This window comes from Microcaecilia unicolor, chromosome 8 (assembly GCF_901765095.1).
Source record: "Microcaecilia unicolor chromosome 8, aMicUni1.1, whole genome shotgun sequence".
Lineage (NCBI taxonomy): Eukaryota > Metazoa > Chordata > Amphibia > Gymnophiona > Siphonopidae > Microcaecilia > Microcaecilia unicolor.
This window is the reverse complement of record NC_044038.1, coordinates 52,428,046-53,004,761: the sequence shown is the minus strand read 5'-3', so window position 1 is coordinate 53,004,761 and position 576,716 is coordinate 52,428,046. Positions and strand designations below refer to the sequence as shown.

The following is a 576,716-nucleotide window of genomic DNA, read 5'->3' as shown; positions in this document are numbered from 1 at the left end:
GACTCCTGATGTAGGCCGTTGGGCCGAAACACAATGTTGTGTTGAGTCAATTTCAAAAAATATATTCATGAGTTCTGTTTTAAAGAAAATTAATAAATATTGTTTGTTGGATTTTTAACCTTTGGTTTGGTTCCAGTTCTTTGGATAAGCCTGGTTTTTATTCCCACTTCTTTTATTTTCAGAGTTAGAATATATTGCACTAAATGAAAAATTAGATATAATGGGCATCTCTGAGACCTGGTGGAAGGAGGATAACCAGTGGGACACTGTCATACTGGGGTACAAATTATATCGTAGTGATAGGGTGGATCGAATTGGTGGAGGGGTAGCATTATATATTAACGAGAGCCTTGAATCAAATAGATTGAAAATTCTGCAGGAAACAAAACACTTGGAATCACTGTGGATTGAAATTCCATGTGTAAAGGGGAAAAGGATAATGATAGGAGTGTACTACTGTCCACCTGGCCAGGATGAACAGGCAGATGCAGAAATGTTAAAGGAAATTAGGGACGCAAACAAACTGGACAACACAATAATAATGGGTGATTTCAATTACCCCGATATTGACTAGGTAAATGTAACATCGGGACACTCTAGGGAGGTAAAATTCCTTGATGAAATCAAGGACAACTTTATGGAGCAGCTGGTACAGGAGCCAACGAGAGAAGGAAAAATTCTAGACCTAGTGGAGCGCATGATCTGGTGCGGGAGGTAATGGTGCTGGGGCCACTTGATAACAGTGATCATAATATGATCGGATTTTATATTAGCTTTGAAGTAAGTATACATAGGAAATCAAATACGTTAGCGTTTAACTTTTAAAAAGGAGACTATGATAAAATGAGAAGGATGGTGAAAAGAAAACTTAGAGGAGCATCTGCGAGGGTCAAAAATTTACATCCGGCGTGGATGCTGTTCAAAAACACCATCCTGGAAGCCCAGGCCAAATATATTCCGCGTATTAAAAAAGGAGGACAGAAGACCAAACGACAGCCACTGTGGTTAAAAAGTGAGGTGAAGGAAGCTATTAGAGCTAAAAGAAAATCCTTCAGAAAATGGAAGAAGGAACCGACTGAAAATAATAAGAAACAGCATAAGGAATGTCAAGTCAAATGCAAAGCGCTGATAAGGAAAGCTAAGAGGGACTTCGAAAAAAAGATTGCTTTGGAGGCAAAAACACGTGGAGGGGCATAATCGAATGCGAACGCCCATCTCCATGGGCGTCTATGTCCGAAAACGGGTATGTGAAGAGGCGGGACAGACCGTATTTTCGAAAAAGATGGGCGTCCATCTTTCGTTTCGAAAATACGGTTTGGACGGACCAAATGCCATGGATTTGGTCCTTCCTGAGATGGGCATTTTTTTTTTTTTTAGCGATAATGGAAACTAAAAACGCCCAGCTCAGAAACGTCCTAATCCAAGCCATTTGGTCGTGGGAGGGACAAATGTACAACACTACCATAGCTCTTAGGGGTGAAGGGGACAACTACATGTGGGTACAGTGGGTTTTAGAGGCCTCCCATTTACCACCACAAGTGTTACGGGTGGGGGGGGGGGGGTGGGCCTGGGTCTGCCTGCCTGAAGTGCACTGCAGTACCCACTAAAAGTGCTCCAGGGACAGGACTTGTTGCTGCTGTATAACCTTGGCACAGCAGTTCACACCTGAAGACTAATCTCGCTGAAAACGTCCTTTATTTAAATAAGCACGTTTACTCACAGTTAACTGCAGATCAGAGGTTGTGCCCCACTGGCAACGAGTCTCCCTGGTACTGAGATTAGCAGTAGGTCTGAGTTGGCAGAATGGTGTACAATGCCCTCTTTCAGCAACATTCAAGGTAAGAACTGAGTGCTGTAACGTGGCTAACACATGAAAGGGATCTAAAAGTGTCTTACACAAATGGCCAGTACCTCATGGACTACCGGAAACAAAATAGGGCACACTCTGACCCAGTAAGCAGAGGGAAAAGCACCATGGGAGTAGAGCCTACCAACTACCAACATTGTGAGCATTTAACACAAGCTAGTGGAATCACGGAGCCCAATACCCTACACCCACCACAATGAAATGCTGATATGACTCTGCAGTGCCCTTAACAGAAAAGGTGTCACACTCACCCGAGAGCCACATCAGAACAAGGGAAAGGCTGTCAGAGGATAAAACACATTCTGCTGTCATGGAGGTGGGTACGGCATTTGAGGCTGGCATACAGGCTGGCAAAAAAAAGGTTGTAAAGTGGGGGTTTTTTTGTGGGAGGGGGTTAGTGACCACTGGGGGAGTCAGGGGAGGTCATCCCCGATTCCCTCCGGTAGTCATCTGGTCAGTTGGGGCACTTTTTCGGGACTTGGACCTGAAAAAAAAGGGTCCAAATAAAGCGGACCAAATTCTCGTCAAAAACGCCCTTCTTGTTTCGATTATCAGCTAAAGATGCCCATCTCTCCTTGGCTGATAACCATGCCCCAGTCCCGCCTCTGACATGCCCCCGTGATCTTTGTTCGTCTCCGTGACGGACTGTAGTTGAGGACGCCAAAAATCGGGTTTCGATTATACCGATTTGGGCGCCCACGGGAAACAGACACCCATCTCCCAATTTGGGTCGAAATATGGGCGTCTTTCTCTTTCAAAAATAAGCTAGATAGTAATGCAGAAGGCATTTGACAAGGTACCTCATGAAAGACTCCAGAGGAAATTGGAGAGTCATGGGATAGAAGGTAGTGTTCTATTGTGGATTAAAAACTGGTTAAAAGATAGAAAACAGAGAGTAGGGATAAATGGTCAGTATTCTCAATGGAGAAAGGTAGTTAGTGGGGTTCCCCAGGGGTCTGTGCTGGGACCGCTGCTTTTTAACATATTTATAAATGACCTAGAGATGGGAGTAACTAGTGGGGTAATTAAATTTGCTGATGACACAAAGTTATTCAAAGTCGTTAAATCTCGGGAGGATTGTGAAAAATTACAAGCAGACCTTACGAGACTGGGAGACTGGGCATCTAAATAGCAGATGACATTTAATGTGAGCAAGTGCAAAGTGATGCATGTGGGAAACAGGAACCCGAATTATAGCTTTGTCATGCAAGGTTCCACGTTAGGAGTCACGGACCAAGAAAGGGATCTAGGTGTCGTCGTCGATGATAACGTTGAAACCTTCTGCTCAATGTGCTGCTGCAGCTAAGAAAGCAAATAGAATGTTAGGTATTATTGGAAAGGAATGGAAAACAAAAATGAGGATGTTATAATGCCTTTGTGTCGCTCCATGGTGCGACCGCACCTCGAATATTGTGTTCAATTCTGGTCGCCGCATCTCAGAAAAGATATAGTGGAATTAGAAAAGGTGCAGAGAAGGGCGATGAAAATGATAAAGGGGCTGGGACGACTTCCCTATGAGGAAAGGCTAAAGCAACTAGGGCTCTTCAGCTTGGAGAAAAGGTGGCTGAGGGGAGATATGATAGAGGTCTATAAAATAATGAGTGGAGTTGAACGGGCAGATGTGAAGCATCTGTTCACGCTTTCCAAAAATACTAGGACTAGGGGGCATGCGATGAAGCTACAATGTAGTAAATTTAAAACGAATCGGAGAAAATTGTTCTTCACTCAACATGTAATTAAACTCTGGAATTGGCGGTTAGCTTAGCAGAGTTTAAAAAAGGTTTGGACGGCTTCCTAAAGGAAAAGTCCATCGACCGTTATTAAATGGACTGGGGAAACCACTATTTCTGGGATAAGCAGTATAAAATGTTTTGTACATTTTTGGGATCTTGCCAGGTATTTGTGACCTGGATTGGCCACTGTTGGAAACAGGATGCTGGACTCGATGGACCTTTGGTCTTTCCCAGTATGGCAATACTTATGTACTTATGTAATAGAGGAGATCCAGTAAGGAAATGTATCTCCAGAATCTATGGTCACATTATTAAAGAAATATAGAAAGATAAAGCCCAAAGGGGAGCCTCAGTGAGATATTTCTAACCCATTCTCCCCTCATGATTCAATACCCTCAGCAGGAACAGGTAACTCTTTGCTTTCACTAAAAGTTTTAGCTGGTCAAGGTCAAAAAATATATACTTTGTAGAAGAAATAATCACCATATATTGCAAGGAAATGCAACACGAGTTTGCCTCCAAACGCAAGAATCTGTGGTCTCAATAGAAGAAATCTTTTCCTATCATCCCATATAGCATTTGTTAAATCTGAAAAAAAAACATACTTTTTGACCCATAAACAGCTTTTGTCTGTGGTGAAAGAAACGTTTCAAAATATGTTCATGGTCCTGAGGGAACACGAATGTTACTTTCAGAATTGCACAAGCAGATATTTTAATTTCAGATCTTTCCAATAGTCTGGCCGATCATGAGATTTATCTTCCAAAGCTACAAGAGCACTATCACCATGTACTCCTCCTTGAATAGAAGATAATATGGATTTTGAAGGCACATAATACATTTTTGCAACTGAAGGAATAGAATATTTTGATATCATCAAAATTTCTTCCAAGTATTTCCTAAACATTTGCTGTGACGAGAAAATTGGATGTTTAGGAAATTTGTAGAAACATAGTTTTAAGTTTCTCATTCTCAATATTTTCTATGCTCTTATGGACCTTTATCTTTTATCAAAGTTAGTTGAACCTTCTGTATATTAGACAATTCATCCTCCAGTTTCTGCACTCTAGTTTGAAGAGCTTTAATATCCTGTCACCCCCAAGGAATTCTTATTTGAAACCTCCACCACATTTTTATGTTTAGCAATAGCCCCATGCAAAGTTGTAAGAGCCTTCCAGATAGAGTCAGGAGTTATAGAAACAGGTTTTATTAAGGGGATCAATAAAGTCTCCAAATTGTGTTTCTGCTGTATAGTACTAGGAGGAAAAGAACTTCTCTCAGCAATTCCAGCAACAGGCATGCTCACTGATGGTCTTGCCATTCCTAAAAGCTGGTCTGAAATTTTCTTCTCAAACAGCAATGACCCTGGCATCCCATCAAGCTGCAAGCTGTCCTACTACTACTACTTAACATTTCTAGGGTTAAGCAGCGCTTTACAGTTTAACAATGAAGGACAGTCCCTGCTCAAAGGAGCTTACAATCTAAAGGACGACATATCAAGTTAGGGCAGTCTAGATTTCCTGAATGGAGGTATGGTGGTTAGGTGTCCTTCCAAGTGGTGATGCCATCATTTGATGCTTCTCTTTGTAGCTGTCTTCCAACTGACATTGCTGAGCTTGGCAGAGGAAGCAGTGAACGTGCATCTGGACTGAGCATAATGTTGGTGTTTCCCAGGGTCTTGGCTTCCATTTTCAGGCCAGCAGGAGAAATACGTGTTCTGATCTGGTTAAGAAGCTGAGGTACAATAGATTGCAAGTATGGGGTATATACCTGGGACTTGGAAGGGAAGTCCCTAACCTCCCCCTTACGCTTCTTTTCTATAACCTATAGAGAGTGGCAAAGAACAAGATACTTCTGGCTCCCCTCAAGACACCATCTTTGATGTCCCTTGCATAGGTATTATCATTCTAGTATAGAACAGTTCTACTGTAACAGTAAGTCAGGATTCATATTAAATAGGTCTGCATCTCATCGCTCAAATTTCTGGTTTTTCGGTTTTGTGTTCTTGTGACCGTCATTGTGAACAGCTAAGAGAAAATCCCAAAACTCCAAACAGTTAAACTTTGAAAATTATGATCAGATACCAATAAAGATCAATATGAATGGAATTCAGTTCATTAAAGTATGCAAAAAGACATTTGGCTGCCTTTAATCATGTAAAAAGGCACACTGTATACTGGATTAGAAGAATAGCTGTCTACCTCCTTCAAATACCATATTGATATTTTCCTTATCTCATCAACAAAAATCTCATGTATCCTGAGGATATAACGAATACATTCATATTGTGGTAATAATATCTTCACAAACTTGTATCTTCATCTTACTATCCCTAAGCTTTTGATATTGTATAAGAGTTTATATACCCATCACAATTTAGTATATTTACCTGGTTGATAAACATTCACTACAATAACTGTCCTAAAATCTATCATCTTTGACTTAATAATTGTTATTAGCATTTATATATATCCAATTCATATTAAATGGTTAGCACTCCTGTCTATGAAAATACAGTATATAATTTATATCCAAATTCAAACCATGTGGGTGTAAAGTGTTGAAGTCAAAACCATATTTTTGTTCCATCCTTTAGGTGATTTTCTCTGTCACCTCTTGTCCAGGAACTTTGGCTGTATAGATGGCACAAAATTTCAAACTTTCAAACCAAACCTATGGTTTTTCTTCACACAGTGATCAACTAGTGGTTTTTCTGTAAACAGTCTTCTAGTGTAGCTTGTTTTCTACAAGTCTCTTTTTTAACTTTCTATTTGTTTCTCCTGTGTATAATAATTCGCAGGGCACTGAACCATGTGGTTCAGTAGTCTCACAATTTGAGAAATATCTGAGTGTATTCTGTTTCTGTTTTCAGATGAACAGAGATCTTAGTCTTTAAAATGACAGCACATACAGTGCACCTACCTACCACATCTATAATGTCCAAAGGATTTGCTTGTCTTCACATCTAGAGCAGGTAGAGTGGACTGATACAAATTATTTTAGATTCCTACCTCTAGTATAGGGGTTCTCAACCCAGTCCTTGGGATACAACCAGCCAGACAGGATATCCACGGTGAATCTATATGAAATAAATGTACATGCACTACATCCATTGTATGCAAAGTTAACACATGTATGTTGTGGCATCAAGGATGCTATCCTAGTGTTCCTGTTGCCCTCTCCATATCTGATTGATATAGAGAAACCTGAAGATAGGATTAAAGCCTAGGAGAGAGAGAAAAAAGCCTGTGCTGGCATCTGAGTGGGGAAGGGATTACAGGATCCCAAATGAGACCAAGGTCTAGAGGAGGAAACTCGAGGGGTAAAGGATAAAGAGGAAGCACATTCCCTTAGCTTGCCACAGTTCATGCTGGGTACAAAGCAAGCTGAAGGGGGAAGTAGCAAGAGCATGTAAGTGTCCCTTTAAAGTCTGGAGGATGTAAGCATAGTGCACGATCCCCAAGACTCCAGCAAGATGGTTATTTGCTCCAAATGGAAGGGTTAGTGGTCCTATCTGGAGGTAGCTGAGAGGGACCTGCTATTTGAGAGGGCCAGCAATTCCATGTCTAAAGGGAAGGGGCATGGCAAAGGCAGAAGCGCACTTTCCCAGGGAGATAAATATGCAATAGGACTCTTGTGGGGGTGGGGGGGCGGTGATAGGAAAATGCTCAGCCTGGTGCTTCCTGGTAAGACTCTCCAAGCCAAGGGGAAGAGAAATTCCACATCCCTAGACTCATGGCGGAAACTGACAGATGGATTGGCTTGCATAAAGAAGAGAATCCCATGAGTGGGTATGGACTTCAGTACACTTATAGAGTATGTTCGTTGATACTGAAAACATGCTCCGAAGCAGTGCAAGTGGGACCATAATAGGAATAGTGGTGCAGAGGGAGGTTGCTGCTTATGAAGCCTGGAAGCCTGCCCAGAATATGAAAGAAGAGAGCATTTTTGCATCTTCAGGAATTCAAGTGGTGGGTCCCCCACAACCAGCATTACAGTGGTGACCAGAGTCATCGCAATATTCATTGTAGGTATGCTGAAAACCTGACTAGCTTGGTGTGCCCTGAGCATTGGGTTGAGAACCACTGCTCTTGTATGATATGTTTTATTTGAGAAGTATTCCATAGTCTGTAAAACATTCCAATGTTTTCTAAAATTTTGGCAATTTTTCCAATCATATATCAATAGACAGTTTTAATAAACTAACATTATAAAACATATTAATGCTATTTCTTCCTTTTTTGTGAGAAAAGCTTGCTTTTTCTATGGCATTTTGGCTCTAAACAACACAGCTCTTAAAATGGGGGTGCACTATCCTGTCACTTTCCTCTTTTCTAGTAATGACCTTTATAAGAGTGGTCCTATCAGTACGATACCCTTTGTGTATACTGTTCCTTGGATAAACTTTTTCGTATAACCTCTTTCCCATGTCTTCTGGCTTCAGTTCAAAATTATTAGTCGTGGAACACAATTTCTTTAAGGAACTGACTACTTTTTTAAAGCGGCTAAAATGTAATATTATGTTGGTTTTCAACAAATACCTATGCTCTTTTAAAATGAGAATATCCAAATAAGAATTTGCCTTATGATTATAATATATTTGAAATTTTAGATTTTTTTACCTCTTAAATTATGCTAATAACCATACAAACTCCTTTAAATCACTCCTCCATAACATCAATATATCTTCTCCATAAAATGTTATCTTTATAAGAATGATCTTGTAAAAATGTTCTTTCAAAGTCAACTATATAGATTAGCTACATTGTGGGCCATAGTGGCCCTCTATAGCTGTACTTTTAATTTGTTTATAAAACTAACTTTCAAAACAAAAATAATTCTCAAACAGTGCTAGTACCGCCAACTATACTATGATTTCTGTTAGAAGTCTCAATTTATCCTTTCTCTTTAGTAATGTGTCTTGAATTTACTCTGGCCATGTTTGAGGAATATTGGTATGCAATTCTTCTGTATATAGAGATGCAGTGATCAAATCATCCATAGTCAATACTAACTCATCCAGTTGAATTACATAAGCAGAATCCCTGAGAAACAAAGCAGCAGAACTGGCAAACAGGAATACATCTGCAAATTTTGAAAAGGGTTCTAGAACAGAGTCAGTATTGCTGTCTGTCTTCCTTGAGGGATATGTAGGGGCCCTTTTACTAAACCGTGTTAAGTGCTACCATGTGTTTAATGCAGGAAAAATGGCCTAACACAGGATGCAATAAAGTATTTTGTGTTCATTTTGCCATTTGCATGTACTAATGAGTGGTATTGGGAGGGGGGCTTGTTGGGTGAAGAGTGGGCATTTAAATGCTATACAGGTAGTACACTGACATTAACACATGCTAACTAATACTGAATTAAAGTGGGAGCCCTTATTTATTTATTTATTTATTAGGATTTATTTACTGCCTTTTTGAAGGAATTCACTCAAGCGCCTCCTAAATAGAAAGCCAGAAAAAGAAATGAAAAAGGCCAAATTTACGGCCACATTAGAAATGGGCTTAGCATGAGGGAAAGTGTCAAATTAGGATGTGCTTTTCACGTTTACTAGTGCAGCTTAATAAAAGGACCTCTAAGTCTTTTCTGATTTGGGGGCAAAAAAAAATATTTTTTTTTTTTTGAATGATGGGATGTCTGACTACTAGAAATGTCTTCTTTGATCAAAAACAAAACTTTATCCATTTGCTACTGTTGAAGCACCGTTTTTTGTAATATTGGAGTTGGATCCTTTGACAACCTAACAAATATTTATCTGGTTGTCTCATAATTACTTTCTTATACTCTGTCCATTACCAATTTTGAAATAGAGACCGATGCTCAAAGGAAATTGCATGCAAATGAGATGCATGGAAATTCTGCAAGCTGCTCGGTTGGGAAAGCACCTAGCACATGCGCAGAACAAGTGTGCGGTAAGCATCGATGTTCCACGCATGCAAATGAGATGCATGGAAATTCTGCAAGCGGCTTGGTAGGGAAAGCACCTAGCTCATACACAGAACAGTTTTGTGGTAAGCGTCAATGTTCTACACATGCCCTGGAAAAAAAAAGACGAGACCCACATCATAGGCATGCATCCAGTGACATCCTTTTTTTCCTCCACATTTTTTTTTAACACTTCTGTTATATGCGGGGGTACACACATATAATACACACAAGGCACAAACATATAATACATGCAGATGGCACATACTATATTTTAAAAAATGCTCCACAACAAATGCTACTGCTACATGCGAGAGACACAAACATATAATACACACACATGGCACATTTCACACACACACACATACGTGCAAATACTATTAAAAAATGTAAGCAGACTACTCCAAAAAGAAGTCGCCCTCATGCAATGACAGCTCCAGACCCGCCAGAAAATTTTGAACGTTAAAAGTAGGTGCTCATTTCTGTGCATTGCACAGAATGCTAATTTTAATACTAATGAGCTGCTTGTAATACATTTGCATAGGATTATTGATCAGCTGCCACTAGAAACGATTCAGAATCCCTTTGTGCATTAGAAGCTGAATAACGTACACACTAGACTGGCTACAACCAATCTAAATCAAATCTGAATGTCTTTTAATACTGCTTGTTTAAAAGTATGTATCACTGGATTAGCTTGACCGGGAGGTATCCATTTAGAAGGATTTTTTTACACATGACATATCATCTATTCTGCCCCTATATGAAAAATAAAATTAACTTTTTAGTGAATTTAAATATGAGGTAGATCTATTCTAGTTTGTGTTGTGTTGTACTTAATTGTGGGAATAAACCCTTTTTCAGCACACTACTTTCTTGTATGGACAAATCAACAGTGGATAAGTTCACAATTGGTGGAATTGCTTTTAAGATCTGCTCCCTAACTCATAAAATCATCTATGGGACTGCACCGGAATACATGCTCCCCTTGATTGACCTTCCGCCTAGAAATGCCAACCCTGCCGCTCGGTCCTATCTCCACCTTCATTTTCCGAACTGTAAGGGAGTAAAGTACAAGAAAATCTTTGCCTCGTCCTTCCGTTACTGGAGTCCCAAACACTGGAATATGTTACCTCATCACCTTAAAACTCAAGAAGACCATGGCCTTTTTAAGAAGTTGTTAAAGACATTCCTCTTTGCTAAGACTTACCCCTCAACTTGCAATGTTGATTAATGTATCCTTGTCCCCTTCCCTATCTAGTTCACTCTGTTAGATGCTTGCATAACCTTTAAGTTTGTACTTTTATTTAACTTACTGTAAGCCACATTGAGCCTGCACGAGTGGGAAAATGTGGGATATAAGCAACAAATAAATAAATAAATAAATAAATAAATCTAGTGGAATTATGCTCTTCTATAGAAGACTCTCCTTTGTCTCTTCCTTCTTCCACTTATTGAGCTTATGTAATTTGTTCTGTTTTCACTACTCATTTTCTCTTATTTCAGATCCTCTCCTGTAAAATAAAACCTTTCTATTAGCAATAGTAACACCAGAAGGAGAAGGGAATAGAGGCCCATGAAGCCGGAACATCTTTATAGCCACTTCTTATCCTTTTTCTACCTCTGTTTTCTCAACTCTTGGTATTACTTCACTATTTATTCACTTTGTGACACTTTCTTCTTTACATCTTCATGTAAGCATAACTCGATACCATGGTTCAATGATGAACTGAAAAAGCTAAAAACACAATCCAGGAAACTCGAACGAGCATGGAGAAAAACAAAAGACGAGCACACACTCAACACATGGAAACAATCACAAAGAAAATACAAATACGCAATAAGACAGACCAAAAGATCATACTATAAAACTAAAATAGGGACAGATTACAAAGACACGAAGAAATTATACCAACTCGTGAACAAACTCCTAGACACCAACTTGGTCACTAGATCGAATACAGGCATCCCATCTGCAGCCAAACTTGCTAAGTATTTCATTGAAAAAATTGCAAACCTACGCAACACGCTACCTCAGGACAACACTGACATCGAAATCTTCCTTAATGAGTTGGACCCAACCACTGGAGATACCCGGCTGACCGAACCTGGTTAAAATTCGCCCTACTTACCGTCGATGCAGTTGCACAGGCGATCAGCAGGTTCTCCAACACTCACTGTAAACTAGATACCTGTCCCAACTACCTAATGAAATCCGCCCCTGACCGCTTCATAGCAGACCTCACATCCCACCTAAACTACATGCTTCAGCAAGGTCTCTTCCCTAAGGAAAATAGCAATACCCTACCCACTCCTACCGTCCAGTAGCATCCATTCCTTTGTCAGTCAAACTGATGGAAAGCATGGTAGCCAAACAACTTACAGATTATATAAACAAATTCTCAATATTACACGAATCACAGTCAGGTTTTCGCCCCCTCCACAGCACAGAATCAGTACTACTCACTCTCCTAGCCAAATTCAAGCATGAAATAGCAATAGGCAAAAACATCCTCCTCCCTCCAATTCGACATGTCTAGTGCATTCAACATGGTAAACCATAATATATTAATAAGATTACTAGATAAGTTTGGGATTGGTGGAAACATACTTAGTTGGATCAAGGGTTTCCTAACCACAAGAACATATCAAGTAAAATCAAACTGAAACATATCATCACCGTGGAAAGCAGACTGCGGAGTACCACAAGGATCACTGCTGTCACCGATCCTCTTCAACCTAATGATGACCCCACTAGCCAAGTCCTTATCCAACCAAAGCCTTAATCCTTTCATCTATGCAGACGATGTCACAATATTCATTCCTTACAAATCTAAACTGACAGAAATCACCAACGAAATCAAGATCAGCTTGAACATCATGGACTCTTGGGCAAATGCATTTCAACTAAAACTAAACAAAGAAAAAACAGTCTCATCCTCTCATCCCTACACAGCGCGGATAACCCCACAATTATCAACACCACAGATTACACCCTCCCTATCTCAAGCAGCCTGAAAATCCTCAGCGTTACAATGGACCGCAACTTAACACTAGAGAGCCAAGTGACATCCACAACAAAGAAAATGTTCCACTCAATGTGGAAACTCAAACTCATGAAACAATTTTTCCTGAGGGGAACATTTCTCAACCTGATATAATCAATGGTACTAAGCCATGTAGACTACTGCAATGGAATTTATGTGGGATGCAAAGAACAAACCTTAAAGAAACTTCAGACTGTTCCAAACATGGCAGCTAGGCTTAGCTTCAGAAAAACGCGATTTGAAAGTGCAAAACCCCTTCACGAAAAAGTACACTGGCTCCCAATCAAAGAACACATTGCTTTCAAAATCTGCACTCTGGTTCACAAAATTATCTATGGTGAAGCTCCAGGATACATGACAGACTTGATCGACCTACCAACTAGAAACACATCCGAATCAACGCGAACGTACCTAAATCTGAACTACCCAGCTGCAAAGGGACTCAAAATACAAATCAACTTACGCGTCCAGTTTTTCCTACATACGCACACAACTGTGGAACGCATTACCAAAAGCCTTGAAAACTACGAACGACCACCTAAACTTCTGGAAAACACTAAAAACTAACCTGTTTGAAAAGGCATACCCTACCGATCCAACATAAATTTCACTTTCAATTTATTGTACTTTACTGTTTGTTTACTAAATGTTGTAAGCCACATTGAGCCTGCCAGCGGTGGGAAACTGTGGGGTATAAATGATATAAATAAATGCCTGATCTCTGCAACACAACAAAACTAAAGAACGTAATGGGCATAACACAACTCTTCCGTTGTACGATTCCGTAGTGTGGCTGTGCCACATGAACTTTACCTTACCACAACATAACTTTGTATTTGTTTACACCGGAGTCTGTAACGCCTCTCCGGTACTATGTAAGCCACATTGAGCCTACAAATAGGTGGGAAAATGTGGGATATAAATGTAACAAATAAAATCTATAGCAAAGCTATCTTTTTTCCTTATGATTTTTGTTCCACAGATATACTGAACCATTAGTACATAAGTATTGCCATACTGGGACAGACTAATGGTCCATTAAGCCCAGCATCCTGTTTCCAACAGTGGCTAATCCAGATCACAAGTACCTGGCAAGATCCTAAAACAGTACAATACATTTTAAGTTGCTTTTCCTAGAAGTAATACAAAAATACAAAAGAATGGCTGCACTTAATCTCAAAAAGACTTTGTATAACTACACAACACTGGTCAGATTAAGATCTATTGCAATAGAAGACTAGTTGGCTACGGAGGTTGTCTCATAGTATCTCAAACGTCCATATATACCATATTGGTCTGGTTCTAAGGACTGTATATGTTTCTAATCATTGATAGCCTCCAGCCATCCAGTAGTACAAAAAAATGCTCATATACATATACAAACTTAAATCGAAATATGTACTACTGTTCAAATATTTCAAAAATTCAACATTATTGCAAAAAACGCAAATAATGCATAAAGGTACTTAGCTTGCGGGCTCCAGGCTAAATCCAATTGTTTTCTGAAGCTGGAGCTTCCCAAGTTTCATCATAACTTGATAAAGTTTAACTGGCAACTCCGATGCCGTTGTACGCCCGACAGGACCCTGTTTCGCGGTCTCTGGCTTTGTCAAGGGCATAAATCAAGTATTATCGGCTGAAATCCTAGAAGTAAGCAGTGGATTTTCCTGAAGTCCATTTTAATAATGGTCTATGGACTTTTCCTCTAGGAAGCCATCTAAACCTTTTTTAAACCCAAGTAAGCTAACTGCTTTTAATACATTTTCTGGCAACGAATTCCAGAGTTTAATTACACTTTGAGTGAAGAAATGTTTTCTCTGATTCATTTTAAATTTAATACTTTGTAGCTTCATTTCATGCCCCCCTAGTTCTTATATTTTTGGAAAGAGTAAACAAGCGATTCACTTCTACCCGTTCACGCCACTCATTATTTTATAGATTTCTAACATATCTCCCCTCAGCTGTCTTTTCTCCAAGTTGAAGAACCCTAGCCACTTTAGCCTTTCCTCATAGGGAAGTCATCCCATCCCCTTTATCATTTTTGTCGCCCTTCTCTGTACCTTTCTAATTCAAATATATATATTTTTTTAGATGCGGTGAGCAGAATTGAACACAATGTTCGAGGTGCGGTTGTACCGTGGAGTGATACAAAAGCATTATAACATCCTTATTTTTATTTTCCATTCCTTTCCTAATAATACCTAACATTCTATTTGCTTTTTTAGCCATCGCCGCACACTGAGAAGAGGGTTTCAACGTATCATCAGCGATGATGCCTAGATCCCTTTCCTGGTCGGTGACTCCTAATGTGGAACCTTGCATTACGTAGCTATAATTTGGTTTCCTCTTTCCCATATGCATCACTTTGCACTTGCTCACATTAAACATTGTCTGCCATACAGAGGCGTGGAGGGGCATAATTGAACAAAAACGTCTATCTCCATGGGCGTTTATCTCCGAGAACGGGTCCGTGAAGGGGCGGACCGAACCGTATTTTCGAAAAAAAAATAGACGTCCATGTTTTATTCGACAATTTGTGAGCTGGGCGTTTTTGTTTTTCAGTGATAATGGAAAATGAAAGCGCCCAGCTCAAAAACGAATAAATCCAAGGCATTTGTTCGTGGGAGGGGCCAGGAGTCGTAGTGCACTGGTCTCCCTCACATGCCAGGACACCTAGGGGGCACTTTTACAAAAACAAAAAAAAAGGTAAAAGAGCTCCCAGGTGCATAGCACCCTTCCCTTGGGTGTTGAGCCCCCGAAATCTCCCTCAAAACCCACCGCCCACAAGTCTATACCATTACTATAGCCCTAAGGGGTGAATGGGGGCACCTACATGTGGGTACAGTGGGTTTGGGGGGCGGTTTGGAGGGCTCCCATTTACCAGCACAAGTGTAACAGGTGGGGTGGATGGGCCTGGATCCACCTGCCTGAAGTCCACTGCTCCAGTGACCTGCATACTGCTACCAGGGAGGTGGGTATGACATTTGAGGGTGAAAATAAAAAGTTGTGAAACAGCATATTTTGTGGTGGGAGGGGGTTTGTGACCACTGGGGGAGTCAGGGGAGGTCATCCCAGATTCCCTCCAGTGGACATCTGGTCATTTAGGGCACTTTTTGGGGCCTTATTCGTGGAAAAACAGGGTCCAGGAAAAGTGCCCTAAATTCTCGCTAAAAACGCATATTTTTCTTCCATTATCGGCGAAGGGCGCCCATCTCTGATCGCCCGATAACCACGCCCCAGTTCCGCCTTCACCACGCCTTCGACACCCCCACCCCCCCCCATCAACTTTGTCCGCATCCGCAATGGAGTGCAGTTGAAAACGTCCAAATTCGGCTTTCGATTATACCGCTTTATTCGTTTTTGTGAGATAAACGTCTATCTCCCGATTTGGGTCGCAATATAGGCGTTTTTCTTTTTCAATTATAAGCTGGCTAGTCTTCCAGTCTTGTAAGGTCCTCTTGTAATATTTCACAATCCTCTTGCCAGGGCCGTGCCAAGGGTCTCTGGTGCCCCCCTGCAGACTATCAGTTGGTGCTCCCCCCCCCCCCCGTCTTGCTTCTTCATTAGGAGTGGCCTAGTGGTTAGGGTGGTGGACTTTGGTCCTGGGGAACTGAGGAACTGAGTTCGATTCCCACTTAAGGCACAGGCAGCTCCTTGTGACTCTGGGCAAGTCACTTAACCCTCCATTGCCCCATGTAAGCCGCATTGAGCCTGCCATGAGTGGGAAAGCGCGGGGTACAAATGTAACAAAAAAATAAAATTAGATGTTTCTCCATTGCTACCTGTCTTTCCTTTAGACTGAAAACTACAGGCCCAGCCAGACCTGACAAAGGGTCTACCACACCCTTCAATGTCAAGCATATACTAGAAAACTGTAAATTAGCTTACACAGGAAAGCAGTTTAAAAAAATAAACACAATTCCTGCTGTTCTTAACACTGCTCTCCAGAGAAAGCACTGCCTTTATAAAGAGGCTTTTCAGTGGGACTTAGCCTATTAAAAACTATTAGCATAATTAGGAATGGCCAGCCCTTGTAACTGCAGAGACCTAAGCTTTGATTATGCATGTTCCTGTCTTTGTTACAGTGGGGGGGGGGGGGGTCTCTTCATCTCATTTACACAGTCTGACCTCCCTGGCTCACTGGGAGCCCAGTCTCTTGGAGACTGCTATACATTGCAAAATAAGATAGCAGATATAAATTCTCAAAGTGGACATATTCCAAACACTAAAATGAAAATAAAACGATTTTTTTTTCTACCTTTGTTGGCTGGTGACTTTCTTTTTCTGATCATGCTGGCCCAGTATCTGATTCTGTTGTTGGTATCTGTCCTCTTAACTCTATTTCCAGGGCTTCCTTTCCACTGTATGTATCCCTCATTGATAAGTCTCTGACTCTAAAGTTTAGCAATTTCATTAAAGCAAAATGTATTTTCAAATATCACAAACTCTCCCTATCCAAGCAGAATGTTTTATATAAAAACAAACACACAAAAAAAGCAATCAGATTTTTACTTACCAGCTATTCTACACTATACGTCAGCTAAACTTCCTCTTTGAACCTTAGCCAATTAAATGGATTTTAGCTGTAGCTATGATAATTATGTACACATCATTGCAGTCATGCCCTCCTCTCAGTGTACATGCTCAAAAAAAACAAAAACTTTGAACCACTTACAGATAACAATTACACTATTTATTTTTTATTTCTCCCCAGTCTCACTTGCACACCTGCCTCCAAACCTGTTCTCTTTAATTTGAATGTTGTTCCAGCTCACCATGAATGAAAGTTGTTCACACACCAAAGCCATAAATAGCTGCTGGTTGTACTCTTTGAAGCAGCTTTAGCAGAGCAGCGTGTCTGTCTCAGCACTGCAGGGCTACCTTCACTTCCTGATGCGGGAAGGGCAGGGGAAAGAGGAGAATCACAACTTCAGGTAGAAGATTTTGCAAGTGAGTGGCGCCCTCTAGAGGTCAGCGCCCCCCTGCGTTGCTTACCTCGCTTACCGTGTCAGCACGGCCCTGCCTCTTGCGATTGAATAACTTTGTGTCATCAGCAAATGTAATTACCTCACTAGTTACTCCCATCTCTAGATCATTTATAAATATCTTTAAAAACAGCGGTCCCAGCACAGACCCCTGGGGAACCCCACTATCTACCCTTCTCATAGGTGCCCCGTATAAGAGGCTTGGGGAGGCTAAGCCTCCCCAGCCCAACCGTGACCTTCCCCACCTGCCTCCTCCTCAAATTCAGTCCCGAATCGCCATTAACAAGATTGTATCTTCTGCTGGTGCCTACCCCCCACTGAGCCCGCTCACTTCTTTTCTTACTGGCTCTGCCGGAACCTCCCCCTGTAACTTCCTGCACTGTATGTTCCAGCAGCAGACCCTGGGGCTGTGACTGTGAGCCTGAGCAGCATGCGGCTCTTTTCAGTCAGTCACGAACCGAGCCAGGGAGGGAGGTGGAGGATCGAGCAAGCTGGTAAGTGTTGGAGGGGGGAGGAGCAGGAAGGAGTATTTGGGTCTCATTTGCTTTGCTTTGCTGAACAGGAGAGGGTAGTTGTAAACGAGAGGCCTAGGAGGAGATTTAGCAATGCATTAACACATGGTACTGCCTGGTCACCCGATTATGAAAATATATAGATGTTTCATTCAGCAATTCTTAAGACTTTTTTTGTGAAATAGGAAATGATGGTGACTGGTGAGGGAGGAGAAACAGAGGGGTGATGATGCAGTGGATGATGAAGGGAGGAGAGAAAGATGGGGAGAGATGTTGGATGGTGGTGTGGGGCAAGACAGTGGGGCAGTGTTGGATTGGGGCAGAGAGAGAGAGGTTTTATAAGTTAAAATAAAAATAAATATTTTGTTTCGTGCAGATCTCTTTTGTTTGAACATAACTAAATGGGCTATAAGCCCCTAATGCAGTCCATTGGTTTTCTTATATTTTGTTCTTGTGATGACTTATACTATGCCAAAATTGAAAACTCTTATCTCTAACTGGTCATTAATAAAAGGAGCTCATTGTGAACACTATCCACCCTAAAAGGTTGTTTTGTGGCTGTACATGAGGAATTGTGATATTATGATCCCTTGTTTCAAATTGTTGATGGTCTGTGTTTTCCATATGGGGTGGTATATTAAGGTCTGCCCAGTGTAATATTTACAGTGTTGCCTTTTCATGCATAATGTTTTTGCTCTGAGTCCTCGGTGTTAGTGCTGTTATGGTACAGTAAGGTTCTGAGTGTGTTTTTGCACGTTTGTGCATAATGTTTGTGGTTGAGGGATTGTGTGTTGGCCTTACTGAAATGGATGGAAATAGCAGTGTTTAATAATTGATAACATTTTTGAATAGTATACATTGGTTAATATATGCTTTGAGCAACCACTTTATTCTTTGACATGTGGTACATATCTAATATCTAAATTTAATAAAAGGTATTAATTGTGACTATTTTACTTTTACTTTTTTTCTGTGTGTTGTCTAATTATGGATGTAAGCCCCATCCCTAGCACCACCCCTAACCCTTTAGCCTCCCCAAGCCGTTGGGCCACCGACCGCCTACTCCATTGCGAATACTGACCATTTAACCCTACTCTCTGTTTTCTATCTTTTAACCAGTTTTTAATCCACAATAGGACACTACCTCTTGTCCCATGATTCTCCAGTTTCCTCTGGGGTCGTTGATGGGGTACTTTGTCAAGTGCCTTAAATCCAGATACACAGTATCAACCGGCTCATCTTTACCAACATGTTTGTTCACCCCTTCAAAGAAATGTAATAGATTGGTAAGGCAAGATTTCCCGTCACTAAATCCATGTTGGGTTTGTCTCATTAATCCATGCTTTGGAATATGCTTTGTAATTTTGTTCTTTATAATAGTCTCTACCATTTTGCCCAGCACCGACGTCAGGCTCACCGGTCTATAATTTCCCAGATCTCCTCTAGAACCTTTCTTAAAAATCGTCGTTACATTGGCCATCCTCCAATCTTCTGGTACCATTCTTGATTTTAAAGATAAATTACATATTACTAACACTAGTTCTGCAAGTTCATTTTTCAGTTTATTTATTTATTTATTGCATTTGTATCCCACATTTTCCCACCTATTTGCAGGCTCAATGTGGCTTACATAGTTTTGTTAACATTGACTTTCCAGGATCTCAGATACAGTTAGTATTGTGCAGAGGTTAAGTAAGGGTGGAAATAAGAAGGAAGGGAGTGTTTAGGGTAATTATAGAAGGTGGGCTTCCATAACTGAGTGGGTTGGTGAGATGGATTAGTGAGGCTATAGGTTTTTATTGTAGGCCTTGTTGAAGAAATATGTCTTCAGAGATTTGCGAAAGATAGTTGTTTCGTCGATTGTTTTCAGGTCTGTAGGTAGTGCATTCCATAGCTGCGTGCTTATGTAAGAGAAGGTAGTGGCATGCATCAGCTTGTATTTTAGTCCTTTACAGCTGGGGAAGTGCAGGTTGAGAAATGTGCGGGATGATCTTGTGGCGTTTCTGTGAGGTAGGTCCACGAGGTTTAGCATGTAGATTGGGGCGTCTGCATGAATGATTTTGTATACAATCGTGCAGATCTTGAACACAATGCGTTCCTTAAGTGGGAGCCAGTTAAGTTTCTCTCTTAAGGGTTTTGCACTTTCATATTTAGTTTTTCCAAATATGAGTCTGGCGGCAGTGTTCTGGGCAGTTTGGTGTTTTTTGATAGTCTGTTCTTTGCAGCCAGCGTATAGTGCATTGCAGTAATCCAGATGACTTATTACCATTGACTGTACCAGGGTACGGGAGATGTATCTCGGGAAGAAAGGTTTTACTCTTTTGAGTTTCCACATGGAGTAGAACATCTTTTTCGTCGTGTTTTTCACGTGGGCATCAAGAGTGAGGTTTCGATCAATGGTGACTCTAAGAATTTTCAAGTTTTGTGAGACAGGAAGAGAGCAGTATGGTGTGATTATGGTGGAGAAGTTTTTTGTGTTATGTTGTGAGGTGAGTACAAGACATTGTGTTTTTTCTGCATTAAGTTTTAGTTGGAATGCATCTGCCCAGGTGTGCATTATTTGGAGGCTTTGGTTGATCTCGTTGGTGATTTCATTTAGATCATGTTTGAACAGGATGTAATTTGTGACGTCATCTGCATATATGTAGGGGTTGAGGTTTTGATTGGCTAGAAGTTTAGCTAAAGGTATCATCATTAGGTTGAATAAGGTTGGTGAGGGGGGGGAGCCTTGGGGGACTCCACATTCAGGTATCCATGGGGGTGATCGGTCCGCGTTCGTTGTTACTTGGTATGATCTTGTGGTCAGGAATCCTTTGAACCATTTGAGAACTGTGCCTCCTACTCCAAAGTATTCTAGTGTATGTAATAGTATTTCATGATTAACCATGTCAAAGGCACTGGACATGTCGAATTGTAGGAGGAGTATGTTGTTACCAGTTGCAATTGCTTGTTTAAATGAGTTCATTGCGGACACTAGAACAGTTTCGGTGCTGTGATTTGACCGAAATCCTGATTGAGACTCGTGCAGAATTGAGTGTTTATTTAGGTATTCATTAAGTTGTTTCGTCGCTATGCCTTCCATGAGTTTGGTTATAAGTGGAATAGATGCTACTGGTCAATAGTTGGTTAGGTCCATTGTGCTTTTCTTAGCATCTTTCGGTAGCGGAGTAAGTAGGATGTTTCCTTTATCCGTGGGAAAGAGCCCATTTTGAAGCCTGTGATTTACGTGGTTCGTGAGGTCTGTTTTGAATTGTTTGGGTGCGGATCTTATTAGACTATTAGGGCAAATGTCTAATTTGCATTGCGATTTGGCGTATTTTCCGAGCCAATGTGAGATTTCATTTGGTGAGAGCGTGTTAAAGTTGGTCCATGATCGATCTGCTGGGCATTCCCCGGGTTTTGGGTCTAGACATTCAAGGATATTTGTGTAATCCGTTATATTAGTAGGTATCATGAGTCGGAGCTTTATGATTTTTTTCCTTGAAGTAATTAGCAAGATTGGTTCCTGATGGAGGTGTCTGTGGTGTTGGAGGTAACCGTAGTGGTATGTAGGAGATTGTTTACGAGTGAGAAGAGTTTGTGTGTATCCTTGTAGTTTGGTCCTATTTTGGTTTTGTAATACGTCCTTTTAGTTTGTCTGATAGTGTATTTATATTTTCTTTGTAGTTGTTTCCAGTCTTTAAGTGTGTTTTCGTCTTTTTTCTTGCTCCATGCTCTTTCTAATCTTCTGACCTGTGTTTTTAGTTCTTTCAATTCTTCGTTAAACCATGGTATTGAGTTTTTTTTCTACGTGAGGTTCTGGTTTGAAGTGGGGCTGTATTGTCTAGTATTGTTCTGCAGCTATTATCCCATTCTTGAAGAAATTGGGGTGAGTCTGTAGGTGTTGTCCATTCGTCGGTGTAGAATTGTTGCCAGAATATTAGTGGGTCTATTTTGCCTCTCGTAGTATAGGTTTGTTGTTTTTGTTTTTGTTGTGTCTTTTTTGTTCTCCAGTGGAGGGAAAGGTTTGCACCGTAGTGATCAGACCATGGCCTGGCTGTCCATTTTGTGTCTATTAGTGTGAGATTTGGTTCTGGTGAGAATTTGTGGGTGATGATGTCTAGTGTATGTCCTTTGTTATGGGTAGGTTGTATGTTTGGCCAGTGAAGCTCCCATAGTTGGAGGAAGTCTTTGCATTCGCGTACGTTACTTGAGTTAATATTTTCAAGGTGAAGGTTGATGTCTCCTGCTATGAGAAGGTTCTGGGTGGAAACACAAGTGTTCGATATGAAATCCAGAACGTGTGTTTGTGAGTCTTGCCAATTGCCCGGGGGTCTGTAAAATAAAATTATGTTTAGGTGATCACGTAGGTTGGCGTGGTTGATTCTGACTAAGGCTATTTCGAGTTGGGGAAGAATAGATTCTGCTTTTGTTGTGACTGTGAATTGAGAATTATAGATTATTGCTATGCCTCCTCCTCTTTTTCCTTCTCTTGTCCAGTGGGTAATTTTGTATCCTGGAGGGCAGAGCTCTAAAATTTTGGATCTTTGGGTCATGGATCCAGGTTTCGCTGATAAGTAGGAAGTCGAGATGGTCAGCTGTAATCCAGTCGGTTAGTATCGTGGTTTTATTGACTGCCAATCTGGCATTGATGCATCCTATTTGTATTTGTTGGTGGTGTTCAGTTGGGTTTGAGGTAGTGATAATTTTTATCAGCTATCTGTCTTCTTGATGTATAAGTTTGTTGTGTCCTTTCGTTCCTTTCTGTTGATAGTGACCGTGGCTAGTAGGTTCTTCGTGCCATTGTTTAATTTTGGATAGGCATGTTATGTATGGGTTGTGTGGGTGGTTTGTGAATTGTGGGAGTGGTGTTGTCTATCTTAGGGTTTGTGGGTGCATGGTGGGTTAGGGAGAGACAGTAGGTAATTAGGAATAGTAATTTGCTGGGTTTCATATCAGTGTTAGTTATTTAGGGAGCGTTTAGCAAATTACAGTTCAAGATGCAGTATGAAACTATGAGATGCCTAATAAGCATTTAGAGGTATTTAGCAGTGTTAGTTATTTAGGGAGTGTTTAGCAAGTTACAGTTCAAGATGCAGTATGAAACTATGAGATGGCTAATAAGCATTTAGAGGTATTTAGCAGTTATAAATCATGTTTCAGTATGGTACTATGAGTTGCGTAGCAAACATTTAACCGGCATTTAAATTACAGTTTTAGATGCAATATTATGTTATGAGATGCCTAGTAAGCAGTTAAAAAGCATTACAGATGCTATGGAAAACCTAGCAAACATTTAAGAGGCATTTAAATTACAGATGTATAATAGTCATTAAAAAGCATTATAGATCTTACTTCAAAGCTATGAGATGTAAGGCAAGCAGTTAAGAGGCATTTAGATTACAGTTCTAGTTGCAGTTTGATACCTCCCACATGAGTTCTGTCGGCCTTCCGATGAGATTTGTTTTTTCTGCTTTATTTATTCTCTGGCGTCGGTTGGTGAGTGATTTTATCTGTGTTCGGGTTAGCCGAGTGGAGTTAGGTAGGCGGTGGATTTCTCGTTCGGGTTCCACATTATTATTATTTGTAACGCTTATACCCCGCACTTTCCCACTCATTAGCAGGTTCAATGCTGCTTATGTAGTACAGCATGTTCACAAATGTGTCACCAATCCCACATTGAGAGCTGGTCACCAAAGAATAACTGAGGACCAACCGAGGATGAGAAACCAATCTTCCCAAGGACTACTTAAGGGGCCCTTTTACTAAGCCACGTAAGCGTCTACGTGCACCCGATGAGGGCCAAAATGGAGTTACCGCCTGGCTACCATGTGGATCTCGCAGTAATTTCATTTTTGGCGAGTGTCCGATACGCACATCTGAAAAATAATGTTTGTTTTAGGACCCGTGTATCGGACGTGCACCAAGTGGCATTTGATGCGCGTAGGTCATTACCGCGTGAGACTTTACTGCTACGTCAATGGCTGGCGGTAAGATCTCAGACCCCAAATGGACACTAGCCAATTTTGTGGACAATACCAGTGCATATTTTCTAGCGAAAAATGTGCTGGTACTCAAATGCCAGGCCACCCTTCAGGGGTGGGGTGATCACTGAGGGACCCACCCCACAATAGCCAGGCCCCCTACAACCAGTCACAGAATCTATGACAAGGCAGAATTGGTGTGAGGAGCCTGAGCTCTTTCATTAAAACTTGGAGACCATGGGTCAATTTTAGCAGACAATGGAAAAAGTGCTGGTACTCAGTACCCCCAAGTACCCCCTCAAAAAAAGCCCTGGATAATACCCTATCTAATGGACCTGTTAATGACTCTTAGGGACTGGAAGTGTGACCATTACTCTAATATTATTATTTTATTATTTATTGCATTTGTATCCCACATTTTCCCACCTATTTGTAGGTTCAGTGTGGCTTACAATACATAGTGAATGATGGAAGTACAATGTGCTACAGTGCGATTATGGGTTACATTGTGAGGAGTTATGGGAAGACAAAGTCAAGTCAAAATCGTTTGGGGCATAGAAACCATGGAATGTTACAGTGGGGAAAAGATAGGGCGATAGAACGATAGTAAGAGAACATAGGGTATAACATTTTTATCTGTGGGTGGAGTTTTAAGTGTGGTGAAAATATGGGGTAAGAGAATTCAGAAGAGAGTGTATTGATACATTTCTAATAGTTTGTTTGGACTTCATGAGTTTTGATCCTTGCAATAAATTTTCTCAAAGAGATAAGTCTTCAGTCGTTTGCGGAAGTCAGTTAATTCGTAGGTCATTTTCAGGTTGCGTGGTAGTGTATTCCAGAATTGCGTGCTCATATAGGAGAAGGTTGATGCATGCAGTACTTTGTATTTTATGCCTTTGCACTTAGGGAAGTGGAGATTGAGGAAAGTTCGGGATGATCTTTTAGCGTTTCTGGGTGGTAGGTCTATTAAGTCAGACATGTATGCAGGGGCTTCACCGTGAATGATTTTGTGGACTAAGGTGCATACTTTAAAGGTGATACATTCCTTGAGTGGGAGCCAGTGTAGTTTCTCACGTAAGGGTTTTGCACTTTCGTATTTTGGTTTTCCGAAGATGAGTCTGGCTGCTGTATTCTGGGCTGTTTGAAGTTTCCTCAGTATTTGTTCTTTGCAGCCTGCGTATAGTGAGTTGCAGTAGTCCAGATGGCTGAGTACGAGTGATTGCACTAGGCTGCGGAAGACGGATCTTGGAAAGAATGGTCTTATTCTTTTCAGTTTCCACATGGAGTAGAACATCTTTTTGGTTGTGTTGTTCGCATGGGTCTCAAGTGTTAGGTGGTGGTCAATAGATTTTTAAAGTTTCAGAGATTGGCAGATTTAGTTTAGGTGTGTTGATAGCGGTAAATTTATTTGTGTTGTATTGGGAGGTAAGTACAAGGCATTGAGTTTTTTCTGCATTCAGTTTCAGTCGGAATGCATCTGCCCAGGTATTCATGATGTATAAACTTTGGTTGATTTCGTTGGAGATTTCATTAATGTCTTGTTTGAAAGGAATATATATCGTTACATCATCTGCATATATGTAAGGGTTAAGGTTGTGATTTGATAGAAGTTTTGCCAAGGGGGTCATCATCAGGTTGAAAATAGTTGGCGAGAGGGGGGATCCCTGCGGTACTCCACATTCAGGTGTCCATGCAGCAGACGTAGTTGAATTTGATGTGACTTGATATGAGCGCAAGGTTAGGAACCCCTTGAACCAGTTTAGGACATTGCCTCCGATGCCAAAATATTCAAGTATGTGTAATAGGATTCCGTGGTCAACCATATCAAAGGCACTTGACATGTCAAATTGTAAGAGGAGTATATTGGTGCCGGTAGCAATCATTTGTTTGAATTTGGTCATTAGGGTAATTAGTATTGTTTCTGTGCTGAGATTTGACCGGAATCCTGATTGGGCATCATGCAGTACTGAGAACTTGTTGAGATAATTTGTGAGTTGTTTGGTTACCATTCCTTCGGTTATTTTGGTTATTAGTGGTATAGATGCTACTGGTCTGTAGTTAGTTATTTCGCTTGCGTTTTTCTTTGTATCTTTGGGTATTGGGGTGAGTAGAATTTTTCCTTTTTCCTTTGGGAAAAGTCCGTTTTGTAGCATGAAATTCACGTGGTTCGTTAGGTCTATTATGAATTGTTGAGGAGCTGATTTCATGAGGTTGTTTGGGCAGATATCTAGTTTGCAATGGGATTTGGCGAATCTTTTGAGTGTTTTAGAGATGAGGTCCTCTGACAGTGATTCGAATTCGGTCCAGATCCTGTCTGCTGGGTATATTCCGTCTTCTGGGTCTAGACAGTTTAGGAGTGTGGCGTATTCAATAGGGCTAGTGGGAATTTTCAGTCGTAATTGTATAATTTTCTCCTCAAAGTATTTTGCGAGGTCGTCGACCCCTGGTGTATCTTTGCTATTGTTTGTAACTGGTGTGGTATCTAGTAATTTATTTACAAGGTAGAAGAGTTTGTGTGTGTCTTTGTAGTTTGGTCCGATCATTGTTTTGTAGTGTATTCTTTTAGTCTGTTTTATGGTATATTTGTATTTCCTCCGAAGTGATTTCCAGGCATTCAGTGTGTGTTCATCTTTCTTTTTGTTCCATGCGCGTTCTAGCTTTCTGACTTGTGTTTTGAGTTTTTTCAGCTCTTCGGTTAACCATGGATTTGATTTTTTCCTACGTGATGTTCTGGTTTGGATTGGGGCAATTGTGTCCAATGTTGTTTTACATATGGCATCCCATTCTTGGAGGAATTGAGTGGTGTCTGTATTTGTTGACCATTCATTTTGGTAGACCTGTTGCCAGAATGTTGTGGGGTCTATTTTTCCTCTCGTGGTGTATGTTGTTCGTTCATGTTTGTTGACTGCGTTTCTATGTATTTTTCGCCAGTGGAGGGAGACATGTGCTTTATGGTGGTCTGTCCATGGTGTGGGTGTCCATCTTGTGTCTGTAAGTAGGAGAGTTGAGTCTGAGTCATAATTTGTGTGTAATGATGTCTAGCGTGTGTCCCTTTACGTGAGTTGGTTGAGTATTAGGTGCGTGTAGATCCCAGAGTTTTAAGAATTCTTTGCTTTCTTGTGTGCCTGTTGAGGTGTCGTCTTCGAGGTGTAGGTTGATATCTCCTATTATGAGGATGTTTGAGGCAGAGACACATGTGTTCGAGATGAAGTCCATGAGTTGCGTTTGGGAGTCTTTCCATTTACCTGGTGGTCTATAGAATAGGATTGTGCTGAGGTGTCCTTGTAGGTTCGGATGAGTGATTCTTGTTGAGGCTATTTCGAGTTGTGGTGAGGTGGATTCGCCAGTGGTTGTGATGGTGAACTCGGATTTGTAAATTATGGCTATTCCGCCACCTCTTTTTCCATTTCTTGTCCAGTGGGTTATTTTGTATTCTGGTGAGCATGTCTCTATGATGGCAGGGTCTGTAGGGCTGTGGAACCATGTTTCCGTGATGAATAGAAGGTCTAGACTCTCTGTGGTGATCCAGTCTAGTATGTCTACTGAGTTGCTTACTGCTGATCTTGCGTTGATGTATCCTATTCGGATTGTTCTATCTGTACTCTGAGATGAATACCATCTTGTTCAGAAGATTTGCTAATGTTCAGTTTGTCAAATTGCGCCATTACATCCTTCAGGTTTATAGAGATTTCATTTAGTTTCTCTGACTCGTCAGCTTTGAATACCATTTCTGGCACCTTCCTTTCCTTCCTGGACAGTAGCTCCTGGAGACACATCCTCAGTGCGAGAGAATATTGCATCCCCTAGTGGGATGGGCCTTTCTACAGGATTACTTCCAGATACACCAGGATGATGCTCTCCTTTTAGAGCAAAGAAACAAAATTAAATTATTTTTTTACTGCATGGGTAGCATGCACACATTTGAAACTCACCACAGGACACCTTAGCGCCATCCTGTAGTAAACCCTTTTAAGCTGCGGTAAGCACATGTTAGTGCTTACCGTAGTTTATTAAAAGGACCCCTATATATGAATTAGATTTTATTAGCATTTGTCTATCATCTGATGCACTGTTTTTTTGTTTGTTTTTCACTTTTTTTCAGTACAGTAAGTTGTAGAGAATTTCTATCATCTGTCAGGTGAATATACTAGTATGTGGCTATATTATGCAATATTGAAAGGTTAGGGCGAGCAAGATGAAGATGTAAATTTGTGAAGATATGATCATATGAATATATAAATTATAACCTCAAGATACATGTTGATTTTTGTTGATAGGGTTATAAGGAAAATATCAATAATACGGTACTTTAAGGAGACAGGCAGCTGATCCTCTAACCCAGTATATAGTGACCCATTTCACATGATTACAGGCAGCCCAGTGTATTTTTTAATTTACTTCCATATGTATATCGATCTTATTGGTATGTAATAGAGAATGGGACTTGATATACTGCCTTTCTCTGGCTAAAATTTGAACACTTTATGTATTATATACAGATACTTATTTTGTACCTGGGGCAATGGAGGGTTAAGTGGCTTGCCCAGAGTCAAGGAGCTGCAGTAGGAATTGAACCCAATTCCCCTGGTTCTCAGGCTACTGCACTAAACAATTAGGCTACTCCTCCACAACAGAAAGTAAGACTGTCAAACATTTTGCTGTTTTGTGACATCAGATAGAAAGTATGAACTATATTGATATTTGATGCATGAAATAATCATAAGTAGTCTATAATAAATTGATAATAGGATGTCTGAGTTGGTTGTCTGATGTCTCCAATCAACCAGAGATCACAGGAGGGAAACCCTCTTTAAAAATGGTGACAGAGACACTGACTGCTTTAGATTGAGGAAGTGAGAATGCTGCAAGAGATTGTTTAAAGGCTATCGGTATGTTCTAGAATGGTTTAAAATTTTGTGCGCAATAAACAATGTACTTTTAAAGTTTAACAGGTTGATATTCCAAGCAAAAAGTCGTGGGATAAGAGGCAATCCGCCTTATTTTCGAAAGAGAAAGACGCCCATATTTTGACCCAAATTGGGAGATGGGCGTCTGTCTCCCGTGGGCGCCCAAATCGGTATAATCGAAAGCAGATTTTGGGTGTCTTCAACTGCAATCTGTCGCGAAAACGGCCAAAGTTGACGGGGGCGTGTCGGAGGTGTGGTGAAGGCGGGACTGGGGCGTGTTTATCGGCCGAGGAGAGATGGCCGTCCTCGGCCGATAATCGAAAAAAGAAAGGCGTTTTTAGCGCGAATTTGGGTCACTTTTTTTTACCCTTTTTTTTTTCCACGAACAAGTCCCAAAAAAGTGTCCTAAATGACCAGATGACCACCCGAGGGAATCGGGGATGACCACCCCTGACTCCCCCAGTGGTCACTAACCCCCTCCCACCCAAAAAAAACAACTTTAAAAACTTTTTTTTTCAGCCTGTATGCCAGCCTCAAATGTCATACCCAACTCCATCACAGCAGTATGCAGGTCCCTGGAGCAGTTGTTAGTGGGTGCAGTGGACTTCAGCCAGGTGGACCCAGGCCCATCCCCCCCTACCTGTTACACTTGTGGTGGTAAATGGGAGCCCTCCAAACCGCCCCCAAAACCCACTGTACCCACATCTAGGTGCTCCCCTTCAGCCATAACTGCTATGGTAATGGTGTAGAGTTGTGGGCACCCAAGGGAAGGGAGCTATGGACTTCAGAGGTAGTTAACTTTTTTTTGTTTGTTACAAGTGCCCCCTAGGGTGCCCGGTTGGTGACCTGGCATGTGAGGGGGACAAGTGCACTATGAATCCTGGCCCCTCCCACGACCCAATGCCTTGGATTTGTTCGTTGTTGAGCTGGGCGCCTTCGGTTTCCATTATCGCTGAAAAACGAAACCGCCCAGCTCAAATCCGCACAAATCCGATGCATTTAGCTGGCGCAAACCGTATTATCGGAAAAAAGATGGACGCCCATTTTTTTTCCAAAATATAGTTTGTCCCGCCCCTTCACGTACCCGTTCTCGGAGATAGACGCCCATGGAGATGGGCGTTCGCGTTCGATTATGCCCCTCAATGTTCTTTTGTGGATTAGGAATTGATTATTAGACAGAAACAGAGGGTAAGGTTAAATGGCCATTTTTCTCAATGGAGGAGGGGTGATTAGTGGAGTACTGCAGGGATCTGTACTGGGACTGATGCTATTTAACATATTTATAAATGATCTGGCGATTGGATTGACAGGTGACAAAATTATGCAAAGTTGTCAAATCACATGCAGACTGTGTAAAACTGCAGAACGTCCTTAGGAAATTGGAAGACTGGGCATCCAAATGGCAGATGAAATTTAATGTGGACAAATGCAAAGTGATGCACATTGGAAAGAAGAATCAAAATCATAGTTACCTGATGCTGGGGTCCACCTTATGAGTCAGCAGCCAAGAAAAAGATCAAGGTGCCATTGTAGACAATATACTGAAATTTTCTGCCCAGAGTGCAGCGGCAGCCAAAAAGGAAAACAGGATGCTAGGAATTATTATGCAAAATAAGACCAAGAATATTTTATAATGCCTCTGTATCACTTAATGCTGCGATCTCATCCTATATAATTCTCACCTCCAACGTTCTATTCTTGCTGCCTGTGTCCATAGCTTTCTTCGGAGTTGGTCTGCTAGGCTCCATAGATCAGGCTGACGTCACACACAGCACTGACCAACCGCACGATACCAGCATGAGGCCTCGCCCTGCCGCCCTCGCCACCACGTCCCCCCAAGGTCGCCCCTCCACCCCCCCTCCCGAGGTCACCGCAGCCACTGCTCCCCTCCAACCCCCCCCCCCCCCCCCCGAGGTCGCCGCCACTCCCCCCTCCGTTCGCCACCCCGGCCGGGCCCCCTGCATTGCAATCCCCTCCAGCCACACATGTCCAGCGACCCTCCTCTCCCCTGTCCCCCCTGCAGCCACCCTTCCTTGTCATCAAAAAGATGAAGCCATGACGTATGGTTGTGTCCATCAACCAGCAGGGGGAGATAGAGCACTCAACTTTTCACAGTGCCTCATGACCAGCCATCTCCACTGCCTCTTCAGTATTCTCTATCTCCCCAAGCAGGGTGGCTGCATCTTCTTCGAGCTCCATCAAAAATTTGCCTGGGGGTGGCTCCTGGCTTGCCAGTTGTTAGCCGGGGTGTTCGAGGCTATAGCAGCTTCACTTTGAAGGCACATATGTCAGCCCTTTCCTGCCTTACCCATGCCCACGTGGAGTGGACATAGCTTGCTTTTCCCTGTCCTTTCCCACTCAGTGGATTGCAGGCACATTGGTTCGCCTTTCCCTGCCTTTCCCACTCATCTGAGCCTCCGGAGTTCTTATTACCTCTGCTTTCCTCACAGCGTTAAAAAAAAAAAATGGAACAGAGGTTTTCCTTTGATTCTTCTATGGGACCGGAGCTGTGCTACTCGGGCCGGTGAGGTAAGAGTGTTTTCTAACTTCTCCGGGGTGGGTCCGCGATCGGGGCATTTTTGGCGCGAAACCGCCATTTTGAATTTTCCCGCTGTTTTCGGCGATGGCTGCAGAGAATGTAAAGCGCTGTTCCCGGTGTGGCAAGCGCAAATCAGCAGCGGGGCTCTGTTAATTCGTGCTTACAGGTGTAAGAGCCGGCCCGAGCATGGCGAGCGATGATTCTTCCCACTCAGAGCTGGCAGCGGACGCCATTTTGAATTCTCCGCATGGCGCGGCCTCCGTAGAGACGGGGAGCCCTGAGCCCGGGGGGACCTCGAATTGAGACTATTCATGGAGCGGCTAGCCCCGGACGGGATCTGGGTGCCCAGGGCGAGTTTGTCTCTCCTGATTTTGTGTTGTTATTGCATAAAGCATACATGCTTAAAAGAGCTCTCCCTCAAGGGTCGTCTGAGGCCCCTTCTATTGTCTCCCCCCCCCTACCCCCCCCCCCCCCCCCCCCCCCCCCCCCGGTGGATTCTGGCCTGGGACTGCCCGCTGAGGCTATTTTCCCTGATAATTGGCATAAAGAAAAGTGTAGAAGGACTAATTCCCTTTCAGATTGTGGTGCACCTCCTTCTCTCCCCCCCCCCCCCCCCCCCCCCCCACCCCCCCCCCCCCCCGTGGGCGGGCTGTGAGGATTCGGAGAGTTCTGGCAGGCCTTCGTGGTCTGAGGAGCCAGAGGTCAGGTGCAGAATTACCACAGGATCTGGATGATCCCTCCGCGGTGAGGATTTTCCACCATGATGAGCTGCCAGCGCTTATTTCAGATGCCCTACAGGTCCTTTCTATTGAAGAGCCTGACAGTGGCACGGCCTCCTCTGTGAATCCTAGGATGGCTAGTACCAAAAAGCCTGCTCGAGCCTTTCCTTTGCATGACTCCATCCAAGAGCTTATTTCCTCTCAGTGGGCTGACCCCTAGGGACCTTTGAAAGTTTCCAGGGCTATGGGGCAATTATTCCCTCTGCGTGAGGAGCATTTGGCTCGCTTTGCAATGCCTAAAGTAGATGCCATAGTCACTGCGGTGACAAAGAGAACTACCCTCCCTGTGGAAGGAGGAGTTGCCCTGAAGGATATACAAGACCGTAGGCTGGAAGCAGCACTTAAACGGTCCTTTGAAATTGCAGGTCTTACTGTTCGGGCGTCTGCATGCAGTTGTTATGCTGCTAGAGCCTGCCTGGCGTGGTTGCAACAGGCAGTGGAACAGCCCGGAGATGGAGCGGAGCCCTTCTCGGATGTGGCTCCGCGACTGGAGTGGCCTTGTCCTTTTTGGCTGATGCCCTTTAATGATATTGTCAGAGCTTCGGCTAAACAAATGGCAGTAGCCGTGGTGGCTCGCATCCTATTGACTACGGACATTGGGCAGCGGACATGGCCTCTAAGCAAAAGTTGGTGAAGTTGCCCTTTCAAGGCCTTCTCCTATTGGTGAGGAGTTGGAAAAAAAATTGTTAAAGGCCTGGGAGATCCTAAACCCCAGCGCTTGCCCGAAAACAGGCCGAGGCCTTCCTCCAAGGGCCAGGCGGTCCACTCCTCTTATAGACCTTGCTTCCGTGAAGCTAGAAGGTACCGCCCGGGGTATTCTGCTGGGTTCACTTCTCTGCCCGTTTTTTCAACAGAGGAACTCCTTTTCGCTCGGACAAGCGTTCCGCAGCCACCGGCTCTTAGGCCTGGAGTTTCAGGGGCGACCCTCTCAATGATGGTGCGCCGGCCCCCTCCTCGCTTCCTGTCATCGGAGGACGACTTTCCCTTTTTGCCGAGGAGTGGGCCAATATTGCCTCAGATCAGTGGGTTCTGGACCTGATCAGAGATGGCTACAGAATAGAATTCAACGCCCCCAGTAGAGACGTGTTTGTGGAGTCCCGATGCGGTTTCTGCCGCCAAACGGGCGGCGGTAGAGGATTTAGATGAGACTTTGCAAGGTCTGATTCAGTAGGGGCCGTGTCCCCGGTACCTCCCACCGAACACGGCTACGGCTGGTACTCCATCTACTTTGTGGTGCCGCAAAAAGGTGGGTCTTTTCGCCCTGTTCTGGACTTAAAAGAATTAAACAAGTCCCTGAGAGTGCGGCATTTCCACATGGAAACCCTGCGCTCCGTCATTGCTGCGGTACAGCCAGGAGAGTTTCTCATGTCTCTAGACCTGAAAGAATCTACTTGCACATACCAATTGGGCCCCCGCCCAGAAGTTTCTGAGGTTTGCGGTGTTCGGAAAACATTACCAGTTCCGGCCTTGCCTTTTGGCCTTGACACAGCTCCCCGAACCTTTTCGAAGGTAATGGTGGTAGTAGCTGCTTTGCTCAGGTGAGAAGATATCAGGGTTCACCCGTACCTAGACGACTGGCTCATCAGAGCAGACTCTGTAACAGAGAGCTATCAAGCTACAACCAGAGTGGTCTCAGTACTTCAATCTCTAGGCTGGGTTGTCAATATGGCCAAAAGTCACCTGACCCCCTCGCAATCTCTAGAATATTTGGGGGCCAGGTTCGACACAGACTTGGGCTATGTATACCTACCCGAGCTAAGGCGGTGCAAGCTTCAGAATCAGGTCCGTCTGCTCCTGAGGATGCCCCACCCGCGAGCTTGGGACATTGTCCAGCTGCTGGGATCGATGACAGCCACATTGGAAGTGGTGCCCTGGACGACAGCGCAACTGAGACCTCTACAGTATTCCCTACTTCAAAGATGGTCTCCAGTTTCTCAGGATTATCAATGCAGGACTTTCTTGGCTCCCTGCGGCCCGACTCCGCATGGAGTGGTGGCTCTCAGACCAGCATGCTGCGGCGGAAGGAATGCCGCTGGTGCTCCCCGATTGGTGTCTAGTAGTGACAGATAGATGCCAGCCTAAAGGGCTGGGGGCCACATTGCAAGGGGAAGCATTGCCCAGGGTCTATGGACACCTGAGGTAGTCGGAGTGGTCATCAACCGCCTGGAGTTGCAGTGGTCGTTCAGGCGCTTCTGGCCTTTCAAGTGACCCTGGAAGGATTGACTGTCAGAGTGATGTCGGAGAACACGACAGCAGTGGCCTACATAAATTGACAAGCTGGCACTCAGTGCGGAGCCTGGCCATGCAGGCCGAACAGATTTGCCACTGGCCGAGCTGCATCTTCAGTTTCTGTCTGGCAGCTCACATTGCAGGTCAGAGCAACGTGCAAGCCGTTATCTAAACAGGCATCAGATCGATCCAGCAGAATGGGAACTAGCAGACGAAGTAGTTCCTGCAGATATTTGCCCAAATGGGGGCAAGCCCGTGAGGGATCTTATGGCGACAAGTTCAAATGCCAAAGTCCCGTGCTTCTTCAGCAGACGGAGAGATCCTCGCTCAGCAGGGTTGGATGCCTTGACTCAGCCCTGGCCTCAGGGCCTACTTTATGTGTTCCCTCCGTGGCCGTTGATAGGGTGCTGTGCTTCTGCGGATTTGGCTTGCACCCAGGAGAAGAGGTCCTGCTATCGCCCCGGATTGGCCCAGGAGGCCTTGGTATGCGGACCTCCGACAGATGCTAGTGGAGGCTCCCCTTCCTTTACCTCTGGTACCGAACCTGTTGTCACAGGGCCCTGTAGCCATGGAGGACGCCTGCCACTTTGGTCTTATGGCATGGCGATTGAGAGGGCGCAATTGAGGGATAAAGGCTATTCAAACATAGTCATTTCCACTCCCCTGCAGGCCCGCAAGCACTTCCGTGGCTTATGCCAGAATTGGCGCCAGTTGGAGTCTTGGTGTGCTTCAAAAGCGATCACACCCCATGCGGACTCCTGTCCTCGCCGATTCTGGACGTTTTGCAGGATGGTGTACAAATAGGCTTGGCCTATAATCCCTGCGGGTGCAAGTGGCAGCGTGGCCTCCCTTCGTGGTAAGGTGAAGGCGTGTCTTTAGCTGCTCATCCAGATGTGCCGCAACGGTTTCTTAGTGGGGTGCTTCAGCTCCGGCCTTCCGTGTGAGCACCCTGTCCAGCTTGGAACGTGGGGCTAGTTTTGAAGGCCCTGCAGGCTTCTCCTTTTGAGCCGCTTCGGCGAGCATCGGAGAAGATTTGACACTAAAGGCCATTTTGCTGGTGGCCATTACTTCGGCCAGATCGGGTGTCAGAGCTCCAGGCGCTGTCCTGTAGAGACCCATTTCTGCAATTCTCAGAGTCCGGGGTCACGGTTCGGATCATGCCTTCCTTCATGCCTAAGGTGGTTTCAGCGTTTCACCTAAAGCAGCCTATTTTCTTGCCCTTCTTTGATAAGGAGGAGTTTCCAGAATCTTTTGCGCAGTTGCACCTGTTGGATGTGCGCAGGACTCTGCTGCAGTATATGCGAGTTACTATCTCTTTCAGGATCTATGATCATCTGTTTGTTTTGCTATCAGGTCCTCGCAGAGGGTCTCCAGCGCCTAAAGCCACTATTGCCCGCTGGCTCAAAGAAACTATCTTTTCAGCTTATCTACTTGCTGGCTGGTCTCCGCCTGTAGCCTTTAAGGCACATTGTACCAGAGCGATTTCTTCCTCTTGGGCTGAAACTGGAGCACTCTCTCGTCAAGAGATATGCAATGCAGCAACATGGGCTTCTAAGCTCTCTTTTGCCCGACATTACAGGCTGGATGTGGCTGCTAGGAGGGATGCGCGTTTTGGAGCACAAGTGCTAGCGCGTGGTGTGACCTGTTCCCACCCTATATAGGGTTTGCTTTGTTTACATCCCATCGTAATGGCTTCATCTGCTTGATGACAAGGAAGGGAAAATTAGGTTCTTACCTTGGTTAATTTTCTTTCCTTTAGTCATAGCAGATGAAGCCATGAGCCCTCCCTGTATGATTGTCTGTATGCTGTGAATCTGTTTCAGGTTCTGTTCTTGTTTCCTGAAGTTCCTTCCTTGGGAGAAAGTTGGAAAACAGTCTTCAGGATTCATGTTCACTTATAGGAGGATGAGTCCATTCCCTCCAGTTTATGTTTTGGAGGATGAGTTTATTCCCTTCAGGAGGTTGCGTGTATCCCCTCCAGTTATACAATAAGGAGGACAAGTTTATTCCCTCCAGGAGGATGTGTTCATTCCCTCCTTTTGAGTTCATGCCCTTGTTAAGGGGCCATCGTTCGCTGTGAGGAAAGTTCATGTTATTCCCATTGCGGTTTGCCATACTGCTTTGGAAGCTTCAAATACTGAAGAGGCAGTGGAGCTGGCTGGTCATGAGGCACTGTGAAAAGTTGAGTGCTCTCTATCTCCCCCTGCTGGTTGATGGGGACAACCCATACGTAATGGCTTCATCTGCTATGACTAAAGGAAAGAAAATTACCAAATTAAGAACCTAATTTTCCCATGTCCAGCGACTCTCCTCTCTCCCCTGCCCCCCCTCCAACCACCCTTGTCCAGTGACTCTCCTCTCTCCCCCTGCCCTCCCTCCAGCCACCCATGTCCAGCGACCCTCCTCTCCCCCTGCCCCCCCTCCAGCCACCCATGTCCAGCGACTCTCCTCTGTCCCCTGCCCCCCTCCAGCCACCCAGGTTGTCCAGCGAAGTCTTCGGCGCAGGCAGGAAAGATCCCCAGTCTTGCCTGCCAGCGCTGACCCTCCCTCGCTGCCAGATCGCTCTTCAAAATGTCCGCCGAGACAGCCATTTTGAAGAGCGATCTGGCAACGGGGGAGGTTCAGCGCCGGCAGCGGGCAGGCAAGACTGGGGATCTTTCCTTCCCGCCCTGAAGACTTTGCTGGACAACCTGGGTGGCTGGAGGAGGGGGCAGGGGAGAGAGGCTGGACATTGGTGGCTGGAGGGGGGGCAGGGGGAGAGGAGGGTCGCTGGACATAGATCGCTCTTCAAAATGTCCGCCGAGACAGCCATTTTGAAGAGCGATCTGGCAACGGGGGAGGTTCAGCGCCGGCAGCGGGCAGGCAAGACTGGGGATCTTTCCTTCCCGCCCTGAAGACTTTGCTGGACAACCTGGGTGGCTGGAGGAGGGGGCAGGGGAGAGAGGCTGGACATTGGTGGCTGGAGGGGGGGCAGGGGGAGAGGAGGGTCGCTGGACATGTGTGGCTGGAGGGGGGCAGGGGAGAGAGGAGAGTCGCTGGACGTGGGTGGCTGGAGCGGGGGCAGGGGAGAGAGGAGGGTCGTTGGACATGGGTGGCTGCAGGGGGGGCAGGGGGAGAGGAGGGTCACTGGACATGGGTGGCTGCAGGGGGGCAGGGGACAGAGGAGGGTCGCTGGACATGGGTGGCTGGAGGGGGGTCAGGGGAAACGGTGGCTGCTCACAGAGAGTCTGTGTATCGCACACATACTCTCACACTCTCTCACACACACACTCTCGCTCACACATACTGTATCTGTGTGAAACATACTTTCTCTCACACTCACTGTGTCTCAGATATGCAGTCGCACACACCTTCATTCTCACACACACCACTCTCTCTCACAGGACCACACTCGCACCTAGTCTCACTCTCTCTGGCTCACACACACACACTCGCACATTCACTCTCTCTCACACAGTTCACTCTCACAACACATCTCAACATACACACTCCGAGGGACAACCTTTGCTAGCGCCCGTTCATGTGTGTCAGAACGGACCTTTTACTAGTCTTGAATAATGACATTCAGTTCTGGTCCCCCATATCTCAAAAAAGGTGGTAGCGGAATTACAAAAACGTTCAAAGAGCCAACCAAATTATAAAAACTCCTCCCATTGAAAGAAAGGCTAAAGTGGTTTAAGGCTCTTCAGCTTGGAGGCAAAGAGATGGCGGTGAGGGTGAGGGGGGGGATGTGAATTGAAGTCTACAAAATCCTGAGTGGTGTAGAATGAATAAAAGTGAATCAATTTTTCACTTTTTCAAAAAGTACAAAGACTAGGGGACACTCGATGAAATTGCATGAAAATACTTTTCAAACAAATAGGAGGAAATATTTTTTCACTCTAAGAATAATAAAGCTCTGGAACAGCAGTTAGTATCTGGGTTTAAAAAAGGTTCGGACAAGTTCCTGGAGGAAAAGTCCATAGTCTTCTATTGAGATGGACATGGGAAGCCACTGCTTGCCCTGGGACTGGTAGCATGGAATTTTGCTACTATTTGGGTTTCTGCCAGGTACTTGTGACCTGGATTGGCCACTGTTGGAAGCAGGACACTGGACTAGATGGACCATCGGTCTGACCCAGTATGGCTGTCTTATGTTCAATTTAACTGATGCTACTGGCTGAATATCAACTAAGTTTGTAGAAGGTGAGAATTTTGTAAATGATTTCAAGTCATAATGTGAGGGGGATCATGATTTGTGAAGATATGAGTTGTAAATCTTAAGATTGCACTTTGGATCTAGTTTTAATTAGAGATCTGTGTTTTAAAGATTGGTTATGGTCTAGAGCAGGGGTTATGAACCCAGTCCTCAGGACACACCTAGCCAGTCAGGTTTTCAGGATACCCACAATGAATATGCATGAGATAGATTTGCGTACCATGGAGGTAGGGCATGCAAATTTATCTTATGCATATTCATTGTGGGTATCCTGAAAATCTGACTGGCTAGGTGTGTCCTGAGGAAATGGTTTAAAACCCCTGGTCTAGAGTATGATTGACGGTGCAGTTTTAGAATTTTTCAATAGAATCATTGTGAACTAAATAAAGATAAGTATTTAGCAATGTTTTTTTTTTTTTTGGGGGAGGGGGGGTCACTACAAAATTAAGGTATCTATTTGATTGTACTTCAATGGGAGTAGTGCCTGGATAGCAATATAAAGAAGTAGTGGCATGCATGATATTTTAATGATTCATAGGTAATACTTATAAGGTTACTTTGGTTTTATTTTTAATACAGCTGCCATTAGACTGATGTGCTTTCTAATCTGTGTGGGAGTCCTCCAGCAGTATTCATGCCAATGGGAGGCAATGCTTCAATACAGAAGGATGCTTGGGTGCATAAAGAGAGGCATGACCAGTAGGAAAAAGGAGGTGATAGTGCCCTTGTATAAGTCTCTGATGAGGCCCCATTTGGAGTATTGCTTGCAGTTCTGGAGACCGCACCTACGGAAAGATATAAACAGGATGGAGTCGGTCCAGAGGGCGGCTATGAAATTAGTAAACAGTCTTGAATGCAAAAATTATAGGGACAGGCTTATGAACCTCAACATGTATACGCTGGAAGAGAGGAGGGGGAGAGAGGAGACATGATAGAAACGTTTAAATATCTCAAGGGCATTTATGTACAGGAAGAGAGCCTATTTCAAATGAAGGACAGCTCTGGAATGAGGGGGCATATGACAAAGTTAAGAGGGAATAGGCTTAGGAGTAACCTAAGGAAGTATTATTTCACAGAAAGGGTGGTGGAGACGTGGAATAGCCTCCCGGTGGAGGTGGTGGAGTCGAGGGCTGTTCCAGAATTTAAAAAGGCATAGGATAAGCATGTGGGATCGCTTAGGAACAGGTAGAATTGGGGGTTACAGAGGATGGGCAGACTGAATGGGTCATTTGGCCTTTATCTGCCGTCATGTTTCTATGTTTCTATCATGTTTTCAGTCACTAGAGACTACTACTACTACTACTTAACATTTCTAAAGCGCTACTAGGGTTACGCAGCGCTGTACAATTTAACATAGAAGGACAGTCCCTGCTCAAAGAGCTTACAATCTAAAGGACACGTGAGCAGTCAGTCTGATAGGGGCAGTCAAATTGAGGCAGTCTGGATTTCCTGAAAGAGTTAGGTGCCGAACGCAGCATTGAAGAGGTGGGCTTTAAGCAGAGACTTGAAGATGGGCAGAACATGTGTGTCCCTCGCTACTGAAAATATGATATTGAAAAAAACACTTATATGCATATAAATATAGAAACACAGTCTTAAAGTAAGCATCAATTAATCCTTCTTAAAGGAGGAAAATGCCTCAAGAAGCACCTCTACCGTACTATTACCGGAGGAGGGCTGGGGCTTCTTCATCATAGGCTAAAAACCTCCTTATTTTATTTAGCTTGTCTTCTTAGCAGATAGAAAAGCATTGCCTTAACATAATAAGACGTTACTTAACTTTAGACAGGCATGCTAGCCTTCTTCAGCTGTAGCTCGGACCGTGGTAAACAGGCCCTGTTTCGCCTCTGCTGCTTCAGAACCACAGGTCTCCAGTTCTGCCGAATGAAAAGAAAAGGGTGCTAAAAAGCTGTACTCTTCATCTTAATATATTGTACACACAGCCAACACTCACTTACACTCCGTTCACTCTGCTGACGGTTGCATGAAGGGCGGCCACATAATAACATGGCGGCTATTAATACTACTTGTGACGTCACACGCTGTCACTCGTAGCCTATCGGAACTCCTCCAGGAATTAGAAAAAATGAAACCATTCAATTTTACCGTTAAGCCCTATCGGGACCAGTGAGTTTAACCGAAAGATCCATTGTTGTTCTTTTCTGAGGAGCCACAGATGGGCCTCCTCATCTTGTAGATCCGACCCGACTTGTTGAAGTATCACACATTTAAGTGAGTCAAAGCTGTGAGCTGTTCGGTGCAATGAACCGCTAGCGGTGATGTAGTTTTTCTGGTGGAAATGACACTCTTATTTTCAACTAACCTAACATATAGCTGGCGGGAGGTCTGACCAACGTATAGTCTACTGCATGGACAATAATGCAGTAAACTACTCCTTTCGATTGCATGTGTGTTAGTGTGTAAGGCAAATTTTTGTCCCGTTGATGGATTCTCAATTTCTCTAGCCTCCAACATCATTGGGCACATCTGACATTGACCACAGCACTTATTGTCCCCAGACGCATTCTCCCGTAGAGGTCTAGGAGTCGCAGGGCATAACATTTCTTTTAATTACTCCCTCTGCTGTATGCCATCCTTACTGGGGATCCTGCAAACTGTGATAATGTTTGTATAATATTCCAGTGCCTCCGGATAATGTTCGATATATTTCCAGCCCTTGAGGTATGCTTCAGCACATAAGTAAAAACAGATGTTTCTTGGTTGCTATTTGTTGTATTGGGCTGCAGCAAAAGCTCCCTGTTGGTAAATTTCGCTCTATTGTAGGCAGCTTTTACCACTCTCTTAGGGTAACCCCTTTCCATCAGGTGGTCACATAAACTTTTTGCTTGATGGCGAAAATCCCCATCATTGGAACAGATTCTTCGATATCGCAGGAACTGTGCAAAAGGTAAATTATCCTTTAGCGCTTTAGGATGACAGCTGGCATCAAAGCCCACTCCAGCCTTTCCTGATCTATCTTTGCCATTTAAAGGACAAAATATTATTACACAGTTGATTTTAAATGTTAAATGTATGTAATTTTCCTGTATTAAGTTATTTTATGACATACATAAGTACAAAGGTCCATCAAGCCCAGTATCCTGTTTCCAACAGTGGCCAATCCAGGTCACAAATACCTGACAAGATCCCAAAAAAAGTAAAATAAAATAAACATTCTATACTGCTTATCCCAGAAATAGTGGATTTTCTCCAGGTTCGTTTAATAATGGTCTATGGACTTTTCCTTTAGGAAGCCGTCTAAACCTTTTTAAAACTCTGCTAAGCTAACCACTTACCACATTCTCTGGTAACGAATTCCAGAGTTTAATTACACATTAAGTGAAGAAAAATTTTCATTTATATATGTTTCATATTTAAATTTTCTAAATGTTTTATATTTGTTTTGATTTTAGTTTGTGATGTGTTACCCTTGATGCAGCCTGAAGGAGAAACATGGCCACATGGGGTATTTTTAGAACATTCATTAAAGACTTTTTGTTTGGTAATACTAGTGTGTTTCCTGTGGCTTTTTTGTATTGCCAAGCCTGTGTCACTGCTTCTGCTTAGAAGATTGTACATACTTATATGTTCTGTATATGGGTATTCAAGGGGATGTAGTTTCGGTGGAATTTTAATGTGTTCATGTATTATAAAATTTGTGAGTAAATGCATAGTGTTCACACACATTTTACACTTTTGCACCAGGGTGGTTGGCTGTTGGAGCTGGTTTGGGTGGCTGTTATGTTGCCTTAACAAAATAGGTATCAACATAGGTGTCCTGTTATAAAATTTCTCCTATATGTATAGTGCATGAACATGTGAACAAACAATTGTCTAACAAATTTTACATTCTTGAAGCATAGAGAGAATTAATTCTGTGGCGAGTAGAATGAAGCTGGTTATTTTCTTTTTACAGTGTTGTTAGCTCCATAGTGATTTATTTTTCTTTTTGTTTATAGGTGATAGAGTCTCTCTGTCTCCCGCCAAACTGAACGGCAGTGATAGCTCAAAAGTCTTCCATCCCTTCCTCTAGCCCACACCAAAATTGGATTGCTTCTCCCACCCATGACCCACAGTGGTACCCCAATGATTCAACTGACTCATCTCTCAGCAGTCTGTTCTGTAAGTGCCTGCATAACCTAACTGCAGTATCATTAGACTGGGACAAATAGTTATTTGAAAGGGAAGAGAAGTTGGTCATATAGAATGGTGGTTGGGGGAAGGGACATGTTACATATGTTCTTAGGAATTCTTGCTTGAATGTGGTATATATTTTCGTAACGGGTTTCTCAGAAAGAGAGCACTACCTAGTTCGTAATAGTTTATTTTAGATCATGGATTGGGACTGGAGACCACTTCTGAAGGCCAAAAAGGAAATACTGTACCATACACTTTAATATCTATCACTCTCTCGAGCAACGATAGACCCACACCAGTTGTGCTGTGAACCAATTCAACCTTTTACTGAAGAACTTAGTAGCAAGTCAGCTAATGGAACAGTATATTAACAGAGGCAGTTAAAAGCATTTAACTATTCAGTATTTTCCAAGTTGAGAACAATGATGTTCTTTGTTGCTCCACTTCATAAAATATAATAGTAGCTGGAGGAGTGACATGATTGTTTGAGTATAGAAGCTCAGGAAGTGAGCTCTACCAAGGTGAATTTTAAAAGTGCGATCCTGACGGTTAGGACTAGATTCTTTATATCATGCCTAAAAATTTGGTTCTGAAATTAAATTTGCCTAACTGCATTCTATAAAGTATGTGTTAATTTAGACATACTTTATAAAATAAGCCTAAATTTCCATGCTGTTCATAGAATATGCCGAGCACCCATCCATGCTACTAAATTTAGTCGCGGGCAGTTACGCCAAGTAAAATCTGGTGTAAATGCTGACGCCTAAATTAGGCATGAACCGGGTGTATCTATAACAACGTGCATAGATTTTAGAAACTCCCGTGACCTGCCCATTCCACGCCCATGGCCACAACCCCTGTTCAATGTGACTTAGAATTTACATGCAGCGTGTTAAAGAATATATGTAGTTCTGTGCATAAATTCTAATGCCAATTAGTGTCAATAATTGCTTGTCAATTGGCATTTTCAGCGCTGGTTGGCTTGTTAACCAATTAGGTTATATGCATTTGTTATGGAATATACCTTCTATTTCCGCACAGAAATCTCAACTCAGTGTATAGAATCCATGGGTTAGTGCCTATTACTTGTCAGTGGACAGTAATGGACAAATACTTGATCCAATATGCACCCACAGCGAGTGATTGGCAGCATTCAGGTTCCGGCAAAGCCGTGGCTGCTCAGAGAAGCATGGTGTCAGAGCAGTCAATCTGAGGAGGGAGGACCATGTGGTGGTGGAAGCCAGTGATGGGGCAGTAATCAAGAGAGACATGACCCACTGGTTCAAAGCCTTAAAGGAGGAGATGTCAGCCATTCGAAAGGATGTGCAGGAGGCTATGGATTCAGCTGCAGAATGAGGGGCTTGATATAGGCATCTGTGTGAATAAGCAGAGGAGTGCTTTGACATAGTAGAGCAGGATTTTCACACCTTACAAGCTAAGTGCAAAAAGATGTAATGAGCAGCAAGAAATACTGAGTGCACTCGAGGATTTTAAGAATTGGTCAAGGCATTCAAATTTAAGGTTTAAGGACATTCTGAGACTGAACACTATAAGAAACTATTGCAAGTAGTCCAAACATTTGTAAGTAATTACTATGAGATATCAGTATGGAGGAGGTGGGAATGGATGCCCAGAAGGTGCGAGTAGATTGTGCTTTTCGCAGTTTGGGCCCCGCACATGAATCTGTGCCAAGAGACATTTTTGCATGTTTCCATTATTATGCAGTAAAAGAGGAAATTCTCTGTAGGCGGAGAGAGCCAAAGGTGATACTATATGGGACAGTCTTAAGGTTCTGGTTTTTTAAGATCTTGGTAAGACAACTGTCACGGTTGTGCCCAGGTTCCTTGCTCTCAGTCACCTCGCCCCCTGTTGGTTAGACCTGGTGGCGGCTGTGAACTGATGACTTTCCTTTTCCCATGTTCCAGAAGATATGCTAGTCCGGTCCGGATCTTCCAGCCTTCCAGATTGTTTTGGGACTTTTTTGGAACTAAGCAGTACCCGTACCTGGTGAACTCCCTGGTATGCTGCCTTTATGAATCACCTGGGAAGTTCTCTAGTTTGCCTTGCAACAGAGGTCCTCAGAGGAGTTTCCTTTGGTGAGAGTTGTTGCAGTGCTGCTGTGCTCTTTGCTGTTTGTGGCTTTGACTCTGCTTTTCCCCTGGTTTATTCTTCTGTCTGCTGCCTGCCCAGACCCGGCTTGTTTTCTGGTTTTTTCTGCTGCTTGCTGACTGCCTGGAACCCCGGTGTGTTTTCTGGACGTGTCCTGCTGTTCGCCGGCCAGCTGCTGTTTCCTGCAGTTCTGCCTTCCTGCCCTGTCCGGTAAGTCCTGTCGGCCACCCTCACCCAGGGGCTCCTGAGGAATGGCGGTCAAGTGCAGGTGAAGTTTGGGCTGATTTCCTGTCCTGCTTGCTCCAGCTTGAGTTGCCTCGGCTGCAGTCTTCGCTTGGTAGTTCCGGTCCTGGGTTTGCTGGTACGTCTGTTCTGCCTTGTCTGTGTTTGGGTGATTCTCCTGCCGCTACCGCCCCTCGGCAGTGGCCCAAAGGCTCACTACCCCTGAGATTCCAGGTGATACGTGACAGATTGCAAGGCCATGAGCTCGGAGGGATCATCCATCATGCAGGTGCTGCAGGAGCATGCTAATGCCCTCCACGCCCCGGGGGGCACGTATGGACCAGCTAGAGAGACTTATGTCGGCTTCCCTAAAGGCAACCGCGGATGCTTCCAGTTCAGGTCCAGCATCAGCAAGAGCTCCGGCCACGCCAGGGATCCATCTGAAGTCACCACCTAGATATGACGGCAATCCCAAAGACTATAGAGGTTTTCGCAACCAGTGTGAAATAATTTTTGAGCTCCAGGTCCAAGATTTCCCCACTGAGAGAACCCAGATAGCTTACATTATGTCTCTATTGTCCGGTCAAGCATTAGCTTGGGCGTCCCTCTTTGAGAGAAGAACGATCCGGTGCTTCATGATCTCCAGGGTTTCCTGGATCAATTTAAATGAATTTTTGAAGAACCTGGGAAGGTTACTTCTGCAACTGCCACACTCTTGAGACTCAAGCAAGGAACACAGACCCTGGGTGACTATGCGATCAGGTTCTGCACTTTGGTTTCTGAATTAGCCTGGAACAATGAAAGTCTGATCGCGACCTTTTGGCAGGGATTGGCACCCCAAATTAAGGATGAGCTGGCTGGTTGGATGATCTAATCAAGCTTTGTAATATGATTGACATTCTTTTCCAGGAGCGTGGCCGAGAACGGCATTCCGTAGAAAAGATAGGTATTAAGGCACCTAGCCATCAAGTGTTACCTCAGACTCCTCGTCCGCAGGAGGTTCCCCCCCCCCCCCCCCAACCACCTGTAGAACCCATGCAACTAGGTCATACTCCTCTCACTATTCAAGAGAAACAGAGGCATCGGACCCTCAATCTTTGCCTGTATTGTGATGATACGGGACACTACACGGTCAACTGTCCACTGAAACCTGGATCCTTGGGGCCAGGTCTGACTGCAGGCACAGTAATAAGTCAATTTTCCTTCTAAATGTGTAGTGAAATATAACAATGCTCAGTATTGATGTTATGACCTGTCTCAGCTTACTTAGGGGGTCTTTTACTAAAGATTAGCTCAAATTATCTGCAGCAGGGCCCATAGGAATAAAATGGGACTTGTTGCAGCTAATTCAAGCTAACCTTTAATAAAAGGCTTGCTAAATGTCTGATGGTGGTAATTTTCCTACTATATCTCCTCTAAATAATTAATATGTACTGTATATCATTTGAGTAACTCCATCATGTAGCCCTCTGTGTGTCTTCTGAATTTCCTTGAATTGTGGAAGATCCACTGCCCTGAGTTTTTTGGACTGTTAAGCTTAGTCCTTCAGATTTGTTTTGGGTTGTTCTTCCTTTTTGTTTTACTTATGTATGCAGTGCTATCACAAGATATTTTCTTATTCAAAATATTATTAAAATTTGACTTAAAACAAACCAAAAAAAAAAAAACAAAACCTACAAACACATCTAGACTTCTCTTTTTACAGCAAGTTTTATCTCCCCGGAAAAGGGACGGAAGATGCTGCCAACTCCCACTGGAACTGCAAGTGGTACATCATTACTGGGGCCCAGTCTCCTGGATGGGAATTCACGGGATTCATTTGTCTCACGTTCTTTGGCAGATGTTTCAGAGGTGTGTGACCAGGTTATTTCTTTTTTTAAATGAGGTTAATACCTAAGTCATTATTTTTTTCACCTATATTAATTTGTATTTGGGGCCAACTCCATGACAGTGCTGCACACTTCTATGGAATAGGGCCCAAGTTCAAATCATTATTCAGGTCTTCCACTCCCTGGATTGGCCAGGACTAGAGAGACTTCAGGAACAATATTTATAAGCCCTAGGAAAATGAGTCATGGCCTCTGGCCAAGGACTGTCGTTACAGTGATCACTGAAAAGTAGTATAGCATGAGACAAAAATAGGGTAGATGTAAATGAAGGCTCATGGTGCCAGGCTTCCATGGTTTTGAATGAGTAGGAGGCCCAAAGGAGCAGGTGCAAACTGCTGGGTTAAAAAAAAAAAAAAAGATAAATTTAATGATTAAGCAGATATGAGCTGGAATTCACAAATGAGCTACACACACCTAACACTGAGAAATTATTTTCCAAGGAAAACTTCAAAATAAAATAAAGTTGGAACATTTGTTTTGACCTGGTAGTTTCCTCCTGCTCATCTAGAGCCAGGGTCTGTCTTCATGAGCATTCATTCATATCTACAAGGAGAATTTTCCCATCCAGTGGGTAGCAAAGATTGAATGTGCTCCAAGCAGAAGAATTAAGATGAGCCCCTTTAACACCATTTCTTCCACAATAGTGAAGACCAAGGGTTTGGGGTAGGGGGAGACCCCTTCAGAGCTCCAGACCTATATAGAAAATGTCATAATAAAGAATCACTAATGTCCAGGACTCTAACAACCGTACCTATAAAAGGCAGCACCCTAGTGTAGCAATATACTTCCTGCTGGAAATAACAAAGCAAGACAGACAGCTACAGATCCCTACACAGAAACTAAACACTTATTATAGTTCATTAAACTTGATACCCCTCCTTACCAAACAAGATCCAGGTGACTTACAATAGAAGAATACCTCACATCTGTCACTCCTGCAGAATACAGAGCAAGCTTCAAATACAGAATAAGCAACCACTAACTAAAAGTAAGGAACTCCGAATCTAAATGCAATGCAGCACTAGAGAAATGTATTTTCTTCTGTACTTTGTTAAATATAAAGTTCTCCACGTCACGGAGCTGGATGGCTGCCTGAACTTCTGGCTCCTGCACTGTCTTGCACCATAGTGCTACCATCTGGACCCATCCGCTATAAAAATCGCAAATTGACCTACCGGCAGGTAGTGTAGTTACCGCTGAACAAGATGAGCAAAACACCGGGGTCGCAGCAACGAGAGGGGGAGCGGCATTCCACCCGACAGTTGGCGAGAGGCCTTTCCCGCCGCGAGTCCCCGGAAACGCGGAGATCGTCCGACTCCGATACTGCATCTTCCCATGTTGATCGTCAAGTACAGTTATAAAAAAGAAAAGTCATCCTAAAGACTTAACTAAGTGCCTTGAGGCGATTAGGGAAGAAATTAAGGCCTCGCGTTTGGAGATCTTGGAGCACGTGGACGCCATTAGCCTAGACCTGCGAGAGCTGGGTGGGCGCGTGGAGGTTCTAGAGGAGCGAGTAGAGGAGCAGGCAGAAACGGCAGTGGCGATGGAAGCGCGAATGTCACACTTGGTGGAGCAAGCAGAGGACCTACAGTACAAACTAGACGACCTTGAAAATCGGGGTCGTAGGCACAACCTAGATTCCGTGGAGTGCCGGAGAGTGGAGGCGGAGAAAATGTCCCTACCATTATACATACCCTGTGCGAGAAGATTTTAGGCGAAACTGTTGTCCCTAATGAGCTACAGATCGAGCGAGCGCATCGGTCCTTGGGCAAGGCACCGGGTAACAGACCACGAGATATAGTGGTGCGCTTCGCCTCCTATCCTTTTAAGGAACGAGTCTGGCAGCAGGCCCGAAAAAACAACACTTTGGAGTACAACGAGGCGAGGGTCACTGTTTTTTCAGGACCTATCGAATTATACACTGGCGCAAAGAAGGGCTATGAAGCCGGTCCTGGAAATTTTGCAAAAAGAGAAGATTGCATATCGCTGGAGCTTTCCCTTTGCGGTGTGTTCGAGCTCAGAGGCAAACAGCTCGGTTTCGCCGAGTCCAGGAAGCATGGCAGAGCCTTCATGAAGCTGGGTTAACTGCAGCGGCAACGCCGCCGATGGGATTGGCGCCAGTTACACAAGCAAAGCTCCAGAAGTGGAAGCGAGTGGGGCAGAAGTCATCGAAGCGAGGGACCTGAATTGGTTTGCATGGCACTGGATTTGAGCAATATCTTAACCATGGGACATGTAACACAGGTTGGACTCTGGACAATATACCAGTGGTAAATATTAATACAGTGGTGGATGGGTGTTGGATGAGTGGGTAACATGTGCGATGGATAAAAGAGGATGTGGGTGTAGGATTGATGCGGGGGGGGGGATGGGTGGCTAGATGGGTCAGTGTATTACTTCCCCTATAAATCCCATTCAGTGCCGGCAGGCATTGTCTGGTGGATGGTTGGAAGGGGGGAGAGGGGAGGAGGGGAGGGGACTGGGGCATATCATGGGAGGTTAGATATGGGAAGAGGGTGGAATAGACGGATAGGGAGGGGGGAGGGGGATGAAGTGTTGCTAGGGGGAAAAGGTTAGAGACAATGGGGATATGACCTGGAGGACGGTTATACAAACAGTGATTGAATATACAGTTATTTGGAATGCAAAGTTAAAGATAAAAATGTTGGAAGCATGTTCATTTTGAGTTAACTTATGAATAACGACTTAAAAGTATTGTCTTACAATGTAAAGGGCCTTAATATGCCCCAAAAAGGCAGAAAGTATATAAAGAGCTGCAGCAGCTCAAACCACACGTGGTCCTTTGCAGGAGACACACCTTGAGCGTAGATATGAAAACCTTCTCTCCTGCTCGGGTTACTCTGGGGTCCATTGTGCTTCCACGGAAGCTTCCAAAACTTGTGGTGTGGCAATTATGATTCATTCATCAGTTGGGGCACAGGTATTGGCAGTTAAGAAAGACCCGGGAGGACGCTTTATTTTTATGCATGTTCAAATTAAACAAGTAGACTTAACGATAGCGTCTGTATATGCCCCTAACTCTGGACAGATTGAATTTTTACAAGGTGAGGAACTCCTTGGCGGGGTTTGTAAGGGGTTCGTTAATAATGGGAGGTGATTTCAATGCAGTTATGAACCCTGCTCTGGATCGTTCTGGCTCTCCAAAAATTGACGGAGGGAGGAAAGAGGCGCTAGCCCTAGAATCCATGGTGCATTCCCTGGGAACACTAGACTTGTGGAGGTTGACACACAGGGCGGATAAAGATTACACATTCCATTCTAGAGTCCATGATTCATACTCACGCATAGACTATATATTTGTAGATGTGGCACTGGTAGAGAGGGGTCCGACGGCGGGACTGGGCAGTGTAACAATCTCAGACCATGCTCCCATATGGGTTACCATACCAACCATAAGAGCTGAAACTAAAGAGAGGAGATGGACTTTAAATACTAGTCTACTATATGAGCCAGAGGTGGAGGCGGGTTGCCGAGCAATGTTGCAAGAGTACCTAGAGCTCAATCTAGACTCAGGGCCTTCTCTTGCTACTATTTGGGACGCTCTGAAAGCTGTTTCCAGGGGTTACTATCTGCAAATTGCTAGTAAGCGTGCAAAGATACGTAGGCAACAAATAACAAGCTGCCTAGAGCGCATACGTCAACTTGAAGGTCAGCACAAGGTAGACAAGTCACCCCAGATTATGCAACAGTTGAGTGGGGAGCGGATGAAGTTGGATTCTATCTACTCAGAGCAACTTAGTATGTTGCAGGCAAAGTATAAGGTGGGAGCTTACGAATTTTCTAATAAGGCAGGTCGGCTTCTTGCAATAAAATTGCGCAGGCAAAAAGTGGATAGAACGGTGCAGCAAATACGGGACGAGCACAATACGGCGTTATTTACATCTGAGCAGATCCGTAAACGTTTTGCGGAATTTTACACAACATTATATGCCCAAGAGATAAATCCAACTAGGGAAGATATTGAGGAATATTTGGAGAGCTGTCCGCTATCTTCACTGGCAGGTAGTCACAGGGATTTGCTTGAAGAGGCAGTTACGCCACTTGAGGTACAGACGGCCATTAAAAGCCTACCAGCAAATAAATCCCCTGGGTTGGATGGCTTCCCAATGAATTTATAAGAAGTTTGCTCCTGAACTGGCCCCGTTGCTTGCAGACCTCTTTAATCGGTGGGAAGGGGGAGGGGAATTGCCCCTTTCAATGATGGAGGCATGGATCGCGGTGGTGCCCAAGCCGGACAAGGACCCAGTGGAATGTGGATCATATCGGCCAATCTCGGTCCTGAATGCAGATGTCAAAATTTTGGCAAAGGTCCTGGCAAATAGACTTGGACCTATAATGCCGACGCTCATTCACCCAGATCAAGTGGGATTTGTAGCCCATCGTAAGGCCATGGACAATATTAGACGTACTCTAGACCTTATGTTTTTTGCGAAGAGAAATCAAAAGCCGTTATGCTTCTTAGTTTAGATGCTGAGAAGGCTTTTGATAGAGTACACTGGCCTTTATGTATAAGGTACTGGAGGTTTATGGGGTTTGGTGATCAATTTAAGCGGTGGATTGAGGCATTTTATGTAGCTCCTAAGGCGTGTGTCAGAGTGAATGGGAGTAACTCCGCTCTGTTTACCTTGCACAGAGGGACAAGGCAAGGGTGCCCGCTCTCGCCGTTACTGTTTGCCATGGTCATAGAACCATTTGCAGCAAGAGTGCGGGCAGACCCGGGCATCTCGGGGGCCCGAATAGCGGACACCATGCATAAGATGGCCCTTTGGCGGACGATATTTTGCTGTAGGTCACTCGCCCTGAGACTGCTTTTCCTACTCTGATGCACCTTATGAAGGACTACTCAGCTGTGTCGGGGTTTAAGGTCAACATGACCAAATCGAAGCATTGAATGTTACGCTTCCGACAAATGTAGTGGCCTCTCTGAAAACATCGACTCCTTTCAGATGGGCATCTAAGCGTATCAAATACTTGGGGGTTAATATACCATCTGATCTTTCTGAACTATTCGCAGCTAACTACACGGGACTGGTTCGTAAGATAAAGGCAGACCTGGAAAGATGGGGGGATCAGGAATTTTCTTGGTTTGGGCGAATAGCAATAGTCAAGATGAACGTGCTACCGAGATTACTATACTTGTTTCAAGCGCTGCCTGTGATGATGCCCAGACGTTTCCTTGCAGGATTCTATAATGCGTTTCGTCTGGGCAGGCAGGCGTCCGCGGTTAGCACGTAAGCTTCTCTATCAAGACAAGAGAAGAGGGGGGTTAGGTGTCCCAAATCTTACCTGGTACTATAGGGCTGCCCAGGGGAAGGCTGCTATTGAATGGTACCAGGAATATCCTGATAGGCAGTGGGTGTCTATGGAACAACATGCCGTGGGGTCGATGCCACTGGGGGCGCTTATGTGGGTGCCTAAGAAGTTTCGGGAGATAGGGGAGGGGGTGTGTCCGTCCATGTGTGTCACCTTTCACTATTGGGATAGTCTATTTCCTAAGGGGCAATGTGTCCTTACAAGGATGTCACCTATAGCATTCAACCCACTGTTCTTGCCTGGGACTGAAATTGGACCGTTTACACAATGGTACAAAGGGGGCTTGAAGACCTGGGGCCAGCTGATGGAAAATGATTCAATATTGTCATTTACGGCACTGCAGACCCGATACGATGTCGGGGAGGGAGATGAATTTGCGTATCATCAACTTAAACATCTCCTTACAACAAAAGCGATTAGTCAGGTCTTTCAACGGGAAGTGCTAGAAGTGAAGAGATATGTGCTAAGTCTGTTTCTTCCAGGGGATTGATTGGCCGTATATATAAAAGCATTAATGCACAAGGTGCTCGCTACACTCTACATAGGACTAGTTGGGAGCGGGAGTTGGGTGTGGCCCTGGAGGGGACCGAGTGGGAGAGAATAGAAAGAGGGGTGTTGGTGTGTCTGTACATGTGCCCCTTAAGGAGAATGCGGTGAAGGTACTATTTCGGTGGTATCTTACTCCGGACCGTATTCGACGCATTTTCCCTGGTACATCGGGATTGTGCTGGAGAGGATGTGGTCAGCAGGGGACTATGGGTCACGTGGTGGTGAGCTGTATTAAAGTACGAGCTTACTGGAAATCAGTTCAGATCAGGTTGCAGAACTGGGTGGATGTGCAGTTCCATGGTCCCCTGAGTTTTTCTTGTTCACTGCAAGAATGGAGGGCTTAAAACTGCATCAGCGGATCTTGATGCGGCAGGCATTAGGGGCAGCAAAGATAGTTATAGCATCCCATTGGAAACAGACAGGGGTCCCTTCAATCAAAAAATGGCTTCATAAGCTAAATATATTTGTGAGATGGAGCGATTGCTTGCTGAAAGAAACACCAGTTAAATAGATGGCATTCCATTTGGGAACCGTTAACCAAAGATTGAGAACAATGGTCTAACCTGTTAAGTGTATAAAATAAGATATGGTAATGACTGGGAGGGTATGGGTGGCAGGGGAGGGGGGGTAGTTGGGGGGAAGGAGGCTTTATTGATAAGTAAAACTATAGAAAATGTATCTTAAAACATTGAAGTTTATAGAGGTTTAAATATGATGTCTGGATGACGTACTGAAATGAATAAGGAATGTTATATTTGTATGTTTAAAAAAATATTGGTAGTTCACTTTGTTTGAAATGTATGAGGCAATATTGTACCGTTGTCCTGTTCAATAAAGACTTCATGCAAATAAAAAAATAAAAAAAAATATAAAGTTCTCCGAGGACAATCAGGCTGCTTGTTCTCACTGATGGGTGACGTCCGCGGCAGCCCCTCCAATCGGAATCTTCACTAGCAAAAGCCTTTGCTAGCCCTCGCGCGCCGATGCGCGGCCGTCTTCCCGCCCGAAACCGGCTTGAGCCGGCCAGTCTTCTTTTCTCCGCGCTCGGTACGGTTGTGTTTTACCGTTCGTGCCCCGGAAAGTCGACCTCGCGCGTCGTTTTTCGACATTTTTCTGTGAAAATCCAGAAATCTTTTGGATTAGCCACTTTCGGTTTTTCCATTCCTCTACTTCGAGTTTTTTTCGCCCCGTTAAGTTTTCTTTCGTCGTCGGGGTAGGCCTTACTTAGGCCCCGGTCGAAATTTCCCTTTTTTTTTCTGTGCCAAATTTCGCCATTTCGTCTTTCGATTTCGCCGGCGTGATTTTTCCGCCCATGACATCGAAGCCTTCCAGCGGCTTCAAGAAGTGCACCCAGTGCGCCCGGGTAATCTCGCTCACTGACAGGCACGCGTCGTGTCTTCACTGTCTGGGGGCTGGGCACCGCCCTCAGGCCTGTAGTCTGTGTTCCCTTTTGCAAAGGCGGACTCAGGTAGCGAGGTTAGCCCAGTGGAACATTTTCTTCTCGGGCTCTTCGTCGGCATCGGCACCAGGGGTATCGAGTGCATCGACGTCTTCAGCGTCCAGACCTTCGACCTCGGCGGCCAGTGCATCGAGTGCATCGAGGCATCGGCCCTCTGCATCGGCGCCGAGACATCGGATAGCTGCATCGACGTCGGTGGTACCGGGACCTCGTCTGCTGATGTCGTCGGACGGTGGTGCTTCATCTGGAGTGCAGGTGAGGGCTGTCCATTCCCCTGCTGGTGGCGGTGAGCCTTCGGGTGGGTCTCCCCCTACCCTGAGGGCTCCTGCGGTACAGCCCCCCCCCGAGACCGTCCCTCTTCGGTCTCGGCCCCGAGGAAGCGACGGCTGGATTCTACGTCCTCCTCGTCGGTACCGGGAAGCTCCGGTGACATGCTTCGTCCCAAGAAGTCGAAGAAGCATCGTCACCGGTCCCCTTCCCGTGTCGGTACCGAGAGCTCTGGGTCGCCGAAGGAGTCGGCACCCAGCAGGCATCGACGCCGAGAGGACCGCTCACCCTCTGTTCAGGAGGTGTCGATGCGCTCCACTCTGGACAGCCCGGAACAGCCTCCACGCCCGGAACAGGTTCTGACGTCGACGCCTGCATCGACCTCCATGCCTTTCTCTGCAGCCGCTCTGAACGAGAGCCTCCGGGCCGTCCTCCCAGAGATTCTGGGAGAGCTGTTGCGCCCTACCCCTCCGGTACCGGCGGTGCTTGCGCCACCGGTACCGTCGAGCGTGGCGCCGGCTGGCCCATCGCCCGAGGTGAGGTCTCCGGCGTCGGTGCCGCGTGCGGTGCCGGCTGCCGTCGCCTCCCAGGAAGGCTCCCGACTACGTCGGCGGAGGGAGCTTCGCCAATGCGGGCGAGGGAGTCTACCTCTCGACGCCCCCATCGTGGACGTGGCTCCACGGTAGTCGAGTCGGGCACGGTTGCAGACACAGGTCCGTGAACTTGTGTCTGACACCGAGGGGTGAGGCCTCGTGGGAAGAGGAAGAAGACCCCAGATATTTCTCTGACGAGGAGTCTGAGGGTCTTCCTTCCGATCCCACTCCCTCTCCTGAAAGACAGCTTTCTCCTCCTGAGAGTCTGTCTTTCGCTTCCTTTGTCCGGGAGATGTCTATGGCCATCCCCTTCCCGGTGGTTGTGGAGGGACGAGCCCAGGGCTGAAATGTTTGAGCTCCTGGACTATCCTTCTCCACCTAAGGAAGCGTCCACTGTTCCCTTGCACCATGTCCTAAAAAAGACATTGCTTGCGAACTGGACCAAACCTTTAACTAATCCCCACATCCCCAAGAAGATCGAGTCCCAGTACCGATCCATGGGGACCCAGATCTGATGCGCACTCAGTTGCCTCATGATTCTGGAGTTGTGGATCTGGCCCTAAAGAAGGCTAAGAGTTCTAGGGAGCATGCTTCGGCGCCCCCGGGCAAGGACTCTAGAACCTTAGACTCCTTTGGGAGGAAGGCCTACCATTCTTCTATGCTCTTGGCCAAAATTCAGTCTTACCAGCTCTACACGAGCATACACATGCGGAACAATGTGCGGCAGTTGGCGGGCTTGGTTGATGCGCTCCCCCCCTGAGCAAGCCAAGCCGTTTCAGGAGGTGGTCAGGCAGCTGAAGGCGTGCAGAAAATTCCTGGCCAGAGGGTGTATGACACCTTTGATGTTGCGTCCAGGGCCGCTGCTCAAGGTGTGGTGATGCGCAGGCTCTCATGGCTGCGTGCCTCCGACCTGGAGAATAGAATCCAGCAGCGGATTGCGGACTCGCCTTGCCGTGCGGATAACATTTTTGGAGAGAAAGTCGAACAGGTGGTAGAGCAGCTCACCAGCGGGACACCGCATTCGACAAGTTCTCCCGCCGGCAGCCTTCAGCCTCTACCTCTACAGGTAGAAGATTTTTTGGGGAAAGAAGACTGTTCCCTACTCTTCTGGCAAGCGTAGGTACAATCCTCCTTCTCGACAGCCTGCGGCCCAGGCTAAGCCCCAGCGCGCTCGCTCTCGTCAGCAGCGTGCGACTCAGCAAGGCCCCTCGGCTCCCCAGCAAAAGCAAGGGGCGAGCTTTTGACTGGCTCCAGCAGAGCATAGCCGACATCCAAGTGTCAGTGCCGGCGACCTGCCAGTCGGAGGGAGGTTGAAAGCTTTTCACCAAAGGTGGCCTCTCATAACCTCCGATCAGTGGGTTCTCCAAATAGTCCGGCAAGGATACACCCTCAATTTGGCCTCAAACCTCCAAATTGTCCACCGGGAGCTCAGTCTTACAGCTTCAAGCACAAGCAGGTACTTGCAGAGGAACTCTCCGCCCTCTCAGCGCCAATGCGGTCGAGCCCGTGCCATCCGGGCAAGAAGGGCTGGGATTCTATTCCAGGTACTTCCTTGTGGAAAAGAAAACAGGGGGGATGCGTCCCATCCTAGACCTAAGGGCCCTGAACAAATATCTGGTCAAAGAAAAGTTCAGGATGCTTTCCTGGGCACCCTACTTCCCATGATTCAGGAAAACGATTGGCTATGCTCTCTGGACTTGAAGGATGCCTACACACACATCCCGATACTGCCAGCTCACAGACAGTATCTGCGATTTCAGCTGGGCACACGTCACTCCAGTACTGTGTGCTACCCTTTGGGCTCGCCTCTGCGCCCAGGGTGTTCACAAAGTGCTTGGCTGTAGTAGCGGCAGCACTTCGCAGGCTGGGGGTGCACGTGTTCCCATATCTCGACGATTGGCTGGTGAAGAACACGTCCGAGGCAGGAGCCCTGCAGTCCATGCAGATGACTATTCGCCTCCTGGAGCTACTGGGGTTTGTGATAAATTACCCAAAGTCCCATCTTCTCCCGGCGCAGAGACTCGAATTCATAGGAGCTCTGCTGGATTCTCGGACGGCTCGCGCCTATCTCCCAGAGGCGGAGGAGCCAACAACTTGTTGTCCCTCGTCTCGCGGGGTGCGAGCGTCCCAGCAGATCACAGCTCGGCAGATGTTGAGATTGCTGGGCCATATGGCTCCACAGTTCATGTGACTCCATGGCCCGCCTTCACATGAGATCTGCTCATGGACCCTAGCTTCCCAGTGGTTTCAGGCTGCTGGGGATCTAGAGGACGTGATCCACCTGTCCACGAGTTTTCTCGAATCCCTGTATTGGTGGACGATTTGGTCCAATTTGACTCTGGGACGTCCTTTCCAAATTCCTCAGCCACAAAAGTGCTGACACGGATGCGTCTCTCCTAGGATGGGGAGCTCATGTCGATGGGCTTCACACCCAAGGAAGCTGGTCCCTCCAGGAACGCGATCTACAGATCAATCTCTCTGGAGTTACGAGCGATCTGGAACGCTCTGAAGGCTTTCAGAGATCGGCTGTCCCACCAATATCCAAATTCAGACAGACAACCAGGTTGCCATGTACTACGTCACAAGCAGGGGGGCACCGGATCTCGCCCCCTGTGTCAGAAGCCGTCAGCATGTGGCTCTGGGCTCGCCGGCACGGCATGGTGCTCCAAGCCACATATCTGGCAGGCGTAAACAACAGTCTGGCCGACAGGTTGAGCAGGATTATGCAACCTCACGATGTGGTCGCTCAACTCCCGAGTGGTGCGCCAGATCTTCCAAGCATGGGCACCCCCCTTGGTGGATCTTTTCGCATCTCGAGCCAACCACAAAGTCCCTCAGTTCTGTTCCAGGCTTCAGGCCACGGCAGACTGGCATCGGATGCCTTCCTCCTGGATTGGGGGGAGGGTCTGCTGTATGCTTATCCTCCCATTCCTCTGGTGGGGAAGACTTGTTGAAACTCAAGCAAGACCGAGGCACCATGATTCTGATTGCTCCTTTTTGGCCGCTGTCAGATCTGGTTCCCTCTTCTTCTGGAGTTGTCTCCGAAGAACCCTGGAGATTGGAGTGTTTTCCGACCCTCATCACGCAGGACGAAGGGGCGCTTCTGCATCCCAGCCTCCGTCCCTGGCTCTCACGGCCTGGATGTTGAGAGCGTAGACTTTGCCTCTTTGGGTCTGTCAGAGGGTGTCTCCCGTATCTTGCTTGCTTCCAGGAAAGATTCCACTAAGAGGAGTTACTTCTTTCTATGGAGGAGGTTGCCGTCTGGTGTGACAGCAAGGCCCTAGATCCTCGCTCTTGTCCTACACAGACCCTGCTTGAATACCTTCTGCACTTGTCTGAGTCTGGTCTCAAGACCAACTCTGTAAGAGTTCACCTTAGTGCAATCAGTGCATACCATTACCATGTGGAAGGTAAGCCGATCTCGGGACAGCCTTTAGTTGTTCGCTTCATGAGAGGTTTGCTTTTGTCAAAGCCCCCTGTCAAGCCTCCTACAGTGTAATGGGATCTCAATGTCGTTCTCACCCAGCTGATGAAACCTCCTTTTGAGCCACTGAATTCATGCCATCTGAAGTACTTGACCTGGAAGGTCATTTTCTTGGTGGCAGTTACTTCAGCTCGTAGAGTCAGTGAGCTTCAGGCCCTGGTAGCCCAGGCTCCTTACACCAAATTTCATCATAACAGAATAATCCTCCGCACTCACCCTTAGTTCCTGCCAAAGGTTGTGTCAGAGTTCCATCTGAACCAGTCAATTGTCTTGCCAACATTTTTTCCCCGTCCTCATTCCTGCCCTGCTGAACGTCAGCTGCACACATTGGACTGCAAGAGAGCATTGGCCTTCTATCTGGAGCGGACACAGCCCAACAGACAGTCCGCCCAATTGTTTGTTTCTTTTGATCCCAACAGGAGGGGAGTGGCTGTGGGGAAACGCACCATATCCAATTGGCTAGCAGATTGCATTTCCTTCACTTACGCCCAGGCGGGGCTGGGCTCTTGAGGGTCATGTCACGGCTCATAATGTTAGAGCCATGGCTGCGTCGTAGCCCACTTGAAGTCAGCCTCTATTGAAGAAATTTGCAAAGCTGCGACGTGGTCATCTGTCCACACATTCACATCTCATTACTGCCTGCAGCAGGATACCCGACGCGACAGTCGGTTCGGGCAGTCAGTTCTTCAGAACCTGTTTGGGCTTTAGGATCCAACTCCACCCCACCGAGGGCCCTGTTTGTTCTGTTCCAGGCTCTACTCTCAGTTTAGTTGGTAAATTTTTTAGGTCAATCTCAGTTATGTCCTCGTCGTTGCGAGGCCCAATTGACCATGTTTGTTGTTTTGAGTGAGCCTGGGGGCTAGGGATACCCCATCAGTGAGAACAAGCAGCCTGCTTGTCCTCGGAGAAAGCGAATGCTACATACCGGTAGAAGGTATTCTCCGAGGACAGCAGGCTGATTGTTCTCACAACCCGCCCGCCTCCCCTTTGGAGTTGTGTCTTCCCTTGTCTTTGTCTTGCTACACATGAGAACTGGCCGGCTCAAGCCGGTTTCGGGCGAGAAGACGGGGCCGCGCATGCGCGGTGCGCATCGGCGCGCGAGGGCTAGCAAAGGCTTTTGCTAGTGAAGATTCCGATTGGAGGGGCTGCCGCGGACGTCACCCATCAGTGAGAACAATCAGCCTGCTGTCCTCGGAGAATACCTTCTACAGGTATGTAGCATTCGCTTTATCAAGGTAGCACATTTCAAAAGCTGACATATTCCAGTCCCTGAACAGAAAATAAAATGTGTTCTCATTTTGTGTCTGAGCATTTTATTTTACTAATCCACTTAGTCCCAATCTGTCCTATTGACTGTTCTTGTCATCTTCATCTAAATTCTTTTCCAGGGTCTTGTATTCATTCTCCTCCTGTCTTCCTTTTCTCTCTACATCTGTATCTGACATTGGTCACTCCCCCTCATTGTTTTTTCGCTATTTTTCTCATCTGTGCTTATCCACTCGGCAGCTAGATTTTACCCCTCATTCTCCCCTTCTCTCACCCACTAGTCTTCGGGTTCCCTTTTTCACATCTCACATACTTGTGAGCTTTCCCATCTTCCAACTCTCCGCCCCCTCCCCCAGCCCTCATTTGTCTTCCTCCAAGTCTCAATCCCTCACCAACCCCAGCTCGTACCCTGTCATTCAAACTTCTGGTATCCAGCCTCTTTCTCCTACCCTGCACCCAGTGTCCTCATTCCCTTATATCTCTCCCTTACATCTGTTCATTCCAGTGTCTCTGTACACTTGTCCCATCCCTCCAGATCCTTCACACCCCTTCCATTTTCTCACCCTCTCCCTCCCTCCAGTCTTCCCCTTTTCATCCCTGCCTCCTTCCATACTTTTCCCTTTTTATCTCCCATCCTTCATTCTGATCCCTTCTCACCACCTCCCTAACTGTTTCCTTCCATTCCGGTCCATCCATTCTCTCTTTTCCTCCCTCCTTGCTTCACTCTGACCCCCTTCTCACCCTCTGCCATTGCCCATCCCCAGTTCCCGCATCACCCTCTAGCCCCATCCTCCCAGCATCAGATCCATTTTCATTTATTATTTATATATCATATTTATATCCTGCCTTATCCCAAGATAGGTTACAGTAAAACATACATACATTTTACAAACATGTCTATGGTCTGTGCCCTGAGAAACACAGGGTAAAATCAAACTCAGATATACATATAAAGTATTACATACCATATAAAATGAGTTTATCTTGTTGGGCAGACTGGATGGACCATTCAGCTCTTTATCTGCCGTCATTTACTATGTTACTATGTTATGACAAACCATACAAATTATAAATTGTAGACACATCTAACATTAAACTGCTGACTCGAAGGAAAAGTCCATAACCAGATTAAGTCACTCATCACCAAAATATTTCACAAAGAAATAAGTCTTTAAAATTTTCTTAAATCTCAGATGATCATAACATAGTCTTAAATATCCTGGTGATTGGTTCCAAAGAACCACCCCTGCAACAGACATTGTCTTATTGCGAGTATCAGCCAACCTACAACTGGAAACACAGCAGCTTAGTGGCCTCAGATCGTAAAGATCACCGTGGCTGATACATTATCAAAGCATCCAAGAAATATTGCAGAATAATAGAATACATTCTTTGATGAATCTGAATCAGTATTAACACTTTGAATAAAATACAGTATTTAACAAGCAACCAATGTAGTCTTTTTAAAATTGGTGTTATATGTTCTGATTCCTGCACTCCAGTAGGTAACCTAGCCGCAACATTTTGGATTACTTGTAGCACTTGAAATCTGGCAGCAGATATATCTAAATACAATGAATAGCAATAATCTAATCTTGTTAAGATTAAACTCTGTACAGTCTTACAGAAATCATGATTAGATATCACTTCCTTCAATTTACTAATAGCACGTAGTTGAAAAAAGGAAATCAAATCAAATGATCAGCTTGATCTTGCATTGTCAAATTAGAATCCAATATGATTCTCACGTTACAAAGACAGGGCTTAACCTTTAAATCCACTATGTCAGTCCCAGACTCTTTGCCAGTCTCCTACCCTCATCCCCCTTCTTCCAGACCCATCATTAGAACCTTCCTCCACTATACTAGTCCCTTAGCATTTGCCCTTTCTCTCATCCCCAGCCCTGGGATAGCTTCAAACCCCCTTATCCCAGCCCCAGCATCAAATCTTTCTCCAGCCTAGTAGTATAAGCCCCTTCTGCTACCCCAATATCTGCCATCATCAGCCCTTGTCCCCACCTCTGCAGCCCTTTTAAATCAATTGTAGAGCAGCAGGGAGTTTGCTTCATTCCCTTCTCTTTGCCTGTCCTGTGTTGGTTGTGGCCACCTACACTGCACAGGGGTTTAAATAGAAGAGTAATTTCTTCCTGTATGGTACAGGAGATACTTGTTCTCTGATTTCAACAACCTTGTGATGCCAGCAGCCACAGCCAACAGAAGACAGGTAGAGCAACTGAAACAAAGAAACAAATGCCTGCCATTCTGCATGTGGGTAAGAGGAACCCGAATTATAGCTACGTCTTGCAAGGTTCCGCGTTAGGAGTTACGGATCAAGAAAGGGATCTGGGTGTCGTCGTCGATGATACGCTGAAACCTTCTGCTCAGTGTGCTGCTGCAGCTAGGAAAGCGAATAGAATGTTGGGTGTTATTAGGAAGGGTATGGAGTCCAGGTGTGCGGATGTTATAATGCCTTGTATCGCCTCCATGGTGCGACCGCACCTGGAGTATTGTGTTCAGTACTGGTCTCCGTATCTCAAAAAAGATATAGTAGAATTGGAAAAGGTACAGCGAAGGGCGACGAAATGATAGTGGGGGATGGGACGACTTTCCTATGAAGAGAGGCTGAGAAGGCTAGGGCTTTTCAGCTTGGAGAAGAGACTGCTGAGGGGAGATATGATAGAAGTGTATAAAATAATGAGTGGAATGGATCGGGTGGATGTGAAGCGACTGTTCACGCTATCCAAAAATACTAGGACTAGAGGGCATGAGTTGAAGCTACAGTGTGGTAAATTTAAAACGAATCGGAGAAAATGTTTCTTCACCCAACGTGTAATTAGACTCTGGAATTCGTTGCCGGAGAACGTGGTACGAGCGGTTAGCTTGACGGAGTTTAAAAAGGGGTTAGATAGATTCCTAAAGGACAAGTCCATAGACCGCTATTAAATGGACTTGGAAAAATTCCGCATTTTTAGGTATAACTTGTCTGGAATGTTTTTACGTTTGGGGAGCGTGCCAGGTGCCCTTGACCTGGATTGGCCACTGTCGGTGACAGGATGCTGGGCTAGATGGACCTTTGGTCTTTCCCAGTATGGCACTACTTATGTACTTATGTACTTATGTACTGATTTAGAGAATTGGAAGGTTTCAGAGATGCCAAGTATGGCCCATCTCAAAAAGTGAGGTTTTTCTCCCAGTGCATTCAGGATATAAATTTTTCAGGGTGGTGGAGGACTGAGGCCTGAAGAAAAGCTGCTGGCTACTCTTATTGACAAGAAATGCCTTCATGTATGCTTATAAATGGATTTCAGTGTCATAGGTGACCCATTTATATATTTTAAACTCAATTATTTCAAACACTTACCAATACTAAGCCACAAATATTCTAGGAAATAATTCAGACTGTATTTAAAAATCCTCAAGAGACAGTGTCTCATAATTAAAACCGAATCAGACACAAATCTCTGTAAGACAATCATCCAGGAGATCCTGAAAAATGTTCTCAAAACCCTGTCCTGATGTTGTATGACAAATTTATCTCAGTAAGACCAACACACAGTCCCTGTACTGCAAACCCTATGCTCAAACTTGTGCAAAAACACACTTCCTCCGCGACCCTCCAGACCGGTCAAGACGCTTGGGTTATGCACTCCTACCAGAAGAGGAGAATGAGAAACACTGAGCTTTGGACACTGTATATATAAACCTGTGCAGAACCCCAACTAGCCAGTATTTTCTCAGTCTCCAGCAGAGGTAGAAGGACAGCCTGTGCAGTCTTACTAGTCTGGTGAGGTCTTGAGAATAAAAAAAATTAAAAAAAAAGAATTATAATTGGGAATATTCCTGGTAGTTTCAGAAGCCTGTGCGTGGGTTAAAAAACAAAAAAACATTAAGTGCTTCGGGGTGTGGGGCCGGTGGGGCCCGTCTTTCCCCTTGGGGGTGTCAAACCTGCTTATCCGGGTCCCTCCCCCTGTGCTGCGTCTTCGGTTTTGGCAGCTTTGTGCCTCGGCTCCCGTGTCAGGGCGGGAGCCTTGAGTGCCTTTACAATCAGCTGTCAGGCTCCGTTTAGTTGTTTGAAAAAAATAATAATAATTAATAATTAAATAAATCTCGGGAACGAAAGAGCTGTTCTGTTTTCAGCTTGTGCTGGCCGGAGGAGCAGTGCTGTTATTTTTACAACATTAGCAAAATTCGCCCCATTCCTCTCTGATAGGCTACCAGAACCCTTATCCAAACCTTGTCACCTCTCGCTGGATTATTGCAATTTGCTTCTCACCTTATGCCTGGAATGGACTTCCTGAGCCTGTACGCCTAGCTCCATCTCTACCTGTTTTCAAATCTATGCTGAAAACCACCTTTTCACCACTGCTTTTGGCTCCTAACCACTACTCAATCCCCTATCCTTGTTCCTTCTCACCCAGTACTTTACTCGCCCTTAATTGTCTTGTCTGTCTGTATTTTTAGATTGTAAACTCTATTGAGCAGGGACTGTCTCTCCGTGTCAGGTGTTCAGCGCTGTGTGCGTCTGGTAGCGCTATACAAATGTTAATAATATAATTTTTGGTGGGAGGAGGAGTTTTGCAATTTAGTGCAGGTGTCTCTCCCTTCTGTTCAGCAGATGTCTACTGCCAAGCTGCTGCAATTGCTGCGCTTGCTCACGCCAAGGAATAGAAGCACGGGGAGGTCAGTGTCGGCTCTGCGGGGAGCCGAAGCAGGTGTCCACGGCTCCCCCGGAGTTGACAGCAGAGGTCCCGGTGGCATCTGTGGCTCCTGTGGCATCGGGCTCGCAGGTGGTAGCGTCGGGGGCGGGTTCCTCTTCGGCGGGAATGGCCGCCATCTTGATATCTTTCCCGCCCTGCGGAGCATGCTATATTTGGTTCCAGTGTCTCCCTTCTTTAGTCAGCCTCTGGGAAATGAAGGAGGGGTTGGTTTTTCCCCCGGATTTTGTTTTGGACGTTCTATCAGGCTTGGAAATCGGGACCCCCCCCCCCCCCCCCAGTTGGATTGTACAGAGGGAGGGGGCAATCCCCTTCTACCTAAAAGATCCCGGCTAGACTGGGCAGGGTGAGGTGGAGTGTTTTTCCCCTACCGGCTCTGTGGGAGCTTTCAGTGGATTGGGGAGGCCGATATTTTTGAGGGCTCTCAGGAGCATATTGCGTGATCCCTGGAGAGGATCCCTCAGTGGTCCGAATATTTCAGAGAGATGGGCTTGCGGAGCTTATAGATCAGGTGACTGCTATGCTTACAGTTTGAGCAGGCAGAGATTCCGTGGGAGAGGGTGAAGCAGGTGGACCCTGTGGTCAAGGGTATTCAGCATAAGGCGCGGGTCCTTTCGCTGAATAAGATCTCCGGGAGGATGATTTTATCAGGAGTGGGTGTCTCCTGATTCTCTGTGTAAGCTGACTCGGGCAATGGTGAGGCTTTATCCTCTTCCTAGGAGGATAGGGACTCTCTTAAGGCTCCCCACAGTGGATGCGGTGGTTACGGAGGCACTCAGGCTACGGCAATTCCTGTAGATGGCGGTGCCGCTCTCCATGATCCCCAGGATAGGAAGTTGAAATCTTTTCTCAAGCGTAGTTCTTGATTTGTCGGCTTGCCCTGCAGGCTTCTATGTGTGGGGGGTTGGTAGATCGAGCTTGTTTTCGCTGGTCCGAGAAGATTCTTGATGATCGGTGGATGTCGGGGCTCTTGTGTACAGGAATTAGCCAAGTTAGAGATGGGGCATCCTTTTCCGATGCGCTTTATGATTTGTTGCGGGCGTCAGCCAAGAATATGGCCCTGGTAGTTGGAGCATGTAGAGCTCTATGGTTGCAAGGTTGGGTCGCAGATGCGGCCTCCAAGTCTAAATTATGTACTCTTCCCTTTAAAGGCTCCATGCTCTTGGCGAGGATTTAGATAAACTGGTACGTAGTCTTAATGATGCTAAAGTTCCTCGTCTTCTGGAAATTTGTCCCAAAACGGGTACCAGAGGGGCGTCGATGCACGGACGTTTTTGAGAAGCCCGACGGTATAGACCGGGTAGATCTAGTGGGGCTTCTAGAGGTCGTTTTTTTCAGCGCACCCAGTCCTTTCGAGGGGGCCGTCGTGGAAGGTGTGATTTCTCCTCAGGGGGTTCTAGTTCAGGGCGCAATCCCCAATGAAGGTGTGGGGGCCCAGCCTCTGGTGCGAGTAGGGGCTCGGCTGAGACAATTTTACCACAGATGGGCCCAGATCACATCAGACCAGTGGGCTCTCGAGGTTGTTCGACACGGGTATGCGCTGGAGTTCGAATGTTTGCTCCCCGAGTTCTTTCTGGAGTTCCCCGTCTTCTTCTCGTATCAAGGTGGCGGCAGTACAGGACACGTTGCTTCGTTTGGTCAATCTGGGAGCCGTGATTTCCCGTTTCCCCTGGGCAAGACAAGGAACAGGTTTTGCTATTCGATTTATTTTGTGGTGCCAAAAAGGAGGGATCCTTTCGGCCTATTTTAGATCTCAAAAGTGGTCAGTTCGGCTCTAAAGGTTCCCTCGTTTTGCATGGAAACGTTTGTGTTCGGTCATTGTGGCAGTTCGGAGTGGGGAGTTCCTCACTTTGCTGGAATTTGACAGAGGCTTATCTGCACATTCCCATTCGAGCGTCTCATCAGCGTTTTCTTCGTTTCGCCGTCTTAGAGAAGCATTTTCAGTTTTGTGCGCTGCCTTTCGGTCTTGCGACAGCTCCCGCACTTTTTCCAAGGTTATGGTAGTGATAGTGGCGGCATTGCAGAAGCAGGGCATTTTGGTGCACCCTTATCTCGACGATTAGTTGATTCAGGCCAAGTCGAGTGGTGCATTTCTTGGAGTCCCTTGGGTTGTGGTGGTGAATCTGGACAAGAGGTCTTCTCAGTCCGTCAACAGTCTGGGGGTCCTTTTCGATACAGTAAAGGGCCTTGTGTTTTTTACCCGCCGCTTCAGATACACAAGTTGCAGGATCAGATCGTTGGCTTCTTGCGGAGGAGAACGCCAACAGCTCGTACTTACCTTCAAGTACTGGGGATGATGGCGGCAGCCATAGAGGTAGGTATCCCTGGGCCAGGGTGCCACATGCGACAGTTGCAGTCAGCTCTTCTGAGCCGTTGGTCTCCTCACAACGCAGGATTTGGAGGTGCACTTGACAGTTGACTGGAGTTCCTCGTCTCAGCCTGCGGTGGTGGCTCCACACGCCCAACCTGGAAAAAGGGATGCCTTTGGACGCCCCAGAATGGATAGCTCTCACCATGGACGCCAGTTTGGGAGGCTGGGGGCTCATTGTCTCGGTCAGGTAACCCAAGGCTGGTGATCTTGGGAGGAAGTGCAGTGGGTCCATCAATCGGTTGGAGACTCGGGCCATTCGCTTGGCTCTTCAGTTCTTCCAGGATCTCCTTCTCGGCAAGGTAGTCAGAGTGCTCTGTGACAACGGCCAAGGCGTGGCCTATGTCAACCGGCAAGGAGGCACAAAGTGTCAGGCGGTTTGCAGAGGGAGGCGGGGGGGGAGTTGTTTCGCTGGGCAGAACTTTATCTTCAGGCGGGACATGTGGCCGGAGTGGACAACGCAGATTATCTGAGCAGACGTACTCTGGATCCCAGAAAGTGGGCTCTGCATCGGTCGGTTTACGCTCACATTGTGTTGGAATGGGGGCCTTCCAGTGATGGATCTCATGGCGACGGCAGGCAACACGTAAGTACAACGGTTTTTCAGTTGAAGAAGACATCCTCGGGCGGAGGGGATTGACGCACTTCTTCTTACCGTGTCCTCAAGATGTTGCTGTATGTTTTTTCCGCCGTGGCCTCTAGTCGTCGAGTAGTCCAGCGCATCTAGCGTCACTCAGGTCTACTGATCCTTGGTAGCTCCGAATTGGCCCGCGTGTTCCGTGGTACGGAGATCTGGTGCTTCTAGCGCAAGCAGATCCGATTCCATTGACAGAGGCAGTATTGTTGTGTCAGGGTCTGATCATAATGTCAGACCCGTCTCCGTTCTCGCTTATGGTTTGGCTCTTGAAAGGAACAGGTGGAGGAAGAAAGAGTTTTCTTCTAGGGTCATCGCTACGATGTTAGTCCCACAAGCAGTCCACTTCTTTGGTGTATGTTCAGGTCTGGAGGCTTTTCGAGCACTGGTGTCAGGATCGGACATATCTCCCCTTTCGTACTTCAATCGCGGAAGTGTTGGATTTTTTGCAGGATGGGTTGGACAGGGGTTTGGCCCTGTCTACCTTGAAGGTGCAGGTTGCAACCTTGTCATGTTTCCAGGGAAGGATTCAGGGGAAGTCCTTGGCTTCTGCACCTTAAGTGGTCCGTTTTCTGAAGGGGGTCAAATTGATTCGTCGTCCTCAGCGTCAGTTGGTTCCCCCGTGGGATTTGAATCTTGTTTTGGACGCTTTGGTTCTGCCTCCGTTTGAACCTTTGGTTTCGGCTACTTGCAAGGATCTTTCCCTAAAAGCAGTGTTTTTGTTGGCAATTACGTCAGCACGGAGGGTTTTGGAGCTGCATGCTTTGACCTCATGAGACTGGGGGATTGGGTTTCCAAATGGCAGATGAAGTTCAACGTTGACAGTGCAAGTGATGCATGTGGGAAGGAGGAACCCGAATTACAGCTATGTTATGCAAGGTTCCCTTTAGGAGTTACGGACCAAGAAAGGGATCTGGGAGTCATTGTGGATAGGACATTGAAATCTTCAGCTCAATGTGCTGAGGTGGCTAAGAAGGTGAACAGAATGTTGAGTATTATTAGAAAAGGGATGGAAAACAAGCAATGAGGATGTTATAATGCCGTTATACTCGTTCCATGGTGTGACCGCACCTGGAGTATTGTGTTCAGTTCTGGTCGCCATCATCTCAAAAAAGATATAAGTAATTGGAGAAGGTGCAGAGAAGGGCGACAAAAATGATATAAGGGATGGACGACTACCTATGAGGAGAGGTTAAGACGGCTAGGACTCTTTAGTCTGGAGAAAAGGCGGCTGAGGGGTGATAGAGGTTTACAAAATAATGAGTGGGGTAGAGCGGACAGATGTGAAGCGTTTGTTTACACTATCTAACAATAATGGAACCAGGGGACACAAGATGAAATTAGGATGTGGTAGGTTTTAAAACAAATCGGAGAGGGGAGGTCACGTGAAGCTATATGCTAGGCAGACGTGAGTTGCTTGAGCTCCGGGACTTCCACCCCTGGATTATCTAATTTTTTGGTTGCTGGACTGCCATTTGACAAAGAGTGACCTGTAATTGTCTATGGACAAATATCTCAGCAATTCGCCGATCGGAATGGCGCGAAATCTGCAAAAAAAGATTAATTAAAGCAAGTAACTCAGAGGGGAAAGATGGCGGAGGCCTCCTTGAGTGAAGTGATGCCGTCGGGTTTCACTGATCAACAAATGATACAGCTCACCGCTGCGATTGAGAGGGCATGGGACCCAAAATGGACTGCTTTAAATAATAAGCTGGATAATTTTCAAGTTACATTGGATGGTTTGGGGACCCAAACGAGCGACTTGGAAACGTGCATGTCGGCGCTGGAGGATGAAACACGTGGGTAAGGCCCCGATCTGAGAGATCTCCGACGACAATTGCAAGCCCAGAAGTACAAGCTGGAGGATCTGGAGGGACGTTCACGACGCAACAATGTGCGAATCGTGGGCCTTCTGGAGCAATTATCTGAAAAGAACTTAGGGCCATGGCTCGAAAGTTGGTTGGCGAAGGAGCTGGCCCTCACAGATTCAAATGGCACTTTGGTGGTAGAATGCGCGCACCGGGTGGGGTGCAAGGTGGAGGCAAACAACAGGCCACGCGTCGTCATGGTGAAGATTTTAAATTACAAACACAGAGCAGAGATCCTCCAGGGGTCAAGCTGCAGAGGGAATCTCTACAATATGAAGGTCGGCAGATTCTGATTTTTCCGGATTACACGCTAGCAGTGCAGGAGCAATGGAAAAAGTTTCATCCTCTGTGCTCCAAGTTAGTAGAGAAAAAAAATTAAATTTGCACTGCAATTTCCTGCCAGGCTAAGGCTCTGCATTCAAGACCGCTGGCAGACTTGTAACTCAATCACTGAGGCCAAGAAACTGCTTATGGACAACAAGCTAATGGAAGCGGACTGATTAATGCTGTGAGGGTAAAAGTATAATGAGCTGTTTGCTTGTTTGTTATAAGGTATTATTCAGCAACCACTGTTAGAATGTTGAAAGTCTGTAATTCTGGGGGTGGGGGTTCCACGGCGGTTTGCCCGTGGCTTCTGTACTGAGTAAGATATGTCTGGGGCAAGGGTACTAGGAGGAAATTTTGGGGTTAGATCGGGAGGGAGGATAGTTGGGGGGGAAGGAATCACAGGGGAAGGGAGAGACAGGTATTCAATTGTGATGCGGGATTCTTTTGTTCAAAGTCTAACGAAGCGGATGGGGGAACGAATGAGGTGGATGGGATATGCATAGAACAGACGCACAGTGGGGGAGAGAGGTCTCTGGGGCCAGGCTGGGAGTCCCGGAGATGCGGCGGTTTGGTGGACTTTCATCTTAGCAGAGATAAGGGTCACGGACAGATGGGTAAGACACGGCTGATCTCTTGGAATGTGTGCGGAATTATCTCCCCAATTAAGAGAACTAAGATACTATCAGCTCTTAAACGTCACGGGGTGGGAGTGGCTTGCTTGCAGGAGACTAGGCTCTCGGGGGAAGAACACGAGAAATTAAAAAGAGGGTGGGTGGGGGAGGTGTTTTACTCGGCAGCAGCGGGCAGGAGGGGTGGAACAGCAATACTGATTCATAAATCAGTGAAATGCACTGCGAGACTGACATTTAAAGACGATGAAGGGAGGTATGTGGGAATTCAAGTCACCTTACAAGGGAAAGAGTTTCTCCTGGTGTCGGCCTATGGCCCTAACAAATCAGCTAAACACTTTTATGCTCAGTTATTGGCTCAGTCCCAGGCATATTCAGCCCTTCCTTTGGTGATAGCAGGAGATATGAATCAAGTGATGGACTCAGACCTGGACAGAGCCAGGCAGTCGCAGCCAGGATCTGCAGCAGAAGTGTCTCTTTTAGATTTATTCTGTCGAATGGTAGGGCTGTTGGATCCCTGGAGGTTACTTCATGGGGAGGAGAGAGATTATACGCATACCTCCAGGGCGCACCACTCACAGTCCCGTTTAGACTATATCCTAACCACCCCAGACCTGTTTCAGAAGGTTATAGGAGCGACAATAGGTCCGGAAGAGATCTCGGACCACTCCCTTATCTGGATAGATTTAGAACCAATGGCATACTTCCAACAGTCCCCAGGCTGGAGGTTCCCATCTTACTTGTTCTCCTCTACAGAATTTAAAGAGCACCTACAGATGAAGTGGGAGGAGTTTCCTTTACAAAATCAGGAACACATAGAAGACCCACTCTTATTTTGGTCTACCGCTATAGCGGTACTAAGAGGAGAGGGCATAGCGTTTGTTAGCCAAAGTAATAGACGTCATATCACAGAATTGTAGAGTTGGAAAAGAACTTTGGGGATAGGAGACAGTGCGGCAGACGACCAACGCAACAGAATTTTGAGCTGCTCACATCCACGCGAACAGCATTAAATAATCGTCTGTCAGGAACGCACAGCTCTTTCTTTATTATACAGGAAATACAGGCTAATAAAATATGGGGACAGGACGGAGGGATGCTGGCAAGATTAGTTTAAAGGTAGCTCGGAAGCCTCATTATCTAGCAGCGATATAAGACGCACAGGAGAGATCACAAAGCATCCTGAGAGATAGCACAGATATTTGCCATCACTTTGCGGACCTCTATAGGGGAGAGGAAGCTGGGACAGATGTAAGAGGGGATATAAGAACCATATTGCAGGCGGGCACATGGGGATGCTTTCGTCAGACCACTGGCCTATTTAATAAGATGATAGAGGCTAAGGAGCTCCAAAAAGCAATAGGAGCATTAAAACTGCATTCGGCACCGGGGCCCGATGGCATCACTGGTGAATTTTATAAGCTGTTGAAGTCACAGATACTAGGACCCCTAATGGAATATCTTAATACAGTAATAGAGACTGGGCGATTCCCTTTGCATGCCAACACAGCCCTTATAAGTCTGATACCAAAGAAGGGGAGGATTCACCTGCACCCTAGTTCCTATAGGCCAATTCACTAATTAATGCGAAGAAATGCAAAGTGATGCACTTAGGGAGTAGAAAATCCAAGAGAGGCGTATGTGTTAGGCGGGCTGAGAGTCTGCTAGGTATGATGGGGAGAGGGATCTTGGGGTGATAGTATCTGAAGATCTGAAGGCGATGAAACAGTGTGACAAGGCGGTGGCCGTAGCTAGAAGGTTACTAGGCTTTATAGAGAGAGGTGTGACCAGCAGAAGAAAAGAGGGTTTGATGCCCGGTACAAGTCGTTGGTGAGGCCCCACCTGGAGTATGTGTGTTCAGTTTTGGAGGCCGTATCTTGCAAGGAGTAAAAGAATTGAAGCGGTGCAAAGAAAGCTACGAGGATGGTCTGGGATTTGCGTTACAAGACGTATGAGGAGAGACTTGCGGACTCTGAACATGTTCTACCGGAGCAAAGGAGGAACAGGGTGATATGATACAGACGTTCAACTTTTTGAAAGGTATTAATCCGCAAACGAACCTTTTCCGGAGATGGGAAGGCGGTATAGAACGAGAGGGCATGAAATGAGATTGAAGGGGAGCAGACCTCAAGAAGAATGTCAGGAAGTATTTTTTCACGGAGAGGGGGTGGATACGTGGAATGCCCTCCCGCGGGAGGTGGTGGAGATGAAAACGGTAACGTAATTCAAACATGCGTGGGATAAACATAAAGGAATCCTGTGCAGAAGAAAGGTGATCCTCAGGAGCTTAGCCTAGAATGGGTGGCAGAGCTGGTGGTTGGGAGGCGGGGCTAGTGTGCAGAAGATCAACCTCGAATTCGCCACCAAGCCACCTCCTCCTCTCCACCCTTTAACCCACTTCCTCAACCAACCAACCAACCCAGGCCACCTCCTCCACTTTTCCTGATATCACCGAAGAGGAAACCGCCCACCTTCTTTCCTCCTCGAAATGCACCACCTGTTCCAATGATCCCATCCCCACCAACTTACTTAACACCATCTCTCCTACTGTCACCCCCCCTCATCTGTCATATCCTCAACCTCTCTCTCTCCACTGCAAACTGTCCCTGGCCACCTTCAAGCATGCTGTAGTCACACCACTCCTCAAAAAAAAATCATCACTAGACCCTACCTGTCCCTCCAACTACCTCCCCATTTCCCTCCTACCCTTCCTCTCCAAGATACTTGAACGTGCCGTTCACAGCCGTTGCCTTGACTTTCTCTCCTCTGATGCCATCCTCGATCCGCTTCAATCCGGCTTTCGCCCTCTACACTCGACAGAAACGGCACTATCTAAAGTCTGTAATACCTGTTCCTTGCCAAATCTAAAGGTCACTACTCCATCCTCATCCTTCTCGACCTATCCGCCGCTTTTGACACTGTCAATCACAATTTACTTCTTGCCACACTGCCCTCATTTGGGTTCCAGGGCTCTGTCCTCTCCTGGTTCTCCTCTTATCTCTCTCACCGTACCTTCAGAGTACATTCCCAAGGATCTTCCTCCACCCCCATCCTGCTCTCTGTTGGAGTTCCTCAGGGATCTGTCCTTGGATTCCTTTTTTCAATCTACACTTCTTCCCTGGGCTCGCTGATCTCATCTCATGGCTTCCAATATCAACTTTATGCTGACGACACCCAGCTTTATTTCTCCACACCAGACATCACTGCGGAAACCCAGGTCAACAGTATAGGCCTGCTTATCCGACATTGCTGGCCTGGATGTCCAACCGCTACCTGAAACTGAACATGGCCAAGACCGAGCTTTATTGCTTCTTCCACCCAAACCCACTTCTCCCTCTCCTGCCACTCGTCTATCTCAGTTGATTAACACCACTCATCCTCCCGTCTCATCTGCCCGCAAACCTCGGAGTCATCTTCGACTCCTCACGATCTCCTTCTCTGCGCATATCCAGCAGATAGCCAAGACCTGTCGTTTCTTTCTCTATAACATCAGCAAAATTCACCCTTTCCGTCTCTGAGCACACCACCCCGAACTCTTGTCCACTCTCTCATTACCTCTCGACTTGACTACTGCAACCTACTTCTCACGGCCTCACCTCACTTAGCCCATCTATCCCCCCTTCAATCCTGTTCAGAACTCTCGCTGCGCGTCTTATCTTCCGTCTGGACCGATATGCTCATATCATACCTCTCCTCAAGTCACTCACTGGCTTCCAATCAGGTACTGCATACAGTTCAAGCTTCTCCTACTAACCTACAAATGCACTCGATCTGCAGCCCCTCATTATCTCTCTACCCTCATCTCCCCTTACGTTCCTACCCGAAACCTCCGCTCACAAGACAAATCCCTCCTCTCAGCACCCTTCTCCACCACCGCCAACTCCAGGCTCCGCCCTTTCTGCCTCGCCTCACCCTATGCTTGGAATAAATTCCCTGAGCCCATACGCCAAGCCCCCTCCCTGCCCATCTTCAAATCCTTGCTCAAAGCCCACCTCTTCAATGTCGCCTTCGGCACCTAACCTTTTACCTCTACTCAGGAAATCTAGACTGCCCAGCTTGACATTTCGTCCTTTAGATTGTAAGCTCCTTTGAGCAGGGACTGTCCTTCTTTGTTAAACTGTACAGCGCTGCGTAACCCTAGTAGCGCTTTAGAAATGTTAAGTAGTAGTAGTACGTTTTTACCTGAAGAGAATTCAGCAGTTCCGGGTCTCGGATCGGTTGTTTGTTCTTCATGGTGGAGCTAAGAAGGGTGCAGCCGCTTCCAAGGCAACTATAGCCCGATGGTTGAAGGAGGCGATTGCATCTGCCTATTTACTGAAGGGCCGTGAGGTGCCTCTGGCTTTTACAGCTCACTCCACTAGGGGAATGGCGGCCTCCTGGGCGGAAAATAGTATGATCCCTCCGCTGGATATTTGTCGGGCGGCAGTTTGGTCTTCCTTACATTCCTTTGTGAAGCATTATAGGATTGACATTCATGTGAAGGAAGAGGCAAGTTTTGGTGCAGCAGATTTGACCTCTGGCTTTCGGGGGTCCCGCCCATAGATGTTTACTGCTTTGGTACATCCCAAGCATCTTGACCGGTCTGGAGGGTCACGGAGGAAGGTGAAATTAGATCTTACCTGCTAATTTTCTTTCCTCTAGACCCTCCAGACTGGTCAAGAGCCCGCCTTGTATATGGTAAGGCTAGGAGGTGTTCTTTTTGAGCCTCTTTGTTTGTTTGTTTTTTTTGTTTGTTTTTTTTTTTGCTGCAGCTGATGATTGTTGGTTAGGTTTATTCAGGCTTCAGTTGCCAGGTGCTGATGCTGGTACGAGTCTGGTACAGGTTTGGTTGCGCTTGTGGCCAGCCTGTGGAAGCACAAACATTTTTATTTTTTTGAGTTGCCACGCATAGGGTTCTGTGGGGTTCTTTTGGTTTTGGTTTCTCTGCTTTGTTATTGATATATTGGCTAGTTGGGGTTCTGCACAGATTATATATACAGTGTCCAAAGCTCAGTGTTTCTCAGTCTCCCTCTGCTGGTAGGTGTGCATAACCCAAGTGTCTTGACCAGTCTGAAGGGTCTAGAGGAAAGAAAATTAGCAGGTAAGATCTAATTTCACCTTGGAACCTTACCATACCACAAGAGCACTAACTCCCAGGAGTCAAACAGCACCAACCATATCTGTGAAAAGGCAGTGCTGTAACTAAAACACCAGTATACCATCTACTATGAAAAAAAGACAAATGGAACTACTACAGATCTCTGCATAGAAACTACATGCTAGCAGAATATACTGCACTTTAGGTCACATAGGCAAACTTAATAAATAAGAAATAAAGGACCACAGATCAGTAATAGAGACATGAACGCAAAAACTTGAACTGGAAACCTCAAGAAGTCACTCAGCAAATACAACAGTACTAGAGAAATAGAAACTGAAATGCAGGGTATCAGAGATGCACACTTTCCAGAGCTGACACATTCCGATCAATACATTTGGAATAAAATACTTTTGTCCCACCATTATTGTCTGGGCATTGTATGTTTCCATTTGCTTTGGTCCCAGTGTTTTTCTTCTACATTTCTCTGTTTTTCTGTCTGTATAGAGTCTCCTGTCCATTTGACATATCTTCTCTCTCCATGTCCACCATCTCCTCTGCATCTCTAGTCTCCATCATCTCCACTCTGTATCATTATCTTGCCGTGTTCTCCTCAGTATCCCTAACCCAACCCCAGTGTCCATCATCTCCCTTCTATATCCCTGTCCCTATGTTACCACCATGCCCAGCATATATTCTCTTTGTCCCTCTCCCTTCTAGTATCCAGCTTCTCCCATCTCTATTCTCTTCCTCCCACAGCTTCCACCCCAGAGCCAGCATTCTCTCTTTCTCTCTCTCAGCTCCATCTCTCCCTTTATTGGTCCAGCATTTCTTTCCCTCTTCCTCTGTTGGTCCATTGTCTCTTCCCCCTGCAGGTCAGGCATCTGCAAACTCACCGCTGTGTGCCCCCCATGGCCTTCTCCCTGTGGTGGAACATGGGGGCAGCCGGAGGCAGCCTGTCTTTATCACTGCCACTGCTGGTGACACAAGGCGAGTTTGAGGATCATCGGGGAAGGAGAGATGCTGGGTCCATGAAAGGGGAAGAGGGAAGGAAAAGGAGAGCTGCTGGACCTTGGGAGCAGAGAGCTTGAGAGGCAACCTCTTAACAGTAGGCACCCAAGTTTTGCCTGCCTCGCTCAGTGAGTGCTACACCCCTGCCCCCAACTCAGCCCAGTGTCCATTGCAGGGGACACTTCTTCTAAAACCCCTGTAATCCTGAACTCCAAATCCAGCCATTAGGTGTTACCAATCAATGATGACCACAGCTCCTCCCTATTTATGCCCTAGGGACAGAACACTGCTGTCTTAGTATCCCCAGCTGATCCATAACATAAGAACATAAGAGTAGCCATACTGGGTTGGACCAATGGTCCATCTAGCCCAGTATCCTGTTTCTAACAGTGGCCAAGCCAGGTCACAATGACCTGGCAGAAACCCAAATCGTGGCAACACTCCCAGGGCAAGCAGTTGCTTCCCCATGTCTGTCTCAATAGCAGACTATGGACTTTTCCTCCAGGAGTTTGTCCAAACCTTTTTAAATCCCAGATTTGCTAACCGCTGTTACAACATCCTCCGGCAAAGAGTTCCAGAAGTTAACTATTCATTGACTAAAAAAATATTTCGTTTTAAAAGTATTTCCATGTAATTTCCTCAAGTGTCCCCCTAGTCTTTGTACTTTTGGAACAAGTAAAAAATCAATGTACTTCTACTTGCACTACACCACTCAGGATTTTATAGACCTCAGTCATATCTCTCCTTATCTTTGTCTTTCCCAAGCTGATGAGCCCTAACCTCTTTAACCTTTTCGCGTATGAAAGGCATTCCATCCCCTTTATCATTTTGGTTACTCTTCTATGAACTTTTCTAATTTCACTATATCTGTTTTGAGATACAGTGATCAGAACTGAACACAGTACTCAAGGCGAGGTCACCATGGAGCAATACAGAGACATTATAGTATTCTCGGTCTTATTTACCATCCCTTTCCTTATAATTCCTAGCATCCTGTTTGCTTTTTTGACTGCTGCGGCACATTGAGCAGAAGATTTCAGTGTATTATCTATAACAACACCTAGATCTTTTTCTTGGTTCCTGAACCCCAGGTAAGTATGATTTGGATTATTCTTTCCAATGTGAATCACTTTGCGTTTGTCCACATTAAATTTCATCTGCCATTTGGATGCCCAGTCTTCCAGTTTGCTAAGGTTGTCCTGCAATATTTCACAGTCCGTATGTGTTTTAACAACTTTGAATAGTTTTGTGTCATCTGCGAATTTAATCACCTTATTTGTCATTCCAATTTCCAGATTCGTAAATATGCTAATTAGCACCAGTCCCAGAACAGATCCCTGCTGCACTTCACTGTTCACCCTCCTCCATTGAGAGAAATGACCATTTAACCCTACTCTCTGTTTCTGTCCAATAACCAATTCCTAATCCACCCCAGAACATTGCCTCCTATCCCATGACTCTTCAATTTTCTCAGGAGTCTCTCATGAAGATCTTTGTCAAAAGCTTTCTGAAAATCTAGATTATAATACATCAACCAGCTGACCTTTATCCACATGTTTATTCATGCCTTCAAAGAAATTAAGCAAATTAGTGAGGCAAGACTTCCTTGGCTGAACCCGTGCTGTCTATGTCCCATTAAACGATGCTTGTCTATGTGTTGCATAATTTTATTCTTTATAACATTTTCCACTATTTTGCCCGGCAGTAACATCAGACTTACCAGTCTGTAATTTCCCAGATCACCCCCAGAACCCTTATTAAAAATTGATGTCACATTGGCTACCCTCCAATCTTCCAGTACTACGGATGATTTTAACAACAGATTACATATTATTAACAGCAGATCAGCAATTTCATGCTTTGAGTTCTTGAAGTACCCTTGGATGTATGCCATCCAGTCCAGGTGATTTACTACTCTTCAATTTGTTGATTTGGCTCAGTATTTCTTCCAGGTTCACCGAGATTTCTTTAATTTCCTCCACATCATCACCCTTGAAAACCATTTCCAGTACAGGCAGATCTCTTACACACAAAGACCGAAGCAAAGAATTCATTCAGTTTCTCCACTATGGCCTTGTCCTCCCTAAGTGCCACTTTTGCTCCTTCATGATGTAATGGTCCTACGGATTCCTCGCAGGCTTTCAGCTTCTTATTTATCTGAAAAAGTTGTTACTGTGAATTTTAGCCTCTCTCAGGAGGGCATTCCAATATCTACCACTCTCTCCGTGAAAAAATGCTTCCTGACATTTTTCCTGAGTCTGCCCCCCTTCAACCTCAATTCATGTCCTCTAGTTCTACCACCTTCCCTTAATACCTTTCAAATATTTGAGCATCTGTATCATATCACTCCTGTTTCTCCTTTCCTCCAGGGTATACATGTTCAGGTCAGCAAGTCTCTCCTCATACGTCTTGTAACGCAAATCCCATACCATTTTTGTAGCTTTTCTTTGAACCACTTCAAGTTGTTTTACATCCTTAGCAAGGTACGGCCTCCAAAAGTGAACACAATACTCCAGGTACAGGGGCATCAACGCCTCCTTTCATCTAGCTACACCTCTCTCTATACAGCCTAGCATCCTTCTGGCTACAGCCACCGCCTTGTCACACTGTTTAGTCACCTTTGGATCCTCAGATACTACTACTCCAAGATCCCTCTCCCTGTCTGTGCATATCAGACTCTCACCACCTAACACATATGTCTCCCTTGGATTTCTACTCCCTAAGTGCATCACTTTGCACTTCTTTGCATTGAATTTTAATTGCCAAACATTAGACCATTCTTCTAGCTTCTGCAGATCCTTTTTCATGTTTTCCACTCCCTTCGGGGTGTCCACTCTGTTACAAATCTTGGTGGTATCTGCAAAAAGGCAAACTTTACCTTCTAGCCCTTCGGCAATGTCACTAACAAATATATTGAACAGAATTGGCCCCAGCACCAATCCTTGAGGCACTCCACTACTCACCTTTCCCTCCTCCGAGTGAATTCCATTAACCACCACCCCCTGGCGTCTGTCTGTCAACCAGTTTCTAATCCAAAGTCACCACGCTGGGTCCTGTCTTCAGCCTGTCAAGTTTTATTCAAGAGCCTCCTGTGAGGAACCGTGTCAAATGCTTTGCTGAAATCTAAATAGATTACATTTATCGCACGTCCTTGATTCAAATCTCTGGTCACCCAGTCAAAAAATTCAATGAGATTTGTTTGGCACAATCTACCTTTGGTATAACCATGTTGTCTCGGATCTTGTAACTTATTGGATTCCAGGAAATTCACTATCCTTTCCATCAGCATCACTTCCATTACTTTTCCAATAACCGAAGTGAGGCTTACCATTCTGTAGTTTCCAGCGTCTTCTCTGTCACCTCTTTTGTGAAGAGGGACCATATCCGCTCTTCTCCAATCCCACGGAACCCCCGTCTTCTGGAATTTATTAAACAAATCTTTAAGAGGACCCACCAGAACCTGTCTGAGCTCCCTCAATATCCTGGGATGGATCCCATTGTAGGGGTATTTCCCTGTGTGTCTCACCTTGCTGGTCTTGGCCTGCATAATCCTATGACATCAAGATGGCGTCTGCAACCTATGACCTGCACAGCAGTGATTTAGCTAATTCAGCTTTCTGGAAAATCACTAGCAGTCAAGTAACATCCAAGGACATGCTGTGGGCAAACCAGCCCCCCTTTATCTCCCTGAGAAGCTGAAAGGGAGTGAGACATGGCATCCAGCAGGCCGGGTGAAACAGAAAATGCATACCACAATATAACAACTTGAAGGTCAAGAACAACGGACCCTTCTTGCCATGCAGTGAGCTGAGGAGGTTACAGATGGGGTTCCTGCAGTCACCGAACCGAGAGGTACTGGGGAAAGCGGGAACAAGGAGAAATCAGTTAGTCGGAATCCTTGGAAGAAGATGGAGGTGGAAAGAAGACCAGAGAGACCTGAGAAGGTCCACCATCTTGAACTGTGTATCTGGAGAAAAGTACCGTGTGGTTCAGCTACCTGCAAGGAGTGACCTGTGCCTTCTCTGTCTGCTGCAGAGTACCGGACCTAGCTCTGACAAAGACTCACTGCAATCTCAGCTTGAGTCTGTGAAGTATCCTGTGCCACTTCCCAAGGGACTGCCACGGAGGTCAGTCTGGTGAGAGACACGGTGATTTATTTCCTATTAGTCTGGGGCTAGTGGGTGGTAATTACGTGAGCAAAAGACTGGGTATAGTCATACTGTGATCAGGAGATAAGCTGCTAATAACCATACTACCTCATAACATAGTTGTACCATTACCAATCAGTGGTGTGATTCATGTAGTAACAGTAAGAATCAGAGTGTAGTGTGACGTATAGTTTGTAATTTTATCAGCCAGTATTTTTGTATTCAGCTAAAGCTTTGCCAGAGTTTCTATTTTGTATAGCTTTTCATATACATCTATAATAAAAACTAATATATATTTCAGCCTGCTTTTTCAGTTGCGTTCTTCTCTCTCGGAAGTAATTGGCTAGGTTCCAATCCAAGGTTCCCTCCCTTAGACCGAGTACAGAGTATTTTGCGTGCAGATAGTTCTGTTCGGGTAATCTTGGACGCAGATAATTTATTACCTGTGATAAACTAACCTACACCGTCCAGTCCCATGGTTTTGTCCACCTTTAGATTTTCAAGTTGTTTATAAACGCTCTTTTCTGTGAATGGTGCTATATCCGCTCCATTCTCATATGTACTTTTGCCAGTCAATCATGGCCCTTCTCTAGGATTTTCTTCTGTGAAATCTCTTTCAGTTTCATCCGTTATTCCTCTCTTTGTTCCTCTTCTTGAGTTTTTATGTATTTCATGAATGCCAACTCTTTAGCCTTTATTTTCTTAGCCACTTGCTTGGAGAACCATATCAGTTTCCTTTTTCTCTTGTTTTTATTTTCTGTCATTATATAAAGGTTTGTAGCCATATTTATAGCTTCTTTCAGTCTGGACCACTGCCCTTACACTTCTCATATGTCCTCCAAGCCCATCAGCTCCTTCCTCAGGTATTCCCCCATTTTACTAAAGTTAGCATGCTTTGAGTTTTGAGTGCCTGCCCTCCACTTCGGCTGTTATATCAAACCAAACTGTTTGATGGTCACTGCTGCCTAGTTAGGTTCCCACTGACATTTGGCACACTTTCCCCATTTGTGAGCACCAGATCCAGCGTTGCTTCCTCCCTTATGGGTTCCATCACCATTTCTCTGAGCAGAGCACTTTGAAAAGCATCCATGATCTCTCTACTTCTTTCCAATTCTGCAGATGGAACTTTCCAATCCGCATCCGGCAGATTGAAATTTCCCAGCAACAGCACCTCTCTTTTCTCTCCCAACTTTTGGATATCTGTAATCAGATCTTTATCTAGTGCCTCCGATTGTGTTGGAGGTCTGTAGACAACACCTATGTGAACAAAGGTTCCATCATCTCTTTTTAAGGTGATCCATATCGCTTCTTCCTTTCCCCAGGCCCCTGTCATTTCATTTGCTCCAATATCGTTTCTCACATACAGAGCTACGCCTCCACCTTTATGACCATCTCTATCCTTCCTAAATAGATTATAGCCTAGTATTTATTTTTTAATTTTATATCCCACCTAGGACTAAACTGCTTACAGAAAAATATACATAAAATAATCATTCATAGACAAGTTAAATTAAAACTAAAACATAAAAGCACCAAAGAACTGCTTGGGATAAAGCTTGCTGACAGTTGAGCAAGATCACTCTCCCCCAACTCCCCATCCTCCCCAGCCCCTTTGCCCCTAGGAATTCTTCCTCTTCAAATGCCCTTTGTCCCACGCCCTCCCAACTACATCCACGGAGCCCTCCAGTCTCCCACTGCATTCCTCCAGCCCTTGTCATCTCCCCCTCTTCTCGAATGCAAAACACATTAATAGTGTTTAAGAAAGCTTCCTCCCCCTAACCAGCAACTATAGTGAACCAGTCACAGTCTTAGTTTATATATATTTAAAGGTTAACTGTAAGTTTTCTAACTGGGGGTGTCCCCTTAGTCTTCAGCAGTCCATCAGGCAATAGTTGCTGGAAAACAACACCATTGCTGTACTTCTCCGCCTCCGCCTTCAATCGCATTGGCCCAAGGATGTGTAACCCCTATGATGTACACCTCAATACTTCACAGCTGCACAACCTTCTGTATAGTCTTGAGTACAGCTTCCTCCGTGCATCACCTCATGCTCTCTGTCCCTTGCTCAATGCAAAAATACCAGACAATTCCAAGAATCTGAGGAGATATAAATCCTGGGCCAGGGAGGTGAGGTCATCCAACAAAATGTCCCACCTCCAGCGTGACACACAATGAAAAACTAGCACATTCTCATTCTCATCCAAGAGAATAACTGATAGATATGTAACCTGGCCTCCATATTGATGGGGTGACTTCATGAACTCATAATTCTGTCCAACTCCAGTCTACTTGCAAGGTGAGGCACTTTAATTCTCCACTCCCTGCCGCACTGGCTGGCCATTGCTGAGTCCTTGCAGAAAAACCTTCAGCTCGTCCACCTTCATTTAGACCTTAACCAGCCTCTAGTGATACATCTGGACACTTGCTGGGTACTAGAGTGATAAGCAAATGCCTTTTTTTTTAAATTATTTATTTTAAAGTTTTTCATGAAATACATAAACAGTCTTGTAACATATCTGCTAGCAAATGCCTTTCTGATAACAGCTACAAGCAATATGGAGTAAGCACACTGCACTGCACTGTGACTTATGCCGAAAGATCTTCAAAAAGCAACAACCATGCCTCCTCAGATACCTTGGAGCTGCACTTTATCAGCATGATTTAGCACTCATGCAGTTACTCGCCTTGGTTTCTAATTCTGTGCGGCCCTTGGCCCCTCTCTTTGCAACCATTCCACAGTCAGCATACCCTTCGCTCCAGTCAGGCCCAGACTCATGAGACGTTCTCCCTCGTAACCTGTGCTTCCTCACCCCTGTAAAACATAACTCCAGATTCCCCACTGGTTTCAGTAAGACTGTCTGCTATGGAGCTGAGAAGGGAGTTAAATAAAACTGCTATTTAGAGGATTGTTGAGGGAGTAGCACCAGAGTGAGTCTACTTACTGCCGGGTCACCACTTGATTCTGCCAAAAGCTATTTACTTAGGTAAATGGATATGTACCCAGATAATCGGGCTATTACTATTCCTCTACAGGTAAAAGTGTATACTTAAGGTTTTTGTAACTGTCAAGCACAGCTGCTTAGTCTGCCTAATGGTTAAGCTGGCCATGGTTGGGGGGGGGGGGGGGGGGTGAAGCAGCCAAAAGCTTCAGTGAAGTGCTGCAAAGTGGCCAACAATAAGAGTGCCTCTCTAGCGCTTGATTCTCACACACTGACACACCCACACACACGTGCGCACAGCAGTACGAGACTGAGAATCGAACAATGGTAGTACTGTGGTTCTATCCATGGGTACATGAAAGACTGGGATGGACCATGTGATAGTAATAAAAAGCGTAATGGAAAACTCTGCAGGCTTCTCTGGGCCAGAGATTCAAATTTGGAGCAGCTGTTGGGCCTGGAGGTAGTCAGACTGGCATAGTGTGAGGAGCAAAAATGGGATAGATACTCTATTTTGTCATGCCAAAAAAGGGAGGACATGGTTCCTGCTCATACTGGATCTTGAAAGGGTCGTCCATTTCCTTCTGATCTCACACTTCCATATAGAGACTGCACTCGGTTATTATTGCAGGTGGTGGGAGTTTCTCAACTTATTCAACCAGATGAAAGCTTATCCACACATTCTGATTTAGGACTGAGTATCAGAGGTTTCTCAGGTTGAGTCTTAGCCATGCCTTATCAGTTTACTACTGTTCTGATACCCCCCCCCCCCCCCCCCCTCAGGCACTCCGTTCTGTTGACAAATCACTCTTGTCTGTCCCCTTCTCCTCTACTGCTAATTCCAGACTCTGTTCCTTCTATCTCGCTGCACCACACGCCTAGAATAGACTTCACAAGGATGTACGTCTAGCCCCGTCTTTGGCCGTCTTCAAGTCCAAGCTAAAAGCCCACCTCTTTGACGCTGCTTTTGAGTCCTAACTACTGCTTACTTGCCTGTACCTTTTATCCCCTCCTCTTTAATTCCCCTTACCTCTTAATTGTTCTGTCTGTTACCTGTCTTATTTAGATTGTAAGCTCTTTGAGCAGGGATTGTCTTTATGTGTATAGTGTACAGCGCTGCGTATGCCTTGTAGCGCTATAGAAGTGATAAGTAGTAGTAGTTCTGAGAACCTTCTCTGTAATGATGGTGGCTGTAGTAGCGTATCTACACAGAGAAGACATGTTGGCTCATCATATCAAATTGTGTCACAAGTATGTTAGCCCATGGACAGGGTGCTCCAGACCCTCACACTCTTGGATTATGGGGTGAATGTATCCAAGAGTCATCTGGTTCCATCCCAGTATGTGGAATACTAGGACATAATTAGAATACCAGAAAAAGCAAGGTATGTCAATCCAGGAAGGACTGGCAAACTTTACCAGCAGATAAAGACATTGGGAGTGATTGGGTCACCCAGTATATGGCTTTTATGTTCAGGTTCTGTAATCCATGATGGTGCCATGTACTCAGGCCCACATGCAACCATTTTAGAGAGTAGTACTTTCTTGGTGGTCCCCACTATTGCCATACTAGGAAAGACCAAAGGTCCATCAAGCCCAGCATCCTGTTTCCAACAGTGGCCAATCCAAGTCACAAATACCCGATAAGATCCCAAAAATGTACAAATCATTTTATACTGCTTATCCCAGAAATAGTGGATTTTCCCCATTTAAAAACGGTCTATGGACTTTTCCTTTAGGAAGCCGCCCAAACCTTTTTTAAACTCTGCTAAGCTAACCGCCTTTACTACATTCTCTGGCAACGAATTCCAGAGTTTAATTACACGAGTGAAGAAAAAGTTTCTCCCATTCGTTTTAAATTTACTACATTGAAGGGCTCTGGTAACTGTTGGAGGCAGTGTGAGATAAAAGGGGATATGTTTCATGTGTGGTGGGCCTGTAGACATGCTCAAATGTTTTGGATCGAGGTGGTGGGTTTCCTGTGTGAAGTGACGAATCAGATGTATCCCATGGGGGTGGAGAGCTGTCTGCTTCACTTTAAACCTCCAGGGATCAAAAAACTCACACACAGCTTTGCCACTCAGCTTTTTGTGGCAGGCAAATTGGTCATTGCCTCAGCTTGACAACTGATGTCAAAACTTACAGCCATGAGAAATGGTCGAATTATACATTACCATAAAATATGGGATCCATATATTAGATGGAAAGCAACTACTGCTATATAAGACCTGTTACACACCCAGTATGACGGGGGGTGGGAGGGTTTAAAGGGAGGGGGACATGGTTAATCTAAGCAGAGGTGTATAATAGTTCAGCTGATGTTTTTAAATGATGTTTGAAATCTTTATGCTGTTTTTTGAAGCCATGTATCTACAGAATTAATATACAGTTGTGTACTGTGTTTCAAAATGTTAAAACTATAAATAAATATTAAAAAAAAAAAAAATTTACTACATTGTAGCTTCATTGCATGCCCCATAGTCCTAGTATTATTGGAAAGCGTGGACAGACACTTCACATCTACCCGTTCAACTCCACCCATTATTTTATAGACCTCTATCATATCTCCCCTCAGCCGCCTTTTCTTCAAGCTGAAGAGCCCTAGCCGCTTTAGCCTTTCCACATAGGGAAGTTGTCCCATCCCCTTTATCATTTTCATCACCCTTCTCTGCACCTTTTCTAATTCCACTTTCCATATCATCATGCTGATCAATCCTTAGACTGGTGGGTTGTGTCCATCTACCAGCAGGTGGAGATAGAGAGCAATCCTTTTGCCTCCCTATATGTGGTCATGTGCTGCCGGAAACTCCCCAGTATGTTCTCTATCTCAGCAGGTGGTGGTCACACACAGCAGCAGCTCTGGCTAGGTCTCCAAGCCTAATCTTTAGGTTTTGTTGAGTACCTGGGGTTGAGGGCTCTTCTTGAGCAAGTGCAAACCTGGTGGCGCCAGGTCCCTCCTTTTCTCCCCCCTCCCGCTGGCTCCGTTAAAAAAAAAAAAAAAATTTTTGGACGTCCTTAAGGGCGTTTATTTCGACGTTTATTTAAACGTTTATTGCAGCTACTCACTGGGACACCAGGTCGTTACAGCTCGGAGCGAGAAGCAGGTAATTTTTACCTTTTTATAGCGGGCAGGGGGTTCCCCGATTGATCTCCGCGTGGCCTATGGCGTCGGAGGGCGAGGGCGCGAAGAATCGCTCCCCGGACCGCGTGTGCGCTTCTAGCGGGGATGCGGGGGTTTTAAAGTCTGATTCGCCCTTGTTGGGTGTCAGTTTGGAGGCCGGTCAGTGTCCCGGGTCTTCCTCCGGCGCGGCGGTTTTTCCCGCCATAAACGCCCATCCCCCGCTGCTCGCCTCCGCCATCTTGGCCGGCCACTCTGCTCGGACGGCTTCTTCTTGGGCCGCCCTTGAGCTGGGAGACGTTCATGCCATGGCTGCCCTTGATTTGAGCGACGGCAAAAAAGCGGCTAAAGTTAAGTGCCGTTCTTCCCGCGCGGCTCCTTCGCGGAGTGTCGTGCCGGACGCCATCTTGGATGCGCAGCATGTTGCTCCCCCGCTCTTGCGAGCGCCGGTTGAGGGTGCGTCTAGGGCTGTGGCCCAGGCTGCTGAAATACACAGTCGGGGGGGTTTCTCCCCCGAGTTTATTTTGCTGCTGCATCAGGCCTTCCTTATGCAAAACGCTGCCCCTTCTCCCTTGTTCGATAACGGGGTTGAGGCCCCCGGAAGTAAACGCCCTCGGGTGGATTCCCAGGCCTTAAAGGACGCTGTTTCCTCTGATGTAGATGAGGGCAGCGTATCTGAGTTCTCCCAACGATCCTTTGGGGATTCCTTGGAGGAGACGGATTCCCGCTCGAATGGAGCGGATGACCCCTCTGCAGCGCGGATCTTTCGCTCAGAGGATTTGCCCAACCTGTTACTGCAGGCCATGAGCATTTTGAAGATTTCCTCGCCAGAGGACGTCTCTCCCTCAGCCCCTGTTGGCTCTGCCATTATGCTGGGGACGAAGCGCCCGCCTAGAACCTTCCACGTGCATGATGCCATGCACACCTTAATTGCGGCTCAATGGGATGTCCCGGAAACGAGCCTTAAAGTGGCTAGGGCTATGTCCCGCCTCTATCCTTTGGCTGTGAGTGAACGTGAGGCCTATCTGTGGCCTACCGTGGATTCTTTAATCACTGCGGTGACTAAGAAAACGGCGTTGCCGGTGGAAGGTGGCACGGCCCTAAAGGACGCCCAAGACAGAAGATTGGAAGCGGCTTTAAGGTCGTCCTTCGAGGCGGCTGCCTTAAGTTTGCAGGCCTCAGTTTGCGGCTCCTATGTGGCCAGGGCGTGCCTGACGATGGTGCAGCGGGCTTCCCCCTCGGATCCTTCCTTGAGGGCTGACTGGCCGGCCCTGGAATCGGGCTTGGCTTATTTGGCAGACTTACTGTATGATGTCTTGAGAGCCTCGGCTAAAGGTATGGCTCAGACAGTCTCTGCGCGGCGCTGGCTTTGGCTGAAACATTGGTCTGCGGACCACGCCTCTAAGTCCCGCCTGGCTAAGTTGCCTTTTAAAGGCAAGCTGCTCTTTGGGGTCGAGCTGGACAAAATCGTGACCGATCTCGGCACGTCTAAGGGCAAGAGGTTACCAGAGGTCAGGGCTCGGGCCAGTGCTCGCCCCGGGATCTCCAGAGGACGGTTTCAGGAAGCCCGTCGGTACCGCCCGGGCAAGTCGGGCTCCTCTGCCCCCTCTTCCTTCAAAAGGAACTTCTCCCCCAAGCAGCATTCCTTTCGCAGAGACCACCGTCCCGGAGGTATGCCCTCCGGTCCTCCCCCAGGGTCTCGTACCCAATGACGGGGCCCTGGTCCATGGCCCAGTGCAGATTGGAGGACGCCTGTCCTCGTTTCTGGGCGAGTGGACCAGGGTAACTTCAGACGCTTGGGTTCTGGAAGTCATCAGAGACGGCTACAAGTTAGAGTTTTGCTGACCCTTAAGAGACGGGTTTGTACTCTCTCCCTGCAAGTCTCCGGTCAAAGCTGTGGCAGTGCAGCAGACCTTGGACAACCTGATACGCCTGGGTGCGGTCGTTCCGGTGCCAGAAAATCAGATTGGCAAGGGACGTTACTCCATTTACTTTGTGATACCAAAGAAAGGAGGTTCTGTCCGGCCTATCCTCGACCTCAAAGGGGTCAATCGGGCCTTGAAAGTGCGGCACTTTCGCATGGAGACTCTCCGCTCTGTTATAGCGGCAGTGAAGGCAGGAGAGTTCTTGGCTTCCTTGGACATCAAGGAAGCGTACCTGCATATTCCCATCTGGCCTCCTCATCAACGCTTTCTGCGTTTTGCAGTCCTGGGCCGACACTTCCAGTTCAGAGCCCTCCCTTTCGGGTTGGCTACTGCTCCGTGGACCTTCTCCAAAGTAATGGTGGTCATCGCGGCCTTCCTGCGAAAGGAAGGAGTACAAGTCCATCCTTATCTGGACGACTGGTTGATCCGAGCCCCCTCTTATGCAGAGTGCGGCAAAGCTGTGGACCGGGTGGTTGCTCTTTTGAGCTCCCTGGGGTGGATCATCAACTGGGAGAAGAGCCAGCTGCGCCCGACTCAGTCCCTGGAGTATCTGGGAGTTCGATTCGACACCCAAGTGGGCAGAGTGTTCCTGCCAGACAATCGGATTGTCAAACTTCAGGCTCAAGTGGACCAGTTCCTAGTAGCCTCTTCTCTTTGGGCTTGGGACTATGTGCAGCTGTTGGGCTCTATGACGGCCACGATGGAAGTAGTGCCCTGGGCCAGGGCTCATATGAGACCACTACAACACTCTCTGCTGCAGCGCTGGACTCCGATGTCGGAGGATTATGCTGTGCGCCTTCCCTTGGACCCAGCAGTGCGCAAGGCGCTGAGCTGGTGGCTGCAGACAGACAAGTTGTCTGCAGGAATGCCTCTGGTGACCTCGGAGTGGATTGTCGTCATGACGGACGCCTCTTTGTCGGGCTGGGGAGCCCACTACTTGGGAAGGACAGCGCAGGGGCTCTGGTCTCCTGCAGAGGCAAAGTGGTCTATCAACCTCCTGGAACTCAGAGCCATTCGGTTGGCGCTTTTGGAGTTCATCCCGGTACTGGCGTTGAAGCCAGTACAGGTCCTGTCGGACAATGCCACGGCTGTGGCCTATGTCAACCACCAGGGAGGTACCAAGAGCGCCCCTCTAGCCAAGGAGGCCATGAATCTATGCCAGTGGGCGGAAGCGAACCTGGAACAGCTGTCAGCGGCCCACATTGCCGGAGTCATGAATGTCAAGGCGGACTTTCTCAGTCGCCATACCTTGGATCCCGGAGAGTGGCAGCTATCTGCTCAGGCGTTCTTGGACATCACAAAGCGCTGGGGCCAGCCGAGCCTAGATCTGATGGCGTCATCGGCCAATTGCCAAGTGCCGCGCTTTTTCAGCAGAGGACGGGACCCTCGATCCCTGGGAGTAGATGCTCTTCTCCAACAGTGGCCGACACAGGAGCTTCTCTATGTGTTCCCGCCCTGGCCCATGTTGGGCAGGGTGCTAGACCGGGTGGCAAAGCATCCGGGCCGGATAATCCTGGTGGGTCCGGACTGGCCCAGACGTCCCTGGTATGCGGACTTGATCAGGCTCTCAGTGGACGATCCTCTGCGGCTGCCAGTGGAGCAGGGCCTGTTGCATCAGGGTCCCGTGGTGATGGAGGATCCCTCCCCCTTTGGTCTTACGGCCTGGCTATTGAGCGGCAGCGTCTGAGAAAGAAGGGCTTCTCAGACAAGGTCATCGCCACTATGCTGAGAGCGAGGAAGCGCTCTACTTCTACTGCTTACGCCAGGGTTTGGCGTATCTTTGCAGCGTGGTGTGAAGCAGGCTCACTTTCTCCCTTCACTGCTCCAATTTCTTCAGTGTTGGCGTTCCTGCAAGTAGGTCTGGAGAAAGGCCTGTCGCTCAGTTCCCTTAAAGTCCAGGTAGCGGCTCTGGCTTGCTTCAGGGGCCGCCTAAAGGATGCTTCCCTGGCTTCGCAGCCAGATGTGGTGCGCTTTCTCAAGGGAGTTAATCACCTGCGCCCTCCTCTGCACTCAGTGGTGCCTGCGTGGAATCTCAACCTGGTGCTAAGAGCCTTGCAGAAGCCGCCTTTTGAACCCTTGTCAAGGGCATCTCTGAAAGACCTGACGTTGAAAGCAGTCTTTTTGGTGGCTATCTCTTCAGCCAGAAGAGTTTCCGAGCTCCAGGCACTCTCATGTCGAGAGCCCTTTCTGCAGTTCACGGAGGCAGGAGTGTCTATTCGCACAGTGCCTTCCTTCCTGCCCAAGATTGTTTCTCGCTTTCATGTGAATCAGCAGCTCTGTCTCCCTTCCTTTCGTAGGGAGGACTACCCAGAGGAATACTCTGCTCTCAAATATCTGGATGTGAGACGAGTCATCATCAGATACTTGGAAGTGACCAATGATTTCCGGAAGTCGGATCATCTGTTTGTCCTGTTTGCAGGTCCTCGTAAAGGTCTGCAGGCTGCTAAGCCTACAGTGGCAAGATGGGTCAAGGAAGCCATTGCAGCGGCTTATGTGGCCGCGGGGAAGATGCCGCCTATCCAGCTGAAGGCTCACTCCACTAGAGCTCAGGCGGCCTCGATGGCAGAGGCCGGGTCCGTCTCCTTGGAAGAGATTTGCAAGGCGGCAACTTGGGCATCGGCCCATACCTTCTCCAGGCATTACCGCTTGACTGTGGCTGCTCGGGCGGAGGCCCAGTTTGGAGCTTCAGTGTTGCGGTCAGTGATTTCTATGTCCCGCCCTGGGTGAGTACTGCTTCGGTACATCCCACCAGTCTATGGATTGATCAGCATGATGATATGGAAGGTAAAATTATGTATCATACCTGATAATTTTCTTTCCATTAATCATAGCTGATCAATCCATAGTCCCTCCCAGATATCTGTATTGTTTATATTCTGGTTGCATTTCAGGTTCAAGTTTAGTCTTCAGTTCCTGTTCAGGAGGACTTCGTGTTCAAGTTTTTCAATGGATTCTTCAAGAGTTGAGACGAATTTGTGTTACAGTGAGCTGCTGCATTCCTCTCCCCTCCGTTTTACGGGGCTGGATTGAGACTTAAATTCTGCCGGCGTTCCCTCCCACTTCGTGCGGCAGTAGGGCAGCTTTGTACCCCTCCCGCTTCGGCGGTGTTAGGGTCAGTCAGCTCCTCCCGCGGTTGCGGTTGCAGGATAAGCCAGATCCCCCCGCATCGGCGGGGTGGTGTCCCTCCCCCGCTCCGCGGGGATGAGCTGGACGGATTCCCCTCCCCCACTTGTGTGGGGATGAGCTGGGTTAATTCCCCTCCCCCGTTTCGGCGGTGGTGAGCTGGGCAGAGTGTCCCTTTGTGGGTGTAATTCTCTAAGTGCTGAGTCCTGCGGATGGAGCTTGGATATCGACATACTGAGGAGTTTCCGGCAGCACATGACCACATATAGGGAGGCAAAAGGATTGCTCTCTATCTCCACCTGCTGGTAGATGGACACAACCCACCAGTCTATGGATTGATCAGCTATGATTAATGGAAAGAAAATTATCAGGTATGATACATAATTTTACCATATCTTTTTTGAGATGCGGTGACCAGAATTGAACACAATATTCGAGGTGTGGTCACACCATGGAGCGATACAAAGGCATTATAACATCCTCATTTTTGTTTTCCATTCCTTTCCTAATAATACCTAACATTCTGTTTGCTTTCTTAGCCGCAGAAGGTTTCAACGTATCATCAATGACGACACCTAGATCCCTTTCATGGTCCGTAACTCCTAACATGGAACCTTGCATGACATAGCTATAATTCAGGTTCCTCTTTCCCACATGCATCACTTTGCACTTGCTCACATTAAACGTCATCTGCCATTTAGACACCCAGTCTCCTAGTCTTGTAAGGTCCGCTTGTAATTTTTCACAATCCTCCCGCAATTTAACGACTTTGAATAACTTTGTGTCATCAGCAAATTTAATTACTTCACTAGTTACTCCCATCTCTAGGTCATTTATAAATTTGTTAAAAAGCAGCGGTCCCAGCACAGAGCCCTGGGGAACCCCACTAACTACCCTTCTCCATTGAGAATACTGACCATTTAGCCCTACTCTCTGTTTTCTATCTTTTAACCAGTTTTTAATCCACAATAGAACACTACCTCCTATCCCTTGACTCTCCAATTTCCTCTGGAGTCTTTCATGAGGTACTTTGTCAAATGCCTTCTGAAAATCCAGATACACAATATCAACCGGCTCCCCTTTATCCACATGTTTGTTCACCTCTTCAAAGAAATGTAGTAGATTGGTGAGGCAAGATTTCCCTTCACTAAATCCATAAGTACATAAGTAATGCCACACTGGGAAAAGACCAAGGGTCCATTGAGCCCAGCATCCTGTCCACGACAGCGGCCAATCCAGGCCAAGGGCACCTGGCAAGCTTCCCAAACGTACAAACATTCTATACATGTTATTCCCGGAATTGTGGATTTTTGCCAAGTCCATTTAGTAGCGGTTTATGGACTTGTCCTTTAGGAAACCGTCTAACCCCTTTTAAACTCTGCCAAGCTAACCGCCTTCACCACGTTCTCTGGCAACGAATTCCAGAGTTTAATTACGCATCGGGTGAAGAAAAATTTTCTCCGATTTGTTTTAAATTTACTACACTGTAGTTTCATTGCATGCCCCCTAGTCCTAGTATTTTTGGAAAGCGTGAACAGACGCTTCACATCTACCTGTTCCACTCCACTCATTATTTTATATACCTCTATCATGTCTCCCCTCAACTGTCTCTTCTCCAAGCTGAAAAGCCCTAGCCTCCTTAGTCTTTCTTCATAGGGAAGTCGTCCCATCCCCGCTATCATTTTAGTCGCCCTTCGCTGCACCTTTTCCAATTCCACTATATCTTTCTTGAGATGGGGCGACCAGAATTGAACACAATACTCAAGGTGCGGTCGCACCATGGAGCAATATAATGGCATTATAACATCCTCACACCTGTTTTCCATACCTTTCCTAATAATACCCAACATTCTATTCGCTTTCCGAGCCGCAGCAGCACACTGAGCAGAAGGTTTCAGTGTATTATCGACGACGACACCCAGATCCCTTTCTTGGTCTGTAACTCCTAACGTGGAACCTTGCATGTCTCATTAATCCATGCTTTTGAATATGCTCTGTAATTTTGTTCTTAATAATAGTCTCTACCATTTTGCCCAGCACCGACGTCAGTCTCACCGGTCCATAATTTCCTGGATCTCCTCTGGAATCTTTTTTAAAAATCGTCGTTACATTGGCCACCCTTCAATCTTCCGGTACCACACTCGATTTTAAGGATAAATTACATATTTCTAACAATTGCTCCGCAAGCTCATTTTTCAGTTCTATCAGTACTCTGGGATGAATACCATCTGGTCCAGGAGATTTGCTACTCTTCAGTTTGTAGAACTGCCCCATTACATCCTCCAGGTTTACAGAGAATTCATTTAGTTTCTCCGACTCAGCTTCGAATACCATTTCCGGCACCGGTATCCCACCCAAATCTTCCTCTGTGAAGACCGAAGCAAAGAATTCATTTAATCTCTCCGCTACGGCTTTGTCTTCCCTGATCGCCCCTTTTACTCCTCGGTCATCTAGCGGTCCAACTGATTCTTTTGCCGGCTTCCTGCTTTTAATATACCTAAAAAAAATTTTACTATGTGTTTTTGCCTCCAACGCAATCTTTTTTTCAAAGTCCCTCTTAGCTTTCCTTATCAACACTTTGCATTTGACTTGACATTCCTTATGCCATTTCTTATTATTTTTAGTCGTCTTCCATTTTTTGAAGGATTTTCTTTTAGCTCTAATAGCTTCCTTCACCTCACTATTTAACCACGCCGGCTGTCGTTTGGTCTTCCGTCCTCCTTTTTTAATACGCGGAATATATTTGGCCTGGACTTCCAGGATGGTGTTTTTGAACAGCATCCACACCTGATGTAAATTTTTGACCCTCGCAGTCGCTCCTCTAAGTTTTCTTTTCACCGTTCTTCTCATTTTGTCATAGTCTCCTTTTTTAAAGTTAAACACTAACGTATTTGATCTCCTATGTATACTTACTTCAAAGCTAATATCAAATCCGATCATATTATGATCACTGTTATCAAGCGGCCCCAGCACCATTACCTTCCGCACCAGATCATGCGCTCCACTAAGGACTAGGCGTAGAATTTTTCCTTCTCTCGTCGGTTCCTGTACCAGCTGCTCCATGAAGCTGTCCTTGATTCAGGGAAAAGCTGAGAAGTCTTATCAAACAATGTGAGTGTGTATTGGAATACATGAAAAAGAAATGGGGCACACTGAGTACATTGACAGCTTAGGAGGCCTCGGTTTTGCTTGTGTTGCCTAGAGCCTCCTGTCAGCCATCTCAGTGGCTGATATAGTTGGGGTAGACAATATACAGGTCAACCTCTTAAGCCACCACACAGTGGACCCCATGCAATGGGAACTATTGGATAAGGCTGCCAGAGTAGTGCAAAGGTAGGGGTTGCCTCAGATAGATTTGGCTACCAACCAGAACACTAATGCAGGCATCTCTTTCAGCCGGCAATGGGAATGGAGCTCTGAGAGAATGGATGCCTTGGTCTCTGCTGTGGCCATCAAAATGTCTTCTGTATATTTTGCCACTATGGCCGCTCCTAAGAGTGATACAAAAGGCAGCAGACCATCCAAGTATTATAGCTATGAATTGGTCCCAATGCCCGTGGATTGCCAGATAACCCAGCTCCATACTTTTACAGCCTGGCTATTGAGAAGAGAAGACTGCAGAAGAGATTAAACAGCGGCAGTGATTTCTGTCCTACCAAAGACTAGAAGAAAGTCCGCATTTCTGACCCATGAGAGAATGGGAAGTGTTTGAAGAGCAGTTTGTGCCCCCCCTATGAGAGCTTCAGTAGGTGATATACTGCATTTCTTAATAGAAGCTAAGGTAAATTAGGCACCACAAACAACTGCTTTTAGCATCAGTTCTATAATGGTGGTTAGGTATGCCTAAGCTGTCATACAATACAAGTGTAGACAGCAATGGCGCAGCCACTTATGTCAAACTCAGTGGCAGGTGTAAGTAGGCATGCCTAAATACCCCATGTCATGCACACAATTTATATTATTGTATACGTTGTATGCATCGCTAGGCGAAATACCCATGTTCTGCCCACGTTAATATGCATTAAGGGACATAAGCACACATTTTATAGAAAAGCGGTTAGCGCTTATGGTGCATAACTGCCAATCATTAGTGCCAATCACGCGCATAAGTGCTATTATTGTATAAATATGACCTGCTGAGCGAAAAGGTACCTAAATTGGGATATGTGGCCTACGTATACGATAGAGGGATATCAACTGCATAATCCAGCAAAATGTCAGCTTCGGGTATGGACTAATTATGTCTTTTAAAAAACTAGAAAACAAGCAATTAACCCCAGAAATCACATTCCTCACTTTAGGTACCTGCAGTTTTTAGGCTGCAGAACATGAAACATCAAAGTTGTGAAAAAAAATTGCAGTCCCATTCTTCTAGTCTTATAGTACACAAAACTTTCAAAAATGGACGTTGCCCCTTCAAACTTTTATAGCCTTTATCTCTGTTATTTGTAACCACACTTTTGATACCTTTTTGCTTAGCGAGTCACATTAGTGCATGTTATTGCCGCTAACTTTAGACACACCTTATAGAATTTGCCTTTAAGTGGTTTACAGTAAATAAATTTGAAAGGGACATGTAAAATAAAACAAAAAAGAAACTAATAAAATGTAAAAGGAAGGAACTAATAAAATGAAGGTCCTGCTGGTCAGGACAGTAGCACTGGGTACTGACCTGGACAGTTACAGACAGTGACTGTTGGGCAGACTGGATGGACCATTCAGGTCTTTATCTGCTGTTGCTTACTATGTTACTATATCAAAGAGTAGAGGACTATCCTAGTGGTTAGAATAGTGGGCTGATACTCACAGAAACCAGAGTTCAAATCCCACTGCCACTCTGTGATTTCACGCAAGTTACTTAACCCTCCATTGCCTTGGGTATAGAATTAGATTGAAATATTTAAAGTACCTGAATGTAACTTGTCTTGAGTTACTATTGAAAAGGTGTGAGCTAATTCCAATTATTTTTTAAGGGCAAAACTATTAAAACACATAAATAGGTGTATTTTCAAAGCACTTAGACTTACAAAGTTCCACAGTAGCCTGTGGAACTTTGTAAGTTTAAGTGCTTTGAAAATGAACCCCGTAGAGACCTAGGTTATTACAAAATAATCATAAGCTCCAAGATCAGTTCTCTGAAATACCAGAAAATGGAGTTATGACCCAAAGTTCTTATTACTTCTTCCCCAAGTAATAAGCCTTCAATTGATATTTAAATCCCTTAAATGATTCTAATCTGAGATCCAACATTAGGCTGTTCCAAAGAGAAGGAGCCAAAACACTAAAAGGTCATAATCTCTACACAATATTCTTCAGTGACAAGGTATTACAAGTAAATTTTGCTGTGAAACCTCAGAGTGTATAAGAAATTGAGGGGTCCTTTTACTAAGCTGCAATAGAAAGTAGCCATAACGTGCCCTTACACAGCTTTTTCCCATGTGCCAAGGTCATTTTTACCACAGCTGGACAATAGCCAATTTGCTATTTTCCCTATTAATGGCCACACACAGCCATTTAAAAAAATCAGCATGTGAGCACTTACTGACACCTATTTTGTAGGCAATAAGGGCTCATGTGCCATCAGTTAACATGAGGTAATGCAGCTAGCGTAGAAATGCCCACTCTCTGCCACCCCAGAAAAATTACAAATATTTTAGTGCGTGGTTTATGCATGCAGATTAGGAACTTACCACAGGACACCTGAGCACATCCCATGGTAAGTTCTTTTAAATTGCGGTAAGCACATGCTAGCACTTACCACAGCTTACTAAAAGGACCCCTGAGTGAATTGACTAAGAATTCTGGATAACCTGTATCAAAAAAAATATTGTTCTTATACCCCTCACCCTTTTACAAAGCTATGCTAGTGGCTGCCAGTTTAGTAATGCCAACACATCCCATTCAAAGTGAATGGGCTGTATCAGCATTACCATGCGGTGGCTTTGTAAAAGGAAGGGGGGGGATAAAGATGATTTTTAAAAATTGTACTCAACTCTAAGCAAGGGGAATCACATGATCAAATCGTTTAGCTCCTGTGAGTAGTTCAATAGCAGTGTTCTTAATTATTTGCATTCTCCTAATAAGTGAGTATTTCAAACCCTAGTATAACAGGTTACAGTAATCCAAACAACTAATAAAGCCAAGAAAGAGTATATGTAAAGCTTTTTTTATTTAACACAAACCTAACAGATTGTATTTACTTTAAAGCATAATAGTCGTTTTACTAACTAGAAATATGAAATTCAAAATACAGCAGTCAACCTAGGGTAACTCCCAGGATTTTTACTGACTTGCTTATCTTGATCTGACCGCCACCAGTGCATGAAAGACAAGGAAAGACTGAATTTAAGGCCACTATTGGCCAACCAGTCTGCAATTCTCCCCTGTTTGGAGAAGATATCAGTAATAAATGAAGGTACATGAATCAAGAACAGTCAATAATTGTATGTATAGAACTTAAGGATTTGGGGACTTGGAAAGAGGATTGTCACTGAATTCCATTATCTCTGGGTGGCGGTTCTCTTGCTTCAGGGAGAAAGGTCCAAGGGAGGCCTTTAACTCTTTATATAGATATTGTACAGTTTCTGCAAGGTGTGAAGTGTATCAATCCTTCTTTTAGGCCTGTGGTTCTACCATGGGACCCTAATTTTGCGCTGAGGACCTTGGTAGCAGCACCATTTGAGCTTCTCAGCACTGCTACTGCTAAGGATTTGATGATAAAAGCTGCCTTTTGGTGGCAATATGTTTACCACAAAGAATCTCTGATTGCAAGCCTTGTCCTTCAAAGATCTTTTTCTGGTTTTCTCCAGAGGAAAAAATACCATACAGCCAGTATATTTGGGGGTTTTTGTTGATTTGTTGTTGTTTTTTTAAATACTGATAGTTGTTTCTCAGTATTGCTTGAACCTTACAGGATTTTCACAGACAAGGAACTTTATCCCTTGGATGTTTGTAGAGTACTATTGTAGTACTTTGAAGTCAAAAGCCCTTTTTTGACAGACAGATTGGCTGTTCACAGTTGGTGGACCAAAAAAGAGAGAAGCTGTGTGTAAGGTGTCCATTGTGTGATGGATTAAGAAAGCAATATCTTTGGCTTACATGTGCAAGAAGAAATCAGTGCCAGAGGAGCTGCAGGCTCACTCTGCCTAGACCCAGGTTGCTTCTTGGACTGAATGTTGGTCAGTGGCACCAACAGATTTGCAGAGCAGTGAGCTGGATGTTGCAGTACTCTTTCCCATAAGATAATAGACTAGACATGCAGTTGAAGAAGGATCCTGCTTTTGGTGAAAGTGTCCTCAGAGCCATTTGCGATTCCTTTTGCCCAGTGTAGGTGAGGGAGCTTGAGTACGTTCCACTCATCTGGACTGTAATAAGGAATGTGAAATTTAGCCTTACCTGATTTTATGACATTGGTATCCCACATTATCCAAACAAGTTTGGGTTCAATGTGGCTTACATCAAACTTATAAAGCAAATTACAATAAGAGAACTATAACAAAAATACAAAACAATAATAGATAAAAACATCCAAGCAGTAAGATGAATCATTTTGAAATAAATTAACTAAAAGAATAACAATCACCAACAGTAGCGAGGAATTCACTAAATAAGAATGCTTTCAGCAATTTATGAAATTACAAGTAGTCAGTAACACATCTGAGTGACTTTGGTAGAGAATTCCATTTCCCATTTCCTAGTAGCTTGGTGTGCGAAGCTTTCATTGTGAATAGATCTGTAATGAAGATTTTTACAACATGGAAAATGAAGAAGATAGTCTCTCAGTGTCAGATGAGCATTATGTAATTCTAACAAGTATTGCATATAGTCAGGTAAAAGACCAAATCAAATTTGATAAACACGTACACATAGTTTAAAGGTAACTCTTGCATTTATTGGAAGCCAATGCATTTTGAGTAAAAGAGGACCTGACTTGGTGAATCGAGGGGCTCTACATACGAGATAAGCTGCAGTTTTCTGAGCTGTTTGAATTTCCTTTCCTTGAGTTTCAGACCATTTCAGAACCCATCCAAGCTGATGGTGGCTTTGGAAGGGGTCTTCTTCAAGAAGAATATAAGTAACAGTGGTCCCTTTTTTTTTTTTTTTTTTTACTATTGAAGCATGGTTGCCTACTAATTAGCCTGGGATGGTAGATTCAGCATTTGTATCACTTGTTGAAGTTCCTTGTTAGACTGTTTGTCTAGAAGCCCAGGGGTTAGAATTGTTGGAGGGCTTGGTTACTATAATACGGACTTGAGGTTCAATTGCACCAACCTTATAGGGCAGGAGAGTCAGCTTTGAAAGTTTTTCTCTGTCTTCATCTACAGGTAGGGAAGCAAATCATATTCATCTGGACAGGCCTGGTAAGATTCAAAGAAAGGAAATTTAACAAGTAATCCTAAATCTTCCCTTCCCTGCCCCCAATCAGTCATCAGCACTGAAAAATGGAAATGTTAGATGTTACCTCCACACAGTTTGGCACAGCTAGGCCTAGCCATCAAAGTTATAAAGAGCACCCACACATTTCAAACACAAAGTGCAACACACACCAGACATTTTACCATCGATAAGCTTCTCTTCTGTTAAACCAAGGCTAAAAATAGTAATCTTTGACTTCTGTTTCATGTCTAGGTTAGCATTAGCATGTGAATACCTTCTTGCTATGTGCACTAAACTTTTTATTGGCAGGAAACTGAATTGTCCTGAGGTACTGTGAGAGAAGGAGTGTCTGAGCTGTAGAATTACCATGCCATGTATATGTAGACCTGGAGGGAGTACACAGTCTTTACTGGTTCTTGCTCTGATTCCAGGTGGATTCCCAGCTGGCCTGCATGATGAGTGAGAATAGTATTGACTACATCTCTCGCTTCAATGACCTTGCACAGGAGCTCTCAATCACTGAACCTTCCCGCAGGGAGATCCTTTTTGATGGAGGCAGTGGTGGCCCTCCCATTGGAGATCTTTCATAGGAACAATACGGTCCAAGACCAGTATGCTGGAGGGAAAGAAGGATGGAAGCTGCTTACTACTGAGGATCTCAGAACAGAGCATGGGATTTTGTTGCTATAGACATGACTGGTTTTCCAGAGTCGTAAAGCACCTTCACTTGCACACACACATGTAAGAAAAAGGATTGTTTTTCTTCCAAGGCCTAAAGGAAGTGTTTGCAGGTCTATAGCAGGTTCAGAACAGTGGGGACAATGTAACAGAGCAGTATTATGGAAAGCAGTGGAGTAGCATCACCTCATCACTTATGTAAATTGGATATATGAGGCAACTCACAAGTGAGGAAACAAAAAAAAAATCCCTTTCAGCTCAATATTTGGCCATGGAGGTCAACCATGAACTACAGTAGATCTGTTCGTAGTTTGTGGGGAAAAAGAGAGGATATTACAATCTTTATAGAATGTCTTTTCAATCTCTTGGCCATATTATGGACTATAGTCATAGACTACATTGGGAAGTTCAGCCAGTTAGAATGCTGACCTGACTCAGCATTTCAGGACTTGCAATTTGGAACAGTTTCACGCACTGGAATGAATTTTATAACATGACTGTTTTGTTGCAACCTCTAAGGAGCTTATTTTATAAACAAAATTTCCTGAGGGTCTTTTCTAGGAGGAAATATCTTTCAGACTTTTGTTGGTAGTTAGAATGCGCTTAGAACTTTGTTCTGTCCATAGTAGTAACCACCCCCTGCTGACAGCCACTTGGTAGCTTCCGGGCCTGCATGATTCACTGATATTTCCCAGCAGATTGGCCAGGAACAAAGTTCAAAACCTTGCTGAAACCGTAAACTATGAAGCAGTATATTTTTCTGGTTATTTCCTCCGTGGAATAATATACAGTGCTTTACATCTGCAGTCTCATAGTTCACTTTATCCAGCTTTTGTTAAATGGGTTTAATTCTGCTTTAACAAACAGGAAACCTTTGGGAGCCTTACTAAAAGGTTTTGTGAAGCTCTGTCTTTATTTTAGCAAATGGCAGTTTAATGTGGACCATTCTCTGGGAAAAAGTGACCAAATTACTGGAAACAAAAAATAACGTTTAAATTAATTCTGTTAGAGCAAACAATTTTACAACAGTCCAAACCCCATCCTTTTATGTGAAAACAAAAAGCTACAGAATTCAGATATGTAACTTTTGCAGACTGTCTATGGACCCATGACATGAAAAATGAACCTTTCTCAACATTTTGAATCTGAGACTGTCACCTTTTCCCAGAGACAGTCACATTGGGTGTTAAAATTTGCTATTTAGACGTAGAGTAGAAAGCTTCAGCTATTTTCATGAATAGTTCATGGGATAATTTGTAATGTACTTACAGTCTAACACAGAGCTCTATAAAATGGTATACTAAAATGGAGACAGCCATTGAAACAACTCCCCCCCCCCCCCTTTTACAAAGCCATGCTAGTGGCTGCTGGTGTGGTAATGCCGACAGAGCCCATTCAAACTGAATGGGCTTTGTTGGCATTACTGTGCGGCTTTGTAAAAAGGTGGTGGTGGGGGGGTTAGTTAGCTGAAGTATAATTCAAAATTTTCTTTTCATAATGCAAGGGAAACAAGTTGATCCAATACAAATGTGAATTTTGGGGTGTTTGGTTTTTTTGTTTTTTTAATTTAAAGAAGGAAATGTAGTCTGCTTTTGTAATATAAAGTAGGTCTGTCACTACAAGCCACATGTGAACTGGATCTCATCTTTTGAGCAGATGTGAGCTCAGCAAACCATGGGTGTAATTTTACAAGATTTTTCTACATGGTAAGCCCTTTTCTCCATGCCAAAAAGGGCATTTCATAAAAATTGTGTATATAAATGTATATAGGAACATGCATTGACAAAATGCCATGTACTTATATACATTCCATGTGTAGAAATTCCTAGGGGCATAGTTTTGGCAGAAATGGATGAAGTTACAGGAAGTGCTTGATTAAACACACATTTACAGTCAGAGCAGGTATAAATGTGTTTGGTAGCATTTGGGCACAGTCAGGGCCAGAAGCCTAATTTCTAAAGGAACATAAGCACCAATAACACATTTACATCTTGGAAAAAGAAACACAGTATTGCTAAAACCCCTGTCTGCAATCATAAACTGGTATACATGGATCACTTTTGATGACTAGTACAGAAACCACAATTTAAATATAATTGTATCTTAACTAGTTTAAAAAAAAACATAGAAATAAAATATAAAATGTATCTCTCGATATAAAACGCACCTCCAACATTCTAATGAAGCCTCACTTTCCCAGCGTTCTAAAGTGAGGTGGCTGAGATCGCTTTTGCTCCACTGACTGTTTTGCCCTGCCCATGCGTCAAACGTGATGACGTCAAGGATGGAGCAATGACACTCATGGAGCAGAAGCGGTCAGTGCCCGCGCCCCCCCCCCCCCAGTGCATCACCCAAGCCCCTCCCCTGCCATCCGCGAGCCACGGCAGGCGGAGCGTGTTTTCCTACTCCTCCCCCTGCCTAAGAAACAACTCTGACTGCTCTCCCCCGGAACGGCGCTTCACAAAGCCCCTACCCCCCCCCCCCCCCCCGGCGCATCACTCAACAACCTCCAACCGGCACATCACCAAGCCACTATCCCCACCCACCCAAAACAACAACCCGCCTCGCCACCCGCAGCCGCAAATACTGTCCAGCCGCTGCTGCGGTACAGAAAGAAAATACAAAAAAAAAAAACCCTTAAGCCTAAAATGCACCTCCGTAGGACAGCCATCACACATTGACTGACGTCTCTGCCAGCCACTCCTCCTCTACCCTCTACATCACTGCCCCTGGAGAAGACCCCGGAGGAGCGCAGCGCGTCAGAGGGGAGAGGAGGAACGGCTGCAGACACGACAGCCAATGTTAGATGGCTGTCTACGGAGGTGCGTTTTACTTGCTGCGGACCGTGACGGAGGCCACCACCCGAGGATACAGAGGGTGAGGGAGGGGCGCCCTCCGTGTGTAAAGCACGACAACAACATGGCCAGTAATTAAAGTAACTGTGCAGGTGGAGGCAGAGGCCGTGCAGCAACAGCAGCACCACAGTTTCTTGGTAGGGGCAAAGCAAACCCGGCGCAGGAAGCAACCTGAGGAGAGCAGCAGCAACAGCAGTTGGGGAGGGGAAGGAGCGGTGGCACCCTGAGGGGCGGGCCTGAGACCACAGAGGCAGGAAGGGGTCCTGAGGCCAGAAGGGAGGGTCTCCTCAGACCACAGGGGAGGTGGGAGGATGAGAGGCGGACTGTCAAGGGGAGAGGGACGGATGGGAAGAGGTGGCGAGAGGGGGAGGGGGGCCAGGAACTCAGATGCAGGGGGGGGGAGGGGGACCCTAACACCACAGAGGGGGGGACCCTAATGCCACAACAAGAGGGAAGAGGGAGACCCTAACACCACACAAGGGGAAGGGGGTCCCTAACACCACAGACAGGGTGGGAAGGGGGGTCCTCAGACCACAGACTGGGGGGGTCCTCAGACCTGAGAGGGGGGAGAGCGGAGGACACTCACTGTCGCACACACTCATTCTCACATAAACACACTCTCTCACAGACACACACTTGCACATTCACTCTCTCTCACACACACACTGTCACAGACACTCTCAACATACACACTCCGCCAAAAACCTTTGCTAGCGCCCGTTTCCTTTCAGCCAGAAACGGGCCTTTTTACTAGTATGTGTATAATAATGGTTTGTGCTCAGTTTTTTGGTGTACTACAGTGACCAGGCGGTTCAAGATGTATGTATATACACCATTTCCTTACATCATTGCACACCCTACCTCCAGCCTAAGCATAATATTAAAGAGGACAATATCATTTATCCAAAAAAATGATGGTATACTGTTGATGAAAAATTATGTATGTCAGCTACTTAGCTTGGGTCGAGTCTGTGCGTCCACTTTTTTTGTGCCACTGTAACTCCTTGATCACTGCAGTACTTTTTAATATCAGTCTATGTGAAGCTTTAGTGAAAGATCAGTATTCAAGTTTCTAGTACTGATCTTTCACTAAGCTTCACATAGACTGATATTAAAAAGTACTGCAGTGATCAAGGAGTTACAACGGCACAAAAAAAGTGGACTTGCACAGACTCGACCCAAGCTAAGAAGCTGACATATATAATTTTTCATCAACAGTATACCATCATTTTTTTGGGATAAATAATATTGTCCTCTTTAATATTATGCTTAGGCTGGAGGTAGGGTGTGCAATGATGTAAGGAAATGGCGTATATACATACATCTTGAACCGCCTGGTCAATGTAGTACACCAAAAAACTGAGCACAAACCATTATTATACACATATACATTTTATATTTTATTTTCTATTTTTTGTTGTTTTTTTAACTAGTTAAGATACAATTATATTTAAATTGTGGTTTCTGTACTAGTCATCAATTGTGATATTAGAAACCGATCTTCATAGGTTACCCAGAAATTGGATTAGTATACATGGATCACTGCCAGACATTCAAAACACAAATATAGTGTCAACTCTGAATGAGATTATTCTGTAGCCACACAGTAAGTTTTGTTTCACAATAAAAATTCTTGTACACTGAGCATTGCACAATTCCGATGTAATAAAATTTCAGCAAGAATTTCATTTATAGGACATGACTTTATATAAAATAGGCTCCCAGATCCAGCAAATGCTGAATTGTACTGTTCTAACAGAGTGTACAAGAATTTTATTGTAAAAGAAAACTTTAGTATGCTGAGACTAAGGCAGTGATGCAGAGCTGACATTATAGTTGGTAGTTGGTTTGAATGTCTGGCAGTGATAAACATATAGCACCTATGGAATGTTTTGTTCCCATGATTTTTTCGCAAGATGTAAAGTAGATTCACGTCTATATTAAGCGAGATAGTAAAAGGAAATGTCTGATTTAAGGAATTAATAAAGGTTTGCTGTGGTGAGAGCAATTTAAGACTACTTTTCCACTCCCTTTTAATTCCCAAATGAAGCCAAATTGTTAAGATTGAGTCTCTAGTATAGTAGCCACTGATGAGCTGGACCATAGTCTATATACAGCCTCTGGTTTGAAAGTTCTCCCTCACTCACTGTGACGATTTTGAGCCTTTGAGTAGCCTACATCTGGTAGGATAAATGGAAGTAAGCAAGCATTTTAGAGGGCAGTTTTTTAAGCCATTTCTGTAGCTAAAACTGTGTTCTACTCCGGTAAATGGGCTATTTGAAATTTGTCATCTTTCTCTATAGATAAAAATATATGTATATGTGATGGTCCACAGTAAGCAGAGGTGTTCCTGGGATAGTTCCAAAACTACACAAAGCATTTAGCTGAAAAAAATAAATGAAACTTGCCCATAGGTATTAATGTCCTTAAATAATTTGCAAATGGGAGGTGGGGGAGAGAGAGAGATTTTGCAACAGTATGACCAGTATGAAAATTGTCCTAATTGTAAGCAGAATTCTTTTCAGGGATTTTTTTAAAAATATTTTTTATTCACACATTTCCTGCTGCTGCTTTGGGCTTCCAGCTCAATCAGAACCCATCTCTGTTGAGTTGCAGTACCATCATTCTTGGTTCTACCCCTCCTATTTTTATATGCCTTCCCAACATAGCCCAGTTGTTGCAGGCGAGGATACATAGACCACTGGTTCACTTTGGAATTCCATTAAATGGACAGAGTCTGACCATTGAGGGAATATATTTTATAAAGATATTTTTGCATATATGTAGCTCTTATAAAATTAAACAATATAAAGCATGCAACTAGGTAACCAGTACTCCAGAGATAAAACCCAATGACACAAACAAACATTTATTAAAATTAACTTTTCATATAAGTGGCTGTTTTAATGTTAAAGCTTTTAAATCTTTAATCTGATTTTGTGTTAAAATTGAGGCAAAGGACCTCAACAGCCTCAGTGTGTGTAATAAAAGGCACTCAGGCTCATGACTTCAGTTAGTTCACTACACAGATCCATTAGTGAAGCAAGTGAAATTTATGATCAATGATTTTTGCCCCTATTGAATCCTGGGAAGCACAAATTGTGGGCCTCATTGGGCATGAGTCAGAAGCTAACGCTAGTTATTAATCATTTTCATGAATGAAAATGATTTTTAAAAATTGTTTTTTAAAAAGTATATTGGTAGACAGTAATTACTAGAGGGTTTCAGACGACTGATTAAGAGGCTGCTGAAGCCTTATTCCTCAGTTATTTTATTAACTTAAAATCAGATTAAAGACTTAAACTATAACCTTTAAACTGGCGCACACTTGGAAAGTTCTCTTTTTTAAAATTTGTTCTTACAAAATTGTGCCAGACATAAAAGTGCGTGTACTGTAGGCATTGCCAGGGATTTGGTCTTGAATGGAGCATGGGCAAAGTTGCAAAGTATGTGTGTAGATTGTAAAATACCTTAATTTACGCTCGTACTTCCATAGTATACCATGAGCATATTTTACTAGTTGAACAACCCCAACTCTTCTGTAAATGTTGATCAGTTTGTTCTCACCAGGGTGCTACAGCTAACAAATAAACCTTTGAGAAAGAAAGCGAAGAAACTAGCTTTATGGCTGTTGTGGAAGGCAAAATATTTTGTTCATAACTGTTAAAGCCATATCTTGGAGCATTTATTAGTTGGCTGGAGATGTGAATTTCTTTTTATAAATATATCTATATGTGATGTGTGTGTATAATGTATCCTATGTATAAAAGAAAACAGTTGCTGTCCATACTGATTTTGTTTTGTATCATACTGTAAATTATACTATTTATTCTTTACCAAATTTTGAAAAAGGTGGTTTTTGGTTATTTAATACAATATACAGATGCCTCTGTTAATCCTCCCTTGTTTAAAATTCTAGTTGAATTTGTAAAACTGTTTTATTCTTGTGCTTAATACATACTATACTTAGCTAAGTTGTGTCCTGTTTTAGGATGTTACAAATATATTCTGTAGTATGTCGGATATCCAAAGGATTTAGAAATTTAGCAGCAGCCTGTATGTTTGTTTAATTAAGGCTTGATATACTGCCTTTACTTTAATCAAGACTAGACAGTTTACAAATATCAAAATAAAATTTAGGGAAAGGAATGCCATAATTAACAGGAAAGAATACATTCATTCATTTACTATGGGGAAGATAGTAAGGAAGGGGAAAGCAAAAGTCTATTCCCTCTAAGACTGATCACAGAACATGCTGTTAGAGCATCTGTGAATTTTACGTGACACTACATAGATAGTACTGCTGAAAATTCTTAGAGTGCCAACGTGCTGATTAGTGCAGAAATGTCCATTTTTTGCCACCCCCACATACGCCCCTTCAGCCAAAAAATAACATTTTTTAATGCACCCCCACAATAAGCCCTTTTAAGAGTGCAGTAAACATGTGGCTTGCGGGCTTCGGCGAGCTTAAATTCCTGATTCATGATCTTAGGGGCAGCCTGGAAGATCTGGGCTCAAGAGTGGAGGAAGTTGAGCAGCACCTGGAAGTACATGTGGAGAGATTGGATCAATCTGAAGCCCACATTGCTGTGCAAGTGAAACAGACAAACTGGATGGTATAGAAAACCAGGCCCATAGAAATGTGCGATTTCAGAATCCCCAAACCAGAGGGCAATGGGGATTATGGTGCTGTGGTTCAGGACATATGCAAGCAACTTTTGCTCACTGATTCAACCCCTCTGCCTCCTACAAACCTATAAAGTTAGATAGAGCACACAGAGCCGTGGGAGCTCCTTGTACTAATTACCCACATGACATCATTGTGGCTTTCCACTCCCTATGTGCTGAAGGAGTGGATACCATAATTGGCACGGAAATTGGGCACCTTGAAGTATAAAGGTACTCAGGTGGAGTTATACCAGACCTCTCCAGTCTCATTTTGCAACTGTCCTCTGACAGCCTTACATTAGTTTATAGTGTGGCCCTAAATTGTGTTTTAATGCCTTTACTGTTGTTCTCACTTCTAAGGATTTTTACTGCTGCAGTCCTCACTGCAAAGATACATGAGCAATGCATTGTGTGTAATGTAGTTTCACATGTAATGCAGTCACCCCTGCTTCTCTGTATAAAGTCTATTACTAGCGATCTATTCTCCTGCAAAGACCTCCTCCCTTTCTCAGCCAAGCTTGTCTCTTTTGTCTACCTGCTATAATTTCCTGGTCATTCTTACTATCTCTGTCCTGAGAGGTAAGCTGGGTAATGGGTATGACCTTTTCCTCCAATAGAGTACTGCCTCCTGGGACCACCCCTGCTACTTGGGTAGCCCCTATTGGTCCCTTTACTTCCTCCTCCCTTAGCTTGTATGAGCCCTTTCTTGACTTGCCCTTTGCCCTGAAACATTCTCCATCTATCTTGCTTCTGACAGCACATGTCCTGCTAAACAACTCCACCTTGTAACAAACTTGTTTTTTACCTCATTCATTCTTTCTCATAAGATATTGCATATTCCAGCCACCCAGCTCTGAACTGCTTGCATCTGTTTAACTATTCTCCCACCTCTGCAATAAAGCTCCCTCCCTTCAGATTTCTATCTCCAACCACTGATATAGCTCTCGGAATTATGGAGTCTGTTACCTTGGTGCAATACTTCTGAACATCTGACTGTGAGTAAATTATCTATATTTAATTAATAAAGTACATTTCAGAAAATAAAGAGGCTTTAGGTGTGTGCTGGTGTGCCGAGGTTATACTTCTAGGAGATTAAAGCTTCACATATATTACACTTTAAAAGGCCTAGACACATGGAGACACTATCGGGAATTTTCAAAAGAGAAGGGCGCCCATCTTCCGACACAAATCGGGAGATAGGCGTCCTTCTCTCAGGGTCGCCCAAATCGGCATAATCGAAAGCCAATTTTGGGCGTCCTCAACTGCTTTCCGTCGCAGGGATGAGCAAAGTTCACGGGGGTGTCGGCACCGTACCGAAGGCGGGACTGGGGCGTGATTAAGAGATGGGCGTCCTCGGCCGATAATGGAAAAAAGAAGGGCGTCCCTGACGAGCATTTGGCCGACTTGGTCCATTTTTTTTCACGACCAAGCCTCAACAAGGTGCCCAAACTGACCAGATGACCTCCCCTTACGCCCCCAGTGGTCAACAACCCCCTCCCACCCCCCAAAAAAAATTAAAAACATTTTTTGCCAGCCTCAAATGTCATACCCAGCTCCATCAGAGCAGTATGCAGGTCCCCGGAGCAGTTTTTAGTGGGTGCAGTACACTTTAGGCAGGCGGACCCAGGCCCATCCCCCCCTGCCTTACACTTGTGATGGTAAATGTGAGCCCTTCAGAACCCACCACAAACCCATTGTACTCGCATGTAGGTGCCCCCCTTCATCCCTAAGGGCTATGGTAGTGGTGTACAGTTGTAGGGAGTGGGTTTGGGGGTCTTGGCACACAAGGTAAGGGAGCTATGTACCTGGGAGCAATTTATGAAGTCAACTGCAGTGTCCCCTAGGGTGCCCGGTTAGTGTCCTAGCATGTCAGGGGGACCAGTGCACTACGAATGCTGGCTCCTCCCACGACCAAATGACTTGGATTTGGTCATTTTTGAGATGGGCATCCTCGGTTTCCATTATCGCCGAAAACTGGGGATGACCATCTCTAAGGTCGGTGATCTCAACTGCAGTGGTTAGGCCTGCTTCAGGAATGGTGAGACAGCAGGCCGTAACACAATTGCAGCGAAGACTAGTGCTGTCAGTGGTCACACAGTCAGGGTTCAAATGATGTCATGTCCTGCCTGTTGTCTTGTGTGCAAGGATGGTGAGCCCTTAGGTCCCGTAAGGCCCCGAGGGACCTTAAGGAACAGCCGTGCAACCCCAAGTCTTCACCCGCGGCGACCGCCGTTCACCAAGGGTTGAGCCCCCAGCTGCAGGCAGTCAACGGGACTTCAGGAACCGCAGGGTGCCAAGCTGTGGGGACAGGGACCAGGAGAGCAGAGGGCAGCTGGAGAAAGAGAACATCCGAAAACGGGCAAAGGTCAGGGCTGGCAGCAGACAACGAAGTCAAGATCCGGCAAGCGGTCGAGGCAGGCAGCGAGCAGGGAATACCAGGAACAGTCCAAGGGTCAAAACCAGAAGAACAAGGAACGCAGAGAAACACAGGAGCCACAGGAAACAGGCCTTGGGAACAGAACCTGAAGCCAAGTTCCTTAAGTACTGCTCAGGATCAGTCACCCCACCCCCGCCGGTATTGCCGACCAACCCGAGCCTGGTGTTTGACAGAGCCCTTCTGATTGGCTCTGTCCGCCCAATCCAGCACCTCAGAGGCGGAGCTCCAGACCCCCACGCCTGGGAGAGACGAGGACGCCGGCCATCGTGCCCGGGCACCGCCTTCCCCTGCAGCGCCAACCCTGCCCCCACAGCCAGCGACCGAGAGACTGACGGCCGCAATCGCCGGCCTCCGACCTCGGCCCCGAGTTGAGCGGCGGGCCTCGGCTCTCCGCCGCGGCTTCCAAATCGCCGCCCCATGCCGCGGTGGACACCGGCTCCCGCCCTCCACGGCGGAAGTGCCGGGGGGAGCCGCGGACGCGACACCTGTACTAGAAGGTGTCAACTAAGGTGAAAGGACAGTTTGATGAACCTGAAAAAAACAAAAAAAAGGATTCCAAACAATGTATCAATTAACCAGAGCCGGGCAATGAGGACCTCTATTTAGGCCTCAGTGCATAAAGGATAATAATTCACTCATTGTCTGGTCAAATCCTTAACAAAATGCCATTAGCTTAATTCTATGCTCAGATTTTATGCTTTATTCAGTTCTAGTGATAGGTAATTCAGAATAAAATGAATTGCTATTCAGGCCTATCCCAAAAGAGTATAGTCCTGTTCAAACACTTCCACATATATTCACTTCCACAGACCTTCTAACTAACTTACAGTGTACTTTCGTAGCACATAAACATGCACTCCTGCCATGTGATTATTCACAACATGTACTGTTAAACAGTTCACACAACTTGCACATTGGCAGTAAATAACTTTTGTCATATCCTCTCTCCACTGCAACTGTCCCTGACACCTTCAAGCATGCTGTAGTCACACCACTCCTCAAAAAACCATCACTTGACCCTACCTGTCCTTCCAACTACCGCCCCATTTCCCTCCCACCCTTCCTCTCCAAGATACTTGAACGTTCACAGCCGTTGCCTTGATTTCTTCTCCTCTCATGCCATTCTCGATCCACTCCAATCTGGATTTCGCCCCCTACACTCAACGGAAACGGCACTTTCAAAAGTCTGCAATGACCTGTTCCTTGCCAAATCCAAAGGTCACTACTCCATCCTTATCCTCCTCGACCTATCCGCTGCTTTTGACACTGTCAATCATAACTTACTTCTCGCCACTCTGTCCTCACTCGGGTTCCAGGGCTCTGTCCTCTCCTGGTTCTCCTCTTATTTCTCCCACCGTACCTTCAGAGTACATTGTCAGGGATCTTCCTCCACCCCCATCCCGCTTGCTGTTGGAGTTCCTCAGAGATCGGTCCTTGGACCCCTTCTTTTCTCAATCTACACCTCCTCCCTGGGTTCTCTAATCTCCTCCCATGGGTTCCAATATCATCTTTATCTCTCCACACCAGACATCACTGCAGAAACCCAGGCTAAAGTATCGGCCTGCTTAGCCGACATTGCGACCTGGATGTCCAACCGCCACTTGAAACTGAACATGGCCAAGACCAAGCTTATTGTCTTCCCTCCCAAACCCACTTGTCCTCTCCCTCCACTCTCTATCTCTGTCGATAACACCCCCATTGTCCCCGTCTCATCCGCCCGCAACCTCGGGGTCATCTTTGACTCCTCCCTCTCTTTCTCTGCGCATATCCAGCAGATAGCCAAGACCTGTCACTTCTTCCTCTATAACATCAGCAAAATTCGCCCCTTCCTGTCTGAGCACACCACCCGAACTCTCATCCATTCTCTCATTACCTCTCGCCTTGACTACTGCAACCTACTCCTCACTGGCCTCCCACTTTGCCATCTATCCCCCCTTCAGTCCATTTAAAACTCTGCTGCACGTCTTATCTTCCACCTGAACCGTACACCCATATCACCCTCTCCTCAAGTCACTTCACTGGCTTCCGATCAGGTACCGCGTACAGTTTAAGCTTCTCCTTTTAACCTACAAATGTACTCGATCTACAGCCCCTCCCTACCTCTCTACCCTCATCTCCCCTTACATTCCTACCCATAACCTCCGCTCTCAAGATAAATCCCTCCTGTCGGTACCCTTCTCCACCACCGCCAACTCCAGACTCCGCCCTTTCTGCCTCGCCTCGCCTCACCCCATGCCTGGAACAAACTCCCTGAGCCCATACGCCAAGCCCCCTCCCTGCTCATCTTCAAAGCCTTGCTAAAAGCCCACCTCTTCAATGTCGCCTTCGGCACCTAACCACCATACCTGTATTCAGGAATTCTGGCCTGCCCCTACTTGACATTTCGCCCATTAGATTGTAAGCTCCTTGGAGCAGGGACTGTCCTTTTCTTAATCTGTACAGCGCTGCGTAACCCTTATAGCGCTCTAGAAATGTTAAGTAGTAGTAGTAAACTGTCACATAGAATGACCTAAGAATGACTGGGCAATTGCTTCCATCTTCTTCACGATGTGACTCCCTACAATTCAAAACACACATTTAATCTTTATTATGGTACATTTCACCTCTCTGGATAACCAGGTTTAAGCATCTGCCTAAAATCATGAGAGAGGCACATTTTATTTATGGAAAAGAATTAGAACAAAGGATGATTTCAGCAAAGTAGGCAGTTGCCTAGAAATGTGCTATAGCAGCACAAAGCATTTTAATTCAAGGTACATTAAAAATGCTAATAACTTCTTAATCTGAACATTCAGCTGGATTCACTTGCCCTGGAGGGGGGGGGGGCAATATCTCTGGAGTCTCAATTACCCGAGGTACAGTAACACAGATATATGTTTATCACGAGCATGATGAATTAAACACATTAAGTACTTTAGTAGACAAACGGTTCCTTGCATAAATCACATTATCAAAACAAAAATCTGTAATTTGCAGATAAGAATCCATTCCCTTTCAGTGCTAGCTTCGGGAAATCCTGTTAAGAGGAACTGCACTGTCAAGGTACAGCTGATAATATGGTACAAAACTACATCACAAAGGTGAAAATTGTATCAGAAAAACAGCAAATGTAAACAAGGCAAACCCAATACAGGAGGACATTAGAATATTAACTCTTTCCTGCTACTAATCAAACATATAAATTGACTCACCTGCAAATGCGCAGTAGAGTCAGAACACTGAGAGTGCAGAAGTCCAAGCCCCACCTCCACCAGCAGTATAGCCCAATAGGGAGGAGGGCTTGGACATGGGCATGGAAATCGGAGGAGGAGGAAGCAGGGAGGGAAGGAGGGAAACAGACGCAGCGATGGAGAACTGACGACATGACGACGGCGGAAAGAGGGGCGTGACGCCGGGGGGGGGGATGGCGAAATGGCAGTGGCGGGGACGGCAGGGCACAGGCGGTCACAATCGCGGTGGATGGGAGCCCGAGGATGGAGGGTAGGGGAGAGAACAGTTGATGAACACGGGTGGATGGAGCGGATGGGAGGGGGGAGAGGTGGGTTGCTGGACGTGGGGGAAGGGCAGGGGAGAGAGCAGGGTTGGTGGACGGGGGGGAGGCCATAGGAAAACAAAAAACTAGCCTGTTGTTACGGGCTTAATGGCTAGCAACACAATAAAATGCAAGGATATACAGAAGCTCATGACAATACAAAAGTGCCCCTTCAAAGGAAAAGCACCAAGCTGTAAAAGAAAATATTAATGCAATACCACAGGGTATAAAAATTAAAAAGTCCCAATAAGCCACACAATTGCCAAACAGTTGTTGGATAGCTTAATTTGAGAAAGAGGTCCTGAAAAGCACAAATTAAAGTTTTACCATGTGAACTTGTGCGTGAAATACACACAAGGGTCAGCAGAGGGAGCAAGTCATCAACATAAGAAAGAAGAGTGACATCATCCAGCAAGGAAGGAGGAAAAAAAACTCTGCTGAATAACAGGGTAGCAGCCACAGCAGCAAGTTCCACCTGCCACACAATAGCCATGAGGTTGTAAATATTGATGATAAGTGAGCAACTGCATGGTGGAAGTAAACTGAACCAGGAAGTACCCATTTCAGGCAAGGCACATAAAACCTAAAACTTATTTCTCTGAAATCTCAGTTACCTGGGGTACAGAGCATACATAGATAGACATTTATTGTACAAATCCTAATGAGGTAGATACAGAGATTAGGCAAGAAATAGTCAGCAAGTCTTATGAATAACTTGGGAAATCGCATCCCTCCTCTGCAGTGGAGGAAAATAAATTTGGTTAAAGCAGCCGTAATTTGTACAGCTGGCTAAACCCATAAGACTTGCATAAGGTTCGTGTACCCAATCAAAAGCAAAGGAACATAGCTACAGGCAGCTGATATGTCCCTGAAGGAAAGCACAAACTAGACCTTTTTTTCACACCCACACATAGCAGAAGAACGCAGTGTCTGGGGAAAAAAAGTTCTCTCTCTTTTGCTTAGTTAGAAAAAATGTAACAATCACATTACCACTTTCAGGCTGAAAAACTTCTATTTTTCTTTCTTTAATAATTTCTTGACCATGAGGGTTATCTGAGGCAAGACATGGTCCTCTACCTCTACCTCGGTTCCCTTTAAAATTTAGAAACTATGGCTCTACATTTTCTCCTTCTTGTTGAATGCATTAATTTATAACAGTCTAATTTGCCCTTGGTATAAATTTAGTTCTAATACGAGCCAATGAGCCAGTAAATTATTTAATGCTTGGGCAAGGATAGCGTCATTACAGTTCCAATTATTTAACTTTTTGGGGTGTGGGATACCTTCTGTGGCTTTCTTTACATAATTTAGGGACTATGGATGCAAGGTTTATAAAAATTATAATAACTACACAATCCAAAAACTCAGCTAAATAGTTCCTATTGATTTTTTCCTTCTTTCCCATATAAACCTCAGAAAATGCTGTCATGCACCTTTCAGTAAATCACACAATTGGAATTCAACGTAACGTGACAGAATCAGCTGTAAAAAGAAAATCCTACCAAGGCTGCATTCTTGAAGGGAGTTTTATTTTTTTTTCTGTAAAGGAAAACAACCTCTAATTATGGAATGCAAAGTATTTGAGCTTAGTAATAATTCCAGTAATATACCCAAAAGAATTAAAGAAAAGAATGAATACTGGAACGAATGAATTGTCAACATAATAGGAATTTAAGTGACATATTTCTTTAACAAATAGATTAAAGAAAAATAAACAATATTATCCCCAGCAATGAAATTCAGGTGCTTCATATACAAAGCTTTTGGTAAAACAGGGACAGTGCAATTAATTTTTTTTTCCTTTTTACAAGATGCTAGGAAGCAGTCTTGGGCTGCTTAGGGTTAGTGATCTCATAATTTCCTATATCTTGTAATAACTTCTAACATGCTGCAACAGTTAATTTACCATCAAATCCAAACTTCTTTTTCCATTTCTTTAAATACACACAGTATCTGGATTACGTTTATGCATAAACTTAGGGTCTCCATAAAGGATCCCTTGCTTTGGAGTTCTCGTAAAACACAACATGGACATGCACACATAACAAGCTTACAACATAAATTTCTCATAGCTATGAAACTGTTGGTTTAGGAATTCCAAATTCCTACCAACTCTCTCTCTCTTTTAACATGCACACGGAGTAATTTATTTCAGTAGCCTTCTCACACGGGCTATGGTCTCGGAGTGGGTTCCAGACTTCTTTTATACTATAGCAGTCTCAGACAAAAAAAGAGTCCACACTCTCGTGGATCTCAGACCTTGGACTTCTTTTATACTATTGTAGTCCCAGAGTGAAAAGAGTCCTCACTACAAATCTCAGTTACTAATTTAAAAGACACACTAATTTAAAAAGACAAACAAGACACAACATTACCTAAGTTGGTCCCATGAGATTCGTGATACACACAAAAAAAAAAAACATCACTCTTCTAAGTCTCAGAAGACCTGGCCCCTTTTGACAGGCAATATTTGGCCTGGGGGACTTTGACTGAAAGGATTTATTCAAAATCCAAGTGCACACAAAGATGTTGGTTCCGGAGCTCGAAGGACCAAACTGTTAAAAGAATTTTATTTAACAATACTCATGAATACCATCAGACCAAGTCAGGTTTAAGCATCTTTATTTACTTGCAAGGAGACAGATCCAACTGCAGCCAGAAAGTTGTCTGACTCAAAATTTCTCCCCTCCACTCTAAGTTTTTCTACGTTCAAGGACACAGAGGAAGCTTAGTGCCTGTGTGTCTGTCAACACAATTAACATGTTACATTTCTAGGCTACTAGTCAGCTTGCCTGGCTCCCAAGCATATCTAGGCACATTCCATTCTACTTGCAATGTACAAGGTCAGAGAATCTACATTTCAGAGGGCCTACATTTATTATTTTAAAAATTGTACGAATGATTAACCCTATATTAGCAAAACATTTTTTTCTACAATCTTTAAAATAGATTTAAAAAAAGAAAAAAACTTTTTGCCCTCCAATTTTGAAGGCACTGCCTATCCAGCTGGAACAGCTTTTGACTTGTTACAGATAAACCACATATAGGCAGTCCATTATTTCTAATAATCTTGTACTTTTATTTATTTATTACATTTGTACCCCGCGCTTTCTCGCTCATTGCAGGCTCAATGCGGCTTACATAGTAACAAGAGAATACAATCTGTAGTATCTAGGGTTACCATTTTTTGTCCCCCCAAAAGGAGGACACATGCTCCGCCCCACCCCACCACACACCCCACCCCCTTTCTACATAGCCAATCTTTTATGAAATAAAAAAAAATGTACATCTTTATTTTTTCCACCTTCAATTTTTCATTTGCCTCTCCTTATTTCCTGCCCGGTACTATAAGGAACAAATTCCTGCGCATGTACAAATGAATTTTCCCACCCCAGCAGGCCCAATCAGTCAATCAGCGAGCGCATGCACTACGGCTCAAACAAGTTGCCATAACAACATAAAACTTTACACCTAGTGAATGCACTGTCTTTAACAGGTGGCTTCGCAATTTCAGAAATACCATAACGTTTCCCATCTATTGGTATAAACTTGACAAGCAGCGTGCACTAGACCTTTTGAAGTCTGATGTCACGCGCTAGGGTTGCCCGGATACTCCAGCTTCTCAGACTGTCCTTATGCACAGAACATCGCTCGGTTAACGGGAAAAAGAAGGGCAACCTAAGAGCCGCTTTTAAGCCCAAGTCGAAAGCAGTATCGCCCACATCACAGCCTAAATGCTTTGCTCCCCGCCCGCTACTTACTGCTTCCTGTGTTTGATATGCTGTCTTTATCGACTGATAGGACAGTTCCATAGAGAACCTGAGAACGAGCATTGCAACACTACAACAGCTACAGTTTAATTTACATAATCATTATGCTCCTGTGGGATAAAAAGGCGTTCACTGTCACCGGTTGGATCTAAGCTATAGATTGCCGATTACTAAAACCAATCACTGCTTAGAATTGCAGACCGTCATATAGACGCTAACCAATCAAGATTTTGGAGGAGCGGGGATAAAACTTATTGTGTGTGGCTTTGGTAGTGGTAGTAGGCACTTGAGGGTTGTAAAGTAACATTTATTTCACTTGTCAGCGTCCTGGACTTTTTTTTTTCTTCTTTCTCAGATCGAGTGGAAGTTCTAAACTCAATACAAATCGCACCCTGTTTCGTTTTTAGAATCCTACTAAGAAGCAACAGGCTACTTCAAAAAGGCAAGATATCATCCCCAGCAGTTGCTAACTTGTCAATCGTGGGAGACCCATGGCGCCGCCCGCCCGCCCGCTTGTCCAAAAATCCGGACAAATGAGCAGGCAGCCAAAACCCCCTGGACGCCCCGGACATGTCCTCAAAAAGAGGACATGTCTGGGGAAATCCGGATGTATGGTAACCCTACGTAGTATCAGAATCAACAAAAGAGGTATGTGATAGGACAAATGAATAAGGAGTAAATGGAATAGAAGAGATGTGAAAGAATAGGGATAGGTAAGGAGGTGGGGCGATAAAGGAGAAGTTGGGAAGAGCATGGAGGGTAAGAAGGTTGGTAGGTAACCAGCCACATGTACCCGGTTACCTTTTTTCTTGGCTACACGTAGCCTGTTAGAGAATCTAGATTATAACGGGCCACATGTAGCCAGCTAGATTGTAACCAGCTACCGGAAGCCGGGTAAAAGGCAACTAGCTACATGTGGCTGGTTAGAAGGTGGTCACCTATGTGTGGCCGGTTAGAGGGAAATGCTACCAACAAACGCTTCCTCCTTTCTATTCCCTTATGTGTCTGTCACACATGCACCTTATTATACCATAATATCACTCTGTATTTGTTATACCGGAAGGCGATCGCCTCACGCTACTATGTAAGCCACATTGAGCCTACAAATAGGTGGGAAAATGTGGGATACAAATGCAACAAATAAATAAATAAACAATAAAGAACAACGAGAATGCAGCAGCAGCTCATAGGTTTGCTTGCTTTGTTTTGAGTGTACTGGATGACGGCTGCATGGGGTGGAAACAGAGATTAACCTAATTGGTTTCAACAAGGAGGTTTAATAGGCTTTTCCAGTTCTAGCCCCTTCTGCATTTCAAGCCTCATTCTGGGGCTCCAATAGATTATATTGTCGTTTTCCAAGGCCATTCTTGGGCTCAAATAGAAGAGAATGTTGTTGGTGGATCACGTGACATCGTCGTCATCAAGTACGTAACGGAAAGGGGGGGAGCAGAACGAGGGCCCGGCTGGCCAGCTAAGCAGCGCAGCAGTACACTGTAGTACCCACACGTGGAGGAAGAGGCAGAGCACATAGGTGAGCAAGATGGGGATATCGCTGTTTTTAGGCTGGGGAATTTTAACGCTATCTGGCAACCCATTCACAAATCGTACTTTGTCGCTGCTTGTTTTTTTATTTTTGTTCCCATGAAAATGTAGATCTCTCATGACACAGCTCGTCTTCGGACTTTGGCTAGTACAAAATCGCATCTTCACAGAGCTTCCCCATAGATGTTTGTAAGCGGGTATTCTTGCATACTTTTAGTGATCCGATATTGCCTCATTGTCTGCCAACTCCCAAATTATCTCCAGTTTCGGACTTGATGTTGCGCTCTCCTCTGCGTTGACGCAACTTCCTGTGTCTGGCAGGCGGGATATAGAGGGAGAAGTTGGTGTTGTATCATGTGGACACAGGGCACCGTTGAAGGAAAGCTGTTGGGTTGTTAGTGGGCGACCCTCAGGTTACGTATGAACTTGAGGGGTGGGGGTTAAGGGGGAGGTGCCATATCGCATACAAAATGGAGAGGGGAAGATAAAAGGGAGAGAACATGCTCTTTTAGTAAAGCTTAAGTACACTGTTTGGGTTCGGGTAAAACGTGGATCCTGTGCACCTCGCGGATCTAAAACACACGATCTTAAAAATCTTTGTGGTGCCGGTTGTGTACTTGGCATCTGAGGGTGCCTGCGCCCGTGAGAGAATGACAGCAGTCCCGGCACCTAAACAAGGAGGTTTTTGATAATGGGAGACAACATGTCGTGATCGTGAGCCTTTGTGGCTCTTTGGGGGGGGGGGGGGGGGGCTGTAAGTAGTAGACGCCGGGACAGATCTGGCTGCTAAAGACCAGTGCGTTTTAGATCCTCGGGGGTCCATAGGATCCACGTTTTACCCGAACCTACCCAGTTTCAAGAATAGGCAGCACTACAAATATTACAAGGGGCCCTAGAACACTAATATACCTACTACTGGGAAAACAAGTGGGACTGCTACAAACAATACCATAGCTTGGTCTCACACAATGTACAGACACAATTCCTAGCTAACTACAGATCAAGGGGGTCACAAATTAGAAATATAAAGACATAAAGTCAAACTAGGCATAAACAGCTTAGCAAAAAAAATATGTTTCCTGTTCAACTGAACAAAACGCAAAGACATCTATATTTGTAACACTAGGGGGCGCTGTGCTTATGACAACACAAAAGCCACCAGACACAATATGCGGTATATCGCTTTTATTGGTGATACATATGTGAACACATACACCAAGATACTTACAGCACCCGCAATTCAGTCAGCATCTGGGAAGACCACCAGGGAAGCACTAGCTCTTCCTCAGAGATTGCAGGGAAATACCCTTCACTGAACAAGGCGTCCCTATGTTCAGGCAAGCTTCTAAAGAAGGTCCCGTGCTCCCCCCTCTTTTATAGTGTGAAACAAAGGTGCCTTTCCCAGACTTGCACAAGCTGGCATCCCTTAAACAACCAGCCTGTTTCCCATAACAGAGAATAACTCCCCCAGACTTGCACAGGTTGAAGGTGCCTTTCCCAGATGTGCTGGCATCCCTTAAACAACCACCATAACAGAGAATAACTCCCCCAGACCTGCACAGGTTGAAGGTGCCTTTCCCAGAGGTGCTGGCATCCCTTAAACAACTAGCCTGTTTCCCATAACAGAGAATATCAACACATAATTACAGCCAAAACATTCCACTCATTCCATCCCCAGCTGACCTTCAATCCCATGTATTACAATATTGCATATTTCTCAAAGCTAACATTCCACCTAATACATTTAAAATAACACTTTTTCCAAGCATATTGGTCCCAGTTTTTCTGCTTTGTCTTTTGCTAGCTTTCCAGGGGGTGCTATCCTTTTTCTCCACTTTCTTCCTCCACTTTTTCTCCTATCATCTTCCGCACCCTTACTTCATCCACCTCTGATGTATTTCTTCTCTTCTGTCTGCCTACTCTCTTCAGTCCTCCACTTTTCACTTACTATCATGTTTCCATCTCCTTGTTTCAGTCCTTCCATGGCCTTCTCTTCCCTTCTTTCATCCACTCCCCAATTACATTTCTACCCTCTGTACTCGCCATCCTCCTCTCCCTCATCTCCTTGAGAAACCCCCATGGTCTCTCCCTCATGATTCCACCATGCCAAGCATCTCCTTGTCCCACTGTTCCTCTGCCCTTATAGTCCTAATATTTCCCTGCCCCCCCCCCCCCCCACCAAAAAAAAAGTATAGATTATATGTTCAGAGCAGCCTGGCAGTAAGATGTAGCTAGACAAATCTTGATATGTTGTGCTCCTTCCCAGGTTGTGTATGTGGCAAACTGTGCACTAGAGATGGAAGCCCACTAAGTGTAGTTTACCACCCACACAACCTAGGAAGGCTTGTGTAGCTGCATCTTCTGCAGGGCCAGTATCATGTCCTGCATCACTTTTCCTCTCTGCCCTCCCCTCACTTTTTTTTCTGTTAAGTTTTTACATATTCTACTGGTAGGATGTCTGTATAGCTTTTTGTAACTGTTGACATTTGTTCTCTTGATTCTTGTTTTGAAGTGAGGGACATGAACATTTGAGTTTGGAATTACAATTTCTGCTCTTGTATATCCCATTATATTCTAGTCAACAGGACAGCTTCTGGTTCTGAGGTGTGAGTTTCTAAAGTGTGGGAAACACATTGCTTGCCTTTTTGTGGTGCTTTATATATTGCAGCATAATTACCTTGTTGAAATGAGAAACTTTCTTCCACAGGCCCAGGAAGTCTGATAACTGTACATTTAACTTCTAAAGCAATGCTTATTGTGTACCATACATTGTGTTTCAGCAGGGTTCTGAAACCCCCTGGAGGAGGTTCCAGCAGTCTATTTGGGAGTCCTCAAGACGACCTACCACTTATCAAATCACATAAGATGGCATCCAACATCTTTGGCTCACCAGTAGAACCTCAGAATGTACCCAAGAGATCAAATCCTCCAGGTAATTGGGAAGGAATATGACGTGTACTTCGTAAATCAGAAGAAAATTACTTTAAACATAGGTTACATATGGCCTCTCTTGCTTTTCAGGCTTACATGTTTAAATCGACTAACCTTTTAAAGAATATTTGTTCACCCCTCTTCAGCTTGACTTCTGTGCAATTGCCCAATTTGCCAACATTGCAGTGGCCCTGCTCCAAAGTCATGTAAGATAAAGCAGATGTAATGCTGTGTTCTGGAAAATTAATGTAGACTTTTAGATAGCTGTGATGCAGCATGCCACTTAGATATTTGTGACTTTTTTTTGTCTTTCAATGAAAAAAAAAATGTTGACCATACTGATAAATGCTAAAATATAGTTAATTTCCCAAACTTCATCTATTTTATTTATTTGGATTTTGCTTACACCTTTTTCAGTAGTAGCTCAAGGTGAGTTACATTCAGGTACTCTGTATATTTCTCTGTCCCAGGAGGACTCACAATCTAATTTTGTACCTGAGGCAGTGGAGGGTTAAGTGATTTGCCTAAAATCACAAGGAGCAGCGATGGGATTTGAACTGGCACCTCTGGATATCAAGACTGGTGCTTTAACCACTAGCAAGCTCATTTTCAAAGCACTTAGCCTCCCAAAGTTCCATAGAAACCTATGGAACTTAGCCTCCCAAAGTGCTTTGAAAATATGCCTCTAGGTCACTCCACTCCATTATCACAACTCTTTTATTCTTAATCATGGTTCTGAATGGTTTTGTTTTTCTAGGTCTTCCTCGTGCTTCTTTGGAAGTGTCCTGTTGGCTACTCTACTCCCTTATCACTGCTTTGTTTTCTCTCCACCACCATATCTTAATTCATGAATGCTTATTACACCTACACGTTTGGTATTAGAAAATAATATGGTACACACTATCCCAATTTGTTCGATCGATGAAATGACTCCAATTAAACAATCTGGGGTATGTTTACTAAGGTGCGTTAGCGTTTCTAACATGCCCTTAAATTTAAGACGGGTTAAACCATTTTTGCATGTTAAAAATGCTAACTTGCCCATAGCGCACCTTAGTAAACATGGGCGTTTGTTTCTTATTCTGTAGTAATTGCTACCATTGATGCATGTAATCACCTTAAAACATACCACCTCTTTTTTTCAATTTTTTTATGATTTACCCATATGGCAGAATTTCAAGATTCTCATTGGTAATGCCCCTGTTGATTTAGCACAATTGGCATACTAATAATATTTGGTTAATTTCTCAATTAATGACAGAATTAAAATTCTCTCCATTGCAGAGTGATTTTTGTCTGTCTGACTCGCATTTTTTTTTTAACTGGTACTCTTTTTACATCAGGCTTTGAAAGGTTCAGGATTGGAATTAAAGAATTTTATCCTCAACTCTTGAGTCTTAAATGCTTAACCAATACATAAACATTCTATATCTTTATTTTATAATGTTTTTTTCAGTCTTCATAAGAATTTGTTTATCATTTCCCCAAACCTTTTGGAAGGACATATGTGAATACTTGTGTGACAATCAGTGGTCCCTTTTTTTTTTTTTTGGCTATATGGTCCTAAACCACCTCTTTCTTCAGTTACATGGAGCAGAGGAGGTTGAAGCTGGTTCAATAGACTTGTCTTCTCGGTCAAGGCAGGCCAGAGTCTGGGACTATATCCAGGTTCTGGGGTCAATGACGGCAGTGTGCAAGTGGTGCCATGGGCAAGGGATCATATGCTGCCAGTACAGGGATCTCTTCTCAGCCGCTGGACTCCAGTGTCACAGAAGTATGCCTTTCATCCTCCTTGGACGCTTGGTACTAAACGGAGTATGTAGTGGTTGTCACCCAGGAATTTGACGGTCGGAGCTCCCTTTCCAATAACACAATGGGAGGAGGTGACAATGAATGTCAGCAAGTCAGGTTGTGGAGCTTATTACAAGTTCAGTCTGGCACAGGGCATCTGGACGGAACAGGAGTCTTAGTGATTGATTAAATCACTTGGAGCTCAGGGCAGTGCACAATGCCTTAAGTGACTGCTTTCTGTCAGGGGCCCTGGTCTGAGTTTTCTCTGAGAAAGCGACGTCGGTGGCTTTGTTTTTGTTGAACAGATAAATAAAAATACATTAAATCAAACAAATACGTAAGTAGTTCAACATTTTTTTTTATAATTTGCATTCTCACCCTCACCCATCCCTGTAGTTAAATCTTCTTGTTAATTAGGTGCAAATCTTGTTTGTTATATTATCCATAGATAAACAGCTGAACTGATGAAGACATATAAATGCATGTGATGCCGTCAAACTAGAACCCCTCCAGAACTGAGCAAAAGAAAGTAGTGGGCTTTGATTCTGATAGCCCGCCATAAGAGAACATGGAACAACCCCATGACCCCCACTTAAACCAAGTGAAGTTACCCAAGTGGAATTTATCAAAGAATCATCATACCCACAGGAGGCAATAGTATACATAATATCTGAACACAAATTATCAGCATCAAAAACAGAGTAAAAAAAACCCTTAACCAATATACTTTACCTCCCACTATGCCTGTAAACCTCCAAGAAGGTACTGCCTATCATCACTCACCCTATCTTGTTCAAAGAGAAAACTTCCAATCCTAGAGGAATACCAAATGTGTGTCCCTAAATGTTTAAAACTAAACTCTGAGTCCTGGGTACTAACAGAGAAAGGTAACCACTCCATACCAAAGGAAATGCTCTTTGTCGCTTTAAAGTATAGACTCCCAAAACAATAAAGAATGAAATCTATAGTGTCAATACCAGAAGGAAGGGGCCTCCATCTGTAACCAATGATTAACAATGGTTTTTTGTTTGTTTTTTTTGCCAACAATATATGCCTTACCCAATAAAAACTTTACCCCTCCTTCCCTAGATACCATAAGCCTCTGTCTTTTTGATGGTTTTATATCAGCAAGCAAGGCGGGACCCACTTTCCTACAGATGGTGGTAGAGGCAGCCTCCCTTATGAAGTGGTAGGATAAAAATCTTTTCTACTTGTCAGCAACTTCCATCATGGGATCCTTGAATATGGAGGCAGACTTTCTCATCAGTCACTCCTTGGACCCAGGAGAATGGGAACTATCTAGCCAGGGGATTCAGCTGATAATGGACTGATGGGTTTTCCACTTCTGGACTTGATGGTGACAAAAAGGAATGCTAAAGTGCCCAAGTTCTTTCAGCTGATAGAAAGAATAGAGATTATGCCTACTGCATCCCTGACCAGAGATGCATCTACTGTATGTCTTCCTTCCTTGGCTCATGATAGGCCATATGTTCAAAAGGATCGTATTGCACCAGTGTCAAATAATTCTTGAGCTCCAGATTGGCTGTGGTATACAGACCTGATTCAACTGCTGCTTTTAACGCCTAACCCTTATTCACTTGTTCAGTACCTATTTTTTTTATCATTCTCACCTTTAGTAATTCCCTTATCCCTTATTTGTCCTGTTGTCTTAATTAGATTGTAAACTCTGTTGAACAGGGACTGTCTCTTCATGTCAAGTGTACTGCGCTGCGTGCGTCTAGTAGCGCTATAGAAATAAGTAGTAGTAGTGAATGGGGGTCCTCTCCATCTTCCGCAGGTTCATAGCCTACTGAAGCAAGGTCAGGTGCTCATGATGAATCTATGCCTGTTTTGGTCTTATGAGTTGGACTTTTGAAAGGGCTCAGTTGAGACGAAAAGGTTATTCTGATTAAGTCATTGCTATCTTTCTTCAGGCTCAAATACTGTACATCCATGGGTCATGTGACGGTATGGAGGACATTCGAGGGCTGGTGTTCTAAGTGCAGACTTTCTCCCTTCTCTGCTTGGATCGCACAAATCTTAGCATTTCTCCAGGCAGGTCTTCAGAAAGGATTGGCGTTTGGCTTCTCTAAAAGTTCATATTGCAGCTTTGGCCTGTTTGAGGGCCAATTTACAGAAGCCATCTCTTGTGGCTCACCCAGATATTGCTTGATTTCTTGCAGGGAACGGGCTACTTGTGGCCTCCATTTTGTACGCCATGTCCACAGTGGCAATGTACATGTCTTAAATATTTATAATTTTTATCTTAATGTCACTTTTGCATATTATCCTCTGTACCATGTATGAGATATGTTTTTATATACGTTGTATTCTTGTTTTAGACCCCTGAAGAAGGCCTCTTTGGCTGAAACACGGACCATGTAGGGTTTTAATAAACAAATTGGGCTTTTTTACATCTGTGATTTTAGTTTGGTCTTTCTGGACATCTTCTGTTTTTGTTGTTTTCTTGTGTTTTTTTACGGGAGATTTGGACTCTTTGTTGTAGTGAAATAATGGGTCAGATAATGACATCTTGCATGGTGCTTTCTGCATCTCTTGTTCTCTACAAGTTGTCCAGAGATGAGAGGTCCACACTTGTTTGGTTGTCTGGTTAGTGTTAGGTTAGTGAGTTGTTTAAGGTTGTGTTTATTCTGCATTAGTGTTTACTTAGGCAAGGAGTAAGAATAGAGGAGCTGGATTGGATCCAAAAAGATGTCTCTGGTTCAGTTTTCAGTTCTCTATCACCACCTGCTGGTTCATGAACACAGGTATCCCACAGGTTCTGAACTAGTGTAAAGAAAATTATTGGATAAGACCTAATTTCTCCTTTAAAAAAAAAAATATATATATATAAAGCAAAATATGAAACTTTGCCTATACTTCAAGTTTCACATTTGAGATCTGTATTTAGGGAAGATGGCAAGTTCACAAACGAATTATTGTAGATCTCCACCATGTACTGCATGAATATGCTCTGCATGCAAATTCTACAAATGTAACATAATGGCTTGACATCAGTCCCTAGGTTGGCTGCCACCTGGGGTGGATCGCCACTGTGCACCTCCACACCCCCCCTCCCCCCAAGCACATTGCTCTTACCTCCTGTGGCGGGGGGTGCAGGGAGCAGTCGCATGACTTTTGGCTCCTCTGGTTCCCTGCCCCGGAACAAGAAGTAACATTGGAGGGAGCAGGGAACCGGCGGAGCCGACAGCTGCACAGCGCACCCTTTGCAGCGTGCACCTGGGGTGGACCACCTTGCCCTTGGTATGCCAGTGCCTGACATTAACGCCGTAATAAATGGAAGCCTAGCTTTGAGCTCTAAAACCATCTCAGCTTCCCCTTTTAATATCTTCACAGAATATAGTTCCTATAATATCTTGGAGCCAGAGCACAGAAATTTGAAAATATACACATCCTGCTTTTCTAAGAAGGAGCTGAATTCAGATTTGTTTTCCAAAAATAAGCAGTAAATGACAGATATGGCATTTTGTTTCACTTTTCAAGGCACACCTAGGCAGTTGGGTTTTCAGAATATCCACAATGAATATGCATGAAAGAACTACGTGCACTTCCTTATTAGTATGGAAATAGGTCTCATGCATATTTATCATGGTTATCCTAAGACCCCAACTAGTTGAATGTGCCCTGAGGAAAGGGTTGACAATCAATGCCTCAGGAGAAAAGAGCTCAGTTCATTTACACTGATGTAGATAAATATTGAATCTAACGGCATCATGATGGAAAATGAATAAAAGAAGAAATTCAGTTTGGTTAGAATTGCAAGACTACATGCTGACATCTTACTTAGCAAGCCACTGACAGTCAAACAACTTAACAAATGCTTTTGTGATACCTGTTTTTTTGCATGCATTAACGTGGTTGCTATGTTAATCCCCACAGGTATATGGAAATAGTGAACAAGCTGTAGGTAGTACTTTATTGGTCTGACATAGATTCATGAGTTCTAGTAATGTATGAAGTTGAAAAATTTTATTCCTGCAGCATCATAATCTTTACTCAATTTCCTTCTTACCCAGTGTTTTCCAGAAGGGTAACTGAATAGTGGCAATTTTGGGGTTCTCATTTGATTTTTCAGTGTATAGACATGTAGATAGATCTTTTGAACAGAGTTGAGCACTTAACAGAGGTACCTGAAGGACCTCTGTATCCAGTTAATTAGTCTACCTGTAGTAAGAATCTGAATTGAAATGTGATTGGGATGTCCTAATTCTACCTCCCTGCTGTTTTCAGATTCTGGAATGTATGGGTTCCCTTTCAGCAGTGTCAAAGATGAAGGTTTTTCTAAAAAAGAAAAGCAGATGGGCTAATGCAGTTTGAGTTATAAAGAGCTGTTTTGTTCAGTTGCATGCATGCGTTCCTATTCAGTTGCTGGAAAAAATGGCCAGGAAGTGAGTCCTGTGCCTATATCTCTACTTTCATGGTGGGTATAATTTAATTTCATAACACATGAGCTTATTCTCCATGCACTGTGTGAGCAGATTTGGTGTTGGCTTCCTTTTGAAGTTGCTTTGCCATTAGTTGCCAAACTTGAAGCTAAAATTACTGCTAAGAATAAATGGTATATTTTTTGTATTCTTGGTAATTAGAGAAATCTGCGTGTGTGTTTTTGTTTTGGGTTTTTTTTTGTGTGTGTGTTTTTTTTTTTTAAATTGCTTTCAAGTAGCATTGCTGTCTATTTCAGGAGGAAAAGAAAGCGGTATCTTTCAGGAACCTGATCCTGTACATATTCGTAAGCGCACTAATCCTCCTGGTGGAAAGACTAGCAACATTTTTGGAGACACAGAATGTGGTGCAGCCACAGTCCGACCACACCCGAATAAACCCAAGGTATATTAGCAACACTTCAGTTATGGCAATGAATAAAAACAAGTGTGCTTAATTTTCTGTTTCATTATACATACAAATTACTTTTGTGGTGGCACTATGTGAAGGATCATATGAATAGCCATACCGGGTCAGACCAATGATCCATCTAGCCTAGTATTCTGTTTCTAACAGTGGCCAATCCAGGTCACAAGTACCTGGCAGAATCCCAAATAGTAACAAGATTCCATGCTACTAATCCCAGGGCAAGCAGTGTGTTCCCCATGTCTCTCAATAGCAAACGATGGATTTTTCCTCCAGGAACTTGTCCAAACTTTTTTAACCAGATATAGGATTGGAGTTCAGGATAGCTGGGGCTGCAATGTTCGGAACTAATATTTGCCAAATTCTGGGTGCATGCATATTGAGCTCGGGCAGGAGCTGTAGTGTGATGCCAAGCCATGGACTGTTGTGGCAATAACTAGAGGGAGATTCTTTTTTTTTTTTTTTTCTTAAAGAAAAATGGAGGGAGGGGAGCTGGACTATTTAATTGATGGCTTTTTGAGACAATAGTTTCTAGATCTACTGCTGCTGGAAGCCCAAAGAAAGTAGGATAAGCCAAACTAAAAAAAAAAAAAAGCAACCAGTAACACTAGTGGAAACTATTATAAAGAATAAAATTACAGAACACATAGACAGACATGGTTTAATGGGACAGAGTCAGCATGGGTTCAGCTAAGGGAAGTCTTGCCTCACCAATTTGCTTCATTTCTTTGAAGGCGTGGAAAAACGTGGATAAAGGTGAGCTTTTGATAAAGTTCCTCACAAGAAACTCCTGAGAAAATTAGTCATGGGATAGGAGGCAAGGTTCTGGTGTGGATTAGAATTAGTTATTAGACAGAAAACAGAGGGTAGGGTTAAATGGTCATTTTTCTCAATGGAGAAGGTTGAACAGTGGAGTGCCGCAGGGATCTATATTGGGACAGATGCTATTTAACACTTATAAATGATATGGAAATTGGAATGACGAGCGAGGTGACTAAATCTGCAGATAATATAAAATTATTCAAGGTTGTTAAAACAAGTGCGAATTGTGAAGTATTGCATGGAAGACTGGGCATCCAAATGGCAGATGAAATTTTAACGTGGAAAAATGCAAGGTTGATGCACATTGGAAAGAATAATCTGAATCGTTACCTGATGCTAGGTCCCACCTTGGGGGTCAGCACTTGAGAAAAAGATCTAGGTGGCATTATAGATAATAATATGCTGAAATCTTCTGCTCAGTGTGCAGAGGCAGCCCAAAAAAAAGCAAGCAGGATGCTAGGAATTATTAGGAAAGGGATGGTGAATAAGACCGAAAATACTATGACTTTGTTTCGCTCCATGGTGCGACCGCACCTTGAGTATTGTGTTCAGTTCTGGTTGCCATTTCTCAGAAAAGATATTTCAGAATTAGAAAAGGTTCAAAGAAGAGCAACCAAAATGATAAAGGGGGTGGACCTCCTCTCGTATGAGGAAAGGCTAAAGAGGTTAGGGCTCTTCAGCTTGGAAAAGAGATGGATGAGGGGAGGTATAATTGAGATCTATAAAATCCTGAGGGAACAAGTAGAAGTAAATCGTTTTTACGCGTTCCAAAAGTACAAAGACTAGGGGACACTTGACGTTACATGGCAATACTTCTAAAACAAATAGGAGTAAATGTTTTTTCAGTCAACGAATAAGCTCTGGAACTCTTTGCCAGAGGGTGTAGTAACGGCGGTTAGCGTATCTGGGCTTTAAAGGTTTGGACAAATTCCTGGAGGAAAAGTCCATAGTCTGCTGTTGAAACAGACATGGGGAAGCAATTGCTTGCCCCAGGATTGGTAGCATGGAATGTTGCTGCTAATTGGGTTTCTTCCAGGTACTTGTGACCTGACTTGGCCACTGTTTGGAAAACAGGATACTGGGCTTGATGGACCATTGGTCTGACCCAGTATGGCTACACTTAATGTCTTCAAAATCCTAGTTTCCTTTATTAGGCTTTAATTACAATTTCTTTAAAAAAAAAAAAAAACTCAAAATCACCCAAGGTGATGTTACAGCAAGAACAATTTGGACATAGGCATTGGACCATTTGAGCTGTAAAAATATTCAAATAGATATTATGGCGTAGTAAGCTGCTTACAATGTTGACACGATGCCCAGGAAAACTCTTAATAGAAAAGGGTGTAAGCAGAGGGTACTCTTATGTGTCTGTAGGCTCCACAGTGGATAGACAGTGGTTAGTGCTTAATAATTTGTGCTTAGCCTTTTAGTTGTGCTATGTCTTTGTAGCCTACTGTTGAGGAAAACCCTTTTGTTTCATATAAACATAAGTTGTTGTTTTTTCCCTTTTTGGCAAAAAAATCTTCAGGAGTTGAATTATTGTAATGTGTGACCATCTCAGTGTCTTCCTGTGCACTTATATAGAATACATATCTGCTGTTATGTTTCTAAGGACCAAATGACCCATCCAGTCTGCCCATCCTCGGTAACCACTAACTCCTCCTTTTCAGACAGTCCTTGTCTCCACAACCTCTACCAGCAGGCCAATCCACATGTTCACCATCCTTTCTGTGAAAGAATATTTTCTTAGGTTATTCATGGGCCTGTTTCCTCTTCTTCATCCTTTGCCCTCTCATTCCAGAGTTTTCCTTCATTTGAAAAGGACTCACCTCTTGTACATTAATGCCATAAAGGTATTTAAACATCTCTATTATATCCCCTCTCCTGACTTTCTTCTAGAGTATACATGTTCAGATGTATAAGCCTGTCCCTATATACTTTTGGGACAAGACCATTGACCGATTTTGTATCCACCCTCTGGACTGATGCATGCGGCCTTTACCACGGGAATGCAGCCAGGACAGTTTCTCGTGTTGGGTCTGGTGGAGGCAGGAACTTCGTGGCATGTGATAGATTTCTGGGGCCGATGCTGCCCTGTGTTTCCCAGAATTTGTGCTTTTAATGCACAAAACCTTTTTGTTGAAGTGCATAGGGGAATCTATGGTCCTGTCCGTGTAGGGGTCCCTGGCCATCCTTCCTCCTTTTTTTTTGCCTAAGAGACCAGAGTGGAGGCCCCCGGGCCATAGATGATGCAGTTGGGCCACCTGTCAGGGGACTCCCTTCAGGTTGCCTCTGATGCACTTGAGGAGGGGGAAATTGCCGCCAAAGGACGGGGACGACCCACAGCAGAGCGCCTGTTCTAGAAGGAAGAATTACCCTCCCTCGTTGTCCAGATGCTGGAGGTGTTGAACCTTCCCCCCCCCCCCCCCCCAACTCAGTTCCCACAGCATCTTCTACCCCTTCCATTATGTCAGGGTCCAAGAGTCCCTCAAAGTCCCTCCATCTTCATGAGGCCATGAAAGTCCTCATTTTTGCACAGTGGGATGCACCAGATACTTGCCTACGAGTGACATGGGCTATGGCACGCCTTTACCTCCTGTGTTCAGAGGACTCGTAATACCTGCATATGCTGACTGAGGACTCCTGTATGCTGACTGTGGACTCCTTGATTATGGCAGTCATTAAAATAACCACTCTGTCAGTGGAACGGGTGCAGCTCTTAAGGACCCACAGGATCAGAAATTGGAGTCTTCCATTAAGATGGCATTTGAGGTGGCGACCTTATGCCTCCAGGCATCTGTATGCGGGTCCTGTGTGGCACATGCTTTTCGCTCGTGGGTCCAGAAGTTGTCCGCTACGGATGAGCGTATTGAATCCCTGTCTGCTGTGGAATCTGGCCTGGTGTATCTGACAGACCTGCTTTGATATTCTTCAGTAATCAGCCAAGGAGATATCCCTAGCGTTGACTGCCTGTCGTTGGATTTGGTTGAGACATTGGGCAGCAGATGTGGCCTTGGCTGGGTTACCCTTTTGAGGTAAGCTGCTCTTTGGGTCCCCCAGAGCCTTAACATAGCTTCTCTAGGTCTTCCCCAAAGGCCAATGTCTGCTGGAGGATAGGAGTAGGATGAGCTTCTCCTCGAGGCAGCACTGCTCCTGTTTCAGGGAAGCCAAGCATTATCAGCCCGCATCCTTTCAGAGGCCTCGCAACGGCGGTCACATATGTCAATAGGCAAGGGGGGCACACTGAGTGCTCCGCTCGCGAAGGAAGCATCACTTCTGGGCGGAGAAACACCTGTCCCTTCTGTAAGCAGCACACATTGTGAGGTCCTTTAAATGTACAGGCGGACTTCCTCAGCTGGAACCAGCTGGATCTGGGGGAATGGGAGCTTTCTCAGCCAGCTTTCACTCGGATCACAGCCCACGGCCCACTGGTGGGTTCCTGTGATAGATCTGATGGCACGCAGGTCCAGTTCTAAAGTGGCTCACTACTTCAGTGGCAAAGTTCAGATCTGAAGGGATTGATGCGCTTGTCCAACCCTGGCCCAGGTCTCTCCTCTACGTGTCCCCCCCAATGTCCCAATGATGACCTATGTACTACACTGGTAGAGATCCCCTCAAAGCTCAATATCAACATATCACTCCTTCAATATCAGCTCTTTTGACAGTTTGCCAGGAAGGCTTTTAAGTTTCCTAAGAGGATATCCAGTTTTTATCGGGCCCATAAACATTTGATACAGTGTACACTACTGCCCGAGTGCAGACATTTACTGATTTGTATCTCCCCATTGACAATCTCTGGACTGCCACCCCCTTTCTTAAACCTTGTGTTGGCAGAGGCCAACAAGGGACCTTTATCCCCTCCCTACAAATTATTTCTCCTGCACCAGAATCACATCTCCTAGAGAGGTAGAAATTTTTAAGAGCTGCAAATGCCTTTTTCTCAAGGATTAACCCTTTTGCCAAGCTTCATACTTCAACAGCTCTTGTTAGCTTCCTCCATGTTTCCTGCTCCCTGATTCAGCTGTTTCCCAGCTCCCCTTCACAATAGCATGCAACAAATTCACTCAGATCCCCCAGCCCCTTAGCTGGCCATCCCATCCAGTGCTAGGGCTACACTCCCTAGATGGCAAAGCATAAAGAACTGACTTGGTGACTTTCAGCAACCAGTCTGTCCTCCCCTTGCCCCAGTTTGGGAGCAGGTTCATGAAGGAAAGGATGCTTTTAAGTCCCCTCTGCTCATATATTCCAGATAATGTCATCTCAGTCCAGCTTTTCTCCACTAATTTAACCCAGATCTTACCTTGGGCCTATAGACCTGTCTTAAACAAATCTTTCATCCAGCTGTTGTCTTAGCCCCCCTCCTCAAGTCTTTCAAGATCTTTTCTTTTCACTAGTGTCCATATTGCCTTCCGTTATAAGCCCTAGAAGAAGTAAGTAGGTGCCAGCTCACTGTCCTCCAGCCAGAGGACTGTGGTTCAATATTCTGTTTTTGATGTTTTCCCTTTTCTCTGGTATTCCCTGCCATTCTTCCACTTCGCTGTCATCTTAGATCCCATCATTTTATATAGCTGCTGTTCACCACCAAGCTCAGCATTCAGAGGGCTCGCCAAGCCACCTACACTCAAACTGCAGTCTGCTTGCCTTAAATTGTCAAGCTGAGTCAGACATCTGTTTGTTTATTTAGGATGTGAAAAGATTGAGGTGAGATTAAGCCATATTCAACATGAGTGCTGAGAGATCCTGGAATCTGTACTGGTGCTCCCTTAAGGACACTTTCCTTTTGTGTCTTGCTTTCTAGAATATATATTGTCTATATAAGTTCTAAATTGTATCACAATATCTGATTGACTACTGATGGCTTCCCCAGCACTCTTATGCTCTTTCCATGGGTTTTGGTACCCAGCCAGCCATGGCACCTTCTGAGTTATTTGCTTTACAACATTCATGGACAACTTAATTCCACATGATCAGTGCCTCATTCCTTTGGCACTTCTCTAAATAGGTTGTTCATGTATCCCCAAGTCAAAATTATGTATTTTATGTCCAGTTTGTTCATTTTAAGCCTCATAGAGGAACATGAGGGAAATAATCACTGCTGTCTCGTGGCCTGACTCAGCCACCCTTGTTCCAGGGTTCCTGATTTTTGCCATGCACATTTTTTTAAATTAATGTCGTCTTGATCTGAGAAGCATTATCACCTTGCAGCACAGGTGCCCACTTTACTCAATGTGTACTCTGCTTCTGACGGCTGCTGCTCTCTGTCTGGCGCCATGCTTACTAATGGTGAGTGAGCTGCCAATGTTGGCCTTCCTCATTGCACTGACCACATCTCGTACCTGTCAGTTGTTTCACCTTGCTAGCCATTCTTCCACTACCTTTCGCTTTCTGTGCATTCCTTTTGGGACCCCAGTACTTGGAAATGCTTTTGTTCTTGCTTTATTTCCTCAGCATAGGAAGGAGCATACAGACTTAAGCTACCATTCAGGCCACACACATCACTTCCTCTCCCTAATTCACTTTCATATTGGGCATTATTTTAAAACCCAACAATTTTGGTTTGGTTTTTTTTTAAATACAGGATAACATCTGTTTACGTGAAGGGGAAGGAGACTCGAAGCTTTGTGTGAAAGGTGAGTACAGAAAATTAGCTGTTGTACTAATTTAAACTTCAGACCCTGTAGTTTTAATTGCAGATACTTGTAACTGAATTGGAAATGCTGATCAACCCATTCAGATCTAATCTGCTTGTGGTGAGACTTCCACTAGTTAAACGTTGCTGTTGGAGAAGGAGGGGATTAGTTTTTTGGTAAAATGAGTAGAAATGTTGAATTGTGTACATGTCTTTTGTCTTTTAGGAATTATGTAAAGATGGCTACGTTATTTAATAAACATTACTTAAAACTCTTACTTTGTAAATAGCAGTATCTATTAACTAACTTGATAGGTACATTCCAAAGGTGTAAAATCCTCTGTTAGGCTGTTATCTCCTCTCAAAGGATAAACTACCAGCAGTGTCTCAAATCATACTGTTCTTTTTAACTCTGTAAATGTATACTTTTCTGCATCACCTATAAACTAGGAGAAAATCCCATGTTGCAGTTGTCCTACTGCTTTAAACTAGAGAGTGACACGGAGATAAAATTTGTCCCCATGGGTTCTGTCTCCGTCCCCACCCCATCCCCGTGGGCTCTGTCCTCATCTGCAGAAGCCTCAAACATTTATGATTTTATAGTTAAATCTTTTTAGTAAAGTATAAAAAGGAACAATATGCTGTGCAACTGTTGTGTATAAATTACAACTAAACCCTCCCACCACCCTCTACCCTTCCAACCCCAACAATAACTGACTTCTACTACCCCAAGGAATCCTAATCCACCGTGTTGTTAAAATGTCCAGGGGTACAAAATACAACCTGTTCTGTATGCCCTACAGGGGAGAAATATGCCCTATGAAGCACTGTTATGATTTTTTTAAATCTGTGGATGAATAAGTCAACAACAATCTCAAGATTGTCTAGCTCTCCGCACAGTCCTTCATGCAATAGACAATGTCTTCTTAGATGTGTGCTGGTAGCAGGATGTACAGGATCCCTCATTCAAATTTTGCTAGCTTTTGCTAGCATGTTTGATTGTTTTTCCAAAAAATAAAAATATTGTCGTCTGCATAAATCAAACATAAATAACAGTCCAGTTCATTAATAGGCTTCAAAGATGAAAGTGACATCAGGACAAAGTTTGTCCCAGTCCCCATGTCATTCTCTTCTTTAAACTACTACTATTAATCATTTCTACAATGCTACTAGATGCACTGTACACATTATATGCAGGTACTTTCTCTGTCCCTGGAGAACTCTCAATCTCTTTTTATACCTGGGGCAATAGAAGGTTAAGTAACAAGAACCCTTCTTGCCTTCCCAGAGGAAATCCCTCAAGATATAGTAATGGTGTTAATAAAGAAATCTTACTTTTTTTTTCTGTACTGTCTCATTTAAACTTAATGGAAATTTCTTTACCTTCTTAACCTCAGTGGTTGACATGGTCAGAGATGTCCAGCTTCAGCCCTCGTCAGGTTGGGTTTTCAGGATTCCCACAATGAATATGCTTGATCTTGTTTTCATACAATGGAGGTAGTGCATGCGTGTAAATCCCATGCATTTCCTTTAGGAAAAACCTGACTTGATTATGACCCTCAAGGACTGGGGTTGTCCAGCCTAAGTTGGTATTCAGACTCTTCTGTACTCTGGATACAAAGGTCTAGATCTTTGACGGACAACTATAGGCACCCTGTATAAGAGGCTTGGGGAGGCTAAGCTCCCCACCTGCTTAACCCAGTGCCTCATACCTCTCCTATACCACTGCTGCCATCCCTCCCTCTCATTGACACCTCTTCTGAAGCTGTAAGGAGGAAGATCAGAAACATCAGAAAATATTCTCTTCCCAAGGTGCTATAGAAGGAGGAAAGCTGCTAGGAACTCCATTCTGCCTCTATCGTCTGGAGGATTTTGTCTGTCATTCATTGCAAGGCTCCAAAAATAAATTGCTTTGATCTACAGTGTATACAAAAAAAATGGCTTAAATATGACACTAAAATGTAAATTTTTATTGCAGCTAGCTTCATGTAAGCCAAAAGTCTCTCCATTTGTCATATTTGTTTAGTGACCTGACACTAAGTAAATAAATCGTAAATCCAAGGATATTAAGCTACAGCTTCACCCATTAGATTACGAGGTGGTAGACACTGTTTTGCAACAAATCAGATATCCACTAGTTAAAGAATGGCTGATTTGTTTTCTTAGCATCTACTCCAGACTGTTCACAATGAGTGGGTATATATCCTCCTAGCAGCAGATGGGAGACTGAGAACTAATAGTGATGTCACTAGTCCTATGCAGACCCAAGTACCTCTGTCTTTTTCAGTCTCCTTATTAAATAGTAGGTAGGCCTTTTTGAGCTAAGGGGGTGAGGGGGTTGTAACAAATGAAAATTCCAGTTGATGTTTAATTCAATTTTTATATTGACAATAAAAATTGTTTGAAACTAAAAAGAACAAAAGAAAGAAAAGAGAAACAGCAAGAAAACTATTAAGGAGGTCATAGAATATTTTAAATATCCTAAATAAAGAGGAGGGTACACTTTTCCTACACAGTTCCCTTTATATTTCTGGATTTGTGAGCATATATTAGCCTGTCTGCGGTAGGGCCAAGACTTGTAGGTTGTGAGCTTTGGGGGGGGGGGGGGCACTCCACTGCACTCCATAATGCAGATCCCTCCCACCTTCAGAGTCACAGTTTGCCTCAGCCCCCTCTTTCTTAATGCCCTAATGCTTCCCTGGGTGGGAACAGAGCAACCAACAGCTTACTGAAGCAAAAAAAAAAAAAAAAGTGCTGCTGATCCTTCTGGTGTCTGGGTTCCTGCCTGGGACTTTGGTCGGGAACTATCAGAAGTGGGGACATCTTTACAGCTTCCCATGTGGTGGATCAAATGACAGATCCCATGGGAAATGCTCACTGCTTGTTGTCTATGGTCAGTGGCTTATGCTGGGTGTGTGAAGAATCATCTGTGGGAAGATGGTGCCCCTTCCTGAGGTTTCTGGACCTTCCAGTTCCTGTTCTGGACTGATGGCTGGGGCGGCAGAGGTATGGTCATCGGTGGAAAAATCAGAGCTGTTAGACTCTCTTCTGCCCAGGCAGGAGATTCCACCACCCCGCCTTCCTTTAACAGGCATGATGCTGTGGATTCTCCCCAGTTTCCCCAGAATTTTGTTTTACTGCTTCACCAGGCTTAGTGTTTGAAGCGGTGTCTCACCAGGACCGTGTCTGAAGAGGTCTTGGGGCCTCAGGACCAGGAGGGGCCTTCTGAGGCCAATTGTCCATGTGCTGTGCCCTATGAGCAAGAGGATTTCTCCTCGTTTCATCTGGAGAAGGGGCTTGTCATGGATGAGTATTGGCCCCAGAATCGTCCCAAGGAAGGGTCAGAGCTGCCACTGGGGGAAGACGCCTCCATGTTCAGGATTTTTCACAGGCAGGTGCTGCCCTGTTTACCTATCAGGTCCTGCAGTGCTTGGGACTGGAAGAGGCGTAACCTGTATTTCCCAGGAAAGGAGATCCCTTGCTGAAAGGTGGTACCTGCAAGCTTCCTATTTTTCCATTTAATGAGGATCTCAGAGCTTCATGGAGGCAGTGCAGCATCCTGATGCTGCTCTGAGGGTTGTTGGAGCTATGTCTCGCCTGTACAAGCTCCCAGCAGTGAAGCTGAAACATGTTTTTGTATGCCCAAGGTGGATGCATTAGTCACCATAGCAGCTAAGAAGACAGCTGTGCCAGAGAAGGGCGTTGTAGCTCTCAAGGATCCCTAGGATCATCATATGGAGGCTTTTCTTGTCTTTCGAAGTGTTCGTCTTGGCCTTACAGGCTGTGATATGCAGCAGCTATGTGGCTTGTTTTTGGTAAGCAGAATATCTTCAGGTGTTCCTGGTGAGGTTTCTGATCTTGCCAATTTGGAGATGGGGATGGCCTTTTTGAGGGTTACCCTGTATGATTTGGTCAGAGCCTTGTCAGTTGCAGTGTTGTTTTCTCTGGCTTCATCAGTGGTCTGACATGGCGTCTAAGATACGGCTTGCTCAGTTACCCTTTTGGGGAATGGTGCTCTTTGGAGAGGATCTAGAGACATTGGTGGAAGACTTGGGTGAGTTCAAGGTTGCTCAGTTGCTAGAGAACAGGCCTTAGGCCAGAGACGTTAGTTGTTCTTTGTTCAGTGGCTCACAGCGTGAGATTTTGGTCTAGGTCTCAGGCCTTTGAGGTGGCTAGTGAGGGAGCTGAAGGAGCTTCTGATGGCCACCCGAACTGCCCAGTGAAACTTTGGGGGGCCCAGTCTCTGGACCTCCCAGTTGGGGTGTGTTTACAATACTTCCCCTGGAGCTGGGCCCAGATTACATTGGACCATTGGGTCCTGGACATTCTGAAGTTTAGTTACCTGCTGGAGCTTCTTCATATGCTTCCTGACCTCTTTGTGGTTTCTACATGCAAGGCGGCTTGCATGCGGCAGTCATTGGGACAGGTGGTTACTGTTCAAACACCATTGTTCGGTGCCTCCAGCTGAGAGAGGTTTTGGCAGGTATTACGTTTATTTTGTGGTGCCCAAAAGGAGGGATCCTTTTGCCTGATCTTGGACCTTAGCGGTGTCACCAGGGCTCATCCCCTTTTCATATGGAAGCCTCAAGGTTGATCGTTGTGGCCATGTGCCAGGGAGAGTTTCCCACTGCCCTGGACATGTTGAAGACTTATTTGTACATTCCTGTCCTTCCGGATCATCGCAAGTTTCTGCGCTTTGTGATTCTACAGGCACACTATCAATTCAAGACCCTCCCCTTTGGGCTGGCCACGGCTTTGAGAAATCTCCAAGGAGGACATTCTGTATCATCCTTACCTGGATAACTGGCTGATTCGCACTGAGTCCCTCAAGTAGAGCAAGCAGGTCACCACACGAGTGGCAAGTCTTTTGGGATGTCTCGGCTGGGTTGTAAACATGGCTAAGTGCAGACTTGTGCTCACTCAGACCCTAGAATATTTGGGGGTCCAGTTACACGTAGGCAAGGTGTTCCTTCCAGCGCACAGACTGTTGAAGGTACAGGTTTGGCACCTGGTCTCTCGGTCACCTGATAGTTTGGAATATTTTGCAAGTGCTGGGATCGCAGCGACCATCAATGTGGTGCTGTGGGATACCCTCTTCAGTGTTCCTTGTTGTCCCATTGGTCTCTGCTGTCAGATGAGCTTCAGTGTCGCCTCCCCTTACAACAGTCAGTACAGGACAGTCTGCTTTGCTGACTAGACAGTTCCAAGTTGTCGGAGCGTGGCCCTGGACGCCCTGGAGTGGACATTAGTGACAGCAGATGCCAGTCTCTCTAGTTGAGAGCACATTGGGAGTGGAGGGGTAGTCTAATAGTTAGTGAAGTAGGTTTCTGAGCCGGGGAACTGAATTCGATTTCCAACTGCAGCTCCTTGTGACCCTGGGCAAGTCATTTAATCCTCCATTGCCCCAGGTACAAATAACCTTAGATTATGAGCCCATTAGGGACAGAGAAATACCTGTAAAAAAATAGTATATGAAGTCACTTTGTATCTACAGAAAGACAAGTATATCAAGGGTGGAATAAACAAAAATATTGCCAGAGGCAGATGGTGCAAGGGCACTGCTGGTCAGCAGTGGAGACACAGTGGTCCATCAATCAGCTGGAGACCAGGGCCATTTGGTTGGCATTTATGGCCTTTCAGCTTCTCTTAGTAAATTAAGCGGTCAGGCTTCTATCGGACAATACCACGGCCATGGCGCATGACAACTGTCTGGGGGTGGGGGACAACATCACTTTCAGGTGTTGGAGACGACAGAGTTGATGTCCTGGGCAAAACAGTCTGTTGCTATTTGGCTACCCCTGCTACATGCCTCTTCACTGTGGAGGCAAGAACCTTCTAGAACCAGAGGAGTGGTCCCTGTTGGAAGCATCCTTCCAGTCCATTGTCCAGCACTGGGGGGTGTTGATCATGATGACTGTCAGGAATGCCAACGCACCCTGGTTTTTCAGCCACAGGAATCCCTGTGTCAGAAGGAATCGATGCCCTTACTCAGTGATGACCTTGCTTTCATGTTCTGCCTTGGCCCTTGCTCAGGTGCACCATTCAAAGATCAAGGCCCACCATAGTAGGGTAATGCTAATGGCCCCAGATTGGCCATGGTGCCCGTGGTACAGTGATCTCATCCCATTGTTTGAGGAACCCCTTTGGTTTTGTCTCTCGCTGCCTCCTGCCCCTGCAAGGGACCATCACTGTGCCAGATGTGACATGGTTGTTCAAGAAGGGTTATTGGGTGGCAGTCATTTCCACCTTGTTGGGTTCTAGGAAGTGTTCCACCTCCCTGACATATGTACAGGTTTGGCGCACTGAGGCTTGGTGTATGGACAAGGGTGTTTTCGCCTCTTCATTCCTCTATTGTGGACATCTTGCAGTTCTGCAGAAGGGTTGTCCCTTTCATTTCTGAAGGTGCAAGTAGCTGTGGTAGCATTCTGTAGTCTGATTCAGGGGTGCTCCATGCAACTGGCACACTTCATGGAAGAGGTCAAGCACTTGCCATCATTTTGCCTAGTCATCCCCTCCTTTTGGGATTTGAACTTCATGTTATCGGCTTGGTTAAGGTGCCCTTTGAGCCCCTTAGCTTGGCTACCTTGAAAGATCTCTCCCTTAAGGTGGCCTTTTTGGGAGCCATTATGTTGGCGTATTTCACTTCTGAGATGGAGGCCCTATCCTGATGGGATCCTTTTCCGCTTCTTGAGGAAAAGGTGCAGCGAAGGGCAACTAAAATGATAGCGGGGATGGGACGACTTCCCTATGAAGAAAGACTAAGGAGGCTAGGGCTATACAGCTTGGAGAAGAGACGGCTGAGGGGAGACATGATAGAGGTATATAAAATAATGAGTGGAGTGGAACAGGTGGATGTGAAGCGTCTGTTCACGCTTTCCAAAAATACTAGGACTAGGGGGCATGCGATGAAACTACAGTGTAGTAAATTTAAAACAAATCGGAGAAAGTTTTTCTTCACCCAACGTGTAATTAAACTCTGGAATTCGTTGCCGGAGAAAGTGGTGAAGGCGGTTAGCTTAGCAGAGTTTAAAAAGGGGTTGGACGGTTTCCTAAAGGACAAGTCCATAAACCGCTACTAAACGGACTTGGAAAAATCCAAAATTCCAGGAATAACATGTATAGAATGTTTGTACGTTTGGGAAGCTTGCCAGGTGCCCTTGGCCTGGATTGGCCGCTGTCGTGGACAGGATGCTGGGCTCGATGGACCCTTGGTCTTTTCCCAGTATGGCATTACTTATGTACTTATGAGGAGTGTGTTGTGTCCAGTATCTTCCTTCTTACCTAAGGTAGTTTTGCCTTTCTATTTGAATTAAGCTATTTCCCTGCCGGTGTTTCGTAGATGAGCATTGAGCCTTGTTTTGGTTGGCTGTGCAGAGAGCTCTCTAACTTGTGGCGGACAGCCAATTTTTCACAAGTCAGATTGCCTCTTTGTGGTGGTTGTAGGCCAGAGAAAGGGTGAGGCGACTTCTAAGGTGATAATTGCCCAGTGAATCAACAAGGCAATTTTCCTCTACGTACTTGCTCAGTGGGAAGAGTATCCTTTCTGCGTTACAGGCACATTCCACAGGGCTCGGTGTACTTTGTGGGCTGAATGTGCCTTAATTCCTATTTCAGGCATTTGTTGGGTGATAAGGTGGTGGTCTATGCATTCCTTTATATGAAGCATTACCATTTGGATGTCCAAACCGAAAGAAGGCAGACTTTGGAGCTACAGAGCTGGCTTGGGGGTTGGCCTGCCCTCAGTTATATTGCTCTGGTACTTCCCACTCATTGGGACTGGTGTGGAGCAGACACAAAGGGAGGGGAAATGTAGTTCTTACCTACTATTTCTCTTTCCTTTAGTCTCTCCAGACAATTCCTGATTTAACCCCCTCCAATTTATTTGTTTCTGTCTTCATCAACCTCAGCTGGGGCATCAGGGGTACATAGACTCTGGAAGGATCTCTGTGTCTATTTAAAAAACAAATTCACACACATGAGGTTTGGTCTACATTTTACTAATCAATTCTCAGACAAGACATGATCATGTTTGTTTTAGTTCCTTTCCCCTTGTTGTTCACTTGGGGGGGGGGGGGGGGGGTGGTCTGTTCCATTACCATCATCTCGGCTTTGTCAGTAAAAATACTGAGGAACCTAGGTCTGCACACAGGTAGACAAAGTGACATCACTAGTAGTTCGGAGAGCCTAAAGGAAAGAAAATTAGCAGGTAAAAACTAATTTATTCTTTGGTGCTGCAAGGTGTCCATTTGAGAGGTAATATAGTTCCTTATGGTGTCTCTCTTTTGTTGTTTGTTTGAACAGCTGTGGAGAATATAAGACTACAGGAAGTCTCTGAACAAGAGAAGAAAGATGTGGGGAAGGTGGACAAAGCCAAAGAGCCTAACCCCACAGTTGATGACCATGAGCCTAGATTAGGGCCACTGCCACGGTCACACAACAGAGTCCTCAATCCTCCTGGGGGCAAATCAAATATTACCTTGTACTGAAAACTCTTCATTCTTTGGAGTCTGCACAAACATGCACTTCCTGTCCTTTAGGTAGTGGTGGGGGACAAGGGTGTAGATGAACCACCTGTTCTTTAATCATTTTCTTCTTATAGCTTGCACAGATCCTTGTAAAGACATAGTCCAGGCTTTACAGCATAGCCTTCAAAATGGAGGACACTTAGGAGTGGTATGTGTGAAGGTGTCCTCAGCCAAAAATGTAGCAAAGCTTCTGTTTTTAAAGGTGAGCATATAGTTCCAGATCTAGGGGGGAACAGGCTAACCTAATCTTGACTTTACTCCAGTAGATATGGAGATGTATGTCTGATTTCCGTAAAACCAGAGCCACAATTTCCATGTAAGTAGCAAAACAGTACTAGATCAGCATGTGCCTCTTGAAACATGTGGTTACATTGTAAAAATGTCTGGCTTCTAACTTAATAGTCACATTTCAGCCTGTTTATACTATAGAAAAGAACAGCTTATTGCATTGGCCTTACTTTAATGTAGCAGTTCTACTTCTGGTTTTCCTATGCCATCTTACTCCTGCTGGTATATTTTTGTGATTTAGTGTGGAAAAATCTGCAGTAAAACCACTATGCTAAACGCCAACACAGAGCAAACAAACAGCTGAATCAAATTGCTTCTGTTTTAAAGGTCTGAATCTTGGCATGGTTTTTACTTCAGTGCTGAAGTTTTACTTTAGGTCAGGGCTGAAACAAAGGGTTATCTGAGAGAAAGTATATAGCACTTCAACTCGGATGAGCCAGCTTGGCAAATCTTTGGTGGCCTAAATGGGCCCTGGACCCCCTCCTTCCCAGACCCCTTAAGTTGGGTGGTTAGGAGCATTGCCTACTCTCTCTTACTTCAAGCACTGCCATTTTGCAACTAGCAGCAGTGCCAAGAACAAGTTTACTGAGGCAGAGAATGTTGGTATGTTGCAGCAGTGGGTGCTGTTTTTCTGTCAGTGTACACTTTTTTAACACTGGTAAATTTGCATGCAATTAGTTTTATTTGGTAACTTTTTTTTTTTTCTCAGCCCATTCATTAAGACACTGTACTGAAGCTCAGTGCACAGTTCTAATGCACAGCTTTTTACATTGGTGCCATAATATGTGCCTAAAGATGAAAATTCAGGGCTTTTTCTCTTTTGTAATATCTGTTTTCTATTAGCAAAGGAAGTTTGTAGCAATAATAGACTATTGTATTCAGTGGCAATATCTTTCAGTCATTGTAATGGTTTATCATAGTGGAAGTGGAAAAACTGAACCCTTCAGCATAACTATCTTTAATTGCTTGGTCCAGGGCAGGCTTCATTGCCTAGGCTGAACTCTATGCTGCAGCCTTGGCATATGGGTGATTAGGGGGAGGAGTGGCTGTGACTCACTGTGGGCAGTAGTATGCTTAAGCCTGGGGATGGAAGTTTAAACTGCAGCCCCTCCTGGTCAAAGCCACACTTGGCCCTCTTTCTCCACAGGCTAAAGTTGAGGCATTTGAGAGGTAGAGGGCAGAACAAGACACGGCTAGAAAGGTGAAGGGCATCTGGGTAGCATGTGTAACTTTGTTACATTTTGTTTTAGAATGTTGAGCAATGTGGTGAGGTAGCTGTGTTAACTTTTAAAAGTGGACTAAATTAGAAATAAAACAAAGACACCTTTTTTTTATTTGACTAAATACATTTTTTTATTAGCTTTCAAAAGCAAAACCTTCAGAAACAAGCAAAAGATGGTATTGCTGTCAAATGCTAATCAAAAATGTGTATTAAGTTAATCCAATAAAAAAGATACCTTCTTTTATTTTATTTCTATTAGAAAAAGGAATTTAACATTCTTTAAATCTGTTATAGATACTGCTCCTAAGAGTTTCTGAAAGCATCGTCCCCACCTAGGTATATTTCCCTTTTGAAAACTATCCTGAATAAGTTACAGTGCTGTGGGGCTAGTGTGATTTTTTTTTTTTTTTTTTTGAGACGAAGGATGCAAAGTAAGAGATATAGAAAAGGTGTTAGAGCCTAGAGCCAGGGTGGGCAACCATAGTCTGAGGGTCACAACCCACTTCTGTTTATGATTTGCACAAGATTGATTTGCATGTACTGCTTCCATTGTATGCAAATTAAATCTTATGACTAGGTTGTAGCCTTTGAACTATGGCTGCCTACCTCTGGCCTAGAGGCAGCGCTTGGGTACACATGTAAAGGCAGCAAGTACCTCACGCTGGTTCATGTAAGCTGCTGCTTAACTGAATTTGTTTCTTCATGAAGGCAGTTCACAGCAGTTACCCTTGTAGCTATTTTCTGACTTAAGATCAAGTATACTACATTGGTTTCTCACTTTTGTACATCTGCCCCTAAATTCTTGACTTCCTGTTGCCCTTTTCTTAGTTTTGAGTAGTGTAAATTCTAAGATTGCCTCCCCAGTAGGAGGGGGCCTCAGCAAAAATAAAGCTGCTTGGAGGCCCAAAGTACAGCAACCAGTGTAGTTAAGTAGTGTGGTACTGCTGCCTGACATCTTTCTTTAAATTATGTGAATGTTGCCTCCCCCCCCCCCCCCCCACCTTGCTTTCTGACAGTCAAACAGTTAAGCACCCACATGAGATGACCTTCTGAGAATTACCACCAAAGTTGTGCACTAAATGTAAATTCTATGACAATTACACATAGAATTCTAGTTACAGAATACTAGTGCAAGTCTAGTTATGTGTCTAACTGATGTTTGAGCACTCATGCTTTACTACTGCCAGTATTCTATAACCTTAGCCTCTAAGGGCTAGTTTTGCCTATGCTCTTTCCCCCTAGTACTTGTATGCTACAGAAGTTACATGCTAAGGTGTTAAAAAATTAAGTGCAGTTACATGTGTAACTAAAGTAATGGCAGCAGTTAACTCCTGAATTATGTATGTAACTTAATGCTATTTGGTGCCTAACTGGCAGTGTTCTACACATTTGTGTGTGCTAAGAGCAAAAAGGAGATTGCAAGATCACAGAAGTAGGGGGATTATCTCTTCTAGCCTGGACTAGGTCTCTGATTTTTATGGCTGTTCTTTTGCAGCTAGAGATGTTTCCTGATATGTTTTAAGTGCTTCGCAGGTACTGGGAGAAGAACCCGAGTTAGTATTTGACATGCTCTCCCTCCATGTCTGCAGTTCAAGAATTAGTGGACTCCCCTGTGCTTTAGCTACTGCTTGGGTGGTATCTACCCACAAATGAGCAGTGGGATAGTAGTCTTCATTCCCTGTTCTGCAACATTAGAATCTTGTGTGGAAGGATGCTCCATGAGCAATTTTCCTTTGTGGGGTTATGTTTACTGTCTTGCAGCTGTGCGGGATTCAGTTTTGTTTGAATATGGCTTTTTACAAATGCAAGCGACTGGGAGATGTTATAGAAAATTTAAGTAGATGAAGGAGAATGTGAGCAATTCTAAATGTAATTGTAATCACTTGAAGTCCAGTTTTGAGATGTTTACTCTAAACTGTGCTCAGAACTGGAGTGCATTATTTAGTTAAGCCCTATGAAACTTGTGCTAACTAGCCTTTAATTGTAGCTAATGCTAAGTCTAAGAACAGGCACTTCCAACTTTTCCAGCTCGAGTGCTGCTTCAGTGGGCCTGTCTGTTAAAAGAATCACCACCTTTGATATTAGAGTAGTGGTAGAATGCTTGCCTTTGCTGATTGGGTTATCAAATACTGTGCCTTATAGAGGGAGTTTAGGCAGAAATTGGCCAGCAATTATATCTTGGGTGCTGTGATATTTCTAATTTTCTTGGATCATGATCTTTGTTTTCTGCTGTACTTAGAAGACCAATCTTTTGTATTGACCATGTACCTCAGGACCTGAGCCTTTCAAGTCTCTGTATATTACAGGAACATTTTCTACCTAAGGAGCAAAATAAAATCAAGAAAACTTGAGTGTACATCTTAATAAACATTATTTTTTTTAAATAAGCTTGTTTGAAGGGAATTTACTTATACCTGTTGCAATACTTGCTGATAGTTGGGATTCCAACAGAGGCAGTCATTCTCGCCCTAGCTTGACCCATCACCTCTGCTACCCTGGCCTAGCATAAGCAACATGAATTGACACACTTCACTTCCCTTTCCCTGCCAGTCATACACATTTATTTACTGCCTTTTTAATTAATTCACTCAAGGGGGTGCACAGTAAGAATAAATCAAACATGAATAATAGGCAATTACAGCAGTAAAAATATTCAATACAAAGTAGGGTATAGTATACTACTTACAATGTCAACACAATATGTAATAGACCATTGTAATTGACAGGAAAAGGTATAAGCAAAAATGGAACATGTAGATCAGAAGAGTTAGAAACTAAGGTGACTAATTTAAAGAAAGGTGCACATGAGGTCAGAGAGATGGTTAAATATTACATCATCAAGGGTAGGAGTGAATAAACTTGTCCTGCTGCAGTATGTGCAGCCCATGTCTCTCCTTACATATGTGAGTGAACTTCTTCCATTAAAGGCCTGGTTGAAGAGCCAAGCTTTCACCTGCTTACTGCCGTATAGTCTTGTTAAGCAGAGCCTTTCAGGCAAGTGCATTCTGGAGGGTGGGGGCTACCCCGGAGAAGGCTCGCTTGCAGGTATCACATTGTGTAATGTCTTTTGGAAAGGGTGTGGTTAGTAGACCTTAGTGTCCTTGGCGGTATATAGAGGGTCATCCTGTTCTTCAAGTACTCTGGACCATTTCCTTTAAGGGCCTTGAGTTTTTAGCCCACCTGGTCTGACTTTTTTTTTTTTTTTTAAGTTGTGAGGCAGCAATGTGGAAGACAGTTAAACTTTGACCAAAGAACCACTAAACAGCACCTGTGAAGAAAATGGTACAAAAATAAAACCTGCACAAGAAGAAGAAATAAATGCTTTAAATGTGTGTCCTGCTAGAGCAGGCATGAAAAGAGCTTGTCTGTACCTGTGTAATATCAATTGTATACATTATCTATGTACATATCCATACAGTGGATAACTATGTAATATGTTGGCTTTAACACTTATGCATCACAGGAGTTGGCATGCTGCCTTGGAGCAGTTGTCCTGCTGAGGAAATTGCATTAAACAGGGAGTAGGAAGGGTAGGCTCTTCCAAAGACAACTGGAGACGACGTATGTAGGAAATCAGTTCTTTATTCAATTAAAAACACTGACATACTTTGACTCTGACATGCATTATAGACTGTTGTACTAATTTCCTCATCAAAATACTGTAAATCATGGCTAGCATTATTTTAACTATAGTCCTGCTTTATTATTTCTACACTTCTCACCTTTACAGCATAACAGCTAGGTTTCAAGTCTCCAGTATTATTCATCAACGTAGAATAAGCAAACCGGAAGGAGGTAGTTGTAACTTAATTAGGTTAAACCAAAACTGTAACAGCATCGTAGTACTAAAATTCATTTTATAGATTTTGCTTACAAAAAGAAAGCAAGCTATCAGCTTTCACTGTAGGGTGGAACTGCTTAACAGAAAATAAGGCATGATGTCACTAAAATAGTCTGTGTGTGAAATACCTGCTTCCTTTTCACTATTGCTAAATTTTGGTATTGTAGAGCATCTTTAAAGTCTGCTTCAAAGATGCCATGAATAAAAGGCAGCTCCCCCAAACATCTCTGTACAGTGAACAATCTGATTGAGCATAGTTTACATACAACTTACTCACCTAGCAGCCTAAAACTATATGTTTTCACCATGACGAGAGCAGATCTGCCTTCCAGCTCAAAAGGGTAGGAGGAGGTAAGACAACTAGCCACAGTGTGGACGAATGTGTTTGGATGTCATTTAAAATAGCTTTTACTTGTTTAATTGCATAAATATGAAATTGTACTTAAATGCTGCCTGCTGTAAAACCAACATCAAATTTATAGCCACACTCTCTTATTTGTGAATCTTCTGTGTTGGTCATCCTTGTCCCACATTTACAGGATGTAATTAGGAGTTAGGATTAAATTGCTTTATCAATTGTCTGAACAAAATGGTTTAGCCTTGGACTGTTGCAAAAACATGATCTTCTAATGAAGCTTTCCATTTTAACAACCAAAGCCACATATACATGATTTTGGTGAACTGTAAGCCCTGCATGGCTTCAGTCTCAACAGACGCTAGCTGCTCTGCTACTTCACATCCCATATATATACACAGACATGTACAGCAGTGCCATTATTAGCTACATCCTGTACAGAAAGGTGCTTGTATGGCAACTTTATAGAACTAAGGCTCAAATATTAATTTCCAGTCCAATTTTTCTCTCTGCAGCAGTTTCAAAATATGGAGACTGGTCACCTTTTAGTTTATTGATGCCACAGCTCCCTCCTCTTCCTCACTCAAGAGAGGTGCAGCAGCAGCTGGCTCTACAGTACTTGACCGCTTGGTGGTTTTGTTCAGTATTCCATCCTGATGAGACAAAGGTTCAGTATATTAAAAAAAAAAAAGAATATTTCCATGGAGCAGTACAGTTTTCTAAATACTCATTTTTTAGCCTAAAAATTAGAGTACCAAAGCAGTTTTTCTATGCCTAAACAAAAGTATGGCCTATTAACTAAAATCAGACAGGCAGGGGGGGCTCAGAGCCAGGTTTGCAGTATATCCACAGTTAATATTCATGAGAGAGATCTGCATGCAAATCATTCATGAATATTACTACTACTACTACTACTAATCATTTCTATAGCGCTACTAGATGTGGATATCCTGAAAACCTGACTGGCTAGGGTGCCTTTAGGACTAGGTTTGGGAACCACTGCACTATGGCCTTGTTGCCTCAGGTACTTACTTTCAAAAATTGTCTCTCATGCTATAAGATTGCTTTCCTGTCTTTGCAAATAGACATACAGCACCTATGAGCAGCAGAATCAATATTTTGCAGAGATAACCACATTGACCATCAGTTCACAGCCATAGCAACTCCATTTTAACCTGGCATACAGTGATGCAAATCACTTCAGTTCCTTACCCACTGCTTGCTAGTTTTATTTAATATATATATATATATTTTTTTTTTCTTTCATCTAGTTCTTCCACTAAAATAAGAAGAACAGGTTGCTGGTAATTTCATGCTGGCCCAAGAGCTGCACTCCCATTAGCCACAGAAAAGCAAGGTTTTAATCCACTTCACTCCATGATCACACTGTTTGAAAACCAGTTATTAAGCCTTTGGCTTGTGTGTAGCCAGGTTGAATCGTTAAAACCTTCATTACCATGAGCATTTCACATAGAGTTTGTGCACCAATACACAACTTTGGGCATAGGACAGCCATACCTGTGCAGAAAATTATGCACAGATCTTCTGCTAAGCTATGCACTTATTTCATGGCTCTTAAACTGTAAGCTCTTTGGAACGGGGATTTATTGGACCTGAATTACTAATAACCCTTTAGACTGTCTTAAGCATTATTTGGAAAGGCAGTGAAAAAAAAAATTCCCAATGATTAGTTGTAGATCCTTTAAAAGCAACTAACAAACAAAAAAAGCAGAGAGGGTTAAGAGATTTATTGGAACAATACCCGTGGCCACGTCGGGTATTGTTCCAATAAATCTCTTAACCCTCTCTGCTTTTTTTGTTTAAACATGGCCACGTCAGGTATTGTTCCAACAAATCTCTTCACCCTCTCTGCTTTTTCGTTTGTTGGTATTATTCAGTAAGCAGTTTTGTGCCTTTTTGGTGTTTTTTTTTTTTTTTTTTTTGCTGATCCTTTAAAAGCTATAGCCTATGCCTTATGCTTTTCTCCAGAAACAAAATGGCTGGTGGAATACATTCGTTTAATGGTAAGTTTGTAGTCTGTTACACAGAGAGAGAGTTTAAAATAGCCTGGTGATTCAGTAATCTGACTAGCTACATGCTTCATATATAAATAGAACAAGGGTGCAAATGCCCTTAGGAGGGGAAAACACACATGCTACAATTTTACAGTATTCAAAATATTTTGAAATCTGTTTCTCAGACCCATTTCATGGAAATATAAGTACGCTTTAGCTCACATTTTTTCAGGATCCGTTACTCAGCCACACTATGCCCTTGTCCTAAGAAGGATATTCTGATAACTAAATTGGTTTGTCACCATATCCCTGCTGTACAATCAATATAGTGTAGGGCAGCAACTCACAACCCTACATAGGTATTACAGAATCATCTTTTTGAGCGAGTCCTTTGGAATTTTAATTAGTCATTTGCACATGCCTACTGTTTAGGAAGTGTAACATAGTGAAGAATAAGTTATGACACCGGTGGCTAACAATCAGCTCTCCAGGGCTACCAACCAAAAGACAGCTTCCATTAGGACACTTCCTGCCAGGAAACAAGGGCAATGACATGCACTAGACTGTGCCTATTTATAGCCTGTGCTGGAGCAAGCCATTCCCTCCATTCCCTAACACTGCTGCTCCTATGTGTGGACTGGGAGATGTGCACAGCTTTGTCCTTGCAACAGCACCCCGATTTCATGCCCCTCTACCCCCAGGAGCACACGAGTTGGCTCCTAATTTGCATAGTACTGCACCTCAATGGGGAGGAATAAGACTCCAGAACCTGCACTACTGAGAAAGACCTAGGATGCTATAGTAATAGTGTACTACATAGATTCCTGTTGGTTACAGCTGGTATGTACATTAACTATTTTCTAAAATAAGCTAATGTGTCAGATTTTCTTCGGCAGGTTGATCCTGTCCTGGTTTTCTCCATCGCATAGACTTGTGAGTGAGGCTAGAGCAGGGAGCACCCTGGCTATAACTAGTCTAAGGCTGTCAGCTGGATCCAGATTCACAGGACAGGGCTGATCTGGTCCTGGCTTTACCCCATTGCATGCAGGACAGGGAATGCAAGGGGGGAATCAGAACTTAACAAGTCCCAGCATACATTAGGGTACAGCCAGGCCTGGATCAATCCTGTGCTGCTAATCTGGAGCCAGTTGGCAGCCTTGATCTAGAAACCCACCTACCTTTTAAGGTGTTTTCAGGAAATTCAGCTGCACCTCAATAGCCCTGCTTCCTCCTGCTTTAAGGCAGAGCAGTCTAATTCAATTTGCCAGTGGGGAATGCAGCGCAGCTGGTCACCTACTGAGCCCTAAGAACAATCTTAATTAGAACAAAAAATGTGGTCTGGGAAGGATAAAAGCCAGAGGAGCCACCTGGTCTTGCAAAGCAAATTGAGACCTGCTAGGGTCTACAGCCAGAATACAAGGACAAGCCAGGGGGAGGGACTAATAGCCCAAAGGCTGTAAAAATTATACCAACATTGAAGCACAATGCTTTAACAAAATTTCAGCCTTCTGTTCACATGTTAATTTACCTAACAGCCATAAATAGCTGCAGTTCAAGTGAGGCAAAAATAATATTCCTGGATAACTAATGTGTTTAGCAATTCACCAATTCAAATTAGGAAAGTTGCCATGTCTACAGCTGGAGCACTACATCATACTGGGGTATAGCCAGCCCTCTAATTTTTTATTTCTTTTTTTTTTTTGGGGGGGGGGGGGGGGCCACAACATTTCATCCTCCCTACCTCATGTGCATTAAAAACATCTTTGCTGGTGAGAATGCTGAAACCCAACCACTCAAATTCAGATACTGAGCCACTCACCTTGTACTACTGCTGTAATCGGAAGCTGGTGGCGCATGCCTCCAGCCGCCAACTCCGGGACTCACTGAGCATGCGCAAGGAGAAGGCTTGGAATGGCGGCTGGAGGCATGCTGCCAGCTTCCGATTACAGCAACAGCACAAAAAGGTGGTGAGCAGCTCGGCCAAATTTCTTTGGTTGGTGGGGCTTTAGCATCCCTGCCAGCCATTTAATGGGGTGCTGTTATACTATTAATATTACATATCTGTTCAGAGCAGAAGCCTGGTAGATTTTGAATAGAGCAGGGGTTCTGCAACCACTGACAGCAGAACAACTATTTTACTGTGCTTTTTTTTTTTTTTCTTCAGTCCTCTCTCTGATATTCCCTACCCTAATGGTCAGCACACATACACAAGCATATTCTCTGTCTTCCTTCATGTCCAGAAGTGATTCTTCCCCCTTTCCTCAGACCCAGCTATCTCTCAGATATTGAGCCCTGGCTCCAGCTCCATCTTCCAAAATCCCAACTTTAAGGGCAAGGCCATTGCACTCCTGTAGAGGAGCTGGACAATAAACCACCACATAGTAGACTCAATCTCAACGCCCAGGGGAGCACTGCATGGGAGCCTATACCTGCACAATGGAGAGGTGGATGAAAAAGAGAGACCACTGGCATCAGCCTCAGGTGCATGGTAAGGCTTTGTATCCCTGTAACTGTAAGGTCTCTCCTAACCACCTCTACCTCAATGCTTATTTTCCTTACAACTCTAGTGAGCAGCAGAATCTCAGCTAAGCTGGCTACACATGTAATCAGATAGGCTGCCGGCAGATGGGCAGCTCAGTCAGAAAACAAGAATGGATTTAGCGAAGGGAAATCTTGCCTCGCCAATCTATTACATTTTTTTTTAAGTGGTGAACAAATGTGGATAAAGGTGAGCCGGCCGATATTGTGTATCTGGATTTTCAAAAGGCGTTTGACAGAGTACCTCATGAAAGACTCCAGAGGAAATTGGAGAGTCATGGGATAGGAAGTAATGTTCTATTGTGGATTAAAGAGTGGTTAAAAGATAGAAAACAGAGAGTAGGGTTAAATGGTCAGTATTCTCAATGGAGAAGGGCAGATAGTGGGGTTCCCCAGGGGTCTGTGCTGGGACTACTGCTTTTTAACATATTTATTTATACATGATCTAGAGATGGGAATAACTAGCCCATTTGGTGGGCTTTTCTGCACCGACAGCTTTCTGTGTACTGATAGCATTTTTTGAGCCAAGAAATACCACCCATATCAGAGATATTGCATCCTGCCTATTTGGTTATATATAAGTACATAAGTAATGCCACACTGGGAAAAGACCAAGGGTCCATCGAGCCCAGCATCCTGTCCACAACAGCGGCCAATCCAGGCCAAGGGCACCTGGCGAGCTTCCCAAAACGTACAAACATTCTATATATGTTATTCCTGGAATTGTGGATTTTTCCCAAGCCCATTTAGTAGCGGTTTATAGACTTGTTCTCTAGGAAACCGTCTAACCCCTTTTTAAACTCTGCTAAGCTAACCGCCTTCACCACGTTCTCCGGCAACGAATTCCAGAGTTTAATTATGCGTTGGGCGAAGAAAATATTTCTCCGATTTGTTTTAAATTTATTACACTGTAGTTTCATCGCATGCCCCCTAGTCCTAGTATTTTTGGAAAGCGTGAACAGACGCTTCACATCCACCTGTTCCACTCCCCTCATTATTTTATATACCTCTATTATGTCTCCCCTCAGCCATCTCTTCTCCAACCTGAATAGCCCTAGCCTCCTTAGTCTTTCTTCATAGGGAAGTCGTCCCATCCCCGCTATCATTTTAGTCGCCCTTCGCTGCACCTTTTCCAATTCTACTATATCTTTCTTGAGATGCGGTGACCAGAATTGAACACAATACTCAAGGTGCGGTCGCACCATGGAGCGATACAACGGCATTATAACATCCTCACACCTGTTTTCCATACCTTTCCTAATAATACCCAACATTCTATTCGCTTTCCGAGCTGCAGCAGCACACTGAGCAGAAGGTTTCAGTGTATTATCGACGACGACACCCAGATCCCTCTCTTGGTCTGTAACTCCTAACGTGGAGCCTTGCATGACGTAGCTATAATTCGGGTTCTTTTTTCCCCACATGCATCACCTTGCACTTGCTCACATTAAACGTCATCTCTGAGAAAGTCACGAACAGGATTTTCTGACCTCTGAGGCAGGCGCTTGTCGGGTCATCACTCAATAAAGGAGGACATTGATTATCCCAATTCTGGATGCCCAGTGTTGCTTTTTTCTGTTTATGATAAGCAGCATAAAATGTACTGTTTTGGAATGTTACAAGATACTTGTATAATGTGGTCTGGAAACAGGATGCTGGGCTTGGTGGACCTTTGGTCTGTCCCAGTATGGCAATACTTATGCAATAGAGCAGCAAGGCTGGGTGGCAACAGAATGAAGCCACACTGCAGCAGTCACAGGTTTAAAAGGGCAGTACAGTAGCAGGTATCAGGGTCAGTGAGCACTAGGAGGGGAGGAAGCAAACCTGAAAGAGCATAGCACTTTTTTCTGAAAAGGACAAACAGGACAGGTAAATCCTTTGTAGAGGAGCTGAAGGTTCCCTGGAAGAGGGGTCTACAGGTCTCCCTTCAGATCCACCCCACCAAAAACATTAAATCCCCTCCTGGGAACTCTCATTCATTGGTTTTATCCAGGAGATGGTTCAAGTAGTCCCATTTCAGTTTGATACAAAGGAGGTGCCCAGGCCAAAAGCATTAGATATCCTCCAATTACCCACCCATAGAGGCCAATAGTGGCCTTTTATAAAATCCTAAAAGAGGTCCAGATGAGAATATGGGAGATCCCCCTCTCCATTTCTCGTATTTAATAAGGAATATCAACGCTACCTACAAAGTCCAGAAGGCTCTGGGATTCAAGAAACAGCACCTTCCTCACCATTCCATGGTGGTCAGATCCAAACGCAAGAGAGCCAAAAAGTTCCAAGACTTACTTTCTTGATGTCCCCATACAGCAAAAGTTGGACATTAGAATCTTATGGAGAATTTTTTTTTTTTTTTCAGAATGCTATGCTCACAGCCCACATAGCAATCTACCATCTCTTCATAAGCAAGTAATTATGGAACATTGTGTGCGGAGTTTCCAGATACTCTCCTTATGGAAAATGCTGAAGAACTCCTCTAGTAGCCAAAAGGAGTATGTGTAGAAAATTCACTGTCTGTGTGACCTATGATTATTTTTGATATGACATGAGCTTCTGCTACAGTTGTTGGCACCTACAACTCCATGGGATGGGGTTTTGACAACTGCCACAAGATTACAGCTTCAGTCCCCGTATCCATTCTGGACAACCTTCCAGTAGGAGGGAGGCCAATGATTTTTTTAAACAAATGGCCCTGTGTAACCTCAGACTGGTAGGTTCATAAAATAGCGTAGGCAGGGTACCATTTGCAGTTAGTGAACTGTCATTCAAATTGCCCACCAAGCACATTAGGATCAAGCTCTTAGCATCAGGAAATGCTTAAAAAGGGAACTCTTTCCTCTTACAGGCCAATATGATTGAGCCTGTTCCCCCAGGAGAAAGAGGGCAGGGATTTTACTCCAGATATTTCCTCAAAAACAGGATAAGAGGATTCCATTCCCATCCTAGATCTAAGAACAAGTATCTCTCCAATCAAAAGTTCAAGATGATCTCCTTAGGCTCCCTCTTCAAAAAATGTGACTTGCTATGTATTCTTCTATTTGAACAATTAGTTGGTGAAGCACACAACTGAAGGAGCAGAAAGATCAGTTTGTTTGACCATTCTGCTGCTGGAGTTGCTAGGTTTAATTGTAAGTTATCCTAAGTCTTATTTAAGCCCAACACAGCAATTGGATTTTATGGAGGCCTTGCTAAAAACCAACTCGCCTAACTGCCTTTTTTGCCACAACAAACGATCTCCACATTAGTATCTATTGTGAACGGGGGGGGGGGGGGGGGGGGGGGGGGGGGGGGGGAATAGCAAGTATCAGCTGATCAAATATTGAGGATACTGAGCCATCAACAGTTCATATCACACCAACAGCATGTCTTTGATACCAACCCACTAGGAATTTATCCGCTCAGTCCACAGGCAACCTCCAAGGTGCAGTATCTGTCACCAGTCATCTGTGGGATTCACAGTCCTGGTGGATCTTTTAAAGCTTGCAAAATGAATCTCCTTCCAAATTCCTCAGGCAACTTTAATGACAGATGCATCTAATTTTATTTATTTATTTATTGCATTTGTATCCCACATTTTCCCACCTATTTGCAGGGCTCAATGTGGCTTACAGAGTGTAGTTATGACATAGTCTACAGGATATCAGATACAGTTTGTAATGTGCAAAGATTAAATCAGATGCAATTGGTAATGTGCCAAAGTTAAGTAAGGGAAGAGAGAGGGGAGGTGTTAGGCTAGGAGATATAGACGGTGGATTTTAATAACTGGATGGGTTGGTGAGGTAGTTTTATAAGGTTATGGGTTATCTTTGTAGGCCTTGTTAAAAAGATGTGTCTTCAGAGATTTGCGAAAGTTAGTTATTTCTTCAGTAGTTTTCAGGGCTGTAGGTAATGCATTCCACAACTGTGTGCTCATGTAAGAGAAGGTGGAGGCGTATATCAGCTTGTATTTCAGTCCTTTACAGCTGGGGGAAGTGCAGATTGAGAAATTTGCGGGCTGATCTTATGGCATTTCTGGGAGGCAGGTCCACGAGGTTTAGCATGTAGATCGGGGCATCTGCGTGGATGATTTTGTATACAAGCGTGCAGATCTTGAACGCGATGCGTTCCTTGAGTGGGAGCCAGTGAAGTTTCTCTCTTAGGGGTTTTGCACTTTCATATTTCATATGTGGATTAGGGAGCTTATTTAGACAGTCTCTACACACAGAGTACATGGTTAGCTCAAGAAAGCTTCATCAGATAAACATTCTGGAGCTAAGAGCAATATGGAACACTCTAAGGGCTTTCTGAAATCTGTTATCCAACAAGATTATTCTGGTTCAAATGGACAACCATTACATAAACAGGGAAGGACAGGTTCATACCTCCTGTATTGCAAGACTGTTAATGTGGAATTGGGACATTTGTCATAGAATGTGTCTTGGGGTCACATGTCTGGTGGGCAAGGACAACGTCCTAGCAGACAAACTGAATCTAGTCCTTCTACCCCACATGTGGTTTCTGAACAAAGACGTCACCTGCAGGATGTGGGGGCACGCTCAGGAGAAGATTTACACTTCTTGCGGGTGGGGAGGGATCTGAAGGAACACCTGTAGACCCCTCCTCCAAGACGACCTCCAGCTCCTCTACAGAATTTCAGGAGCACTCTGATTCAAAGCCAGAGATGTAATCTGAGTGAGAAATCCAAGTCTTGCCTGCTTTGCACTACTGACCACTGGGTCTGGTCTCCTCTTTTGGTGTCATGAACAGGGGACATTGTTGCATCCCAGCCTACAGTCCCTTGCCCTTACAAAATCAGGGTCTTGCAAGGTTAACAGCAGCTTCTCTGATCTTGCCTGGCATTGTTTCACAGGTCTTGCCAGTTAGGATTACACTAGGAAAGCATACAATTTCAAATGGAAGATTTATGCTGTCTGGTGTGAGTAAACAGCCTTTACTTGTGCACTTTATGTGGCGCCTGCTTCTATTGAACCCTTCCACAGTGTTATGGGACCGCAGTGTTGTACTTACCCAGCTAAGGAAAGCTTCATCTGAGCCTCCTGCTACCCGCTATCTGGAGTATATGACATGGTAGGTCATATTTTTAATGCAGTTACTTCACCAAACAGGATTAGTGAGCTCCAGGCCTTAGTAACAGATTCACCTTATGTTAATTTTTTCTAACAATAGTGTGGTTCTGTACACTCATCTGAAGTTCCTTCCCAAGGTAATGTCAGAGTACTATCTTAACAAATCAACAGTCCTTCCAACCTTTTTTCCAAAACTTCATACCCACAAAGGTGAAAGTGCACAAGCTTTGGCCTTCTATCCAGACTGGACTACAGCCCACAGAAAATCCACCTAGTTTATTGTTTCTATTGACCCACACCGAAGGGAGCTGCTATTGACAAACACACACTTTCCAATTGGTTAGTAGACTGCATTTCCTTCACTTATGCCCAGTTAGGTTGACTCTAGACGGTCATGTTACAGTTCACTTGAGGTCAGCCTCCAGCGAAGAGAATTGCAGAGCTGCAACATGGATGTCTGACTGTCCATAATTCACATCTCATTATTGCCTAAAGCAGGACTCCCAGTGCAACAATATATTTGGTCAGACAGTGCTCCAGAATGTATTTGGGGTTTAGAATCCAAGTATATCCCTCCTTAGGTCCATTACTTTCAGTTCCAACCTGCTCTCCAAAATAATTACAAAAAGTATAAATAAGGCTTGTTGCCATTAAAACAAATAGGTGTCTGCGTGCTGCAATGCCAATTGTATTTTTTTCCCTTTTTGCTGACAAAGGCAGCCTATATAGCCAAACAGTCCCAGCAGATGTTATCGGAGGACAGGACACAAAACTTCCCAACCCTCCCATTTCCCCAAGCAGCTGTATTTGTCTAAGCTTGTAATGGCAGAGGTGCTGGAGTAGGTCTTCTTGCACCAGGCTCTGTTGGTGATGTCACCTATGAGAGAGGATTTGCTTGTCCTGTTTGTCCTCAGAGAGCATCTGCTACAAGTAACTTAGTTTTCAGTACAACAAGTGCTTGTGTGTGTGGGGTGGGGTGGGGCGAGTCATGGACTGCTATGCAACCTCCAGAGCACTGTGATCAGCCTGACTGGATCATCAGGGGCATGCCTAAACTCCCCAATAATGCAATCTGCTCCTACTGGGGGCTGGAGAAAAAGAAAATTTGTATTGGAGGGTTCAAGCCTGGGGGAGGGGCTGAAGGGAGAAAGCCAATATTGGTGCTAGGAAGGCACTGGTGAAGAGAACAAGCTGGGATGATATGAGCTTTTGAGTCTGTAGGAGGCAGACAAAGCTGGTGATAGAGGGAAACCTGTGTGCGCTGGGGCCTGATCAAGTCAAGGGAAAGAGACAGAGTGGTGGAGACAGGAAAGTTGAGAATTTATTACGGAGGACTTCTGCATCTTTGAACATTTTTCTATACTGAATCTTAAATGAATAAGTATTATTCAACAAGCAGTGACTATATTGGTTTATGTGAGCAAGTAAAGTTTGCAGAATTCTAAAACAGTGTGCAGAATTTCCCCAGGAGTGATTTGTTTTGCTAGAAAGGGTCATGCGACTTTTTCAAGTGCTAAAATAGGGTCTTGCCAGCCTAACATTTGGGAAGCACTGTTGTAGGGGGTCTTTAAATGACCTGGTTAGTCTGGCTTTCAGGCCAACCACAATGAATACCTGCATGCACTATATGCAAATATTTCATACATATACATTGTGGATAGCCTGGAAACTCAACGGGTATCCAGACTAAACAGAAGTATTGCTAGATTGCCCTGCCGCCACCCCCCCCCCCCCCCCCAACCAGCACCAATTCCTATAGTAGATCTGATCAGATACCCCATCATAATGTCTCACTGGTCTTAATTTGCAATATGAAATTAAGACTTTAATAATAAAGGGTCCATATTCTTCTCTTATAATGAATATATATATATAGATTATTCCAGTTTGAAAAATATGTTTTCTGTTGAGCCTCTCTTGCTGATCCATACCTACTTCTAGTCATCAGTATTCTAAATTCCCTAAACCCTACTGAATGACGTTTGTTGTTGCTTATGTCTTTTGTTAAATCTGTTCCTTATACTACTGTTCTTGGTTCAGATTCCCCTTTAAGGTATGGTAAACAGGAACAGCTAAGTATTTCTTTTAGTGTTTTGACATATTCAGCTTTCCTAAACAGAATGCAAAGTAGTAGTTTCTGTTACCTGACGTTTATCCACCACATTGAGAGCGATGGAGGTGAAAATGCAACTGATGGTGTTTGCCAACATGAAGCTCATCATCCGTTGCCACCGCCATAGAGGTATCTTTACTTCACTGTTGGTGGAGGGAAGTGGTAGAACATTAGTATCTGTGCAGGGATGTACATCTACACAAGCAAAGCTTACCTAATGATGTAGCAGAAGGAATTATTTTTAATTAAAAAAAAAAAAAAAAGATTCTTCAAATCCAAAATCCTCTAAACACATGATTTTGCTATATGAATCTAAATTGTGCTGTCCACAGCCCCACAATGTCTGTTCACTTAGATTTATGTGAAAGTTTAATAAATGATCCTGCCATATCACAAAATGGTTGTTGGCCAGTCAGGCCTGGATTTAGGCATAGGTAACATAACCAATTGTTTTGGATATCATAATTTGATAGGCGCTGGAGCGTCACTGCCATTGCCATACTTTGATCCAGGCCTAGTGTGGCTGCCAGCAATGCTTCTTTCTTAAGAAATACTCCAGTGCAGGTCCTTGCAGCACTCCCACTCAGCCTTCCAGCTCATAGGCTCTGTGCTGTTACTTGCATGGGTTTCTATAGAAGTTCATGCCAGAATTAAAGGCTAGGGTATCACAGGGCCTATTAGTGAGCGAGTGCTGAAGGCCCCATGTGGAAGTCTTAAGAAAGAAGCACTGCTGTCTACTGCATGAGATCTAGAGTAGAGTATAGTACAGAACAGAGGTAAGAGGTGGGGATGGGATACCCCCCCACTTCAGTGATTTAATGAGAATAACCAATTAAATGGGAACTACCCTCATGTTATGCCTCTAAATCATCTAGAAAATATCTTATCCTACATTTCCCAAATTGCAAGAAAGTAACCTACAAAACAATCCATACTGCTAACTTTTCATATCAAGGCACTAGTGGAACTCCTTACCTAAAACCATCAAATGCACCGATTTAAAACTTACTTGTTCAGTTTAGCCTTTAAGGAAATAAGCACTCTTCTCAAATAAACTCATGGCATTAATTTTTTTACCTCATCCCACCTCCCACTACGCCCATCTATCCCAGTTAATCCTAGTCCTTTACCTTTTTCCGCCATATTTCAATTATCTAACTTAAATCATATTTAATTACATCTGTTTCTAAGTTTTACTGGTCTAACATTATGTATTTTACTTTCTGTTAATATATTATTGTGAACATGTTCATGCTTTTCTAATTGTTCTGTGAACCTGAGTTCTACTCAACCTAATGTGGGCTATAAATGTCATGGGAGTGGCCTAGTGGTTAGGGTGGTGGACTTTGGTCCTGGGGAACTGAGGTACTGAGTTAAATTCCCACTTCAGGCACAGGCAGCGCCTTGTGACTCTGGGCAAGTCCCTTAACCCTCCATTGCCCCATGTAAGCCGCATTAAGCCTGCCATGAGTGGGAAAGCGCAGGGTACAAATGTAACAAAAAGATTCTACATGGAATGTTGCTACTATTGGAGATTCTACATGGAATGTTGCTATTGCACTAACAACATTCCATGTAGAAGGCTGCGCAGGCTTCTGTTTCTGTGAGTCTGAGGTCCTGCACGTACGTGCAGGACGTCAGACTCACAGAAGCAGAAGCCTGCGCGGCCACATTGGTGATCTGCAAGGGACGACTTCTACATGGAATGTTGCTGCTAGTGGAATAGCAACATTCCATGTAGAATCTCAAATAGTAGCAACAGTGGAGGAGTGGCCTAGTGGTTAGGATGGTGGACTTTGGTCCTGGGGAACTGAGAAACTGAGTTCGATTCTCACTTCAGGCACAGGCAGCGCCTTGTGACTCTGGGCAAGTCACTTAACCCTCCATTGCCCCATGTAAGCCGCATTAAGCCTGCCATGAGTGGGAAAGCGCGGGGTACAAATGTAACAAAAAAATAAAACAAACAACAAACTATTTTTGCAGTTTGGCTGATCTAGATTCTGGTATACTAATTTTGACATGTTTACTTGGAAGCCAGAGATTTTGCCTTAAGCTTGGTCCTGTATTTACAATGTCATCAACATGTCTAGTTCTATAATAGTAATTGACATACAAATTCGCAAATAAATAAATCCTATGCTCCTGCCTATACATCTCATATCTATCACTTGTGCATTTTCCATGACCTTTTGTGCTAATTGTTCTATAGCCATGGCAAACTTTGGTGTAAGTAGACATCCATGTGCCCTGTCAAAGTTCAGTTTTTCAAATAGCTTCCACCCAACAAACTTATTGTAAGCTTTCCTTACCCAGTTTACAAAGCAGGAGCGTAGGACTGCCCTCTTGAGAACATTGAACATGAAGGGCCAGTAGACCTGTTGAAGGCCTTTTCAGTATCTGTGGATTAGAGTTGTCTCCAATTACTGTGCTCACTATATGAAGTTCAAGGCCCATCAGATATCATCTGCAGACTGTTGTCCCATTACAAATCCCAACTAGCCCTCTTGAACTAACCCTGGAATTATACTCGACTGTTAGCTAAGACTTTAGTTAATATCCCCAAGTGAAAGCAGCCTATAAGAGCCACACGCTATCTGGCTGATATTCAAAGCTGACCAGATAAATCACTGGCAGGGCTAGCCACTAATTTTCAGTGGCACTTAACCAGTTAAGTGCCACTGAAATTTACTGTTAGCACCTAAGTCAAAGCCGGCTATGTTGGGGGCAGAGTCAGGACTTGGCCGCTTAAGTGCAGATATTTATCCCTTAAGTGGCCAGGTTTAGCACATAAATGGGACCACATAAAAGTCTGTCCTATCTTTATGCGTTAACTCATGGCTGCATAAGGGCTGAATATCATCTTACGCGGCAATGTGTTAGCTGGATCAAAAATAACTGGATAGTCAAAGCTGAAGTCTGGACAGGAGTGGACCTGGCTTTGGATATCTGGGAATAACTCCATTGGGGGATGAGCAAAACACTCACCACCAGCAGCTGAATATCAAGCCCTATTTTCCCTTTTTGTATATAAGTGACCCCTCATATAGCAGGGGAATGATGTGTCTCTCTACAGTATTGAACAATTCACCAAGGTCCCAGTAAGCAAATGCTGGAAGCTTTTATAGGATTTGACCGCAAAGCCATCTAGATTAGGCAAATTGCCTCTTTAATTGGCCTGTCTAGGCTATTTCTATCTGGGGTATACAGCTCTTTGTAAAAATTTCTCAAATCTATCTTGGAAGTCTTCATCTTGGTTATACTTCTCTTCCCCCGCCCCCTTCATTTTAAGTATGTTATTTTATTTTGTAGGTTAGTAATATGCTTGCTTTATTTCCAAATTCAAAGTATCTTTGGCAACTTTTGGTTTTGTCTCTTCCACTTGCAGGACCCCAAGTTGACTCCTAACCTCAGCCTATTGTCCCTGCTAGAAATTTTATGCTATTCTTCTATGTTAGCTATAGGCACTCGCAACCTTTGCTCCTCTTGCCTCCTGTGATTTATTCTTGTTAGCTGCTAAGGCTAACATTCCCCCCTTCTTCCTTTAGACATGTCCACCTTATTTGTGGGAAGCAATTATCTGTGGCCTTCATGTTCAAATATTTTTTAGCATGACAACCATTACATTTTCCACAACACAAACTCCTTATGTGGTCACTCGGAACTACAACTATGATCTATAAGAGGTACCTTGGGGCTTCCAAGCTAATCCTACTAACTCTGGCCAAGTGACATTTCAAGATACACAAATACAAAATTGAACTGGTATGTACAGTAGGCATGAAGGAACCAGTGTATGCAAATTTCTCATGCATATTCATTATGGCTATCTGATCTACAGAAGGACTCTTATACAATCTGTATTAAATCGATAACTAATTAGCTGAACTACAGGGGATTTCAATTGGTAGCCACTCTCTTCAGAGCCAGGCCTTGCTATAGAACATCAATTTAGGTGTGTAGTTATCAATGTAAGCTATCATTAAGATACGTCACTTTACCACTAACCCCTGCTCTTTTAGCACAGGTCCCATTTTATCCAATGAGACCTAGTTACTAATAACTGGGGTTAACAGTAAAATAACACATCTTAACAGTGGACCACACAGATAACTTCCTCCCTTAATGGATCAATTCTACGAGACAGAATTGCTCTGCTCAATTTTATTTTGTTCAGCAAGAAAAACTAGATTAAAGTAGATGACTTGCTTTCAAAGTAGTTCCCAGAAGCACTGAGAGATGCTGATCAAACACCATCAGTAATAAAAGAAAATCCTGAACGTATGTTCCAGGGCTGTTACTTCTGGACCATGCCTCCTCACCAGCTATAATCTATCTCATAATTTTTGTTACATTTGTACCCCACGCTTTCCCACTCATGACAGGCTCAATGTGGCGGGCAATGGAGGGTTAAGTGACTTGCCCAGAGTCACAAGGAGCTGCCTGTGCCTGAAGTGGGAATCAAACTCAGTTCCTCAGTTCCCCAGGACCAAAGTCCACCACCCTAACCACTAGGCCACTCCTCCACTCCAATGTATTTTGATGACAGTTTATAGTGTGATGATTCAGCTCTTTATACCTTCATGTAGCATTACAGCCAATCAATGAGGCCAAAATGCCTCTGTTTATGTTGGTGAGCAGATGTCACAATTCTCATCTCCATCCGTTCTTTGGAAGTACATTGCCTGCACCAGGTCTAACAAACAGGAGACATGGTCTTGGATGAAAAATTATTCTCTAGTTGACTCTATATTTATTTCAAAGAGGTGGCACATCTCACCTGGATTTGGTTCCTAGAATTTGTCCAACGATGAGGTTCGAGAGACCTATCCCTATCATCTGCACCGATGTTGCAAGTCCCATGGCTGTTCCCAGTGTTGCTTGTGGTACCACAAGGGGTATTGATGGCCACATGCTAGCCTGTTTTTAAAAGGGCAAAAAGCAAAATGAGAAAACCTAGGACTAAAGGTTGAGATGAAGTGCAGAAAATAGGGTGGGCCTTCCTCATGTGTGAAGCAACAAGCAAGCAAAAAAACAAAACAAAAAAAGAAATGGCTGGAGAACTGTAATAGCAATTCTTCAATCTGATTCCACATTGACCATGTTTTGGTGGTAGGGCCCGTGTCAGGAATCTACGAGTATATAAAAAATACATAAAAATGTACACATAAAAATAATACAATAATAATATAACAATCTAAAAACAAACATACCCAGAATATTACAGTGTAATGATACTTTAACAGTGCATAAATGCTTGATAAGCCGTTGTCTGAAAGGAAATGTACATACAAATACATATATAAAATCCTAAATGTTCAATCAATACGAAAACATATTCAACAGCAAGTGTAACATGAATATAGAAGAAATATGGGTATGAAAAATACAGCATAATGTGTGTATAGAAATAAACAGGTTAAAAAATACAAAAGCCATGTGTTTTCATATTTATTGTATTGATTAACATTTAAGATTTTATGTATTTATATGTACATTTCCTTTGAAGTAACAGCCTATCAAGTATTTATGCATTGTTATTGTACATTTTGTTGCAGAGTCCATCGCCAAAACACAGTCCGTGTTGAGTCAAAGCAAGAAACGTGGTTTTGAAATTAGCCAGAACAAAGCTGGTAGCTATGTGTCACAAATCTCCATGAAGGGACCCCCCCCCCCCCCAAAAAAAAAAAAAGGAACCTTCATTTCATGACACTCCAGTGGGAGGCTCTCCTCCACAAGTTGGTCACACCCAAAGACTTCAAAATAAAGCTTAAAATCATTCCAAGAGGTGAGAGTTATACACACACTGGTTAAGCTCTGGAATATACCGTCTACAAAAACAGTTCTATTATTTCAATAAAGTGGTTTCGTAACTTTTCATGTTCTCTTCCTCCGATTGGATTTTCCTATAGACATTAGAATGTTTATGCCAAAGTACTTCCCCATTTTTGTGTTTCCCCCATAGAATGTTGTTTTATGCCAGAGCACTTTTACTCTATTTTTGTGTTCCCCTATTTCTGCTGCAATTGATTAGCAACATCAAATTTGTATATTAGCATATTTTGTTCTTTGTAACACCGTTTGTTATGTATTTTTACAGTTCTTATACATTTTTAATGCATCTTATATATAAGTTTATTGTAATCAGTTTTGTTCCAATATATATAATTTTTAGACTCTCGAGGCAGGCACTGCTTGCGCTGAAACACGACTCCATGTCGAGTCATGTTTTTGGATGTGTCATTTCTTCACACTATTCCCTTGAATCCTCCTGCTACGTTTGTAGTGTTCTCTGTTCCTCCACCAGTTGACTTCCGCATAACTTTCTACCCACCATTTGCTGCTTAATCCAGACAAAGGCCAAGCGATGTGGATAACTGGTAGTTCTGTTACTCCCTTATCTCCATTACCCCTTGGGCATTCTATTACTTTGGCTTCTCCATTTGGGGCCCTGTTTACTAAGCCTCGTTATAGGCGCGCTAGCGTTTTTAATGCGTGTAACCATGTACACATGTTAAACGTGTACGCACCTACAATATCCCTATAGGCTCCTCCATGGTTAGCGCACACGATAATTGTTAAAAATGCTAATGTGCCTTAGTAAACAGGGTCCTTGGAGTAACCCTGGATGCTGAACTATCCTTTGAGGGTCATATAATCTTAAAGATTAAATCCCGCTTTTTTGCCCTCCATCACATTTGTATCATTTTTGCTTTCCTAAAAAGCTACTATCCACGTCTTAATTCATGCCCTTGTCATTAGTCAGCTTGACTACTATAATTCCTTGTTTAATGGCATATGCCAATCTGGTCCAGAACATTGCCTTTCAGCTCACTACAATGTTCATATCACAGTATTCATTTTTGTAATACCACTGGCAACTGGTGAGTTATAAAGTTCAAAATTTTAGGGACTACAAACTATGCAAGCGGGTCTGCTCGCAGCACTTTTTGGTGCTTTCAGACCCATTACTTTCTCGCAACAGCTGTGATCATCTAGTGATAGGCTGGTTGCTATCCCCCCTACCTCACAGGCACACTTTCCACCCATACTTCTGCTTCATTATAAGCTCTACTGATATGGAACTCTCTTCCCAAATATCTCTGCAGAGACATCGCTACTGAGATTCATGGCTTTTCATAAGGCCTATCTTTTCAGTCAAGCTTTTAGGGACTGTTAGGTTCCCTTTGGAGGAGTATGGGCCATACAGTTGGTGACTTTTTCTTTCCTGCTTGCTGTTTTGCTATACGATATTGTCAACTGCTATGAATGACTGTACCATTATTTATCAGACATGATAAACTAACGGTTGCATCCAAATTTGCTAAATTACACCAAGGTATTGAAAAGAAATCTCAAGGCAGAGCAAAATATAAAAAGCCAGTAGGGTGAAATGACACTCACCGCAGCAAAGGAGTAGGTTATCCCCAACCAGAGAGTAGAAACCAGAGGAGGGACAAATGTGAAAGCCAGCAAGGCAAAGACTGGAAGAGTCAACACAGCACACAGGATGGCGAAGATGCCTCTCAGACCAATGTAATCCTGGGGAAGGGAGAGCACTGGATGTAATACAATGCAGTCACAGTAACCAGCATCACAGGATTCTCAGCATTATCACCACTCTCATGCCTGAGCCAAAACGCACGGCAGCTGAGATTTCAGGGTGAGAATCAGAGATAAGGCAGCAAGAGTTTTACCTTGACAGTTCCATTTTCACTCATGTCTAATTTTCATTTTTATTGTTATGTGGTATTTGGGATATCAGTTTGCTTTCTTGGTTTAAAATTTCATTTCTAGACAGATTAAGTACATCCCAATGGAAGAGGCTGAAATCATCATCTCAGAAGCCATGTACTTGTTTTCATGTTTCTTCAAGTCACTTTCTCCCTTTCAGCTTCAGCATGCAAAATAAATGCCATTAGAAACGAGCTTGCACCCTTGCTGCCAATTAGGCAGGTGTATGCCATGTGTTCCATGTTCTCATTTCAGTTGTTTTCTTTCTACCACATTGACTGGCTAGTGCTGGGATTTGTACCTTTCTCCTCCCCCACAATGGCTGCCATTTGATTCAGTGTAATAAGGAACAACCTCAGCTACTCCTGCTGCTTTTACCCTATCTGCATGCATGTTTGGGTTGTCATAGGAATTTTCTTCAACAGCATGTTCAAGAATTTGGATGTAAAAAGGGAAGGAGGAAAACTGAACAGTAGTTAGGGCATACAGGGGCCAGAGATATTTTTGATGAATGGTGTGATCATAGCATGCTTAAAAGCTATGGGTACAGTTACAGAAGACAGTGACAGACTGAAGACTTTACAGATGACGATGGGAGGGAAGATGACTCAGGTGAGACTGCGTTTGGTATAAAATCCTGTTGGATTTTTCCAAGAAATCGAACTACACATCCATGCATTCAACAGGGTAAAACCTGGGCTAGGTAACCTGTTCCTTCTGAAAGCCAGGTTGCAACCCTATTTCCTACTGCAGTGAATTCCACACCTGCCCTGGGCCCCAGCCTGTCAGGTTTTCAGGATATCCACAATGAATATTCATGAGATCGATTTGTATACCAAGGAGGCAGTGTATGCACATCTCTCAAATGCATATCCGTTGTGGATATCCTGAAAACCTGACTGGCTGGTGTTCCCCAGGACATGTTTGGGAACTCCTGCCCTACCAAGTGCTGTAAGTGCTCATAAGTGTTGCTACACCAGGACAGACTGAAGGGCCATCAAGCCCAGTATCTTGTTTCCAACAGTGCCAATCCAGGTTACAAGTACCTGGCAAGATCCCAAAACATTTTATGCTGCTTGTCCTAGAAATATATTCAAAACTAATAAATATAGTAGAGGATACGAAAAAAATACGAAAAAAATACAATATGTTGCAATCTCATGCGCGGGTGAGTCTCATATATATATAACGGCTAGTGTCACTTCACTCCCTCGGTGAACCTATTGCCGTAGAATGTTATAATCATAGACTCTTACCCCCAACCTACCAATGTCTGAAACCTTTACTAATTATTCTTTTATTCTTAACATTATATGTAAAGATCAGGCAATGTGTTACTTATCTTAGCTTGTTCCTAATGGGTGTGCTCACAAACCCCGACAGGTAGCCTGTTTCGCAATTCTTGCTTTGTCAAGGGGGAGCGCTTCACCTCATATCTGCTCGTAACACCTCTGGTTTCTTAAACCAGAGGTGTTACGAGCAGATATGAGGTGAAGCGCTCCCCCTTGACAAGCAAGAATTGCGAAACAGGCTACCTGTCGGGGTTTGTGAGCACACCCATTAGGAACAAGCTAAGATAAGTAACACATTGCCTGATCTTTACATATAATGTTAAGAATAAAAGAATAATTAGTAAAGGTTTCAGACATTGGTAGGTTGGGGGTAAGAGTCTATGATTATAACATTCTACGGCAATAGGTTCACCGAGGGAGTGAAGTGACACTAGCCGTTATATATATATGAGACTCACCCGCGCATGAGATTGCAACATATTGTATTTTTTTCGTATCCTCTACTATATTTATTAGTTTTGAATATATTTTTTAGTAGAGAAGTGCCCATTAATTTTTGACAGTATACTGTCCTAGAAATAAGCAGTGGATTTTCCCCAAGTTCATCTTTATAATGGTTTATGGACTTTTCTTTTAGGAAGTTATCCAAACCTTTTTTAAACCCCACTAAGTTAACTGCTTTTACCACAATCTCTGGAAACAAATTCTAGAGTTTAATTACAAGTTGACAGAAGAAATATTTTATCCAATTTGTTTTAAATTTACTACTTTGTAGATTCATTGTATGCCCCCTAGTCATCCTATCCCCTTTACCATTTTCATCGCCCTTCTCTGTACCTTTTCTAATTCCACTATATCTTTTTTGAGATGCGGTGACCAGAATTGCACACAGTATTCAAGGTGCGGTCACACCATGGAGTGATATAAAGGCATTATAACATCCTAATTTTTGTTTTCCATTCCTTTCCCCTAATAACAACACAACATTCTATTTGCTTTCTTAGCTGCCACTGCACACTGAGCAGAGGGTTTCAACCCATCATCAGTGATGACACCTATATCCTTTCCCTGGTCATTGACTCCTACTAAGGAACCTTGCATCACATAGCTATAATTAGTGTTCCTTTTTCCTACATGCATCACTTTGCACTTGCTTACATTAAACGTTATCTGCCATTTGGATGCCCAGTCTCATAAAGGTCCTCTTTTTCACAATCCTCTTGTGATTTAACAGCTTGGGAATAATTTTGTGTCATCAGCAAATTTAATTACCTTACTAGTTATTCCCATCTCTAGATCATTTATAAATATGTTTAAAAAACAGCAGTCCCAGTACAGACCCCTGCGGAACCCCACTAAACAAGAACCTAAAGTACCTGCTTTTGTTCCCGACTCAGTCAATAGAAACAGAAAAAAAAAATAAGATGATGCGTTCCTTTATTGTTTTAAAGTTTCCTTTAAGTATTCTCACTATAAAATCATTAGTACAGTGTTCTGGTTTTGTAAAGTGCTGTCCCACAGAGGTAACATCTTGATTGGCACTGGCATTTTTTCATATGATATCTATGTAACTTAAATCTCTTCTTCAGCATCTGGCTTGTTTCTCCAATATAGCACCCTTCGTCAAATTTTTTACACTGGATGACGTATACTACATTGGAAGATGAGCATGTGAAGGATTCCTTTATGTTGAATATTTTTCCTTTGTGAAATGACTGTGGGGTCTTGTGAAATGTTTTGGCATAGTTTGCAGCTGGATATATTGCAAGGATGTGTGCCATTCTCTTCTTTTTGGGTCTCTGTTGAGAGCTTTCTTCTCACTAGCTTGTGTTTTAAATTGGGTGGCTGTCGGAAGGCCAGCACTGGTGGAGATGGGAATTATCTCTCTCAGTAATTCATCCTCCTGGAGTAAGTGGCTGCAGATCTCTTATGATTTTCCTCAGTTTTTACAGCTCTGGGTTGTATGTCACTATAAGGGGAGGGGGTTGTTTGTGGCTTGCTTTTCCTTGTATTATAGCAGATTTTCCTTGGGTGTTTTGAGGGAGGAGGCAATATTCTTGGAGATTATTTTGGGATTGTATCCTTTCTGTTCGAAGGATGCAGTCAGGAGTTTGAGGTGCCTATCTCTGTCCCCTGGGTCAGAACAGATACGGTGGTATCTTGTGGCTTGGCTGTGGATAATGGATTTTTTTTGTATGTGAAGGATGGAAGCTGGAGTTGTGGAGGTAGCTGCATTTGTCTGTGGGTTTCCTATATATGGATGTTTGTATGTAACCATTGCTGATTGAAACTGTGGTGTCCAAAAAATTGACTTTTTCTGGGGAGTAGTCAATTTTGAATCTAACTGTAGGATGGTATGTATTGAAAGAACTGTAAAATTGTTTTAGAGTTTCTTCCCCCTCAGTCCAAATCATGAAAATGTCATCAATATACCGGTAGTGTTTTAGGGGTGTGGTCTGATATGTATTCAGAAATATCTCTTCCAGTTCAGCCATAAAGAGGTTAGCATATTGGGGTGCTGCCCTGGTGCCCATCGCAGTGCCCATGATTTGTAGGTAGATATCATTGTTCAAGCGGAAATAGTTGTGCGTTAGAATAAATTTGATTAATTTTGTAATAGTTTCTGGTGAGTATTGATGGTCCAGTGTGGATGTTTTTAGGAGCTTCTCACATGCAGCTATGCCATCCGCACGGGGAATGTTGCTGTATAGTGATTCTACATCCATCGTGACCAGAAGGGTACCCAGTGGTCATTGCTTGATATTTTTCTATTTATTCAGAAAGTCTGTGGTGTCTTGAATGAAGCTGTTTTGTCTTGTGCACAAGAGGTTTCAGAATCCCCTCTATAAGTCCAGATATTTCCTCTGTGGGTGTGCCAATACCCGATATGATTGGTCTGCCAGGGTTTCCAGGTTTGTGGATTTTGGGTAGCATGTAGAATGTGCCCATAGAGGGCTGGTTTGGTATGAGTTTCTTCAGATGTGGCTGGACTTGTTTAGGAAATGTTTTGATACGGTCTTTCAGTCGTTTTGTATAGTCCTGTGTGGGATCTTCAGTTAGTTTCCTGTAGTAGGTTTTGTCTGAGAGCTGTCTGTGCCCTTCTTCAATGTATTTTTGTGTGTCCATAATCACCACTGAGCCCCCTTTGTCTGTGGGTTTGATGATAATGCGTTGGTTGTTTTGTAGGTTGCTTATGGCTGCTCTTTCTGGTGGCGTAAGGTTGTAAAGGACTTTCTTTTGTTTACTAGAAAGTTGTGATTTTACCCTGTATCTGAAACTTTCTATGTAGCTGTCCAGTTTATTGTTTTGTTCACATTGTGGGGTGAAATATGTGTTCTTTTGTTTAAAATTGTGTTCAGTCTGTTTGGTGTTCCTTTATTGTGAAAATGTACCTTTAGGCGCATCCAGAGTATATCACCTCTTTCTAATGTTTTCAAAACTCATCCTTTCCTCTATAAACACACCCAGAGAACATTCATCCACTCCTTTGTCACCACCCACCTAGATTCCCGAAACTTTATGTTGTGCAGGATTCCCATTAAACCATCTCTTGCCAACTTCAATCTGTTCCAATGTGTGCTGCATGGTCAATCTTCCATTTCCATTGTGGTAACCATATTTGTATTTTTTTTATTTGTTGCTTTTGTATCCCACATTTTCCCACCTATTTGCAGGCTCAATATGGCTTACATATTACCATTAGCAGCGTTAGCCGATTCCGGTCTGAACAAACACATGGTATGAATGAATACAAAGTGATAATGTGGTGGAATGAGGTACAAGTAGTGTTCATTGCGGTCTTTGGTTACATTGTGTCGCAAGTGTCCAGGTTTTTTATGTTGGGTTGGTGAGGTATGCTCTTCTGAACAGTTCCGTCTTTACTGCTTTCTGGAAGTTTAGATGGTCAAGCGTAGTTTTTACTTCTTTTGGCAATGCGTTCCATAGTTGTGCACTTAAGTAGGAAAAGCTGGATGCATAGGTGGATTTGTTCTTGAGCCCTTGTTGCTTGGGTAGTGGAGGTTTAGGTATGATCGTGTGGATTTTGTAGTGTTTCTGGTTGGCAGGTCAATGAGGTCTGTCATGTATCCCAGTGCTTCACTGTAAAGTATTTTATGAACGGTCGTGCAGATTTTGAAAGTGATACGTTCTTTGATTGGTAGCCAATGCAGTTTTTCTCGGAGTGGTTTGGCACTGTCAAAACGCGGTTTTCTGAATATTAGCCTTGCTGCTGTGTTTTGGTTGGTCTGAAGTTTCTTTATGATCTGGTCTTTGCATCCCGCATAGATTCCATTACAGTAATCTACGTGGCTAGGTACCATTGATTCTATCAGGTTCTGGAATATTTCCCTTGGAAAGAATGGTTTCAGGCATTTGAGTTTCCACATTGTGGAGAACATTTTCTTTATGGTGGATTTCACTTGGGTCTCTAGTGATAGGTTACTGTCGATTATTACTCCGAGAATTTTCAGGCTATGAGATAGGGAGGGTGTATCCTGGGATGTTAATGTTTGTGGGTTTGTATGTATTGTGTTGGGATGATATGATGAGACAGTGTGTTTTTTTCTGTATTGAGTTTGAGTTGGAATGCATTTGCCCATGAATTCATGATGTTTAAACTGAGCTTGATTTCGTTGGTGATTTCTGCTAGGTCATGTTTGTAGGGAATGTATAATGTAACATCATCAGCATAGATAAATGGGTTAAGGCCTTGGGTGGATAAGGTCTTGGCTAGTGGGGTCATCATGAGGTTGAATAGGATCGGTGATAGTGGTGATCCTTTTGGTACTCCGCATTCTGGTTTCCATGGTGACGATATGTTTGTTTTTGATTTCACTTGATATGCTCTTGTGGTTCAAAAACCCTTGATCCAATTGAGAGTATTCCCACTGCTTCAGAAATATTCTAGGATTCTTAGCAGTATGTTATGGTTAACCATATCAAATGCACTTGACATGTCAAATTGGAGGAGGAGAATGCTCTTGCCTACTGCTATTTCCTGCTTGAACCTGGTTAGGAGAGTGAGTAGTACTGTTTCAGTGCTGTGTAGGGGTTAAAACCCCGATTGTTACTCGTAATATATCAAATTTGTTTATATAGTCATTGAGTTGTTTGGTCACCAGTCCTTCCATTAGTTTGACTATTAATGGGATAGATGCTACTGGGAAGTAGTTGGTAATGTCATTTGTCTTTTTCTTGGTGTCATTTGGTATTGGGGTGAGCAGGATGTTGCCTTTCTCTTCAGGGTATTTACCCTGTTGGAGCATGAAGTTTAAGTGGGAAGTGAGATCTGTTATGAAATGGTGAGGGGCGGATTGTAGTAGGTAGCTGGGGCAGGTGTCCAGTTGACAGTGGCTGTTGGAGTATTTTTTGATCGCCTGAGTAACTGTGTTGGTGCTGAGGAGGGCGAAGTTGGACCATATTCGGTCAGCAGGGTATTCGCCAGGGGGTTGGGTCTAGACCATTTATGAAGCTTTCTATGTCCATGTTGTTCTGTGGTAGAGTTTTGCGTAGGTTTACGATTTTTTCATTGAAATATTTAGCAAGGTTTTCAGCAGATGGGCTGTCAGTATTGGTTGAGGTGACTGGCGTGGTGTCTAGTAATTTGTTCACGAGGTTATATATTTTCTTCGTGTTTTTGTAGTCCAGCCCAATTTTAGTATTGTAGTACGATCTTTTGGTCTGTCTTACTGCGTATTTGTATTTTCTTTGTAGTTGTTTCCATGCGGGAGTGTGTGTTCGTCTTTTTTTACTTCCATGCGCGTTCCAGTTTCCTGGATTGCGTTTTTAGTTTTTTCAGTTCTTCGTTGAACCATGGTATTGAGTTGTGTCTGCGTGAGGTTCTTGTTTGTAATGGTGCTATTTTGTCTAGTATGTGCCCGCATCTTTTGTCCCATTCTGAGAGGTAAGATATGGATTCCGTTTGTGCTGTCCAGTCGTTGTTGTAAATCTGTTGCCAGAAGGTAGTCGGGTCTATCTGGCCTCTCATGGTGTGAGTTGTGTGTTCTCGTGTGTGGACACGCACACACGCCATTTTAGGAATAAATTTAGTTTGTAATGGTCGGTCCATGCTGTTTCTGCCCATCCAGTTTGTGTTATGGTTAAGTTCTGATCAGTGGATAGTTTGTATGAGATGAGGTCTAGTGTATGACCCTTCGCATGGGTTGTTTGCATGTGTGGCCATGTAAGGTCACATAACTGAAGGAAATCCTTGCATTCTCATGCATTGGTTGAGCTTGGGTCTTCAAGGTGAAGGTTAATGTCTCCTAGTACACCCCTCTACTAAAAATTACTACTAGCTCCCAGTACAGTCATGCATCCATTTCAAGCTTCCTGTGCTACCCTATACAGTCTTCACTCAGCATCTCCTCCCACATGCCATCTCCTGAACTCTGTTCCTCAGGTAAGCTGCTACTATCTCTGCCCTTCTCCTCTTTTACCAAATCCCGACTTTTCACCTTCCTTTACCAAATGCCTGGAATGGCCTTCCCAAATGTGGTGCATCTAGTTCTCTCCTTGGCCAATTCAAGTGAATTCTACTCCTGTCTCTCCCCTATCATTCTCAAAATGTCAGGGCTGTTGCAGCTCATGTATCTTGGCCAAATGGTGGGCCTCAAAGGTTGAAAAGGTGTCTCCTGTAGTGACGTTATCTACTGCAACTGTAGTAGGTCAGTGTCTGTTTCCTCCTTCAACAAAACTTTCTATTACAGATTTGACTGCAACTAGCTATCTGCTATTAGGTGACACGAACAAGGAGAATGAAGAAATGCTGGTCTAATGGCCTGACTACATTTTAGGATTCCTGTTTTCTCTCTACTATACAAGTATCCTCAAACGTATAACATCAGTGTCTGTTGAATACACTGTTAAGTTGAAATGTCTTTTGTATAATGTCTAAACTAAAATGCTGTGTACATCTTATAACACTATACAAATGTTTTAATAATAGTATATTCTTACCATATCTAAGATCTTAAAAAAAAAAAAATATATATATATATATCCTGCAGGACCCGTTCTAATACTTTTGCATTGAGAGCAAATGGTACCTTGCCAGACCTCTCTTTTGCCAAGTCATTTATCATTTATACCTTCTCTTTCAAGCATGAATTGAGGCGGTTTACATACAATTGTACAGGTACTTCCACTGTCTTTGGGCTTACAAATGTAAGTTATATATTGTACCTGGGGCAATGGAGGGCTAAATGACTTGCCCAGGGCAGTGGCGTACCAAGGTGGGGGCGGTCCACCCCGGGTGCACGTCGCTGGGGGGTGCCGTAGCACACGCCTGCTGCGAGAGTTCGCTAACTTCTCTCGTTCGCTGCAGCTCCCTCTGCCCCGGAACAGGTTACTTCCTGTTCTGGGGCAGAGGGAGCTGCAGCGAACAAGCAAAAGTTAGTAAACTCGCAGCAGGCGCGCTGCGGCACCCCCCCCCCCAGCGGCACGCACCCGGGGGGGGCGCTGCACCTGGGGGGCGAGGCGCCACCCGGGTGTCCGCCCCCCTAGGAACGCCACTGGCCCAGGGTCACACGGAGCTGCAGAGGGAATTGAACCCAGTTCCCCAGGATCTCAACCCACTGCCGACTGTTAGGCAGCACTGGGAAATTGAACACAGTTCCCCAGGTCCACAAACTGCTGCACCAACCATTAGGCCATTCCTCCATCAGGCAGCATTCCCCTTCCCCCCCACTTACGATTAATATTCCCACCGCAGCGGAGAGGACAAGGGAGCTATCATAAACTGCTCCAGCGATGTAAGCGGATTCTTGCTGTCTGTAGCCGGGGTACTTATCCTGGATAAACTTGCTAAAAATATTCCAAGAGAAAAGAAATAGAATCAAATCACTGATTACACAGAAAAAAAATCTGCATCCAGAGTTAATCAGTATAACTGTTCAGACTGTGTTTAAGTGGGGGAAAGTCACTGGCATTATTAATTCCGTAATGATCAAGACAGAAGTCTATTGTAAAATTAGACCTGAGTACTACATATTTATTTTTAAAGACAGAAAATGAAAAAAGTTTTTTTTTTTGTTTTCCTGTACATTTCCATAATAATCACACATTGAGTACTCTGGTAAGAGTAAGGTGACATCAGGAATGGTCATTATAGTTCTTATGTAAGAAGTTACCTGGCATCGGCCACGAAGGGGAAAACCCCATTGTAGAAGAACATGATGGTGAAAACCAGCAGCCAGTAGCGTAGGGGCAGACGTCGCACATCGTGGATACACTGGAACACAAGATAGTGCATGATGCTTGTGAAAGTATTCACCTTGTCCTACGCATCTGTGAACATTTCCCTTTTCTTTTTCTCCCAAACTCCTACCCTATAAAACCAGAGTGAGAAAGTAGGTGCTTGCTGGGATAAGATTCCATGACCTGCAAGGCGCTGAAACCATGAACTTCAGCAAGCTCAAAGCAAATCTTTAGTGCCAATACTAGCCAGAGGTGGTTCACTACAAGGCAAGCACATAGCACTGACCCACAAGAAATGCTTCAAATTCGTGGAATAGGCATACTTGTTTTAATGTTCTGTTTGCTAAAAGGTGCCTGCAATATTAACAGGGAGAACCCTGAAGCAAAAAGCTGAAGTCATCCAAATCTAGGTAACGAGGCTCCAGTCAGAGACAAGAAGCTGCCTCTGGGTTCAGTTCCGTTACTACAATGGGAACTTCTTAGGCAATAAGGCATCACCACTACATAACATTCTTCCATTTGTTCACTCAGGGCCCCTTTCACTAAGCTGCAGTATTTTTCACCATCAAATGTGACAAATCTTGTTTTCGTCTTTCAGTAATAGATCTTCTAATTGTGCTGCAGCGTCTCTTGGAACGGATTCAAAAAATGCTTTTGAGGATTCTCTAATCACAAGTGTAAGCCCAGATCGGGGCTTGACATAATTGGTGGTGGTAAGGGCTCCCGTGCTAACCCGGCAGTAACCTGGCAGTGCATGGCACTGCCCGATTACCGCCGGGTAAACACTGCCGCTACGAAAATAAAAAATATTTTTGTAGTGCCAGAAATGGTGCACGCTGGGAGTGGGAATTATCACTGGGCTGCTGCGGTAGCCTGGCAGTAGTTCCAGATTAGCAAGCAGGGTTGGGCTTACCACAAGACCCCCTCACTGTTTCCATACGACACTGCTTTCTGATTTCCAAGTCAGACTTTTTAGATTTTCTAGTTACACATTGCTAATTTTTATCAAAATGTGTTCTTTTGAATGCTTTCCTCACCCTAATCTACAATACCTCTGTTCAGCACTTTTCACACCACTATTCTGGTAGTACTTTCCCTGGACTCTGCATTTAACTGAAGCAGGCATAGTAGATTGCTTTAAATTTGTGTTTTTTGTTACTTGCCTTTTCCAAATTTGAGCTTAATGAGAGTTACATACAGCTACAGCAGGGGTTTTCTTGTCCAAAGAAAGCCTACAATCTGTTCTATACCTGAAACAATGAAAGGTTAAGTGACTTGTCCAAGGTCGTGGTCTGTTGGCTCAGATCCAAGTCATTAGCTGACAGTGCTCTTTTGAGACTTGATACTAAGAACCTGACCAATACTACAGAGTCATGAGGTCATGCAATCCCCCCTTGAAGATAGGTGCATTGCAATTATTGGTACAAGAGGATTAAAAAGCAACAAACACGGGACTTAAAAGTTTTTTGTTTCTAGTTTCAGACTTTAGTTCTCACTCCCCTAATCCCAGTTCAAAGAGATCATATTAATCATTATTGAACACAACCTTTCATATCATATAGGTCATGGCATAGCCTAATGATTAATGCAGTGGGCCGAGAACAAGGGAAGCAAGGTTCAAATCCTACTACTGCTCTTTATGATCATGGGCAAGTCCCTTAAACCTTCATTATTTCAGGCCCCAATGATCAATTCCCCAAACTTTTCCAAAAAAGTGCCCTTAAAATAGCGCCCAAATAGCACGGGGCATTAACTCCCCAATGATCAATGCTAACAACATGCAAATTTAAGCATGTTATTAGCGTTGATTGTCCTGGGAAAGTGTGGGAGATTGTGCCTGAGCATCCTCCTACACTTGTTTGACAGGTCCGGACTGTCAAAAGCCCAGACCTGTCAAACACAAGGGCTGGAGGTCCATGGGACCTCCCAAAGCACCCCCCTCTTGGGACAGCGACATGGGGGGCTGGCAGTCCAGTGGATATCCAGTCTCCCTAACCCCCCCCCCCACCCAAAAAATTATACCTGGGGGCCCAAGTGGGCTGCCGATGGAACCCCCCCCCCCCTCCCTTGTCTAGTGGCAAACCCCCCTACCTCAATGTTGGAGGAGGGAATAGCACTCCCTTAGATGGTAGGGAAGCTCCGCCCAGCGGGGCTGGACAGGAGGCAGTGTGCAACTCCCTCCTCCTTTGAAAAGGGGGGAGAGCTCCACTAGACCACCAGGCAGCATAGGGGTTGAAGCAGCCCACTTGGGCCACCAGGGCTTCTTTTTTGTGTGCTGGGGAGTGTCAGGGCTCTCTAGGGAGGGGGCTTGGATTGGCGGATGGTGGAGGTCTGGGGGTTCCACAAACCTCCATCTCCTCGTTGGACAGGCCTTCTGAAGGCAGCGCTGGAAAGAGGAGGGAGTGCTACTCCCTCCTCCAATGCTGAGGTATGGTGGGGGGAGGGGAAAAGGGTAGGTGAGTGGGGGTTTTTGTGTGTTTGGAGGGGGGGTGTTAGTCCACCGAAACTCCAGTCCTCTGTGTCTCCATCAGGGGGGGGGGGGTGCGTGGGAGGCACTAGGCCACCAGGGCCTGGGCCTTGCTTTGGGAGGTGGGTCCGAGGGTCCTAGGAATCGCCAGGACCTGGTGACAGCCCAGGCTGCTTGACTGATGGGGAGGGGGTCGGGAACAGAGCCTTAATATAACGCCAGCTCTGAGCTGTTCTCTGATCATAGGGGCAGTGCTTGGGTGCTGTTTGCTTGATGATTGGGGGCGCAGGTAAACGCAGGTGCTAGTCTAGTGCTAGTGGCCTCTAGCACCCGCATTTACCTTTGATCATAGGGCTATCAGTGAGATTGGGGACAGGAAGTTACCTAGTGTACCTGAATGTAACTCACCTTGAGCTACTACTGAGAAAGGCAAGAGCTAAATCCAGATCCTTTCCCCCAGGTTCTCTCAATGAACAAAAACTCAAGCTTGCCAATTTGATGTTGCTTTATCCCCCTCTTCTGGTCACAGGTTAGCTACTGCACTTCTTGTAGCGCCGAATGCATTAGCTTCAGCATTAAAAGCCAAATGGGCACATTTGGATTTGCTCTCACATTTTTCTTACTCTCTCTACTTCAGATACATTTTTAATTGCCTCCAGTTCTTAGCTACACATACCACTTTCTTGGCCTCCTCTTGGATGGTACCATCCATCCCCAGTTGCTTCATACCCACTTTGTCAAGAGCACTGACTATGATGGCAGAAACAAAGCCCAGCACACACAGAAGGGTACCTGCAAAGAAAGGAGCCCCAGCAAAAGTCACGATGACACCTTTCCAAGAAAATGAGGTGCTGAAAAACCAGCCCACACCCAAGCCTTCACTGCATAACTTACTGCAACTGACCCATTCTTGCTGCAATATGTGTATGTGTTGATTCATTGGAACCGTTACATTTATTTGAAGGTAAATGCAGTTCTTTGATCTCTTCTGGTAACCCCCTGATGTAACCCTTCTGAGGGTGAAACGTGGCCACATCGGGTAACTGCTATTTTAGATCTCCAAAAGTCGCAGTGAATAAAGTTTGTATTTCTTACCTACTTTTTATCTACTCTGTTATTGGTATATTCCTGTTTACACACTTTATTTGAACATTTTAAATACTCTTAAGACTATAAAAATCTCAAATCAGTTCACAAAGTAAATAATAAAAATCAATAAACAGACCACGCAAAGGAACACATTGGTCTAGAGTCCACAATACACAGGACCCCTAAAACCCCACCTTCAAGCCTTTAAATTTTTGCAAAGGCTACTTTAAATAATTAGGTCTTCTACTTTTTTTCCCCCAAAAGTCCGTAAGATCTTTACAATCCATGACTTCTTTTAGTAACCAGTGCCAAAGATCTGGACTCATATGAGGAGGCCTACTTTTGAATCTCACTTAACAATATACCTCCCACCTTTACCAGGCACCTTGCCTTTATTCTAAGCATTTATGCACATAATGGGCACATCAGTGTCAACACCTATGTAATAGAATTGCCCCGTAGGTGACCATAAACAGGTCACTGACTTAAGAGCATAATATTTTCAGTAATCTAGTTCATAGATTATTGTGTTATCTGAACAAAGAACCATGTCCATTATATACACATAAAGATCTATGAATTTTGCTATTACTTATATTTATACTCCCTTATATTTATACTCCCTCTCTATGGATTTAAAATTATTTGAGAAGTACCATCACAACTGGATAAATCCCAAGTCTTGGACACAGGAACATGGGGAGATTACATGAGCAGCTGAAACTCACTCAGTGAAGTGATGTATATATAAAATTTAAGCCTGGTTACCCACCTTTACAAAGCATGTAAAAAAATGTGTATTCCTTTAAATGACTGCTGATAGATATATAGATATATTAGATATATAGATATAGATATATATAATTAAAAAGCAAAAACAAAATATTTTTGATAGGATAGATAGCAAATCTATTACACATTACTTTTTCTAATGGCAGTGACTTTGGCATTTACAGGAGTAAGGTACAGACTCACCTCCCCACAGCGTCCACTGGATGCCAAAATGAGACTCAAATTGGTGGGTGAAGAAGAAGTTCAGGACACTGCCAAGACGGGAGAAGGACAGCGTCAGTCCAAATGCCAGTGCCAGCTCTTTCCCTTTGAACCAGAATGCTGTAATCCGGTTCTGCACGACTGAGTGATAAGAAAACAGAAGTACAGGGACAGGTTGGTCCAACAATGCATGATCTCAAAGAAAGGGCCCAGGAGGCTGGTCCATGCACCGCCCCATAGACAGAGGCATGTGCATCTTGCTTTAGCTTTCCTCGTACGATGACAGACTCTGGATACAGTACTTTACTAGAAAATGGTTTATCAGCTGTGCTGGGTGATACAAGGTCTAACCAATGGAGGTGAAGTGGCCAGATAAAAATCCCAGAAAAGCTAAAGTGAGACCTTCAGCATCTTCTCCATGCACTGCAATCGGAAGGTAAGGACCTCTACTCAATCATCATTACCGAAGTCCATTAAGTCGAGGAAAACTCATGCAAGAAGTCCAGAGCCAGATAATGAAGAAGAAAAGAGAAGACACCCATGTATCTGTCTTTGGAATCAAGGAATCCAAAACCCCAATCCCAACATAAGCAGATGAGAAGGGATTTTAAGCTAAGAACACAGCAGAGGAACTGACAAATTAGGTCAGGTGAAACTTCCCCCAAATATATGAGATAATGATGACGACATATTAGGAAATCTTTCCCTCCCGAAAGGTTCACAGACCCTTAATGTGTCAATAATAGAGGAGCTGGCTGGTTCCTTACTGGTTAATGACCCATTTCCAGATCCAAAAAGCAGACGTCCTATCAGCATCAGTGGCAGGAGGTATGGTGTCCCCTTGAAGTGGGAGCCCGTGGCAAAGACTGCAGATCCCAGGACAGTCAAGAAGGAAAAAAGGAACACACCAACTGCAGAGCAGAGAAGAAAGAAAGGCTAAAACTGGCAATTACAAATCAAACAAAATCCATTTTAAATCAGTGTGTTTAGTGACACAAACATCTTTACTGAGATCTTTTCATACTAGGGGAACAAAGTTCCAAATATTTTGTTCTTTCAAATACTGCCAGTATGCCTATCTTTAACCCTGTTAAAAAAACAACCTGATGGCCCAGGAATTAGTAGCTTTATTATTCACATTTCAGTCTAGCATGCCATCTTTTACATTAAAGCCATCTTATAAAAAGGAGAAAGTAAATTACTCTCTCCAAGTCTTGTTGAGTACTTTCATGTGGTGAAGCCATTGTAGAAAATGGTTTCCACCATTAGTTTAAGCATTAGGGTTACAGATGGCACTAGTGACATTAGCAAATCTTCATAAGGTGACAATATCCTCGGTGCAGCAGCTGGCCATGGTGACCTTGTTGATGGACCCACTGCAGCAGGAGATAAACCACAGACACTAATAAAGTTAAGGACTATAAACAGTTAAGTGGAGTACTGAAGCTAAGGAGGAGACAAGGCCTCGTTATTATGCCTCAGCAATGAATTTGAGAGACAGATTGTACTCATCATACCCTAGCTTAGGAATGAGGTTCATTACTGTCTTGGTATGTGCAAAAAACTTCAAGTTGGAAACACTGCTGATGCTAGTATGATGATTTTCTTTGTAAGGTGCAGATTTGTTTTATAAAATGACTGAAAAATAGATTATATAGATGAAGAAAACCTGTTGCATGCCAGCATAGGACGGATATGTGTGGATCAGTGGCGTAGCCACAGGTGGGCCTCGGCCCACCCAGTTAGGGCTCAGGCCCATCCAACAGTAGCACACATTTAGCTTGGCCAGACTTCCCCCTGATGGTAACAAAAACACTTGTCTCCACGATAGTTTTCAGCGCATGCTTGCTGCAGACTGCCAAGGTGCAGAGAAACATTTTTCCACCAGCTGAGATATTTTTTTGGTGTTGCGGGGAGAACACTTGGTGCCCACCCACTTCTTGCCTAGGCCCACCCAAAATCTGCTGTCTGGCTACGCCCCTGGTGTGGATGCCAAAAGTATCACTAGGATTAAGAAAGTGAAGAACCAAGTGGACATATGTCATCCTACCAATAAAACCAGTGGCAGTACCTTACAACATAGAGCTCTGAGACCAACAAATTCTTCATTCTAGCCTAAAGCAATCGAGAACAGAGGGTAAAATTTGGAAGCAAAAATGTTTGAGGAATAGAATTACTTACAGCGGTTTCCAAGTTTATCAATGAGGTATCCAGCCACAATCACTACCAGTGCATTTCTAGAAAAGAAAACAGACATCCTCAAGCTTCAAATATAAGAGCAGGACCGAAAGAATAAAGAAAAGGGCTGAGTGTATATCTGTTAAAGACAACAAGAAAAACAACAAAAAACAAAAACAACCCACTGTTCAGGTAGAAGGCCCAACCAAGGGTGTAGCTACCATTAAGCAAGCTTGGTGAAATGCCCAGGATTGCACAATAGGTAGGGGCCACCCGATATCCTCTGCTCGTCACCTCTCTGTTCCCTGACACCTAACCCCCCCATAATAAAAGTGAATTTTAAAGATGGTTTTTCAGCTCTGTCTTGACCGACCAGTGCACTTGGGGTCTGTATTGTTGATTAGAAGTAATTCTATTTAAAAATGATTGTTTTAACTTTGATTGTGTGAAAATAAGTTGGAATGCAGAAGATAAGACACAGCTCTAATTAAATTGGTGTGTGAAGAGGAGTATGGTGCTTGTTTTCAGAGTTCAGCCTGGCCACCTGGACTCTGAAAACATGTGACCACGTTCCCACAGTATGGCTTGTTTACCTAAACAAAGAAGCATTCTGTAATTTTCCTTAGCTCTGAATATTTTTTATATTTGTTACATTTGTATCCCACATTTTGCCACCTATTTGCAGGCTCAATGTGGCTTACAATGTACCATAGAGGCGTTCGCCATCTCCGGTAGAGAACAAATACAAGGTTTTGATGTGGTCGAATAAGGTTCATGTGTTAGACACATTTGGAATCATAGAGAGGAAGAGTTATGTATAGTCTATTACAAGCTTTGGTTTCATTGTGTTGCAGGGTTTAGGCACTTAAGTTGGGTCGATGGGGTATGCCTTTTTGAATGGGTTGGTTTTTAGTGATTTCCGGAAGTTTAGGTGGTTGTACATTGTTTTCACGGCTTTTGGTAGTGCGTTCCACAGTTGTGTGCTTATGTAGGAGAAACTGGATGCATAAGTTGATTTGTACTTGAGTTCTAAGCCTTAAAAAAAGGGGGGCTTGTTGCAGCAGAGTTTTGAGGCTCATCTGTGGGTAGACATATCGCGCAGAGGACTTGTTCCTGGTCATGAGACTTCGGGCTTTCGCTGCAACGGGCCTCCCAGCTGATGAGATAAGGGCCTGAAATTCCTGACCAGTGATGTTGTATGTATAATATGTAAATATCTGTCTTATAGCTTTCTTTTAGTTAGATGATTTAATCATTGTATATATATATATATCTTAATCAATGTAGATTTTAGCACCTCTAATAAAGGTCTCATTTGCCCAATACGAATCCAAAAGAATCCACAGCAATTATTGAGCAGTCTGTGTCAGTGAAGCAGGCTGTAAATCCCCACCAGCCTCTTCCCCCTCCAAGTAGTCTTCCAGAATCCTGGTGGCTGCACCAGGCCCCACCAGCATCTTTCTTCTGCTATCCCATCTCCTGTGATGTCACTACCACCAGAAATTTCAGCAGTAATCCAGGCCCAAGTATCAGCCTGCCTGTCTGACATTGCTGCTCAGAAGTCTCACCACCATCTGAAACTAAACATGAGTAAGACCGAGCTTCTTATCTTTCCTCCTAAAGCAACTTCTCCTCTTCCCCCATTCTCTCTCTGTGGATAACACTCTCATCCTCCCTGTCTCATCAGCTTGCAACTTTGGGGTCATCTTTGACTCCTCTCTCTCTGCACATATTCAACAGACTGCTAAAACCTGACATTTCTTTCTCTGTATCACCAAAATTTGTCCTTTCCTTTCTGAGCACCCTACCAACACCCTTATCCATACTCTTTATCACCTCTCACTTAGACTACTGCAAATTGCTTCTCACAGGTCTCCCACTAAACATCTCTCTCCCCTTCAATCTGTTCAAAATTCTGTGCACGACTTATATTCCACCAGTGTCGCTATGCTCATATTAGCCATCTCCTCAAGTCACTTAATTGGCTTCCTATCCGTTTCTACATACAGTTCAAATTCCTCTTATTGACTTACAAGTGCATTCACTCTGCAGCTCCTCAGTACCTTTCCATTTTTATCGCTCCCTACACTCCTCCCCTGAAACTCTATTCATTAGGTAGTAGTAGTAGTAGTAAGTGGCAGAGGAAAGGCACTGGTGGGGCTGTGTGCAGGCAGAAGTGCTTACATTACTGCCTTTGCCGGTCAACTGCCAGGACTCTGGAGGATCCAGGGGGAGGGACAGAGAGGATAACAGAGAAACACTAGACCTGTGGGGGGATGTGTAGGAGAGAGATGGGAGGAACAGAAAGAGGTGCTAGACTTCCACGGAGGGAGAGAGAGAGAGAACCAGGACCAAAAGGGGGAGGAATAGAGGGTGAGAGATTGAAAGATGCTAGCCCTAGAGTTGGGGGTCAGGGTTAAGGTCCAGGAGGAAAGGGAGAATCTGGGCATGGGAGGATGGGAGGGATTAAGACACAGGGACAAGATACAGGGCATGGAGAGAGAATAGGGTAAGACACTAATTTCTGGGTTAGATACCTACAGGCATCATCATGAATAGCATTATTTGGTCTTTTACCTGACTATATGCAATACTTTAGAATTACCTTTACGTCATAGGCGGTCGGTGGCCCAACTGTTTGGGGAGGCTAAAGGGGGTGGGGTCAGGGGCAGTGCCAGGGGCGGGACTTACATCCATAATTATCTGACAACACAGAAAAAAATAAGTAAAGGTAAAATAGTAACAAGTAATCCCCCCTCCCATATCCAACATTGTGCCTCTGCCTCTTCCCTCCCCCATCATCTTCTCTGTTTTCTCCCATTTCCTGCCTCCACCACCTTCAGTGAATTCCTTCATAAAGGCGGCAAATCAATCCTAATAAATAAATAAAATAGTTTAGCTGGGGTGGGTTCCTATCTCTTCCCCCTCCTCCTCACCCAACTATGTCTTTGCCTTGTCACAAGGTGTAAGGGTTATGCACGAATGCACTGCTTGCGATTCAGTAACACCCATGTGCCTCTGTGAGGTTGCTCCTCTGTGTCCCTGGACAGTGCTTCTGACACAGTCCAGCCTTGGTCACTTGGATCCTTCAGTTCGGCGTTTCTTACCTGACCAGATGCTGTACCTCCTCTCCCAGCCGGTCCTCGAACTCATCCCAAGCCGTGTGAGCATTGGGGAAGAAGTGGGCCAGGTCCAGGTCTTGGAAGCGGGCTGAGAAGTCCTCAAGTCGATGATCCCGTCCCGGTCCACATCCAGCTTGTCAAAGAGCAGACTTGGGTGGGCTTCATGTTCAGGTCCTCGAACTCCACCAGCCCTGAATAATTCACGTCACATGTGGAGAAGAGGCGCCTGAGCTCCGGCTGGGAGATCTCGTCGGAGCCCATCGGAACTCGGAGATCACCTGGACCCGAAGGCAGTAGCGGCACCGATCCTCGCAGAGCATGGAAGCACTTCTCTTCCATGCTGCCCTGCCGCCAAACCCGCTGCCTCTCCGATTCAGTGGCCATCCATCGTCGGCAAACAAACACTGTGCACGGAGCCATAGAGCTCCGCATGGCAGCGCTGACAGTTCTTCCGGTCCTCCCACCCTCTATGATGAAATCGTGTTGCATCATAGAGGGTGGGAGGACCGGAAGAGCTGTCAGCGCTGCCATGCGGAGCTCTATGGCTCCGTGCACAGTGTTTGTTTGCCGACGATGGATGGCCACTGAATCGGAGAGGCAGCGGGTTTGAGGGCAGGACAGCATGGAAGGGAAGTTCCAGCTTCTTTCGGGCAGGAACCGGCAATCTCCAAGCGACGTGCGCTCCAAAAGTTGCATTTGGGCTGGGGAGGCTTAGCCTCCCCAAGCCTCTTATACGGGGCGCCTATGCTTTACGTAATACTCATCTGACATCAAGAGACTGTTTTCTCCTCCATTTTCCGTGTTGTAACAATTTTCATTACAGATGTATTCATGATGCAAGTTTTGCATACCCAACTATTAGGAAATAGAATTCCCTACCAAAGTCACTCAGATACGTTACTGACTACTTGAAATTTCGTAAATTGTTGAAAGCATTCTTATTTAGTGAATTCCTCGCCACTGTTGGTGATTGTTATCCTTTTAGTTAATTTGGGTCATCTTACTGCTTGGATGTTTTTACCTATTATTATTTTGCATTTTAGTTATAATTCTCTTATTGTAATTTGCTTTAAAAGTCTGATGTAAGCCACATTGAATTGAATCTGAACTTGTTTGGGATAGTACGGGGTACAAATGCCATAAATAAATAAATAATATATAAATATATCATACACAGTATCTTGAATTGTAATCAGGCTTGTATAGGTAGCCAGTGCAACAAATCCAGTAATGGACATGCTGAAGCCCAGCATGGTACCGAGAAGATTAATCTACCAGTCACATTCTGGGCTACCTGCAACCAGCACAGTAGGCACCTGGCCAATCCCAAATACAAAGCATTACAATATCCAAAATAGGAAGGACTGGTAGCTGCACTACTAATCTATATAGATCCATGGAAGAGAAGTGGAGGGATGAGAGGAGACATGCCTTCCACAAGATTATGAAGATCTCTCCAACTCTCTAGATGTCCTCTCCAGAATAAGATGATTGACCAATCTAGGACACAATCCAGCTTATTTTCGAAAGAGAAAGACGCCCATATTTCGACACAAATCAGGAGATGGGCGTCTTTCTTCCGTGGGCGAACAAATCGGTATATCGAAAGCCGATTTTGGTCGTCTTCAACTGCACTCCGTCGCAGGAATGAACAAAGTGGACGGGGGCGTGTCGGAGGCGTGGTGAAGGCGGGACTGGATGCGTGGTTATTGGCTGAGGAGAGATGGGTGTCTTTAGGTGATAATCGAAACAAGAAGGGTGTTTTGGACGAGAATTTGGTCCACTTTATTTGGACCCTTTTTTTTCAGGTCCAAGTCCCAAAAAAGTGCCCCAACTGACCAGATGACCACCGGAGGGAATCATGGATCACCTCCCCTGACTCCCCCAGTGGTCACTAACCCCCTCCCACCAAAAAAAAACCACTTTACAAACTTTTTTTGCCAGCCTGTATGCCAGCCTCAAATGCCGTACCCACCTCCATGACAGCAGAATGTGTTCTATCCTCTGACAGCCTTTCCCTGGTTCTGATGTGGCTCTCGGGTGAGTGTGACACCTTTTCTGTTATGCGCACTGCAGAGTTACATCAGCAATGCATTGTGGTGGGTGTAGGGTATTGGGCTCCGTGATTCCACTAGCTTGTGTTACATGCTCACGATGTTGGTAGGCTCTACTCCCATGGTGCTTTTCCTTCTGCTTACTGGGTCAAAGTGTGCCCTGTTTTGTTTCCGGTAGTCCATGAGGTAGTGGCCATTTTTGTAAGCCAGTTTTAGCTCCCTTTTATGTGTTACCCACGTTACTGAAAGTGGGCATTGTACAGCATTCTGCCAGCTCTGACCTACTGCTAATCTCAGTACCAGGAAGACTCTTTGCCAGTGGGGCTCAACCTCCGATCTGCAGTTAACTGTGAGTAAACGTGCTTATTCCAATAAAGGACGTTTTCAGAGACGTTAGTGTTAAGGTCCAGTGGCGTAGGAAGGGGGGGGGGCGGTCCGCCCCGGGTGCACGCCGCTGGGGGGTGTCAGCTCCGCACTGGTGCACTGCCCTCTCTGCCCCGGAACAGGTTACTTCCCTACTCTTCACTTACCCGTTTTCGGATATAGACGCCCACGTTCGATTATGCCCCTCTGTATGTACAATTCTTTCACTAGGGTACTATCTTTGAGACTGATCTGACAAAAGTATATATATTTGGCATCTTCTCAAATAGTGCAATACAGTTGGTGAGACTCACGTCCAGGCATAGATGGCATACAGCAGGTTGTATTGCTCTGGTGTCATACCGAGACCTTCCACACACTCAGATGTACCATTGGTGAGGGTTGCATTACTGCAAGTCAGGTTCTGTGCAAACAACCAAATAAAAATGTTATATACCCCCAGGATGCACAGACAACACTTAAGTGGCCAGAGAGTTTTCTGATGGCTTATTTTAGTAATATTCCTCCTCTCTTACTATATTTGTTTATTCACAATTGTTGTCTATTTTCCCTGGATGCTAAGAACAAATTTTAAAGGATTATGGTGCCTTTATCCAATCAACATCACATGTAGAGAAATAACAAGGACAGTAAAGTAAAACAAAAATCTCCAAGTGCTATAATTGTTTAGCGATTGTGACTAATAGAAAGTGGTTTCATAACACTCAAGAAGATGCAATCAAATTAATTTTGCCCTCATGAAAAATTAGGGTATATATGTGTATAAAAAAATAGATGCCCAGAAACGTCATGCCTACTTTCATGCGAATATACATGTAGGCATTCCTAGAAGCATAGCTTGAGCGGAGCAGGGGCTCAGTTGCATGGTTCATATGTACTCTGTAAAACATGTGTGTATGAAGTAAAAGCAACAAAACAGTAGGAAGTGGACCAGGCACTCCGGGGACAAATCAAAGAAACTTCAAATTCTCATAGTAACATAGCAGATGATGGCAGAAAAAAAGACCTGTACGGTCCATCCATTCTGTCCAACAAGATAAACTCATATGTGCTACTTTATATGTATACCTGACCTTGATTTATCCTTGCCATTTTTGGGGCATAGACCATAGAAGTCTGCCCAGTACTTACCCCACCTCCCAACCACCGGTGCTGCCACCCAGTCTCCGCTAAGCTTCTGAGGATCCATTCCTTCTGAACAGTATTCCTTTATGCTTATCCCACGCATTTTTGAATTCCATTACCGTTTTCATCTGCACCACCTCCCGCGGGAGGGCATTCCAAGTATCCACCACTCTCTGTGAAAAAATACTTCCTGACATTTTCTTGAGTCTGCCCCCCCTTCAACCTCATTTCATGTCCTCTAGTTCTACCACCTTCCCATTTCCAGAAAAGATGTTTGTGGATTAATGCCTTTCAAATATTTGAACATCTGTATCATATCACCCGTGTTTCTCCTTTCTTCCAGGGTATACATGTTCAGGTCAGCAAGTCTCTCCTTATACGTCTTGTAACGCAAATCCCATACCATTTTTGTAGCTTTTCTTTGCACCGCCTCAATTCTTTTTACATCCTTAGCAAGATATAGCCTCCAAAACTGAACACAATACTCCAGGTGGGGCCTCACCAACGACTTGTACAGGGGTACCAACACCTCCTTTCTTCTGCTGGTCACACCTCTCTCTAAACAGCCTAGCATCCTTCTAGCTACCGCCTTGTCACACTGTTTTGTTGCGTTCAGATCCTCAGATACTATCACCCCAAGATCCCTCTCCCTGCCTGTACATATCAGAATTTCACCTCCTAACACATATGTCTTTGCATTGAATTTTAATTGCCAAGCATTAGACCATTCTTCTACCTTCTGCAGATCCTTTTTCATGTTTTTCACTCCCTCCGGGGTGTCCACTCTGTTACAAATCTTGGTATCATCCGCAAAAAGGCAAACTTTACCTTCTAACCCTTCGGCAATGTCGCTCACAAATATATTGAAAAGAAATGGACCCCAGCACCGATCCTTGAGGCACTCTGTTACTCACCTTTCCCTCATCTGAGCAAATTCCATTAACCACCACCCTCTGGCATCTGTCTGTCAACCAATTCACCACGCTGGGTCCTATCTTCAGACTGTCAATTTTATTCAAGAGCCTACTGTAAAGAACCATGTCAAAGGCTTTGCTGAAATCTAAATAGATTACATCTATCGCATGTCCTTGATTCAATTCAATGAGATTCGTTTGGCACGATTTACCTTTAGTAAAACCATGTTGTCTCAGATCTTGCAACTTATTGGATTCCAGGAAATTCACTATCCTTTCTTTCAACATCGCTTCCATTACTTTTCCAATAACCGAAGTGAGACTTACCGGCCTGTTGTTTCCAGCTTCTGCCCTATCACCACTTTTGTGAAGAGGGACCACATCCGTTGTTCTCCAATCCCACGGAACCTCCCCCGTCTCCAAGGATTTATTAAACAAATCTTTAAGAGGACCCGCCAGAACCTGTCTGAGCTCCCTCAATATTCTGGGATGGATCCCGTCCGGTCCCATGGCTTTGTCCACCTTTAGATTTTCAAGTTGTTCATAAACACTCTTCCGTGAACGGTGCTATATCCACTCCGTTCTCATATGTACTTTCGCCAGTCAATCGTGGTCCTTCTCCAGGATTTTCTTCAGTGAAAACAGAAGAGAAGTATTTGTTTAGCACATTTGCTTTTTCTTCATCATTATCCACATAGCGGTTCGCATCATCTTTCAGTCTCACAATTCCATTTTTAGCCTTCTTCCTTTCACTAATATACCTGAAGAAGTTTTTGGTTGCCCCTCCTTACATTTCTAGCCATTTGTTCTTCCGCTTTTGCCAGACGTATTTCTCTTGGCTTCTTTCAGTTTCATACGGTATTCCTCTCCGTGTTCTTCTTCTTGAGTTTTTCTGTATTTCATGAACGCCAACTCTTTTGCCTTTATTTTCTCAGCCACTTGCTTGGAGAACCATATTGGTTTCCTTTTTCTCTTGCTTTTATTTACTCTCCTTACATAAAGGTGAGTAGCCAAATTTATAGCTTCTTTCAGCCTGGACCACTGCCCTTCCACTTCTCATATGTCCTCCCAACCCATCAGCTCCTTCCTCTGGTATTCCCCCATTTTACTAAAGTCAGCATGCTTGAAATCCAGGACTTTTTTTTTTTTTTTTTGAGTGGCTGCCCTCCACTTCAGCTGTTATATCAAACCAAACTGTTTGATGGTCAATGCTGCCTAGGTGGGCACCCACTCGGACATTTGACACACTTTCCCCATTTGTGAGCACCAGATCCAGGTTCTCTCCCTCTCTCGTAGGTTCCATCACCATTTGTCTGAGTAGAGCACTTTGAAAAGCATCCATGATCTCTCTACTTCTTTCTGATTCCACAACTTTCCAATTCACATCTGGAAGATTGAAATCTCCCAGCAACAGCACCTCTCTTTTCTTTCCCAGCTTATGGATATCTGTGACCAGATCTTTATCTAGTTCCTCTGATTGTGTCGGAGGTCTGTAGACAACACCCATGTAGACAGATATTTCGTCACCTCTTTTTAAGGTGATCCATATCGCTTCTTCCTTTCCCCAGGCCCCTGTCATTTCTGTCACTGTGATATTGTTTCTCACATACAGAGCTACTCCTCCACCTTTATCCTTCCTAAATAGATTATAGTCTGGTTTGTTCCCAGGATATAGAATTTGAAGATTATAGCCTGGTATGTTTGCATCCCAGGATATTGAATTTTAAGTTTCTCAATGACACAAGCTTTATTGATAGAGGACTCAACACTGCATTGTGTTTCGGCCAAATGCCTGCATCGGGAGTCTTGCTGGAGAGTGAAACCATCTTAGAGTAAGTGTGGCAATAGACATTTGAGAACAAGCGGTCTTGAAAAAGACCTTCTGTAAGAAAACACAAAAGGTGCTTGTGCTTTCTGAGTAATACCTTTTGCTGCGTTTTCTTACAATAGTCTTCTATCAATAAAGCTTGTGTCATTGAGAATTTTAAGTTTCTTTGATTTGTCCACGGAGTGCCTGATCCATTTACCACTGTTTTTGTTGCTTTGCGTCCTTCGTGGGATTGCAGCGTTCGTCTACTTAGGTGGATTTTCTCTGTATGAAGTAAAAGCACATATTTGTGCAAGAGAATAAGGATAGATCTGAGTGCCTTTATTGCCTACATAAAATAAGTATGTTTTTGGAAATTTTTATAGGCACCTTATTTATATAAAAGAACCGAAGCCTGTGCATCTCAAATCATAACATTATTACAAAAAATTATGTTTCAAATGTATAGCAGAAATATTGTAGGTTTTGTTGTTGTTTTTAAGCAGTGGTTCAATTTTATTGAATGATAAAAGAACAGCTGCTTGAACCACTATAGCAGTGTTTTTGAAGTCGGTCCTGGAGTTACCCCCTTGCCAGTCAGGTTTTCAAGATATCTACAATGAATATGCATGAAAGAAATTTGCATATAATGGAGGCAGTGTCATTTCATGCATATTCATTGTAGATATCTTGAAAACCTGACTGGCAAGGGGGTAACTCCAGGACTGACTTGGGAAACACTGCACTATAGCATAAGTCTGTTACAGATAACACTGGTAAATTACATGCATGCCAAGCATGCATTTGCTGTTCTATACGCTGCCCCTAAGCGATGCAGACTTCCATTTTTCTTTCTAAAACTTAGTAGTACATATTTTAGATTGTAAGCTCTGTTGAGCAGGGACTGTCACTCTGTGTCAGGTGTTCAGTGCTGCGTGCGTCTGGTAGCGCTATACAAATGCTAATAATAATAATAATTTTTCTGTCAAATTAGCTTGATGAAAATATTCCTCTGCCATCCCCTTATTGTGATTAGAAACTTCAGCGTACAATAAACAAATGTTGCAATATTGTGTCCTTCCTTCACTCTTCCACGACTGTATACATTGAACGGAATGTCCTTATAATGAAACCGACTGGGTCTGGTTGCCTTGGTACTCACCCCCTGGAACTGGTCTTGCAGGACACTAGGTATATCAAAGCAAAAGTAGGAGCCAAAGGTCAAAAGGCAGTTGAAGAAAAGCACCAGGAACCTGTAGTAGGCTGCAGAACAGACAGACATGTTAATTACTCTGGGGTCCTTTTACTAAGCTGCAGTAAAAAGTGGCCTGCGTTGGTGCGGGTATGTGTTTTTGACGTGCGCTAGGCCTTTTTTTAACCGCATCTGTGAAAAAGGACTTTTTTTTTCTTTAATGGGCTGGGAAATGTGCGTGCACTAAAATTAAAAGTAGCGCATGCCTACTTACAGCCTGAGCACTTACTGCCACCCATTGATCTAGCAGTAAGGGCTCACGCTACACGTGTGGTAACTGTTCAGTGCATGCCAACTGCCGATTATCACCGGAAACACCATGCACGGTAGAAAATAAATAATTTCTACCGCCGGAATAAGAGTGTGCCAAATCCAAAATTACCGCCAGGAGGCTTGAACTAGCCTGATGGTAGTCTCATTTTCACACATGCATAGGCCCTACCGCAGCTTAGTTAAAAAAAAAAAAAAGGCCCCTCTGTGATTTCCTGTGCTGTTCAAACTTCTTTTGTGTCTTTTCTTTTGCAGCAGCACAGGGTGATAACTTTTACTAAAACTATAGAGAGTGAACCTCAAAGCCCATAGTTCCACCAATACGCCTCTAAGGGGGTCTTTTATTAAAGATTAGCTCAAGTTATCTACAGCAGGGCCCATTGGAATATAATAGGCCCTGCTGCAGATAACTTGGAGCTAATCTTTAGTAAAAGGCCCCCTAAGTTCGTACATTTCACAGAGGCGGAGATCGTAACTCTTAGGCTGCGGCAAAGAACTACCACAAAAAAAAAAATGATACAAAAAAATGTTTTAAAAAATTCAGGGCACACTTGAAAGATTACGTACATTTGGAATCTTTTTTTTATGACCCACCAATTTCCTCCTGTACCTTTGTACTTCCAGTTGAATTAATTTGGAGCCATTTCCACATCGAGTGACATATAAATTGTTGACACTAATATTTAAGATCCTTTCTACAGAATGTCCTATTTGTCCTGTTACTTGCTGCCTTACACTCCTTCATGGACCCTCCGCTCTTCTTGCTTACCGTTACCAGCTCCTCTACTTTGAGAAAGAAATTTAGTGTGAATGGGTCCCACTTTATGGAACTCCCTCCCCTTAGAATTGTGTGTGTCACAATTTCTAGGAGATTTCGATACTAAACTTAAAACATATTTGTTTCATAAAGCATTTGAGACATGGAGGGGCATAATGGACCAGAAACGCCTATCTCCATGGGCGTTAATCTCCGAGAACGGGTCCGTGAAGGGGCGGAGTGAACCGTATTTTTAAAAAAAAATAGACGCCCATGCTTTATTCGCCAAGGTGTGAGCTGGGCGTTTTTGCTTTTCACCGATAATGGAAAATGAAATCGCCCAGCTCAAAAACGAATAAATGCAAGGCATTTGTTCGTGGGAGGGGCCAGGATTCATAGTGCACTGGTCCCCCTCACATGCCAGGACACCAACCGGGCACCCTAGGGGGCACTTTTACAAAAACAAAAAAAAAGGTAAAAGAGCTCCCAGGTGCATAGCACCCTTCCCTTGGGTGTTTAGCCCCCCAAATCCCCCTCAAAACCCACTGCCCACAAGTCTACACCAGTACTATAGCCCTAAGCGGTGAAGGGGGGCACCTACATGTGGGTACAGGGGGTTTGGGGGGGGGTTGGACGACTAGTAGCATTAAGCAGCACAATTGTAACAGGTAGGGGGGGGATGGGCCTGGGTCCACCTGCCTGACGTCCACTGCACCCCTAACAACTGTTCCATGGACCTGCATACTGCTGCTTGGGAGGAGGGTATGACATTTGAGGGTGAAAGTAAAAAGTTGTGAAACATCATTTGTTGTGGTGGGAGGGGGTTAGTGACCACTGGGGGAGTCAGGGGAGGTCATCCCCGACTCCCTCTGGGGGTCATCTGGTCATTTAGGGCACTTTTTGGGGCCTTATTCGTCAAAAACAGGGTCCAGGAAAAGTGCCCTAAATTCTAGCTACAAACGCATCCATTATCGGCGAAGGGCGCCCATCTCTGTTCGGGTGATAACCACGCCCCAGTTCCGCCTTCACCACGCCTCCGACACTCCCCCGTCAACTTTGTCCGCATCCGCGACGGAGGGCAGTTGAAAGCGTCCAAAGTTCGGCTTTCGATTATGCCGCTTTATTTGTTTTTGTGAGAAGAACGCCCATCTCCCGATTTAGGTCGGAACTTGGGCGTTATTCTCGTTCGATTATAAGCAGGATAGTAACATAGTAGATGACGGCAGAAAAAGACCTGCATGGTCCATCCAGTCTGCCCAACAAGATAAACTCATATGTGTATACCTTACCTTGATTTGTACCTGCCTTTTTCAGGGCACAGACCGTACAAGTCTGCCCAGCAGTATTTCCCGCCTCCCAACCACCAGTCCCGCCTCCCATCACCGGCTTCTGGCACAGACCGTATAAGTCTGCCCTCCACTATCCTCGCCTCCCAACCACCAACCTCTCTTCCCCCACCTGCTCCGCCACCCAATTTTGGCTAAGCTTCTGAGGATCCATTCCTACTGCACAGGATTCTATTATGCATATCCCACGCATGTTTGAATTCCGTTACCGTTTTCATCTCCACCACCTCCCGCGGTGTCTATGTCTGTTAAGGCTCACCCCCATACTTTCGCTTATGGCTCTACATGGTTAAGTGTCCTAGTGGCAACTATAGGCTATAGAAAAGAAAAAATTAAGAATAAACAAGCAAACCCACACAAAGCAAACCAAATATTTCTTAGGTGCTCGGTTGTTGTCTGATGGGGGGGGGGTGGTCTGGTACTTCTCTTTATCTTAACTTTTCTTGTTATTGTATGTACTTTAATATACTATTGTGGTGGAGGCGACAATTTTCAAATAACAAATATAGCTCTAAATTATTATTTTTTTTAAATACAGTACTGTTATTGGACACTAGAGAAGCCTCCCGCCTATTGGTGCTGGAGGAATGTGTTTCACGGTTTTATGATGTTGGAAGAGGTGTGGTGGTTCCTGAAACATAAACAAGATTCTCAAGGATATGGGATCTTATAAACAAGGACTCTTTTTGAGGGAACATAGCTTGCTATTGAATAAATAAGGCAGAATGACAGCATTCCATAAAAAAGCCACTTTAACAGAAGTTACCAATCACCTATCTGTGGGATAGGGGGTTAGGGCTATGTGGTAGGAAATAGATGGGTCTGAACTGTTTCCCATGAAAGGTAGAAGAAACAAACCTTTCATGGGTGCATTTGGGGGGGGGTGTTGGGGGGGGGGGGGGCTTTTTAGTTGAGCTTTTTCTTCTGCGGATGACGTGATTACTGATCTTATATCTGTTGAAAACAGAATGTGGGAGTTTTTTGCTTCCTGTTTGGGGGGGTGGGATTGAAAATTAAGTTGCTACTTGGGGTTGTTATTTCAGGGAAGTTGCACCAAATGGACCATCACGTATTCAAGATCAGTTGGCTGTTGAGATATTTAAAGTAAGAAGACAGTACTGTTATTAATCACAAGAGAACAACACAGTCAAAAGAAGGTAGAAATCCATTTTGCCTACAAATAATCAAAATACCTAATGGCATATTTCCTCTGATCAGACGATACTATTTTCATTTGCACTAGTCCGCAACTCAACCACAAAAGGGAAGCTATCAGTTTAATAACTTGTTATTCCCCCAGTAATATTTTACTATGTAACCAGAAATATTTACATTGGTGAATGATTCATACAGTGTTTAGAGTTACAAAGAACCTCTGACCCACCTCCAACCTAATACTACTCTATTAGCCTAATATAGGGGGTCTTTTACTAAGGTGCGCTAATGTTTTTAGCTCGCACTAAAATCAGCTGGTGTTAAACGCTGAGGCACCCATTGTATTCCTATGGGTATCTCAGCATTTAGTACTAGCTGATTTTTAGAATGAGCTAAAAACGTTAGCACACCTTAGTAAAAGACCTCCATAAGGAGCTAGAAGTGTGAAAATGTTGCAAAAGAGTTACAATACTATATTTTTGTATTTTAAACAAATTATAGAGGATGGGGAGGGGAGGAGGGGGGAGAGGAAGGGGGGGTCCCAATCAAGGGGTGGATTGAGAGCTGGGGATGGTGGCTATGATGTAGAGGTCTGGTAATATGTACAGAGATACCGGAATAGTAGAAAAGCTGAAAGCTATGTTCACCATATTACTCATAATTATTGGAGTTCTGATACTCTGTAAGAGTGGAGGGCTATGGGAATGGATAAGATGGAGAGGGAAGCATAAAGAGCTGATGAAGTGACTATTACCCTGTTCTTGCTGACATGGGTTGCTGGCAATTCAAGGTATACTAAACCAGTTGGCGGGTAATTTGTTGAGTCATCAATAAGTGGTGGGGGACTAGGGTAAGGGAGAAAATGTTTAAAACTTTGGATGCTGTTCAGTAAAGTGTTATACAGCATAATTTGTTGGTGAAATGTATCAAGCAAAATGTTCTGTTCGGATTTGATATGCTGAAATGTTAATAAAATCATGTAAACATAAACAAATTATAGCCTGCATTTCCTAATGCTCAAAACAGGTTACAACCATATAAACACAATATTATTTCAAATAAACTAGAAGCAGTAGGCCAATTATACTTTAATTTTCCAAACCTTTATTATTTCCATCTATATGATCACAATCCAATAAACTAAATCTGCATTATAGGCAGAGACTACAGTGACAGTCTGAGCAGCCATATTGGCTCCAGAGTTTTTCCAGGGCCACAGATCATTGGCCTACATTTCTAAAGACTCCCTCCCCTCAACATCTTAAAAGCTCTTGTACCACCACATTTATTGTTGGTCTTTGCAATGCAAATAGTGATTTCTTAAGATCAGCTCTAGTAGAAACTGTGCATTTGTTAAACTATTTTATTATTAGTGCTTGATCATATTTAGAGCTTCTGATTTTAGGTTGTAAACAATAAAATACCCATAGAACAACAAAAAAAAAAAACAATTAAATAGGTGTTTATCAAACAAACACCAGAAAAACCTAGAATTCTTTCACCGCTCCCTTGCTGGACTTAGAAACTGCATTTTGTGTGGTTCTTCTGTGCTGATTACTGTGCACAAATGTATATATATTGATTCCTTTGGAAAACATTCATAGCAATGGCACTTGGATGGAACCTGTGCAAGGAAAACAAAGGTAATACTGATTTTATGCATCCCCAAGAACCTCTAATTAGTGGGGGGGGGGGGGGGGGGGGAAACTACATTTATAAACACCTAAGAGTATAAGTCCTAGTAAGGGCTGAGAACCTGGGGAACTGGGTTTGATTGCCACTGTGGCTCCTTGTGACCCCGGGCAAGTCACTTAACCTTCCGTTGCACCAGGTACATGAACTTAAGCTGCAAGACCACTAAGGACAGAGAAAGTACCTGCAATAAATATGTAAACTGCTTTGGCTATACCACAGAAAGACAGTATATCAAATCCATGGCCCTTTACATATATTTGTTACTCTTTATTTATGGGAAATGTATCTAAATCATAAACGTAACAGATTATTAGTTAACCAGATCCCATTCTGTAACATACCTGTGGTAAATTAATATGAGTTAACAGCATCAGCATATGCTAACACAGTAGTACATGTTAGTAACTAACTGTAAATTAGTCACCCACATTTAGCTATCCTTTATTATACCATATCACAGGGCTTCCCAAACCTTTCCCGAGGAACCCATAGCCAGTAAGGTCCTCAGGATAGCCACAATTAATATGCATGAGATAAACTTGCATACAAAGAAATATTGAATAAATAAAGTTTTGTTAAACATTGAAAACAGTTAAAGTTACTAAGGAGAATTAATGCATATTCATTGTGGATGTCCTGAAACCCCAGCTGGCTGTGGGGTCCCCTGGACAGGTTTGGGTAGTTCTGTCAAATCATCTCTTTCTACATGTTCTACCTCTCCCCTCTTTGCTGTCCATTAAGATAATTTGACATGTATTACATTAATATCTTGAGTATTCTGCCCATATTGTATGAAAATGTACTATGTTTTAATGTGTACAACTCTATTATGTTTTACTGTGTTTTCATGTGCATTGTGCAGACACTAACATATTCAGGACCAGCCCAAGAGCGTCTGACACCCTAGGTAAACCTGTGGCTGTGCCTACCCTCCCTCAAGGTGTTCAGCATTTCCCTTCCCCTTCCCTATTCCTCCCTGCCCCCAGCTTCTTCCTTTCCCTTCCCTGTGTCCATCTCTCTAATCTCTCCTCCCCTGAGATGTTCAGAATCTCTCTTCTTCCCTCCCACCCCCTGGGATGGTCAGCAGCATCCTTTTCCTTTCCTTCCTGTCCTCTCTAATGCAGCACTGGCATGGCAGTCATCATGTCTAAAGACTCATTGTAGGTGCCTTGAGCATCCATGTATGCTGAAAACCTGTAGGTCCCACCTCTTCCAAAACAGGAACTATAGGGGCCCTTTAATAAAGCGGCAGTAAACCCAACATGGGCTTACCACATACCATCAGCCCAACATGGGCGCTGGTGGTAGTTCCAGCCCTAGAGTACACCATTTTCCACATTAGGGAAAACAGAGAAGTCATTTCTAGTGTGGCGCTAACTTGGCAGTAATCGGGCAGCGCCGCATGCTTCCTGGTCACTGCTGGGTTAGCATGAGAGCTCTTGAGGTGGCGGTATGTGCTCCCCCCTCGCATGGCCATGTGGTTAAGAGCAATCTTACCGCATGGCCATGGACTATTTTCAGGCTTTTGTTTACCCGCTGCAGTAAAAAGCGCCACAGCACGCAGCAAAAACAGCCCCCATCGCTACCGTAGCTTAGTAAAAGGACCCCAAAGAGAGGACAGGACCTGGTGGGCTTTGAGCATGTTTACATGCTCAAGGCGCCGTGCTAGCAGCAATGAATCTTCCATAGACACAATGGCTGCCATGCTGATGCCCCCTCCCCCAAACTGCGCTGCCCTAGGTGGATGCCAATTCTACTTAGTGGTCAGATGATATTATTTATTATAAATAATTTAAATTTGCTTAATTCAATTTTTATCTTGCTATTATAATTACCATGCCAATATTTAAGCATTTTATTGTGGTTCGAGTCACTACAAGTACAAATTGCCTATATCCTGTTACACTTGCTGTATATGCCACCACCTTGGGTGAATTTCTTCAAAAAGGCAGTAAATAACCTTAATACGTTTTTCCCAGAACTCCGTTTAATAATGAAATTGGTGGCTTTTCAAACAAAGATGAACAAATATCCGTTTTAATGTTGTTTTCAGAACAGTTCTGTTGGCCAATCACACCAACTACAATCAGGTGATCTATATGGTCACATGACCTAATGTCCCTTTAACTGGCTGCCCCATAGCACCAACTTAGGCGTCTGCGTTTTGCTGGTTTGTTTTGGTCTGGGGAGCCACTGAGCAAACTCCTGTACTATATCCAGGAAAGGATGTTTTGTGCTATTTAACACCCCGAATCGTTTTGAAAAGTTGCCACCTATGGTCTGTTCTTCTCAAAGTATCTACTCACCTCTGTCAGCCGCAATAGCCATATCCTCTACAGGTTTTACTCGAGAGCCCCAGACCTCCAAATCTCCTCTCAACCTCCACCATCAATGGCCTCTACTATTGTTATTGTTATCGTCCTCCACACACTCCAGCTATATCTTAGAGGGCTCGCTCTGCATGTCCCGCCCCAAGCGGACATCACGCGCATTGGGCAGAGACTCGCGAGCGCGTTGCGTGTGCACTAGCTTCCGGCTCTCTCTTCCAGAGAGACTGAGCTAAGGGCTTAGGGACAGGGTGGGAAGTTGAGGTGCTGAGTTCTGCTCTTTAGCAAGGGGAGTGGGAGAAATTCTTATGTGTATAGGGTATAAAATTTTATTATGGGATTTCGAGAGTAGTTGAAGCGGAAAGCATGGAGAGATAGGCTTCTTTAGGGTCCTCCAGTCTTGTTTTATCTGGCAATGACATCAGTTTTTTATTTTGTTTTCACTGGGGTTTTTTTTCATGTTTCTGTTTTGAGCTATTCATTTGGTCAGGCAGTATGGATCATTACTATAGGGGATGCACAACGTTTCGTTCAATTTTTAGCTATGCTTTAGCAAGCCTCTCTTAAGCTTCTTAAGGGCCTTTAGTGTGGCAGGGACAATGGAACACATTTTGATTGAAGGGAACAAACCAATCTAGGCCCCGGCCCAAGGCTCTTTACTTGGTGGTAACCAGTGCTTTTTTTTTTTTTTTGTAGGAAGAAAGGTACCGGTACTCAATATTGGGGGGGGGGGGGGGGGGGTTCACCATCTGTAGCTCTGCCCATATGGTAGCCACACCCCTTATACCAACCAGTGCGCATATAAACAGGTATAATTGAAAATACTATACCAGTATAGGACAAAATAAAACACTTGTGATTTTTTTTGTTTCATTATAAATAATTTCTGTAAGCTGTTACAGCTCCAGTATACCCAGTGCAAAAAAAGACATGTACATGGGAATGGGGTTTGATATACTGCCTTTCTGAGGTTTTTGCAACTACATTCAAAGCGGTTTACATATATTCAGGTACTTGTTTTGTACCAGGAGCAATGGAGGGTTAAGTGACTTGCCCAGAGTCACAAGGATCTGCAGTGGGAATTGAACTCAGTCCCCCAGGATCAAAGTCCACTGCACTAACTACTAGGCTACTCCTCCACCCCACATCTCAACTTGGACAGATTCCAAACACTAAAAATAAAATGATTTTTCTACCTTTGTTGTCTGGTGACTGTTTTTCTGATCATGTTGATTCCAGTCTCTGATTTTGCTGCTATCTGTACCAGGGGTGTATCTGGACTCTGGCGGTAGGGGGGGCCAGAGCCAGAGGGAGGGGGCACATTTTAGCCCCCCCCCCGCCACTGCCAGACACCCCCTTGCCACCAATGACACTCTCCACCCCCTCCCGCCGCCGCCAACCCTCCCCCGCTGCTGTCACTTACCTTTGCTGGCGGGGGACTCCAACCCCCTGCCAGCCGAGATCCTGTCTTCCATGCAGGCTGCAAGTTGCAACGCTTCCTGTTCTTCTGAGTCTGACGTCCTGCACGTACAACGCGCAGGACGTCAGACTGAGTTCCAAATTCTGAGTGACGTCTTGCACGTTGTACTCAGGAAGCATTGCAACTTGCATCCTGCACGGAAGAGAGGACTTCGGCTGGCGGGGGCTTGGAGTCCCCCGCCAGCAAAGATCGGTGACGGGTTGGTGGCGGGCGGGAGGGGGAGGTGGAGAGGGTCGATGATAGGGGGGTCCAGGGTGAAATCTGCGGGGGCCCAGGCCCCTGTGGCCCCACGCAGATACGCCCCTGATCTGTACCCTTAACTCTGTTTCCAGGGCTTCCTTTCCATTTATTTCTTTACTTTCCTCCTTTCTTCATTTCTTGCTCTACATCCATAGGTAAAAGCTGGGTCCTCCGCAGACTTGACAAGGATGTATTGACTGCATCCAGTTCTTGCTGCCTATTTTCTCCATCCATGTGCAGTTTTTCTTCTCTTTTCCTTTTCCCTTATCTCTGTCAGTATGCATCTCTTTCCTATTCTTCCCTCTCCTCCATCCATATGCATCTCCTTCCTCTCTCTTCCCTCTCATCCATCCATGTCCTGCATTTCTCCTCTCTCCTCCCCTCCATGTTCATCTCACTTCCTCTCCCTTCTCCTCCATCCATGTTCATCTCACTTCCTTGCCCTCCATCTATGTCCAGCATTTCAACTCTCCCCTCCCCTCCCCTCCATCCGTGTCCAGAATTTCTCGTCTCCCTTAAATCCATGTGCACCTCCTCCTCTGTCTTCTCTCCATCCATGTACAGCATTTCTCCTTCCCCTCCGTCCATGTTCATCTCACTTCCTCTCTCTTTCCTCCTCTCCATGTCCAGTATTTCAGCTCTCTCCCCTCCATGTGCATCTCCTTCCTCTGTCTTCTCCATCCATGTCCAGCATTTCTCCTGCCCTCCCCTCCATCCATCCATGTCCAGCAACTCTCCTCTCTCCCCTGTCCTCCCCTCCTATCCATGTCCAGCGATTCTCCTCTGGTCTGGCCTCCCCTCCCATTCATGCCCAGCGAGTCTCCTTTGCCCCTATCCTTCCCTCCCATCCATGTCCAGAGATTATCCTCTCTCTCCTCCCCTCCATGTCCAGTGATTCTCCTGTGCACCTATTCTTCCCTCCCATCCATGTCCAGCGATTCTCCTCTACCCTCCCCTCCCAACCATGTCCAGTGAATCTCCACTGCCCCTATTCTTCCCTCCCATCCATGTCCAGCAATTCTCCTCTGCCCTCCCCGCCCATCCATGTCCAGTGATTCTCCTCTCTCCCCTGCCCTCCCCTCCATGTCCATGTCCATCGATTCTCTTTTGCCCTCTATCCTCCCCTCCCTTCCATGTCCAGTGTCGCCCCAGCCTCCACCTGCCCCCGAGATTGTTCAAACTCCAGCCCCACCTACCCGCCCTTAACTCCCCGACGTTCTGTTTGTGCCCCCTGTGTTGAAATCTTCTGTTTACCTGAAGTCGCAGGGCGAACTGGCAGTGAAAGCAGCAGGCAGGCAGACTCGTCTCCTCATCGCTTCCCTTCCCTCTCAGCACGTCCCGCCCTTGCGGAAAGGAAATTACATAAGAGGAAGGCAGGGCGCTGAGAGTGAAGAGAAGCGACGAGGCGAGCTTGACTGCCTGCTGCTTTCATTGCCGGTTCGCTGCGACTTCGGGTAATTAGAAGATTTCAACGCAGGGAGCACGAACGGAAAGTCGGGGAACTGAAGGCGGGCAGGTGAGCCAGCCCTCAGAAAAAGGTGCCAGTACAACGTACCGGTGCAAAAAAAGCACTGGTGATAACTGTGCTGGGCAGTGGGCAAAATATCGGTTGGGTCATGCAAAGATGCTGAGATTGGCTCATCCCAAAGCTGTAGATTTACCACGCCTATGCTAGAGACCGAAGGCCAGTGAGCAAGATTTTTCTCGGGACCCAAACTATGTCTGAAACCAGCCCTGGCTATGCTCAAAAAATGTACATAGTCTAATCAATAAAAATAAAATAAACATTTCTTTTTCAACTTTTGTCATCTGGTCATTTCATTTTCCTCATCATGTTGGTCCCTGTTTCTGGTCTCTGCTTTCCTGTCTACTCTCGTGCCAGGGTCTCTTGGTCCATTTGGCATTTCTTCTCTCTCCATGTCCACTATCCATCTCTCTGTGTTGCTATCACCCTGTCTAGTATTTCTGCTGTGTCCCTGATCCTATCCTTCCACCATGTTAAATATCCCTCTTCACTGTGTGTGTATTCTTGCCCTATCCAGTATCACCCTTCTGTGGCCCAATCCCCCTGGTCTAATCACCCCTTTGTGTCCCTATTCTCCCTCCCCCCATTATCCCTCTGGGTCTCTGCCTCTCTCCATGTCAGGTCCAGCATCTTTCCTTCTTTCCCCCCTTCCCAGGAATTCAGCAAGGTCCGTCTCTCTCCTGCCCCTGACTTTACCACCTCCCACTTCTCGCAAGTCCACTTTCTCTTCCTTCTTCCCTTACAGATCCCAGCATCATTTTATTTCCTTCTCTCTTCTCCCCTCCCCCCCCTTTTCTGTATTTCCCTCCATTTCCCTGCAGGTCCTGCATCCTCTAGCTCTACCCATCTCTTGTGGTATGGCATCTCACTCCTTTCCCCCTTGGTTCAGAATCTCTCTCTGCTTATAGAAGTGTTGCCATACTGGGACAGACCGAAGGTCCATCAAGCCCACTATCTTGTTTACAATGGCCAATCCAAGTCACAAGTTCCCAGAGCAGTACAACATATTTCATGCTGTTGATCCTAGGAATAAGCAGTGGATTTTCCCCAAGTCCATCCTCATAATGGCTTATGGACTTTTAGGAAATTATCCAAACCTTTTTAAAAACCCTGCCAAGCTAACTGCTTTTACCACATTCTCTGACAGCACATTCCAGAGTTTAATTACTCATTGAGTACATGATGGATTTAGTAATTCTCCACAGATTCCAGACACAAAATAATTTTTTCTTATGATTTCCTAAGGTTACTGCTTTAAATTTGATTTTTTTTCCTATGCGGAGTGTGTCCACACAGACTTCAGATGTTGGAGTATCACCACCAGACTTTTTACTGCTACCAGTTTGTCTGTCAAACGATTATCCAGTGGTGGCTGTTATACTGTTTTGTACAGTGCATCCATACTTTATGCATGGTCTTTTTCAAGACTTATATATATCATTTGTTATGGGTGTTCAGCTCCACTCACAGGATTTATATCAACAGACTCCTGAAGCAGGCCACGTCAAGTCATTTACACCAGCTACACAATAAATTTTATGTATTAAATAAAAGTTTTTGTTGATCCCATTCATTTGCTGAGCCTTCTACCGTTCCCACTTCCTTGTTTATTGTGCAATTGCTTCGTGGCACTTTTATATTCTGTTTTTGTGTACAGTAGTTCTGTGTGATTTACCCCTTAAGGGCATCATACAACCACAGAATGTTCAGTATTTTTCTCTGTCTCCAGCAGATGATCGCAGACACACTGTGCAGCTTCTGGTCTGTTTGCTGAGACAACTCCAAGCCCAGTTGGCATCTGAGTTTCATTGAGCACAGGGAATACCTGCTTAAAAGGTTTGAGCTTTTTGAGGATTTGAAGAAGCTTGTGTAGAGCAGGGATATAATTCAGAGGTCTTTGAGTCCCCCTTTGCCTCCACCTTCTTCTTTCTCTCTAGTCATGAAGGAAAAGGGCTGGTGGGTGAGGAGAAAGCTTTGGTGGTTGATTGGACCCCCCCCCCCACACACACACACACATCCCTTTCTCTATCTTCTCCTGTCCCCTGGCAGGGGATTTATTGGGGTTGAGGTGTGGCAGAAGTCTGGGCAAGATATATTTTCTTTAACGCTAAAAACTGAGCAAGCATGGAGCTGCCAGCTTGGAAACTATTTTTGGGATTTACTCAGAGCCCATCGAGTTTCTTCCCCCTCCTTCTGTACCTCCCTCCCTCCTCCTTTGGCTCTAGTGAGTGTATTTTATCACTCCTTTAATTAACTTTGCAGAGGTAAGATTTATTTTATCACCCCTTTATTCATCTTTGCAGTGTTAACAAAAAAAACTGTGGGTGAGTGCATAGAGTTCTTGAATTCCATGGTGACTGCTAACAATACCTCAACTTACAGTGCACTGCATATGGGCTGGAAGTTTGGTGCGAGAGCAGGAGGTGGAGTCTTAGAGACCCTATCTTTCAGTAATGTAGACTAACTTGACCAGACTGTTATGCTGCTCTCTGGACACTGAAAATCAGAATGTCTTGAATGTTTTAAGAGTAGTTAAATAAAAATTGTTTATGAAATGTTTTATAAACGTAACCAAGCAAAATCACTTGTACACTAAAGGTGAATAAATTGAAGCAATAATAACGAGTAATTATAAACATATACAGATAAAGGAAAGACATCCCACATCCACAATTAAGGGAGGAGTATAAATTATTTAAAGGAGATTTAACAATGACTCCGAAAGTCTATATCACTTCTGGGCATGTTCCAAGATTAGACAGTTTGGGACTTAGATAGTTCAGTACATGAATATTATTTTTGGATGTAATATTATTAATTCACTAGAACATGTATTATTAGATAGAACAGGGGCTTGTAAGGGGAAGTCTAAGTAGCTAGGAAATGCATTCTGCAGTTGTGAACAGTCAGAGAACCCCCCCCCTCCCCACTTATTAGAAATTGAGGAATCAATTGCACCAACTTCTTGTTTGGGAGGTGTGGGAGGCTTGTGGTTTTCCCAAATGTAGAATAGTTATATCCAATATATGACAGCTAGGGGAGAAGTCGTATTCTCAATACTTTTTAATTTGATTGGAACAGGGGCCTAGAAGTATTTTGTTCTATAGTAATTAATCTCCTAACTCTTTCTGTTTTTTTTTTTTTTACCATGATCACACAAAAAGAAGAGAAAAACAACCACTACATGGAAAACAGTAACAAAAGGAGAGTAGGGGTTGACAACAGACCTCAAACAAAAATATTTTGGTTTGAAGGAATTTATTGTAGAAGCTCTTCACATAAGAGGACCTGACACTGGAACATGTTTCGGCAAAGACCTATCTGCCTTAGGGTTGATGATCTCTATACATATAAATAATTAGATACAAAATCAAATATATAAAACTGTAAAACATTACACATAAGTAACAACTATGTAAAAGAAGATTCAAACCACAAAGATTGGATATATACTCCAAATAAAATACAACATACACATTTAAATACATCACAAAACTGTTACAATAAATATTAAAAAGTGGATACAAAGCAACAAGAAAAAAAAAGAGGACGGGACACAAAAAGGAAATAAAAGAAAAGGAAAAAAGGAAGGAAGAAAAGAAGAGGAAAAATAAAAAAGGGAAAAAAGAAGAAAGAGAAAATAAAAGAGGGAAGAAGGAAAGAGAAGGGAAGGGAAAAGGGGAAGAGGGAAAGGAAGGAGAAAGGGAGGAAAGGGAAGAAAAAGGGAAACCAGGAACAATGGGGGTCCTTTTACAAAGTGTGGTAAAAAGTGGCCTGCGGTAGTGAGGGTGTGTCTTTTGGGCGTGCGCTGGGTCACTTTTTACCACGGCTGTGGAAAAATGTCATTTTTTAATGGTCCGGGAAATGGGTGTGCACAAAAATAAAAATTAGCGAATGCCTATTTACAGCCTAAGCCCTTACTGCCAGCCATTGACTTAGGGGTAAGGGCTCACATGCTACCTGCGCGGTAACCATGTAGTGTGTAGTAATTATTCAGGTCTTCACCATCCTTCTGGTCTGGCCTATATATATCTATATCTATATATATAATGACAAGGGCATTGCACAACATAAATGGCTTGCGATGTGTTGCTACAACAAGGTCTCTTTCCTGAGGAATATGGTCATATCCTACTCACCCCAATACCAAAAGACACTAAGAAAAATACAAAGGACCTCACCAATTACCGCCTAGTTGCGTCTATCCCACTAGTAGTCAAATTGATGGAAAGCTCGGTGACCAAACATCTCACGAAATACTTGGGCAAATTCTCAATACTACACGACTCACAATCAGGATTCTGCCCCCACCATAGCACTGAAACCGTCCTAGTCACTCTCCTGGCAAAATTCAAGCAGGAAATAGCCACAAGTAAAAGCATACTCCTCCTCCAATTCGACCTGTTGAGCGCATTTGACATGGTAAACCACAATATACTACTAAGACTCCTCGGCCACTTTGGGATTGATGGAAATGTACTTAACTGGATCAAGGGCTTTCTAACCACCAGAACATACCAAGTAAAATCAAACTCAAACATATCACCACCGTGGAAAGCAGCCTGCGGAGTACCTCAAGGATCACCATTATTACCAGTACTCTTCAATATAATGATGATCCCACTGGCAAAGTCCCTATCCAATCGAGGCCTCAACCCGTTCATCTATGCAGATGATGTTACAATCTACATTCCCTTTCAGACATGACTTAACAGAAATAACCCAACTAATCAATGACGGCCTGAGCATCATGGACTCTTGGGCAAATTAATTCCAACTGAAACTGAACACTGAAAAAAACACACTGCCTCACCATCTCATCTCAACATAACAAGTACAAACCCACAATCATAAACACACCAGGACACACCCTCCATATCTCAGATAGCCTAAAAATACTCTGAGTCACAATCAACCGTAACCTTGCCCTTGAGAGCCAAGTAAACTCCGTAATAAAGAAAATGTTCTATTCAATGTGGAAACTTAAACGATTAAAACCTTTCTTCCCGAGATAACTTTTTTGAAACCTAATACAATCAATGGTCCTAAGCCATGCAGATTACTGCAATGGAATCTACGCGGGATGCAAAGAACAACTCACAAAAAAACTCCAGACTGCCCAAAACATAGCAGCCAGGCTGATATTTGGTAAAACACGTTTCAAAAGTGCTAAATCCCTCCGAGAAAAGCTGCACTGGCTCCCAATCAAAGAAAGGATCATCTTCAAAATCTGCACTTTGGTCCACAAAATTATCTACGGCATAGTCCCTGGATACATGATAGATCTCATAGATCTACCAACCAGAAATAGAATCAGATCATCACGATCATACCTAAACCTACATTACCCAAATTGCAAAGGACTTAAATACAAAACAACCTACACATCCTGCTTCTCCTACATAAGCGCACAACTATGGAATGGACTCCCAAAAGCTGTGAAAACAATCCAAGACCATCTAAACTTCAGGAAATCACTAAAAACCAACCTCTTCAAAAAGGCCTACCCCACTAATCCACCATAAATCTTCACACCCAGCAACACAGCATAACCAATGATCGTACTGGACAATATACAATCATCACTCCCTTTGACCCTCTTGTTGCCTGATACACACCTACCTCTTGCGACCACAATATAACCTTGTATTTGTTATCAACCGACTTGGCGAACGCCATTACGGTACTATGTAAGCCACATTGAGCCTGCAAGTAGGTGGGAAAATGTGGGGTATAAATGTAACAAATAAATAAATAATCAGATGTATGCTTAAGATGTGAAGTTTTTTTTTGTGTGGCTATACAACAAAGTCTCGGAACAATGCTGATAAACCCTGCGCCTTCTGCATTTTCTATGGCCAGCAAAATCGCTAAATTGTAGATCTAGATTGGTGGCTGGCAAAGCTGAAGATACTAATTTATCTTTTAGATTTTGCTCTGTGGAGTATATTATAGAAGATAAAAGCACCAAGAGCCTTCAAATCTGGAATGGGTCTTTTAATCAGTTGTATAAATAGATGCTGTATATAATTAACCCGACACTGGCCATATTTCGTCACTCAATGCCTGCATCAGTTATCTGCATACAAATTGAAAACATATATGAACATACAGATAAAATATAAACAATTATTAAAAACATATATATACATAAATTAAAGAATATATCATAAAATCAATTATTCAAAAATAATAATAATAATTAAAAAACCCTATTATTCTAAAAAAAAACAACACACAGAAACCACCTACAAAACTGAGATGGAACATATATGAATGTGCTGACCAGTGATTTTCTAATGAAATGCAAATATAATTTTACTGGTGGGTGTCCAAGTGTTAAGTGAAAAATGAGGGAGATTGAAAAGACTAGAACAATAATAATAAAGTGTAGTGACCGTATTGAATGATTAATGAATGATAAAAATGGGAGAAGCAGTGATCATTCAAAGATATAATCAATGTGTTGAAAAAAATAGTGAATGAATTATGAGGCCCTTTTACAAAGGCATGGTAGGCTATATCTGCGTGCAGCATATGCCAAAACAAGACTACCACCAGGCTAGCATGCCCCCTGGTGGTAATTTTGGATTTGGTGTGTGCTGACTGGTAACCGCACATGTAGCATTTGAGCCCTTACTGCTAGATCAGTGGGTGGTGTTAAGGCCTCAGGCCGTAAATAAGCACACCCTGGTTTCAATTTTACTGCAGGCCCTTTTCCTGACCCCTAGAAAAAAAGCCCTTTTCCCCATACATGGTAAAATTTGGCCCAGCACACACCAATACTGCAGGCCACTTTTTGCTGCAGCTTAGTGCCTATGACTGCAGGCCACGTTTTGCTGCGGCTTAGTAAAAGGACCCCTAAATGGTGTGTTTCAATATGGCTTACTGTACAACATAAAAGTCCAAACAAGATATAGCCCAACACTGGGCTTCTGATAATGATAATTGACCTTAAAAGTTGAGCAAACTTAAAATGAACAAGGTTGACTTAACGGTAGCCTGTGGAATCAGGCACCTAAATTACTGGTTTCGAAAGACAAGTGAATACTCTGCTACCACTATGGAATTAGGCTTGTTTGGCCCAGACAACTTTACAGGATTTCTGCATGGTAGCAAGCAACATCTCCCAGCAGTCCTACAGAAGTCACATATTTTGCCTACGATGAAAGCGGTGTGGAAATGGCTCTGCCGCATGCATGGCTTTTCGCCTAAAACTACCCCCTACCTGTCGATTTGTGGCAACCCGGGATTCGAGCCTGGGACAAGTTATACTGTATTCAACAGATGGAAGGAAAAGGGGATAGAATACCTATATCATGTGCTCACAGACGAAGGATGTATCAGAACGTTTCCAGAACTGAGAGCTCAGTTCAAAATAAATTCAGCGGACTATTTCCATTATTACCAGCTGAGGCACTATGTGTCCAGTCTGACTTGGACAGACCTTACCGAGGACGTGAGGGAAGAACTGGCTGCTGCTATGTCGCTGGGGGCGCAATTGAAAGTGCCCATGGCCTACCATCATCGCCACATCCGAGATACAATGCCAGAATTGGATTACAGGGGCTACGCGGCAAAATGGAGCCAAGATCTGGGAAGCCAGATAAGTGAGACTATGTTTAAGGACCATGTGCGGTCGCTTTGGCAGACCACAAAACTGGCAGAGCACTGGGAAATACAATATAAATTCGCACTAAGGATATATGTAGCACCTAGAAGAGCTTTCCATATGGGAGCATCACCGGATGGAGCATGTGGGAAATGCCATCAAGAAGGGCTACATTGGCTCACATGTTTTGGACATGCCCAAGAGTGGTTTGGTTTTGGAAAAGTATACTACAACAAGTGACAGAACGCTGGTCCCGAAGATGGACATATGATCCAAAGTTGCTTTTTGGACACCCAAGGCTAAGCAAGCCAACGCCGAAGGGATTCACAGACTTTGTAAAAAGAGCTACAGTAGTAGCGAAAAAAGCAATCCTGCAGGAGTGGCTGGGGAACAACCACCATCACTGCAATATTGGCGAACTCAAATGCTTATACTTTTACGTACAGAACATCTGGCAATGCGGAACCAGCCACGGATAAGAAGACAACAATTTGAATGCAGATGGGCACCCTTTTGGGAAACCTTGACCCCAATGGTCCGGAGCCAGATATTGAACCTATAATCCCCGTTGCTGCTGCTCCTGTAACCTCTGCTTGTTATTGGATATATAAGGGAAAAAGGGGGGGGGGGAGGCTTTGGGGGGTAGGGAACAGGGAGGGGAGGGGGAGTAGTTTAGAGGGGGAAATACTAATATCAATAAAAATACAAAATGTGAAGATATGCCAATTGCTGTTATGGAACTTGCTTATGTAATGTGAAATGTTACAGCTGATTATGTTTACTTAATAAAAATGATTGAAACATAAAATTAACAAGGTTGAATAATGAACATAATCAGCCTTAAAGGTTAACATAAATAGAATTGATGAGACTGATACTACACATATATTATTAGTAAAACTCAATCCACATAAACACATAAATGAGTCCATCATTGACATTATGAACATAGCATTTTAAATCATACCTTACAAAAAATTACAACCCAGCAGTCACTATATTCCTTGAAGACCAAGTGTAGAGCAATAAAGTGCCTCAATAGAATGTTGATGTTCCAAAAAAAGTTCCAAAAAGCCAAGCAGTCTTACTTAGCATCCAACATACTATGGGCGAACCCAGGTTACTCTTTGTCGATAAACCAGGTTGTTAAATATATACACAATGCGTTTAAAACTCGGTCCACATAAATGCATAAACAATACCAATTACAATGCTTGATGCTTTGGATCATAAACATTGTGTAAACAAGCGTTTAACAATCATATTATAAGAGCGTGTGAAGTCCAGCGTTCGTTAAAAAGATGCTACGTCTGACAAACGACGTCACGAAATGGTGTGAAGGAATGTATCTAAAAACCTTTTAAAATATAAGACAAGCTCTTAAAATACTAATGAAATTTTACTAAGCATTAAAATTACTTCCAAACAGCTGACACCTCCTTCCGTGCTCCTACTCACTGCTGCCGCTAAAATGATTTTGTGACTTACTGGCGATTAAAAAGACCCTTGCTTGACATGAACAAAATCCTTCTTATAACGTCAGAGAAAAAGTCAGTGCATCAAATGATAAAGATAACATACCTGCCAGGGAGTTAATTTTCTAATGATCCGTTCTCCAAAGAGCATAAAAGACATGTGGCACGGCTTTCCCTGTACTCTATTTAAAGGGACCGGAGTCTACACAAATTTGATGTCACATATAGCATGAACGAATTTAGAATACTCATGGTTAGTCAAGATGTTCAATCACAAATAGAACTAGTTTGACTTAAAAAATAAAGAATGACTTAGCGATCTACTATATAAAAATTGATGTTATGATATATTCTTTACTTTATGTGTGTGTGTGTGTATATATATATATATATATACGTTTTTTTTAATAGTAGTTTACATTTTATCTGTATATTCACATATGTGTTCAATTTGCATGTAGACCTCTGATGCAGGCATTGAGTGCCACAGCACGGTCTGTGTTAGGTTAATGATGTACAGCATCTATTTATACAACTGATTAAATGACCCGTTCTGGATTTGAAGGCTCTTGGAGCTTTTTTTCTCCTATTTCTTGCTGTGTGCGTCCAAGCCTTCTCTGTACTATTGAGCTCTGTGGAGTATACCACAATCAGTCTTTTCTTTTAAAAACATTGGTGACCCTCCAGAATGTGTCAATGTCTTCAAATAATATTTTGAATATTGCCTGCTAAATGTGAGAATTTCAAAGTGCATACAATTTCCTGTGTTCGTTTATCAGTATGTGTGGATAGTAATTAATTTCTGTGTTTAGATTTTGCTTTACAATATCCCTCCTCAATACATTTGCTTGGGTAACATAACATTATATTATAGCGTGACTTACATTCCGCTGTCTACCTCTGGGTTCTATGCAGATTGCAATTTGAAGAAGCTGGATAGTTACCAGGAACATACAGTAGCAGTAATAAAAAGACTATCCTATAAAGGATAACTCAAGAGCTAATATAAGAACAGTAATTAAAACAATGTAATGCAACTTTTCCTTCATTTTTCTAATGGCACTGTGTGAATTGTAGGAGTAGGAAGGGGGGTGGAGAATGGTTTGGGGTTGTTGTTGGTGGTGGTGGTGGGGGAGTTGGTTGTATGTATCTTATATAGCCCTATATTGTTGACCTCTCAGTTGATGCACAGTGTTAATAAAAAAATGACTATAAAACAATGTAATGCAATATTTGAAGTTATAATTCTCGAACATTCAGGACAAATGTCCTAAATAATTGTGTCTTGAGGCTATTTCTAAATTGCATGTAATCTACTGCAAATAATAAGAGACCTAAAAAACTCCTTATCTAACATTGCTGCTTGAAATGAAAGAAGATTATTAACAAGTTTAAGTTTCTTTTGTTTTCTCAGAGGGGGATAGGCAAATAACTTAGGATTTCTAATAGATTTAGTAGACATCTGGAGGAAATAGTGATTGCATAAGTATGATGGCACAGTGCCAAAGATAGTCTTAAACATTAGACATATAAATTTGAAAACAACTCTAGCATACACTGGAAGCCAATAAGATTTATGAATAGAAGTTATTATATAAAACCCATTGGTCATTAAATTTACCTGATTTTCAAAATCCGTATGTTTAGAACATATTTTTTTCAGTCTTAGAAACTGGCAATACGGTAGATTTTTTTTTTAATGCATGATCATGAAAATTTGTGTAGTGTAAATAGGCTTTTATTTCAGTAAGTTTCCTATAAAGAGAAGTACTGAAATAAGTGTCTGTCCTAATAACCAGGTCCAAATAATTAATTTCAGTGTCATGATACTGCATTTTAAAATATAAATTTGTATCTCTGCTATTCAACTATGAAAGAAAAGTCTTAAGGCTATCAGTATTTCCATGCGAATGCAAAAAGATATCATCTATGTATGTATCTCTTATAAAAACAAATATTTTATCTGAAGGGGTGGTCTTGTAATAAAGTGTTCGGAAAGCTAAGTACAAGTTTGTAATGTTAGGAGCCATAGATGCACCCATTGTTGTTCCCTTAGTTTGTTAGTAAAATGTCTCCTAGAATAGTAAAATGTCTCCTAGAACTTAAAATAATTTTGAGTGAGTTAAATTATGGCTAGAGTGAGAATAAGGTAATTAGGAATCCTATGATTACTAGTGCAGTTCCTGAGTGTGTTCTCAATAACTAACAGGGCTTCTAGCTGGGGAATATTAGTATAAAGTGAATCAATGTCCACTGTGGCTAGCAAAATACCTGAGAGATCCCCATCAAAATCGTCTACAAGATTGATTATATGGACAGAATCTTTAACATACAAACTAATTTGAGGGATATGTGGATGTAAGAAGTGGTTGCCGAAAATGGACAAGTGTTCAAGCACAGAGCCCATGCCTGAAACAATGGGCCTCCCTGGTGGGTTAGTGATAAATTTGTGGATTTTCAGTAAAATGTAAATGATTGGGATAACAGGGAACTTTACCATAAGAAAATCTTTTGTTGTTAAATAATCAGCTGTCGAAGCTATGGTTACCACTTCTGCAATCTCTTTCTGTAGATCTCTAGTAGGGTCATAATGCAATGGAATATAATATTTCCTATTGCTCAGTTGTCTTTCAACTTCTTTAACATAATCTGACCTATTTTGAATGACAGTACCACCACCGTTATCTGCAGGCTTGATTACAATGTTATGGTTGTTTGCTGAAGAGTGTAATTGTGTCAGAAAATGCATGCCTGATTTGAAGTTTCCCAGTATACTTGAAAAGGTCTGTCATGCTAATTGAGAGTTGGAGGACTGCAAAAGGAAATGGAGGCAGATAAAGAGGCCTGTGAAGCACAAGGCTGGAGACACCCTTCCAGGTGTGGACCCCTTGAAGCTCACCCCTGTGGAGCTCATGGTGCACAGGCTCCTTCCCAAGGAGAGCATCCATGACCTGGGAACTCAGGACACCTCTGCACAGGCTGGGGAGTCAGGTAAGGATTGGGGAATAAAGATGTGCTTGGCTGCTCTCTCTCCATCAAGCTTGGACAGTGTTGGGGGTGCTGATAGGAAACTAGTTCAGTTTGGTTCCCATCCCCTTTTGGTGTATAGTCCCCCATTCTGTCTCTCACATGCCACCCTCCCTTCCCCCCCAGTTCTACCTTAAAATGCAGTTGTCCCCTCTCGATCATTGACAATGTTTCACTGCACCAGGTCTAGCATCTTCCCTCTACCGTGTCCTGCCCACTTTGATGTAACTTACTGTTTCCTCAGGGGAAGATGCTGGAGTTGGTGTGAGTATCAATTAGGTGAAATGCTGCTGGTGCTCAAAAGGAGACAACCACATTTAAAGGTAGACTTGGGGGAAGGTGGCCTGAGAGAGAGGGAGCTTGCCAGAACTAGGGGTGGAGGTTTTGCCCACTGCAGGGAAGCAGTTGAGGCAGGCTTTTGGTGCCCTGAACCAGCCTCACCTGGTCCATGTCTTGAGCTGGACCTGCATACACAGTATAAAATCAGAGCAACTGAAATGAAAGAGGAGGTGGTATAAGTTACATTGTAAAGGGGAGATGCACTTTCACTTATGTCAGTGTGACCTACAGACCTTTGATTCAGGCAAAGGAATGAACAAGAGTTTTTGTGGAGAGACACCCAATAGATGTGAATGAAGGAGTAGATGATACTGGTGGGAGATTTGAACATGCTAGATGTTGATTTGAGTATTCTATCTGTGTAATTGGCTAAACGTATAGAGAGCTTAAACCCCCCCTCATGGACTTTTGCACACCTTCCAAGCCTCCTGCTTTTGTGAGTCATCTCCCACACTCCCACCGAGGAGCCGGGATCTTCCAGCAACAGCAGCAGGAGAAAATGATGTTTTAGGAAGGCCTTTCCTGCTGCTGCTGGGAGGAGAGGCTACCGCTGGTGCTGTTGTGGGCAGGGCTGGGTGGGGTTGTGGATGGGGCAGAGTTATGGGCGGGATGCAGGGTGGGTCCTAAATCTCCTGCATAGGAAGTCGGCCCTCTTGGCAGCTCTGTTTTTCCTACACCAAATGGTAATGGAATCCTCTAAATAATAGTAGCATTGGACCTAGTGCCTACGAATGGAGAAACAAAATCTTGCTACTTCTGTGGCCCTGCTAGAACTTGTGACCTGGATTGGCCACTGTTGGAAACAGAATATTGAGCCTGTTGATCCTTCGGTTTAATCCAATATGGCTCTGTTTAGGAATGTAAGTTCAAAAACAGGACTGGCCAAAAAGTCTCCCTCTAGGAGCGGGGCAACTTGGCAGCTCTGAAGTTGTGATTTTCTTGTTAGCATGGATTCACATCATAAATGCTAAGATGGACTATGGAGCAGCTGTTGAAGAATAATACCAGGCAGAAACATTTATCTTAAATTTTAAATGACTGCAACATTGCATAGCCTGTGCCTGGTTTATATTACTTTAGTTATGAGCATTTTTGAAACACTGCACAATACACAGAGAACAGCCTTCAAAATAGGTCCTTTCCTTTTTAACCCTATGTAATATTACAGTGTTTTGGACTATGAATGTAACAAATTTTAGTAAGATGCAATTTCAGTAAGATACAATTTGTGTTCCCATGTTTTTTTGTTTTTTTGTTATGCACATAAGTTAACATTATTTTATTGTGTCTCTCTCCATTGATTTTAGTTTCACATTGTAAATTAAAATTATTGACTATTTTATTAAATTTTGGAATTTAAAAAAAAGGATGGGTTGTGTTGCAGTGCAGGTGCTGCTGGGAGTGAATCAGCTCTTGCTGCTGCTACCCAGAATGCAGACAGCCTTACGTCAGATCAGCAGGCCAGGAGGAGGAAGGGTAGGGGAGCCGGGCTAGCCCAGCTATTCCAATGAGGACTGTTACAGCCGGCTGGGAGGTGCCTGAGCTCTGTTAGTATTATTGTTGTTCTCGGTTGCAATCGGAGCAAGAGAGAATGGGGGGAAAGCAAAGCCCACAATAATCAGGGGAACAGGAGAAGGGGAGAGGAACGGCAAGGGATTCTGGATTTGAAAAGGTGCGTTTTTGTTTCTCTTTGGGTATCTTTTTTTTTTTTTTTTCAGTCTGGATGTTAATCTGAGCAGTGGAAGAGTCAGAGTGGGAGGAGGGGAGAATCAGGTGCATCATCAGTGAAATGAAACACAGAAAAATGCCTTCTCACAACCCTGTGGTGCTGGCCATCTTTAGGATGGATGTGACGGTCAACTAGGGACATTTTTTTAAATGTCTGACCCATTTGTTAAAGAGCAGAGTCTGTGTTTTTAATTTGCTGTCGCCAAGTGGGAAGCAAACCCATCTGTCCCTTTAAGGGACTTGCACAAAAAGGGAAAAAAGAAAATGCCGGGCCACTGATCTCCCAGGATTTCTCTTCCCACAAGGATATTTCCTGGATTAATTTTGTTTTATGGATGCGATAGTGGCAACAGAAAAAACTGGCACACTAAAACAGAATTTTTATTTGAATTAAAGAATTATTTTACAGATATATGTATATACAATGTATATTTAAAAAAACGATAACAATAGAAATTAAGCTCGTTTGAATTCCAAATCTGCATCCGAATACCTGGGACACTGTTCAAAATTGATTAGGAAATGAATAGTAGTAGTATCAAATACGTATTTAAATAATTTGAAGGTGTCAGCCTCCCCAACAGAGAAAACAAAACCGAATCTGGGCCACTCTCCTCTTTCTCCTGTTCTGGGCTAGTATCTTCAGCCGCCAAGATGATGGAAATACAGATTGATGATGGGGTGGTGTACCAGGATGACTACTGCTCGGGCTCTGTGATGTCCGAGCGTGTGTCCGGGCTCGCGAACAGCATCTATCGGGAGTTTGAGCGGTTGATTCACTGCTACGATGAAGAAGTGGTGAAGGAACTGATGCCGCTGGTGGTGAACGTACTGGAGAATCTCGATTCAGTGCTGATGGAGAACCAGGAGCATGAGGTAGAGCTGGAGTTGCTGAAGGAGGACAACGAGCAGCTGCTGACGCAATACGAACGAGAGAAAGCGCTACGCAAGCAAGCTGAGGAGGTGAGTAGTTGTCACTCTGGACTTTTCATGGACTCCTCTTTTGTTTCTTGTGAAGTTCAGGTCTTTTTTTTTTTTTTCCTGCATGTGGTGCACCTAGAAAATAAATACTCTCAGGCTGAGTTATGTTTGGTTTCCCATTAGTGAACTTGGCTTGTGTTTTAGGAAAATCAGGATTACAGATCCATGCATGAAATAGGGCAAAACCTACTAGTACAACAACTATTTAGCATTTCTATAGCGCTACAAAGCGTACGCAGCGCTGCACAAACATAGAAGAAAGACAGTCCCTGCTCAAAGAGCTTACAATCTAATAAAAAAATAAAGTAAGCAAATCAAATCAATTAATGTGTATAGGAAGGAGGAGAGGAGGGTAGGTGGAGGCGAGTGGTTACGAGTCAAAAGCAATGTTAAAGAGGTGGGTTTTCAGTCAAGATTTAAAAGTGGCCAAGGATGGGGCAAGACGTAGGGGCTCAGGAAGTTTATTCCAGGCGTAGGGTGCAGCGAGACAGAAGGCGCGAAGTCTGGAGTTGGCAGTAGTGGAGAAGGGAACAGATAAGAAGGATTTATCCATGGAGCAGAGTGCACGGGAAGGGGTGTCGGGAAGGACGAGTGTGGAGAGATACTGGGGAGCAGCAGAGTGAGTACATTTATAGTAAACCAGGACTAGATTTACTAAGATGTGTCAACTCTGTTAAATGTAAGGCCCATTGAGGTCTCTTTATTAACAGAGTGCATTGATGTTGTGTTAATGTACTTTTAATATGTTAATGCACATTAGTAAATCAGACCCCTAGTTTGCTCCTGTTGACCTGATACCATATGATGACCTTACTGCAAGTTAACATCAGTAAAGCTGATTTCTTTTAAAAAAACTGTATCATCTCATACTGCATTTGAAAGAAATCTACTTTGTTATTGTCAAACTATTAGGGTGCAAAGCATTTGTAGCATGGAGAGTCTGTTTTGGATTTTGATAAATCAAGACCTGTTTTTTTTTGGTCCTGATTCCTGTAGATACAGTTATTGGAACTCTTGACTCTAAAAGGAATATTCATGTAAAGAAGATAATAGTTTGGACAATAGCCATGAGACTTAAATTGAATGAGGATAAAACAAAGATCCTATGGGTTGGGCTTGATCATTCTAGTATTCCACAGCATAAAATGTATTGTACTGTTTTGGGATTTTGCCAGGTACTTGTGGCCTGGATTGGCCACTGTTGGAAACAGGATGCTGGGGTTGATGGACTTTCGGTCTGTCCCAGTATTTGCAATACTTATGTACTTATGATAATGGATTTTCCTTTAAAGTTGATCAGGAATCTTGAGTTTTAGGAGTGTTCCTTGACTCTTCACTTACAATGGAGTTTAAAATAAAAAAATTCATATGTAATTCTTTCTTTAAACTTAAACAGCTAAGTTCGATACGTTCATATTTTTTATTTGAGCAGTTCAAAATCATTGTGCAATTCTTACAACACTTGATTATTGTAGTTCCTTGAATATAGGATTAATGGGTGATCAACTCTCTAAACTTAAGATGATTCAAAACTCGGCAGCAAGGATGATCTTTTGATGCTCAGATTATGATAGTGTCTCCCCATTGTTGGTTAAATTGAATTGGTTACTGGTTCGAGCAAGAATTAATTTTAAAATACTGTGTCTTGTATTTAAATTTTTATTTGGAACCAGTTCCGCTGATTTTTTTGGGCAGTTTTAAGACTTTAAAGAATTGTGTTTCATCTTGAACGTGCAACTTCATGCTTCTGGTATTTCCATCTGCTAAATGCATTAATTTTAAAGTACTGTTTTCTGGATCTTTTCTGTTTTCTGCTATTCGTCTTTGTAACAGTTTACCAGTACAGTTATATTCTATACTGAATTTATTTGCTTTTCGGAAAGCTTTGAAAACATATTTTTTAAATGAAATTTTATTAGCTGATTTATTTTGTTTAGTTTCTTTGTTTTGTTTTCTTCAGCTGTTTAATTTTCTTGTTACATCCTGATTTATGTATCAGTTTATATTCTTTTGTTACCTCATCTTGAATTTCATTTTTGGAGGATTTGGTGGGTTATAACTAAGACTCAGATAGCATAACATAACATAACATAACATAACATAACATAACATAACATAACATAACATAACATAACATTATAAATTACCCAATAATATTTGGGGGTGGTTCTTCCTTAAAACCTTTTCTCACTTTGGGTTTTACATTCATTGTTATATGTTTCAATATATTCAAAGCATTATGGTACCTATGGAACCCTTTTATGGACATGAATGTTATGTGCATTTAGTAGTGGTAAACATACAGGACTGTCCCTACCACTGGGCAGCAGAATTTGTTTTTTGGTGGTGATGTTGGGGGGGGGGGGGGTGTCGGCAGTGATGGCATGGCCTGCAGGACAGCAGCAGTATAGGGGCAGGTTTTGAACACATGCGCACATTCAAACCTACCATGTCCTACTCCCTCTGACAGGAAACTTTCCTCAGAGGGGGTGGGATGTAGCAGGACTTGAATGCATGCAGGTGCTCAAGGGAATAGCATCACACATACGTCTTTTAGAGGTGCAGGATGGCCTGGGCAGAGGTAGGGAGCAGTGGCGGTGAATGAAGAGAGAAATTAAACCCAGTAAGGGAAAGGGATGAGAGGGGAGAGGTAGTGAAGAAGAGAAGCTGCATACCAGGTGGTGGGGGGAGGGGGAGGAAAGAGAAAGGGAGATGCTGGACACCTGACAGAGAAAATAAGGGGCAAAGCTGCACATGGAGTGGGGGAGGGGAAAAATAGGAAGGGAGTGGTACATTGAGAGTTCTTGTATGATGATATATTGTTTTGTAAAATTGGAAGTGGTTCTTCAATTCCTTTTTATTTGATCATGTATATTTCATGTCTTGTTTCGAGTTTGTTTTGTTTTAATTTATATATTAAATACATTAGTTTAAAAAATGCTATGAGGTAGTCCAGTTTATTCCCAGTTATTTGATTGGGTCAGGATTGAAACTTATGGTTGAGCTGTAAGTCAGTTTTTTTTATTGGAGTGGTGCTGTGTGATGAATCCAGTATGTAAGGATTAGGCAACATTGATAGAAATCTTTTTGAATACAAATCAAGAGAGGATAATATAGAATAGAATTTAAATTTGATGGAACAGGAGAGATAAAGAATGTTGTTGGTCAGGTCTGAAGCATAGTGGTAGTGTCAGGGCTGGTGTTAGGCATGCCAGGGCCCGCGGTAGCAATTTGGTCCCCAAAGCCTGTCAACAGGTTGTAACTTCATTTTTAAGCAGGTATGGGGGCCCAGCCCAATTGTCCTGATGGCACCCCTCTAATACCAGCTGTGAGTGGTATTTTGGTACTGGAATAGCATGGGGTGCTGCTGGTTAGATTCATGATGTAGTGGTAGAAATGTGTGAGGCTCCAGGGTTTAAGAGATTTCTTTATTGTTAGGAATGAGATGCATTGACAGAACCAAGGATGGAGGAGCTCAGTATTAGATTAACAGGCCAGAACCAAGATGCGAGTACATGCAGCTATAGTACTAGTACTAGAATAATACTTTATTCTACAGATGAAAATCAATGTGGCTGAAGAGATGGATCTTCTGTCCCTTGTGAAATGCTAAAATATAGACTACAAAAAATGGGAGTAAATCAAATATCAAAAAGTGTCTTCCTAAATTAATAAACACCAAAATATAGAAGACAAAACTGTGTGTCACTCAATATTTAATCTTCAATAAAATCTTGCACAATGTAATTCAATATAAAAATTTTAAAATTTAAAGATTTAAATATAATGTGCTCTAGTTCAATCAGAAGAAATAGTGTTACTTTTATATTCACCAAGGGGTCCTTTTACTAAGCTGTGGTAAAAGGGGGCCTGCGCTAGCATCAGTGCGTGATTTTGAAGCGTGCTGAGGCCCCCTTTTACTGCAGCGTGTAAAAGGCTGACCGCCAAACAAAGACTCAGCTCGGGTGAGATCACGCAGGAAATAACTTTGCTAGAAATAATGTTTAAGAGTCATGGTATGAAAACACATAACAATTCATGTAACTTATTTCAATTCAGAATCACTGCTCACTCCTGCATATAGATCGAGAAGTTTCAACACAAACTGAAAAAAAAAAAAACCAAATTTGGAAGCGTGTTCGCACAGTGCATGCACAGTGTTGGAAGCTATAGTCCTAGATCAGTCGGCATGTTAATATACTGTTTATAAGGGGGGCGGTATCCTTGATAAAGCCGCTTGATGGCGAAACATGATTTGTGTTGTCCAAAAACCCTCTGAAGCTGACACTATCCTTGCAGAAAAAGCTAAGTACTATACTATCTATTGATTTAAGCAAGCTTAAAGATATGATTTAATAAAAAATGCTATAAAGAAGTATAAATTATGTAAATTTAAGTGGACCAGTGATGAGCTGGGGTCACTTAAGCAACATTAGAAGAAACTGTTTTGCTTAATACCCAAACTGAGGTCCCCCCCCAAAATATTTATGAATATTCCTGTATTATACACGGATTGCAAATCAGGTAGATTTTCCTATATTGTATGAAGTATCAGTGTTAACTGTAAGCACGTTTACACAGTGCATGCTTGCATAGTGTACAATCAACTTAAGTGCACTATCGGGCACCCGTATTTCAACCCAAATCGGGAGATGGGCGCTCATCTTGCAAAGGCGCCCAAATCGGTATAATCGAAAGCCGATTTTGGGCATCATCAACTGCAATCTGTTGCGGAAATGGGCAAAGTTGATGGGGGCGTGTCGGAGGCGTGGTGAAGGCGGGAATGGGGCATGTTTATCGGCCGAGGAGAGATGGCCGCCCTTGGCCGATAATCGAAAAAAGAAAGGCATTTTTAGGGCGAATTTGGGTCACTTTTTTTGGACCCTTTTTTTTCACGAACAAGTCCCAAAAAAGTGCCCTAAATGACCAGATGACCACCGGAGGGAATCAGGGATGACCACCCTTGACTCCCCCAGTGGTCACTAACCCCCTCCCACCAAAAAAAAAAAAACAACTTGAACAACTTTTTTTTCCAGCCTGTATGCCAGCCTCAAATGCCATACCCAGCTCCATCACAGCAGTATGCAGGTCCCTGGAGCAGTTGTTAGTGGGTGCAGTGGACGTCAGCCAGGTGGACCCAGGCCCATCCTCCCCTACCTGTTACACTTCTGGTGGTAAATGGGAGCGCTCCAAACTGCCCCCAAAACCCACTGTACCCACATCTAGGTGCCCCCCTTCAGCCATAAGTGCTATGGTAATGGTTTAGAGTTGTGGGCAATGGGTTTTGGGGGGGGATTTGGGGGGCTCAGCACCCAAGGGAAGTGAGCTATGGACTTGGGAGGTATTTTATTTTTTTATTTTATTGTTACAAGTGCCCCCTAGGGTGCCCGGTTCGTGTCCTGGCATGTGAGGGGGACCAGTGCACTACAAATCCTGGCCCCTCCCATGACCAAATGCCTTGGAGTTGTTAGTTTTTGAGCTGGGCGCTTTCGGTTTCCATTATCGCTGAAAAGCGAAACCACCCAGCTCAAATCCGCACAAACCCAATGCATTTGCCCGGCACAAACCGAATTATTGAAAAAAAAGATGGATGCCCATTTTTTTTGAAAATACGGTCTATCCCGCCCCTTCACGTACCCATTCTCGGAGATAGACGCCCATGGAGATGGGCGTTCGCGTTCGATTATGCCCCTCCACGTAATGTTCAGTGTTAACTGTAAGCATGTTTACACAATGCATGCCTGCATAATGGACAATGAATTAAATGCTCTATGCATGTAAGTCGTCATATATTGATTCAGATCCAGCTCATGATTCTTAATTTAAACGTGTTTGTACAGTGTAATAAGTTTGTACTGTATATTTAGGGAACCCTATTGGCCTGACACAGGAGTCAACGCAGCACGATGATTGTGATTCAGGAAAAATAGCTTTTTTTTAATCTATAGTTGAGGAATTTCTAATTATAGCATCTCAACTGTTGCAATAGCTGCCCTGCTACTATCGCACCCAAATAACACCTGTCCAATTAAGGCAGAGACACGACAACAACCCGAAACCCAGCACACGGCACCGCCCTTACAACTAAGCCCCACACACAAGAACCACCACAGCCTCACCGATGAAAATGCCTAACACTAAAACAAAGAAACACACATACCTCATTACAGTCCTACTCACCTTACTCCTCCTCTCTCCCACTTTCAGCACACCCAACCCCCACTCAAATGTTATACACAGCATTCCAGTCATCTCCCACTCACTCCACAATAACCTGCCAAGACTTGCAAACATCACCGAGCTCACACAACGTCAAAAAATCTGCAGTCATAACCCATGGAACCAAGAAGGCAAACACAACAGAAATTTAAAACCAAACCAACCAAACAATGGCAACCTTATCAAAATACGGTGCAGCAACGAGTCAAATTCCAATACCAATTGCATATATAAATGCCAGATCAGTAGTGAACAAAAAAGAAAACATCAGGGACTGGATAGAGAATGAAAATCTAGGAACCCTATTCATCACAGAAACCTGGATTCGATTCGAAGATGACCTCATCTTAAACAAAATATGTCCCCCAAGTTACAAGATCCTACATACTACAAGAGATTAAAAAAAGAGGAGGTGGAATAGCAATAATCTTCAAATTCTCCCTCAAGACAAAATTGATATCCAAATGTAGTTCTCCAGAGCTCAAAATTCTATTGTGCACAATATAAGATGACACCCTACAAGATCAGCTATGCTGCATCCTTTTCTATCGTCTGCTGGTAAAATGGACAGAACCCCACCTCGAATTCACAGACTTCATCTCCAACACTTGCATATCCCACTCAAACATTGTGCTGCTCGGAGATCTAAATATAACCTTGAAAACACAAACGACGCAAGTACTAAAGAATTCCTTAACATCCTACAGCAGTGGAACTTCCAATACCTGCCTCCTCAACCAACCCACAACAAAGGCCACACTCTTGACTTAATAGCATACAAATTCACAGAAACACAACACATCACATCAAAAGAGATAAAATGGGAGGAAATTCCATGGTCCAATCACTTCAAACTACTCATGACCCTCAACTGGAAAGAGGCCACCCCTCACACCACAACCATCCAGTTGACTTACAAATTCCGAGGCAAAATAGATAATGAAACCTTCTGGACAACATCTATACCAACTCGTGGCCACCTCTCAATAACATCACACAATTCTTAACAACCTGGGAGGACAGATGCCAGACCATCCTCAATAATAGAGCACCACTGAAAACGAAGAGAACTCAGGTGAACCCATGGTACAACAAAGAAATAATGGAACACAAAAGAGAATACAGGAAACTAGAAAGACAATGGCAGAAACATAAAACTGAGACAACAAAACAAAATAGAAATCAGATGATACAAATCAATACTGAGGAAAATCAAATTCAACTACTACAAACAACTAATCGGATCCGACTACAAAAACACGAAAAAAAACCTATACAACATAATCAACTCTATCCTATCTAACAACAGACAAGTGAGACAGAAAATCCACCGGGAACAGAAGAACTAGCCAACTGTTTCTAAGATAAAATAACATCGATGAGAGCCTTCTTCCGAAAAGATGACCAACAACTGGACCTGTGTCTGGACGAGCTCACCATAATCTTTTGGATGCTTTTGGAATACACAGGGGTTGGGAGCTCACTCAAACGGAAAAAACCTCCTTATCTATTTGGGAGGTGTATATTCAGTCCCTGTCACCCACAGCACAGAGTAGGATTCTTAATACACATTGAAGGGGTCTCAGATTGGTCAGTACAGCCTAGCTTTATTTTTTTTAGGTTTAGTGAGATTATTAGTGATGTCCAGGAGGTCATCAGAGTACAGACCTCTTGTTTCTGGATTACTGGCTGCAGATATGAATGGGGAGGGGGGGGGGGGGGGGAATGCTGAATGTTGTTGACCAGTATGGCTCTTATTGACATACACATTTTACTCACGGCAGCCCAGGCAGTATTCATGATATATATTTGCTCAGGAGTGAGTTTACAATATAGTTGAACAGCCAAGTAGCATCAGTATTTTCATGTTCCTTTTTTATTCATCTTGTGTATAATACATACCTGCATACACAGTAGCGGATGTAATTAGCACTTTATCTCCAATAGGTTTCAAAGCATAACAGATTAATGCGTAATGACCATGAAAATGAGGAATTATGTTTCTTTTTGATTATTTTTATCATCGTATATTTTCATTATATCATTGTTTCCATGGTTGTTTGGTTCATTCATTGTTTGTCAGAATTGTTCATGCTTATGTCATCCCATCTATGTGATATTTATTGTGATACTTTTTACCTTAGTGATTACAGACCCTAACAGCAGGATACGAGACGTTTCATTTCATTTTGGTAACTGTGTGTTTACATGACCCGTTTTTACATTTTTATGTGTAGCATATATTTTATTTTTGTGATAATTATATGCAAACTTCTGATGGTATTTGCTAACAAACCTAGGTTTAATTCATTCAATAGCAAGAAAACCTCTCTTATATGCTTTAAAGGAGGAAAAAGACTTCAGACGCTCAACATTTTCTGTTGTGAATAAAATTAACAGTGAATGATTGAATCCTGCAATATCCTCTATTGAAGAGACTTCTTCTTGAAGTGGATATCAAGTGAGCTCCTCATCAGTCAAAAAACCTCCTGACTTGTGGCGACCCTAAAGTTACATAGGAACTCCTTCCATCATCCTTTACTCTAAAGGGAAATAATTATAAATATATAGCCATAAAACAGACTGCACTTATGTGAGTTGTAGTGATTGCCTTGGCTGGGAACGCTCTACAGAAAGCTTCTGTTTGGCTTAAGCATCTTAAGGAGCTAAGTCCATGGCCATACATCAGTGAGTTTGAGAGGAATATTAGAGACTACGGCAACAGAGTAAGGCTATTAGTTGCTTACCAATTAGTGTTCTGCCTTCCTTCTATCAGGATTCAGACTGTGTAATGGCCGCCTGCTTTTAAACAGATGCCATAGGTTTTCCTCCAATCACAGAGGACCATGAATTCTTAAAGGAACAGGCTAAACATAACAAAGGGAAAAGTGGAAATGCTTTGGAGAACCCTTAGATAAATAAAGGCATTCCACTCTATTCGATTATTAAGTCCTACAGGTGCTAGAGATTTTAACTTATAAATCCAGCGCTGTTCTACCTGGTGTAGTTTTCGGTCCCAGTCTCCTTCTCTTATAGATTTCATTATATGGTCTATTATGACACATTTGAAGCCCTCAAATCTATGTGGGATTGCCCTACTGTGTGCTACCAGAGGGGCCTCCAATCTTTGATGGGTCAAATTAAATTTATGGTCACTAAGCCGTTGTTTTAGCGCCCTAGTGGTCTTCCCCACATATAATTGTCTACATGGGCAAATTAAAACATATACAACATGTGTGGTTTCACAGTTCATGGGGTACCTAAGCTGATATTTCATCTGATCCTGGGGATTAATGAAAGTGTCAATTCTTATTATGCTAGCGCAAAAAAATGCACTTGCCACATTCCTTATGACCTACGTCAATATCTGATCCTAGATGCTGTGGTTTTGATTGTAGCAGATCCCTAAGATTTAACCCACGAGAATAAGCTATTCTCAACTGATAGTCGCAGAAAACTGAATGGGTTTGTAAAATTCTGCAGTGCTGTTTTAGGATCTGGACGACCCTCTTGGTGCCATGTGTGTATCGGAGGACACAGGTTTGTATATTCGAATCCTTATCTTTGATTCTGGGTCGTAACAAAGCATTCCTATGATTGTATTTAGCCCTAGTGTAGGACATTTGTAAGACTTTATCAGGGTATCCTCTTGTTCTAAATTTCTGTAGTAAAGTTTTTGCTTGGTTTTTAAATATCAGGGTATCACTACAGATTCTGCGAAATCGTAAGAGTTGCGAGAAGGGTAGGCTGTCAGTAGTTGCTCTCGGATGATTGCTGTGATAATGCAGAAGAGTGTTCTGATCCGTTGGTTTGATGTATACCTCTGTACTGAACGATTGTTGCTTTTGGGTGATCAGTATATCCAAAAAATTAATTTGAGTAACTGCATGTTGCATAGTAAACTGTATGTGTGTGTCCCTGTTGTTAAGCCATGTAAAAAATTGCTGTAGTTGTTCAAGGGTCCCCTTCCACAACATGAAAACAGCATCTATTTATTTATTTATTTATTTATGGCATTTATATCCCACAATATTCCCACCCAGAGGCAGGCTCAATGTGGTGTACAGTAGTCTATTAAGCAAACATTAATTCAAAATACAATATTCAGAGTTGTGAAAGGGAAAGAGAAATAACATAGAAGGGAAAGGGAGAGAGGAGAAGGTGACATTTGTCACTAGGATAGCCGTGGTTCAGAAGGGTGTGGTGCCAGGCGGGCTCACTGCGTATGCTCTACCAAAAAGGAAGGTCTTGAGTCGCTTCTTGAAGGTCGGGTGATCAGGAGTGACTTTGACCACCTGAGGCAGCCCGTTCCACAATTGAGTGCTGAGATAAGAGAAAGAAGAAGCATAGACGGTCCTATATTTAAGGCCACTAAAAGCTGGGTAGTGGAGATTGAGGTACGAATGAGCTGACTTGTGGGAGTTCCTGGGCGGCAAGTTAATAAGAGTATCCGTATAAGCAGGGGCTTCTCCATAGATGATTTTTGTGTACCAATGCGCAGATCTATGCCATGTGTGCATAAACTGCTTCCAGGGGTTCCTTTGTAGCCACTTCTCCTCGAAATAAACCATATACAGGCAGGCAGTCGATAGGGCACACGTGACTCCCATTGCTACTCCGTGAATTTGGTGATAGAACTGTTCATTAAACAAGAAAAAATTGTTTGTTAAGGCAATTTTTGCTAGTTCCATCAAAAAAGAAGTAGGTACTTGATGTGGACGGAACCTTCTTTCCAAGCAATCCTCTATGATTTCTAGACAGTCTTGTTGGGGTAGGGATGTATACAACGCAGTGACGCCCAGGGTGACCATGATTAAGGGATGTACTCCAGATGGTATACTATCAAGAATTGTCGAAAAATGGGTACTGTCTCGTAAATAGGACTGGCTGCTCTGCACAGTAGGACTGAGGAACCAGTCTATATATTGAGAAAGTGGTTCTAACACAGAGTCCATAGATGCCACTATAGGTCTTCCAGGCGGGGCTACAAGATTCTTGTGTATCTTTGGTACCATGTAGAACAATGGGACTCGAAGATGTTTTTTGTTTAAAAATGCATATTCATGTTTAGTAAGAAACCCTTCCTCCAGGCCCTTATTCGTGATATCTAGAATAATTTCCTGTATTTCCTCTATAGGGTCTTCGTCGAGGGGGGTATATGTGGATATATCTGCCAGCTGCTGCAAAGCTTCCCTGTTGTAGTACTCCTTATCTAGAACTACTAAGGCCCCACCTTTATCCGCCCTTCGGATGGTTATTGAGTCATCAGTTCTTAATACTGTAAGGGCTTACTGTTCGTCAGGTTACAATTGTAAGGGTTTTTTTAAAATGATTTGAGCCACATCTTCTAGTACCAGTTTTTTGAACGTTATTAAAAGAGGGTCTTCAGGTCCTGGCGGATTCCATCTTGATTTGTTTTTCAGGATTGATCTTTCTAAAACCTCTTCTTTATCCGCGAAGTAAACCTTCAAATTTAACATTCTAACAAACCTTTCCATATCTATATGAAATTGAAAAAAATCAAACGGTTCATGTGGAATGAAGGATAGCCCTTTATATAGGGCTATCCTTTATATGATAATTATATGTAATTTTTGTACTCTTATATGCACGGACCCCTCACGCAAGCGGTTGCCGAAACATGGGCCGTGTCGAGTCCTTTGAATAAACTTGTTTCCTCAACATCCTGACTCTGCCTGGTTGTTTCATTTGAGGTTCTCTACACTGTTTTTGCTCCACAATCTCCTGTGTTACTGTTTTCCCTCTGATCTGCTTACCTATTCCTGGATTTTAGGCATCCTTTTTGCTTGGTTAATAATGGTTATATTCTCCTTGCTCTAGGGCAGCCATAGCTATCCGGCTTGAAATAAAAAAAAAGAAAAAAAACAAACAAGGAATGGCTCAAATATCTGAAAAATAAGGAGGCACCTGCAGGCAAGCTCATCAGTTCCTGTTAGTACGCAGAGCTGCAACAGTCACAGTCAAAGGCCATACAGATTATTACAGTACAAATAAACGTAAAAAAAATGTAATTCAATGATGTTTCTGAATTATGACAAGAGGCTAAGAGTATGCCTGGTGCTTGCCTGCACTTCTGTCTTCACCTCATCTTTCATACCCACATTGATTCCTTTGAAACAATGAGTTCTGACTATAGACCAGTTTTCCTGAGGTTTATTGTAAGTCGCTTCTGTTGATTCATATATTGGAAAGCCACTCAAAATGCAATGTGTCTGAAGCCAGGGAGCAAAACTGTTATTTTTTAACACCACTGAGCTGTAATTCGAGAATGCTTTTGGATAAGTCAGTTGCTAGCACAAGACGATAAAATAATTGTGATCTGTATTTAATTCCTAAGAAGATATTGGTGTGTTAAAGTTTTTAAAAACTCCTTTATAGTGCCTCCCTTTATTATGAACCTCATTAAGTCTTGGTCAGTGCTGTACCTGTCTTTATCAGAATCCTAATGCAGAGTGGAAGAAAATCCAATCCAAGAAACCAGTCAGAACTCACGGAATGAGAACTCCAAATAGACTTTATTAGGACCCTACACGGTCCGTGTTTCGGCTATAAAGCCTTCATCAGGGGTCTAAAAACATAACATACAAATAGAATGAGAATAATATATATGTTGAAAATTAAAAATTGAAATCATGTTAAACACAACATGGAGAATATTGTCTCAAGCAAAAGCATATTACACATAACACATTTGTATATTATGTTTTTAGAACCCTGATGAAGGCTTTATAGCCGAAACACAGAACGTGTAGGGTCCTAATAAAGTCTATTTGGAGTTCTCATTCCGTGAGTTCTGACTGGTTTCTTGGATTGGATTTTCTTCCACTCTGCATTTGTTTTCCTTGTTGGATTTGTGGAAGGTGTGAATCCCTTCTTTTTTCTTTGATCAGAATCCTACCATCTTTTCATCTCTGAAAGGACAGGAAAGCATATGAGAAAGCTGTTGGGTCATCAAGAACTTCCTTGAGTGCTTTAGTCACCAGGAGCGAGGGGAAGGAGGTTTGCTTCAAGGCAATAAAGACACATTGACTGCAATAGGTGGTGGTCCAAAAGTAAAGCTTTTTCATGAAGTAGTTAGTGCAGTATAATCAATTGTGCATGGGTCCTCTCCTCATGAGTTAAGTCTGTAATGGAAGTACAAAGTCATAACCAAAGAATATCTCAAGCTAATATATTATGTTCAGGGAAGCCTGCTCAGCATTTTGCTTCAGTGCCGGGTCATGTCTAGGCTTTGGCATTGAATTTCCGGGTTTGTGGAGCCAGCTAAAGCATAAACAGTTAAGTGCGATATTCAACACTTAACTGGCTAGGGGGCAGTGGCGTACCAAGGGGGGGTGGTGGGGGCGGTCCGCCCTGGGTGCACGCCGCTGGGGGGGGGGTGCCGTGCGCGCGCCTGCCGGCTCTTCGTTTTCATGCTCCCTTTGCCCCGGAACAGGTTACTTCCTGTTCCGGGGCAGAGGGAGCATGAAAACGAAGAGCCGGCAGGCGCGCGGCACCCCCCCTCAGCGGCGTGCACCCGGGGGGGGGGGGGGGTTCTTTCGCTGGGGGATTGGGGGTATTTTCGCCGGGGGGGGGGGTCGCGCTGTTCCGGGGGGGGCGGGGTGCATCGGCAATCCGCCCCGGATGTCAACTCCCCTAGGAACGCCACTGCTAGGGGGCACCCCATAAAAGGGATCTTTTACTAAAGATTAGCTTGAGTTATCTGCAACAGGGCCCATAGGAATAAAATGGGACCTGCTACAGATAACTCGAGCTAACTTTTAGTAAAAGACCCCCAAAAGATAGGACTGACTTTATGCAATCCTATTTATGCGTTAAATGGTGAATATTTAAGTTAAGTGGTGAATATTTGCAGTTAACAGGACAAGTGCTAACTCTGACCCTGGAATGCCCCCAAAATGGGCGTTAAGGAGAGATTTTCAGTGGCTCTAACCAGTTAAGGGCAGCTGAAAACACCTATTTAGTCCTATTCCCAAGCAAGCGATTTAACTGGCCAGGAGCCATTTCTGGCTGCTTGACTCACTTTGATTATCGACCTGTAAGAGAGTAGCTTTTTCTTGATCTCCTTGCCCACTGAATTAAGATCATGTAGGGATCTAGTCTTGTTTAGAAAGTCAGTAAAGATATGGCTGTTTTTGATGGAAGGTGTAAAGGAGTGCTTAAAATGGCCCATGGATTAGTCTGGTTGTTTTGGGGGGTTTAGTGCAAGACGATGGTTTTAGTAATATATCATTTATTGTAATAATATTGTATTTATTTTATGATTTTTGTTTTGTAATTTATTCCACAATGCTTGTAGCATTAATTTGATGAAAACAAATATAGCATAATAATGATAAATCTAGTTACAAAGGAGCCTCTTCTGACTTTATATACTTGCAGGGACTCTTTAGCTTTATAGGAGGTAATTCTATAACTAGGAGCTTGGTAGGAGCCTATTCTATAAAGGAATGTAGGCACCTATGTTCCTTTATCGAATACTAAACTGCAAAAAATATTCTTATAGCTGCATAAAAGTTTTTTTTCCCTCCCTGGAAATTCATTTTGTTGTTGGTTTTCACTTCCCAGCCTTAATTTGGACCACCCTCAGCTACTTTGCCATGATTAATCCTTCACACACTTGGGAGCTAATGTGTATTAATATCAGCTGTTAACAGGCATAAACACAGTTACTTATGCACCAATTGGCAGCTGAAGGAAAGAGGGGTGATTAGTGGAATGCCTCAGGATCTGTCTTTGAGCCAGTTCTGTTCAATGTCTGAGGGATCCTTTTACCACACTGCGGTAAAAGGGGGCCTGTGCTGGCGTCAGTGCGTGTTTTTGATGTGCGCTGAAGCCCCCTTTTACTGCAGCGGGTAAAAGGCTGTCTTTCTTTAATTTTTAAGAAATGGCCATGCAGCAAGTGAACCACTTGCCGTGCGGCCATTTTGGGGGGTGGGGGGGAGCACTTACCATCACCCATTGAGGTGGCAGTAAGGGGTAACCTGGCGGCAACCGGGCAGCGCACAGCACTGCCTGATTACCACCAGGTAAAAACCGGCGCTGCAAAAATAAAAATATTTTTGTAGCGCCAGAAGTGGTGCATTCTGGGGGTGGGAACTACTGCCGGGCTGCTACGGCAGCCCAGCGGTAGTTCTGGATTAGCAAGCGGTAAGCCCGCGTTGGGTTTACCGCCACTTCATAAAAGACCTCCTTTGTGCGCAACTTAGCAGAGGGTTTAGAAGTAACAGTTTGAGGATTTGCAGATGACACTAAGATCTGCAACAGAGTGGGCACATCTGAGGAAGTAGACAGAACAAGGAGTACAATTAAGATTTAACTGAAGGCTTCTACTCACTTCATTGTGAAATTTCACTACTGCAATGCCTTATATAATGGGATTCCACAGCAAGTATCACTGGCTACCAATACCTTATTGTGTTCCTGAATTTCTGAGTCTTACATTCTGATCAACCTTTATATCTTGTAGATCACCTATTCTATACACTCCATGACAATGCATTGCGGTCAAGATCTGCACAATTGTACATAAAATCATTCACGCAGACGCCCCAATCTATATGCTAAACCTCGTGGACTTGCCTCCCAGAAACGCCATAAGATCAGCCCGCAAATTTATCAATCTGCACTTCCCCAGCTGTAAAGGACTAAAATACAAGCTGATACATGCCACCACCTTCTCTTACATGAGCACGCAGTTGTGGAACGCACTACCTACAGCCCTGAAAACTATTGATGAAATAACTAACTTTCGCAAATCTCTGAAGACACATCTCTTCAACAAGGCCTACAAAGATAACCCATAGCCTTACAAACTACCTCACCAACCCATTTAGCTATTAAAATCCACCTTCTATACTATCCTGCCTAACACCTTCCTTCTCACTTCCCTTACTTAATGTTTGTACATCTCCAATTGTATCTGATATCCTGTACATTACCAATTGTATCATTGATCCTGGAATGACTATGTCATAACAAAACTCTGTAAGCCACATTGAGCCTGCAAATAGGTGGGAAAATGTGGGATACAAATGCAATAAATAAATAAATGTTCCACTCTTCTCAAGCAGCGTTACTGTCTCAAAAATCAGATTAGACTGCTCTAAAGATTCTGCTTTGCTTTTCTTGTACCCTCCCTCTATATGTGCCCTTACTTCTATATATTCAGTTGGAAACTTATTTTCTCACGTTTAAGAAAAACTTAAGACTGTTTTTCCAACAGTTTATTATTATGCAGTTTGTTTTATTTGTTATTGATTTCTTTGTTTTAAATTGGAATTTTTATAGTATTAATTTTTCTTTGTATCAGTTTCATTCTTTGATGTAAATTTTCTTGACCATTTTTGTCAGAAGGACAGTCAAATAAATAATTAGTAATAGTAACATAGTAAATGACGGCAGATAAAGACCTGTCCGGTCCATCCAGTCTGCCCAACAAGATAAACTCATTTAAAATGATATGTAATACTTTATATATATACCTGAGTTTAATTTGTCCTTGCCATTCTCAGGGCACAGACCGTAGAAGTCTGCCCAGCACTCTTCTTGTACTAAGTTCTGAAGCTAACGTCGAAGCCCCTTAAAATGTACACTACAGCCCATCCCTATCTATTCTTATATGGGGAAGGGGAGAGGAAAGACTACGCAAAACAGTGGAATTCAATAAGTGGCATGAGTCTTGGTGTAAAGAAGGTTTTAGATACATAGGAGCATGGGGTAATATGTGGAAAAATAACAGGCTGTACTGTAACGATCGGCTACATCTTTCTGTGATGGGAAAAAGGATCCTTGGGGAGAAATTCAGACTATGTTTCTAGACATTTAAACTAGAGGGTGGTACAGTAGAAATCCAGCTGCCAGAAATCTGGACCACCTTAGAATCCGGAACTTTTAAAATTGCCTGCTGCTCGCCTGTGAATCATGATTGCCCCCCCCCCCCCCCGCCCTCCCAGACAGCTTTTCTCCCTCCGTTCTCAGCCCTGCGCTTGCTTCTTTCATTCTCCTAGACCCTCCCCCCCCCCCCCCCCCCCCGTGGCTACACCTCCCCCTTTACATCCCTCCCTCTGCTCCCTCACAAGGCCCGGCATCCAGCCTGCTGCTGTTTGTTACAGGCACCTTTCCTGAAGTCTTCGCTGCTGCAGCACTGGTGGCAGTCTTACTCACTAGCTGCCTCCGGCATGCGGAAGGCTTTTCCTCTCTGACCCATCCTGCCCTTACAACAACAGGAAGTTGCATCAGAAGGGCAGGACGGGTCAGAGGGGAAAGGCCTTCTGCATGCTGGAGGCAGCCAAGTGAGTAAGGCCCGTCGAGTGAGACAGCCAGTGAGTAAGGCTCCATGCTCACCATTTCCGGTGCGATGGACATGTATATATATTTTTTGGGCGCTGGGGTCTTACCTGGTGGTAATCGCTGCCCAGTTACCATGGGAGCCCTTACTACCTCCTAAATAGGTGGCAGTAAGGGCTCTCCCTGGAATGCCGCACAACCATTTCCTTTTTTTTTTTTGCCTTTTACCTGTTGCGGTAAAAGGGGCCTTATCACATGACAAATCCACACGCTGATGCTACCACAGGGCCCCTTTTACCGCAGCTTGGTAAAAGTGGCCCTAAATATTTATACCTTAGAAGAAAGCAGAGACAATGATATATGACAGAAACATTCATGAATGTAAAGGATATAAATGAAGAAACATCAATATGGTCAAAATTAGAATTCTAAAGCTACAGTCAAAGATAGTGAAATTGGACCTTATAAATGAGGCACAAGAACATTTTTATCAGAGGAAACATTGCTCTAGAACAAGAGATCAAGGTATAAAGTTCAAGTGGGGAAAGATTTAGGAACAACATCAGAAAATATTTCCACTTTTTTGGCCTACTTGAGAATCTGGTGTATTTTTGAGGCCTGGTGTGAAGAGAGAGAGGTGCTTTCATGGGTCACCTGTTGGACTTTCTTCAGTGTGGTTTGGAAAAGGGTTTGTCTCTGTCTTCCCTTCGGGTGTAGCTGGTGGCGCATGCTTGTTTTCGGGGACTGCTTCAGAGGAAATCAAACATGCGTGGGATAAGCATAAAGGAATCCTGTGCAGAAGGAATGGATCCTCAGGAGGTGGGGCTGGTGGTTGGGAGGCGGGGATAGTGCTGGGCAGACTTATACGGTCTGTGCCAGAGCTGGTGGTGGGAAGCGGGACTGGTGGTTGGGAGGCGGGGCTAGTGCTGGGCAGACTTATACGGTCTGTGCCAGAGCCGGTGGTGGGAGGCGGGGATAGTGCTGGGCAGACTTATACGGTTTGTGCCCTGAAGAACACAGGTACAAATCAAAGTAGGGTATACACAAAATTAGCACATATGAGTTATCTTGTTGGGCAGACTGGATGGACCGTGCAGGTCTTTTTCTGCCGTCATCTACAATGTTACTATGTTACTATTTCTTTCTGAAATGGGTGAAGGATGCATGGAATGGACTCCCAGTGGAGATGGTAGAAACCAGAATGGGCAAATGATCTTCATCTACTGTCATATTCTAATCTGAAGAGGAGAGATGATAAAGACAAAGCAAAGAGCAGAGAAAGGAAGGGCAACCTAGAGATATTGATGCCCATTGGGTATGAGGCTTTTGCCAGCAAACCAGAAATTCCCAGAAATCAACCAGGTTGGTGCCAGTGGATAAATAGTGAATGAGTATTGTACAGAAAGTCTCATGAGGACCTAAGAGGCCAACTTATCCAGAAAAGGAATATGAACAGACAAAAATATTTTAAAAAATCTTTAAAAACATTTATTAATGACTGCAGTAAACAGAACAATTTATACATGCAAAGACAATATTCAGCCACACAAAGAACATATAATTTGAAACATATAACTTAGATGGTTTCCTAATAGATGAAAGAAGTCATTTTATAACGGATCACCTGGATTGAGAGGGAGTTTATTTTATAAAGACACGTAAGCGTCTATGGGTTTTATTTTTTTTTTTAATTTATAGAAGTGTTTATTGAATTTTGTTAACCAGTACAATCATCATGAAACTTTTGTGAACTTTGTATCAAATCACTTCCATAAGTCTGAACATAACTAGACATCGGCAAACAAAAGTGCTTAATTCAAAACTATTTCCACTTCAAACTTTTTCCAATTTTTACATATAATGAATCCCCCCCAAGAGCTTTTCTTCCCTTCTAATAACTCTTCCCTCCCCCCCTCCCCCCCCCTCCTTCTAACACTTATACACACCCTTCATCGCAAATTTCCTTTCAAGAATGGTTCCCAAATCCTTGCCCATTTAGTCTTAGTTTTTCGCTTTTCTGCAGTCAATCTCTCCATCTCACATATATAATGCAATTTTGTTATCCATCGTACCAGTGAGGGGACTTTTGGGGACTTCCAGTGGTATGCTAGGTTCAAGCGAGCCGCATGCAGTGAATCTCTAATCAATAGCCACTGATCCTGTGTACAGCCCTCCGGCCTCTGTCCTAATACAAAAACAAGGGGATGCCACTGCACAGCTCGCCCCACCCAGACTTGCAAGCGATTTTGTACCCCTCTCCAGTATGCCTGTGCCTTTCGGCATGACCACCAAATGTGACCCATAGTTCCCTGCACCCCACAATTCCTCCAGCACTCCCCCGACACGTTAGTATACATGTGGTGTAACCGTACCGGTGTCAGATACCATCGGTAAAACACCTTGACAGCGTTTTCTTGTAATGTCACTGCTAAAGAAGATCCCAGTGTCTTTTTTTCTAGAAACTGCCAATTTGTATCTGATAGGGTGAACTGTAGCTCCTGTTCCCATCTTCTCCTGTGTAAAACCGAAGGTTTGGCACTCGCCCCCTGATACCTATAGAGGTAGGAAATCAGTCCACGCGTGCCCTTCAGAGCTACACATGCCTCCTCCAGCGGGTGTACCTCGCGTCGCATAGAAGCTCTATACGTTGCTCCTTTCAAAAAATGAGCCAACTGTAAGTAAGCAAAATGATCACTAGGCCTAAGCCCAAAATCATCCCTCAATGTGTCAAAGGTTGTAAGATTTTCTCCTGTATGTACCTGTCCCAACATGTCCAATCCCGCCTCTGCCCATCTGCAAAAAGTGTTATTGCCAATACCGGGTTCGAACAAGGGATTGTCCACTATTGGGGCCAAGCCAGATACTGGGGGCTGCCGTTCTGGGAACATTAAGTCCCAGTAATAAAATGTGGTCTGAACCGTTGGTGGGAACCTATCTACCCGACCCCTATGTTTGTTTAACATCCACATCAAATGGCCAAGGGACCTGGAACCCGTCAGTTCTTGCTCTAAAGTAACCCACAATTTGAAATCCTCTTTTCTAAACCAATCTACCGCCGCTCTCGCCTGTGCTGCAGTGTAGTACCAGAACAGGTTTGGCACTCCTAACCCTCCCTGCCTTTTGGACCTATACAGAAAAGCTCGGGGCAGCCTTGGTCTTCTCTGATTCCAGACAAATCTAATGAGCATATCCTGAAGTCCCGACAGAAAGGACCTGGGCAGTCGCAATGGGAGGACTTGAAACAGGTATAAGAAACGTGGTAAAATATTCATTTTGATCGCGGCAATGCGCCCAAACCAGGATAAACTCATTGTCTGCCATCTGTCCAAATCTCTTTGTATTTCTCTCTTAAGGGCAGGATAATTAACTGCAAACAGCTCAGACAATTGCCCTGGAATCTTCACCCCGAGGTAACTTAAGGCACTGGTTGTCCACTTAAAAGTAAAGGTCTCTTGTAGGGAGTCCCTCACTTCTTGAGAGAGATCCATCGCTAGTCCCACAGACTTACCAACATTCAGTTTATAGCCTGAGATCCTGGTATAGTCCTCTATCTCCTTCAGTAAATTTGGAAGGGAAATCAAAGGCTTTGTGAGTGACAGAAGCACATCGTCCGCAAACAAGGCAATTTTGTATTCATGAGATCCCACCCTCACCCCCGAGATGTCATCATTTTCCCTAATAGCTACCGCCAAGGGCTCCATAGCTAGATCAAATAATAGGGGGGACAGCGGGCATCCCTGTCTAGTTCCTCGTCCAAGGACGAAGGAGTTTGAGGTTCCCCCGTTCACTCTTACACACGCCCGGGGCGAGGAATATAGTGCCTGGATCCATGTTCTGAAAATCTGACCTATCCCCATCCTGTGCAGAACCTTATCTAGGTATCCCCAGTGTACCCGATCGAATGCCTTTTCCGCGTCCAACCCCAGCAACACTAAAGGCTGGTGTTTTGTCTGAGCTGCATATACCAAGTCTATCGTGCGGCGTATATTATCCATTGCCTGCCTCTTTGCTACGAAGCCCACCTGGTCTGGATGAACCAAGCCAGGAAGCATTAGGCCCAAGCGGTTTGCCAGCACCTTCGCCAGTATCTTAATATCTGTATTGAGTATAGATATGGGTCTATAAGAAGCACATTCCGTATTGTCTTTACCAGGCTTTGGTATTACTGCCACCCATGCCTCCATCATAGACTTTGGGAAAGGAGCTCCCTCTCTAACTGAGTTAATAATTTTCGTCAAATAGGGAGCCAATTCCAAAACGAATGTCTTATAAAACTCATTTGTGAAACCGTCCAAACCTGGCACCTTACCCGTCGGTAGAGCTTTAATCACCCTAATTACCTCGTCTACCCTCACCGGAGCTTCTAATTCTTCCCGTTTTAAGTCGGACAGTTTCGGCATATTCCTATTCGCCAAATAGTCCTCGATTTGCCCAGTCTGTACAGCAGCATCCTCCCTGTATAACAACTCATAATATTTAGCAAAACGGTCTCTGATCTGTGTTGATTTGTGAACCATGTGTCCCTTGGCATCCCTGATTCTCAGTATGTGTCGGTCAACTCTTAATTTTCTTAATTTGGAGGCCAACAACCTTCCAGGCTTGTTGCTACACTCATAGTAAGTCTGATTCAACCGTGCGTGCACAAATTTAAGACTGGCCTCATGCATAGCTGCGATTTCCAATCTCTTGGCCTGTAGCTTTCGGTAGTCAGACACAGATCCAGATGTCCTGTATCTGAGCTCCAAAACACCCACTTGCTCCGTACATTGCTTTAAGCGTGTTTTGTGGACTCGGGCTTTTATACTTGCATGCTTTATAAAATGCCCTCTTGAAACCGCCTTAAAGGCATCCCACACTATGGCAACCGGCGGTCCAGAGTCCCAATTGAGTGTAAAATATTCGTTTAAGACTGGCAGGAAGCTAGCCCGGACCTCTGGGTCCTGTAATAAATTATTATTAAAAGTCCATCTCTTTTCTCCAGCCTCCTCCCTCAGAGAGGGGACAACCCCCCAGACCGGAGCATGGTCTGAGATGGTTATACTCCCTATGGAGGAGCCCCCCCCTCCCTCCGACAATGATCTATCAAGGAAAATATAATCTAATCTGGAGTACGTAAGATGCACCTGAGAGTAGTAGGTGTAGTCTCTTGCTCCTGGGTTATCCAACCTCCACATATCATACAGACCCACCTCCTGTACAAAGTTTTTTAAAGCCTGAGAGAGCTTGCAATCTGTCGGAGCCGGAGGAGATGACCTGTCAAGACCAGGTTGCATGGTAGCGTTGAAATCTCCCGCCACCAGCACTCTACCCCTGACAAAAGTCTGCAGCTCCCTTTGAAGCCGGATGAAAAAGCGCTCCTGCTTCTCATTGGGTGCATATACACACACCAATGTAAACTCCTCCTGCTCCAACTTTACATGCACGAATAAGAATCTCCCCTCTTTATCCCTTCTCTGATGTAATATTTGTACATTGACTTCCTTATGAAACAAAATAGCTACCCCTCTTTTTTTAACCCCTGCGGTATCAGAGGCACAAGCCACCGTTGGGTATTGCTTAGAGACCAGCAACCCCTCATGTCTCCGTAAAAGATGAGTTTCTTGGAGAAAAACAACATGTGGTTTTACTAGGCTCAACTCCCGCAGTAGGGCATGTCTTTTGTATGGAGAATTTAGCCCCTTTATATTATAACTTAAGAATTTATAATCTGTCATTTAGGATTCACCAATTGGACCATATATTCGCGAGAAGGTGTGTAGGATTTGTAATAACCCCGCTCTTATTGATTGATTCCCCACCCCCTCCCTTCCCTCCCTCTCTGCCTCCCTCATTCTCGTCCACCAAGTAGCACCCTTAAGCACCTCTTGGGATATTAGAGAAACGCAACCCCCAAAACAAATACCCCCCAGACTTCTCCCCACTTTTTCAACACATAACCCTCCCTCTCTATTTCACATTTACCAGTCGCCCCCATCTCTTCGTTAAAGTATAATCTGCTTAGTATTTCCAAGTCAATACTTGCAACCCTGCAATGAAAGAGAAAAATATGAAATCCAGCAACACAGTCTTATTTATACAGTCACATCTTGGTACTTGATGTTTTCTTTTTCTGCGGGACCCTCTTCCACTTCTGTAGACGTGCCTTGGTCATAGGAGCCACCACTGTAGGTACCGCCTCGACTGCAGTCAGGCCCATCTCGTATAGATTCCTCCAGGCATCTGCCACTTTCCGGCTTCTCCATTGCTTTCCCTTAATTTCATAGCAAATGGCAAATGGAAAGGCCCATCTGTAGGCAATCTTTTCCTTGTTCAGGATCTCAATCACCGGCTTCATCGCACGCCTCTGTGTCAAGGTAAATAGTGAGAGATCCTGAAAAACCGCAATCTGTGCATCCTTAAAAACCAGGGCTGGAAGCCGCCTTGCTTTCTGCAGAATCATTTCTTTATATGCATAGGATGAAAAGCGAACCAGGATATCTCTTGGTTTATTGTCCGCTCGGGTACCCTGCACTCTGTGTGCTCGATCCATGGTCGCCTCTGCTGGGTCCCAGATCTCCCCCATTATCTTTTCACATAAGGCACGCACCATAACTTGGACATTTTCCGCATTACCTTCTTCTTCTGGGACCCCACGGAATCTCAAATTGTGCCTTCTTCCCCTATTTTCCAAATCGTCAAGTTTATACTTGTAGTCCTCCACTTGTTCCTGCAGCTGAGAAATCTGCATTCCCAGTGCGCCATGTTGTTCCTCCTGCTCGTCCACGCGTTCTTCTAAAGTTTCGACTCGCCCTCCTAACTCCTTTAGGTCCAAACTGATGGCATCCACATGCTCCAATATTTCCACCTTGGAAGCTTTTATTTCCTCTCGGAGTGCTTCTAAACAGCGAGTTAGTTCTTTAGACGGGCTATTTTTTGGCGCGGGACGGCGCGATGCCACGTGGGAGGCAGCCGAATCAGAGTCGGACATCGTCGGGGAAACGGGGCGCGAGAGACTCCTCGCCGTCCGTCTCTTCGCCGTACCCTCGTTCCCTCGCAGCTGCGACGAAGGGAGTTTGCTCATTTTGATCCGTGTGGTTTGCCCCGCGATTTCACTGTATCGCTGCCGAGTTCAGAGTGTTATGAGCACGACTAAAGCTGATTTGAGGTAGGTGAGTGTCGGAGCTAATCTTCTAGGCGGCCATTTGTCTCCGTGACGTCACTTCCTCCCTATGGGTTTTATTTTGAGGCATTTTTTAACTGATGTAGATTGCATACACTTGTAAATGACAATTTTAGACAGCTGCAAGGGGCATGGTTTTGATATGCATTGGGTGGCACAAAAATGTAAATGTGTATTCTCCATTTTCCAAAGGGCATACATGTTTATGTGAAAGTATTTCCTTATTGGGTTTTACACCAGCTCAAAGGCACGCACAGATTTGTAAAAAGTGCTCGGTTCTGTCAGGGCTTTCCACTAGGGATTAAGAGAGTCATTCTCCTTAATTCCCTATTGTTTATTTCTGCCTCCAGAATGAAGATAGGGCAAGGAGGTGAGAAGAAAGGGAAAATTTGAGTCAAGGAACTGGCAGGCAGGAAGGAAGGAAGGAAGGTGATGCTATTGAGGAGGGGGAAGGAGATTCACCTGATTCTGCTTCTAGGTGAGTTGGGGGTAAGAGGACAATGGGAGGGCAGAGAGAGAGAAAGAAGGGATGAAGCTGCTTGGACCTGTATGCAGAATGAAAAATTATGGGAGTAGGGGGAACTGATTGTGTTGTTTTGTGGGGTTTTGGAGATGTTATATTGGGGCTGCTGAACCCCTCGTAATTTTGTGAGGGGTGAGAGATGTAATTTTTTTATTTTTATTTTATTTTTTTGTAGAGAGCAGAAGATGTTTGCCTAGGATTCCTGCTCTCCAGTGGCATAGCTAGGACTGAATGTGCCCTGGGTGGGAAAATTAGGATGGGCCCCCTATAACACCATCTCTTTCCCAATCTAGTGGGGTAAAGCAAACACCTTCTTTTAGACTATATACAAAACCTGTCATAGTAATAGAAATAGAAACTGAAATACAAGATATCAGATGCATATTTTCCAAAGCTGACATATTCCAATAAATGCATTCAGAAAAAGATTAATTTATGTACCTTTGTTGTCTGAGTATTGCTTTTGTCCCTGTGTCTCTTTTCTACGTTTTCTTAATTCTTTCCAGGGTCTTCTGTCCTTTTGACATTTCTTCTGTATGTCCACAATCCACCTTCCCTCTGCACCCTTTATTGGTCCTTTACATCATCTCCCCTCTTTGTTCCTATCCCTCCCCCACCTGTGTCCAGCATTGCCCCTCTGTGTTCCCTATCTCTATGCTCCCTTCATGCCCTGCATCTCATCTCTGTGTCCCTGTCCCTCCCAGGCCCAGCTTCTCCTCTCTCTTCCTTTCCTCCTTCACCTTACCCCTGACCTCCAACCCAGGGCCACTCCTCCCCCCCCCCCGGGATCCTCCAAAGTCCTGGTAGCTGACTGTTAGAGACAATGATGTAAACACTTTTGCCTGCACCTGGCACCAACAGGGCCTTTCCTCTGCCACCCTGCCTCCTGTGACATCACTTCCTTTGGATGGAAGTGGCAGAGGAAAGGTACAGGCAGACATGTTTACATCACTGACTCTGCTGGTCAGCCACTGGGACTCTGGAGGACTGGGTTGAGGGGAGGGAAGAAGCCACAGGCTGATGCCAGCTCATGTGCCACCAGTGGCGTAGCAAGGGCGGGGCGGTGGGGGCGGTCCGCCCCGGGTGTCATTGGGTGGGGGGGTGCTCCGCTCCCGCTGCTCCGCCTTTAAAAATTTTTTTTCGAAGCGCAGGAGAGTGACAGGCAGCGCGCCTCGCGTCTACCCTGCTAGTAAAGAAGATCTTGCTGACGTCGTCGCCCTTCCCACATTGAGTCCCGCCCCCCTCTGAGGCAACTTCCTATTACCGCGAGGGCGGGCGGGACTCAGTGTGGGAAGGATGACGACGTTGACGAGATCTTCTTTACTTGCAGGGCAGACGCGAGGCGCGCTGCCTGCCACTCTCCGGCGCTTCGAAAAAAAAAAAATTTAAAGGCAGGACAGGGTAGGAGCAGCAGGAGAACGGATCTCAGCTGTCCTGTTGGGTCGGGTCGGGGGGGGGGGGTCTCAGAGGGGAGAAGGGGATTGGGGAGCGGTGGGGAAGCTCAGAGGGGTGCTTAAAGGGGATTAGGGAGGGTGGGAGAGCATCAAGAAGGGGAGAAGGGAATTGGGGAGGGGTGGGGGAGCTCAGAGGGGTGCTTAAAGGGGATTAGTGAGGGTGGGGAGCTCAGAGAGGGGAGAAGGGGATTGGGGAGGGGTGGGGGAGCTCTGAGGGGTACTTAAAGGGGATTAGAGAGGGTGGGGGAGCTCAGATGGGTGCTCAGAGAGGGGATGTGAGTGCTCAGATGGGAGAAGGGGTCTGAAGCTGGAACTGGGGTCTGACAAGGGGGCAGGAGGGAAAATGGGTCCATGCCTGGGGCAGGTGGGAGAATGGGTCTGGGGCTGAAAAGGGGGGATGTAAGGCATGTGGTGGATGAAGGGGGCTGAAACTGTGGGGACTAGGGGCTTTAAAGGGGACAGGGAGAACTGTCTGGGGCTGAAGCTCGGGACTAATGGGAGAAAAGGGCTGGGGACTGGTGGGATAGTGGGGCTGAAAAGGGGGGCAGGTGGGAGATGTGGGCTGGGGCTGGAACTAGGGGCAGGTGGAATAAGGGGGCTGAAAAGAGGGGGCAGAGAGAGAGAGGGGATAGAAGGGGGGGGGGCGTGAGGGAGGGCAGACCCTGGATGGATGGTAGAGGGAGGGCAGAGAGAAAGAGGGCAGATTGGGGCAAATGGTGGATGGAAGGGGCAGAGATAGAGGGCAGATGTTGATGGAAGGGAGAGAGAGAGATGGCAGACTGGGGCAGATGGTGCATGGAAGGGGCAGAAGTGGATGGAAGGGAGAGAGGGCAGACAGTGGATGGAAGGGGCAGAGAGAGAGGGCAGACACTGGATGGAAGGGGCAGAGAGAGAGAGAGAGGGCAGACACTGGATGGCAGAGAGAGAACGAAGACAGATGCTGGATAGAAGGAAGACAGTGAAAAGATGAGGAAAGCAGAAACCAGAGACAACGAACTGTAAATATATATTTTTATTTTTTTGCTTTAGGATAAAGTAGTATTGTAGCTGTGTTAATAAATGTTTATAATAGAACATGTAAATAAGGTAATCTTTTTATTGGACTAATTTTAATACATTTTACTTTCGGAGAACAAAACCCCCTTCCTCAGGTCAAGATAGGACACTGTAACAGTACTATACTGAATTGACCTGAGGAAGGAGGTTTTGGCCTCTGAAAGCTAAATGTATTAGTCCAATAAAATGATATTATTTGTTTTATTTCTATTTGTTAATTTGTAACGTGCTGATTGGTATTTGTTAGTTTTTTCAAATTTACATCTGCTGTCTTTATATTTTGCACAGTACTAGAGGACATTTTCTGTTTCTGTGGTGTTGCATTGTATGCAGAGTCTGGCATCGGGGGTTCAGTTTAATTTTTGTCTAAATAGAAAGTTTATGATTACTTATTCTATAGTGGATTAGGGTGTATCTGTGTTTGTGAAAAAGACATGGCTTTCGGTTGGCATTGACTGTGCAGGATCGATGATCTGTACTAATCTGTCTGTTTTCGTTTTACAATAGGTGAATAGATGTTCTAGTGCTCACTGTAGTGTTTAAGATGCTTTCCTTTTCCTTGTGTGACTCGTACAAATTACTGCTTATGGTATGGTAGAATTGCTCTATAGGTCCTGAGTGTTTTGTATTCTCGGTATGCCTAGTACTGGATTTCGGGGGGGGGGGGGGGGGGGGGTGGGGGGGGGGGGGGGGTTAAAAAATGACCGGCCCCAGGTGTCAACTACCCTAGCTACGCCACTGTGTGCCACACACCTGTGGGGGGCAGGGGGAGGGAGGCGTCAGGAAGGGAACAGAGAGGTGATGAGCGGAATGGAGAGCAGAGGGCAATGGTAGCTACGCCCGTGCTCTAGTCTCATCAGCCTTTTCTTTTTTTCCCCACCCTCCTTCCCTATATGTCTATCTCTCTTGCCTGAGTTACCTCTCCCTCTCTCATTTGGCATGCTGTATTTTGCATGGCATTAAGTTGCCGAAGTTACATTTGAAAATTTTCTGATGTTTCAGGTCAATTTTATTTGATATGCCACCAATTGCATTAGCAGCAGTTTTTTTTTAATTGTTTGTGAGGATTAGGGGGAAAGACACCTCCCCTCAAAAAGACAATACATCACACAATAGGAAGAAACGGTAGGAATAATTAAAATCGTACAAAGAAAGAACTTAGGTGGGGTAGAGAGCAGCATAAGCATCCAGTCCTGGGGCTGGGCACTGGTGCCTGAGGCTATAATATCAGAAGTATAGGATAATCCAAGTAAAGTCAGATTAAATCCCATTGGTTATTTGGAAAAGCCATGGGACAAATGAGTTTTGAGTAATAATTTAAAATTGTTGTAGGAGGTCTCGTATCTAATTTGAGGGGGCTATGTTTGGTTTTCTGCCAATGACCTGAAGCTAATCAGCCAGCGCATCTGATTTTGAGGAGACTGAAGCCATGACCGAAGCAACTGAAAAGTCCTGTTTTTATGAAATGGCTTATAATATCACCAGAGTCTCACTTTAAGCTCTTCACCTTGCAATCCTCATTGTTCATACCCAGCCAGCTCAGCCTTACCAACAGCTAACACATAGCTCATCTTTCAGCTCAGCCAGGATTTTTCTAATGTATTATTGATTAGCCATTTAGGGTAGCAGAGAAGGAAGGAATGAGGGAAATGGGTGAAACTGTGTGGCTCTCTCTTTGTCCTTTGTTAAAAACAAAAAGGAGTAAAAAGCATATTTCAACAGCAAATTCCTGCAAACTTTTATTCACTCATCTGCAGCATACACTTATACAAATATACCAAACAGGGGAAAGTGATAAGGAATTAGAACATTCATGATAAAATATTTAGGTAGATCTTCATAATTCCCCTTCCCTCACCACACAAGTTTTAAAAGGTATTACACATAATGGATAGAAAAGACCATATTCCCTGATCAGACATCAGGACTGTGAGGAAATTATTGGATGTATGTTATTACAAACCACTTGAGCTTTGCTGTCCTGGGATGTGATCTCTTAGAGACCCCTTAAGATTGATTTAAAACCAAGAATAATAAATTCATCTCCAGCCATTATGTTTTACCAAACTTTCCTCAGTGCATCCAGCTTCTCCTTTACAAGCACGCAACTATGGAACACACTACCATACACCTTGAAAACAACTCACGACCTATCAAAATTTCGGAAATCACTAAAAACTTACTTATTAAAAAAGGCATACCCTGATGACCCAACTTAAATGACTCGATCTCACAACTCAATGAAACTAAGACTCGAATTGATCACAACTCAACCCTTCCTCCTTATTCCCTGATGTGTTTATCCTACACGAACCTCAACATTGTCACTCTGTATCTGCTATACCGGAAATGGCGATCGCCACCATGGTTATTATATAAGCCACATTGAGCCTGCAAATAGGTGGGAAAATGTAGGATACAAATGCAATCAATCAATAAATAAATAATTATTAGGCTTTCTGTTCTAATGCTGTCTTTTCTGGTGCAAGACTAAGGGTCATGGAAAGGGGACGGTCATCGGCGTTTTGGGGCAGCATGGGGTTGTGGCTTGTGAGTTATGCATATAATTACAGAATTATTTATTTATTTATTACATTTGTATCCCACATTTTCCCACCTATTTGTAGGCTCACTGTGGCTTACATAATGGTGCTCCGCATGGAAATTTAGGCATGGGCATTTGGACCACGTTTTTGTTGGTGCAAATGGTTGTGCCTAAATTAAGCGTTATTCTATAAACCGCGCCAGACTTTAGACGTAGCTTATAGAATAGTACTTAAGCGGGTTTTTATCAGCACTGATTTGTTAGGTGCCATTCACTGAATCTACCTCTAAGTGAAACTTCCTTAACAGTACGTTGGTCCTCCACAATAACAGCAACATTAACACATGACCTGAATAAAAAAATGTAGGGAATGTCCCTTCTAGGTTCCATGTTAGATCGGACTTGGTGTGCAATTACAACAACGTATTCCCCCAGATTCTGTACAGCATGCTTAGAGATTCGTGCCAAAATTGGTGTGTATTCTATAACAATACGCGTAACTCAGGGGCCTAGCCAGACTTCGGCGGGAGGGGGGTCCAGAGCCAGAGGTGAGGGGGCACATTTTAGCCCCCCCTGGCGCTGCTGACCTCCCTCATTGCCGACCCCTCCTGCCGCCGCCACCAACTTTGATGACCCCTGCTGACGACCCTCTCGACCCCCTCCCGCCACCAACCCTCTCCCGCCGCCGCCAACTTTTACAACCCCTGCTGATGACCCTCTCGACCGCCCTCCCGCCACCAACCCTCCCCCGCCGTCGCCTACCTTTGCTGGCGGGGGACCTCAATCCCCGCCAGCCGAGGAGATCCTCTTCTTCTCGCGAAGGCTTCGTTCTGTTTCTGACGTCCTACACGTACAATGTGCAGGACGTCAGAAACAGAATGAAGCCTTCACAGGAAGAAGAGGACCTCCTCAGCTGGTGAGGATTGGGGTCTCCCGCCAGCAAAGGTAGCCCACGGCGACGGCAGGGGAGGGTTGGCAGCAGGGGGGGGGGTCGAGAGGGTCGTCGGCAGAGGGGGGTCCAGGGCCAAATCTACGGGGGCCCAGCCCCCCCCCCCCCCCCGGCCTCCCGTAGCTATGCCACTGGCATAACTTAATTGGCTTATCAAGTTAATCAGCGTTAATAACAGTTCTTAACAAGCAATAATGAGCACTAATTGACACTGATTAGAATTTAAGCACACAACTCACAAAGTGTATTCTGTAACGAAGTGCGCCAAACTTCTAACATCCACAGGCAAAAAGGGGTGTGGTTATGGGCAGGGGTGTTTTGTGGGCGTTCTGAAATTTACGCGTATAGTGTACGTAAATCTACATGCCAGGATTTACATCACATTTTTGTTGATGTAAAAGGATGCGAGTACTTGTAGGTAATGAGATATCAGCTAAGCGTATTCTATAATCGGCGATTATAGAATATGCTTAGTTGGCACTGATTTCAGCGCCGATTTTTGTAGGCGACATATATAGAATCGCCTCCATTATGCTTAGATCTCAGCACACTTTAATAAGGATCTTGTCACGAAACACCTAGTCACCCGCCTAGGGCTAACCCTGCGACCACTTAGAGAGTCTATCCCCAGCACAGCTCAGGTCTTCCACTAGCACCCTCCTCCTACCGACTGGGTCCCAACCACCCCTGGGCGAGTCTCCCACTCTCAAGGTATTCCCCAGTGATTTGTAGGTTACTGGGGCCACACTCCCAGTGGTCCCACAGTTCCTAGATAGCACTCACAGACCCAACACACAAACGACCCAATCTCAGCTCAGGCCCATCTAGTCTTAAGTTCTGAAAAGTGCACAGCAGCTGAGCGGGCCACAGCCTTAGTTTCTGCTGTCGCAGCGAGGCCCGCTCAGCTGACCTCCCAGTCGGCACTCACTGACATCTCTTTGACCTCTGGTCCTCCTCCTCGCATCGGCTGGCGCTGCCTGCATTTCCATCCCACGCCGCACATTCTTGCTGCTGCAGGCTGCACTGTCTGCTCCCCACTCCCCCCCCCCCCCGGCCCTGCCCGCAGCATGCACGGCACACTGGCGCCGTGCCACACACAGTCACAGTGCTGCATGGGAAAGGCTGCTGCCGGCCTGACTGTGTCAAGGGCACAGCTTCTTAGTCCACTCCACACTGAGCCTGCCTGTACCTGGTGTCCTGCTGGCCAGGTCTAGGCGATTTTCAGTGGGTGTTGATTCGGGTTCTTCTCATCTCAAGTCAATCGATCAGTCACAGCACATCAACAGTAGTAGCACTCTCCAATGGCCCTCAACACAGCTACAGGAGAGGGTGCTCTGCACCACTGCGACTGCAAGCAGCAAGCTGCCCAGCAGGTTAGGTAATAACATTTAAATACATACAGTGTATTTTTTTTTTCTTGCAGGAAAGGTGCCGGTACTCAAATGCTAGGCCACCCTTCAGGAATGCAGTGATCACAGAGGGACCCAGGTCCCCTGCAACCAGTCACAGAATCTATGACAAGACAGAATTGGTGTGTAGAGCCTGAGGTCTATCATTAAAACTTGGGTTCCATGGGTCAGTTTTAGCAGACAATGGAAAAGGTACCCCGAGTACCCCCTCAAAAAAAGCCTGAATACATATATTTTTTTAATGTGTCATGTAATTTTTGTACTCAAAATGCTGGCTGTGGGCTTCTGGATGGGGTAAGCACTTCACTGCCTAGGGCAAAAGAGATATATTTAATGAATATACCTTTTTTTTTTGCCCTAGGCAGTGAAGAGCCCACCACCAGCCAGCATTTTGATTACTCTTGTAATTAAAATGATGTCTCTAGTGGTGGGCTTCTGGGTGGGGGTGGACTCTTTACTGCCTAGGGCAAAAAAAAAGGTATAGTCATTAAATATATCTCTTCCTTGTTATCAAGCAGATGAAGCCATTACGTATGGGTTGTGTCCATCAACCAGCAGGGGGAGATAGAGAGCACTCAACTTTTCATAGTGCCTCATGGCCAGCCAGCTCCACTGCTTCTTCAGTATTCTCTATCTCCCCAAGCAGGGTGGCTGCAGCTTCTTCGAGCTCCATCAAAAATCTGCCTGGGGGTGGCTCCTGGCTTGCCAGTTGTTAGCCGGGGTGTTAGAGGCTATAGCAGCTTCAATTTGAAGGCACATAGGTCAGCCCTTTCCCTGCCTTACCCATGCCCCCGTGGATGTGGACATATTAGCTTGCTTTTCCCTGTCCTTTCCCACTCAGTGGATGCAGGCACATTGGTTCACCTTTCCCTGCCTTGCCCACTCATCTGAGCCTCCAGAGTTCTTATTACCTCTGCTTTCCTCACATCGTTAAAAAAAAAAAAATGGAACAGAGGTTTTCCTTTGATTCTTCTATGGGACCGGAGCTGTGATACTCGGTCCGGTGAGGTAAGAGTGTTTTCTAACTCCTCCCGGGGTGGGCCCGTGATTGGGGCGTTTTTGGTGTGAAATCGCCATTTTGAATTTTCCCGCTGTTTTCGGGGATGGCTGCAGAGAATGTAAAGCGCTGTTCCCGGTGTGGCAAGCGCAAATCAGCAGTGGGGCTCTGTAAATCGTGCTGTACAGGTGTAAGAGCCGGACCGAGCATGGCGAGCGATGATTCTTCCCGCTCAGAGCTGGCAGCGGACGCCATTTTGAATTCTCCGCATGGCGCGGCCTCTGTAGAGACGGAGAGCCCTGAGCCCGGGGGGGGGGGGGGGGGACCTCGAATTGAGGCTATTCAGGGAGTGGCTAGCCCCAGACGGGATCTGGGTGCCCAGGGGGAGTTTTTCTCCCCTGATTTTGTGTTATTATTGCATAAAGCATACATGCTGAAAAGAGCTCTCCCTCAAGGGTCGTCTGAGGCCCCTTCTATTGTCCCCCCCGGTGGATTCTGGCATGGGACTGCCCGCTGAGGCTATTTTCCCTGATAATTGCCATAAAGAAAAGCGTAGAAGGGCTAATTCCCCTTCAGATTGTGGTGCACCTCCTTTTTCCCCCCCTTGGTCGGGCTGTGAGGATTCGGAGAGTTCTGGCAGGCCTTCGTGGTCTGAGGAGCCAGAGTCAGGTGCAGAATTACCACAGGATCTGGATGATCCCTCCGCGGTGAGGATTTTCCACCGTGATGAGCTACCAGCGCTTATTTCAGATGCCCTACAGCAGGGGCGTAGCCAGCCTTCCGTGGGAGAGGGGTCCAGAGCCCGGGGGGAGGGGGCACATTTTAGCCCTCCCCCCGGCGCCGCCCCCCCCCACCGCCGACATTGCCGCCCCCCCCCTCCCGCCGCTAACCCGCCGCCGCTGCCGCCTACCTTTACTTTTGCTGGCGGGGGATCCCACTCCCCGCCAGCCGACGTCTTCTTCTTAGTCGCTTCCCGCTCTTCAATTTGTTTGCTGACGTCCTGCACGTTGTACGTGCAGGACGTCAGACTCAGAGAACAGAACTGTTCTCTGAGTCTGACGTCCTGCACGTACAATTACGTGCAGGACGTCAGCAAACAAATTGAAGAGCAGGAAGTACTGAGAAGACGTCGGCTGGCGGGGAGTGGGATCCCCCGCCAGCAAAAGTAAAGGTAGGCAGCGGCGGGGGCGGGTTCGCCGGGAGGGGGGTCCTGGGGTGAATCTGCGGGGGCCCTGGCCCCCTCAGGCCCCACGTAGCTACGCCACTGCCCTACAGGTCCTTTCTATTGAAGAGCCTGACAGTGGCACGGCCTCCTCTGTGAATCCTAGGATGGCTAGTACCAAAAAGCCTGCTCGAGCCTTTCCTTTGCATGACTCCATCCAAGAGCTTATTTCCGCTCAGTGGGCTGACCCCGAGGGACCTTTGAACGTTTCCAGGGCTATGGGGCAATTATACCCTCTGCGTGAGGAGCATTTGGCTCACTTTGCAATGCCTAAAGTAGATGCCCTAGTCACTGCGGTGACAAAGAGAACTACCCTCCCTGTGGAAGGAGGAGTTGCCCTGAAGGATATACAAGACCGTAGGCTGGAAGCAGCACTTAAACGGTCCATTCGAAATTGCAGGTCTTACTGTTCGGGCGTCTGCATGCAGTTGTTATGCTGCTAGAGCCTGCCTGCCGTGGTTGCAACAGGTAGTGGAAGAGCCCGGAGATGGAGCGGAGCCCTTCTGGGATGTGGCTCTGCGGCTGGAGTCGGCCTTGTCCTTTTTGCCTGATGCCTTTTATGATATTGTCAGAGCTTCGGCTAAACAAATGGCAGTAGCAGTGGCGGCTCGCCGTCTTATTTGGCTATGACATTGGGCAGCGGATATGGCCTCTAAGCAAAGGTTGGTGAAGTTGCCCTTTCAAGGCCTTCTCCTATTTGGTGAGGAGTTGGAAAAAAAATTTTTGTTAAAGGCCTGGGAGATCCTAAACCCCAGCGCTTGCCCGAAGATAGGCCGAGGCCTTCCTCCAAGGGCCAGGCGGTCCACTCCTCTTATAGACCTCGCTTCCGTGAAGCTAGAAGGTACCGCCCGGGGCGTTCTGCTGGGTTCACTTCTCGTGCCCGTTTTTCAGCAGAGGAACTCCTTTCGCTCGGACAAGCGTTCCGCAACCACCGGCTCTAGGCCTGGAGTTCAGGGGCGACCCTCTCAATGATGGTGCGCTGGCCCCCTCCTGTCATCGGAGGACATCTTTCCCTCTTTGCCGAGGAGTTGGCCAATATTTCCTCAGATCAGTGGGTTCTGGACCTGATCAGAGATGGCTACAGAATAGAATTCAACGCCCCAGTAAGAGACGTGTTTGTGGAGTCCCGATGCGGTTCTGCCGCCAAACGGGCGGCGGTAGAGGAGACTTTGCAAGGTCTGATTCAGTTAGGGGCCGTGTCCACGGTACCTCCCGCCGAACACGGCTACAGCCAATACTCCATCTACTTTGTGGTGCCGCGAAAAGGTGGGTCTTTTCGCCCTATTCTGGACTTAAAAGAATTAAACAAGTCCCTGAGAGTGCGGCATTTCCACATGGAAACCCTGCGCTCCGTCATTGCTGCGATACAGCCAGGAGAGTTTCTCACATCTCTAGACCTGAAAGAAGCTTACTTGCACATACCAATTTGGCCCCCGCACCAGAGGTTTCTGAGGTTTGCGGTGTTGGGAAAACATTTCCAGTTCCGGGCCTTGCCTTTTGGCCTTGCCACAGCTCCCCGAACCTTTTCGAAGGTAATGGTGGTAGTAGCTGCTTTGCTCAGGCAAGAAGGTATCAGGGTTCACCCGTACCTAGACGACTGGCTTATCAGAGCAGACTCTGTAACAGAGAGCTATCAAGCTACAACCAGAGTGGTCTCAGTACTTCAATCTCTAGGCTGGGTCGTCAATATGGCCAAAAGTCACCTGACCCCCCTCGCAATCTCTAGAATATTTGGGGGGCCAGGTTCAACACAGACTTGGGCTATGTATACCTACCCGAGCTAAGGTGGTGCAAGCTTCAGAATCAGGTCCGTCTGCTCCTCAGGATGCCCCGCCCGCGAGCTTGGGACATTGTCCAGCTGCTGGGATCGATGACAGCCACATTGGAAGTGGTGCCCTGGGCGAGAGCGCACCTGAGACCTCTACAGTATTCCCTACTTCAAAGATGGTCTCCAGTTTCTTAGGATTATCAATGCAGACTTTCTTGGCTCCCTGCGGCCCGACTCAGCATGGAGTGGTGGCTCTCAGACAGCATGCTGCGGCGAGGAATGCCGCTGGCGCTCCCCGATTGGTGTTTAGTAGTGACAGATGCCAGCCTGAAGGGCTGGGGCGCACATTGCAAGGGGAAGCATGCCCAGGGTCTATGGACACCCGAGGAGTCGGAGTGGTCCATCAACCGCCTGGAGTTGCAAGCGGTGTTTCAGGTGCTTCTGGCCTTTCAAGTGACCCTGGAAGGATTGACTGTCAGAGTGATGTCGGAGAACACGACAGCAGTGGCCTACATAAATTGACAAGGCGGCACTCAGTGCGGAGCACTGGCCGTGCAGGCCAAACAGGTTTGCCACTGGGCCGAGCTGCATCTTCAGTTTCTGTCGGCAGCTCACATTGCAGGTCAGAGCAACGTGCAAGCCAATTATCTAAGCAGGCATCAGATCGATCCAGCAGAATGGGAACTAGCAGACGAAGTATTCCTGCAGATATTTGCCAAATGGGGCAAGCCCGTGATGGATCTTATGGCGACAAGTTCAAATGCCAAAGTCCCGTGCTTCTTCAGCAGACGGAGAGATCCTCGCTCGGCAGGGTTGGATGCCTTGACTCAGCCCTGGCCTCCGGGCCTACTATAAGTGTTTCCTCCGTGGCCCTTGATAGGGCGCGTGCTCCTGCGGATTCGGCTGCACCCAGGAGAAGTGGTTCTCATTGCCCCGGATTGGCCCAGGAGGCCTTGGTATGCGGACCTCCGACAGATGCTAGTGGAGGCTCCCCTTCCTTTACCTCTGGTACCGAACCTGTTGTCACAGGGCCCGGTAGCCATGGAGGACGCCTGCCGCTTTGGTCTTATGGCATGGCGATTGAGAGGGCGCAATTGAGGGACAAAGGCTATTCAAACACAGTCATTTCCACTCCTGCAGGCCTGCAAGCGTTCAACGTCCGTGGCTTATGCCAGGATTTGGCGCCAGTTTGAGTCTTGGTGTGCTTCAAAAGCGATCACACCCATGCGGGCTCCTGTCTCGCCGATTCTGGACTTTTTGCAGGATGGTGTACAAATAGGCTTGGCCTATAATTCCCTGCGGGTGCAAGTGGCAGCTTTGGCCTTCCTTCGTGGTAAGGTTGAAGGCGTGTCTTTAGCTGCTCATCCAGATGTGGCACGGTTTCTTAGTGGGGTGCTTTGGCTCCGGCCTTCCGTGCAAGCACCCTGTCCAGCTTGGAACGTGGGGCTAGTTTTGAAGGCCCTGCAGGCTTCTCCTTTTGAGCCGCTTCAGCGAGCATCGGAGAAAGATTTGACACTAAAGGCCGTTTTTCTTGTGGCCATTACTTCGGTGAGATGGGTGTCAGAGCTCCAGGCGCTGTCCTGTAGAGACCCATTTCTGCAATTCTCAGAGTCCGGGGTCACGGTTTGGACCGTGCCTTCCTTCATGCCTAAGGTGGTTTCAGCGTTTCACCTAAACCAGCTTATTTTCTTGCCCTCCTTTGATAAGGAGGAGTTTCCAGAATCTTTTGGGCAGTTGCATCTGTTGGATGTGCGCAGGACTCTGCTGCAGTATCTGCGAGTTACTGTGTCTTTCAGGATCTATGATCATCTGTTTGTTTTGCTATCAGGTCCTCACAGAGGGTCTCCAGCGTCTAAAGCCACTATTGCCCGCTGGCTCAAAGAAACTATCTTTTCAGCTTATCTGCTTGCCGGCCAGTCTCCGCCTGTAGCCTTTAAGGCACATTCTACCAGAGCGATTTCTTCCTCTTGGGCTAAAACTGGAGCACTCTCTCGTGAAGAGATATGCAGTGCAGCAACATGGGCTTCTAAGCTCTCTTTTGCCCGACATTACAGGCTGGATGTGGCTGCTAGGAGGGATGCACGTTTTGGAGCACAAGTGCTAGCGCGTGGTGTGACCGGTTCCCACCCTATATAGGGATTGCTTTGTTACATCCCATACGTAATGGCTTCATCTGCTTGATGACAAGGAAGGGAAAATTAGGTTCTTACCTTGGTAATTTTCTTTCCTTTAGTCATAGCAGATGAAGCCATGAGCCCTCCCTGTATGATTGTCTGTATGCTGTGAATCTGTTTCAGGTTCTGTTCTTGTTTCCTGAAGTTCCTTCCTTGGGAGAAAGTTGGAAAACAGTCTTCAGGATTCATGTTCACTTATAGGAGGATGAGTCCATTCCCTCCAGTTTATGTTTTGGAGGATGAGCTTATTCCCTCCAGGAGGTTGCGTTTATCCCCTGCAGTTATACAATAAGGAGGACGAGTTTATTCCCTCCAGGAGGATGTGTTCATTCCCTCCTTTTGAGTTCATGCCCTTGTTAAGGGGCCATCGTTTGCTGTGAGGAAAGTTCATGTTATTCCCATTGCGGTTTGCCATACTGCTTTGGAAGCTTCAAATACTGAAGAGACAGTGGAGCTGGCTGGCCATGAGGCACTGTGAAAAGTTGAGTGCTCTCTATCTCCCCCTGCTGGTTGATGGACACAACCCATACGTAATGGCTTCATCTGCTATGACTAAAGGAAAGAAAATTACCAAGGTAAGAACCTCATTTTCCCTTTTCTCAGATGCCTTTGGTGCTTCTTAAGTTGATCCCATAGAGCTGTTCCCATAGAAGATAATGTTATAAACAGGTGTTTAGGAGGTCAAGGCACTTATATGCTTTTATAAAAATTTGCTTCCTCAAAAGCACCTGCTTCAAGACAGGAGTAATTTCATGTGTGTTTTTATTATTTATGCATTTGGATTTTGCTCACATCTTTTTCAGTAGTCGCTCAAGGTGTGTTAAATTCAGGTACACTAGGGATTTCCCTGTCAGCCTCACAATCTAGTTCTGTACCTGAGGCAGTGGAGGGTTAAGGGACGCTTTTACTAAAGAATGGTAGGGCTACCGCTGGGTTGGTGCATGGCACATGGGCCTACCACCAAGCTACCCCAGGAGCCTAGTGGTAGAGGCCAACTCTGGCACTAGAAAATGCATTTTTATTTTCTAGCGCTGGGAGCTTACCTGGTGGTGCTGCCCGGTTACCGCTGGGGTAGCATGGGAGCCCTTACCACCTCCTCAATGGCCGCACAGCACGTGGTTCACACATGGTCTATTCCCTTTAAAAAAAAAAAAGCCTTTTACCCACTGTGGTAAAAGGGGGCCTCGGCATGAGGTGAATCCATGTAGTTTAGCCCCTCTTTTAGATTTTAACATTTTTATTGACAAAGAACCGAATATAATATATGCAACAGCCACAAATATAGGGGGTCTTTTACTAAGGCACGCTCACATTTTTAGCACGCGCTAAACGTTAGAGATGCCAATGTATTCCTATGGGCGTCTCTAATGTTTAGCACGTGTCTATTTTTAGCACGCGCTAAAAACGTGAGCACGCCTTAGTGAAAGACCCCCATAATTGCCTGTCATCAACATTTTACTATTTTCGTCCCCACCCTCACCCACCTGCCCTCCTGAAACTTGCATATCGCAATAGTGACAACATGCATAAAGACCTCCAACCCTCCCATCTACCATCCTAATTCCCGCTCTCCCAAGGTGTGATGGTCAAATTTCCATTAGTGGTTGTAAACCCCAGCCTCACCCTCACACTGACTACAGTAAGTGTGGAGAGAGCCTGTGTCTTGTACTTTCCCCACAACACTATTGTTGGAGCTCAACCTCCAGAGCACCAGTACTGTCCAAGGAAAAAAAACATTATCAACCTCCCATATCCTCCAAGGTCCCCAGTCCCACACGGGGCTTTTTCACAGAGTATTCAAAATCATACTACGCCCCCAGGGAGATAGTGTTTGCAGATATGGGCCCCAAGTTCTTGGATACCAGTTTTTGCATTTAGGTGAGCCCCTAGCGTCTCAAGCCTCTCACACCGCCAGGATGTGAATTTGATTTCTACAGTGCCAAAAGTTAGGCGGGTCTTGAGAGGTCCAGTACTGTATAATACTTTTTCGTGCTACCAAGCAGAATTTCTGCAGGTCCCCTTTTACCACATCTTTGTAAAAGAGGCCCTAAGTGGAGGAGTAGCCTAGTGGTTAGTGCAGCGGACTTTGATCCTGGGGAACTGGGTTCGATTCCCACTGTAGCTCCTTGTGACTGTGGGCAAGTCACCTAACCCTCCATTGCAGGCGTGCTGAAAAATGGATCTGCGCGTGCCCAAAACCCATGCCTGCAGTACCGCAAGCCATTTTTCAGCGCGCCTTTGTAAAAGTACCCCTTAGAGAATAATGGAGCTTAGTTCATTATGATGTTAATATAGCTGGTTTTAAAAACAGTTAAAATTGTACCCCCCCCCCCCTTTTACAAAGCTGCACTAGCGGCTTTCGGTGTGGTAATGCTGGCACAGCTCACTTTGAATGACTGTGTCAGGATTGCCGTGTGATAGCCACTAGCGCAGCTTTGTAAAAGGGGGCCGTAATTTATTACAGAAGGTGCTGTGCCTTTTGGAATTCAGGATATTATTTCACACAGAGTATTGGCTGTTTTCACAACATTGCGACAGGCACTGCTTCTGAAATGTCCATCTCCCAAAAGTCCCTCTGTAAAAATTAGACCTCATTGTCATTCTACAGCTTCTACATTTCTGTCGGCTCATTTCTGCTTGGTTCAGAAATGAGGTGTGATTACAGATTAGGGCAGTAGGGTTCAACCTGAACAGGTCTGATTTTCAGAATATCCTCTTTGCATATTGGTGACATCTATTTGCATGTATTTGTTTATAAGAACAAAATCTATCAATCTATCTCCCTGAAAACCTGCTCTTTGGAGAATCTCAACATAATAACAATGTAATATCCACAATAAATATGCATGAGAGAGATTTTCATACAATGGATTTGCATATAAATTAATCTCATTCATTTTCATTGTGAGTATTCTGAAAACCCTGTATTAGCAAAATATAACATTTTAAATTAAGCTAAATTAACATAGTGGATAATGGCATAACAAGAATAATAGTCCCATCCAGTCTGCCAGATTATTTCTGTGGCTAAGGATAATTCTCCACTGATAACCATGGAAAGTGAACACTTGTAAGAAATCTCTCCTTATCCAAGACAGTTTTTGTCATTATCCTCATTTGTAAGCCATCAACTTGGGCAGACAAGCATAACAGATCAAGGGCTGGAGCTCAGGGCAGAAATTTGGCAGAAGGCCCCACAGCCCACCAGCAGGACAAAGTAAACTTGGGGCCACCTGTAGCCTTAAGGTGTAAAACTAGAATGTTCATACACCTTAACTCTGGCCCTTTAACCAGACCCCCCAGCTGAGTTCACTTCTAGTATCCCTTCGTTTCCATGTCTAACCACAATGCTTTGTAATAATCTAAGAAAATACCAGTACTAGTGTGGCTATTTATAAGGTGACATTTTGAGTTTTGTAGGAAACAGCACTCGTTACAACACAGAGAGCCATCCCACTAATTAACACTAGAAAGGGACTCCAGGGAGGAGCAGAGAATGGCCCCTTAGAAAAGCCAAAAACATAAATCAGGTGTATTAAATTACTACAAACAATATAATTTCCTTTCAAGTTCAAAATTCTAGGTTATAACCAAGGTCTCTAGTCTCTTAGGGCTCCATGTTTATGGGAAGGGCTGTAGAATCTCACTTACCATGAGATTTCCTGTTCCTTGCGGAATCGCATTGGGAGACCAAGTGATAGATGAGTTGGGGAAGCAGACACCGTTCCTTGGTGTTTTTCACGCTGACTGATTTCCCCATCCTACAGTGATTGGGTGGCGAGACAAGAAGAGCTGCAGCATAGCAGGTCACACCCTCCCCTTTCTCCCGCCTGAAGCTGTAGCTTTCTAGGGTGATCTGCACAATTCAAATTATCAGTGGATGCTGTTCTCTTCCTACTACTTACCACTTGATCAATTGGGGGGGGAGGGGGTTGTAATAAAGGGGCAATGAGATTTGTGAAATGGGCTGATGGTGGCTATGTAAGAGGGGCTGGGGGTGATGGAAGTCATGTGATCAGAGAATTTGAGGGCTGTGTGCAATGGGCTAGGGTCAATTATGGGAAAGAGAATCTGGGAGTGGTAGGTATGATGGAGGGGATAGGGAGTTGTGTGAGAGAGGGGCTGTGGGCATGGAGATGTGTGAAAGAGGGGCTGAAGGGATGCAGTATATGTGTAATAAGGGTGAATAGGAAAGAAGAGATAGGATGAGGGTCAATGGGAGAGGAAAGAAAGACAAAAAAAACCCCTGCATCTTTATTTTATTTATCCTAACGGTCCTGTCATTACCTTTTTACAAACCTGTCTTGATTCTGTAGCCGACTAACTGACTGCACATCATCTACTGTTAAATCATGTTGGCTTACAGGGCTCTGATCTTTATTTTTTAGGTACTACTATTACTCCAGTTGACTATTTTTGGTATTTAGGGATCTTTGTTGATTTTCAGCTTTCTTTTGCCCCTCAAGTGTCTATGCTCTGCAAAAAAATTTTTTTTTCATTTTGCGGAACTGTGCTCAGTACAAAGCTTTTTTTTTTTTTGACCATACCTCATTTCATAAGTACATAAGTACATAAGCACTGCCACGCTGGGAAAAGACCAAAGGTCCATCAAGCCTAGCACTCCGTCTCCGACAGCGGCCAATCCAGGCCTCAAGAACCTGGCAAAAACCCAAAATTTAATAACGATGAATGGATTTTTCCTTCAGGAATCTGTCCAGACCCCCTTTAAACTCAGCAAGGCCAGCTGCCGTCACTACCTTCTCCGGCAATGAGTTCCAGAGTCTAACCACGCGCTGAGTAAAGAAAAACTTTCTCCAATTGTTTTAAACCTACCACATTCTAATTTCATCTTGTGTCCCCTAGTTCTATTATTGTTAGAAAGCGTAAACAAATGCTTCACATCTGTCCGCTCTACCCCACTCATTATTTTGTAGACCTCTATCATATCACCCCTCAGCCGCCTTTTCTCCAGGCTAAAGAGTCCTAGCCTTCTTAACTTCTCCTCGTAAGGTAGTCGTCCCATCCCTTTTATCATTTTTGTCGCCCTTCTCTGCACCTTCTCCAATTCCTTTATATTCTCTGGAATGAGAGGGCATAGGATGAAGTTAAGAGGAAATAGGCTTAGGAGGTATCTAAGAATATATTCTTTCACGGAAAGGGTGGTGGATTCATGGAATGGCCTTCTGGTGGAGGTCGTGGAGACGAGGACTGTATCACAATTTAGAATGGAGTGGAGGAGTAGCCTAGTAGTTAGAACAACAGTCTTGACATCCAGAGGTGGCTGGTTCAAATCCCAGTGCTGCTCCCTGTGATCTTCATCAAGTCAGTTAACTGTCCATTGCCTCAGATACAAAATTAGATTGTGAGCCCTCCAGGGAAAGAGAAATACCCAGTGCACCTAAATGTAACGCACCTTGAGATACCACTGAAAAAGGTGCAAGCAAAATCTAAAATAAATAAATAAAGTATTTAAGAAAGTGTGGGACAGGCACATGGGACCTCCTAGGAAATGGAGGAGTTAGTGTGGTTACTGAGGATGGGCCATTTGGCCCTTATCTGCCATTATGTTTCTCTTCTACTTGCCCTCCTTATGTCTAGGTTTGATTAATTTTTGTTGTATTTGGATTTTGCTCACACCTTTTTCAGTAGTAGCTCAAGGTGTGATACATTCAGGTAATGTAACATAGTCTATTTCGGCTCTTCTTAATCTGTTTTACTTAAACGTTACCAATGGCTTCCTATTGAATTTTGTGCTACAACACAAGCAGGAGAAGGAGAGATTACATCATCAAAAAGAGGGAAGAACAAGAGAGGGAAAGACCAGTAGGGAGCTTGGTGAAGTCTGTTCGCATGGCAGGGTCAGAATCACAGGAAAAGGTCCTGACATCAGGCCTCTTTAGATGGAAAACCCAAGGAGAAGTAATAATCTTTTAACTGGGAAATTTTGAAAGGACTGCTCAAGACCTAGATATGGGGGAAGGGCATTCCAGCGTGAGAGAAGCCACACTAAAACAGGAAGGGTGACAGCGGGGAATAAGGATCAGGGAAATGGTCATCTGCATCTTCCATCTCTGGAATCCCTCTCTATCCCCCCCATAGTCCCAGAACATCCTTTTCCTTGCCTTCTCTTGTTTCCTCCAATCCTCTATCTCCCTCCTTCACTCATCCCCAGTCCTCTCTCTCTCTTCCTGAAATCCCCAACCACATAATTCCCAAAAGAGCAAAATAAAAATTTCAGTCACAAAACAAGTTTAATTATCCTATATAATAAAACGCACCTCCAACGTTCTGAAGCCGAGAAAGTGAAGCCTTCAAGCCTTGAAGCATTCCTGCAATGTTCCGGAACTACGGCTTCAGAACGTTGGAGGTGCGTTTTATTATATAGGATGTGCTCGGTGCTTTTCTGTAGCACATGGGGGGAATTTAATATATGCTGATTAAAGTGGAGGAGTGGCTGGAGGGGGGCAGGGGAGATAGGACAATCGCTAGGTGGCTGGAGGGGGGGGGAGGGGGGAGAGGAGAATTGCTGGGTGGCTGGAGGGGGGGGGCAGGGGACACAGGAGAATCGCTGGGTGGGCAGGTGAGATAGGAGAATCGCTGGGTGGCTGGAGGGGGGCAGGGGAGAGAGGAGATTCGCTGGGTGGCTGGAGGGGGGGGGGAAAGGGAAAAGGAGAATTGCTGGGTGGCTGGAAGGGGGGCAAGGGAAAAAGGAAAATCGCTGGGTGGCTGGAGGGGGAGCAGGGGACAGAGGAGACTCGCTGGGTGGCTGGAGGGGGGCAGGGGACAGAGGAGACTCGGTGAGTGGCTGGAGGGGGGGCAGGAGAGAGAAGAGCATCGGTGGGGTGGCTGGAGGGGGGCAAGGGAAAAAGTAGAATCGCTGGGTGGCTGGAGGGGGAGCAGGGGAGAGAGGAGAATCGCTGGGTGGCTGGAGGGGGGACAAAGGAGACACACTTGCACCCAGCAGTCTCACTCTCTCTCTGTCACACACACAGACTTGCACATTCACTCTCTCTTTCTTACACACAGTCAATTTCACACATACTCTCTCAAACATACACACTCCAAGGAAAACCTTGCTAGCGCTCGTTTCATTTGTGTCAGAAATGGGCCTGTTTTACTAGTACAAAATAAGTGTACATTATTTACCTTGCAAAATAATTCAAACTTTATGTAAATATAATATATAATTGCTTAAGAATTTTAGAAACGTGACCTTTGTAATACTTGCATGCTTGCTGTAGAATTTTCTCCTCAGCTACTGCAAGAAATTGAGGGTTGTGCTTATAACAGAGGGAGACAGGCAAGACAGACAGACAGAACCCTAATTAACACAGGGTAGTAACTTTGTTCCTCCTCTTTGGAAATATTTATCCAGCTATGGGGCCTGAAATGTACTGCCAGGCCTTTCTTCCAGGTCTGTGCTTTTAAAGTATCAGGTTGTAGTTTGTAAAGTACATTTTTTCATACTATTCACTGATTGTTTGTGCTGTGTACTCAATTGTTTGTGTGCAGTGTGCTCACTGAATGTGGTCTTTCACCAGCTGGCATCAGCTAATTATTGGGTAACAGCAGCCACATTGAGAACACAGTTGTATCTGAAAGCAGAGCTTCACATTCTGTTTTCTCTGTGCAATAACTCTGTTCTTTCCTGGTTTTCTTCTTATCTCTCCCAGCGTACCTTTAGTGTATACTCTAGTGGATCCTCCTCTACTTCTATCCCATGTCAGTTGGTATACCTCAGGGATCTGTCCTGGGACCTCTTCCTTTCTCCATCTATACTTTTCCCTTGGTACTCTGATCTCATCCCATGGTTTTCAGTATCATCTTTACGCTGATGACTCCCAGATCTACCTCTCCACACCAGAAATCTCAGCCAAATCCAGGCCAAAGTATCAACCTGCCTGTCTGACATTGCTGCCATTAGAAACTAAACATGACCAAGACTGAGCTTCTTATCTTTCCCCCTAAACCAACCTCTCCTCCTCCCCCATTCTCTGTTTCTGTGGATAACACTCTCATCCTTCCTGTCTCATCAGCTCATAACCTTGGGGTCATCTTCGACTCCTCCCCTCTCCTTCTCTGCACATATTCATCAGACTGCTGAAACTGTCGTTTCTTTCTCTATAATATCACCAAAATTCACCCCTTCCTTTCTGAGCACACAACCAGAACCCTCATCCACTCTCTTATCACCTCTCGCTTAGACTATTGCAACTTGTTTCTCACAGGACTCCCCACGTAGCATCTCTCTCCTCTTCAATCTGTTCAAAATTCTGCTGCACGACTAATTGCCAGTGTCGTTATGCTCATATTAGCCCTCTCCTCAAGTCACTTCAGTGGCTTCCTATCTGTTTCTGCATACAGTTCAAACTCCTCTTATTGACTTATAAGTGTATTCACTCTGCAGCTCCTCAGTACCTCTCCACTCTCATCTCTCCCTACATTCCTCCCAGGAACTCCATTCACTGGGTAAATCTCTCTTATCTGCACCCTTCTCCTCCACCGCTAACTCCAGACTCCGTTCCTTTTATCTTGCTGCACCATATGCCTGTAATAGTCTTCCTGAGTTGGTACGTCAAACTCCATCTCTGGCCGTCTTCAAATCTAGCTAAAAGCCCACCTTTTTGATGCTGCTTTTAACTCCTAACCCTTATTCACTTGTTCAGAACCCTTATTTTATCATCTTCACTTTAATATTCCCTTATCTCTTGTTTGTCCTGTTTGTCTGTCCTAATTAGATTGTAAGCTCTGTTGAGCAGGGACTGTCTCTTCATGTTCAAGTGTACAGTGCTGCGTACATCTAGTAGCGCTATAGAAATGATAAGTAGTAGTAGTAGTAGTCTGCAGAAAAGCATTTCAAAATGTAACTGATGCACATATCTTGCAGTCATACTTCAGGAACAGGGAAGTCTGACTTTTATACAGACTTTTATTACTACTACTACTATTTCTTGTCATTTATATAGTGCTGTACACAAACACATAGGAAGCAGTCCCTGCTCAACAGAGCTTACAATCTATAGTATTCAAGACACACAAACAGGACAAATAAGGGATTAAGGAGTTTTCATTTATGATGGAATAATTAAAACAACATCGGTTATAGACAGGTGACTAAGCTATTAAGAGTTAAAAGCAGCTCAAAAGATGGGCTTTTAGCCTGGATTTGAATAGCACCAGAGAAGGGGCATGAAGTACCGACTCAGAAGTATATTTCAGGCGTATGCTACAACAAGATGGAAGGAATGGAGTCTGAAGCTGGTGGTGTGGGAGAAGGGTACAGATAAGAGTGACTTACCCGATGAATGGAATACCCAGGTAGGTGTGTAGGGGGAAATAAGAGAAGAGATATACTGATGAGCTGTACAATGAATGCACTTGTAATTCAGAAAAAAGAGTTTATACTGAATATGGAAATGAATATGAAGCAAAATGAAGTGATTTGAGGAGAGGAGTTATGTGAGTGAGCAACACTGATGGAAGATAAGTCATCAGCAGAATTTTGAAGATATTGAAGGGAAGAGAGATGGTTTAATGGGAGACCTGTGAGGAGTAAGTTGCAGTAGCCAAAGTGGGAGGTGATTATAGTATAGATAAGGGTTTTGTTAGTGAGTTTAGAAAGGAAGTGATGAATTTTGGTGGTGATATAGAGAAACAACAGGTTTTAGCAGTCTGTTGAATATGTGCAGAGAAAGAGAGAGAGGGGTCAAAGAAGGATGCTTGGGTACGTAAGGAGAGGAACCAGCAGGAAAATGAAGGTGATGGTGTCTCTGTATAAGTCTTTGATGATACCCCACTTAGAGTTCTGTGTGCAATTCTGGAGACCACACCTTCAAAAAGATGTAAATAGGATGCAGTTGGTGGCTACTAAAATGGTCAGTAGTCTTCATTATAAAGCACACGAGGACACACTTTGGAAGAAAGATGGGTGAGGGAATGTATGATAGACATTTAAAAGTTCCATGCTAGAGACGCACAGGAGGCAAGTCTTTTTCAACTGAAAGGAATATCTGGAATGAGAGGGAATAGGATAAAGTCAAGAGGGTATAGACTCAGAAGCAGGGGTTCTCAACCCCGACTGGGACACACCTAGCCAGTCAGGTTTTTAGGATACCCACAGTGAGATAAATTTGCATGTGCTACCTCTATTGTATACAAATCTATCTCATGCATATTCATTGTGGGTATCCTGAAAACCTGACTGACTAGGTGTGTTCCAAGGACTGGGTTGAGAAACCCTGCTCAGGAGTAATCTAAGGACATAGTTCTTCACAAAAAGTGTGGTAGATGTGTGGAACAGCCTCCTGGTGGAGGTATGGAAATGAAGACTGTATCTGAATTCAACAGAGCATAGGACAAGCACAGAAGATTTCTAAGGGAGGGGAAGGGATAGTAGATTATATGGTGTTTATCTGCCATCATTTTCTATGTTTCAGTAAACTTCAGGTTATGAACTGAAGAGACAGGGAAGATAGTAACATAGTAGATGATGGCAGAAAAAGACCTGCACGGTCCATCCAGTTTGCCAAGAAGATAAATTCATATGTGCTACTTTTTTATTTGTACTGTCCTCTTCAGTGCACAGACCGTATAAGTCTGGCCAGCCCTATCCCCGCCTCCCAACCACCAACCCCGGCACAGACCGTATAAGTCTGCCCAGCACTATCCCTGCCTCCCACCACCGGCTCTGGCACAGACCGTATAAGTCTGCCCAGCACTATCCCCGCCGCCCAACAGTGTTATGCACAGAAAAAAAGAATGGGGGAAGAAGAGCGGTGGGTTTAGGGGGGAATGTAAGAAGCTCAGTTTTGGCAATGTTCAGTTTCAGAGGGCAGTGGGACATCCAGGCAGCAATGTCAGACAAGCAGTCTGAGACTTCTATCAAGAGAGAGTCACTAAAGATAATTTGCAGGATAGAAAATGCAAGAAAATGACTCTGATTGAATAGTATATTTCTTTTGTGCAGTGCTTAGTGCTTTGGTTGAATTTACTTATGGTTTTTTTTTTAAATAAAAGTATACTTGACTATCCTTCCAGTTTACTACCCAATAAAAATACAAATAAAAATGAGATAATATAATAACACAGCTATTATAGTAATGAAGACCATTAAATATAAAACAAGTTAATAGAAATATAGTCAGAGTCTCAAGGTGCTCCTCCAAACTAAGGGCCCTGTTTACTAAGGTGTGTTAGCGTTTTTAACATGCCTATAATTAGCGCACACACTAACCATGTAGGCGCCAATAGGGATATTGTAGGTATGCACATGGTTAATACGCATTAAAAACGCTAATGCACCTATAACACGGCTTAGTAAACAGGGCTCTAAGTGCTGGCCTCAAAAATGCATACTGGAAAACCAAGTCTTCAAACTGCTCTACATTTTTTAAACCCCTACTCCCAGTATCAATATTATATTTAATGGAGGGGGTTCTTCATAAACAATCTTTTATACCCAACTCCAAGTATTTCTGAACAATATTCTTACATAGATTTCAAAGGGATTTGAGTAATGGATTTGTCAGATAAACACGTCACCACCATTCAGGCTATATATATGAGCCAGGCATTTTTTTCTTATGGTGGGCATTTTTTAAAGGCATGGTTCTTGCCATAAGTACAATTCCCACTCAGCAAAGAGCTCACCAGTGCCTGAAAGTTCAGTAACATGGATGATGATTGGCTCATTACATAGTGCATGCTGTACCTGTAGCTCTTGGCTCATCTTCCAATCCTCCCCTCTTTTCCAATTCTTCACTCAGTAAAGTAGAACAAATATCTAATTTGTGGAAAGAACCAGCTGCAGTATTATTAGTGCTACATACCCAGTAATAAGTATAATAGTAACAATATCCATAATAACAATCCAGCTCATAATCGAAAGTGATCGCCGGCCATTTCCCGACACAAATCGGCGAAATTGGTATAATCGAAGGCTGATTTTTTTGACAGCATCGCCGCTTTCCCGTCGCCTCGCCAGCGAAAGTTCAAAGGGGTGTGTCGGTGGCAAAGCGAAGGCGGGACATGGGCGGGTATGGGCATGGCTACCAGATAGCCAGCTTTCGCCGATAATGGAAAAAAAATACGGTGTTAAGCAGTATTTCGCCGGGTTTACTTGATCCTTTTATTTTCACGACCAAGCCTCAAAAAGGTGCCCAAACTGACCACATGACCACTGGAAGGAAGCGGAGATGACCTCCCCATACTCCCCCAGTGGTCACTAATCCCCTCCCACCAAAAAAACCCCACTTTAAACACTTTTGTTTCCAGCCTGTATACCAGCCTCAAATGCTGTACCCACATCCATGACAGCAGAATGTGTTCTGTCTTCCGACAGCCTTTTCCTGCTTGTGATGTGGCTCTGGGGTGAGTGTGACACATTTTCTGTTATTTGCACTGCAGAGTCACATTAGCAATGCATTGTGGTGGGTGTAGGTATTGGTATTGGTAGGCTCTACTCCCCTGGTGCTTTCCCCCTGCTTACTGGGTCAGAATATGCCCCTGTTTTGTTTCCTGTTGTAGTCCATGCGGTAGTGGCCATTTTGTAAGCCAGTTTTAGTTCCCTTTCCTGTGTTACCCACGTTAGAGAACGTAGTTCTTACCTTGAATGGTGCTGAAAGAGGGCATTGTACACCATTGTGCCAGCTCTGACCTACTGCTAATCTTAGTACCAGGGGACTCTTTGCCAGTGGGGCACAACCTCTGATCTGCAGTTAACTGTGAGTAAACGTGGTTATTTCAAGAAAGGACTTTTTCAGAGAGATTAGTCTTCAGGTGTCAACTGGTGTGCCAAAGTTATACAGCAGCAATAAGTCCTAGAGGCTGTATGCAGGTCCCTGGAGCAGTTTTAGTGGGTGCAGTACATTTGTGGGTTTTGGGGGGGGGGGGGAGGTTGGGGGGGCTCAGCTCCCAAAGTAAGGGAGCTATGCACGTGGGAGCTTTTCTGAAGTCCACCGCAGTGACCCCTAGGGAGCCCGGTTGGTGTCCTGCCATGTCAGGGGGGCCAGTGCACTGAAAATGCTGGCTCCTCCCACGGCCAAATGCGTTGGATTTGGCCGGGGTTTGAGATGGCCGACATAACTTTCCATTATCGCTAAAAAACGAAGCCGGCCATCTCAAACCCTGGCCAAATCCAAGGCATTTGGCTGGCCGGAACCGTATTATCGAAACAAAAGATGGCCGTCCATCTTTTTCAAAAATACGGGTCTGGCCAGCTGTTTGCGGCACCGCCAAAATACATCGCCAGCCATGTATTTCGCTGGCGCCGTTCGATTATTCCCCTCCACATCAACTAGTACTATTTATTTATGACGTTTATATCCAGGGGTGTGCTGGTGAATTGTTAACAGGGGGCTCTCTCTCGCCAGCAAAGTAAAAGAGAATTCAGGAGGGGCCCAAGCCCACATTTTGGGATCCATTTGTTAAAGTAGCCATGGAGAACCGGCTCCCAAAATTCTTAAAAACTTAACAAACGGCTCTCGAGAGCCTGTGAGAGCCTGCTCCAGCACACCACTGTTATCCCACATTATCCCAGCCACCTGAGTTCAATGTGGCTAGAAATCACATCATACAGAATACAAAATACATTGCAAAATAAAAAGAGAAAGAAAGAACAATACGTAACAATGAAAACAAAGATTCAGTAGAGTAAAGATTCAGAGTGGAGGAGTGGCCTAGTGGTTAGGGTGGTGGACTTTGGTCCTGGGGAACTGAGGAACTGAGTTCGATTCCCGGCACAGGAGCTCCTTGTGACTCTGGGCGAGTCACTTAACCCTCCATTGCCTGCCACGAGTGGGAAAGTGTGGTGTACAAATGTAATAAACAAAATATAAAAGAGTAACAGGAATTGACTAAACAGGGAGATGAGTATCCACACCTAGAAACTTTCCAAAGAGGAAAGGTTTTAGCATTTTATGGAACATCAAGTAATCCACCACTGACCCCTAATTGACTTCAGCAAGGAGTTCCAACATTTTCATGCCCTCATAAGCATATCCCGCTGCAAGAACTGACTTGTAAATAATTTTCTTACAGCTTGCATAATGAAGCACTTGATAATCTCTAGCCCCAAGAACAGCATTACGTGGCGGAAGGTCAACAAGAGATTATTAATATTTGTGATTAAAGTACAGATGTTAACATCACAAAATTATGAATGCCTGTAATGCTGACTGTTGCAGATTCTGTATCCAGCCTATCCCAATGAGTTCCTCCCAAAGGTCCCTCAAGAGGGGGATGCTTTTAGGGGGTTTTGGGAGGGGGAATCGGCAAAACTAACCCACCCCCTTGATATTTAGTCTGCTACCCATTTAGCTTTTGTAGTCCTGACTTTCCCTGGTTAGCTAACTGCATGATGGGCTGAATATTGCCACTATCCACTTAACTACCCAAATAGTGCCACGGCGTTCAGTGGGGGTATTCATTAGCATTGACTGGGCAGCAATTAAAAATGTGATTAGCTACAGTCAGCATTTTTAATCATACAATTAATTGTGATTAAAAGTTTTGATCAAACAACAGCTATAATACCAGATATTCTTATCTCACTGATTGCGTTTGTCTAGCCTGTGAAATCCATTTGATTAGATCTGGTATTCATCTCAGTCTGCCCTGTGACTAAGGTATAAACTATGCGAACTTCCACCGTTTTTCCAGATTTGGGTTGGCTTATATCTTGCCCCCTTGATTAGAGGCTAGGATCAGACTCTTGCTGGACCCAGGTGCCCTATTCTGGACCCTGGACCTTCATTCTTCTCAGACCCAGGCACCCTATGAGCACCTGAGACTCCATGTATTTGTACCACCTCATTTATTGGTGAGGTCCCCAACAGTGACATTCTGTTTCACCCCACCTTTATTCTGGTTATTGGGTAGGAGGGAAGGTTGTTGCTTGTAGAACTGCCTCATCTCATCCCTTTTTTGCTCTTTAAAATCTTAAGTATGGGCCCCTACTGTCTTTTGCTTTCTAGTAGTAAAACTGTTGTGTCATTTCCTCTCCCCTATCCACCCCACTATTGTGTGTCCTACTCACCCTGTTCTGGTTCCCAGCGATCCTGATTGGAAGGTCATGTTATACAGTCAACACCCTTTATGTGGCTAGGCTGTCTATATTTCATGTGCATTCAGATTTTCTGGAGTTAGTTGTCACAGCTACTTTAATTCTCTGCACATTTTGTTTCTTCATGTTTTCTTACTTTTAGGTTTCTTTTTGCCACTGCTCTGTCCCACTTTCCCCTTCTCATGTCTGATTTTGTTCTTGATTCTCTCATCCTTTCTTTTTCATACTTAGCTTTAGAAGCCTGGTTTTCACTCGTTCTGAAAGCCACCAATGAGCCAGGTTTTCAGCATATCCTTGATGAATACTGCATGAGAGAGACTCACATGCCCATTTGGATTTTCAACATTTCCACAGTAAATATGCATGACATTAAATTTGTATGTATTGCTTCTGTCATATGCAAATACATCTCATGCATATTCATTGTGGAAATCTTAAAAACCTGACTAGGTTGTGGCCTTTGAGGATGGTGGTTGCCCACTCCTGTTTTAGGGATATCCTGAAAACCTGACCTGTTGGTGGCCCTCAAAGACTGGGAATAAAGACCAAGGCTGTAGAGTGCTCAACCCAGTCCTTGGGACATACCTACGGAGTCAGGTTTTCAGGCTCTCCACAGTGAAAATGCATGTGATAAATTTGGATGCATTACCTCCATTCTATGAAAATCTATCGCATGAAATTCATTGTGGAGATCCTGAAAACCTGACTGGCTGGGTCTGTCCTGAGGACTGGATTGAGAACCCCTGCTATACAGAGAAAATGGAGAATTAGATTTCTTGCCTTTTCCTGATTGTGTGTGTGTGAGAGAGAGAGAGAGAATTAAGAGTAAATCCAAACCGTTTCCTTTGTCTTCTAGACAGGATATACTTTGGTTTCATCCTATTGCATCTGTGGGCTTGTATTTTTGTGATTCTTTGGAAAACAGAAAACTGTACATCCATAAATTCAATGGGAGTAAAACCCAGATTGACTTGGACCATCCAAATTGCAAAGATCCAATTGATTATCGTAGACCACAACACTTTATGTACTTGTGAATCCATTTTTAAAAGGTTTGCCTGGGTAGCTTCAGAAATTTTTCTGACCTATTAAATATATCTACTCAAATTAATTCAGAAGAAAAATTTCACCAATTGAAAAGTGGCAACTCTAGAGGTGTCTCAGGATGGTTTGCAGTTTAACCAGTCAACATAGGTTTTCAGCACTAACCAGCTAAGTTTATCCAGATTACTCCAATTGCGCATTTAGCTGTCGTAAATCTGGCTAAGTTTATCTATCTTTAGTGAGCAAATTGCATCATCCCAGTTGTGTTACATAAATTGTAGTTGTTGGAAATCCCCTTAAATCAGTGCTTCTCAACCCAGATTTGCATATCAGGGTGATAGTATATGAAATCTATCTCATGAATATTCATTGAGCATATGGCTGGGGTGTGCCCTGAGGACTGGGTTATCACATTCTTCATTTATCTCCCCTAGGTAGTGTAATAACTGTAATCCCGGTAGCAAACCTTCAGGGGTGGTAGGCTCCCTTTAGTAGTCCACAAACAAAGTCCTTCCAGACAACACAGCTTTTAGTTCCAAACAGTTTATTTCCCCTCCTCCACAAAATCTCAGTTCAAGGGGTTAAAGTCCCATTCAGTTTCCAAACTAAAGCAACAAGAAAAAACTTCCCTTTAAATCCAAGTTCTCCCCCAGTTCAACAGCCTGGGTTTCAGTTTTAAAAGTCTTTCCGCTTGGGTGGTTGCAGAATGGCAGTACACCGCCCACAACACAGCTAATTGACTCCTGTGACCACCCACTGCCTTCAGTCCCTACAACTCTGCCCCAAAGTACAATTACAGTCCATGTCCACTGGTTCCTCCAAACCTGGTGTGTTGGTCTCTCCAGTCTCTCCTTCCTCCAAACACTCCATTAACTCTGCTTCTCTGCTAGGCTGTTGGTTGGAGACCTCCTCCCCCTCCCAGGTGGAAGGAATCTTGTACTGATTTCTAACCCAAGGGTATTGAGCTTTGTCATCCCTGCTCCCCCTTCTGGCCCTCGCCTGCCATCGCAGCTGCTCTCTCCAGTCCTTTTCCCCCTCCCTTCCACGTGGAAGCCATACCGGGTTTTGGGACCTACCACCCCGATCCCTTCTCTCAGGGCCTTGTGGGGAATGTAGTCTGGCCCCATATCTCCTCCTGAGCTGCTTAGACCCTCCAACCTCCTTACAGTAGATAAAAAAATTATCCTGCTTCATTTGTAGCATGTTGAGTGAGGTAATTCCAAAAGCTCATATCTTGACTTTGAGCCATTTGTTAGCCTAGCAAAAGATCTCATTTCTACCCAAGAGTGGTTGTATGTTTACAGATTTCATAATGAACCCTAAATGAACAATCTGGCAGATAAGTAAATATATCTTTTTAACCAGTGGAATTGCTGTAGACAATGTTAAATTAGTTTTACCTGACATTGTTTTCCAGTATCATCATACATTGTTAATTTGCTGTGTTGACTTATGTTTGTTGTGACCCTTCTAGAACAGTAGTTGATAATAATGAATAAATAGGCAGGAAACACAGCAGCACAAATAACAGTCGTAAATCTGACCTGCTAGGTTTAGAAATATTTTCAGCAGAAAACTGAATTGCTTAAGTCCAGCATAAAATAGCGAGATCAAATTAGCCGTTTATCCTGTCCACTCAGCTGTATTTTTGACAATTGTGACCCCATTACAAACAATTAGCACTATAGTACACTTTGACAATGAGCTTTGTTAATAGGTATATTTTGTAATTATTAGAATTTGAATAGTGCTTCCAGATGCATGCAGAGACCCATAGGAGCTTATAGTCTAGTCAAGACAGAGATGTTTGTGTTTATGTTTATTATTTGAGTTTGATGTACTGAATTACCTGGTGGTATATCTAATTAAAATCAAAATCAATAAAAGTAGAAAGGAATGCCAGTAAATGGATAGGACGGAAAACAATCAACCATGCCAATATCAAATATACAGACAAACAAAATAAAACAAATGTGGGTATTTGAGTTTATACAATGTACATCAGATCAGAATTTTAAACATTGCGATTATTTAGATATATGCAAATTTGTGTAACATCCCAGGGGAGTTCTTAGAAATGGGATCTAGTACGTCACCTCTTGATGAAGGCTCTGTTGTAGCATTCTAGCTTGATTTAGCATTCAGTTCATGGTTCATTGAGAGTCTATATGTTAGCTTCAGGTGGTTAATTGGATTTCTCTTCTTGCTGGTACATTTAGAAAATGGATGCTGTTCGTAGTCATAGAGACTATATTTGAAAGGGTAAAAATGATCCAGCAAATACATATTTCACTTGTCTTTGTTTACCTTCTTGCTAGGATCAAATGTCAATAAGCAGTGTTTTCCCCAGCAGCTTTAACAGTTAAATCTGGAAAATCTGTTCCTTTCTGGAGCACAAGAAAGTTCTAAATGCATTGTTTGTAATGCTGTAATGTTACAGCTGAATGGAGCTTGGAATACATTTAAATCTCTTCCTCAAGCTATTTCTACATGTAATCCATTCTTCTGCACTGTTCTTTCACTGTGCTAGTAAATGTTCATGTGGATATATGAACTCTTGCAAGGTCTAGAAGGTTATGGTTTTTCCTTAATGTATGTTGTACTACTGCCTCAAAGAATGTATAATCGAAAAATTGCCAGATTTTTACTTTTTTAGCACCGTTTTCACTTTGAACTAACTTTCTAAAGATGGATTGAATTGAGTTAGTCTCTTTTTATGAAGCAGTGGAGGTATTCACATCAGCAAAACCACCAGCACAACTGGTAACTTTGTTGGAATTAGGAATGAAACGATATGGAGACTAAATTCCTCTATCTTCTGTGACCACTTAGAGGTGGACTTTAGAAAACTGAGTTAAAGCTCTCTCCTCTTTTATGCCAGTAGTTGGGAAGCAAAACCGGTGCTGGGCAGACTTCTACGGTCTATGCCCTGATCATGATTGAATAGATATGAATGGGCTGGACTGTATATTTTTAAGGGACTTTGACAATAGCTTCAGAACTTTTAGTACAAGAAGAGTGCTGGGCAGACTTCTACTGTGTGTGCTGTGAGAATGACAAAGACAAATCAAACTCAGGTATACATATAAAGTATCACATACCATGTAAAATGAGTTTATTTTGTTGGGCAGACTGGATGGACTGTACAGGTCTTTGTCTGCTGTCATTTACTATGTTACTATCTCTAAGTTATTTGAAATACAGGGGTGAGGGGGAGCAGTCTCTCTGTGTGTGAATATTCATTCCTAATTCTCTTTTTCTTCCTTTGCTTCTTCCATACAGAAATTCATTGAGTTTGAGGATGCTTTGGAACAGGAGAAAAAGGACTTGCAGATCCAATTGGAAAACCTGGAGCTCCAGTCCCGCCAGCTGGAGCTGAAAACCAAAAACTATGCAGACCAGAGTAAGTAATATAAGGAACCACCTATTAAACATATCTGTATCATAGTTTGGCCTGTGCTGTATGCAGGGCCACCGAGAGGGGGGGACAAAAGTCCCTGGGCCCGGCGCCGCCACAGTCCGGCCCACCCGCTCTCCGTCGCTCCCACAACTAACCTGAAGCGCCTTCATCTTCGACGCAAGCAGCAGGGCAGGCCACTCCTTCCTTCCGTGTCCCGCCCTCGCCTGACGTAACGTCCGCGAGGGCGGGGCAGGGAAGGAAGGAGAGGTCTGCCCTGCTGCTGCTGCTTGCGTCGAAGATGAAGGTGCTTCAGGTTAGTGCTGTGCAGGTGCTGTGGAGGACTTGCAGCCCTTCTGCATTTCCTCACAGCTGTATCTGGGGTGACTCCAGTTCCACCCCGATCTTCCCAGGGCCTTCGCTCCAAGTGCACAGAGTTTCCAAGTGCTTTTTGGCTAGGATCAGGCGACCCTCAGGAGGAGGAATGCTGGCTTCGGCCTAACCCCTGGTAAGCCTTTCCTCAGCTGAGAGGTGCCCAGCTCTACCACTGGCTGCCTTTCAGGTGCTGTGGAGGACTTGCAGCTCATCTGCATATCCTTGCAGCCTTCTCCGGGGTGACACCCAGGTCCACTCTGATCACTCAGGGCCTCCGCTCTAGGTGCCGCACGCCTAAGGCGCGGGGCATATTTCTCTTTTTTTCTCTTTACATCTAATCTTCTTCCCAGTTGCTAAAGTACCTCAGTCATTTATGGCCCCTATTCACATTCTCTTCTAGCCCTGTCCCTTCCTAATCTTTTCCCTCACCCCCTACCTCTCTCCGCTACAGGAACTCACTGCCCATCCATCGACTTCATCACCTCACCTTCTCTCCTACCCTCTTCCTCCCTCTTGGCTTTTAATCTCTGCCTCTTTCTTCCTGTCCATTTTGCCTTCCCCATTCCACCTAAATACCTCTCGCCTTCGACGCCTGCGTGGTCACACCTCTCCTACTCTCCTCCGCCTCTCTTTTACTCCTTCTGTTACTCTCAGCCCGGTGACATCAATCCCAATCCTGGCCCCCCCTTACCAACTATTATCCCAACTCTACAGATCTCACCGCGACCTCTCTAACCTCATCTCTATTTCTCTACTCCCCTCCTCTTCTCTGCCCTTCTCTTGCGCCCTATGGAATGCCCGCTCCATCTGTAACAAACTCGCCTATATCCAGGACCTCTTTATCTCGCGTCACCTCCATCTGCTCGCCATAACAGAAACCTGGCTCTGCCCTGATGATTCTGCTTCAGTCGCAGCCCTGTGCCATGGCGGTTATCTATTTTCACATACTCCTCGCCCTGCTGGCCGTGGGGGCGGTGTTGGACTACTTCTCTCTCCCTCCTCCAGATTTCAACCCCTTCTTCCACCTCAATCTCACTGTTTTTCCTCCTTTGAAGTCCACTCTATCCGCCTTTTCTCTCCTCTGCCTCTTCGAATAGCGGTCATTTATCGTCCCCCTGATAAGTCCCTTTCATCCTTTCTCAGTGACTTTGACGCCTGGCTTGCCTTCTTCCATGATCCTTCCTCCCCCGCTCTCATCCTTGGTGACTTTAATATTCCTGCTAATGATCCTTCCAACTCTTATATTTCCAAGTTACTCGCTTTAACGTCCTCCTTTAATCTCCAACTATGCTCCACCTCCCCCACTCATCAAATGGTCACTGTCTTGATCTCATCTTCTCCTCCAACTGTTCACCCTCTAGTTTCCTTGCCTCTGATCTTCCCTCCTCTGATCACCATCTTATAACTTTCACACTTAAATCTCCTCCCTCCCAGTCCCGTCCTATCTTATCTAATTTATCTAGCAATCTTCACGATATTGACCCTTCATCTCTATCCTCCATGTTTCAAACCTCCTCTCTACTGTGGCACCATCCACGTCTGTCAACGAGGCTGCTTCTTCTTACAACAATACTCTATCCTCTGCCTTAGACACTCTTGCACCTTTGATGACCCACCCTGTAAGGCGTACAAAACCCCAACCTTGGCTGACTTCTAATATCCGCTACCTACGTTCCTGTACCCGCTCTGCCGAATGCCTCTGGCGGAAATCTCGGACCCTTTGCTGATTTCTTACTCTTTAAGTTCATGCTGACCTCATTCCAATCTGCTCTTTACGTGCCAAACAGGATTATTATATCCAACTGACCAACTCTCTGGCTCTAATCCTCGACTTCTCTTCACCACATTGAACTCTCTCCTCAAGGTGCCCCCTCCCCCAACCTCCCCCTTCATTATCTCCTCAGACCCTTGCTGAATTCTTTCACAACAAGGTTCAAAAGATAAACTTTGCTTTCTCTACCTCACCACCTCTCCCTCCACTAGTCCGTCCCCTCTCTCTCCTTCCCCTCATTCCCTTCCTCCTTTCCTGAATTTACTATTGAGGAAACTACACTTCTCCTTTCTTCCTCAAAATGTCCACCTGTTCCTCTGATCCCATTCCCACCCACCTTCTTAAGGCCATCTCTCCTGATCTATTCCTTTTAACTGTCACATTCTCAACCTCTCCCATTCCACTGCGACTGTCCCTGCTGCCTTTAAACATGCTGTGGTCACACCTCTCCTTAAGAAGCCTTCACTCGACCCTACTTGTCCCTCTAATTACCGACCCATCTCCCTCCTTCCTTTTCTCTCCAAATTACTTGAGCCTGCTGTTCACCGCCGCTGCCTGATTTCTCTCCTCACATGCTATTCTTGACCCACTACAATCTGGTTTTCGCCCTCTCACTCAACCGAAACTGCGCTTACTAAAGTCTCCAATGGACTATTTACTGACTAAATCCAGAGGTCAATATTCCATCCTCATTCTTCTTGATCTTTCCGCTGCTTTTGACACTGTCGATCACAGCATATTCTTGATACCCTGTCCTCATTTGGATTCCAGGGCTCTGTCCTTTCCTGGTTCTCTTCCTACCTCTCCCTCCGCCACCTTTAGTGTTCACTCTGGTGATCCTCTTCTACTTCTATCCCTCTGCCTGTCGGCGTACCTCAGGGTTCTGTTCGTGGTCCCTTCCTCTTTTCTATCTACACTTCTTCCCTTGGTTCATTAATCTCATCCCATGGCTTTTCCTACCATCTCTATGCTGATGACTCCCAATCTACCTTTCTACTCCTGATATCTCACCTTGCATCCAAACCAAAGTTCAGCGTGCTTGTCTGACATTGCTGTCTGGATGTCTCAACGCCACCTCGAAATTAAATATGACCAAAACCGAGCTTCTCATTTTCCCCCCCAACCACACCTCCCCGCTCCCCCCGTTTTCTATTTCTGTTGATGGCTCTCTCATTCTCCCTGTCTCCTCAGCTCGAACCTTGGGGTCATCTTTGACTCTTCTTTCTCCTTCTCTGCCTCATATCCAGCAGACCGCCAAGACCTGTCGTTTCTTTCTTTACAACATCCGTTAAAATCCTCCCCTTTCTTCCGAGCACTCTACCAAAACCCTCATCCACAACCTTGTCACCTCTCGTTTAGACTACTGCAATCTGCTTCTTGCTGGCCTCCCACTTAGTCACCTCTCCCCCTCTCCAGTCAGTTCAAAACTCTGCTGCCCATCTCATCTTCCGCCAGGGGTCGCTTTACTCTTACTACCCCTCTCCTCAAGACCCTTCACTGGCTCCCTATCCGTTTTCGCATCCTGTTCAAACTTCTTCTACTAACCTATAAATGTACTCACTCTGCTGCTCCCCAGTATCTCTCCACACTCGTCCTTCCCTACACCCTTCCCGTGCACTCGCTCCATGGATAAATCCTTCTTATCTGTTCCCTTCTCCACTACTGCCAACTCCAGACTTCGCGCCTTCTGTCTCGTTGCACCCTACGCCTGGAATAAACTTCCTGAGCCCCTACGTCTTGCCCCATCCTTGGCCACCTTTAAATCTAGACTGAAAGCCCACCTCTTTAACATTGCTTTTGACTCGTAACCACTTGTAACCACTCGCCTCCACCTACCTCCTCTCTTCCTTCCCGTTCACATAATTGATTTGATTTGCTTACTTATTTATTTTTGTCTATTAGATTGTAAGCTCTTTGAGCAGGACTGTCTTTCTTCTATGTTTGTGCAGCGCTGTGTACGCCTTGTAGCGCTATAGAAATGCTAAATAGTAGTAGTAGTAGTAGTAGTTCAGAGGGCCCGGCACTGGCAGCGGGTGGAGGGGGGCCCGGTGACCTCGGGTAGGGGGGCGCAACGCGACGTGACCTCGGGGGGGGGGGGCCCGGGACCGGCCTTGTCCCGGTCCAGGCTCTCGGCGGCCCTGGCTGTATGCCATCCATGGAAAAAGTTAAAGATGTATCCTCTAAAAAAAAGGTGGAAAAGGGGACACAAGTTAGAAATATTCAAATCCATAATAGGCTTTACTAAGAAATGCCAGAAGATAATGTGGTTCAGAGAATGAGAAATTCAAAGACAAGTGGCCATTTGTATGGAGTGTAGAAGCAGCCTAGTAGTTAGAACATCAGGTGGAGAACCAGGGAAGCCAGTTTTCAAATCCCACTGATATGCCTTGTGAGCTTGGGCAGGTCATTTCACCCCCTGTTGCCTCAGGGACAAATTTAGAAGTCTATTTACTAAACTGTGTTATTGCAGTAATGAGCGTTGTGTGCCAAGAACACAACTTTATACAAGAATTTTCACTCCAACATGCGTGCAAAGCAACTCCATTATCATGTATTAACTTTGTAAACTGTATTATTCATAGAAACAATACCTTGCAGAGGAAGAAGCAATTTAAAGGAGTTGGCCTGTTTAAATGAAAAGGCCACCCTCCCCCAGTCAAAATCATTGGTATGCCCCTTCTTTCCTCACAGCCATGTGAGCTATATAAAACTCAATTTTAAATCTAAGCGCCACCTCTTGTTTAAAAAATTACAGATGGCCCCCTGCCCCATCTCCTACCTCCCAATTCTCCCAGGAGTCATTTGGGAGCAGGAGCAATCATTGATCACTCTTGCCCTGGCTAGCTTTGATCCATAGTTGAATGATGCTCTCTAGTTATACTTCACCTCCTTTGCATTTACAAGGTTGGATTTGATGAGGGGAGGATGAAATCTCTTGTGCTAATGGGCCATTTCACTTTGCATATGTTAGCACGAGAGATTTTGGGATGCACTATGGGGGGGGGGGTGATTCTATAAAGTAGGTGCTAACATTTACGCTTTGATTGTGTGCATAAATGTTTAGAATGCTAGCATATACATCTTGGGTCAGATTCAGGAAATGGCACTCAAAGTTAAGTGCCGTTAAGATTTGCACTAAAGGTCGCTTAGCTTATAGAATACCATGTTATGCACTCATCACTGGCACCTAGGTGAACACACTTATGCCAGCCCTATGGCTAGCTTAAGTACTCATGCCTAAATTATAGGCACATATTGAAGCTGTTAGACTAGTATTCTATAAAGGAAAATAGGCACCTACATTCTCTTATAGAATAGGCTCCCACTAGGTGCTCTTGGGCATCTAATTATAGGCTCCCAATTATAGAATTGATCTTTATGTGCATGCTGCACTCTTTGGGTTAGCATACATGCTTTTTTTTACACTCAAGAAAGCAGCTTTGTTTTATTGAGTATTCAAAAAAATGTACCGTATTTTTCGGACTATAAGACGCACTTTTTTCCCCCAAAATTTGGGAGGAAAATGGGGGGGTGCGTCTTATAGTCCGAAGGTAGCGTTTTTGGACCTCCATTCCGTACTTACAGGATTCCATGTTCCCTGGTGGTCTAGTGAGTCGGGGCAGAAAGAGCCCCTCTTTCCTGCCCATCACGCTGCTCTCCGTGCTTCTCAATGCTTTCTGATGGTCTCGGCGATATTCAAAATGGCCGCAGAGATTCTCGGCGGCCATTTTGAATCTCGCCGAGACCGTCAGAAAGCATTGAGAAGCACGGAGAGCAGCGCGATGGGCAGGAAAGAGGGGGCTCTTTCCTGCCCCGACGTCACTAGACCACCAGGGAACATGGAATCCTGTAAGTTCGGGACGGAGGTCCAAAACCCGGACAAGACGCACCGGAGCACCTAGGTTTTAGAGGAGGGAAAGAGGAAATTTTTTTTTTCCTATTTCCCTCCTCTAAAACCTAGGTGCGTCTTATGGTCCGGTGCGTCTTATAGTCCGAAAAATACGGTAAGTGTTTTAGTGAGCCTGTAAACCTTTTACTAATTTGCATGATAAACCATTAAGTTTTAGTGCATAGGTTCCTAAGCTCTTGAGACGCATATCAAACCTGTTTCTTTTCATTCAACTAGACCAGTCCAGAATGCTTGGGATGTGACAGTTAGACAGCAGATGGAGACAGAGATTCAGAGCTGTGAGTCCTACTATATAAAGGCACTGTATAAGCACAGCTCCCGAGCATTCTCTGTCTCCAGCAGATGGTGGCATGCATCCTGTATAGTTCTGGGCTGGTGAGATACCTCCCTGGTCCAGTTAGAGAGCTAGTCACCCGGTTAAGTTTAGGACTTCCAATACTGCACCTCAGAGGACACCTGGAGGACTCTAGATCCCTCCCACCTCCTTCATAGAAGGTCTTCTTTTTGGGGGGGGGATTGATTGGTCTCTCTTTGTAAGAAAAAAAAAAGAAATGAGAATGAGTTTATAATATAGAAGAAATATCCTGAAAGAGAAGATCAGAGAGGCCATGGTTCAAGAAGGGAACTCCTACCATTATCCCCTCCTCCTCTCTCAGAGTAGCATTGGGAGCTATGCTTTGAGGTTGTTTCCCAGTACTTTGCCTTCCCTCCTTAAATGCTACCGTTGAGGTTATTTGTGATCACCTCTGTTTCCACAAGCATCTGTTTCAAGATTTATAGTGATGGGGGCAATTTTACTGTGATGGAGAGTTGAGCATCTTGACGTGGTTTGGGAGGCCAATCTCTCGCTGCAGGGAGACGGTGTGCGAAGTGCATCCTGTCTTGACTGTATCCTGTGCCAGGCTGGCAAGCTGACACAGAAGAGGGTGATCATTTAGACACATCTAGGGCCATGGAACTCAGTTATTGAAATAATTATGTATGGTGGCCCTAACAGAAATAATTAAAAAGTGTCCCTGCTGTAGAAACCACCACTTCAGTTTTAGGCAGTGTGATTATTGATGCAGAAACCTTCCTACGACCTCCTCTGTTGTGGAAAACAGTCAGTTGTATTAGACTTGGGGAACCAGGAATTGCCTGCGTCTTCTCATAAAAAGGTGCCAATGTGCAGAAAATGGTAGGACAAGAAGTCATTATTTTTTCAGGGCTCTGAAGAGTTGCTTCTGTCAGCTGTACCTTCTTCACAGATCTCAGAGGAAGCCTATTCTCTTCCAGCCCTTAGAGGATGAAGCTATGGCACTGGAACCTAATCTGACCTCCCTTATGTGGCAGTTACAAGGGCTAGCAGGAAGCATAAGGTGAACTGAGCAGGTTGGGGTCCTGGCTGGATCAGAGTCCCACGCTGTTGCTTCAGAGGATATAGTTTCAGACAAATGTATTTTATTTATTTATTTTGTAGGATTTATTTACCGCCAGTGGCGTAGGAAGGGGGGGTGGTGGGGCGGTCCGCCCCGGGTGGACGCCGCTGGGGGGTGTCGGCGCCTCGCTGGTTCCCTGCTCTCTCTGTCCCGGAAACAGGTTACTTCCTGTTCCGGGGCAGAGAGAGCAGGGAACCAGCGAGGCGCCGACACCCCCCAGTGGCGTGCACTCAGCGGATTGGCTCTCCCGCCCGCCCCTCACCGCTTTCCAGGTATGTTCTCGGGGGGGGGGGGGGGTTTGCGCTCCGGAGGGGGGAGGGTGCGCCACGCTGCACCCAGGGGGGGGGTGCACAGCTGCGACCCGCCCCGGGTGTCAGCTGCCCTCGCGACGCCACTGTTTACCGCCTTTTTGAAGGAATTCATTCAAGGCAGTATACAGCAAGAATAAGTCAAACATAAGCAATAGACAATTACAGCAGTAAAAATATTCAAACAAGAATGCAAAGAATGGCATAGTACGCTACATTACAATACCAACACAATACACAATAAAACATTTTAATAGACAGCACAGAGTGTAAGCAAAGATGGAACTTATAGATAGATAAGGTAGAGTAAGAGGAGTAAGAAAATAAGGGACTAGTTAGAGTTGCAAATAAGGTCAGAAAGGTGTTTGAACATTATCTTGGCTAGAAGTGGATAAACATGTCCTGCTATACTATGTGCAGCTGGTGTCATTTACTTCTTCCATTAAAGGCCTGGTTGAAGAGCCAAGCTTTCACCTGCTTCCTGAAGTAGAGATAGTCTTGTGTTAAGCGAAGCCTTTCAGGGAGTGCATTCCAGAGCGTGGGGGCTACTCTGGATGAGACTCACTTGCAGGTACAACATCGTGTGATGTCCTTTGGAGAGGGTGTGGTTAGGGAAACTCCTTGGGAGGACCTTTGTGACCTTGAAGGTACATAGAGGGAGATCCTGTTTTTCAAGTACTCTGGGCCATTTCCTTTAAGGGCCGTGAAGGTCAAACAGAGAGTTTTAAATTTGGCTCTGTATTGTAATGGTAGCCAGAGAAGTTTATGTAAAAATGATGTGATGTGATGTCACGTCGCTTACAACTTTCTAGCTGCAGCATTCTGAATCAATTGGAGTTGGTGCAAACCCATTGTAGTCAGACCAGTGTAGATTGCATTACAATATTCCAGTCTTGATGTTATCATGGCATGCACAACTGAGACAAGGCTTGCCATCTCAATGTAAGGAGACAGGCAGCGTAGTTGTCGCAAGTGATAGAAGCTGCTCTTGAAGGTTGCTTGGATTTGGGGGATCAGAGTAAGTGTTGAATTGAGCTGTAGTCCAAGGTTCCTGACTTGGGATTTGAGGGGGGAGTTCATATTCCCAAAAGAGATTTTGATGTCGGTATGTCCCCACTTGTGTTAGGGACCCATAGAAGCTCAGTTTTACTTGAGTTCAGGTAAAGTTTGTTGTTTTTAGCTCATTCTTGAATTGAAGTTAGACAGGTAGTCAGTTTATTCAGGGCTGTGAGGAAGTCAGGTTCACTGGGTTTGAGTAGCTGCATGTCATCCACATAGATGTAGAACCGAGTGTCCATTGACCGAATCAGCTTGGCTAGTGGCTTGAGGTATATATTGAATAGAATAGGTGACAGTATCGATCCTTGTGGTACCCACAGGTCATGCTCATGGTGGTGATGAGGTGCTGCCTAACACTATGGACTGTTGCCTATCTGATAGATAGGATCGGAACCAGGCACATACTGTTCCACTGATACTTGTTTCTGCCAGTTGTGCTAGCATAATATTGTGATCCACAGTATCAAAAGCTGTTGAGAAATCTAGCAGTACTAACACAGAGGCAAATCCCCTGTCTCAGTTTCTGTGAAGATCATCTAGTGGGGATACATGGACTCTTTCTGTTCCATAACCAGGTCTGAATCCAAAATTGTATAGGTTGGACATTCAGGCTCAAGAAGATGCTGCCTTTGAAGGGCTGCCTGATGCTTGATCATTCTGGAATGCTCTCCTGCAGGAGGTGATGGAGACGAGAATGGTAACAGAATTCCCACTTCAGGCACAGGCAGCTCCTTGTGACTCTGGGCAAGTCACTTAACCCTCCATTGCCCCATGTATGCCGCATTGAGCCTGCCATGAGTGGGAAAGCGCGGGGTACAAATGTAACAAAAAAAATGTAAAAATGTGTGGGATAAACACAAAGGAATCCTGTATGGAAGGTATGGAACCAAACAAGCTTAATGGTGATTAGATGGCAACACTAGTAATGGGGAAACAAGGCCAGTGTTGGGCAGACTTCTATGGTCTATGCCCTGATCATGGCTGGACAGATTCAGCTTCAGTAGTTGGAGAACAAAGCCAGTTCTGTGCAGACTTCTATGGTCTGTGCCCTGAAAATGGCAAGGACAAATCAAGATCAAGTATGCATATGTAGTTTCACATCATACCTTATGCTATGAGTTTATCTTGTTGGGCAGAGAGGATAGACCGTGCAGGTCTTTATTTGCCATAATCTACTATGTAGTTCTGGTGGCAGTCCAGTTTGAGGATTGCTTTGTTACATTCCTTGCCTTCTGGACTGGTCTGGTTGAATGAAAAGGAAGGAAAAATGTGATCTTACCCTGCTAATTTTCTCTCCTTGAGTTCTAATTAGACTAGTTCAGAAAATCACCATATTTCCTGAATTGGTATAATTTTAATTCTCTCATTCTTCTCATTTACATTCAGGGTAAGTGTCAGGGATCTCGAAGGATTCCTTGGGTCAATGTGTCAGTAAAACGTAGCCCTAAATTCTCTGCAGGATATTTTTTAGTTTCTTTTTTTTTACCAAGTTTAGCTGTTTAGCCTTTGTTACAGAAATACTAGGAAGCTGTATCTTTACATTGACATTATATCATAGAGCTCACAGCTTGTAAGTCTTTGTCTCCATCTGCTGGCTGATGGACACAACCCATGCATTCTGGATTGGCCTGGTTAGGACTCAAGGAAAGAAAATTAGCAGGTAAGACTACATTTTTTCATCTACTTGGTCCGTGGTATTCTGGATCTCAATTTCTATAGAACAAGGACTTCTTATTACACAGAACTCTGTGGTATTTTTATATGTGTGAAACTTATTCCTATTGGTGCTTTGATGGAACATGAATGCTGTTATGCGGAGATGAAAGACCAATGTGCTTACCCATATCCAGTTGAATGAATTTGTTAAAATAAAGAAGTTTAATTAATGATTTCAGAGTTCCGCACTTTTGTTAAAACTTGTATTAGTAGACTGTACAGGTAATAGATAAGTCACTTGGGAAACAAAAGCTTTCTTTGTACAAAGCAAGTACTGTGTCAATTGTTAATGGTAAATTTGATAGACTGAGGTCATACTCCACATACCCTTGCTTAGGAGTGAGTCTCATTAATGTCATGGTATACACAAAACTAACCTATTTTAAGACATTGCCTCCTAGAGAAACAGAATGGGTAAACAAAACTGATATTTGGAAGGATAGCATCTGAAGATGGGATAAAATGGGAATGATGGGAGAAAGGGATTTTCAGTGGAAGGGCATACTATATCTGATGTGACTTGTCTAATGGGATAATTAATTTCTTGAAGTTTCTCGGCTGGAAGAGCGTGAATCGGAGATGAAGAAAGAGTACAATGCTTTGCATCAGCGGCACACAGAGGTACTGTCTTACTTTCAGTGTCTCCTGTTTTCCCTTCTGCATGCCTGCTTAATAGTATCTGCAACATACAGGGCAGGTTTAACCATTGCAGTTTCCCAGGGTGGCAGCTTTTAGAAGGTGGCAAATAGCAGCTGCAGACAGTAAAAGCAAAATAGGTCCTAACAACCATAAAAATGGTAAACCATCAGCACTTTTACTTGCAGGGTTGGGGGGAGGGTCAGTGTTCAAATAACCCATTTACCATGTAACAGGACCTCAGAACACTTCCTCTATATTTCCAGTGAGGAAGTGTCTGAAGTCTCTGCTCCTAAGTATTTGTGTGGAATGGGGATGGGCTAAGACATCCATCACTATCAATGGTTGTATCCATTCTGTCTTTTGGAGGGAACTATAAATGGCCTTCTGAGGCTATGAAGTTGGATTTGGAGAGGAGTTCCTTGCAGTTACAGGGCAGAGGTGCCAGAGCTCTTGGGTCTGGGAGTTGCCTCTCTGCTTGGTAGCATGGAAAGGAGAGCCCTAAGTCCAGTTGGGCCTAACAGACATTGATTAGAGTGGAATAAAAACTGCAAACAGCTACTGAAGAAACTGAGGTCTGAAGGGACCAGCTAAGTGTTTCTGAAGGAGTCCAACTGTGGGAGGATTTTTTTGAATGTACCTCAGAAGGTTGACGAGATTAGGAGGGAGCATCCTTTACTTAACTTCCATGGAAGTCCAGCCTGTGATGTGAGGGATGGAATCCCCAGCATGCAGCCAGGAGGATTAGAGCATTTTTGATCATATGCTAGTGAGGCGTTCCAGAAGTTTTTGAATTAATTTTTGTTTTTGCAGAAGTGATGGACTTTTTTCCCGATTTTATATCTTCCCCAAAGTTCAGGGCATAGCATCATTTGATTCTTAACACAAGTACTAAAAAGGATTTTATGATAGTATGAGAAAGTATATGCTATTAAAGTGCTGCGTCAGGGTGACATTAAAGATCTGAAGGAGTACCAAAAAAACAGGACTGTGTGTGTAGATTTTATTAGCTTGATGGTTTTTTTTTAATCTTTGTTTTCTAAATACCCCATTTTGGAGGATACACCTAGTAAAGATACTCATAAGTAAATATCCCCTGAACTGGATTTGAGTTCTTTTTGAGTGTGGAGGAGTGTGAAGTGGTTTCCGAGTAGGATTAAGCAGTCAGGGCCTTGGAATATCCGCCTTCCCCTGTATATCTGAACCCCTTTCAGTGTTTGCAAAGTTTTCTGTACCGTCTGGGGCTGGCAAGATCATAGCTTTCACCCTACCAAAAGAGGGGCTTTTGGAAATTGTTGTTGTGGAGGGCAATTGTATAACAATGTCAAAGAAAGGAAAATTAATTTATTTTATAAAGGCAACATATGTGCCTATGAGCCTTTATGGAATAGACTCCCAGAACCAGCCTCAGTAGGGCACAAATCCTCATGCACAACTTTACACCTGCTCTGAAGAACGTATGCGTTGAGGGGCTCTTGTGTACATCAAAACTCCACCGCAGATCTGCCCAAACTACACCCCCAGGAATACATGTGTGCAGTCCGCATAAAAGTAGGTGCTATCTTTCAGCACACATATGCCCTGTGGAGTTTTATAAGAATCCTTTTCCATGTGTTAAACATACTTTATATATGGAAAATGCTTTGTAAAATTACCCTCATTCCTCCTCATTGTATAACATGTCACTTAAAGTTAGGCGTCAATTGCACTTACAGATTATAGAATACTAACACTTATGCGTGAGACCATTGTGTGCACCAGTGCTAGTTGGGTATCAACCAGCAGAGGTGGACTGACCATTGGGACAATAGGGCAATGCCCAAAGGCCCATAGCAGTAGGGAGTCCACTCTCCCATAGCCATCTAATTTAATCCCTTTTACTAGGTGGTTAAGGGCTCATGACCCTTATTGCCTGGGGACCCAGATCCCTGTCAGTCCACCCCTGCCAACTGGTATTTTGTAACTTTAGCACCTTGCACTGGCTCTGGCAACTTAATCTTTGAGATTAAGGCTTTATTTGCTGAGAGGAAGTTAGTTTTCTCTGCTGTTTTATTATGTTGTTTTTCCTCTCTGAGTCCTTTAAATGTCCTCTTAAAAAAATAACACAAATTATTTTTCAGATAACATAATATTCCAATCATAATCTGAATATGGTTGACATAGGATCACTTCTCAAGTGAACACTAGGGCTGGAATAAATACTTCTGCAGTGTATCACCTTAGAATCTATTGCCATAAGTATATGAGAACAGCCATACTGGGTCAGACCAATGGTCCATTCAGCTCAGTATTGTGCTTCCAGCAGTGGCCAAACCAGGTCACAAGTACTTTGCAGAAACACAATTAATAGCACCATTCCACGCTACCAATCCCAGGGCAAGCAGTGGCTTCCCCCATGTCCATCTCAAATAATAGACCATGGACTTTTCCTCCAGGAACTTGTCCAAACCCTTTTTAAACCCAGATATACTAACTGCCATTACCACATCCTCCTCAATCGAGTTCCAGAGCTTAACTATTCTTTGAATGAAAAAAATATTTCCTCCTATTTGTTTTAAAAGTATCACCATGCAATTTCATTAAGTGTCCCCTGGTCTTTGTACTTTTTGAGTGAGAGAAAAACCGAATCACCTCCACCCGTTCACTCAGGATTTTGTAGACCTCAATCATATCCCCCCTCAGCCATCTCTTTTCCAAGCTGAAGAGCCCTAACCTCGTTAGCCTTTCCTCATACAGGAGCAGTTCCATCCCCTCTATCATTTTGGTCGCTCTTCTTTGAACCTTTTCTAATTTCGCTATAACTTTTTTGAGATATGGTGACCAGAATTGAACATAATACTTGAGATCGCACCATGGAGTGATACAGAGGCTTTATAATATTTTTGGTCTTATTTTGCATCCCTCTCCTAATAATTACTAGCACCCTGTTTGCTATTTTGGCTGTCATCGCAAACTGGGCAAAAGATTTCAGCGTATTGTCTACAATGACACCTAGGTCTTTTTCTTGAGTGATGACTCCTAAAACGGACCCTAGTATTAGATAACTATGATTCGGATTATTCTTCCCAATATGTATCACTTTGCATTTGTCTACATTAAATTTCATCTACCATTTGGATGCCCAGTCTTCCAATTTCCTAAGGTCTTCCTGCAATTTTTCACAGTCCGCACATGTTTGAACAACCTTGAATAGTTTTGTTATCATCTGCAAATTTAATTACCTCACTTATTGTTCCGATTTCCAGAGAATTTATAAATATGTTAAATAGCACCAGTCCCAGTATAGATCTCTGCAGCACTCCACTATATACCCTCCTCCATTGAGAAAAAATGGCCATTTAACCCTACCCTATGTTTTCTGTCCAATAACCTATTCCTAATCCACAATAGAACATTGCCTTCTATCCCATGACTCTTTAATTTTCTCAGGAGTCTCTCATAAGGAACTTTGTCAAAAGCTTTCTGAAAATCTAGGTACACTACATCAACTGGCTCACCTTTATCCACACCTTCAAAGAAGTGAAGCAAATTGGCGAGACAAGACCCCCCATGGCTGAATCCATGCTGACTCTGTCCCATTAAACCATGTTTGTTTACGTATTCTGTAGTTTTTTTTTACGTTAAATTTTTTATTGACAAGCTTTAATTTTATATTACAAACTGACACAAAGTTTTTCTTTTTAAACCCCTCCATCCCCTTCCCATCCCCCTGTATTCTGTAGGTTTATTCTTTATTATAGTTTCCACTATTTTGCCCGGCACTGAAGTCAGGCTTACTGGTCTGTAATTACTTGGATCACACCTGGAACCCTTTTCAAAAATCAGCATCACATTGGCCACCCTTCAGTCCTCAGGTACTACAGACAACTTTAACGACAGGTTACAGATCACTAGCAGCAGATCAGCAATATCTTGTTTGAGTTCTTTCAATACCCTGGGGTGTATACCATCCAGCCCAGGTGATTTATCACTCTTTAACTTGTCAATTTGGCTCAGTACAACTTCCAAGTTCACTGAGATTTCTTTCAGCTCCTCTCCATTGTCACCCCTGAACACCATTTCTGGTACAGGTAGATCTCTTACATCTTCTTCCGTAAAGAGCGAAGCAAAGAATTCATTCAATCTCTCTGCTATAGCCTTGTCCTCCCTGAGCGCTCTTTTTACTCCTTCCTGATCTAACAGTCTCACAGATTCCCTCGCAGGCTTCCTGCTTCTGATATATCTGAAAAAAGTGATATTATGAGTTTTACTCTCTGCAGCAAGTTTTTCTTCATATTCTCTTTTAGCCTTTATCAGTGCTTTGCATCTGGCTTGACAGTGCTTATGGTGCATCTTATTTTCTTCATTCGGATCTTTTTCCATTTTTTGAAGGCTGTTTTTTTGGCTCTAATAACCTCTTTCACCTCACCTTTTAACCATGCTGGCTGTTGTTTGCTCTTTTTCCACCTTTGTTAATAAGTGGAATACATCTAGGCTGGGCTTCCATGATGGTATTTTTAAACAATGTCCACGCCTGATTCAGAGTCCTAACTTTTGCGGCTGAACCTTTCAGCTTCTTTTTAACCATTTTCCTCATTTTGTCAGTCACCCTTTCAAAAATTAAAAGCTGCTACAGTAGATTTCCTTATTGACCACTGCAGATATCAGCTCAAATTTGATCATGTTATGATCACTGTTTCCCAGCGGATACAACACTGTTACCTCTTGTACTATGCCCCGCATTCCACTAAAGATTAGATCCAAAATAGCTCCCCCTCTCATATTGGTTCCTGGACCAGTTGCTCCAAGAAGCAGTCATTTATTACATCTAGAAATTTTACCTCCCTAGCACTCTCTAATGTAACATTTATCCAGTCAATATTGGGGTAATTCAAATCACCCATTATTATAATGTTGCCCAATTTGCCAGCTTCCCCAATTTCTGTAAACATATTTTCATCTGTCTGATCATTCTGTCTCGGTGGACGGTAGTACAGCCCTATCAGTATATTCCTTCACTTCACACCTGGAATTTCTTTCCATAGAGATTCCACTCTGCTATCCATTTAATGTAGAATGTTTATTTTGTCTGACTCAATTCCCGCGTTAACATATAGCGCAGCCCCCCCCCCCCAATTCGATCCACTCTATCATTACAATATATATTTTCTACCCTACTAACACAGAGTCCCATTGATTGTCCTCCTTCCACTAGGTCTCTGAAATGCCTATTATATCTATCTCTTCATTTAGTGCTATATACTCCAATTCTCCTATCTTATTTTTAAGGCTTTTAGCATTTGTATATAGACACTTCAAATTGTCTTTTTTCCTTGCATATACAGGCTGCTTTGAAGTTAATGGGGATAATTTGCATCCTTTACTCTGTTCTCTCATTGAACATTCCTGGTTTTCTTTCACCATTATTGAAACCTCTCTATTGGGATTCCCTAAAGATCCTGTTTCAGTAGTATACTTCAAGGATACTCCAAACCGAACCATGCATTCCTGGGTGACTGTTGGCTCCCCCCCGCCCATTTTAGTCTAAAAGCGGCTGTATCTCCTTTTTAAATTTTAGCACGAGCAGCCTGGTTCTATTCTGGTTAAGGTGGAGCCCATCCTTTCGTAACAGGCTCCCCCAGAATGTTGCCCAGTTCCTAACAAATGTAAATCCCTCATCCCTGCACCATCATCTCAACCATGCATTGAGACAGGATCTCTGCCTGTCTCTTGGGCCCTGCGCGTGAATCGAGGAGCATTTGTGAAAATGCTACCCTGGAGGATCTGGATTTTATCTTTCTACTTAGGAGCCTAAATTTGACTTCCAGAACCTCCCTCCCTCATTTTTCTATGTCATTGGTACCCACATGCATCAAGACAGCCTGCTTCTCCCTAGTACTATCTAAGATCCTATCGAGGTGATGCGTGAGGTTCACCACCTTCATACCAGGCAGGCAAGTGACCAGGTGATCCTCACGTCCACCAGCCACCCAACTATCTACATGCCTAATAATTGAATCACCAACTACAACAGACATCCTAACCCTTCCCTCCTGGGCAGAAGTTCCTGGAGACACATCCTCAATGTGAAAAGATATTGCATCCCCTGGTGGGCTGGTTGTGGCTACAGGATTACCTTCAACTTCACCAGGGTAATGCTGTCCTTTTAGGAAACCTCCTTCCTCCAAGGCAGCACAGGGGCTGCCAGACTGGGGGTGGGACTTCTCTACAACGTCCCTGTAGGCCTCCTCTCCATACCTCTCTGTTGCCCTCAGCTCCTCCGCTAGTCTAGCCTCAAGGCTGAAGTAGGCCCTGTTGTACCTGCTAGAGGCTATCTGTTAATGCTGTGGTACAAAGTTCAAGTTTTAAAACTAGGGGGAAAGGGTATGGAGACTAGTTGATAAAGTTTGGTTTTTTTTTTAATTCTGCCTATCAATAACCTACAATTCCTCATTTAACCCCCCCCCCCCCCAAATTCCCAAAGCCCAGAGCAGAATAATGTTCACTTACTAGAGAAATGTTCTCTTCTCTCAGAACTTCTCAGAAAGAAAGTTAAGTGGGAACTTTTCTCTATATATAGTTTTGAATCTAGGGGGACTGCTTCAAAGAGTTGCTTTCAAGCTAACTCAGTAATCAGATTGCCCTTAATAACCTTTGCAAATATTCTATTTCCTCACACCTTAATTAACACCTATTCAGGTCAGTAGCAGTGCTACCTCTCCAGCAGCCAAAGAACAGACAATAATTGTCTTTTTGAACAAAATTTGAGCCTTACTACTATCCTTTTTAATGTTCTTTGGCTGTTAAGTTTCTACCTCTAGAAAAAGCTTCAGTTTAAAACTATGGGAAAAGGGTTGTACGCTATGGAAGCTTGTTAATAATGCTTGCTTCTCTCTTTTTACCCCCCTAAGACTGAACTAGGCCCTGCTGTGCCTGTTATTGCTGTGGTACAAAGTTCAAGTTTTAAAACTAGGGGGAAAAGGGTATGGAGGCTAGTTGATAAAGTTTGCTTCTTTTTTTTAAAAATTTTTATTTCAGCCTATCAAGAACCTACAATTCCTCCTTTAAACCCCAATCTTAAGTTCCCAAAGCACAGAGCAAAAATAATGTTCACTTACCAGAGAAATGTCCTCTTCTCTCAGAACTTCTCATTTTTTCCCGTTGTTCTTTTCCTGTTTCTCTAGATGATCCAGACCTATGTGGAGCACATTGAACGGTCTAAGATGCACCAGGTAGCAGGAAACAGTCAATCAGAGGGTGTTATCCCTGGAAGAAGGTACACACAGAACCTATTCTATACTGAGTTTCTTGCTCAGTGGGCTGTGAGTGAGCTAGCACCTTCTTTGTGAGTGCCTGAGTGAATGATTAAACTGTTTTCCCTCCAGTCTGCTTGTCATGACATACTGTAGAGTTATTTCACGTTGGGGTGTGGAAAGGTAGAGGTGGACTGACCATATGGGCAACCGGGCAGTGCCCGAGGGCCCAGAGGCTCTGGGGGACCCAGTGCCTCTCTTCCCCCCCTGCACACTACAGCCCCATGAGTCTCAGTGGGCCCTTCCGAGGCCTACTTTGAAGGGTCTTGGTGGTCTAGTGGCCTTTTCGAGGGCAGAAAAGAACCCAATCTTTCCTTCCTGCTGCTGTTGCTCTGTCCAGCACTGCCATTTCTTCAAAATGGCTGCCAAGAATTCCTGCAGCAGTCTTGTGAGACTGCCAAGACTCACAAATCTGCCACAGAAAATCTTGGCAGCCATTAAGAAGAAGCGGTGGTGCCGGGTAGAGCAGCGGCAGCGGGCAGGAAAGAGTGGGGTTCTTTCCTGCCCCTGAAAAGGTCACTAGAGTAGACCACTAGGGTTCTTCAAGGTAGGTCCAGGGGGCTATAGTGTGTGTGTGTGTGTGTGGGGGGGGGGGTGCTGAAAATAAAGGTAGGGGTGGCGGCAGAGGGCACAATGACCTTTTTCTGCTCAGGGGTCCAGATCACTGTCAGTCCGCCCATGTGGACAGAGCTAATGCAAGTGTAGCGCGGCCAGCTACCCTCCAGTACACATTATATATGCCAAGGCAAAGGCAGTCTCAGTACCCATCAGCAGAGTTTTGTTAGCTGGTTCTAGTCAGGATAAAATTGCTTAGTACATACCATCAAATTCTCCTCACAGAAAGCATTTCAACTGATCTTACCACATAGGACAAAAGTAGCACAACAAAAGAAAGTTACTCCATAATAGATTTTCTTGCAAATAAGCCCTTCAAACACAGTCAAATACAAAACAGTTTTAGACAAAAAGTGGAAGAAACTCCTTTCCTAGCATTCCTTATGCTTAAGAAACAGAAAAGCTATTTAATGCTCTTACCTGGAGGGCCGATACAGTAAACTGTGCTACGGTTTAGCCCAGTGGTTTTATTAATTAATTTATTTATTTATTGAAAAGTTTTATATACCATTTTACTGGTGAAATATCATCATTCAAAATGGTTCACAATACCATAAAAGAAATACAAAATCATAAACAAAAGAAACAGAGAAATCACAGAAACTAACAGGACAATAAATACTCAAGATTTTCCTACACTCCCAAAGGTACTACAGAAAGGCATATGGTGTAGGAAAATCTTGAGAAACACCACTATGTTAAAGGAAAGTGCACTCAAAACTCTCTGGACCCTCTAACCTCAAAAAAGGTTCCTGGTGACCCATGGCCCTTGGATCCCCCCCTCCATCCTAAAGATTTCCTTGATGGCCCCTTTTACCTCTCTCTTTCTCTTGAGCCCCCAGTGTAATTTTGGTTTTAGCATAAGGTTTTAGATTCATTATTGTTGAATGTTAGTTTGACACTTAGATCTGTTCTAACTTGTGCACCAGACACCAAAAGAAAAATAATACGAGAAATATGTTTCCTACTTTGTACTCTGCATCACTCTTGCCTGCCAACATTAAAGATGTGTAGGGAGGGGGGGACAGTTTCAAGAGGTCACTGGAGAGGGGCACTTGAGCCCCCAGTGTAATTTTGGTTTAAGTGCCCCTCTCCAGTGACCTCTTGAAACTGTCCCCCCCCCTACACATCTTTAATGTTGGCAGGCAAGAGTGATGCAGAGTACAAAGTAGGAAACATATTTCTCGTATTATTTTTCTTTTGGTGTCTGGTGCACAAGTTAGAACAGATCTAAGTGTCAAACTAACATTCAACAATAATGAATCTAAAACCTTATGCTTGCTGCAGCTTTCTAGATTTGATTTAATATTTTAAAATCTGTGGTGATGGGGCCAGGCTTGTCACTGCATATTGCCACACTGAGAACCTGGGTTCAATTGCTGGGTCAGGTCTTCTGCTCCCCAGCCAGCTAAGTATGTGCACTGCTCTTAGAGTGGAGGGAGTTCCCAGTCACTGCAAAATAGTGACACCTATTGGCGAGAATTATGATTGTCTATTCTGGGCGGCTGAGTGCAGATCCCACGTTTTAAAGAAGAACAGGTTATCTCTACTGGAAGGTATACACTAATCGCTACAGCAGAGCGAGGCCTGGAACGCATTGACATTGTCTCCGATTTCCAGATGATTTTTAAATATGTTAAATAGCACCGGTCCCAGTACAGATTCCTGTGGCACTCCGCTACTCACCCTCCTCCACTGAGAGAAATGGCCATTTAACTCTACTGCCTGTTTTCTGTCCAATAACCAATTCCTAATCCATAACAGAACTTTGCCTTCTATCCCATGACTCTTTAATTTTCTCAGGAGTCTCTCATGAGGAAGTTTGTCAAAAGCTTCCTGAAAATCTAGATACACTACATCAACCGGCTCACCTTTATCCACATGTTTATTCACGCCTTCAAAGAAATGAAGCAAATTAGTGAGGCAAGACTTCCCCTTGGCTGAACCCATGCTGACTCTGTCCCATTAAACCATGTTTATCTTTGTGTTCCGTAACTTTATTCTTTATAATAGTTTACACTATTTTTCCCGGCACTGATGTCAGGCTTTTCTTAAAGTGCAGTAAAGTTTTGCACTTATTGTACAGTAAGTGCAAAGCATGTGTGTGCTAACTGTTCCCTTGCAGTTACCACATAGTAAAGTATTTTTCAATGAGGTAAGTGTAATGTGCAGTCTGTGCCCATTCCATGCTCATAACCTGCTCATTTCCAGCCCCATAACAGGCTGTGCAGTTACCTCCAATTCTACAAGTGGCTCCCAAAAATTAGGAGTCAATTGGGTGCGCAGTTATAGAAAAAGGCACGTTACTCACATAACATAATTAACTAATTGGCACTAAATTGGCAAATAATTGGTAATAACTACCAATAATTGGCATTAATATGCACCAATTGCAGTTGTGCGGTTAACAGACTTATTCCCCTATTCTGTAAGCAGTGTGCTTAACTTCTGTCGTGTGCAAATCCCAAAGGGAGCATTAGTGTAGGAGGGGCATGGGCATGTCGGGGGCGTTCTGCTAGTCATGCACCCACTTTATAGAATAGTTGCATTTATGCACCCAACTGCTTTATTTAGGTGCCACCATTTACACCAGTTACAGACAATGTATAAGTGGTAGAGTCTAAAGTTTGGCGCATTACTGCAGACTTACGCTAGTTTTCTATCACAGATTTGGCGTGCACCTCTGCCGTTATAGGGCACACTCTGTCTACCAATCAGTTTCTGAATATATTTTCTGGGTGCAATCTATTACTCTTCTTTGAGGCTTTTTCCTCCACCTCCATCTCATGTACTGGGAGGGGCAATGGGTTCCATCCGCCCAGGGTGCAGGCAGTAAGGGGGTGCACTAAGCAGTTGCGTGGCTATCAGCTCTACTGGCCCCCTGCCCCGGAACAAGAAGTTGATGTCAGAGGGGGCAGGGGATCGGCAGAGCCAACAGCCGTGCGATCGCTCAGTGCACCCCCTTACTGCTGGGGGGAGTGAAGGGGTGACATGCCTGGAGGGGGGTGTTTCTCCAGCCCGTGTGGCATCCAAGCTAGGGTAGGTAGGTAAGATGGGACACCAATCCAGATGTTTGATATCTTGGCTTGTGCTGGTCTTTGGGGAAGCCTTTTCCACTGTGTGATATTTCTGTCATTTTTTAGAACACATACCTCAGTGAAGTTTTGAGAATGTATCATTTATATTATAGAACAGAACTCTGAAATATTCAGACTCACTTTTAGTTGTAGCATTGATTCTTAAGGAGGCTGTGATTGGGGAGAAGGGAGGGAAACAAGAGTAGGTGAAGAGGTCAGTCAGCTCTGATGGAGATGCCTTATGTTTATCAAATTATTCTGGATCCAGGCAAAGGAAGTTTATATTCCATTATCACTTTTTCTGATTTCTTAGGATGGGAAGAAGAAAAACTTACAAACCTTCTGCCTGATGAGCTGACAATTATGGCTGTTAGTAGATTTCTAGGTTAAAGTTTTGTAATTGTTGTATTCACCCACTTAAATGCACAGAAATAAAGGTTAACAAACAAAGGAGTGTCTTCTTTGTTGTTAACCCTTACTTCTATATATTTTTAGGTGAATTGTTCTTGGGAAATGTGCTGTAATCCTATACCCCCTCTTACAGCTATACTATCATCCCCTGAATCAGGGAATATTTAAAGATGGTAAGAAGCACTCCAGTACAGGATAAGTGGTTACACAACAGCAGACAGACCACCTCAACACTAGGGAGCAGAGTTTCCACTTACCTGGTTAGTGATTTTTAGTCTGCTAACTGGGTAACTCCTTGGATAAGGTTAGGCAGCAGAAAGGCTCTCAAGTTTATTCAGTTACTTCTCTAGGTACTGGTTTGAATATTGCGGTATCCAGATAAGTTCCAGCCGCCAAGGTATACCTGGGTATTCAGCCCTGGCCGGTATCTGGATCCTAGTAATATCTGAGTGTAAAATAACTGTGGCAGCTGGTATTTAAATGCTGCCTGCTGCAGTTGAATATTTTCCCCCACCCCATGTTTATAGGTCCTTTTTGAATCTAAGATAGTTTCTTTGGGAGTTATGGACATGGCTCTGACATAAGGGCAGGAAAGGCAGACTCCAGTCCCTGAGCTTTGCAAATAGATCTGGTTTTCAAGATAGGCAAACTGTATCAAGAAATCACATTGTTGTTCAAACTACACCCTTGGATGAAAACACTTTCCAAGAATATTCATTGTCCACGTTAGACACCAAGTCACTAAAGTGTTCCGTGTTAGTTTTGCCATCTGTGCACACTAAGGGTTAAATTCTATAAGTGGTGCCTAAAAATCGGTGCCGAAGATTTTAGCTGAGTGCTATTCTTTAAAGGGTACGCATCCTTTATAGAATAGCGCTGAAGGCATATACTTCACCTAACACTAGGCACCAGCAATTATCCCTGCTAAAAGCTGGTGTAAATGCCGGTAACTAAATTAGGTGCAATTTGGCCAAATTCTGTATTTACGTGCATAAAATTTTGAAACGCCTCCGGAATGCCCCCTAGCCACGCCCCCCCCAATTTACACACATTAGGATTTACATATGGATCAATATAGACTACAGTCTGCGCATTAATCCTAATTAAGGCCAATTAATGCTAATTGGTTGTTAGCAGCCAATTATTGGCACTGATTTGCTTGTTAAGCAATTAAGTTGCAAACACAAATCAGTTATTTGCACTGATATGCATGTGTAACTTTAGTCATCATTTATTGAATCCAGGGTCAAGCACACAGTAATTAAAATAAAATACTTTTTGAGAGGGGGCATGTGTCGGGGGTGGAGAATGGGCATAGATGCACTAATCAGCTAATTCAGTGACATCGCTGCTGCGCTAACTGATTAGCATATCCATAAAGTGGGAGCTCTTAGCACCTCTTAAATATGAATCCGTAAGTGCTCCCTCATTAATATTTTTAAATGACTGCGCGCTAATGCTAACATTAGTGCACAGCCGTAAATGAAATAAATAAGAAAAAGCCTTTATTGATGGCTGCGATAGAAATGGGCTTAGGGCCAAATTCTATAAATGGTGCCTTAAAATCGGTGCCAAAAAACCACATGGTTAGCATGATTCTATAAACTACGTCTAAAGTTAGGCGTTCTTTATAGAATATGCTCATGCGCCGTTCTTGCAACTAAAATTTAGGTGTACTCATTTAGGCCACCTAAAACCAGGCCTAAATACAACTGTGCCTAGGTTAGGTGCAGATTGGGTGTATTCCATAATAGTGCGCATAGTTTGTTGAAACGCCCACAACCTGCCTATTCCATCCATAGCCACGCCCCCTTTTTGACTGTGTGCATTAGAATTTACTTGCACTGCATTGTAGAATACGCCTAGGAAGTTGTGCGCATACATTCCAATTAAAGTCAATTAGTGCCGCTAATTGATTAAGTACTAATTATCGGCTCTGACTTGTTAATCAATTAAGTTGTGCATGCAATTTGGCCATGCGGCCAAATTAGCGCGCACAAGTTAAGGCACCATATATAGAATTTGGGGGTTAGCAAGTGGGACAAGGAAATAAAGTTAGGAGCTTAGCACTGATTTTCAGCATTAGCCTCATAAATATAGGCAAACGAATGGCAGGCCTAAATTTATGAGTATAACTTTTAAGCTCCTAAAATAAGATGAATTTTCAGCCGAAAAGTTATGCTCCTAAATTTGGGTGAAATGGGGCATAAATTTAGGGGGCTAACAGGAGCATAAATATAGGTTCTCAGCATTTCTGAATATCGGACCCTTTCATTCATAAAAACTCTGTAATTCCCTAAAAATAGAAAGTCAAATTATCATCAATACATCCTTTATAATTCAATTTCTGCCTAACTACTTCTGATATAACCATGCCTTTAAATAATATCTAAACCTCAAGTAGTTATTAATCATTTCTGATTTTAAAGGTAGTTTCACAAATCTGGACCTTTGCCAACTTATAATTCAGTTATATGCAGTGGTCAGGCGACAAGTCTTTTTAGAAGTACAGCCAATTTTATTTCTAATTTTGATCTTAATTCTCTAGGGGAACTATACGTAGACCCCAGTTATTAAAATAATCTGGACCCTGACTGTATAAGTCTTAAATTCAATCCTAGCTTTTATTGCATGTAAGGGTGTAGCTAGAAGAAAGGGATTCACACTGTTAGCGGAGAAAGGAATTCACACTGAAACTGGTTTTATGTTGGTGTGATGATTTATTGCTTTATAGCTTTGCTCAAAACCACTTTGATGTTTGTGACTCCTGATGCAGGCAATTATGCTGAAGCACTGTGTCGAATCCTTCTTATGGCCATTGTGTACAGCCCTCTTTTTGACCTATTTGGGTCCCCTCATTGGCCTTTATGGGTTTTTTAAATGTTTTTATGTCAATAAACCCTGGCTGTTCTTTAGACGTCAGCACATCCACTCCTTCTTTTTTGTGTTATTTTCCGATTCGTAGGGGAATCCTTCTTTTTATGTTTATACCCTGCTCATCCGCCCACTCCCACACTCACATAGTAGAAGGCAGAGCATGATTGCATAACTGGAGGTTGTGGAACTATCCCATTTACCTCTAAACCCTGCTGTAAATACACTTTTCCATGTTGGTTAGTGACTGACATCAGCCTGAAAGAAGAAACATGGTAGGTGCTATAGCAAGTTGTGCAGGAAGAGCTTGGCTGGAACAAAAGCTTTACTTCCATTCCGGGCTTTGCATCCTTTGTGTGTATGTGTATTTGCGTGCGCACACATGCGAGACTGCACAGCTGTTTTCTTTACAGGTGAACATGTGCTTTGCCTGGGTGCATATTTGTGAATATCTGTCCATGCACAAGTGCATTCCTATGTGATCATGCTTGTGTACCCTTCCACTGGTGTGCATTATCTAAGAAATTTTGTGTGTTTACTGTGCTCATATTTAGATTTCAGTTTGTATGATAATAGCCATATGCACATGCGCCACTGCACCGTTGCTGTATGTTTCATAAAATGCATTTGCATCTGTACCAGCACTTGTGCTACTGGTGCTTGAGCCCTTTGGTGGGATGTGTTTGTATGAGCCGTTCTGTATCTGTGTAGCACTGCACCAGAATGTACTCTCTGCCAGCATTTGACTATAAAATACCCTGATGAGTCAATGCAGAATCTAGGGGGAATTCATGCATCATAGTGCTGCTGTGTTTCTGTCAGCACATGTATCCATGATGGACATAACTGAGTATTTCTATGCTGGTGAGGTGTGTTGAAGGCTTGTACAAATACATATATGAACAGTGACAGATTGCTGTTGTGGTTTGTACATTTGTGGCTGTCATGGCAATAATATTCATATGAATGCTTATGTGGGTTCTTGTATGTTGCTTTAGTGGGTACACATGTACCATATCAGCACTGTTATGTGTGCATGAGTAAAAGGAACTCGTACTCCGGCCCTTGTGTTGCTACACTTGGGCATATTGCATAAGCACAAATTAACACCAATGTGTGTATCTATGTATTTGCGTAAGCACTGGCATGCATGTGTGCATGTGTTTGCATGTCTTTTGCACTCTAATGGTTGTTTTCTTGTCTCGCTTCTTGTGCCATTGCCGCTGTGTTTTGCCTGCTATGTTTGTCACTGCAGTCATCGCCAGTCGTGGAGGAAAAGGTAATCTCTCTTTCCATGGTTTGTAGCTGCAACCTTTGGGGATGAATAGCATAGGGCTGCGCTGGGAAGATGGAGGGGAAATAGGAGAGTGCAATGTTGAATTTATGGACCTTGACCATTCCAGCAGACCTCTGTGCCCATTCGCTGGTAAACTATAAGGGCAATTTTAAGAGAGATTAGGGATACTGCAAGCACATTTTCAAAGGGAAACTCTCTGTGGGCTTTGACTGTGTGGGCCAGTAGGGTTTGGGAGCCACAGACTTTGCACCTGCTTTATAGCAGGAACACGATAAAGCAGGTGCAGGGATTTCATGTGAAATTCCCATTCATACTTTCCTATTCTTGCTCTAACCCCACCTACAACCCCATCCCTTTCTAGCATAGACATTGTGCAGTATTTAATTCCTTTTAATGGGACTGTTTGAAAATGGCCCTCCTTCGGTAGAGGGGCAGCAAGTGCCTGTCAGACATGCCAAGGAGGTTTGGTTGATTATGTATTGTTTTTTGCCTTTTTTTTAAACACCTATACAAATGCTTTATTGACTGATACCCCTCATTTCCAATAAAAGTTCAGTGTTAACCAAAAGGCCAACAAGGGACCACTTGTAAAGTAGAAAAACCCCTGTGCTGGGATTTTAACACAAAGGACCAAAAATGGCTTGACTTTTGCTCACTTTAAATGTGCTGGAAATTTCAACAAGGAGCATTGCTACATAGACAGATGACATTCGGCCCTGTCCAGTACGTACACACAGCAGTTTTGCCCAGACTTATTCAACACATCATCAATATGAAGAACTTCAAAAGCCATAAAGAGGCCTGATTTTCAAGAGAATCAAAATATGCAAATTAACCAGGTTCTTAGGCTAAATGTATTTCAACTACTTACCAACTCCAGCAAGAGAAAAATTGGGGGGGGGGGGGGGGGGGAGAAGGAAGAATGAATCTAGCTACAGATAAACTAGAGAAAAAAAAAGCAGATTAGAAATGGGAGACAAATGAAAAAGGATTACTACCAGATGTAGGAAAGGATAGAAAAGTCATGAAAAATAGAAATGAAAATGAGATCCTGGGAATTGACGAGGAGAAAGCAAGAGAAGCAGTACAGACCTGGAGCAATCCAATTGGAAAAATGATTGGACAACAAAAGGTATAAATTTATTTTCAGCTTTGTGGAGAATGAAGCTGACATTGCAATATTCATTCTTTCATATCTTGCTCTGTACAGGAGGGAATCTCTTTTCCACTGCTCAGTCTGACTGATTGGGTTTTCTGTTACATTTGTGTACATATTTTTCTAATTTTTAAACTTTTTTAGTACTAAGTGAGGGTCTTGATTTTGTCTGTGTGATCAAGATGAGAGGTTCTGTAACGTGCAAGTTATCTGTACAAATCTGCAGCACTCTGGCTTGTTTACCAGCTTGGAGGTTTATTGATCTAGAATATTTTTAGTGCTGACTTTATAGGTAGGGTATATACAGTTTGAGTTCTTGGACTTGATGCTAGTATGGTTTGGTAAAAACTTATACTGTCCCAATACTATATTTAGTGCTAATGTAAACCCCCTAGTCGTGGAGCAGGTAAATTTGAATAATGGAAGAAATAAATATATGAGTGTCACAGTTTTAAATAGGGTTCCCAAATAAACTCCACACAACCAAGGGATTTAGCAAGAAAAAAAAATATTAAAGGTTTTATTAAAGGGTAAAAGGGATAGAGGGTAAAGTAAATAGAAACACTTGTTGGTTATGTTTCTTAAATGTTGGTACCAATTTTTACAGGTTGATGGTATTAAATAAACTCAGTGCAAGATGTTAAATGCTTTGAGATAAGTTACAAAGGAAATAAAGGCAATAAAAACTTTTAAAACTACAATTACAGTCACCAAGAATCACAGTTATCAAGGATCACAGCTATCAAGACCCCAACTCCACATCTGCAGTAACCCAAAACATCCCACACATGTACACAGCACTAATTAGTGTACTCAGATCTGATATATATAGTTTTCAATTTGTGTGCACACAATAATATTACCGGTATATCAGATCTTCGCTAGCATCGCTGCTTTCTTGCATTGGGTACCTTAGTCATCTTCACTTCCACGTCTCTTCGGTTGGGGAGGTCAGTCCACTGGTCCAGGGACTCCCGATACCTACTATTCTGACTCAAAAAAAACTCAAAAAAAGGAAAACCTTGACTTTCTATGGAACTGGTGGACTAACTAAATTCAAATAAAACAGATAAGCAGGGGAAACTCCTATCTAACCCGCCCAAAACATGACCCCTTTTGTTTTGTTCTGTTATACAACCACCCCAAATCTCACTGATGGACGGCTACACTAACTCCCCTAGAGGCAGGCACTCACAGGACTCAAGGCTTAGGCATGGCAGCTGTTCCTCCAAGGCAGGCTTTTGTCTGGATCCCCGGAGGCAGGCATAAAAAACCCCCCACAGTGTTCACTTTTAGTCTGGCCACTCAGTGCAGGGGGATGCCTCTTCTCTCTCTCTTTGTGGATGCTCAAACCAGCAAGCTTCTGGGCTAGATCCCTCCTGAGGCAGGCACTCAAAAAGCACAGTTTCTTTTCTTGTCTGGGCACTCAGTGCAAGGGGGGGGGGGGCTGTCTCTCTCTTCTTGTGGGGCTGCTTCCCATAAGCCTCTTCTTTACAGGACAGTCTCACAGCCGGCTTTCTCCTCTCTGGACAGGCAAACACTCACACAGAGGGATGCCCTGGGGGGACTTCTGGGATTCAGGGACCTCACCAAGCTGCTCTCTCTCTCTTCAGCTCTGCACTGCTCCCAACACACTCCAGACCCCCTTCTCTTTCCCCTCTGCTGCTCTCTCTGCCTGAGTGCCCGTATTTCCTTCAGGACTCACCAGCTCTCTCTTCATCTGGAGCTCATCAGTGGGTCCTCTATCAGCCTGCAGCTGCCTCTTCTTGTCTTGATTGGATCTTATCCTCATCCAGCCTGCCTGAGCATGCCCCTCTCTGCCTGAGTCCGATTTCTTCTCTCAGGCCATGCTTTCAGCCACCATCCTTTGTCTGTAGCCTCGATTGCCTTCTTGTGCCTCTCCACTGTAAAACTTTTTTTTTCTTTTGTTCCACTCCTCCTGCCCCTGGATTGGCTCAAAATTCGCGCCAATCTAAGGATCAGACTGCCTCCTGCCACACCATTGGTCCAAATTCGTGCCTCTTAGCAGATCCTGGCTCCTATTGGCTGACTCTCACTCTGTCCCCTCCTCTACTTCCAGTTCTCAAACAGCAAATCAGGAGCCTGGTACTGTGCTCTCAGACAGCCAGTCGGAAAGTTGGTAACAAGTCTGCACTTCTCTCACAGTTACAAACTGTTGAAACTTTATTGACAGTTGACACACATCTAGCAGCCATGAACATCTGAGTTCTTTGTACAACAGTGCTGGAGCATTTTAAACACTCTAAACATTCTAACAAAAGGTGCTAGCATTGTTGCTGGCTCTCAGCTTGTCCTCTGTGTCTCCCTGCTCACTGCAATATGCCCCTTTCCCAGGAAAGAGGGGGGGGGCAAGGTAAAAGCTTCTTTTCTTCTCTATATTTACACTAAGGCAAGAGTGTGGGCATTCCATCATAGCTAGACTGATGGTACTGTTTGGTTCCTATCTATATACCTCAGTGATTTATGGGTTATATTCAGTGCCACTGAATGTGGCTGGGTTTAAATTATTAAATACCATTTAAAAAACCTGGCTGTGTGGTTATACTGACCTGTGTGATTAACAAAAATGTATGTTTTTTAGTGGGTGGCCAGTCAGAACCAGGTTTGCATTTCCACTTCTTCAGGAGCTGACTAAAAATGTCCTGCACCGCTTGTTCTTACTATTGGTTGCAGCTGGTGGGAGCTGGACTCACTAGAGTGGTAAAAGGAGCTCTTGAGGGAGGGAGGATGCAGTCTGCACTTGTACACAGATAATTGGGGGAGGGGGGAGGGCATAGCATCACCAGAAGCTAAAAGTGCTGGTTTCTGCAGGTAGGAGGAGCTTTGCAATCTACATATGTGGAATTGTGTAAGCTTAAGATCTGGATAAGCAATGACATTTAGGATAAAGCACAAGCTTCCTCCAGTGTAGTTTAATAAAGCATTGGAGATAGGTTTCACAGCTAACGCATTCCACAGATCTTTGATTGGGTTTTTGGGGGGGGGGGGGGGGGGGGTGAAGTGCTTCTGTGTATGAAAGAAGAGTGGGACTTGGGGGTGATGTCTGGCCAAATAGGTAGAAAAGGCAATGGTCAAAGCTTGGGTGTAAAAGGAGAGGGATGACCTCCAGGAAAAAAAGAGGTGATAGTGCCCTTGTATAAGTCTCTCTGGTGAGGCCTCATTTAGAGTACTGCAATTCTGGAGACTGCACCTATAGAAAGATAGAAACAGGATGGAGTTGGTCCAGAGGTCAGCTACAAAATTGGTAAACGGTCTCTGTCATAAAATATATAGGGACAGTCTTAGGAACATCAACATGCATACACTGGAAGAGAGATGGGCGAGAAGGGATATGATAGAGATGTTTAAATACCTCAGTGGCATTAATGTACAGGAGGTGAACCTTTTTCAAGTGAAGGAAAACTGTGGAATGAGAGGGTATAGGATGAAGTTAAGAGGAAATAGACTTAGGCGCAATCTAAGAAAATACTGTTTCACGGAAAGGGTGGTGGGTGCGTGGAATGGCCTTCTGGTGGAGGTCGTTGAGACGAGGACTGTGTCAGAATTTAAGAAAGCGTGGGACAGGCACGTGGAATCCCTTAGGAAAAGGAGGAGTTGGTGATTACTGAGGATGGGCAGACTGGATGGGCCATTTGGCCCTTATCTGCCGTCGTGTTTCTGTGCATCTCTGGAGGACTGGCATTGCCTAGCCTATAGGAGTTTGAAATGACACACTGCTAAGATAGTGTAGGTTCTCTATGATTAGCACAGCGCTGTGCTCTGTATATCATACACTGTTTTCCCAAGACTCTGGCCTATTATTAGTAGCTTAGGTGTAAAGATATCTATAGACAACAAGCCAGCATGGTGTCTTTTGTAGCTTCTGTAGAGAAAGAATCAGTTGTTTTGTCCTGTATAGGATGCCTGAAGGCAGTACTTCAGGACTGTGCTATGACACCTGCTCCAGTATAGAAGTACACAAGCATTTGTATCTGATGTTGCTCTGGATCAGTTTCCTGTTCTCCTGGACTTTATTTCAGCTGGGACTCAAGAAGATTTTACCCTCTGCCTACAGTTTAGCATCCCATAGGAGAATCAGCAGAAGTTTTCATTCATAGCATAGTGCCGCTTTAAGACCTAAGCTACTAATAATAGATCTCCCATTGCCCCTGTTTACAAACTTCTTGTCCCCTACTGCCCTTCCCGTAATCTCTGCTCCTCTGCTGATAACCAACTCTGTGTGCCGTCACCCTCAGCCCTTCATCTTTCACTTTCCTGTGACACCGCCTTCAGTTATTTAGGTCCCAAACTTTGGAATTCTCTGCCCCCTTTTGTTAGGACAGCTGTGCCATTACAATCATTCAAGGCTCTCTCGAAAACCCATGTATTCACTGACGTTTTATCCCAGGTTCCAACGTAGCCTGACTAGGGCCCAGCGTTAGTCTCTTTTTCTCCTCTTTCCCTCCTCTTCTCTTCCCCTTCATCTGTTCCCCCTCCCTGCCCTTTCTCGACTCTGCATCAGCATCATCCTATTATGTTTTTAGTTATTGTGTGATCCACTTAGTCGCCTGTCCAGGCTCAATTTTGCAATATATCAAATTTGCAAATAAATAACATTTAACTTTTTATTTTTTTGCATAGATATGTAAGCCCTTCTAGCACCCCCCCCCCCCCCCCAAGCTTTTCCTTAAAAGGCTTTGCTTCTCTTGGGTCTCTAGAGTCTGGGTCTCAATTACATTCACTTCCTTCAAGGTCACAAGGGGAGCAATCATAATGGTCTTGTGCTCAGGCTCTGGAGAGATGGCCTTCATACTGCAATACCTGCAGCACAGTGAATGATTTAAAATTCCTCTGCAAGGCTGGATGAAAAATAACAAGAAAGAGTGCATCAAATTTCATATTTGTGCCCTCCCTTATGCTTCAATTCCACAGCTTTGATATAAACGGATCTGGGTTCTTAAAGAGGCATTTCAGCCTAATTACCTCCTAAAGTCAGTCAGGTTAAATTGCTACCCATGGGGGTTTATCACCAAAATGTAGCACTAGCTGCTATCTTCAGGAAATAATTTTAAAATGAAATGTTGTATTTCTTTTTCAGTGAATGTGGGTATGGTGAATGCTGCTTCATCATTTGTTTCACTCCCTTTTGTCCCATATTCAGGGAGCCTCTCAGCAGCTATGTTTCCTTGGCTGCTTTTAGATACACTAGGCAGAGGCTGAGGGCAGAGGACAGTCAGGTGCACAAAAGCTTCCATTGTTTTTTTTTTTTAATTTGTACCCCGTTCTTTCCCACTCATGGCAGAAAATAACTGTAAACTGAAAACCTGCCTTTTGTCTGTGTAGTGCTATATTTTGACATTTTAACCTAGCTTACTTTGTATTATGCAAAGTTGAAAGATTTCTGTAAATGTTGAAATACCTTTTTGCCTTTGTGAGAACCTTTGTAGTAGAAGAGGTCTGTGTTTCCAGACAAACCAGGTTCTTCCAAATGGTCCTCAGAGTGTTACTGAGTAGTACTGGACAAATTGTCCTGAAAATTATGCACAGTTCCGTCATAGCAAGGTTTCTGAAAAGCAGCTTTTACCACTTTTGTGAACATTTCATCATCCAGTTAGAAATGAGCTGAAGTTTGAACCCACCAAACAGAAACTTCCCTGCATAAGAGTGGCTTTCTAATTGGACAGCACTTTTCCTCACTGAGAAGCTGGGTAAAGGACTGAGAGAAAACACATTTTCTTCTTTGGATGCTTATTTCCTTGAAATTTAGTTTGATTTATGCAGTAAGGAGAAACTAGGAAAGAATCAGCTTTTTCCTTATGATAACTAAGACCCTTACTCTCATCGTAATGAACAGAATATCTCTACAGCAAATGCTACCAGATCTCTGTTGGAAGTTCAATATTTTTTCTCCTTAGTTATGAGTATTTCACAATTTTTTTTTACTGCTTATGGGTGACAACTAATTCATGTTTTCTCCTAAGCAGACCAGTCCAGAATTCATGGGTTATACCATCAGCCAGCAGATGACGACAGAGACCTGAGAGCTGTGACCTATGCCTGTAAAAGGAACTGTATAGCTGCAGCTCAACCAGATTCTTTGTCTCTAGCAAATGTCCAGGAACATTCCGTGCAGCTCAGAGCTGGCCCGCTGGAGAACTGGCCACCTAGTTGAGGTTGGTTGGACAAAGAGGAATCCAGAGCATTCAAGTCCAGATCCCTGTCCTGCAGTGCCAGCCAGACAGCATTGGAGTTGATTAGACCCCCTTCTTTCTTTAAAAAAAACTCACACATTTCAAAGATCCTAATTTGAAGGCTGCTTAGGAGCTTTTTGTTGACAGGAGGGAGCTCCTGAACTAACCCATCCCCTCCTCCCTACCTTTGGTAACTTGTGCTTTGTAAATCAGATGCTTTCAGGGGTAATTAGTAGGTGCTGAGAGCAACATCAGGTTTCCTTACCACTGATATTTGTGTTTTCTGACCATGTTGAAGAGAGCCATGAACCATGTCAGGCCTACCTTAATCTACTTTGTGCAAAGAGCAGTGACTCTGCTTCTTTGAGAGCTGAGGTCAGAGCTACAAAGGTCTATGGCAATTCAAAGTGAGAATAAGTGAGGGGAATTGCAGCAGTGATGGAAGTCCTGGTGAAGTCTGTTCACACTCTTGTACTGTGGAACCAAACGCAGAAGTTCTTTGGGGCAGTGCAAATCTGCTGTATGAGAGCAGCAGGCCAGTTCAACTTCTGAGGATTCAGGAGCAAGTAGTCTGGGGAGACTTTCTTCTTCTAATCCCTCAGGTACAAAGACAGTTGGAACATTATGCAAAATGTTAGTAGGAACATTATGTAAAACGGTGGTGGAGGCAGCCATTTCCAGTCATGAGCCAGCTAAAGCAAGGGTGTCTCAGGGGCATTGGTTTTACCCTCCTGGCCTTGGAGGTGGCTTTGCTCTCTCAAGTTCTGCCTGTTCATGCAGGAGTGCCTGAGACAGTTTCAGGGACACAGCATTGTCCTTCCCGATGAAGGAGTTTGTCCTCCTCCTTCATCAGGCTTTTCTTCTGCATCAGTCACAGAGGGATCTACCATCTTTAGGTTCCAGGGAGTGGTCTGAGCTGTTGGGTATTTCTTCTCAGGCTAAAAGGCTGAGAACAGGTTTGTTGGATAACCCTGATGTACTGTCTCTGTTTCTGAGAATGCTGGTGCAAATTACTGCAGTATGATGAGTGGTATAGACAGAGATCCCTTCCTTGTAGATCCTCTAGAGAAAGCAGACGATCCTGTGGTTGTGCCTCTCTTCCAGAGGGAAGAGCTGGCGAGGATGATCTCACAGGCATTAGAAGCATTAATTATTGCTAAGCCTACAGTACAAGACACAGGAACCTCAAGTAATCCCATTTTATAGAGAATTTGTAAGCCCACTAGAGTGCTTCCAATTCATAAGGCAATCCAAGCTCTCATTTCAGTGGAGTGGATGCTCCAGAAGTCCGTCTTCACATGGGAAAGCTTTACCTTTTGCTTCCTGAGGAAAAATTTAAATTCAAATTACTAAAGGTGGATGTCTTAGTGAACAGTGGTCACCTAGAAGACTACCATCCTGGTGTCCCTGAAGGATATTCAGGATTGTAAGATGGAGTCTGTCCTCAAACAGGTCTTCACAGTGTCAGCATTGGGTCTGGAGTCTGCAGTCTGTGGAGAGTAACTTTCTTGGGCATGTTTGTGCTGGATTCAGCAGGCAAAGGATTAATCAGAAGATTAAATGAAGGAAGTGACCTGCCTGGAATCTGGCATGTCCTATGTGGCTGATGTCTTGCCTGATCTCATCAGAAGCTCATCCAGGTCTATGGAGGTTTCCATTTCTGCCAGGAGACTCCTGTGGTTTCTTAATTGGTCAGCTGATAGCCAGAAATACTTCCTTTTTGTGGGGAGCTGCTCTTTGGTGAGGATTTGGAAAAGATTATTAAAGATCCGGGAGGGGTGAGACCTCAGAGAACAGACCGAGAGGTGCTTTTCCAGACTGGTTCAGGGCTGAGCAAGATTCAAAGAGGCAAGGCTTTACAGGCCAAGCAAGATATCTGGTTCACAGCAGACTTGGTTGAAGAGCAGGACTACATCCTTTTGCTTTGACCACAGGAAAGGTTCCCAGGGTCAAAGGCCCCTTGGAACTTCTAAAGGGCTACAGTGGAAAGTTGAGGATTTACCTCTCGACAGGGTGGATAAGGGGTTGACTGTCCTAATTTTCCAAGGAGTGGGCATGGATCACCTCTGATCAGTGGGTTCTGGATATCATGAGAACAGGATACAAGTTTCCCACTGACTTACACATGTCTTTTTAGTTTCCCTATGCTAAACACCAGCCAAGAAGATAGTGGTGTTAGCTACATTAGAAAGACTACCGGATCTTGGAAAAGTTACTCCAATGCCAATACATGATATAAGTCAAGGCTGTTACTCAATTTATTTTGTGGTGCCAAAGAAAGAAGGTTCCTTTTGGCCAATTCTCAATTTGAAGCCAATGAATCGTGCTCTGCAGATCCCCCATTTCAGAATGGAGACCTTTTGATTGGTCATTTCTGTGGTTGCAGGTAGGAGAGTTTCTCACAGCTCTCAATCTCAAGGAAGCCTATTTGCATATCCCCATCTGGGGTCTGCACAGATTTTTAAAATTCTTTGTCCTGGGCACCACTACCAGTTTCAAGCTCTATTCTTTGGCCTTTCCTATAGCTCATTGGCTTTTTCAAAAGTCATGTAGAAGTGGAAGCAGCTCCACATACTGAAGGGCTCATAGTCCACTCATATCCTGACAATTGGCCTATCAGAGCAAAGTTGGAGCAAGAGTTTTTTCAGGTAAGTGCCCAGGGTTGTGCAGTTTCTAGAATCCCTGGGATCAGCAGCCTCACCAAGGGCAAGGTAGAAACCTCCCAATGCTTAAAATGTCTGGGAGCTCTCTTCAGAGCTCTCTAGGGGAAAGTTTTCTTGTCCAAGCAGAGGATAAAGAAACTTCACGCTCAAATCTTTGCCCTGTTGAGGCAGAGAGTGATGTGGGCTTGGGATTATTTGCAAGTGTTGGGCTCCATGACTGTGTCTCTAAATGTGGTGCCATGGGCTCAAGCTCATATGCAGCCCCTTCAGGCATCCATGCTCAGTCATTGGTTGCCTCAGTTGCAGACTTACCAGGTTCAGCTACTGTGGTTGACAGGAGTCAAGATTAGTATGAGATGATGGTTGAGGTCTCAGAATTTCAGAAGGATGCCCCTGGAGGCACCACAATAGATGTGTTTCTTTGGCTGGGGAGCACATTGCCTGGAACAGGTGACTCAGGATTATTGGACAAGAGTTGAGGCTTCCATCAATCGATATGAGGCCCAAATAATCAGGAGGGTGCAGGAAGCCTTTCAACTCTTGTTTTAGGGGACGCAGTCTGAATTTTGTCTGGACAAATCAGTTGCTTCTATTAAGCATCAAGGTGGCATGAAGGGTCAAGGGGTGCCCTGTGAAACTATCATGCTATTTTACTGGGCCAAACAACATTTTCAGACTTTGTTGCAGCACACAAAGCAAGAATTGAGAACGTGCAATGGTTTTTTTCTGAAGACATATGTTGGACCTGGAAGAATGGAAATTATCAAGAGCAGCCCTTACTATGATTGTCAACTTGTGGGGAGTTCCGGCAATAGACTTTATTTCATCCAGTCAGAATGCTAAAGGTTCTCAGTTTCTTAGTCAAGGGAAAGAGCTGAAATTGGTGGACTTAGATACTCTATGAGTGAGAAAACAACAAGGCAAATGTTCCAGCAGATCCAATGTGGAAGATACAAACAAAAAGCAGATGTAATAAGGGAATAGGACTTGATATACTGCCTTTCTGTGGGTTTTTTGCAACTACATTCAAAGCGGTTTACATATTTATTTGTACCTGGGGCAATGGAGGGTTAAGTGACTTGCCCAGAGTCACAAGGAGCTGCAGTGAGAATCAAACCCAGTTCCCCAGGATTGAAGTTTACTAACCACTAGGCTACTCATCCTATACATCTGTGTAAATCTCTGGGAGCCTTTGGATTTTGTTTATCTCCTTATTATGTTTGTCTTTTCTTGTACCTTAGATGCTCTGTCAGAAATGGCCTTAAGCAGACATGCTGTACATCTTTCCACTGTGGTCTCTGTTGGGCCAAGTGTGCAAAAGATAGCACCCAAGATGGTGATCCTAGTAGTGCTGGTTTGGCAGGGGAGTCCATGATATACGGACTTGATTTGGTTGAAGATAGGAGTGAACTTGAGATTGCCTCAAGAGCGAGGGCTCCTCTGTTGAGGTCTGGTGCTCACGAATAACCTGTCTCACTTTTGAATTACAGCCTGGCCATTGAGAGGGCATATCTGAGATGAAAAGGCTATGCAGACTGTGTCATTGCCACTGTATTTCAGGTGAGGAAGCACTCTACCTATTTGGCCTTTGGTAGAGTCTGGAGAGTTTTTAAGGCATGCTGTTCTCAGAGAGCATTATCTCTTTTTCAAGCTTCAGTGTGCTTAAATTGGTATTTTTTACAAGCGGGTTTGAAGACGGTCTTGCCCTATCCCCTCTAAAAATGCAAGTGGCAGCACTTGTCTGTAACCAGAGGAGTTTAGAGGGAACGTTAGTGAAATCATATCGGATTTGTGCACTTCCTTAATGGAATGATGCATTTGCATTCACCGCTATGCCTTATAGTTCTGTCTTGGTATCATAATTTAGTTTTCACCTTTTGAACCACTGAAGAAAGCTTGGGAAAATGATCTTACATTGAAGTCAGTATTTTGGTTGCAGTTTCCTCAGCCAGGAAGATTTCAGAATTATAGGCCTTATCCTGCCAATATCCATTTTTAACATTTTATAGGAGCAGGAGTTTCAATTCAAACTGTTCCCTTTTTTTCTCCCCAAGGTGATTTGTTTTCCATGCAAATCAGGTGATCACATTGTCCTCCTTCTGGAGGAAAGATTGGGATGAGGAATACAAAATTCTGAAGTGTTTGGATGCTCATAGAGGGTTGTTGCATTACTTAGTTCCATAGGTCTGATCTTTTTGGTGGAGTAGAGAAAAGTGAGGCACCTATGAAGGCAACCTTTCATTGTTGGCTGAAAGAAATGATAACTTTCACCTGTATTCTCCAAGGTCTCAGAGCTCATTCAGTTAGGGGAATAGTGGTATATTGGGCCAAGTCACAGTTAGCATCATTGGAGGAGATTTGTAGAGCCATTACTTTGTCTTCCTTACATTCTTTACAAAGTTTTATAAATTTACAAGTGGGAGAAGCAACTCCTTTGGAGCCAGAGTTTTGGTGGTAGTAGTGTCTTCTTTTCACTCAATATATGGATTGATTTGCTATATCTCATGCATTCTGGACTAGTTTGCTTAGGATGAAAAGGAAAGAAAAATTTGGTTTTCCCTGCTAATTTTTGTTCCTTGAGTCCAACCAGACCAGTCCAGAGGCCTTCTCTGTAGCTGGAGAAATGGATCCTTTTTGGTCATTCGGGTTTAGTTTGTGTTCACTGTAATTTGGGGGGACGATAATGCAGCTCTTTTAGTTTTCCCTCAGGTACTGTTTTGGAGGTCTGAAGCCCTGAATTCTCTCTTTTGGATCTTAAGTTAGGGAATATACCCTTAGGTAGTCCACTTTGTTTTTCTTACAGGAATATTGGTGAGCTGCATAATGCTTCTTATACGCAGAGCTCACAACTCTTAGGTCTCTGGTTCCTTCTGCTTGCTGATGGGAATAGCCCATGCATTCTGGACTGGTCTGGTTGGATTCAAGGAAAGAAAATTAGCGGGTAAGACCAAATTTTTCCTTTGTAAAATACAAATATACCTACAACTTTTCAAAGAAATTTCTCCTATTTATTAAGTGCAACCTCCTGGATTTGGTAGGATATAATGTTCTGAAGAAGCAGGAGAAGAACAGAAATACCTTTTCTTCACATGTTCATAAATGTGACTGGTTTTAGCTGCATAAAGAACCTTAGATCTTTGCTCATGACTACTTTTTTCCAGTTTAAGAAAGAGAAATATCTTGCTTCTTTAATGCCTGTCTACCAAATTCACATGACCATCCACAGTTTTCACCCTCGAATAGCTAGCGTTACTAACATATGGTATACCCTGTTACTACATGCTAATACCATTAATATGCATTATTAGTAGCTAGATCCTACTGCATAAAATTGGACCAGTGATAAAATAACATTTGTTAATGGTGTTATTGCATGCTAATGCGGTAGTGTATGTTAGTGACTGTAGCTGTAAATGTTGAAGACATGCTTTTATGATTTATTGTATTTATTTATGGCCTACACTATCCTACGTACTAGATGGTAACAATAAAAAATACCTAATAAAGGGCTTCTCTTACAAAGCCACACTACCAATTCTCGGTGCAGCAAATGAGAAGAAGCCCATTCAATTCCTATGGGCTTTCTCTCATTTCATTTGTCGCGTGGGAATCGGTAGCGCGGCTTTGTAAAAGAAGCCTAAAACAAATAAAAAGACAATATACAGCACAGACTGAAAGGGAAAAAATAATAAGCAATAAACCATCTGCAATTAGTCACAAAGAGAAAGAAACTCCCTGTACCAGTAAGATGCTTTCACTCTGCATATAAAAAAAACAACAACTAGTAAATTAATTAAAAAGCTTCTGTAAGCTTTGAGAAGCCTCTGAAGTTGGAGACTCTTAATGTTCCGCAATTCAGATAAAAGAGAATTCCACAGACTTAAACCTGCAATATAAAACATAGTTGAACAGTATTCTTCTAACTGAATATTATCAGAATGAAGGATGATGCCTCTTTACAAGTGTTACCAAGAATATTGCAAATGTACATCAATATCTATTTGGTCCATGCTTGTTGTAGGGTGTCATGAATAACATTTTTTTCTCAACATGAACCAGTTAGATTTGAAATACAAGTGCTGTGATTTGTGATACTTGGCAACGTGCCAACTCATGAAGGGATTGAATGGGGTCTGTTTGAATAATTTCTAAAGTTGCTGCTAAAAGTAGAATTTCCTGGTCTGTGTGTGGTTGGTTTACTACTAGAACTTGCTTATTTTGAACTGGAAGTTTCTTTAGAGGGTATTGAATTTGTTTTACTTGTTTGTACAAGGAGCACAAAGGAATTGTTTTAATGATTGTCTCCTTGTTTTCCAACAGGAAAGAACGCCCAACTTCACTGAATGTCTTCCCAGTCACGGATGGAATGGTACGTGGGCAGATGGGGGCCAAGATAACCCCCAGTACGGACCACTGGCACCTGAGTGACCTCAGCCAGCTGAAGTCCAACTCCAGCTATAAGGTTTGATAGACAGTCATGGGAACAAGGTTCCCTTCCCTCCACTGTCCATGGCATCTCACACCCCTTGTGGAGATGGAGACATACTGTGTCTTTAACCCTTTGCAGCCTCACCTAGCTAGGATGGACAAGTTAAACACTCTTAGGGAAAAATATAAAATAGATGGACAATTATTTCTTTACAATGATTCTTCCTGCTTTTATACCTTCTAATACAGGCTTCCCAAATGTCCTGAAGAAAGGTGAATAGTGAAGTGCCCTAGGGATCTGTACTGGGACCAAAGCTTTTTAACATATTTATAAATGATCCTGAATTTGGAACAATGAGTGAGGTGACCGAATTTACAAATGAAACAAGTGGATTGTGAAAAGTTGCAGGAAGACCTTGCAAGACTGAGGTACTGCACATCTAAATGGTAGGTGAAATTTAATGTGATCAGGTGCAAAGTGATGCACAGAGGGAAGGATAACCTAAATTATAGCTACATGATGCTTGGTTCCACATTAGGAGTCTCTACCCAAGAAAAGGTTCCTAGGCATCATTGTGAACAATTGGTTAAAATCTTCTGGTCAGTGTGTAGTGGTACCCAAAAAAGCAAACAGAATGTTAGAAATTATTAGGAATAGAAAGCGAATATCATAATGGTTTCTGTGTCACCCCATGATGTGACTGCATCTCAAAAATGATAGAGCAGAATCAGAGAATGGCAACCAAATGATAAAGGAAATGGAACAATCCTGCTATGGAGAAAGGTTAAAGAGGTTAGAGGTTTTATTTCAGAGAATGAATGGATGAGGGGAGATACGATAGAAGTCTATAAAGTCCTGATTGGAGTGGAACAGGTAAATGTGTATTGTTTCTTTACTCTTTCTAGAAATGTAAATACTAGGGGAAATGTAATGAAGTAATATATAGTACATTTAAAACAAATTAGAGAAAATATTCTTTCATTCAATGTACAACATTCAGTGCAGAATTAAACTATAGAATTCATTGCTGGAGGTGTTGGTAAAAGTAGTTATGTAACTGGGTTTAAAAAAAGGTTTGGACAAACTGTTATTAAGGTAGAATTGAGGAAAGCCACTGTTTATCTCTGGGAGTAGGCAGCATGAAATCTATCTACTTTTTTTTGGACCCTGCTATGTACTTGTGACCTGGATTGGCCACTGTTGGAAACAAGATACTCTTATAGGCTTGAGGGACCTCTAAGAGCATAAGAACATAAACATAGTCATAATGGGTCAGACCAATGGTCCATCTAGCCCAGGTCACAAGTACCTGGCAGAAACCCAAATAGTAACAACATTCCATGCTACCAATCCCATGGCAAGTAGTGGCTTCTCCATATCTATCTCAGTAGCAGACTGTGGACATTTCTTCCAGAAACTTGTCCAAACTTTTTAAAACCTAGATATGCTAACCACTGTTACTACATCCTCTGGCAAAGAGTTCTGAGCTTAAATATTCATTGAGTAAAAAAATATTTCCTCCTATTTGTTTTAAAAGTATTTCTATGTAACTTCATTGAGTATCCCCTAGTCTTTGTACTTTTTGAAAGAATAAAACATCAGTTCACTTCTACTCATTCTACACCACTCAGGATTTTGTAGACCTCAATCATATCTCCCCTCAGCTGTCTCTTGTACAAGCTAAAGAGCCCTAACTTCTTTAGCCTTTCCTCATAAGAGGTGTTTCATCTCCTTTATCATTTTGGTCACTCTTCTTTGAATCTTTTCTAATTCTACTACATCTTTTTTGAGATATGGTGACCAGAACTGAATGCAATACTCAAGGTGAGGTCGCACCATGGAGCGATACAGAGGAATTATAGTGTTCTTGGTCTTATCCCTTTCCTAATAATTCCTAGCATCCTGTTTGCTTTTTTTGGCCACCACCACCACCACACACTAGATTTCAGATTATTGTCGACAACGACACCTAGATCTTTTTCTTGGTTGCTGACCCCCAAGGTAGATCCTAGCATCAGGTAAGTATGATATGGATTATTCTTCCCAATGTGCATCACTTTGCATTTTGTCCACATTAAATTTTCTTCTGCCATTTGCAGTGGCATTCTGAGGGCGGGGCGGTGGGGGCGATGTGCCCCGGGTGCAAGCTGCTGGAGGGGTACAGGGAGCAGCTGCATAGCTGTCGGCTTTGCTGGTTCCCTGCTTCTGTACTTTGGAACAGGTTTCTTTCTATTCCAGGGCAGAGGGAGCAGGGAACCAGCGGAGCCGACAGCCGCGCGGCTAATCCCAGCAGGTAAGAATGCACCCGGGGGGGGGGGACTTGGGTTATACGCCGGGGGGGGGGGGTTATGTGCCGGAGGGGTGTCGTGCTCCACCTGGGGGGCTTCGGTGATACGCCGGAGGGGGTGTCATGCTGCACCTGGGGGGGGGGGGACATGCCGCTGCACCTGGTAGGGGTGGGGGTGTACAGTGGCAATCCGCCCCAGGTGGCAGCCGACTAAGGATCGCCACTGGCCATTTGGATGCCCAGTCTTCCAGTTTCATAAGGTCTTTCTGCAATGTTTCACAGTCCGCATGTGTTTTAACAACCTTGAATAGTTTTGTGTCATCCGCAGATTTAATCACCTTATTCTTTATTCCAATTTCTAGTTGATTTATAAATGTGTTTAGCATCGGTCCCAGTATGGATCCCTGTGGCACTCCACTATTCACCCTTCTCCATTGAAATAAATGGCCATTTAACCCAACCCTCTGTTTTCTGTCCAATGACCAGTTCCTTTTAATTTTCTCAGGAGTTTCTCATGAGAATCTTTCTCAAAAGCTTTCTGAAAATCTAGATACACTACATCAACTGGCTCGCATTTATCCACATGTTTATTCATGCCTTCAAAGAAATGAAGCAATTGGTGAGGCAAGACTTCCCTTGGCTGAAACCATTCTGACTCTATCCCTTTAAACCATGTTTACTTATGTGTTCCGTAATTTTATTCTTTATAATAGTTTTCAGTATGGTCTTATCTAGTATGGCAATTCTTATGTTCTTATGAGACAGCAAGATTGTGATAATATTCTATAGATAGCATTGTTGTGAACGTTACTATTTCATTGTTTCACACTGTAGTTCATGTATAGATCTTGAATAACTGGACACAATTTCTACTTGTCAACTGTACTTCTTAGATAAACACAGATCCTATTCATACTTGTCTTGTATCCAGAAATAGACCACATCTGCAAGTCCGGTTGGCGTGGACTTGTATCTAGAGAGCTATCTATGATAATTTTCTGCACACCTACTCATTTGAGACGTGGGTGCCAGAATGGCAGTGGTAGTGGTTTTTTTTTTCAGGAACCTATGGCTGCAAAGGGTTATTATTCTAGCATTCTTTCACGTTACATATTTGTTTTCATTCCTGTTTCCACTGTTCTGTTCCATGTCGTTGTGTCAACATGAAATCATTCCAAAAATCCATACCACATGAACTTAAACATATTTAGATCTTCAGGTTGGTTAGAAACAGTTTTCTGAGACATGGATGAGTATCTGGATTCAAATGCATTATAACTAGAAATATTTTGGTGATTATATATAAAGAGTTTCAGCAATGTCCCTTGGCATTGCTGTGTCGAAGGTGTTTACCACCTTCATTCAGAATATCAATATAGAGTGTTCTGTCAGCTCTAATTTAGTTAATTTGTTTTCAGAGAATACAAATGCCCTTTGACTCATCAGACAAAAAAGCCCACTGGAAGCTAGAGCTGTTATCTTACAATACAACAGTGATGCAGACTGTTAACATGTACTAATTTAGTACAGTATAGGAAGGGGAGCATTTATAGTCACTTGTATGTAAGAAAGGGAATGAGAAGGCTACTTTGGAGTCAAAATCTTCCTCACTCTCCTTCTCTTCTTTATATGTCCCTTTTGGATTCAGAAAACTAACCAGCAGGTTAAAGAAACTAGCTTATCTGACCTGCTAAAGAGCAACTGATGCAGACTAACCTCAAGGTCTTTTATGATATCTTTTCAGCATTGTTCAGCACTCTCTTTTGTTACTGGAAGCTTTGAAGCAATCATTCATCTTAACTGAAGATCTGTGATGGTCTATTCTAGAATGTGTTATATAGACTGAACTTGTTCTAACATATTCAAGAAGAAGAAGCAGCAGAATTCTGAAACATGAGCTTATTTAGTATATAAGGCTTTTCATCTTGTTACAGCTTGAGACAAGGAGCCAGTACCAGCTCCTCCCAAAAGCATCAGTAAGAATAATAACTAAACAGAAAGTAATTAACACACGATATAGTACAAAGGAGAGGCAGAACGAGAACGTTTTCCCTCTTGCACCCATGAAACAGAACAGTGCCACCTGTTGCCTTCTAATAGATTGCAGGCTTTAACTTATGGCTGTTGAACATCTGAGTAAGAAGGAAGCTAGTTAAGTTGTGGTAATAAATAGAAATAAAACAAGACACAGAAAAGAAAATATGATACTTTTTTATTGGACTAACAATACATTTTTTATTAGTTTTTGAAGGTAACCCTTCTTTAGAAAGTTGTGGAAATCCACAGTGCTGAATGTATGCTAGAAATAATTTGTGATGGGATGCTCTAACGGAAAGGCTAGCTCGGTTTAGCTGCTCAGTTCTTGACGGATGACAAATTATTCAAATATTAAAGCCTACTGTCCTTCCAGGTTTACTATCCAGCTCTCAGCAAGGAGTTCTCTTGCACAGCTTCCAGCATTTTCCTTGGTTGTTTACACATGCATTTCCCTATACTGCATTCTTTGCTTAATAATGTGTCACTGTAAGAACAATGTTTAAGTCAGTCCTCCCATCAGAAACTGGGACACTTCAACATCTGCTGGTACAAAAAGCAGGGTTCTTTAGGGAGGTTTCCCATTTATTTGTTTTCCTACTTTTGTCCCAATGACCACAGGATGAAATGTCTGAGTCCGGGCAGTCATCTGTGGCTGCAACACCGAGTACCACTGGAACAAAGTCCAACACACCAACCTCATCTGTTCCTTCTGCGGCTGTCACACCCTTGAATGAAAGCCTTCAGCCCCTTCAAGACTACAACATAATGGCAAAGAACAATAAGAGGGCACGAGAGAAACGCAACAGTCGCAACATGGAGGTCCAGGTCACCCAAGAAATGAGGAATGTCAGCATAGGTAAAATGCTCCCGTTGTGCCACAGCTTTGTGGAGTAGTGGGAGCTGTGACTACCAGTTCAGTCTGACAGAGGTTCCCTAGACCTTCCCTGTACCAGTTTCATGTCTACTTTCACAGTGGGCTAGCAGTTCAAAACTAAATTAATATCGGTTAATTATGATGCTATGCACAGGGTATGCTCAACCAATAGGCAAACTAGGCAGCAGCCTGTTGGGGTGGCAAACAGCAGCTGCAGTCATAGCAAAGTAATAGGTTGTGACAGACAGGCACATAAACTCAATGCACACGCACACAGAGGCAAATAAATAAGCATGCGTGTGCACATGCACGCACACACGTACACACACGTACACACACACACACACACAAAAGATTAAAAAAAGTACACACACATACACTGCAATTAAGACAGAGGGGAAAAGGCTAGGTAGACCTATTGGTCCATTCTGCTGAGATAACAGAGTGAGAGTTACTGAGGGGGAGACTGAGAGTGTAGGAAAGGGACAAAGCTGCAAAGAGGTAAGTTGAGGCTGAGAGGGATGACAGGGGTCATTATAACAGCAATACTAGGAAAACATAAAATGGATATTTTATGGATTTATGCTGTTATTTTTTAAATCCTGGCACCAATTAAAGAACGCAGTGTTTTCCAGTAGCATTCCTATTAGAGAGAACAGGAAGTATAAACCATTTCTAAACTATTCATTGATACTTGAGACTGAAGAAAGTGGGAGAAAGCGAAGTTCTAAGCTTGTTTGTAATAGGGAAGGTCAGGGGGGGGAGTGTTATTGTTGGGAGAAGGGAGGTGGGGGAGGGGGAAAATTTGTGGGTTTAAAAAATGTGTTACTAAAATATGGAGGCTGGTTACGATCGCATTATTTTTATTGACTGTACAGATTGAGGCTGGTTATTTTTCTATATTGTATGTCTCAATGTATTGTAACCTGTGTTTATTCAATAAACAGTCTCTACAAATTAAAAAAAAAAGAAAGTGGGAGAAAGATTGAGATTTACAGTTATTAAGTTTGCTATACCACCTGGCTTTGCACAAGAACAAAGCAGTGTACAATATCAAAAACATTTAAAAGCAAGGAAAACAACTATAAAAATTAAAAGCAAAGTTCATTATGGTGTTCATTTTCAAAGCACGTAGACTTATGTGGAGGGGCATAATTGAAAGGGACGCCCAAGTTTTGTTGAGGACGTCCTCCTTGCAAAACGTCCTGATGGAGGGGCAGGGAAACCGTATTATCAAAAAAGATGGACGTCCGTCTTTCGTTTCAATAATACGGTCGGGGACGCCCAAATCTTGAAATTTTGGTCGTCCTTAGAGATGGTTGTCCCTAGAGTTGGTCGTTTCTGATTTTCGGCGACAATGGAAACCAAGGACGCCCATCTCAGAAACGACCAAATGCAAGCCCTTTGGTCGTGGGAAGAGCCAGCATTTCTAGTGCACTGGACCCCCTGACATGCCAGGACACCAAGCGAGCACCCTAGGGGGCACTGCAGTGGACTTCATAAATTGCTCCCAGGAACATAGCTCCCTTACCTTGTGTGCTGAGCCCCCCAACCCCCCCACCCACTACCCACAACTGTACACCACTACCATAGCCCCTACGGGTGAAGGGGGCACCTAGATGTGGGTACAGTGAGTTTGTGGTGGGTTTTGGAGGGCTCGCTATTTCCTTCACAAACGTAACAGGTGGGGGGGAGGGAATGGGCCTGGGTCCGCCTGCCTGAAGTGCACTGCACCCACTAAAACTGCTCCAGGGACCTGCATACTGCTGTCACGGACCTGAGTATGACATCTGAGGCTGGCAAAAAATATTTTGAAAGATATGTTTTGAGGGTGGGAGGGGTTTAGTGACCACTGGGGGAGTAAGGGGAGGTCATCCCCGATTCTCTCCGGTGGTCATCTGGTCAGTTCGGGTACCTTTTTGTGGCTTGGTCGTAAGAAAAACAGGACCAGGTAAAGTCATCCAAGTGTTCGTCGGGGACTCCCTTTTTTTCCATTATGGGTCACGGATGTCCATGTGTTAGGCACGCCCAAGTCCCGCCTTCACTACGCCTCCGATATGCCCCCTTGAACTTTGGCCGTCCCTGCTATGGAAAGCAGTTGGGGACGCCCAAAATCGGCTTTTGATTATGCCGAATTGGACGATCCTGTGAGAAGGACGCCCATCTTCTGATTTTTGTCAAAAGATGGGCGTCCTTCTCTTTCGAAAATGAGCCTGATAGTTACATAGAGGTGTATTTTCAAAACACTTAGATTTACAAAGTTACATAGAGGATAATTTACAAAGCATATTTCCACAAGAAAATGCTTACTAATTTCCAGATACTTCCATTCAGAGGTCTGTTAATCCATATTCTGTGCAAGAAAATGGATGCTAATCTTCTAAACCTGTTTCCTTAAAGGGATGGGCAGCAGTGATGAGTGGTCAGATGTCCAGGATATTATTGACTCCACCCCTGAACTGGACCTGTGCCAGGACCCCCGTCTGGAACGCTCTGGGAACAGGTATGTGTTTACCATTTACTCCCTTCTCTCCCCTGTATCTTATTGGCTAACTCCATAGTACAGTACAGTCTTGATTATCTGACCTAACAGGACCGACCTGTTGTCAGATAACTGAAAAGTTGGATAATATGGAAAACTATGCATAAACAAAGGTACAGAGTTTCCGATTTTCAAAAATTGTTCTAAACAAAGATTTTTAGTAGAAATAAATGTGATGACGTCACCAGGGGGGGGGGGGGGGAGGGTGTTTGTTGGATTGCTGAAGAATGGATAATCAACACTGTACTGTACATCCAGAGTAGGCACAATTCAGACTTCACATGGGGGACTATAAAGATAAATCTTTTACTAGAAGTCTTGTTTGGGGGGGGGTTTGGTATGACTGTTCCAAGATGACTGCTTAATCTCGATGCTTTCAGCTACACCAAGAAGAAAGTAGCTTCCTCATTGATGTTTTCCCCCTGAAGAAGCTGAGTTTTGAAGTGTTTATGCAATTCTGAAAAAAAAAAGAGTAATTTAAAAAGTTGTTTTTAGTAGATTTTTGAATTGGAGAACGTAGAGGTGGCAAGTTCAGGTGAACTGGAGCCCAAAGTGAAGTTTATATATCTGAAATGAAGCAATAGTTTAAACAAAAACACTAAGAGGGGCATAATCGAAAGGTACGCTCAAGTTTTGCTGAGGACGTCCTCGCAAAACATCCCGATGGAGGGGCGGGGAAACCCATATTATCGAAACAAGATGGATGTCCATCTTTCGTTTTGATAATACGGTTGGAGACGCCCAAATCTTGAAATTTAGGTTGTCCTTACAAATGGTCGTCCCTAGACTTGATCGTTTCTGATTTTCGGCGATAATGGAAACCAAGGACGCCCATCTCAGAAACGACCAAATGCAAGCCCTTTGGTTGTGGGAGGAGCCAGCATTCGTAGTGCACTGGTCCCTCTGACATGCCAGGACAGCAACCGGGCACCCTAGGGGGCACTGCAGTGGACTTCATAAATTGCTTCCAGGTACATAGCTCCCTTACCTTGTGTGCTGAGCCCCCCAAAACCCACTACTGTACACCACTACCATAGCCCTTACGGGTGAAGGGGCACCTAGATGTGGGTACAGTGGGTTTGTGGTGGTTTTTGGAGGGCTCACATTTACCACCACAAGTGTAACAGATAGGGGGGGGGATGGGCCTGGGTCCGCCTGCCTGAAGTGCACTGCACCCACTAAAACTGCTCCAGGGACCTGCATAGTGCTGTGATGGACCTGAGTATGACATTTGAGGCTGGCATAGAGGCTGGCACAAAATATTTTTAAAGATTTTTTTTGAGGGTGGGAGGGGGTTAGTGACCACTGGGGGAGTAAGGGGAGGTCATCCCCGATTCTCTCCGGTGGTCATCTGGTCAGTTCGGGCACCTTTTTGTGCCTTGGTCGTAAGAAAAACAGGAACAGGTAAAGTCGTCCAAGTGCTCATCAGGGACGCCCTTTTTTTCCCATTATGGGTCGAGGACGTCCATGTGTTAGGCATGCCTAAATCCCTCCTTCGCTATGCCTCCAACACTCCACCATGAACTTTGGTCGTCCCCACAATGGAAAGCAGTTGGGGACGCCCAAAATCGGCTTTTGATTATACTCATTTAGACGACCCTGTGAGAAGGACACCCATCTTCTGATTTGTGTCGAAAGATGAGCATCCTTCTCTTTCGGAAATGAGCCTGTAAGTGACATCAAATTTCAAGGCTTTCGCTGCAAGTGTTTGTACTGTTGGTAAAAAGGGCAGGTAAGGCTGAAACCAGTCAATCAAATGCATGGATTTCCTATTGATATCTCCATGGATGGGTTCAGCTACAGGTTTTATCCTTGTTAAAAAGCAGGTGCAAAGCCCTCATATTTATGAATACCCATGATATAATTGGCCCCTTCATTTTCAAAGGTAAACAGCGCAGTCTCCACCGGGTTTCAGAAATGCCCAGCCAAAATCTGAAAGAGAATATACACAGAAGTAACCTGAGGAAATACTTCTTCATGGAAAGGGTGGTGAATTTGTGGAGCAGCACCCCGGCAGACGTGGTGGAGACAAAAACTGCATTTGAATTAAAGAAAGTTTGGGACAAGTACATAGGATCTCTAAGGAAGAGGAAGGGATAGTAGATGGCGTGGATGGGCAGACTGGATAGGTCAATAGTCTTTATCTGCCTTCATTTTGCTCTGTTTCTATGTGCCTAAAAGAGATAAAGACTGAGACACCAGCAGTGAGTTATGATATGACTGACCTTGTTAGAGAAAAGCATATCTCACTGAACTGGTGAATGGCAGACCTGGAGAGGCAGACATAGGAACAAGTGGAAATGACTTTATTTTGAGGCTGAAGAAGCTGGGCAAGATAGAGAGCTGAGAGAGTTGCACAATGATACAGAAAATAAATCAAGAACATTGGGATAGTGCCAGACTGAACAGCAACCCTGGGAAGGAACAGAAAAAGAGATGCCTTTGTGCAGCCATATGGCAATATTAAAACTGTTTTCAATGGGACAAAGTCTGTAGAAATGTTTATGCCGTAAACCAGTTGCAAAGCCAGACCTCAATTGTTTTCTTTGGGGGGGGGGGGGGGGGGGGGGTCTGAGCCCAAATTGTGAGGTGGGGACTTTTGCCCCACCTCCCTGCCCCCACTGCAGCCTTACATACCTGGGTTGGTTGGAATCCACGAGTCCTGCCAGCAGAAGTCGTCCTCTAGTGCTGTTCACCGTCGCGCTGCCTGCCCTGCTTCCCCCAGTGGCGCATGCTCAATTCCACTAAAACTGAGCATTCGCACAGGGGGTGGGGGTGCGGAAGCAGGGCAGGAAGTGCGGCGGTGAACAGCGCTGGAGAAAGGCTTTTGCTTGTGGGACTTGGAGACCCCTGCCAGCCCAGGTATGTGGGGTTGCAGCAGGGGCAGGGAGGCAGGGCAAAATGTACCCCCCTCACCAGGGGTGTAGCCAGACACCCAATTTTGGGTGGGCCTAGACCCAAGATGGGTGGGCAGAAGAACCTCGCCCCATCCCACACGTGATTTGGTCTCTCCTTCTCTCGCCTGCATGCCATATGGTCTCTCAAACATCCCCCCTCTCCCATATACCTTTTAAATAGCAGATTTTCACCAGCATCGAGCAGGAACATGTTGGCCCTACACCCTTCCCTCTGATGCAACTTCCTGTTTCCGCCTAGGCAGAAATACATCAGAGGGAAGGCTGTGGCGCCGGTGTGAGCAGTATGTATGTCACTGCTCACTGCAGGCGAAGATCTGCTACTTACAAGGTATGCAGGAGGTACACTTGTTGGGAGTTTTCGGCTGGTGGGGCTTGGGGATCCCTGCCAGCCACATCATAAGTATGCTGCTACTGGGTGGGCCTGAACCCAAAGTGGGTGGGCATGGGCCCACCCAAGCCCACCCTTGGCTACGCCACTGCCCCTCACACTTTGGGCTCAGGCCACCCCCCCCCAATTGAGGTCTGCCTTCACACCTGGTTTATAGCATAAACATTTCTACAGACTTTGTCTCATTGAAAACAATTTTAATATTGTCATAGGGCTGCACAAAGGCATCTCTTTTTCTGTTCCTTCCCTGGGTTGCTGTTCAGTCTGTACCAACACTGGAGGAAGGCTTCTGCTGGCAGGGCTTAGGGACCCTCACCAGCCAAAGTAGCAGACCTTGGGTGGCCCGAAAACAATTTGGGCCCCCCCCCCCCCCCCCCCCGTGGCTACTTTACTGCCATAAACACTTGTGGGCATTTGCACTTGTTTTTTTTTGTGGAGGAACATCTTTCAAGAAAAATAATATGTAGAGATTTGAAAATGCAATCTGTGTATATTGCTTACCTCCTGTGAGTTAAATATACCTCCAGCAGTGTGCTACAGGAGTGACTCAGCCAGCCTCTAGTGAAGGAGATGCAGAGTCTCTCATCCAGCCCTTTTCCCTGTCCCACATCAGCAGAGGGGGGATAGATTTATCTTACAGCCTAATCCCATGCCAGGATCGCATGAATTGTGAAAAAATGGTATTGCCCATACCCACCTACTGCTCATACTACTAATCATTTCTATAGCGCTACCAGATGTATGCAGCGCTGTACACATTATATGCAAGTACTTTCTCTGTCCCTGGAGGGCTCACAATCAAGTTTTTATACCAGGGGCAATGACTTGCCCAAGGTCACAAGTACAGTGGGAACCAAACCCAGGACACCAGGATCAAAGCCTGCTGCACTCAACATTAGGCTACTTTGGGCAGTATCAGGTTTTTTTCCTGTTGGAGATTCTTCTGTATTGGATGCACAACTGTTTTCCAGAAAGGGAAGAAATTAATAGACATGACTTGAAATTAAAAGAAATAATGAGACTTTTTCTCTGTTTCTTTACTCATGGAACGACAGTCCAACCCAGGGGATTGTGAACAAAGCTTTCGGCATCAACACAGACTCGTTGTATCAGGAACTGGCCACAGCAGGGTCAGAGGTGATCGGAGACGTGGATGAAGGAGCAGATCTCTTAGGTAGGTGATATCTGTATTCTATGATAATTCCTTTGTAGTAGAACGTATAAGAGCTACATCAGTATTGCTGGCTAGGTAGCATGGGTTTTCCTTTGCTTATCTCTGACAAGCCCTGTTCTTGGTTAACTGCCGCATTGTGCCGCAGGGGCTCTGCCCAGCTAATGTCTTAAGGAACTTCTAGCGCTGACCCTGATGCAATATAGGCTGATGGGTTTGGAACTGAGCCCACATGAAAATGGCCATGAGGAATGAAATATGATCCAGCAAGTAAACTGAAAAGGTGCAGAGAGTGCTTCCAATGATTTTTGACATGTATTGCTGTTTGCAGTCTGAGGGACCCTTTTACTAAGCTGCGTAAGTGTCTACACGCGCCCAATGTGTGCCAAAATGGAGTTACCGCCCAGCTACCGCGTGGCTCTTGTGGTAATTTCATTTTTGGCGCGTGTCCAATACGTGAATCTGAAAATTATTTTTATTTTCGGGCGCACATATCAGACACATACCAAGTGGCATTTGACGCACGTAGGTCATTACTGCCCCGATACCGTGTGAGTCTTTACTGCTAGGTCAATGGCTGGCGGTAAGGTCCCAGACCCAAAAGGGACGCGCGGCAATTTTCATTTTGCCGCACATCCATTTTCAGCAAAAATTTTAAAAAGGACTTTTTTACAGGCGCTGAAAAATGGATCGACACGCGCCCAAAACCCGCGCCTACACTACCACAAGCCATTTTTCAGTGCACCTTAGTAAAAGGACCTCTGAGTGTTATGTGAATAAATTCTGTAACTGAATTTTCAGAGCGTTGGTGGAACCTGGGCAAAGACTTTGGGGTTATGAATACAGCATCACTAGCTCCAACGAGCTCAAGGTGTAAAGAAAAAAAACCAAGCTGAAGAATCCGGTCCTGATCCCCTGTATGACAGCATACTGCATTGTCGTTCAACGAGCCGTCCAACTCCATGTCTGCTTTAACCGTTGTACACTAAAATAAAGAATATTCCCCTAACGAAGTAAACCCACAAGGTAAAAAAGCAAACATTCTATGTGTCAATAAATACTGAAAAAATATATTAGGGTGGACTCTTATTTAAAGTATAAGCCTTCAGTACAGCCATACTGCTCATTCAAGCAAGGCTAAATGTTAAATATAATAATTGAGTCCTCTACCCAAAGTGTTAGTGTCCAAGAAAATGATAATATCTCAATCCAATGTATATACAAAAGAAATCCTTTGAATGAAAGAAACACTTATCTGTATGTCTGTATCTTCACAAATTATAAAAGGAGTGTTGCTGTGTGGTTCCATCCACTTTGGGTAGAGGACTTGATGATTTTTTATTTATTTATTTATTTGTTACATTTGTATCCCACATTTTCCCACCTTTTGCAGGCTCAATGTGGCTTACATATAACCGTTAACGGCATTAGCCGATTAAGGTCTGAACAAATACATGGTATGAATGAATACAAAGTGATATTGTGGTAGAATGAGGTACATGTATGGTAGGTATAGTTGGGGGGAACTTAGAGAAGGAAAGGGGGAAGAAGAGTCATGTAATGTCCGTTACGGTTTTTGGTTACATTGTGTCACAGGTGACCAGGTATTTTTATGTTGGGTCATTGGGGTATACTTAACATTATGCCTTGCTTGAATGAGTAGCATAGCTGTTCTGAAAGCTTATAGTTTAAATGAGAGTTCACCCCATTTCACCTAATATATTTTGTCATAATTTATTAACACTATTGCTACTATTTGGGTTTCTGCCAGGTACTTGTTTTGGCCACTGTTGGAAACAGGATACTGGGCTAGATGGACCATTGGTCTGACCCAGTATGGCTATTGTAATGTTCTTATGACACATAGGATGTTCACTTTTTGACCAATTTTTAACCATTGGACAGAGAAACATCCCAAAACAATTAGGCTCCCTTTTAACAAGCTGTTTTAAAGTGTTCTGGTTACTGCATGATAATGGCAGTAATAGCAAAGCCCCTACACTGCCTATAGGGGGCGTGCCCAGCATATTCCCATACAGACAAAGCAGCCTAGTGGTTAGGGCATCTGGTTTGACACCCAGGGATGTCTGGTTCAAATCCTACTATTGTTCCTTGTGAATTTTGGCAAGTCACTTAACCCTCCATTCCCTCAGGTATCTAAGTTGATACCTGAGGCAATGGAGGGTTAAGTGACCCGTCAGGGACAGGAACAGGGACAGGAAAATACTTTGCATACCTGAATATAAACCGCTTTGATGTATGTTTTAAAAGGTGATATATAGCCTAAGGTACATAAAATTTGGTTTTGATGTATCTTTTATAGGTTCTGTTCTCTATGCCTCCTGAAACCTTTTTTCTTTTTTACTTGTCTTAAAAAGAAAAGACATGAGGTCCAGTAAATTTCAGCTGGGTATTTTAGCTGAGTTTTCAGACAAATCTCTCTCTAGACCAGGCTTGTCCAAGTTCAGTCCTTGAAGGCTACAAACAGGCCAAATTTTCAGGCTAAACTAATGAATATGTATGAAAGAGATTTACATACAATGGAGGTAGTGGGCATGCAAATCTCTCATATGCAAATTAATTAAGGATATCCTGAAAATCTGATTTGTCCGTGGTCCTCAAGGCCGAACTTCAACAAGCCTAATCTAGATTTTCAGCTGAAAATCTCCCTAACTGCTAGAGTTACTAAAATGAGCTACTGCATTGGTCTACGCTAATACTAAAATGCACTACCTTGTTAGTATGCACTAACATGTGCTACCATAATACTAAAGTGCTGTAATACCAACATGCGTTGTCAAGTTAGTGTGCACTAATACTAACATTCACTACCTCATTAGTGTCTGCTAATATTAACATATGTTACCGTGTTTTTGTATGCTAATACTACCATGATTTACTGCATTAGTGTGCACTAATACTAACAGGTGGAACCATAATACTAAAGTGCACTAATACTAACATGTTCTACAGTGTTAGTGTGCACTAATACTAACATGTGTAAACATAATACTAAAGTGCACTAATACTAACATGTGCTACAGTGTGGAGGAGTGGCCTAGTGGTTAGGGTGGTGGACTTTGGTCCTGGGGAACTGAGGAACTGAGTTCGATTCCCGGTACAGGCAGCTCCTTGTGACTCTGGGCAAGTCACTTAACCCTCCATTACCTACCGCATTGAGCCTGCCATGAGTGGGAAAGTGCGGGGTACAAATGTAACAAAAAATAAAATAAAAAAAATAGTGTGCACTAATACTAACATGTGGAAACATAATACTAATGTGCTACCATAATACTAAAATGTACTAATTTTAACATGTGCTACTGTGTTAGTGTGGTCACTATTACTAACATGTGCTACCATAATACTAAAGTGCTGTAATACCAATTTGCGCTGTCATGTTAGTGTGCACTAATACTAACATTCACTACCTCATTAGTGTGTGCTAATATTAACATATGTTACCGTGTTTTTGTATACTAATACTAACATGATCTACTGCATTAGTGTACACTAATACTAACATGTGGAAACATAATACTAAAGTGCACTAATACTAACATGCTGCCATGTTAGTGTGAGCAGAATACTAACATGCACTCTGTTACTGTGTTCCAATACTAACGTACACTATCATGTAAGTTTGCACTAATACTAATGTGCTACCATAATAATAAAAATTTCTAATACTAGAATGCACTACCATATTAGTGTGGTAATATTAACATGTGCTACTGTGTCAGTGTGCACTAATACTAACATGTGCTACCATAATACTAAAGTTTGCTAATACTAAGGTGGTACCATGTTAGTGTGTGCTAATACTAACATGCTACCTTAATATTTTATTTTTGTTACATTTGTACCCCACGCTTTCCCACTCATGGCAGGCTCAATGCAGCAATGGAGGGTTAAGTGACTTGCTCAGAGTCACAGGGAGCTGCCTGTGCCTGAAGTGGGACTCAAACTCAGTTCCCCAGGGCCAAAGTCCACCACCCTAACCACTAGGCCACTCCTCCACTCCTAAAGTGCTCTAATATAACATTACATTACATTGGATACTTTATCCTGCACATACTTGGTAACGTTCATTCCAGTTAACAAATTGAAAGAAACTGTTCTACTGTGTTACTGTTTACTAATACTAACATGCTACCATAATACTAACGTGCTGTAGTATAACATTACATTACATAGGATATTTCATCCTGCAAATACCTCGGAAAGTTAATTGCAGTTAACAGAAGAAAAAAAACTGTTCTACTGTGTTAGTGTGCGCTAATACCAAAGTGCTATGATAATATTATGGTGTGCTAATGCTAAGGTAGTTCCATGCTCTTGTACGCTAATACTAACGTGCTACCATAATGTAAAGTGCTCTAGTATAGCATTACATTACATTGGATATTTTATCCTGCATATATTTTTGTAAAGTTAATTGCGGTTAACAAAAGAAAAGAAACTGTGCTACCATGTTAGTGTGTGCTAATACTGGCATGCTACCGTGATACTAAAGTGTTCTAATACTAAGGTGCTACTATGTTAGTGTGTGTTAATACTAATGTGCTACCATAATACTAACATGCTCTAGTATAACATTATATTACATTGGATATTTCATCCCTCACATACCTCGTAAAGTTCATTGCAGATAACAAAAGAAAAGAAACTGTTCTACTGTGTTAGTGTGTGCTAATACTAAAGTGCTACGAAATACTAAAGTGTGCTAATACTAAGGTATTTCCATGTTAGTCTGCTCTAATACTAACGTGGTACCATAATGTAAAGTGCTCTAGTATAGCAGTACATTACATTGGATATTTTATCCTGCATATACTTTTGTAAAGTTAATTGTGGTTAACAAAAGAAAAGAGACTGCGCTACTATGTTAATGTGTGCTAATACTAACGTGCTACCATAATACTAGACTGCGATAATACTAAGGTACTGCCATTTTAGTGTGCGCTAATTCTAACATGCTGCCATAATAAAATGTGCTAATGCTAAAGTGTTACCATGTTAGTGTGAGCTAATACAAAGGTGCTACCATGTTAGTATGTGTTAATACTAGTGTGCTACCATAAAAGTAGAGTGCTCTAGTATAACATTACATTTCATTGGATACTTTATCCTGCACATGCCTCAAAGTTCATTGCAGTTAACAAAAAAGAAACTGCGCTACTGTGTTAGTGTGCGCTAATACTAACGTGCTACCATAATACTAAAGTGTGCTAATACTAAGACTGCCCATTTCCATCTAGTATTTGCCCTTTCTCTCTCCTCCCCACTTCCATCCAGCATTTGCCCCCTCTCTCTCCTCCCCACTCCCAACCAGCATTCCCCCCTCTCCCTTCTCCCCACTTCCCCCCACATTTGCCCTCTCTCCTCCCCACTTCCATCCAGCATCCCTACTCTTGCCCCCTCTTTTCCCATCCAGCATTTCTCCCCTTGCCCCCTCTTTTCCCATCCAGTATCTCACCCCCTCTCTCCCATCCGGCATCTCTCCCCTTGCCCCCTCTTTCCCCATTCAGCATTTCTTCTCTTGCCCCCTCTCTCCCCATCCAGCATCTCTTCCCGACCAGCATCAATCCTGCAGCCGCTGCTGCTTCTCCCAACGAGCAGCAGCGGCGGGCAAATCAAGGAATACAAAGTGCAGGGCCGCAGTCATCAGACGCGCACTGTCGGCTCTGCTAATCCCCTGCCCCTCTTACATCAACTTCCTGTTCTGGGGCAAGGGCTCGGTACAGCTGATAGTGCGTGTCTTAGTACTGCAGCCCCACGCCTGCTACTCCTTACTTTGCCCGCTGTTACTGCTCATTGGGAAAAGCAGCAGTGGCTGTGGGAGACAGGTGGGAGATGGGGGGGGGGGGGGGGGTGAATTGGCAAGGAATAAAAAAGGTGCCAGTAATGGCATGAAAAGAAGCCCTTTCTAATACTAAGGTGCTTCCGTGTTAGTGTGCACTAAAACTAACGTGCTACCTTAATAGTAAAGTGCTCTAGTATAACACTGCACTACATTGGATACTTTATCCTGCACATACCACAGTTAACAAGAAAAGAAACTTGTCACAAAACGCCTAGCCACCCGCCTGGGTCTACCCCGCGGCCACTTAGAGGGTCTATCCCCAGCACAGCTCCGCTTGCATCTGCCGCTTGTGTTCTATACTAGCACCCTTCTCCCACCGATTGGGCCCAAGCGCCTCTGGGCGAGTCTCCCGTTCTCAAATTATCCCCAGTGATTTCTAGGTTACTGGGGCCACACTTACAGTGGTCCCACAGTTTCTAGGAAGCACTCACAGACCCAACACACAAGCCACCAGGATTCTTAGTCAGTCCAGACAAGCAGAGGCAATAAACTAAAAAAAGGTTTATTGTCATAAAAATATTAGCAGTGAACCATAAAATAGATGGAACATAAACAGCACATAATAACAGGTAACTGAATATGGATCAATTATAAAACTATCTAAGCATTTGTTTACTATCTAAATAGTACCTGGGAAGTACAGCAAATGTAGTTGGTCACAGATTACAGAATATAACTGCTTACAGGGTCTCAGTAAAGAAATCTTTCTCTCTCTCCTTCCAAGCTGAGATTGGAGAAAAAGCCAGTACATCCTAGCTGAATTTTGAGCTCTTGGGCCGATTAGAGCGTAGAACAACAAGTTTTAAAAATAGCTGACCATGTCACTGCAGGTTACCTCTTATCTGTGTTAACTAAAGAAGGAAAAGTTAGTTCTCTGTAATAGCTTTAAACATAAACATGCACCACCTGCTGACCAAACTAGAGAAATACACTTCAAGAAATAATAGAGTTCTACAGGCTTAAAACCCACTGTTTTGTAAAAAGACTGCGCTACCGTATTAGTGTGTACTAATACTAACATGCTACCATAATACTAAAGTGTGCTAATACTAAGGTACTACCATGTTAGTGTGCGTTAATATGATACTGTATGTTAATTACTCTAGCTTAACATAAAATAACCTGACTTACATTCCTCTTACACCTTTCAGTTCTAAGTGGTTTACAATGTAACAGGTAACAGATTTATGGGAAATATCAGTTCGAATCAGACATTAATTCCTTAATTAAATTTCTGAACTAACAAGGTCTTGACTTTCTTCCAGAATATAAGATAAGAATTAGAAGACGAGAATATTTTAAGAAGTTCCTTCCAAAACCTTGCAGCTTGAAATGCTAAAGTCAATTCCAGCAATCTTAATTGTTTCTTACTTCTGGACGAAGGGAAAGAAAACTAATAAACAAACATAATTTGATCTTTTAACTGTAGAAGTGGCAAACTAACGTACGGTAGTGTTTTGAGCTGTTTTAATTGACCTTTAGTGCATCCCTAAGAAACCAGATTACAGTAATCCAGTTGAGAAACCTGCACCAAAAATCTACTTGGGCAATATTTGGCTGGTTATATTTTGGGTAGCCGTTTGTATGGCTGGGGTGGCACAACTAAACTAAGCCAGTTAGTGATGAAAATAAGTGCCACTCAGCTAAACCCCCAAGACCTCCCTGTGAACTGCTTCTTCCTTGCCTGCTAAAACTGTCCTCCTTCTGAGTTTAGGTGGGTAAATTTAGCTAATTGTGGAGAATGTTTTAAAAGTGGCATTTTAAGCAGATAAACTTCTGAAGTTAACCTGTTAAATCAGGCAGGATCTGCTGGCTTTCTTCCAGTTATCCTACTGAATCTGTTTCTCCCATTAATGCAAAGGATATCTCACAAAAATCTCCTTTTGTAAGAAAGCAAGGTTTGCGTATCGAATAGACAGTGCTGCCTCACGTGTGAATCTGCTGCAAGGAGTGTGGGAGCCAGTCACTCACTCTGCTTTGGATTCGTACAGTCCATGGAATCACACTTCTGCTCTTTCATTGCAGGTCCTGCCCTGTTAGGATTTCATATTCTTTTGTCATTACAATGGCTGAATCATTGTTGAGTTTGTTTTATTTCTATTTTGGTAAACTTTTGTTTAGTTGGTTGCAGTCACTGATTGACCCTTTCTTTTCCTGCCTTGCCTCTTTGTGCTTCGCTGGACATTCTCTACAGGGGAGTTTTCAGGTGTGTATCTCTCCTACTTCGCTTTTCCTTTCACTTTTCTATGTCCTTGTTGAGATTGAGCTTAACGATGTGGTATACACATATGATACTCCCCTGCCGTTGTCCAATCACGGTTGGCTTTGCAGATGTTTCCTTACATTTTCCCTCATATTATTTGCTGCACTGAAAGGAGAGTCAGAAACTCCATAGGACATTTCTGCTTTGCTGTATCATGGTTAGCTTTTATGGCTTGTTTATGGCTTGCTGCGCTACTCTCATGCACTGTCAGGGGCTGAGTACATCCTGGGTCCCTAAATATCTCCAGGTGAGCCTTTTCCCTAGCACAGTAAACCTAATGCAAATGAATATTTAAGCAACATTTCCCAGAACTGAGAGATCTTCCAAGCAGAGAGTCAGGCATCTTGAGCAAAATGTGGCAATTCTGAAGGAGGTCAAAAGTCAATTATCTGTCTGGAAGAACTTGAAAGCAAACAGAAGATAAAATGCAGACTGTTTTTCCTTCATGACTGAGTCAATCGCCTGTGTTTACTAAGGTGTGCTATGGGCGCGTTAGCGTTTTTAACGCGCGTAAATGGTTTACGCGCGTTAAACTCTAATGTGCCCATAGAAATGTATAGCGCGTTAGCGTTTAATGTGCCTTAAATTTAAAGGTGCGTTAGAAATGCTAACGCACCTTAGTAAACATACCCCTATGTATTTTACTGGTTGATGTAGTCCAGTGATAATTTCATGTAAATAGTTTGGGGAAAGCAAACAATGGTTTGATGAAGCCATTCAACCCTCAGTAACCTGGGTGTTCCTGTCGGAACAGTTGCCCATTGGCTTGTAATTACTGATTGGCCTGTCTGCTCCATGAACAATTTAAGCTTTAATAAGATGGGGAGAAGATTGTTTTTTGTTTTTTTTTTTCTATATTTTGCAACATCAGATTTTAAATATGGAGCAAGTGTACGTTCTAAATTGTATATGATCATTTGTTTTCAACACTAAATACCTCTAGTGACCAACTTATAGGAACGGCTTCCTTTGCCTGTTTAGAGATGGCAAAATAACATTACAGAAAAAACTGGAATGGATCCACACTCATGAATTTTACAGTATAGAGACTTGGGTTGGTGATAATAGAGGTCCGTGTGCATTGCAGTATATTTAATTAACAATCCAATTTCTAGATCCATTACTTTTCCACCAGGACTGGAGTACACAATTTTCTGGTATCATTTTTCACCTGACAAGGGTTTTTTCCCCCCAAGGTCAAAATGAAATGGATATGATATAGCATTAGCTCATCATTGCAATCCATGTATATACACACACATGCCTGCACAGAGAGGCAGACAGTCATGCATGTACAAGGAGATAGCTATTCTAACTTCACTGAGGGGTCCTTTTACTATAGTGTGCTGAAAAAAATGGGCTGCGCTAGTGTAGGTGCGTGTTTTGGGCGCACGCAGATCCATTTTTCAGTGCGCCTGTAAAAAAAAAGCCTTGTTAAAATTTTTACCGAAAATGGACATTCTGCAAAATAAAAATTGACGTGCGTCCATTTTGGGTCTGAGACCTTACTACCAGCCATTGACTTAACGGTAAGGTCTCACGCGTTAACTATGCGGTAATCTAGCCTACGCACGTAGAATGATGATTACCACCCGGTTTCTGCCACGCGCCAGAAAAGAAAAATTATTTTCCGACGTACATAGTACACGCACGTCAAAAATGAAATTACCGCAAGGGCCATGTTGTAGCTGGGCGCTAACTCCAAACTGATGTTCGTTAGGCACGCGTAGGTGCCCACGTAGCTTAGTAAAAGGGCCCCTGAGCCACTTATATATTCTTTTATACATATGACCACAAGCCTTATGCAAATGTACATCTGTGAACTTATGAATATAGATGTTTTTGTCTGCCCTCACAAACCTATTTTGTACACCTGCGTGCACAGGCCTGCACACACATGGAGTCATACAGTTTTCTGCACACATTGAGATACAGATATCACTTTTAGAGGGGTTGATACTTGGGTGTACAGGTTTACATGCACGTGAATGCACATGCTCTGCTTAAATGGCTGTTTCCTAATTGATATTTAATGGCTGCTTTTTCTCTTCCTTTCTTCTGTCTGTTTCCCATATCTCTGTCTATCTTCCCTCCTGCTGTGGGATTGCACTCATAGTACGGGATGATTTCTTTGGTAAGGCGCAGGCCTTTTTAATTTTTCTTCAAAAAAATTTTTTTTTCAAGCTCCTGCTATACATCAAAATCTTTTTCTATTTTTCTTTAATTTTGCTTTCATTGTTTTTGTCTTGTAGCTTGTGGAGAAGACGCTGATAGGAGGAGACTGTGTTATGTGTTATATTTGTGAACTTTGCTTTTTTTTTTCCTAGCTCATTATATAGTTGATTCTTCACTTTCATGTTCCATAATCGGTACCTGAAGATTAAAGTTGTTGAAAATACAATTTGGCAAAATGATATTTAGAAAAAATCTTTCTCTTAGTTCTGTAGAAAATTTCATTGTACTATTGTAAAATCTCAATTATGACACACACTTTTTTCCAAGAATATTTGGCTCAAACTCTGGGTGTGCATTATATATAGGAACAAACTTGAGATGTTGTAAGGCAAGGGTGATTACATGGGAAGACCATGAAGGAACAATTGACTGCTATGGAAGAGCAAGTTAATATAGTAGCTGTTCATTTTCCTATATATTTTTAAATTTTGTTAATTTACATTTTAGAATATGGTAAGCAATTTTAAAATATATTTATAAAATTAGTAAATGTTATTTGAAAAAAAAGACCAGAAAGTCATTTTTCTGGAAATTGTTAATTTCTTCTATACAATTTTATATTATCCTTAAATTCTGTAATATCAAACACATCACAAACTCGCTATAAATAAAATAACTTGAAAAGGATTTTAGTTTCCAGGGAAACTGCCATGTATTTTTCTTTCCGATAGCATTTCCATAAGGTGCTTAAGTTTTAGAATTAAATGTTTCATAGCTCACATACACTTCCAAGCTCACCCTGCGTATTATACACAAGTAATTAGATTTTTACATTTGGGTTAAACTTAAAACTCCAGATGCATATTATACACGAGTGCACGTTATATTTGAGATTTTACGGTTTATGCTACATAGTCGCGTCCTCATTTCAAGAAGATGTTTCCACATTTGTAATCATAGTGAGAGGGGGCTGCTCCACAGAAAGACATTCACACCAAATAGAGTTCACCAGGGCCATCCAGTTTGCCCGTTGTCTCTACTTCCTGAATTTAATTTTGGTTTCATTTCACTTCCCTGCTTCTAAAGCTGCCTTCAGCTTGGTTGGTTAAGTGGCCTATTAATGACCATGTTAAGTTAAATTAAAGATATTCTCTGTTTGTCTCGTGCTGTTTTGAATTCTAATTCCATTTTGCCTCCACCACCTGTTTTTTGTATTTTTTGTTCTATTTCTGGCTCTACACTTCTCTACCCTCATAACCCTTATTCTGGAACCTCTCTCTCTTCCATCAACAAATGCTCGCTTCTTGTGACGTGTTTTAGTCTTTGGAATATCCTCCCTCAGTCTGCAGTCTTCCAGATTAGATCTCTTTAGGTCCTTAAGACTCACCTCATAAGTTTATGTTATATTTCATGCACCTTTGAATCAGGGGAGTAGCCAGACATCCAATTTTGGGTGGGCCTGGACCCAATATGGGTGGGCAGAAGAACTCTGCCTTGTCCCACAAGTGATTTGGTCTCTTACTCTCTCACCTGCATGCCATATGATCTCTCAAACATCCCTCCTCCTCTGCATACCTTTTAAATAGCAGATTTTCACCGGCGGCAAGCAGCAGCTAATACACACTGCTCATGTTGACCCCACATCCTTCCCTCTGATGCAACTTCCTGTTTTTGCATAGGCAGAAATACATCAGAGGAAAGGCTGTGGGGCCACTGCAGGTGAAGATCTGCTATTTACAAGGTATGCAGGAGAGACAATTGTTGCAAGCTTGACTGGTGAGGCTTGGGGATTCCTGCCAGCCACATCATAGGTGTGCTGCTACTGGGTGGGTCTGAGCCCAAAGTGGGTGGGTTCAGGCCCACCCGGGCCCACCCTTGGCTACGCCACTGCTTTGAATCTGCCCTTTTTTGAACTGCTTCTGCTCTGTTTACTTCCTTTCAAAAGAGGCTGAAAAATGGAGCCTAAAGTTGGGCACTGGGATACAGGGCACTAAGGGCCAGGTTCTATATATGGCATCTGGAAAATCCAAGCGGAAAACATTCCCGCCTAAACGTATTCTATAAGCAGTGCCTAGATTTAGGCGCAGTACGTTATAGAATACGCTTAGGGAAGTTAGTGCATAAATTCTAATTATTGCCAGTTAGTGCTTATTATTGCTTGTTAAGTGCTGTTAACAATGCTGATTGGCTTGTGAAGCCAATTAAGTTATACACATTGTTACAGAATTTGCTTGGATTTTGGCGTGGATCTCTACGCACGCTATATAGAATCCAGGGGAGGAACGAATTATATAACAGCAATTCCACATAGAATAGTCATTATAGAATGCTAGCTTAAGTCCGCATTTTCTTGCCTAACTTTAGGTGCAGCACTTAATGCCAGTGAAAGGCTAGTGTAAATGCTTGCACCAAGCTACTGGCATGTAGGTGTGTAAATGATAGTAATCTATAAAGCCACTCCCCTGATTCACCCATGCCCTTCTCCTGGCCACCCCCGCCCCTTGGAACTGTGCACTATAAAAATTAGGCGCATAGTTTATAGAATAGGGCGTAGATCAGTTACACACATAACAGCTAATTTGTGCCAGTGAGTGCTTGTTAAGGCCAATTATTGATAGTTATTGTCACTTAAGCTAATTAGTTTATGTGCTTAACTAACCCTATTCTATAACTGTGCACCCAATTGCACGCCTAATTTTCAGTTTCATTTATAGAATTTGGGGGAGTACATCATGTGAAATCGTACTGATGACATGTATTGAGATCCCACTGCTTCTCCCTACTGTTTGCTCACATAGTAATATAGTAAGTGACGGCAGATAAAGACCTGAATAGTCCATCTAGTCTGCCCAACTGTTACACTCTATTAATTCATGATTAAATCAACAATGAATATGATGTAACATACTTGATCATGGTCTTTCTTTCGCATTTCTGGAACATAGACCATAGAATTCTGCCTCATCCCTACTCGAGTTGCTGTTGAAGCACACTCCAGCCTATCTGTCTTATCATTTGCGGGACACAGACTGTAAAAGTCTGCCCAGCACTGTCCTCATGTTCCAGCCACTGAAGTTGCTGTCAAAGCCCTTTCCAGCCCATCCTAAACCGAATTGCCATATACGGGACTGAACAAGTCTGCCTGACACCGGCCCTAATTCATCACAGCTGTAGTCACCATCTAAGTGTCACTCGACACATCCACACTCATGCAGCCATTTAAGTTTGGGTTTTTTTTTAATTCCATCCATTTTATAATTTGAGATTCTCTGTGTTCAGGCCATGCCATTTTGAATTTTGTCACGTTTTTGTCTTTACCACCTCCATCGGAATGGCATTCCAGGCATCGAACACCCTCTCTGTGAAAATGAATTTCCTGACATTACTCCAAAGTCTACCATCCCGCAACCTCAATTCATATCCTCTAGTTTTATCATTTTTCTTTCTCTTGTTTCTATATTAGTACATTTCAAATATCGTTTAGTCTCCGTGATGCTGTCAACTGTAATCACGCACAGACCCTTCTCCTGTTTGTTGGTCATCGACCCTGTATTGCCCCCAGATTTCTTCATCTGAAATGCAGTATTGAACTTTTTGCATTAAATCTTAGCTGTCACAGTCTTAAATCTGTCTTCAGTCTTGTCCCCCTGAATTGTTTATCCTGTTGCAGATTTTATCTTCATTGCTCAAAAAGCATAGTTTTCCTTTCAGCTCCTTAACAGTGTAAACTATGCAGATATTAATAGGGTAGTTTTTAAACCCTGTATGTGTCTGCAGGTTCTGTCCACCCCATGGGTGCATTAGGGCTCACGAGCTCAGCTCCTTTTTTGCAGCAGAAACAAAGTCCCATTGCTGAAATAATACACAGGGATTTCATGGGTGGCCATGGTTCACCCTCCCCTAACCATGGATTCATCCCTTTTTTTGTTAAGTTCCCATAATCTATTATATACAGGAGGGGAGGCATTTTCAGCCCCCTAGTTGTAAAATCATTTGAAACTTGGCTCTGAACAGATTCCTGAGGCTGTTTTCTGGTTTCACTTCTCTCCATGAAATCCTTTTACCCTCAGCTGCTGTTGATTATTACATTCTAACTCAGGCCCCAATGCTCAGAAGCAAACGCAGGTGGTAGAAGCCACAGGCGCTGGACTAGCTCCCACATTAGTGAGCGCAGAACGCTCAGAGGCTGTAGCGCGGGAAATAACGAATGTGCCAAAGATTAGCGCAGATCCGTTTGATGTTGATGAGGTAATTTCCTATTCCCTCCCAATGCTTGGAGAACAGCACACAAAACAAAGCTGCCCTTACCGCTGAAAAAAATAATACCAGCTCAGAGCAGGTGTTAAGGAGTTTGAAGAGAGGATTGCTCACGTTTCTCTCTTTAAAATCTGCCGGTTTTTCTTTAATTTTGAAGCAGGAGGAAGACCGTGCAAGCCTATAAGCGCCATTAGTGAGAAACAAATGTGCAGGAGTCTCAGCAAACCCAAAAGTGAAAGCACACATTGGTGCCTGTTTCCTGCGTTTAAATATAAGCCTTTCAAGTAAAAAAAAAAAAAATTTGAAAAGCTTATATTTAAAGGTGCAGAAAACAGACACCAGTGTGTGCTTCATGTTCGGATTTGCCTAGCTCATGCACACAGGAGCTGGGCTTACCGCAGAACTTTTCTGCGCATGTGCCATGCACGTTCCCCCCTCCTTGCTTTCACTTCAACAGTGTGCATTTACTTAGCTCACCAATGCTCAAAGGAAATGGTATGCAAATGTTCTGCCCTGTTGGCTTACCACAGGAGTTCTAAGCATCGAGGCAGCAGTGCATCCACCCACCTTGTTAACAAATGTCCTGTGTGAAGTCCGAGTAGACTTCTCAGATCTAATTCCATAGTTGCCGTTTGGAGAAATCTGCCACGTTTGCTTGGCTTGATTTTCTCTTGTAAATCCATGCTACTTCAGATCCTGAAATGTGCTGACTTTAAGATATTCCACAGTGGTTTTCTTTTCCCGTGATTCTATTAATTGTATAGAAACATAGATATAAGGCATGCAGACCAGAACTATAGCTACCAGCATCTTCCCTGATCCAGTTTTGCATGTGCTCTTCTGCAATGCATCCCCTGGAATTACTCTTTGATCCAGTAAGTGAGTGAGTGAACAAGTTTCAAAAGAATGACCTTATTCAGAGCTACCAGATGAGCCAGTTCAAAGAGAGATACTTTAGGCCAGGGATGTCCAATCTCGGTCCTCAAGGGCTGCAATCCAGTCGGGTTTTCAGGATTTCCCCAATGAATATGCATGAGATCTATTTGCATGCACTGCATCCATTGTATGCAAATAGATCTCATGCATATTCATTGGGGAAATCCTGAAAACCTGACCTGGCAAGGGCCGAGGTTGGACACTCCTGCTTTAGGCCAGTTCTGATTGCTCCATCCTGATGCACTGTTCTATCTGCAGCAAATTTCAAATGATAGAAGCAGGAGCTATGAATACCACAATGTCCTAAAATAAGATGGAAGAAAAATCCCAACTGCGCCTCTTGTCACCTTTGTTCTTTTCCACTATAGCTAGATTTACTAGTGTGCTTTTGTGCTGGAGTGTGCTAATGCCATTAATGCCATTCTTGAGCATACCTCAACCTACACCTTCCCAATTGCAGAGGTCTCAAGTACAAAACCTACTACGCATTTAACTTCTTCGTTATGGGCAGTCAAATCTGGAATGCCCTACCAAGACCCATTCGAATAGTCAGCAACCATCTACCCTTCCGAAAGTTGCTAAAAATGTACCTCTTCAAACAAGCCTACCCTAATGAACCAAATTAATCTGTGAGCCTACTCCACACCACCCCTACCCTACCTCCCTTGCCCATCTCAACCACCTTAACCTATTTCAAACAACCACATCATAACTCCTCTATTCCAAAGCTTTGTGCTTTCTGTGATACTTTGTAAGCCGCACTGAACCTGCTACCAAGCGGGAAAGAGCAGAGTATAAATGTAATAAATAAATAAATAAATAATATGTGTTATAGTAAATAGGTCCCATTGTATAAAATAAGATTTGTGATAAATGTGTGTTAATGAGCATTAGCATGTGGTAACTGGTAGCTTTAGAAGAGCAAGTTCACGGTACTTTTCATTCCAATAATTTTCATTCTATTATTAGGTTTCAATTTACCTCTTTTATTGTATTTATGTTTATTCTTGGTTATTTTACTATTGTTATGCTGTTAACAAAATTGTAAGTTTTATGTTAAACTGTACCTGATGTAAACCGCCGGGTGAATCTCTTCATAAAGGTGGTTAATAAATCCCAGTAAATAAATAAAAATAAATAAATTCCAAGAATCGTTTCTGGCCTATTCTAGGAGGAAATTATTGTTATTCCTCTAATTCCTTGACTTCTCCATCTCTCCCCCCCCCCCCCCCCCCCCCCATTATCTCACTATCCTCTTTATGTTCACTGCTTTTTTACCTGTGAGGTTAGTAAAACCTGTCTATTTCACTTATATTAATACAGTCCATGCTCTTCCCCTCTCCATTTGTCAGGCTTGTTTAATCTGAACATTCTATATAATGCACCATTTGGAATGTGTTTACCTTGAAAGTGATGAATACACTACAGAGAAATCGTTATTTATTGATGTGATTGTACTTTCTTAGTGATTCTTGATTTCTCCATTTGTTGGGATTCTTGCTTTGCTCATCATTAGCCCATGCGTCTTCCTTTGGGATTTGGGATGGTGTGTTTGAATGTTGTGCTGTTTTTGCCTCATACGTCTCTTGCTACTGTTTACCATGTTCATTCTTTTTCATTATTTGGCTTTCTTTAAATACAAATGAATAATTTCAGTAGTGCTATTATTGATGTAGATTTGTACTCATATGATCTCTGCACGTTGAGCTGTGATTATTTTGAATATAGGCTATTCAGAGGGCATTATCCAAGGTAGGGAGCAGGATTTCCCAGAGTCCCCTCTCTCCCTGTCTGGAGAAGGGACTGTCCCAGGGTCTCCTCTCTCCCTTTCTAGCGTGGTAGCTGTCCCAGGGTCTCCTTTGTTCCTGTCTGGAGAATGGGCTGTCCCAGAGTTACCTCTCTCCTTGTCTGGAGACGGGGCTGTCCCAGATTCCCCTCTCCCTGGCTGAGGAGGGGGCTTTCCCAGAGTTCCTCTCTGTCTGGCTAGAGAGGAGGCTGTCCCAGTGTCCCCTCTCTCCCTGGCTGGAGAGGGGGCTGTCCCAGAGTGCCCTCTCTCTGTGACTGGAGAGGGGGCTGTCCCAGAGTTCCCTCTCTCTCTAACTGGAGAGGAGGCTGTCCCAGAGTCCCCTCTCTCTCTGGCTGGAGAGGGAGCCATCCGAGTTTATTACAATTCATCTAATCACATTTCCTCTAATAGACAGTTGGTCTATTGGCAGTTATACCATGGTACATTTTGGCTAAGAGACAATCCATCTAATAGGACAATTTATTTAATGGTATAGGCTTGGTTTTCTGAAATAGGCTGTGCAAACCGTAGTGCTGTTTATAACTGTTCTGCATGCTGTTTTCGATTCTTTAATTTGTAATTTTGCAGTTTTGTATTTTGTATTTCTTATCTTTTCATTACTTTTTATTCTTTAATTTTTTAAGGCTGTATTTTGATTAAAAGTTGTAATTGTGATTAATAGCGCAATTAAAGGTATGTTATTTATTTAGTTTCCCCCCCCCACTGCAGCTTCTTGTGACTCTGGGCAGTGAAGGGCTAAGTGACTTGCTCATAGTCGCAAGGGGCTGTAGTGGGAAAAAAATATAAATACATACATTTAATCTTGCAATTAATCGGGATTAAAATTTTAATAGAAATGCAGCCCTACATGGGACATGTGGTTTAATTAGACATTTTGTCTTATGTTAGAGATAAAGGTGAAATGTACTATGAAGTCTTGAAAATTGATATGCCTGTAGCATTGACTGAACTTTTAGAACAATACTGACAAATTTTCATGCATTTTAATTTTCTCATATTAACTTTCTTCACTCATGTATATGTTTATAAAATTAACTTCTTCCATAAAGTTTGTGCGTTAATCTTTAATTTCTCAAAATCAAAAGGACTGAGATCTGTATCTTACTGTAGTTTTTTCTTGCAAAATTACACGGATTTTTGGATCAGTATTCTGTCTCCTCTTTTGTTTAGACCAATTGAGCTGTTAGACAGTTATCTTGTAGATCAACTGACCCATTAGCTGTCATATATTTTTAGACCAGTTGTCATTAGACCAATTGTCCATTAGACAAACTGTCACTAGACCAGTTGTTGGGGACTGAGGTTGGCCCACTACTTTTCCCATATGGAAGAGGGCTGTCTGAGGCCTTCGTCTCTTTCCTAACTGGGAGAGGCCTATCACAGACACCCCACTCTTTCTACACTGGGAAGAGTCTATCCCAGAATTCAGTGGCTGCCCACAATGGGAGAAGGCTGTCGTTTTCTTCCCTTTCCCCCTGTGCTATGAGGGGTCTGTCCCAGATTTTCCAGTCTCTCCACACTAGGAAGGGATTATCCCTGAATGTCATTGCTTTTATTTAATTAGTATTAAAGTTTGTGGGATGGGTCGCTGTGGGAAGATTGCATATATATTGTATAGATGAATGGTAGGATGAAATTTCCTCCCTATTTTTCATTTGAGGTCTGTTAGCTCAGAGTAGGGTCATCTCTTTATCTCTGTATTTATGCAGCAACTCTTCTGGTGTCTCTTTCAGGAATGGGGAAGGAGGTAGGGAACTTGCTGATGGAGAACTCACAGCTACTGGAGACCAAGTAAGACATTTCTCCTAATTATTTAAGATCATAACCCTGCTAAACTTACCAGAAAATATGTGTCATTGGGATGTCAAGTGTCTGGTGAAAGTGAAACTGTCTAGATTCAGGCTTTGAATATCGTCTGACTCGCGAACTGAGTGCAGAGCAGCAGCTTGCAGTAAAAGTGCAGTGCTGTTTCTACTAGGAGAGAACATCCATTACATGCCATATAGAAGTACAAGCATCAAATGTGATATTTTCATTAACAACTTAAGGGGTCCTTTTGCCAAGCTGCGTAAGTGTCTATGCCAGGGGCGTAGCCAGATTTTGGTGGGAGGGGGGTCCAGAGCCCGAGGTGAGGGGGCACATTTTAGCCCCCGGTGCTGCTGGCCCCCCCACCATTTTTAACACCCCCCCCGCCATTTTTGACCTCCCTGCCGCCACCACCACCTTTGACCCCCCCCCCCCCCCAGCACCAACCCTTTCGACTCCCTCTTCCCGCCGCCGCCAAACCTCCCGTGCAGTAAAGACTAACACAGTAACCAGGCGGTAATGACCTATGTGCGCCAAATGCCACTTGGGCGCACGTCTGTTACGCGCGCCCGAAAATAAAAATTTACCACAGAGCCATGCGGAAGTCGGGTGGTAACTCCATTTTGGCACGTGTTGGGAGTGCGTAGACCATGGGCGTAGCTATGTTGTACGTTGTACATGCAGGATGTCAGACTCACAGAAACAGAAGCCTGCTCTTGCAGATCAGCACCGCAGCCGCGCCGGAGAATAGGACTTCGGCTGGCAGGGGGTTGGGGACCTCCGCCAGCAAAGGTACCCAACGGCGGCGGTGGGGGAGGGTTAGTGGCAGGAGGGGGGGTCGAGGGGGTTAGCAGCAGGGGGGCCAGGGCCAAATCTACTGGGGCCCATGCCCCCGTGGCCCCACATAGCTACGCCCATGGTCTACGCACTCCCAACACGTGCCAAAATGGAGTTACCACCCGACTTCCGCATGGCTCTGTGGTAAATTTTTATTTTCGGGCGCGCGTAACGGACGTGCGCCCAAGTGGCATTCGACGCACATAGGTCATTACCGCCCGGTTACTGTGTTAGTCTTTACCGCTAGGTCAGTGTCTGGCAGTAAGGTCCGAGACCCAAAATTTTCATTTTGCCGCGTGTCCATTTTCTGCAAAAATTTTAAAAAGGCCTATTTTACAGGTGTGCTAAAAAAATGGATTGGCGCATGCCCCAAACCCCCGCCTACACTACCGCAAGCCATTTTTCAGTGTGCCTTTGTAAAAGGACCCATAAGTTACCAAAACAGTACAACTTTAATATATTTGCCCCATTTCAGATCTGCCTCATATAAGTGCCTGGGGCAGATGTCTCTCTTTCCTTGTCCTTCCATAGACGATAGATCATAAGCCTTGGAATAATTTTATATCTACATGTATATCTATTTATCTATGTCTGTCTGTCTAACATTTTTATTTCACTTTTCCTTTATAATTCATCTAGCTTTACAATACTGATACTAGTCTTGGTTTAACTGAGAAACAAGTTACTCGCTTGCAGGTATTACAGAATGCAGAGGCTGAATTGATTTTGGGGGTAAATGTTGAGAGTATGCAGTTTCTCTTCTAGTATGCCTATATTGGCTCCCCATTCATGTTAGAGCCATTTTTTTAAATCATATGCTTAGGTTTTAAAGTCTTGAATGGACTGGCTCCTGCATATATGTCTGATTTTATGAGGTTAAAATTGGTTGTACGATTCAGCAGACATACAGGCAGTCTAGAACCTGTAGTTTCTTTCTCCCAAACATTTTTTGCTGAAAGGAAACTTTTTATAATCTTATTGGGGCCAATATTCAGATTTCGGGAGTTAGACCGGCTAACTCCTGCAGTCGGCACTGAGCTCGGATATTGAATATCCAGTTTATTTTTGGCCGGTTTAAAAATAACTGGCTAGGTCAGTATTCAGACTTAGATTGTTATCTTTAAACTGGTGAATGATATTTCACCTTTTCAAACAGCCAAATATGGCCACTAAACCGACTTTAAAAATAAGTGGATTGCTGGTTATAGCGCCCGATACAACCAGCTATCTACTGGCTGCTAACTTGGAATATTCAGCAGTGGATAATCAGTTATCCCCTACTGAAACTTAAAGTAGGTCACAGGGAGCATGCAGTTACGATTTAGGCAGCCAGCTAGATTCCCCTGAAGAAACTGTGAGGTGAAACGGGTCCCCATTGGGATTGTGTATGCTGCCCAAGCTAAGTATAGATTTTTTTGTATATATATCCAGTGGAGTAACTGCCGAAGTACTTTGACTTGTATTCAACATTTTTGTTAAAATTTCATATGATTGTACTTTCACATTTTAGGAGCATGCAATTAAATGATTTTGAATTGAACTGAATTAAGCATAAATTTTACATAATTTTCACATGAAAACTTTAACTTTTGAAAATGGCTTTGAATTTTGCCTTCTCCAAATAGTAAATTATGCACAAATTCTGAATTTTTCATGCAGTAACTATGGTGCAGGGTGATATTTCTACATTTTGTTGTCATAGCTACAAAAAAAGTTTATGTATGTTTCCTACTGGAATGAAATCGCTGTTTGGCTGTCCACCATAGTGAGTACTATCTGTTCCTGTCTCCTGTTCTTCCCTTTATGAACTGCTTTCTCTTGCTGTCATTAAAGAAATGCTCTGAATGTGGTAAAAAATGACCTGATTGCTAAAGTGGATCAGCTGTCTGGAGAGCAGGAGGTGCTGAAGGGTGAGCTTGAAGCCACCAAGCAAGCCAAAACTAAAATGGAGAATCGAATCAAGGAGCTGGAGGAGGAGCTTAAAAGGTGAGTGTCAGTATAAATGCCACTCTGAGAGCACTCCTTGCTTACTGATTGGTAGAAACTGTGACTTCTGTGTTCAAGGAATAGTTTTATCAGAGCAGTATGGACCATGGGTGTAGGCAGACCTCAAAGTGGGGGGGGGGGGGGGGGGGCAGAGCCCAAAGTGAGGGGGCACATTTTGGTCCACCTCCTTGCTGCTCACCCCCCTGCCGCAACGCCACATACCTTGGCTGGCGGGGGTCTCCAGCACTACTGTCCTTACATTGCCTGCCCTTCTTCCCCTCATGTTGCACATGCTCGATTTTAAAGAAATTGAGCATACGTGAAGTGTCGTGCATTCTCAGTTTAAACTAAAACCAAACATGCATGCAGGGCAAGCAGTGTAAGGAGAGCAGTGCAGGAGAAACGCTTCATCCAGTTTCTCCTTTTTGGGCAGCCAGCTTTGGAACGCTATACCCAGACCAATCTGATTAATAAACGACTTCTTGCCCTTTAGAAAAATGCTGAAAGCTCATCTCTTTAAGCAAGCCTACCCAAATGCCCCAACCTAATCTCGCCAACTTCCACCCCCAATTCTGTTCTGACTTTAATACCAACCTCCCATCCTTCTCTTTCCATCTCTCCTTAATTTTATCCCTCCTTACCCTTTAACCCAAATTACACTATCCTATCCTGTCTACCCTCTTTTATCCTAGTCATATATTATCTAGCTCAACTTATCATATACTACTAAGCCCAACTTTACATTGTTTTACTACTGTTTTATTAAAATTCTATTAACTTTGTATTTCAAATTACTATGTAAGCCGCATTTGGCCTGCATTGTGTGGGAAAGCGCGGGGTACAAATGTAATAATAATAATAATTTTGGGGACCTAGGCCCCCGTGGCCCCCTGTAGCTACACCACTGGTATGAACTGTGACTATTGTACTGTTCATTGTATGAACAGACCCATAGCTCCTCTCCAAGTTCTCTTGAGCTTCAAGGCCAATATTGATGTCATCAGATTTCAGGCTTCTTACTGAGTTCTGAGTTGGTCCTTGTGGGAGATGGACTATGCATGCCTCAGTGTCCCTCACAAATTCTGCTCAGTGGTTCTTAACACATTATCCCCTGGATTCTATATAGCGAGACTTAAGTTGTGCACACAAAGCCAGTTGTATTCTGGATTTGTGCTGGCAACTTAGTTAACAATCCAATCAGCGCTGATAATTGCCTCTTAAACAATTATTGACATTAATTGGCTTTAATTAGAATTTACACACAGAACTGGAGGAGTGGCCTAGTGGTTAGCGTGGTGGACTTTGGTCCTGGGGAACTGGGTTCGATTCCCACTGCAGGCATAGGCAGCTCCTTGTGACTCTGGACAAGTCATTTAACCCTCCATTGCCACAGGTACAAATAAGTACCTGTATATAATATGTAAGCCGCATTGAACTTGCTATGAGTGGGAAAGTGCGGGGTACAAATGTAATCCTATATAATAAAACGCACCTCCAACATTCTGAAGCTGACTGCATGGCTGAGGCATTCCTGCTCTCTGTATCCATCTCCTGAATTGACATCACGTACTTCCGGGTTCGTCACAAGCAGAAGTGACCAACCACACGAGGTTTCTCGGCTTCAGAATGTTGGAGGTGCATTCTATTAAATAGGATTGGTCAGTTCCTTGAAGCACAGCCAGAGCTCAGTGTCCTGCACAGTAACACTCAGACACCAGAGAGAGAGAGAGAGGGGGGACCTGACACCAGAGAGAGGGAGGGAGGGGGGCCTGACACCAGAGAGGGGGGGAGGTATCTCTGTCACATACACACTCTCTCTCTCACTCTCTCTCTCTCTCTCTCTCACAGTCAATGTCTTTCTCTCTCTCACTCTCACCACACTCTATGTCTCACACTGTATCACATTCACTCTCTGTGTGTCACACAGTCACTCACACACTCTCTTGGTCTCATACACTCAGTCTCACAGAGAGTCTGTGTCTCACACACTCTCTCTCTCTCTCGCACACACTGTATCTGTGTGAAACACACACTCTCTCTCTCACACTGTGTCTCACATACACACTTGCACACGCTCTCATTCTCACACACACACTCTCTCTCTCTCACAGACACACTCGCACCCAGACTCACTCTCTCTCTCACACACACACACACACACACACACACACACACTCGCACATTCACTCGCTCTCACACACACAGTCACTCTCACTTTACACTCTCTCAAACATACACACTCCGAGGAAAACCTTGCTAGCGCCCGTTATATTTGTGTCAGAAACGGGCCTTTTTTACTAGTAAAAAAATAAAACTGTCTAAGTGTATTCTATAACGTGATGCACTTAAATTCTAGATTGCTTAGTTGAAAGGGGGTGTGGCCATGGGCATTCAATGGGAAGGTCATGGGCATTTCTAAAATCTATGTGCGTTATAGAATACACTCGGTCTGCACTTAATTTAGGCGTTGGCATTCACACCAAGTTTTATTTGGTGTGACTGCCCGCGATTAAATTTAGTCGCACGGACGGGTGCTCAGGGAATTATATAAACCACATGGAAGTTTAGGCTTATTCTATAAAGTATACCTAAATTTTGGCCTTTTAAAAAAACTGTCAAGTATACCTCTGCAACACTTGCTGAGATCAGAGTTTTTCACTGCAGAGATGTAACAGTTGCACTTCAACCTGTTGTCCTCATGTGGAGCTGTGGAGCTATTGCAAGTTGCCTCTTGGGCCTTGGTTTAGGTATAGGTAGCTGCTGAGAATGCCAGATTTTGAATGTGCGAATTACTCAGGCCAAAGAGGAGCTTGTTCCTGCTTACTCTAGGGCCAAATGCATGTGCCTCTTAAAAGGAGTGTCACTGTACATTATGGCCTTCCTCTGCTCCTCTTCTGGCTCTCCAATCTTTGGAATCTCTCACCCACCAACCTCACTCTAGATTCTGCTGCCTGACCTTGCATATGGATGCCATAATCTGGCCTTGCTGCTTTTGTGGGCTAGAAACTAAAGCTGGGTTATCCTCTCATCCTCTTGCATATAAGACGTAAAGTGGCTGAAAGACCACAGCCGTCCTTCAGAGGTTATTACGCAGTCTGTTCACCCTGCTTGCAAGGGTCAGAGGCAAGATCATTGTACTTGTTCTGTGAGGAGGAAATGGAAGAGAAGATACCCCAGAACTACCTGTAGGAGTTGGGAAATACTACTACTACTACTACTTATCATTTCTATAGCGCTACTAGACGAATGCAGCGCTGTACACTTGAACATGAATAGACAGTCCCTGCTCGACAGAGCTTACAATCTAATTAGGACAGACAAACAGGACAAATAAGAGATAAGGGAATATTAAAAGTAAGGTTGATAAAATAAGGGTATTTGTAGCTTGTCCTTTGTAATGACCTTCCTGAAGCCCTCGTTCCACTCTTTTCTTAGACTTAAATCTAGTTAATTGGCTTAATAAAATCTTTCGGTGTCTTCATTTTTTTCTTTTTTTTTCATTGTTTATTTTCCTTTTATTGAAAAGATAGCTCCACACGTTTCCCTTAGCTTGGTCGGCCGGAACTTTAAAATATTTAGGAGTGTATTTGCACGCAGATATGAGAGTGGTATATCGTCGCAATATACAGGACAAGCTAGATGGCATTAAAAAACTGTGCCACAGATGGAGAGATTTGCCCCTTTCTTTATTGGGGCGTGTAGCGTTAGTAAAAATGGTTATGTTGCCCAAGATTCTATACCCCTTACAGATGATGCCATTTTGGATAACACGGAAAGATGAACTATACTATAAGGGGTTTATTGGTACTTTTCTTTGGGCGGGAAAGCGGGCCAGGATAAGTTTTGCTAAATTGACGATTGCTAGGAATAAGGGAGGATTAAATCTTCCGGACCTGCGGTTATACAATGTGGCAGCGCTACTTAGGTGGATTTTTGAGCTCCATTCTGGGTCTGCTAAATATGCCCCAAAAGGTATCTGGCAAGGTGAGGTGCTGCCGTATTCAGTGTTTAATAGTTTACAAGTACAGGGAAGCTCGAAAGGAGACCTCCAGTGTTTGCTTCAGCCTCTGAGAAAGGCCTGGAATTGGTGGCGGGGTGGACTGGGAGAGGCCACAGGACCATCTCCGTTTCTGACAGTAGTAGATAACCCCTCATTTCCAGCGGGTCAGGGGGCGTCGCGGTTCAAAGTGTGGGCCAAAAATGGGTGTCGTTATGTGGGACATTTTACGGTGGAGGGACAGGGGATATTTCCCACATTTGAGCAGGCTCGGAATTCTTGGAGCTTGGGGCAGGAAGATTATTTCCCTTTTCTTCAATTGAAGCACTATTGTGCGACCTTGTCTTCTAGGAAAGAGGGGGGGCCTAGTTTTTCGCGGCTGGATAAGATGTTTTGTCAGATGCCGAACGCTGCAAACAAATTGGCGGTATGGTATTCTATAGGAAGGGAGCAAAAGGAGGACTTCTTCATTGCTGGCCTGGCAAAATGGTGGGGTGAACAAGTGGGGGAGGAAATCACGGGTAACATGTTGGCAACCTACTTTGCAGCGTCATTTAAACTGACAACTAGTGCAAATTTGCAGGAGATGCAGTTTCGGTTGCTACATGGTGCTTTTATAACAAGAGAGAAAGGAAAGCGGATGGGGCTTTGGGAAGATGACACTTGCATAAGATGTAAACACAGCAAAGGCACCTTAGTACATACCTTTTTGGAGTGTACTGAGTTGTATGTATTCTGGAAAGGGGTGCTGCAAGTGTTGGAGCATTTGTTGGCACAGGCTGTAGAGTAGTCCTACCGGATTTTGCTGTTGGGGGATGAGTCTCAGTTGCGAGAACAGGGGTTGCAGCCATCTCAGGTTCGGTTTGTATGTGTAGCGCTGATGCTGGCACGAAAAACGGTATTAGCACACTGGATTTTGGAAGACCCGCCGGCTATCAACCAGTGGTGGACTAGAATGCTGCAGATGGCTAGATGGGAAACGGAACGCAGTAAGTCCACTGGAGGGAGAGGTCAGGCATATGGTTCTTTATGGAAGCTGTTTGAGGTACTGTATTCTGCAAAGAAGGAATCTCCAGGAGTGGGGAGGGGGGTGGGGGTTAGACGGGTATAAACTAAAAAGTTAGAGGGAAGGGCAGAGGAGATATATTTATGTTTAAAATGGCCTCATTTTGAAAGTTGTATTATGTTAAGGTTATACAATAAGGTTTGTTAGCTGACACATGTAGTCAATGTATTCATTGTATTCATAGGTTATTATCGGCTGCTAGATATTGGAAATATTGGAAATAGTTGGCTTCATTGAGCCGGAATGTGATGTTCAAATGTTACATGTCTTTTCTTCTAATAATAAAGATATTTAAAAAAAAAAAAAGAAAGAAAAGATAGTACAATAATACAAGATTGTCAGTGAACAATACAACCATAAACCAACTCTACTAAATATGGCAGAGGAACAAATGCAGGTGATGATTTAGCCCCAATACCCCAATCCCTCCCCCTAACTCTTCCCCTCCCAGTGTGGAACTCTGTAGCCTAGGTAGTAGATGAACAGGAGGCGTCCGGACGTGAGGTCCATTGAACATATAAGTCCCAAATTTTTTGGTATTTGTGTAGATGTCCTGTGCACATAGCTGTGAGTCTAGATATCAAGTGAATATTGTCCAGGTTACGTAGAATTATCTGAAGGCCAGGGAGAGTGGTGCTCTTCCATGACACTGCTAGGACCATCTTACTGGCCACAAACACCTGTGTGGCAAAGTGATGTATAGGCCTTTTAACTCCACAAGGCTTGATGTTCAGGAGACAAAAGTCCATTTTCATAGGATAATTGACTGCAGTTACATTAAAGATAAATTTCAAAACATCAGCCCAAAACATTTGAGCATGTGGGCATGACCACCAAATATGAAACATATCTCCCTCTAGCCCACACCAGAGCCAGCAGAGTGCTGAACCGGAGTGGAACATCTTAGCCAAATGCTGGGGAGTATGCCAACAGTATAGTATTTTGTGCCCATTCTCAATCAATGCACTTGAGATAGAAACCTGAAGTAAAGATTTAAATACCTGTTCCCATTGTGGAAACTCATTATGTTTCACCCATAGCCTTCTCCTACTTAGATAGATAGTAATCAACGGGTTTACGGAACGAGAGGAGAGCCCTATATAGTCTAGATATGCCACCTCTTCCCCCCCCCCCACACACACACACATTAGTCCTTGTTCAAGGAGGGTCTCAGACAGGCTTAGGTCTCCTTTTGCCCTATGTGTGATGAAGTCTCAAAGCTGGTGGTATGTGTGAGGGGGAAAGCCCATATTCTTCACACAGCTCATCGAACGACAAAATTTCACCCTCCTCCCACACCTGACCTAATCGCAAAGACCCAGGCCTTTCTATAAAAGGTAACAAGAATCCTGGGCACCTGGGACAAAGTGGGGGGGGCAAAACAGATAAACATGTGCCTAAAGTATGTACGGTCTGGGAAAACTTTTCCTCGTATCTTACTCCAAGTGGTCAAAGGCCATTGGAGCAGAGGCGGACATCCATTAACAATCTCCCTAAGAACCTGATTAAGTAGCCATGGTATTGCTCTCAATGGGTGAGGATCCAACCACCCCTGCTCAAGCCATTTCCAGATCTTCCCAGTACCCTGGAACCAGTCTGCTAGTATTCTAAGATGGGCTGCTTGGTAGTATAAGAGAAAGGATGGGACTCCCATCCCCCCCCCCCCCCCCCGGGCTCTCAGCTGATACATCACTTCTTTACGCACCCGTGGTGGCCTTTTCTTCCAAATGAAGGAGAAAACTTTACATTGTAAACCCCGTAAAAATTTGTCTGGTAAGGAGATAGGCAACGCCATAAATAGATATAGTAGTTTAGGGAGTATGATCATTTTAACTGCGCTGATCTGCCCTACCTCAGGAAAGCATCAACCCCTCCCAACTGTCCAGTTCTAGAAAAAGTTCCCGCACCTTAGGAGGGAAGTTAACCCCATACAAATCATCAACTCGACAAGATATATTAATTCCTAAGTAACGGATATGCCGAGTTGTCCATCGAAATGGGAAACGAGATTGTAGTGTAGCTATTTGCTGATTAGACATGTTCACATCTAAGGCCTCTGACTTATCAAGGTTGATCTTAAAGCCTGAGACTGCACCATAGTCCCGCAACACGGCCGAGATCACTGGAAAGGAAGTCACCGGGTCCACCAAAGTATGGAGTACATCAGCGAAGAGGAGAATCCAAGTCTCTATGTCCCCATATCGAGGACCCCTAATATCCGGAATTGACTGAACAGTGATGGCTAGGAGCAAAAAGCAAAGGTGATAATGCACACCCCTGACGTGTGCCTCGATATAAAGAGAAAGAGCTTGAGTATTGACCATTAACCTGAACAAAGGCACTCGGTGTCGCATATATTAACTGGAGCCATTGAGATAACCGACCCGAGATACCGATCCTTTCTAAGACAGCAAAGAGAAATGGCCAACACACCCTATTGAACGCCTTTGCTGCGTCTAACGATGAGACATAGGGGAGTGTTCCTAGCTTGAGCATTATATATCATGTGAAGGGCCCTACAAATGTTATCAAATGTTTGCCGCCCATGGACAAACCCAACTTGGTCTTCATGAATCAAGGAGGGAAGATACCACTGCAAACGGGAGGCCAGGATCTTGGTGAAGATCTTATAATCAACTCCCAGAAGAGAAATAGATCTATAAGAACTACATAGCTGAGGTTCCTTGCCTGGTTTGGGTATAACTGTTATAGTAGACAAGTTCCAGGTTTCTGGCAGTGAGTGACCTGCCTCAAAAGAATTAAACACCTTCAACAACAATGGGGCCATCAACTTCCCAAAGGTCTTATAGAATTTATTAGTGAAACCGTCGGGCCCTGGAGCTTTATTAGCGACTATCCTCCTGATTGCGTGATGTATTTCCTCCAGCTCAATAGGCCGAGGTAACACCTCTCTGGCACTCTCTGACAGCCTCAGCAAATCGATTTTATCAAGTTATCCAGCAATAGCGTCTACAGCGGGATCAATATCTGGAGAATAAAGTGTTTCGTAGTATTCCCAGAACATCGATCGCAAATACTCAGGGTCCAAATGTATCTCACTCCTCCCATTTCTAAGATTAACAATGTGGGTTCGATTAGCATGATGTTTAAGTTTATTTATTTATTTATTTATTTATTTATTTATTTATTTATTGCATTTGCACCGCACATTTTCCCACCTATTTGCAGGCTGAATGTGGCTTACATAGTACCATCAAAGGCGTTTGCCTAGTCGGTGGATAACAAATACAAAGTTGTATAGTGATCGTATGAGGTATAAGTGGAGGGTCGAAATGGATGAAGATTGCGTGTTGTCCTGTGCAATCATAGTCATGCTGTGTTGGTAGGTGAAGAGGGTTACGTAGGGTCATTGGGGTAGGCCTTTTTCAAGAGGTTGGTTTTTAGTGATTTCCTGAAGTTCAAGTGCTCGTGGATTGTTTTCACAGCTTTTGGGAGCCCATTCCATAGTTGTGCGCTTATGTAAGAGAAGCCAGCTGCATAAGTTGTTTTGAATTTCAGTCCTTTGCAATTTGGGTAGTGTAGGTTTAGGTAGGATCTTGATGATCTGACTTTGTTTCTTATTGGTAAGTCTATGAGGTCTGTCATGTATTCTGGGACTTCGCCGTATATGGTTTTGTGGACTAAGGTGCAGATTTTGAAGATGATCCGTTCTTTGATTGGGAGCCAATGCAACTTTTCTCGGAGGGGTTTGGCACTTTCGAAGCGTGTTTTGCTGAATATCAGCCTGACTGCTGTATTTTGGGCGGTCTGGAGTTTTTTTATGAGTTGTTCTTTGCAGCCTGCGTAGATTCCGTTGCAATAATCTGCATGGCTTAGGACCATTGATTGTATTAGGTATCGAAAAGTTGCTCTTGGGAAAAAAGGTTTTATAAGCTAGAAGTCTGCTAGCTTTGTTGCCAAACTCAAAGTAAGATTGACAAACCCGTTGAAGCTGCTCTGAGAGATCAGCCAATTCAAGTTCACAGAGTTCTGTGTGAATTTTATGTACTTGACCCAAGAGATGGGATGGTGGTTGAGAACTATGTTGTTGAAGATGGCTTTCTATCCATAACAATCACTTCCTTAGGATGGCCTCAACTAGAGATCTTTCTTTCGTCTTCATTTTTTTTCAACAATCTATAGTTGAACTAGAGACAATACTACAGAAAACAAGATAGAATTCAGACAATTTCATCTTTCAGAGGGTCTGTCGCAAAGTATGAAGAGCAGGCATGCATCTGAGATTCCCCTCCCTCCTCCCAAGAACCTTTTATTACACAGAAATCCAGCATGAGACATTGCAGGTTTTTTTATTACTTAAATACAAGTTTTCTCATTGAACAATTTGCTTTAAAATTTCAAACATAACGAATGCAATTCTATAAAGGGACACCTAGAGACATTGATTGGGAGCCTGTGGTAGCTGAACAGGTCAAATTTATGCCTGTATTTTAGGCTTGAACACTTAAGTTAGCCATGCAGCTGGTACCAATCAGTGCCAATAATTGGCTGCTAACAACCGATTATTGCCATTAATTGGCCTTAATTGACTTTATGTTGAAATCTTTTTATTGAAATATCCAACATAAAACAAACATACATAACAGGCCAGTACACTTGAATCAGGGCATAAAAAACACAGGGGTCCTTTTACAAAGCCTTGGTAAAAAGTGGCCTGTGGTAGAGCGAGCACGTCTTTTGGGCGTGTGCTGGGCCAGTTTTTACCGTGTCTGGGAAAAAGGGCTTTTTTCAGTGTGCCGGGAAAAGGGCCTGCGGTAAAATTGAAACTAGCAAGTGCCTATTTGCGGTGTGAGTCCTTAACGGCACCCATTGATCTAGCAGTAAGGGCTCATGTGCTACACATCCAGTGACTCGTCAGTGCACACCAACTGCTGATTAATGCCAGAAACACCGCGTGCGGTAGAAAATAAAAAAATTATTTGTCTAGGCCAAATCCAAATAGAAAACCAAAGCACTCCCACAAAGAACAAGCAGAAACAAAAAACAGTGGGAAAGACCAACCTGATGGTGCTTAGTTTCCAATGTGCTTAGTTTCCAATGTAGACTATGATACATAAACTTGATTGGAGAGTGGACCAAACACGGGCTGTGTTTCAGCTAATAGGAGTCCTCTTAACATAAGTATGTATTATGGCTGCATTTTGATTAAAACTTTTAATCATGATTAAATGCGCGATTAAACATTTTAATATCAGGTTTAATCGCACGATTAAAGTTGGGCCAATACCAGCTGTTCATGGGGGGGGGGGGCACGGATGGGCGGGGAATCACATTTCCTCTTCCTGCCCCCCCCCCCCCCCCCACATTCCACATTAGATGTCATACCTTTGCTGGTGGGAATGCTGAAGCCAGTCGAAGAAATCAACTGCCAATGTGTCCCCATTCCTCCTTATCTCAGTAGCACAAGGAGGAATGGGGACACTTTGGCAGTAGATTTCTTGCCAGCACTCTTCAAGCATGCTCAGTTCATTCACAAACTGAGCATGCTTGGGGAGTGCAAGTATTGGTTGCTGGAGGCACCCCACTGACTTCCTCGCTCCTGAAGCAGTACAAGGAGGAAGGGGGTGACTCAGGAGCTGGATTTTGTCAGCTGGCCGGGCTTCAGCTACCCCACCAACCATTGAACAGTTGTTGTAGCTTTGGGGGGCCTTCACCCATTCTCTCTCTCACGTGCCCCCCTGTGCCTTCGCCTGTTCTCTCTCCGTGCCCCACCATGCCATCAACCTTTCTGTCTCCCTCTCTCTCTCTCCATGCCCCCCTGTGCCTTCACCCATTCTCTCTCCTTGTGCCCCTCTGTGCCTTCATCCATTCTCTCTCTCCCGCCATGTGCCCCCCTGTGCCTTCACCCATTCTCTTTCTCTGTCTCTAATATGCCTCCCCTCCTGTATTTTCCCTCAATTATCCCTGCCTGCCCGCCATCTCTCCCAGGCGGCAGCAGCGGCTCTCCCTTCCCCTCCTGGTTTACCTCATCGTTGTCTTACAGTAAATCTTTGGCCAGCAGCATATTGAAATGCTGCCTCGGCCTGCACTGGGCCTTTCCTTCTGACCCATCCCTCCCCCTTCTGATGCAACTTCCTATTTTCAGAAAGATTTTGAAATTGGTTATAGCCAAGACCTTTCTCCTTGCCACTACTTTTTCAAGAATGTTCCTTTAACTCTTAGTTTTCATAACATGTATTATTCATTAACTTATACTGTTTATTACTTATAATAAGCCACATAGAGCTGAATAATTGTGTTTGGATAATGTGGTATACAAGTATCAAATAAATAAATAGACAGACAGACTCGTCTTGCCCATTCTAGAAGCTATTTCCAAGGCAATGAGACTTCAAAACATATAAGAGAAAAAATGCTCAAATCTCCAGCAGTGAATGCTGCCTCTAGATCTGAAGTCCTCAACCCATTCCTCAGGACACAGCCAGCCAGTCAGGATTTAAGGATATCCTCATATGCAGTGCCGGTCTTAGCAAGTGCGGGGCCCTGTGCAGACCAACTTGGTGGGGCCCCATCCTAGCCCCGCCCCACCTAGCTCCACCTACCCCACCCCCACCCCACACCCTAGCTCCACCCCAAGGTATTAAAATTGTATGTATTAATTATCTTGTATTTTAGGTATGTTTGGTCCTTTCTTTCCTTTATATTGATTTTGTCTTCATGTAGTGGATCTTTCATTAATCTGGTTACATTTATTTTGGTAAGATAAAATATTGGTAGGTGAGGTATTAGTATTGAGTAACGTAGGTATGCTGTAAGGGGTGTGGTTAATATGTGATGTATCATGGATAAGGAGTAGATTATAAGAATCAGTTTAGTTATTTCCATTTTGGTATCAGTCAGGATTTATGTGAGGTTAATTGATAGGTGTGTTATGGTGGTTGGTCCTAGTTATGATTAGATAATTTTTAATGCAGTTATAATCAAATGGATCTCAATAACAACTACTAAGCACAATTGTCTGCAATTAAAGCAAATATCAGTTAAATAACAGTCAGCATAATTCAAGTGAATTCCTCTGGTAAGGTAATACAGTTTTGAATAAATGGAGAAGGCAGTTTTCAGGTGCAGGGAACAAAGTTTCAGCAGGTAACAGTACAGGAACAGAATGCAATATTCAAGTGCAGGAGACAGAGATTCCTTTGACAAGACAATACAGTGCTGGATGATAGGAGAAAGTAACATTCAGAATCACGAAACAGAGATTCCTCTGATGGTAGTGCAGGAATCAGAGTGCAGGAGGTACAGGTACTGGAGCAAAGATTTGTCTGGCCGGGCAAATACAGTGCTGGATGTTAGGAGAAGGTAATATTCCGAATCAGGAAGCAGAGATTCCTCTAGTAGTAGTAGTGCAGGAACCAGTGTGCAGGAGAAACAAGTATAAGAACAAAGATTTCTCTGATAGGACAAAAACAGTACTGGATATTGAATTTTGGGAGAGAGCAAAATTCAGCGAGGGTTATCAGAGCGATTTGATTGCCTGTTAGATCAGATTTTTAAAGCGTAGCAGTGATGGATCGAACAGCTGCTTATAGAGCAGAAAACTGCGGGTGCCGTTAGTAGAGGGGTGAGGGCAAGCGCGGGTGACTTGCACGTGGGAGATGATCAACAGCGGGTAATCCCAGGGTAGATGTTATCGCCGAACCCGTCGCGGATCACGTTCCGGCTCACCGCTCGTCGGGCGCTATGACGTGGAAGCAGGCAAGACCACCATGCCGCAGGCCCTGCGCGCCCAGAACCGAGCCTCCGCGACCGCAACTCTCCAAACCTGGTGACCTCCTCTCAGGCCGGGCTTGGCCTCGAGGTGTGGAGCGCGGAACGTGGAGCTTCCAGAAGGCAATCTCCTGAGCATAGAGCTCTCCCAAATGTATCCTCCCGGGCCGAGCCGACAACAACCCAGCCCCCAACAGGCCGGATCCCGGGCGGGGAGTGCAAAAGACAGGGGCCGTCTCCGCGGACCTGACAATGCGATCAGGAATCAATCAAGTGTCTTTCCTAATTTTCGCTTCACTCACCTGCGAAATTGAGTTGGGCAGGTAGTCGCACAGCGCTGCCATTCACACAGGCAGCTCCGCTCCCCTCCCTTCTGCCGCGTCCCTCTCTGATGCACTTCCTGTTTAGTAGGGCCGGATGGACGCGGCAGAGGGGAGCGGAGCGGAGCGGAGCGGAGCTGCCTGTGTGAATGGCAGCGTTGTACGACGAGTGAAAAAAGAGCAGGGCGGAGCCTGGGGAGAAGCACAATTTCAGGGCAGACACAGAGGCAATGGCAGGTAACACTGATTGCTGCCTCCTGGACGGCGGGAGAAAAGGCAGCGACAGGCTTGGATGGGCGGGCCTGGAGGCAGAGTTGAGGCGTGCCGCACGGGGCCCCCTTAAGCGCGAGGCCCTATGCAGCCGCCTCGGTCGCCTCGGCCTAAGACCGGCCCTGCTCATATGCATGAGCTAAATTTGCCTGCAGTACCTCCATTATATACACAGCTATTTCATCCGTATTTGTTATGGATAGCCTTAAAAAAAACCTGACTGGCTAGGTGTCTCCCTAGGACTGGGTTGAAAACCACTGCTCTAGATGTACCACCATTCTCAGTGAAGACACTTTTGACTTAAGGCAAAATTGAGTGTAGCATGTATATTTCTCTAAAGCATATCAGAGCTTACTGGAACATTTCTCTCATGTAAGGCAGATTTATACTAAACATTACCCCCCCCCCCCCAAATAAATAAACTCAGACTGAAAGACTGAAAATATATATAACCGCCATAGAATGATACATTATTGAGAAATAGAACTGTGAGTCTAGAAGTATTCTTGAAAATTAATAGAAGACTTTATTGTATCAGTTTCTTCATAAAAGCTCTAAGAAGCCACTTTATCTCTGTATCCTCTAATTACCCAACTGTAAGAGAACAATAAAAATCATAACATTTTATGTTTCAACGGTTTTTATTGATGATAATAAACATTGTGAACATAATCAAAAAAAAATTCAAACTCTTCGTAAACATAAGAACAAGTCACATTTGCATACTTACATCGTAACAGCATCATCAATGTTTTTTAACATCGTTTTCTCCCCTTCCCCCCCCCCCCGGGCTTATACAGTGGGGGAAATAAGTATTTGATCCCTTGCTGATTTTGTAAGTTTGCCCACTGACAAAGACATGAGCAGCCCATAATTGAAGGGTAGGTTATTGGTAACAGTGAGAGATAGCACATCACAAATTAAATCCGGAAAATCACATTGTGGAAAGTATATGAATTTATTTGCATTCTGCAGAGGGAAATAAGTATTTGATCCCCCACCAACCAGTAAGAGATCTGGCCCCTACAGACCAGGTAGATGCTCCAAATCAACTCGTTACCTGCATGACAGACAGCTGTCGGCAATGGTCACCTGTATGAAAGACACCTGTCCACAGACTCAGTGAATCAGTCAGACTCTAACCTCTACAAAATGGCCAAGAGCAAGGAGCTGTCTAAGGATGTCAGGGTCAAGATCATACACCTGCACAAGGCTGGAATGGGCTACAAAACCATCAGTAAGACGCTGGGCGAGAAGGAGACAACTGTTGGTGCCATAGTAAGAAAATGGAAGAAGTACAAAATGACTGTCAATCGACAAAGATCTGGGGCTCCACGCAAAATCTCATCTCGTGGGGTATCGTTGATCATGAGGAAGGTTAGAAATCAGCCTACAACTACAAGGGGGGAACTTGTCAATGATCTCAAGGCAGCTGGGACCACTGTCACCACGAAAACCATTGGTAACACATTACGACATAACGGATTGCAATCCTGCAGTGCCCGCAAGGTCCCCCTGCTCCGGAAGGCACATGTGACGGCCCGTCTGAAGTTTGCCAGTGAACACCTGGATGATGCCGAGAGTGATTGGGAGAAGGTGCTGTGGTCAGATGAGACAAAAATTGAGCTCTTTGGCATGAACTCAACTCGCCGTGTTTGGAGGAAGAGAAATGCTGCCTATGACCCAAAGAACACCGTCCCCACTGTCAAGCATGGAGGTGGAAATGTTATGTTTTGGGGGTGTTTCTCTGCTAAGGGCACAGGACTACTTCACCGCATCAATGGGAGAATGGATGGGGCCATGTACCGTACAATTTTGAGTGACAACCTCCTTCCCTCCGCCAGGGCCTTAAAAATGGGTCGTGGCTGGGTCTTCCAGCACGACAATGACCCAAAACATACAGCCAAGGCAACAAAGGAGTGGCTCAGGAAGAAGCACATTAGGGTCATGGAGTGGCCTAGCCAGTCACCAGACCTTAATCCCATTGAAAACTTATGGAGGGAGCTGAAGCTGCGAGTTGCCAAGCGACAGCCCAGAACTCTTAATGATTTAGAGATGATCTGCAAAGAGGAGTGGACCAAAATTCCTCCTGACATGTGTGCAAACCTCATCATCAACTACAGAAGACGTCTGACCGCTGTGCTTGCCAACAAGGGTTTTGCCACCAAGTATTAGGTCTTGTTTGCCAGAGGGATCAAATACTTATTTCCCTCTGCAGAATGCAAATAAATTCATATACTTTCCACAATGTGATTTTCCGGATTTAATTTGTGATGTGCTATCTCTCACTGTTACCAATAACCTACCCTTCAATTATGGGCTGCTCATGTCTTTGTCAGTGGGCAAACTTACAAAATCAGCAAGGGATCAAATACTTATTTCCCCCACTGTATTTCAACGTTTGTTTATTATTGATGACACTTCAAACAAAAATCCCCTTCCCTTTCTGCATATACAAAGATATATTACAGTTCCAGTACACAGGTGTATCTATATGCTCTTAACAGTCTTCAAAAAAAAAAAAAAAAATTTTTGTACTGCAACTATTTGTTAACCACATAGTATTGAACATACATTAAAATAATACAACTTTTAGCTCGTGTCATGTGTTCAATCTCTAAAGTATTCCTTTTATCTTTGATTACTATTTTTCATGGTGTTGGTATGAGCACTGTCTATTACATTTATAAACCATTGCAAATCCCACGTCTACTGATTGTTTCCCTGCTTATAACGATCCCAGCCTGTTAAGCACTGCGCTCCTAGCCTTATGGGAGATACATTGTAAGTAACTTGACCATATCTTAACAAATATTTTCCTTTTCTTCGGAACGTTATATGCCTTTCTAGCTTCCCATAGCATTAACTCATGTAGTCTACTTCTCCAGTACCAATAGGATGGAGGTTCAGCCTGCAACCAGTGTTTAAGTATACATTTTTTTCCCACTGCATAGGCCTTACATAAAAATAGCTCTTGATCTTTATCAGAAATCCCATACGCATTTCTTTTGTTCAAAAGCACTCCCCTCCATGAGGGTAACAATCTATGTCCCAGGAGTTTTTCAAAATATGTCTGTAACAATTTCCAAAAGTGTTGTATTCTAGCGCATCGCCAAAATGCATGGAAAAATGTATTGTTGTTTTCATGACATTTTGGGCATTGTACATCTGTTGTCCATCCTGCTTTTACTGCTTGTGATTGCGATATATATCCCCTGTGAATTACCCTGTATTGACTCTCTTGTAGATCCGCCCCACCTACTTGCCCCGGGATTTCTTTTATCAATTTTACAAAATCTATACCTGTCAACTCATATCCTAGGTCTTTGCTCCATAATTTTTCAAGTGACTCATATTTACGGGGGGGGGGGGGGGGGGGGGCTCAGACTCACCCATGCTTTGTGCAAACCTGATACAGACACCTGCCCACGCTCGTCCCCTTTCAAAAAATCCCGGATCTTGGATCCCAGTCTTGTACCCAAAGCAGTTTGATCCATGCTAAACCAGTAGTGATGTAATTGCCTATAATTATAATGATCTTTAGTGTTTAGTGATAATCTCTGCCTCATGTCATTGAAGCTATATAGAACTCCCTCTTCATTTACTAAGTGTTCTAATAAGGTGATGCCCTGTGTCGACCAGTTCTCGAATAGCCCCTTTTCCAACCCCGGTGGGAAATCTCCATTCCCACACAGTGGGAGTTGATCGCTAACATTGGGATTATATTGCCAAGATTGCATTACTACTCTCCATATCTTCCTCAAAGGCTGAAGCATTATACTGCTTCTGGCCCATCCCGGTAAGCTTTTTGTTTTTGCATGTAACAAGAAATTCAAATGCCAGGGCCTAAATAGTGCCCGTTCCCATCTCAATGGTGTATACTGAGTAGTATTGCAGAGCCAGTCTCTGAGATGTCTCGTAAGGCATGCCTGGTTGTACCTTTTAATACAGGGTAATCCCAATCCCCCCCGTGCCCACCCGTCAGTCAAGTGATCAAATCGCACCTTGGGTTTCTTCCCTCCCCATAAAAATCCCCGACAAATCTTATTCAACTGTCGTGAATCCTTACTATTTATGTATATAGGTAGCACTTGCAACAAATAAAGCCATCTGGGGAATATAATCATTTTAAATAGATTTATTCGGCCCATTAATGATATCGGTAAGAGATTCCATCGTTCCATAGACTGTCTAGTATCTTGTAAATGTTTTACCACATTAATTGTATAAATTTTCGTGGTATCCATTGTTAAGCGTATCCCTAAGTATCTAAAAGATTCCTCTGCCCATCTCAATGGTAAATGTCTCAACCTTTCTCTGATTTGGTCTCCCTCTCTCTGCAAAACTTCAGATTTATCGAGGTTGAGTTTAAAACCAGAGAAATCGCCATACTCTGCCATACACTCTAAGAGAGCCGGCAGCGATGTCTCCGGCTGAATTACGTGGGCTAGCAAATCATCTGCAAAGGCTGCTATTTTGAAAGTTTCTGATCCCACCTGAATGCCATGTATATCCGGTGTTCTCTGTATATCCCTTATCAATGGGTCCAGAGTAAGAACAAACAACAGGGGCGACAATGGGCATCCCTGCCTTGTCCCCCGATTTATGGGAAACGGTGAGGACACAATACCGTTGACCCCTACCTGAGCTTGTGGCGAATAATATAAAGCTTGAATCGCTTCTTGAAAAAACCCCTTTATACCGTAGGCGTCTAAAGTTCCAAATAAAAATCCCCATACCACTCTATCGAACGCCTTTTCGGCGTCGAAACTGACTAGTACCGATGATATACCCTGCTTGGATGTTTCCTCCAATGTTGTCAGAATCTTCCTCATGTTTTTGGTAATGGTTCTACCCTGCACAAATCCTACCTGAGATTCCTCAATTAGATCTGGCAATATTCGAGATAGGCGATTTGCCAAGACTTTAGCCAATAATTTAGCTTCATAATTAAGCAGTGATATGGGCCTATAAGATTCAGGTTTCTGGGTATCTCTCCCTGGCTTTGGAATTACTATAATTTGTGCTGTTCTGAAAGAGGAGGGCATTTGTTTCTCCTGTACTATGGCATTAAACATTGATGTAAGTGGTGTTACTATGTCGTCTTTTAGTAGTTTGTAAAATTCTCCTCTGTATCCATCCGGGCCCGGGGCTTTACCCAGCGGTCCCTGCTGTATAGCCCATGAGACTTCTTCTACTTCTATGGGGGCATTTAGCATAGTTAAACCTGATACTTCTATTTGTGGTAGAACCTGTCCCGCAAAATAGATCTCACTGTCTACTGCTGGTGGGTCTGGAATGGCATATAGATTCTTATAGTATTCTTGCATAATTTTATTGATTTGAAAATCCTCGTTTTCTAATATTCCATTAACTGATTTCAATGCTTTTATCTTATAAGGACCCTGCTGAGACTTTGTCAGTTTGGCTAACATTCTCCCACTTTTATTGGCATATTTATATAATTGATATCTATAGTAAGCATAATTTTTTTTTGCTCTGCAATGTAACCTCTCGTTCAGTGTTTGTTGCAATTCCAAAAGTTGGGCTTTTAGTGTTATATTATGATGCCGCCCATATTCACGCCTAACCCTTGTTATTTCTTTTTCTAGCCGAAGCTGTTCCTTCTCCCATATTTTTTTTTGTTGGCTCGTGTATGCAATTGTCTCCCCTCTAAGTACGGCCTTGGCCGTATCCCAATAAAGTATTGGAGTCGTCTGGTGTGCCTGATTAGCATCTAGAAATTGCTTATATTTTTTTAGTATGAACTCTTTAAAGTTCTGGTCTTTATATAATCGAGGAGGGAATTTCCATTGAAACAAACCAGGTCTTCTTTCTAATGCTTCCCACATTACTGTTACCATAGCATGATCTGATATTTTAATAGGGCCTATGTCCACTGCACGAATTTGTGTAAAAAGGGGTCGAGAAATAAATATATAATCTATTCTTGACATGGTGCCATGCGCCCGAGACAAGTGCGTATAGTCACGCTCCGATGGATGTAGTGTTCTCCACACATCCACCAGGTCAAAGACCTCACTTAACATTTCTATTCCTCTGGATTCCCCTCCCGACCCCTTCCTTCCGCCTTGCGACCTATCCAATGTGGCATCTCCCACCGCATTAAAGTCCCCTCCCACCAGCAGGGGAATTCCCTCAAAGCTTATTAGATGTCGTAGAAGTTGTTTATAAAATCCCTTAGCACATGTATTTGGAGCATAGACATTACATAAAACCACTGGTTGATGTTCTACTGTTAAATGTGCTAACACAAACCTGCCTTCCTTATCGGCAATAATTTTGTGGGTCTCAACCTGTATCCCTTTCTTAATCAATATTATCACCCCCGCTTTTTTGGCCTGTGCCGGGGATTCGTAGTAGGTACCTACCCACCAGCGACGTAATTTCTCATGTTCTTTGGCATTTAAATGTGTCTCTTGCAACAATGCAATTGTAACTTTCTGCTTATAAAGTTCCTGTAGAATTTTCTGTCTTTTTATCGGTGAAGATATCCCTCCCACATTCCAAGACACTACTTTAAATGTCATCCCGCGTGTTCTTTGTGGCTAAAGTCCCTGATTCTAATAGTTCATTGTGTGGATGGAAGGGGCATCCCAGCCTATACCCCCGCCACCAATAACTATACAGTAGATTTCTTAAACATGCTTTGTCTGACATGACATTTCCTTTGTTCTGTGCTTCCACAACCATGAAACATAAATTCCTCTTTATCCCTCCCTCTACCCTCCCCCCACCCCCACACCCCAAGCCCCCTCCATATCTTACAGCACCTGTGTGCTTCACTTCCGTGCGCCGGATCTGGGATCCCACCCAATCCATTGAATTATATCATTAAATGTTTGTCGTCCCCCTTGTATCTTTACAAATGGAACCATTAACTGTTTAATTACCAATCTATCCCAACAAGAACAAATTATCATAACTCATCTGTCCAATTCTTCTTCTTCACCTCCTTCCATTCAGGCTCTTTTTATTCCTTCTAGGTCTTTGTTCAGGTGTTTCCAGGATTATTTAGTCTGTCTGCTTCCAACCTGTCTGCAAATGCTCGGGCTGCTTCCACTGTGTCACAATACTTTACTGCGCCGTTGTGTTGAATTCTCAATTTAGCTGGATATAATAAGCTAAAACGGATCTTCATCATATGTAGTCTCCCACAAACTGGCGAATACTGTTTACGTTGAAACGAAACTTTGGTAGAGTAATCTTGAAAACACAGTATCTTGTGGCCGTCTATTTCCAGTGCCTTCCCTTGCCGAAGAGCTGCTAACACATCCATTTTATGCTGATAATGGAGTAATCGTAAAATGACCACTCTAGGCCTTGCATTTGCTTCCTTTCGCGGGCCCAGGCGATGAGCCCGCTCGATCTGAAGTGGTCCGTTCTTAGCTGGTTGAGGCAGATTCTTGATAAGCCACGGCTCTAAGAAGCCCCGCAGTTCTGTATCGGTTATCGATTCCGGTATTCCTACTAAGCGGAGATTGTTCCTACGAGAACGATTCTCCAAATCATCCACTTTTTCTTCCAAGTTTGAAATCGTTTTTTGGAGGTGTTCAATTGACTTAGACATGTCCTGCGAAGAGTCTTCCATGACCCCCAACCTCTGTTGAACCTCCTGAATTTCCGTGGTAAAAGTGGTGATTCTTTGATCCATTCTTTCAAGTTTATCTATAATTTGTTGGAGCTTATGGTTCATGGTGTCCTCCACAGCAGCTTTAACTTCTGTTACAATTTCTGACACCCAAGCAGAGCTGATCGACGGTGATGACTGAAAGCTCTTATCTGCCATCTTTGTTCCTCCGTTCTTGTTTTTTTCTATCTCTTTCTTGATGCTTCTGGTCGCCATGTAATAGTTCTAGGGTAACCTGTATACGTGTTTTCTTTCCAGGAGTGTATAGGTCTACCCTGCCTTTACAGTCTCAATAAAGTTATATTCTTTTTTATTGGTAATTTGTCTGGTCTGGTCAGCGTGAGCAACTGAGTACAGCTCTTTTCTTACCGCTAGCCTCTTCCTCCGCGGATCAGCTTGAGGAGCACATGTGGGAGCCAAACGTTTGGCCTAATCCCCCTCTCTGCCGCTCCCCTCGTGCGCACTTCGCTATTTGTCTTGGCTTCCGTCTCTCTCTCCCATGCGTCTCATTGCTTGCTCGCCCCTTTAGTTGCCCCTCTGATTTGCCGCTCCGGTATTTGCTCGCTATAGCGAGTGTGGGTATTTTACCGTCACTTCAGCCTCCTTACACAGCTCTTTTTACTTCTGGCATATGTCTTCCGGCTGTTACCAATCGCGATTCCACGCGGGCACGAGCAGGCAAGCGTTTATCGAAATTTTTCTCCTCATTCGAACCGGGTGCAACTTACGATATTCTGAAGCATACAGTAAGTATTCCGCTTCCTGTTGCTCTCTCTTCTCACATAATTTGGGGGCCGATAATACTATTTCTGGTGGGATCCCAGTCTTCTTCTTCAGGAGCTCAGCTCGCGACGGCCATCTTGACCGGCAGCTCCACCGGAAGTCGTCTCAGCAGCCTAAAAATCATAACATTTTAATGGGATGAGGGAGGTAGTATAAATTCTGCATGATCTGGATTCTTCAGGTGTAGCATATAATTACTAAAGTAGAAGTACTGCAGTACCCTTTCATGATACTACTTACAAGACAGAAGAGTTGAGTGTATTTATATCACCTGGCAACAGTCTAATGGTTAATGCTGCATTTATACTCTCTTTTCTAGAGTGAAGTCTGAAGCTCTTGTGGCAAGACAGGAACCTAAAGAGGAGGTAGAAGATGTAAGTATATGTTTATATATAGAACTGCTCTACCTTTTAATGTATTGCAAAGTTGGGACAACTTTATCATGTATATGGAACTGCTTCATGTCCTCTGCATAATCTTAAACCCTAGACTTCATTACAAAGTACCGAACCATGCATTTTAACCATGTTCATTCCACTTCACTTCTCTGTTTCTAAACAGGTTCTTTTGATGTCTTTTGGGATCCCTACCTGTTTTTCATGGCATCCATGTTCTTGCCTTACAATCCCTTTCTAGCTTATTCCTCCACGGGTTTTGCTTGCAATTATTTTTGTTTTATTTTATTAATTTTTATTTAAAATTATTTATAACCCGTGCAATCTAGAAATTCTCAGCGGCTAACAAATACGCATACATAATCTCCAATAAAATAACTTGACATCAATATAAACACTAGGACTTGCTATCAATAAAAAATTTTAATCGCACGATAAATCGTGATTACAAATGTTTATTGTGTGATTAATCATGTGAAACATCCACACACACATTTCCTCCTGTTCAGTACAAAACATAGACAGCAAGAAGTCAATTCTCAGAACTGACATGTTTCAGTTACTAAACTGAAAGTAAAATCATTTTTCTTACCTTTGTGGTCTGGTGATTTTATTTTTCTAATCATCATCTTGTTCCCTGTCTCTGGTTCTGCTTTCCTGTCTCTGTGCTCTGAACTCTTTTTCTAAGACCTTCTGTCCATTCACTATATATTTTCTCTCTTCCTTTCTTCTTCACTCCATGCCCTATCCTTCTCATGTCTATCTAGTTTCCAGCTCTTTCCTTTCCCTTCATTTATGGGCTGCAAATCCTTCCTTCTTTTTTCTTTTCCTTTCCCTGCCATCTATGCACATTTCCTTTGTCTTCCCTCCTCCTACCTTCTGCTCAGGTCCACCATCTCCCTTCTTTCTTTCTTTTTTTCTTTCTTTCTTTCATCCCCCATTTCCACATCTATCCTTCTCTTCCCTTCCCATCCAGCATCACCCCTTTCTCTCCCTCTTTTCCCTCTTTCCCAAACCATCCAGCATTTCTCCTCTCTCTCCATCGTCCACCATCGACCCATCTCTCTCTCTTTCCTCTCACCATCCAGCATCACCTCTCTGCCTCTCCTTTCACTGTTCAGTATCACCCATCTCTTCCCTCTCATGCACCATCACCATCCAACATTACTCTGTCTCTTGGTCCCGCCCCTCCAACCATCTACCATCACTCCGTCTCTCCTCCTTTCCCCACCACCACTACCACCAAAAAACAAAACCATCATCCCTCACTGCCCCACCTCTCTCTCCCCACCCCCAACCAACTATTATTGCCTTGTCTTCCCTATATCTTTCATTGCCCCATCTTTTCCCCTCCCCCATAGCGTGCACTGCCCCGTCTCACCTCATCCCCATGTCCTGCGTTGCCCTGTCTTTCTTCATCCTCCATATCCTGAGTTGCCCTGTCTCTTCTCCCGGCTCCCGTATCCAGCTTTGCCCTGACTTGTCTCCCTGTCCTCTACCCCTCCCACTGGCTTACTCATTTTAGATAGTCTGGATCTTGTGCGCCGATCCCTTGCTTATCTCTTCACCATTGCTGTAGCGGCAGCAAGCAAAAGACAGGCGCAGGGACGTCCCCCTCTGCGTACTGCTGCTGGCTCTGCTGGACCCAGAAACAGGAAGTTACATACTTCTAGTCACACCCAAAACACGCCCCCTTGTTATTTGGACAAACTACAGTGTGAAACGTCCAAATTCTGACTTTCTAAAATCAAGATTTGGTTGTTTTTGTCAGATTGGTGTTTTTTTAAAGGCATTTAAAGGTGTCTATCTACTTTGAAAATGAGCACCTAGAAGTGTGCTATATTACCGACTGTTACACAGCCATTCTATTCCACTACAATCATTCTTTCTTTCTTATGTTTATGAAGACAAGGTCAGATTAACAGATGATAGATTGCAGCTCTGGCTCTCATGTTCTAACATTTCTCCTCTGTTTCTTTTTTACTGAAGCAGTGCTCGTCCCCATTGCAAGACAACATTCCAATCGCTCAGCGCCGCCGCTTCACTCGCGTGGAAATGGCTCGTGTGTTGATGGAGCGGAACCAGTATAAGGAGCGGCTGATGGAGCTGCAAGAGGCTGTGAGGTGGACAGAGATGATCAGGTGAGACCTGTAGATCTTGGACACACAATCCCAGACCAAAGACTGACTAACAGTCAGTTAGGATATCACAATATTGCTTCTTTCATATGGATGAGAAACTGAAACTTGGTCTATAGGCAAATAACTTTTCCAAATATCAAGCACACTACCCATATAAAAGATTTGAAATGGTGAATAATTCATGTGAAAATAATTGTAGGACTGCTCACTTGAAGCAAGGTTAACATAGAATTGTGGTCTCCCTGTATGCTCTAGTGTACCAAGAGTAGGATGGTGGGGGTAGTCCACCCTGGCTACAGGCAGTGAGGGGGTGCACTGGCAGTCATGTGGCTAACATCTCTGCCAGTCCCCTGCCCCCTCTGATGTCAACTTCCTGTTCCAGGGCAGAACAGGAAGTTGATATCAGAGGAGGCAGGGGACCAGCAGAGCTGACAGCCACGCAACTGCTCAGCAACAAATGTAGGTACGCCACTGCCTGTATGGACACACTTCTGTGGCAGGTTCTTGGACAATTGTTTTCACCAGCTTGATGCGGGAAATGACCTCACAGTGCCTCAGAGAGCCAACCCCTGTATTCCATTATTCTGTATGTCTTTATTTCCTATTGCTTGGCTTGTAAGCTCTACAAAATAAGTAACATGCTTAGCTAATGCACCATATTAATCATATAAGGATAATTTTCAAATCCATTTTTACTGGCTGAATTGGCCTGTCTGAAAATCACTTTTCTTGGAACGGTTAAAAAGTCTGTGTAAAGGCCACAGTATACATTTTTTTTTGTCAGCATTACAGTGAGACATTGCTGGGGGTATGCTTAGGTTGGTGGGGGTGGCAGAAACAGCCACATACATAACATTTTCAGAAGTATATACGCAGTCGTCCCCCCTCCCCCCCCCCCAATCTGTCCTACATACTTCATGCTAGGGAATTATGTAAAGGAAACTACTTGCATAGTTTCTCATTGAAATTTAGCTGCAAAGTCCATGTGCTAAAAGTATCTGCATACTTTGCAAGTACGCAAGTTACCCAAAATGCCCGTCAGTGTTTGTTTCACTACTTGCTTTGTAAGTTTTAATGAAAGAAAGCTTATCTTCCCACTGACTACTTGGTTCTCATCATTTAACTTCTGCTGCCAAAGACATTTTGCTGTGGGTCTTACACTTTGACAAATGTACTTCCTAGGTGTCTGATTGGGTAGCCAAGTCACAGTGTCAGCTGCTTGAACAGCCAGGCTAGCCTTGCCTTCCTGAAAGCTAAATGTGCACAAGCTTGTACACACATCTACTAAGGGATATTATACAAATACTATCAGTTGATAAATAAAATAGTGCCCCCTAGGGGTGAAGGTAAGGGTGGCCTGTTAGAATTCAGTTTGACAGTCTTGAAATACAAGAAGTGGATGAGATTGAGGGATCTTAGCTGGAAAAAGAGTGGTACAACAGTGTTCCTCTTACATAAAATCTGATTTCCCCACCAAGTTTGATAAATCACTAGCTGCCATTGAATGACAAGACTACTGAATTTAATTTTTGTCTTTCATTGTGCTTTGCAGAGCATCCCGGGAGCACCCATCTGTACAGGAGAAGAAGAAATCAACCATTTGGCAATTGTATGTTGACCAATGATGCAGGCACAGTATAGTGTGAGAGAGGATAGACTTATATCTCTGGATTCTATATAGGTCACCCAAAGTTGGACATGCAAATTTGGGCACACATTGAGCAGATGCACATGCAAATTAATGAGTTAACAAGGTATCAACAATCAATAATTGGAGTTAATTGGCATCAGTTTGGATTTATGGGCGCATCTGGCCTAGTTGCTGTTCAATAACATCCCTACCTAAATTTTATAATGTGCAGCTCAAAAAAGGGGCATAGCCATGGGAGGGGCATGTGCGTTCCCAGAAATTAGGTGCATGCCCTACTGCTATCAGTTGTATGCGAGGATTTACAAGAGGTTTCAGCAGGAGTAAAATCTTGCACCCAAGTTGGGCATGGTAAGCTGCTTTAAGTGCTATCCTGTAAAGGTCGCTTAGTGCCAAGTAACCGTTATAGAATTGGCACTTAGCGCAGATCTTATTGGCGCCTTACTTTAGGCACCATGTACTGAATCTGACCCAAAACAGGCTCATTTAAAAAAAAAAAAATCCTCTAGTGATCTGTGTCTGAAGTATAGAGTCATTGTACCGATTAAAGATTTCATGGAAATACGGTCAGTTATGTTTGTGGAGTAGGTGGTCTGTGAAAATGGCTTTAAGGGGAAGAACATGCTATAAAGCTGACTGTAGGAGAAAAGGCTGAAATTAACACTGCAGCAGAAGCTGTAAAGGTGGCCATGGAGAAGAAGCTATAATGACTGTGAGATAAGGGCTGTGAAAATGAGAAGGAGAGTTTGTGACAAGGCTAGTTCTGCCACTAGGAAGACCAGACATCCTCCTAGGGTGGCAGAATTTTCTTTTTTTTTTTTGGGGGGGGGGGGGGGAGGGGCATCTTGGCTCCTGCATTTTAAGTTTGCTGTCAGTGCAGTGAGATCCCTCCAACACAGGCCTGCACTCAAGTGGTGCTGTGTCCCAGCCTCTCCGATGAGAAGCTTATCAGAAGGAGCAGGACTTGGCAGTGCTTGAGCACAGGCCTGTTCAGAAAGGTCTGCTGCTCTGCTTAGCTTCGTTTAGTTGCTGCCTTGTGCTGCAGCAGGGGAATGTAAGATAGAGATAGTGGCAGGCCCGAAATGAGGAAGGAAAGAGGGGGGAGATGCTGGAAAGGATTGGGAGAAGAGAGAAGGGGAGGTCAGATGCTGGACACCTGGTGGAGGGGAGAAGGGGGAGATCCTGGTTATCTGTTTGTGGGGGGGGGGGGGGGGGGCAAAAAGAGGAGATGCTGGCCATCTGTGTGTGTGTGTGTAGGGACGAGGGACATGAGAACATGAGTGTTGCCATACTGGGAGAGACCAAAGGTCCATCAAGCCCAGTATCCTGTTTCCAACAGTGGCCAATCCAGGTCACAAGTACCTGGCAAGATCCCAGAACAATAAAACAGATTTTATGCTGCTTATCCTAGAAATAAGCAGTGGATTTTCCCAAGTCCATCTTAATAATGGCTTATGGACTTTTCTTTTAGGAAATTATCCAAACCTTTTTTAAATTCTACTAAGCTAACTGCTTTTACCACATTCTCTGGAAACAAATTCCAGAGTTTAATTACACATTGAGTGAAAAAATATTTTCTCCGATTTGTTTTAAATTTACTACTTAGTAGCTTCTCTTTGTGTCCCCTAGTCCTTGTACTTTTGGAAAGAGTACACAAGCAATTCACGTCTACCCATTCCTGACGTCTCAAATACCCTTGGACTGCCCTGGTTTATAACAGAACTGGTGAATTGACAATTGACTAGGCACTTAGGAGTTTACATATTGCAGGATGAAGAGTTTGAGAAATCTTCCATCACAGGACCTCGCATTACTGTTTTCATACCTTAATCATATAGTCATGTAACATTGATAATCCTTTGCTAAAAACCTGCAGAAGGGCATTAGAAAAATGTTCTATGGCATGTGATAAAGCAGGAGATAATCCTAAAGCTTTATTTTACTCCTATGCTGTAGCTTTAATTTTTAACAAGAAATCACTCATTCCGTTCTGTTTCCTTCTTTCTTATAGCTTCAGTCGCCTCTTCAGTTCTTCATCCAGTCCCCCACCTGCAAAGAGGTCCTACCCATCCGTAAACATCCACTATAAGTCACCCACAACAGCAGGCTTCAGCCAGCGACGCAGCCACACCATGTGTCAGATCTCCTCTGGTGGTCGCACCCTTGAGTTCTTCCCTGATGAGTGAGTCTCCCACCAGATCAAAGTCGAAACCTGCTGCTGCTTAAGCCTCAGTACATGGATCACTTTTCAATATATCCCTTTCTGTAATGGAAATGATACCGGCCCTCATTTTACAAGCCTCATTTGCATTTGATACGTGCATAAACCAGCGCTTAAATGTTTATCATGCATAAACATCTAAGTCCCCATTTTACAAAGGCGAGAGATATGCACATATCAAACCTAAGTGCATACAGATGGCAAAGGGCTGTGGTGTGGATGTGTTTGGGATGGGACAAGAACGTGGCAAGTTCATAGACATTTATTCCCCATTTCAGAAGGGGACTAAACATCTATGTTCTAAAAGATTGACGTTGGGAGCTACACCTACTACCAAGGACGTTAAGGATTTTGGAAAAAGCTGCTATTGAGCAGCACTCCACTGGAGGGATTTTGGGGAGTTACCCTCTTAATCCCTCAGTGAATTTTGTCCCCTCCCCTCTCAAAATGCCAGACTGGCAGGGGAAGCCAGTTACTATAACAAGGTTGGGATAATACCTCATTATATTTGTAAGGTCGCAAAGAATCAGTTATGTGCTGGTTTTGAACCCATTGATATTGTACATATTTATTTTACTAAAGTGGATGGTTCTGTTTCACACACCCGGTTCATAAATGTCCATTTCTCCTGTACATTAGAACAGGCTCTTTGTTGGCAGATTATGTTCTAAAATACTTGTGAAACTTGAGACACATTGACCTTCTCGCCTCAATTCCTACTTCTACGACGTCTAAGATGGGGCTGTAAATACATTATAGCTAAGACATCGTCTTGTAACCATCATGTGTCCTGCAAAGTTATTTATTTGCTTTTAATTATTTAAATTTCTAAACAAAAAAGACTCTTTGCAGGATGCAAAAAGCACCACATTTACAAAAAAAAATGTAATAATGCAAATCCTTCTTCAATATAACTTAATATATACAAATTCAGAATTAAGTTACCTACCCAGCTTTCCATAAATTAAAATCAAGTGCACTCACCTCACCCCCAAACAGTTTCAGAAACAGTCACATTTTTACCAGTTGCAAAAATGCTAAATAGTCCCTGCAGATCCAGATATCTGAAAATAATTTCTTCCACATAGAGGGTTGATGCAGATAAAGGTTCTGCTCTGAGCTGAAGCTAAATGATTTACTTTCAACAAAAGGGCTGTAAGAGAGAGCAGTCTGTGATGACTGTAAGGTGCAGTTTGAGGTGTATGGTAATCAGATGGTTACCAAGGTACCCTGGAAGCAGCCCCCAAATACACTTAAGTGTGAAACAAGCAATTGTGGAAATAACCTACTGATATATAGGCAGCCAATATAGTTTATGGAAGGCATGAAACTTTCTGTCAACATGCCAAGCACCTGAAATTATCCTTATGGCTGTATTTTAAAGTAGCATAATACAATGATGGTATTTCTTGAGGGTTTCAGTAATCCAGACAAGTCTTACTTAAGGCCTGGACTATTGTTCTAAGTTTATCTAGTGTAAAAGAAAAACTGACCTGCCATATTAGGCATAGGGTTACAAAATATAAGTGGCAGACCACATGAATCTGCTATTCCACAGATTAGGAACTGTCAAAGATTGCTCCCAGGGTCTTCAAAATGTACGGGGAGTTGTCATTGGTTTAATAAAGTAAGTAGTTCCAACTTACTAGTACCCTCTTTTTCCAGCCATAGAACCTCTGTTTCATCAATGTGTAGCAGCCACTGATTCTCTTCAGCCAGTGACCAACTCTCCTGCAAGTTATCCAACAGAAATTCCCAGGTAGACATCAATGGGAGAGAAAGCTTGACATCTGTGTTATCTTTGTTCGGTTGAAAAGTGGAGAAGCAGGGTCCTGTGCTGTTCTAAGTCACAGGAATTCTGACTTCCAGTGTCCTGTGAGACTTGTTTGTTTTCCAATATATAACACAGGTTTGGCTTATTCCTGTTAATGGGAGCCACGCTAACATTGAATAGTTAAGTCTGATAAGGTGAAATTCTAAATGAATGATGGAAGACTACAAGCATATATACCAAGAAAGCCCTTCCCATCGTTCCAGGCAGAATTAAGCATGAACTACATAAAGCAACCTTGTCTTGTACATGAGCTTAAATGTGACTCATTACTAAATCAATTCTTACTCAAGATACAACTTCCAGCTTAACATTAATGAAGCCAAATAGAGCAGTGTCCTAATTTGAGATAAGCTTTATGACAACAGAGTCCAATGGATTTACCATCATTGATCTAGTAGACTAAACAGTGGTTTGTAGGAGAAGGACAAGTAAAGATGATTGACCTGATGTATATGCCCAATATATGAACAGCTGTTAGTGTACGCGGTTGTATTGTGTTTTTCCAAAAAATTTAGAAATGTTGTTCTACATAATAGCCAGGAATTTGACTAGGTTTCAGAACCATGGTCATATTGTTTGCAAACTTCTTCCCACTCATCCCTTTACTTACCTTGTCACAGATTGCTTTTTCCTTATATTTATCTGCCCCAAGCATTTTAAGAACATCATAACCATACATGTATAAGACAAGAAGCAGCAGTCATTATAAGGTTTAAGGTTTACTGATTTATATTCCCCCTATATCTAAGCAAGAATACAAGATAACATTCATAATTAAAATGCAAGATTTAAAAACAAATCAGTAAAAATAAAAAAAGGAAGTAATCATATACAACCAGGACTACAATCACTAATACAAACCAATCATTTCTGTATCTTCAATTTGTTCACCTTATATATATATCTATATAAATAATTCTCACCTCCAACGTTCTGAACCTCACTGTGTGGCAGGGAAACACTGAAGCCCTGTAGTCTTCTTTTTTTTATTTGTAAGAAGTCTTTTATTGAAAATTTGCAATAAACAATATACAATATTCATCGCTCTGCACTGGTATGTTTACAATGTTGTCCAGACAAGATGAGATCCAAATAGTGCAGTTTGCTGCCACAGTACAACAGTGAAATATAACTGTAGAAACTTCAACTTTTTGTTATTTTGTTTTAATAATGAGAACATTACCCCCCCCCATCCCCCATCTAAGCAACCGCCTCCATCCTTTATTAAAACCTACCCAATCCCTCCCACCCCCTTCTATTTCCCTGCCCTTCACGACTGTCTCACTGTGCGTCATTCACACTGCTCACATGTGTCTGTTCTAAACATTACCTACTGCATTAACAAAGAACTGCCATATATCATGCCACTTGTGCGTTTGATGTCTCCGACTGCCAAGAGTCTTTCCATCTCGCACACATGTTTCAGTTTATTGTGCCATCTCTTAACCGACGGGACCCCCTGTTGTTTCCAGTGCTGTGCAATTGTCACTCGGGCAACACATACCGCCTGCCTCAGCAGCTTATGCTGCGCAGCCGGCATGCCCTCTACTTTTGCAGCAAAAAGAAACACCGTCGAGGCCCAAGGAATGGGTGTTTGTAACCAGCTCTGCAGCCTGTTTTGAACCGCCTTCCAGAAAGCTCTCACTTTATGACAATTCCACCAAAGGTGTCCCATCGTCCCCCTCATACCACACCCTCTCCAGCAAAGACCTGATGTATTTGGGTATATGCGCTGGAGGCGGTCAGGAGTAAGGTACCATCTGTATAGCACCTTCATAGCATTTTCCCTTAGCGGGACGTGTATGGAGACCCTTGTCGCTTCACGCTCTATTCTCTCCCACCCCGGCACATCCAGTGTCACCCCCAAATCCCTCTCCCAAGCCCTCCTATGACACTCATACACAGGGTTTTGCGTAGTGATATATTTGTAAAGTGTGCCTATCAAGCCTCTAGAAGTGGTTAACTTTTCACATATCTCCTCTAAGTAGCCTTTGGTACGCTTAATTACCGTAGTAACGGCCTTGGTGCGAAGGAAGTGAGCTAATTGGTAGTATGCAAAATCGTCTCTCAACACCCCTGGGTTTCGTGACTGCAGCTCTCCAAATTCAAGGAGAGTGTCTCCATCAAACAGCTGGTCCCATGTTCGTAGCCCTTCCCTGTACCACCTCATGACCGAGCCCTCCGTCGTCCCAGGCAGGAATAACGGGTTGTGTGCTATAGGGGCCAAACGTGTCAAAGTACACCTGCCCCCCGGAAACAACTTATCCCAATAGTGAAGGGTAACCTCCACCGAGGGACAGACGCTCTCAGCAAGCTTGCGAAATGGCTTTGGTAGCCACATCAGCGCAGCCAGCGGTGTCGTACCTGCAGAATGTTGTTCCAAGTGCACCCATTGTCTGTCCGGGTATCCCTGATACCATTCCAAAGCTACCTTTCCTTGGGCCGCCCGATAGTACCAGAAGACATTTGGGACCGCCAGGCCTCCCCGACGTCTCCCTTGATACAACAGGGCACGAGACAGCCTAGGATGTTTTCCTGCCCAGACGAAACGCACAATTCTATCTTGCAAAGAGGCAAGAAATCGTCTGGGCATCATTACAGGCAGCACCTGGAATAAGTATAAGATTCGAGGTAAGACGTTCATCTTAAGAATTGCTATACGCCCGAACCAGGAGACCTCTAGATCACCCCAGCGTTCCATGTCTGCCGCAAGGGCTCGAACCAGGCCTTTATAGTTAGCGGAGAACAAGTCAGACAAGTTGGAAGTGAGGTTCACCCCCAGGTATCGAATGTGTCTACCCGCCCACCGAAAAGCATGAGCAGCTTTAAGTTCTGCAACTGTATCTTCCGGTAGAGAGATATTCAGGGCCTCAGACTTTGTCATGTTGACTTTAAAGCCCGATACTACAGAATACTCCTCAATAAGTTGAGTAAGCCTAGGGAGCGCGTCGTGGGGGCGGGTAATATACAGCAAAACATCGTCCGCAAAGAGTGCCATTTTATGCATTCTCCCTGCCACAGTAGGCCCTGCAATCAGCGGATCTTTCCGAACCTTAGAGGCAAATGGCTCCATGACAATAGCAAACAAAAGAGGGGAAAGAGGACAACCCTGTCTTGTGCCCCTATGCAAGGAAAATGAATCTGAGTGACTGCCGTTAATCTTAATGCAAGCTCTGGGAAAGGAATAAAATGCTTGTATCCAGCCCCTGAAACGTGTGCCAAACCCCAAAGTCTCCAAGGTCCTATACATAAAGGGCCAGTGGACCCTGTCGAAGGCCTTTTCTGCATCTAGGCTTAAGAGGCACAATGGTCTCTGGTTTCGCTTGGCCAAGTATATAAGATCTAAAGTGCGTCTGATATTGTCCATCGCCTTTCGATAGGAAACAAAGCCCACTTGGTCAGGGTGCACTAAGGTTGGCATGAGCGGTGCCAGCCTATTAGCAAGGACTTTGGCCAGAATTTTAACGTCAGCATTTAGTACAGATATAGGCCTATAAGAGCCACATTCAGTGGGATCTTTGCCGGGCTTTGGGATCACCGCTATCCAGGCCTCCAGCATTGTTTGTTGCAGGTTTCCTCCCACCCCTACCTGATTAAACATATCTGCAAGCAAGGGGGCCAATTCAATGGCGAATGACCGGTAGAACTCGTTGGGGAAGCCGTCAAGCCCCGGAGACTTGTTTGAGGGCATACCTCCAATCGCCTCCTGGACCTCTTTAGGCCTCTCTAACAGTTCCTGATGTTGTTTAGCTAAAGGGATGAGATCACTGTCTTGCAAATAGTTATCTATTTTTTCCCCAGGGGGTTCAATCTCCTGCTCGTAGAGCTTCTGATAATACTCTCTGAAGCGCTGGCGAATGAGTGCCGAATGACGCAACAAACCACCCCCTCTATCTTTCACCTGCTTAATCATTCTATCCACTTTCTGTCTTCGCAATCGCATTGCCAATAGGCGCCCAGCTTTGTTAGTTAGTTCATATGATTGTACACCCTGTCTCGCCCTTATTAGCTCAAGTTGTTCCGAGTACATCGAATCCAACGCCATTCTCTCCCTACACAGGGCATCCCAGATTTGTGGCGAGGGACCAGCCTTGTGCTGTTGCTCCAGTGCCTGTATACGTCCTATGCATGCGTTTAAGCGAGATCTACGGGCCCTTGCACGCGTACTAGCCAATTGCAAAAAGTGTCCTCTGGACACCGCCTTTAAAGCGTCCCACACCACATGCAGCGGTGGGCCAGAAGCTAAGTTGTGGTCGAGGTAATCTTTAAACACCTGTTTGTAGCCCTCCACCACCTGCTCATCCTGCAACAGGCTCGCGTTCAGAGACCAGCGTCTGTCTTTCACTTCAGTCTGAATGTTTGGGAGAGTGACCCATATTGGAGCGTGATCAGATATCGTCATACTACCAATTCCAGCGTCCGGGCCTAATTCCACTAATGTGGTGTCGAGGAAGATGTAGTCAATACGGGAGTATGTTTCATGTACCGGAGAGTAGTAAGTGTAATCCCTTTCTGTATGGTGTGTCAGTCTCCAAAGATCTAAGAGTCCCAGGGAATAAGCCAACGAGGCCAGCGATCGCGCTTCTTTGTGCCCCTCCGTCCTAACTGCCCCAGAACGGTCGTGCCCTGGATTCATAACGGCATTGAAGTCGCCCCCAAGTATAAGCGCCCCCGTAGTAAAGGTCCCCAATAAGGTTCGAATTTTGTTAAAAAATTCCCCTTGTCCAGAATTTGGGGCATATATTGATGCTACCGTGAGGACTACTTGGTCTAGCGTAAGTTGTAAAAATAAAAAACGCCCCCCAGGGTCTCTTTTAGTCTGCGTCACCTGGGCCCCCAGTGAAGAGTGCATCAATATCGCCACTCCTCCCCTCCTTGAATCCGCCCCGGATGCGCATTAGACCCCTGAGTAACCAGGGCAGGAGAGAAATTTCTCGTGTTTGCGACGCAGGTGTGTTTCTTGCAATAGAACTATGTGTGGTTTTAAACGGTGGAGTTCCCCATAGAGCTTCTGTCTTTTTTGAGGCATGTTAAGTCCCTTGACGTTATAGGAGACTATCTTCAGCTCAGGACACATGTCCTAGTGTGTAAAGAAAAGCTAAGGTCTGCAGAGAATAAAAGCAATGTACATCCCCTTTGTGAGCAGCACAGGTCAGTATAGCAATAATTGTTACCTATGTCTTCCCTCCCTCCATAACCCTCCCTCGTCTCATTCCCCCAGTCCCTCCCCAACATCTCCCCACTGTTACACCAGCCAGGAGTGTAAAACCCCTAGATGGGTTTCGAGTAAGTGGGTCACAACACTCCCGACACCCCAGCCAGACATCCCCTCCCCCCGCCCAGTTGCATTCCAGCATTCAACCTTTATGGTATACAACCCTGTCCATCCCCCTTCAACATAGTGTTAGTTCCTGTAAGGTGCATCTATACACTTCCAGCCTCAGCCAACCACATCATGTCATTTGTGCAATTCAATCAAACTTATAGTCCCATAACCCTCACCTTACATCAATAATTAGCTGGTCATCCACCAGACTTGGTCGCCTGTTTGAACAGCTCCTGGCAGACCAACGGGAACCAGGCACAATGACATATATCTATGTCCATTTACTCAGTCCAAATGTCTTTTTTCTGAACTGGAATCTGTCCAATCATCTCTTATTGTTGCCATGTCGCCCCGATGTTCTTTGCCAGCCCTGAAGCTTAGCCATGGTGGATGATGCCAGCTCACCTGGTGGGATAGCCGAGTTCACCAGCTCTGCCGCGTGCAAGGCCTCCCAGGCTTCTTGTAAGGATCGCACACGATATTTGCTACCCTTCAGGGTAAAGTTCAAAGAAAACGGGAAGCCCCACCTGTATTGCACTTGATGTTTTGTTAAAATATCTAGGGCTGGTTTCATTTGTCGTCGTTGCTGCAAGGTATATTGCGACAAATCTTGATACACCAATACCTTTGCGCCTCCAAACTCCAGATTCTGCGCCTTCCGCGCCTTTGTCATGATCAATTCCTTGGTTTCATATTTGTGGAAGCGGACAATAATATCTCGCTGTTGCTGTTCTTTGCGAGCTCCAAGCGCTCTATGCGCTCTGTCCAGTTCCATGGTATTCTCTCCAGCTTCTGGGCCAAGTAAAGAGGCACATATCGTCTGCACAATCTGTGTAACGTTCTCTATTTCTCCTCCTTCTGGCACCCCACGAAACCTAAGGTTGTTTCGCCTCCCTCGATTTTCCAAATCATCTATCTTATATTCTAGTTCCAGTCGGTGTTTGTCCAGTTCAAGCAGCTTCTCGTTATGTTTGAGCAGTGTCTCTGCCTGTTCTTCTTGTTTAAGTTCTACATCTTCCACCCGCCCCCCCAACTCACGGAGGTCTGTGCTCAGAGAATCCATGCGTTCCAGAATTTCATCCTTCGACTGCTTTATCTCTGCCTGAATATTCGCTAAGAACTTCCGCAGTTCAGTTGGGATACCTTTTTTGGAGGGCGGGTGTCGCTGCTCAGCCTGAGACTGGGCCGATTCGGAGTCGGAATGCGAGGCCCGCTCTGGTGTCTCGTGGCGTTTGGCGCTTTTTCCCGCCATGATTTTCTCAGACCGCTCACTCTCTTTTTTGCGTGTAGCGGGAGTTTTGCTCATCGCCAATTCTGTTGAAGGGAGAATTTAATAAGCTGATTTCGCTATTTTCTCACGCTTGCTGCCGTTTTTTACTGCTGTTTAAAGCTGAAATATAGCGCGAGGAGACGGAGCTTCCAAGCTAGGCTGCCATCTCTCCTGGTGACGTCACTTCCTCTCAAGCCCTGTAGTCTTCTAGGCTGTCAGCACCACTCACTCTCACTCTCACTCTCACTCATAGACCCGCCCTCAGCCACGCCCCATCCACACATAATTCACAACCCCAACATTCGAAATGCAAATTTGTAGTTGCAAGATCCCATGAGTGTATGCCCCGCCCTCACATCACAACATGAGGACGTGGAGGGCGGGGCTATGACACTCAGCCTATCGCCAGTTCCACCGCCCTCCGACGCTACCTCCCCGACACACTGCAAGAAACAGCGGCCTACGCAGGGCCTCCACCCCCCCGACACACAGCGACAAACACCGAGCTACGCAGGGGGAGGAGTGCCGTCCGAACACCTGATCCGCCGGGACCCCGAAGCTGCCACCTGCAAAAAACAAACTACCCACCTGCACCCTCCCGACGCTCCTGCAGGTAAACCTTGCTAGCACCCGTTTCATTGCTCACAGAAACGGGCCTTTTGTACTAGTATATATATGTATATATATAATTTCTATTCATGATTTTTTAAACAATTTCCTAAGCTGCCAATTATTGTATCCTTAGTTGTTCTATTAATATCTCAATCCTGATAACTCCATCCAACCTATGGGAATAGCTGCCTTTTAAGTTTCTTAACAGAAAGTCTTACAATTCTGTTCCTCCTACAGCTCTACCAGTAGTCTCTTCCATACCACTGGAGCTGCCACAGAAAAACTCTGTCCTAATAACACACCTTCCTCATTTCCTGTATTTATTGAAGGTAACTCCAGATCTCAGCTGCTTGCCCAGACAGTAACAATCACTTCTATCCTGTGAGTAATGCGGACACTTATCTTGCATTGCTCGAAAAGTCACTGACATAAATTTGAAATTCAAACAAGCCACCAGTAGCCAGTGAAACCGTGCTAACAACAGTTGTGCTGAAGACGACCTAGGTACTCGCAGGACAGCCATGAATGTTTCTTTGCTGGTCCCACTTTAATAATAGTCCTTTGGCAGGATCATTATGAAGGGAGCAGAGAGGATAAAAACATAAGAATAGCCATACAGACCAATGGTCCATCTAGCCCAATATCATTCTTCCAACAGTGGCCAAACCAGGTCACAAGCATGTGGCAGAAACCCAATTAATAGCAACTTTCCATGGTAACAATCTCAGGGCAAGCATTGACTTCTCCCATGTCCATCTCAATAACAGACTATGTACTTTTCCTCCAGAAATTTGTCCAAGCGTTTTTTAAACATAGATATGCTTACCACTGTTACCACATCATCTGGCAGCAAGTTCCAGAGCTTAACTATTCTTTGAGTGAAAAAATATTTCCTCCTATTTGTTTTAAAAGTATTTCCATATTTTATTGAGTGTCTCCTGGTCTTTGTACTTTCTGAAAGAGTGAAAAATCAATTCGCTTTTATGCAAAACTCAAGCACATCGACCCTTGTCCCCCAAATGGCAGGTGAAGGGGACAAGGGTTGATGTGCTTGATTTTCGTTCCATGGAATGATCGCAGTGCTTTCACCTCAAGGCCATCGGTTCATAACTCACTCGTGTCAATAGGGTGCTATGTAGTAAGATGAGTTGGTGGTTCTCAGTCCAGCTCCAGGGTGCCGTGCTGGCTTCCTTACAAGCCTGTGTAATCAGACTACCTTTTCACTGATCTCTGACAAGGAAAAGAGAGAAAGAAAACTGTGGCTAGTTTTGTCTTCTATCACTGGCTGTCTTTGTGTAACAAGTAGTGACCTACTCAGTGGACAGCCTTAAGAAGGAGATGCGGTTTTATGAACAGAAGCATTTTAAGACATGACCGATTGTAAACCGTTATTTTTATCTTTGCATTTTTCTTTTTTGTTTCTCGCTTGATCTGATTTGGCAGTTATCCCCTTGCTCTCTGAATTGCTGCACTCCATTTTATTCTTTTGCTTCTGCACATGGCTTGCCCTTCCCTGACCCTATGCTTCTGTTTCTAACCATAGATTGAGAAGTAACACTGTTGCTTCTCTCCTCAGTGACTGTACATCATCCGCTCGCCGCGAACAAAAGCGGGAGCAATACCGCCAGGTGCGGGAACATGTACGGAACGATGATGGCCGCCTGCAGGCTTGTGGCTGGAGCCTTCCTGCCAAGTACAAACAGGTAGGATTCCACTGAGCATTGTGAGGTAAGAATGTGGAGACCAGGGTGGCCTGGGAGTGTGATGAATGTGATGGTAGAGGTCAGGTGTTCATTATATAGGGAGTAATTTTATAAGGGTATGTAGGACAGTGTTTTCAGGACTGACGAGGAGGGGTGTGTGGGGGTCTCCAAGGGGGGACGGGGTCTCTCTCTCTTGCTCCTGACGGGACCCTGGTGATTGTGTCCCAACAGGAGGAGAGAGAAAACTCCAGCGCTAGGCCCCCCTTAGAGGCTGGGGAGGACCTGGAGGAAAAGACACACTAGACTGCTCTTCTTCACAGTCTGCCGCTTTGCCTTCCCCAGTGGCTGCTTTTCCCCTCAGGTCGCGCATGGTCGACCTGAGAGAAAAAGCAGTCGCAGGGGAAGGCCATGCGGCAGAAGGAAGAAGAGCAGAGCTAGAGGAACAAACTCTTCTGCTGGTGGGACCTTGGGATCCCCGCCCGCCAAGGTACCTAGGGCAGGCGGCAGCAGCGATCGGGGAGAGTGGGGTGGTGGATCCTGGGGGGGGGGGGGCGGCGACAACGATCCGAGGGGGGCCTGCGGCGACGACGATGATGATCCTGAGGGGGGATCCAGCAGCATGATGACAATCCTTGGGGGGGGGGGGGGGGGCCCCGGTGGTGGCGCCTTGCCCCGGGCTTGGTCAGTCTCTCGGCGGCCCTGAGTGTTTTGAGCACTCAAATAAGTTTTTATAAAATTGGCTGAGGTTATAGTTATACACAAGTGCAAGTACACAGAAACATGAGGCTAAGTTTATAACAGGATGCCTATGTGAGAAGTCCAAAAAGACTCCTATTTTATGTCTATTTAGAAAGGTAACACAGATGTCTATATGCCTTTACAAAGTAGACTCATACCTCCCCCCCCCCACCCTCGATATTTAAACCGTTTAACTGGTTAGGACAGAGAGAGGGCATTGTGCCTAAGGGGGATATTCAGCCACTTTTCCTTATACAGTAGGATGCCGATTATCAGGACGAACTTCGGCAGAGGGCAGTCCTGATAATGGAAAATCCGTATGATTGGACAAACATTTTAGGGGCAGGGCTTTTCTCTGCTGCGTCCCTGCTCTCGTTGACATCATTTCCTGAGGGGCCAGTGCGGGCTGCGAGGATGAATCGCCGGGAAGGTACAACGAGAAGATTCAGAGATGGGGCGGATGCTGGACCACCGGTGGAGGAGGAAAGACAGGGGACTGATGCACAGCTGCTGGGTGGGCCTGTTCCCATCCGGGCCCACCTGTAGCTATGCCACTGTGCACCTGTCAAGATAATTGGATATCCGGATAATCGGCGTTCCACTGCAGTTAAATGGTTTAAGTTAAGATGACAAAATGGCTTCCCTAACTTAAACTGCTCAGTGGTAGTAGCTGCCTCTTTATACCTATAGTCAGTGCCACCGTTTCTACAGGTACCGGTTCTGAATATACATGAGGTATTTAAATGCTGTCTAATAATGAGTTCTCTTTCTCAAGGGTAGGGCAACAGTAGATTATATACAATGCCTAGGGGTCAGATGATCAATATGGTTAAGTTACATCCTGATCTAGGGCTTGAGAGTAGGGAGACTTCAAGGGGACCAAAGGGAATGGTTCACATGCAGTATTCAACCTATAAAAATTATATGACCCTTGCAGGCCACCTGAATAATTCAAACATACATGCATAGCTGTGCAGATAGAACAATTTAATATGCTACAGTTATTTAATATTTTAATCATTTTCTTGAAAGGTTTTTGACTTGAAAGCTCATATTCAATATTGTTATATAATTCTTATGTTGGTCCAATAAAAGATAGCAGGCTGCAGAGAATTCACTTTGTCCCATGACCCAGCCATAGTTCTGATAACCAATGTTCCTCTGTTATTCACGCTCTTCTTCACTCCAGCTGAGTCCCAATGGTGGACAGGAGGATACGCGAATGAAGAATGTTCCTGTGCCTGTGTACTGTCGCCCTCTGGTGGAAAAGGATCCCACCATGAAGGTAAACAAGGAATAGCATGTAAGAAATGGCGTTTTAGACAGTGCTCCTGTTTGTAAATAATTCTAACTGTTGTCGCTTGGCCAAAGCTGAAGAATACACTATCAGAACGCATTGGGACCTTTCTCTAATATTTGTGTATTTAAAAAATTAACCTAGATTTTCACTGCTGAGTGCACAAACGGACACTTTTTCTCTCTTTAGGAACCTGCTCCCAGGGATATGGTACACCGCTGAGGCAATGCTTACAGTGATTAGGATGAGAGCAGCTATCTACAACATTTAGGGGTTATTTATATAACTGCACACAGGTGTAAAAGATGTGTGAATACTTCTCTCTGTATGGACTTTGGTGAATTATTAAGATGAAAGTATGCACTTATTTCCGCTCTGGAAATTACCACAGGGAATTTATGTGCTCACATTTATACATACTTGTCCACATTTTCTGCATAGTAACATAGTAGATGATGGTAGATAAAGACCTGTAATGGTCCAGCCTGCCCAACAAGATAAACTCATAGCATAAGGTATGATGTCATACTTCATATGTATACCTGATCTTGATTTGTCCTTGCCATTTTCATAGACCATAGAAGTCTGCCCAGCACTGAAGTTGTAATCGAGGCCCTTGAAAATCCCCACTCCAACCCATCCAAATCGTTCAGCCATGATCAGGGCACAGACCATAGAAGTCTGCCTAGCACTGGTCTTGATCGCCAACTTCTGAAGCTGAATCTGTCCAGCCACAATCTGGGCACAGACCATAGAAGTCTGCTCCCAATTACTGGTGTTGCCACCTAATCACCATTAAGCTTATTTGGATCCATTCCTTCTAAACAGAATTTCTTTGTGTTTATCCCATGCATATTTGAATTCCATTACCATTTTCTTCCCTACCACCTCCTGCGGGAGGGCATTCCAGGTATCTACCACTCCCTCTCAGTGAAAAAGTATTTTCTGACATTATTCCTGAGTAAGCCCCCTTCAACCTCAACTCATGTCCGCTAGTTCTACCACCTTCCCGTCTGTGGAAAAGATTTGTTTGTAGATTAATATCTTCCAGATATTTGAATGTCTATATTACATCACCCCTGTTTCTTCTTTCCTCCAGGGTATACATTTTCAGGTCCTCAAGTCTTATCTCATACTTCTTGTTATGCAAACTCCATACCATTTTCGTTGCTTTTCTCTGAACTGCTTCAAGTCTTTTTACATCCTTAGGAAGATACGGCCTCCAAAACTGAAGCCAGTACTCCAAGTGAGGCCTCACCAACAACTTGTACAGGGGCATCAACACCTCCTTTCTTCTGCTAGTTATACCCCCTCTCTATGCAGCCTAGCATCCTTTTGGCCTTTGCTGCCGCCTTGTTGCATTGTTTTGTCACCTTGAGATCCTCAGACACCATGAGCCAATATTCAAAATGGCTTAACCACGCAGGAGAGGCTCCTGCCCGGTTAAACTACATTGAGTAGGCCGGCTGCTGATGTTCAACAGCTCTTAACTGGGCAGTGCCGCTGACTATCAGCTCTAACCACCCATTCAGAAAATGGACAGTGAAGGGGAGGTCCAGAGGCACAATCAGGGAGGAGACAGCACTTATGTGGCCACAGGCCATATTCAGTATTGATGCTGCTGCATAGCCAAGCAGCCAGATAGGACCATACAAAATGCAAAATGGCACCTGCTGACCCCTGGTGGTAGTTTTGTGGTACTATCATCAGCAGCAGTCAGTCTTTCATATAAGGGCATAAGAAACCAAATCATCTTGATCAAGGAGAGATATATAATAAGTAATCCAGAACACTTATTTCTAGGGTGTACATCACAGACCATAGGGCAAATTGATCTAAATAAGATTGTAGCTGTTTTATAAAATAATTCACACAGTTGAACTAGCTTTACCCCAGAGAATTTGAGCACATTAAAGTTGAGGTTTTTTTAAAAAAATGTTTTAATCATCTTTATTCAAAGCACAACATGTTGCTAGATAAACTTCATACAGAACAAGAAAAACCAGTGAACCATCCAACATGGCACAATATAAACTTTCACAGAGAACATACCCCAAGAATCCTTCCCCTCCCGTTTTTCCCTCCCTCCCTGTAAGCCAACTGACTGTTTCCACCCACCAAAATAACACAACAGATGTACAGATCACTTCACTTCACTGGCTCCCTTTCCGTTTCCGTATAAAATTCAAGCTCCTCTTATTGACCTTTAAGTGCATTCACTCTGCAGCCCCTCACTACCTCTCCACCCTCATTTCTCCCTAGACTCCTTCCCAGGAACTCCGTTCACTAGGCAAATCTCTCCTAACTGCACCCTTATCCTGCATCGCTAACTCCAGACTCCGTTCCTTTTATCTCGCCGCACCTTATGCCTGGAATAGGCTTCCTGAGCCGTTACGTCTAGCTCCATCCCTGGCCACCTTCAAATCCGGGCTAAAGACCTACCTGTTTGATGCTGCTTTTAACTCCTAACTTGTCACTTGCTCGTAACCTTTATCTTGTCTTCCTCTCTTCAATAGTCCCTTTCCCTATGTGTCCTTCTGTCTGTCCTACCCTTATCCCTTATTGGTCCTGTCTGTCTGTCCTGATTTAGATTGTAAACTCTTTGAGCAGGGACTGTCTTTTTCTTCATGTTCAATTGTGAAGCGTTGCGTATGGACTGGTAGCGCTATAGAAATGATTTATAGTAGTAGTAGTAGATCAGTAGGTCAGAAAGCAGTACAAAACAAGTAAAATCATAATCAACACAGTTTATATCAAATTGTTTACCACCCTTAAGTTTCACCTTTGGGTTTAACAAGCAATACCGTGCATGTAAGGTCTGGATAAACTAATTTAAAAAATAATTTTTGCCTTTTATGAAATTGCCCTGGGTCTGTGTGCCCAAACTATATGTGCATAAGTTTATCTGATTTGAGCAGAAACATTTCTTTGGGTGAGATCTGCTGTTAACGCTCGTATTTTATAACATACACACACAAGTGCATAAAATAAAACAGTGAATGTGTTTCTGCCTCAGAACAGGTGTAACTGTGAGTACTTTCAGTGAGGTAATATTAGAAGCACTCTTAAAATGGATGCAATTTTTCAAATGCCCACTGCACAATTTAGGTGGCCTGTCATATAAAATTATTATGGTGTGTTTGATGTTGCACAGTGAATGATGGAGAGGAGACCTGAACCAGAACTAGTGATTATAGGTTTACTGACCTGTGTGTACAAGCATTTTCTGCTCTTGTAAACTTGTTTATTTTATTGAGCTTATTGTAAGTGCTTCTTATATGTGGTAAGACAGGTTGCACTCTGATTTACTGACTGGTGGCCGCCGATGCAAGCTCTGATTCTTGAGCCTGTGTCATAGATGCTGGGAAAACAGCTGACACTGCAGAAGATGGCTCAGCTCTCATTGGTGTATAAGGCAGACACACAGTTTTGTGCTTTGTTTTGTCTTTCAGCTGTGGTGTGCAGCTGGAGTTGATCTGACTGGATGGAAGCCACTTGAAGAGGATTCTGGGAATGGATTAAAGACTGCTCCAGGGCAGGATCCTTTGACATGTGATCGAGAGGTGGAAGGTGAAAGTAAGAGTGCCCACACGTCCCCTGAAAAAAAGAAGGTAAACAGACACTTCATTTCCTCTGCATTTTGCTTTGACTGTGTTTACTTCTGCCACTTCCATGCTATCACATCCCAATATCTGTCATTACTTCACTCCCTATACACCCATATCCACACTGCAGTACCATCTTCTTTCTTCCCCAATAGCCATACTGGGTCAGACCAATGGTCCATCTAGTCCAGTATCCTGCTTCCAACAGTGGCCAATGCAGGTCACAAGCATCTGGCAGAAACCCAATTAGCACCATTCCATGCTACTACTACTAACATGCTACCAATCCCAGGGCAAGCAGTTGCTTCTCTCAAGTCCATCTCAATAACAAACTATGGACATTTCCTCCAGGAACTTGTGCAAACCTTTTTTAAACCCAGATAAACTAACCGCGGTTACCATATCCTCCCACAATGAGTTCCAGAGCTTAACTTATTTGTTGAGTGAAAAAATATTTCCTCCTGTTTGTTTTAAAAATATTTCCATGTAATTTCTTTGAGTGTCCCCCTTTGTACTTTTTTGAAAGAGTGAAAAATCGATTCTCTTTTACCCGTTCTGCACCACTCAGGGTTTTGTAGACCTCATTCATATCTCCCCTCAGCCATCTCTTTTCCAAGCTGAATAGCCCTAACCTCTTAAGCCTTTCCTCATATGGGAGGAGTTCCATCCCCTTTATCATTTTGGTTTCTCTTCTTTGAACTTTTTCTAATTCCGTTATATCTTTTTTGGGATATGACGACCAGAACTGAATGCAATACCTAAGGTGAGGTTGCATTATAATATTCTTGGTCTTATTATGCCACAGTGCATTTTCTTCATTCTAAATCTGATTGGATCTCTTTTAATATATGGTTACACTTGTTCCTTAACTTTTTGGATTCCTTTGCTCACTCAGGTCAACCTGTTTTTTTTCCCCCACAGTATCCTGAAGTGTTCTGCATACAGTGCAGTCTCTGACCTCTGTTTCTCTGCTTTTTAACTAGTTTGAAGGACGGGGGGGGGGGGGGGGGGGGGGGAATGAATGAAGTCAGGAGCCTAAGGGTAGAGAGGAGACAGCTATATGCTGGCAGGACCTGAAAGGAGAAAGAAGTCAGGGAAGGCCCCCAGAGGTGGGGAAGGGAAAGATGAGACCAGGGGCGTAGCCAGACCTCACGGTGGGAGGAGGTCAGAGCCCCGAGATTGGGGGCACATTTTGAGTGCCACCCCGCTGCCCCCCCCCGCCTCACCTCCTCACCCCCCCCCACTGCCTCACCTCACCCCCCCCCCCCCACCGCCTCGCTTCGCCCCGCCTGCAGAGTCAGCGTGCACAGGAGGAGCAAGAAGAAAGAGAAGCAGGGGGTAGGCAACGAACGCGGCTGGGCTGGAGACTGTGCTGAAGAAAGCTTCAGCTGGTGGGGGTTGGGGACCCCCGTCAGCCAAACCAGGGGCCTGGATGAAATTTGGGGGGGCCCAGGCCCCCGTGGCCCCCCATAGCTACACCCCTGGATGAGACAGATCCTGAGCCAGAATGCATCTGAGGAGAGTACTTGTGTGTGTGAGCGTGAGAAGGGGCCCAAATGCACGTGACTTGGTATGTTTGCTTGTATTAAAATTCCAGCGCTAGAAAACCCTGTTCTGAGCTGTCTAGTTTTCTCTGCACTTCTCTGCATCTGCACTGAATAGCTAATATCTTCATTACCATGGAATTAAAAAGAGTAGTGCACTAATATCTATCCAAGTCTTGGTACGCATTTATTCACAAGGCACACACACAATTGTGCACAAAAGAAAAGCTAACCTGTATGCAAAGCCTAGCACACTTTACTGCACTGGTCCCTCATTGGGTCCTTGGAAGTTTTACAGGAGAAACCCATTTATATATTTCAGATCCTCTGATTTTATGTCTGTTACAGGCAAAAGAGCTTCATGAGATGGATGCCACATCCAGCCGGGTATGGATCCTCACCAGCACCCTCTCCACTAGTAAAGTTGTGATCATTGATGCCAATCAGCCAGGCACAGTGGTGGACCAGTTCACTGTCTGCAATGCCCATGTGCTCTGCATCTCCAGTATTCCTGGTAAGAGAGAAGGAAACAGAGGTGTAGACAGACCTGAGTTGTTCAGGGGACGCCAACGCTTAGTATGGGTGAGCACTAGGCAGCCCATTTCCTCTACCTCCCCTCCCCTCTTCTCTTCCCCCCCCCCCAAAAAAAAATATAATTAAAAAATATTTTAGCTGGCAGGGGACCCCCCAAGCCCTGCCAGGTGAAGAAATCTGGAGCTGTGCTCAGTAATTGAACCATGGCACTTAGTGGTAACATGTTAAACTACTGAAGCTTTTATGATATCTGTATTTATATTTTATATTAGTCCGGTCTATTTTTACTGGTTTTATTGAAGTCTTTTAGGTTGTGTTATTTATTGTTATTGTCATTATTTATGTCTTTTTTTTTTTTAATGTACAATGGTGTTGACCCCTGAATCAGGCTGTCTTAGCCACTGAAACACGGTCCCATGTTGGGTTCTGTATTGATGCTTGCTTAATAAAGTTTGTTTTTTATATCAAGTCCTTCCACTAGAACTCATTGAGTCATCCCCTACTTCTAACTTTGCATTTCAAACCACTGAAGCTGGCATCCTGATCATTCTTGTGCATAAACTGAGCATGTGCGAAAACCAAGCATACTCACAATGCCAGCATTGGTGGCTCAATGCTCTGCTGCTGCTGAATGCCACAGTTTAGTGATTGGGTGCAGCTCTGGATTTCTTCAGCTGGCAGGGCTTGTGCATCCATGCTAGTTAGACAATTGGTGCTGCTGCTGGGTGGGCCTGAGGGCTAAGTGAATGGGCCCAGACCCAACCATGACTACGCTGTTGGAAGAACCTGAGGTTTTAGACTGAGTCACCCACTAGTCCTAAGTATTTGACTGCTCTCTGATGTTCAAAGCAGCCCATATATAGAACAGTGGGCCATTCAGTATAAAATGAAATTAAATGCCAACAAAACAAAGATTCAGTGCTTTTCTCCCCCTTTGATAGAAACGGCTATTACTTCTTTAACAATTATGGTTTCCTATTTTATATTGGAATTGTCCCTGAGGGTATTAGGGATAACTTTATATAATCAGTTGTCTATGAAGAATCATATTAAACAACTTAGGGAGTCTTTTACTAAAGCTTAGCTCGAGTTATCTGCAGCAGGGCCCATACTTATTTATTTATGCATGTATGTATGTATTTATTAAGATAAATTTGATACACTGCCTTAAACTAACAGGTAGATCTAGGCAGTGTACAATAAAAACACAATTAAGAAAAGGAAAAGAACTACAATAATCTGACAGGAAAGAATTCACATTCATTCACAAACTATAAGATGGCAAAAGGAAAATAAATGGGGGAGGGATGGGAGGAAAGGTACAGGGGTTATATTACAGGGAGTAGCAAAGAAGAAGGATGGGAAAAACTGACCCTATGGCAGAAGACACTCTATGTAGTACTAAAGGCCTGGTGGAATAGTCAAGTCTTTATGGCTGACTTGAATTTCTTAAATGAAGTTTCAGGTCTAATTTCGTGAGGGAGAGAATTCCAGTAAATTGGAGCATCAATGTCTCGTGGTTTCAAGAATGGCCTTTTTGGGGTTGGGAAGGACTAATCGATAATCATTCAAGAATTGAAGCAAATGTATAGTTGAATAGGGAATAGTAAGATTGGATAAGTAGAGTGGAAGACCTATCCGAAATGCTTTAAAGGTTAAGGTTAACTTGCTAAAAGGATTTTTGTCAAACTGAGACAGTTACAGCACATAAAGAAGTTCATTACTCAGGAACATTTTCAAGTTGTAGTCCGTGCGCTGGTACTATCTCAGCTTCATTATTGTAATTCTTTATATTCTGGCTGTTCCAAATTAGTAGTTTATAGTTTATTTACATTTGTTATACCATCGTTAGCTAACTGGCAGATCACAGCGGTGTACAGGTCTAAAATAAAAAGAGCAAAAGAAATAGAAAAGAACTCCAATAAAATTATAGGACAGAAATAACACAACACTCAGTTCCGATCCGGGCATTCTCTCATGGAAAGGGAAGCAAGGGAGGGTACTGCAGGAAACTGTGCTTGAGACTGGTAGACAGGGGCATAGCCAAACTTCGGCCGGAGGGGGGGTTCAGAGCCCGAGGTGAGGGGGCACATTTTAGCCCCCAGCGTCGACCCCCCCCCCGCCCCGCCGCCACCACCAACTTTGACCCCTCCCCCGGCGCCAACCCTTTCGACCCCCCTTCCCGCTGCCACCAACTCTTCCCCGCCACTACCGTCGGGTACCTTTGTTGGCAGGGGACCTCAACCCCCGCCAGCCGAAGTCCTCTTCTCCAGCGCGGCCGCATTGCTGGCTGATCTGCAAGGCTTTCGTTCTGTTTCTGTGAGTCTGACATCGTGCAGGATGTCAGACTCACAGAAACAGAAAGAAGCCTTGCAGATCAGCAACGCGGCTGCGCCGGAGAAGAGGACCTCTGCTGGCGGAGGTTGGTGTCCCCCACCAGTAAAGGTACCTGACGGCGGTGGCGGGTTGGCGGCGGGAGGGGGGTCGAGAGGGTTGTCGGCAGGGGGGGGCCAGGGCCCGTGGCCCCACGTAGCTACGCCCCTGCTGGTAGGCCTTAAATTGGACTAAGTGCTTGGTGAAGTAACCACGTTTTAAGAACCGTTTTAAATTTCTTAAATGGCGGTTCTACGCAAATAAGAAGTGACATAGAGTTCCAGAGAAATAGAGCTGTGAAAAAGAAATCCTTATGCCTAGTAGATTCCAATTGAGCAAAATGGGAACTAGGAAAACATAACTGGTAACATGTCATTTACAGATTTTGCAGACCGCGGCAGCGAAATTGATTTTCAGTAAGCTCAGGTCAGATCTTGTTTTTCCTTTTATTGAGAAGCCTCCATTGGCTTCCATTGGAGGCTTGTTGCCGGTTCAAATTATGTACTTTAGTACACAAGGTATTTTATGAGTTTGTTCCTGATTATCTGATAGATATCCTTATGTTGAGGAAATTGGGTCACTCTCTTAGGTTGTGAGACCGAGGTTTATTGCAGTTTCCTGTGCCCAAAGGAATTAGATATTTATCAATCCATGCTATGGCTTTTCCTTATATTTCAGCACAATGATGGAATTCGTTCCCATTGGAGTTGATTATTTCATAAACTGCTAAAACCCACTTGTTTAGATTATATTTATAGCAATATGCATGAGGGCTCCATTTATAGTTTTTATTACTTCTTTAAATATCATGTTACTTACTAGGGTTGCCTAGTCTCTTTTAATTATTGTAATTTGCACAAATCCAGTAATGGTGTGTAGCGGGATGTATTTTTTTATTGTGTTTATTGTATATTTCATGCTTACATCAGGCAACTATTTACTCTTTTGTTTTCTGTTGCTTCAATAGTTCTCATTGTGTAAGCTACCTGTGTTTAGACCCTGGATGTGCAAATAGATTTGCATTCTCTTTGTATTAATTTGTGTTTTTTTTTCATTGAGTTCACTAAAATCTTAAAATGTTAATTTCACATGCTTCAAGCTTTACTGTTGTAGAAACAAATGGGTCAATATTCTGCCATGACAGTTAAAAAAAAAAAGCCTGAATGTCTGGATAGTGCATGGCACCAAATATGCAGATAGTGGTGATGTTCAGTCCGCTATTCTGATCACTTATGCGGATAACTTAGGACAGCCTTTTGTGACTGACTATCACTGCTATTTGAATAATTCCTGAGATCACCCATGCTTTGCCCGTAGTCTGAGCTGACAGTATCTGCATGTGCCAGAGCAGTGAGTAATGATTCAGATAGTGCCACTGAAAATCACTGGATAGATGTGGCCTGTGGCATTTATCTGGATAACGGGTGCTGCTCGAGTTCAAGCTTTCTGAAATGTTTATGTTGGTGTTTACCTTTCTTTTTCATTTCAGCGGCCAGCGATAGTGATTACCCACCTGGAGAAATCTTTTTGGAGGGTGATGTGAACCCTGAAGACTCGGCTGATACGGATGGGGTCCTGGCAGGTATCACGCTAGTAGGTTGTGCAACCCGATGCAATGTGCCACGTAGCAACTCTTCTTCCCGAGGAGATACCCCTGTGCTGGACAAGGGCCAAAGTGAGTTGCTGCACTCAGTGTTTTCACACACCTAGATCTGTCTCTTTCCTTTACCATAAAGAGCAGTAAGTCATGCTTATCTTAATGTAGTTACCAATATCAATGGCTATTCCTCCGTGTATTTACTTGTGGAACCTCCAAAAAAATTTTCAAAACCACACAGCCGGTTCCCAAGTTTATAGTTATTATATCATCCACGTTCGTTAGTCAATTCATTTCATCGATATATTCTCTATCTCTTACTGACCTCAGCGGTGCTCATTGCCAACTAACTTTCATAGCAATGGATCTAGCACCCACCTCTTCATCGGTTCACTATGTATATAGTGTCTCCTATAACATTCTTATTCTTATTTTTAGTTTCTATTTGTAATTCTTATTTAACCGGTATATCAACTGATACTCATCTTTTTTAGATGTGTCAGACCAGGGCATTACTAACTTCCGACATGCATGTTTTGCCCTTGTCCTGGGCTGTCTCAAGGACTGACCCCCTTAGCCGTCTTCAGCGTCAGCTTTGCTCTATAATTAATGGGTTATCTCCCATGTAGTAACATAGGGGCCCTTTTACTAAGCCGCGTAAGTGTCTACGCGCGCCCAACATGCGCCAAAGTTGAGTTACTGCCCGACTACCGTGTGGCGCTTTGCTAATTTCATTTTTGATGTGCGTCCAATACGCGCGTCTGAAAAATATTTTTTAATTTCGGTCGAGCGTAACGGACACGCGCCAAGTGGCGTTTCTTGCGTGTAGGTCAGTGGCTGGCGGTAAGGTCTCAGACCCAAAATGGATGCACGTCAATTTTCGGCAAAAATTAGAAAAAGGCCTTTTCTACAGGCGCACTAAAAAATGGATCGGCGCACGCCCAGAACCCGCGCCTACACTATCGCAAGCCATTTTTCATTGCGCCTTCTTTATCTGGTTCATTCCACTTTATAACAGAGCATTAGGTGAAGGCCGGATGGAGTGGACACAGCAGTGCTGTTTGATGAGATCGAGATAATTAGTCAGAAATGATGATGATGTCCATAAACTCACCAGCCTCTCCCTATAATCCTTCTGTGCCCAGTAACCATCCCATCTTTCTCTCCTGCAGGTGAAGTGGCCACAGTCAACAATGGGAAAATCAACCAATCACAATCAACGGAGGAAGCAACAGAAGCAACGGAGGTACCTGAAAGCAGCAGTACAAGTGAAGGGGAAGTAGCACAGATGCGGCAGTGTCCACTGACAGAGCATATCTTTACAGATCCAGCCACAGTACAACCAGCGAACAGCAGACTGAGCAGGTAGGGGAGGGGTTTGCACATGGGAAAACCAAAGCCACAGTTTTTAGCAGTGTATGTATCTACTGCCAACATCAAAGCAAGAACTCTGCCTGCAGAAAACTCTGTTTTCAAAAGAGAGGGATCGCCAACCCCTGCAGTGATTTCACGCTGTAACAAATGGGGGAGACCAATTTCAATTACAACGGGGGGAAAACAATTTATTGATAATGTTAAAAATATGTAAGATGCAAAGGCTGATAAGTCCAAAATATCAGGAAGACTGAATGGACTTGCGATGTCCTACGTTTCGGTGCAGCAAGCACCTGCTTCAGGAGTCAGAGATATTTCTACAATACAAACATGTATCTAAATACAAATACATAAAAAAGTATATAATGCTGAATAAAAGATGATAACCAAAATTAAAAGCATAGCAGTCTAGATGACAATGCAAAATTGGTAGCCAATGAATGAATGGCAGTACAGGGATATCAGCCAATAAATCACACTATAACATAAAGCTGTAGCACCATCTGTATGAATGTATGTATTTATTTATGAATGTTTAAATCTTTTTATTGAAACAAGTCAAAATGGCAAATACAAACCGGAAAGCACTTACTACAGATTGTTAAGAACAGCCCACATCCTCCCTGACATCGGTGCCGGGCAAAAGCATAGATTAATGAGACGTGGAGGGGCATAATCGAACGGCGTTGGCCAAATAGATGGCCAGCCATCTTCGGGGCCAGTTTCGCAAGGGGGCGGAGCCAACCTTATTTTCGAAATACAGTTGGGGCTGGCTAAATCGATCGCCGGGTTTAGAGGAGATGGCCAGCTTCGTTTTTCAGCCATAATGGAAACCGGGCCTGGCCATCTCAAACCCAGTGAAATGCAAGGCATTTGGTCGTGGGAGGAGCCAGCATTTGTAGTGCACTGGCCCCCCTCACATGCCAGGACATCAACCGGGCACCCTAGGGGGCACTTCTAGAAATTAAAAAAAAAAAGGTCCCAGGTGCATAGCTCCCTTAGCTTGGGTACTAAGCCCCCCAAATCCCCACCAAACCCCACTCCCCACAACTCTACACCATTACCATAGCCCTAAGGGGTGAAGGGGGTCACCTACATGTGGGTACAGTGGGTTTGGGGGGGTTTTGGAGGGCTCAACATTAACCACAAATGGAACAGGTAGGGGGGATGGGCCTGGGTCCACCTGCCTGAAGTGCACTGCACCCACTAAATACTACTCCAGGGACCTGCATACTGCTGTCAGGGAGCTGGGTATGACATTTCAGGGTGGCATACAGGCTGGCAAAAAACTTTTTTTTTTAATTTTTTTTGGGTGGAAGGGGATTGGTGACCACTGGGGGAGGTCATCCCTCTTTCCCTCCGGTGGTCGTGTGGTCAATTGGGGCACTTTTTTGTGACTTGGACCTAAAAATAAATGGACCAAGTGCAGCCGGCTATTTCATAACCACGCCCCGTCCTGCCCCACCCCGCCCCTCGTCCCGCTGTCTGTACCCTCCCTTGAAGGTTGGCTGGCTCCACGACGAAAAGCAGCTGGGGCCGGCTAAAATCGGCTTTCGAGTATACCGATTTGGCTGGGATCAGGAGATCGTTGACCATCTCCTGATTTGTGTTGGAAGATGGCCGGCGATCTCTTTCGAAAATAAGCTCAATAGCCAACATGGATTTAGTGGAGGGAAATCTTGCCTCACCAATCTATTACATTTCTTTAAAGGGATGAACAAACATGTGGATAAAGGTGAGCTAGTCGATATTGTGTATCTGGATTTTTAAATTGCATTTGACAAAGTACCTCATGAAAGACTCCAGAGGAAATTGGAGAGTCAAGGGATAGGAGGTGATGTCCTATTGTGGATTACAAACTGGTTAAAAGATAGAAAACAGAGAGTAGGGTTAAATGGTCAGTATTCTCAATGGAGAAGGGTAGATAGTGGGGTTCCCCAGGGGTCTTTGCTGGGACCGCTGCTTTTTAACATACTTATAAATGATCTAGCGATGGGAGTAACTAGTGAGGTAATTAAATTTGCTGACAGCAGTGGCATAGCCAGATCTGACATTTTGGGTGGGCCCAGAGCTAATATGGGTGGGCACTGTGTATATAAGTATGAGTATGTTTCTTGTGATACTACAAAATATTGCCTTAGAATGCACTTGATGATGGATTTCTAAGTAGTCTGCCCAACAGCTGCCCTGCATCAACATAAACCACATGCATACGTAATGTAAAAATTGATATTTTTAAATATAATTACATTATCCCATATATTAAAATTGGCCAGACATAAGTCTACTACAATAGCAAATCTCTCAACACACATGGCAGGATCCTGCAATATAATTACATAGGAAAAATGTATTCAAATTCTGGTAGCACCTCAATAATAGCAATACAAAATCCGTTCACTACCAGGTACTTTGTGAAGCAACACTAAAGCCTGGCTTCTTAGAGCTCTATGTTGCAAACCTTAACACCATTTCTGAAACCAAAATATCAACAACAGTACTTTTATAAAGGCAACAGTGAATATACATAGCAGCAATACACATTCCATTGAAAAGTTCAGACATCAGACTTATAGACCCCACACAAACCACATGCCAGCAGAATCTCTCACCTCAGTCACATGCAGAATACATACCAACCTTCATCAATTACAGAATAGAGGACCAAAAATAAAACAATTGTTCTGTAGCCCGACATCAGCCCTTCCCTGCCACTCTCCCAATCAATCCCAGCAGCCCGGCATCAGCTTTTCCCTTCCCTACTGCCTATCCATCCCCTTAGTTCAGCATCAGTCCTTCCCTTCTACCTTATCCTCCCCCCCCCCCACCCATTTATCCCTGTAGCCCAGTATCAATTCATCCCTTCCCCACTATCCATCCCATAGCTAAGCATCAGCCCTATCCTACCACTCCAACCCCTTCCTGTAGCCTAGCATCAGCCCTGTCTTACTTCCTACCCACCCCTATTGCATTATATCCTGGGCACTGCAAAGCCCACCTCCACCGGTCCACCCAGAGAAAGCTGCCTACGCTTTTCTTTTCTTTTTAATTTTAACCTTGGCACTGCAGAGACCTTCCCCACCCCAAAACCTACCAACATGAGAAATAGACAACTTTTTAAAAATTAATTTGGGCACTATTAAAATGTATTGTCCGTGAATTTCTGGGTGGGGATGGGCTCTTCATTGCCTAGGGCAAAAGAGATATATTTAATGATTAAATATACCTTTTTTTGCCCTAGGCTGTGAAGAGTCCACCCCCACCCAGAAGCCCACCACCAGAGCCATCATTTTGATTACAACAGTAAATCAAAATGCTGGCTGGTGGTGGGCTTTTGGGTAGGGGTGGGCTTTTCACTGCCTAGGGCAAAAAAAGTATATTTATCATTAAATATACCTCTTTTGCCATAGGCAATAATGGTCTTAGTTACCCCACCCAGAAGCCCACCACCACTAGCCAGCATTTATTTTACAATTACATGCCAAGTTAAAAAAATGAAAAAAATATATATATTACCTTCTGGGCAGCTGCCTGTAGTTTCACGTGGTGCAGAGCTCCCTGGCTCCTGTACCTGTGTTGTTTGTGTCCTGTGTCGGGGTGCCGCAGGGGAGTGCTGCTACGCTATGATGATTCTAAAAATATCATCTAGAACCTGGCCGGCAGGGCAGGCAGGCAGGCACAGTGTGGATTCCAAGGAGACATGGCCATAACAAGCCGGACCGGCAGCCTTTCCCCTGCGGCACTGTGTGCGATGTTGGTGCGATCGTGCTATGCACACTGCAGGTAGTAGGCAGTAAAGCGTGGTGCGCGCCGCTGGCGTGGCGTGCAGCTGAACTCAGCAGAGCGACGCAGGCGCAGCAGCAGCTGAGACTACGTTTAGCGCGGCCGCGAGAAGCGAGAGCGGTGCAGGATGGCAATGCAGCGCTGGCCGAAGCCGAGGACCAGAAGTCAGAAGAGCTGCCTCTACCAAAAAGCAGGTGGGAGGTGGCTGAGTGGGCTGCAACATGTCAGAAAGGCTGTGGCTGCTCTGCACTTTTGGTGCTTAAGCTGGGTGGGCCTGGGCCACGATTGGGTGGGCCTGGGCCCACCCAGGCTCACCCATAGCTACGCCCCTGGCTGACAGCACAAAGTTATTCAAAGTTGTTAAATCGCAAGAGGATTGTGAAAATTTTCAAGAGGACCTTACGAGACTGGGAGACTGGGCATCTAAATGGCAGATGACGATTAATGTGAGCAAGTGCAAAGTGATGCATGTGGGAAAGAGGAACCCAAATTATAGCTACGTAATGCAGGGTTCCATGTTAGGAGATCCAGGAAAGAGATCTAATCATCGTCATTGAGGATACGTTGAAACCCTCTGCTCAGTGTGCAGCGGCGGCTAAGAAAGCAAATAGAATGTTAGGTATTATTAAGAAAGGAATGGAAAGCAAAAATGAGCAAGTTATAATGCCTTTGTATTTGCATGGTGCGACAGCACCTCAAATATTGTGTTCAGTTCTGATCACCGCATCTCAAAAAAGATAAAGTGGAATTAGAAAAGATACAGAGAAGGGCAACGAAAATGATAAAGGGTATGGGACGACTTCCCTATGAGGAAAGGCTAAAGTGGCTAGGGCTCTTCAGCTTGGAGAAAAGACGGCTGAGGGGAGATATGATAGAGGTCTATAAAATAATGAGAGGAGTGGAATGGGTAGATGTGAATCGCTTGTTTATTCTTTCCACAAATACTAGGACTAGGGGACTCGCAATGAAGCTACAAAGTAGTAAATTTAAAACAAATCAGAGAAAAGTTTTCTTCACTTAACATGTAATTAAACTCTGGAATTCGTTGTCAGAGAATATAGTAAAAGCAGTTAGCTTAGCAGGGTTTAAAAAAGGTTTGGCTGGCTTCCTAAAGGAAAAGTCCATAGACCATTATTAAAATGGACATGGGGAAAATCCACTGCTTATTTCTAGGATAAGCAGCATAAAATGTATTGTACTTTTTTGGGATCTTGCCAGGTACTTGCGACCTGGATTGGCCACTGTTGGAAACAGGATACTGGGCTTGATGGACCTTCAGTCTGTCCCAGTATGGCAATACTTATGTACATATGTACTCCTCAAATTCCGCCATCCCACCCCTCCCATCAGGATCCACCTCAGGAGAAGAACTTTCAGACAAAGCCTCAACAGTCTGAACCAGGAAGAGCATTAAAAATTGAGCAACCTACTCCAAGACTGGTGTGTCGTGGAGGGGCATTTTTGAAAGGTCGTCTAAGTATGAATTAGGATGCCCTCGTGAAGTTGGCCAAAATCAGGTAGGTATAATCGAAAAATAGTATGGACGTCCTTAGACATTCCATTATCGCAGTGCGAAATGCCCAAATCAGGGACACCCAAAGTATAGTAAAAAAGGACGCCCATCTTCCAGAACCACCAAAGGACGCCCCCAACATTTACTCTTGCCAACATTTGTCATATGGTCCTTTGGCAGTTTTACGAGAAAGACGTCCTTATTGCTATGGACTTCTCTGATGTATCTGGTTGTTCCGCTAGTACAGTGCATGTAGTTGCGGACATCCAGGTACGGGAAATATAAAGAATATTAATGTGCAAAATACAATAACAAAGACATGTTTCTTGCAGCACTGCTTGATCTGTCTTTATTTGAAATTTTCATAAACAAAAAATTTTAAAACATGTTAACAAGGGGCGGGGCCCCCACCAAACTGGTCTGCACAGAGCCCCGCAATTGCTAAGACCGGCCCTGACTACAGGAGCCTATTTCAAGCACCCCATGTTTATCTGTTGGTCTGTTAGAAGAATGATCATGTATGGAGTTAGCTGGGAAGAAAATGTTCTGATGAGGGGTAATGGAATTGAAAGATTAATAAGAACATGAATTTATTCTGCAGTGTTAAGCCTGCTTACTGCATCCAGCCATGGTAACTTTCCCATTCTTGTTTGTTCAGATGCTGTACTCTTGCATTTGGGTGAAATCACATGCAGTTTATGCAGTGAAGCTTACTGCTGGGTAATTAACAGCTTTCTCCTTTTGCTTTAGTGAAAATGGACAACAGAAGTTGGATTCGAGCACGACGCAGAAGGAGCAAGAAGCAACCAGTGAAGCCCTTGGAGCTGTCACCAGCTCAGCTCCAACTATGTGGCTGGGAGCACAGAATGGATGGTACAGATCTATGCAGATTACTCCTGTATTTGGTTACTAAATAGTTAAAAGTAGCACAGAGTCATGCTGGCTGTTGTAGATGTAATAAAGGATCATTGCTGGCCCTGTTCCCTGCATTTGCTTAAGGAAGGAATGTGGTGAGGGCCAGGGGTGTAGCCAGACCTCTAAGTGGGAGAGGTCCAGAGCCCAAAGTGAGGGGGCATATTTTGGCCTGCCTCCCTGCCATTCCCCCACCCCGCAATGCCACATACCTTGGCTGGCAGGGGTCCTCAAATCCCGCCAGCTGAAGCGTTTCTCCAGCGCTGCTGTCCTTACATTGCTTCCCCTCACATTGTGCATGCTCGATTTTAATGAAATTGATCATGTGCAAAGTGTCACGCATGCTCAGTTTCACTAAAACCGAACATGCATGTGACGAGAGGGAAGCAGGGCAGGCAAAGTAAGGAGAGCAGCGCTGGAGAAACGCTTCAGCTGGTGGAGGTTGGGGACCCCTGCTAGCCAAATCAGTGACTCTGGATCCATTTTGGGGAGCCCAGGCCCCCTTGGGCCCCCCCCATAGGTACACCACTGGTGAGGGCTGGGAATCATGTCTCTAGGGTAGGGATGCTGTTCAATGCTAGAGAGTTTATTTGACTATATTTCATCACTTAATACTGTATTGAATTTTTTTCACTAGTTATGTTGGGTAGTAGCAGTTGCAGCAGGTCCATCCAAAATGTATTCCAGCTTCAGAAAAGTTTTAGCAGTAGGAGACCAGGAAATTGAGACTTTTTTTGTTTGTTTGTTTTGGCATGTTTGATGTTGTTGGTTTTTCTTTTTTAAATCATTTTGCGTTGTTAGTAAAAATTGTATTACAGCTATAGGCAATGATGATCCTGGAGCAATTTAGTGATTGCTGCTAGCACTTGCATGCGTAATGGTCAGATGCCCTCCACGGAACAAAAAAGTTACCTTGGGATAAAGGAGGCGATATTTTCTTCTAATTGTAACAAATTTTGGAACAAATTGTTATTAGCAAAATGGGTTAAAACTAATAGTAGTTAGTACACCGCGCTCAACCAGCTTGAGTTTACCCGCAGTGGGGGAGGGTGAAGGAGCATCAAGCCCACAGGGAACGGAAACAACTTTGTCCTCGCCGGATGTGAATCCACCGCCATGTCCCGCCGCAGCCTGGCAGTCTCTGGAAGTTCAGGAGCTCTCGGAATGCGTTGCTCCAGACTCTTCGTTCGGTGGCGACTCTCCCAGAACGGTGAGAAGTAACAACGGAAGGGAAATTGTTTCCCCTATGGCGCCTACACTGGAATCTATTTGGGCAGCTAAACAAACTTTGACTTCTACAGTCACTCAGGCTGTGCAGGAGACGTCCTTAATCGTGAGTAAATTGGATTTATTAACAACAGCTCTCGACACGTTGAAGCAAGAAGTTGTGTTAAACAAAACGCAGGTTCAACAAGATATAACTACCTTGACTGTTAAAACGGACCTATTAATCAAGGACAAAATAATAACTCATCGGAAAATAGAGAACTTTGAGAACTACAATAGGCGTCTGAACCTTCGAATTCTTAATTTTCCTCGTTCATCAGAGATGAACGCCATCGAGTTATTCAAAAAATACTTGACTGAAAACCTATCTATCTCACCTACTCTAATACCTCCTATAAATAAAATATCTTATTTACCAATTTCTAAAAAGGGAGAAGATGGGAAAGCAGGTCTACAAGATTTATCAGCGTTTCTGGAAAGTTCTAATGATGGGATATTTGAAAGGCGAACTCTTCTTGTTTCATTAGTGTTTGAACAAGATTTAAATATGCTTAAAAAACTTTACTTTAAAAATCTTGCTAAACCATTCTATGGTGAAAAACTCTGGATTTTTCCAGATGTTGTGAAGGTTACTCAGGAGAGACGACGAGCCTTCTTGGCACTGAGGGACGAAGTTAAAGCTCTGGGTGGAAAATTTCTCTTGGCATATCCTTGCAAATGCCAAATACGATATCTTGATAACAAATATGTTTTTCTTGAACCAGAACATTTGCGATCTTTTATAGATTTAAAAAAACTGAACAAATAGAACCAGTTTGAGTTTTAGATCATGTAATTCACTATACAATGCAAGCGGTGTAATCCAGGCCATATGCTTTAACTTACTTCAGATTTAACTCCTCTTTGTTTCTTTTCCCCCCCTCTCTACAAGTTAGTGGTCTAAGAAAGAAAATTTACTGTTTTTCTTTTTCTTCATAAGAAGAATTCTTAATTTTAATTCCTTTTCTGTTTTTCCTTAACAAGATGTAATGCTTGTGATTGATGTTAAAAATTCATAAATAAAGAAATAAAAAAAACTAATAGTAGTTATCTAGATATGAGGGAGACGTAACACCGAAGTTAACTATAAGATATTCTCTAAATTAATTTTTTGCATTAAAGATACATGTTTCATGTGTAATGTGTATAGTCAGGTGTGTACAGTATATCAGCATGAATATTCCTATCTTATGCCCTGTGTTCTAATGTTAATATTCTGCATGTCATTCAGTATACACAGTACATGTAAGTACAATTTTGTTCTTTCTCCCAGGCTATATGTTCATTCTGCAGTGTCCAACTGGAAGAAATGTCTGCACTCGATAAAGCTGAAGGATTCTGTGCTCAGCCTGGTGTAAGTGCCAGTGACATTATTATTTACGTTGGGCATTTCCCACTTTTTAAGGGTCCTTTTAACAAAGCTTCAGTAGAAAATGGCCTTAGTTGTGCCCTTAGGCCATTTGTACTGTAGCAGTAAATGGCCAGTTTTCTATTTTCGGTATTAATGGCCATGCGCTAATGTTGCCATTAAAAACGATTACCCACGTGAGCACTTACTGCCACCCATTTGGCAGTCGGGAAGGGCTCAAATGGTAATCCTGCGCTAATCAGTCAGCACATGGTAATGTAGATGAGCTAATTAGTGGAGATACACCTCCTCAGCCAAAAAAAAATTAGTTTTTAGCGCGCGAGTAGCGTGTGCATTTGGGACTTACCACAGGACACCTGAGTGCGTCCCACGGTAAGCCCTTTTAAGCTGCACTAAGTACACTCTAGCAGTTACCACAGCTTTGGAAAAGGCTCCCTTATTCCAGTGGCGTGCCAAGGGAGGGCAGTGGGGGCGGTCTGCCCCGGGTGCACACCGCTGGGGGGGTGCCGTGCGCCGGTCAACTTCATTCGTTTCCATGCTCCCTCTGCCCCAGAACAGGAAGTAACTTGTTCCGGGGCAGAGGGAGCATGAAAACGAACGAAGCTAACCGGCGCGTGGCACCCCCCCCAGCGGTGTGCACCTGGGGGAGGTTCTTTTGCCAGGGTGGGGGGGTGTCCTTTTGCGGGGGGGTGGGGTCGCGCTGCACCGGGGGGGGGGGCGCATCGGCGATCCGCCCTTGGTGTCAGCCCCCCTAGGAACGCCACTGCCTTATTCTGCAGTGGGTTGTCTCACAGCCTATGCTCCGAATACAGAGCAGCTGCAAGATATCCAAAGCACTGCCCACAATTAGGCCAAAAGTGAAGCAGGACAGTTCCAAAATCTGAGCAGAAAGATTGTGCTGGTGGATGGAAATAATTTAACTAATAGCGGGCTAGATTCTGCACTAACATGCAATAATGTGTATTATTTACTGCAGGTCGTTTTCCAATTTAGTGTTGCACCTACACGGTACTTTTTCTTTTTTGGATCCTTTTCCTTCAAGTTGACTAAAACAACCATCTACAGATCTCTCTCATGTCTTCATTCCATTCTTATCAGTAGCTGAACAGCTGGTAAATTACCAGCCCCATTGAAAACTGGTCTTATTAAGCCTATTTTGAAAAAAAATCGAATCTTGACCCTAAATTATTGGCTAGTGTCAAATCTATCTTTTTTTTTTTCTAAAATTGTGGAGTCAGTAGTCCTTGATCAGCTTATATAGAGTCTATCAATGTTCTACCTCCTCGTCAATCTGGTTTTCTTGCCAGTTTCAGCAGGGAAACAGTTCTTACTGCCCTAATAAGTGAACTTCATAGTAATTTGGAGAGAGGAAAAATTGCTCTGTTGAACTGTTGGCAGCATTTGACCTCATTAATCATGACCTCCTCTTACACTGTCTTTATTTACTTGGCATTTTGGGTGTAGTCTTGGACTGGTTTTCTTCTTTTCTTGGTGGTTCAGCCATCATCTATTTCAGCTCTTCTCCCCCTGACATGTAGTGTTCCTCAGGGGTTGATACTTTCTCCAACACTATTTAATTTGTTAGCCTTTTGGCTTTACTTATTCAATCTTTGGGGATCAGTTCTTATTCAGATGACTTTCTCTTAGTCTATTACACTGTTCTGAATTCTGTTGATTTACAGCCACTTGAAAAATGTTTATAACTTGTGGTGGGATGGCTAGAAGACCATCGATTAGTTCTTAATACTGAGAAGACAATAGCTTGTTGGGTAACCGGATCATTATCATCTTTCTTATTTGGCAGGCACATTGGTCCCCGTTTCATCCTTTCGATATGTTGGGGTCATATTGGATTCAGCTGTGTCCTTTGGCCCTCAGATTTCTCATGTTGTTAAATCAGGTTTCTTTTTCTTATGCAAGCTGAGATCAATTTGTATTTTTTTGGATTATGGTGCGCTTTGCACTCTGTTTCATGCTTTTCTTCATTCTAGATACGATTACTATAATGTGATTTATGCAGGGATTACTAAACATAACCTGAAGAGACTGCAAACTTTACAAAATACTGCAGCATATATTCTTTGTCGAGCATCTCGTCACGATCATGTCTCACCTCTCCTCAGACTGCTTCATTGGTTAACTGTTGAATTCAGGGTAAAATTTAAAATTTTAACTTTAACTCATAAGGTTCTTCACAGTGGTTTTCCTGCATATTTTGCTTCTTTGGTGATTTCCCTATACACCTTCTCACACTCTACATTCACTAAAAGGCAATAGGTTAGTTCTTTCCCCCCCCCCCCCCCCCCCTTCTACAGCTAGATAGGAATTTACTAGATCTAGCGCTTTTTACTTTAATTCAACTTCACTTGGGAACTCCTTACCGCAGCATCTTAGGCTTGAAACATCTTACACATCTTTTTGTACTCTATTAAAGACCCACTTATTCCTTCAGGCTTTTTATGTATAGGCCCAGGTTAATTCTGCAGCGGGAGATCAGGGTTAGGTTTAGTCGTGTGTATGCAGTGGTGTTCCTTGGTCGGCTGCCACCCGGGGCGGATCACCGCTGCGCACCCCTCCCCCCAGCGCATCACCTCCAAACACCCCCCCCCCCCCCAGGTGCATTGCTCTTACCTTCTAGGGGTGCTGGAAGCAGCCACACAGCTGTCGGCTCCGCTGGTTCCCTGCCCCGGAACAGGAAGTAACATCAGAGGGAGCAGGGAACTGGTGGAGCCGACAGCTGCTCCTTGCACCCCCCCCCCCCCGCAGCATGCACGCGGGGCAGACCGCCCCCACCGCCCTGCCCTCGGTACACCACTGTATGTATTTAATTTTGTTTGCATTGAGTTTTACTTTCCTTGGATGGATGTTGTTGCCTATGTTCTTCGTTTGGTTGAGATAGTGTTTGAATGGCAAGTTAGTTAATTCTTTTCTATCTACTAATGGCGTCCTTTTCTGTTTTCCTGTTTTTTTTTATTTTTTAATGTAAACCACTTTAATTTGCTTGCAACAAAGCAGGTATAGCAAGTTTAATAAACGATAATAACTCTTGCTAATGCAGTAGTGCACTTTCGTAAATTGAGTTCTGTGTTTATGCACAAAAATCTCAAGGGTATTTTCTTTCCAGGCATGTGAAAGGCAGAGTTCTTGTGGCTTTGGCAGATGGAACACTAGCAATATTTCATCGAGGCGAAGGTAAGAGTTGAAATGGTAAGTGGAAACTAACCAGATCTAACCCTGAAGCAGGAGAGTTTCAGCACACGATAGCACCCTAGGCCACTTTTCTACTTTCAAGCTACTGTAGTTCATATCCTTGATATTGCACTGTGATCTATTAATTCAATGATTGGAATAGCCAGAATTGTCCTAAGATTTTTGTTGAGTTCTAGTTTGCTTTCTCCATTTAGTTATGTGTATTGAATTACAAATATCACTACTGAAAAATATTTGATACCTTTTGTCAAGTGCCTTCGGAGCTGCAGCCCATGATTATCTGTTTAATAACATGTATATACCATTTCTCTGGCTTAAAATCAGGATGCTTAAAATGATGTATGTAATAATGAAACATACACATATATGTGTAATATAATTCAGTTGCAGTGTTTACCAGAATTGGGCAGCCACGGTATAGGCTCTGTTATACTGCCAGTATTACCAAACTTACACACAGAGACATGAAACAGACCCAAACAACCAATAATATAACACTGATGCTCAAATCAAGAAGTAAAAAATATAATGACATTTTAGAAGCTTAGACTGACGGGGATTAGATTTCCTTAGTAAACAATATTGATGTTGGCTAGAGTTTTTCTTTCTTCAATGTTATATATTCCAACTCCATTAGAAGTATGGCCGTTCTTAAAAATGGTCTTTTGGAAGGCAGTTTTCAAAACTATCCACATATCTGCAAAATCAATGGATAATTTTTACCTGAAAACTTTACCTCAGTTTGCAAATTGAAAGTACCCATGTGCACTCGCTTGGAAAATTGCCTACAAAAATTGCCTACATGTGCACCTGCTTTTTGTGTGGGAGTTGTATCTGAGTAAAATGACAGGTGTAATTTTTTTTAAGTCTCAAAAGTGCACATTTCTAAACCCCGCACCCAGGAGCACTGTCCCTAATGGTGCGTAAAATTATATGTATTTTGGAAATTGCTGTGCAAATTCCTGCTTTCATACGTAAAACCAAAACTTTCTATTCTACAAATAATCTTTATCATTTACAGTTCTAAGAAGTAGAGAGGTGTGGTAGCTGTGTTAGTCCACGTTTAAAGTTAATCAATAGAAATAAAACAAAATAAAACATGGAAAAGAAAATAAGATGATATCTTTTTTATTGGACATAACTTAATACATTTCTTGATTAGCTTTCAAAGATTGCCATTTGTCAGATCGGAAATAAGCAAATGTCATCAACCACATTTGCTTATTTCCGATCTGACGAAGAAGGGCAACCTTCGAAAGCTAATCAAGAAATGTATTAAGTTATGTCCAATAAAAAAGGTATCATCTTATTTTCTTTCCCATGTTTTTTATTGTTTGATTTCTATTGATTACAGTTATAAGAAGCATCTTGGCTTTGATGGTGCACTCATATAGTTAATGAAACAGATTATATGTTGCCTGACTTTTCCGTTTTAACAACATCTGTGCAGCATTGACCTCTATATTCACTTCCATTCATTCATGCTTGTAATCTACTCATGTACAGTAGATTCTGCTAGCCACTTTTTCAATTAATCTCCTTCACATTTGCAATTTTTTTAAATTTGTTTTTTTTTCATAGCAGCAATGAGTGCAATGGTACATCCTTATCAAGTGTCCAAATACATGAATTCATCTCACTCTGTATCTTTTTTTCCACTCCTCATTCCCCATTGCCAAGAAATATGGAACCTAAACATAAGTATACATATAAATTTGAAAAGGATGACAAGGAGACAATGGGGAAAAGATAAAGTAACCCACTTATTTCAAGCCATTGAGTACATAATTTGCAAGTTTACACAGTTGCCATTTATTTCTCCAATTTATTTGGAGAACATTTGTTTCATGGTTGCTTTTACTTGAGGATGAACAGTCTCTGTAATCATCCCATACATATACAAAGGATTTTGCTTTCTTCTGTTTTTAAATGTTTAGGTTTGTTTGATAGACTGCAAATCATAAAATATATTTTAAGCAGTTTACAGAGGTTAAAAATAATATAAATAATTTAAAGTTCTTAAATTATATATCAAATCAAAATCTAAAATTATCTAAAATGTAAAACAAGACCATGAATAAATAAACTACTGTGGACATAACACATAAATAAAGACGGACAGGATCTAACAAACAACCAGGTTCCTCCTTAACAGCCTGCTTGCTTTAAAACTTCCTAAGAAAAGGAAGACTGAAAATATCACTCCAGATCGTTGGTCTGTCTCTGTACTTAATGGATCCAGTATATTAAATAGAAAAAAAAGGGTTTTTAAGGGACCCTTTTAATAAAAGAAGTTAGAATCTGGACTTAGATAGGTAGACTGAATAGGTCATTTGGTCTTCATTTGCCTACATTTTTCTCTGTGTCTTTTTTTTTTTTTAATTTATGGAAGTCTTTATTAAGTATTGTTGACACATAACAAAGCATATTCAGTTCAGTGCAGTGCAAAATTAGACTAAATATATTATAACTAACACAAAATACTAAACAAACAAAGTATCGGGTACATTTTACGTGTCAAATCTATAACAACTATCAACTTGACTTCAAGGTTTTTTTGTTTTTATAAATATACTCCCCCCCCCCCCCCCCAGACCCACATTTTTCTCTGTTTCTGTGTTAACATGGACCTTTCCTGTGGAACCCACTGCTTGTCCTGGGATTGGTAGCATGGAATGTTACTACTATTTGGGATTCTAGAATCTTGTTACTATTTGGGATTCTGTCAGGTACTTGTGACCAGGGGCGTATCTGCGTGGGGCCACAGGGGCCTGGGCCCCCGCAGATTTCGCCCTGGCCCCCCTCCCCGCCGTCAACCCTCCCCCGCTGCTTACTTTTGCTGGCGCCGAGGTCCGACCCGCAATCTCCGTTTTTCGTCTTCCTCCGTGGCCATGCTTCCAGGAAGTAACGCTGCAGTGCTGATTCGTTGAATCCAGTTCGGCGTCTGACGTCAGACGTCGAACTGGGGTCAACGAATCAGCACTGCAGCGTTACTTCCTGGAAGCATGGCCACGGAGGAAGACGAAAAACGGAGACTGCGGGTCGGGACCTCGGCGCCAGCAAAAGTAAGCAGCGGGGGAGGGTTGACGGCGGGGAGGGGGTGGAGAGAGGCGGCGGCGGCGGCGGCGGGGGGGGGGGAGGGAGGCAAAAATGTGCCCCCCCTCTCTGGCTCTGGCCCCCCCTACCGCCGGATTCCAGATACGCCCCTGCTTGTGACCTGGATTGGCCACTGTTGGAGGCAGGATACTGGGCTAGATGACTTTTCTTACGTTCTTATAACAGTGCGCCTATATATAGGTGCATAAACTATAAAAGAAAGTAGGCACCTATTTTCCATTATAGAATAAGAGCATAACTGGGTATATACATGTGTATGTGCTGAGGCATGAGTACATAGAGCTGGAGTAAGAGTATGTATCTTAATGCTGGTGATGCACATGTAACATGTGGAGGGGCATTTTTGATATGACGTATAAGTCTGACTTTGGATGTTTTGCTTAAAACATCCAGAATCCAAATAGCAAATATAGCCATTTTCAAAACAGCAAAACATCTCTTTTTTTTTCTTCAAAAATGGCCACTTGTTAGATGTTTATGTGCTCTGTGCGTTTATCTTTTTGATCTATTTTCGAAAAAAATGTCAAAGTAAAAAACGCACAAAATCAAGTCATTGGGATGTAGGAGGAGCCAGCACTCTTAGTAGACTGACCACACAAAAATCCCAGAAGAGCAGTGGGGCACCCTAGGGAGCACTGCAGTGGACTTCACCTAAAAGATCCCAGGTACACATCTCACCATTGCTCCCTTATATTGTACTAGCCGTTGAGCCCGTAAAAACGGGCTAGTAAAGGAAGGGGGGGGTTGAAAGCCCCCCCCGGATAGGTCGCCGCCGCTGCCCCCCCGGAGTCGCCGCCACCCCCCCCCCCCCCCCGGAGTCCCCTCCGCCACCCCTCCGCCACCCCTCCACCCGGGCCGGGTACGTGGTTTCACTATTCAAATCGCCGGAACGCAGCACACAGCTCATCTGAGCTGCTGTCGGCCTTCCTTCTTCTCTGCGTGTGTTCCGCCCTCGTGTGACGTAACGTCGGCGAGGGCGGGACACAGGCAGGTAAGGAAGGCCGACGGCAGCTCAGATGAGCTGTGTGCTGCGTTCCGGTGGTTTGAATAGTGAAGCCAGGTACCTGGGCCGGGTGGAGGGTGGGTGGCGGCGGCGACTCCGGGTGGGTGGGGGGAGCGGTAGCGGCAACCCTGGGGGGGGGAGCGGTGGTGATGGCGGTTCCCTCACTCGCAGGTGCGCAGGTTCCCTCTCTGTCACACCCCCGTCATCACGTATTGACGCGGGGGTGGGACAGAGAGAGTCTCTACTGCGCAATTGCGAGTGAGTACGCCTCTTGCCATTTATATGTTTGATAGTGAGCCCTCCAAAACCCAACAACAACCTACTGTACCTAACTGTACACCACTACAGTAGTCCTTATGGCTGCAGATGTCACCTATTCGTGAGTACAGTAGGTGTGTGGCAGGTTTTGGAGGGCTCACACTTTCCACCACAAGTGTAACAACTAGAGTGGATTATTGGCCTGGGTCCCCTTCTCCATAGTGCACTGCACCAACCACTAGGCTACTCCAGGGACCTGCTTGCTGCTCTAATAGGACTGCTTATAACAACTGTTTACATCTTTGGAGGCTGGGAGGGGTCAGTGACCACTGGGGGAGTAAGGGGGGTCATTCCTGTATTTCTCCAGTGGTCATCTGGTCATGTAGAGCACTTTTTTGTGGCTTAGTCATTGTTAAAACATGTCTAGCTCAAAATATCTTAGTTTTAGTCCTGGGTGTCTTTGTTTTGTTCCATTATGGCTGAAAAATGTCCAGGTCTTTGGAATGCCCAAATCTTGCCCTTAAAATGCCACGATGCCCCCTTGAGATTTGGATGCACTGCAGACAAACTGTATAGAAAAACATCTGGAAAATGGGTTTCAAAAATACTGATTTGGACGTTCTGGTGAGAAAAATGTCCAAATGCTGCTTTATTCCACTTTTTAGACATTTTTCTCTTTGGAAAATTAGCCCTATAGGGTTCTATAAGTTATCCCCGGGATTCTATATATCGCATTGAGATTTCCATGTGGAAATCAAAGCATATTCCATAACAATATGCATAAGCTAATTAGTTAACAAGCTAATCAGCATTGATAATTGGATGTTAACAACCAATTATCAGTACTAATTGGCATTAATTAGAATTTATGTGATCTTGCCAGGTATTTGTGACCTGGATTGGCCACTGTTGGAAACAGGATGCTGGGCTTGATGGACCTTTGGTCTTTCCCTAACTGTCTAAGCGTATTCTGTAATGTGCTGCGCATAAATTCAAAGTCACATAGTTGAAAAATGGGCATGGCCATGGGCGTGGAATGGGTGGGTCATGGGCGTTTCTAAAATCTATGTGCGTTGTTATTAGAATACACCTGGTACATGCATAGTTCAGGCATGTAAATGAAGTCGTGTGGAGCAGTGCTTGGCGTGTTCTATATACCGTGCAGAAATTTAGGCTTATTCTGTTAAGTACACATAAATTAAGGCGCACTTTATAGAATAGTTAGGAAAATTTCATTTTAGCACCAATTTTGTTTAGGCGTGATATGTAAAATCTAGTCCTGTGTGTGTCCTTTCCCTTATGCACCCCCACTTGCAAAATACCTGCATATCCAGCATGTACAGATATATGTGTATACATACACCCATATCTACTAGTATCTGAATATTTTCATAGGTGACTGGTGTGTAAACATTAGTGCCTACTTTATAGAAGTACCCATGCAGTATACGTGATGTTAATAATTCACATTTTGAATTTTTATGGTCCTGCTGTGGATGGCTTGGGTTGTTGTGTCTTTTGTTTTTATCCAGGTTTTCTTGTGATATTGTACAATCTTTTCTTATTTTGGATGCATTTAATTGAGAATGATGAATAAATAAACCACTCTGCATATCACACTTTTCTTTTGATCTTCTTTTGTCCCATTTAGTATTTTGTTTTGTATATCTCATCATCTGTTATCCATTGTCAGTGTATTTAATCTTTATCAGTTCATTACAGTCAACTTAGCTTGCAATATCATGTTCCAGTAACCCTTTATGGTGTCCAGTTGAAAGCTATAATTCCAGTTCCAAGCCCCCTCCCCCACCCCCCTCAAAGACAACCTTATCTCCCCTCAACCCGCCAACAGAACAGATCTATCAAAACAGAGGGAAGGTCATTCAGATATGCATAATCCCAATGAAAATGCAAGAATAGGTTATTAAAATATTAGTATGAATATTGCTTAGCATGTGGTTGTAATCTGACTTACCTCCTGCCTTTTTTTGTCTCTACAGATGGTCAGTGGGATCTGAGTAATTATCACCTCATGGATCTGGGGCACACACACCACTCCATCCGCTGCATGGCTGTCGTGTATGACAGGGTTTGGTGTGGTTACAAGAACAAAGTCCATGTTATCCAGCCCAAGACTATGCAAATTGAGGTAATGTGGGCGGGGGACCGAGAGTGAGAGGACTGGATGGTGGCAGGTCTGCTTTTTTTTTCCCTTTCTCTTATAGATATGTCTCTTCAAGCGTACAAAATCCTACCCACTTCTTTGACTTTACTAAAATGAACACGCTGTGAATGGGAGGAATTTACGAGTTCTCCTTTTGCTGCCCATCACATTACACATAGGTAGAACCTATGTACTCTTAGGATTTTAGCTCACACCTTTCTAAGTAGTTCAAGGTGAGTTACATTCAGGTACAGACATGCCTATACATCAGAAACACAAGATTTCTGCACCATCTCCCTAATTCTGTAAACATTGCCAAAAGTTGCATGTTCAAATATGGGTATGCATCCAATTTGTACATGCAATTTTTAACAAGCAATTAACACTAATTAAAGTTAATTGAACTTCACATGCATAAATTTAGGCATGGGATCTGCACCTAAAATTTATGTCTAATTTGAAAAAGGGGGTATAGAAATGGGAGGGTAATGGGCGGAATGGGGGCATTTCTAAAATTAACGTGCATTGTTATGGAATAACAAGGATACGCGCTTAATGTAGCAATGTACATTTGCACCACATTTCAGTTGGTGCAAATGGCTACGCCTATCTGGGCCTAACCATGCCTAATTTTAAGCACAGCTTATAGAATAGAGTTTTATAGAATCTAGCTCTATATTTCTAGAAAATTAGCTTCAGTTATAAGAACCTCCTCATGATAGGAGAATCTCTTATCCATCTATTGCCTTTCAGAAGAACTCTTAATCCCCCCCCCCCCCCCCCATCCCTTCCCTTTCCCATGGAACTCTTCAGCCCCTTCTCAACTTATGGCTAATGCTAATGATTTGCCATTTGTTATGTGCCAAGGGAAGAAGCCAGAAGGTGGGGATAATTCTGTACAGGTTGCTTAAAATTAGTCCCTAAAGTGTGTATGGGAAATGTTAATTCTATAATAGCAATTAAGTGCTTAATTGCCATTATACAATACTTGTGAAAGTCCGCAGTTACGCATATAATTTTAGGTGCGAGCACGCATGCTAGCTGTATGGCAGTCCTAAATGCATGCACCTAAATACAGCAGATACATACATCATTGACAGTATTCTAAAAGCTTACTGTGTAACTGTTTGGCCCATCCCTGCCCCAACCCTCCCATGTCCACTCCACGCGTCTCTCACAGTTATGCGCTATACAATTTAGGTACTAACCTTATAGAATACCGCCTAGAGCAGTTACAGGAGTAACTACAAATTAGGGCCAGTTAACTCCAATAATAGTTGATTATTGGTTGTTACCAGGGGCGTAGCTATGTGAGGCCACGGGGACATGGGCTCCCACAGATTACGCCCTGGCCCCCTCTACATTTGACTTCCCCCCCACTGTGGCGCCCACCCCCCGCCCCACCGCATCAGGACATAAGGTGTCAGAAACAGATGATCCCACAACGAAAGTGCCGGAGTTGACCGGCGCTGAAGAAGACTCTTTGGCTGGCAGGGATTGGGAACCCCTGCCAGCAAACAAGGTACCTGATGCAGCGGTGGGGCGGGGGAGTGAGCGGGCGGCGGAGGGGGGGGGGTTTGCAGTTGCGGCGGCGGGGGGGGGGGGGGGGTCCAAAGTGGGGGGGTCGGCGACGGGGGTCGGTGGCTAAACAGTGCCCCCCACCTCGGGCTCTGGCCCCCCCTCCCGCCCAGGTCTGGCTATGCCCCTGGGCTTGTTACTGTTAATTTGCACCTAATGAGGCACTTACGTTATGTGCATAATTGGCAGTATTCTATAACCAGTGTGCACAGTTTTGAGCACTAAGCCCCGGATTCTATATAGCGTGACTTAAGTTGCACACACAAATTCAGTTGTATTCTAGTTTTGCGTGCGCAACTTAATTAGTTAACAACCAGTCAGCACCAGTAATTGCCTCTGAACAAGCAATTATTGACACTAATAGGCATTAATTATAATTTACGTGCAGAACTATCTAAGCGTATTCTATAACGTGATGCGCATGAATTCAAAGTCACATAGTGGAAAAGGGGGTGTGGTCATGGGCAGATCATGGGCATTTTTTAAATCTATGCATGAGGTTATAGAATACACCCAATCCACGTGTAATTTAGGCATCTGCAATTACACCAAGTTTAACTTTGTGTAACTGCTCGTGACTAAATTTAGTTGCGAGGACGAGCGCTTGGTGTATTCTACAAACCATGCGGATATTTAGGCTTATTCTATAAAGTACGCCTAAATTTAGGCAAACTTTATAGAATGCACCTAGGCATATTTCATTTTGGTGCTGATTTTTTATGCATCATATGTAGAATCTACTCCTAAATCCCTAATTCTATAAATGTCAACAAAAATTCTGCGCACAAATTTGGGTGTGTATAATTTAATTGAATAATGAGCTAATTAGCACCAATAATTGGCTTTTTAACAATTATTGGAACTAATTAGATTTAATTGGAACTTACGTGCATAAATTTAGGCACGGGATCCACACCTAAATTTTACATGTGAGTACAAAAAGGGGCACAGAAATGGGAGAGTCATGAGCACTATTCCCTCTAAGCTGAGCGGGAGTCCTCCAACTGCATTGCTGCCAGTGGGGGGTGGTGCTTCAATACTGTGTTTTCAATCACAGGCAGATTCCATGGAGTCCTGCAGAGCTTGCATGCCCTTCACTATTGAAAATGTGATGGTAAAACAGCACCACCCACTGGCAGGACTATAGGTGGAGGACTCCCGCCAGGTTTCAGTTGATGCAAATGGCCATGTCTGAAGAGGCATGAGACTGAGTCCCGGGCGTAAGCACTATTCTATAAACTGCCTAACATTTAGTGCAGCTTATAGATCAGCGCTTTTCTCAGCACCATATATAGAATTCACCCCTAAGTGCAAAAATGTGCACACAGGATTATAGAATGAGGGGGTAAATGTCTTTCTTATATCTTTTAAAACTCTTTATCATAGTCTCCACCCTAAGAGTTTAAAACTCTTTATCATAGTCTCCTCCCTAAGAGTTTCTGGTATGTGCTACTTAATCAGAAACATGTACAGAGTCCCTGCTATGTTTATGTTTCAACAATTTTTATTGATGACAAGTCAATGTAAACAAATCCAACAATGAATAAACAGAAATTCCAATATCAAAACATACATAATAAAGATGTAACAGTACAGACGGTCATCAAACTGTTAACAATTACATAAACCCATCCCTACCCATTATGGTAATGATTTTTATTCAGGATCAAACAAAGCCAATGTCGAACAACTAAACAATAAATCTAGACAAAACTAGATAAAACATGGTCCCATTTTTAGTTTGTAAGAGGACTCCCATACCCTCCCCATAACTACCTGAAATTCCTTTCAAATTTCACAGTTGTGTATAAGATCACCTCCCTCCCCCCAGCCCTACTTTGACCCATATCTTAAACATACACTGAGATGACCTAGCGTCTGGACTCTTATGACCCCAGGCCATCTATGAAAGGATAACAATCTATGAAAGGATAACAATCCACCCTTCCCTACCCAGGCAGAGAGCCCCAAAACAACCCCTAATCAGAGTCCCTGCTATGTTTAAAGAAATGACTAAATCTGTGTATCCTACAGCAACTTTGGTTTGCATTGGAAGCTTTCTGCAGATGTGGTTTCAATAAAGCAGGAGCTACATCAGGCAGTGGCGTAGCCACCCATTTAGGGCTCAGGCCCACACATCAGTAGCACATGTTTAGTAGTAGCTGGTGGGGATCCCAAGCTCTTCCAGCTGAAGACTTCCCCCTGATGGTAATGAAAACGCTACTCTCCATGATACTGGCACCTGCACATGCTCAGTTTTCAGCGTATGCCTGCTGCAGACAGCCAAGGTGGAAAGAAGTGTTTTACCACCAGCTGAGATATTTTTTAATGGTGGTGGGGGAGGGAGAACACTTGATGCCCACCCACTTCTTGCCCAGACCCACCCAAAATCTGTTGTCTGGCTACACCCCTGACATCAGGTACTAATGTGAACAGAGATTTTGGGGAACCATGGAAATCACCTTTGGAACAAACACTGCCCTGTAAACCTGAAAAAGCAAAGAACAGTACTAGGAATCTGCAGAAGTTTTATTAATATTGCAAGCCTTCTCCGGAGTAGCCCCCACACTCTGGAATGCATTACCTGAAAGGCTCCGCTTAACACAAGACTACCTGTACTTCAGGAAGCAGGTGAAAGCTTGGCTCTTCAACCAAGCCTTTAATGGAAGAAGTAACTAACTTGTTAGTCTCACTCACACACATAAGGATTGACTCGGGCTGCACATACTGCAGCGGGACATGTTTATCCACTCCTACCCTAGCTGAGATAATATTTAACCATCTCTCTGACCTCACATGCAACTTTCTTCAAATCAATCACCTTACTTTCTAATTCTTCCTACTTTCTTACTCATCTATATGCTACAACTTTGCCTTAGCCTTCACTACCAATTATAATGTTCTAGTACATATTGTGTTGCCATTGCAAGTAGTATACCATGCCATACTTTGTATTGTTGTTCAAATATTTTTACTGCTTTAATTGCCTATTGCTCATGTTTGGTCTATTCTTACTTGATTGAATTCCTTCAAAAAGGCGGTAAATAAATCCTAATAAATAAATAAATTAAATAAATGATGTAAACTCGCTTTGTGCCACTCTTTCCGCATTTTACTCTTCAGAAGTCCTTTGATGCCCATCCTCGAAGGGAGAGCCAGGTTCGTCAGTTGGCATGGATTGGAGATGGTGTGTGGGTGTCCATCCGTCTAGACTCAACATTACGCCTGTACCATGCCCACACCCATCAACACCTGCAAGATGTGGACATCGAGCCCTATGTCAGCAAGATGTTAGGTAGGAGAGAGGAGTATCGTTCTGAAATGAGAGATATTCCTCATCTTATCATAGGCGCTGCGTACTCTGAGAGAGGACTGAAGGCAGCTCTGAGAAACCCCAGAAATTCTGCATTTCTATCTATTTATCTATCTACCTATTTTTGTTTCTTGTAATGTTAGTACAATAATTCATGCAGAGCTATATTAGTAAATTGTTAGTATAGGTTTACCCACTTTAAAGCTTGAAATGGAGCTGTGGGGAAGGGGAGGTTTATGGCAGGTGGGATGTCACTGGATTGGGTGACAGTGGAAATAACTGCTTCATTTTCCTGTTCATGAGCCTAGTTCCTGATTACCCAGTCCTGAATAGTTAAAAGTCACTTATGAAAAACGTAAGGAAACTGTACTGAGCATATGCAGGCTGTAATGTCAGTGCACGTTAAAGGCAAAAAGCCAAAATAAGCTTGTCCATACTTCTGTCTATATTGCTTCATTTACATACTCTGAAGCACTTATTTACACTGGCTCCAACACTCACATGTATGTAAAGAAAAGTATTTTACAGAACAAACATTATCAGCATTGGCCTGTATTATTCCCTCTTGGCTGCTAATGACTGAGTAGCTGCCGCACTCATTATTTCTGCCTCTTATCACCCTGCAGTCTTTGTCTGTCTCTAGAGCGTTTAAATCCTATCATGGGTTTGGTTTTTGCCACTTCTGCTGATAGACTGTTCCAGGAACTTACTACCCTCCCACTAAAGAAGTATTTGTTTCATGTTTCATCCCCTGCAACTTCATATCATGATCTCTTGTCCTTGAGTTCCTTTTTTTTTTCCTTAGCCGTACTGTAGTGAGGCCTGTTAAATATTTTTTTTGTTTCACTCTTATCCCCCTTTCCCCTCTTTTATCCAGTAAATAGATTTTGACTTTCTTAAGCCTGTCTTATCCTCATTACAGAGCTTCCCAAACTGTGAGTTGGGAACCCAAATAGGGTCACAAAACCTGCATTTTGATTTGTGCCCTGAGTGGGCTCTCCATAGGTGCATCATTATTCTGCACCTCTGGGGGTCATACAGTTTTATTGGACTGCGATCATGGCCACAAAAAAATTGATGTGCTGGCTTATTGTATCACAGAGTAATTTTCAGTGTCTACTGTAACATTTTTCTTCATGGATGTCAGTAAGCAATGTTATCTGTCTCCTGCACATCTGTGATCTAGTTTGTTATACACTGGATTAGTCTTGGTCAGTAGTGTACCAAGGGAGGGATGGTGGGGGCGGTCTGCTCCGGGTTCAGGCAGCAAGGGGGTGCATGGAGCAGTCATGTGGCTGTCGGCTTCCTGCCCCCTCTGACATTACTTCCTGTTCCGGGGCAGGGGACCAGCAGAGCTGACAGCTGCACGACTGCTTCATGCACCCCCAGGTGGTGAGGAAGATGCACTTCGGAGGAAGGGGAGGCGGATGATGTGCCGAGAGGGGGGAGGGGGTGATGCGCTGGGGGGGGTGATGCACAGAGGGGGGGGGGGGGCATAGCGGCGACCCACCCTGGGTGGCAGCCAACCTAAGTACACCACTGGTCTTGGTTTTAAAGGATTGAATAGGATTTGATTTTAGTGTTTGGAGTCTGTTTACTGCTGGAGAGTGTCTTTCTTGACTGCACATGTAAAGCGTCTGTTTTAATTGGCAGGCACCGGAAAGCTGGGCTTCTCCTTTGTGCGAATCACAGCTCTGCTCATTGCTGGGAACCGCCTCTGGGTAGGAACAGGAAATGGGGTCGTCATCTCCATCCCCCTAACTGAGAGTAAGTGATGCTTATTTGACCATTGTCTTCCATCCACAAACTGCTGTACTTACTACATCTGGCAGCAACAGTACTGTCTGGCTGTCTAGTACAGTACTGGCCTCAATGCCAGAAAGAGCAGAGCAGTTCTTGTGTTTAAAAGAGCAGTTTTCAAACTCCACTTTTATCTGCACTGTCTAACCTTTACATTCACTTTGGCTTTGAAATTTATTTAAGGAAATTGTACCCATAGACATGGGGACCTCCTTTTTCTGAGAGTACTTTTTCCAAGTAAACTAATACACTTTGGAAGATTCCAAAGTTTGCATAAATTTCCAACCCTGCCTCCAGAAATGCCTCTTCCTGAGTAAATTATGATTATGAGGTACGATACCACAATGTGTCATTTTACGCACATTTAAGGTGGGTAGTTTTCAGAAAGCCCATTTCTGCATGTAAAGTACTGTTTTCTAACTGATCGTTGTCCTGTCAATTTTTTGTAGTTCTTTTTCTGTTTCCTTGTTTTTAGACTTGTACACTGTTGTGATCTGCAAGTTAGTTAATAGCAGTATAACAAACCCAAACAAACTATAAACTACTATTCCATTGTGAAGGAAATTGGAGTTATCTGGTTAAAACGCATTCATCTATTCAGATGATGTAACAGTTTATCTCCTCTTTGACAAGGACATTCTTGATATACAGAGTACTATTAAATCTGGGTTAGATTTGATGGAAAAATGGGCTACAACTTTCAAATTGGAACTTAACAGAGATAAAACTAAATTTCTAATCTTAACCAACCCTTTTTACTCTGTCCCGAATAAACATTTTACTGTTGACCAAATCACATACCCACAACCCCTAGAGCCAAACCTGAAGATTCTAGGTATAGCCATAGACCAAAAGCATGGGACAGGCATATGGGATCCCTTAGGAAAAGGAGGAGTTAGGGGTTGCTGAGGAAGCGCAGACTGGATGGGCCTTTTGGCCCTTATCTGCCATCATGTTTCTGTGTTTTACCTGTGGAAATGGCTTTGAGAATTTCCCTCTAAGTGGATGATCTTTCTGCATTTAAAACATGTCTCATGTATAGAAAATGACTCTTAGAAGACTGTAGAGCCAAATACACAAGTGTAAGATCAGGTTCTGACAGGATCTTCTGTTGGCAGGTCCTCGAGATATACCGTGTTTCCCCGAAAATAAGGCACTGTCTTATATTAAATTTTGCTCCCCAAGACCTGCTAGGTCTTATTTTCAGGGGAGGCCTTATTTTTCGGGGAAACATCGGGTCGCCCCCCCCCCACCCGAGATCGCCGGCTCCCCCCGCCCTCAGTCGCTCCCGGAACTAACCTCTTAAACGCTTCCTTTCACCATTCATCTTCGCACTGTCCGCAAGCAGCAGGGCAGGCCACTCCTTCCGTGTCCTGCCCTCGCCTGACGTAACGTAACATCAGGCGAGGGCGGGACACGGAAGGAAGGAGTGGCCAGCCCTGCTGCTTGCGGCGAGTGCGAAGGTGAAAGGAAGCATTTAAGAGGTTAGTTCCGGGAGCGATTGAGGGCAGGGGGAGCCGCCAATCGAGGGGGGGAGCCGGCGATCTCGGGTGGGGTGGTGACCCCGATGTTTCCCCGAAAAATAAGGCCTCCCCTGCTAGGTCTTATTTTCGGGGGAGGCCTTATATTTTCAAATTGCAGCAAGACCTCTACTAGGTCTTACTTTCGGAGGATGTCCTATTTTCGGGGAAACACGGTAGTTTGGGAGGAGGTATGATGTATGTGTGTTTCTTAGAAAGTATGTGCACTGTCGGGGAGAGTTCATGCCTTGTTATGAAATTACCATCAAAATCAGGGGTTCTCAACCTAGGCCAGGTAGTGCGTGCTTATTTATCTCCTGCATATTCATTGTGGATCTTCTGAAAACCTGACTGGCTAGGAGTGTCCCGAGGACTGGGTTGAGAATCCCTGTTTAGATAGACAGGATGGTTCTCTTTCCCCCAGCACTTAAAGAAGTTATTGTCATCCTTTTGGATGGGTGGATAAACAGAAAGTGTGTCAGTTTACAGAAAGCTTTACATACAGTTTTCATCTGAGATGAACAGAAATTATTTCAGTTGGAACAAATCCTGGAGACTATGCCCTTCTAACGTTTTCAAATGTCGTTTCCACCAGAAAGAAACATGAGTTATTGCCTAGTGATGTACTGACCCGTCATTTTGACTTGACATCAAAAGCAAGTGTCTCCTCATAAAGTTATTGTTGATAGGGCCTGATTCCACAGAGCCTTCTCTCCCATGCTCTGTTGGAAAACACCTTGGTGGATCAAGATCATAGTTACATGTCCAACTTTGTGAACGCTGGGCTAGATTTACTTGGAGGCATAATTACAGATGGGCCCTGGTGGACTGGGGCCCCTCCCAGCAGTGGCACACCCTTACTGTGTCTGGTAGGGATACCCAAGCTTGCCAGCTGAAGTCCTTCTCCAGTCCTCCGAGAAGTGAGCATGCACTAGATGCCAGCTCAGTCTGAGGAAATCTGCTGCCAAATCGACTGCACAGCTTTGCGGCATGGCATACTGGGCTGCTAGGCACCTTTGGAGGACTGGAGGAGGTCTTCAGTTGGCAGGGCTTGGGGATCCCCACCCAGCTCAGGTATTTATAGTGGGAGTGGGGACAGGAGGGTGGGGAGGATATTTCTTGCCTACCTATTCTGCCCCTAGGCCCACTCAAAATTTGCTATCTGGCTATGCTGCTGATTGAGCTACTGCTTTAGCATGCGCTAACACCGTTAACATGCATTATTAGTAAACAGATCCTGTTGCTTAAAATGAGACTTGGGGTAAATAATGTGCATTAATGTGTGTTGGCATGCAGTAATGCGGCTGAGCATGTTTGTACTTCTAGTCCTTTGATTTTGAAGTTTCTTTAACACCTTCCCTTTCTATTAAATTCTAAAGGACTGTCTTGTTCAGCAGCAAAAACAATGTGTATTTACCTGCAAATTCCTAGGGACTAGCAAATAATGTTTGGCTTCTTGGCTTGGTTTTACTTTTTTTTTATTTGGTTTCTCCCAATAATTGACTTTTTCTTCTCACCCCCACCTGTCTCTATTTCTCTCTCCTCCCTTCTCTTGGTTTCCTCATCTTGCCTCTACTAGCTGTAGTCCTCCATCGGGGACAGCTCCTTGGGCTCAGGGGTAAGTTGAGGACCTTCCTCCTGCTGGACCATGTATTCCATCCATCCATCCTTTCATTCATTCATCCTGCTGTTTTAAGTTGCGGTTCCTGAGAAGAGACCAGGAGAGGTTGGTGTGGTGCTAACCTGTGGTACAGGGCATCTTGCACTTTCCTACCCATTATTTTGAACTTGTCTGGCTTTGTAGATCAGAATTAAGACTAGTACAGTGCTGCTGGCAAATAGTAGGATGGAAAGGTGATGATGATTTTGAAATTTCCTAGATGGACGCTCCATGCTGTCATCCAAGACTCTTTAAGTTTTTTTCATTTTCTATAGCCATGGAATACTGAGTAATGGCATCCTCTTGCCATTCTCCATTCAGAGTTCCTCACTGAGAGGTCTTTTCAAGAAATTGCGCATGTAATAAAGTGAATTGAAATAGCAAAATGTTTCTTTCACCAGATATTGCAAACCGGTCTAACATACATAATGTCAGTTTCAAACATACAAACTCAGATGTCAAAATGTGTAAATTTAAACCATTCGCTGCACTTTGTGAAGGTAGCTGTTCCATAAGATTTAAATCTTTCTGCAGGGGAACCTGTAACATCAGAGTGCCACCAGAGAACATTGCCCTGGGTTGTCAAACACAAGCAGTATTTGGGTGAGTTCAGTCCAGGGCGGGTATTCAGATTGAGGCTGGTACTGAATATCTGGATTCAGTGCTCCCCACTGGTGCTGTCCAGTTAATGGCAATATTCAGCTCTCTATCCCAACAGCTATCTGGATAAAATTAGGACCACCAGTCTCAGCTCTGCCCCTAGACCACCCCGACACTATCTGCTGAGGCAGTCTGCAAGGATATTCAATGGCATTATCTGGATAGTTCCACTGAATATTCACGGATAGGCCTGGCTAAAGCATTTCTGTGGATAATGGTGCTCTTATACAGATAAAAGCCACTGAACTGACCCAATTGTGTCTAAGTGGAGTGATAGCTAACTCTGTGCACATAAAATTAGAGAAGATTGCCATTTGGTATAGAACATATAAAGCTGCATTTGTTTAGAGCCTCTATTTACTAACCTGTATCAGCTGATAACATAGCAGTTACTAGGTGTCCTTACTGCATTTAGCAGCTGGTTAATGTGGTAGTTGCCACGTAGCACTGAAGGAGGTTTCAAATGGATAGTGACTGTGCTTTACAGTTAACTGGGAGTTAGTTATCACATGTTGCAGTTATTATGTGTTAATTTTGGCAATTACTGTGCAGTAACTGCAAAGCCTCAGTGCAGGTTTGTAAATAGGACCCTGATGGGCTGATGATCAGAAGCCCCACGCTGTTCCAAATAACGCTCTAAAAATAGCACCGGAACAGCACAAGGGTTTAACGCCCCTATGATCAAAGCTATTAGCATGCAAATTTATGCACGCTATTAACTGTGATCATAGGGGTACTTCTGCACTTGGCGGGGCTTAAGGGTTAAGCCCTGCCTGCACCGGACAGGGCGGGACCCTGCAATTTTGGGAAGGCGCCCGAAAAGGAGGGAGGGAGTGCTAGTCCTTCCCTCCTCCACTTACTACTATTACGGAGAGGTAGGTTGCTGGGGGGAGAGGGTGCGTGGGCTAGCTAGCTAGATAACGGTCCCACTGCACCACCAGGACATTTTTGTTCAATTGAGGGGGGGGGGGTGGAGGGGAAGCTAGCTGTGTTTTGGGGTGGGGGGCCTGGAGGTCCACCAGACATCCAGGTGTTTGGGGGGGGGGGGGGCAGGCTTAGGTTTGACAGGTCTGGAAGAAAATTCCGGACCTGCCAAACCTCTTCAGTGGGTTTCCCTCATTCCTTCCTCACTGGCAAACCATAATGCCAGCTCTGAGCTGGCACAGGGTTTGCAATGGTAGCAGCACCCTTGTTTGACGCGCTGCCCACTGATCATGAGAGAGGAATGCAGGAGACCCTTGTTTGCATGCATTTGCTTGCAATTAGCGTTCAGAGCCGGCAAGCTCTCACCAGCTCTGATTATAGAGCGGGAGCAAATGTGGATGCTAGTAAGGCACTGTTGGCCTCTAGTGCCCTCGTTTGCTTCTGATCATCGACCCCTAAGTTCCTTAAATTTGGTGCTTAGTTACACATCTAAAACCATGGTATAGTCAGGTGTGACTGATTTAGATGTCCAGCACTGAAAATTGGTTCTCTGAACTTGACCTTGACATATATCTTGTTCTTTATGAAAATGTATTGCTAATTAGCGCTACTGCTGCTGTTTAGCATTTCTGTAGCACCCCTAGATGGGCACAGTGCTATTGAAATACAAATGAGAAAGTGCCTGCTCTGTGGAGCTTACAGTTCAGTCAAGAGGCACAGACAAGACAAGTGTAATAATTATAGCAAACATGATTTAAATCAACAAGGCTATGAGTAGGACAAACTCTCATTTAAGATTTAAAGACAGCCTTAAAAAATTGAGGTTTCGGTGGGACCAGGGAAGGAGCATGATCAACCAACTCAGGAAAGTGGAAATTATGAAATTAGACTGACTGGTATCCTTTGACAGTGCACCATCTCCCAGGTGCATCTGGGCCTGCTGGCCCTGAAAGATAGGAAAATAGATCTAGAATCCCCTCACAGCAGAGCCCTATGGCCCTAAGCCACAGACCCATACCATGTTTTAGTATTTTAATCCAATGTCTGTAAAGTGGAGCCAGAAGGGCTTTTTTTTGAGGGGGTACTTGGGGGGTACTGAGTACCGGCACCTTTTCCGTTGTCTGCTAAAATTGACCCATGGACCCCAAGTTTTATGGTTTAACTTTTTTATTGATGTCACATCCACAACATTTAAGCATCAATTACAATCACCAAAATGATATCTCTAAAGTCAATAGCAAAACCTTTGTTAAAGTAACATCAAATTTTTACATAGTCTTTTCATCCCTCCCTTGGACCCCAAGTTTTAATGAAAGAGCTCAGACTCTACACACCAAATCTGTCTTGTAGATTCTGCGACTGGTTGCAGGGAGTCTGGCTATTGTGGGGTGGGTCCCTCAGTGATCACCCCACCCCTGAAGGGTGGCCTGGCATTTGAGTACTGGCATCTTTTTTGCCAGAAAAAAAAACACACTGGCCAAGATAATATCAGTATGTGAGACTCCTGCTGGAATACAAGCAGCCAGTGATGTGGGTCAATGAAAGCTGACTTCCAGTAAGTTAAGTGTTGCTTTCTGAGCAAGACTTGGAAGATGCATCTTATTTTTTCCGCTTGTTTGGTATTTTTCCTGCCTATTACAGTAAACAGACTGTTCTCTGCACTTCTTTCCCACAAATGGAGTGTCTTCACAGAATGCAGAAAGAAAACAGGGGGAACTTTTGAATTTCAAGTTACATATTTAGTAGCAAACTGACCTTAATTAGACCAAGTTTCAGTATCTGGTGAAGAGCTTTCTGTATGGTTTAGTGCAGTTTTCTTCTCTGCATCATGAGAGTCAGACGAGCTGAGCAAACCTTCACTATCCTGTTCTCTTCTCTGGATGGCCACTGCTGGGTTTCTTGCATCTGGCTTTATTATACTAGTTTTTCCTAGAAAGTAGTAGCACAGTATTACTGTTTTTCTTCATCCAGGTGAGCAAGCACTATCCACTAGGCACTAAGGTCAGAATGCATGCTACAATCTATGTCTGCAAAGAAAGCTGATTGGAGCATTTCATTTGTATATCCTAAATAAAAGCAGTTCACATACTATGAGTTAAGTAAAGTTAGCATATGAGCAGCTTGGTGTGCTGATTGATTTAAGCCATTGCAATACATTAGAAAAGCAAACCTGGAAATAATTGTGGCATTTTTGGCTGCAAGATGCCTTTATGGTATCTTCTTTTGCAAAAGGCACAACAGAGAAAGCCTGACACACAAGGAACAGTGAAGAATATATCTAATTGACTGTTGCCTTTCGTTCCTATTTGTAACCACTAAAAGTAGCAATTTGTTTACTTCCTTTTGGAGGAATTCACCCAAGCAACAATAAGCTGGACATAGGCAATAGACAATAACAGCAGTGAAAATATTCAAATAACAGTACACATTATGCCATATAATTATTCTACACAAACAGTAGCAATTTTTGCTTAGTTAACCACTTGGGGAAATATTATGCCATAACTAAATAATACATTCAAAATTTATAAATAAAAAATGAAACCTTGGAGGAAGTGACGTCACGGACCGGGATGGCAGCTTGAACGTGGAGCTCCATTGGGGCATTGTTAAGAGCGAGCAAATCCCACAGAGTTGAGCAGCAACTCGAAGCGTGGATCGAAGGGGAAAGGTTCCTGAATTATGCTGCCGAAGAAGGGACTGGAGTGATTCCGTTTTTCGATGGATCAATGTAAGAAAACGCTGGCGGCTTCGGCGGGGCCAGAGTGGAGTGAATCAAAGATGTCGGTGAGCCTGGCTTCGGCCGGGGAGGAGCACGCTGAGGAGGGACTCAAAGAAACTGGCGAGATTGCGAAATCGGATGTAGTGGCTTGGTTTCAGGACTTGAAGGCCGATCTGGCGGGAGTCCGAACGGATACAACTGCCCTGAGAGAAATTAGGGCTGAAATTTGCAACTTCGGAACGTGTGTCGGTGAGGTGGAGGAGGGGATGGAGACTCTTAAGCAGGACACGGGGAAACTGCATAAAATAGTGAATACTGACACGCTGGAATTACAACAACTCAGGGAGCAGGTGGAAGACGTGGAGAATAGGTTGTACCGAAACAATTTGCGATTCAAAGGAATCCCTGACTTGGATATATTTAGCAACTGTGAAGCAGTGATTCGAGAGCTGTGTGGGTACATTTTGAATCCTGAGGAAGGTGGCTAACTACCAGACCTCCGCATCCAGAGTGCGCATAGAGTGGCTGGCCCGCAGCGAGAATCCAACCCGAGGGACATTGTAGTGTGTTTTGCTGATTTCCCCATGAAGGAGAAGATATTGTCAAAAGCGAGGCAGCAAAAAGAGATTCTTTGGAAGAACTGTAAGATTGGTGTTTCAAGATCTGGCATGGATTACTTTGCAAAAGCGTCTATCCTTTCAAGAAGCCACGATATTTATGAGGTCAAAGGAGATCCGATACAAGTGGCTATTCCCATTTGGGACGAGGCTAACAGTGGACGGTAAATCACGCAAAGTAAAGACCCCAGATGAAGCATGGTTAACACTGCGATCTTTGGGGTGTAAAGATGTTCCAATTCAGAAGGAGTTACTGGAGACCGCCAAGGAACAGGGAAGTAATTTATCCAGTTGCAAACTATGCCAAAATATTTCACAGGACCCCAAAGTCATCCACAAAGGAAAGATATTCAACATAAAGGGATCTTTCACTTGCTCATCTTCCAATGTGGTATATATCATTCAGTGTAAAAAATGTAACGAAGGATGCTATATTGGAGAAACAGGCCAGATGCTTAAGACAAGATTCAATTTACATAGACATCATATGAACAATACTGGTGCCAGCAGGGTTCCCACGCCTGTTGGTCAACATTTTACAGGACCAGGACACTGTACCAGTGACTTCACAGTGAGAATCCTGAAAGGTAACTTTAAAACCATACAAGAACGTAAGACCTTTGAAGCAGTGGCGTAGCCAAGGGTGGGCTTGGGTGGGCCTAGGCCCACCCACTTTGAGCTCAGGCCCACCAGTAGCAGCACACCTATGATGTGGCTGACAGAGATTCCCAAGCTGAAAACTCCCAACAACTGTCCCTCCTGCATACCTTGTAAATAGCAGATCTTCGCCTGCAGTGAGCAGTGACTGATACATACTACTCACACTGGCCCCACAGCCTTCCCTCTGATGTATTCCCACTTATGCGGAAACAGGAAGTTGCATCAGAGGGAAGACTGTTGGGCCAACATGAGCAGTGTGTATTAGTTGATGCTCGCTGCCGGTGAAAATCTGCTATTTAAAAGGTGTGCAGGAGAGGGGGGATATTTGAGAGACCGTATGGCATGCAGGCGAGAGAAGGAGAAATCACCTGTGGGATAGGGTGGGGTTCTTCTGCCCACCCATCTTGGGCCCAGGCCCATCCAAAATTGGGTGTCTGGCTACGCCCCTGCTTTGAAGTCAGAATGATTGAATATTTTAACACCCAACAGAAAGGACTTAACAAGGATCTGGGGTTCCTAGCCCATTATAAACCATAAAGCTGTATGTCTCTGTTGATCACCCTCCCCTCACCTATCCACACCCATCCTGTTAGAATATCAATGATATGCTTTGATGTCCCCATGCATACTTCCTAACCACCCCCCTCCTCCCACCCTGTCAGACTGTCATAGTAATGCTTGAATGTTTTCACTTATATACACTGTCAGCTAGCACATTTGCTTATTTCCGATCTGAGGAAGAAGGGCAACCTTCGAAAGCTAATCAAGAAATGTATTAAGTTATGTCCAATAAAGAAGAATGCTTAGAAATTCAATCGTTATTGATATAATGTGGATACTTTTGTCCGCCCATTCAGATAAGTGTGGAACATATTTTTGCTGAGTGTGCATAGTACTGTGGAACTTTTTTTGCAAGCAAAAATTGCCAAATTGAGAGTTTCCAGTTTGAGGATATGTCATGCTAACATTGTGTTGTTAGATTAATACACCGGTTATTTTGGAGCAGTAGCTTTTTCTCCTCTGTTGAGAGTTGGTTCCCACTGCAGTTTTTTCCAGTTTATAGCAGAAACCGATGATAGTATAGCCCATTTGAGGGCTTGTTAAAAAGTTTGTGACTTCCCCCTGGGCTGTTTCATTTTTTTATTTATACATGTTGAATGTATGCTTTAGTTATGGCATGATATTTCCCCAAGTGCATAACTAAGCAAAATTGTTACTATTTGTAGATTATTATTATTTTTTGCTTTCTAATTTATAGTATTTTGAATAATATGCTACTTACAATGTCAACTCAATACATATTAAAACATCTTAATAGACAGCATAGGGTGTAAGCGGAGGTAGGACATATAGATAAACGGAGTAATAGGTGGAGTTAGATAGCAAATAAGGGTGACTAACTTAAGGAAAATTGCACATGAAGTCAGAAAAGGTGCAGGAAAATTACCTCTGCCAGAGTAGGAGGGGATAAGCAAGTCCTGCTACAATATGTGCAGCCGGTGTTAAGTATTTGTGTGTGTGACTAGCTAGTTAGTTGCTTCTTCCATTAAACATGAGTTTTGTGGCTACCATCTGATGCCAGTGTTGGGGTTTAATAGGACAGTGCAGGGGACATTACCCTACTTAGTCATATATCATTCCTGCCAAGGGACATCCTGAGACTGGGGAGCCATTAGATAGGGAGTTGGATCTGAGAGAAACTCTTGAATTTATATTTTCTGCCCATAAGATTTTGTCTATGTTAGTGGTCTTTCATGTTAAATATATTCCTGTGAGTAGGGGACACTGAGTGGCTCAGGTGTTTGGCACAGGGTTATACAGTACAGGTACAGGGAAGACATGATTCTATAACAGCGCATATATATTTTAGACACCCCCCCCGCCCATCGTGCGCCTTGGAAAACTAGCGCATAACTTTATAGTATACGTATAGAGGGATGTGTGTGTAAAGTCCAATTAGTGCTGATAATTGCTTGTTAAGAGGTCAGTTATCAGCACTGATTGGTTTGTTAACCAATTAAGTTGTACCCAGCAATCGCCAGTGTGCACAGATTTCTGTGCACATTTTTGGACACCATATAGAGAATTTGGGGGTTAGTCTTTAGTGACTGAAAGTCATCACCATCTGTAACTGTTGAATTTATGCGAATTGAGTTGGTAGATTTAGTCCAGCTCTCAGTGGGCAGGTGTTCAGATAACTACAACGCCACTTTCACAGTTTGGCATTAATTGCTGTTGCTGTCATTAGTCTCGGAAGAGAGGCCAAAGAAGTGAATAGGCATGAAAACTGTTTCATTTTTAAAGGCAGTTCTTCCAGATCAGGGTTCAGGCGTATTGGCAGTTCAGTGTGTGAGGGAGACATTAACTGCAGCTGCCCACATTGTGGGCATAAATGGAAGACTTTGGCTACTAGTGAGTAAACCCGACACTTTTCATGAGCACTAAATTTCACTATAAAAAATAAGATAGTTATTCCATTGAATAAGCAGTGCCTTATACTCAGTTTAATTATTGAAGCTTGGTCTTTTCCAACCTGTCCCCAGCCAATAAGACATCGCCAACATCTAGTGAGGGGACGCGGCCTGGAGGAGTGATCCACGTGTACAGTGATGACACCAGCGACAAGACTGTTGGAAGCTTCATCCCATATTGCTCCATGGCACAGGCTCAGCTCTGCTTCCATGGACATCGTGATGCTGTCAAGTTCTTCGTCTCAGTGCCTGGTATGCACTTGCATGGCATTTGCTTTAGTTCAGATGTATTTCTTGTGCACCTCAATGCTTGGCCACACTGTCACCTGAAACCACAGGGACTACATCTAATGGGGGTAGAACCAAGGCTCTGCTGCCACTGGGCATAGAGAGCATTCTTTAAAGAGGTTACTTTAGTTCTCCCCCTTCTTTTGATTCAACTCATGCTTTATCTCAGATCCTCGGAATTTATTTATTTTCTACTAAAATAATGGACAAAAAAGTGAGGACAGCTCGAAAAGGAAATCAGGAAGTCTTTAATATGGATAGCTTAAAAATGACCCGACAGGGACGTGTTTCGGCATTGGAGCCTGCATCAGGGTCAAATAAATCTACATGAAAATGAGAATTAAAATTCAATACAAAAACATAACAAATGAACATTAGTGACATATATAACATAAATTATATAATTAAAAATGAAATTATAAATAATCGTATATGTAAATTATATGATAAAAATATTTGTGTATATGAATTACAAATTTCATGAACCAAAATTATATTCAGACAGTATTAATTGGAAATTGAAATTATTTGGAAATTATTTCTTTTTAAACAGAGAAATATGGAATAAAAATAAAATAAATAATCAATGGATGATATTATTAGAAAGTTAAGAACATGTGTATACAAATTGATATCAGTCCTAATTGATATCATAATATGTTCAATAATGAATGTATGTACAAAGTAAATGTACCTCTTGTGTTGTGGCTGGTGGATAAACCAAGAGAAATATGGCTATATGGCTTCTAGAATGTTGACCATTTCCTTAGACCATTTGTACCTCAGATTGCATCTTATATTTGTGATTCAACACATTTGATTAATTTGCTGGATTGATTTGATGGTGACCTCTCAGACACCTTGCCGGTGACACCTGATATTGAATCCTTATATACAAACATTCCACAGCTAGAGCTATATCCATTATAGATGACACATTTAGAGGAAGGACTACAACCTGCTGCATTCTCAACAGGTTTATTTTGGCATTCGCAACCATTGCCTTGATCAAACATTTTTTTGCTTTTCAAGGAAAATTCTTTAAACAGATAAAGGGAACAGCCATGGGTGCTTCCATGGCTCCTGACTTGGCCAATCTCTATGAAGCACATTTTGAAGACATGGTACTGTGTAATCATCCTTTCATCCAAGAAGTTTGATTTTGTAAACAATATACCAATGATATTTTTATCATTTAGATATAGATTTTAATTCTCATTTTCATGTAGATTTATAACATGGCCGTGTCAGGTCGTTTTTAAGCTATCCATATTAAAGACTTCCTGATTTACTCTTCGAGCTCTCCTCACTTTTTTGTCCATTGCTTTTGTTGAACATGAGAATTCCTCTCCTCCCTTCTTGTTTTCCCTTTCTACTAAAATAACGTAAAACAGCATCTGCAATTCAGTAGTATCTGGAGATCTTGTCCTTCTTCTGGTAAAGTTAATCCTTCAAAAGTGACTATTCTGAATTTGTGTTCCATAATCTGGCTCTGGACTAGGGATGTTATCTAAATTGAGAAAAAGCATACCTGCACTTGCAGCAAGACCAGACACAACCAGGGAATGCGTTATCTAGAAAATGTAAATACATCAGAAAAGCAAACCTGGAAATAATTGTGGCATTTTTGTATGTATCTGTTGAGATTTTTTAACTATTGGAAAAATTGCTAACTTCTTTTCTAGCTTCTGATGCTGAGTCTTTTTAGTTAAATAATCATCTACATTTATCTTGCATGCCCTTTGGTTGAGTTTAATCTAAGCTGCAATGCAGGCATGCCTTTAGACTTTAGCTGAGGCAACTATGCTGCATATTTTTATGGATTTAGCATTCACATTTAATTGGCAGCGCAGGACAAGTTAAATTAATCATGTATAGCAGGTATTTCCCTGTCTCCAGATGGCTTACAGTCTAAGGTGGTACCTGAGGCAATGGAGGATAAAGCAATTTGCCCAAAGTTACAAGAAGCATCAGCAGAATTTGAACCCTGGATTTCCTGATTCTCAGCCCACTACTCTTAAGCAGTAGGCTAGTCCTCCAGATGTAGCTATTATTTAGTGGGCAACTCAGCGGTTCTAGTGCCAGGTATGATAATGGTCATGGATGTGACCAAGTAATTGCTGGTCATTCTGCTGACTATTGCTGTGTAGTTAGGGTCATCGATGGTACTGAATGATCAGCACTTATGGGTAGTATAATCCTGATTTGGGTTGTATATTTACAGGTAACGTCCTAGCTACACTGAATGGGAGTGTGTTGGACAGCCCCTCAGAGAACCCCAGCACCACCTCTGCAGAAACTGAGGGTCAGAAACTGAAGAATGTTTTGGTGCTGAGTGGAGGCGAGGGCTACATTGATTTCCGAATCGGTGAGTTCCTCTTCTCTTTGCAGAGAGAATGGGAGCAGAGGTATAACTGTATCATTATAGTGAATAGTCTGCTTAATGGCATTTAATGCTTAGTCCAAGCACCCTTCGCTCAATGCTTTCTACAGGGTTCAAGCAGAAAACGTTTACTGATAGTGTTATGGGACAACAAAGACCTTCTTGGGGATGAGGATGGATGAACTGGGGTACAAGGAAGATACCTGGGACAAGATGTATGATTGATGGAAGTTCTTGTCTATGATATTTGAGTTTTTAAGAACTCCAGTCATGAGATGGTGCTGAATAGAGTGCACATGAGTGATTATAGTGAGAGGTTTGTGCAGTCCTAGTCCCACAGTCTTGTCCACATTCATCATGTGCTTATTGGTGCAAAGGCTTCCACAAGTTCAGTGGTGCACATGGATGCAGATTTCACATTAGAGTAGCCAGATGTTTGAACATAGTATGAAATGCCCACTTGATGTATTTGTGAAATTCTGGTGTCTTGGTACCTGCCCTTTGACCAGTGATCATTTTGAAGGCCAGGGTGCCCTCCCCCTTTTGCTTTTAAAAGGAGGGCCATTGATTATGTGAAGAGGTGAATTTTCCTGGAATTTCTTCACTTGGAACCATGCTTCATATAATACTGTTGCTCTTTCCACAGCTTAATTAGTGAAAGTCATAAGTTGCTATCTGGCTGTTAGATCATAGAATATTTCCTAATTATTGATTGGCTGTGGTTAAGTACTACAAGGATTGCCTTTTACTACCTGATTTTGAGGAGCAACGGTGACTTACTGGTTCTTGGTTAACGAGAATATTACTGTGCCTCTGTTAGCAGGATTTCCAACATGTGTGGGCAACGAGAACCATGAGCCTCTGACTGCCTACTTGAGTAGTGATCTTGTTATCTAATTCTGTAAAGGAAGTTTCTGCAAACCTAGACAGTTATGATTGATGACATGCCATTAAGTCTCAGGGCTTGTGTCATAACTCTGTTTCCCTTTTTTCTATAGGTGATGGGGAAGATGATGAGACAGAGGACCACTCAGGAGATACAGGGAATCAAGTCAAGCCAGTTCTTTCCAAGGCTGAAAGGAGCCACATTATTGTGTGGCAGGTTTCATACATCCCAGAATAAGATCCTCTTCTTCCTTTAACAATATAGAAACCCTAGCCACCTCTCCTGAATGCCAAGGTGTACACATACAACTGCTGCATTAAGCCTGCTGCTGGAAACCAAACCCTAGAAAACTGCACTGACTCCTGCATCGGACTAACTTCCCCCTTCCACAGCCTGCTCCCTTAGAAGAAGCCCCTCCCTTTGAAATTGCAGTTCTCATCTTGTATATTCCCTGGGTTCAAAAGCCTGATACCCACAAGAATAGGAATGGCAGAGATCTTTAAAAACGTACAATGATTATTCTGGGAATGCCACAGAAATAGATAGATCACAAGGGCATAATAATCTCTCTTATCTTCTGCAGTTTTTTTTTTCATAAAGGAGAGTGAAGGTTTCAAGGACTTCCCTATTGCTCCTTATCTGAAAACAAATTTTAGCCCCTTGATTTTCAAATGTATCTCTTTCTTTCTTCTCCCTCTTCTTTGAACATGGGACCTTGATGGGTTGCAAGCAGCAAGGTGGAAGCCATTTGTTTTTAGTACTGATGGGATTTAATTATAGAGCAGAAATCCAAGGAACTGTATCCAGACTGATGCACAGGCTATTTCTAGAACAGCAATGTGGCAGGAAGAATGACAAATAGCTTTCCAAGAAAAAGTTCAACATCTTCACATTTGCCCCCTTATGCTCATTAAAGCAAGGGACAGGTCCTGAGATAAAAGGGAGAGGAAAGGTACTGGGCACTCCATGATGTAAACTTTGAGTATGAAATTCAGTAATCCATAAGTGCTGTCAGGCGCTCCCTATGCTTCAGCAATTCATTTTATATGACCTGGCTGGTGGAGAGAACTTACAGGAAGAAGAGCTGCGAGTATTGGGTGAAAAGATATATGAAGTAAAATGATGAAATAATGGCAACCCTTGAACAGGCTCTTTCTCTGTAAAAATGGTTCGAGTTCTACTTATTTGGTCATTAACAGACTCAAGAGTTGCTCATACTGTTCTGCTGGCACAAATTTCTCATTTCTTCACCGCTGCTGACCTTGAGAACTGTTGTCCACTTCTCCTTTAGATACATGTACAAAGGCAGCAACAATTCCCACCTTTATTTTGTATGCTAATTTAGCATCACTGCACACTTGACAGAATGTGATACATTTTATTACACCAACATAAATATTATCCAAAGATGATGAATATGAACTAAGGAGAGGACCTATGTAGCTTCAACAACCTCATAGAAACTCAGCATGGCATAATTCTTACATTGGCCTAATAAAATATATCACAACCTGCCATCACGACTCGACTTTATTCTTTAGGATCACATCTTACTTCAACCCTGTTGCTGCACGCTTATTTTAGTCTAAGGTCTGACTGACCTCCGATCTGGTTAACTTGTGGTGGTCTGTTTACAATGAACAGATTTCTGGCCTTAACATGGATGCACTGGCTCAACTTTTGTAATATTTTTTTTGTATATAGAAGTGTATAAAGGAAGGAGGTTATGAAGAACGCATTTGAGTACTAAAGGGCTGAAGCGTCATCATAGTGGCTAGAGAAGAATTATTGAAGTAGCAACATTGTCTGGAATTCCATCACACCAACCATGAGCAAAGTCTTTGCAGCCTGCTGGTGCAGAAATAATTGCTATTTTGTTTCTACTGCCTTGGTTAGCACATTCAATAAACAGAGGTGGTTTGAGGTTCTTATCTGCACATTGGAGTGGAGAAGAGGCCTAGTGCTTAGCAAGTTGTGATACAGGGAAGCTGGATCTCACAGACACTCCTTGTGACCTCGGGCAAGATACTTCACTCTTCATCGGCTCAGGTACAAACTTAGATTGTAAGCCCGCTGTTACAGGGAATGTCTACCACTCACCTTTCCAAATCTGAGCTCAAATCCAAACCATTCTCTATAGAAGAGCATCTAGTTGTATTGTCATACAAGGTTCTTTACTGCTACTAAAATTCTAGAGGAGAAAATTGAAGCAGTAATTAACTTATGCAGAGCTACCATAGAGAAAGGACTGCTGGAGAATACTATGGTATAGCTACAGAACAGAGCAAATCAAATGGTTTAAGATCACCTCTTAAAGTGTGAGACCCAAACCTCAATCTTGGTGCCCTTCCTACAGTACTTCTTTGCTTGCCTAATGCAGGCTTTGAAGTGTAATAGTGTTTTGTAGAGAGTTGAGAAACCTAGACTGTCTTACAGTGTTGGTCATGTGAGTTGAACAGTTTGATTAGTTAGCAGCCTTTCTCCTCCAGGATGTCATAGAGGCCTGGTGAAGGCGACCATCCTGACCACATGAAGATCAGCAACAGCATCTCAGTACCTACCTCTTCCAGCAGAAGCATTGTCTTCTTAGTACTATAAGGAGGTGTCATGGTGGGTAGATAAAATATGAGTAGAAAATACCCCAAACCACAGCAGCAAGACCACCTCATAATTTTTCTCTAGTTCAGGGAATTGTTAAAGAAGGCAACAACCAACAGCTTTTAAGTATTATAAAAGAATGAAACCAGCAGGCTTTTGGAGAAGGTACAATTTTGTGATACAGAGAACAAGTTACTGGGGAATTTATAGGCCTTTATTTTTGCTGATAAATTCAAATTACTTTAAGGATCAACAGCAATACAATCAACAGTAATCCTATAGGAAGGGAATTCAAGACACTGAAGGGAAAGAGAATGAACACTTTTTCACTGCGGAGAAGTAAACTGGCAAGAGCAGAAAATCTTCCCCAGTCTTTTACGAGGATAACCACTACTACTGTACAGAGAACCCTACCAGCCCCCTCCGCTGACTGTGAGCTGCTCATGACATCACAGAGCATGTGCTGCCTTCACTGCAGGGTCCCTGAATCTAATGAGCTTGGAGAATGTTATGTTTAGTCTTCAAACTGAAGCCCTTTGCTAACATTACTCAATGCTGGAGAGGTGAAGAGGAAAGAAATTCAAACTGCAAACGCTGCATTTTGCAGCCATGTCCTCAGTCTGATACGGCTGTTGGATAGTTCCTCAAATGTTCTCTAAGAGCTTGCCAAAGGAACAGGATTTCCTTTAAGTGCACCAACAAATGCTCCTGTAATCTATCGGTTTTCCGCATGCTGTCCTTGAACAGAAAAAGCACACTTTTTAAAACAATTATTCTCCATTGGCTCCCAAACAGCAAGGCAAAAAAGCTGATTGGCTAGTACTTCCCCCTTCCCTTCAAGCATCTCCACTGTGATGTATGTAAAGTACCTTGTACGTTATAACAGGATTTTCCAAAGTGTCTTTTGACAGCCTGTAAACTCCGCTATTGTTTTGTTCTTTGGTCTGACAGTGGCACTATGTAAAGAGACTACTGTAAGTATACTTTTACCTGGCTTTATTTCCCCATCCTGTCTAATAAAGGAAACCATATACCTGTTCTGTATGTAATAAAATATATTAACACCTTGAAACAAACAGGAGGCAAGCACTTTCTGTAAAATTATGTGTTTTGGAAGGGAGGGGCTCCTACATGTTACTTACTGTAAGGTGGCTTAAGGTAGTCGAGGATGGTTCAGATATCACCATTGCATGCCATATTTATTGAGAAAACCCTGAAAACTTGATTGGCTGGGGGTCCCTGGGGACAGGTTTGGGAAGCACTGCTCTATACTGTCACGCAGAATGGTCCTCATGCTCTTTTCTAAGCAGGTGACCATTTAGACAAACTCCTCAAAGGGGTTGTGGAGAAGGGGAATAGACTTAGTACTGAGCAGCTACTCAAGGGCAGCTGTACCATTCAGCAATTGTGTTTTTTTTTGCACCTGACTCTTCTTGCTCTCATGCTGATGAAGCCTTGCGGGAGTAGCCTAATGGTTAGAGCAGCAGGCAAGGAATCGGAAAAGCCTGGGCGAAGTCCATTGCTACCCCTTGTAAGCCTGGGCAAATCACTTAACCCTTCCATTGCCTCAGGTACAAACTTAAGACTTTTAAGTGCACCCAAAGGTAACTTACCTTGAAATACTACTGGAAAAGACGCAAGTTAAATCCACTTCCCCATACTTTTTACCTGTGCTGTTTTCAACTAGTACACAGATTAGCTACTTAAACATTGTCAGTCCAGTTCCCAGAGGAATTTAGAGGTAGAAGGGAAGACAAGGCAAAAACAACAGATACTGAAGCTTTTATCATTTATTATCAAATACAAAATGGATACATCATCTTTAAAAAATACTCAAATGTCACATGCTTCTGTACTGTAAAAAAAACATTTCCTCATGTAACTACTGCTTGTGCATTTTCATGCACAAGGACAGGGCATGATAAAGGCAAATGGCTAAACATACTGCATCTTAGCTAGCCAGCAGGGAGCTCAGCAGCCTGAGCCCCAGGAGATCAAGTGCTTGCATAAACATTGTAAGAACTGTAGTCTTTCTACAGCAGCTCTCTATAACCCTATAGTGCTGAAGAGCTGATTTTTCTTGTTATTTCAATGTTGGAGAAGGCAGCACACCCAACTCAATGCAAACCTTCTCCAAAGATGACTAATCATGCCTCAAACTAAAAACACGGGGAGAGAGCAAAGGGAGATGGTAGTAACAATGACTCTGTAGCAAACAGCAAAAGTGGAAGTTTCCTTCAAATCTGCAATTAAAATCACATTAGGCACAGATTTTCACTATATTCCAAAACTTGTTTGTCCAGTAAACGTCACTCTGTACATTTTTCTGCAGCTGGAGAGGTGGGAGCTGCAGCTTTGGCCCCCTTCTTCTGACTGACATAAATGTACCCAAGCAGATGTTCAAGGTCACTTACAGCTACTGCCAGCATCCTTTCAACTACCCCAAGCACATTTCCTTGTGTAATTATCTTACCTGCATCATTCCCCCTCCCTCAAATTACACTTCTCCAGTAAACAAGCACAGAGAGCAAGATGGTCAGCACTTGTGAAAAATTATGCAAGTCAATCCATGAAAATAGAGCTTATGAATATTATACACCATCAATATTTTGGAGGTCTGCCCATCTTGATCCTAAAATCAGGAGCAAATTTGCTACAAAAAAATACTCTTTTCAGACCAAATTATGTAGTATTTTTCCAAGGGAAAAAGGGCTTTTGATTAAATTCAGTGTTAATCCATCAATCTATGTGTGTGTTATGGTCCGCTGTTATAGGATGAGATATAATGTTTAATGTGACTGAAAGATTTGTTGTTGGGGACTGGGGATATACTTATCACTTATGAGATCTGAAAGGGTGGAGCAGAAATTTCAAGCTAAATAGGCTAAGCATTCACTGCAGGTATTCCAAAACCTAGCCCTGGATGCCGGCCATCCTGAGTTTAGTGTGGTGGGTTAAACCTCAATGGACCTGAAGGGACGTCTCCATCACTGGTAAGAATGTCAGGGGGCTGAAGCTTGAAAGCTGACTAGTTTTTATACCACATGAATGCAAGCAAGATGCATACAGCAGAAGACTTGTGCAGTGACCCATACATAACTGGAGAGCTGAATAAAGCCCTGGGTCAATCAACCCCCCTACCTTCCACACTGTCCATCATGTGGCTGAAGGCAGCAGGGTAAGTATAACATCAGTGAAAAGACATGGGAGAGACCATTGATTGCTCAGAGATTTACAAATACAAGCAAGTGATTTCTTATGGATCAGTATTCAGCTACCGCAGTCAGTGCTTTTGTGAACACTGGCTGTGAGGGTTAAAGAAAATATCCAGTGCCACCATCCACATAGTAGCTGACACTGAATATCTAAGTAAGGAATTAGAACCTGAATTTATCCAGATAGTGGCAATATATACTATCTGGATCAGTTCTGGGACTGGCCATGCTCCGCTCAGTACTGAGGTAGCCTGTAAGGATGCTTTAAGTTTATTCTGAGGCAGTATCCCAACAATACCTCCAAGGATCTTGGTCAGCAGCACTTATCCCAACAACAGCAGCTGCTATCCCAATAAATGCTTTTGAATACTGACCCACATTAACATTTTTAGCAGATGTTTCCATTATTCTTGCCCTAAACTAGACCAAAGTAACAAGACGTGTAGAGCACCATCAGATTCTCAGTGACAAGAGTTTCTCTACTACAGTCCTTCGTAAATCCAGCTCTCGGCACTCTCTTCCCAGCACAGCAGTTCATCCGACTTGAACCAGAGAGTAATTTCCCGTCGAGCGCTCTCGGTTGAATCGCTTCCATGAATCACATTCCTGTAGGAAAGACAGCATGAAAACACAGGTACGTACCACTCCCAGTCTAGCTCATGCCAGTCACACAGTGCTCTGTAATGTCACATCAAAGGGTGGGGATGTGACTCAAAACAATTCTCTTCTGTGCTTTGGTGCAATTTCCCAGTCTGAACGTAAAGTGCTACACTTAACACTGCCGCTAAAACTCTAGGGCCCCAATGCTCAGAAGCAAATGTGGGTGATAGAGGCCATTAGTGCCCCCATTATTTGCTAGCGCAGAATTCACAAAGTGCTCTAGCACGGGGAAAAATGAGCATGCAGAATGATAATCGCAAATAGCATGCTAATACCATTCCAATGCTCAGCGAAGAGCACCCTAACAAGGGCGCCCTTACATGCCAACTCGGAGCTGGAGTTAGGTGTCCAAAGAGGTCGAGAAGCGATTGAGCCTTTCTTCCATCCCAATGGACACTTACCTCGCACTCATCTGAAACGGCGGATTTGAGCAGCTCAAGCATTGTCACTTGCAGAGGAGGACCGTCTCGTCCTCCAGTATGCAGTATACTGAAGCCAGTTTACTGATATTCTAGCTTGTGAGGCTCCTGTATTTTGTGAACTAGAGGAGTCAACCCTTTCCTGTTTTAACCTCCAATACCTACAAATTATTCTGTTGGCTTCTGGTTTCTCCTTTATCCATGTTTAATGGGGCAAAACAGCAGGTCTCTGAGAAAGGGCAGATCAAATGACAGTTATAAGGCTGGTTCAGAGGAATCTGCTGTGACTCAGTACTAGAAAGTTAAACCCCCCCTTTTTTTTCAACGATAAAGGATAATTCTAAAACAGCTACTTTACCTGCGCTAGGTAAGAAGCAAATACAGAACTGGTGCCTCCTCCCTCTGGCCATGCAGGGCTACTGGCTCCTCTTCCTCCTTCCCTCCTGCATTCTGGGCATGTGCTGAAGAGCTGTGCTTAATGCATAACTCTTGAGCACATTCGCCAGGCACCATCCTCCCCCTAACTTCTAAACAACTCCCTAATGCTCAACATTCTGAGCATGCCTACACTCTTCCCCAGGAACCCTGTACATCACGTAAATCTCTCTCGTCTGTACCCTTCTCCTCCACTACCAACTCCAGACGCCATTCCTTTTATTTGCTGTACCATACGCCTGGAATAGGACTTTGAGTCAGTACGTCATGCTCCAGCTCTGGCCGTCTTCAAATCTAGGCTAAAAGCCCCGCCTTTCCGAGGCTGCTTTTTTAACTCCTAACCCCTATTCGCTTGTTCAGTACCCATGTCTGCTTTATTATTCCCACCTTAAGTAATTCCCTTATTGGACTTGTTTGCCTGTCTTGATTAGATTGTAAGCGCTGTTGAACACGGACTGTCTTTTATATGTTCACTGTACAGCGCTGCGTACGTCTAGTAACGCTACAGAAATGATAAGCAGCAGTAGTATTAGTGTTCAGCATTAGGGAGTTGTTCAGAAGAGGTGTTCGGTGCCATTTCTCAGACACCGTTCAGTATAGCACCGGAGTACAGCATCAGGGCCTAGTACTGCAACCAGATGCAGCTCTAATAGCTGTGGCTGCCCCCTCCCTCCTCCTGCCTTGGACACCAGCACTGTTCTAGGGATATGTCAGGCTCTGTTAGCTGAACCGCAGAGCCTCCACAGGGTCCCCACCCACCATGTACATCCATGGAACTGAAGAACAAAGGGCTGGTTTCAAGTTACACCCATATCACAGGCCTGAACTCCATAGGGATTTGCCTCTCCCCCAAAAAAAACTAATTACCACGGCAGGTGTTCAGTTTCCTACCTGAATCTAAAGTAGAGAGGTGTGGTAGCCATGTTAGTCCACTCTTAAGGTTATCAATAGAAATCAAACAAAATAAAACATGGAAAAGAAAATAAGATGATACCTTTTTTACAGGACATAACTTAATACATTTCTTGATTAGCTTTCGAAGGTTGCCCTTCTTTGTCAGATCGGAAATAAGCAAATGTGGTAGCAGATAGTATATATAAGTGAAACATCCAAGCATTACTTTGACAGTCTAACAGGGTGGGGGTGGGTAGGAGATATGCATGGGGACATCAAAGCATTTCATTGATATTCTAACAGGATGGGTGTGGGTAGGTGAGAGGAGGGTGATCAACTGAGAAATACAATTTTATGGTTTATAATGGGCTAGAAAACCCAGATCCTTGTTAAGTCCTGTCTGTTGGGTGTCAAAATATTCAATCATTCTGACTTCAAAGGTCTTCCGTTCCTGTATTGTTTTAAAGTTACCGTTCAGGATTCTTACTATGAAATCACTGGTGAAGTGTTCTGGTCTTGTAAAGTGTTGGCCCACAGGGTGGGAACCTGACTGGCACCGGCTATCTTCATGAGATGTCTGTGCAGATTAAATCTTGTCTTAAGCATCTGGCCTGTTTCTCCAATATAGCATCCTTTGTTACATTTTTTACACTGAATGATACATACCACATTGGAAGAGGAGCATGTGACAGATTCCTTTATGTTGAATATTTTTCCTTTGTGAATGACTGTGGGGTCCTGTGAGATGTTTTGGCATAGTTTGCAGCTGGATATATTGCAAGGATGTGTGCCATTCTCTTCTTTTTGAGTCTGTGTTGGGAGCTTACTTCTAATTAGCTTGTGTTTTAAGTTGGGTGGCTGTCGGAAGGCCAGCACTGGTGGGGATGGGAATATCTCTTTCAGTAATTCATCTTCCTGACAAAGATGGGCAACCTTTGAAAGCTAATCAAGAAATGTATTAAGTTATGTCCAATAAAAAAGGTATCATCTTATTTTTTTCCATGTTTTATTTTGTTTGATTTCTATTGACTACCTGAATCTGCAAGCCCAAGTGCTGACACCCGACACCAGCTTACAGGTGATCTAACATGTAGCCATGCCACCATACCTATCAATACTAGCCAGTACCAAAATCTCCTCAGCCTGCAGAATTACTAGTAGTATGAAAGTCATACAGTACAAGGCTAGACCTCTACTTTCCAGTACATATAGTTTACATTTCCCTACAATGTCCATGTTCAACCAAACTAGCTTCATCTGTCCTCAGTTAACTCATGCCAGCTGGTAACCTTACAGATAGAACTGCTAGCAAGATAAAAGTATATTCACTAGCCTCAAATCATTCCCCAGCCATCTTCTTTCCACTCGTTTGCAGGGCTTAATACCATTGAAAGATAACAGTGGATTTCAATAAGTCATTGTTATTTTTATATACCACTCTTCATCAAAAACATCAGAGCCATTTACAACTCAAAGCAAATACATACATACAAACACAGTGAGGAAATAAGAGATATATCATTTTATTGAACCTTTCTACAATGTTTGTATGCTTTGAAAAATCTTAGTGGGCAACCACAAGACCTGACTGCAAAATAAAATGCTTTCGTAAATACACAAGTGTTGCCATACTGGGAAAGACCAAAGGTCCATCAAGCCCAGCATCCTGTTTCCAGCAGTGGCCAATCCAGGTTACAAGTACCTGGCAAGATCCCAAAACAGGACAATACTGCTGGACATTTCTTTTAGGAAGCTATCCAAACCTTTTTTAAACCCTACTAAGGTAACCGCTTTTACCACATTCTATAGCAACAAATTCCAGAGTTTAATTACACGTTGAGTGAAGAAATATTTTCTCCAATTTTGTTTTAAATTTACTACTTTGTAGCTTCATTGCATGCCCCCTAGTCCTAGTATTTTTGTAAAAGAGTAAACAAGTGATTTACCTCTACCTGTTCCACCCCACTCAGTATTTTATAGGCCTCTATCATATCTCCCCTCAGCCGTCTTTTCTCCAAGCTGAAGAGCCCTAGCCGCTTTAGCCTTTCCTCATAGGGAAGTCATCCCATCCCCTTTATCATTTTTGTCACCCTTCTCTGTACCTTTTCTAATTCCACTATATCTTTCTTGAGATGGGGTGACCAGAACTGCACACAGTATCTGAGGTGCGATTGCACCATGGAGCGATACAAAGGCATTATAACGTCCTCATTTTTGTTTTCCAAGTTATATGTAGGGATGAAGGAAGTCACACACACAATCAAAACACATTTTCCAATTAAAAGCAGTCATTCATTAACAAGTATAATAAAACTAGACAACACAAAATTTCAAAAACCCACTAGAAGCCCTGTGTTTCAGCATATATATGCCTTTTCCAAAAGGACTTTACACATTTGATACAAAACTACAGTAAAGTCAATGGCAAAGAGGCCCACAAATAATATAAAAACTTTAAATTTCACTTTTCGCACTGGGCTACTTTTTGCTAATTTCATTTCATTCCACATTTATACATTGCTTTCTTTCTTAATGACTCAAAATGGTTTTCATCAAAAATAAAATTACAATACAGCAGTACCTCAAACAGCAAGAATAATTAACCACATCCTACCGAACAAAGCATAAATAACAAAACATGGGAGAAGAGGTTGTTGTGACTGCAAATGTTTTAATTGCACTGAACTGGATATGTAATTTTGTTTAACTAGCTGTGCTGTACCATTTATAACATATATGGACCCTTTTACTTAGCCATGGTAAAAAGTGGCCTGCGGCAGTGTGAGTGCATCTTTTCGGCTCACACAGGGACAGTTTTTGTCGTGCCCCGGAAAAAGGGTCTTTTTTAAGGTGCAGGAAAATGGATGTGCAGCAAAATAAAAACCAGAACGCATCCATTTTCAGCCTGAGACCTTACCCCAACCACTGACTTGGCGGTAAGGTCTCAAGCGCTACCTGGGCAGCAGACATGCTGCGTGCGTCCATTGCCGTTTACCGCTGTTTTCGGTGCACACCAAATTCAGAATTACTGTGCGGGGCACGTGGTAGCCAGGCGGTAATGCTGATTTGATGCGTGCTGGACGCGAGTAGGCCCTTACGCACCTTTGTGAGAAGGGCCCCATAATTAAGGGGGGGGGGCCCTCTTTTTTTTTTTTTTTGTTTCTGATGAACATTTCTTTTCATATGCAGATGACATTTTGGGTGTTAGTTTCTGTTCTCGAAGATCTTACCAATGCCTTTAATAGAATACTCCTAAGGCAATTCCTCTATCTTTCAGGCACTTTCTTACCAGTAGAAGATCAATCTAAAGTACTGGGTGTTATTCTGGATTCTTCCTTATCTTCTGAGCCTCAGATAAATCATTTATGGAGAAAAACATTTTTTTAAACTAAAACAGTTATGCCTAATCTGATCTTATTTCTGTGAAGCACATTTTGCTTTACTGGTCCAGATGCTGTACGACAGCTGGATTACTGCAATTCTCTTTATTTGGGTTTGTCATCTAGACTGATGAACGAACTCCAACTCATTCAGAACACTTCAGCGTGACTAATCTTTTGGATTAGGAAGTTTGATAATGTTTTGCTTTTTCTTGCAGGATTACACTGGCTCCCTATACTAGTTCATATGGGACTAGATTAACTAAATCATACCAAAAAAATCAGTAAAGAAAAAATTATGCATCAAGAACTATAGAATAGTGCCTTATCCAGATGTAAATGCCAGCACCTACATTAGATGCAGACCAGGCAAATTCTTTAAAAATGCGTGCAACTCATAGAAACGCCCCCTAAACATGCCCCCTCTAAATTACACACACAGGAGTTACGCACACATTGTTCTAGAATACAGTGTGCGTGTAACTCCCAATTCAGGCCAATTCAGGCCAATAATTGGCTGTTAAAAGCCATTACCGGTGCTTCTTGGCTCATTAATCAAGTTGCGTGCGCAAATCGGCTATGCACACTGATTTGCTTGCACAACTTTAGTCGCCATACATAGAATCCAGGAGATACTGTTTAAAATTAGCATGCCTGGTGTTTCAAACTTTTTATGGCTTTATTTCTGAGTTTCCAATTAATTTGTTAGACACGCCATTGTTTAGGTACTCCTCTTGAACGCAGGATCAACTGTTGCTTTGTCCTCCCTCTTCCAAACGTATGCACTTCAAAAGCTTGTTTTAATTCTTCTTTCCAATTCCAAGCAATTTCTTCCCGGAATGCTTTACCCTTATTAGAACTGAACCAAATTATTTATTCTTTCATAAGAAACGGAAGACTTTTCTACTTGATAAATTTTAAACACTTAATGGATGGTTCCTTGTTTATAGAATTTATAATTTTTTAATATATATTAATGTATCTCCCAACTATGTATTGGTTCTCTTAAATTGTAAACCATGTTGCACTTTTTTTGGGATAAAGTGGTAATTAAGCGCTATATTGATATTATATAATCTTATCAGACAGCTGGTAAAGTTTCTTTTGTTTCCCACTCCTTTTTCCTGCAAAAGCAGAACCACATGGGACATTTTTGCCAAAATGAAAAAGGTCATAAGAGGACTCTAACCTGCTGACATCCACACAGAAATCCCCTCGGATAGTGCCAGGCTTGGAATCAGCTGGGTTGGTCTCTCCCAGCATGGTTCGAGCGGTTTTCACTACATCCAGCCCTTGCCATACCTGCAGAGAGAAAACAAGACCACCTATCAGAGGGTCAGTTCCCAGAGGAATGGGGTGGTGCTGAAGGCAGAGAGCAAGCAATACCAACCATAGCGAGCACTGGTCCTGAGCTCATGTATTTCACCAGCCGACTGTAAAATGGTCGATCCCGGAGAGCGATGTAATGCTCCTTGAGTAGTTCATCTGAGGCCTGGTAACACACAAAGGAAAAGAGATACGCAGAATTCTTTGCTTGTGAAAGTGAAACTAGAGAACATTTTTTTCTCATCAAAGAGAGCACCAGCACTGTTCCCAAGTTCCTACAGGAATACCAGCTTTAAAAAACTGTGAAAACTGATCTTTGCACAGAATTCCTGGGAATGTAAGCCAATATTTCATTTGAAAATAACATTCAGAAAGACTACATCTTAGCCAATGAAAACTCTACCAATTACATAGGTGTGTCCCAAACCAAGTACCGTATTTTTCGGACTATAAGACGCACCGGACCATAAGACGCACCTAGGTTTTAGAGGAGGGAAATAGGAAAAAAAAATTTTCCTTTTTCCCTCCTCTAAAACCTAGGTGCTCCGGTGCGTCTTGTCCGAGTTTTGGATCGCCGTCCCCTACTTACGCGATGCCATGTTCCCTGGTGGTCTAGTGACGTCGGGGCAGGAAAGAGCCGAGAATCTCGGTGGCCATTTTGAATATCGCCGAGACCGTCAGGAAGCAGTCAGGAGCACAGAGAGCAGCGCAATGGGCAGGAAAGAGGGGGCTCTTTCCTGCCCCGATGTCACTAGACCACCAGGGAACATGGCATCGCGTAAGTAGGGGACGGCGATCCAAAACTCGCTACCTTCGGACTATAAGACGCACCCCCCCATTTTCCTCCCAAATTTTGGGGGAAAAAAGTGCGTCTTATAGTCCGAAAAATACGGTATGTCTCATAATGCTCTCAGTCTGAATTATGAGTTTTCAAACCAAACTCTGATCCAGGGAAAATATTAAAGCTCTCAATCAAATCAAAACTTTCATTATTTTTATCTCAATCAATTTGTGCATTGAGAAATGCAGAAGACTCATCTAGAATCAGCTTGTCCTGAAAATTACAGTGTCTTATTAAAAAAAAAACTTCATATCCTTGTACATTTTTCACATTCTATTTTTAAAAAATGCAATCCAACACACATTACAGTAATGTCTGTTTTAATTGACATAACATTCTACACTTTCAACAACTATACAATTAAGAATAAGAAACCAGAAGTGTTTACACCCTTTGTCATAGCAAACCCAAATTAGCCGTTTTCTAAAAATTGTCTTAACAAGGTCTATAATAAATTAAACAGACACCTCTGTCCAATGACAGTAGTTGAGCTAATCTGACTAGTTCTGGATGAAAAACCAAGCTATTTGTGCAACTATGAATTGAATTTGTAGCAAAGGTTTAAACAAGCCAAACTCAGAGCTGCAGAAAAGAACTTCAGGATAACGTTATTCAAAAGAAGGACATATGCAAGGAGAAGGTTTTGTGGTCTTTTCAAGTAATGAGTGTGGTATAAAAAAAACAAAACAAAACCACAACACACTGCTAACACCATCCTTACAGTAAATCATGGTGGTAGCATTATGTTGTGGTGAGAGCCATGAGAAAGATGGATGATGCAAAGTACAGGCAGGTTCTAGTCTAGTCTGCCAGACTAGGGAGGAGATTCACCTTTCAGCAGGACAATGGTCTTAAACTCAAAGCAAAAGCAATAATGGAGCGATTCAGCAAGAAGGTGAATGTCCTCAAGTGGCCAAGTCAAAGCCTGAACCTGAATCCAACAGAAAACCTGTGCAAGACGAAGACTGCACAGGTGATCTGCGACTAACTTGAAAGAACCTGAACTATTCCACCAAGAAGAATGGATAAAACCACCATCCTAGGAGTGGCCTAGTGGTTAGGGTGGTGGACTTTGGTCCTGGGGAACTGAAGAACTGAGTTCGATTCCCACTTCAGGCACAGGCAGCTCCTTGTGACTCTGGGCAAGTCACTTAACCCTCCATTGCCCCATGTAAGCTGCACTGAGCCTGCCATGAGTGGGAAAGTGCGGGGTACAAATGTCACAAAAATAAAAATCCTGTTGTGCAAACTTGGTACTCACTTATATTAAATGATGAATGGCTGTTATTGCTAAAAAAGGGCTTCCACTGAGTCAAGGGGTGGGAAGACTTATGTGATCAAGAATAATTTCTTTTTTTGACTATTTCTATCACTGTTCTTTCACAGTGAAAGGGTAGAGGATATTTTGTAGATCAGTAAAACAAACTCTTACTTGAATGCATTTTGAACTGTATTTTTAGATGCATTTTGTACTGTATTGTGAAATATGTATGGGGGGGGGGGGGGGTCAAGACTTACAAAGCAGTATAACCAAACTAGGTCAGAACTCAAAAATCAACCTTCTTCTATCTGACCAAACCTGGTCTTGTACAGTTTCCAAGACGATAACGTCTATGGTGTCAATGTCAGTAGAGAGAACTCTCAAACAACCTCTGAGGATTTATCAATGAAGGATCATGGTGTGAGGAACTCCTGAAAATGGGATGTTCTTTTATTATTCACTTTTGTCCTATTTATTTTTAGCTACCGTACTCTGGCAAGCAGATAACAAACAGGGACTATTTCACTGTATCCTACATCAGGGCTTTTTTTGATCCTTATGTGAGTTTCTTTAAAAAGATAAAATTTGGAAAATAAATAAATAAATAAAAATGGGTATGTGTATGGCTCAGGGGAAGGCTTGTGAAAAACATCAGCACTGCATGAAGCTGACAAGAGCAAGACACACAAACAGTCACATGTGCATCCTTTTTTTTTATTCCAGGTATGACACATACTAGAAATCTGTTCCAATCATAAAACTGAAGCTTCTGGGCGCCGGAGTGTGGAAGACCCAAATTCAATTTGTGGGACCAAATCTGCTCCCCAGGCCAGCCAGAGCTCAGGAAGCTGCAAAGGCTGGGTCACAGCTCCTAGGGAAAAATTAGTCTCTATATTACACAATGGTGGCACCTACTGACAGGATCTCGACCTCATGATTGCAAGATCCTAGAAAGGGACCCTGATGCGTGACCCCACTCCCTAGCTGAGGACCTTTGCTGCAGTGGTTGGATTAAGTGAATTAGGAGGGGATAGAAAACAGGGGGGGGGGGGGGGAATCCCAGTGTGGTTTCTGACCCAGAAACCCAAAAAGCACAACAGTTTCCTAATGGAGAAGTATGTAAATGCAAAAAAAAAAACCTTAAGCTAGACATGTATGCTGTTTTACCTGCATTAGTTTCATCCCAACCAGCTTGAAACCTTTCCGCTCAAAGCGACGAATAATCTCACCAACCAGGCGCCGTTGGATGCCATCAGGTTTGATGGCTAGAAAGGTACGCTCGTTGATCCCTGTCCATGCTAAAAAAAAAAACAAAAAAAAAACTCACAGAAAACAGACTGATAAAGTTGGAACCCAGAGGACCACCACAGTATCAACCAAGCAAACTGATTTTACATGCACAGGTCAAACCAACATCGAGCAGTGGGAAGTAATTTTGAGAAGAAAAAAAAAAGGTGTATTAGATATCCAAGTGGTAGAGGGACAAACCCTCCTCCTCCCTTCCAAATGAGAACATATGTCAGTGTGGGCCACAAAATTCTTGTGCTAGGACACTGGTTGCCAGCCCTCAATAACAGTGGCACCACGTATTTTTTGAACAGTACAGTGTTCCTCTCATTTCCTTTTCAAAACAGATGTGAAAAGAGGATCTTGGCAAGTCAACTCCTCCATTGCCTCAGGTATGCACTTAAATTCTGAGCCCTCAGTTGACACAAAAGTGCCTACTGTACCTGAATGTTACTCAGGCATGAGCTAAATCCAAATCCCCCCTTTAAGCTTTTCAAAACTGTAAAAGGACAATTTTATACTAGGGCGTCATAGGCACCTCTGTAGCAGGGGCGTAGCTATCATGGGGCAACGGGGGCATAGGCCCCCATAGATTTGGCCCTGGACCCCTCTGCCGCGACCCTCTTGACTCCCCCTTCCCACTGCCAACCCTCCCCCGCTGCCGTCGCGTACCTTTGCTGGCGGGGGACCCCAACCCCCGCCAGCTGAAGTCCTCTTCTCAGCCGCGTGGCGTTGCTTGCTGAATGATCTGATCAAGTTTCTGTGCATGCGTCTGACGTCCTGCACGTTGTATGTGTAGGACGTCAGACGCACCCACAGAAACAGATTCAAATTTGAACATTCGGAAATGCCGCGCAGCCGAGAAGAGGACTTCGGCTGGCGGGGGTTGGGGTCCCCCGCCAGCAAAGGTACACAGCGGGAGAGGGTTGGCGGCAGGAAGGGGGGGTTGAGAGGGTTGCGGTGGCGGCGGGGGTTCAGCAATGCCATGCGGCCGAGAAGAGGACCGGCTGGCGGGGGTTGGGGTCCCCCGCCAGCAAAGGTACACAGCGGGAGAGGGTTGGCGGCAGGAAGGGGGGGTTGAGAGAGTTGCGGGGGGGGGGGGGGGTCAGCAATGCCACGCGGCCGAGAAGAGGACTGGCTGGCGGGGGTTGGGGTCCCCCGCCAGCAAAGGTACACGGCAGGGGACGGTTGTGGTGGCGGGGGGAGGTGAAAGTTGGCGGCAAGCGGGGAGGGTTGGTGGCTAAACTGTGCCCCTCACCTCGGACTCTGGACCCCCCTCCCGTCGAAGTCTGGCTACGCCCCTGCTCTGTAGGTGCTATTTATAATGATAAGTAGATGCCTATCCTTATGAAATGCTGGCTAGAGAATTACACAGGGACGGGGACCCATGGTAACTGTGGGAATGGGAATGGGGACAGAGCCTGTGAGGACGGGGATGAACTTTGTCCCCATGTCATTCTCTGCTCTGAAGCCTGTTAATGAACTGGACCATTATTTATGTTTTTTAATGATGCAGACAATGATATTTTGATTTTTTGGGAAAAACAAGCAAACTTGATGGTCACAACTACCTGCAATCTTCTATTGCAGGAAGGACTGTGGAAGACACGAGAGCCAGACTGAATCCTGAGATTCTTGATGACATTCATCCACAGATGAGAAAATCATAACAGTGCTTCATAGGGCATATTTCTCCCCTGCTAGGGCATACAAAACGGGTTGTATTTTTTACCCCTGGACATTTTAACAAGGTGAATTAAGATTCCTTGGGGTAGCTGAAGTCAGCTATTGTTGGGGTTGGAAAGGTAGAGAGTGGTGGTGATGGTGGTGAGGGGTTATTAAAGTTGCTCATTGTTTATAAAATACAAATAGAAAACAATAATAACAACAATAGTTGCACAGCATATTGTTCCTTTTTATATTTTAATAAAAAGATTTAAATATAAAATCGTAAGTGTTCAAGGCTTCTGCAGATGAGGACAGACCCCACAGGGATGGGGCGGGGACAGGGGCAGAACCTGAGGGGATGGGGACAGACTTTGTCACCCTGTCATTCCCTAATGCTGGCATATGTGACAAAGAACAGGCCTGATCACGTACTCTTCCTGGTGTAAATGAAGGCGTGTACTCTATGCACATGTGCACATAGATTAAGGTATTTGTTCATAATCTAAGTACCTATGTGCAGACTTCATCCAAACTCCACCCCTGTGCATGCCCACCAGCAAAATACACTCCATCATGTTATGGTGCATACTTTTATGCCAGTCAGTATTTTTAAAGAAGTCTTTATATGGCCAAATACATGTGGGAATAACCTCACAAAATTACCTCTGTCATATCAATAATCTCTTCAAATGAAACATTCTGTTGCATTTGCTTGTACTTTTTATATCACTTACTTAGAGTCTGTTTTGAAGAAAAACAGGAAAATTAAGTTAATATAAAACGCAGAACGAAAAAAGTAAGAAGAAAGTTTGAGCACATGGGAAGATTGGGACACTTCTTTTGGATCATGTAGGAGTCATCTTTGAATATGAACCATTGCACTGAACGATATATTTTGAGAACACCATACCTGCAGATAAGTGAATCTTTTGGAATTGTTTATTGACATGTAATATTACTTTAAGACATCAAAGATAGATGACATTATTCTAAGTTATATGGTAGGCAGGGTGGACTCAGTGCAATGATGGTTGGGGAGTGAATTATTGAGGAGTCGATCCTACATGGATTATGGTATAACTAGCCGTTAAGCCCGTAAAAACGGGCGAGTATTGCAGCCCTCCTCTCTCCCCTGGCCTCACCCCGTCCACCGATCCTCCCCCCCCCCCCCCCATATCCAGCAACCCTCCTCTGTCCCTTGGCCTCCCCCCCTCCCCCCATGTCCAGCAACCCTCCTCTCTGCCCTGCTCTCACCCCATGTCCAGCAACCATGCCCTCTCCCCCCTGCCCTCCCCCCCATATCCAGCAACCCTCCTCTGTCCCTTGGCCTCCCCCCTCCCCCCATGTCCAGCAACCCTCCTCTCTGCCCTGCTCTCACCCCATGTCCAGCAACCATGCCCTCTCCCCCCTGCCCTCCCCCCCATGTCCAGCTACCCTCCTCGCCGCCGCTCCCTCCCCCCTCCGTGCCGGGCCCCCTGCACTGACCTGACGGCATCTCTCACCTCCGTGTGACAGCTCTGCTGCTGCTTCCTGCAGCGCTTCCACACGGAGGTGAGAGGCGCTGTCAGGTCAGTGCAGGGGGCCCGATATGGAGGGGGGCGGGGAATGGCGGCGGAGGTTGGTTCGCGCGATGTTCATTTCCAGGCGGAAGCATCCGACTCCGTTTCCCTCTCTGTTCTGCCCTCTGACGTCTTGATGCAAGGGCGGGGCAGAGAGGGAAGTCTGTACTGCGCATTTGCAGGTGAGTCGGTCACTTGCCGTTTATATGTTTGATGCACTTGGTCTGAGCACAATCAATATACAGGTTTTTAAAAAATATATTTTAGGTTTGTGTTAGTATTTGATTTAGTATTTTTTGAAAACTGGACCTGCTTATTACCCCAGATATATATTTGTGATTAAATTTTAACTGCCAGACCCTCGACCATTCTACTAATATCTGGAGATCCCTTTTCATGGTTTCTACTCCCTCCAGGGTATCCACTCTATTGGCTATCTTTCTGTCAGCTGCAAAAAGGCAAACTTTTCCTTCTAACCCTTCAGCAATGTCTCGCATAAATATATTAAACAGAATCGGCACCAGAACAGACCCCTGAGGCACTCCACTACTCACCTTCCTTTCCTCCAAGCAGATTCCATATACCACCACCCTCTGTCACCTGTCAGTCAACCAATTTCCAATCCAGATCACCACTTTGGGTCCTAAATTCAGCCCTCTCAGCTTATTCATGAGTCTTCTGTGAGGGGCTGTATCAAAGGCTTTGCTGAAATCCAAGTAGATTACATCTATCGCATGTCCTTCGTCCAGTTCTTTGGTCACTGTATAATTATACTACAGCAAGAGGCCCTCACTGGATGCCCACCGGAAGGGTGGAAGGCCAGATTTTAGGACTCAGGCTGTAAAAATACCAGCTAGGTTTAAGAATCTATGACTGGCTGAGCAAGGACGTGCTTTACCTGTAAGTTAATATGTGTCCCCGCTTGGGATCCATCCACTGGAATAGTGGTGGGTCAATTTACATACCTTAAACAGCTTAAACTGCTAAAAGGCACTGACTAGGCCTCATTAGAATTTGGTGTGACATTCAAAAGCAGTGCAAAAGCCAAGATCAAGGAATTGATGGCTAAAATGCTAAGTCAGATTACAAGATGATATGAACCTGAGATATCTATATTTAGATATCTTCATAAAAAAAGTTGTTTTGTTCATGTTTGGATGTCCGTATCTAGGGAGATGTTCATGTTTTGATGTTTGGATGTCCGTATCTAAGGAAGTGTTTACAAAAAGGGAAGTTGCACAACAAGTTGCAATACTAAAACGGAAGAGCACCTGGCCGGAGGTCATGACTCATAGATTAAGCAATATTAGAGAAAAAAATCCCTCTCCATAGACTTGTATAGTGACCAAATTGTATAAAAGCAGGGTGCATGCAAGCCCTCGAGAGAACTTTTCTTCAACGCCTCGAAAGCAGCAGAGCTCCGGTCAGCTGAATCCAGAATTTATCTGATGAATGTACCTGATTAAAGTCTGATATGCAAATAAACTCTTCATTCTAAATGATGGTTTGTGGGCTTCACTTAATGATGAAAGGCTGTAAGTACAAATGCTTTTGCTACATCAGGCTATCATTCGCTGCATTATATAACCTGTAGCCTAAATCCAGTTTGTCATAAGGCTGGTATCTATTCCTTGCCAGTGCTGAGAGGCGGACTAATGCCGGTATTTGAGACCTAACGTCTCTCTCAGTGGCAATTCCTTTTAAAACCTCATAACTCCTGGATTACCCCAGTACTAGTGTTATTTAGAGATGGAGTCAGATTGAGGTCACTCTAGCCTTCTTGGGGGGGGCTCGGGACCCCCCCATTTCTCAACATCACCCAGTTAAATAAGTCAATCAGATTCGTTTGGCAGGGTTTTCCTTGGGTCAAGTCATGTTGCCTTGGATCTTGTAACCTGTTGGCTTCTAGAAAATCCACTATTCTTTCCTTTAGCAGCGATTCCATTATTTTTCCTACCACCAACGTGAGGATTAGCGGCCTGTAGTTTCCCACTTCTTCCCTGTCTTCGCTGTTGAGAAGAGGGACCACTTCAGCTCGTCTCCAATCCCTCGGTACCTCTTCCGTCTCTATTAAATAAATCCTTAAGAGGTCCCGCCAGGATTTCTCTGAGCTCCCTCAGTACCCTGGGATGTATCCCATCCAGCCCCATACCTTTGTCCACTTTCAGATTTTCAAGCCATTTATAAACACTTTCTTCCATGAATGGCACAATAGCTACTCCATTCCCAGATATAACCGCTGCCATCAACCGCAGTCCTTCTCCAGGATTTTCTTCCGTGAACATCGAAGTGTATTTGTTTAGCATGTTCGCTTTATCCTCATTACTCTCCACATAGCTATTCTCAGTGTTTTTCACTCTTGCAATTCTATTCCTATTTTTCTCCTTTCCTCAATATATCTAAAAAAGATCTTGTCACCTCTCTTTACCTCTTTAGCCATTTTTTCTTCCACCTGTGCTTTTGCTAGCCATATTTCCCTCTTCACTTCTTTAAGCTTAATCCGGTAAACTTTTCTGTGATTTTCTCATTGAGTTCTTTTGTATTTCTTGAACAAAGCCTCTTTTGCCCTTATTTTTTCAGCCACTTGTTTGGAGAACCATATGAGCTTCCTGTTTCTCTTGTTTTTGTTTACTTTCCTTGCGTAAAGATTGGTTGCCATATTTATAGTAGTTTTCAGCTTGGATCACTGCACTCCTACTTCTCCATTTCCTACCCCTGCCATCAGTTCCTTCTTCAAGTATTCCCCCATTTTACCAAAATCAGTACATCTGAAATCCAGTACTTTGAGTTTTGTGCGTCTGCACTCCACTTTTGCTCTTACATCAAACCATATCATGTGATGATCACTATTACCCAGGTGGGCACCCACACGGATTTTAAAAACACCGTTTACCCTTCCCTCGTGGGCTCCATCACCAGTTGTCTCAGCAAGGCACTTTGACAGGCATCCACGATCTCTCTACTTCTTTCCGATTCTGCCAACAGGACATTCCAATCCACATCAGGCAAGTTAAAAATCTCGCAACAATAGCACCTCCCCTTTCATACCAAGCTTATGAATATCTTCTATCAGGCCTTTGTCCAGCTTCTCCATTTGTGCCAGAGGTCTGTAGATAACACCTGTGTGGATACAGGTTCCATCTTCTCTTTCCAGGATGTCCCATATAGCTTCTTCCTTTCCCCAGGTACCCCGCGTTTCAGCTGCTCTGATATTGGTTTTCATCTATAATGTCACTCCTCCACCTCTTCGGCCCTCCCTATCCCTTCTAAAAAAATTATAGCCCGGTATGGTTGCATTTTACAGGACCAGGACACTGTACCAGTGACTTCACAGTGAGAATCCTGAAAGGTAACTTTAAAATCATACAAGAACGTAAGACCTTTGAAGTCAGAATGATTGAATATTTTAACACTCAACAGAAAGGACTTAACAAGGATCTGGGGTTCCTAGCCCATTATAAACCATAAAGCTGTATTTCTCTGTTGATCACCCCACCCCTCAATTATCCACACCCATCCTGTTAGAATATCAATGATATGCTTTGATGTCCCCATGCATACCTCCGACCCACCCCCATCCTCCCACCCTGTCAGACCGTCATAGTAATGCTTGAATGTTTTCACTTATATACACTGTCAGCTAGCACATTTGCTTATTTCCGATCTGACGAAGAAGGCTAATCAAGAAATGTATTAAGTTATGTCCAATAAAAAAGGTATCATCTTATTTTCTTTTCCATGTTTTATTTTGTTTGATTTCTATTGATATCCTATTCATGGGAATCACTGAACCATGTATCTGTAAGTATCTGTAACAGCAACAATATCCAAGTTTTCCTCAAACATTAGTGCTTGCAGATCTTGAACCTTTTTACCTTGACTACGAGCATTTGTGCTCATTGCTTTCCATGTGTTAATCGAGTTAGGATGGTTTTCTTTATTTACATTACCATTCCCTCTGCCCCCAGGTATTTTCTGGGGGTGACTTTCTGAATTCCTTTGTTTCCTTTTGTCATCCCCGCCGTCTAGTTTAAATGTCCAGAAACATAGTTCCTGAATTTCTCCCCAAGGATCCTTTTTCCTGTCACCAAAAGATGGAGCCCATCATTACAGTACAGCCCATGATTTTGCCATGTACTGCCCCATCCTCCTTTGTATCTGAAACCTTCTTCCTTACACCAAACTTTGAGCCACCTATTGAATTCCTCTGTTTTATGTAGTCTTTCTTCTCCCTCCCCACATGTAGGAATAACTTCAGAAAAAGCCGCAGTGCAAACCAGTCCCTCCCCAAGCTTCTGGAATGCTCTCTATGCTCTAAACCTATTATTGATGGCCAGGTCATTTGTCCCCAGGTGGATTACAACATCAGTATTAGAACCTTACTCTCCTCTTGGATCAAGCTCAATATTTGGTCAGTACTTCTAGTAGATGAGGATGCAGGAAGACATGTCTTTTATAACAATAAAAAAGATCTGAGCTAAAGATGTGGCGGGGGGGGGGGGGGGGGGTAAGAGAAGGTCCTGGAACCAGAGTTGCAGTTAAGTGAGGGCAGGGTCGGCTCAAGGCAAGGTGCCGCCTGAGGCGGAGCTAGGATGCCACCCCCCCCCCCCCCGAACGAGACAGGGTCCCTGGGCGGAGATGCTGCCCCCTTCCTAACTGCTGCTGGCACCTGGCATCTCCCTTTCATGGCATTACCCTGCAGTGGCAGCAATTCCCAAACACTGCCCTGCCGCCGGCACCCGCCTCTTCCTTTTACAGCTGCCTGAGACTCTGACAAAACAGGAAGTTACGGCAAAGAGGCGGCCGCAGTAAAGGGAAGAGGCAGGTACTAGTGGCAAGGCAGTGTATGGGAATTGCTGCCGCTGCAGGGTAACGCCGGGAAGATATCGCCGCTGCTGGGTAACGCTGGAGAGGTGCCACTCCTGAAGAGTGTCACCTGAGGCCCCTGCCTCAGGTGGCCAAATGGTCGGGCCGCCCCTGGGTGAGGGGTAAAGGAGTAGCATTTAGGCCTTTCCTAATGGCCCTCCCCCATATCAATAATTTTTGTGTTGTATGTTCTACCCATTAACTCATTGGACCCTAACATTGAGGGAGAGCGTTTTCATTTGAATTTATATGCAGAGGAGCAAATACTGCTGCTGTATATACTTTCCACAACTCTTGTTGAGCAACCTTTGCTGCTGAATGTTGCTCCCGCTAATTCTGTGACTCCTGACTCAGACGCTGTGCGCCGAAACACGGCCCGTGTCGGATCATTTTTGAAGATTGTTCTGCAACGGAGTATGATTAAAGCATTTGTGTCCCTATTTTGAAGGCACTTGGTGCTTTCTTTTGCTGTTTTGGACTTTTGTGTGTACTTTGCTCCCTCTCTTTGCTGTGCTATCTACATTATTCTATACAATACAGTAATACATGGCCAAACTGCAGTGACGATATCCTGTTTACTGATGGGTTCATCTTAACTGTTGTTGTAATCTGCCTTGGGAAGCCTGGTGTTATATAGACTGGAAGTAAATTTAAACTCTTCTTTCAATGGGGCACATGGAATCACATCTTCACCTCATCTCTTTTGTACAAATGGATTATTATGGGGGGGGGGGGGGGTTAGCATGTTTCAAGGACAAGTGGTTTTCATACGTAAAAATAATAAAAATAAATATTTTCTTTCATGCAGATCTCTCATTTGTTTTAATTATGTTTAAACAAATGAGAGATCTGATGTAAGCCCCTAATGCAGTCCATTGGTTTCCTTATATTTTGTCCTCGCGACGACTTACACTGTGTTCTACCCACATCAAATGTTTATGAATCATACACATCTGTCCCGGAAAACAGAATTTTAGTTCAAAATAAAAAAAGACTTGCTAATTTCTGGCTTTCATTCAGTACCTTACAATACCTACAAAAGAACTGTGCACAGTCAGGTTTAAGGATTATATGCCGGAGATCTTATAAAGAGCAGATATACTATACATACTAGATTGGAGCAGGGTTATATTGCATTGATTATTTCGCTCGGTCAGCAGCATTTGACCTAATAGATCATGATCTATTACTTAATGGGCTGAAGGAAGTTGGCATCTCAGGTACGATCTATGATTGGTTCACTTCTTTTCTTATGAATCGGTCATTTAAAGTTGTACAAAATTGTTCCATTTCGAAAGTTCACTCTGTTTCCTGTGGGGTACCACAAGGATCGGTTTTATCACCAATTTTGTTTAATCTATACATTAGTCCTCTTTCATTACTTATCCAGTCTTTGGGTATTAGTTCATATTCGTAAGCGGATGACTTTCTCTTGATCCATTATGTGAAACCATTGGACATTGAGTTAACAAATTCAAAATTGTCTTGATGAGGTGGCTAGTTGGCTTAAAAGTCATCATTTAGTCTTAAATCCAGATAAGACTGTTACATACTACTTATCATTTCTATAGCACTACCGGACGTACGCAGCGCTTCACACTTGAACATGGAGAGACAGTCCTGCTCGATAGAGCTTACAATCTAATTATGACAGACAGACAGGACAAGTAAGGGATAAGGGTTAGGACAGACAGGACATATATCAGGGATAGGGGAGAGTTGAAGGGTTAGGTTTAGGAGTTAAAAGCAGCATCGAAGAGGATAACAGGTCGTGAAGTAGTTCCTTCTGTAATACTTACACTGTTTAATAAACAGATACCAACGGTACAATCTTTTAGATATTTAGGAGTCATTATTGACTCAGCTCTGTCATTTAATGAGCAAATATCTGAGATAGTAAAGAAATCTTTTTAGCATCTACGAAAACTGCATTCAATTAGAAATTTGATCGACAAAGATTCGCTATGTACCCTAACATATACATATATTATGACACGTCTGGATTATTGCAACATCATCTATGCAGGCCTTACTAAGATCAATATAAAACGGTTACAAATGATACAAAATACAGCAGCCCGTATTATTTGTAGGGCTTCAAAATATGAAGGGATTACATCTCTCTTATACCATCTTCACTGGCTCCCAGTTGAAGCAGGAATAAAATTTAAGATTCTCACTCTGACACATAAAGCCTTACATTTACTGACTCCATCATATTTAGCCAATCTCATTATACCATACAAACACTTCGATCACTTACAGATAATAGATTAGTAATTCTGTCACCCCAAAAGGCCAGATGGGAGTCTACCAGAACCTCAGCTTTCTTTTTTCTAGCCCCTTCCAAAAACTATTAGAAGAATCCTATATTCAGTTCCGTAAATTCCTGAAAACATATTTGTTTCAGAATACGTTCGACAATAATCTGGGGTGAAAGGGAAAAACAGACAATGAATATGTATGAACTAGTAATATGTATAATTATATTTTTGGCATGGATGGTTGTTTATTGACTACATACCTTTTAACATGGATGTTTTTTGTTTTGCTGTGCTTTTCTATCAAATTAATGGATTTCCTGTATGTTTTTAATATAATTTTTCTTTTTAAAGATGTAAACCGTTCTGTTTTGCGAATGCAATAAGAAACGGTATAGTAAATAAATAAACAAACAAACAAACAAACAAACGATACTGTACCCAAATAAAACACAGCGGAGAAACTCACATAGCCTTTCTACAAAGAGGCAGGACGTCGGGGAGTGGGGGTGATGGGATGAATATACACACCCGGAGCCCGGACAGGCTACCGGCTGCAGTTCCTCCCTTTCCCAGCAGGGGGCGAGGGTGCATGCAGACAGGCGTCTCTGCCGGGTGCCGGGGTTGTTGCGCGTCATTGAAAAGAGGTAGCAAAGCATCCAAGAGCGCAGGGCAGGAGCCCGGAATACGGAACCGAAGCCCCTGCGGCCCAGCTGAAAGGCCAAAGGCTGGCGCCTCTACACTCACCACTTGGGAAGATGTGTGCGAAGATGGTCAGTATGAGGCAGATCATGATCAAGGTAGCGGGCTAGCCTAGAAGCTGAGCCGGACAAGAGCGAGCACGCACGGCACGACGCTGACTCAGGAACGTCAACGCGCTCCTTAAAGGGAACGTGAAGGGTTGGGTACAGAGAGTTGGAGGAGATCCCCTGGAGGCAGAAAGGTTTTACTCGGCGAGAGTACGCAGGTTGGTTGTACTCGCACCACGCCAACTCAATTTAAACATCCTTGTTGAAATCGATTAGGATAAGCTCTGTTTCCACTCCCCTACGCAGCCGTCATCCAGTACACCCAACGCAAGCAAACCTGTGAGCTGCTGTATCCTCGTTGTCGTTCTTCATTATTGTAGGTAGCATTTCCTTGTAACCCGCTAGATTCTGACCGGGAGTCACAGGTAAACCCAAAACAATAGCAAACGCTATTGAAAGCAATAGTAATAGTAAGGGGTCTATCTATAAAAAGTCAAAAGCTGTACTGTACCAACTGGATAGGCAGTGCCTTAAAAGGTGGCGGGCAAAAGATTTTTTTTTTTTGGTTACTTATTTACTACTACTACTATTTATCATTTCTATAGCGCTACAAGGCATACGCAGCGCTGTACACCATACACAAAAAGACAGTAACAGCTTTTTAATTTATTTGAAAGGCTCCCATATGTAGATATAAGTATCATGAAGTCAAAACTGAATATCCCAAACAGCTTCAAAAATTATTCTAGCTGGTGGAAACAGCACTAATAAAGGCTGTATTTTGTGCTCATTTTTCTACATTGTCGGAAACAATACAGTAATACATGGCCAAATTTCAGTGAGGATATCCTGTTTACTGATGGGCGCATCTTAACTGTTGTAATCTGCCATGGGAAGGAAGCCTTGTGTTATAAAGATTGGAAGTAAAATTAAACTCCTTTCATTGGGGCACATGGAATCACATCTTCACCTCATCTCTTTTGTACAAATGGATTATTCTGGGGGGGGGGGGGGGGGTAGCATTGTTCAGGGACAAGTGATTTTCATAAGTCAAAATAATAAAAATAAATATTTTCTTTCATACAGATCTCTCATTTGTTTAAACATAATTAAATGGGCTGTAAGCCCCTAATGCAGTCCATTGGTTTTCTTATATTTTGTCCTTTTGGTGACTTATACTGTGCCAAAACTGGAAATACAGAGAGACAGAATAGAATACAGCAACATCCAAAACGTATTAACATTATAATTATGTTCGCACTTGGGTAATAACTGAGAAAATGTTGTTGAAAACTGGCTTGAAGAAGAAATAAATATATATCACAGAACTGGAAAATGTTTGCACGTTTAGACTCTGGAATTCTGCATGAAGGTAGATTTGCCTTCAAATTATTTAATATTTCTTTTAAATAGTAGCCAATATTAAGTGCATTTTTATAATATACCACTGCTTCACTGCTTTCCACAAAACAAAAGGAGCAAGTGCCCACAAACCACCTTTCTCTTTTGATCTAGGTACAGGAAAAAAAATTGTAATGCTCCCAGGTTTCAGTGTTTAATCTGGGATTGTGAAGAAACAGTGTGTTTTAAGCCTGAAAAATGTATTAGTTTATTTATTTATTTATTTATTGTTCACTTATATCCCACATTTTCCCACTCATGCAGGCACAATGTGGTTCACAAAACGTTAAATAAAATTACAAAATAGGAAACTTAGAAAAGTATACAAGGAGTAGGCAGGGGGAAAAGCAACTAACAGGGTGAACTAGCAGGGTAAGGGTCAGGGAGGGTGCATCAGTCAGCAGTATAAAGTGAGGAGTAGGTCTTGGCAAAGAAGTAGGTCTTCAACAACTTCATGAAGAGGGCATGGTCCGCTTGAGTTTTGAGGTGCTGCGGGAGAGCATTCCAGTGCTTAGGGCTCCAGTAGCAGAAGGACGAGGCAAAGATCTTCTTGTACTTGACACCCTTACAGTTTGGGAAGTGCAGATGGAACTAGGAACGAGCAGCAGGATTGGCATTCCTGGGCGGAAGGTTGATCAAGGGGTGCATATACTCCGGGACAAGCCCATAGATGATTTTGTGGGTCAAGGAGTAGAGCTTAAAGGCAATGCGCTCCTGTACAGGCAGCCAGTGTAATTTGAAATGCAAGGGTTCGGCATGTGCAAAGCGTCGTTCTCTTAGGATGAGTCTTGCGGCAGTGTTCTGAACTGTTTGGAACTTTTTCAACAGTGAGGCCTGGCAGCCCGCATAAATTTCGCTGCAATAGTCCAAGTGGGAGAGGACAAGCCAGTGAACAAGTGTGTGGAACAAATCTCTAGTAAGGAAGTATCTTATGCGCCGAAGCCTCCACATGGCGTGAAACATTTTTTTGGAGACCAAGTGCACATGATTGTCCAGCTGGAGGTATGTGTCCAGTTACACTCCTAAAAGCCACAGGCTGGTGGCAATCAGAAGGGCAGAGCCCATTACTGGGAGCACTGTGTCAATTACTGGGGTGTGGATGGACGAGAGGATGAGACACTGTGTTTTTCCTTGTTCAGTTTGAAACGGAAGACCTGAGCCCAATGTTCTATGGTGGAGAAGCAGGCATCAATGAGGTGAACAATTTCCGACACGGTGGTGTGAAAGGGGACGTAAACTGTAATATCGTCGGCACAGATGAAAGGGTTGAGGTCCAGCTTTGCTAGAGCGGCAGCTAAAGGCATCAACCGACTCCTTGTCCTTCAAATTCTTCGGGGCAGGCAGTCTTGCCTGCCCACTGCCAGCACTGACTCTCCCCCGCTGCCGGTTCGCGGTTTAAAAATGGCCGCTGAGACTTCTGCTGAAGTCTCGGCAGCCATTTTGAAGTGCGATCCGGCAGCGGGGGAGAGTCAGCGCAGGCAGCGGGCAGGCAAGACTACTTGCCCCGAAGAATTCGAAGGACAAGGAGTCAGTGAGGGACCGGATCCAGAGGGAGGGAAGGAGAATTCGCTGAACAACTCGGGAGAGGGTGGCAGGGGAAAGAAGGGAGTCGCTGGGCATGGGTGGATGGAGGGGAGAGAAGGGTCGCTGGGTATGAGTGCATGCAGGGCAGAGGAAAGGAGGGTCACAGGGGTATGGGTGCATGCAGGGCAGGGGGAGAGAAGGGTCGCTGGACATGGGTGGATGGAGGGCAGGGGGGAGAGAAGAAATGCTGGACATGGATGGAAGGGAGGGAAGAGTGAGGAAGGAGATGAGATGAGGGAAAACAAAGAGAGGAGAAAAACTGCACATGGATGAAGAAAATAGGCAGAAGCTGAGGACAGAAATGAAGAAGAAAGGAAAGGAAGCCCTGAACAGGGAGTTAAGAGGACAGATAGCAGCAGAATCGGATACTGGGCCAGCATGATCAGAAAAACAGTCACCAGACAACAAAGGTAGAAAAAAATCATTTTATTTTCATTATAGTGTTTGGAATATGTTAACTTTGAGAATCAGATGCTCAACATTAAAAGTTTATATTTATTTACTTATTTATGGCATTTTATCGCACATTAAAATGAATTAGATTGGAACCTGGGATCATTTAATTTTTTTCCCTGGAGTAATGCATTGCCACCCCCCACCCAGGCTCTCTCCCCGGCTTTGGCCAGCTCTGCAATTTGGTGGGGGGGGGCGCAGAGGGGGACCGGGGAGAGAGCCTGTTGTTAAACATTTACCAGCACACCACTGGCTGTGAGGCATGTTCCCCCCCCCCCCCCCCCGGGTTCTGAAGTTGACATCATAATGGCTACGGTGATGTCAGCCTGATCTACAGAGCCTAGCAGACCAACTCAGAATGAGCGACGGTCCCAGGCAAGTCAGAACGTTGGAGGTGAGAATTATTATATAGGATTACTACTCTACCTATGAAAAGTTATTCCATTATTATACGTCCTCTGTGTACATCTGTATGCTGCACAAGCTGGCATGTTTGAAAATATAAGTGAGATTAAATAAAAATACTACAGTACCAACAATAAAGAATGACAACAAGAATGCAGCAGCTCACAGGTTTGTTTTGAGAGTACTAGAGATGATAGCTACGCTGGGGAGTGGAAACAGAGATTAACCTAATTGGTTTCAACCTGTTAATGTCACTTAGTCTCCTGTCTATTAAACCTCCTTGCACCAACCAAGGCCGGTGTTAAACAACCTGAGGCCAGGGCAGAATTCAGGGAGGAGGTCCCCGATTTCTTCGCACCCCTCCCCACACTACTGTTAAACATAATGCAACATAGCGTGCCTTTTATGCAGGAAATACTCATAATGGTACGAAACAAATCTCTAAACAGTAAAGTGGACCTTCCTTGCTTTTGCTGAGGTAAAAATCTTCACTTAAATTTTAGAGGCATTCACAGAGCTGCCAAGTTACCCATTTCTGGAGGGAGACTTTTTGGCCATTGTGGATTTCTACTAACCTCATTCTTGTGCATTATGGGACCTTCAGCACTGATTTCAAGTGATAGAATTATAGCCTACAAATACTACACTACTTTAGGATGTAAGTTTAAAACCAGGACTCCTGGAACAGGTCTCTGCATTCAGCTTGCAACAGAGTTCCTGCTCAAGGAAGAGTTCAGTGGGGCAACTTTGTAACATTTAGTTCTTGGGTAATTTTAAAGGCAAAGGCAGCAGAAGTTTGAAGACCAAGCTCTGCCCCAGGCTCTTACCATTTTGGGATCTAAGGCTGGTGTTAAATGGATACAAACAGGGCATGTGGCCTGGGACCTCATGCCAGAACAGGCCTCAAGCCTGTCCCAAATTTAAGCCTGTTGGCAAGTTCTGGATCAAAACAAATGAAAAAAGAAACAACAAAATAAAAATGTTTCCCTGAACTTCCCTCTAAACAAAACATTAATATAACAATCAAACTCCTTAAAAACAATTCCTCCATAACAATGCACCCTGCATGGTGTAAAGGAGCACTTCACCCTCTGATCTGGATTAACTTAATGTCCCAGCACAGTGGTAAGGGGTCACTATTCCTCTAATACTGTACTGATTCAGTATCCCAGTACAGTGTAAGGGGGTAATCTACTGAGTTAATACTAACCGAATGCCTTTGGGCAGTAGAGGCACTGTTGCAGCTAAGCCAGCACTGACCTATTGTCCCAGCATAGTGTTAAGGGACACACTTCCCACTGAACCAGCACTACCTGAAGCCTGTGTGTGTTTAGTTACTTAAGTAAACCAAGATACAGCCAGACAAAATTCCCTGTAAGAGTGCAAACTAAAAAGAGCTTCAGCAAAGGCTTATATTTAGCAACAATAGCAGCAGGGGAGGTAACAGCGATCCGAGATGGCATTGTGCTGAAAGGTTGCACCTGTAGTACCTCCTGCACTTTGGTGAAGTTCCTGTCGAATCGGGCCCTTATCCAAGGATGGGCAAGAGGCAAGGAAAGGCTTGTAGGCTGCCCCCCTGCTCCAGCTTCTACTCCCATGATGAGACAGAAGACGCAGGAAAGGTATTGAGTTTCTGCCGGTCCCATGACATCTCCACCCGCACCTGTAGCAGAAGCACAGGCAGCAGTTTGAACAGGGCTTCACAAAGCCTTGTCAAATGTGTGGCCACCTCCACAACCAGGAAGCAGCTTTGTGGCAAGCCAGAGCTCTGCTGAGGTGTCTCAGGCTGTGCAAGAGGGGCCGTCTGCTACAGATTTTGAAGGAATATCAGTCACGGCAGGCAGGAAACCGAGTAGCTTGGTTAGAGTTATGAGCCAGGCTGTTTCTGTTTTTGAGATTCGGGCTTTAGAGACCTTCCACTGTGACACTGGAATCACTGTGGAATGCCATTAACATTCTGCATTCTTCCTTACTGGCTAGAATTAGGCAGAATACTAAAGATATGACATTTATTTCTAATGCTGTCCTGGTACAGGCTTGGATTGCTGGCCAGCAGCTCTTAGAAGTTGGGACTTTAAAACCTAAGGTCCATGGGTTTTGAACTTGCATGAATCTACTGGTGGTAGAACAGCAATATTTTAGACCTTGACACCCTACATACCCTTTGTGCATCGTATCTCCTTCGGTTAGAGCAATATACTTTTACACCCTCTTAGAGATCTGTGAAGAGAGCTTACATCCTTCTGGTGGATCTTGGCCAAGACTTCAGACATGCTGCCAATCCAAGGGAATGCCTCTTTTCAGCCGGGCATAGAGAGTGAAGTATTCAACAGATGGCGAACAGGGGGTCTCCAGAATATATATCACAGGTAATGGATGTCCATGGCAAACTATTACTATTAAAAAAAAGCAAAACAGCGAAGATGACTAACAAAAACAAAAATAATCAAAAATTAAAAACAAGAAAAAATCAAATTTGTATTTAAAAATACAAATGCATAAAAAATATGAAAAAGACGATACTTGTTTATTAAAAAATTAAAACACTTTATTAACCAAAGGATAGCAGGGAGAAAGGGACTCGACACAGCTGTGTTTCGGCCGTACAGGCCTGCGTCAGGAGTCTTCTCACCGTTTGTTGATTTTTAATTCTATCCAATTGTAAAGGGAATATGTGTGTCTCTTTTTAAACTGAGGTGTTAAATGATCCTTGAAACAAAGCTAAGCAAAAAGCATCAGAACAGCGTCCTATGGAGCTCTCTACCTGAGGCCACGTTGGAGAAGCACTGGTGCGGAATAACCATTCTGCCGAGACTAGAAGATGGCAGAAAAGAGAACTCACCATAGGAAAAGCCTGCAAAGCGGGCTGCGTAGAAACAGAACGCAAGGTCCTCTGCCCACTCCATGGGGGCGACACACCCTAATGGCCACAGTCTGACTCCTAGTACCACTCTGTCGAAGAAGCACCCACCGCTTCATCTTCTCCGACGGCAGAAGCACCACGTAGCCCGCAATGTGTCCTGAAGTGAACAGCACCAAAAATCGGTCCGGGGGGGGGGGGGGGGGGACAGCACAAGCACCGTCTGGCCTGCAAAGTGAACCTGAAAGGCTAGAAGGTGAACAGCACCAAAAGCAGATCCAGGCGGAAAGAGGCAAAGGGCTCTCCAGTCCGAGAGACTCGCATCCGTGACCACCACCATCCACTGCGGAGGCACCAAGGCACCCCTTCCACAGGGAGGAATTGCAAAGCCACCAGTCCATGCGCAGAAGACACTGCTGACACTCCTGGAACACAGGAGACCACCCGTCGAGAAGCAAGAGCTGTAGATGTTGTCTATGAGCACCGCCCACAGCACTACCTCCAAAGTATCCGCCAAACAGCCCACGACATGAATGCATAGCCAGGTCCGAGGACTCAGCAGACTGCACACCCAAGTCTGAACCTAGATCCTCCAGTGCTTGGTCAAGAAAAAAATCGTACCAGAGCTGTCTGGAATGGGACAAGGTGGCTTATTTGAAGGGTGACCACCCAGTTCAAGGATTCCGAGAAGACTCGGGAAGACAAACTCTCAGATCTCGTCTAGAGTGAGGTGCACTCTGATGCTGTCCTTGCAGAGAATGCAGCAAAACTCCCAAACCTAAGAAAAGGTGAATGGAGCCATAGCCATGCCGATAGGCAAAGCCTGGAACTGAACATGAGGGCTCAGAATGGCCAAACAGAGAAACCGATGAGGGGGCCAAAGAGGAAAGAAAAGAAACGCTTCCTAAGGGAGAAGTGCAAGTTAAATTGAAGTAGCTCTGAATATAGCTAGCTGTCCAAATAAAGAAAAAGTGCAATAAAAGCTTTAGAGACACTGCAACAAACAACTAGCTAGAGGTGCCACAGATACAGTGGAAGCTGGAATGCAATAGTTTAAGCAGTGTCGAAGAGCAGAGCTGCTGTGGGAAGCCACCACAGCTAACCTTTGGCACTGTAGCCTACTGTAAACTGTCCCAGCTATGGAAAGAACTGCTTGTCAAGGCAAGCAATAAGAGAGGGAAGTAAAATATGCCCCATAGAAAAGGAGCCGAGGGCCACAGCTTCTAATATGATGCACAAACCAGCCTTAAAACCTGTGACCTTCAGGCTGAAAGCCATCTTCCGGAAAAATAAAACTATTTTGCTGAGGCTACTGCACCTGGAGCAAATGCCTCCATGACAGCACTGAGGTTCCATGGAGACCAGAGCACTAGCCCCAGAAAATAACAATATGTAACATTCCCCCCAGAAACCTGGAGCCAAAGGCACTAAGCCTAGAAACTTCCACTTGTAAAGGAGCAAAGGTGCAGAAAAAAAAAAAAAAAAGAAAACCTACTGCACCTGGTATTCCCAGGCAGTCTCCAATCTAAGTACTACTACTACTTAACATTTCTAGAGCGCTACTAGGGTTACGCAGTGCTGTACAATTTAACAAAGAGAGACAGTCCCTGCTCAAAGAGCTTACAATCTAATAGACAAGTGAACGGTAGAAACCAGCCAGGCCCAACCCTGCTGAGCTTCCAAGATCAGAGATCAGGCACACTCAGGGTGGTGTGCTCATAGGCAAAGTCTGTACTGCCAGTATAAAAAGAGTTTCATAAAGGAAGGAGGGAAACCTCCAAGCTGTTCAAGCAACTGCCCTCAGAGAAAAACTGAGGGAACAGAAAAGTCTGTAAATACAAATACTAAATAGGCCCTTTCACAGGCCCAACATACAAGGAGCCCTGCTCCAATGCTGTTCACTGTTTCCCACACCAGGAACAGCCTTTAGCCAACGCAGGAACTATAAGAAAATCTTAACTCACCACAGACAGTGAGGCCTACTCCACTGGAGCCAATTCTGTGGGTGCTTGAGCACCCCCAATATTGAGAAAATTCCTTGTATGTGTCCAGGGAGGGGTTATTGCCATTGGGCTTAGCACCCCCCAATAATTTTGAAAAGTTGGCTCCTATGGCCTACTCAAGCCTGCTGCCATCAATGCACCCACTTAGGCAAACATGGCTTTCCAGCTCAGGTGATTCTTGCTGCCTTTGTGCAGAAAGGGACTGCCCTGAAAAGACTCCCTCCGAATAGAGGAAGACAGGGGAGAAATGGACCCTACTGCTGAGCTGGAGAGAAAACATCCCCTCTTCGGGGCAGGGTCCATCAGAAGAGACTGAGACAGGGAACAAGCCAGAAAACTCCAAAGGCTGAACTAAAAATGAACTGTTAGCTCCCCTACCAGACTTCTGCAACATATAGGCATACAGAGCAGCAAAATGAGCTTGGGGGGGGGGGGGGGGGCGGGAGGTCAGAAATCCCCTGCCCCAGAGAAACCCCCAATGGCTGACGTCCATCCTGAAAAAAAGGCACATTGCTGGACCATCAGATTCCTTCTGGAAAACTTAGCCCTCTAGAACTCATCTGCCTGAGATGGGCATAAAAACTCCCCCAATCATGAAAAGGGCTACTGAGGCCAAGCTCTCTTAAGAAGAATGGTTCAAATTAAAGGTCCCAGCGCACAGGAGACCCTGCTCAAATTCAGAAGATATAGAAACAGCTTAAAGTAGTTCTGTTCTTCCCTTGGATCCCCTTGCATAGTGGGGGCAGTTTGAGATGAATTTGTGCCAGTGCCCCAGCTACATGCAAACAGTTTCTGACTCAACCGTGATTTTGGTAAAGGAAACCAAAGGCTGGAGAAATTAAAGGGAATCCCCTGTATCAGCAGTTTCTAATGGAACACAAGGTCCTTTAGGAGAAGCTGCCTCTCCCCCCTGCCCATATCAAGGCCGCAGGGCAGGAAAGGATCACAGATGACTGATATCAGGAGAAAAGAGAGGGCCATGCTAACAACAAGGTGCGCGTTCCCGCCATTTTAGCGCGGGAAAAGGCTGCTCTGGGAAGGGGAACCAGCACTTCCTTCCCCAGCGTTCAAACACGCCACCACACAGAGTCCCGCTGTGGAGCATCTGCTACCGCAGCGGGAACAGCTTTCAAATGCCAGCATCACCCACATTGAAGCACGGTACCCCCGTGCCAAAAAGAGAAAGGCAGACTCACCGAACAGCAGGTGTCTCCGGAGGAGAAGCAGAGTCCCACAGACGCAGCAGCCTGCTGCCTAACTGGCACAGACTGAAAGCAAAGCACTAAGACAGGGAAACCCTGTACTGCCCGGTCCTGTCAGAAATCTTCTGTTTCTTCTTCTTTTTTTTTTTTTAAACACCAAATGAAGGCACAGGAGCTCTCTTGTTTTTTGTTGTTTTTTTTTAAACTGCTGAGGAAGGCTAGAAATCTAAAGACCGGGAGGCAAGGGGGGAAAGGGTGAAGCAGGGACCCAGAAGACTGAGTATGCCTTCAAAGTCGGCACCACCAGCCAGACACCCCTAAACTCAACTGGCCCACATGACCCAGGAGAATTCCCAACAGACAAATCCAGGAGCTGCTGAAGCGCCATCCACCACCTGCTGGAGACAGAGATGTAATGAGGTGAAGGAGGCGCTGGCCGTCTGGTATCACTGCCTTCAGCTTTGTAATCTCTATCTCCACCTGCTGGTAGATGGACACAACCCACCAGTTCTTGGATTCATCTGCTGCATACACTAAGGAAACTTTGGATTCAAGCTCTACTTCAAGGGGCAGGGGAAACAGGTTATCAGTTTTGGTTCTTCATAAGAGGCTTCTTACACTATCCCCACAGTGGGATTTATCTGATCTGGTGTGGCACTGGGGTATGGACCTACAGCAGCCTCACCTCAGGCCTTTCTGTCATTGGTCCAACAAATACCAACCCTTACAGTCAACCCGGACCTGAGGTAATGTCAGTTTTGTTTGCTACATCGTGCGTATATTACCCAAAAGCAGCTATTTAAAATGGGAAAACTGGATTCTTCCCTATGCCTCAAATGCCATCTGGATGCAAGCACTCTGTACCATTCCTTTTGGGAATGTCCATGCATACAGGAGTTTTGGAAGGGGATCCATCACTATTTTACTTTGTTGAAATCACATTATTTTCCTCGAGGTTTATTCAGTAATAAACAGAAATGAGATATTCACGCTGCAGGGTTAGGGCACGTGTCAGTTGATCAGGAAAGTCATTTAGTGGGGAAGGAGGTCATTTTGGGGGTTTGGACAACATCAACACGCCCTCCTTTTGGGGGTGAGAAAGCAAATTTCATGCTCTCATGCATACGGAACGTATGGGGATTGGAGGAAAAAGCTTTTATCAATATGGGAGATGTATATCCAATCCGTCACCAGCAGCACAAAGTGGAATCCTTGACACGCTTTAGGGATAAGTGGAATTGTAAGCACATCTCAAGGACAGGTGTGAATGAATGAGTGTAGGTGTGACTGTTTTTTTTTTTCTAAGTCCTTATCTTTATGTTTTTGAAGGGATGCTTCTATAGATCGGCAGATCCAGAAGGTCATCAGAGTCCAGCTCTTCTGATCATAGACATTAGTAGTTAAAGCTTTGAGAATTAGGGGGATAAAGGGATGATGGGACAGGAAAGGGGGATTCTGAGGTAAGGAAGGCCTATCCTCTCAAGAATAGATCCCTGGGCTGTATGGATGGGGAATGTGGTGTTGTTAGTGGTACATTTTGCAAATTGTTGATATTTTTCAGACTATAATATCACCTTTTGGTTTGTACTGTATTACTTTAATAAAAAGACAAACATAAAACCTAAGGTCTAGACTTTGAAAGTTTGGAAGCAGTCTCTCTTAAAGATAGAAATTTCACTCTTCAGTTGGAGTATCTGAGAACCAGATCAGAAGACATAATTTATGACTGTTAAATTTTCTGAACTCTCTTTTGTTTCCATGTTGGATATGTTTAAAAAATATTTGGAAGAGGTTCTAAAGATGCCTGCAGATTCACTACCCTCTATCACTAGAGCCCAGTATACTCTGGGTATAAGGACAGCAGATGGCCTGGAATTGTAAGGTCAGGGAGAGGGCAATATGAATTTGACATTTTTGGAATTCGCATTGGATGTTATTACTGGTGGTGTCCTTTGCACTGAACCAGATCGCAACACTGTTCTAAAGACTTTCTTTTAAATACTTAAGATATGTTGTTTTGGGGGTCTAAAAGGGAAAATTAGGTTCTTACCTTGGTAATTTTCTTTCCTTTAGTCATAGCAGATGAAGCCATTACGTATGGGTTGTGTCCATCAACCAGCAGGGAGAGATAGAGAGCACTCAACTTTTCACAGTGCCTCATGGCCAGCCAGCTCCACTGCCTCTTCAGTATTTGAAGCTTCCAAAGCAGTATGGCAAACCGCAATGGGAATAACATGAACTTTCCTCACAGCGAATGATGGCCCCTTAACAAGGGCATGAACTCAAAAGGAGGGAATGAACACATCCTCCTGGAGGGAATAAACTTGTCCTCCTTATTGTATAACTGGAGGGGATACACGCAACCTCCTGGAGGGAATAAACTCATCCTCCAAAACATAAACTGGAGGGAATGGACTCATCCTCCTATAAGTGAACATGAATCCTGAAGACCGTTTTCCAACTTTCTCCCAAGGAAGGCACTTCATGAAACAAGAACAGAACCTGAAACAGATTCACAGCATACAGACAATCATACAGGGAGGGCTCATGGCTTCATCTGCTATGACTAAAGGAAAGAAAATTACCAAGGTAAGAACCTAATTTTCCCTTCCTTGTCATCAAGCAGATGAAGCCATTACGTATGGGATGTAACAAAGCAATCCCTATATAGGGTGGGAACCGGTCACACCACGCGCTAGCACTTGTGCTCCAAAACGTGCATCCCTCCTAGCAGCCACATACAGCCTGTAATGTCGGGCAAAAGAGAGCTTAGAAGCCCATATTGCTGCACTGCATATCTCTTGACGAGAGAGTGCTCCAGTTTCAGCCCAAGAGGAAGAAATCGCTCTGGTAGAATGCGCCTTAAAGGCTACAGGCGGAGACCGGCCGGCAAGCAGATAAGCTGAAAAGATAGTTTCTTTGAGCCAGCGGGCAACAGTGGCTTTAGACGTTGGAGACCCTCTGCGAGGACCTGATAACAAAACAAACAGATGATCATAGATCCTGAAAGAGATAGTAACTCGCAGATACTGCAGCAGAGTCCTGTGCACATCCAACAGGTGCAACTGCCCAAAAGATTCTGGAAACTCCTCCTTATCAAAGGAGGGCAAGAAAATAGGCTGGTTTAGGTGAAACGCTGAAACCACCTTAGGCATGAAGGAAGGCACGGTCTGAACCGTGACCCCGGACTCTGAGAATTGCAGAAATGGGTCTCTACAGGACAGCGCCTGGAGCTCTGACACCCATCTCGCCGAAGTAATGGCCACAAGAAAAACGGCCATTAGTGTCAAATTTTTCTCTGATGCTCGCCGAAGCGGCTCAAAAGGAGAAGCCTGCAGGGCCTTCAAAACTAGCCCCAGGTTCCAAGCTGGACAGGGTGCTCGCACGGAAGGCCGGAGCCGAAGCACCCCACTAAGAAATCGTGCCACATCTGGATGAGCAGCCTTCAACCTTACCACGAAGGGAGGCCAACGCTGCCACTTGCACCCGCAGGGAATTATAGGCCAAGCCTATTTGTACACCATCCTGCAAAAAGTCCAGAATCGGCGAGACAGAAGCCTGCATGGGTGTGATCGCTTTTGAAGCACACCAAGACTCAAACTGGCGCCAAATCCTGGCATAAGCTACGGAAGTGGAACGCTTGCGGGCCTGCAGGAGAGTGGAAATGACTGTGTTTGAATAGCCTTTGTCCCTCAATTGCGCCCTCTCAATCGCCATGCCATAAACCAAAGCGGCAGGCGTCCTCCATGGCTACCAGGCCCTGTGACAACAGGTTCGGTACCAGAGGTAAAGGAAGGGGAGCCTCCACTAGCATGTCGGAGGTCCGCATACCAAGGCCTCCTGGGCCAACCCGGGGCGATGAGGACCACTTCTCCTGGGTGCAGCCCAATCCGCAGGAGCACGCGCCCTATCAAGGGCCACAGAAGGACACATATAGTAGGCCCGGAGGCCAGGGCTGAGTCAAGGCATCCAACCCTGCCGAGCGAGGATCTCTCCGTCTGCTGAAGCAGCACGGGACTTTGGCATTTGAACTTGTCGCCATAAGATCCATCACAGGCTTGCCCCATTTGGCACGTATCTGCAGGAATACTTCGTCTGCTAGTTCCCATTCTGCTGGATCGATCTGATGCCTGCTTAATCGGCTTGCACGTTGCTCTGACCTGCAATGTGAGCTGCCAACAGAAACTGAAGATGCAGCTCGGCCCAGTGGCAAATCTGTTTGGCCTGCGCGGGCAGTGCTCTGCACTGAGTGCCGCCTTGTCGATTTATGTAGGCCACTGCTGTCGTGTTGTCCGACATCACTCTGACAGCCAATTCTTCCAGGGTCACTTGAAAGGCCAGAAGCACCTGAAACACCGCTTTCAACTCCAGGCGGTTGATGGACCACTCCGACTCCTCGGGTGTCCATAGACCCTGGGCATGCTTCCCCTGGCAATGTGTGCCCCAGCCCTTCAGGCTGGCATCTGTCACTACTAGACACCAATCGGGGAGCGCCAGCAGCATTCCTCGCTGCAGCATGCTGCCTGAGAGCCACCACTCCATGCTGAGTCGGGCCTCAGGGAGCCAAGAAAGTCTGTATTGATAATCCTAAGAAACTGGAGACCATCTTTGAAGTAGGGAATACTGTAGAGGTCTCAGGTGCGCTCTCGCCCAGGGCACCACTTCCAATGTGGCTGTCATCGATCCCAGCAGCTGGACAATGTCCCAAGCTCGCGGGCGGGGCATCCTCAGGAGCAGACAGACCTGATTCTGAAGCTTGCACCGCCTTAGCTCGGGTAGGTATACATAGCCTGAGTCTGTGTCGAACCTGGCCTCCACATATTCTAGAGATTGCGAGGGGGTCAGGTGACTTTTGGCCATATTGATGACCCAGCCTAGAGATTGAAGTACTGAGACCACTCTGGCTGTAGCTTGATAGCTCTCTGTTACAGAGTCTGCTCTGATGAGCCAGTCATCTAGGTACGGGTGAACCCTGATACCTTCTCGCCTGAGCAAAGCAGCTACTACCACCATTACCTTCGAAAAGGTTCTGGGAGCTGTGGCGAGGCCAAAAGGCAAGGCCCAGAACTGGAAATGTTTTCCCAACACAGCAAACCTCAGAAACCTCTGGTGCGGGGGCCAAATTGGTATGTGCAAGTAAGCTTCTTTCAGGTCTAGAGACGTGAGAAACTCTCCTGGCTGTACCGCAGCAATGACGGAGCGCAGGGTTTCCATGTGGAAATGCCGCACTCTCAGGGACTTGTTTAATTCTTTTAAATCCAGAATAGGGCGAAAAGACCCACCTTTTCTCGGCACCACAAAGTAGATGGAGTATCGGCCGTAGCCGTGTTCGGCGGGAGGTACCGGGGACACGGCCCCTAACTGAATCAGACCTTGCAAAGTCTCCTCTACCGCCGCCCGTTTGGCGGCAGAACCGCATCGGGACTCCACAAACACGTCTCTTACTGGGGCGTTGAATTCTATTCTGTAGCCATCTCTGATTAGGTCCAGAACCCACTGATATGAGGAAATATTGGCCCACTCCTCAGAAAAGTGGGAAAGACGTCCTCCGATGACAGGCAGCAAGGAGGGGGCCGGCGCACCATCATTGAGAGGGTCACCCCTGAACTCCAGGCCTAGAGCCGGTGGCTGCGGAACGCTTGTCCGAGCGAAAGGAGTTCCTCTGCTGAAAAACGGGCACGAGAAGTGAACCCAGCAGAACGCCCCGGGCAGTACCTTCTAGCTTCACGGAAGCGAGGTCTATAAGAGGAGTGGAGCCTCGGCCTATCTTCGGGCAAGCGCTGGGGTTTAGGATCTCCCAGGCCTTTAACAATTTTTTTTCCCAACGCCTCACCAAATAGGAGAAGGCCTTGAAAGGGCAACTTCACCAACCTTTGCTTAGAGGCCATGTCCACTGCCCAATGTCGTAGCCAAATAAGACGGCGAGCCGCCACTGCTACTGCCATTTGTTTAGCCGAAGCTCTGACAATATCATAAAGGGCATCAGCCAAAAAGGACAAGGCCGACTCCAGCCGCGGAGCCACATCCCAGAAGGGCTCCGCTCCATCTCTGGGCTGTTCCACTACCTGTTGCAACCACGCCAGGCAGGCTCTAGCAGCATAAGAACTGCATGCAGATGCCCGAACAGTAAGACTTGCAATTTCAAAGGACCGTTTAAGTGCTGCTTCCAGCCTACGGTCTTGTATATCCTTCAGGGCAACTCCTCCTTCCACAGGGAGGGTAGTTCTCTTTGTCACCGCAGTGACTAGGGCATCTACTTTAGGCATTGCAAAGCGAGCCAAATGCTCCTCACGCAGAGGGTATAATTGCCCCATAGCCCTGGAAACTTTCAAAGGTCCCTCGGGGTCAGCCCACTGAGCAGAAATAAGCTCTTGGATGGAGTCATGCAAAGGAAAGGCTCGAGCAGGCTTTTTGGTACTAGCCATCCTAGGATTCACAGAGGAGGCCGTGCCACTGTCAGGCTCTTCAATAGAAAGGACCTGTAGGGCATCTGAAATAAGCGCTGGCAGCTCATCACGGTGGAAAATCCTCACCGCGGAGGGATCATCCAGATCCTGTGGTAATTCTGGACCTGACTCTGGCTCCTCAGACCACGAAGGCCTGCCAGAACTCTCCGAATCCTCACAGCCCGACCACCGGGGGGGGGGGGGGGGGGGGGGGGAGGAGGTGCACCACAATCTGAAGGGGAATTAGCCCTTCTATGCTTTTCTTTATGCCAATTATCAGGGAAAATAGCCTCAGCGAGCAGTCCCAGGCCAGAATCCACCGGGGGGGGGGGGGGGGGGGGGGGGGGAGGAGGTGCACCACAATCTGAAGGGGAATTAGCCCTTCTATGCTTTTCTTTATGCCAATTATCAGGGAAAATAGCCTCAGCGAGCAGTCCCAGGCCAGAATCCACCGGGGGGGGGGGGGGGGGGGGGGGAGGAGGACAATAGAAGGGGCCTCAGACGACCCTTGAGGGAGAGCTCTTTTCAGCATGTATGCTTTATGCAATAACAACACAAAATCAGGGGAGAAAAACTCGCCCTGGGCACCCAGATTCCGTCCGGGGCTAGCCGCTCCCTGAATAGCCTCAATTCGAGGTCCCCCCCCCCCCCGGGGCTCAGGGCTCTCCGTCTGTACGGAGGCAGCGCCATGCGGAGAATTCAAAATGGCGTCCGCTGCCAGCTCTGAGCGGGAAGAATCATCGCTCGCCATGCTCGGGCCGGCTCTTACACCTCTGTACAGCACGATTTACAGAGCCCCGCTGCTGATTTGCGATTGACACCGGGAACAGCGCTTTACATTCTCTGCAGCCATTGCCGAAAACGGCGGGAAAATTCGAAATGGCGGTTTCGCGCCAAAAACACCCCGATCGCGGGCCCACCCCGGAGGAGTTAGAAAACACTCTTACCTCACTGGACCGAGTATCACAGCTCCGGTCCCATAGAAGAATCAAAGGAAAACCTCTGTTCCATTTTTTTTTTTTAAACTCTGTGAGGAAAGCAGAGGTAATAGCACTGACAAAAAGATTCTTTTCTCTGCAGTACTACATAAATTGCATGCTTAAAGGAATTTAACAGTAATGGATGGGGTTTATAAAGGGTATTATTTTATTTCACTTGTTGGATGAGTGGATATGAGTAACAAAACAGGATGTATTCATTAAAGTAGCATAACCATAGAATTTGTTGATATGTTTACTCTTAACTAAATTCTTTTTTAAGATTATCGGTTTACTTCTCCGTCTGCTTATTTCTTTATAAATAAAAGATTTACACATAAAGGAACTTAACAGTGCTTGTGATGGGGATAATTCTCAAAAGGCTGCCTAAAGTTAGGCACCTGGATGCTGTGTGCCAATCATGAATTCTATATCAGCAATTACATGTGTAATTACCATTATATAATACTACTATATGTCTACATTTACGCACAAGCACTTACACTAGTTCAGTGGCTGGTGTGCATGCTCACGCATAAATGCACATTAAGATTTATTACCTGAGTGTACTAGCCATGCCCCTAACCTGTCCATGCCCCTCCCACATTCACTCCCCCTAACCCATCCATGCCCCTCCCACATTCACACCCCCTTGCAGCTGCACACTAAGGTTATAGAATATTGTACTAAGTACAGTTACATGCATAACTGCAAACCAGTGCCAATTAATACCAATTGTTTTAAGGCCAATTAGCACCTAATTTAACAATTACATTATGTGCATAATTGACAGTATTCTATAACCAAAACTGAGCACACAAGAATATAAGGGATGTGCTTTCCAACTGTCTTCCTAATAATATTGTTTGTGAGCTTGTTTTTGTTAAAGAGGGTACCAATCTCTTCTGGCCTTTTTAATATTATAAAGGCAGAATTCCTGGCATCACCAGATAGTCTGTGCTATACACTTAATTTTCTACTCTTCAGTACCCAGGGTAGATGAGAAAGAAACAGAATTGAATCGGAGCAACATTAGACAAGGAGAACTGACAGGGTGAAAACAAAGAAAATAGTTAACAGCCTGGGCTAATCTTCTGCTAGGTCCCTGACCTGGAACCTTATTGAACTGCTCCAAATGTTTCATTTTTCCTACTGTAGTCAGAGTGAACAGTGGTGACAACTGCTAACCTAAGAAAATCACTACTGAAATAAGGCAATGCATTCAAAAGCTATTATACTTCAGTTTCTGATCCACAATAAGGGTGGTGAATTTTCACCCTATTTTATACCCGCAACATAGCAACTGTCTTTGCACTGATGGTCCTTGGTCAGAGGTCATGCCCAAGACAACTTCCAGAACTCTGCAACAATTGGCCCTGAATTCAGCCACTAGCTGTCACCCTTAAACAATGATTATCATGACTTGCTATCTTTCATCTCTCAGGGAGCTGTGAACACTGCTTCTACAGAATTCCAAGCCTCAGTTAACCCAGGGAGTGGAAGGCTTGATCTGAGTATCAAAATAGGGACTTTCCACATTGCAGAACACAGAACTTGCAAACTGAGTCATTGGGTAAGGATGGGGAACATTTTTTTTCTCCTTATGCCCAAGTCTTTATACCGGCGTTCCATCTTCATTTTTCTTAACACCTTGATTTTTAAAGAACTCCTTAGGACTGAGTATGGGCTTCTGCAAATCAAGCATGGGTTCCTGTGTGATTGGTTTCCCTTCCTTTTGCAAGTGTGCCAACTTCATGGCACGAATAAGGGGTGGATATGGCACGTAACGCACAGGCTCAGGCTCAGGAACTGGCGTGAAGATCTTGAAGTTCTCCTCTTCATGTTTTGGCAACAGCCTCCAGTCATGGTACATGACCTGCTCAATTTCCTTCACATCTGTCTCAGTCTTGCCTGAGAAGAGAGAAAAACATTTTGGTGAATCTGGGCTCCTACAGTACCTACAGAGGAGACAATTGCTTGTTTGCTTTGCCTCTTACTTATTCCCAATGCTGTCCTATCAATTATTGCAGTTCTTTTATTATATAGACTATCTTGTTTGTATTATACAACACTATGATGATATTCTCTTTAGCGGTATATCAATAGTTTAAAGATAAACATACCCTAAACCTGAAATTGGCATGTAAGAAAAGGCTGAATTGCTAGAAATCTAACATGTGAGCATGTGGCAAATTTGTTCCCAATATTCCCCAATTCTGTAAAGGACATCAAAAATTGAACACACACAAATGTAGACGCGTTCCGGACTGGGCGTGTGCAATTTAATTGAACAAGCCAATTAATGCCAATAATTGGCTTTTTAACAATTATTGGCAGTAATCAGACTTAATTGGGACCAATGTGCAGAAAGTTAGGCACAGATCACGCATTCCAAAATGGGAGGGTCATGGGTGTTTCTGGGTGGAATGGGGGCATGGCTTTGAGTTATGGGAGTAATTACAGAATGGTGCTCCGCGTTTAAATTTAAGCATTGGCATTTGCACCAGCAATGGGGCAAACGCCCGCACCTAAATTTACATGCAACTTTCCGCTTACGCATGTATTCTATAAACTGTACTGAACTTTAGGCACAGCTGTAGAATACTTCTTAAGCGAGTTATTTTCAGTGCACTTGATAGAAATTACCCCTATATGTACATGTACTTTTCTAAGAAACCGGTAGATTTGCTAATCAGGAACAACTGACCCAAATCTTTTTTTTCAAAGAGCCTATTATTATGTGTCCTATTTTTAAAAACATGTTTCTTCTAATAGAGCTGTTGACACTAACAATATATTCTACAAAGCACTTGAAACAATTATCATGAGCTGCTGTCAACACTGGCAGCTAGCATGGCAGGTATGGATCCAAGATTTTGTATTTGGTAGGAGGAAGAGGGTGAGGTATCAAATAACACAAAGGAGGAGATGAGCGCTCCTCTTCGGTGTCAGCAAAATTTCCTCATGGGAGGGCCGAGACCAAGCCTGCCTCAAGAGAGAGAGGAACTATGTCCGTGTGTAGAAGGACGTCATGGTGTAGTCTCGACTCCGGCGAAGCTTCCCCCTTCGACGTTGAGGGAATGCCAGTACAACGGCTGTCGACACCGAACCGCATGTGGCACCAGCATCAGAGAACTCACTGCAGGCCGAAGGCCTTGTAGGGCAGCAAGAAGAGGTATGGCTGGTGCAAGCATCCCAGATGCCAATGCACTCTGTTGGATAAGCCCCGCCAGGTGCTCATGGAGCATGGCCTGAATGCGCTCACCAAGGGCCGACTTCGGGAAGGGCTGGGGTGTCGGTTCAGAGGCTGACTGCTGAACTGTCGGGGTTGCTGCGGGTGCTTGGTGCTACCTGCATGGAGACCCCCGTGTTGGCACCTCTTCGATTGAAAGCTGTCCTCCTAGTGCCAACACTTCTCGGGGACTGCACACCTCGGTGCCCCATTGTACCTGGCACCATACATTGAGGAGGATTGATGCTTGTGTGTCCCTGGCCTTTGCCTGTTGCTGACTAGTTCCGGGAGCCCTGCAAAGCGGCTGGTGTCAAGGCAGGTGGACACCTGCTCAATGCACACCAAATCCCAGTGTCAGACATGGGTCTCACAGCAACAGGGACCAATGCCAACCAGGCTCCAAAAGAATACAGCTGGCAGAGGAATGTTCTGGCCCCAGACACTGAAGACACTAAGACTGGGTGTCTTTCCCAGAGTCTGACTGCACCGCGCACCGTGCTTGAAGCCACTGGGAACCTTTGATGACATGGAGGGAAAAACAGCCATGGCCAAATCAAACAACTTGATGATGACTGAAAAAAGGGGCAAAGCACCAGAAAAATTGAGAAAGAAACTCCTGACTGAAGTGCAGGTCTAAGAGAGCGCGAAATAAATTTTTCCATTTTTTTTTTAAGTGGAGAAAAACCTAGCTAAAAACAGTAACAGGAGGGAGCAAAAAAACCCCAAACGGAAAAAGAACAAGAAGCAGGATAAAAATTTGGCAGGGAAGGTACAAAAACTCAAAACATTTGCTCACGCACCAGATACTGTGAGGAACCACAGAGAGTGTTCTCTCCTTACGGCAGATGAGAAGAGACTGCTGGTCCTACGCTCTCACAGCAGACGGGAAGGCACTCACACATGTGCAGAGGAAATGCTAGTGTGTGGCTGTTAAAGTTGTATACACTATTGTAGCGTTCCGCACCCGAAGATGTTGATAACGTCACCCACATGTGAGCATTAATTTGCCTGCTTGTCCTTGGAGAATGACGTCCCTTTTCTGCCTTTGCCTTTGGACGATGATTTGGGCAATTTGAGATGTCCGTATGCTTTGAAAATAAGCACCATAGCATATATCAAATGTGAAACTACAGTGACTTGTACCAGGCATCACCATGACGCTTAAATCCTTTGTTGTGAACCATATCAAATATTCTATGCTTACCTCGGAAAGTCAGGATTCCCCAGGCTTTTCCATGATCCAGATTCTGCAAAACAAAGATAGCATTGTAAAAATGATAAGCAGTAGTTTCAAAGTAAATTTGCCTGATATACAACCAATTAATTCTGCAGGCAGTAGCTAAGGGAAATATATTTTGTTTTAAACATGAAAGAAATATAAACAAAATATATGGACATAATATTGAAAAGATTTTTTGCTCCCGAGTTATGCTCCTAAATTGGCCTCTTTGAAAATTAAAAGAGCTAAGTGCTTAAATTTATATTCAAAATTTTACAAAAATCCTAATTTTAGGAGCATAAAAAATAGGTATGACAGTAGCAGATTTAGGGTAGGGAAAAGAAGTTAGGACATTAGCACTGATTTTTAGCACTAGGCTCATAAATTAGGCAAGTGAATGGCTGGCCTCTATTTATAAATATTTATTTACTATCTCATTTAAACCCCATTTTCCCAACAGCGTCACGCTCAATGTGGCTTACAGCGCACCACAGAGGCAGACGCCAGTGCAGTAAAATCAAGCTAATACAACAGAAAACCTACATAAGAAATAATGGGGAAGATGGGGAAGGGACGGAAGGAGCCGGGAACCCGGGGGAGAGGATGGAAGGGTGGATGTATCCAAAATTGTCTAATAACTTTTAGGATCCTAATTAAGATCATTTTTCAGCTGAAAACACCGGCTCCTGTTTGGTCAAAAATAAGGCACAAATTTAGAAACCCCCCTTTTTTTTTTTTTTTTAATATTGGGCCCTATATGTCACTAAAGAGTACTGACCAGGAGTCACAAATCCATTCTGTAGCCTTCTGTTACACTCTGCCAGATGGCAGAGTTCTGATATGCAGGAGCTGAGCTGGCGCTAAAGAATTTTTGAAGGGATGGTCCTTGAAACAGCCCTGGGGGTGGGGGAGACATGATAGTTTCAGACAATTTATCCCCCATCTGACTTATGCTCTGCTCAAGATAAGTGCATGTTATAAGACATTATATATATATATATATATATATATATATATATATATATATATGCGACAGCTACGCTGCCTCTCTCCTTACATCAAGAAGGGAAATCTTATCTCAGTTGTGCATGCCATGGTAACATCAAGACTGGATTACTAAATTGCATTATACAATGGTCCGACTATAAAGGGCCTGCACCAGCTCCAGTTGATTCAGAATGCAGCAGCAAGACTCGTAGAAGGTTGCAAGCAACGTGACCACATCACACCATTTTTGCAAAACCTTCATTGGCTACCAGTACAATACAGGGCTAAATTTAAAACGATGTCTGATCTTCAAGGCATTGAAAGGAAATGGCCCCGAGTACCTGAAGAATAGGATGATCCTCCACACAGTGCCAAGGATACTAAGGTCCTCTCAAGGACTATCACTAACCACACCCTCTCCAAAAGACATTACAGAATGTGATGCCTGCGAGTCTTCTCTGGAGTAGACCCCACACTATGGAATGCACTGCCTGAAAGGCTCTGCTTAACACAAGACTATCGCTATTTAAGGAAGCAGGTGAAAACTTGGCTGCTCAACCAGGCCTTTAATGGAAGAAGTTAGTTAGTCTCACACACACAGAGTGACTCGGGCTGCACATATTGCAGCAGGACATGTTTATCCACTCCTACCCTAGCTGAGATAATATTTAACCATCTCTCTGACCTCATATGCAACTTTCTCTAAATCAGTCACTTTTTAACTCTTCTTACTAACTTACCTATCTTTGCTTTACCCTTCACTATCAATTATAATGCTCTATTACATGTTGTGTTGACATTGTAAATAGTACACCATGCTATACTTTGTATTTGAATATTCTGACTGCTGTAATTGCCTATTGCTCATGCTTGATCTATTCTTACTGTACACGGCCTTGATTGAATTCCTTCAAAAAGGTAGTAAAATCCTAATAAATAAATAAATATATGGGGAAATTTTAGAAGTTTGGAAACTACTATACAAATTCACTATAAATTAGTGTTTGAATCTCTTGAGAACCGATGACGAGGTGGGTGCAGCAAATCCTTACATTTAATACTATCTATAAGTAAGGTGCACCGCTGAGGTTTTCAGGCCTCTGTTAAATTTTCAGTGGGACAAGACAGATGTTATGGTTATTGACTAAACTTCTCCCACTTTAGTTGATAGCCTATTTTTGAGTAATGCTCTTTAACGAAGCACAGTTTATTTCAGCACTCAGGCTATATGTAAGTCTGTTAATCTCAGTCCTGCTGTACAGACCCTTACCCCATCCCTCTACCCTTAAACACGCCAAGAGTTTAATTTCAATATCTACCATAGTCTGGGGAAGAGAAACTAGTAGTCATTGTCAGCAGCATATATAAAAGCTTTAATCTCTTCCTTAGCCAGTTCCTTACCTAGAGAGCTCAATAAAATGTTGAGCAAGACAGGTGACAATGCGGAGCCAAGAGTAAATCTAATAAACCAACCATGGACTGAACTGCCCAACACCTTAATGTAGTAAGTTCTATTCCTCTTAAAAAAACAAAACAAAAACCTGAAACCAGGAAAGTACTCTAACCTATCTTTGTTCAACATTTCATGCAACATGTTATGATCAACTAAATCAAATTCAGATGATAAATCAAACTACATTAAAATCACCTGTGTGCCTCTACACAATAAAGACCTAATATCAGATATTAATGGTCCCAGAACTGAAGCATCTTCTAAAGCCTGACTGAGATGAGTGTAGTATGTCAACTTGTTCTAAATAAACAGCAAATTTGCATTTCCCCTGTAAATGTGTAGTGAAACTGAATTCAGTAAAATATATTTTCTTTGACCCTTTACATTTGAACTCTTTCTTAGAATCCAAGAAAGTAATTACTCCACTCCCAAGTTCAGAAATGGTGCCGACATTGACACCTTAGTTAAGATTAGTAATCCTGTGTATCTCCCTTTCAGGGCTCTGATTGAGAATTTAAATATTGTTATTACTTATATATTGTGCCTTGTCTCTCTCTCCTATTAGTGGACTAATATACCAGGATTATAAACTGTTACTAATAATAGTTTACTGTTTTCCTTATTGATAATGTGAATATAATTTATTTTTCTTTACAAGAGATGTTCTTGGAATTGATAATTTGAAATATAAATTAAAAAAAAAAAAACAACAGCAAATTTGCTACCTACCCTTCCATTACTTTTATTTAAAAAAAAAAAGGCTGGAGGCAACAAGCCTATAATTGGAAACTATATGGCAAATCAAAACTCACATTCTTCAGAATGGGTGTTAGCATAATATCTCCAACAGATCCCTTGAAAAGTCCTGCAGACAACCTAACTCTTAACTAAAGAGTAAACCAACCCAGAAATTCTGGGGGTGACAAACACTGAATAATTATGTATGTGTAATGTGCAAGTTGCTTAGGTTTAAGTGGCATATAAATTAATAAACTATAAACAAGTTGGACAAACATCTAAAATGCAATGAGATAAGGAGAATTTTCTAACGGACGGATATTAGAACTCCGTGCCATAAGAAAATCCTCTGGTATATCCTGTACATCACCAAATCAGATTTCACTTAATCTCATACCTGTGTTACACATACATTTTTCACGTATGTTCTCTGCCCTCCCTCTAAAGAACTGAGCTACCTTTGATGCCCAGGGGGCTACATTCTTGATAAAATTGATTATATAGATCTATCCAATAACATTAAAGTTTCCTCTGATCAAACAGAACGTTTGCCTACTGGTTGTGACTCAAAGCATTTAATGAGTGCAGCTCTAACTGCAGCTTACTAGGTGTTGTTTGTATTCATTTATAAAGCACTGCATACGCTTAGAAGTGGTGCTATACAAATAAATTCTGTGCGTACAGTATGGTCTTAGCCTCCTCTTCTTAATTTCTCATATATACACTGAATAATTTTGATTTGTACAAAGTTTCAAACTGTTTTAGTAAGGCAAGTAACCAAATGTAATTCTTTCATTGCTATGGTTACTGTATTTGCAGAAACAAAAAAGCGGGCAAAAAATGGTTGCTATCTTTGCTAGAGAAATATTTAATCGTAGCCTTTAGTTAATCAACACACAAACAGTGCTTTACAGTTACAGTACAGCAGTAGACAATCTACTTTTCAAGAACCTCCGGATTTGAGTTTGACTGAGTGTGCGTCCAAGCATATTTATCAGAAGAGCGAATATCCCTCAACAATTTTGGCTGGCTTCTGAGATGCCTGTGAAAGCCTTTGCATAACATATGCTTAAGGTTGTGCTTCAGGAACAAAATCCCTTTGACAGATTCAACCAGGAGGGGAACAAAGAAGGGATCAGCAATGCCTTTCTCTCTCTTTAGCACCCCCATTGACTAATACGCCAGAGATGGTTTCTCTCATTGTGAAGGTTATCAATAGAAATCAAACAAAATAAAACATGGAAAAGAAAATAAGATGATACCTTTTTTATTGGACATAACTTAATACATTTCTTGATTAGCTTTCGAAGGTTGCCCTTCTTCGTCAGATGTTTTATTTTGTTTGATTTCTATTGATAACCTTAAGAGTGGACTAACACGGCTACCACACTCCTCTCATTGTGAAGGAAGGCATGTTGGTCATAGGCACAAAAAAGAAAAACTTAAAAGAGGTTATATGGTAATTCTATTCTTTGCGACCCGAGGGGATGCTGTGGCGGCCGTGAGTAGGGGCCATGGTGTTCGCTATACCCCAGCAGCGACGGAAGCCGTTTACCTCGGCCGTGTAATCCACCTTCACCTTGCTGATGACCCAATAGCAGGGCTCGTCGAAGCCCTCGAGCCAAGACTTGCGGGTCACCATTCGTCCAATGCCGAAAAGCGGCTGGCGGCAGAGCAGCGAGAAGAGGCGCAGTTCCCGCCGCACGTCCCTCCACGCCAGCGCCGGCAGCCGCCTGCCCGTCATCGGTCGCGTCATGGTCTCATAATCCAGAGCGAAACGCTGCGAGTCCCGTGGACGCTCCTTCAGCTCACGGTATGCCCGGATCTTCCGCGCCATCTCGGCGATCAGACGCAGACGCTTCTTACGGGCCATCGTGCGGCGACTAAGATGGGGACACCGAGAAGAACGCAAAGAGGTTCTCAATCTAATCCGTCACCATATCCCACACGTTGGGAAACATACAGTAGTTCAAACTTCAGGGCGAGAGGTGCTCGGGAGCAGAAATGACCTTGATGACTCGGAAGCAAATATGGGGGGAGAACCTCGGTTTGACGCTAACGGGGCGGTGACTCGTGAGGGGAGTCAGCAAGCGGCTTTGTCTGTGATTTTTACCAAGGCGGTCTAATTGAGAACAAGCCGGCATGACGTCAAAAGGTTGAAGCCACTTAGGTTAGTCTGTTTCCCATTCCCAGCGCAGGCACTACTACGACGGCTGCGCTGGGATTCGGAAATGAGAAACGCAGACTAAGCGAAGTGGCTTCACGTTATGCCGACTCCTGAATCAAATCTCCTTGTTCTCAAACAATCCCCTTTGGCGGAGAGACGATCCATTACCATCTCCCGCCCGGAGGGAAACTGCATTTTGGAACTTTTGTGAGAGGCGCTCGGGACCGGAAATGACCGTCACTCGGAACTTCGGAAGCAAAGACGGGAGAGAGCCGGGTCTATTAACCTTTTTTGGGTGTGACGCCGCTAGGCTGAGAGTCCATGGCTGTGATTTAACCTTAGATCTTAAGTTCCTTGCCTGTGATACATGTGAGATGAAGTTCTGGGTTTTAGATAGTGATCAGGCGCAGACGGTTCAGCAATGGAAGTCTCTCGATAGAGGCTGTGTGTTGTTTGTTAATCATCATCGCTGGTCTCGTGTGTAACTTTTGTGTAGATGTGGTGAGAGGCGAGCAGGAGGATTTATTTCTTGCATTCTCACTCACCAGAAAGATCAGGACCTGTTTCTTTGGGATGTACTGAAGTCTAGGTCTCCAAGTAAAGCCCCCGATTCTCGAGCAAATGCAGCATCTCACCGACAGGACGCCTGAAAACCTGCGGCAGAGCTTTGCAAGTCAGCGGTGGTTGAGTTTGGTAGGGCTGCTGAGGGTTTATTTTAATTATTCCTCGAAGTATCCTGGTCTTGAAGAATTCGGTTAGACTGTTTTTAAATTCTTCTCTTCCCCTGTCCCCTTTTTCTCTCCCTATATATGGAGAGGTTCTGCTGTACACCGCATATCTGATGAGAATTGTTTGCAGCAAAATATGTCCTGTGTTTTAGTATTTTTATAGGACATTAATGTATGTTCTTAAGTGTATAAGGGCTTTAAGGTTGTCGGAAAAATAAAGTGGTGCTAAGATGTCTTCATGGAATACTTACTGAAAGCAAAGTTTGAACAAATGTGTTCATTTGAAATTAAATATTAACCTCCTTTTCAGAGTAACCCTTGCTGCTCTTCTGTAAAACAAAACAAACAACCCTCAGGCCCCTTAAAAACAACCAAAATAAAAAATGAAATTAACATAAGATAAAACATTACAAAGCAATCATGGGGACAGAGTTCAAAGAGGAATTATGTTCTCCAGAATTTGACAGTAAAATCAGCAGATCTTTAAAGGGACGCATTAGACAGGTTACTGATTGGGAAGTTTCAGATTCTGAGCCAGAAAGTAATGCAGAATCATGTAAAAATGGAAGCGACGACCTGATAAATTTGATGCATAGTAGTCTGGGTTCTGAGACTTGTGACCTTGAAGAGAAAGTCATGCTGAATATTGGTGCCAAGGATAGTACTCTGGCTTTACCCATCTTGCCATCCGTGAGCCCAAAGAAAAGGCACAGAAAGAACAAAAGTCCAGAGGAGGTTGAGGCAGACCAAGCTAAAGCAAAAGAAAGGAAGCTTGAGAGGGAAAGCAAAAGGCTGCAACGAGAGCAGGAGAAAGTGGAGAAGCAGAGGCGGAAAGAAGTTGCAGAGGCTCTGAAGCTTCTTCGGCCAGACCAGTGTATGAAGTACCTGACCATCCATGTGGACCCAGGTGGGCAGTAGTATCTGAACTTTGCTAAATTTTATTTATTTGGATTTTGCTCATACCTTTTTCAGTAGTAGCTCAAGATGTGTTACACTCAGGTACACTGGGCTCACAATCTGAGGCAATGGAGGGTTAAGTGACTTGCCCAAGCTCAGAAGGAGCAGCGGTGGGAATGGATTTGAACTGGCCACCTCTGGATGTGAAGACTGGTACTCTAACCACTAGTCTACCCCTGAACTCTGGTGTATATTAGTATTTTAAATAAACATGCTAAATAAAACTATTACCTTAAGGAATACACAAGTTTTAGCAAATCTAATTTACGTAAATTCATGTTACTGTATAAAGACTTAGGGGTCCTTTTAGTGAAATTAGTTAAAATCCGGGCTTAATGTCCTGTAATGCAGTGAAGTTTGGGTTTGTTGTAAGGCTATAATGCAACATTCAAATTTCAACAAAGTGGTATTTTAAAATTATTTGTTGATTTGATTTTACAAGAAGAAATCCATACATGTGGAGTTATAGTGTGAAATACTGAAAAATTAACCACTCAGTATTCAGCCAGTGGTTTTTTTAAATGCTGACTGCTATGAGCAGAATTAGCCCCTGATAGCCAGTGCTGGGCTGTGTCTTGGTGCTGGCATTGAATATCAGCAGAGACAAACAAAAAAGTGAGGTGGAACCCAAGAGGATATCAAACAGTCTTTATTGGTACAGCTGTACCAATAAAGATTGTTTGATATCCTCCTGGGTTCCACCTCACTTTTTTTGTTTGTCTCTGCTGATATTTAATGCCAGCACCAAGCCCACCCACCTCTCAGCCAAGGAGCTATAGAAAGCCACCCCACTGGGTTAGAGTCCAACATGGTCCAAGAAAGTAAGTGTCAAGCAGAGCAATGAGAAGTAAAAGGGTCCCAAATGACTTCCCATTTGTGTATCTGGTGCCTACGCTGCATTTCACAAATATACCACAGTTTGTTGAGCCACTTCACCAGTGGAGGAACAGATTGTTGGCACCAGGACAGATTTAGAAATAACTTATTTAATTTATTTCATTAATACAAAGATCAGAGTAGATATTTTCCCTCATCTCAGAGTGGCTGCTGTTTCTCAGTTCTGCTACACTCATCTCTTTATCACCAGGAATTCTGGAAGATGCTGGGTCAGATGTATTGATGGAGATGCTGAATTCATTGGAATGTAAATATTACATAGAGCCACAACTGGTTCCACACAGCATCACATGGAGGAGAGAGATGCCATCCAGTTGGCTATTTGTGGTGAGTATTAAATCCCACTCATTTCTGCCTGTGACACTGCACTCTCCACACTCCCTCTCCCCCACCCTGCATCCCAGCCCCCACAAGCACAAAAGAGCCTGAATCCCAAACAGCTTGACTAAGGGCCATGTTTACTAAGCATTTTTCTCATAGATGCAAAGTGGAGGAAAACAGTAGTAAACATGCTCTTAGATTGCTTAAGCCCTATTTCACTGTGCTCTAGGATTTGTCCTTTATTTCAGGCAGGATCCTAGCACACATGGAGTGGCTGCTGCAGGCTGAACAGCTCTGGCTGTACTCGCCACAAGTGGCCATATGCAAAAACTTCTAGTGTCTCTCAACTTACTGTGGGCTCCAAGATAAAGTTTCCTTCCTTCCCCTGCTGCCTAAAACTTGCTCTAACTGCAGAAGGGGCTACCTTGGCTGCTCAGTAAAACTGTGCCACTCACACATGTGGGTTCTTTTTTTTAAAAAGAAGATGCTGAGTCATGCCTGGGGGTGGGCTCTCAAGGTCCCGCTTCCATAACATAGCAACATAGTAGATGACGGCAGAAAAAGACCTGCACGGTCCATCCAGTCTGCCCAACAAGATAAACTCATATGTGCTACTTTTTGTGTATACCCTACTTTGATTTGTACCTGTCCTCTTCAGGGTACAGACCGTATATATAAGTAGGTGAAGGGAGACCGAGGCACATATAGCCAGACCTTGATGGGATTGAATAGTGGCAGTGTGGGGAATCTGGCACAACTGGGTGTAATAGCCTGGAACTAAATGGAGTGGCCTAACCAGTCCAAGTCGTGCATCAACCATCTCGCTCTCTCTTTTAATGGTCAGTGCGGGAGACCCAATTACTACTCCAACTCCCCCAGACCTAGCCAACCAGACCAGTCACCAGTTGCACAGTATGCTTTACCAACCATCTGCTGGAGGCTGAGAAATACTGACTCATGGGAGACTGCACAGAATCATTATAAGATAAATTCAGTGGTTGTCTGTTTCCATCTACTGGCAGGAGAAGGCATACCGATGCATCTGGACTGGTCTGCTGAAACAATAGGGATGTCTCAGCAAAACCTTTGCTTTCTTATCATTACCTTACTTTAATGATGTTGGTAGAATGGCCAGTACCTGTCTTGGCAAAATTGTTGGGTCATTACCTTTGACATGTTCTATTCCATAGACCAACGTGGATGTGAAAGTTGGTAAGGAAGATGAGATGCTAGTGCTGATGGAGCCCGAGGACTTTCTTAGGAACATCTTTTTATTAACACAGGTAACCTGGCACTGCAGCATAGTGGGATGCTAGCACTGGAAGACTTGGCTTTGTTTAAAAACCACCTTACATTTCTTTAAATTAAAGGAGTCGCTGTCTCTTCTTGCATGTTAACTTAGTAATCTTTCTGTTTCATATGTTTTCTACACTATTCTGAACACTCTCCATCGTTTGAGATCAGAGTTCAAGCAGTGATCTGACAGAGAAGAAGTGTGATCTACCTCCTGGTTTCACTTTTGCCATTCCAGATGGACATCATAAGAAGCTGTGCTTAACAGTCATTGGGCTGGACGCATACCACTGGTAGCTATAATGTCCGTGTGGGTTTAAGCTTGTGCTGAATGAACAGAGGTGATATATTTTGCAGGGGTGTACAACCAGCATTGGAGAACTTTCAGCGAGCAGCAGTCTGCTTTTAGGCATGGGGGTGCAGAAATGTAGTGTTTGGTCAGTAAATGTGTATGTCGGTGGGAAGGGAAGAATAATGAAATGAGAGAAAACAGGATAAATCAAGATGAATACAGTTCAGCTCTGTAGCATAAAGGATGCATTCATTAGCAATAGCATTAACAGTGTACCTACCTCTTCCTTCATATTATTTACAGTTGTTATAGCATACGTTTCTGGGTTTTGCCTTTTCGGCTCCTGCTGATGCTGTCTCTACTTAGTAATAGCCTGGATCCTGCAGCTATTGAGGGGTAAGAAATGCTTATTCCCCACATACAGTGTTGCCAAACAGGCAAATCAACCAAGCAGTATTAACAGGTAGGTGGAAATCGTTAGGTAAAGTGTAAGAAGGGCACCTTTATATTCCTCTCTAGGGAGAATATTTACCAAACTAGGTTAGTTGATGCAGGTTTTAATGCATGTCAAAAAACGGGATACAGTAAACTATACCTTAAGAGATGTTTACTGTATCCCAAGGTGGCAAATAATCCGTTGCTCTGGATTAACAGCTAAGCTGCCTTCTCCTGTGATGGAACAACCCCAACATTTACTGTGGAGGTTTTTCATGTATCACAGGCCAAGTTTTACAGTAATACATGCTAACTGGAAAATGTTAATGTAGTTTAATAGGCTCCTAGGTGTTATGTGGAACAAAGAGGTAATAAAATACCCTTCCTGCAACTTGGCAGAGCCTAGGAAAAAGTCTACCATGCTGAAAAGGGACATTTACAGCTGTGTAGATAGCAAGATAATATTGTGCTATGCACATGTCAGTGACAAAAAAAATTGAGAAAAAAATGTATTTCCTCTTTGGTCTTTAGGTTTTCTCCTTCTTTGGCCACTAGACTAACCAATATTTTAAGATTGGCCATCAGCATAAGACCCAGAACATATGACTGACCAGCTGGCAGTTCCATGGCAGTGTACTGTGCCATGTAAAAGCTACCCAGTTTGGTTCCCTGTGTTACCTGGTACTGGGAATGGTCAGATGCAAAGAAGGGAGTATTGGTTATCAGTCAGTTATGACACCTCATGGTAGATTTCAGAGCTTGGCATTGCAAGATTCCCCCCATCCGAAGGACTATCACTGCATGACTGGACTAGGTAGAAAACACATGAAAAATTCCTGAGTAGTTGCAAATGACAGCTCCTGATGCTGAATCCCAGCAATGGTTCCAATAGAGCTGAAAGCTCAAAAGAGCAGGAGGAGAATGCTGACTGTAAAAGACTTATTTTCAGAATCTGCAACCAAATTTTGTCACTCAAGTTTCATCCAAAATGGAAACTAAACAAAGCCACTCTGCACCTCCTCCCTCCCTCCGAACAGAAGCAGCTCACCTCTGAGGCTCCCCCACACCCCTAGGCTTACCTTAAAAGCATTGGTAGTGCAGTGGGGGCAGGAGCAATCTGCACTTAACAACAGAACCGGCAAGGGCAGGGGCAATATGGCTGTTGGGACTTCAAGCGGCAGTCTCGTGAGACTTGTTGCTGGAGGTTGTGGCAGCCATGTTGAGATTGGAGCCAGCATGGATAGGCAATCAGTCCTTATGCAGGTTCCAATCTGAACATGGCTGCCACGACTTCTGGCGGCAGTCTTCTGCATCCAGAAGTCGCGGCAGCCATGTTGATAACAGAGCCAGCAGGAGCGAGTGTGGATCGCTCCTGCCCCCACTGCAACACCAATGCTTTTATGGTAAGCCTGGAGATAGGGGATCTGGTCGTATGGGGAGGGTGGGGATCTGTGAGGGCCTTGTTTTTGTTTGGGGGACATTGGACTGTGGACTGGAGCTGTTCTGATTGGGGGGGAGGGGAGAGGGAGGGCGCAGGGGCTGCACAAGAGTTTTGGTTTCCGCTGAAAATATACTTGTATTTTTGGTCAAAACTGAAAAAGGACTGAATTAGGATTTCTGGCCAGTTTGGCCACCAAAACCAAAATTCGGTCGACCTCTATTTCAGACTTCTGGTTTTGTCTTTGGAGAATATCCATTAATATATAGTAGCAGTATAAAGCTGTGACTGACGTTCAGAAAATGTCAAGACTGTACTGAGAAACTGTTGAAATGCTGCTTTCGAATAATTTCCTCTTTCTTGCTTTCGCTTAGGCAGAGTTTGCATAGATCAGAGGATCAGAATAAAGATGGAGATTCTAGTGCAGAGCACATCTCAAAGAATCCTGTCACACAGCAGCAGATAGAGGAGGTGAGTGGGAAAACTAGAAAGGGAAATAAGAGTACATCCTAGCAAGGGGGTAACCTAGACAAGGATGATGCTGAAAACGGGAGGAACTGCTGTTTTGTTCAGGTTTTGGGTATATGGATCACTCTTCAGCAGAGATGGATCCCTGCCCAGGCCCAGGGACCCAAAGGTCTGGGGGGTCTTTCTCATTATCAAGGTGTGCTTTGTGCAGCAGCTTACATATACAAGTCTGGTGGTTGTGTTTTTCAGGAACGTGATAAATCTATAAACTCTCACTGATTTTTACCATACTCGTGTCAATACCCTATAACAGTAATTTGATCAAGCAAAGTATTTTCTGTTCTTCCATCTGCCAATATCTGTTTCGTATTCTATGCAATGCAGCCTACTTCTGCTTACATCATTTATCTCATTCTCATTGACATTTTTGTCACAACAGGGCCTAATTAACTCTATATTGGGCCCTAGGCAAACATATATTTATGGGCTTCCAGCCCTACCATGGGCCCTCCCCAGATTTACTTCTTTTTTCACCACTGCCCTCCCCCCTGCATTTCATCTCTATAAATAGCATGGAAAAGTGCAGAGTCTAGCTGTGGGTATGATAGCAGTAATAGTTTGTGAGTGACCACTTTTCAGGGACCCCAGTATTCCACTGAATGGAAGGGGTTTCCAGGAACACCCCTTGGTCACTGCCCTTCCTTCCTCCTGTCACTTTTTCTCCTTATGTTTTCTATTGTTCTTGCATACCCCCCTTTCTGCCTTGTCCTCACTATCCCTTCTATGTCCTCTTTTCCTTCTTGTCTTTCCTTGCAAGGGATTGGGCATCAGGATGAAGACAAGTGAGTTGAGCGTGGGGGTCATAAAGGTTCAGTTTGAATCCTTCTCATTTTAAGAATGAGATTAGCTGTTACCAGGAGTCCCTACCTCTTGCTTCACTTCATAAAGGAATGAGTGGCCTGAGATGCTAATCTAGTGTGACTGGGGGAAGTTTGGGAACATAAGTGACCCAGAGCAGCTGTAAAGGGCTTGGGGAACTTTCTTGCAACATAGTTGATACCTGTTGATTCTTGTTCTCAGGCACTGGTGATGCTGCAGCTTTGGAGTGACACAAATGTTTTGTTCCTGGACAGTTGGCAAGAGTTTGGGCAGCATATCTGTGCTATGACTAAGGCAATAGCACAGCGCCCCTACAAGTGAGTCCACACATTTTGCCTTACAAATATAAAGAGCCTGAACGGAAGCTTACAAACGTGTACATCTGCTATCATAACTGCTGTTACAGGCTGGTCCCTCCAGGTCACAAGGGACCAGCTGTATCTTTCCTTTTGCACAGATGAGGCAAAACACTAGTGTACTAGTTACATGCTTTATTTACACTTTAAGTGGATGCTTCACCATAGGCTTCTAATTAGCAACAGTGCACCACTAAATTACAGCCCTCTTACCCAACTTATTTCAACATGCAATTACAAGGAGGCAATTAAGTTCCCTAATTACAGCTATTCTGGTCTTCCATGATCCAGGCTACAGCCAGTAGGCTTTAATATTCCACTAACCACCCCTAAGGCTGATGCAGAAAACTACCATGAGTCTAACTGCACAGTTTCGATGGGTTGCATGTGCACATTGCTGGCTAAGCAATGCCGAGGGGGTTTGAGATTGAGTTTTAACTTGCGTGGAAGACAGGGGCACACACAGCACTGAAATGTATGGTAATGAGGCTGTTGAGTATTCTGTTGCAATGTACAGAAGGAAATAATAGCTTTTGATGCATGTACAAGATGAGAAATTTTTTGCTAGGTCTGGGGCAGCGTAGAAAGGTTGCCTCAGAGGATTTCATGCACTTTTTGTGATTTTAAAATGCCTCGGTTTTGTGTTTTGTCCAGCCAGGAACAGTATCTGCAACTTTAAATCAAAGATGGGAGGTAACAGCAATAATATATTTACATCTGAACAAAAATGAAAGTGCAAGCGCACATCTGTGGCAAATTTCATGTTCAAGAAATATTTTCATGGCTAATATTTATGTGCAGAACAACAGCCACAGATATATGCTGGCACGTTCATTTTCTTTAGACATGTGCACATGATGCTGCACTTGCCCCTGAACCTTTGTATGCATGTGTGCATCTCCTGATTAGTGCACGAGTTCTTTGTGCATAAAATTTGCATTGCATTAGCTTTCTGAATGGCATGGTTTTAAGCTCCTGGTAGAAGCCAAGTGCTCAGCCATCTCTGGACCATTCTCTGTTACTATCCCATCTCTTCTCACTTGGCCTACCTGAATCCATTCTGTCCTGGTTTTCTTAGTTTCTCTCTAATCGTTCTTACAGTCGTCACCCCCACATCGAAATCTTCCTCTTGCCCACTCTCCTTCGGGGTTCCTCAGGGTTCTGTTGTCTCACTTCTGCTCTTCAATCTGTTCCTAAGCCCTCTGGCAAATGTTATCCAGTCTACAGGTGTTTCAATTTTTATGCTGATGACATTTTACTGTTGTTTCCCACTAACTCATGTAATCCCTCACTCCTGTCACTTCAGAACTACATGGAACTTGTCTCAAGATGGCTCGCTGATCATAGACTTGTACTCAATAAAGACAAAACTCTAGCTTGCTGGTTTACTTGGGGTCTGTCTGCTCCACCTGGTCCTCTTAACATCTTTGCCTCCTCCATTCAATCAGTAGACTCCTTCCACTACCTAGGAATTATTTTCGACTCCTGTCTTATGTTCGTGCCCCAAGTCACCAACGTCTGCAAAGGTAGGGTTCTTTGTCCTTCGACAGCTCCATGTAGTTCGTCATTACTTCAGATCCTCTGTTTTCCATTCACTGATCTTTGCTCTTCTAACCACAAGACTGGCCTACTGTAATATTGTTTACTTTGGTTGTACCCAGACTACTATTAAGATTGCAATCCTTGCAGAACACAGCTATCCTCTTACTATGCCATTCTCGCTGCCATGATCACGTTTCCCCCCATTTTCAGTATCACTGGTTTCCCAACAATCAGCGCATCATTTTCAAATTGCTGACACCTTCAAAGCCCATAAGGCTTGGCCTTCCACAATATCTTTCTTCCCTCACCATCCCATATCACCTGCCTGTCTCCTCAACTCACTGAACGACCATCGCCTGGTCTTATCCGCCCCCATGTTTGCTCAGTTAGAGTCCACTAGACATCACACCTTCTTTTTTGCAGCACCCTCATTGAAATTCACTCCCTTTACACATTCGCACAGACCTCTCCTTCAAGAACTTTAAAGCAGGATTAATGGCCTGGCTTTTCACCCAGGTCTTTGGCTCAACCCAGTGCATAGCTACTCTGGATTAGACACTGTTTCGCCACTTCATTCTCTAGGCTTGGAGTTACCATATGGCTCCAGAAAAAGGAGGACAGATTGAGTCAGTCTGGGTTTTACTTCCATTGCTCTCAATGAAAGCAAAACCCGGACTGGATCAATGTGTCCTTCTTTTTCTGGAGCCATATGGTAACCCTACCTAGGCTACTCTTTCCTCCCTTTTCCTTTGTTCCCCCATCTTGCTCTTTGCACCTCTTCATTTCCACTCTCTCCTTTTTCTTATGTGTGGTTAATTTTCTGTATGCTTGCTATCCTTTCCTATCAAATATTGTAGTTCCTTTCTAGCCTCGTCTTTGGCCGTTTTCAAGTCCAAACTTAAAGCCCACCTCTTTACCACTGCTTTTGACTCCTAACCACTACTCACTTGCCCTGTCCTTTTATCCTCACCTCTTTATTCCCTTATCCTTATTGTTCTGTCTGTTTACCTGTCTTATGTAGATTGTAAGCTCTTTGAGCAGGGACTGTCTTTTTGTGTATGGTGTACAGTGCTGCATATGCCTTGTAGCGCTATAGAAATGATAAGTAGTAGTAGTATTTTTCTGAAGATTTTGGACCTAATGTAAACTGCCAAGATCTGCCAGTTAGTCGTGGTGGTATATCAAATTTCAATAAACTATAAACTGTAGCTGTGTGACTTTCTGCATATCCCCCTCCCCCCCCCCCCCCCCCCAACCTGTCAGCATCTCATTTGTTAACTGCATCTCTTGGCTGCTCTGTCTCTGAATATCAGACTTTAGCCTCTCAATATTAATCTATTAGGAGGATGTTTCACCCTGGGCCCCTAGTCAGTAACGTTCTCAGCCAACATACAAGTCTTTTAGCACAAATTTAATTTAGGGTAAAAAGGAAAACAGTCCAACCATGGAAATCTATGTATATAAACTCTCCAACTCATAGAAAGGTCACCAGTCTTTCCCTCGGAGTAGAGCTACATCCCATCTCAAATCAATTGTAGCTTACATATCTGAGATCAAAGTCGCATAGCAAATAGCAAGCACAGCATAGATGCCCTTGGGTAGCACCTCCAAAAGCCGTCTTGGCGCGCAGTATAAAGCAAGAGTAGTACTCATCCATTGTAAATGACAGAAGATTATAATACTCCAGAGGAACAGAGTCACTAGCAATATGGTCCAGCATGTAGCACTGTCCCCAAATCCATGTGATTGAATCTAACAGCAAGCCAGTATATAGTATTCAACCTTGGGGAGGAGACGAGCCACCCTCTCCTGCCTCAATCCGCTCAAGCAGACTCTGTGCTTCCAATCCTGTGTTGCATAGTTGCGTGGTGCCATTATAAGTGACCCGCAGTTTAGCAGGGTACAATAATGCAAAACGTATATTGAGGTGGAATAGCTTTGTGATGCTACATGCATAGAATAATCTTGAAAATAAAGTATGTGCTTGTTCTCATATTGGATTTTCCCAAGGCAATTTAATAATGGTCTATGGACTTTTCCTTTAGGAAGCCGTCCAGACCCTTTTTAAACCCCCGCTAAGCTAACCGCCTTTACCACCTTCCCTGGCAACGAATTCCAGTGAACGTTGCGTGAAGAAAAATTTTCTCCGATTCGTAATAAATTTACTACTTTGTAGCTTCATCGCATGCCCCCTGGTATTTTTGGAAAAAGTAAACAAATGATTCACGTCCACCCGTTCTACTCCACTAATTAAATTGTACACCTGTATCATATCTCCCCTTAGCCGTCTCTTCTCCAAGCTGTGAAGAGCCCTAGACGCTTCAGCCTTTCCTCATAGGGAAGTTGTCCCATCCCCTTTATCATTTTTGTTGCCCTTCTCTGTACCTTTTCTAATTCCACTATATCTTTTTTGAGATGTGGTGACCAGAATTGAACACAATATTCGAGGTGCAGTTGCACCATGGACCGACACAAAAGCATTATAATGTCCTCACTTTTGTTTTCCATTTCTAATAATACCTAAAATTCTACTTGCTTTCTTAGCTGCCGCAGCACACTGAGCAGGACATTTCAACGTAACATCAACAACGACGCCAAGATCCCTAACGTGGAACCTTCCATTACGTAGCTATAGTTTAGGTTCCTCTTGCCCACATGCAATCACTTTGCACTTGCTCACATTAAACGTCATCTGCCAGAGGAGTGTCTGCAGGAGGTGGGGGGGGGGGGGGTGTTTCTGAGGAGTGTCTAGAAGGCATGGGGGAGCCACTGTTAGCTCACAGGTCTTGCATTAAAGAATAGTGCTGTAGGATATAATCAGAATCACAACAGAGTGTTTTACCTCTCTGTAGAGCATTATGAAATGATTAGTTCTTAAACCCAGTCAGCTGCAAGAAGGTTGAACACATAAGTAATATCTGCCCTCAGCAGGAGACTGACATTGAGATGTGTGCAGAGGGCATTTGAGTAGGATTCATCTCCTCCAGTACTGAATTGACTTTAAATTAAGCAGATTGATTAGATTTAGTCTGCTCTGTAGTCATTTGTTCCCCCCCCCCCCTTTTTTTTTCCAGGAAGCACTCTGAAAACCATAAATTTTCCTTTTGCACCACGGATGGTGGCTGGTCCAGTGGTATACGGGTGAAGAAAGATGGCACAGGGCTGCAGCAGGTGTGGAAAAGGCAAATAGAGCAGTTTAATAGAGTCAGCCCTGCAATGGCAGCTGCTGTATCCTCTGCCTACCCTTCACCACATCTCCTCCTACAGGTCAGACTCCTTTCATTTCATTTACTGCCAAAGTCTCTGTAGCTGCGCTAAAGTGCAAGGAGAATGGGGAATAGCACTAAGAAAGATTTATTGTGACTAAGTGAAGTAATAACAGGAAGAATGTGAGCAACAAAGCTGATAGGGTTCTCCTACTACTCAGAGAGTTTCAAATTCAATTAAGGATCCCCCAACAAATTCCAGATGGAAAACTGGGTGTAGTACTGTTTCTACAGGTGCTGAGCTTTCACACCTAGTTTAGCCACATTAGTTCTATGTATATGAGTGTCAAGCCTCTTAAGACTTGTTAACTGTAAAGTCTCAATATCTTGAAGTATAACCTTGGCACACCAGTACACACCTGAAGTCTCTTTATTTTCTGAAGTTTCCTTTATTGAATAAACACAGATAATTTATTTGTTGCATTTGTACCTCACATTTTCACACCTATTTGCAGGCTCAATGTGGCTTGCATAGCACCGTAATGGTGTTCACCAAGTCAGTTGATAACAGATACAAGGTTAAATTGTGGTCTAATGAGGTAGGTGTGTGTCAGACACCATGAGGGTCAAAGGGAATGTAAATTGTTTATTGTCTTGTACGATCATTGGTTATGCAGTGTTGCTGGGTATAGTGATTTACGGTGGATCGGTGGGGTAGGCCTTTTTGAAGAGGTTGGTTTTTAGTGATTTCCTGGTTTAAATGTTCATGGATTGTTTTCACAGCTTTTGGGAGTCCATTCCATAGTTGTGCGCTTATGTAGGAGAAGCAGGATGCATAAGTTGTTTTGTATTTAAGTCCTTTGCAATTTGGGTAATGTAGGTTTAGATATGATCGTGATAATCTGTTTCTGGCTGGTAGATCTATTAGGTCTGCCATGTATGCTGGGACTATGCCGTAGATAATTTTGTGGGTCAGGGTGCAGATTTTGAAGATGATCCTTTCTTTGATTGGGAGCCAGTGCAGTTTTTCTCGGAGGGGTTTGGCACTTTCGAATCGTATTTTACCAAATATTAGCCTGGCGGTATGGAGTTTTTTTTGTGAGTTATTCTTTGCATCCCGCGTAGATTCCGTTGCAGTAATCTACATGGCTTAGGACCATTGATTGTATTAGGTTTCGAAAAATTGGTCTCGGGAAGAAAGGCTTTAATCGTTTTGAGTTTCCACATTGCGTAGAACATTTTCTTTATTACGGAGTTTACTTGGCTCTCAAGGGTAAGGTTGCGGTCAATTATTTTAGGCTGTCTGAGATAGCGAGGGTATGTCCCGGGGTGTTTATGGTTGTGGGTTTGTACTTGTTATATTGGGATAAGAGGATGAGGCAGTGTGTTTTTTCAGTTTCAGTTGGAATGAGTTTGTCCAAGACTCCATGATGTTCATGCTGCCATTGATCTCTTTGGTTATTTCTGTTAGGTCATGTCTGAAGGGAATGTAGATTGTTACGTCATCTGCATAGATGTATGGGTTAAGTCCTCGATTGGATAGGGACTTTGCCAGCGGGATCCTTGGTGATAGTGGTGATCCTTGGGGTACTCCGCAGGCTGCTTTCCACGGTGGTGATGTGTTTGAATTTGATTTTACTTGGTATGTCCTGGTGGTTAGAAAACCCTTAATCCAATTAAGTACGTTTCCATCGATTCCAAAGTGGCCAAGGAGTCTTAGTAGTATGTTGTGGTTTACCATGTTGAATGCGCTCGACATGTTGAATTGGAGGAGGAGTATGCTTTTTACCTGTGGCTATTTCCTGTTTGAATTTCGCCAGGAGAGTGACTAGGACAGTTTCAGTACTGGGTTGAGGGAGGAATCCTGATTGTGAATCGTGTAGTATTGAGAACGTGTCCATGTATTCCGTGAGCTGTTTGGTCACCAAACTTTCCGTCAGTTTGACTACTAGTGGGATAGATGCCACTGGGCGGTAATTGGTGAGGTTGTTTGTGTTTTTCTTAGTGTCTTTTGGTATTGGGGTGAGTAGGATGTTACCATATTCCTTGGGGAAGAGACCTTTTTGCAGCATGAAGTTAAGGTGGGATGTGAGGTCTGCTATGAAGCGATCGGGTGTGGATTTAAGTAGATGACTGGGACATATATCCAGTTTGCAGTGGGTGTTGGCGAACCTTTGAGTTGCTTGTGTAACTGATTCAATGGTGAGGAGGGTAAATGTTGTCCAGATACAGTCAGCTGGGTATCCACCAGGGGTTAGAACCAGGTCGTTGATGAAGTTTTCGATGTCGGTGTTATGCTGAGGAAGTGTGCTGCATAATTTTATTATTTTTTTGTTGAAGTATCTAACAAGTTTGTCTGCGGGTGGGATGTCTGTGTTGGTTGTGGTGATAGGGGTGGTGTCTAGTAACTTATTTACGATTTGGAATAGTTTCTTCAGATCTTTGTAGTCCAGTCCTATTTTACTACTACTACTATTTAGCATTTCTATAGTGCTACAAGGCATACGCAGCGCTGCACAAACATAGAAGAAAGACAGTCCCTTCTCAAAGAGCTTACAATCTAATAGTTTTGAAGTATGATCTTTTGGTTTGTCTTAGTGCATATTTGTATTTTCTATGTATTTGTTTCCATGTATTGAGTGTATGTTCATCTTTTGTTTTTTCCATGCATGTTCAAGTTTTCTGGTTTGTGTTTTGAGTTTTTTAAATTAGTCATTGAACCATGGTATCGAGTTTTGTCTTCTTGAGATTCTTGTCTTTAAGGGTGCTATTTTGTTTAGTATGCTTCTGCATCTATCCTCCCAGTGTTTGAGGTAATGTATGGAATCCATTTGTGTTGTCCAGTCGTTGTCGTATATCAGTTGCTAGAATATTTTTGCTCACATTTTTACTCACAGTCAGATGTTCAGAAGTGTTGCCCCAGGGCACAGAGACTCCGTAATTCTGAGAGCTGTATCAGTGGTTGGAGGTAGAAATCTGAAGAGAGGCAGCTTTATTGCAGAGATGAGAAAATAGTTGAACAGGTAGAAGTAGCTCAGAGCTGGGTGACTGAAGAGTGCAATATCTCATTAGGAAGATATATTCAAGGTAAAAAACTGTTGCAAGGAGTTCAGCAGGACAAGTGCTGTCTGAAGCAAGATGGAGAATGCCTCATGGAGAGAGAGAGAGGCTAAGAAGGGCTCACACAGGCCCAGGGAGGAGGGGGTAAATAGACCATGGGGACAGAGCCTGCCATCAGGTAGCAAGGGTGTTCCTAGAAGACAACCCTCGATTGGAGGCAAAGGTCATACCTGGCTGACCTGTCAGGACAGAGATAGTAAGAATGACCAGGAAATGATAGGTAGACAAAGGAGCCAAGCTTGGCTGAGAAAGAGAAGAAGTCTGGGCAGCACCACAAACCAATAGCAACAGTTCTTATACAGACAGGCAAGTGTGGCTGCATTGCCTGTGAACTACATTACACACAATGCATTGCTCATGTATCTTTGCAGTGAGAACTGCAGCAATGAAAATCTTTAGAAGTGAGAATAACAGTAAAAGCATTAATCACATTTTAGGGTCACATTATAAACTAGTGCAAGGCTGTCAGAGGACAGAACAATGAGCTCTGCATGAGAGAGATCCTGGCAAGCAGAAAGCTTGTCTCAGTGTTAAATGAATAGCATTACTGTTTTTTTAATACAAACTAACAAAGACAGTGTATAGCTCTTGGCAAACATCACATAGTAGTGAAGATCAGAACAGTGGAGAGCAATGCACACTAGACCACAGATCCAAGGTATCTAAACTTACCAGCATCTCCGTATTTATCTATATACTACTAGCTGACTCAGATTACATAAAAATTTTATCACTACAATACTCTAAGATTATCTCTGGAGAACATTTGACTCCAGTTATTGAAGGTACAACTGCATGCAACAGCACATGATGTGTAAATCTGCAGTCCATAAGATGGTGGACCACTGTGTATAAGTCCTAAGATGCCTGCCTTTCTCTCTGTGGAGCAGGGTTTCCCCAACTCTGTAAAACAGCAAGATAAGGTCCTCAGGAGTTCAGACAGCAATCCAGCATAAGTTCTTATCTAATATTCCTCTTGTAAGCACAGCAACAGGGAGGAGTGAATAATGGGACAGAAGCCCTAGGACTATCATGTGCAAGATTTGCAGGAACAAGTAAAGCCAGATGTTGTTTTTAGATAAGGGGGGCTACCAGCTGAGACAGCAGACGTGAGAATGGTCAGGTACACACAGTTAGATAAAGGTATAAAAGGAATGGTTTGTTACTATAGAAACAGGAACTTTGCTAGCACAGAGTAGTGCTTTGCTTCCGGGCTGGTAGCTCCTCACACAGGAAGAAAAAGAGACTCTTTTGCATGTACTACTTATGAATTATAATTGTCAAAACAGCAATTAGATGTCTATTTTCCTATTTGTAATAAATAAGCTTCTATGATAAATTTATGATTGGCTAATGGTGTATCTCTTCCTTTGATCTTTAGTCCAAATTAGTTTATCCGGGGGAATAAGCACCTGAATGTTTATCCTTGCATTTTGCAGCCTGTCTGATAAGGAGCACAGGTATAGGGCTAAACAATGAAGATAGACTCCTTTCTCTAGGGTCAAAAGAGCCACAGGCAGCTCCTACAACACTGTTAGCCTCACTTCTGGAGGTTCATTTTGCAGCAGCCAACACTGGTATATCTAGACTAGACATAGAACATGAACTCATAGGTGTCGAATGGGGGAGGAGGGCATCCCCCCCCCCACCCAAAAAAAATCTGGAGGGAGCAGGAGGAGCACAACAGGCTCTTCCCACTCCCACCCAATACCCCCCTGCCACATCTACCACTGCTGCTGCTGCTTGTCCCAAGGCAGGATCCGCAACCCAGATCGGGCCCAACTTGTTTTTGCAGTTTGATGATACCAGAGGTGACATAGATGGATATCTAACTGCCTTTGAAAAAATTTGCCCCCTCAATGAGATCCCTTAGAAAGACTGGGTGCGCTGTCTGGGAGGAAAGCTCACTGGTAAAGCACTTGAGGCATTTCAAGGACTGTTCATGGAGAAGTGCTCCCAGTTTGAGAGGTGCACAAAGCTTTGTTGAACCGTTATGCCATTATCCCTGAGACATACAGACTAAAGGTCCAGGCTTTGCAAAAGGGGGTGGAATATACAGCGAGTTTATGATTCAGCTAAGATACCAGCAGCAACTGGGAAATAAAGGCAGCCAGGGCCCTAAGCCAAATATTCCTGCAACCTCAGAGACTGTCAGCAAACCCTCTAGTGCTCCCCAAAAACCTAAAGACTTTAGGCATGAACATCCTTGTTACCAGTGTGGGCGTACAGAACATTTCAAAGCGGATTGCCCGGATAATCCCAAGCCTGCACTAAAGAGCATTCCAGTTCCTTCACCTAAGCTGGTGGCTTTCGTGGGTGGCTCCATTACCACGAAGGAGACCCACACAGTTGCCACAGCACAAAGAGTTACTGGCCATTCATTAAGCAAGGAAGCAAGATGGATTTCTACAACACTACAGCACCCCAGTAACTGTGAATCAGACCCAAGTACCTGGGCTTGTGGACACTGGCTCTAGCATGACTTTAACGACCAGAGCTAGTGCCGGAAGATGCTATTCTACCAGGGTGCACTGCAGAAGTAGTGCTAGTCAGTGGATCCAGAGAGACTGTACCCATTGCTCGAGTATTCCTGGACTGGGGTACTAAGCCTGGATACAGAGAAGTAGGCAGAATGAAAAACATGCCAGTACCTATATTGTGTGGGACTGACATGGGTCCACCCTTGATAACGGAGTCAGCATTTGGTGACCTGTAGTCAGGCTAGGGCGGCCTAACAAACATAGCAGCATAGATCACGTCTCCAGTTCCAGATACTGAGCCAGTCCAGGTGGGACCAGCTGACCAAGAGACAGGAGGAGGCGATCCAGTACTTCTAGCAGCAGCCAGTTCCAGAGGTGACCGGGGCCATGAGTATGGAACAGCCTGACTTAACTGACACACCTATTGATCAGACTGATGACCCTGATTTGTCAGAGTCACCAGTAGAGACCCTTCCAGATATGGATACTGATATAGGACAGAGACATGCTTTTCAGGAAGCACAGCGCTCTGACCCTGACCTAGAAGCCCTGAGATAGAGGGCTGGGAAACCAATCAGTGAGACTTGTAAAGATCGTCTCCTACGGAAAGGGGGCTTGTTGTACAGAGAGACTGATCCTGTTGATCCTAATCGGCCCTGGACAGCAGTGCCCAGGGTATACAGAGAACAACTTTGCACACGACATTTCACTAGCAGGACATTTGGGGGGGGGGGGGGGTGACGCGCACTAGACTGACCCAGAACTTCTATTGACCGGGAGTATCTCGAGCTGTAGCTGTCAAACCTGTGATGCATGTCAAAGAGTGGGTAAGACCTAAGATCACCCCTGAGCTCCCCTGAAACCTTTACCAATTATCAGTGAGCCCTTTGAGAGAATAGCGGGGCCTCTAGCTGTCCCTAGCAGGACTGGGAAAAGATATATATCGACAGCGGTGGACTTTGCTACTAGATATCCTGAAGCGATAGCCTTATCTTCCATAGAATCAGAGAAAATTGCTACTGCCCTGCTGGAAATATTTTCCTGCAAATAGGTGGGAAAATGTGGGATACAAATGCTACAAATAAATACTCTCAGACCAAGGGACACAGTTTATGTCTGAGTTGATCCAGAATCTGTACTTACCACACCATTTCACCCTGAAACTAATGGGTTGGTGAAGAGATTGAATAGTACATTAAAATACATGTTAAAGACATTCGTAGAAACAGGAGACCGTGACTGGGAGAAATACATGCCCTACCTACTGTTTGCATACAGAAAAGTGCCTCAGGAGTCTACAGGGTTCTCCCCATTTGAGTTGCTTTATTGCTGGAGGGTGAGAGGGCCTCTTGACCTAATAAGAGAACATTGGGAGGGGAAAGGTGATACCTCTGACACTTCAGTAATTCAATACATAGTTAATATGCAGCAGAGATTAGAAGAACTTGTGGGCTTTGTCAGAGATAACTTCCAGGCAGCCTAGACTAAGCAAAAGACCTGGTATGATCAAAAGGACCGGAATAGAGAGTTTAACGAGGGCTAGCAGGTACTTGTTTTAGTCCCAGTTTATCAGAATAAACTTCAAGCTAATTGGGTGGGACCTTACAATGTCATAAGGGGCCTGAATGATACAAGCTATGTTATATCTATGGACTCTCAAGACAAAAAGCAGTGTACCTTTCATGTAAATATGTTAAAAGCCTATGCAAATCGTACAGCTTTGTTGCTAGCAGTGTGCGGCCTACAAGAAGAGTGTCAGGATAGTGAGCCCATACCTGACCTCCTAGCAGAGTCATTGCCAGAGGTATCTGATACAGAAGAGAGACTATTTACATGTACAGACTGTGAAAAAGCTTTCAGTCAAAAGGGGGAATTAGAACAACAGGAACCATGTACAAAGGACACACATTTTACATGCTCTAAGTATGAGAAAGATTTCAGAATGAAAAAGGAGCTAATGTAGCACCTGCAAAATAGTAAAGAAACTGGATTATATACAAGTATAGAATATGAGAAAAGCTGTATCAGTAAAGCAAACATTACAGAATATCAGAAAAAAACACTGATAACAGAATATCTTCATGTTCTGGTTAAGACTGTAGCTTCAACCAGGAAGAAAGCTCGACAAGAAAAGCAAACTTTCACCGAAGAGAGAACCCAGTTTCAAGTACGGAGCATAAGAAAAGTTTCAGTTGCCAGAAATTATTGTCAAAGCAGCAGAGAATCCATTCAGGGAACAAACCGTTTGCATGCACTGAATGCAGAAAAAGTTTTACTTATAAATTACAGCTAACAAAGCACCACAGAATACGCTCGGGAGTAAAACCATTCACATGTGCTGAGTTTGGTAAAAGCTTCTGTTGGAAGATACTCCTCACTATTCACAAATTGAAGCATACAGGATTAAAACTGTTAGCGTGTACTGAGTGTTCTAAAAACTTCTGTTATAAGTACTGGAAGGGCAATGAACATGGCAAAGCTGATGGCCTCTCCAGGAAGGAAAAGCCAGAACCGCCCTGACACTGAACTATTGAGACCCGATCAGCAGTCTATGGAGGCCGCAGTCTGTGGTCTCTCTTAAGTGGGGAGGTGTGAAGAAAGAGTGTTAAGCCTGTAAAATGTATTGGATATTTTCCTGTCTTAAATATTTCTGAAGTGTATTTCTCCTATTTGGCCAGCACATGGTGCATGTTTATGCTTAAAGCTGTTACAGAGGACTGACTTCTCTTTCGTTTAGTTGGCACACAGATAATAGGAAGTGCCTGTAGTGATGTAACCAGTTTTTATTTGGAACTTCACTGTTCTGGGCTCTGATTGGCCTGGAGTTTTGAAATTACCCAGCAGTGGCTGTCTGTTGCTTCAGTTTCAGCCTGGGAGAAGAGAGAGAGAGAGATCTCTTTGCTGAAGCTCTGTGAACAGATATATGCCCTGATCTCCCCAGGTACTTTCATGGAAGTGTGCAAGTGTTTAGTTAGTGTTATAATTGATCTATATTTCAGTTACCTGTTATCATTTGCCAATTGTACTATTTTGTTCCACTGTTCAATATTTTTTAAGTGAATAAACATAATTGTTTGTTCGTCCTGTTTGGACTGATAAAGAATCCTGGTGGTTTGTGTGTTGGGTCTGCGAGTGCTTTCTGAGAACTATGGGACCAGTGGGAGTGTGGCTCCAGTAACCTAGAAATCACTGGGGACAACTGGAGAGCAGGAGACTCGCCCAGAGGCAGTTGTGACCTAGTCGGTAGGAGGAGGGTGCTAGTGTAGAGCACAAGCGGCAGGTGCAGGCGGACCTGAGCTGTGCTGGGGATAGACCCTCTAAGTGGCCGCGGAGTAACCCCAGGCGGGTGGCTAGGCGTTTTGTGGCACAGAGTATTAGGGGTCTTGCTTGATTCTTCACTCACCTTCTCTTCCCATATTAATCAGCTATGGAAGAAATCACTAGTCAAAATGAGACAACTACATCTAGTCAGACCATTCTTCGACCAAAAAGCCTTCACACTACTAGTCCAAATGTTAGTCCTACCTCACTTGGATTACTGTAATGTTCTATCTCTTGGTATTGTGTCAATATCAGAAAAAAAAATGCAAATCTTACAGAATACAGCTGCAAGACTAATATACCGATTGAATAGATATATTAGTGTTTCAACTCATCTAAACTGCACTGGCTTCCCATAGCAGAAAGACTCAGGTTCAAAGCTGCTTGTTTAGTTTTTCAAATCTTACAGGGTTTCACCTTTGAACTGCTAAGACTGCTTCGCTATATCTGGTCCAGTCTAACAGACGGAAACAACTAATGCTAGCATCACCATTTCAAAAGACAATTTGAAATCAGAAGATTTTCAGCTCTCTATTCCCTGTACTTGGAGTCAAAATATGGAACTCTACCTATTCCCATCAGAACAGAAAACAGCTACCTCAGCTTCAGGAAAATGCTAAAAACCTTTCTCTTCCCAAAGACTGCCCCATAATCCATCATGACTTATACTTCCTAGTATCATCCCTTATCTTTTCCTTTAATGCTTTTAGTCTCATGTATTACACCAATTGTCTCTGTTTCTCATACTTCACACTAACACTATCTGCTTTTGTCTCACCTAGAATGTAAACCGCACTGAGCCCTGGAAAGGGGATATTAGCGGTATACAAGAATTGAATTATTTTATCCATTCACTAATTTGATGCCACTATATTAGTCACTGATTAAGGTATGTTTGGAACCTAAGAACTGTGTAGGAATATAGCTTATGGACAAGATTATTTTTTGCACAGGGGGAAAAGTACAGGTGCTCATTCTTGCTTCTTTCTTAGTGCTGTACCATGTATGGCAGAGGTAGAGCCTTTCTTCTTGCTTTATATTGTGTATAACACTGTCTTCTGTGTCTCTCCAGGCTTACGAGAAATGCAGTACAGAACAGGAGCGCCTGAACTTACTCTCTGACCTACAGATCAGAGCAGTCAGCAGCACAGAGAGAGTTCATAGCTATGGCCCAGCAGTTACTGAGAAAAAACAGCTAGAGGATGAGGAACAGCCTCTAGTCATGGAGTGCCACAGAGCACGACGCATTGGCCCAGACCTTTCCCGACGTGTGTATTGCTTAATGACATCCCGAAATCCGGATCTTGTTTTGGACCTGAATTCCTAACATTGGGTTTTGTAAAAAAAGAGAATGAACGCATATTAGGAAATCTAAATTAAGGCTTAATTTATCAAGGGGAGTGAATGTCCCTTTTTCTGTGGCTAAAGGAATGACAACTAGCTATATTTTTTAAACTGCAATGCCAATTTTCACATTCCAGAACAAGTCATGGGTTGGTCCTGTGGCTTAGGCTACAGTGCAGTAAGCCCAGGTTCAATTGTGCTGGTTGAAGAGGCCAGCATGGCTTGACCACATGAAGGCAATGTGCTCACGTTCAGTGTGAAAAAGATAATAGCTGTACTTTCTCACTCTCTTAATCATGTTGCATTTAAAAAGAGGCTCACTGGGAATCTCTCTGACCTTCAAGGGCTGGTAATGATAAAAAATGAGAGTAAAAGGGCCAGCCCACATCAGTGATTCCTGGTTGTTCACAGAGTTGGGTCTTCCTCACTCCAGATTGGCTGAGGAATGTTATGGATGCAGTATTTACAGCCTAGAGGTGGGATGAAGTCATTGTGATCATTAAAGGTGGCTGGCTTTAGAGATAATGATAGAGGGTTTCCTGTACCAGCATTAGTGCAGTGCTGCAATATCTAGAGAAGGAACAGAGAGAAAATCTGTTACAACGAGGGGGGGGGGGGGGAGGTGGTGGTTCTGACTGAAGGCTTATGTTGGCAGAATCCTAGTTGAGCTGGAAGCAAAAGGAAATACTACCAAGTGAAAAGAGTAAAAATAATAAATGAAGACAAACTGAACAGAAAAATCCTCTTTTTTTTTTCCCTCCAATGTTCAGGTTAATTTACTACAGGAACAACTGATGGGTAGACAAAAGGTTTTACTTCATATTTATACAAAATCATTTATAATTCTTTAATTCCTTTGAACCCTTCATGTTTATTGTGCTCAAAGCAAATTGCCTTTCACTCCAAGAATCCAAGTGCTCTCCAGTGTGTTTTTTCTAGCAAAAAAAAAGTGCTGGTACTCAAATGCTTGGCCACCCTTCAGGGGTGGGGTGATCACAGAGGGACTCATCCCACAATAGCCAGGCCCCCTGCAACCTTTCACAGAATCTATGTCAAGGCAGAATTGGTGTGTAGAGCCTGAACTCTTGGGGACAATGGGTCAATTTTAGAAGACAATGGAAAAGGTGCCAGTACCCCCAAGTTCCCCCTCAAAAAAAAAAAGCCCTGCTGCTCTCTAACCAGTCTGTGCAGAGCCGTCAGGTCTCATTCTGTGAAGTAGTTTGACACACCTCTATATCAGGCTGCTCACAGGGATTGCTAGGACCACAGCTTCACAAACTACACAAAGTCTCAGTCCATCTTTTATTTGATATGATGGGGTAATTTCATAAAGCATGTTTTAAACATGTTACATGCTGCTTATAAAATTATACAGGAGTAAATTGTGTAAAAAAAAAAATCAGACAATGAAAGATAGCATCTACATTTATGTTAAATAGATGTGAATGCTCCTTAGCACAGTGATGGATATATGTACACAGTAGAATACACACACTTGCACCTGCCTTGGAGGAGGAATAAATGTGTGTGAGAGCATTTGTGCACGATGGTGATAGTTCTGGGTGCCGATTATATAAAAGCAGACAGATGTCTATGTTGCCTTTATAAAGTAAGTGTCCTTTGGGAAATCTTTATAGGTGCCCCCTCATAAAATATTTTATTAAAAATAGCACCTTTACAATAGACCAACGGTTTAAAATAATAATAAAATAACCTAACTGGAAAGGAACTACAACCAGATAGAAAAGGAAGGAACTAAAGAGGAGTAAAGGAACAGCTGAAGAGATCTAACTACACTGGGCTGAAACCAGGATGCCCATGCCACTGAGAAATATCAGAAAAAGGCCTTGATAAACAGGGGCATTTTCAGGTCCCTCTTAAACTGTTGGTAAAAGGTGCTCAACACGGAATGTAAACGGGAGAGAGGAGCTAAGAAAGAAGGCAGAATGACGGGTTGTTTGAAGTCTGGAATGAGCTATTGTGGGGATATCCAATTGATAACTGCTGGAAGAATGCAATTACCCCCACTATCAAGCTTTCCATGTGTACTTTAAATAGTAGCTGTATCCTGTGTCCTAGCGTTTGTGGGCTTAGGGAGGCATTTTCTCCCGGATTCTATATATGGTGCTCAAATTTTGGCACAGATCCAAGCTGAACATGCAGACAAATTTGGTTTAACAAACAGTTAACTATCAATTAATTGACCTTATACTCAGTTATTGAATTGGCACTAATTTAGTTTTGTTCATGCATTTGCTTGAATGCTATTCTATCAGACTCGGTGCCTAAATCCTGTAGTGTGTAACTCAATAGGGGTCAGCAGTGTGCTATAAAGTTAAACATAGTTTTATAGAATAGCACTATTTTCACACCAAAATGCCATGAGTTGGGCCCTGCCTACACCAGCTGAAAAGCAGTTCTAAGCACCGTTCTATAAAAGGTACTCATCCCAGAATGCCTTTTATAGACTAGTGCTTAGTGCCAATTTTTGAGGACCACTTATAGAATTTCTCCCTTTACCTACAGTCACAATACTAAAATCAGTATGACTCCATACGACTGATGTAGTTTGCAAAATTGTTATCTAGATTTAGACAATAACTGCTTGTTTAATCCTCCTTTGAAGTGGTTGCATGATTTTTCAGTCTCATGGGGTAAGGACTTCAGCATAGCAGTGCCTGGCTGATGTTTGCTAAGACTGTAGAAAGGATTGAGCCTTATTTATTTTAAAATTTATATACCATTTACACGCAAGTGGTTTACAAAATGCCATTTTTGTAAAGATTCCAGCCTGGTCCTCTTCCATACAAGCAGTTCTCTTCATCAGTTATGCTTCAGGCCCCAGTGACCGTATTATCATTTGCTCAGACTGTCTCTATCACTACTGGAGGAAGAAACAAGCATCTGGGTTATAGTGATTTTCCATTATATTTTCTGCTGATTACGCAAATTGAAAGCAATTCTATAATCAATACCCTAGTGCAACTTGCATGTGTCGTTGGTGCTTCTAAGTAGTGGTGATGTGTATACACACTAGACACTATTTTTAAGGTGGTGCCAAAATGTTGTATCACATAACAGTGGGGGGGAAGGGGAGGGGAGGGGAGGAAGTGTACATGTGTGGTGACACACCCAACATACAGCATGCTATCATGCCTAACATTTGGTAAACCAAAGTGTCCATAACAGCATAGACACGCATAAGTGTGGTTATAGAATCACTCTATTGTGTGTTAGCTAGGGCTGTCCAAAGAGAAAAGGGTTTTATTCCCCCCCCCCCCCTTTTTTTTCCACAATCTGCACTTTTTCATTTTTCAAATTTGTTTTAATACAAATTTCAAGATGTGCATTATAACTTTTTAGTGCACATTAATCTTAATACTTGTTAAACTGCTTAAAGCACACACTACTTTTTTTTTTTAAAAAGATATAGTAACAAAACAAAAATGCAACAATGAATGCCCAGCCTAGGGTCGATACAGGTTTAACAAATTAAATTACTCATCTTTGTTTTCTACCTAAAAAGAACCTGCTGATTGTAAAACATAAGTTGTTTTTTTAAGGCTGATCTCGCTGCTATCCCTGAGCGAGCTGTCCTTGGTAAGAAGCAGAGCAGGTGGGGGGGGGGGGGGGGGGGGGGAGAGAGGTCCCATGCCCTTATGTCTAACATCAAATCCTTACCCATGGGAGTGTTGGTGGGGCAGGATCTCTTCAATATTTTGGGGTGATGACTACTGTGACTAACTATGCCAGGTCCCTCCTCCTCCCCCCCCCCCCCCCAAGTCTGAACACTGAGCAGAGTCCAGAATAAAATGTTTTGCCACCCACATCCCATCAAGAGCACAGTAATACAGACCCCTACTTAACAAGGCATTACCCCCATGTGAAGAAAGATTTCCAGAGAACTTTCCCCCACCCTCACCGTGAGAAATGTTTGCATCTTCATTACAAGCCTACACCACAAGTCACTCACTGGAATTCAATAGACCGGATATAACTGTTCACGCCCACATCTTGTACACACATGAGCACCGGGATGCATGAACTACCCAGGCTGCCAACATTGACCGACATTGGCTGGGGTTTAAAGACTGGGAGTGGAGTTTCCAGCACAGAGACAGGAGGCAAAGGACAGCTGGGCTGCTTAACAAGCCCTAATGACAGCTTTGAGCTGGTGTACGTTTGGCGCACTGTCCTCTAAGCATTGGGGAGGAATAGGGAATCACCTCAACGGCATGCTCATTACGCTGTGAGGCAATGAGCTTGTCAGCTCTGAGCATTCAGCGCTAGTCCAGTGCCAATGGGCTCTAGTGCCATTTGGTTCTGAGCGTCAGGGTCCAAGAGTTAGGTTGTGAACTCTTATCTTCTGCAGCATCCCAAGGGTGGAAGACTGATCCACGAACCCAGCTCACCATGCATGATACTACGTAGTACTGCCACCAGCTCTAGTAATAATTTTCTTAATTAAATCCAAGCAGTTCAGACTGGTCAAATGATCATGAATGTCAGTCATTCTAAGGCTGCTCATGCCCCTAAAAAGCAACTTCTATGGGTAAAGATGAAGCTACTGTTTAAAACAGAGTGTAGAATAAGAAGCTTATCAGTATTATACCCCACACTGATCTCTTAAATATTTTTAAATGATTTTATTTTTACAAAGAATATTTTTAAACTAGATATACAGCACACTAACATTATTAAAAGGTAGATAAAAGTAGTCTAGTTGTCATGCTAGTCCACTGGAATATACAAAAATATAGGTTAAAACAAAAAATGTCAAGCGAGACCTTTAAATTGGACTAATTGAATACATTTCTTGTTTTTGGGAGCAGACACTGCTGATGAGATCTTTTACTCACTCTGCACGGACCTCAAGAATTGATGGTTGAAAAGTATAGGTCAGTGTTGAATTAAGTTATTTTGCAAACTCACTTCAAGCTTTGTTGTTAAACGGGTAATCAAATCCATGCAAAGATACAGTTAAGAAATATTAAGTTAGTCCAATATAAAGAAATCATTTTTGTTGTTAACCTTTATTTCTGAACACTACAAGTAACTGCCTAGAATAAATAAATAAATCAAATTTCCTATTGCCACAAAAATAAAAAATCCCAACCATACTTCTAAAACCAGTAGGTAGGTCTTTGTCAGAAGTTCTACAGCTACCATTTCCTCCCCCTTCCCCTCTGGCAATCAGAGCCATGTAGAGGTCAGTGTCACGTATCTGCAGGTACAAATGACTCCTTCAGAACCCATGCTGCTCGGCACCAACTATTGCACACACTTTGGCCGCTATAGTTCAGGTTCTTCTAAGTTGTAAGCATTTTCCTATTTTCATGATCAAAGGAAATAAGGTGACAGGTCAAAATGTGAGCCCAGTGAAGAGTCTCTGAAAAAGCTCAAAGAACATGTCCTCTTGTTTCAGTGATACAGCCTGCACCCACGCAATGTCAAATCAATGAAAAAATAAAAGTTAAAATTCTTTTCATTTTCTGTATTCTTTTGATTAAAATATTTTGTTATTGGACTATATGAACACAAAAAGCATGGATAGCCAAAAAGCAAAAACATATTTAAAAGTTTTCAGCTAATGAACATAATACCGTTCTGCACAGCAAGCAGCCAAGGCTGATTGGGCTACATAAGAATTAAAAAATACACATGGTGTCCATTTCATGTTCAGATGGTTGTTAGTGCACTGCTGCTACTCTTAAGCAATGATATTGTCAGGGAGAGGTGTGGTTATAGAATTCTCTAATGTGTCTTTGCTAGGGCTGTGAGAAAAAGGTTTTGTTCTTTTTGCCCCCTTTTTCACTTTTCAAATTTGTTTTAATACAAAGCGAGAATATCCTTAGAATGGAATCTAACTGCTATTAGGGAACATGCTTGTATTTCTTCTGTCCCATACACACCACTTTCTCAACTCATTACAAGAAGGATTTTGTTGAGGCAGTTGGCACTTACCAAATATTGCCGCCATGAGTAGGGGTAGGGTAAGGAAAACAAAAATCAGGTTTTTTTTAAAGCTTTGGCAAGGTATATTTATGTCCGCCTACAGCGCTTCCTTTGGCACCTCTCTCTCTCTGAGCCACATGAGCTGTCTGAGTCACTCCCAGAGGAGGTGGCAACAGGGACTTGGATTGAAGAGGAGGATTTTGTTGGCAAAGGCTTCACTGAGTTACAGTTCATATTCAGGACCCAGCCCAGCTTGTTACTGAGAACCTGCTTCAGTCCTGGTGGCAGGGGAAGAACCTCCAGTGTGTCCATGTAGTTGGGAAGCAATTGACGCAGGCGAACACAGCAGAGGTATTGAAGAGAAGTATGGCTGGAGCAGGAACGGATCACCTTCATGCTGCTTTTGGCTGCCGTGGAGCACACCATGGGGAAGAACTTTTTGTTATGTAGTTTAGTTGCTGCTATTCCTGTACAGAAAAGAACAAATCAGAACAGACTTAGTCACTCTAGTATTGCCTTGGAAACTGCCAAAAGTAAGGGGTAGAACACTCTTCAAAATATGATTATGAAGAGGGTATTTTGGCATCCTTAGCATTTCAGCCACATGAATCTATGCAAACAGATTATATCTCTTTCCTACCAGCAGATAAAGGTAACTGAGTTTTCAAGTAACATCATAAGATAGAAGCTGCTGTTCAGTTGGACCTGTCCAGTATTTCTCCACCTCCAGTGGATAGTAAGGTTCTTAGGCTGGTGGTGGTGGTCTTGGGCCTAGCTCCCCGCTGCTCAGGTTTTCTGGCCTACTGCCATAGTCAGGCCTAAAGACCTTGTTCCTGCCCCTGGTCCATCAGGTGGGGCCAGTTGAGTGCAGATCTATGGCTCCATAGCCCCCAGCCAGCACTTAATGATGCCTTTCTGCCCAGTGGCATAGAGCTGCTGCGTCCAGTTTGACTGCGTAACTCCTGGTATCACGCTGCTTATTGACATACACTACTGCTGTAGCAAGGTCCGACAACACTCGCACTGCCCTACCTTGTAGAATGGGTAGGAATTCCAGGAGCGTAAGCCTGATAGCCCTTGCCTTGACACAATTAAATCAACCAGACCAACTCCTGAAAGAACTAGAGCCCTGCTCCACTCTTGTATCAAAGTGAGCCCACCAGCCCCTGAGGCTGGTATCTGTGGTCACCACAATCCACTGTGGTAGACCCACAGGGACCACTCTGAATAGATGATATCATCAAACAAGGTCTGGCAAACCAGTGGCTCGGTCCCTGTGGAGCCCTTGCCTGCAGGGGTGTGGGTCCCCATCTCCCCTACTCTCCCTTCCCTCCCTAGCAGCACCCTGCAACTTGCTTTGTTTTGTACCTGTGCAGGAAACAGAATTTAAAAAAAAATGAATGAGCCTGTTTAAGGCTTTAAAAAAAACAAAAAACAATGGCAATAACAATAACAAAAGCAATGCTAAGCCACCTTGTGAGTCCAGGAACCGCAGGGTTCTGGGGAGCGCTGGGCCATACGTGGGCAGCGGGCAGGGGTATACTGATCTGGGCAAGATGACCATGTAGTCAACATGCTGGCAGGCAGATGCTTAGCACAGACTGGGTAAATTAAGGGCTGCTAGCCCCGCCTCTTAGAAGCTCTTGGGATCTATGATCCCAAGAAGCTTAGCGGAAACGGTGGGCAGTTTGGCCTCAGTGCCTTCTCCTTTATCTATTTTGCTGCACAAGTCCAGGAGGAGGGCTTACCCCAACTATGCCATACACCACAGCTATCGTGAAAAGGCATAGAGGAGGCCCTTGTGTGCAACGCTGCTGATCTTGGGCCATGGGGAAGCTCCACCCTCAGAAAGAGTGGAGATAAGGGCCCCACAACAGTCCTAGGCCACAGCAACATGTAATCCTTGGGGTATTAGCCTAGATGCTTCCATTCCTCTACAGGATTCCATAAGATGCGAGTTCAGACCCACATCTTCCTTGTGTGGAAGAGGCGGCACCATGACCTCTCTCCATGCCAGAGCCAGAAGAGGATACACTTCTGGAGGGCCTGGAAGGGTGCGCCCCCCCCCCCCCCAACAAGGCCTTTCCCCAGCATAAAGCACTCACATCCATGATGTTGATGAAATGGGAGTCCCTAGAGTGGAGCTTTGGGGGCGGGGGTGAAGACCTTCAAGAAGCTATATCCACTACTGGTGGAGGAGACTGACAAATATTGAGGTGGATGTCCTATCACAGCTGCAACCAAAAAGAACAATCGCTGTCAAAGGGGGGAGGAGTCAACCCTTAAGGAGGCTCACAAGAAGGGTGAGCACCTTCTCAAGCAGGCCTTGTTTTCAACGACAATGAGGGTTCAGTGGGTCAAGTTACGTTGTGTTGGTTTTAACATCTTCCCGATTCCCTGGAGGTGGCACATTTGGAGTCCAGGGCTGCCTTCCTTACAGATGCAAATGTCTTCTACGACCTGGTTCATGTTTCTTTATGCTTGGCACTAGCCTAATGATTAAAGCACCAGGCTTGACATGAAGGGTTCCCGATTCAAATCGCACTACTGCTCTTTGTGATCTTGGGCAAGTCACTTAACCTTCCATTGCCTCAGGCACAAAAATTAGACTGTGAGCCCTCCAGGGATAGCATCCCCGAATATAACTCACCTTGACCTACTACTGAAAAAGTATGAGCAAATATAATAAAGCATAGTCTCTCCTTCTGCAAAATGCTTAAACAAATAAATAAATAAATAAATAAATAAATATTAAGAATTTAGTTCTTGCCTTTTTCCAAGGCAAGCCACATTCAGGTACAGGTGGTATTTTCTCTGACCCTAGTGAGCTCATGATCAAGTTTGTACCCGAGGCAGTGGAGGGTTAACTAACTTGCCCAAGGTCACATGTAGAGAAAAGATCAGTCACTGTCTCACAGAGTTTATTTGTATAGAATCCCTTTTATCCTGTGTCATTTTCTGAAATGTTTTCCTTTCTGGTATCTTGCCTTTGTGGGAGCCACTTCATCTGATTATAGGTTACTCCTCTACTCTCCTGCAAAAGATGGTTACTCAAATAATTCACACCCCACCCCTTCCAAATCCCCATGATCCATCCAGATCGATATTGGGAATATTCTAAGAGAGGAGACAAGGTCCAAGGACAAACCACCAGGAAACAGAGGTCACCAGTGTAGGTGCCCTTGTGCTGTTCTTCTGGGACTACAAGCAAATCAGGTAGGCTGAGCAAGCACCAAGGTGTACATACAAGACCCAGAGGCCAGTTAACATCTCCCTGGGGATGAGATCCTGCCTTACCACTAACTAACTAAAATGGTGTAAGAATGGCCAAAACTGGCATGGCCACACAACCCCACAGCCCCTCCTGGGATAGGGATGACAGCAGAAGTGGACACGCCCACGGTCAGGCTGTTTACCTCTCTCTAATGGCTGCAGACATAACCTGCATGCAAAGGAGAGGACACCCCCAAAAGGAAGCAAGGACAATCTGTGAATGGTCCAAGAAAACACTATCAGTCCTATAATCAGATGAAGTGGCTCCCACAAAGGCACTTTCAGAAAGTGTCACAGGACAAAAAGGAATTCTATACAAATACATATGCTCCGGCTTAGAAGAGAAAATGTTCAAGATCAGCACCAGTGTCTACAAAAATGCCACTCATGACTAAAATGGTATTCTCACAGCAAACTAAGCTTGCTTGTATGCGGCCAGATTGTTGTTTTCACCAGCACTCATGTCTAAATGCAGTGCCAAAGAGATCAACTGTCTAGACCAGTAACAAAATCGTCTGATTAACATGAAAAGGAAATAAGATACCACAGTGGAGGCAGTGATGGAAATCTCTCTCATAAATATTCATTGTGGATATCCTGAAAACCTGACTGGTTGGAGTGCCTCCAGGATCAGGTTTGGGAACTACTGCTCTAAAAAGTCATAATTTCATTTCCTTTCATTTAGCTGCCCTGATCCAATAACTCCCTAATCTCAAGAGATCTAACTCAATGTAGTGAAATGTTGGTTCACCTTCCTTTTAGCAACGCCTCTCTCCTCTCTGTTTACCTATACATTTCCTGTTTTTGAAGAAGGTCAGCATGCCGTGCCAGGTATCCAAATGAACTCCAATGATGGAGCCCTGTCCAAACCGGGAGGAGAAGTTTTTCTTGTCCCCTTTGTGATGAAGCAGTCCTTAAAAGGCAGAAAGCGGAAGTATCTATTTACTAATTTTATACTGCATGGGTATTCATAAAAGTAACCATTTAAGCATACTTTAACTAGGGATTCTCAACTCCACAGCTCAGGATCAGCACACATACCTTGTTTTGAGAATATTCAAATATTTACAACAGAAACAAAGAATATGATGGCAGAAAAAAAAAAAAAATACCATACAGCCTATTTAATCTGCCCATCCACATCAACTACTCAGCATTACAATCCCATCCTCTCTCTCAAAGATTTCCTAGGTTTGTTTCATGCTTTCCTGAATTCAGATACTGTCCTTGCCTCCCCTACCTCCTCTGGAAAGCTGCTCCATGCACCCACTACCCTTTCTGTAAAGAAATATTTCTCCAGATTACCCCCTCACCTTGTGACCTCCTTTCCACTGAAGGAGGCATATCTCCTGTTCATTTATAACTTGGACGTATCCATCATATTTCCCATATCAAACCTCTTCTCTATGGTATACATATTTCTGTCTGCCCCCATATGATTTAGGATGATGACCACTGACCATTTTAATAGTCACCCTCTGGACTTCGAAGGCTGCAAGTTAATCTGGCCACTGAACACACATGCAATTTTATTCTGATAATTAACTAGATGACGAGACCTCAGTTGGTATACTGAGTGCAGTTGTGGTGATCAAACCTTCAAAAGGACAAACAGCCTTGAGTCGGTCCAGAGGGTGACTATTAAAATGGTCAGTGGTTGTCATCCCATATCAAACCTCTCTATGGTATACATATTTCTGTCTGCCTCTATATGATTTAGGATGACGACCACTGACCATTTTAATAGTCACCCTCTGGACTGGCTCAAGGCTGTTTATGTCCTTTTGAAGGTTTGATCACCACAACTGCACTCAGTATACCAACTGAGGTCTCGTCATCGAGTTATTTATCAGAATAAAATTGCATGTGTATTCGATGGCCAGATTAACTTGCTGCCTTTGAAGTCCAGACTTGAAAACCTGTTAAAAATATGCACACTCATTTCTAAGTCTCACTCATTAAGAATGTGTCAAACCCATTTGAAGGTTCTCTCACTTTTACACAGAGCCTCAGAGCCAGAGCAGCAGGAAAAATTGAACATATGTCTGAATTCTTTGCCTCACCCTGCCCCATCCCTCTTCCCTGAGCATAAAAGTACACATATTTTGATACCTTTGGCATATTTTAAACCATTGAATGGAGGACAATTTTCAGGCCTAAGAATTTATTTACCCAGGCAAATTCCTTTGAAAATTATCCTTATGTTGCTTCCATTTTTTCTATATCCTATTTCAGCTGGAGGGTGATTCTGCCTCTATAACATTTCATTAACAATCTAATCTGATGTTTATACACTGCCTTTCTGGTCCAGCAAAATACCGCCCAACATGGTTTACAGCAATATGAAAATATACAATAATAGCTAGCACCTCTCTACTCAAGTTTTAGACTTCACCTTGCCAATAAACAAGCTGGAAAGCAATTTTCCTTCTCCTTTTCACCAGAGAAGACTCCTTCCCACATTTATTCACAACTAGCAGATCCTTTCCTCTGTTGTGTTCATATCCAAACAGTTTCCTCAGCCCTGAAGAAGGGTTTCCTCCTCATGGCCTTAGCACTGCAGGAAAAGGTCCCTGTCACACTCCTGTGTCTTATATGTGCAGAAGATGACTCACATACACTAGAAATTGTCCTTCTCCCTTCATCAATATCCTGATCTGTACATGAGAGACTCCCCTACCATATTACCACCTGTGTGGCAAAGCTTCCCCTCAGTGTCTTCCGTGTGTCTGAATTGCCCCCCATGTCCTCGTTAACTTTCTTTGTTGCCTTACCTGTGTAGGAGAGCCCCCAGCTATCTTCATCCCTCCCTAGCAGGCTGCAGAACGTGTGCCGATATTTGTCCAGGTCTACATCAGATGTCCCGATTCCCACCATCTGGTCAGCAACCCATGTTGTATGGAAGAACAAAAAAAAAAAAAAAAGATTTGTTGTGGCATCAGATGCTGCTACTCGCAACTGAAATTTACATTCTTAAAAATTAAAATCCTTTCCCAATATGTTTTAAGTTTCTGTTATATATAGAATGCAAAGAACAATGTGTTATACAAATAACTTTGCCTCATATTCAGTCCTTTGGCTCCACATACCATGTCTGTGCCATAGACAGGTGAGGTCATTTTTATCTCCCAAAAGTGCTGTCCATCAGTCAGTAACTTATTGCCACGGATAGCAGCCGTGCCACAGCTGTACTCCATGTGGAAGCTCACTTTCCGGTTGTCACAGCTCAGAATGGTGGCAGTTGATTTGCTCATGTCATCCCAGACCCAGTCAAAGTCTGTTTTTAAGGAGAACCAAGCAAAAGATGGTATCAGTGCCAGTGCCCAGCCAAACCATAACTACTACTAGATGTGGGCAACACTGTAGAAAGGTAAAGAAATCATATAATAAACCATAAATGATAAAACAACCTGAGGGATATTTACAAAAGCCTTTGGGTTCTAAATTTAACAATTATTACCGAGTCACAAGTATTCCGGAGGATCCCAAAGAGTAGAGCCTCTCTGTAGCCTTCATATGCAGGAGATAAGCAGTGCTTATTCACAAGGCTAATATAGAAAGATCGTGGACTTTTCTTCCAGAAACATATTTAAACCCAACTATAACAACTGCCTTGATCACGTCTTCTGGCAATAAATTCCGCAGCCTCATCATATGCATTTTCTAGTCTTAGTATTATTTGAAAGGGTGAACAACCATTTCCCTATTCTACCCTAGTCATGATTTTATACACTGGTCATATTTCTTCCTGGTAGCTGTTTATTCTCTAAGCTGATGAATCTTAACATGTTAGCCTTTCCTTATAGGGGAGACATTCCTCACCTTTTATCATTTCAGTCACTCTTCCCTGTATCTTTTCTAGTTCTGCTATATCTTTTTTTGACATGCACATAGTACTCAAGGCATTATAAAATTGTGTTTTATTCTCTGTTCTAAATAACTCTTAATGTGCTATTTTATTTTTTGATTGCAGCCACACACTGTGCTGATTTTAATGTAATATGCACACTGATTCCAAAGTCTTTTTTTTCTGAGTGGCAACTCCTAATATGAACACTCACAAATATAAAGTATTGGACAAAAAAATAACGAAAATAAGTATCAAAAAGACAAGCTTTCTTCCTTCAATTTTCTGAAAACTGTCTTTTTGATATTTAATTATTATGAACCTGATATTGTATGAAGTACAGTTAGAATTCTTTTTCTCTATGTGCATCACTTTTCAACTTTGTCCACATTAAATTTCATCTGCCATTTAGATGTCCAGTCCCCCAGTCTCATCAGAGGCGCCTTCAAGAATCTGCTTGTGATTTAATAACTATGTTAAAAGATGCGCTCCATTTTCTTAGTAGAGAAAACTGACCATTTAGACCTGCTCTGTTTTCTTTTTCAATCCATGACTAGACACTGTCTCTTGTCCTCTGCCATTTTAACTTCCTCAGGAGTCTCTCATGAAGGACTCTGATTACTAAGACATCAGCAATTTTTGCAGGAAGATTACATTTCATCTCAAAGAAAAAGGAATCCAGAGCCCACAATTTGACTCAGGGGCGTAGCCACAGGTGGACCTGGGTCCACCCAAAATTTCTTCTCCCTTAATATGGCTGGCAGGATCCCCAAGCCTTGCCAGCCAAAGACCTCCTTCCCCGCTGACCAAACTTTCTCCCCTCCAGCACCCCCTCCCTCCTTTTCTTACCCGGTTGCCTGCCTGACTCGCTACCTCCCTAAGGCTCCTTCCCCAGCGGTTCGGAGCACTGGAAAAAAGAGCTTCCAGTATACAGCCGCGTGCTGCAACACTCACTCACGTGCTCATAGCCAGGCTCTAGTCTGCCGGAACCTCCCCCTGTGACACACTTCCTGCTGCCATTCCGGCATAGACTGACTGTGGCCGTGAGCCTGAGTGTTGCAGCATGTGGCTCTTACCAGCAGCTTGGGAAAGGAGCCTTAGGGTGGCAGCGGCAGGGAGAGGAAGACAATTTTTCTTTTCCTTTTTCCAGTGCTCAGAGCTGTTAGGGAAGGAGCCGCAGTTTTGAACTGGGGGGAGACCAAGGAGGTTAGATTGAGAACAGGAGACATGTAAAGATGTGATTTCATGTGCCCTAATGAAAGGTGAGTTTAATTTTACTTCCATTTAATTTCAATATAGTCCATCTTACTTTATAAGCTTTACTTTGAGCCTACTAGTAAGTGGGAAAAGGTGGGATACAAATGTAATAAATAAATAACACTAGGCTTCCTAAGACACATTACAAAAGCTGTTAAGATGAACCCATCAGGAAAAAGGATATCCTCACTGAATTTGGCCATCTCTATTGTATAGAACAGTGTAGAAAAATTAGCACAAAATACAGAGTTTATAACTGCCCGGCAGCTGCCTGAGATAAGTTTATTCAACAGGAAGGAGGTCTTGAGCTGGAAGGGCTTGGGGATCCCCACCAGCACAGGTACTTCATTTACTTTGGTGGTGGTGGTGGTGGTGGGGGGGGGGGGGGGTGTGGAAATTAAGTTAGGGTTTTCTTTTAGTTGAAGGGGTCCAGGGGATCCAAGATTTACCCAAACCCAGGTGGAAATTAAAATAGGGTTTTGTTTTAATTGGAGGGGGGTGTAACTAAATTAGGGTTTTGTCTTAGTTGGTGGAGGGACCGTGATGACATTTTTTTGCCCACCCACTTTGCTCTCGGGCCCACCCAAAACTGGCCATCTGGCTACGCCACTGATTTGACTAACTGAAAGCCATTTTCTGGCCACACTATCTTCAAGGAATACTAATACAAATACAGGCCTATGATTAGCACCCTGCAGTAACAAGTGGCGTCCTAAATGTGATTACAGATTTGGGCCATTTCAGGAATGTAGAAGGGAAAAACTTTAGCTGAATTAGTGTCCTACAGTCATCCTCTTCTCCGCACTGACAGTCTTTGACCCGGTGGAACGAATGCAGGCTTGGGCAGTATGGTGCCTCACTTTGATTTTCACAGTCACAATAGGATTCTCCCGTAACAGGAACTGCACTGGGGATGGCAGGAATGAGTGAAGGAAACTCTGGTTCAGAATCTGAGTCACTATGCTGATGAGATAAAAGCAGAAATAGAACACAGTTACAAGTTCACTGTATCATCCTATGGCACTTTTATAGCATAAAATGCTTTAAGAGAAGGGGTGAAAGGGAAACAAACATTGCAGATAAAACTGGCAGACCCATTTTGGGTTTCAATGTTTGGCAATAATTTTCTACAAAAATAGAATACATAGCTTTGCCCCCCTCCATCCCCCCCAATATGTTTAATCTGTGTCTAACATTTAGAGGCAACAAGGTATTTCAGGTTCTATCTGGGGGCAAAAAAAAAACACTCTTGGAAAATTTAACAAAATGGGTTGGCGTTTGGGGAAGGGGGTGGTAACACTGGTCTAGGGGTTCTAGAGAAATAAGGTGCCTTCCACAAAATGAACTAGTGCATTTCTGCTGGAGAAGCAGTTCCAGCTTCTACAGTACAGAAACTTAGAGGTAGATATTCAGACCATGGTGATCAAAGGTTTTTAAGCTGCTTACAGCCATGGGTGGGATTAACCCTGAATATTCAGTACTGGGCCAAGTCCAGACTCCAGCACTGAATATCTGGCTAGGTGCAGTTACCCAGAAGTGGGTACCAGTCAATATTCAGACCAGTTAGCTTGGCAAATAAAAAGTTAGGGCAGCTTTTTTGCTGTCCTAACTTTATCCGCTTACTTAGCCAGTTAACGGATTAAATATCCCTGCTAATCTGTTTAGGAGTGGAGCCGGCACTTAACTGCCCCAGCATTAACTGATCAGTGCCTGAGGTCAGAGGCAATATTCAGTGGCATTACCCGCTTAAGTGCTACTGAATATTGCCAGATAGCCGGGCAGGACAATTTGAAATGTCAGGCCCTTAGTGAAAATATAGCAGTTAGGGAATTGCTTCTTTCAAACTGTCTCACGCCTGTTCTCTATTCTACCAAACTCACCCTGCACCCAATATACTCACAAAATCCCCTTACTTCACCCCCATTCCCACATACCCCTGGGTTTATGCAATTTTTTATTTTGATTTAGCTCACACATTTTCAGTAGTAGCTCGAGGCAAGTTACACTTATGTACTGTAGTTAGGAGGGCTTGCAACCTAAATTCTATGCCTGAGGCAATGGAGTGACTTCCCCAAGATCATAAGAAACGTAGAGGCCGATCGAATTTCTGTTTTGGTTATGCTTCTGAAACCAGCCTAAAAATCCTTTTTCTGCTGGTTTCGGTTTTGGTCAAAAGATCATTTTAATTTTTAGTCATGTTTTCGGTTTTGGCCAAAAATGACCATGTGTTTTCAGTTGCCGAAGTCCCTGGTATATTCGGATGCTGTGCCAAATCCGGACTTGCTGCCACCGACCATTTCCTCCACATCCTGAGGGATCCCTGGCTTGCAAGCACTGCGGTGCCATGATGCCAGCGGGTCCCACAATGGGAACACTGCTTAACTGCTTCCGTGGGAGTTACCATTCACCACGACTGTCATAAGTGCACCACAATGTGGTCCCAAGTGGTAAGACATGATTCCTTCTGCTGCACCAAGTGGAACTTGCAGTCTTCCCACTGGTTCAGAGTCAGACATACCACTGCTGGCCGCTCTCCCCAAGCTCCAAGTCTTACCCCAGATGAGAAAGTATCAGGACTGTCCCATGCTCTCCAGTAAACCTCTTTCCTTCTTTTTTTAAAAAGGTTGTTTTGCTGGAAAAGGAGAGCTCCACAGGAAACAGGGGAGAGGTGAAGGGAGGGAAGAAGTAAATTCAGAAGGCACTAGACACAAGGATCTTAAGACCTCCAGATATGACTCTGCAGACTCAGCCACCTGCAGAGCTCAACTGGGGATCAGCTGACAGTGTTGCCAGATGGAAAAAATTTGTCACGCCCAAAGCCAGCCAAAAACCGCACAAAGTCAATTTGCATGTGAATGACATCATTAATAAATAATGAGTCAATTTGCATATGAATTACATTAATAAATATTAATGAGGCATTTGCATACAAATGACGTCATTAAGCCCGCCTCCGTGGGGCTTCTATTGGCTGCGGCTGTGGGAAAGCCAGCCAACCCGCAGCCAGTGGCCACGGGAAAAAACCGCAGTGGGCAAAAAAAAACGCTGGCGGGGCCTAAAAAACTCACTCAAAATCCCGCAACCCGCATGCAGCGTGAAAAAGCAGTAGCGGCTCACGGAAAGGAGCCCAATTAGGCGAGAAACCGCAGCCCTGGCAACACTGCAGCTGACCAGGAGCAAATCACTCAAAACCAAAGGCTGAAAAGTGTATTCATCCACCTGCTGGATGCCAAGAGAGATATGTCTCAGCTCGGGTTTCAGTTCTCTATCTCCATCTGCTGGTTGATGGACAATTATCCCACAGGTTCTAGAACAGTGGGAAGCTACGTAATGGAAACTAAGAATATTTTTATATTGGCCTATTGGCCAGTTTGAGGAGTCATTTATTGCTACATCATCATTTTTATTTATTGGGAATTTATTAACTGCATTTATGAAGAGATTCACCGAAGGTGGTGTACAATAGGTACAGTTTAAATGAAAACTTATAACATTTTTTTGCTTATGTCAAGACACTTCTATCTACTCACTCTGCATCTGGACTAACTTGCTGCACACACTTTAAAGACCAGTTCCTTATATCTTATTCAACTGAACATATTTCTTTAGTTTAGCCATCCCTATCTATTTATCCTAATTGACTTTATACTACTCATCTTGTCCCGTTTATATTATCTCAACTGCCCTTGCCCCCCTAGCTTCATATAAAAATGCTTCACTGTATTGTACAAACAACGTTAGCATCATGTCTATAGGGTGAGGCAAAAAACAAAAAAAAGTAACCTCCTAGAGTTTTTTTGTTGTTTTCTCAGCAACCGCTTTGATTTAAATTACAGGGCGTGCAGCAAGCTAGTCCAGATGCAGAGTGAGTAGATAGAAGTGTCTTGACATAAGCAAAAAAATGTTAATGCTCCCTTTCACTACTAAAATATTACTGGAGAGACTTGGTCTCTGGGAAGGTCAGAACACACCTGTCCATCCGAGTCATAGCCCCATCCTTCTCCACCTGATGTCAAGGCCACTGCCCGTGCGTCTGTATCACGCTGCACCCCGCTGAGAACAAAATGCCAGGCTCTGTTGTTCCGTGGACGTCGTGCCATGCTGCTCTGCTATAAGAATTCTATGAGAACAAAAGCAAAAATTGGGTGACCACATTTCTATTCTCTAAAATGTAGGGCAGGCTTCTAACACTTCCTCTGACAAGATGACATTTGCTATCACTTCATAGCTGCATAAGTGACATAAAAAGAACTTCTCTTCCTCTCACCAAAAGATTTCCACATAAAATTACTTTTGAAAGCAATGCAAAGTAAGTTTTAGGACTTGATTCATGCCACTCAAATTAGAAAATTTCCAGCAAACACTACCAACACACATGTACAAAAATATTCACATACTACATTTAGAAAAAGCAGCAGAGAGATACTGATCTCAGAGAATCAAAGCACTGTTCAGTGCAGAGCTTTGGGCTAAGCTCCGCTCTTCGCATATTACAAGTACAATTTCAGAAGTGTTTCACCAGTAACCAGCTGTCGAAGAGCTACTCTTCCTCAACAGGGCTAGAAGTCCAAATTTTCTCCCATAAGACATTTTTAGCCACACTGAAAGAAGTGTTCTTGCAGGCATATTCAAATAACAATATATAGTATGGCATGATATGCTTCTTACAATTTCAACAGAATATATAACCCATCTTAACAGACAGCATAGGGTGTAAGTGAAGGTGGAACATATAGATAAAAGAGTGTAAATGAGTCAGAAAATAAGGGGACTAATTTAAAGAAAGTTGCATGTGAAGTCAGAAAGGTGCATAAATATAATTTCAGCTAGGGTAAAAGTAGATAAGCAAGTCCTGCTACAGTATGGGCAGATTGGTGTTACTCCTTGGGTGTCAGTACCAAGTTAGTTGCTTCTTCAATTAAAGGCTTCTTGCAATATACAGGAGACTCATTATCCTTTTTTTTCACATGCTCTTAGGATATCAGCAAAAGGGGCAGAGGATACAAGAACAGCACACTTAGAGCTTAGTGTCACTGCAGCCTTCAAGAAAGAATTCAAAAATGCTTCCTTCACACACTTCAGGGATAAGTACCTAAATGACACAGTTTATGCGCTCTGACTGAAGATGTGGCTAACCATGAATTGGAGAGCTAAAGAAGGTAGTCTAGAACAGTTGATACATGAAAATCTAATCCATATGAATGTTCATTATCACAACAGTGCTCAAAGCGTTGCCATTTGAATGTGTATGCTTTCTTTCTGGAATCCTTTTGTGCAGCTAAAAGCACTTCTATCCCTCCCTGAAAATAAACTGAGGATCTTTGGTGATGGTTCTAGCAGCCAAGTGGTTAGGATGAGAGATGGAGACTCAGGTGAACCAGGGCCCTGTTCTGAGCAATGAGATCTTCCTCTTCAGGAAGGCGTACAGGTGGAAGCCTGTCTAAAAACGGGTACCAAAAAATCCTGGAGTCCAACATCAGGGGTATCATTAAATTGAATAGTAGTAGATCCTTTTCAAGCAGGGCCATAAGAGACCATAATCAAATTGCCACATTCTCTGCCCACCAGGGACACTATCGATGCATGGTCTGACCACGCCTGTGGCTTAATGGAGGCTGTTCATAAAAGATGGAGCTTGCTTCTCCCGCTCACAATTTGTAAATGCTGCAGTCTCTGGAATGTCACAGAATCTAAGGTTACAGTGTCTGGTCTGATTTTCCAAATCCTCCAATTTATCTGTTAGCACCGCCATAGCTTGCTTTAAGTATGCATAGTACTTTTCCAGGCCACCTACCCGCTTCCGCCTGCTCAATGGAAAGCTCTGCATCTCCCAGTCGGAGGCCCAGTTCCTGGATTTCATCCTGCGAGTCTGGTCCTAGTGTGATGTGCACTGCTGTCATGTCTGATTTAATTTCTAGCATCCAATCTTATTTCAGCCAAGGAGGTTTACAATGGCACATGCCTTGAGTTTTCTTCACCTCCCATCACTGCTCCTGCAACTGCTAGTGTCTCCACTTGGCTCACTGCCACACTGTCATGGGATCTCTGCTCCTACACTGCTACTGCACAAAAAGTTTGTCAGGTCAATAAGTTTGCATGTTGTATTCATCACCACTGGTTTGTGATATTTGTAGTGAGGAACTCATCAAATCCAGGGCTGGCAAAAAGGATTATGGCGTCAAACCAACTTCGGTGCCTTCCCTCCTCCTCCCCCCCCCAATGGGTCTGGCATCTCTCTCTCCGTTGCTCACATTCCTCTCCTACCTTCTCTGTCCCCTCCTGCAGTCCTAATTTCGACCAACCCCTGGGTCTTCCCTTTGCCAAATCCTGCTCACAGGAAATTTAGAGGAGGCAGGACACTGCAGAGGAAAGACCCAGGGGTTGGCCAAAAGCAGCCTGTTGTTCACACTGCTGCTAACAGTAACCAAGGTAATCTTTACAGGACCACAGGGTGGAGGAAGAAAGGGAGGGAAAGAGAGAGGGAGAAAGAAGACGATGCTGGATTGGGGGGGGGGGGGGGTGGAGACTGAGGGAGAGAGAAAGCTTAACCTTTAGATATATTTGACATATGATGACATTCAACATATATCATTATGTAACATAACATGATATATATAAAATTATTACATTACAATAAAACCATAATAAGCAACATTTTCAGAGTTAGGAGGATTAAAACTATAAAATAAAATCAAGATTTGTTCAACAGATGCTCATGAAACAGGAAGGCCTTAACTGCTTTTCTAAAGAGCTGGTAATTATTTAACCATCTAACTGAAAAAGGAAGAGAAAACCAAGGCTCCTCAATAATAAAATTACTTCTTACAAATCTGCTACATCATCCTTTTCCTAACTGCCGGAATGCTTAATTTCATCAGATTCTGAAAACTGTATTTTAGATTTCTTACAACTCTTAGCAGGAGATATCAAGTAAGGTCATATAAAGTTTGAACTTTACCCTGGCTTCCATTGGGAGCTGATGTAAATGTACAAATAAAGGTGTTATTTTATCAAATTTTCAAGCAGAATATGAGTTTTACCGATGTATTCTGAATCATTTGTAGCTTTTTAAAAATTATAATTGAGCATCCTGCTCTTGAGATCCAAAATGGAATGAAATGTGTCCCTCCTTTCTTGGGCTATGTTGGCACTGCTGCACTGGATAACTGTCCAATGTAGGAAACGCAATACCAACCAGTGTGGAGGAAAAAGGCTCAGATCTGAGCACTTTATATGCACTTCTTATTCCATCATTGGCATAAAAAAAACTTCACCTCTGGTTAATACTGCTGTTTTTAAATACTCATAAATGTTCATAAATCTCAAAATTTTTTTAAATGTCATGAGTTCTCAAAAATAATGAATGCAACATATTTTAAGACAATGCAATCCAAACTAGAACAAGACAGAAACGTACCTGTTCTCTGTTAGACCGTCATTCAACACTTCTGGCAGGGGCTACAATTATAGGAACATCCATTCCAATGTCCTCTGTTCCATAACCAACAAAGGCCCTTATTTCACATCAGTTGGTCCGTCCATACCCTGAGGAAGCAAAGTGAAAGGTATTCACGAAATAAGGCCCTTTATTGGTTTTGAAACGGAGGACATTGGAATGGATGTTCCTGTAATTGTAGTACCTGCCAGAAGATTGAATGACGGTCTAACAGATAAGTTTCTGTCTTGTTCTAGTCTGGATTGTATTATTTTCTATTCTTTTCTGAATAAGTCCTAAAACATAAAATCTTATATACCACAGTGCTGTTTACTTCACAATATAATTTGATTGCTTACTTTGAGGCTCTTTTACTAACATTGCAGCTAAGGCATCTGCACGTACTATCCATTTTTTTAGCACTGGGACGGAGAGAAGGCATATACTGCACTAAGCAGTTAATGCAGAGACATCATAATGCACTTACCGATTAGCACAATTGGTGTGTAAGCCCTTAATGCGTAGAAATAGGTGTCGATGATGGGGAAAATTAGTGTGTGGCCATTAATGGGAATAATGGAAAATATAACCATTTTACCACCATGTTAAAAGCAGCCTCAGTTGTGCAGGAAAGACCAAGACTGGGGATAGCGCAGGCCACTTTTTAGTGCAGCTTTGTAACCTCTTTGGCTTAACACAGTCCACCACTGTATGGCTTTTTCCCACCATTTTATAATTCAAGAACACATACGAGTTGGTCTACTAAATTGTAAAGATTACTATAACCTCATATTTTATGTGCTGTTTAACATATTCATTTACAGACCACATTTCTAAATGTTTGATTTAACCAACGTGGCATGCAAAATATACAAACCACTCCCCTGTCATCAGGTTTTGTGAAGGTCTTCCTATGTCTATCTCACACAGTCCCATCCTCTGAAACTAGACACCTCAAGTCAAATGGGTTGATAAAAACGCACACATATTGCTTTGCGATCTGCGTCCCAGACCCATACATACAACTTACACCTGTGTTCATTTCATCTTCCTTTTCCCAAATAGAAAGCGTTGTACCACACCCCCGGAGCCATCTATGGCTTCCGGTTTTAAAATGCTCTTTCCTTCCCTCTCTCAAATCCTTAAGTATTATCTTCCGTGCCTCCAAAATCGGAAACAAAATGCCAATTCATCAGAACGGCAGACGGACTATAAGGAACCGACAGACCTAGGCTCAGGTTCTCTTACCTCTTCTCGGGACGCGGCCTACCCTGCTACGTCCCACCACTCCCAGGCCTACTACTAGCGTCAGGGCGTGGAAACAGAAGACGGGATGACGTCAAAACGTTGAAGCCAATTAGGTTGATTTTCCTTTCCCTCTCCTCCGCGCATCCGTTATCCCAGTTCACTCAAAACAAAGCAAACTACTACTACTACAAACCTGTGAGCTGCTCTATCCACGTTGTCGTTCTTTATTGTCGGTAGCATTTTTATTTGATGTCACTTATATTTTCAAACATACCGGCTCGTACAGCATACGGATGTACAGAGAAAGTATTTACTGATGGGTTCATCTTAACTGTTGTAATCTGCCTTGGGAAGCCTGGTGTTATAAAGAAATTATATTGAAATTACATGGAAGTAAATTGGGCACATGGAATTTTATTTTTGTTACATTTGTACCCCGTGCTTTCCCACTCATGGCAGGCTCAATGCGGCTTACATGGGGCAATGGAGGGTTAAGTGATTTGCCCAGAGTCACAAGGAGCTGCCTCTGCCTGAAGTGGGAATCGAACTCAGTTCCTCAGTTCCCCAAGACCAAAGTCCACCACCCTAACCACTAGAATCACATCTTCACTTCACCTGTTTTGTAGAAGTTTACAATTTAGATACACAAACGGATTATTCTGTTTTGAGGCATGTTTCAAAACAAACGGTTTTGTAAGTCAAAATAAAAATACATATTTTGTTTCATGTAGATGTCTTTTGTTTAAACATAACTAAATGGACTATAAGCCCCTAATGCAGTCCATTGGTTTTCTTATAATTTGTTCTTGTGCCAAAACTGAAAACTGTTATCTATCTGGTCGATAATAAAACACTATCCACCCTAAAAGGTTGTTTAATGGCTTTACAGGAGGAATTGTAATATTGAATAAATAAGTGTATGTGACCCTAGTGATGCATCCAAAGTTTATATAATCCTCAAGAAAGACAGTTAATCATTTAACTTATTAGTGAAACATAACCACAGAGGCATGGTATGGTTGTATTTTCAATATGGTAATACTAGGGTCCAGCTAAGGAACAGGTTATTTTGAGTTAGTCTTCAATGGACTAAATTTGTTTTCCTTGTGTCATCACTATCCAGCTGGATAGACAGAGTCTTCAAAAGTGGAGGATAAAGGGTTTTCTTTTTTGACATTTATATCACACATTATCCCAAGCAATGTTGGTTTAAATGTGGCTTACATTTGAGAATACAGAGAGACAGAATAATAGAATTCAGTTATATCATGGGAGCAAATAGATGGATATGTCTGAAACACGTAACAAAGTTGAGATTAGCATATACCCAAATGGGCATTTAAAAGTCTGTCCTTTAATGATGCTGCATGTTCAGAAATCATAGCCATGAGTATAGACAATTATTCAAATATTATCACATATACACCAGAACAGGCATCCATACACACATAAAAGTAAACAGCAACTTATACAGGGTACATCCAAAACTTAATTTTGATTTTCTCATTTTCATCTCTCAAAATTCCAGACAGCAGATGTACAGATCAGTAGGACCTAGAGCAGTCCAAAACAAGTAAAGTCAGAAAGAACACAGTATATACCTAGTTGTTCAACCACCCTTAGGATTCACCTTTGGGTTTAAAAAGCAAAACCATGTGCAGTGGCGTAGGAAGGGGGGCAGTGGGGCGGTCCGCTCCGGGTGCACGCACTGGGGGGGGGGGGGTGTCGGCTCGCTGGTTCCCTGCTCTTTCTGCCCCGGAACAGGTTACTTCCTGTTCCGGGGCAGAGAAAGCAGGGAAGCAGCAGAGCCAACGCAGCTCCCAGTGATGTGCACTGGGGGCGGATCGGCCCTCCCGCCTGCCCCCTGCTGAAAGGTAGGGTGCGTTTCGGGGGGAGCGCTCTGGAGGGGGGGAGCACTCCGGGGGGGGGGGGGGGCGCCGCGCATTGGCGACCCGCCCCGGGTGTCAGGCACCCTCGCTACGGCACTGACCATGTGCATGTAAGGACTGGATAAACAAATTAAAACATAGTTAAAAGCAAATGCCCTTAATATGTAATACTTGGTAGCAATAATGAAACAATGATGGAATATTCACATAGCAAGCAGTCTGAGCAAACAGATTTATTTTCCATTGAACATAATTAACTTTGTATGAACTTCATGTGCTGAACTGAACAATGTTGGCACATTTAGTTTTACTTGACAGAACTTCTGCATGAAGTCCTGCATGAAGCCCTTTCTTCATCATTCAATACTTCTCTGTGAAATAGTAGTAATAAAAAAAGGCAAGTACATTTTTATAATATACCACTGCCGTTCCACAAAACGAAAAGTAGAAAGTTCCCACATGCCAATATGCCATCTTTTCTTTTGATGTAGGCAGGAAAAGAAAAGATGTTAAATGCTCTCAGGTGAAAAAAAAAAGATGTTAAATGCTCTCGAGTTTCAACCTAATTAATATTTTTTAATTGTATTTATAAATAGTAAGTCTGATTGTTAAGCATTTGACTCTCATAACATGGTGTCTGTTTTGGTGGCCCTTTACTAGGTGTAAACGTGTGCACGAATACAGGGAGTCCCTATAACCAGCCCCTCAAATTGACAAAACGATTTACAATTTAGAACTAATAACCAATACATCCTCTGTGTTCATCCCTATGCTGCCCAAGCCAGCATGTTTGAAAGTATAAGTAAGATCAAATAAAAATGATATCGACAATAAAGAACGACAACGGATACAGCAGTTCATAGGTTTGCTTGCTTTGTTTTGAGTGATCTGGGACGACGGCTGCGCGGAAGAGAGGGAAAGGGGAGATCAATCTAATTGGCTTAAACATTTTGACGTCTTCCCGTCTCCTGTTTTCATCCAACCTCGTTGAGTACGACCAAAAGGTTGGGTTGTGATTGGAGGAGACTTCTGACACTTAGGATATACGGAAATCACTAACACCGAACCGAACAGAGAATAGTCAGAGCAGCATGGAAGAAAGAGAGGGTGAGTAAATATATTGAAAGATGGTCTGGAAAGTTTAGCGAGACATTGTAATTGTATATATAAAAGTAAAGGTGGGTAATTTTATTTTTGTTCTTGCTGGATGTTGTCTTGGTGATAGAACCCGTTGATGAGATGCCAGTCTTTAAAATAACGAAATGAAGACATTTGAAGTGTTATCTTTAAATCGTTATGAGTGGTCACATTCAATAATTCTCAGTGTTGGCTGATTTTTACTGGATATGACTGTTGAGTGATAAGCGAAAAAGCCTTTTTTTTTTTTTTTTACTATTACTACCATAGGAGCTAGTTCTGTGAGTGCTTGAGCACATCCAGTATTGAGCAAACTCCTTGACTGTGGCCATAGGAGCCAACTTTTCAAAATTATTGGGGGTGCTAAACCCAATGAAAATAATCCCTCCCTGGACACATACAAGGAACTTTCTTAATATTGGGGGTGCTCAAGCACTCACAGAGTTGGTTCCAATGACTGTGGCTAGGGGTAGGTAATTTCTATTGGATTTAGTACCCCAATAATTTTGAAATGTTGGTTCCTATGATTACTATTAAATAAATTGAAGTCTCATTTTCCATTTGTAAGCTGTTATGCAGGCCTTTGAAGTCAATCTATCAATCTACTATCAAGCAGAGGCTTGTGTTTGTTTGTGTCCGAAGTCCTCCAGCCCCCGAAGAGCTAAGCAACCAAACCCAGCATGCAGACTGTACCCACCGTTGCCAAGACTATTGTGTAGTTTAAAGCGATTCGGTTCATGGGGGCACTCAGGAGAGGGGGAGCAATACCTGCATCCATTAAATGAATAGGCTGCAGGTCGTAAAGTTTTTTTTTGCTGTTGCTAAGTGACAGTGCTTGGGACACCAGAGACTGGTGGGGAGAAACAAGACATCAGCTGTGCAGTTGTTCTTCTCTCATTCTCTAATACCCTCTTCCCTAACAATTTCAGTACAAGGAAGGTTCAGAGAGATGAGACAGACTATTAAGCAACAAACTGAGAGGTTGGGAGACTGTGACAGAGACTGCTTGGGACAGGGTGAGGGCTCAGAGACTGGTGGGGAGAAACACGGACAGGAGCTGTTCAGTTGTCCCTCTCTCATGCTCTAATACCCTCTTCCATAACAATTTCAGTACAAGGGGGGTTCAGAGACTGCTGAGAACAGGGTAGAGAGAAAGTATTGGGGTCAGGCTGGGAAGTGTGTGTCTGTGCATGAATTTACTACCCCGCCAAAGGAACGCTCCTCAAAAAGGGCAGGAAACAGGGCCGTTGAAAAGAAGGCTGTTTAGACAGGAAAATAGTAAAAGCCAAATGACAGACACTTGCTAGATTGAAAGAAACAACTAATCAAGAAAACCAACTTAAACAAATTAATCAGAAAAAACGTTAGTGCTAGGTAGGGACCCAGTCTCCACTTTTTCTGATTTAAGGGAGTATTAAACTTGGTGTCAATGTCCCCCTTTCTCACACCCCTCAGCAAAACACTCAGCCATTCTCACACATGCCCACTCACACTTACCCATTCTAATACAGCACTCAGCAAAACCCCCCAGTCACACTCACCTATTCTCACACACCCCAGAATAACACATCCCCACTCACACTCATCCCTCAGTACCACACCCCCACTGACACTCACCTGTTCTCACATATCCCAGAGTAGCACATCTCCATGCACACTCACCCCTCAGCATACTTATACTGTTTTATTACACACAAATAGACCTTGCTTTTCTCAATTACAAAGTACTAACCTATCGCTGAGCAACGCCAGTGGGAACAGCTAGTATATTCTTTCACCACTGTTCAATATCTTTTGAGTCCTTTGGTAATCCTTACTCAGTCTTATTGTATCTCCACCTATATCTATGCAGAGTCACATTCTGCTAGTTTATCATACTGACCCCTTGGCTATTAACTATCCTCTTTACTCCTGCTTAGAGGCTCCTGGCTCAAAGATGATTGACTGATTCTTAATACAGATTAGACACCTAACAAGTAACAGTTTTATCATATTTCTCTACCTTTTCTTGTCCCTATACTTTCGTTAAGCCACGAACCCTGGTTAGTTCTTTTTTGCTATTTGAGTGTTACTGTTGACTCTCATTTAACTTTCACAGAGCATGTTTCCTAGGTGCTTCATTCAGGATTTTTTTTACTTCAACTTTACTTGATCTGTTCTTGCTTTGATTCAGAGGCATTACATACTCTCTATCATGCTTACTTGACTTCTTGCTTATACTGTTGTAATGTGGTGTATGCTAGCCTGCCTCAGTTATGTATTAAACGACTACAATCTCTAGAAAACACCACATCTTTTTTTCTTATGTAAAGCTCAGCTTCATGATTACGTCATTCTTTCGCAGTTTACACTGGCTCCCTGTTCAGTTTAGAGTGCAGTTTAAAGTTTTAACATTATCCTTTAAGGCTCTCCATGATGGTAGTCCAGATTATTTAGCTAATCTCACTGTACCTATGTTTCTTCTCGCATTCTTCAATCTTTAAATGATCATCGATTAGTTCTTCCATCTCCGTCAATATCTCATTGAGAATCCACAAGAACGAGTGCTTTTTTTTCTTTCTGGCTCCTTTTCTTTGGATCAATTTACCTCTGGGACTTCAAAACTGGTTTAAAAACACTTATTTTCAGTAGCTTTTATCCTTCCTTAATGCTGATGGATCAAGAACAGGAGCAATCATGATTTTGTTTAATGTGTTTATAGATGTTATACATTTATTTACTTTTTTTTTCTTTGTGAAGTTGAGTACTTTCCTTTCATTTATTGAGTCCCTTTCTCTTTGGAAGTTGTTTGTGATTGTACATGGCTTAGACTTGGCATGTCTAAAAGTTGGTGATTCATCAAAACCATAAATAAACATAGATGAAGGAAAAATATGCTTCAGTTTTTCAGCATTGTTGATTGGGGGGGGGGACCCCAAATGTTTTGTACTTTAAGCTCTTCATGTGAAGTTAAAGGTTCCTGACAAAGTGTGTCTCGTTGTTTGATGACTTATTCTCTTACCCCCCCCCCCCCACTTCTAAACCATATGGCAACGCCGACACAGCCCATTCAAAGTGAATGAGTTTGCAGAGCTATTTTTAGTAATATGTAATTTATCTTGAAAATCAAACATGGTACCAGAAGATTGGAGGGTGGCCAACGTAACACTGAATTTTAAAAAGGGTTCCGGAGGTGATCTGGGATATTACAGACCGGTGAGCCTGACATTGGTGCTGGGCAAAATGGTGGAAACCATTATAAAGAATATAATTAAAGAGCATATATATAAGCATGGATTAATGAGATAAAGCCAACGTGGAATTAGTGAAGGGAAATCTTGCCTCACCAATCTACTACCTTTCTTTGAATAAACACATGGATAAAGGTGAGCTGGTGAGCCAGTTGATATTGTGTATCTGGATCGCTGCTTTTTGACATATTGTTATAAATGATCTAGAGATGGGAATAACTAGTGAGGTAATTAAATTTGCTGATTACGAAAAGTTATTTAAAGTTATTAAATCTCAAGAGGATTGTGAAAAATTGCAAGAGGACCTTATGAGACTGGGAAACTGGGCATCCAAATGGCAGAAGACGTTTAATACGAGCAAGTGCAAAGTGATGCATGTGGGAAAGAGGAACCCAAACTATAACTACGTGATGTAGGAGTCCCTGCCAAGGAAAAGAATCTAGGTGTCATCGTTGATGACACATTGAAACCCTCTGCTCGGTGTGCAGCAATGGCTAAGAAAGCAAATAGAATGTTAAGAATGATTAGGAAAGGAATGGAAAACAAAACTTAGAATGTTATGCCTTTATTTCGCTCCTTGTTGCGACTGCACCTTGAATACTGTGTGCAGTTCTGGTCACCGCATCTCAAAACAGATGTAGTGGAATTAGAAAAGGTACAGAGATGGGCGATGAAAATGATAAAGGGGATGGGATGGCTTCCCTATGAGGCAAGGCTAAAGCGGCTAGGGCTCTTCAGCTTGGAGAAGAGACGGCTGAGGGGAGATATGATAGCGGTCTATAAAATATTGAGTGGAATGGAACGGGTAGATGAGAATTGCTTCTTTACTCTTTTTCCAAAAATACTAGGACTTGGGGGCATGCAAAGAAGCTACTAAGTAAATTTAAACAAAGCTGATCAATAGAAATCAAACAAAATAAAACATGGAAAAGAAAATAAGATGATACCTTTTTTATTGGACATAACTTAATACATTTCTTGATTAGCTTTCGAAGGTTGCCCTTCTTCGTCAGATCGGAAATAAGCAAATGTGCTAGCTGACAGTGTATATAAGTGAAAAACATTCAAGCATTGCTATGACAGTCTGACAGGGTGGGAGGATGGGGGTGGGTAGGAAGTATGCATGGGGACATCAAAGTATACCATTGGTATTCTAACAGGGTGGGTGTGGACAGGTGAGGGGAGGGTGATCAACAGAGACATACAGCTTTATGGTTTATAATGGGCTAGGAACCCCAGGTCCTTGTTAAGTCCTTTCTGTTGGGTGTTAAAATATTCAATCATTCTGACTTCAAAGGTCTTACGTTCTTGTATGGTTTTAAAGTTACCTTTGAGGATTCTCACTGTGAAGTCACTGGTGCAGTGTCCTGGTCTTGTAAAATGATTTGGACGGAGGGTGAAGAAACTCTGAAACAATTTTATTCTGCATTCAATACATACCATCCTACAATCAGATTCAAAATTGACTACTCCCCAGAAAAAGTCAATTTTTTTGGACACCACAGTCTCAATCAGTGATGGCTGTATACAAACATCTGTATACAAGAAACCCACAGACAGATGTAGCTATCTCCACAACTCCAGCTTCCATCCTTCACATACAAAAAGATCCATCATTTACAGCCAAGCCACAAGATACCACCGTATCTGCTCTGACCCAGGGGACAGAGACAGACACCTTAAAACCCTGACTGAATCCTTCAAACAGAAGGGCTACAACCCCAAAATAATCTCCAAGAATATTGCCTCCTCCCTCAAAACACCCAGGGAGAATCTGCTACAGTACAAAAAGAAAAAATCCACAGACAGAATCCCGCTTGTAGTGACATACAATCCAGAGCTGGAAAAACTGAGGAAAATCATAAGAGATCTACAACCTATACTCCAGGAGGATGAATTACTGAAAGAGATATTCCCATCCCCACCAGTACTGGCCTTCCGACAGCCACCCAATTTAAAACACAAGCTAATCAGAAGTAAACTGCCTTCACAGACTGAAAAGGAACAGGGCACACTTCCCTGTAATTTATCCAGTTGCAAACTATGCCAAAATATTTCACAGGACCCCAAAGTCATCCACAAAGGAAAGACATTCAACATAAAGGGATCTTTCACTTGCTCATCTTCCAATGTGGTATATATCATTCAGTGTAAAAAATGTAATGAAGGATGCTATATTGGAGAAACAGGCCAGATGCTTAAGACAAGATTCAATTTACATAGACATCATATAAACAATGCTGGTGCCAGCAGGGTTCCCACGCCTGTTGGGCAACATTTTACAAGACCAGGACACTGCACCAGTGACTTCACAGTGAGAATCCTCAAAGGTAACTTTAAAACCATACAAGAACGTAAGACCTTTGAAGTCAGAATGATTGAATATTTTAACACCCAACAGAAAGGACTTAACAAGGACCTGGGGTTCCTAGCCCATTATAAACCATAAAGCTGTATGTCTCTGTTGATCACCCTCCCCTCACCTGTCCACACCCACCCTGTTAGAATACCAATGGTATACTTTGATGTCCCCATGCATACTTCCTACCCACCCCCATCCTCCCACCCTGTCAGACTGTCATAGCAATGCTTGAATGTTTTTCACTTATATACACTGTCAGCTAGCACATTTGCTTATTTCCGATCTGACGAAGAAGGGCAACCTTCGAAAGCTAATCAAGAAATGTATTAAGTTATGTCCAATAAAAAAGGTATCATCTTATTTTCTTTTCCATGTTTTATTTTGTTTGATTTCTATTGATAACCTTAACAGTGGACTAACACGGCTACCACACTCCTCAAACAAAGCTGAGCAACTAGTTCTTCACTCGACGAGTAAACTCTGGAATTCATTGCCAGAGAATGTCGTAAAAGCAGTTAGCTTTGCGGGGTTTAAAAAAAGGTTTAGATCATTTCCTAAAAGAAAAGTCCATAGGCCATTATTAAGATGGACTTGGGAAAATCCACTGCATATTCTAGGGTGAGCAGCATAAAATCTGTTTTACTGTTCTGGGATCTGTTCTGGGATCTTACCAGGTATTTTTGACCTGGATTAGCCACTATTGGAAACAGGATACTGGGCTTGATGGACCTTAGGTCTGTCCCAGTATGACAATGCTCATTGGTTTTATTTGTTTTGCACCTTTTTTAGTTGTAGGCTAACTCAGGTCAAGTTATATTTAGGAATAGTTGGTAATTTTCCTGGCCTTGGAGGGCTTACAGTTTCTTTGTCCCTGAGGTAGTGGAGGGTTTAGGTCCAGATGATCAAGGGTAAATTTTGGGTGCTAGAGGCCACTAGCGCTGGACTAGAGCCTGCATTTACCTCGCACATGTGATCAGAGGGATCTACAGGCTCTTCACCAGGGAATACCAAGGTATTCCGCCTGTATGATTGGAGAACAGCGCTCTGATCGTAAGGGCAGAATAGTGCCTTAACCCTAAGCCAGCTCAGAGCTGGTGTTAGGGTTAAGGCTCCCTCTGCCCCCCCCCCCCATCCAAGCTAGACAGCCCGGGCTGCCACTGTCAGTCTGGGGGGGTCCAGTGGCAGGTGAGAAAGCCCCTCCCAGCGTATCCCAGGATGCACTGGGCAGGGCACCACCATTTTGGAAGGAGGAGGGAGTGCTACTCTTCCGTTGGTATAGGGGGTGAGGGGTCTGCTAGACCACCAAGGTGGGTGGGGGTATGTTGCCCACCAGGGAGTTATGTTTTTGTGTTGTAGGGTTAGGGGGGCTAGAGGTCCACTGGACCTCAGCAACCCTGTGTCTTAGTGTTGGGGGGGGGGGGGTTGGGGAGGGAGGAGTCCACTGGGCCTGTCTGGGGGTTTTATGGGGGCTGCCTCTTGCATGCTGTCCCGTTCCGGGTCTTTTCCACTGCTCCCGCGGCGGGGAGCGAGGATCCACGGGGGCCGCAGGCTCCGGTGCGGCAGCAGCGAGCCGCCGATGGGGCCAGCGCGTCTGCGGGTCGGCCCGAAGCGGACGACCCGCGAGACCGAACGCCGGCTCCAGGAAAGGGAAGACGCCGGCCAAGATGGCGGCGCCGGCGTCGTCGTCTCCTCGGCCGGAGCTGAGCAATGCACAAGCTCCGCCCACTTGCACCGGATTGGCACAGGGAGGGAGGAACTCCGCCTGCAAGGCGGGTCCTCCAATCCCAGCCCTCCTTGTCGGTCAGGACTAAAGGTATTGGCTCATCTCCTAGAGGGGATGGACTGGCGGGGAATTTAAACCCCGGAACAAGGAGGACTCGGGGCTTCCGTTTCAATTATCAGAAGCCGACGCCGTGGAGCTCAGAGACTGTGTGCCTTCAGCTAGCCGTCCTTGCTAGCCACCTTCAGACTGTGTTCCTTCAGCTAGCCGTCTTTGCTAGCCACCTTCAGAGACTGTGTTCCTTCAGCTAGCCGTCCTTGCTAGCCACCTTCAGAGACTGTGTTCCTCCAGCTAGCCACCTTCAGAGACTGTGTTCCTCCAGCTAGCCGTCCTTGCTAGCCACCTTCCGAGACTGTGTTCCTCCAGCTAGCCGTCCTTGCTAGCCACCTTCAGACTGTGTTCCTTCAGCTAGCCGTCTTTGCTAGCCACCTTCCGAGACTGTGTTCCTCCAGCTAGCCGTCCTTGCTAGCCACCTTCCGAGACTGTGTTCCTTCAGCTAGCCGTCCTTGCTAGCCACCTTCAGAGACTGTGTTCCTCCAGCTAGCCGTCCTTGCTAGCCACCTTCAGAGACTGTGTTCCTTCAGCTAGCCGTCCTTGCTAGCCACCTTCAGAGACTGTGTTCCTTTCGCTAGCCGTCCTTGCTAGCCACCTTCAGAGACTGTGTTCCTTCAGCTAGCCGTCCTTGCTAGCCACCTTCAGAGACTGTGTTCCTTCAGCTAGCCGTCCTTGCTAGCCACCGTCAGAGACTGTGTTCCTTCAGCTAGCCGTCCGTGCTAGCCGCATCCAGAGACTGTGCTTGTGCAGCGCTAGCCGTCCCTGCTAGCCACTCAGTCGGGACTGTGTTGCTGGTGTTCAGCCAGGCCGGCCGTCACCCCGCGGTTCCAGCAGTCCCGCTGGCCGCCTGCAGCTGGGGGCTCAACCTCCGGTGAATGGCGGTCGCCGCGGGTGAAGATCCGGGGTGCGCGGCAGTCCTCTGAGGTCCTACGGGCTTCAGAGAACCTAAGGGCTCACCACTACCTAGACCGGACACATGCAGGGGGGAGACCTCCTGTTTGGCAGGTCTGGGCTTTTTATTTTTGACAGCCCAGACCTGTCGAACAACTTCTACAGGAGGATGCGCCCAAGGCACAGTCCTCCCACAGAAATACCCCCATGATCAAAATTAATAGCATTCTTGAATTTGCATGCTATTAGTTTTGATCACAAAGGCTTTAATCCCCCCGCACTATTGTGACACTAATTTTGCAGCGCTGTTTGGAACAGCATAGAGGATTTGATCATTGGGGCCTTAGTGACTTGCAAAAGGTTAAGAGGATCTGCTTTGGGATCTACCTGCTGCTCCCAACAGTTTTGCGACTCCTTAGGTATTTGATGGTTTGGTTTTATTTTCAGATGTGCTTGGCTGTTCGTGGTTTAAATGCTTCTCTCTTTCACTTGGAATGCTCATGCTTTAAGAGAAACAACTGAAAATAAAAACAAGCCCGTGAATGTTTTCACTAACTTGCACGTTCTTAAGAAGAAGTTCCTTTGCAGATAATTACACAGAACATAGGGTTTTGCTGTAAGCACTAAGAACGAGAAGCAGATGTCCTGAAAATGCATCTGACAAGGGGTACCTGAGAACAGATTTGGGAACCACTGTAAGTAGAGCATATTTATGTTACCAGTGATCCTTCACCAGTTTTTTTTTTTTTTTTGTCTTTCAGAGATCAGTAATCTGGCTGGTGTACAGCACATCATTTTAGTCCTTTCAGGGAAAGGAGGTGTTGGAAAGAGCACTGTCTCCACTGAGCTTGCGCTGGCTCTCCATCATGCAGGGAAGAAGGTGAGAAATGTACTGCAGAGAAATTACATTATTATGGCATGGTAGGGTTTAAAGAGAGAAATGGGCTGGCTCTACAGTTCAAAACTTAAGGGCCAATGCTCAGAGGCTTAAAATCGGCACCCAAAAATTGCTGCGCTACACACACTCAGACTAATCAGCATGCCAAATTAATCCAGCGTTAAAATCACAGCAGTAATCTGCAGTTTAGTGCTAAATGTCAACTTCCCTGTCAGTGGCTGAGCAGTGATTTGGCTCAGAAACTGAAAGAAGGGTTGACATTTAAAACAAACAAAACACAAAAATACCCTACAAGCATGCCATGGCATGCATCAGTCCCTTATCCCCAACCTGACACTTCTTCCAGTCCTCCCCCCCAACCCCCCACCCCCAAAAAAACCAAAACATATACCTGGTGTCTAGCGGCACTCACCTCGCCCTCCCAACCTGACCCCCCTTTCACAAATTAAAAAAAAAGGCTTTGGTGTTTGTGCCCCCCTCCTCCATTGCAGACATGTCTGGGTAATCTGGCAGAAGCCCATTTCCCCCACCCGACCCCCATATCTCTTATGAGGCAGCACGCTTCTGCGTCCAGGCATCTTCATCTACAATATGGTGGCACCCCACCTCACGTAGTGTATCCTGATAAACACATAGGATTCCTATTTGTGACAAAGTGAGGGGAAAGAGCATAATCTGAATAAGAATCTCTGGCATTTCATACACTAACATTGATATGGCTACTTTTAAAGGGCAATTTTTTTTTCATCTGAGATCTAGGAGCCGGAATAATTTTTTTTTTTTAATTCATTGAAGTTTTTGCTGCCGAGTTGGTTACAATTGGGGTACTTAAAGGGAACTTTAAGAGTACACACGAGCAGAAAATATTAAAAATTAGGAATAGCAAACTGAAATGTTTTATTAAGTATAAATAATAAAAATATATAAAGTACATAAGTATTGCCACGCAGAGACAGACCAAAGGTCCATCAAGCCCAGTATCCTGTTTCCAGTAGTGGCCAATCCAGGTCACAAATACCTGCCAAGATCTCAGAAAAGCTCAATATAGAATAGTATTAGTTTATGCGCCTTTCCAATGGTAGTTCAAGCAAGTTACATTCAGGTACAGTAACTATTTCCCTGTTCCCAAAGGGCTTACCATCTGTTTATACCTGAGGTAATGGAGGGTTAAGTGACTTGCCCAAAACCACAAGGACTTGTGACTTGCCTAAAATCATGGTGGAATTTGAACCCGGGTCTCCTGCTGCTCTAATCACTGTCTTTTAGAAAGCCGTGCTAGTGTTGTTAGCTCACGGTAAACACTGAGACACCCATTATATTCCTATGGCCGTCTCAGCATTTACCGCCAGCTGATTTTACCGTGAGCCAAAAACGCTAGCACGGCTTTGCAAAAGGCCCCCCTAAGCTATGCCTCAACTCCTAATAAGGACATTGGCTTTCTTTCTTAGCAGTGTTAGGCCCTTCAAACCGTAAAGTTTTTACGCTCTCACTTCTGTCAATCTTCCTCCCCTTTCCATTTACCGTGATATAGCAAATAAATGACCTAATACCTACTCAGCTGTGCTGTTTAAACCAGTTCTGTGGAGACAGTTGGAGTAGGGGGCAGTTTTGGGAGTAAAATTTGGGTCAGTAAAAATGTAACAACTTTTGATCCAAATGGGCACCATCTCCTCCCTTCCCTCCATCCATGTTCAACATTGTTTCCCTTCTCTTTCCTCCCCTTCCATCCCCTATTTCCAGCATTTGTCCCTCTAACATTCCCCCTCCCCGCATCTCTCTCTTTCTTCTTTCTCCCGTGCCCCCCCCCCCCCCCCCCCACGGTCTGCATCTTTTGCTCTCTGCCTGCCTTATTTTTTCTGCGAGCACCTTCCAGCTGGCACCTCTTCTTACCTCTCCCAGCATGGCACTCCAGCGGTCCCCCTCTCTTCTGCGGCTCCTTCTCCCTGCTTCTCACTGCTGCAGTGAAAACAGTATTGCTTCTCACCCGGCACAAAGTGTCTCTCTGTAACAGGAAGTTCTGAGAAACTCCCTTATGTGGTAGGGAAGCCCTGCCTAGCACATCACTATTTTGGAGGCAGCGCTGGAAGGAAGGGAGTGCTACTCCCTCCTCTGTCATCTGAAGGTACGGGCGGGGGGGGGGGGGGTAGGGGAGACGGTTCATGGCTGCTAGACTACCAGGTGGGGGTTGGAGGTCCATTGGACCTCCGGCCCTCTTTTTTCTGTTGTGGGGGGTTTGGGTCAGGTCTTCTGCGGAGGGGGGGGGGGGGGGGGCGCTAGACAACCAGGGCTTTTGTCTGGGGAGTGTGGGTGATTCAGGGGTCTGGAGGCCCACTGGACCTCCAGCCTGCATTGGTATGTTACACAGGTCTGGGCTTTTTTTTTTTGTTTTGATAGCCTGGACCTGTCAAACAACTTCTGCAGGAGGACTGTGTCTTGGATACGTGCCCAGGCACAATCCTCCCGCAGAAGTAGCCCGATAATCTAAAATAGTGTGTATAAATTTGCATGCTATTAGTTTTGATCATTGGGGCATTGTTTCCCTGCGCTGTTCCGGTGCAAATTTTATGGCGCTGTTTGAAATGGTGTAGAGAAACTGATCATCAGGACATCAGTTCCTACACTGCTGTATTCCTTCACCATGTGAATAAACCTAGCTGCACATAATTCATGCCTAGGCTATACTTCTGCTCAGCCCTTTTTACTGGGATCTCTAGTCCCCAAAATGCAGCTTTCTTCCCCAGCCTAAACCTTCTGGCTCTTTTTCCAGGCTGCAGTAATCCTTTACAGTTTTCCAAAAGCTTTCCTTTCCCAGCCTCCCTTTCAAGGCTCTAATAATCCTTTAAACTTTCTCAAGGAAAACTCTGGAATTCGTTGCCGGAGAATGTGGTGAAGGCGGTTAGCTTGGCAGAGTTTAAAAAGGGGTTAGACGGTTTCCTAAAGGACAAGTCCATAAACCACTACTAAATGGACTTGGGAAAAATCCATAATTCCAGGAATAACATGTATAGAATGTTTGTACATTTGGGAAGCTTGCCAGGTGTCCTTGGCCTGGATTGGCCACTGTCGTGGACAGAATGCTGGGCTCGATGGACCCTTGGTCTTTTCCCAGTGTGGCATTAATTACTTAAGGCTTTTCTCTCCCAGCCAGCCTCTTTACCTTACTGGTTAGCTCATTGCTTTAGGGTCTATTCACTACCCAAGAAATTTCGTCCTGTAGAACACCTTGCTTTAGGATTCTATTCACTGCCTCAAGAGGTTTCAGCCTGTTTGTGTGTTCCTTTCCTTGTGCTGTTTCTTTAGCTCCTTCAAATATTGCCTGCAGTGTGCGCTTCCAGTCTCCCTCTTGCTTGTGCCAAAGGAGATGAGCTATCTGCCCCAGCTGGGGAGAGACTAGCTGCTGGACTACCTATCCCAAGAGGCTCTGCTCTCTGGCTGCTGGAAGTACTTTCTGTGTGCTATTTCCTGCTACTACCCCTCCCCCATTCGATACTTTCTGCTTTGCCTGATTACAAGGAGTTCCTTGTAGACAGGCAAAAGAAGACAGAGAAGCAAGCAAGGATATATTGCTGAAAGTTTTCCATTTAACTTTCCTGGGAATAGAGGGTCTCACAGCTAATTACCAGGTTTAAATCCTAATCTCTCTGCTCCCAGGATTTTTGACCCAACTTACTGGTCACAAAATAAATATATATATATATACAATTTACAATATTTAACAGTACTTTAGATCTAGAACAAAACATTTAAAGCCTAATATCAGTATGAGTTGGAATCAAAGGCTTAGTGTACCAACTCCACAGCTCAGGTTTTAAACAACCAGTAAAAAGGTTGGGCTTAAACTTGTTTATTGACCATTCATTTTTACAAAATCAGTTTCTTAATTGTATGTATTTCCATCAAAGTAAAAAGCTCTTTTAAGTATTGATGCAGTTGGCATCTATTGACTAGATGTTTCCTTTGCAGGTGGGGATCCTGGATGTGGATTTGTGTGGCCCCAGTATACCTCGCATGCTTAATGCCCAGGCTAAGGACGTGCATCAGTGTGACAGTGGCTGGGTGCCCGTCTTTTTGGACCAGGAGAAGAGCATCTCCCTCATGTCCATAGGCTTCCTTCTAGAGAAGCCAGATGATGCAGTGGTGTGGAGGGGACCCAAGAAGAATGGTATTGAAAGGGTTAGGGTTAGTAGTAGTAGTGCATGCTTCATGCAAGCAGGCAGTTGTGCAGATGATGTTTTTACTGGAGGTGAAAAGAGCCAGGATTTGCTCTTCCGCTGAAGTCTTTCCAACACGGACACCTGCTTTATTGTGCACATCCTTGCAGTTCACTAATGAATTAGAAACTCAATTGTATTCATACAAAAGCATTATTTAAAGCTAAGGCTGAAGCTGTAGCTAGAATGCTGGCACTTCCTTTTCTAATTAAGCAAAACAGATTTTAAACTGCAGCGCTGAGTTGCTGACAACCCAACAGAATGCTGGAAAGAAATTCTATTTAAGGGGTTAAGAAAAGGTCCCATCTGTTTGGGGGCAAAGCAACTCTCCTAAAGTAAAATGGAACAGAAAACAAATTTGGCATGGAAGAAATCCCAGTGAAATACCACATTGAGTTAAAAAATGGGCCAGATTGGATTAGGGGTTCCAGGGAAATAAAGCCCCCCCCCCCACTGCCCCCATCCAAAAAAGAAAATCCTAGTGCATTTCTGTGAGAGAAGTGGTTCCAGCACCTACAGCATATACAACACTGATTCACTGTAATATGGCGGCTAGGGAATTGCCCTGTCAATTTCAAATTGCCCTACGCTTTCATCTCCTTCCAGTCATGGATGTACACAGAGAAAACGCCAACAAATACATAGACACCATCTGTCCCTGTTTCATTTCCTTTTTTATATAAAGTGGTGTGGATGCTTTTCTTTATCCACTTGGATATATAGAGTTAAAGGTCAACAAATAAGTTGTGGCTGTACTTTATATGGACTAATGTGATATATTTTTGACTAGCATTGCTCCTCTCCCATTTTTTTTTATTTACAAGATGTCTTTATTGTCAATTGAAACAACACAAGAAAAACGTAATACATTCCATAAAAATGAGTACAGTTTTCTATTGCTAGTACAAATATCCACTAGTAGAACTGATGGTAGAGCACTCAGTAGTTTCAACAGTTCAAAACCAATAACACGTAACTTCACATTTTTTTTATTCAAGTTTTGTAATAATGCTAGTATTACCCCCCTACTGTTCCTCTCCCATTTTAAGAAACTGAAGGGTTCCCCTCTGTCTGCAGCTCTGATAAAACAGTTTGTCAATGATGTTGCTTGGGGAGAGTTGGATTTCCTGATCGTGGACACCCCTCCAGGGACCTCTGATGAGCACATCTCTACAGTGGATGCACTCCGTACCTACAAACCCATTGGAGCTATTTTGGTGACAACCCCACAGGTGTGTGCTCTTCATGTGGCTTGGAGGGAATTGATGAGCTTGCACAAGAAGATTCTTGATAGATCACTAAAGGTTAGGCACCAAAAAACTGGGTGCTGAGCTATTATTCTGTAATAGCAGAGTTGCACTCAAAATCTGGTGTAGGATACTAGCTTAAGTCCGCTGTTACGTGTGACACTTTAGGCGTGACTGCTTATGCTATGCCTATGGCTGGTGAAAATGGTGGCACCTAAATATGGCAGTTGGGCGCTGATCTAGGTCAGCAGTGACTCCTGCTGGTCGTTTGTGAGTTCTTTTGTATTTTCAGATGACAACTTTGCATAGACTACAGACTCTCACACACTCACCCAGGAAATAAATACGATAGATTCCTTTAATATGATGCCAGAGTGAACAGCTGCACAGCTTCTGGTTATAGGTATATGATATTTATGGCAGTCTCTTGCCTTCATGCACAGGGAGGAGGTATGAGGGGTCTGCAGAGACTTGAAGCTGTATCTCCACAGTGCACAATTAGAGCAAAATGCCATAGAGAAAGGAAAGGGGGGGAAACTTCAAATGTACCAGTGCATAGTGCAGTTACTCTTGCTCTGCCCAGCCCAAAATAGGACAGAGCCCGGACAGGAAAACCAAAATACGTACATGTGCACAGAGCCTGGCCCAGAGTAACGTGCACATGTATAGAAAAAGGAATGCTACTAACTGATAGGAGGTAAAGGCCTCTGGCTGTGGCAGGGCAGTTGCGGTTTCAGTGACAAAGCAGTGCATGTCAGATAAGAAAAACAGATGTGAAGCCAAAGATAAGGCTTTGGATACATAGGATGAGGCTTCTGAAAAGCCCAATTCACAGCCTATGTGGACCTAATTTCCAATGACAAAAGTAGGTTTGTTCCATTCTGCATCGGGTGCATAAATTCAACTATTCTATAAAGTGCACACAAGAATAATTGACACCCATGCTCCTGCCACATTAACGCCCCCTTTGCATTTGCACACAACAGAAGTTAGGCTCGCCGTTTAAGTCTGAAACGTGCACAGTGGCAGATTGGTGCCAGATTATTTTTCCAATTTTAGTGTCAGTTATGTTGCACATGTAACTGGCCCTATTCTATAAATATGTGCCTGAATTTGGGGGAGAATGTACGTGTTAGAGGTGCTCTGAGCATATGGGTAGCTTCTAAATGCCTTGTATCTTTTTGTGTTAAAAGTAGGATCTCTGTTTCTGACATTCCATAGGCAGGGTTTGTAAATATCGGGGTCTGCATGCTTTGATTGCAGGCAGTATCCGTTGGGGATGTGAGACGAGAGCTGACCTTTTGTAAGAAGACAGGATTGCGGGTGATTGGTATTATAGAAAACATGAGTGGATTTGTCTGTCCACATTGTTCGGTAAGTGTTCCAGACATTATACTCAGCGCTTCCTATTTGTGGTTATAACTGGGAAAACCCTAATGAAACCTCCCTGATGAGAAATTTGGGGTTTCCAGTTATAACTAAACACCCCATAAATTGTGCTTCATGTGTGCTCCAATGATGATCTCACTGCTACTGTTGCAATCCGGTAAGTCATTAGCATTGGAACTGGTTGTTCTCTCTCCTCTCCGGCTGCTGCCTCTGTAAAAACCCAAGCGTGTTTTTTCACCGCACTACTCTTACTAGGATTGAGCCATTCAGTGCAGAAAATCCTGGGCTCACCCTCTACAGCGAGACTTGTATTTCTGTTTTCTAATGTTGGGGCAAGAGCAAAGATCTTAGTAGGGCATTTTTCTTATGTTGAGTCTTTCCCAAAGGTTCTTTTTGGCTAAACTTACAATTTATAAACCCCTAGAATCAGAAGCTGTAATTACATCTAATTAAAGGACCCTTTTACTAAGCTGTGGTAAAAAGGGGCCTGTGTTAGCGTCAGCGCATGTTTTTGATACATGCTGAGTCCCCCTTTTTACTGCAGCAGGTACAAAGCTGTCCATTTTTTGAGGAAAAGAAATGTCTGTGCAGTAAGTGAACCGTGTACCGCATGGCCATTTCGGAGGGGAGCCCTTACCGCTACCCATTGAGATGGCGGTAGGGGCTCCTGCGCTAACTTAGTAGTAACCAGGCAGCATGTGGTGCTAACCTGATTACTGCTTGTTAAAGTTTTGGTGCTACAAAAACCTAAAAAACATTTCCTGTAGCGCCAGAAGTGGCATGCTCTGGGGGTGGGAACTACCACCGAACGCCTGCGGTAGTTCCGGATTGGCGCGCGGCAAGCCTGTTTCTGGGTGCCAACCCTTTTAGTAAAAGGATCCCTAAGCTGCTGCTCCCCAGTAGATGAGACTAGCTTCTAAGAGAGCCTGAATTCTACAGAGGAAGTTTGTTTGGTTTCATTTGAAGCAATAGCTGCTTTTCTGGTTGGGTGTAAACAGTGGTAATATTGTGATTTCTTTGTTTCAGGAGTGCACCAATATTTTCTCCAAAGGGGGTGGAGAAGAGCTGGCTAAGCATGCTGGAGTCCCCTTCTTAGGTAAGTCACAGAGTTCTCTGTTTAGGTATAGGTAGGGGGTTAATACTAATCTGTTGCTAACCTAGCTGTATTGCTCCTTTCTGTTGGACTTTTAGCTTAGCTGGAACCTCCTCCTTTATCCTGTCTTCTTTCCCTCCCTTTTAATTTCCCCTCATCCCACATTGCTCAGTAAGAAATATGTATGTTGGAATAAGGTGAAATCACTGGTGTGCATATAGCCAGGAGGTGTAAATTCAGGGATCACAAACACTGGTGCACATATCAGGTGTATAGAGAATCTGGGAGTGCAATTGTCAACACAGGTTCAACCAGAATAGAGATGCTCAAAGGTCTGTTGTCAATCTGGACTTGTCCAGTGTTTGAGACTCTCACAAAAGAGAATGCAGCACTGAGATGGCTGTGCTGTGGATTTTTTAAAATAACAAACTTGGTCTGATCCGAAATAAAGCAGAATTTTTGGGCTTCTGATGTGGGTGGACATGTATCAGACATCAAAAATCCCTTTGGGATCTATAAACTTCTCTTAAAATCAAAGATCAGGAATCTTGGAATACTGCTGCGCTCTTCACTTACTTTAATTCTGCAAGTTCAGGCAGACTTTCAGAACTGCTTTTATCACCTACAACTACAGAATCTCCCTATGGGTTGAGATGAGTCTGATCATACTGGTTCATGCCTTGATAGTATTGTAGCTGGGCTACTGTAATACCCTGTACATTGGACTGGCCACGTGGAGGGGCATAATCGAAAGGTACGTCCTCATTTCGATTTGGACGTCCTCGCAAAACGTCCCCATCCAGGGGTGGAGAAACCCGTTTGTTTGAATCAAGATGGACGTTCATCTTTCATTTCGTTAATACGGTCAGGGACGCCCAAATCCTGAAATTTGGTTGTCCTTAGAGATGGTTGTCCCTAGACTTGGTCATTTCTGATTTTCGGCAATAATGGAAACCAAGGACATCCATCTCAGAAACGACCAAATGCAAGCCATTTGGTCTTGGGAGGAGCCGGCATTTCTAGAGCACCGTCCCCCCTGACATGCCAGGACACCAACTGGGCACCATAGGGGGCACTGCAGTGGACTTCATAAATTACTTCCAGGTACATAGCTCCCTTACATTGTGTGCTGAGCCCCCCAAAACCCACAACTGTACACCACTACAATAGCCCTTACTGGTGAAGGGGGGCACCTAGATGTGGGTACAGTGGGTTTGTGGTGGGTTTTGGAGAGCTCGCTGTTTCCTCCACAAACGTAACAGGTGGGGGGGATGGTATTCTACAGGGTTAGATTTAAAACCTAAACTCTGATTCTCCGAGGACAAGCAGGCCAGATGTATTCTTACAGTTGGGTGATGTCATCCAGCGGAGTCTGTTGCAGACGTTGACTAGCGAGAAGATTGTAGATGTTTCTAGCAGCGGTCCTCTGCGCATTGCGCTGGTGCCTTAGTCTTTGATTTTTCTGTGGAGCAGGGAGGATGCGTCTTCACGGTTTTCCCTCAGCACTTTTTTTTTTCTCTGCTTTTGCAGTGCCTTCCCATGCAGGTATTTTCCCTTCATTTTTGTCTTTAATTTCACTTTTGTTGGTTTTCCCTCTTAGTTCTTAGTGTTTTTAGCCCTTCAGGTTTTCTTTTTCACAGTTCAATAGGCCCGCTTAGGCCTGAGCACTGACCTAGATTTTGGTTCTGCCCCTTTTTGTAGTCCTAAATTGAGGAATTTAATTTGTCCGCAATTCTTTTCTTGATGTCCAAGAAAACTCTCAATGGCTTCAAATGGTGTGCCCAATGTAATCAGGTAATTTCGGTAACGAACTCGCACTCTTGGTTCATTAGGTGCCTTGGACCTAATCATGACCCTAACTCTTGTTCTCTCTGATAAAAAAATAATGCAGATGAGGACCTAGAGGGTGTGTCAGGTCCAACAGGTGAGACTTCTTGGCTCCTTGAAGGCCGATCCATCGAGGTTGATGGCTGCTAAGACTTCATTGATGAGATCTCCACCTCTCTTGACATGAGGCGCTGAAAGTAGGCGCCGGGACCGGTCAGCATCGTACCTGACACCAAGGGCACATATAGGTTTGACATCATTCTTGTCAGCACCGAAGGACCGTGATGCTGAGCACTGGGGGAAGCAGAAGCATTACTCCTCTTTGTACAGTGCCAGGAGCTCTGAGGCATCAGCATAGCTGGTACCCAAGAAGCGCTAGCACCAGGAGGAGCACTCCTCTTCTTTTGATAGCGGTACCAAGCTGCAAGCCTTCGAGCAGCCAGGTTCCCGCTTCTGGTTTGGCACCAACATCTTCTTGGGCTGCCTCCTGTTCCGGCACCCCTGCCTTTGCGATGAGTGGTACTAAGCCATACTCGGGGAGGAGCTGGCGCAGATACTGCAGTTGCAATCTGTTGAGGCATTGAAGATGTTTGCGCCAGTTGCGGATCAGCTCCACATTTTCCCTGAGGTCCATCTGTGCCTGTGGAGAGATCCTTGTCATTGGCGCCCGACCCATGTGGCACCACTCTTAACATCGGTGGAGGAAGCTTCCCCAGAGTCTGAGAGTATGACTGCACCGTGACGCTCTTTGGGGTGTGGATGTGGTTCCACTGAGGTGCAGACTCACTCAGTTTAATTTGTGTATGAAGAGGAGTGTGATTGGGACCACTCATGGAACTCGGAAGAAGACCCTCATTACTTTTCAGAGGAGGAGTCTTATGAGGTCTCTTCTGATTCCCCCCCCCCCCCCCCCACCTCAAGAGACGTAAATCGCCACCTGAGAGTCTCTTTCACTGGTTTCATCAAGGAGATGGCTTCGGCCATCATATTTAAGTTGGAGATGGAAGAGGATCCAAGGGCAGAGATGTTAACTGTCACATCCTAAGGAAGGGGTTACAGTGCTATTGTATCTTTCAGGCTAGGGTGCACTGTGAACTGGGAATCTCCCCTGTCAGTGCAGCTCATACCAAAGAAGGTGGATATGCAGTATGTTATCCAGAAGGCTCCCGGATTAGCGAGGTCCCAGCTGCCTCACCACTCTTTGTCAAATGTGCCCTCAAACGAGCTAGGAGTTTCAGGACTTATGCCTCTGCTCTCCTAGGTAGAGAGGTTCTAACACGACACGTTTGGGAGGAAGACTTTTCAGGCCTCTATGCTTATTGCCCACACTCAATCCTACCAACTCTGTATGAGCCTTTACTTGAAATGTTTGGTAAACAGAATGCTAAGTCTTGCAGATTCTGACAGAAGCAGGCCGCAGAGCTTCGCCAGTTGGCCAAAAAGCAGGAAATATCTGGCTAGGGGCACTTAAGATCCATTTGAAATTGTGTCCAGACTCTGTGCCATAGGTATAGGGATGCACAGACTCTCATGGCTGTGTGTCTCTGACCTGGAACCAGTAGTTCAGGAGAGATTGGCGGACATACCTTGCCAAAGAGACAATCTTTTGGGGGACAAGGTGGAGGAGATTGCTGATCTCATCAAGAAACATACTGATACCATCCAATCCCTGTCTTTGAAGTTTCCAGCTGCAGCCTCTTCTTCTAGGAGGTTTACGAGCAGACCTAGACAGCAACCGTATTACTCTCAAAGGCGTAGGTTTCCGCGGCCTTTTCACTCTGCAGAGAACCCCCTGGCTCAGCGTTCTCAGCCTCATCAGTCCTGAACACAGAAGCCCCAGCAGGGGACGAGCTTTTCACTGGCTCCAGGAGAGCATAGCCACAGTACAAGTAACTGTCCCGGATGGCCTGCTAGTAGGGGAAGGCTACGTTTTTTAAATTTTGTTTTTCCATGAAAGGTAGCCTCTTATAGCCTCTGACTGGTGGGTTCTTCAAATAGTCCTTCTCAGTTATGCACTACATTGGTGTCAGAGACCACCAAGTTGCCCACGGAGAGCATCTTGCGTTGGCTTTCAGCACAAGCAGGTACTTGTAGAGGAAATCGCTGCCCTTCTACAGGCCAATGCAGTCGAACCTGTGCCACCAGGGGAAGAAGGGAAGGGATTCATTTCAAGGTACTTTCCTTGTTCCCAAGAAAACAGGACGATTTCATCCCATCCTAGACCTAAGGGCCCTGAACAAATTCCTGGTCAAAGAAAAGATCAGGATTTTCCTGGACACCCGTGGCTATATTCTTTGGACTTAAAAGGATGCCTATACCCACATTTCGATAATTCCCAGTCACAGGAAGCATCTTGGATTTCGAATAAGAAAGTGCCTCTACCAGTACCACGTTCTGCCATTTAGCCTCCTATCAGCTCCCAGAGTGTGTTCACCAAGTGTCTAGTGGTAGTAGCAGCGTATTTACCCAGACTGGGAGTCTCTGTGTTTCCTTATCTAGATGATTGGTTGGTCAAGGACACATTGTAGGAGGAAGCAACAGAGTCAATGTGCCTAATTATTTGGGTGTTAGAGCTATTAGGGTTCATGATAAACTACCCTGTCCCAACTACTCCCGGTTCAGTGCAGGCTCTTCCTCAACCAAGGGCAGAGATCTTGATATCTGTTGCCTTGCAAGTCTGTAACAGCAAGCAGGTCACAACTCAGCAATTGTTGAGATTAATAGGCCACATGTCCTCGACAGTGTATGTAGCTTCCATAGCACATCTCTATTTGAGAAAGGCCCAGTGGACACTATCTTTCCAATGGTCTTGGGCGGCTGGAAACCTAGCAGGCGTCATCCAGAGTTAATGCATGCTTTTCTCTGGTGGACAATTCAAACAAATTTGACTGGGACTGCCATTCCAAATTTCTCCGCCTCAGATGTCATTAACAAAGGATGCTTCCAACTTGGGATGGGGAGCTCATGTAGATGGGCTTCACACCCAAGGAACTTGGTTTGCTCAGGAAAAGACTTACCATATCAACTTCCTTGAGCTCAGGGCCATTTGGAATTCTCTAAAGGCTTTCAGAGATAGGATACAATACCAAAATTATTCTCATTCAAACGGATACCCAGGTTGCAATGTTCTATGTAAAAAAAAAAAAAAACAGCTTGAACACCTCCTTTGTCTGGTTTAAAAACCAACTTGGTAAGGGCTTGTCTCAGTGCAGTTGGTGCTTTATCAATGTGTAGGAGGTAAGCATATCTGTACAGCCTCTAGTTGTTCGCTTCATGAGAGGTTTGCTGTTGCCAAAGCTCCCCTGTAAAACCTCCCACCATGTCATGGGATCTCAATGTTGTCCTCACCCAGCTGATGAAAGCTCCTTTTGAGCTATTTGATTCCTGTCACCTGAAGAATTTCACCTGGAAAGTTGTGTTTTTGATGGCAGTCACTTCAGATCACAATCGGTGAGCTTCAAGTTCCATCACAATAGAGTAAATTCTCTGCATGTACCCTAAGTTCCTTTCTAAGGTAGTGTGATAGTTCCAGCTTAATCATTCTACCAACATTTTTACCAAAACCACATGCCCATCCTGGTGAAAGTGTACTGCATACCTTAGATTGCAAGTGAGCCTGAGCCTTCTATCTGGAGTGGACTAAAACCCATAGACAGCCCATCTAGCATTTTGTTTCTTTTGACCCCAAACCAGATGTGGGTAGCCATCGGCAAATGCACAATTTCTAATTGGCAAGCAGATTCCAACTGATAGATATAAATCTATGTTCTCTGCTAATATTGACCCCAAAAATGAGCGGTGAGTGCATAAAAATACAATCCAGGATTCGAATTAGAATTTATTGTCAAACTTCACAGACCCAACATGTTTTGGCTAACCACCTGCTTCAAGATAGATCATAACACTACTAGCACACACCGAAAACAATGTTCATTTTCATAAAGGACCTTCGCAAGAAAGCCCTGTATAACAGGCCTTATGTTAAAGAAATCCTGTGTTGTGTAAGATCTCCACATAAACAAAAGTGTTCAAGGAAAGGCACCAGCATCTCCACCTTGCAGTATGCTTCCTGTGCATAAGGTAGGCTCTGGTGAAGATTCTTTATGAAGATGAACCTTGTTTTCAGTGAAGAAGGCAGTTAGTTGAAACACATTCAGTCTTTTGATATTTGAAAATAATTTGTATCCTGTTTTTTGTGGACTCGCTGCTCGTGATTGGTGACGCTGCCTTCTGCAGTGGGGCACTTTTCTATTTGTATCTGCTCTCAAAGATCTGTTCTCATTTCTTCTCTTCCATATATTTTCTAGCCTTTTTTCTCTTCTATTATCCTGTATTTGTATTCTGCTCCCCATTTCATCTAAGTCGTCTTAGCTGACAGACCTTGGCAATAGGCACAAAACTGCAGCACCCTCATTTGAGCTGTTAATCTAAGCTCAATAGTGGCAGCTACATCCTCAGCCCAAGGCTATGAACTTTGCCTCCTGCATCCCATGCTGCCCTAGACATTTGAAGCTCAGCCTAGTAACTGAATTCAAGTGTCCTGCATTGCAATGTGTGGTAGGATCATCAAGACATTGGGCTAACCATGTTCTTTTCTTTTTTTATTCTTGTTTGTCTTTACCGTCAGTATATGTGTGTCTCTTCATTGGTTGCCTGTTCAAGGTAGAATACAATTTAAAGTTCTGTATTTGACTTATAAGATAATGAGGACAATAACTGTACATAATCTTGTATCATTAATTGTGATCCAGATTCCTAAGGTTACAACTAGGCTTTTGCATGCTAGTAAACTTAAACAACCATCTTTTTCCAAACTTTGACAGGCTGTCATTTTTAAAAGACTTTTTATTCATGCAATAGTTCCTCTATGGACCTCATTACCTTTAGAAATTAGGATAGAAACCCATTACTTAAGATTCAGGAAACTATTGAAAACCTGGCTTTTTTCTTGTTACATTTTGGGTTTTTTTTATGTCGTATATTTTAATTTTTATTGATTTGTTGTATTACACATTAGGGGGGTTTATTTGTAAACCATTCTGAGCCTTTGGGTTCAACCGGTATATAAGATTTCTTATGTTATGATTTTCCACTCTGTTAAGTTTCTGTCTTCTTTCTTTTGATTTGCTTTGTGTCTCTCTCACCACAGGCTGTGTGCCATTAGATCCTCAGCTCACTCAAAGCTTGGAGCAAGGTAAAGATTTCATGCAGGAATTTCCTCAGAGTGCTGCCTTTCCTGCCATTTCCAGGATAGTTGTGCAGCTACTAGAAGCATCGGCGTCATCAAACTCTTGATCCTTTTGGGTAGGAGCATAACAGCCACTGGTTGTCTTACTACACACTTCAAGGCAGAAGGAAAAGAAAGCTCAGGCAATCTTCCAATTTTTTGAAAGTCTTTCTAAAGCCAAGACAACGGAGGTCACCGTGCACTAGTCAAACAGGTCAGGCGGAAGATACATATCCAGATTCCCATAGCAAAGGACTTATTATGATGCTTCTCCAATTCAAAGATGACATTTTAAAAGTGGAGCTCCATAGCATCCACATCTGTGCAGTTAGTGGAAGCAGCTATATCTTAGATCTGAATTGCAGGTCCAAGAAAAGAGCTGAAGATTATTAATGGATATTTGACGACATAAATCGAAAAAGGAAAGCAACAACAGTGACTGGAAAAAAACATTACATCATCCAGGAACCAAATCTATTGCAAAGATATATGGCTCTTGTAATGCTCTTCTGCCCTCTTGTATAGCAATAATATATTAAGGACTAGATTCAGAAAATGGTGCCCAAATTTGGGTGCCAGGAAAAATTGGCATCCAATGTTATTCTATAAAGGGCACGCTGAATTGAGCACCCTTTTATAGAATAGCGTGCAGTGCTGATTCCCACATCCAAATTTGGGCAGCAGGACTTATGCCCTTCAATGGCCACACCTCCTTTTGGGTTGTACACTATAGGATTTGGGTGCAGCGCTATAGAATAGAATAGCAAGATGCATGCACAAATTCCACTTAGTGCCAA

General features: G+C 43.8%; 9 protein-coding genes across 18 annotated transcripts in view; 5 read left to right on the top strand and 4 right to left on the bottom strand.

Annotated features, from left to right (window-relative positions):
* Nucleotides 1-102,294, top strand: part of CRAMP1 (cramped chromatin regulator homolog 1) — a 615,140-nt gene extending 512,846 nt beyond the window's left edge. The window contains 4 exon segments of the mRNA XM_030211519.1: nucleotides 42,650-42,707; nucleotides 42,709-42,812; nucleotides 46,864-47,009; nucleotides 100,688-102,294. Coding sequence (XP_030067379.1) covers nucleotides 42,650-42,707; nucleotides 42,709-42,812; nucleotides 46,864-47,009; nucleotides 100,688-100,846 — 467 coding nt within the window. The 3' untranslated portion in view covers nucleotides 100,847-102,294.
* Nucleotides 102,295-119,642: 17,348 nt separating this feature from the next.
* Nucleotides 119,643-148,195, top strand: JPT2 (Jupiter microtubule associated homolog 2). 3 transcript variants are annotated; one of them, XM_030213496.1, is made up of 5 exons: nucleotides 119,643-119,727; nucleotides 122,522-122,670; nucleotides 129,163-129,308; nucleotides 135,730-135,781; nucleotides 144,082-148,195. In XM_030213496.1, the coding sequence occupies exons 2-5, from the start codon at nucleotides 122,604-122,606 to the stop codon at nucleotides 144,264-144,266; spliced, it is 450 nt and encodes a 149-aa protein (XP_030069356.1). In that variant the 5' UTR covers nucleotides 119,643-119,727; nucleotides 122,522-122,603; the 3' UTR covers nucleotides 144,267-148,195. The 3 variants fall into 3 exon arrangements, with proteins under 3 accessions (XP_030069356.1, XP_030069355.1, XP_030069357.1); XM_030213495.1 differs by having other exon boundaries at nucleotides 122,519-122,670; XM_030213497.1 differs by lacking the exon at nucleotides 119,643-119,727 and adding an exon at nucleotides 120,130-120,151.
* A 767-nt stretch (nucleotides 148,196-148,962) lies between these two features.
* On the bottom strand, nucleotides 148,963-204,020 carry LOC115476916 (major facilitator superfamily domain-containing protein 1-like). Of its 2 annotated transcripts, none has more exons than XM_030213494.1 (14): nucleotides 203,877-204,020; nucleotides 196,258-196,358; nucleotides 191,543-191,652; nucleotides 185,693-185,748; nucleotides 184,279-184,422; nucleotides 183,494-183,652; nucleotides 182,106-182,221; nucleotides 178,896-178,996; nucleotides 178,458-178,569; nucleotides 169,145-169,282; nucleotides 166,521-166,660; nucleotides 161,775-161,886; nucleotides 150,554-150,664; nucleotides 148,963-148,977 (listed from the first exon to the last, which is right to left on the bottom strand). In XM_030213494.1, exons 1-13 carry the CDS (start codon nucleotides 203,896-203,898, stop codon nucleotides 150,557-150,559), a joined length of 1,419 nt encoding a protein of 472 aa, XP_030069354.1. In that variant the 5' UTR covers nucleotides 203,899-204,020; the 3' UTR covers nucleotides 148,963-148,977; nucleotides 150,554-150,556. The 2 variants fall into 2 exon arrangements, with proteins under 2 accessions (XP_030069354.1, XP_030069353.1); XM_030213493.1 differs by lacking the exon at nucleotides 148,963-148,977 and adding an exon at nucleotides 149,022-149,083.
* A 17,957-nt stretch (nucleotides 204,021-221,977) lies between these two features.
* Nucleotides 221,978-451,675, top strand: MAPK8IP3 (mitogen-activated protein kinase 8 interacting protein 3). The gene is made up of 31 exons (XM_030211285.1): nucleotides 221,978-222,286; nucleotides 280,477-280,597; nucleotides 291,699-291,769; nucleotides 298,948-299,039; nucleotides 307,309-307,332; nucleotides 321,681-321,822; nucleotides 326,732-326,969; nucleotides 329,388-329,490; nucleotides 333,891-334,009; nucleotides 353,044-353,101; nucleotides 355,787-355,939; nucleotides 378,077-378,131; nucleotides 380,142-380,293; nucleotides 381,846-381,902; nucleotides 383,953-384,123; nucleotides 394,781-394,907; nucleotides 396,835-396,930; nucleotides 400,395-400,553; nucleotides 402,440-402,605; nucleotides 406,488-406,673; nucleotides 407,768-407,960; nucleotides 414,016-414,138; nucleotides 416,717-416,797; nucleotides 419,937-420,004; nucleotides 426,401-426,549; nucleotides 431,266-431,437; nucleotides 433,109-433,222; nucleotides 436,355-436,393; nucleotides 444,562-444,741; nucleotides 447,002-447,145; nucleotides 448,159-451,675. The coding sequence occupies exons 1-31, from the start codon at nucleotides 221,978-221,980 to the stop codon at nucleotides 448,281-448,283; spliced, it is 3,987 nt and encodes a 1,328-aa protein (XP_030067145.1). The 3' UTR covers nucleotides 448,284-451,675.
* Nucleotides 451,676-452,419: 744 nt separating this feature from the next.
* Nucleotides 452,420-475,565, bottom strand: NME3 (NME/NM23 nucleoside diphosphate kinase 3). Its single transcript, XM_030211286.1, has 5 exons — nucleotides 475,464-475,565; nucleotides 464,243-464,373; nucleotides 461,038-461,139; nucleotides 460,837-460,949; nucleotides 452,420-454,465 (listed from the first exon to the last, which is right to left on the bottom strand). Exons 1-5 carry the CDS (start codon nucleotides 475,507-475,509, stop codon nucleotides 454,342-454,344), a joined length of 516 nt encoding a protein of 171 aa, XP_030067146.1. The 5' UTR covers nucleotides 475,510-475,565; the 3' UTR covers nucleotides 452,420-454,341.
* Nucleotides 475,566-493,526: 17,961 nt separating this feature from the next.
* MRPS34 (mitochondrial ribosomal protein S34) lies at nucleotides 493,527-502,787 on the bottom strand. Of its 2 annotated transcripts, XM_030211430.1 has the most exons (4): nucleotides 502,733-502,787; nucleotides 501,981-502,354; nucleotides 497,233-497,275; nucleotides 493,527-494,707 (listed from the first exon to the last, which is right to left on the bottom strand). In XM_030211430.1, exons 1-4 carry the CDS (start codon nucleotides 502,785-502,787, stop codon nucleotides 494,412-494,414), a joined length of 768 nt encoding a protein of 255 aa, XP_030067290.1. In that variant the 3' UTR covers nucleotides 493,527-494,411. The 2 variants fall into 2 exon arrangements, with proteins under 2 accessions (XP_030067290.1, XP_030067291.1); XM_030211431.1 differs by lacking the exon at nucleotides 502,733-502,787 and having other exon boundaries at nucleotides 501,981-502,703.
* A 933-nt stretch (nucleotides 502,788-503,720) lies between these two features.
* Nucleotides 503,721-526,631, top strand: EME2 (essential meiotic structure-specific endonuclease subunit 2). Its single transcript, XM_030211422.1, has 8 exons — nucleotides 503,721-504,227; nucleotides 505,365-505,501; nucleotides 506,686-506,778; nucleotides 506,960-507,081; nucleotides 509,328-509,424; nucleotides 510,502-510,617; nucleotides 515,273-515,465; nucleotides 525,398-526,631. The coding sequence occupies exons 1-8, from the start codon at nucleotides 503,741-503,743 to the stop codon at nucleotides 525,650-525,652; spliced, it is 1,500 nt and encodes a 499-aa protein (XP_030067282.1). The 5' UTR covers nucleotides 503,721-503,740; the 3' UTR covers nucleotides 525,653-526,631.
* A 5,061-nt stretch (nucleotides 526,632-531,692) lies between these two features.
* On the bottom strand, nucleotides 531,693-548,749 carry SPSB3 (splA/ryanodine receptor domain and SOCS box containing 3). 6 transcript variants are annotated; one of them, XM_030211427.1, is made up of 8 exons: nucleotides 548,685-548,705; nucleotides 547,415-547,546; nucleotides 543,973-544,121; nucleotides 540,787-540,964; nucleotides 537,987-538,174; nucleotides 537,672-537,774; nucleotides 535,685-535,810; nucleotides 531,693-532,091 (listed from the first exon to the last, which is right to left on the bottom strand). In XM_030211427.1, exons 3-8 carry the CDS (start codon nucleotides 544,099-544,101, stop codon nucleotides 531,712-531,714), a joined length of 1,104 nt encoding a protein of 367 aa, XP_030067287.1. In that variant the 5' UTR covers nucleotides 544,102-544,121; nucleotides 547,415-547,546; nucleotides 548,685-548,705; the 3' UTR covers nucleotides 531,693-531,711. The 6 variants fall into 6 exon arrangements, with proteins under 6 accessions (XP_030067287.1, XP_030067286.1, XP_030067283.1 ...); XM_030211426.1 differs by having other exon boundaries at nucleotides 547,419-547,546; XM_030211423.1 differs by lacking the exon at nucleotides 547,415-547,546 and having other exon boundaries at nucleotides 548,685-548,749.
* Nucleotides 548,750-551,604: 2,855 nt separating this feature from the next.
* Nucleotides 551,605-576,508, top strand: NUBP2 (nucleotide binding protein 2). The gene is made up of 7 exons (XM_030213222.1): nucleotides 551,605-551,680; nucleotides 560,789-560,907; nucleotides 564,889-565,087; nucleotides 566,214-566,368; nucleotides 567,647-567,757; nucleotides 568,799-568,868; nucleotides 575,842-576,508. The coding sequence occupies exons 1-7, from the start codon at nucleotides 551,665-551,667 to the stop codon at nucleotides 575,985-575,987; spliced, it is 816 nt and encodes a 271-aa protein (XP_030069082.1). The 5' UTR covers nucleotides 551,605-551,664; the 3' UTR covers nucleotides 575,988-576,508.
* The last annotated feature ends 208 nt before the right edge of the window (nucleotides 576,509-576,716 follow it).

Excerpts from the sequence above, each read along its gene's own strand:
- NME3 (XM_030211286.1), bottom strand. The coding sequence starts at position 475,509 with ATGATCTGCCTCATACTGACCATCTTCGCACACATCTTCCCAAGTG. Across the intron at positions 461,140-464,242 it reads TTGGGATGAAACTAATGCAG|GCCTCAGATGAACTACTCAA; the intron begins GTAAAACAGCAT and ends GTGTGTTACCAG. Across the intron at positions 460,950-461,037 it reads CAGGACCAGTGCTCGCTATG|GTATGGCAAGGGCTGGATGT; the intron begins GTTGGTATTGCT and ends TTCTCTCTGCAG.
- LOC115476916 (XM_030213494.1), bottom strand. The coding sequence starts at position 203,898 with ATGGCTATTGCGGCTGACAGAG. Across the intron at positions 185,749-191,542 it reads TATGCCATCTATGCCTGGAC|AAATGCACTGGTAGTGATTG; the intron begins GTGAGTCTCACC and ends TTTCTTTTCTAG. Across the intron at positions 169,283-178,457 it reads CTGCGGTGGGAATATTAATC|GATTACATTGGTCTGAGAGG; the intron begins GTAAGTGGGGGG and ends TCCCTTCCCCAG.
- JPT2 (XM_030213496.1), top strand. The coding sequence starts at position 122,604 with ATGGCATCCAACATCTTTGGCTCACCAGTAGAACCTCAGAATGTACCC. Across the intron at positions 129,309-135,729 it reads CACACCCGAATAAACCCAAG|GATAACATCTGTTTACGTGA; the intron begins GTATATTAGCAA and ends TTTTAAATACAG. Across the intron at positions 135,782-144,081 it reads CTCGAAGCTTTGTGTGAAAG|CTGTGGAGAATATAAGACTA; the intron begins GTGAGTACAGAA and ends TTGTTTGAACAG.
- NUBP2 (XM_030213222.1), top strand. Across the intron at positions 565,088-566,213 it reads GAGGGGACCCAAGAAGAATG|CTCTGATAAAACAGTTTGTC; the intron begins GTATTGAAAGGG and ends CTCTGTCTGCAG. Across the intron at positions 568,869-575,841 it reads TGCTGGAGTCCCCTTCTTAG|GCTGTGTGCCATTAGATCCT; the intron begins GTAAGTCACAGA and ends CTCTCACCACAG.
- MAPK8IP3 (XM_030211285.1), top strand. The coding sequence starts at position 221,978 with ATGATGGAAATACAGATTGATGATGGGGTGGTGTACCAGGATGACTAC. Across the intron at positions 329,491-333,890 it reads CTGGAACGCTCTGGGAACAG|TCCAACCCAGGGGATTGTGA; the intron begins GTATGTGTTTAC and ends ATGGAACGACAG. Across the intron at positions 407,961-414,015 it reads GCGAACAGCAGACTGAGCAG|TGAAAATGGACAACAGAAGT; the intron begins GTAGGGGAGGGG and ends CTTTTGCTTTAG.
- MRPS34 (XM_030211430.1), bottom strand. The coding sequence starts at position 502,787 with ATGCAGTTTCCCTCCGGGCGGGAGATGGTAATGGATCGTCTCTCCGCC. Across the intron at positions 497,276-501,980 it reads AGGTGGATTACACGGCCGAG|AATCTGGATCATGGAAAAGC; the intron begins GTAAACGGCTTC and ends TTTGTTTTGCAG. Across the intron at positions 494,708-497,232 it reads GGGAATCCTGACTTTCCGAG|GCAAGACTGAGACAGATGTG; the intron begins GTAAGCATAGAA and ends CTCTCTTCTCAG.
- SPSB3 (XM_030211423.1), bottom strand. The coding sequence starts at position 544,101 with ATGGCACGACGTCCACGGAACAACAGAGCCTGGCATTTTGTTCTCAGC. Across the intron at positions 540,965-543,972 it reads GCTATGACTCGGATGGACAG|CATAGTGACTCAGATTCTGA; the intron begins GTGTGTTCTGAC and ends TTATCTCATCAG. Across the intron at positions 535,811-537,671 it reads CTGGGGGCTCTCCTACACAG|GACTGCTTCATCACAAAGGG; the intron begins GTAAGGCAACAA and ends CTGCCTTTTAAG.
- EME2 (XM_030211422.1), top strand. The coding sequence starts at position 503,741 with ATGGGGACAGAGTTCAAAGAGGAATTATGTTCTCCAGAATTTGACAGT. Across the intron at positions 504,228-505,364 it reads GACCATCCATGTGGACCCAG|GAATTCTGGAAGATGCTGGG; the intron begins GTGGGCAGTAGT and ends CTTTATCACCAG. Across the intron at positions 505,502-506,685 it reads CATCCAGTTGGCTATTTGTG|ACCAACGTGGATGTGAAAGT; the intron begins GTGAGTATTAAA and ends TCTATTCCATAG.